The sequence below is a fragment of the Bos indicus x Bos taurus genome, chromosome 22 (genome assembly GCF_003369695.1).
Source record: "Bos indicus x Bos taurus breed Angus x Brahman F1 hybrid chromosome 22, Bos_hybrid_MaternalHap_v2.0, whole genome shotgun sequence".
NCBI classification, from domain to species: domain Eukaryota; kingdom Metazoa; phylum Chordata; class Mammalia; order Artiodactyla; family Bovidae; genus Bos; species Bos indicus x Bos taurus.
Genome location: NC_040097.1, coordinates 25,576,678 through 26,153,393, shown reverse-complemented (window position 1 = coordinate 26,153,393; position 576,716 = coordinate 25,576,678). Strand labels below are relative to the sequence as shown.

Genomic DNA, 576,716 nt, shown 5'->3' with positions numbered 1-576,716 from the left:
CCGTGGGTCATCAGTGGCAGGAAACTTAGGACCACTCCCATTCCCACTGCCAGAAAGCAAACTCAGAGCCCATGCCCTCATCACCAGCATAGCCCGGCATAGCAGAACAAGAAGTCAGCTCGGTGCTTCCAGACTGACAGCTTTTCTCTCTTTAAGATCCCCAACAAAGGTGATTTCCCAGTCTCCTTTCCTAAACGATGTTATCTTGCCCATCTCATAAATCATAGATTTCTGTCTAATGTGCTCCCTGTAATCTGTGGTCGCCTAGGGTAATACCTTCCAAGGCCCCATATTTGTGGTTCTAGAGTGGCTGAGTTGTGAAATACAACACATTGAGAGTCTTTCAACATTTCAGTGTAAAATAATATTTTTTTCTTAAATAATCTAACTGCTCTGCAGTCCAATAGCAAAATCTTTCCGTACCAACACCCCACTGGGTTTCCAGTTTTTGTCAGCACATCTTATTCACCACTGTCCTTGGTGCCCAGAATAATAATGTAGTTCACAAGGACAAGTAGTCGGCGCTTGATGAATACTTGCTGGAAGAATGAATTAGGCAGAAACTCAATGATGACCCACATAAAGGCTCTTCAACACATAGCATCTCTGAGATTGACCCACCAAAATCATACCCGTTCCCTTCCTCACCCTGTCACTCTAGGACCAGTAAACCTCCTGAAACTCATGGAACAGATTCCAAACCCCTGTTTTTTCTGGGTGGGGTGCAGAATTGAGCAGGGGAAAGGTCAAGATCTTCTCCAAACACCCATAGGATACTGTGTGTGGGCACCCCTCTAAGGTCTCTGTCCCAATGAATGAAAAGGGTTCTCAGTCCATCAGTCACTAAAGGAAAACCACCATACAGAATAAGGGATTTATCAGAATAAACAGAACAGAGAAGAAACACAACCCAGAGTAGAGGAATGATCACAGAGCCACCAAGAATTCCAGAGTCTATATGCAAGCAAGCCCTCCTTAAGCCTGGTCATGCCTGTGTCCACTGGGATTCACATATGATGGAGGTTGTCAGAGAAACTCAGGAAGAAGTCCCTACATTTTCTTTGAATCTGAGTGTTTCAACTTCCTCCAAGAAGACTCCTCTCAAAAAGGAAAGTGACACAACCAACTGAATCACAACCCTGGTTGCAAAGGGATGAATAGGATAGAGCATGTTGACTTTCTTCAGTGATGACCTGGAGGAACCCTCTGAGTGCATGTCCAGATCTTAGAGAGAGAGGCTATGAGTAAATTCTGAAAGTGTATGTCCCCTAAATTTCAGGTCACATGAGTGGTTGTAAATGCTCGCTTGGGGCCTCTATAATGCTAACGGAGCAGCACGAATGAGAAACTTCTCTCCTTCCCCCAGCTTCTTGCACATCTTCAGTACATGGACAGATGGAGAACCCAGTGTAGGCTCTGCAGAGAACTCTGTTTGTGGCGGAAGACAGTGAGAACCTGGTTCCCTGAGAAGCAAGCCAGACTCTCCATGAGTCCCAGAGGCAGGGAGTTCACCACCTTTTCTGCTCAGGAGAGTGGAATCTAGTACTTGAAGCCTCAAACCTTGGGGATGAAAGTGTTCCCTCAGATGCTTGTGAGCAGGACTTTGGGGGAGGCTAGAGGTTCTCTGCGTACACAGGTGAGGGCCAGAGGGTGAGCCATTTGTTTTGCAAAATAGGAAGTTGACTCTATGATGACACGACCTCTATAGACAAGAAGTTTGGACTTTTAGGACCTATCTCTCTGAGAAGTGTTAGGCATGTCCACACGGGTTGGACATGCACCTGACCTAGAATTTTATTTATTCTTAATTTTTTAACTGAGGGAACCAATTTATGATGATATGTGTTTCATGTGTGCATCATTTTGTTTCTGTGACTATGTATACTACAGTGTGCTCACTAGAAAAATTTAATTTCCACCCATCACCTTACACTTAGTCTTCTGTACCCACTTCACTCTCTTCTTGCCTCTTCAGTTCTTATAACCACTACTCTGTTCTCTGTAGCTATATGTTTGATTTTGTTTGCTCATTTACTCTGTTTGTATTTATTTGGGGGCAACTAGCATTTTATAGAAAATAATCTGAGAGAGGAACTAGGGACTCTGATAAAAATAAATTTAGAATTAAAATGGACTCTGCAAGTGATTTCATTCAAATATGTTCTTTGACAGGCCAGAAAACATGCTAGGAGGGAAATACGGGAAGTTGCTTAGGGGTTTCTTCCCAAACCATAGCACTAAGTATGTTCCAGTGGATTCTGCCTTAGCCCTGGAATTTGAAGGTGGGATCTGGACCTTGAGGAGGACCCCCATGGATTATGGGATAGCCAATGCTAAAATGTCCAGAGCCTTATTGCTCTAGAGATTTAAAAGCCATGTTGTGATCTCCAGAACAAGGCACCTGCTTCAGGAGCAGTGGGAAACACCTCCCCTCTAACCCCAAGACCAGAATTCTGCCCCATTGAGTGCTTGGAACTGCAGTGCCAGCCAGTTAGCCCCAAGAAGCCCCTAGGTAGTCCGTGCCTTTCTAAGACTCTCAGCTGCCTGCTCTCGGAGCCCCATGGACACCTGGGTTATGTTAGCACAAGAATATCCCTCTCTTTCCCTTCCCCTGTGAACTGTTTCACAGTAGTGAGTTGTAATAAGAATCAGATTTGGCAGCCATCTGAAATAATTTTTTTTTTTTTTAATGAAAGATGGTCATTAACCCAGTACACTGACAGGTTAAAGGCCCAACTCCTGCTTGATACTAGGGCAGCCTCTGAGAAGGCCCTTGATGGGCCTCTTCTGGTAAGAGTTCTCCAGCAGCGCCTGAGAGCGATGGTGGGTGGGGTCTTCTTAGGCATGACCTTCCTCAGTTAATCATGACTTTGCTGTAAGCCTCTCTAGAAATACCGAATCATTAGAATTGAAAGAATAAATATTATAAGGTTCAAAGGAGAATAATCACAGAGAAATGCTCAGCTGGGATCTAGGCTTCACAGAGGCACCTCCTTTTCTATCAGTTCTCTACCTGCCCAAGTCAGGTCCCCACTTACCACTAACATTCTTCCCTCAAGCCTCACTCTTCAGAGAAGACTGGCTCTTTTGTTCATTGATCTGTTCTAAATACAGTTACTGAGACCCAAGAAATGTACTCGACATCAGGGATACAACCATGGCATGATACATCTCTGTCCTCATTGAACCTACAGCTGGTGGGAAATCCTGATGATAACAGTATAGGGTGAGAAGTGCTTTCCAGGTGGTGCTAGTGGTAAAGAACTCTCCTGCCAATGCAGGAGACATAAGAGACTCAGGTTCAATCCCTGGGTTGGGAAGATCCCCTGGAGAAGGAAATGGCAACCCACTCCAGCATCCCACTCTTGCCTGGAGAATCCCATGGACAGAGGAGCCTGGCAGGCTACAGCCCAGAGGATTGCACAGCGTCGGACGTGACAAGAGTGACTTAGCACACACACATAGATGGTAGGAGAAGACACAGCAGTGACATGTAACTCTGTCTCAGAAGGTCAGGAAGAGCATCCTACAGGAAATGATGTTTTCACTAAGATCTTAGGAATCAACCAGTCACTTGTCAAACGTGAAGGGTCCACTACTATACAGGGAGATGGTGGACCTGCGGATATGTATAGGGAGATGGTGTACCTTCATATAGAACAGCTTGTCTGCAAAAGCTCAGAGGTAATAGAAGACACACAGTTCATTCAGAAATCGGAAAGATTAAGATGATTTAGATTAAGGGAAAGAAGAGAGCGTTAGAAATGGGAGACATGAGACTGGGGTACCAGTATTGGCAAAGAGATAGATTAACAGTGGCCTTGAACAAGTCACTTCTTTCTGGTCCTCATGTCCCCATCTGTAATATAAAGGGACTGGTCTAAAGGGCAATGGAAAGGAAATGATCAGAAAGCCCCTGCCCCTGTGACACTGGCACAAAGGTCCTCCAAGGACTCTTGCTGGAAGGGTCAGGACAGTCACCTTGGTCTCAGTCTGTGAAGCCACTTCAAGTTCCTACAGTCACATGGCAGGAGAAAACTGGGAGGCAGTGGAAACTTTCTTGAGACTTGGAGCCACCCGGGTTGCTACTGAGTCCTGTTATCACAGGGAGACATTTGTATAGTCCTCATTCCTTGATAGTCTGTCTCTGAAACATTTCTTTAAACCTGGGGAAAGGCAAATACTTAGGTGTGATTGCATGGCACTGTGAAAGAACTTTGTTTAATGAGGGGAAAACAAATACAGATTGGAACTTGTTAAAATTGTGGTGTATAGAATAAGAAGCAATGTTTACCAAGATTCTTAGACTTCTCCTACACTTAGTAGGTGCTTAGTGACGGTGTTGGCTTTATATATATTCATTGTTTATTAAATGGTTATATAATATATGTATATAGTAGTCCTGATATTACATGTTTGTTACATGGGACTTGTTACTGTTTGATTTCTCAAAAAATGTAGTCTTGGACTGGGTTCCCAACACGTTGACTCAAATGCAGGGGTTGTTTTCCCCCATGTAAATGATTCTCTTCTGATTTGAACATTATCTGTGGCAGTTGTCAAACAAATGTGAGTCAAGATAAATCCAAATTATCACATCAAAACGTTGCAATCAAGGTCATAGACTGAACACGTGCTTTATCTTTCATCTGCTGAGGTCTTGGTGCTGCTTTTGAACAACATTACGAATACTGCTTAAATACACAGCTTGAAGTCAAACAGAATGGCTACTGGAAGAAATTGGTCCATAAATGATGTACGTGATAATTGATTTCATTTCAGAGGAAGCTGCTGTCTGTGGTTAAATAAACATAAGATATGTACCTCTTGCAGAACTGTAGCCCAGTCTTTTAAACTACACACAAAAACCATTGAAAAATACATTGGTAAGTGAGATTGTTGTAGTTTTCTGTTCAGTCACTAAGTCATGTCCGACCGTTTGTGACCCCATGGACTGCAGCATGCCAGGCTCCTCTATCCTCCACTGTCTTGCATTAAATGAAACAAAGAAGTTAGGTTTGGGAAGGTTATAGTTTGGTTTCATGCAAACACATGTAAGCTTTTCAGCTGGTCTGACACCTGGAACAGACAGCACAACCATAATCAGTCAGGCTGTGGATCATTTCACCTCCACTCACCCAAACAAGAGATGTGACCCGAGAAAGACATTTGTGAGGTGGGGAGAATTCAGGTAAGAATTCCAAAGCAAGAGAGTTTGAAAGCAGCCAGTTTGCCAGTTGTCTCACAAACTGAAAATTAGAGAAGGCCATGTGTGCTGTCTGGAACAGGAACATAAGTGTAATGTCACCAACCCCTTCTTCAGTTTAGAGGTCACCAGTGTTCATCTCCAGATCATGTATTCTAACCCCCTACTCAACTCCCCACTTTTTCTCTGATAACAGCTCCAGAAATCACCGCAAGGTAGAGCATTGACCTGGTGAATCAAGCCCCAGTAGAGGGTATCGGGTGGATTCTAGTCTGGGAATACAGGGGCATGTCACAAAGCTGACCCTTCATGGCCAAGCTCCCACTGTTCACATACCCAGCTGTTACCTGGTTTGGAAGCTCACCCTCCCACACTGGGTCAGGGTAGACATAGGCACCTAGCACCTATTAGAACCCAGACCAACCTCTCAGGCCACAAGTTACTCCCAGGGCTCTGGATGCTTCTCAAACAAAATGTTTTCTTATACCACTTGCCTTGACACTGGAGTGGATGGCAAAACCTTCTAAGGAGACTCGTCTTTAATGCCTGCAAACCTTCTTAGAAAGGGGCATATCTACTTTTCAGGCCTTTGAGATAATTTCTGTTCTGATACTGACCAAGGTGACTCTTTAAGATCATTTCTGCAAGAACAAGGGCATTGAACAATGTTCTGAACCTCTCCCAGGCATCTGCCACAACTCATTCTAGAAATCCTAAATCAAAAACTCAACTTTCCCATTTATGGTCCATATAAGGGTGGCACATTTCTGCCAAAAATAAGTGTAGGGTCTGGTGTAGAATTTCCGTTTGATTCTTGAAGATGACTGGCCAAATAAGAAAGAGAAAGGAAAACAGTTTATGAAGAACCCCGGTTAGCACCTGCTCCACTGTAATGTCTGCTTCTTAGCTGCCACAGAGTTCTATAAATGTGACTTCATACCACACATGCATATCGTGCACCCAAATGTAATGTGCTATTTGCTGTTGTCATATAGCTGGCCGTGTGCACTCTGGCATTTAAAGAAAACCAGCTTTTAAATGTTAGTATGGCATTTTTCTTCCAGCTTTTTGAATTTAATTTTTGCAACTGAGGTCTTAGGTCCTTATGCCACAGCCAATACAGTTCATTTTATTGTAGAAGTTGCATTGATCTTGACAGTTCTCTTCTACTGAGTTGGCTAAAGAGGAAGAAAAGTGAAAGCATGTCAGTGTGTGATGTTCTAGCTTTGGAAATGAGGATAATTTAAGGACCTGTTTTGAAAAGATGGGTCTCCCTACTCTAAGGTTCACTATTATTGCTATTATTACAGTCACTTTGGAGTTGATAACTTAACCAAATGACTAGGAAGCTAAGAGAGTCCATAGCCTAAGAAGGGGATTAACCAAAGGAAAAAGGTCCTAACTTAACCTGTTGCAAGCGCCCTCCCCAAAATCTTCTTCTAAGGACGAGCATTGTCTGTATAGAAGTATTTAGTGATAATGATAATTTCTGTTGTCTTTGAATACATCTTTCCTTTTGTTTTTCACAGCAACTCAGAGAAATGGGCTCATTCTTTACAAATGAGGAAGGTTTAGGGGTCATGCTTACAGCCACTCAGATGACTGGCAAGATTGGTACTCACATCCAGACCTTTCAGTGTGGAGATTTAGAGCTTTTTCCTCATCTAGGTCACTACTTTCTAAGAAGCAGAAAATGGACTCATTACATTGTTAGGCCTTTTAAGAGTTACCATGCTGGCAGACGAATAGCATCTTCAAAATCCAGCTGTCTCCTTCATTGCAAGAGAGTTCATAAAACAGGCCTTTTCTCCTCACTTACACTGTCAGCTGTGAGACATAAAACTTCAGAATGCCTTAAAGGAGTAAGTTGGAATTCTGATGCTGTGAGCCTTTTAAATACCCCATTGTCTCAGAGGAGAGGGACAATCCAGGCTTTGTACTGCAGCACATTTTTCCTCAATCCCCGATCCCTGGAAGGCCCCCTTTCCTCAGAAGGGCTGTTGTGTTTTTCCTGCCACAACATCACTGTGACATATCTCACACTTAAGGCACAGCCTACTCAGCCCCATTCATGGATTCCTCTGGAAATTAATGTCCGCTCACCACCACCCCCTCAAAAAAAAAAAAAAAAAGTTCTGGCTTTGTCAAAAGAGTTATTGGAAATGGAACTTGTGAAAAACCTTACTATGTGATGTGAACCCAGACAATAATGTTTTGTAATAGTTCTGTTTGATGTGTACTGATGGGAATTAATCATTTTAGTTAACAGAATTGCTCTTTGTTATGTAAACTTGGTAAAGTCCGCCTCATCTGACCTCTTGCACTGGGGAATCCACTGTTCAAAACTGTCATCTTTCTGTGGGCAGCAGGATTCTTTTGGCAACTTCTGGAACCAAATTACCCCGTGAACTTGAAGTTCGTACTGCCACTGAGTTGGATGCCAAACCAAGCGAAGACTAAAATACTGTAAAGTATGTATATCCCCATGTCCCATTCCCTAAGAATTGGTTAAGTGGAGTGAGCATTATTTTCCCATTTCTCCATTTCATTTGTTGGTGTCTCAGATAGCCAAACTCTATCATAAATGATCGCAACCCTAGAAATACACTATTTCTAGATTAGATACATTTCTGTTCACTGTAGATATCCAGTGCTTGTGTATGTATAAATTGAATCCATTGGAGAAAATAGTTGGCCCTGGGTTGTATGCTTTTAGATTAGCTCTTTAAAAAGCAAATAAAGTAGGTTCCCACCTTCATCACCACCTCCCAAACCCCTGAAAAAGGAATTCCCTTACCATGTGGTTTCCCAGGCATCTCTGACATGGCTTGACCCAGCTCTTGCAGTCTCACTCAAGAGAGCTATATTCCATAAAATCACCATCACCACGAAGACAGCCAGACTTAACTTTATTAGAACCTATTCTTCATTCTCTTTCTGCCCAGAAGAACTGGAATGACATAACCAGTCTCAGAAACCTTCTAAGACTCCTCCAAAGAAACAAGCTCATCTCCTAAGCTGCCAGCCTGCTAGAGTTGGTTGTGAAGGAGTCAGTTCCAATGTTTCCCTCAAGTATGAACCTAAGAAGCCAGGTGATGGCCCCAAATTGTTTAGCTCTGAATCTTCCAAGAGCGACAAAGGCAATAATAATACATCAGTGTAACATAAGAAGAAAGAAAGCAGGAAAGAAAGGCATTCAGAATAACAAAGATCTGAGGTCAGGCCCCACCTCCACAGCTTACATCCCATCTGTGTGATGTGGTACAGGTTTTCAAATGTCTCAGGATTTCCTCTGTTCCGTAGTTAAGAGTGGTGTGTGATAGAAATGAAATGCCGTAGTGTGTGTCAACATTGGACTTCAGTGCATGGCACGTAGTAGGTATTTGACAAATGACGGCTGCTGAAATTACCAGTTACAGCTACTACTACTAACTCCTTTTTATGATTCAAACAAAGTCCATTCTCCATGTAGCGAAAATTAGGAAATAATATTAGGAAATAGATCATTTTTCTTTTCTAGATTTTTTTTACCCTTCTCCAAGATTTTTGCTTGTTTATTTTTGTTTTTTCTGTTTTAATTGTAGTGTAGTTGATTTACACTATTAGTTTCAGGTATATCACAAAATGAATCAGCTATACAAATATATACACACACACACATATATATATTTGTATCAACTCTTTTTTTATAGATACTTTTCCCATATAGGCCATCCCAAGTCTTAAGATAAGTAAATCTATAAATCTACTTTGGAATGCCTGTTGCCATTCGTAAGAACACATGTGAAAATTAAATCGTATGCTTTTTACAAGAAAATGATAACCTAGTGGAAAAGTACAAAAGCAAAGCATTCAGCCTCTAAGACTCCTTTCTTTGGGAGTGACAGAAAAAGCCCTTTACTGGTTTCGCTCAGACTTTTATCTGCCATCTGAGTGGAACAAGATTAAAGTTCTGACCTGTACAGTTAGCACAATCGGTAATACCCCGAACGTAAAACATCAGGTGGGGGTATGACGTTTGTCAGGCACACAGCTCTCTTGTAACCCTACCTGGGTCTTCAGCATTCCCCATCCTTATCAGAAGTTCATAGAAAATACAGCACACTTGTTCGCCAGCTGCAGGCTTATACAGTGGCTCTTCCAAATAAAGGACATGGCAGGCGCAATCATTTGAAAACTTATCTGCCTCAATATCTGCAAGCCCATCAAATGTTCGCTAGTAAACAGGTAATCTGAACTGGTGGATTCCTGCAGACGGAGCGACTGAGGTGCCTTTGCCAGGGAGGGAGGGAGGAGTTGGCCTGATTCAGAGTGTGGATGCTGGGCCTCCCGGCTGCTCCACAGCCTCTCATGAAAGAACACAGGCGCTTTGGCACTGGTCATTGACAACCTGGACCTGTGGACTGGGGGCCCTGCCATGTCTGCCAGCCAAGACACTGGAGACCAGGTTGAAGCAGCAAGGCCACAGAGGGGATCCCCGCTCCTCCTCGTGTGGAGGAAACTCTGAGCATGGGTGATGTAGAGTTCTTTCTAACTCCTGTTGACCGTAACAGTGTGTAAGCAGATGTATTTCAAACATATATTTGGGAAACGAAATTTCAAAACTGAGTTGATTTTCGTTGGTTTTAATAACATGTATCAGTTCATTTTTTAAATACTGAGAAATAGAAAGAAAACAAATGGTCTATAATCTTACTACCCAAGGATTTCTCTTGACATCATTCTTGAAACTTTTATTCCAGCTGAACACACATGCAGCAAAGTATACAAAACAAAAATAGACAGCTTGGTGAATCTTCACAGGCTGAACACATGTTTGTTACTAGCACCAGCTCCCCAGCTCAAGAGAAAACATCTTCAGCCTCCCCACATTTCCTTTTCTGCTTTTAGGGCACTGTCTACCTCCAAGGACAAACCTGATCTGGACTTTTCATGGCATAGATTAGCTTTGCCGTGCCATTTTTTTTTCTTGATTTTAAAACAAATAATTAGGTCCATCTGATCAGAAAAAGTTTTAAGTACAGAAACATAAACCAAAAAGCAATATCCTTTCTCCCTACCCTGTATTTCCTAAAGGCCCATTAATAGATTTTCGGTTTTGTGGTTTGTTTTGTTTTTGATTTATTTCAGGAATATGTTTGTGCCCTTTGCCAGAATTATTTCTCCTCCTCCTCCCTCTCCCCGCTCCTTCCTCCCCTTCTCCTCTTCTTCTTTGAATTTACACTCAACAGATGATACATACTGTCCTCTTTCTTGTTCACCTTCTCTGTACCATTTTCCCCCAGAAAGGATGTTTGTACAGACTTTACAGTGCTGTGTTTAAAGTACTTCGGTGGGAGGGGAATTAGGGAGGAGGGTGAGAAAGGCCATTTTGTAATTCATAACCAAATAATTTCTGTTCTTAATTAATAAGAGGGAAGGGGGGAGAGTACTTTTTCTTTTCTTTGAAAAGGTAGATCAAATCTCCAGTGGTCATTCCAGACTCTTCTCCAGATTTCTGGCTCCTTCTATAACAGAGCTCAGGAAGGAAAGCTCCCAGTTTGTGAGAAGAGCCTGCTCTGGTCACGCCCTAGGAAACTCAGCCCCCATTAGAGATGGCCATGGAACAACTTGTAGCAAAGCCCTTTCTCGAAATACAGCGTTGGTTTCATATTGCATTATTATTTCACTTTTTTTTTTTTTTTTTGCATCCCGTTGAAAAACAAAAGCTTCCCCCCACCCCTCCAAAAAAATACCTAGAGTTCACTTTGTTTTTCTTTGGCAGGGGAAATTGCCATCCAGGTAAAGATTTTCCAGTAGTGCAGTTAAGCCTGCAACTTTATTTTTATTAAAATATATTTTTCCAATAGGTGGCACTAATGTGTTTAGCTGGAGTTAATGTGTTTAGCTGGAGTTAATACATCCCCACTGGAGGGAACTGTACAGGTCAAATGAGCTGCTCTTACCACTTCTCAACAAATTTCTCTTACACTCTTAGAGGTTGTCTTAACTTAGCACCTCAAACCAGATAAAGATACCCAGACAGGCATCTCAGAAACTGACCCTCAGCTCTTGAAAAACAGAAAGAGAGAATAGATTGCCCATGAAGAGTATTCCTTTTGTCCTTTAATTCAAGGGAATATTAATACCTGGAATTCAAAATCTCAGACTTAAAATTTCTTTTCTATATAGCTAAGCACTGAGGAGGTGATGGAATTCCAGTTGAGCTATTCCAAATCCTGAAAGATGATGCTGTGAAAGTGCTGCACTCAATATGACAGCAAATTTGGAAAACTCAGCAGTGGCCACAGGACTGGAAAAGGTCAGTTTTCATTCCAATCCCAAAGAAAGGCAATGCCAAAGAATGCTCAAACTACCACAAAATTGCACTCATCTCACACGCTAGTAAAGTAATGCTCAAAATTCTCCAAGCCAGGCTTCAGCAATATGTGAACCGTGAACTTCCTGATGTTCAAGCTGGTTTTAGAAAAGGCAGAGGAACCAGAGATCAAATTGCCAACATCCGCTGGATCATGGAAAAAGCAAGAGAGTTCCAGAAAAGCATCTATTAATGCTTTATTGATTATGCCAAAGCCTTTGACTGTGTGGATCACAATAAACTGTGGAAAATTCTGAAACAGATGGGAATACCAGACCACCTGATCTGCCTCTTGAGAAATTTGTATGCAGGTCAGGAAGCAACAGTTAGAACTGGATATGGAACAACAGACTGGTTCCAAATAGGAAAAGGAGTTCGTCAAGGCTGTATATTGTCACCCTGTTTATTTAACTTATATGCAGAGTACATCATGAGAAATGCTGGACTGGAAGAAACACAAGCTGGAATCAAGATTGCTGGGAGAAATATCAATAACCTCAGATGTGCAGATGACACCACCCTTATGGCAGAAAGTGATGAGGAACTAAAAAGCCTCTTGATGAAAGTGAAAGTGGAGATTGAAAAAGGTGGCTTAAAGTTCAACATTCAGAAAATGAAGATCATGGCATCCGGTCCCATCACTTCATGGGAAATAGATGGGGAAACAGTGGAAACAGTGTCAGACTTAATTTTTGGGGGGCTCCAAAATCACTGCAGATGGTGACTGCAGCCATGAAATTAAAAGACACTTACTCCTTGAAAGGAAAGTTATGACCAACCTAGATAGCATATTCAAAAGCAGAGACATTACTTTGCCAACAAAGGTTCGTCTAGTCAAGGCTATAGTTTTTCCTGTGGTCATGTATGGATGTGAGAGTTGGACTGTGAAGAAGGCTGAGCGTCAAAGAACTGATGCTTTTGAGCTGTGGTGTTGGAGAAGACTCTTGAGAGTCCCTTGGACTGCAAGGAGATCCAATCAGTCCATTCTGAAGGAGATCAGCCCTGGGATTTCTTTGGCAGGAATGATGCTAGAGCTGAAAGTCCAGTACTTTGGCCACCTCATGTGAAGAGTTGACTCATTGGAAAAGACTCTGATGCTGGGAGGGATTGGGGGCAAGAGGAGAAGGGGACGACAGAGGATGAGATGGCGGGATGGCATCACTGACTCGATGGACATGAGTCTGAGTGAACTCCGGGAGTTGGTGATGGACAGGGAGGCCTGGCGTGCTGCGATTCATGGGGTCGCAAAGAGTCAGACACGACTGAGCAACTGATCTGATCTGATCTGAAGCACCGAGGAAGCAGCAAAAGTCTAAGGAGACTGCTTATGAGTTACCTACTTGAAATGCAGGCTTGACATGAATATCCGGAGGAAGCTATGTGCTTTGCTTCTGTTTTAGGTTTTCCAGTCTTAGGATGGAGGCCTTAGTGGTTTTCCCCAAAGAATCATTGAATTTGAGGATTCGTACAACCTCAAGAGAAGAGTTTGTTCTCCATAATATAAAGGTCAGTTTATATTATGCCCTCAAGAGGACTTTTATTTTTCACTACTTTTCAGCAATATTCTAAGTGGAAAATTAGACTACTCTGTTTATGTCACAAAATCTGAGAAAATTCAAGCTGAGACCATCTGTGGGTACTTGAATCTCAGTTCCTTCTCTTTTCTAGTTGTATCATCATAGAAGAGTCATCTAAGCCCTTTGCTTATTAATCCATTGTAAAATGGAATTGAATATAATAACTTCTACTCCTTTATTCCTTAAGGATAAGCCAAAGGCCAGATAGTTGTAAAGCACCAGGCCTGAGTTGCTGATGCAGTTTTATTTTTCATTCTTTTTTTTTTTAATATTTAAGCTATTTTACAACTAAACATGAAATACTTCATTTTAATAAGCACCACTGTGTTTGGAGGGAAAGGTAACATGTAAATTCAAGATAATGTTATAGAGTGATACCTAATAATTTAACTTGCCATAAGAGTGATACCTAATAATTACAGAAAAAAATTGGAAAATCATGAAAAGTGGAAATGGAAGGGGTAGCTTACCAGCTCTAGGAGAGATACCCACAGTTGCTGCAAGCCTTAACACTTTTGAAGATTGTAATTAGCATTTTTCACTAAGGTACCTGCTGCAGTGTAGCAAATCAATAAAATAGGGCTGCTTCAGGTTCCAGAAACCAAGTAAAAAGATCAGCACCATATAAGTTCACTAAAATTGTTGAGAATGTTGCATCTATCAGAAGATTCAACTAGATAAACTTCTAAGATCATTTCCAAAATTGATTCTGTGTTGTTAATACATTCATCCAACAACTACTTATCAGTACTTACTTTATGAAAGACACTGTGCTGGGTATTAGGATATACAGTGGTGAGCAAAAGAAGCAGGAAGACAGGCATTAGACAATAATCATTCAGTTCAGTTCAGTTGCTCAGTCATGTCTGACTCTTTGCGACCCCGTGAACCACAGCACGCCAGGCCTCCCTGTCCATCACCAACTTCCGGAGTCCACCCAAACCCATATCCATCGAGTCAGTGATGCCATCCAACCATCTCATCCTCTGTCATCCCTTTTTCCTCCTGCCCTCAATCTTTCCCAGCATCAGGGTCTTTTCAAATGAGTTAGGTCTTCGCATCAGGTGGCCAAAGTATTGGAGTTTCAGCTTCAGCATCAATCCCTCCAATGAACACTCAGGACTGATCTCCTTAATGATGGACTGGTTGGATCTCCTAGCAGTCCAAGGGACTCTCAAGAGTCTTCCCCAGTACCACAGTTCAAAAGTATCAATTCTTCAGTGCTCAGCCTTCTTTATAGTCCAACTCTCACATCCATACATGACCACTGGAAAAACCATAGCCTTGACTAAACAGACCTTTGTTGGCAAAGTAATGTCTCTGCTTTTGAATATGCTGTCTAGGTTGGGCATAACTTTTCTTCCAAGGAGCAAGCATCTTTTAATTTCATGGCTGCATTCACCGTCTGCAGTGATTTTGGAGCCCAGAAAAATAAAGTCAGCCACTGTGTCCACTGTTTCCCATCTATTTGCCATGAAGTGATGGGACCGGATGCCATGATCTTGGTTTTCTAAATGTTGAGCTTTAAGCCAACTTTTTCACTCTCCACTTTCACTTTCATCGAGAGGCTTTTTAGTCCTTCTTCACTTTCTGCCATAAGTGTGGTGTCATCTGCATATCTGACGTTATTGATATTTCTCCCAGCAATCTTGATTCCAGCTTGTGCTTCCTCCAGCCCAGTGTTTCTCATGATGTGCTCTGCATAGAAGTTAAATAATCTTTACTTGATTGCAAATGTAAAAAGAACTATGAGGTTGTCATGTGAGAGAAGGCTAATTATCTAACCTAGTGTAGCGAGCCAGGAAGCTGACCTTTGAAGACTGAAAGAACATTGAACTAGACAAATGGAAGAAAGGGAATGGAAAGGAGGGAGCTTGTGCAAAGGCCCTGTTGCAGAAGAGAGCCCCAAGTCATCTGAGAAGAGAGCACAGTGTGTGGAGTAGTAATGGGTAGAGGGGCTGTCACAGCTCAAATTGAAGGGTTGTCAGGGGCTTCTGGACTAGGAGTGTACCCTTCAGACTATCAGTTTAGTTTAATTCAAAATGAGGTGGAATTCCATTGTGTTATTTCAAAGTTACTTTTTTAAAGTTGAAATATAGTTGATTTACAATGTTATGTTTCAGACTTACAGCATAGTGACTGTTTGATATTTTTATAGATTGTTCTCCATTTAAAATTATTACAAAATAATAGCTATATTTTCCTGTGCTATGCAATGCATCCTTGTTGCTTATGTATTTTATACATAGTAGTTTGTCTCTCTCAATTTCTACCCTCATTATGCCCCTCCCCCTTCCCTCTGTCCACTGGTAGCCACTGGTTTGTTCTCTGTATCTGTGAGGCTGTTTCTGTTTTATTATATACATTTGTTTATTTTTTTAGATTCCACAAAAATGTTAACAGAATAATTATATTTCTATGACTTATTTCACTAAGCGTAATACTCTCTAGGTCTATCCACATTGTTGAAAATAGCAGAATTTCATTCTTTTTTATGACTGAGTAATATTCCATGTGTGTGTGTGTGTGTGTGTGTGTGTGTGTGTGTGTAGACGTCTTCTTCATTCATTCATCTGTTGATTGGCTCTTAGGTTGCTTCCATGTGTTGGATATTTTAAATAATGCTGCTATGAACATTGGGGTGTGTGTATCTTTTCAAATTAGTGTTTTCCATTGAGATTAGAGCATTTCCTAACACCATATAGAAAAATAAACTCAAGATGGCTTAAAGACCTAAATGCAAGATTTGAAGCCATAAAATTTCTAGAAGAGAGCACAGGCTGAACAGTGTTTGACATAAATCATAGCAATATTTTGTTTGATCTGTCTCCTAAAACAAAGAAATAAAAGCAAAAATAAGCAGATGAGACCTAATTAAAAGTAAAAGCTTTTGCATGGCAAAGGAGATGATCAACACAAAAGACAGCCTACTGAAGGAGAGAAAATATTTGGAAATTATATGATCGGTAAGGGATTAATATCCAAAATAACATAAATAGCTGATATAATTCAGTATCAAAAGGCAATGAAACTGGACTTTTCAGGCCTGTAATGATACTCCACATTGCTAATCATCAGAGAAATGCAAGTCAAAACCACAATGAGGTTTCACCTCACACCTGTCAGAGTGGCTACTATCAAAAAGAATACAAATAACTAATTTTGGCAAGGATGTGGAGAAAGGGTAACACCCGTACACTATTGGTGGGAATGTTAATTAGTGCAACTACTATGAAAAACAGTATGGAGATTTCTCAAAAAGCTAAAAATAGAACTACCTAATGATCCACCAGTTTCAATCCTGGGTATATATTCAAAGAAAACAAAAACACTAATTTGAAAAGATACATGCACCCCAGTGTTCATAGCAGCATTATTTATAGTATTCATTGAATTTTAGGCAGGACCTACATGCTGTTCAGATGTGATTTTTGTGCTGAGATTGAATTAGATGGTATCAGGAGGAGTTTTGAGTGGAGACTTAGGCTTCCCTGGTGGCTCAGATGGTAAAGAATCTGGCTGAAATGCAGGAGACCTGAGTTCAATCCCTGGGTTGGGAAGATCCCTGAAGACTGAGTTTGCTCAAATAGTTCAGCAAGAGATGGTAATGGCAGCAGAAGATGGAGAAGGATATTGTAAAAGTAGCATCAATATGGTTTGATGCAATTGAACATGACTAGAGAGGGAAGATAAAAAGGATAACATACAGGCACATATATTAAAATAGGTTGTTGGTGTACCTATTAAATTTAAGGAACATGACTTTTTCAGTCAAGAAACATAAACTAAGCCCCTGTTATACATTTCAGACCCATTTTTAGGCTAAGGAATACAACAGTGAACAAAGTCGACAAGTTCCCAAAGCACCTTTGAAACTAGGTTATGAAAAAATTTAGGCCAGCTGTCAGCAAACTGCTGCTGCTGCTGCTGCTAAGTCACTTCAGTAGTGTCTGACTCTGTGCGACGCCATAGACGGCAGCCCACTAGGCTCATCTGTCCCTGGGATTCTCAGCCATGGCCAAATCCAGCCTGCTGCCTGTTTTATAAAGTAACAGTTTCTTGAAACAGAGCCACGCCCATTCAGTCACAGATTGTCTGTGGCAGTTTTCATCTATCAGTGGCAAAGGTAAGCAGCTGCAACAGAGACAGTTTGACCCACAAAACTAAGAGTATTTGCTATCCAGCTCTTAACAAACAGTTGGCCAGCCCCTAACTTAGATGATGCATGTACTGATCCTACCTTTCTCTCTAATTTCCTTTGTAACCTTGAGAAAACTAGCTAACCTCTCTGACTTAGTTTTCCCAGAGCTAAAGAAGCTGTGCTACCAAGTGGAACAGTTAAGAAAATATTAGTGAGGGCTTTGGGTGTAGAAAATGTGAACTGATGAAAGGGATCTAGATGTATCATGAGAGTGTGCTGTTGTTATTCTAATCTTACTTTGCCTAGTCCCTGACCTCCTTTTCCAAGGAACCTGGAATGTTACATCCACTAATGTAGGCAAATTGGAAGTGCTCAAACAGGAGATGGCAAGAGTGAACATAGACAACTAAAATGGATTGGAATGGGTGAATTTAACTCAGATGACCATTATATCTACTACTGAGGGCAATAATTCCTTAGAAGAAGTGGAGTGAGCATCATAGTCATAGTCAATAAGAGAGTCCAAAATGCAGTACTTGGATGCAATCTCAAAAACAGAATGATCTCTGTTCATTTCCAAGGCAAACCATTCAATATCACAGTAATCCAAGTCAAAGCCCTGAGCAGTAATGCTGAAGAAATGGAAGTTGAATGGTTCTATGAAGATCTACAAGATCTTCTAGAACTAACACCAAAAAAGATTTCCTTTTCATTATAGGGGACTGGAATGGAAAAGTAGGAAGTCAAGAAATACCTGGAGTAACAGACAAATTTGGCCTTGGAATACAGACTGAAGCAGGGCAAAGTTATGCCATACTAATACAGTTACGCCAAGAGAACACACTGGTCATAGCAAACACCCTCTTCCAACAATACAAGAGAAGACTCTATACATGGACATCCCCAGATGGTCAACACCAAAATCAGATTGATTATATTCTTTGCAGCCAAAGATGGAGAAGCTCTATACAGTCAGCAAAAACAAAGACCAGGAGCTGACTGTGGCTCAGATCGTGAACTCCTTATTGCCAAATCCAGACTTAAATTGAAGAAAGTAGGAAAAACCACTATACCATTCAGGTACGACCTAAATCAAATCCCTAAAAATTATATAGTGGAAGTGAGAAATAGATTTAAGGGACTAGATCTGATAGACAGAGTGCCTGATGAACTATGGACAGAAGTTCCTAACATTGTACAGGAGACAGGGAGTAAGACCATCCCTAAAAAAGAAATCCAAAAAGCAAAATGGCTGTCTGAGGAGGCCTTACAAATAGCTGTGAAAAGAAGAGAAGCAAAAAGAAAAGGAGAAAAGGAAAGATATACCCATTGAGTGCACAGTTCCAAAGAAGAGCAAGGAGAGATAAGAAAGCCTTCCTCAGTGATCAATGCAAAATAGAGGAAAACAATAGAATGGGAAAGACTAGAGATCTCTTCAAGAAAATTAGGGATCCCAAGGGAACATTTCATGCAAAGATGGCCTCAATAAAGGACAGAAATGCTATGGACCTAACCGAAGCAGAAGATATTAAGAAGAGGTGGCAAGAATACACAGAAGAACTGTACAAAAAAGATCTTCACAACCCAGATAATCACAATTGTGTGATCACTCACCTAGAGCCAGACATCCTGGAATATGAAGTCAAGTGGGCCTTAGAAAGCATCACTGTGAACAAAGCTAGTGGAGGTGATAGAATTCTAGTTGAGCTATTTCAAATCCTAAATGATGATGCTGTGAAAGTGCTGCATTCTACATGCCACCAAATTTGGAAAACTCAGCAGTGGCCACGGGACTGGAAAAGGTCAGTTTTCATTCCAATCCCAAAGAAAGGCAATGCCAAGGAATGCTCAAACTACCACACAATTGTACTCATCTCATACGCTAGTAAACTAATGCTCAAAATTCTCCAAGCCAGGCTTCAGCAGTACGTGAACTGTGAACTTCCAGATGTTCAAGCTGGTTTTAGAAAAGGCAGAGGAACCAGAGATCAAATTGCCAACATCCATTGGATCATTGAAAAAGCAGGAGAGTTCCAGAAAAACATTTACTTCTAATTTATTGTAGAAGTAAAACTTTTGTAGAAGTAAAACTCAAACTACCACACAATTGTACTCATCTCATACGCTAGTAAACTAATGCTCAAAATTCTCCAAGCCAGGCTTCAGCAGTACGTGAACTGTGAACTTCCAGATGTTCAAGCTGGTTTTAGAAAAGGCAGAGGAACCAGAGATCAAATTGCCAACATCCATTGGATCATTGAAAAAGCAGGAGAGTTCCAGAAAAACTTGACTTCTACATTTGACTATGCCAAAGCCTTTGACTGTGTGGATCACAATAAACTATGGAAAATTCTGAAAAAGATGGTAATACCAGACCACCTGACCTGCCTCTTGAGAAATGTGTATGCATGTCAGGAAGCAGCAGTTAGAACTGGACATGGAACAACAGACTGATTCCAAATAGGGAAAGGAATATGTCAAGGCTGTATATTGTCACCCTATTTATTTAACTTATATGCAGCGTACATCATGAGAAATGCTGGGCTTGAAGAAGCACAAGCTGGAATCAAGATTGCCGGGAGAAATATCAATAACCTCAGATATGCAGATGACACCACCCTTATGGCACAAAGCGAAGAAGAACTAAACAGCCTCTTGATGAAAGTGAAAGAGGAGAGTGAAAAAGGTGGCTTAAAGTTCAACATTCAGAAAATGAAGATCATGGCATCTGGTCCCATCACTTCATGGCAAATAGATGGGGAGACAGTGTCAGACTTTTGGGGGGGGGGCTCCAAAATCACTGCAGATGGTGACTACAGCCATGAAATTAAAAGACGCTTGCTCCTTGAAAGAAAAGTTATGACCAACCTAAACAGGTCCATCTAGTCAAGGCTATGGTTTTTCCAGTAGTCGTGTATACATGCGAGAGTTGGACTATAAAGAAAGCTGAGTGCTAAAGAATTGATGCTGTTGTACTGTGGTGTTGGAGAAGACTCTTGAGAGTCCCTTGGACAGCAAAGTGATCCAACCAGTCCATCCTAAAGGAAATTAATCCTAAATATTCATTGGAAAGACTGATTCTGAAGCTGAAACTTCAATACTTTGGCCACCTGATGTGAAGAACTGACTCAATTTAAAAGGCCCTGATGCTGGGAAGATTGAAGGTGGGAGAAGAAGGGGACGACAGAGGTTGAAATGGTTGGATGGCATCACCAAGTCAATGGACATGAGTTTGAGTAAACTTCAGCAGTTGGTGATGGACAGGAAGGCCTGGTGTGCTGCAGTCCATGGGGTCGCAAAGAGTCAGACACGACTGAGTGACTGTACTGAACTGATAGCTCCAGCTTCTGAAAGCATGTTCTTCTCCAGCCAAACTGAAAACTTTCTCCAGTCTACACCCTATTTATGCTATTCCCTTTTTCTTTAATTCTCTTTCTTTAAGTTTACTGAAACCATATCTATGCATTGTCTTTCAAAAGTGTCACCTTCTTAATGAAATCTTTCCAAAGTGAATAGCCTGAGGCCTTTCTTCTGTTCATGTACATTTTATGCTAGCTCTGTCCCTTTCTTAACAGCCTACCTGTCTATCTGCCCTGATGTTCCTTTTAGTTGCCTTGTTATCCCTTGTGAGACAGGAGGAAAGATGGGCATTATGACTTGCTCATGTCTACAGCCCTGCCTGCTTAACACAATGCCTTGTCCCAGCAGAGGCTCATGACTAGTCACTGACTTAAATTAAATATACACCTAATAATGACTTCAAGTTTTAGACTGTAACCCTAAAGCTAGCTTCTCCATAGGAAGAAAGCTGAATGGAAGATAAGCATCCCAGCAACCGAAAGACAAATGCAGTAATAATTAACTCCAGTCTATAGTCTTGTTCTTTTTGACTTGAATTATGTGGCCCCAGGCAGGGTTGTAATTAGGTTGAGTCACCAGCTTCTTAAAATGTGAAAATTTCACCAAAAAAACAAAAACTGGATTTCTGCTTTCTTTTAACAGAAGCCTAAATTTCCATATGGCAAACACAAAAGGTATGAATTGCAAGTTGTGCCCTTAGATAACATGTCCCCAATTTCCCACTCCCAACCCCCAACAGCCACCATTCTGCTTTATTTGGTGGAGTTAAACTTATTTAGATTTCATATATGCTTGAGATCAAGCAATATTTATCTTTCACTTTCTGACTTATCTAACATGTCTTCAAGGTCCATCCATGCTCTTACAAATGGCAGGATTTCTGTCTTTTTGTGACTGAATAATATTCCACTGTGTATACATACCACATCTATTTTTTTTAACCACATAAATAGATACACTTACATTGTTTCCATATCTTTGCTATTGTGAATGATGCTGCAGTAAATAGGGGGGTGCAAATATCTCTTCAATATCCTGTTTTCATTTCCCTGCTCTGTGAACCCAGATGTAGATCTGCTAAATCATATGACAGTTCTAATTTTTTGAGGAACCGCCATACTGTTTCTGTAATGGTTGAACCAATTTATATTGCCCATAATGTACAAGGGTTTCCTTTTCTCCGACTTTGTCAACACTTGTTATTACTCATCTTTTTGATGATAGCCATTCACAGGTATGAAGTAGTATCTCACTGTACTTTCAATTTATATGTCTGTGATAATTAGTGTTGAGCATCTGTTCATGCACCTGTTGGCCTTTTGGATGTCTTCTTTGGATACATGTCTATTTCATTTCTCAGCCCATTTTTTAATCAGATCATGTGAAGTGTTTGTTGTTATGGTGTTATATGAGTTCTTTATAAATTTCAGATTTTTTTCAGATATTATCCCCTTACCCTATATATGTGTGTGTAAATTTATATAAATTTTATATATATATATATATATATATATATATATATATATATATATATATAATTTGCAAATTGGAGAAGGAAATGGCAACCCATTCAACTGTTCTTGCCTGGAAAATTCCGTGGATAGAGAAGACTGGCCGGCTGCAGTCCATGGGGTCACACAGCGTCAGACACGACTGAAACAGCTTAGCACTCACACATGTTCAGCACACACAGTGTGCTATCTTGGCTCCAGGTGCCCTTGTAAGACAGATATGGCTGACTTCACTTTTTGTATTAGTCGTCTGGCTACAGTAGACAGTTGAATTTACAATTCGAGCATATGCCATCGAAGCAAAGTCAGAAGACCTGTGTTCTAGTTTTGTTCTTTTTTGAGCTGGAGAATTATAGGCAGAAGATTTTCTTTCCCTGGGAGGTTCATCTCCTCCTACCACTAGAGGACCAAAGGGATGCTTTTTGCTTCCTGTCAGGAGCAGGGATTGTTCTAAATTGAGTTGGTGATACTTTTGATTCAGAAACTTTGAAGCATAATGGTGAAGCCAAGCAGAAGAGAAAGGGAAGGAAGAAACTGAATTATTCTGATTAGTATGAGAAGTAGGTAAGGCATTTTCAATTTGTAGCATGTGAACCCCATCTCATTTCCTATTTTGGATGAGGATCTTTTCCAGAATTTAAAGAATGATTCTCAGAAGATAAGCAAATATCTGCACAGGTCCAATCAGTGGAGGGAACGCCAGATGTTTGCCTGGAATGGGATTTAAGCAAAAGAATTTAGAAGATCACCATGTCGATCAATACAGCTGGGCTTTGGGGCTCACTGGCCAATCTGAGGGACCAAAGCCAGTTCTGGCTACCTGGGTGCCAGTGTTAATGAGGCTATCTTGTTGTAATCTCATCTTAAACAGGGTTCTGAGCCATGCACAGAGAGAAGGGGAGAGGTGAGCTGGGAAAAACAGCCTGTGATGAGTGATGAGGCTTTGTCAGTTACAACCAACATGTGCAGTTCATAAATCAGAGAATATTTCCTGATCTGAAAATCTGGATTTGCAACTTTGGTGATTATTTTTGAATAAGTTCAGAGAGGTGCAAGTAGGGACTTGAAAACACAATCAAAACCCTGGAGCAGATAAGCCATCTGTGCTCAATGAAAGAGAAGTGAATTTAATTTTATACTCTCTGAAAAAGGAGGAAGGTTCTCTTGGCAGGCCCATAAAATTTGTGTGATGGTCAGAGTGGCAGACACTCAAAGTCAAGGAGAGAATCATCTACACAGTGTCATCATCCTTTCTGGGTCATCTTTTAAACTTTCATGAGCATCAGTCCCAGTGCCAAAATTATCTCTGAGAAGAAAAAAAATTATATTCTTACAGAGAGCACAGATTTGTTTATGTCTTATCAACATTGGGAGGTGTTTGTTAGATGTTTTAGTAAAGTCAGAAAGACCTTCTGTACTTCAGTTCTTTGAAGTGCTGTGATGATCCCTTTCACCTCTGCTTTGCCTCTTTCCAAAGTTCAGGAAACTCTTACAGCTTCATGAGAATAAGACATCTCAAATATAACTTCATAACACTCTCAAGTGAAAATTAACCAGACCCTCACAATTCATTTTTATTATCAGTCAAACTTGACAGTTAAGAAACTTTAAAACCATATTCAAGGAGGTTAACCCTATATACTGTGTTTAACAAACTAAGATATAATTTCAGTACATTTTCTACATTTTAAGCTCTTTTCTTTCATTATTGTTCACAGTTATTATCTGGTTAAAGGAAGATTCAGTGATGAATGTTTTGCTCTTAGATAGTCTCACTTTGTCTCTGCCCATTTATTTGTCTTTCCAGTGACTGTGAAGCCACTAACATTTTTCAGGAACTTCCTTTTTTGGCTTAAATCAGATGGTTAATTTCTGTTGCTTACCACTAGAACTTCTAGTTGGTATTTTATCTATTTTGCCTAGTATTGGAGTTGTTTGTGTTTGTATATATCTTCCTAAGGAGACTCTAATATCTTGCAAGAAGAGTTAATCTCTGGCATTTATATAATAATACAGTACAATAATAATGCCCATCATAGAATCTCACATACTAGGACAGTTAAACATGTGGATTTTGGAGCCACATCACTGTGATTAAAATTCTAGCTTCTTTATGAACTCCATGACCTTGGGGAAGCTAACAACCTTTCTAGGTTTTGGTTTCCTTGTGTAAGCTTGCAAGCACCTATTTGTTCTAATGGTTAAAACAGGACCCAGCACATAGAAAGCATTTCATAATATTAGCTATTATCAGTGTAACAGTAGTACATTTTATTATCTTGTTTCTTATTACTTCATGTTATTTTCATATTGTATATATGATATAAGCTTTATTATATGTTATATGTATAATATAGAAATTATATAACACACTGTAAATACATTCTATATAATATTATCATTGTAATATAGTAATTATTATTATTAAAAAGTGTTCAAGAAAATAAGTGTTTTTAATTGATTTTGGTGGTTTCTCAAACTGTAAGCTCACTTCCAGTGGACACTATGAGGTTATTTGTTTGTAAGAAAAGTTTTCTTCCTACCCTTGGTTTTTAAACATCTATGCTAAAAAGCTTCCCTTTAGAGGAAGTAATAAATTTTAATATGCAAGTTTTTAAAGTACCAGCAAGGACTGTTTCATAATATGCTAAATTTCTCAACCTCTACCCAAGTAGTCTTCACCTGACTGAAATGTTGCTTGATTCTTTTCTTAATGTCATAATGTTTTTCATGAAGGATCTGTTCATTTCATCTACCTGAATGTAATGTTTCCCTGGACCAGCTGCATTTTCCATGAGGTTGTAAGACCTGAGAAGTCATCTCTTTATTGTGACCCCTTTTACTTAATCTTAGTGTGGCACCTGGCACAATTTGCTCCATTCTTCTTGCATTTCTGAAGGATTGTCTGCTTTTCTTCAGCAGGCCTGTCAGTCAGTTCAATATCTCACAACTTTAGTTCAGTCTCTCACAACTTTGTTGGTGTTCAATGGGATCCTTTGGAATTTCACTCTGCCAGTTCTTAGTGCTGACATCAGAAATGTTCTTTTGTTGAGAAGTTTGCCTTCTTGGATTGCTATGCTAATAACTTCAATTATAATATCATCAAAATGGAAAGCAGGGATCAGTTTTGTTTTTATTATTTTGGGAACTCCTGGTCCCCAAAACAGTCTCCTTGTGAAACTGCTGTCGATAAAGTAGGATCAGTTCATCTGTTTGAAGTGAAATGAAAGTCACTCAATTGTGTCTGACTCTTTGTGACCCCATAAACTATACAGTCCGTGGAATTCTCAAGGCCAGAATACTGGAGTGGGTAGCCTTTCCCTTCTCCAAGGGCTCTTCCTACCCAGGGATTGAACCCAGGTCTGCCGCATTGCAGGCGGATTCTTTACCAGCTGAGCCACAAGGGAAGCCCAAGAATACTGGAGTGGATAGCCTATCCCTTCTCCAGCAGATCTTCCCAACCCAGGAATCAAACCAGGATCTTCTGCATTGTAGGCGGGTTAATCTATTTAGCAATCATTAATTGGGGACTTAAAGTGGGTAGAATTTGCTCAGAATGCTGAGCTGATTTGGAGATGAATTTGGCATATCCACTCATGGTATAGAAGCAAACAGTTTCGGAAGATGAAATTCCCTGTAGAGGATCAATGCCTGTCATCAGTTCACATTCACTGCACATCTGTCCTTATTTGGGGGTACAGGTACAGTGAGTTTCCCATTGACCTCTGAGGGCAGCAAATGACAGAAAAGGTGGAGGAAATGAGTAGAAGGTTGTGAGGGGGAAAGGTTGGTTAAGTATTACCTGTTGTTACCTCAGTGTCCTAGAATGCTTTTCATCCAGTTTCGTGAATAAGGGAACAAGAGCTCAAAGAAGCCTGCCATCACTTCCATGGTTATACAGGCAGAATGTACCTGAGCCATTTGCTGGTCTGGGAGACCTGTGCTTTTACACTCATCAACCACACTGCCCCACAAACAGGGAATAGAGGGTGATGGGTGGCAAGTCAGGACAACATGCTGTTTTCAGTAGTCATAAGGCCCCTATTGCCATTGTTCCAGAATCTGAGAAGATGAGTAGAATCAAGGAAGAGCAGTTGAGTGATTTTAATCCTCTATTAGTTGTTCCTACCTAATTAGAGGTGTTCAGTACAGACTCTTAAATTTCAAAATGTGTCCATCTGCCCAGCCAGCCTACATCTTGGTATCTACCCTAGAGGAACACCTGAATATGGTAGAAAAAACATGTAAGTTAATTGTAGAATTTTATGTAGTGTGCAGAAATTTGAAATAACACAAATGTTCATTGATAATGGAATGATTAAATTCTGCCAAATCTATACTAGTAAATGCTATGCCAATGAAGTAGATCTATACATGTAGAAGTAAAAAGATCTTCAGAACACAGTAAGTTAACAACAACAAAAAAATCAAGTAGCAGGAACATGATGTAGAATGATCACATATATTTTAAAAATTAAAATTCTGTACTTCAGAAAAGGGTGAGGGCTTTAAAGAGGAAAATAATATATCCAAGTTTTAGAGAAAACAAACACAGATTGCTTTATGTGGAGGTGATACTAGAGTTGAAACTTGGGCATGGTAAAATTTAGAGATGTCGGGGTTTATCCAGAACAACATAGCTAAACAAGGGGGTTGAGCCAAGACATACCCAGTTCTATCTGAGTCCAGTGCTGCTGCTTTTAAATAAGATTCCTCTCACAATATAAATTCTTAAGCATCAGGTATAAGATGTAGGCAAAACTCATGTACAGAGGTAGAGAATATGTATATGCTTTCATTAAGTATTTACTTTGTGTCAGGTACCCTACCAGAGGGTGTATGGAATATCCTGATGAATTAGAATTCCTAGCCTTAATAACTTGAGGTCTTGTAAGGGAAATAAGATGTATTTATAAACTTTTTAAATATATGAAAGTTAACCAAACCCTAAAACAAAACTACAGAGAAATTCAGAAGGATTCATGAGCCGAAATGAAAGAAAGATATTTGCAGTTGTGAAGGCTGGAAGATGTACCAGGTAAAAATGTGTTCATATATAAGAAGCAGAAAACGGAAGTGACAGTGAGTTAAATCATGAGGCTTAATTTCTTAGCAAGAAGTCTGAAGCTGGCTGTTCCTAAGTTGATTCAGTATTTCAATAATATCATCAAGGACTAGGTTCCTTCTGTCCTCTTTAGTAATCCTACATCTTTGGACTTGTCACATTTATTATCCAATATGGCAGCTACAACTCCAAGCATCTCAACCACATTCAAGGGTAGGAAGCACCATGTAGCTAAGGTGGCAAAGAAAGAGAAGGACCTTTAATGAGTACAGTGTCCTTGCATCTCTGAACAAACTTTCCCCTAGATGCCTTCTAAGAGATTTCTTTTTCTAATTGGCCAGAATTAGATCATAAGCCTTCCCACTGCCTTGACCCAAGGGATGCTGTGAGAGTATGATTTCAGCTAAAGCTGAAACTCCAATACTTTAGCCACCTCATGTGAAGAGTTGACTCATTGGAAAAGACCCTGATGCTGGGAGGGATTGAGGGCAGGAGGAGAAGGGGATGACAGAGGATGAGATGGCTGGATGGCATCACCAACTCGATGGACATGAGTCTGAGTGAACTCTGGGAGTTGGTGATGGACAGGGAGGTCTGGTGTGCTGCGATTCATGGGGTCGCAAAGAGTTGGACATGACTGAGCGATTGAACTGAACTGAAGATAGACAAGCCCCCTGTGCCTGTAGCATTTGCATTCCACTGAGCAGTGGAATAAATAAATAAGATCATTTCAGGAATTTATATGTGGTTTAGAGATAATAATACATTCCTGCAATTGAGAGTAATAGGGAGGAAGATAACTAAGATTCAATGATCAGCAGCTAAGGAAATGAAAAAATATGCTGCAGACAGGGAGAAAGTGTTTACAAACCTTGTATCTGATAAAGAATTTATACCCGGAATATAGAAAGAACTCTCAAAACCTAACCATAAGGAAACAAGTAATCCATTTTTAAAAATGGACAAAAGATTTGGATAGTATGTCATAGAAGATACATAAATGGAAAATAAGTACATGAAAAAATGCTAAGGTTGAAAAGACCATGAGTTATTAGTGAAATGAAAATTAAAAGCACAGTGAGATATACTACTTTTTTTAAAAACTGACAGTACTGCTGAGGAGGATATAGACTAACTGGAACTCTCATATATTGCTGATGGGAATGCAAAATGGCACAATCACTTTGTAAAATACTTTGGCAGTTTCTTATGAAGTTAAACAAACTAACCTTGTAACCCAGCAAATGCACTCCTAGGTGTTTACTTTAGAGAAATAAAAGCAGAGACTTACACAATAACCTATATACAAACAGACATTTGTTATATCCATTTTCTTTATTCACAGTCACTGCATTCATAAAATTGGAATTAATCCCAAATTTTCTTCAACTGGTGAATAGATAAATAAGCTGTGGTATGTCCATACAGTGGAATATTATTCAGCAACCAAAGGAACTAAGTACTATATCTGCAACAACATGGATGAATCTCAAAGACATTATGAAAATGGACAAAGGCTATATTCTGCATGATTTCATTATGATGACATTTCAGAAAAGGCAAGGGCTAGAGGGACAAACAAGGGGTCAGTGATTGCAGGGGTTGAGAAAACTGTTCTATATCTCAACTGTGTTGATGGTTACCTGACTTACACATTTGTCAAAACTCATGGAATCGTACACTGTAACGGTTGAATTTTGCTATACATCAGTGCCATAGACTGAATGTTTGTATCCCTACCCCCAAAATTTATATGTTGAAACCTAATCCCCCAACGTGATGGTGTTTGGAGGTAAGACTGTGGGGAGGTGATTGGGTCATGAGGGTAGAGACCTCATGAGTGGGGTTAATACCCTTTTAGAAAAGGTTCTAGAGAACATCTATGCAGAGAGAATAGCAAGGACAAATTCTGAAGACAGAGAAAGCAAGAAATGTGGGTGAAAGTTCTGTGGATTGGAAGAATAAAGTGATATATGGTGAAAAGAGCTTCATCTCAGAGGCCCTGTTTGGTAGGGCTATCAGTTTCTACTAAATAAATAGACACTCAGATAATTTGAATTTGGCATAAGCAACAAGTCATTTTTAGTATATCATGCAATATTTGGGATATACTTATACTAAAAAATACTATTTCCTGAAATTCAAACTTAACTGAGAGTCTTGCTTTTTATCTGGCAACTCTTCACCTAAAACTTGGTGAGAATTTTGGATTCTCTTCTGGCTACAGTGAGAAACCAATGGTAGGGCTTAAAGACGCACAGTGGCATGTTGTGTGTTCTACTAAGATCATTCCGATTACTGTGGAGAATGGATTATACAGAGGCAAAGGCATGGCCATTGCAGTGGTCCAAGAAAGAAAGGATGGTAGCCTAGTCTAGTTAGTGTTAGAGACTAAGAAGAATAGGTGGATTGAGGAGAGAAAAGTCTAAGGACTTGTTTATAGATTATGGGAGAGAGGGATAAAAGGGAAGAGGAAAATGAAGAATGCTCCTAACATTTTGACCTCAGCCACTGGGCAAATTTTCTACTATCTCATAATAAGAAAGTTTTAAATAGTGTTGACAGTGGGCTATGCTCCCTTCTAAGCACTTTACATGTACAAACTCATTGAATATTAACTCATTTAATCTTAAGTATGACTTAGGCACTTGAGAGAGGGAAAGTTGTCCCTAAGGTACTGAAGGGTTCGGTAGTACGCTGAAGATCATGGAGATAATAGTTGTGGAGTTATGTTTCTAACCATGCAGCCTGGCTTGAGTCCATCCTGCTAGTTGCCACACTCTACTGTCTCTTCTGGTATTGAGCACAGCAGAGGTGCTCAGTAAAGAATTATCGAATCCGTGAATGAATGAGGAAATGAAAGGATGGGTTCCCATGTCTTATGTTGATTTTTATACCAGGTGGCTGTGATGTCCTTATGCCTGCCAGGTAGACATTATCTGTATGCTTTTTTCCATTCTCCACACAAATTTTAATTTTCCCTCCATTCTTTTTCTGGACATCATCCCATTATGTTAATGTTGGATATCATTAAAAGAACTCCTGGGAGGTGTTTTTTAAGATTGAAGGTGTTACTAAGTAGAATTGAGAAACACTTTCCAATGCCCCAAGCAAACTGGCACAGGCAATTAAGTCTGACCTCCAAGAAGGCCACGTTGTATCAAATTCACATCCTGTCCATCATCTACTGAATTTTTCCTCCAGATATGTTCTATCCTGCAGGGTATAATGTGCAGTTATCATCTCATCCTGAGGGACTCAGTACATCCAGTGGGAGGTGATCTAGCATGGAGGTTAAGGCTGCTGCTGTCTGAGTAATCAGAGAGACATGCACTCAGATGATGGCTTGGCTCTGTGACCTGAACGTCTTTGTGCTTAGCGTCCTCATCTGTGTAATGGGGATAGTAGCAGGGCCTGTTTCATAGGATGATTGTGAATGATGAGCAGGAAATACTTTTACCAGTACCTGACTGAATAAAATGCCAAATAAAAAATTGGAATCCATTATATCTAATTCTCACTTAGGAAAAAGCTAGTCATACCAGGCCCACTAGAAGTATCCATCAGATCAAATCAGATCAGTAGCTCAGTCATGTCCGACTCTTTGCGACCCCATGAATCGCAGCACGCCAGGCCTCCCTGTCCATCACCAACTCCCGGAGTTCACTCAGACTCACGTCCATCGAGTCAGTGATGCCATTCCGCCATCTCATCCTCTGTCGTCCCCTTCTCCTCCTGCCCCCAATCCCTCCCAGCATCAGAGTCTTTTCCAGTGAGTCAACTCTTCCCATGAGGTGGCCAAAGTACCGGAGTTTCAGCTTTAGCATCATTCCTTCCAAAGAAATCCCAGGGCTGATCTCCTTCAGAATGGACTGGTTGGATCTCCTTGCAGTCCAAGGGACTCTCAAGAGTCTTCTCCAACACCACAGTTCAAAAGCATCAATTCTTCGGCGCCCAGCCTTCTTCACAGTCCAATGCTCAACATCCATACATGACCACAGGAAAAACCATAACCTTGACTAGACGGACCTTTGTTGGCAAAGTAATGTCTCTGCTTTTCAGTATGCTATCTAGGTTGGTCATAACTTTTCTTCCAAGGAGTAAGCATCTTTTAATTTCATGGCTGCAGTCACCATCTGTAGTGATTTTGGAGCCCAGAAAAATAAAGTCTGACACTGTTTCTACTGTTTCCCCATCTATTTCCCATGAAGTAGTGGGACTGGATGTCATGATCTTTGTTTTCTGAATGTTGAGCTTTAAGCCAATTTTTTCACTCTCCACTTTCACTTTCATCAAGAGGCTTTTGAGTTCCTCTTCACTTTCTGCCATAAGCGTAGCTACAAAATAAGTTCCTTATCTGGAATTTGCCTTGGTTCTCACAAGTCCAACTGTGGGCATGAGGAAAGATCTGTGAGCTTGTTCTTACACTCTCCCCCTTCCCTTGTCTTCAGAAGCCCTCCTATAGAATCATTTCCATTTCTTAAGACAAATGGACAGGTGTCCATCTGAAGTTATTTAATGATCTTCACACCATCTCTCAGTCCTCTTGTGCCCGCTGCTTAGATTCCATCTTGGCTTCAAAGCAAGAGCACACTCAAGAATTCCTAAGCTGATTGCTACTGCAAGCATCAGTCAAGTTCACATTTCCCATTCAGTTCACCAGTGTGTAAGTGAATCAAATGGGCCTCATCAAAGAATATTCAGATATTAAACGCCAAACAAGGACAGGGAATGAAATATATAGGGTATTTTGTCTTATTACTGGGAGATGCTGGCATCTGGCTGGTGAAACCACTAAATAAAACTCCCCAAGGAGACCTGTATCAGTGTTTTGCATGTGCAAATTAGTGGGACATAAATTCTTCTTTATGGCTACGTTATTGAGGAAAATTATTTCAAAGAGTGTGCAATAGCCAACAAAAATAAATCTTTACGAAACAGGTAAACTTAAGAAACCCTCTGTGTCTAAATACAAGCCCTTAAAGTGAAAATTAGGGATGTTTATTCACTTGACAAAAGGCATTTTTAGCTTCAAAGCAAAGTTTTTCCTAGAATTTGTTAAAGTATGAGGTACTGAAACACAGTTAAAATGTTACCTGATTCACATGAAATTTTCTCTTTTACATCCTGTGTTCTATGTGGACCAGCTCAGTCATCTTTTCCCTCTCAGCGTTGTCCCTGCTTTGCAAAATAAGGGGTTTGCATGTGTGCTTAGTCACTCAGTTGTGTCCTACTCTTTGTGACCCCATGGACTGTATGTAGCCTGCCAGACCCTTCTGTCCATGGAATTTTTCAGGCAGGAATAGTGGTGTAGTGGTGTGGTGTGGATTGTCATTTCCTCCTACAGAGGATCTTTCTAGCCCAGGGACTGAGCCTGAGTCTCCTGTGTCTCTTGCACTGGCAGGCAAATTTTTTAACCACTGTGCCACCTGAAAAGCATTGTGTCTTGCTTTGCAGAATAAGGGTTTAGGGTGAATAATTTCAGAGTTTCATCTGGGAGCAAGATCCTCCATTTATGGGACCAGAGAGTAGTTTAACATATTCATTTTGTTCTATAAATATACATTTTTCCTTTACTCTTTCCCTCATTTAAGCAAGTAGCAGGTTCTGGGCCTCTGAGCATCCAACAGAGCTTTGTGGGAAGGCAGAAAGCAGAGAGAGCCTGTCTTCTTGAGGGCAGAGGCAAAGAGGGCAGGGGTTGAGGATGGGCTTGGAGAGGCATGGAGGGAAGAATGCCATGGGCCAGCAAGAAGAGAGACCAGGGTCCACCTTCCTGGCAGTGCCCTGAAGAAATGGCAGAATCCCAGAAAAAAATGACTCAATGCAGCATCTCAGGCAGTCCAGCAAATCAGCCCTATTTCCCAAGCCTCATGCTGAAGCAGCCACAAGCTTTAGAACCAACCCGTGTGGATGGTGGCAGTGGTATTCCCCAGACTACCTCCTTGGTCTGACAACCAGATGGCCACCCCCATTACACCACTTCTGGCACAGAGTTAGACACTAGAAATCAAGAATGAGGAATCTCCACATGACTGAGATTAAGATTCCCACCAGCATGGCAGGATAAGGGCTCAAAATCAAAAATAAATTGGCTTAGTTAAATAAAGAAATGTGATGTTTCAGAAACACCAAATATAAGGACTAAATTCACATTCACTATATGTCTGTGTGTGTGCGTAGTTGCTCAGTCGTGTCCAACTCTTGCAACTCCATAGACTGTAGCCTGCCAGGCTCCTCTGTCCATGGAATTCTCCCAGGAGGAATACTGGAGTGAGTTGCCATTTCCTTCTCCAGGAGATCTTCCCGACCCAGGAATTGAACCTGGGTCTCCAAAATCACTGCAGATGGTGAATGCAGCCATGAAATTAAAAGACACTTACTCCTTGGAAGGAAAGTTATGACCAACCTAGATAGCATATTGAAAAGCAGAGATATTACTTTGCCAACAAAGGTCTGTCTAGTCAAGGCTGTGGTTTTTCCAGTGGTCATGTATGGATATGAGAATTGGACTGTGAAGAAAGCTGAGTGCCGAAGAATTGATGCTTTTGAACTGTGGTGTTGGAGAAGACTCTTGAGAGTCCCCTGGACTGCAAGGAGATCCAACCAGTTCTGAAGGAGCTCAGCCCTGGGTGTTCTTTGGAAGGAATGATGCTAAAGCTGAAACTCCAGTACTTTGGCCACCTCATATGAAGAGCTGACTCATTGGAAAAGACTCTGCTGCTGGGAGGGATTGGGGGCAGGAGGAGAAGGGGACGACAGAGGATGAGATGGCTGGATGGCATCACTGACTCGAATGACGTGAGTCTGAGTGAACTCCAGGAGTTGATGATGGACAGGGAGGCCTGGCGTGCTGCGATTCATGGGATCGCAAAGAGTCGGACACAACTGAGCAACTGAACTGAACTGAACTCCTGCATTGCAGGCAGATTCTTTAGCGACTGAGCTACAAGGGAAGCCACTAGGACTGAGCTGTGAGGGAAGACACTATATGTCTAGGTCACAATATTTGCAATCTTTCATTCTTTCTAAATCTCCATTAAATTTCTCCTTAATTTTGTCCAGTCCTTTTACTTCTCTCTTTTTAAAACTATACATGTTACATGAAGAATATTGAAATGATTCCCTCCAGGGCCTTCCTCTCAAGGGTTTACAAAACACTGTGAGGCGCCTATAGATGCTGCTGTCTGGGAGGCATTTGGACACTGTGACTCCTTGTTGGGTTGAAGAGGCACCATCAGAGAGGGCTGTTAATTCGTCAAGAAGAGCTTTGTGACTGTCTGGCTATGTGACAATCAGTTTGTCTCTGAGCCTCTGTTCTTAGAATTAAGTGGGGGTAGTAGAAAAAAGAAGAATGAATCATATCAGATCTCCCATGAAAGACTGGGCAGACTGTGCCTTCCACAAGTGCAGCCCTGCCATCCACTCATCAGCACTGTGCCCAGTACTCCAGGACCTGGTTATGTCTGCCTTTTCCTCACCCACATAGGAAAGCCACATGAGTTACCCCTGGCACTCATTATACTGCATAATCCAGCTTGGATACTTTGTGATTCCAGTTTGCCAGGCCTTTTCCTCTAAAGCAATGGTCCCCAACCTTTTTGGCATCAGGGACCGGTTTCATGGAAGACAATTTTTCCACTGACCCGGGACAGGGGATGGTTTCAGAATGATTTAAATGCATGACATTTATTATGTACTTCTGTTATTATTACATCATTTCCACTTCAGGTCATCAGGCATTAGATCCCAGAGGTTGGGGACCACTGCTGTAAAGGATTTTGCTTCTAGCAGTCTTTCTGAGGAAAAAAAGGTTTCATAACTATTTTTCCTTTCCCTTCAAAAGCACTTTTAAATATATGTGTATATAGACAGATTGATTTGATAAGAAGAAAATTGTTATGAAGTCAGGCAGAACTTCCAAGGACCCCAAAAATAGCTGCAAATTTTTTTTTTTGCCCAAATTAGTTGATATGATAAATGAACAGTGAAGTTTGTCCAGTTAGTATGGAAAGCAGTCCTTGTTCAGGCTTCTAGTGAGCAGGGCTCGAGGGAAATCAAGAGGACAGGGGAGTTTCAGGTCCAGCTAACAGTTCTCCAGGCGAGTACCATTGTGCTTCTGTTTCTGGAAACCACACTGGGGCTGGGGGCGGAGGTACTGTTGCTGCCTCCCTCCTCCCCGACTTAGAGAAACAGCTCTGAAGTTGCAGCAACTGGGTCCAGCTGGGATTTGTCAGAAGTCCTGCGTTCACCCATGACCCAGTGGTTGCCTAGCTCTCAGTGGGGAAGGCGGGCAGTGAACGCCTCCTGGGGAGAAATATCCGGTTCCCTGCTTGGACCTAGAAGGCAGACCCCCAGCTTCAACGATGTCTTTGTTATCAGCTCAGACTGGAACTCTGGTTTGCGTTTTTGTGAGCGTGGGACACCTGTGTGCTCGCACTTTGGGACCCCATCTCCTCTGCCAGGAGAGCACAGCCTGGACTCTGAGATCCCTTTACAAAGGGGATAGGGGCTGGGAGGAAAGAGCCCTTTCTGGGCCACCTTGCAGGACCAGCAGGATACCCAAGGGTCTCCTTTGCTCTGCCGCACTCTCCTCAATTCTCCCAGGTCCCAGCGGGGAGTGCACACTCCAGGTATTTTTTTCTGTTTTCTGGCTGCAGCTACACAAGGCAGTTGAATTAGAGTCATGATTGTAATTTAATTTCTCCAGACTCAGAGCTATTTTCTTTCCAAATATATGAGGAGCCAGGAAACGTTCAAAGAACTAGGGAAATCAGCCCAAATTCAGAAAGGTTAAAGAGAAAGAAAAGTCACAGGGTGAATACTACTACTAATATAATCTTTCATAATAATTATAATATCATGTACAACGTAATATATACATCATATACCATCACATATGTATTCTTATATGTATAATATATAGTAGTAATCTTATAGATATGTTATATGTTGTAGTAATTATAGTATGGCACATATATATACATATACCATGTAACATGACAATACTCAAAATGTTAAAAAATAATTTTAGTAATATAAAAGTGAAGAAGAACTAAAGAGCCTCTTGATGAAAGTGAAGAGAAGAGTCAAAAGGTGACTTAAAACTCAGCATTCAAATAACAAAGATCATGGCATCCCATCCCATCACTTCATGGCAAACAGATGGGGAAACAATGGCAACAGTAACATATTTTATATTCTTGGGCTCCAAAATCACTGCAGATGGTGACTGCAACCATGAAATTAAAAGACGCTGGCTCCTTGGAAGAAAAGCTATGACCAAACTAGACAGCATACTAAAAAGCAGAGACGTTACTTTGCCAACAAAAGTCTGTCTAGTCAAAGCTATGGTTTTTCCACTAGTCTATATAGATGTGAAAGTTGGAGTCTAAAGAAAGCTGAGCACCAAAGAATTGATGCTTTTGAACTGTGGTGTTGGAGAAGACTCTTGAGAGAGTCCCTTGGACTGCAAGGAGATCAAACCAGTCAGTCTTAAAGGAAATCAGTCCTGAGTATTCATTGGAAGGACTGACGTTGAAGCTGAAACTCCAGTACTTTGGCCAACTGATGCGAAGAACTAATTCATTGGAAAAGACCTGATGCTGGGGAAGATTAAAGGTAGGAGGAGAAGGGGATGACAGAGGATGAGATGTTGGATGGCATCATGGATTCAATGGACATGAGTTTGAGCAAGCTCTGGGAGTTGGTGATGGACAGGGAAGCCTGTGTGCTGCAGTCCGTGGGGTCGCAAAGAGTCAGACACAACCGAGCAGCTGAACTGAACTGAATAAAAAAAATAAATAAAATTGGAGGACCATCCAAATGAGATCAGGCGTGGTCAGTACCGTATGGCTATAGACTGGATAACCATTCCAAGATCAGAAAAGTTTAAGAGAAAGAGGAGACGGTAAAATAATAATTATTTTGTAATTATTTTATGATAATTTATATTTAACACAGTTGCATATACATTCTGTATCATAGTTATTATTTTATATACTATAACGTTATATAAATATAAGTATATAATTGTTGGCATTATTATTATAATAAAAATAATATTTATTGATTGTTTACCAGTACTTACATCCTCAATCACTCAGCTGTGTCCAAATCTTTGAGACCCAATGGATTGTAGCCCGCCAAGCCTCTCTGTCCATGGAATTTTCCAGGCAAGGATACTGGAGTGGGTTGCCATTTCCTTCTCCAGGGGATCCTCCTGGACCCAGGGACCAAACCCAAGTCTCTTGTATCTCCTGCATTGGCAAATGGATTCTTTACCCCTGCACCACCTTGCAGTGTGCTAAATACTTTACAGGCATTATATGACTAAATTTTTATAATAACCGTATGATGTTCGAGGAAATGGCAACCCACTCCAGTATTCTTGCCTGGAGAATCCCATGGACAGAGGAGCCTGGTGGGCCAGAGTCCACGGGGTTGCAAAGAGTCGGACACAACTGAAGGGGCTTAGTATGCATACGTGCATGTGCAGTATTTTAATTCACATACCATACAATTCACTCATTCAAAGTATATAACTCAGTGGTTTTTAGTATATTCAGAGTTTGCCTCCATAACCACAATCAGTGTTAGGATATCTTCTTCATCTTCCCCCAAACCTCTACACCCATTAGAAGTCACTCCCCATTCCCCACTTCCACTAGCCCTAGGCAACCACCAGTCTACTTTTTGTCTCTATAGATCTGCATTTTCTGGACATTTCTTAAGAATCATCATATATGGTCATTTGTGCCTGACGTTTTTCACTGAGCATAATGTTTTCAAAGTTTGTCCACATTGGAGCATGTATCACTACCATATTCCTTTTATGTCTGAATAGTATTCCATTTATTAATGTACCACGTTTTGCTTATCCATTCATCAGCTGATAGGCGTTTGGGCTGTTTCTGCTTTGGGGCTATTATGAAGACTTTTGCTCTGGATAGTCATGTGCATGTTTTTGTGTGGATGTATGCTTTCATTTATCTTGGGGGTACCGTGTTTTTAATCCCATTTCATAGATGAAGAAGCTGAGGTACAGAGATGTTAAGTAACTTGCCCAAGGACACACAGCTAGTTAATGCTCTGAGACTCAAAGTGAGTTCTGCCTGATGCTTTTAGCTGCTCTTCTCTGTTTATCAAAGGCTAATATGTGGAAGGTAGAACTCGTGTCCCTCGGGGCCTCTGGAGAGACACTGAAAAGAAATACAGCAGGAAGAGTTTCTATGCAAGCTGAGGATGAACTTTCTCCATCATGGCTGGTTAGTTAAGCTTGGGAGTGATTGCCAAGGGAGGGGTGGATACCCCTTTTGACATGAAGGATCCTCTGTGGGGATCTTTAAGACATAGCAGGGAGGGATGTCTCACTCCTGGGAATGGAATTTGGCTCAAGGCTGTCCAAATGGCAGCCTTCACTCTGCATCTGGTGTCCAAATGGTGTGAGAGGAGCCAGGCCACGATCCAGGCCTTCCTCACCCTTCTCAGCCTGACCTTACCCCAGCTTCTATTCAGACCCCTGTGCCACAGAGCTGGACCTCCCAGACCTCCTCCTTGTCCATCCCCGACCTTGACCGACCCCTCCCTCTGGCTCTCACTTGGGTGTCTGCAGAGGGAACTGACTGAGGCCAGCGAAACCAGGGCCGGCTTTGGGTGGGGAGAAAGGTGATGAAGTTCAGGGAGGGAGGGAAAGAGATGGGGGGAGGCCAGAGGAGCTATTTCAGAACACCCAGGGCAGGGCAGGGTGTGGAGGGCAGGATCCACAAAGTCTCCCCAGGGGAGTTGATGTTGCTCAGAGCACCTGGCCATAACATGACACCTCTGGGCCTGTGTGGCTTACAGAGCTGGGGCCATTTGAAATATTTCTGTAGAATATGGACTTTCTTCTTAATCTTACCAAAGAATAGACCCTGGATTCTGGAATTGTTATTATACTGATCATGGGAAAAACAAGTCCACAGGCTCTTGGCGGGGGTGAGGAGGGTGGGGGTGGGAGTGTCAAGGGGACTTTAGTTATGAAATGTAGTAGACACAGTTTCAGCTCTAAAATCAGAGACAGAATCTCTCTCTCAGTAACAACCCTAAATAATTTTCTTAACCTTCCAGAGCTTCACTTGCTTTCGTGTACAGTATAGGAGTAAAAGCAAGACCTGCCTTGCAGTTCCTGGCAAGAGTGAGTGAGACTGCACTGCTGGCCAGTGCACACACTGCAACCACACTCCTGCAGGTTATTGTGATGTAGAATAAAGAGGCAGATGATCTGGAGGAGCAGGGGTTTCAACAAAGCTAAAAACAGCTTCTATTCTTGAACTGGAAAGGCAATGGCACCCCACTCCAGTACTCTTGCCTGGAAAATCCCATGGATGGAGGGACCTGGTAGGCTGCGGTCCATGGGGTCGCTAAGACTCGGACACAACTAAGCAACTTCACTTTGACTTTTCACTTTCATGCATTGGAGAAGGAAATGGCAACCCACTCCAGTGCTCTTGCCTGGAGAATCCCAGGGACGGGGGAGCCTGGTGGGCTACCGTCTATGGCGTCGCACAAAGTTGGACACAACTGAAGCGACTTAGCAGCAGCATTCTTGAACTGCTTTTCAGGGCATTTAAAATACTGAGTTGCATTAAGAATAAGAAGAACCATTTTCTATTGCATTTCACAAATTTATTCAACCACAGCAATTTTTGGATCTAACATTCAGGGTAGAGGTTACCAACTGGCGGTCCATGGGTCAGATCTGGCTAACAGATGTAGAGATTTTTTGGCCAGTGCATTGTTGCTTTTAAAAATTTCCTCTTCTCAAATATAGCAAGATTTCACATACAGATGGCAAGATTACACATAAAATTTGACTTTTCGGCTTCTCTTAAAAAGTATAAAGGTTGGGCCAAGCTGGGTCATTTCCGTGTGGTAACACTTGGCGGGAAATTGGGTAGGCAAAGCTGTGCAGCAGCTGCCTACTTTAGATGGGGTGTGAGCTCTCTGCTCAGTCCACAGCCCCCATGATATCCCAGTCTGCAACTCCTGAGAGTCTATTGCTTTTCACATGCTGAGATGTAGAATGTAAAATAATGTTTGTCCACACGCCCCTTCATTTATGAATTGTTAGACATCTGCTTATTAATTATGTCCATGATTTACTGAATCGTCATTAAAAAGTATGAACCAAGAATAATTTAACAGAATGAGATTCAAAATAAATATGAATCAGAAGTTTTACTCTCCACCCTTCACTCTAGGGGCCACTGAGGCAGCTTCTTGTACAGAATTAGCACCTGGTCAGGGCTCACGACTTAACTCTTACATGTCATTATTGATGCTGGGATATGAAGATGTCTAACTTCTTTGTTAAATAAAAGCTGAACACGGAACCACCATGCCTATAGCCAACCCTGAGCTAAATGTCTTGTGTATCTGAACTCCTCCATCCATGCAAGCAGATTGTGAATTAAGCACTATTTTGCTTTCACTTGACTCTTGACGATTATTTTCCTTTGAACTTTTCATGTTCAGTACCATAAAACAACAGTCTTTGGAATCCAGGATCTGCCTGAAATACTTCCTTAGGTAAATGTCCATCTGTACAAAGAGAGAAATCAGTACACAGCATTTTTTTCAAATATTGAAGTCTTGCTTTAACCAGAAAGATCTGGGAAAAAATTAGACAGCTGTGAAGGGACTCAAAGAGTCTCAAAGCAGTCTGTGTTTTAGTTCCTGAGAGAGGAGCATTATAGTAAAGAGTAACTGCTTGTGAAGTCAACTGAGATTTCTAGATGAAAGGCCAGGCAGAAACATGTTTGACAGTATGATTTACTGTGCCAACTTGGGGCTTCCTTTTCCAAGCTTTCAGCCTCATCCTGTAACTAATTTTGAAAATAGTGGAAAGCTGTGTGACTGATTAATCAGTTTTCTTTTTAAAAATCTAGTAAGGAAGTCAAGTGCAACTAGGTGTGAAAGTCCTCCCCACCCCAGCCTTCACTAGGACATTTTTAAGTGCAGCTTCAGGGGGTCATTGAAGACGTAAGGAATCCAAATTTCTTATAATACTGCTACCTCCAGCAGCAAACACTGAGACTTAGGGCACCATAGACTTGGGCAAATGATGCAACCATTCCAGTGCTCTCTATGACATGGACCCAGACAGTGGGACAACCATATTGTCAAAACTGTGGGCTCTGAATCACCCCGGGTTCCAATTCCCACTCTACCACTTACTAGCTGCATGTCCATAGCAAGCGACTCAGCATCTCCGGGCCTCAGCTTTCTGCTCCGAAATAATAGTACCTCCCTCAAAGAGCTGAGAAGAGAAAATGTGTGTAAAGTACTCGCCACAGTGTTTAGGCACACGGAAAGTGTCCAGCACATATTACTTATTGTATTGCAAAAAATGAGTTATTTCTCTTGCTTTTCTGCTCTCATGATCAGAAATGTAGATGTCCTCCTTCAACTCTTTGAATCCCCTGTTTTTCAGCTGTTCTGACCCACGTCTCCATTACGTCAGCCAAGTGTTAGAAACCTTTATCTGTGAAGGGCCAGATACATTCCTTAGTGGACTGTAAATTCTCCATCACCATTACTCATGTCTACCTTTGTCACTAGAAAGAAGCCATAGAGGACACAGAAGTAAATGGGTGCAGCCGTGCACCAGTAAAACCTGACTCACAAAAAACAGGCAGCAGCAGGATGCGGCCCTCAGGCCAAAGTTTCTGCCCTCTGATTTAGGCTGTGTTTCTCCTCCAAAGGTGCACAAAGCAGGCAGGAGAGGCCACTGGGAGAACCAAGTGTTTAGCATGTGTGCTCCAGAAGGAACCAGAGAAAGGAACCTGGGCTTACGTGGATTGAAGGGAAATGGGAGAAATGGAGTCCTTTCTCCCTGCAGAAAGTTAGCTAGCTTCTCTTTGTACAACAGGACAGTCTCAAAGTAGAAGGAACAATGTCACTGTGTGTGTGTTGGGGGGAGGGGTGGAAACGGTGCTTGGTACAGCATCCGATGCCCGAGAGTGCTCCCCTCACCCCGCTCTAGGCTGTTTGCCCACAGTGCTCAAATCCCTGGCAGCTGGGGTCGGGTAGGGGACGCGGAGCCTGCAAATGTCTGCACCAAGGAAGGTTTGAAATGGTTCTATCGTTGGTTATGCCATATGGAAAAGGTCTCAAATATTCCTAGAAGCTTGCTGAAATCATCAGGAAAGGAGTACCTGAAAAAAATACTTTGTAGCATTTTTGCTTGTCCCACTCTGCCTGCCATACACTGCCTGCCATACACTTTCAGATTCCGCCACCTCTTCTGCAGGGGAAAGTATCTTCTCAAATCATCAGTTCCTACTGAGGGAGATCAGTCATGCCTCTCTTCTGTCTCCATCTTTCTCTAGAAGGAGAGAAGTCTCTTCTCCCCGCATCAAGCTCTTGAGTAGAGAAAGAAATACTTTCACAGAGTGAGTCAGGGCAGCTTCTTCTAAAGGAAGGTACTACCTTTAATGCTCTTTTCTGCTCCACCTGCTCTGTTTGTGATATCAGGAAAACATTAGGAAGCTCTGAGTGCCTGATTTGTAAAAGTTCCTGAGTTGGGCTCTCTGTGTCTGGGAAAAAGGTCACCAAACTGGGTGGAGGCTTCTTGTGGTGAGATCTGCCTTCCTTCCACTCTTTGCTTTCCTCCAACCAATACTGAACATGTGACATATCTCTATAGTAGGATGCTAGACGTAAGCTGGTGGTGATTTGCTTACTTAAATATGAGGATTTTTTTTTTATTATTCTTAGAAGGGTCTGTGCAGTATTGTGCTGACAGTGAAATTTGGATTCCATTTTAAGTGGAGATGTTTTTCTTTTTCCTGCCATCCTAACTGGGGTAGATGTTGAGGAGATTACAAGGACACCTTGGAGCATGGATTCTGCTTTATTTGATGTGAGTTCAGAGCTTCCCTGGTGGCTCAGCTGGTAAAGAATCTGCCTTCAATGCGGGAGACCTGAGTTCAATACCTGGCTTGGGAAGATCCCCTGGAGAAGAGGAAGGTTACCCACTCCAATATTCTGGCCTGAAGAATTCCATGGATTGTATAGTCCATGGGTTCGCAAAGACTCAGACATGACTGAGCAACTTTCACTTTCAGGTGATAATCAAGCTGAGAAATTTTCAGAAAATCATCTTCCCATCATCTGTGCTGCCCAGATAACAGTTCTGCTTCTTCAAACAAAATTGATAATAGATCAATAGATAGATAAAAGTCGTTCAGTTGTGTTTGACTCTTTGCGACCTCGTGGACTGTACAGTCCATGGAATTCTCCAGGCCAGAATACTGGAATAGATAGCCTTTCCCTTCTCCAGGGGATCTCCCCAACCCAGGGATCAAACCCAGGTCTCCCGCATTGCAGGCAGATTTCTTTACCAGCTGAGCCACAAGGGAGGCCCCAAGATTGATAATAATAGATGCAATTCCCCTTAATCAGGAGGTTTTGAGACTTGGGTGAGGCTTAGAATCATCCAGAAGGTGTTTGAAAAGGAAAAAAAGAGAAAAGGAAAGTCACTTGGGCCCACCTCTAATTTAATAGGGCTCAGACAGGCCCTCGGAGGCTCTGTCTTTACCATGTACACTGCCCACCCTCCCCACCACTCAACCAGTGTGAATGAGCTAGAAACTGTAGCTGGAGACATACTTACTTAACCTGAGCGTAAAGTTTATAATGAACTAACTCTGAGACATGATTCCTCAGTCCTTAGGTGGATATTAACGAGCTGTGTCTTAAGGATCATTCTCCCCCAACCAACTACTGAAAAATTCTTCAAGGTTGAAATTTGGTTGAAAATCTTCAACCAAAAGGGAAGAAGTCTAACGATTCAAGGAAACTTGAATCTGGTGTGCATTTTCACATACATATCTCATTTATATTTATCTTATTTTTCTGATTGGAAGCCCATGGACTCACAAAATATGTAGATAGATTTTGGGGGGGACTACGAACTTTGAATGGGAAAAGGTTTTTTGTTGTTGTTGTTGTTGTTGTTGTTTTACTAACCTCTTACTAAAATTCAGTATTTTCTTCAATTTTGAGTCAAGATAACAAACTGTTATATCAAAGGTACTTGTGACTTGATCACCAGATGAAATCACAGATATGTTTATATTGCATCACTACTGTTGCACATATCTGAACATATCTGGTCTCATCACTAGTCTGAAATCACAGTAGTCTTCAGACCCACTGCTTAGTCTTCTCATTTAATCTTATGGAAACACATTTTTTTCTTTTATTTACTTATCTGGTCCCATCACTTCATGGGAAGTAGATGGGGAAACAGTGGAGACAGTGTCAGACTTTATTTTTTTGGGCTCCAAAATCACTGCAGATGGTGACTGCAGCCATGAAATTAAAAGACACTTACTCCTTGGAAGAAAAGTTATGACCAACCTAGATAGCATATTGAAAAACAGAGACATTACTTTGCCAACAAAGGTCTGTCTAGTCAAGGCTATGGTTTTTCCAGTGGTCCTGTATGGATGTGAGAGTTGGACTGTGAAGAAAGCTGAGCGCTGAAGAATTGATGCTTTTGAACTGTGGTGTTGGAGAAGACTCTTGAGAGTCCCTTGGACTGCAAGGAGATCCAACCAGTCCATTCTAAAGGAGATCAGCCCTAGGATTTCTTTGGAAGGAATGATGCTAAAGCTGAAACTCCAGTACTTTGGCCACCTCATGAGAAGAGTTGACTCATTGGAAAAGACTCTGATGCTGGGAGGGATTGGGGGCAGGAGGAGAAGGGGACGACAGAGGATGAGATGGCTGGATGGCATCACTGACTCGATGGACGTGAGTCTGAGTGAACTCCGGGATTTGGTGATGGACAAGAAGGCCTGGCATGCTGCGATTCATGGGGTCGCAGAGTCGGACATGACTGAGCGACTGAACTGAACTGAACTGAATTAATATTTGGCTGTGCTGCGTCTTCGTTGCTGTGCCCGAACTTTCTCTAGTTGCAGCAATTGGTGGCTATTCTCGAGTTGGGATGCATGGTCTTCTCATTGTGGTGGCTTCTCTTGCTTTGGCGCATGGATGCTAGGGCGCATGGGCTTCAGTAGTTGTACCTTCCGGGCTCTGTAGTTCAGGCTCAGTAGTTGTGGTACACAGGCTTAGCTGCCTGATGGCATGTGGGATCATCAGGGAAGTCCCACACTTATTTCTATATCGATTGATTTTAATATATTAAAATACATTTAATACAATTTAATACATTGATAATTTTACTTCAACATGGTTGGTTTTGTTTATAATCCTAGGTGTTTTATGCATTTAAAAATGCAGTTCTTTTTCAATTGAGGTTTAGTTGATTTACAGTTTTATTAATTTCCGCTGTACAGCAAAGTAATTCAATTATACATATACATGCATTCTTTTTTAATGTTATTTTCTATTATGATTTACCATAGGGTATTGAATATAGTTCTCTGTGCTATGCAATAGGACCTTGTTATTTATCCATTCTGTATATAAAAGTTTACATTTGCTAATGCCAATCTCCCACTCCATCCTTCCCCCAATCCATCCTTTCCACTTTGCAACCACCAGTCTAATCTCTATATCCATGATTGTGTAAAAAAACTATTCTGATTCCACTCTTGGGTATATATCTGAAGAAAACAAAAACACTAATTTGAAAAGATACATGCACTCCAAGTTCATAACAGCATTGTTTATAATAGCCAAGACATGGAAGCAACTTAAGTGTCCATCGGCAGATGAATGGATAAAGAAGATGTATTTATATACAGTGGAATACTACTCAGCTATAAAAAGGAATGGAAATTTGCTGTTTGGACCAACATGGTTGGACTTGGGAGATATTGTGCTTGATGAAATACGTCAGACAGAGAAAAATAAATAGTATCACTTATATGTAGAAAAAAATAAACCAGTGACTATGACAAAAAATAAGCATACTCACAGATACAGAGAACAAACTAGTGGTACAAGTTGGGAGATGAAAGAAGGGGGTGGCTAGATAGGAGTAAAGGATTCAGAGGCACAGACTACCATGTATAAAGTAAGTAAGCCACAGGATATATTGTACAGCTCAGGAAATGTATCAGATATTTTATAATAAATATAAATGGAGTATAACCTTTCAAAATTGTGAATCACTCACTGTATTGTAGCCCTGAAACTTAACTGTTACTTAACTATAAATTTTAAACTATATTTAAAATAAAAAATAAATAAAATCCAGACAAGGGATTTATAGGTTTCCTGGACTGCAGATGGGATCTCTGGGGAAAAAAAAAAAAATACAAAAAGGTTAATACCTGGTGAGATTATCATTATCACAATGAGTCCTAGAAGATGGCAAGGTGTAGTTACTATCGTCCTCTTTCAAAGGATGAGGAAGCTTGGGGAAGTCAAGTGACATGCCCAAGATGGCAGTAGTGGGTAACAGAGCCCGAGCTCCTATGGGATGCTCAGGGTTCCCAACCGACCACAGTCATCAGTGTGGGAGGGAACACTGGTCCCTCTCTGTGCAGGAGCCAGAGTGTGAATTGGAGCAGTGGGAAAGAAAAAAAAACATTGAGGAATTCTTGCATCTGGGGTAGGCTTTGGAATAATCACCAGAACAGCCAGAGTATGAGTAGAAGCAAAGAGCTGGGCCTATCCGACAGGGGTCCAGTGATTAATTGGTACAGGGAACACAGCCAAGAGCAGAGAAACCACACCAGATCTCCATCCATTTGTCCATGCCCTGGGGTCAGAGATGGAGCAACTGGAATCTTTTATAAAAGAGGAAAGTGTGGAATGTAGCCATTGGGGGAGTTCTGCAAGGAATTCACAGGTGTTTTCTTATTGTGCTTTGCCCTCCCTGAGGACCTCTGGGTGTGCTGTTCGAAATAAAGAGGAGGGGTGGGGGTGCAGCCAGGCTTTGCTCCGCAATCTTTCATACACCTCCCCGCCCCCACAGTCCTGTATTTTTTATAGGCTACAGAGGTTTCTGTTGAAATTTCAGAAGTCATGTTCACACCACAGGGATCTGGGTCACTGGGAAATCCGTTGGGCTCTTCAGCAAACATCATCAGGCAAATCCAGAGGGTCTTTGGGTCTTTGTGGGGGTCAGTCACTAGGGTCACCCCACTCTAGGCCATGAAGCTGACCTCTTCATCCTTCTTTAAGTGACCCCATCGTGGTTATTCTGTAGATTTGGATTCAAGTGAAGATCAGCAAGCTCTTCCCTCTCTTGAGGAAAGAAAGCTCCAGAGGTTGGTTCAGCCCATTTTTTCCTGTTGAAATGCTGATGAGAGTGTGTTGGTAATTGATACTCAGAAGCATTTAGTGACAGGGAAACACAGCTGTTGCGTGTCCAGAGGTCATTTTTTTCCCCTAACACTTACTCAAATTATGAAATGATGGAAGATTTGCAAAAGTTTTTTAAAAAATAAAACAAGAATCACTTTTAACTCATCACCCAGTAAAACCAATGTTAATATTTTGGTGCCTTTTCCTCTGGCTAGAAAGGTAGACAATTAGGAAATTTCTCTACGTCCGTAATGTAGACCATGTAAAAGTACAACCATTGGATGGATACTCCTCCATCAAGCCGTGGGGAGTCTGTGTTCCTCTCCTGGAACTGAGTGAACCATTGTAACTGTCTTGATAATAGAATGCGTTGAAGTGACATTGTCTGATTTTCAAGGCCAAGTTATAAAAGGCAATACAGTTTTTCCCTGCTCTTTTTCTCTCTGGGGACATTTCCTTTTAGAATCAAGTCACCATTTCATGAAAACAAAACCCCTGCTGCGTGGAGAGGCCTTGTATGATGTTCTGGCTAATGGGCCAGTGAAGCCTCAGTCAAGAGTTGGCATCGACCCCCAGACACATGGGTGCATGGGACTGTAGATTAGGGCAGCCCCAGACCTCCTCTTGAGATTGTAGACCACACAGAGTAGAGATGAGCTATTCTCAGTCTGCCCTGTCTGAATTCCTGACCCACACAAATTGTGAGCAGCAAAAAATGATGACCATTGTTTAATGCCACTGAGTTTTAGGAAATTTGCTATGTAGCCAGAGTAACTGGAATATTGCTCTAACTCTTATAGCAAGACTGGAATAAGATCTCTGGGACTCTCTAAATGAAGTTTCTCAGTCATTTCTGACTCTTTGTGACCCCATGGACTGCAGCCTACCAGCCTCCTCCGCCCATGGGATTTTCCAGGCAAGAGTACTGGAGTGGGGTGCCATTGCCTTTTCCATCCCCACATTTATTCTGATCCACTCTGGTATATCACCAAGCTTGATGTTTCTTGCATAGGTTTTTCTTTATCCAATTGTGTCAGGAGAACTTTTCCCATCAGTCCTTCTATTCTTTAAGTTTTGTATTTTCCTCAGTTTTCCCAGGTCTTTGCTGGGAATTAAGAGGCTGCCTCAGAGACTGCAAGCCAAATGCTATTTTAAGCCAGATGTTAAATTGGCTTCTTTAAGGAAAGATCTAGCCAGTCCTTCAACAATTATGGACTAAGAAATTACTCAGACCAATACTGGGCTTTGTCCAAGTGAGTTTATTAAGTGAAAAGATGCTGTATGAAAGTTTTCTTAAAAAGAAAAACAAGGAAAAGAAAAAAAAGAAATGCCCCCTATGCTTGAAGTTGAGACCCTTTGAGCCTCTCTGTAATGCTGTTCTCCAGAAAAAGAAAGGGAGCTGGGAAGACCAGCAAACCAAGAGAAAGATATAATGGCTTAAATACTAGGTGGAAAAATAGGCTCATGTTGTCTGATGAGAGATTCAGGATGTTTAAGATCTGCGAACCTAGGGTGTCAAGCTAGTCGCCAACACCAGCACTTTTGTACCTGTTTTTTGACATTCTTTTCTCAGATATGAAGCTGGCTCATTTCTTTTAGCCCTCTGCTTAAGCATCCTTATAAAATGTCCATAAGGTGATGATATAGTTTAGTTTGGTGTGGGAAATGGGGAGAAGACATAAGAACAACTCTCTCCCATTTGTATAAGGAAAATGTATGTGCCCAAACTGGTCCTTTTAGGGGGACATTTATTTTTGTTACATTGTGTAACTTAAATGTTATACCAAACTACCTCCTGAAACTCTATATATGTTTTTTTTTTTTCATATTTACAGGCCATAGGGCTAGGAGGAAAAAAGAAAGCACAAATAGAGGAGAAAAAGGGGTAAAAATTAAATATGTGGATACCCAGGTTTGAATTCTAAGAGATTAAATATTGCTGAGTTAGCTCAGAGTCCCAATCAGAACAGATGACACATGCTGAATAAAATCATTTGGTAAGTTTTTATTTACAAAGGGTCTACTTATGGCGGTGTGGGTGGAGGGTACCACAGGGGATGGTGCAGAAACTGGGGCATGTCTGGAGTGAAGTTGTCACTATCATGGCCTAAAAGGGAGGGTGAGGTTGCTGGAGCTGAAAAAAAGAGACGGTCGCATACAACTGCTTCCTGGAGAGCACTGTGACTTTCTGTTGAGACACAGTTGAGGAACTCTCAAAGGAGGCCAGAGAAATTAATAGCCAAATCTCACCCCTCCTTCCTTTCCACCTGCTGGAAATTTCCACTGGCTCTACCTCCCTGGACCCCAGAATCATCAGAGGCTATTGCACAAGTCCACATAGGTCAGCTCCTGAGCAGACAGCAGAGTAAAGAGAGTAGTGGCTCTGGAGAGCAAAAGAGAGGTCTCCAGCACACTTGCCACCCTACACATGTAAAAGTTTTCAAATTTGAGAAAATGCTTGCTTGAACTGCTAAGTGTGATTGTTGTTATTTAGTTGCTAAGTAATACCAACTCTTTTGCTACCCCATGGACTGTAGCCTACCAGGCTCCTCTGTCCATAGGATTTCCCAGGCAAGAATACTGTGGTGGGTTGCCATTTCCTTCTCCAGGGTATCATCCAGATCCAGGGATCTAATCATTGTCTCCTGCATTGCAGGCAGATTCTTTACCCTGAGCCACCAGGGAAGCCCACTAAGTATTATTAGTAATGCCTAAAATGTACAAATTCAACGTTAAACCAAATAAAGTTTTCAGAAAGACATTTACAAGAGCCTAAGATTTATCACTCATCTTCTTGGCTCAAATGTAATTGAGTACTCTGAGTGTGCAGCAATAAACTCCACTCCTATTTATCTTTAGGTGACTGCTCTTCACAGTCAGACTCTTGGGTACTGAGCCTCGATGAGTGATCCTTTTAAAACATGAGTCTGATAATGCCTTCCCTCTGTCAACCACCCCCTTCTCTATGTCTTGGATTAAGAATTAGAGTCTTTATAATGGCCTACAAGACCCTGGATAATAGGCCACTGGTTATTCTCTGAATTTACCCCTACTTCCCTTTGCTCACCTGACTTCAGGCATACTATTTCTGATCTATCAATCATAATCTGCCCCAGGGCCTTTGCACTTGTTTTCACTACTGTTTTCCAAATGTAAGCATGACTCATTCCTGTACATTCATATGTTCAAATATCACCTTTAAAGACCCTACCTGGAAGTCCTAGATAAAGTAGTAATTATAGCAAAATGTGTTTTCCAGAAAGAGCCATACCAATAGTTCCTGTCCCACATGATCTTCCAGAAACTTGCCACTGCCCATCTGCCAACAGGTGGAGTCTGTTTTCCCTCTCCTTAGATGGGACTTGTGAGTGCCTCAACAAATTGATTGTAGTGGAAGTAATTCTGTGAATTTCAAAGGCTAGTTCATAAAAGGTAATACATTTCTTTGGGTGCTCTCTGTTCCTAGACATTTGCCTTTGGAACTCTGCTACCATTTTTTAAGAAAAGACTCTATGCACTTACTGTGTACCTTTTCCACCATTGTATGTGTGTGTGTGTGTGTGTGTGAGCCAAATTGTTTCTCCAATTCACTAGTCTTAAGATCAATGAAACTGCTTCTAGAAGAAACAAAGAGCTTCTAGAAGCTCTATTTGAGGAATCTCAATTGCCTGTGATCATAATCTATATTGCAAGGTCCTAGACTATAAGCTAGAACTTAAAGCTATAATAGAATTAAACCTGGGAGGATAGGGTAGCCTCTTTTTGTCTAATGAGAGGGATTTGAATTACTGCAGCCAGAGGGAAGATTGTGGGCAGTTTTCAAAAATGGCCTTGGCAATATTTATGGTCCCTCATACTCATTCATAACTTTACCACTTCCCATTAAGAGGTGAGGTCTATTATCCTTTGTTTGGGTATAATCTGAGAAATATAGCATCCATATAATAGAAATTATAAAGTTGTTGAAACATTGAAAAGGAACGAAAATAAAAGGGGATATGTTTATGGATAGGAAGACCCCATGTCATACAAAGTATTAATTATACATAAATTAATCTGTACCTTCAAAAACTGTAATTACCATTTTAATATGTGGCACTTTTCATAAAACTGGCCAAGCTGGTTCTAAAATTCATACATGGGAGGAAATGACCGCAAAAAAACTAAGGAAATTATGAATAAAAATAGAGTAAGATTTAGAGGGAAATATTGTATGGATGTGAGAGTTGGACTGTGAAGAAGGCTGAGTGCTGAAGAATTGATGCTTTTGAACTGTGGTGTTGGAGAAGACTCTTGAGAGTCCCTTGGACTGCAAGGAGATCCAACCAGTCCATTCTGAAGGAGATCAGCCCTGGGATTTCTTTGGAAGGAATGATGCTAAAGCTGAAACTCCAGTACTTTGGCCACCTCATGAGAAGAGTTGACTCATTGGAAAAGACTCTGATGCTGGGAGGGATTGGGGGCAGGAGGAGAAGGGGATGACAGAGGATGAGATGGCTGGATGGCATCACCAACTCCATGGACGTGAGTCTGGGTGAACTCCGGGAGTTGGTGATGGACAGGGAGGCCTGGCGTGCTGCGATTCATGGGGTTGCAAAGAGTCGGACATGACTGAGCAACTGATCTGATCTGATCTGATCTGATATTAACATTATAAAGCTATGGCAGTTAAATATTGTGGAATTGTTACATGGATAGTTGGATACCAATAAAACAGACTAGAGAATAAAGAGATACATACTCATGTACATATGCTACTTGACTTATGATAAAGGTAGCCAGACAGAGCAGTGGGGAAATGAAGTACTTTAAGTAAGCGGCACTGATACATTTGGTTATCTACAAAGGAAAAATTACATCAGAATTCTCCATTCCAGTTTCAGGTGGATTTTAGACCTAATTGTGTAAGTTAAACTAAAATTTTCAGAATAGGAGGATGTCTGAATGACCTTAGGGATTTCCTGAGATGAGAAATCAAAAGAAGGATTTTCTAAACAATACACAAAAATCACTATGAAGGGAAAAACTGGATAAAATTGATTACATTAAAATTCATAACTTCTCCTCATCTAAGGACACCAAAAGCAAGATGCAAAGAAACTTACCCACTAAGAGAAAATATCTGCAGTGTATATAAACCCTCAAAGGATTAGCATCCAAACTACATAAATAACTCCTTCCCATCACTAGTAATTAGCAAAATGCAAATTAAAATAAAATACTGTTCACAGACCACAAATTGGAAAAAATTTAATCTGTTAATATCAAATATGGGTGAGAATGTGGGGAAAAGAAAAAATTCAGATGTGCTAGTGAGATTATAATAAAGTTGAACCACACATTGTAAACAAGCAGCATTTCTATTTCTAGGCACATATATACAAAGAACCATATCCAGGAATATTTGTAGAGGTGTTGTTTGCTATATGAAAGCATTAGAAACTGCCTAAATGTTTATCAGCTGGAAGATGGAAAAACAAAATGTGATTTGTTCATATAGTGGAATATTTTATAGCAGCTAAAATGAGTGAGTTAAATTAGACATGTAAACATGGATAAATTTCTAAAATATGATATTGAGTAAAAAATATCGTGTTGTAAAATGATCCACACAGAATGATCCACTTATGGAAAGTTTTAAAACATGCAAAATAATACTGTTGTTTATAATATTGCATGTGTAATAAAAATATTAAAACAGACTTAGGAATGATAAAAAACAAAATCCATCTGGGGAAGGAGGGAGATAGAAATAGGGGTACTAGGGAGTCTCAAGCATATTTGTGATGTTTCATTTCTCTAAAAGGAGAAAAAGGGCTATTTCAAATTAAGCTTTCTTTAAGTTTTGCTGTGGGTAAGTGGGCGCCCAGTACATCATTCTCTATGCTTTTCTGTTGACATATATTTTTTTAAAGCTTAATAAGAATCAGAAGCCTCAGTGTGTCCATATGGTTTATTGCCTTATTTGTGGATCTAGCTATACATTTGGTACACAACTTTTGCTGATAATGTTCTAAAGGTATGCATGGAATTCTCTTCTTACTGTTCTCCAAAGTCACATCAACACATCATCAGCAAACCTCTTCATTTTTAAGTAAAATGAGCAATTAGGTTATTCTCCCCTTATAGGGATAGGGTTTTCTTTTAAATTTATCATCAGAAAATCCACTTCCAAGGAGTCCAGTCTGCAGAAGAAAGATAAGATGTCAAGAGATTATCCCCCAAATTGCCTGAAGGCCAAAAAGAAAAGACATACTTAGTATGCCTACAATGGTTAGTAAGGCCAAGTTAAAAGCTTTCAATTTTCCAGCATGAGGAGGGAGATTGAATCATCAAAGGGGATGATCAAGACTTGAATTAGGACTGTAGAAATTTTTGGTCATTGAAAAGTATCTAAGAGGTCATCTTATAGTATTTCCATGTCGGTTTCTACATCTGCATTCACCTCATTGTTCTAGGAGCAAGAGTAATATAGGACCGGGCTTGATTAGCTGGAAGTAACAGTTGGAATTAGCTGGATTTCTAGTTGGGTTAGCTGGAAATAAAGTTTCATCTTATTTATTCATTTTTAGATGAAAATCATAGATGTACTCTTTGACTGTATTCCCTAAAAGTACACCCTAAGAAAAGGATTTAGATGAAGTTATTTTACTGGGAAGAGCACAATGAGGGAGTAGGGGTGAGACCAAGAAAGGGGAGAAGGTCATCAGAGGTGGGTTAATGAGTGGGTTGATGTCCTGGGCCACTGGGGCTACATTTTGCTGGAGACTCTGAGGGTCTGTATAGAAAACCCTTGAAATTGGCTTGGCAAATTATAAGGAAGCAGGAGTACTTTTTCATCAACTATTTAAGGATTATTCCTTGGGAAAATTAACTCCTTGTACCTTGGCCTGCCACCCTGTGAGCTTGTCAAGCAGACTCTTAAAGGCCACAGAAAGCCCCAGGCTGAGTTCAGAAGCCAGCGGCATACAGGGGAACTTAAGAAAATTTCAAGTGACATCTACCCTGGCAGGGCCAAGGGGAAATGCTGACAGCATGTGACAAAGATATCTATCACAGAGCCAGTATTTGTGTTTTCCAGAACATAGGATGAGTATCACCAGTGGTTTAGGAGACAACTTTAGATGGTTTTGGGTCATGGCATTAAATAATATTTATCAAGTGATGAGGGAACTTTTCTTATTATTCCAAGGCGAATGTTTCATTTTGCTGCTGTTATGGACTGACTTGGGCTTCCCTGGTAGCTCAGCTGGTAAAGAATCCGCCTGCAATGCAGGAGATCCTGGTTCAATTCCTGAGACGGGAAGATCCCCTGGAGAAGGAATAGGCTATCTACTCCAGTATCCTTGGGCTTCCCTTGTGGCTCAGATGGTAAAGAATCTGCCTGCAATGCAGGAGACTTGGGTTCAGTCCCTGGGTTGGGAAGCCTCACCTGGAGGAGGTCACAGCGACCCACTCCATTATTCTTGCCTAGAGAACCCCCATGAACAGAGGAGCCTGGTGGACTACAGTCCATTGGGTTGCAAAGAGTCAGACATGACTGAGCGACTAAGCACAGTACACATGGACTGAATTGAGTCCCTCCCAAGATCATAATTTGAAGTCCTAACCCCCAGGAATCTCAGAATGTGACTAAATTTGGAAATAGGGTCATTAAAGTTAAATAAGTTAAATGAGATCCTCGGGGTGGGCCCTGATTCAATATGACTAGTGTCCTTATAAGAGAAGGGGATTTGCACACACTCATAAGTACAGAGGGAAGACCAGGTACAGACACAAGGGGAGGGCCATGTAGAAGCCAAGACAGGTGTCAGAAGAAATCAACCTGCCAACACCTTGACCTTGGACCCCCAGCCTCCAGAATTGTGAGAAAATAAATTTCTGTTGTTTAATCCTTCCAGGCTTTGATACTTTGTTATGGCAACCCAGCAAAGTAATGCAGTCATGATGGCTTTAATCCATCTCCAGCAGTTGCTAGCTTCGGGTTGAGGAGCGTCAGCCTCGGGCTCAGAACGTTTACTAATGACTGCAATTGGATAAAATGTGCCAGCATTGTCCTGTTCTCATTGATTTATTTTTTACAATTACCCTCAATCTGTGACAAGTGGTACTATCTATCAGCAACAATGTAAAGTTTCTTCTTTAATCTTCAAAGCCAATGTAAAGAACAACATAAAGCAAACAATAGAACCGTAAAGATAGTATGAAATGGCTCAAGTCTGGGAAATTCTGTGAGCTCTGGAGCAGCATGTTCTGATAGATGGAAAGAGTGCGACCTTGCATAGATCACCTAACCCCTCTGAGCTTTGGTTCCCCTGATATTGACCTCTTAAAGTAGCTGGGAAATTCAAATGAAATGTTTGTCAAGCAACAAGCACTCTGCCTAGAAGTAATAAAAAAAAATCAATAAATGTTGGTTCTCTTCCCTTGAAATATGTATAAGTAAATAAGAAATCTTTTAATAGGCCTTTAGAAATCTATTAATTAGGTAATAGAACCCTGCCAATCAGGTGTTAATCAAATCTAGTATAGCTTTCTTTAGAAAATTCCCTTTTTTATAATTTTGTCCCATCCTGAGAAACTGGGTCCTTTTCATATGTTTGGAACTGTTCAGCCCATCTTGTCTGGACTTTGGGAAGATCATGTGAGGTAGCAGGTTTGGAAGTGCACTGGGAAGTCTTCACACAGATGGAGTGACAGTGGGGTTTCCACTTAATCCCACTGTGGCTTTGTGAGTTGATTTGTGCATCTTGGTTGCATTCATTGACATGAACTACAATACTTTAAAACTACTTTTTTCCTATGGCTTTTTCTTTTAATATGCAAAATGTTCACAAGTTTCTTGTCCAAATAGTAGAGCACTGGGGGCCTCACAAGGGCCAGCGGTTTTCAGTAGAGAAAAATCCATCACCTCAGAATTCCTCAGACCTTTATGAGAGGAGGTGGTGAGTCAGTATTCCTAAAACAGTGCAAGTGCCAGTTCTGAGTACAGTGTCCTGTATCTTTCATGGGGAAAAAGAGCAACATGGAAATCCCCAAAGTATGAGCTATTACGGGATTTCTTTCTTGTTGTTAGGATATTTTAAGCTTTTTTTTTTTAAAAGTAGTTTTGGCATTGTGTCCTGAAAAACCCTTACCTGTCAGTAGACTCTTCAGGAATGTTATCTCCTGTCACTTCCAAGAGATGCCTTCCTTTCATGAATATGCCACGCCTAGAGAATACGGGGAAGGGTAGCCCTGGGAAAAAGCGAAGAGGTGGATGCCAAGGTGAGAAAAGAATATAAATAATAGAGTCCTGCCTGGCCCTAGCTTATTCTTGAAATTAATCAAGTCCTGCCAAATGGTAGATTCCTGAGCAAAAGAAACGAACAGTTAGAAAAATCTCTACCCTCTTGTAACACATTCTAGTTCAGGATTTTAATCTCTTCCTGCACCACAAATTCTATGGTGGTTTGGTAGAGTCTAGAGATCCTTTCTCAGAGTAGTGTTTTCAAATGTAGAAAATAAAAATACACAGAATTCAAAGAAAAGCAATTATATTGAAAGTCAGTAACTTGTGCTGTACTTGACCCCTATTACTGCACACTCTCTTAGCTGTAGGCTACTTTAAATAACTGAGATAATTATCTCAACCATCACATGTATTTGAAGTTATCTGGTCTTTATTCCTAGACTGCATGCCTGTCCTTATTACAGAAGGCCATGCAACCTTATAGAGAGTTAAGAATTCTTGCGTGAACTATGTATTCTTAGACACTTTTAACAAGCAATAGTCTTGCTTGTTAGTCTTGCTTGTCAGTCTTTCTACATATTGATTAACACTGTAAGTGAGAAATACCAGAATGCAAGAAGCTGTGGTTTCACTGGTAGCTGAATGACAGCCAAGCATAGAGTTGCTCTATAATCAGCCATTTTGTGAGCATCTGTATCCAGGAAGACTCTATCATGGGCCACCTAGCTGCAAGCCCATTGACGACCATAATTTCTAAGCAGTGGGCATAAATGGTACTTTAAGATATTGTCAACAGCTGTAACATCATGGGAAACATACCTGCAATTTCTTGCTGCTAACAAGTCACAGGCACTGCTACACATTCAGTTTGCTGTCTGTACTTATAATTGAAAGAAACGTTAAATTTCAGTTAGAGGGCAGTAAAAATAAGGATATGATTATTTTGTTTTCCAAGGACTCCTAGACTCCCAGTTTGACTCTAGGAAAGAATCCCTGTGGGAAGGCAGGTAATAAGTAAATAATAACATGCCAACTGATGATCAATATTATAGAGGAAAATAGCTCAAAGTAAGGGAGAAAGAGACAGCCAAGCATGTGGAGGGGGATGAGCCACTCTTACCTTAGGACTGACATTCTAGGATGACATTTGAACAGTGACCTGAAAGGATAATGGAAGTGAGCCCTGTGACCATGTGTAGAAAGAATGTTCTAGGTAGAGGAAGCCCCAAATGTGATCCTACCTCTTAGGGTGTAACCCTTAGGGTGTAACCTTAGGGTGTAACCTAAGAGGATCCTACCTCTTAGGTTGTTGATTGTATTAGTGAAAGTTCAGTCAGAAAAGCAGAACCCCTATGAATACTTTGAAATAAGGGCTTTATTATAGGAATGAGACTTTTCATATTTGTGGGAGCAGCTGGGTAAGTAAAAGTCTGGCAAGGAGTATTGCCTGTCAGGGCAGAGTCACTAACCAGCCTGGTGTAGGGAATAAGTTGGAGCTGTCATGAGGATCTGAGCTAGGATCCAGGTGTGTATCCAGATGCTGGGATGGGATTACAAAGAAGAGCTAGCAAAGAAGTCCACAGGAGTCTATAGCCCATGCATATGTATCCCCTACCTCTGAGTGTCCACAAACGAGCATGTGGAGTTGGACCTGGGGCGGCTGTCAGTCAGTAACCAAGAAAAGCTAGGTGTATGGCAGAGGAGAGTGAGAAACACCTGGAGTCTTCTAGACCCATCTGTATTTGTCCTTCTCCATATTTGACTGGAAAAACCTCCAAAGAGTTGTGGCCACTTTTGTCCTTCTGCCTTCCAGATCTTGCTCAAATTCCTCTCTGGCCAACTCTGACCGAGAACCATTTAGGGAAGAGGATTCTGTGAAAACTAATTCCGGCTTAATCAAGTTGCCAAGATGCAGACTCCCAGATCTGTCAGTGTCAGGGCTGTAGCTCGTGGGCAAGGTGGGAAGCCACCAGATGGTTTTGCATAGAGACATGTGTGCTCAAAGTTATAAAAAATCTTTCTATTTGGCACTACTAAGAACACTGTTTACTATGTGTTTTGCATTCATCTGAGAAATGCAGAAGGTTTTTCTTGTTTCTTTTTTATTTTAACAAGGGTAACCCCAGTCTGAAGCGACTGTGTCTGCACAAAACTCTGAAATTCTGAATTTTCTTAAAGCTTAGAGGAGCAGAGAGGTTGTTTTGAAGTAAAAGACCTACAGCTTAAAAAAAGTGAATCTATTAAAAGAAAAAAAAAGGCTGATATAGCCACTATGGAAAACAGTATGGAGGTTCCTCAAAAAATTAAAAATAGAGCTACTATATGGTCCAGCATTCCAATTCTGGCTGTATAGCCAAAAGAAATGAAATCACTATGCAGAAGAAATACCTGCACACTCATGTTCATTGCAGCATTATTTATAGTAGCTAAGGTATGAAAGCAACCTAAGTGTCCATCAACAGATGGATGGATAAAGAAAATGTGTATATATCTGCATCTGTGTCCACACAATGGAAATCTATTTAACCACTAAAAAAGAGAAGGAAGTTTTGCCATTTGCCACCACATAGATAGACCTTGAGGGTATTATGCTAAGTGAAATAAGTCAGAGAAAGATAAATACTACATGATCTCACTTTAGGTATTTTTTTAAATGTAAATAAAAAATTAAAATATATTTAGTACCTTCTGTGTACCCAGTACTAGGACACTATTCTATTGTATTCATGTTGTATTTATCTTGAACCAAGTAGACAAAAATTGCTGCCCTTATGGAGCTAATACTTGAGTGGGTGAGAGAATAGCATTTTTTTTAATGTTACACAGTATTTCTAAATGCTTTGGAAAAAATAAAGCAGAGTAGAGCAATCAGGAGTCCTGAGGAAGGTTAGGGAGACATAATGCAGAATTAAATAGGTTGGTCAGGTGGTGGGGGCTCCTTAAGACTGAGATGTTAGCAAAGCCTTGGAGGAGACATGAAATGAGCTGTGTGACTGGGGCAGAGGGAAGAGCTAAGGCACAGGCTGTAAGGCAGGCACCTGCCTAGGATGTTCAAGAGAGAGCAAGGAGTGAACCAGAAAAGAAATTGAGGTCAGAAGGCACAACATGGTCAGAAGCCTTGAGCCTTGACACCCCTATAAGGACTGTAGCTTTTACCCTGAGTGAAGCAGGGAAGCACTGTGGAATTTGGAGCAGCAGAATAACAGGACAGTGACTGTTGACATGTTTTAGGAATTTTCACCCTGTGAATTCACTTTAATGTATTACATTTTGGAGCTAAAAGGAAGAAGTAACTTGAGCTCATGATTGTTTCCAAAGCCATATAAGAAGACTTAAATCTCTCTAAAAGGAATAGTAGGAATAGAAGAGGAAAAATAAGACAGAGAGCTAAGTCCACAATATCAATCTTAATGTCTTCATCATACTCAGGAAATGAAGACCGAACTGAACTGAGGGCACGCTTCAGATTCCTGGAAAGTATTTCAAATGGGCTGAAGCATTCTTGTTGCAAGATCCTTTGGGGTTTGGAGTTAGCCCAGTCTTGGTTTTTGTGAGCCCAGAAATACCAACTGGGACTTCCCAAAGTACACTTGATGTTGATGAATGATAAAAAGGTCTCTCTGTTCTGTTCCTATGAGTAAAAGGAAAATCCCCCATCTTCAGGTGCTATGATCTGTGGATTGGTTGTAGTTTGTCATGAAAGAGAAGGTCACAGTAGAAAAAGATACCAGCTCTTGTGATAACCAGTTTAGATGGATCTAATCCAAGAGTCAGCCTACAGTCCTTATTCTACCAAATCTATAGTGCTTGAGCCCAACCATTAAATTACAGCAGTTACTTCTCAAGTTGGTCACAACACTAGATTCTTCATGATGAAAGCAACTCAAAGAATGTCCTGAAAAAAGAAAAAAAAAAAAAAAAAAAAACCTCCCCAGAAAGTCACTTTCCAGCCCTCCACACCATCATTCTCAATTCAGGGCTAAAAAATTCACCATAAACTTCTTTTATATGCAAGAAGGTGAAACCTACCATTGAATGCAGGTAAAAAGTAGAGTAAAAGTACCATTTGGGAAGGCGGTTGAAGAGAGATTGCCCAATACTTGGAATCCACTTTGAGGCTGAGTCTCATCATATATACAGAAATCATATGCAGTCCATGCCCTGAGGCCCTGTGATGAAATCCCCTGTGGAGTAAACAAAAAAAGAATAAGCATCAAGACCCAACAGGACTGACTCAACTGGAATCAGGGGAGGACTGGCAAACACAGCAAAAATCATAATACAGGTCACAAATTCCTCCCTAAGGCTGCCAGTTTCCAAAAGTATAGCCAGAGCACATCAGCATGTTGAAAGACAAGGATGAGAGACTCAAACAATAAGACCTTATTTTAAAGGCATGGCCACCTTCCGCAGCTCACCTACAGAGGTGCCACAGATGGTGAGGAAAACCAAGGTCTTCTACAGGGAAAGTGAGAAGTCAAAAACCTTGCCACGGTAATTTAAAATAATACTCATTATCTTTCCAAATTTTTAAAGAAATATGAAAATAGGCCCTGATTAGCTAAAGATTTACAAACCCAGGCCAAATTCCAACAGTCTCAGCTCCTTCCAGCCAGGTCCAGGAAGCTGATGTACCAGATTTTGGGAAAGGAGCCTAAAGAGCTGGTTTGGAGGTTACTTGGAGCATGGAGTTCACGTGACCTGGTTCTTTAAGAGTCAAAGCCTCATGACTGGCATTTATTTACCTGGGCCTTATTGTTGGATGATAAATTGCCTAATATATTCCTTTCCCAGGAAAGGCAAACTTTATTTTCCTCATTAATTCTTGAAGTGAGAGTTGCTTCCTCACTGATTTGGTCTGGAGACTGATAGAAACACCATCTGGACAAACAATAAGCTTTGTTCTGCTGGGAGAACTCCTCCAGGAAACTCTCCAGACCTCAGTGAGGATGTGAGAACCAATGCTCTGGAATTCAGCTGTGGGGCAACAAACCCAGGGCCCTGAACACGAAGAATGTCCCAAAGGATATCCCACCTCCTGTACTCACACTGGTGGGACTAGGGGAGCCGTTACTGGCCAGGACAATTCCTTACATGCAAGGAGGAACCCCTACCACCTCCAGCAGATGCAGTGACAGCATCTTTCCTCTTGAACTTGGTGGTCATTTTTTGAAATCTCCTTAGAACTTAAGTTGAGTTGGAGAAAATGTCCCCATGAAAAAAACATGCAGATTGGAATTTAATGAACAGAAGTTACTGATTTGGATTTGAGGCCATGCCAAATACACACACCTTCATAAAGCAACATCAACCCAGCTATAAGCAAAAACACAAACACCTAAGAGAAGAGAACTCTTCCAGGTAGAGCTTGAATGTGCCTCTATGCTGACCCACAGCCTCTTCCCCTGATGGGTGATGAACATGGCTCCACTTAGAGGGTCTTCAAGTGATTCTCAAGTCATGGTAAAGGGATTGAACAGCACCCTCAGTGCAATTTTCTTAAGCCTCACTTGTGAAAAAGAGCAACCTTGACTATAAGCAGAGTAAAATAAGATAGGGGCACAACCTCTGGCCTTGTTTTATGAACTCTCAGCTTTTTTTCTTTATATATTTTTGTTGATTTTGATTTTAGCACTTGACCCAAAGATAAGAGCTCCTCTAGCCTAGTGTTGTCAGCCTGCTTTTTCCAAAGAAATTGTTCATTTTATTAAAAACCTTGTCTCAAGACTATCATACTAAGTGGAGTAAGTCAAAGACAAATATGGTATCACTTATATATGGAATCTAAAAAATGATACAAATGAATTTATTTGTATAAATAAATTTACAAAATAGAGTCTATTTCAGTTCAGTTCAGTCGTGTCCGACTCTTTGCGACCCCATGAATCGCAGCACACCAGGCCTCCTTGTCCATCACCAACTCCCAGAGTTCACTCACACTCATGTCCATCGAGTCAATGATGCCATCCAGCCGTCTCATCCTCTGTTGACCCTTCTCCTCCTGCCCCCAATCCCTCCCAGCATCAGAGTCTTTTCTAATGCGTCAACTCTTCGCATGAGGTGGCCAAAGTACTGGAGTTTCAGCTTCAGCATCATTCCTTCCAAAGAACACCCAGGACTGATCTCCTTTAGAATGGACTGGTTTAGAATCTTCTCCAACACCACAGTTCAAAAGCATCAATTCTTCAGTGCTCAGCTTTCTTCACAGTCCAACTCCCAGACACATGACCACTGGAAAAACCATAGCCTTGTCTAGATGGACCTTTGTTGGCAAAGTACTGTCTCTGCTTTTGAATATGCCATCTAGGTTGGTCAAAACTTTCCTTCCAAGGAGCAAGCGTCTTTTAATTTCATGGCTGCAATCACCATCTGCAGTGATTTTGGAGCCCCCAAAAATAAAGTCTGACACCGATTCCACTGTTTCCCCATCTATTTCCCATGAAGTGACGAGACCAGATGCCATGATCTTTGTTTTCTGAATGTTGAGCTTTAAGCCAACTTTTTCACTGTCCTCTTTCACTTTCATCAAGAGGCTTTTTAGTTCCTCTTCACTTTCTGCCATAAGGGTGGTGTCGTCTGCATATCTGAGGTTATTGATATTTCTCCCAGCAATCTTGATTCCAGCTTGTGCTTCTTCCAGCCCAGCATTTCTCATGATGTACTCTGCATATAAGTTAAGTAAGCAGGGTGACAGTGTACAGCCTTGACATACTCCTTTTCCTATTTGGAACCAGTCTGTTGTTCCATGTCCAGTTCTAACTGTTGCTTCCTGACCTGCATATAGGTTTCTCAAGAGGCAGGTCAGGTGGTCTGGTATCCCCATCTCTTTCAGAATTTTCCACAGTTTATTGTGATCCATACACATACACATTGTTCACATATAGAGTCAAAGGCTTTGGCATAGTCAATAAAGCAGAAATAGATGTTTTTCTGGAACTCTCTAGTCTATTTACAAAATAGAAATAGACTCACAGATATAGAAAACAAATGTAGTTACCAAAGGGGAAGGAGGGAAGAGAGATAAATTAGGGAATGTGGGATTAACAGATACACACTACTATGTATATAACAGATCAATAACAAAGTTGTACTATGTAGCACAGGGAACTGTACTCAGTATCTTGCAGTAACCTCTAATGGAAAAACATCTGAAAAAGAGTAGATATCCATGTATCTACTGTAAACATGTGTATGTATAACTGAATCGATTGAATTTGCTCTACACCTAAAACTAACACAGCATTGGTACATCAACTATACTTCAATAAAAACATTAAAATAAAAGTTACTTGGTTTAAAAAAAGGAAGAGTGTGAGGAGGAGGAGGGATCATCCTGATCACTTCTAAATCACAATAAATATAATTTATTCTGTCAGCATGTGATTCATAGGACTTAGCATGCACGCGTAAGGCATCTAATCCACCTCTCTCATTTTATGTATGAGATTAAGGGCCAAAGAGAGGAAATAACTTATCTACAGTCATGCATGTTTCTGAATGTAAATAAGTTAAAATTTATTCCCAGCTGCTGATCCCTTATTATTTAATTTCCTGCTCATTGTTTCCATGGGAGTTCATGAGCATCTCAAAATTTGTAATTAAGAAAAAAAACTTGACATGTTACAGTGAAAAAGAAGAAAAATTCAGTTGGACCAGCCACTTCTTACGGGTCCTGGCCTGAGAAAGCTGTTGCACCAAGCCCTGGTTAACAACCCCATCCTTGGTAACCAGATGGCCCACAGGGTCATAGTTGCAAGGACCAGGATGATAACCTCAGTTCCACTTTCTCTCTTTACTTGAAAAAGAAAACAGTAGGATCAGCTATGCCACTGTCTTACTGAGTTATCAATTTTACCTACAAAGATTCCTTGATTTTACAGAAATTGGACTTCATAATTTCAGCTCCCCAGAATATGCAATGGTGGTGTTCCAATGTTATGGAACCAGCAGGTCTTTGGTTATCTAAATATGTGGTTCTCATTTTCCTTGTGATCTGATTATTGGGAAATTCAGCACAATAACATGAAAACATTGTTCACATACAGCATGCCTGTTTCTATAGCAGTTTGTCATTATTGTGTGCAGCTGTACATATCTTCCCTCATGTTATCTGAATTAATAATTTTAGTATCTTTTTAAGAAATCTTTTCAACTTCCTAATCATATTCATTAAATAGTTTTTACATGATAGAAGCTCTACTTCTATCCCATGTGTATTCAGAGATCTTTATTGGAAATGAATTATAAGTTCTATTTTACATAGTAAAACTTATCTATCTATATACTTATGAAATGTATATATATATGTGGAATATATGTATTTCAAAATAGTTGATCTACATCAGGGTTTCTCAACCACAGTACTGTTGACATTTGGGGCTGGACAATTCTTTGTTGAGGGGCTGGCCCCTGGATACCAAAGGACAGTGCATTCCTAAGAAGGTGTGGTACCATTAGGAAATAAGTTCTTTAGAGGCCTTTACACTGAACGACTGTGATTTCTCTACTTCCTGTACTTTATAGGCAAATCAACTGAAAAAATTATATATGTGTGTATACATGTATAAAACACAAAATTTGTCTGTATATTCATTTTTTTCCCTAAAGCAGCTAGGGGGACTAAGGGCATGACTGGCCAACCTGTTGCAAAATACAATATAACCTGGTAGACATTGCACAGATAACCATCAGGGATCAGGTTCTGCATGGAAGGAGAAGGGCTGTTTCAGTTGTAGCTGTGTGTGACTGGTGGACAGATTGCAGTAGTGGGCGAAGGAGTCTCCTGCATGGGGTCCATTTCAGAACACAACCAGTGTTGGATACTCCTAATCCACAAGGTGAAGTGTCTGTGGTGCCAAGTTATAAGTTCTGCAGGGGCAAGAATTAGTGCAGGAGGATTCTTGCCCCACTCTGTTATGAACCACCTGTTTGGCTGTGTGTCTTGTGGGGAGGTGTCAGGTGAGCTTTTGGCTTTTTTCCCCTCCCCACCCCACTCCCAAGTAACTTTGTTCTCTAAGTCTGTGAGTGTTTCTGTTTTATGCAGTCTCCTTGAATCCACCACACTTAGGTGGATTAGAGTTAGGTTCAGCCTCTAGCTCTGCCATATGCTAGCTCTTTCTCCTTAAACAAAATGTTTAACCTCAGTTCCCTTGTTAGGAATAATGCACACATAATAATATTTACTACTTTATATTGCTGTGAGGATTAAATCGGTTAAGCATATGAAGTGATGAGCACAGTGTCACGAAGATAGTAACTATTCAATAAACTTTAGCTCTTTTCTTCCCTATTGACCGAGACATGATTTCCCCCAGTGTTATGAAGGTCAGTACCCTGCACATTGAAAACCATGTCCCTAGGATGCAATATTCAAGCATAATAGGAATGCTATCTGCCAAAATGTTTAGTGAAAGGGAAGTGTCCCCAGATATCAGGCTTCCCGCCATCCCACACTCAACCTGCGTCCAAGCCAAAACAGAGGCTAAGAATTGAAAGGTTTATCTTCCAAAGCTGACCTTTAAACATTCCAAAGGCCCATTGGAAGAAAACAACCATGGAGCCAGGCCATAGCTGTTCCAACTCTGATCTCCAGATGATAATTTCATTGATTAGTGTGTTTATTCCAGTTCCTAAATCTGCTTTGTGTCTTAAAGAGAATGAATACTAAAGATATTCCCTCTGCTGGCATTTGAAGCCTGAAAATTTTATTAAGCTGGACTATTTACTAGTAGAATAATGGAATTTTTGTTTGGCAAAGAAATGTGTCCTGTCCGCTAGGGCAGTAGTTCTCAATGGGGCTTGATTTTGCCCCACCTACCCAGGGGTTATTGGGCAGTGTCTGGAGACATTTCTGATTGTCATAAGTAGGTACAGGAGGTGATCTTACTGGCATTTAGTGGGTAGAGGCCAGGAATAATGTTACTATCCCACATTGCACAGAACAGCTCCCCACAGTGGATGATTCAGTGGCCCAAAGTGTCAGTAGTGCTGAGGTCAAGAAACCCAGGTCTAGAACATCACAGCAATGCAATTTGCTTTAAGAACTCACATAAAACTTACACAGGGACAGTTAATTTGTCATCCCCTCTGGTCATGTAGAGACTGAAGGACCCAATGAACTTCATTATTTTGCCTATCAGGTAAAATCCATTGTATAGTGTCAGAAGGATGTGGCCAGGGAGTAGAAAGTATCTTCTGGGAAGTGATGCTTTTCCCTCAGTATATACTCTAAAAGTGTTGTCTTTTCAATAGTTTTAAGGTGATGTGTAAGATAATAATGAAGACATAGGAGGAAACCATGTGAAAATAAACTTATGTTATCTTGAGAAGGTAACCAAGGGTGACATCCTTTTTACCTGCTTACCAACCACCAAAACCACCCTGCTCTTCTCCCAAGCATGATTTCCCCGATCCTAGCACCTGAGAGTACTGCTGTTGGCCTAAAGATGTAACTTCTTTAGTCATCTCCATTTGATTAAATGGAAAAAACAGAAGAACAAGTGAATCAGTCACTCAACCAAACAAGCAGTCAAGCAGTGTATCATGACAAAATATACTAGCACTTCATTTTTTTTAAGGTGCCTAAAAGCAAAGCATAAAATGAAGATTTGAAATTTTTAAAAAGACTGGCATATTTTGAAGAATATCTTCAAGTGAAAATGTGGGGGTGGGGGGACCATATAAAGAGTGAGTGAGGGACTACCTGGAAGCATGAGAATAAATGCACTCATGATCCACACGACCACTGGGGTGAGTTTCACAGAAATCATGGTGAACAAAAGAAACCAGATACAAAAGAAAGCATATGGCATGATTCTATTTGTAAACCATTGTTTCTCAACCTTGAAGATACTGACATTTGACATTTGAAGTCAGGTGTTTGTTGTCGAGGGCTGTGCTGTGCATTGTAGGATGTGTAGCAACATCTCTGTGCTTACTAATGCCAGTGGCACCCATTCCCCAGTTTTGATAGCCAATAGTGTGTACAGACATTGCCAAATACCCTGGGGGGGAAGGTCAACCTGAGTTGAGCATCCTATACAAAGCAATCCACAATGTTAGAAGAGTGGCAGGTAGCAGGGAGTGGCCCAAAGGGCAATTTCTAGGGTGCTAGTAATACTTTTTTATCTTGATACTGGCTAATTTTGTGTTTTCACTTTGCTAAAAATTTGAGCCAAGCAATTACATTTTGCACAGGTCTCCCATATATATAAAGTTTGCTTGGAAAATAATTAACAGGGCCATGATCACTGTAGATGGTGACTGCAGCCATGAAATTAAAAGATGCTTACTCCTTGGAAGGAAAGTTATGACCGACCTAGACAGCTTGTTAAAAAGCAGAGACATTACTTTGTCAACAAAGGTCCATCTAGTCAAGGCTATGGTTTTTCCAGTGGTCATGTATGGATGTGAGAGTTGGACTATAAAGAAAGCTGAGCACCGAAGAATTGATGCTTTTGAACTGTGGTGTTGGAGAAGACTCTTGAGAGTCCCTTGGACTGCAAGGAGATCCAACCAGTCCATCCTAAAGAAGATCAGTCCAGGGTGTTCTTTGAAAGGACTGATGTTGAAGGTGAAACTCCAATATCTTGGCCACCTGATGCGAAGAGCTGAATCGTTTGAAAAGCCCCTAACGTTGGGAAAGATTGAAGGCACGAGGAGAAGAGGATGACAGAGGATGAGATGGTTGGATGGCATCACCGACTCAATGGACGTGAGTTTGGGTAAACTCCGGGAGTTGGTGATGGACAGGGAGGCCTGGCGTGCTGTGATCCATGGGGTCGCAAAGAGTCAGACACGACTGAGCGACTGAACTGAACTGAACTGAGAATAGAAAAGAAATTTCAACCACTGATAGGGCTGCTGGAAGGGTCTGTACAATATTGCAGTATTTTCCAACAATACAGCTTTCTTTTCCAATATTTGTTGCTATTTCTGAAGTTTAAGGAAGTTTTTACAAAATGTCATCTGTATGAGAAATTTCCTTGTTCATCTTTAGAGGCAGAAAGTTGGTGAAAAAATAAAAGTGTGTGACGTACAGAGTTCTGGAGCCAGCACATCCTCTGGGCAGCCCCTAAACTTGGCACACTGTCTCTGAGGTGGAGTACCACACACATGTACAGATTACATTGTTGAGATTATCATGAAAGGATTTTGTGTGTCAAAATGTCCCTTCCTTGCTGTGATAACTGCTAGGTTCTTGGGTTACCATTGTCCCTGCTTGTTCTCACAGTGAGTCATTGCTGTGACTAAAACAAAATTCTTCTTTGAAATGTCTCTTTTGATATACACGGACCATTTAAACTTGCCAGGGCCCAGAAATCCTATTGAAATTACCTCAGAGGTTCTTGTGGGAATCCTTTTCTTGTGCAAGAATTTTATTTTATCTAATATTGTTTTAAATAAATATACCAGTGGCTGAAGCTTGGAAATATTTTTTTGCTCTTTATGGATTATCTCTGCAACATAGTAATTTGAATTGGTTAAATTCAGATGGGTTATATCTGACATAGAGGTCACTCTAATTTAACATCTCTGCTAAAGGAAAAGCAAAGGCCATAGAGACAGTGCTAGGGATGGTTTACAATATGCTCAGGACACTATTTTTCTGGAATCCCCTAAAAGAGACATTCTCTCAACTTGCCGAACCCTGTATTTTCTCCATTAGCAAACTAGGTTCTGTAATTGATGACTGATCCAGAATTTCACTGAACTTAAGGACACACATTGGCATAAATATATAATTCAAATGAAGTAGTCTTTGAAGGTTAAAATTTCTAGTGAGAAAATGAGAAGCCACATTATAAGCTATTCTTACAGGGACAGAAACTAGACCATGTGTCCTCTGGGCAAATTATATCTAATTCCCCAAGGTTCTTGGCTGTATTTTTGGAAAAGGACCATCCTTGTGGCTACAGTATTTAGCTCTGGCAAGATTACCGTGTGATACATTTGGGTCAATATGGCATTTTTGTTCCTTCTCACCACCTCCAGTTTCCCTCTCCTTTTTATTGTCCCTCTCTTCTCTCTCTCTTTCCAGCTGTCTTACTCCTTCCTACCCACCTCTATATCCTTGGTAAAGACAAAGAGTTTTAATATGTACAATTTTCAGAGATTACTCTCCATTTACAGTTAGTAACAACTATTAGCTGTATTCCCCACGTTGTATAATACACCCTTGGGCCTATCTTAACACTCAGTAGTTTATAGCTTCTACCCCTTTCTTGTCTCCCCGCTTGCTCCCCTCTGGTAACCACTACCAGTTTGTTCTCTTTACCTGCGAGTCTGATTCCTTTTTGTTATATTCACTAGTTGATTGCATTTTGTAGATTCCACATCTAAGTGATACCATACAGTGTGTGTCTCTCTCTTTCTGACTTTTTTCACTTTAACATAATACCCTTCAAGTCCATCCATGTTGATGCAACTGACAAAAATTCCATTCTTTTTTATGGCTCAGTCATATTCCATTTTATATATGTACACCACCTCTTCTTTGTCCATTTGTCTGTTAATGGGCATTTAGGTTACTTCCCTATCTAATTCTGTTGTGAACATTGGGTTGCACGTATCTTTTCAAATTAGTGTTTTGGGGGGTTTTCTGGATATACAGCCAGGAGTGGAATTGCTGGATCATATGGTAACTCTACTGTTAGCTTTTTGTGAAATCTCCATACTGTTTTCTACAGTGTCTACACCAGTTTACATTCCCACCAACAGTCAACAGTGTACCAGGGTTCCCTTTTCTCTGCATCCTCACCAACATTTGTTGTTTGTTTTCTTTCTCATGATAACCATTCTGACAAGTGTGAGATGATAGCTCACAGTGGTTTTGATTTGCTTTTTCCTGATGATTGTTGATGCTGAGCATCTGAAAAAGGCTTTTTTGATAAGACACAGAAACAAAACAAAGGCATGGTAACATCCTATTTTATCAATGCAGTTTCTATAAAAGATGAATCTTACGGCCCATGGATATATTTGTCCTAAAAGATGCTTCAATATAAAGACTCCAAAGGACACAAATCAGATATTCTCAGGGACACAATAATCTGCAGTGGTCACAAACCCATTATAGTTTGAGGCCAACCGAGAGGTTAGACTAGGTTCCCAAACTCCTCTATCTGTGGACCATTTTCTATCTTCCTCTTTCCCCTTGTAATATTAGCAGAGTTTGTGTTTGGAGGTCAAGACAACACATTCTTTTTACCAACTATCTTGAATTTCCTCTGCCCTCACTATCAGCTTCCCAAGGAAAACATAGACATTTTTCACAGTGCCTGGAACACCTTCACAGTGCTAGAGTAAATGGCCATCCAAAAGTGTGGAGATGGACTGCCAAGCTTAGGTGCTTTTTGCTGAACTATTCAAGGAATGGGAGGCACAAGAACATGTTTATCATACAGAATTTTTTCTGGACTGGACCATGTGTGTAGACGCCGAATACCTGGAGGCAATTAAGGCTATGGTGATATTAGACAAATACCATTAAAATCTAGTAAACAACCCACCCATTTTTATAAGGAAAAACTCAGTGTAAACAAGTTATTTCTCTGAGACCTGTCAGAATCATTGTTGGCTGTTTGAACAGTTTGTAAAAAAATGGTTTCCACTGGTACTAAATTCTTCTTCTAAAATCCAGACTTGGTATTAATCACCTTCAGAGGCTGCCAGTGGACCAGAGACCCTCATCTTAACCAATTCAGCAGGATAGTAGACAGAATTCCTCTTCCTGTGCCCTGTCAATAGTTATTTTAACCTATTGGCCCGATGGGCACCCCTGTTGATGTTAAGTGAATGCATCACCTAGTTCATTACTCAGAGAAAGAAGAAAAGCTGCCCTTTGCTTTGTGGACTGGGGATGGGACTCAGGAAGATGTGGGTAACATCAACCAGCTGACTTGGAGAATTTTCTTGCAGCCAGGCAGTAGAGATGAAGACCATTCTCTCAGCCTGGGAGGCAGTAGGCGTAGGGGGTACCACACACAGCTGCTCAGAATTTTGCTTGTGTAGCAGTCATGTGGGGCCAAGCTATTGCACTTTTTGCAGACTCAGCCCCATAAATGGACATTTCTGGCTCACAGCTCTCTGCTCAGATGCTTCCCACCACTCTGACTACAGTTGTCCCCATCACGTCACTCTGTGGGTTGAAGAAAATGTAAGACCTTGGGGAAGATGAAAGAACATCTTTAGGCAAGATGGCTTCCATGGCAGCCTCACAGCTGCCGTGAGGGGGCCGTGGAGATCATTTCAGCACTCGGGAGACCCTTCCTTCTCCCTCCGCCCCATGAGCACCAAACTCACATGGAATCATGTTGATACAGGCACCGTGATCTTTAAAGAAAGTTGTATTTTCAAATGAACATGTGGGAGAAAATATTCTTTTCCTTTTGGAATCTGGCCCCTTCTCCCCAGCCCAGTGGCAGCGTGACTGAGACACACTCATCCCCATCTGTGTTGCAGCTGCCGAGGCAAAGAAAGAGGCTGGGATAGTTTCTAGCACTGGGGCTGCACCAGGCTGAGTTGCTTATGCGTTGCTTTTGGCACTCGTTTCTGTAAGCACTGAACCTATTTTCATGTAAGCCCCTGAGATTTCTTTTTGCGAAGAAAAACATTCTCTACATTCCCGTCTTCATTTGGGCATGAAGAGGGGAACATTCCCTTTGTCTCTAGCCAGTACTGTCGTTGAGTTTAACAGATGTCAGTGAGCACCTGCCACGTGGCCAGACACTGCCCCGTGGGCTGTAGAAGTCTGATGCTGAATCCTTGTCTTCAAGGACCGCATGACCTAGCAAAGGGGACACACCAGTGGCAACTCACTGTAATACAACAGAATAAGTTCCTAATATGTGAGCACCTGAGTGCTGTAGAAGATAGAACAATCAGGTCTATTTTGAAGTGATGAGAAGGTTGAACTCAGGTTGGGGTTTTAGGGGTAAGTGGAAGCTTGCCAAGCAAAAACAATAAGAATAATATGTTTATATTTTTATTATATAATTTGTAACTGTCTGTATCTGTATCCAGTACCCTTTATTGAACACATTTTATACGGCTGGCATTTAGCCAAAAGATTTGCATACATCATCTCATTTATTTTTCACAATAATCATTAAAATAATGAACATATTTCTAATACAGGCACCGATCTACTTTATATATAGACAGAGAAGAAATAGGATGGAATCTTTGAATGAATCTCTATTCTGAGAATCATCAAGAGGAAAATGTTAAACATTTTTCCAGTGATTCTAAATTTGTACTATAAGTAAACTGTGCTTAATATGTGGAAGAATAGAAAAAGAGAAAGGGAGGAAGGAAAAGAGGCAAGAAAGGAAAAGAAAAAGATTAGGAAAGGATATCTTCTTTTTTGTGCTTGGTAAAGATCTACGATGAACTTTTTCATGATCTTTCTCCAAACTGCATAGAATCCTACCGGGGAGCGTCTGCTAGCATAGGCCATATTTGTGCTTAGCTGAGGCCAACCGTCTTAGGCTTCCTTCTGGAATTGACTTTGGGAGACAATATTGTTCTTCAACTGATCTTTAAGACAGTTTGTGACTTGGCTTTGGACTTAATTGCCCTTGGTATATTGGTGACTTTCACCGTTACATCTACAAAGTTTGTGTCTGTATTTGTATTGGCACAAATGGAGAGGATTGAGGTGACTTTGACCATTACACCTAAAAGTTTGTGTCTGTGTATGTATTGGCACAAGTATTGGGAGAATTGATGTGAATGATGAAACAATGAGGAAATTTTTTCACATGGTGACTATCACTTCTTTACTGTATAAAAATTATTCTTAGTTTTCTCTCTTCTTTATCCGACTCCACAGTATAAAAACAAAATGAAATAAGAGTATTTTATACTACAGAAACAGGACAATAGTCATTCAGTAGTTTGATATCCTGTGTCTGTTCTTGATTTGTGCTGAGTTGGGAACCAACAAGTTTAAAAAAAATCTCAGTATTCAGTGACTAACCCAAGCCCAAATCCTGCCAACAGGGCAGCCTTCGGAGAAACCACACGACACCTTCAGAAGAGATGTTTAAAATTTGGTAAGCTCCTCCTACCACATGAGACCCCACCCCCCCAGCCCCCCAACCCCACCCCCCACCCCCCCAACCCCACCCCCCACCCCCTGCTCCTGGACAAACTGTTCTTTAGAGTGACAGCACTCTGGTTGATCCTGACTCTCACCAACCAGTCTCTGAGCAGAAACTGCAGCCTATAGGATGGAAAGCTCCTGACTCATTTTCAAAATCCTATGAAACAAAGTCAAAAGAATCCCTAGTGTCAGTGTTCACCTAAAACAGGCCTTGCACAGAGAGTTCTGGGTCCAGATAACCTAAACAGAGATCACATCTATCTTGAGTAAATCAAAATGTTCTGCCGGGTGAGCAAAAACTATCAGTCTGTAGACATGCCCCCTTCTCTTCTCATCAGAGAATCTCCCCATGTTTCTATATAGAGCAGGTGCAGAGGGTGGAGGAGAGCAGGGGCAGGAATAGATTTTCAAAAGGCAAAGCAAACCTCATTTTTAAGAGTTGTTTTATTTGCTTTTGGTTGTCTTCTATGCAACAACACTGTTTCTTGTATTTTCTTTCTTCTCCCCATTTTGGTTTTCAGTAGTATCCTTTGTTTGTTACCATTTCCTCTCTCTTTTAAGGGATTATTATGTACAAGATTCTGAATCTCAGATTAATTTTTAACAATCCCAAGCATTTCAAGGACACCTGAGTGCCCACAAGGCACAGCTTTGGTGAATCCTTGGCCTCGCCGTGACACTACCAGTTCTGTGGTTCCCCAAGAAGTAAAGTGCATCATTGAGAGAGAAGGGCAGTAGCTTTGGAAGCTCATTTTCTACATATTAATTGAGGTTCTTAAATGTGAGCTCTCATTGCAGGCTCCAGACTCCCCCCAGAATGAAATTACATTGAACATTAAACATTATTCAGAGTGTACGTTCCAGTTTAAAGAAGGGGAAGAAAATTGTTGTGGCAATGCAAATGCCTATTACTATACACATCAAGAATAATAAAAGTAGGTCTTTTAAAGAGCCTTTAAAAAAGAAAAAGGATATAGAAAACAGCTCCCAGAGAAGTAATTTTTCAATTTCCTTGATTTGCTTAGCGGGAAATTGCTCTCCAATTTATTATAATTTGAAAAGACAATGAATTCTTCATTTGGAATTAATATAAAAATGACTGAAATGCATCTTGCTTGTCTTAGAATTTACAACCTGTTTGGATAAAGCATTTTGAGTCATGGATCACTGTTAAAACCCAAGACTTAGTAAAGGCTGGTAATGTTTTCCATATGGTTTCCCTAAATGATAATTATAGCTCATTCTGAACTACAAATTATATACACTAAAAATGTTAATTTAATTTAGGGTTACTGACTAGGTTTTTTTCTGAAAGCAGGTGTAATAGGAATTACATTGTCTGAATATTGTCAGTAACACTAGACATGGTGAATAGATATAACCAAATTATTCCTGAGTTTGACTTTATTTTGTGGATTCTGCTTGCAAATGTTCAGCCTGGTATACATTCTCTGTGATTTATCCTAAAAGGAGAAAACATTAATGAGGGAAATCAAAACAAATGCCTCTGCTGGACTCTCCAATAAAGCTGTTTGAAATGGTCTATCTGGGAGAGAGGATGGGCGTGAGTATAAAACTGTGAACCAGTCTCCACGTGACTTCTTGGAATTTCACCATCCATCAGCATTAAGTCAGAAACATTAATAAGTATTGAAGTTGAAAATAACTGCAACCTCTGACTGAAAAGTATTTGCTCATAACCTTTCAGTTAGTTTCTATAATGAAATATGGCAATGAATTAGCCATGATGGCCTGGAGAAAGGTGGTTAATAAGAAAAACTGCATATTTAGAATCCACATTCTTCTCATGTTTATGTTAGTGAATCCTCTTCACTCCCCCCTCCTCCCCACAATTGCCTTTTCATTAATCTATCAGTGCTTACAGTAGAGACAGGTCACTGGAAAGAATTTTAATTAGTCTTTAAATTTGCAAGGTATCAGGAGCCTTAGAAACTGTTAGGATCCAGCGGCTGTGAAACATCAGTGTTCAAGAGAGACAGGGTATACATTGCAGCAGCTGGAGTTCTGCTTGGCTTGGTACTTGGCTCCCCACAGTTACTATGCCTTGAAAGAATCACTTAATCACTGTGACTCTTAGTTCCTTCATCTGTCAAGTGTACGTAATAACAATAACACTTTACATCACAGGTAAGTATAATGACAACAAAGCTTATACAATCTGATACATATAAATAATTTCTAAATGCCTTATCATAGGAACAGTTTAGGGTGCATTTTAAAAATATAGATCCCTAGGTCCTTACCTTGAGCAGTTCCAGTTTCAATGTTCATTGAAGTTTAGTACCTTCATTTTAACCAACAGCCAAGGTGATCCTGAACCACACTTGAAGAAACACTGATTTGGTTCAACACCCTTGTTTAGATGATGAGAAGAATGAGTCCCAGAGGGTGGGGTGCCTTTGTCAAGGTCATTTAGTGATCCACCTGATAGAGATTCTGCATTCTAACATGCTTTGCACTGTAGCTGCCTCCATTTATTGAGTCCTTAGAAGTGAGGTTCTTAACCAGAGGTGCACATCAGAAACACCTAATGTGCCTTTTCAAGTACTCATGCCCAAGACCCAGCCCACACCTGCTCAACCCAATAACAAGTGGCAGCTCTCAGACCTGAACCCAAGGTCCCTGGTTGTTTTATAGGACGAGGTGATAACCCTAGGTTAGCTTCACCTGCTTTTCTCACACGGAGCTCAGAACACGTGATTTTTTTTTTTACTCCAATAAAACTTTATTTATGAACATTGGCATTTGAATTTCATATAATTTTCACATGTCACTATATAGTCTTTTGGTTTAAAAAAAATCACAAAAAGATATAAAGAGCATTCTAAGCCTGCAGACCTTACAAAAACAAATGGCTGACTGGATTTGACTTGCATGCCATATTTTGAAAAGACAGTGTTATAGATGATAATTTAACACACTGGGGATGACTGACCAGGTAATTTATCCTTCCAGGGCTGTTTTTTATGTTTGGTTGTTTTTTTTTTTATTTATTTATTTTTTGGAGGCTAATTACTTTACAATATTGTATTGGTTTTTCCAGACATTGACATGAATCCACCACGGGTGTACACGTGTTCCCCATCCTGAACCCTCCTCCCACCTCCCTCCCCATCCCATCCCTCTGGGTCATCCCAGTGCACCAGCCCTGAGCACACTGTCTCATGCATCAAATCTGGACTGGCGATTCATTTCACATATGATAATATACATGTTTCAATGCCATTATCCCAAACCATCGCACCCTCGCCCTCTCCCACAGAGTCCAAATGACTGTTCTATACATCTGTGTCTCTTTTGCACTCTCGCATACAGGGTTATCGTTACCATCTTTCTAAATTCCATATATATGCGTTAGTATACTGTATTGGTGTTTTTCTTTCTGGCTTACTTCACTCTGTATAATAGGCTCCAGTTTCATCCATCTCATTAGAACTGATTCAAATGTATTCTTTTTAATGGCTGAGTAATACTCCATTGTGTATATGTACCACAGCTTTCTTATGGACATCTAGGTTGCTTCCATGTCCTGGCTGTTACAAACAGTGCTACGATGAACATTGGGGTACACGTGTCTCTTTCAATTCTGGTTTTCTTGGTGTGTGTGCCCAGCAGTGGGATTGCTGGGTCATATGGCAGTTCTATTTCCAGTTTTTCAAGGAATCTCCACACTGTTCTCCATAGTGGCTGTACTAGTTTGCATTCCCACCAACAGTGTAAGAGGGTTCCCTTTTCTCCACACCCTCTCCAGCATTTATTGCTTGTAGACTTTTGGATCACAGCCATTCTGACTGGCGTGTAAGGGTACCTCATTGTGGTTTTGATTTGCATTTCTTGAGAAACCTGTATGCAGGTCAGGAAGCAACAGTTAGAACTGGACATGGAACAACAGACTGGTTCCAAATAGGAAAAGGAGTACGTCAAGGCTGTATATTGTCACCCTACTTATTTAACTTCTATGCAGAGTACATCATGAGAAACGCTGGGCTGGAAGAAGCACAAGCTGGAATCAAGATTGCTGGGAGAAATATCAATAACCTCAGATATGCAGATGACACCACCCTTATGGCAGAAAGTGAAGAGAAACTAAAAAGCCTCTTGATGAAAGTGAAAGTGGAGAGTGAAAAAGTTGGCTTAAAGCTCAACATTCAGAAAATGAAGATCATGGCATCTGGTCCCATAACTTCATGGGAAATAAATGGGGAAATAGTGAAAACAGTGTCAGACTTTATTTTTTGGGCTCCAAAATCACTGCAGATGGTGATTGCAGCCATGAAATTAAAAGACGTTTACTCCTTGGAAGGAAAGTTATGACCAGCCTAGATAGTATATTCAAAAGCAGAGACATTACTTTGCCAACAAAGGTCCGTCTAGTCGAGGCTGTGGTTTTTCCAGTGGTCATGTATGGATGTGAGAGTTGGACTCTGAAGAAAGCTGAGCGCCGAAGAATTGATGCTTTTGAGCTGTGGTGTTGGAGAAGACTCTTGAGAGTCCCTTGGACTGCAAGGAGATCCAACCAGTCCATTCTGAAGGAGATTAGCCCTGGGATTTCTTTGGAGGGAATGATGCTAAAGCTGAAACTCCAGTACTTTGGCCACCTCACGCGAAGAGTTGACTCATTGGAAAAGACTCTGATGCTGGGAGGGATTGGGGGCAGGAGGAGAAGGGGACGACAGAGGATGAGATGGCTGGATGGCATCACTGACTCGATGGACGTCAATCTGAGTGAACTCTGGGAGTTGGTGATGGACAGGGAGGCCTGGGGTGCTGCGATTCATGGGGTCGCAAAGAGTCGGACACGACTGAGCGACTGAACTGAACTGAATAATGAGTGATGTTGAGCATCTGTTCATGTGTTTGTTAGCCATCTGTATGTCTTCTTTGGAGAAATGTCTGTTTAGTTCTTTGGCCCATTTTTTAATTGGGTCGTTTGTTTTTCTGGAATCGGGCTGCAGGAGTTGCTTGTATATTTTTGAGATTAATTCTTTGTCAGTTGCTTCATTTGCTATTATTTTCTCCCATTCTGAAGGCCGTCTTTTCACCTTGCTTATAGTTTCCTTTGTTGTGCAAAAGCTTTTAATTTTAATTAGGTCCCATTTGTTTATTTTTACTTTTATTTCCAATATTCTGGGAGGTGGGTCATAGAGGATCCTGCTGTGATGTATGTTGGAGAGTGTTTTGCCTATGTCTTCCTCTAGGAGTTTTATAGTTTCTGGCCTTACGTTTAGATCTTTAATCCATTTTGAGTTTATTTTTGTGTATGGTGTTAGAAAGTGTTCCAGTTTCATTTTTGTACAAGTTGTTGGCCAGTTTTCCCAGCACCACTTGTTAAAGAGATTGTCTTTTCTCCATTGTATATTCTTGCCTCCTTTGCCGAAGATAAGGTGACCATATGTGCGTGGATTTATCTCTGGGCTTTCTGTTTTGTTCCATTGACCTATATTTCTGTCTTTGGGCTACTACCATACTGTCTTGATGACTGAGAACATGTGATTTTAACTCATATTTGAGTCATTTTCATTTCCTGACCACAGTGTCGGATCATGTACTATAATAAAGACACACATTATTAAATATATTTTTCATTTATTTCCCTTCCCCTCCCACCATGAAAAGCTCTGGCATTAGCCACTGCTCTGGGCAAAGCCACTCCTCCCCAATCTCCCAGGGCTTTTAATACATAGATTAGAGTAATCCACTCTTTCTTAACTGGGATTGCTTTTACCACCTAGGAGATATTGAGCAGTGTCTGAAGACATTTTTGGTTTCACAGCTAAGGGGCAGTGCTACTGGCCTCGAGTGGGTGGAGGCCAAGGATGCTGATAAACATCCTTCAATGCGCAAGACAGCCCCACAACGAGGAATTGTATGGACCCAAGTGTCATTAGTGTGAAAGTGAAGAAACCATAAGCTCATCAAGAGGAAGACAGACTCAGTGAGGAGTTGTCTTTGAGAGCTCTGAGAGCCACTTCTAGAGAGGGGAAACAAACAAACAAAGAAAAACTCACTTGGAAGAGCAAAGAGTGAGGGCAGAAAAGACTGAGCTACCATCTGGGAATATCAAAGAAGAGTCTGGGGAGAACGTAGAGAGTGCGTGTTAGGAAGAAGGAAGTCATGAGCCAGCTTGAAGTTGTGAGAGAGTTAGCATCTGTGAGGAAATGCTGCTTTCATTTAGGAAGTAAATCTTCTTTAAGGTTTCTCAAGAGATGTGAGTTAACATTAGATTGATTTAAACTTCTGGTTTCTTTCAATGTGATACTGCTCAAGACAGGGCCCATGAAGTGCTGGCTTACATTATGGTGTTACCCTTTCTGAAGATGATAAAAAGCATTTTAAATTATCAAAATAATTTTGCTTTTTCTTTATGTAAGCCTTAGATCAACATCGCATGCATATACCGTATATAGCATATATGCTTTTCAGTGAGGAGAAAGGAGCAGGGAGCTCAGAGAAACTGATTCAAAGACCCAGAAAGGCTCTAGTAGCAATTAAGCATTGTGCCCAATATGATTGTTCAGTCACTTTTAAAAATCATTGTCTGTTTGTATTTTAATGTTGTCTCTGCCTTCAAACTTTTACTGTCTGTTTGTGTTGTGACATTGGGGTGTGTTTGATGATTAGTCAAGCATTGTATGGTCATTGAGAAAATTGTATAAACATCATCAGGGTTGTTCTCAAACTGGATGCATTTTACTTGTTAGTTTCTGACTATTTTAAGACATCACATGGAGTCTACAGTACTACTCTAGGATCTACATGACATGTATGATGATTTAAGGTACTCATCTGAGAAACTTGGGACATCTTGTGCTCCAGGAATTACCCTGTTTAATGGGGAAGGTAGCAAGCATATTCCCTCCAACTGCAAACCTCCTCTGAAATATCAAAGTTTTCCTTAGTGTTTGAATTGAGTCACATGTCAAGAAAAACACATTGCATTCCTTTGCCATAAGACAAACACCATATGTTAAGTTTATTTTTAAAGGGTGGGCAAGAACAGGGAGACCATGTTCCAGTCTGAGAAAATATTGATGCCATGGTGTCAGCGAGGCAAGTTATGGTTTAATTCATACCTGCGGATTAAAGAATGAAAAATGAACCCACATCCCCAGCCTGACATCTGTATAAATGGTGCACAAGGATGGAGGCCTGTCTACCTTCCTTAATGTTCTTGGGATAAAGTAAATACTGAAGGGCTTGACATCTCTCCTAAGCCTAACAAAGCTGGCACAGCTGGTGCCCAGATGCACCAGCTGGGTGGGTGGAAGGTCCTCAGGGCTGGGGGAAAAGAAGAGAAGTGAGACGATGCCCTGGGGCTTAGGGGACTTAGGAGAAATAGTGACAAATTCCTTTTTCTACCCAGGATTGTTCTTAGGAACAACCTAAAAGTGGATGAAGTTGGAATCTCGATTGTCCCTGCAGCCACCCCTTTCTGGCCATCCTTTCAGCACACTCCCCATTCCATACCCCATCACAGTTTGGAGTATGTCTTAAAGCTAAAAATGCACATACCTTCCCCCTCAGCTCTTGCCTGCTCCTATTCATCCTACCTACACCTGGACAAGGAGATTTCGTAGCATGTTTGTTATAGTAGGGAACTGGAAACATCATAAATGTCTAGCAGCAGATGAAATAAAGCATGGCATTTTTATGTTGGTTCCAAGATTTCTTGTTTGTGAAGTGGGAACAGTATTGGCTGCTTATTTCATGAAGTTTCTTGAGGATTAAGTAAGAACAGTTCTTGGCAAACTGTCAACAGTCAATAAATTGTACTTATTATTATTACAGGGAATACTATACAGCTATTACAAAGAATGATCTACGGTTTTTCTGTAGCGACTGATATTAAGGACAGAAGCAAGTGAAAGGCACTGAACACAGTATTCCACTTATACTTTTATTATTAAATTCATAGCAGCACCAAAGTGCTGCTAGAATACAGTTGCCCTAGCTTTCAACTCTCATTTTGATGAGCTTCTGACATTCAGTAGAGTGTGCAGAAACAGCATGTGTTCATTTTGTAAAACCTCACAAAACAATACTATACAGTTTCTTTGGATATTTATATGTGTATAAAAGCAGGAAACCACCAGGAAAAGGACAGATCAAACCCCTAAAGAAGTGAAGTGAATAAAATTTGGGGTTGGGTGTGTGTGTGTGTCTGTTTGTGTTTCTTTTATCCTAAAGCATGGAGGTGATAGGGTTAGGGTAGGAGGTAGGAACCATTTAAGTCTTAATTCTGTTTTGATTTTGTACAGGAATACTCATGTGTCACTTGTGCAATAAAAAAAATAGTTTAAAGGTAAAAGGGTAACCTGTGCTCACATGCTCACTTTTAATCAAGTCAGATGTGTTTTTCTTGAGCAGCATGTCCTGAATCTTCAACCTCAGAATACACATGCCATGAGAGACCTTCCAGAACAGATCCCTTGTCTCAGCTGAGGGAACCAGTGGTTTGCTGCTGCTGCTGCTAAGTTGCTTCAGTCGTGTCCAACTCTGTGCGACCCCATAGACAGCAGCCCGCCAGGTTCAGCCATCCCTGGGATTCTCCAGGCAAGAACACGGAAGTGGGTTGCCATTTCCTTCTCCAATGCATGAAAGTGAAAGGTGAAAGTGAAGTCACTCAGTTGTGTCTGACTCCTAGCGACCCCATGGACTGCAGCCTACCAGGCTCCTCCGTCCATGGGATTTTCCAAGCAAGAGTACTGGAGTGGGGTGCCATCGCCTTCTCTGACCAATGGTTTACTTTTCATGTTTTTTTATTGAAGTATAGTTGATATACAACGTTGTGCCAGTCTCTGCTGTATGACATAGTGACTCAGTTATACACATCAGTTCAGTTCAGTTCATTTCAGTCGCTCAGTCATGTCTGACTCTTTGTTATCCCATGGACAACAGCACGCCAGGCCTCCCTGTCCATCACCAGCTCCTGAGTTTACTCAACTCGTGTCGACTGAGTCAGTGATACCATCCAACCATCTCATCCTCTGTTATCCCATTCTCCTCCTGCCATCAATCTTTCCCAGCATCAGGGTCTTTTCAAATAAGTCAGTTCTTCGAATCAGGTGGCCAAAGTATTGGAGTTTCAGCCTCAGTCCTTCAGGTGAATATTCAGGACTTACTTCCTTTAGGATGGACTGGTTGGATCTCCTTGCTGTTCAAGGGACTCTCAAGAGTTTTCTCCAACACCACACTTCAAAAGCATCAGTTCTTCGGCGCTCAGCTTTCTTTATAGTCCAACTCTCACATCCATACATGACTACTGGAAAAACCATAGCTTTGAATAGATGGACCTTTGTTGGCAAAGTAATGTCTCTGCTTTTTAATATGCTGTCTACGTTGGTCATAACTTTTTTTCCAAGGTGCAAGCATCTTTTAATTTCATGGCTGCAGTCACCATCTGCAGTGATTTTGGAGCCCCCAAAAGTACTCTTATGTTTCCACTGTTTCCCCATCTATTTGCCATGATGTGTTTGCCATGAAGTGATGGGACCAGACACCATGATCTTAGTTTTCTGAATGTTGAATTTTAAGCCACCTTTTTCACTCTTCTCTTTCACTTTCATCAAGAGGCTTTTTAGTTCTTCGCTTTCTGACATAAGCATGGTGTCATCTGCACATCTGAGGTTATTGATATTTCTCATGGCAATCTTGTTTCCAGCTTGTGCTACATCCAGTCCAACATTTCTCATGATGTACTCTGCATTTAAGTTAAATAAGCAGGATGACAAAATACAGCCTTGATGTACTCCTTTCCCAATTTGGAACCAGTCTATTGTTCCATGTCCAGTTCTAACTGTTGCTTCCTGACCTGCATACAGATTCCTCAGGAGACAGGTCAGGTGGTCTGATATTCCCATCTCTTGAAGAATTTTCCACAGTTTGTTGTGATCTACACAGTCAAAGGCTTTGGCATAGTCAATAAAGCAGAAGTAGTTGTTTTTGTGGAACTCTCTTGCTTTTCTGATGAGCCAGTGGATGTTGGCAATTTGATCTTTGGTTCCTCTGCCTTTTCTAAAACCAGCTTGAACATATGGAAGTTCATGGTTTACATATTGCTGAAGCCTGGCTTGGAGAATTTTGAGCATTACTTTACTAGCGTGTGAGATGAGTGCAATCGTGTGGTAGTTTGAGTATTCTTTGGCATTGCCTTTCTTTGGGATTGGAATGAAAACGGACCTTTTTCAGTCCTGTGGCCACTGCTGAGTTTTTCAAATTTGCTGGCATATTGAGTGCAGTATTTTCACAGCATTATCATTTAGGATTTGAAGTAGCTCAACTAGAATTCTATCACCTCCACTAGCTTTGTTCGTAGTGATGCTTCCTAAGGCCCACTTGACTTCGCCTTCCAGAATGTCTGGCTCTAGGTGAGTGATCACACCATCGTGATTATCTGGGTCATGAAGATCTTTTTTTGTACAGTTTTTCTGTGTATTCTTGCCATCTCTTCTTAATATCTTCTGCTTCTATTAGGTCCATACCATTTCTGTCCTTTATTGTGCCCATCTTTGCATGAAATGTTCCCTTGGTAGCTCTAATTTTCTTGAAGAGAGATCTCTAGTCTTTCCCATTCTATTGTTCTCCTCTATTTCTTTGCATTGATCGCTGAGGAAGTCTTTCTTAACTCTCCTTGCTTGTCTTTGGAACTCTGCATTCAAGTGGGTATATCTTTCCTTTTCTCCTTTGCCTTTCACTTCTTTTCTTTTCATGACTATTTGTAAGGCCTCCTCAGATAACCATTTTGCCTTTTTGCATTTGTTTTTCTTAGAGATGGTCTTTATCCCTGTCTCCTGTACAATGTCACCAACTTCTGTCCATAGTTTTTCAGGCACTCTGTCTATCAGATCTAATCCCTTGAATCTATTTGTCACTTCCACTGGATAATCATTAGGGATTTGATTTAGGTCACACCTGAATGGTCTAGTGTTTTCCCTATTTTCTTCAATTTAAATCTGAATTTGGCAATAAGGAGTTCATGATCTGAGCCACAGTCATCTCCCAGTCTTGTTTTTGCTGACTATATAGAACTTCTCCATCTTTGGCTGCAAAGAATATAATCAATATTTTGGCATATTATATCAATATAATCTGATTTTGGCATTGACCATCTGGTGATGTCCATGTGTAGAGTCTTCTCTTGTGTTGTTCGAAGAGGGTGTTTGCTATGACCAGTGTGTTTTCTTGGCAAAACTCTGTTAGCCTTTGCCCTGCTTCATTCTTCCAAAGCCAAATTTGCCTGTTACTCCAGGTGTTTCTTGACCTCCTGCTTTTGCATTCCAGTCCCCTATAATGAAAAGGACATCTTTTTTGGGTGTTAGTTCTAGAAGATCTTGTAGGTCTTCATAGAACCATTCAAATTCCACTTCTTCAGCGTTACTGCTTGGGGCATAGACTTGGATTACTGTGATATTAAATGGTTTGCCTTGGAAATGAACAGAGATCATTCTGGTGTTTTTGAGATTGCATCCAAGTACTGCATTTTGGACTCTTTTGTTGACTATGAGGGCTACTCCATTTCTGCTAAGGGATTCTTGCCCACACTAGTAGATATATGGTCATCTGAGTTAAATTCACCCATTCCTGTCCATTTTAGTTCGCTGATTCCTAAAATGTCTATGTTCACTCTTGTCATCTCCTGTCTGACCACTTTCAATTTGCCTTGATTCATGGACCTAACATTCAAGGTTCCTATGCAGTATTGCTCTTTACAGCAGACTTTACTTCCATCACCAGTCACATCCACAATTGAGTGTTGTTTTTGCTTTGGCTCCGTCTTTTCATTGTTTCTGGAGTTAGTTCTCCGCTGATCTCCAGTAGCATTTTGGGCACCTACCGACCTGGGGAGTTCATCTTTCAGTGTCCTATCTTTTTATCTTTTCATATTGTTCATGGTATTCTCAAGGCAAGAATACTGAAATGGTTTGCCATTCCCTTCTCCTGTGGACCATGTTTTGTCAGAACTCTCTACCGTGACCCATCTGTCTGGGGTGGCCCTACACAGCATGAGTTAGGAAAGGCTGTGGTCCATGTGATCAGATTGGTTAGTTTTCTGTGATTGTGACTTTCAGTCTGTCTTCCCTCTGATGGATAAGGATAAGAGACTTATGGAAGCTTCCTGATGGGAGAGACTGACTGAGGGGGAAACTTAAAGATTAAAGATTTACTGAGCATGACCCTGCCCATCAGAACAAGACCCAGTTGTACACATGGAGATATTCTTTTTTTTTTTTACATATTCTTTTCCATTCTGGTTTACCACAGGACATTGAATATAGTTCAGTTCAGTTCAGTTCAATCGCTCAGTCGTGTCCGACTCTTTGTGACCCCATGAATCACAGCACGCCAGGCCTCCCTGTCCATCACCAACTCCCGGAGTTCACCGAGACTCACGTCCATCGAGTCAGTGATGCCACTGAGCCATCTCATCCTCTGTCATCCCCTTCTCCTCTTGCCCCCTATCCCTCCCAGCATCAGAGTCTTTTCCAATGAGTCAACTCTTCACATCAGGTGGCCAAAGTACTGGAGTTTCAGCTTTAGCATCATTCCTTCCAAAGAAATCCCAGGGCTGATCTCCTTCAGAATGGACTGGTTGGATCTCTTTGCAGTCCAAGGGACTCTGAAGAGTCTTCTCCAACACCACAGTTCAAAAGCATCAATTCTTCGGCGCTCAGCTATCTTCACAGTCCAACTCTCATATCCATACATGACCAGAGGAAAAACCATAGCCTTGACTAGATGGACCTTCACTGTGCTGTATAGTAGACCTTGTTGTTTATCCATCCTATATATAATTGTTTACATCTGCTAATCGCAAGCTCCCAGTCCCTTCCACCTCTACCAACTCCCCCTTGGCACCTGTACATCTGCTGTCTATGTCTGTGAATCTGTTTCTGTTTTGTAGATAGGTTCTTTTGTGCCATATTTTTGATTCCACATTAAAGTTATATGGTATATGTCTTTCTCTTTCTGGCTTATTTAGCATGATAATCTCTAGTTGCATCCACATAGCTGCAAATAGCATTATTCCATTCTTTTTCTGGTTGAGTAGTATTCCATTGTGTGTGTGTGAGACATCTTTTTCCATTCATCTGTCAGTGGACAGTTAACTTGTTTCCATGTCTTGGATATTGTGAATAGTGCTGCTATGAACTTAGGAGTGTATGTATCTTTGAATTAAAGTTTTGTCCAGGTATATGCACAGAAGTGGGATTGCTGGATCATGTGGTAATTCTATTTTTACTTTTCTGAAGAACCTCTACACTGCTTTCTATAGTGGCTGTACCAACTTACATTCCCACCAGCAGTGTAGGAGAGGTGACCAAGCGTTTAGCACGGGAATGACAAGCTCAAGGTCACACAGTAGAGGGATCTGAGAGAGAAAGAGGGGAACAAGTGACAAGTGGGGTTGTAAAAGAGCTAGTGAAGTTGAAGATCAGCTAAAGTTAAGGGGGCAAGGAGGTTGGAAGAAGAGGGAATGAGTTAGAAGGGTCTTCAGAGTTTTTGTAATCAAGATCCAAAAATATCCAAATCAGCAGGCAAGTTCCTCAGGCTCTCTGCTTCCTATCACTTCCCAGGGAGCTTTTGTATTTGCCTGCTCACCCTCTGAGGCCTTCAGTTGTGTTATTGCTAATAATAGCAAAAGGAGAATTGAAAGATAGCCAGAAAATCTAGAAATATTTATGTTAGAAAAAGATTAAGACCCTCATGAAAGCTGAGGGCCAGATCTCAGAGAAGACCCAGACTCACGGTAGTTTGGAAAGTGTGGGGGTCTGGGGGATGCTGCAAGAGTTGGCAGTACTTCAGAGACAGTGGGACAAAGAGGGGAAAGAGGACTTTCCAAAGTTTTTGTGGGTTTGGAATGTAATCCCCTTTTCATGACATTTCAAAAGACTTCAGTAAAAATTTAAGTGGTTCATTAATATTCTTTGGATGTCACACTTGGTTTTCTGTTGAATGAACAGTAGCCCAACATCCTAAAGTGTGCGCTAAAAATCACCTGTGCTGAGGGAACTAGAAGGAAATACACAACACTCAGAAATGTTGTCAGTATGAGGAGTGGTTTCTGGAACCCTCTCTCCCAGTCGTGCCCCTCAGCCAGCTTCACTCTTTGCTTTCATCCCTTCATCCCTCAGACAGAGGTAAAAAGGAGATGGCAATCAGAGAATGCCCACCTTTGAAATCACTTCTTTCCTAGTAAGGTGAAAAAGGGATTCTGTAACAGTACCAATTGCCCACCAAGAATACACTTGCCTGGCTTTCAGTTCTCATCTGAAGAAGCCTCAGACTTTCAGTGGAATTAGAAAATTAAAATGTGCACAAACAGCATATATGTCATATCATTATGATCTACAGGATAAAATACACATACATAAACACACACACACTAAGGGGAGGGGGAAGAAGATCCATGTCCTTGGTTTGTGCTGGCAGAGTACCAGATGAGGGGCTTTAGGACTTAGTACATTCAGTACCCCATTGATAGAAAGGTTAAGGTTATTCTGCTTTGTGATAAACATCCCCCACAGAATCTTGCTTTCTCTGCCCTTGGTTCCCTTGGCCTGGGTGTTATATACCATATTTTCCAGGCAGATCAGAATATTCACTGACAATCATTTGCCAAAGATTACCTGGGTGGCACCTTCTTGTAAGAATGCAAATGATTCTCCTGAATCCCGCACACGTTGAATGAAGAATAAACAACCTTGTTGAAATCATCTACATAAAAAAAAAAAGAAAGAAATCATCTACATGACCTGGAATGCTAAAAGCCTTCAGTTTGCTTGCTATAGTGCAAAACTATGAGAAATATTTAATCTTTAAAAATACACAATGGAATCATAATTTTGCTGCAGGTTCAAAGAGAGCACAATATAACGCAATGTATTTAAAATGTAATGGCAGTGTATATTTTCAAAATGCAAACAGCAGAGAGTTTGATGAATAGCTAAAGAGCACCAGACCATATCTTATCCTTATAAAAGTGTCTCCCATGAATGTTAACTGTATCTCTCAGAAAATTCTTAATATGCTCCGTGGCTCAGTGTGTAGACAACAACTCTATAGAAATGTATGTGCCTACCTGGTGTGTGGTCTTTGTCAACTCGAAGTGAAGGTTGTATAAACTTTGGGTGCCCAGCCTTTTACTTCAGAACAAAGAAACAAATCTAAAAGTTTATAGTTTTCCAGACCTCTCATGTACCTAGTGTTTTTTAAAATCTATTTTTGATACAATGTTTTTCTATTTTTAAATAATCAAACCACGTTATTTATAGTTATCTTTGTTTTAATCCATGTTGATGTCCAATTGTATATTTAAAATTCTATTCATTTTATATCATAAAATTGATACATGTTCTTGTAAAAAACATGAATAGAGTGTGTTCAAATACAGGTAAAAAAGACATAAATTTGGGGGGATTTATTCTCTAGAGTCTGGAAACAAGCAGTAGAGCAGCACTAGCCAACAAAACTCTGTTGTGATGAAAATCCGTGTTGTCCAATTTGATAGCCACTGGCCAGCACTGGGTCATTATTGAGTGTTTGAAGTGTAGCTGCTTGGGCTGAGGAACTGAATTTTTAAAAATTTTATGTAATTTTGATTAATCTACTGAGACATTCACATGCGGCTCATGGCTCCCATAGTAGACAGCAGAGGAGTAGTGGGTTTGAATGGAGCAGACTCATGCTCTTCCATCCTAGTATCCTCCTGCTTGTGGCTTCTACGCTCAAGATGTCCTCATGGTCCAAGATGGCTGTTGGAGCCAACGGTGAATCCACATTCCAGGCAGCAAGAAGGAATATGGACAAAAGGGCTAGTCACTTCCCTTTTAACAAGGATTCCCTGGTGTCCTACACAACTACTTCTAGTCTACAGCTTGCCCAAAACTTAGTCACATGCCTACACTGAGCCACTAGGAGTCTAGGAAAGATTCTGTTTTTTTTTTTTTTTTTTTTTTGACTGAAGAAGGGATTTGAGGGTAGGCAGTTGTCTCCCTGCCACAAAAATGTATTATTAAGTCCACCATTCCCATCCATTCCTCCATCCCAACCCAAACTCATTCCTAGTCTGCAAAGATAACTGCAATGAATGACACTGTGTAGAACCTTCTGGCAACATCACTTATATACACACATACTTTTTTTAGCATTTTATTTTTTTATGTACTCTCTGCAAATCACATAGTGCATTTTTACAACATTTTTTGAATCACTGATAGAATGTATAGATCTAGATCATTCTGCTTCATCAAGTATACAATCAGTTCTGTGAGGGCAGGCAGTGTATGTGCTGTGCTCATTTTTATGCCCTAGCTGTAGTTGACTGAAAACATTCAGCATAAAAGTATTCTTTTATGGATATATCATAATTTAGTTAACCCATTCTTTCCTCCTACCGCTAAAATAATAACCCTTCTCAAGAAAAAAACAACTTTGCTTTGTGATCTGAGGAGAGCTTTAGACCATTAACTAAATAAGTGCCATCCATCCAATTTCTTGTCTCTCCAATCAACTGCAAAAATACTGTTATGATTTGATTGAATTATTGTAACAACTTGAAACTATGTGTCCATGTTTGTGTTACTCCATGGAGGTGTGCATTGACTCAGAGCATCAGTTTAGGGAAAAGTCAAGCTAGTTGAAAGTTCCTTTAGGGAGAGAACCAGATCACTTCTTTGTGTTTCCAGGCATTCTTTTGGTATAGATGTACTCTACAGCTGGAGATAAATGGTTATATAAATGCTTATATGCACCACTTGGAACAGGAGTGCAGTGAATGGATGTTTTGAAGGGCTCTCACTATCCCCAGCTGTGCCAGCCCCTGGGGGATTATTGTGTGAAAAGTGTAGTTAAAGAAACAAACAGTCTGACAAACAGGAAGCAAGCAATAGCTTTGGAAGTAGACAAATCAGACTTTGACTCCTGGCTCAGCCCTTTCTTGATTGTGTGACTAAGAAAGTCACAAAATGTCACTGAGGCTCAATGACCTTATCATTAAAAGCTGATAGTGTCCTTTGCCTTCTAGCATTGTGTGAATCAAATGGAATATTATCTATTGCCTGCCCAAAGCAGGCTTCACACAATCAGAGCTATGCATGTGGATAACATTATGTGTTTCCAAAATACTGGAATGGATCCTAAGAGTCAGTGGATCAATTTCAAGAGGGAGATCCTTTAAAAAAAAAAAAAAAAATATATATATATATATATATATATATATATTTATTTATTTATTTATTTGGCTGCGCTAGATCTGTGCTGGCCCTGGGGTCAAACTCAGGCCCTCTACATTGGGAATACAGAGTCTCAGCCACTGGACCACCAGGGAAGTCCCGGGAGATCTTCTTGATGGTGGAGTTGCTCATCAGTATTGAGTAACTCAGACTGATCTGGCCTGAAATTGAGCACATTTTCACTTCTCTATACAGGCATCCTTACAGAAACATAGTCCAAATGAATTTGGGTGGCTCCCTCACTGATGTATTTGGTCCATGATTTTGGTAGAGGACATAGAGACCAATGCAATGAGCAGGGCAGTAGCAGCCCACCAGACCAGGACTCAGCATCCTAGACTCCAATTCAGAAATATTTCTAAACCAGAATTTTACATTGACCATATGCACCAGAAATCATTAGGCTACTAGCTAAAAATGTAGATTCCTGGAGCCCAGCTAAAAAGAGCAGAATCAGATTTTATGGCAGAGCACATAAAATTAATAAGGTTAATAAGCTTACTAGGTGATTTTTGTCATGGGAAAATTGTAAAACTTTTTCCCCAGAATGATTTAAATTGAACAACAACTAAAGTGAGTAATTGAATACTCCTTAGAATCTATCTTAGAGGTATAGAGATGTATCTATAGAGATAACATGATTAACTGCCACTACACTGCAAAAGTAAGAACACAAAGATACCCATTTCCTCAAGAATATATCAACAACACAATGTGATGCGAACAGGATGGAGATAAGTAAGCAGTCCACAGAAATAGCATAGAGGAAGAAGTGATTAACTCTGGTAGGAGAAGTTTTAAGAAAGACATGATATCTGGGCTGGACTTTGAAGGATGAATAGAAGTTCACCAAATTACCAAGATGGCAGGGAAGCATTTCTCAAGCTTTAATGCATGTATGATACAATCACTTGGGGATCCTATTAATAAAATGCAAGTTCTGTTTCAGTGAATCTGGGTGACACTCTCAGGTGATGGCTTATTAATCACACTTTGAGTAGCAAAGCTCTAGAGGTAAAAATTACATTGGTTATAATGGATCAAATGAAGTTTCCATTTTACCCATAGTGAGGCATGCATTACACATTATGTTGATATTTCCTGACTGTTCTTTTATGAAGAACCAGCTGATCTCTTTCCTTCTGCACAGGAATATCTTCACTAAATACACACATTCCTTAAGCAACCCACCTTGCACCATGGTGTTCCCCATGTAAGAAGCAAGTCACTTCAAAACTCAGCCTCAGCAATTCTGGTCTTTCGGTAAACTGGTCAGTGTTTATTGCCATCTCTTTGTCTGCTTCAGAGAAATGTCTGTTTAAGTCTTTTGCTCTCTTCTTGATTGGGTTGTTTGTTTTGCATATTCAGTTCAGTTCAGTCAGTCAGTCATGTCCGACTCTTTGCAACCTCATAGACTGCAGCACACCAGGCCTCCCTGTCCATCACCAGCTCCTGAGTTTACTCAACTCGTGTCGATTGAGTCAGTGATACCATCCAGCCATCTCATCCTTTGTCATCCCCTTCTCCTGCCTTCAATCTTTCCCAGATTCAGGGTCTTTTCAAATGAGTCAGTTACTTGCATCAGGTGGCCAAAGTATTGGAGTTTCACCTTCAGCATCAGTCCTCCAATGAATATTCAGGACTGATTTCCTTTAGGATGGACTGGTTGAATCTCCTTGCAGTCCAAGGGGCTCTCAAGAGTCTTCTCCAACACCATAGTTCAAAAGCATCAATTCTTCAACAATCAACTTTCTTTATAGTCCAACTCTCACATCCATACATGACTACTGGAAAAACCATAGCCTTGACTAGATGGACCTTTGATGGCAAAGTAATGTCTCTGCTTTTTAATATGCTGTCTAGGTTGGTCATAACTTTCCTTCCAAGGAGCAAGCGTCTTTTAATTCCATGGCTGCAGTCACCATCTGCAGTGATTTTGGAGCCCCCCCAAAATAAAGTAAGCCACTGTTTCCCCATCTATTTTCCATGAAGTGATGGGACCAGATGCCAGAATCTCAGTTTTCTGAGAATGTTGAATTTTAAGCCACCTTTTTCACTCTCCTCTTGCACTTTTAACAAGAATCTCTTTAGCTCTTCTTCACTTTCTGCCATAAGGATGGTGTCATCTGCATATCTGAGGTTATTGATATTTCTCCTGGCAGTCTTGATTCCAGCTTGTGCTTCATCCAGTCCAGCATTTCTCATGATGTACTCTACATATAAGTTAAATAAGCAGGATGACAATATACATCCTTGATGTACTCCTTTCCTGGTTTGGAACCAGTCTGTTGTTCAATGTCCAGTTCTAACTGTTGCTTCTTGACCTGCATACAGATTTTATCAGGAGGCAGGTCAGGTGGTCTGGTATTCCCATCTCTTTCAGAATTTTCCACAGTTTTGACTGTGATCCATGCAGTCAAACTCTTTGGTGTAGTTGATAAAGCAGAGGTAGATGTTTTTCTGGAACTTTCTTGCTTTTTTGATGACCCAACAGATATTGGCAATTTGATCTCTGGTTCCTCTGCCTTTTCCAAATCCAGCTTGAACATCTGGAAGTTCACGATTCACGTACTGTTGAAGCCTGGCTTGGAGGATTTTGAGCATTACTTTGCTAGTGTGTGAGATGAGTGCAATTGTGCAGTAGTTTAAACATTCATGAGCTGCTTGTGTATTTTGGAAATTAATCCTTTTTCAGTTATTTCATTTGCTATTATATTCTCCCAGTCTGAGGGCTGTCCTTTCACCTTGTTTATAGTTCCCTTCACTGTGCAAAAGCTTTTAAGTTTAATTAGGTCCCACTTGTTTATTTTTGTCTTTATTTCCATTACTCTAGTAGGTAGGTCATAGAAGATCTTGCTGTGATTTATATCTTAGAGTATTTTGCCTATGTTTTCCTCTAAGAGTTTTATAGTTTCTGGTCTTACATTCAGGTCTTTAATACACTTTGAGTTTATTTTTGTGTGTGGTAATTGGACGTGTTCTAGTTTCATTCTTTTACATGTAGCTGCCCAGTTTTCCCGGCACCACTTACTGAAGAGATTATCTATACTCCATTTTATATTCTTGCCTCCTTTGTCAAAGATAAAGTGTCCACAGGTGTGTGGGTTTATCTCTGGGTTTTTTATCTTGTTCCATTGATTTATATTTCTGTTTTTGTGCCAATACCATACTGTCTTGATGACTGTAGCTTTGTGGTATAGTCTGAAGACAGGAAGGTTGATTCCTCCAGCTTCATTCTTTCTCAAGATTGCTTTGGCTATGCAGGATCTTTTGTGTTTCCATTACAAATTGTGAAAATTTTTGTTTTAGTTCTATGAAAAATGCCACTGGTGATTTGTTAGGGATTGCACTGAATCTGTAGATTGCATCTGGTAGTATAGTCATTTTCACAATATTGATTCTTCCAACCCAGGAACATGGAATATCTCCTCATCAAAGACATTATATTGTCTTTGATTTCTTTCATCAGGGTCCTATAGTTTTCTGTATACAGTTCTTTTGTCTCCTTAGGTAGGTTTATTCCTAGATATTTTATTCTTTCTATTGCAATGATAAGTGGGATTAATTCCTTAATTTTTCTTTCTGATTTTTCACTGTTAGTGTATAGGAATGCAAGTGATTTCTGCATATTGATTTTGTATCCTGCAACTTTACTAAATTCAAAATTCACTGATTAGCTCTAGTAATTTTCTCATAGTATCTTTAGGATTTTCTGTGTATAGTATCATGTTGTCTGCAAACAATGAGAGTTTTACTTTCTTTTTCAGTCTAAATTTGTTTTATTTCTTTTTGTTCTCTGATTGCCACAAGCTCGGACTTCCAAAACTATGTTGAATAATTGTGGTGAGACTGGACACCCTTGTCTTGCTCCTGATCTTAGAGGAAATGCTTTGTTTTTCACCGTTGAGAATAATGTTTACTGTGGGTTTATTATATATGGCCTTTATTATGTTGAGGTAGATTCCTTCTATGCCCATTTTTTGAAGAGTTGCTATCATAAATGGGTGCTGAAAGTAATTTTTAAAGGTTTTTTTTTTTTCCTTTTTGGTCTGTTTTCTGTGTCCTTTTTCTTCTTTTCTTTACCACAGCCTCAGATTTACAGTTTTTTCCTTTTTCTGTCCTCAAATTAAGCAATAGTAGAACATCTTTCTCACATAAAAAACCTGGGTGCTCCTCAGTCCTTTCCTTTTTTAGTGATGCTGACAGAGATTGGCTCTTTCTTTGTTCTCTTTGTTACCTTCTAAGAAATTTTCCCTGTAATTACAGCTCTAAGCTTAACCCCTCTCTTGGGCTCCAGGCTATTCTGCCAACTGGCAGCAAAGCATGGAATGGTGGTTATGACCCCAGACTTCAGAGATAGATAAACCTAGATTACAATCCAGGCTCTCATATGAACTCTGTGACCTTATGCAAATTGCTTAACCTCTCTGAGCCTCAGTGTCTTCACAGAGGTATTAGAGGTGAAAGAGGAATAATAAAGGTACCTATCTCAAGAGGGTGTAGAGAGAAAGGAGTCTACAACACTGTTGGTTGGAATGTAAGTTGGTGCAGCCATTATGGAGAGGAATATGGAGGTTCTTTCAAAAACTAAAAATAGAATTACCTTATGATCCTGCAGTCCCACTCTTGGGCATATATCCAGAGAAAAATTCTAACTTGAAGAGATACATGCACTCCAATGTTCATAGCAGCACCATTTACAGTAGCCAAGACATGGAAGCAATCTAAATGTCCTTTAGCAAATGGATAGATAAAGAAAATATGGTACATATATGCAATGGAACATTACTAACCCATAAAAAAGAATGAAACAAAATCATTTGCAGCAACATAAATGAACCTAGAGATTATCATATTAAGTGAAGTCAGGCAGAGAAAGACAAATGTCATATGTTATTACTTACATGTGGAATTTTAAAAATGATACAAATGATCTTATTTACAAAGCAGAAATAGACTCCCAGACATGGGTAACAAATTCATGATTACCAAAGGGGATAGCAAAGAAAGTAGATAAATTAGGAGTTTTGGATTTTAACTCTGCTCTCACCTTTAGGCCCAGTGTGGTTCCACCTGCCCACACACCTGCCCCTTTGTTCAATAATGAACAACTATATATATAAAATAAATAGCAAGAACCTACTATATAGCATAAGGAAATATATTCAATATCATGTAATAATCTATAGTGGAAAAGAATCTGAAAAAGAGTATATATGCACAAGAGAGTATATATATTAATAAAAGAGCTATATGTATATATGTATAACAGAATCACATTGCTATATACCTGAAGCTAGCACAATATTGTAAATTAAATATAATTTAAAAAGTGGTTATTAAAAAAGGTACCTATCTCATGAGCTTCCCAGGTAGCTCAATAGTAAAGAATCTGCCTGCTAAGGCAGGAGACATGGATTCCATCCCTGGCTCTGGAAGATCCCCTGGAGAAGGAAATGGCAACCCACTCCAGTATTTTTGCCTGGGAAATCCTGTGGACAGAAGAGCCTGGCCGGCTACAGTCCACGGGGTCACAAAAGAGTTGGACACGACTTAGCAACTAGAAACAACAACCTGTCTCATAGCATTTATGAAAGTAACAATCAATTCTATGTAAAAGGCACAGTAGCTGGTTTATGATGATTATTCAGGAAGAGTAGCTACATAGTCATCATGCTCACCCACCCTCCTACTGTAACCTCCACCTCACCACCCTGTGCCTACCCAGATTGATGACTTCATGCCCTGGTATCTGCCACCACGCCCCCACCTTCACACGGCTTCTCTCCTCCATACTGTACTACCCTGTGTTTTGCCTGAAATCAACTCCTGCTGTTTATTTCTTCTAAATAACTCAATCATGTTTGCACAGAAAAGCAAGTACACCCACACAGACTACATGTTTGCTGTCTCTCTGTGTTCCATTCAAGCCTTGTGGACAAGCACAACAGGCAAAGCAGCTTAGGGAGAAAAAGTACTTGAACACATTTGCCAAGCAAAGGTGCACCCATGGCAACCCAAGTACACACAGGAGGATAACTGAGATTTATCGGTTAGGAGTCTGACAGCCTTTACTCCTAACTGCATCTGCCTGTCTCATATATCTGAGGTGACTAACTTCTGTTCTGTGTCCCATAGTGCCGTTGCTTCCTGCTATAATGACAGCCATCATATAATGACAGTCTTTTCAAAGACTTGCCACTTGTTTTAAGATGGACCAAGGATGCTTAAATAATCATTTTGTTACAAAATCAGTTAAACTGCTTCAACACTTACCTCCGCAAGTATCCCGATCTTCGTATCTGAAGATTCTTTGTAGCACAGATGCTGAAAGGCAGGCTGGTTCAGAAGGCTGGTCTGGCTTTATTGCCCTTTGTCCTGAAATAGACTGTCATGGGTAGGTAGCCAGTGATGGAGAGGATGGGGAAGGTTAACCTCCCTACTTTTCTTGTTCCTATCAGTCTAGGGTAGCTGACGTGTTTTTTTTCCCTAGCCTGGTGCTTCTCAAACTTTCACAAATTTATTGATTCATCAAAAAATGTTTCCTAAAAAAAAAAAAAGTATTTCCTGCCTGCTTCCTACGCACAGGAACAGGATCCACGAGGGAGGTGCTGGCTCCAGTGCAGCTCCTGGACTTCTCTGTGGCAGAGGTCCTGGGGGCATCTGGCTGGAAGGGGAGGGCTGGGGCCCTTTCTGGGAAGCCAGAGGTGCACAGCCAGGGTTTCTCCTTTAATTACCTACTTATTTGGGGTGGTCTCAGGTTCAGCTTCTTCTCTGAGGACCTAAAGAGGGTCTGAATCCCACCCCCAACCCCACCCCCACCCCCGGCTTTGGCCCTGCCCCTGAATGTGAACCATGACAAAGAGGATGCTTCCTGGCAAGGGAGTTACAGTCTTCTGGTGGAAGAAACAGACACTAAATGAGGAAGTAAACCCCAAATTGAATAAAGGTGTGAGAAGTGCTATGAGAGGGATGAAGAAGGTAGCGTGATAAAGAATAAGGAGAAATGCTAGGGGAGGTGACATTTAAAATGGAATTTGAAAGGAAGGGATCAGTCACACAAAGGACAAAGGGGCAGGTGTGTTGGCAGGTGGAACCACACGTGGGCCTAGAGGTGAGAGCAGAAGGGCCTAGGCCTGCAGGTGGGAAACCAGGGCTGAGCAGTACTAGCTCAGGTCAGAGCCGAGATGGAATCATGTCCCATGTACACCTGGCTAAGGGGTTTGTGTTTTATACCCAGTGCAATGGAAAGCTGAAGGTTTAAAAAGCAGGACAGCTCCCTGCCCTTTTTTAATTAAATGAAACCTTATTCGGAAGACATATTTTAAATGATTAAAGCAGACCTTTCTGATTGAACTGAGGAAGGGGACCCTGAGCTGGTCTGAGAAGACTTCTCCTAAGCTACTCCCCAGGCACCTCCCTGGCTGTACAGGACACAGTTAACTTTCCATTCCTGGCAAAGGGAAGGCAGTGCTGGTATTGAAGGCTGGGAATGATTTCAGCTAGGAGTGAATAAAAAAACTGGTGTCAGAGGCTGGAGGCCAGGTTCTCTGGAGGAAATGGGTTTGAAATGATGCAGGGCAGGACTGTTACATGGTTTCCGTTAGCATTATTCAGCATCCTCAGCTAGGAGTAGAAAAAGTGGATGGTTAGAGTTAGGCAAGATGGGTGTGACAAAAGCTTTAAGATGTTGGCTACATATCGATCCAGGGTTGTTGAAAAAGAGAAAAACTCAGGAGAGGATTTGAGGAATAAAGTAGGGCAAGAGCATTGAGCCCACGAGGAGGTTTGACTGAAGATAGGCTTGGAAAAAGCATGAAAGATGTCACAGAAGAGATAATCAGGAAATGTTGGTTGGAGATGTGCTGGGTGACAAGATCTAAAATCCATCTTGTGAGTTCCTAGGGCAAGTGATGGTCAAGATTGCTGGGGCAGAAGAGGACCAGGAGCAACAGGGCTGCTGAAATCATGCAGCTGGTGGTAGGGAGGATGGAGAGGAAAACTGTAGGCTGGATATGAGTGCTAGTTCATCAGCATACTGTGGTAATGAAAGTGGGAAGAGGGTGACATGACTGAGTTACATAGTCTTAAAGAAAAGTTATTTTGTTTTAATTCACCTCGATTAGTATTTTAGACCCTCACAAGTTTACAAAGAAAATGCAATCATTACCTTTGTATCCATCAGTCAGCTTAAGAAATAAAGCTGTATACCAACACCATTGTAGCCTCGTAGGTAAATCCTCATAGATTCATCCCCACTCCTGCCCCTACCAAAGTAACTACTATTAAATAGGTCTTATCATTGCCTATCATTTGTGTTTTTGCTAAATTTACATGTATCCTTACAGCTTTGACTTCCATGTTTTAAACTTTTACAGAGATGATACTGTACATTTTTCTATAATTTCCTTTTATTCATTCAACATTGAATTGTGAGATTCACTCAAGTTGAGATATATATATAAGTATATATATATATGTACACTCATACACATATACACCCACATATACGTATACCTACTTCAGGTTCATTCACATGTAACTACTGCATAGTTTTTCACTATATGGATATAAAATTCATTTCTCATTGTCTTTGGTGAACATTAAGTTGTTTCCCAACTTAGTCATTTCCAATCTTGCCCCAGTTTACACATACCTTGTTGTGCCTCTGGGTGAGAGTTGCTCTAGGCTCACCTAGCAATGAAGCTGTTGAGCCCTAGAGAAAGGGCTTTTTTAACGGACTTGGATACTGCCAAATTGTTCTCAGATGTGGTCATAAACATTTATACTCCATCCAGGAGTCTAAGTTTCCATTACTTCAGATTATCATCCCCACTTGGTATTGTCTAACTTCTTAATTGAGTGTGAAATGGTACTTACTAAGGTTCTGGCATGTATTTCCCTAATTAAAAGTGGAGTTCAGCATCTCCTCATGTTTGGTGTGATGTTCATGTTTCCTGGTCTGTGGATTGCCTCAATGTATCTTGTTCCCATTTTCTTTATATTGTATGATTTACCTTTTTACTAATATATAGCATTTTATCATATATTCTAGACACTAATCCTGAGTGATATATGCACTGAAAACTTCTGTTTTTTTGTTTGCTTTTGCTATCTTTGATTGACCCATCTTCTTAATTTTTTTTAATTTGATTTTATTTTTAAACTTTACATAATTGTATTAGTTTTGCCAACTATCAAAATGAATCCGCCACAGGTATACATGTGTTAACCCAGACAAATTTATCAAGCTTCTCTAAGCCATATTTTAAAAATTCTCAAAAGAAAAGTTTTAGAATGAATGTGATCTAGAAGCATCCGTGATAAGTTAGGGGAAATCTTTTTGTCATAGGTTATAAAAAGGAAGGATGATGTCAATGTATGGCAAAACCACTACAATATTGTAAAGTAATTAGCCTCCAATTAAAATTAATAAATTTATATTTAAAAAAATAAAGGAATCAAAGAGAGCCATCAGAAAAAAAAAAAGGAAGGATGAGTGAGTGACCTATACTTGAAAAGAAGACTTCTAAGAGGTGAGAGATTTCTAGGAAAAAAAAAAAAACTAATATAAAGTGATATATTATGTCAAACAAAGAGTATTCTAAGGATTCAAGTTGAAGAGAATTGGCGAGGGACATGCAGGACAAGGAATCTTAAAGAGGAGGTGAAGAATGAGCCAGGTGCAGGTGGAGAAAAAAAAGAAATGTTTGGAAAAGGCTTACCTCTTAGCCAGTGACTCTGAATGCCAGAAATAAAGGAGATAAAAATGAAGAGGGACTTGTATGGATCTCTTCACCACAGGGCTCTTCACAAACTTTACTGTGCACCTGAATTGCCTGGGGATCTTGTTGAAATTCATACTGTAATTCAGTGGATCTGCAGCCCAAGATACTGCATTCCTAACAGATTCCCAAGTGATGCCTGTGCTGCAGGTGTAGGGAGCAGTGAGATTGTGCACCATCCTTTGCAGTCAACATTTTAACAGCTTTTCTCGAGATAAACTATGTGATCTCAGAAAAAGTATTCAGAAACCAACAGATCTACAGAAAATTTTCTTTGACCTTGCACATTTCTCTCATTCCTTCCTTCCAGAGCACAGTCCTTCCCACTCCTTTGCAGTTTCCCAGATCTCGAGACTCGAGTCTTTGAATAACAAGGTAGGAGACCACTGCTCTGTTACAAGAGAGTTGTGCTGACTTTTGGCCTAAGCAGATCCCTGGACAGGGTGACAAGAACTAGGCTGAACTGTCTAGGGCTTTGGCAACTGAGGAAACTGAGCTACCTTAGGCTGATGGTACACAAGTCTTTTAAAAGGAAATGAGATGGACTGGGAGTTTGGGATTGACATGTACACACTGCTGTATTTAAAATAGATTGCCAAAAGAACCTACTATATAGTACAGGAAACTCAGCTCACTATTCTGTAGTAAATTAAATGGAAACAATTTGAAAAAAAAATCGGTAAATATATATGTATACCTGAATCACTTTGCTGTATAACACAACATTGTTAATCAACTATGCTTCAATATAAAATTAAAAAAAAAAATTAAAGAAAATTTGAGGGAAATGCCTTAAGATTAAGACTGGGCTCCATCAGAGAGGGTGGGGGAGCTAACCTTACTTTCCAAGGAAGCTGGATAGGTCACAAAGCTTATTGTAGACAGAGTTGTCCTGGAAAAAGACTGTCTGAAAAATATGACATTCCAGGTGTTTGATTAAACAGTGACTTCAGCTGCTTCAGGCACTGAGGCTAGCTGAATTAATATTCCTATCCTAAGGAGACATTATCATGAATGGCATCCAAAAAAATTCCCGAGAATAATAATTTTTTAGAGTTTATTTTTCCCTGAACTGTAATTATTATGAGCCACTTGTTTGTTTCTAAATAATCACACATTATAAAATAATTTGTGTCTATAAGCTACAGTAATGTGTACATTCAGCTTTAGAAATAAGCGGTGCCCAGGGCTTTAAAGAAATGAAGGAAATTGATGTTTTCATTGAGAGTTTGTCATTTACTAGTTTAGTAACCTGGGGGCACAGGCACTTCACTTCTTTGGATCTCAGTTTCTTCATCTATAAAATGAGGGAAATGATGTTAATACTGTCTAAAGATCCAGTCCATGGTTTTCCTTTCATTTAGTTATTTTTGTCTCATTTCGGTGGAAATTTCTATACAGGAACTATGAGTGAGCTTTAATGTGCTCATCAAATGCTTGGGTCCTTTAGTCTGACAATCTGGGAAACCAGAGAAAAAAGGAACCATCCCTGAAAGAAGCTGCGGAAATATTCTGGCTTAAACTAGCCTGTTGCTGATGTGCTTGTTTGATCTGTCCAAGGCCGTTTTAGTTTATGTGAAGAAAAGCTGTAACCAACCCAAGGATTCCAAGATCTCTCTTGGAATTCAACTGATGTAGTTTGAAGGTGGTTTTGTTTTCCTCCTTGAAACTGATTATTATTCTGAATAGACTCAGTCAACTGTCTTATTTTCTTGTTATGCTGAATGAAGATGCATCTGTGCACTTGTAGGGTATTTATTGCTTCAGTTATGAATTCAGTTCTCCTGGATATAGCTCCTATATTGGGTCTTTTCCCATTTTTTTCATCTTTTCTTTTTCTTTTCCCATAATCTTTACTGGTGGCTATCAGGACAGTAGCAAAGAGTTGCAAATTGTCTTAAATTCAGGACTTCGTTTGTTTAACATCAACCCCTGGCGTCAGGGGCGTCTGTGTTTCTTCCTGTTTGTTGTTGTCTCTTGTGCAAGAAGGGAAACCAGACCAAGCCCTTGGAAGACACTGAACACCATGGCATGGAAAAGTTTATTGTCTTGTAGGCTCATTCAAGGGTTTCAGACCTTGGAGATGAAGACAGGAATTTAAGTGGCCTCAAAGATATCCCACTTTCAGGAAGACACACGGGTTCAACTGGGAGGCAAAGATTGAGTTTTAGATGATGAGAGCAGCTCTTCTCTTTTGCTACCAAAGAGATTTCAGAACTGGGCCTTCCCATGCGGGAGAGAAAAACACCGGGGAGAGGGGAATTCCCTCAACAATGACCACCAGTGCTAGAATGCTGAGCTGCCATTACAGCTCACGGAGATGTCCAGCTGGAAATATTGAAAAGCTTTTGGTACCCAGTGGAAAACTCCAGAAGGGGTTCCAGGGTTAAGGGTCACATATGTAGCCTTGAAGGCTCTGTGTGACAGAGTTGTTTTTCTATCAGCACTTGACAGGTGTGTCGTGGACAGCACGTCTGACTCCTCAGGGGAGCTGACAAAATGTCAGGGCTCTACGCCCAGATTAGTTGAGCCGTCAGTCACTTCAGGCCCTTGTACAAACAGTTACGAGTCTCTCGGCCCTTCCTTTCCATTCAGGCTTTCTTTCAAGTTAAACAAAGTCACTGACCATCACAAAGGAAATATTCATATCATTGTATGGAGGAAAAAAGGTGCAAAATGGAACTGTTTACTTTGCTGTGTTTGGATTATAAACAAATATTCACACCTGTGCTGGGCCTCTAGCTGATGAAGAACTCAGCCAACTATTTGAAACAGACACATTTTCATACTTTTCATAACTTCCAGTCACTTTCGCTCAGATTGCCAAGACTGAAAATTAAAAGACGAAGAAGAAAAAGAGTAAACATTCTGTGGATAATTAACCACAAGAGGAAAATTGCTAAATTGGTTGAACTTCATAACCAATCTGTGATATAATCATTTCTGTATTCACCAACTTGCTGGAGGTAGAATACCTTTAAAAGGAGTCTTTACACAATTGATGGCGCTGATAGATTGCTCCAACACGTAAAGTGAAAGAGCAATGAATGCATTTCACCACAATATTCATGCCAAGTACTAAAGTTGGAATAAGAAGCAAAGTGAGGAAAACTAACATGATCAATTGAGTAGAAAAATGTGGCCAAATAAACCTCACCAAAGGTAGTCTCTTGGTCTCTTGTTTTTAAGTCTGGTCAGCTGAGTAGCATAGTAACTCCATGGCATCCAAATATTGATTGGGTATCCAACATTCCAAAGTCTGCTGACTACATAGGGACAGCTTCTGTCAACAAACAAATAAGCCCTTTGCTGCTTCAGTCTGTGCAGTTAAGTGAATCTTTTTGAAAGATCTTCAAAGGTAATTGCCTGGCTATTTTTAGAGGGCACTGTTACCTTGCTCAGTTTCCTCTCAGATCTGTACAGAGTTATTTGCTGGATTTTAATTTCCTGGAATTCAGAGTTGGCTTAGGGACTGAGTTAGTTTGCTCAGAGCTGCCAACTGGTAGCCAGACACTACAGCGGACACAGCCAATGAGGTTGTTCGTGTGATGGTGGAGCACCATGGGTGGTCGTCGTGTTCACATGGCTGACTCACCTGCACAGCCCCAGGCAGGTCCGGAAGCAACTGTGATATTTGGCGAATGTTAAAAAAAAAAAAAATAATAGCCATTTTCTTAAATGAAACCTGAAAGATTTGTATTAGATGTTTAGACTGGAAATTACACCCCTGAGTCTTCCTTCTTTCTGTAAACACTAGTTGTGGTTATCACTCACAGAACCATTTTGTGGTCAGTCCCAAGGGTATTGTAAATGAATTTTGCTTGAAATGGCATAAACATTCATGGAGTGAGTGAGGATGAGGCCAGACTCAAAAATGAATGAAGCAGGGATCCTGGCCTAAGTTTTCTTCTACCAGGCAGAGGACCCAACAAGAAAGATCGTTTTTAACATGAGAGGAGCTATGGAAGTTCTAAAGAGGGTTCTAAGGAGTTTTCTTTGAGGTGAGTAGAAAAGGAGATTGATGAAGAAGAGATGTTAATCCCAAGGCAGGGTTTCTCAACCTCAGCACTATTGACATTTAGAGCCAGAAAGTTCATTGCCGAGGCTGGCCTCTGTGCTGTAAAATGTTGAGCAGCATCCCTGGCCTCTACTTTCTAAGATCCCTGTCACTCACACACACACACACACACACACACACACACACACACACACACACACACACCTGGCCTCTACTTACTAGATCCCTGTGAGAGACACACATGTGCATGCACACACACACACACACCCCAGCTGTCACAACCAACATTTCCTCATTCTATTGCAAAATGTCCCATGAAAACAACAACAAAAAATCACTCCTAGTTGAAAAGCACTCTATGCATTCTTAAAGTTGAACCAAGATGCATGTTAAAAATAAACAATTTCCCAGGCCTCACCCTGACTCTGCTGACTCAATGGCTGCCTAGAAGTGGGACCCAGGAGTCTGCCATTTAGCAAGTTCCCCAAGAATTCTTAGACTCATATAACTGTTAAAACAACACAGGCATAAATGCTACCTATTTGGTAAAATAACTCTTCTGATAAATGGATGGAGTATGACTAATGTTTAAGAGTAGCTCTTGGGAACTTGGGATTACATATTTCTATAGACACAATTCAGGTTGATATTCCTATTCCCCTACTGAAGCTTCACAGTGGGGCTTCACAGTGCAGCTTTACAGACAAGGGAGCAATAACTGAATCCCAGCCCTACCATATGGAAGTTGCATAGCCTCTCTGAGCTTCATTTTCTTCCTCTTTGCAATAGAGTTGCTAGAGCTTTCTTGAGGTTTAAATTCTGCCCCCTCACCTTCATTGAGATGAATCTTCTTTTCATTGAAGTTTCAGTTTAAATCTACCTCCTTCATGGGGCCTTTCCTGACTACACAGTGGTTCTGTCACATTACTGGATTTTAATTCTGTGCATAGCATTGATTCTGTTGTTTGTTTTGTTTAAGAACTTGTTGATTATCTCCTCTTACTAGAATAGAAGCTTTAGGAAAGCAGACACTTTGGGTATCTTGTTCACTGCTGTGTCCTTAGCCCCTGGAATGATGTCTGGCACACAGTAAGGTCTCGGGGACTATTGAGTGACTCATGTGCCGAGGGCCTTGTACAGTGCCAGGCATTCAATAGGTGCTCAATAAATGCTAGTCATGGTAATTATTTTTATTTAAATTTCTTTGAGATGACACAAGATTTTGATCTAGAAAATCTCCCTCCATTCACAAAGGAGGTGGTAGAGGTCCCATGACCGTGGACTGCTTTTAATCAGGGGTCAAGGAACAAAACTGTTCGGATATTTCAAAATTTCCACTATCATATTTAAGGCTGTTTTCTCTTTCTCTGGGATTCTCTGGTAGCTCAGTCAGTAAAGAAACTAACTGCGTGCAGGAGACCCACACAAGGGTCCAACATGACTTAGTGACGAAACCATCACCACCATTCTTTCTCTAGTGCCAATAAAACATGATTACTTATTTTTAAATGAATTCTGTCATAGACAGTAATGAGAGATAGAGTGCCTTCTTGATTTCCCTCTTTTCATTGGACCTTTTTTCCCTACTTCACAGATCTCAGGTCACTGATAATTGGCTCATGTTACTTACTTCTAGTGGCCCCAAAGCTAACCTCATTGATTTTGCTTCCATCTCACCTCAGAGCAAAAAACAGAGCTGTAAATCTGAGCCTTGACCTATAGCAAAAAATTTTCCTGAAAGTGATGTTCAAAATCAGCACAGCCAGGAGCCACACACTGTCTTATAAAAAATGTGGCAGATGTAGGCAGAAGCAGTTTGGTGTTAAGTGTTTGTTTGTTTGGGGGATTTTTTTTTTTTTTTACAACTGTGTCATAATTGAAGAGGATAAAGCAGACAGTACTAAGAGGCTTTTGTTGAAATCTCTGGGACCAATCTGGGGCTGACCTTGAGCTTTAAGACTGATAGCTCTAAGACTATCTTGGAATCAGGGAATAATGTTTATAAAAGTCCAACATGCCTTCCTATTGTTTCCTTTGAATAGGAAAGTCAGAACACATATAATGATATATAAAAACCCCAGAAAAGTTGTACTCGCTTCTTTATTACATAAGAGAAAGGACGTCTGACCATTATTATGCCCACCGTTGAGTATGGGGCTCCATGTTGCTGCTCACTGAGTGAACAGGGTGGTTGTATGAACTGCATTCTTGGCTTGAACATCGGTTTCTGAAATTCACACGTGATTACAGCCAGAGTCAGAAACTTGTAGGGAATAAAATACAGTTCATCTTCTGTGGTTCAGGCCCCCATGTGCCATGCTCAGATCTTTTTCAGCAGAGAAACTGGACCAAAACAAAAGAAACAACTATGATCCTATTAGCAGCTGTTACTTACTGGCCATATACCATGTGTGAAGCTCTGAGCTACAGGCACCAATCATGTCTGTGTTTTCATAGTCAAACCTTCTTCCTCTTTCTTTCTAACAGAAAGGTTATACCTAGAATTCTTCAGTGTTCTCTGTCTAGAAGTTTACTTTGTATAAAGAACTATCCACATAGTGTGGGTAAAGTGTATGTAACTCATAACCTCCCCCAAGATATGGTATGGACTGGAAAGATACATGCATTTGAAAAATATCATAACAGGCAAAGGATGTGCATTCAGGAATGTTCACTGCATCATTATTTATGTAAGCAAAAAAAAAATCCAAAATAATTATCAAAGAAGAGACTGGCTAGGTAAATTATGACACATTTCATATCAGCAACACCATGCAGCTATTAAAAATTAAGAAAATCAGTATTAATTGAGACAAAAACATGCCAGGTGAAACCCACATATGTGTACATTCACATCCACACATGCATACACATGCATCTCTATTTATGGAAATCTGTGCACATACACGTATGGCCAGAGAAGAGCCTTTGAGAGATGGTCACTAAGTCATTCACCCTACTCATCTGACATTAGGGACAGAATGATGCTAGGTGATTTCTGCCTGCTTCTTTGTACTTTTCTACAGTTTTGACAAGTTTTCCCAGTGAGATTATGAATATATATCATTGTTTTAAAAATAGACTTTACTTTTAAGTTTTGGATTCACAGCCCATCACATGCAGCTTCTCCCGCTGTCTACATCCCCCACTGGAGGGTCCATTTGTTACACTTGATGAACCTACACTGACACATCCTTATCACTCAAAGTTCATAATTTACATTAGGATTCAGTATTGGTGCTATACATTCTATGGGTGTGATTTAAAAAAAAACTAACAAAATTTAAAGCTTTTATGGATTAATGAAATATTCTGAGTTATTACTAGAACGAAACTGGATGTTTGTGATGTCATCTCCATCGAGCCCCATTTCTTTGCAATTCCTAAATGAAAGTGAGTCATTTGAAGGGGGAGCCTGGTAGGCTGCAGTCCATGGGGTCACTAGGAGTCGGACACGACTGAGCAACTTCACTTTGACTTTTCACTTTCATGCATTAGAGGAGAAATGGCAACCCACTCCAGTGTTCTTGCCTGGAGAATCCCATGGACAGAGGAGCCTGGTGGGCTGCCGTCTATGGGGTCGCACAGAGTCGGACACAACTGAAGCGACTTAGCAGCAGCAGCAGCAGCATTTGAAGGGAGAGAGGATAAGTTTGACTACAGCAATATTTTATTTACGTGTATTCTCCTTGCCTTTGGTTTGCTTGAGAAGCTAAAGTAAGTCGATTGTTCCCCACCTTTCCCTTAGACTGTATCCCTGGGATCAAAAGAAACTGAACTTGGAGTCATGGTTTTAGGGGCTGAGAAGATAAGAAAGGGTAATGGCAAGGCAGAAGGAGATGTCTAGTGGGCAGTTCCTAGGACAGAACTTCAAATTGTAGGGGCAAAATTTGAGGTATATGCCATCGTGTTTGGGACGCTAGAAATACCTTGGGTTGTATTTCAGTGGTATCCCCTGCATTCTCTGTCCCCACAGGTGGAAAAATGGGGAGAATATTTGAATATGAAAGCCTTAAACTTAAGATTCTGGAGAGCAGGATATATGTCATATTGTCCTTTTATCTTCCAGATCTCACTTAAAACTTGGCCTTTAGTCAGCAGTGTGAATGGATGGGAGAAGCAAAGAGATGAAAAAGAAAAAGGCAAGAGAGCCAAAGGGTAGGAGGCTTTAGATTATAAAGCAGGTAGCACCCAGTTTGGGAGAAGGCAATGGCAACCCACTCCAGTATTCTTGCCTGGAAAATCCCATGATGGAGGAGCCTGGTGGGCTGCCGTCTATGGGGTCACACAGAGTCAGACACGACTGAAGTGACTTAGCAGCAGCAGCAGCAGCACCCAGTTTTGGGTGAGATCCATTGTTGTTGTTCAGTCACTAAGTTGTGTCCGATTCTTTGCAACCTCATGGACTACAGCAAGGCAGGCTTCCCTGTCTTTCACGATCTCCCAGAGTTTGCTCAAACTCATGTCCATTGAGTCAGTTACGCCATCCAGCCATCTCATCCTCTGTTGCCCCCTTTTCCTCCTGCCCTCAATCTTTCCCAGCATTAGCGTCTTTTCCAGTAAGTTGTCTCTTTGCATCAGGTGGCCAAAATCTTGGAGCTTAAGCTTCAGCATCAGTCTTTCCAATGAATATTCAGGATTGATTTCCTTTAGGATGGACTGGTTTGATATCCTTGCTGTCTAAGGAACTCTCAAGAGTCTTCTCCAGCATCACAATTCAAAAGCATCAATTCTTTGGCACTCAGCCTTCTTTATGGTTTAACTCTTACATCTGTACATGACTACTGGAAAAAACCATAGCTTTCACTATAGGGAACTTTGTTGGCAAAGTGATGAGATCCATTACCTTTTAACCAACTTTCCATAACTTAAAGCTAACTTTGATCACACCTTGTCATCCACATTTGGCTTCTTCCTATACATGGTTCTCCAGTGAAAACGAAATTTATTTGTTCCTCTCTGTTCTCACACAAAATTCCAAATGCTCACCAACTCTATTTCCATTTGAAATGACACCCAAAGTAATTGTTCTTTGCACAATGTTTAAGATCAGGAAAGCCAGCTTCCACTTATAATAGAATTCTCTAAACTTCTGAGCACAGGATGTCAACTCTGTCTCTAGATAGTAATCACCGAGAGCTCTGTGGTCCTCATTCCTGCACTTTTGTTGGGAAGAAGAACAGCAGAATGGAAAGAGCATGGGTTTGAATCCTGCCTGTGCATCTCAATAGTTGTGTGTCCTTGGGATAAGTTATTGGAACTCTCTGAGTGTCCATCTTCTCATTTGTAGAAGGGTGAAAAGAACTGTATTAGATTGGGAGGATTTTATTAAATGAGTATCTGAAACCTGCTTTTTAAATTATTTTCTTTCCAAGCAAAGCTTTATCACCAGAACAGTGAAGGAGGATCCCGTTTTTCAGTTTCTGCATTGCAGTAAAGTAGAGAGAATGGCCAAAAGCTTCAGCCCTTCTTTGAAAATATTTATTTAAAATTTTTAAAAGTCAAGGCTGGGTTTTAAGGAAGGTCTAGGAGGTCTGGACACTTGGGTCTGATGAACTCAGTGAGGGACACCTGGCTCCAAATTTTTACACAGGGAGGTAACTTTAAAAACAATAAAGGCACACCGCCTGCTGATTTCTTTATTGGGAAACCAAGAATTATGTAACTCCACATCATAAACAACCTGCATGTGAAATGCGAAGGCAGAAAAAGGACAAGTTTCATCACGGTTATGGGCATTCGGAGACCTATAACCACAAAGCAAGCACAGGTGAAGAAATACTCAGTTTTAAGGCGGCTGAATGCCAAGTCAAAACCTCAGAGTACACTTGAGGCAGTGTGGTTGTATTATACAACCCTGCCTTGGGAGAGTGAAAGGGTAGTGCAGTAGGAAGCCTGAAGGGAGGATACTTTTATCTGTCAACAATTTAGTTTATGGAAAGTGATGTCAGATCATTAACTTCGTGGCCATATTGCAGCAAGAGTTACAGAAAGCAGTTACATATTGGGGGTTGATGACGTTATGGGATGAACTGTTGGCTACTTTTTGTTGATAGGGAGAGCAGGTGTATAAACATCCATGAACTTGGCTCAGCGTGAGGAGTGTTTTCCTTTAGAGGCTCTCATTGGGCATCAGAGCATCTTTCCTTTAGACCAGAGATCAGGAAACTTTTTCTGTGAAGAGCCAGATAGTAAGTAAATGTTCTCAGCTTTGCAGGCCATACGGTCACTATCAAAAGTGTTCAACTGTGCTGTCATGAATGCAACCAGAGATAATTTGTAAACGGATGAGCATGACTGCCTTCCAATAAAATGTATTTGTAAAAACAGGTTGTGGGCCAGACTTAGGCCGTGGGCCACAGTTTGCTGACTCCTGTTTTGGACCAGTGGTCTCTATTTTGGTCACCCCAGACCCTGAACTACTTATATTACCAGCTGACATCATATTCTTCCTATTCAAGAAGAATTAATTTGTCTTTTGAATAGAATAGATTTGTATTGGGTGTTTTTGAATCTGTGACTTAGTACAGTAAATATTCCTACTATAAAAATATCAGAGTAAGACTATCTTTTCCCTTCTGACATTTTCATCCCTTGGGAAATCTTCAGAACATGGCTATAAACCACCTAGTTCAACTTGTATCTCTAGTTTTAATCCCATCTTTCAACAAATTTCCCAAGCACCAATAAACCTTCATCTTTTACACAGTAGAGAGGTCCTGTTTTTTTTCAAATACACTCGTTGAGCAAACTCACTGGTTGAGTTTATCAGGCTATCCATGTGTTCACTGGATGTTAGATGAATGAAAAAGTGAACAAGTGAAGGAGGAAAAAGGAGGACAGAACAAGGAACAAAGGAGGAAAGTTATGGTACATCATTCAGTCAGTGATTTAATGTGTTCTGATTCTTTTACAGGTAGATTTGTAGTCAGGGGCTTCTGGTTATATGTTCAGTTTATAAGATACATTAGAAATAGACTCACAGATATAGAAAACAAACTTAAGGTTACCAAAGGGGAAAGATAGAGGAGAGATAAATTAGGAACTTGAGATCAACAGATACACACTATTATATATAAAATAGATGTACAACAGGGACTTATTGTATTACATAGTGAGCTATATTCAGTACCTTGCAATAACCTATAATGGAAAAGAATGTGAAATACATATATATATATGTATACATATACATGTATATATATAAAAAACTGAATCTCTTTGCTATATACCTAAAACATAGTAAATCAACTGTACTTCAGTTTTTAAATTTTTACTCTATATTGGAGTATAGCTGATTTATAACACTGCTACTTTCATATGGACAGCAAAGTGGTTGTTATACATATACATGTGTCTATTCTTTTACAGATTCTTTCCCACATAGATTATTAGAGTATTGAGTATAGTCCCTTTTGATATACTTGTTGATTATTTTGTGTACAATAGTGTATATATGTTAATCCCAACATCCTCATTTATCCCTCCCTCCCTCCTTTATCCTCATTTATCTATCCCTCCCTCCTCCTTTCTCCTTTGATAATCATAAATTTGTTTTCTAAGTCTATGAGTCTGTTTCTGTTTTATAAATAAATTCATTGGTGTCATTTTTTAAGGTTCCATGTATAAGTAGTATATGATATTTGTCTTTCTCTGTCTGACTTACATACTTCAATTTTAAGAAAAAAAGATTCAGCAAAAAGGAGCCAGCCATTCATTCACTCAGCATATACTCATTCAAGAGTGTCAATGTGCCATGATTCAGGGATAGAGTCAGGGATAGAGTGATGGACAAAGTAGACAAAAATCCCTGCCCTCATGGCACTTACATTCTGTTGGCAAAGGTGGCCAATAAACAAACAAGTCAGTGTATGATAAGGTGCAAAATGATTGGCTTCCAGGCTCTCTTCCCAACTATCAGCACTTGCTATTGCTTCTCCCTCATCAAGCATTTGCTAAAGAGCAACCCAAGCCCTCTTTCCCTCCTCTTCCCTCCTGTAGAACAGATCTGTACCATGGTCTCAGGGTAAGGCTGGGACCATAAAGCCGTGAGAATTGGGATAGATTCCCAGACACTGCAATAACGCTCTCTTGCTCTGGCACCAGGCTGGAAGGAAAGAGGTGCTTCTTTCCAGCGATTTGAATTCTCCCAGGCTGGCAGCCGGCAGGGAACTATAAAGTGCTGGTGACAGCTTCAGTAACTAGAGCCAGGGGGCTGTCCTTGACAGCCTGAAGCTCGTGCCATCTCAGGACCATATCAATAACACTACTGCAAACATGGCCGGTGCCCATGGCAATGACAGTCCTGGGAACATCTGCTTTTTCTCTCCCCAAGCCCCAGGGTCTAGAGCCCATGCCTAGAGCCTGGGCTCCTGAGGGGATAAACAGAAAAGGGGATTAGCAGCCAACATGGAGAGAAACAATCAAGGATGTTTGCCGCTATGCTAGCCAGACCAGCCGCTACTTGTCCAGACAAAGCCTGTTTCAGCTGCAGAGTCTCCAAGGAGAACTATCAGTGCCCGGAGGCAGGAGACCTACGAAGCTGACCTCATCCCAGCCCCCAACGCAGGACAGGGACAGTATCCTGTCACCCAGGGGAGCCCAGGCTAGTTCCAGGAGCTGAGAAATCTTTCAGGGATACGTCTGAAGCATCATATATTCATGAGCTATCTGGTATATGACCACAAAGGCTGTGAAAGGGGAAGAGTCCAGCACAGCCATGTCCCCTCCAGAGAAGGCTCAGCTCAGGGGAGCCGTTATGGACCATGTCATTTCCTGCTAATAATCATATCTTGCCCCCATACATAGAATTCTATGCTTTCCAGAGTACTCTCAATTTCAAAACAAGCAAAACAAAACTTACCATTTGTTGAGGGTTTACTGTGTGCCAAGCAATGTGCTGAGCAATTTATGTCTATTATCTTATTTAATCCACTTGACCATTGTATAAAAGATAGTTATTACTAAACCCACTTTTGAGATGAGGGAACTGATACTCGAGGAGGTTGATTAGACTTACCAAAAGTCAAGATAGCCAGGGCTGGAGCTGGTATTAATATTTAAACCAGGTTATCTGATTTCATCACATGATACTGCCTTATAGTTCCATCATTTCATTTATTCCTTACCACAGCCCTATAAGAGAAACAGATTGTGAATTATTTTCCTGACTTTATAGTCAAGCAAGGTGCCATCCAGTACATAGCCACTAGACCTTTGTGGCTTTATTATTTAGTCGCTAAATCATGTCTGACTCTTTGTGACCTCATGGACTGCAGCATATCAGGCTCCCCTGTCCTTCACTGTCTCCCGGAGTTTGCTCAGATTCATGTCCATTGAGTCAGGAATGCTATCTAACCATCTCTTCCTCTTCCGCCCACTTCTCCTTTTGCTTTCGATCTTTCCCAGCATCAGGGTCTTTTCTAATGAGTCAGCTGTTTGCATCAGGTTGACCAAAGTATTGGAACTTCAGCCTCAGTCCTTCCAATGAATATTCCAGACTGATTTCCTTTAGGATTGACTGGTTGGATTTCCTTGCAGTCCAAAAGACTCTCAAGAGTCTTCTCCAACACCACGATTCAAAAGCGTCAATTCTTCACTTAAATTTAAATCAATTAAAATTAAATAAAATTTAAAAATCAGCTTCTTAGTCCCTCTAGCCAATTTTCAAGTGCTCAGTAATCACCTCTGACAGCACAAATAATGAACATTTCCATCTCTGCAGAAAGTTCTAGTGAACAGCACTGACTTGGAACTCTGAGCTGCAGGTCAGCCGTTTCTGAGCTCTCTGCAGTGTGCTAGAGGGTACAGCAATGAAAATACAACATCATTTGCTTTGAAAGGTTACAAATTATGGAGACTGTGAAGATTAAACAATTTGCTGTTAATGAAGACAGAGGCCTGAACTGCATTCACTCTGTCTCCTCCACCACACTGATTCTCAGGCCTCTTGATAGATTAGAAATAAGATAACTCCAGGTGTCCAAGGTCTTTCTACGTGTACTCTTACATCAAGTTTGTGATGCACTCTTGCACTGGGTTGTCCTCTAGGAAAGTTTGGGTAGAGACAGAAGTAGACAGAAACAGAGAGTTTGTGTTGGGAAAAGAGCATCAAGCTGGGCACATAGAAACATACCCAAGCTATTAGGAAGAGCATTCCTACATACCCTGCAAGTCCAGGAAGAAAAACACCTCTTCTTTCATGGGTCCTGTCTCTGATTAGAGCAAATGCTGGTGGAAAAATAAATCAAAAGCATGCAGTGCTCCCCACAAACATGTAGAAAGCAAACTGCTGACCTACAGAAATGGAGTAACACAGGGTAGCCTGTTAGAGCATGGCCTCTTAGCTCAAATGCCAGCTCCATCTCTTTCTAGCTGTACAGATTTAGGTGAGTTACTCAATTCTTCTCAGCTTCAAGTTCTCTATCCATAAGATGGCAATGATAGTATTCCCTGATTTTAGGATTCTTATGGGGATTAAGTAAATAGGATTTATGAGAATTTATGCAGCATCCACACAGGCCAGCAATATAGGAAACAGTCTTTGGACAGTGAAGCTTTGAGTCAGTGTCAGTGGCTCAAAGCTTTGACAGTGGGAGCTTTGAGTCACAAAAAACTATTGTTCCCATGTATGGAATTTAGAAAGATGGTAACGATAACCCTGTATACGAGACAGCAAAAGAGACACTGATGTATAGAACAGTCTTATGGACTCTGTGGGAGAGGGAGAGGGTGGGAAGATTTGGGAGAATGGCATTGACACATGTGAAATGTCATGTATGAAACGAGATGCCAGTCCAGGTTCAATGCACGATGCTGGATGCTTGGGGCTGGTGCACTGGGACGACCCAGAGGGATGGTATGGGGAGGGAGGAGGGAGGAGGGTTCAGGGTGGGGAACACATGTATACCTGTGGTGGATTCATTTTGATATTTGGCAAAACTAATACAATTATGTAAGGTTTAAAAAAAAAAAAAAAAAAGACGAGGAAAAAAAAAAAAAGATTTTTTTTTCAGACCTGTAAATATTAAATTGTTTTTATTTTTCTATTTGATGTAAAACACTGTGACACTGAGCTTAGGGAACTACAGTGAATTACATTCATTTGATTATTCATATAATTTATTTATATAGTTGAATGATAAAATTTTGACCAAAGAGAGAGTAATAAAGAGCATAGCAAATTGTGGTAAGTTGCCTCATTATTGGCAGTTTATGGAGGCTCAGCCACAAAAGCAAATTTTTCACTCATCAAACATTTATTAATCCCCCTTCCACCTGCCAGGCAGAGATGAATAAGGTGTGACCCTAACCTCAGAGTTCAGGATTAAGTTCAGATGGCATCTCTTCCACTAAACTTCATCCTTCTAAAGACAGATGCCCACCTCCATGCCACCCATCACTTCCTGGGTGTAACTCTAACTTGGAGTTGTGTATTGTTTTGAAACCACCTACTTTTGTATCTGTTTGTTTTTTTTTTAATCAGTTCTTTGAGCGCAGGGACCTCAAGGTCATCTGTGCCAGTTCACTACCCAGCCAGTACGTGTTGGTTGAACTTAACTAAGTTGGTGGTGCCTATTGAACAGCCAAGTGAAGCTTTAGGCAATTGCCAAATGAAGAAAGACTAGAGAGAAACTAGGGATAGGACCATAAACAGAAAGAGAGAGAAGAGGTAGTGAAAGTATTTTTAAGAGGAAATTAGCATTTTCCTTAAGAAAACTAAACCAATGACTTTAAACCACTAATCTGAAAAGTTTACTTGAAATAGAGTTGAATGTTCCCAACTAGTAGATGGAATCAAATTGAGAGTCAACTGGAAGTGTGATTTCTTCTAATGCTACTTTCTCCAAGGAAGAATGATCATGTGTACCTACAGACTGAGTTACAGCCATCAGAATCATCAGTTGGCCAGGCTCATTCCCTGAAGACTTCTATTTCCATCTTCCTCAAAATCCTTGAGTCTGTCTCTGTTTCAGAAAGCAGACTGGCCTGTGTAACCAGGAAGATGGTCAAGTTTAATCACAAAATAAATAATGGAGAAAATAAGAAGCTTTTCTTATTTTTCTTTTGTAGAGTTGCCTTTAAGAGAAAAATATCAAAACAAGATATTATTGAATTTATAATGTCAGAGGGACAAAATTAACAGATATGAATGTCTTAGGGCTTCCCAGGTGACTCAGTGGTAAAGAATCTGCCTGCCAATAGAGGAAACTCAAGAGACATGGGTTCAATCTATGGGTCAGGAAGATCCTCTGGAGAAGGGAATGGCAACCCACTCCAGGATTCGTGCCTGGAGAATCCCATAGGCAGAGAAGCCTGGCGGGCTACAGTCCATGGGGCCACAAAGAGTCCAACACACTGAGTGAGTGAGCACACACACATATCAAAACAGAGAGCCTTCCGATTATCATGAGCTTTACAGGAATTTCTTTGGGTTATTTGCGAATCGTGGCTCATCCAAGCCATAACAAGAAATAATATGAGAGTTACTATCATTTATCTTTAGTGATCTAACCTCTGACCAGGCTTGCATCTCAGACACACCTTGTATTCTATTGTGTGTTAATAAATTCATGTGAAAAAAAAATCAGTCCTCCAAATTAGTCCTGCCAGGTGTTTCTAAAAAATAGTTTCCATATGACAGCAGCTCTTGTCAATATCTTACTAAAGATGTGAAACATTTTTCAAAAGGTTTTACAGCCCTGGCTTTGTCTAGGGACTCCTCCAGTTTTCCTGTCTCAAGTGATATCATTTAAAACATATGCTTTCTCCAAATGGCTTGTGTGTTCTGTATAACTCTACTTGCGATGCTTCCTGGCCTGTAACTGTGGAAATATTAAATCATTCCACATGCGTATGCATTTGCCTTTCCACATATATTTTGGAACTTTCTTGAGAACTGTGATTGTGTCTCCTTGTGCTCCTCCTCTTCTCTCTTTCACTTTCTTTTCCCTAGAAACATCTCAAAGCTTACTGAGCAATTTCTCCATGATTCTTGGCTAGCTAATTTCCTACTTAAAAAATAAAAGCTGCAAGGTAGTAGCTAGTATGGGCCGTGCATAGCATGAAGTGCTCTTACATGTGTTTTTCCTTTGATCTTTGCAACAATCCTATAAGTATTAGCCCCACTTTCCAACTGTGGAACCTGAGGTTTAGCAAGAGAAGGTGACTTTCCCAAAGTCACAGCTAATGAATGAGTGGCAGAGCTGGGAATCAGACTTGGACTCCCTGTCTCTAGAACCCATGATTACGTGCAGTCACTCATTTTCCATCCTTTTAACTAGCAACTTTTCAGGAGTTATTGCTTTACAGATTTAGAAAGGGAAGTGTGTTCTTTGGGTTGGTTAATCTGACGTTTCTGACAAGAGACCCTGAGTAGAATGCTTGTTATAAAGTCAGCTGAGTCTTCTCTGATCTTCATTTCTAGAAGGTCCTTGTTTCCGTTCCCTCTGGAATGGTGCACGTGTGTCACTCTCACACCCAGGCTGGTTGGTCTGTGCAGCCATTCATTAAGTTATCCACCATCTTCTACCTACTTGCTGTTCAAAGTATGGTCCTTCAACCAGGAGACTTAGCATAAGGTCAGATGTTAGAAATGCAGAGTCATGGGGCCCCCGAGACTTGCTGAATCAGAATTGACATGTGAACTGTATCCCTTTGTGATTCATATGTGCATTAAAGTTTGAGAAACACCACCCTGCTTGTCACTGTCACACAGAGGGGAACTTCTTCTCCTGTGACTATTAGTAAAGAAGTCAAGATGAGTCAGACTCAGATTCAGGTGAATCAGTGATGTCACCACGTGGCCTATCATCACTGCCACCCACCATGTGTTCAGTCTTCTCTCTCAACATCACTTTTCCAAGTTAGTTGAAAAGTCTGTAGCTGGAGAATCATGCATTAGGCTGAAAATGCAAAACCTTGTTGAAAGGTAGTTTTAAAATTCATTGTGCCTTCTAGATCTTGTCCATAACATCCATTGCTACCAGAACCATAGTGTAGCTGCTAAATTCATGGGACATTTTAATCTAGGCCAACATCAAAACAGAATAACTTTGTTAAAGGAGAGGTGAGTTTAGGATTACAGCCCCTGCATTAAGAAATGCATTAAGAAGTGTTTATGATCTGCATTAAGAAATGTTTATGCCACCCGTCTCCAGCATGTGCCTAATTGTGTTGCTGCTGTGGACAGGCGAAAAGAATGGCCTCATTATTTCTCTTTCTAACCTGTTTGGAGTTATACAGCCTAAACACACTTTGTACTTGCACTGGTTTGAATGCAATGTTATTTTGTAAAATAAGACTAGTGATGATTCTGCAGGGACTTAGCATGTTTTGCGTCACCATTTGGACTCTGCTTCTTTTCAAAGAATACATTTAAATTGATTGTATTTCTCCACACTTACATAGTTCAAGTATTTATCAAGCCACATGGCAGGTACAAAACAAGTCAGACATGAATAATTGATCTCAAGAAGAGTCTGTTCTGACTAGAGGAATAAGACTGTACACAGCAAAAAGTAGAAAAGAGGATTTGTACAAGTTGTCCAAAAGTTAGTGTTGCCCTGAAGGGTGACAAGGGCATAGCCATGGTCTAAGAAGGTCTCGTACATAGCAAGCAGAGAGAGGCTTGAAGATAGGAGAGGCAAAGAGTGAAAAAGAGCTTGTTCTAGAAGGAAAATGATCTGATTATACGAAAAAGCACTAATGGGCGTGGAACCTTTTTCACTACATACATTGACTAATGCATCCATTCTTCTGCTAAAATACAAAATTAAAAGATGCATTGAGTTAACCCATTCTCTAGAGCTTTAAATAATAATTTAGAATTACATAAATATATATAATTGTATATTATATAGTATGCATTATATATAATTCCTATAGGTTTATTGATATTTTATAAGTAATATGATTAATAATGTTAATAAAGTATAGGTTAATATTAATATATAATTGTAAGTTATATCATAATTGTAACTATATAAGAATATACTTATGTGATATTGTTATGTATGGGCTTCCTGGATGGCTCAGTGGTAAAGAATCCGCCTACCAAGGCAGGAGACATTGCAGGTTCAATTCCTGGGTCTGTAAGATCCCCTGGTGTAGGAAATGCAATCCACTTCAGTATTCTCGCCTGAAGAATCCAATGAACAGAGAAGCCTGGTGGGTTACAGTCCAGAGGGTCACAAAGAGTTGGACATGACTGAGTCCACATTTTTATGTATATAATAATGTATAAGTAGCATTTTTTATGTCTATCCACATGCCACAGTTGAATACGTCACATTCAATATGTCTAACTTTACAGGACTATTTTAATCTCCATTTTATTGATAGGGAAAGAGACAATTTAGCAATTTGAGCAGTCACATAGTGGGGAGCAATGACTCTCTGCAAACCAAAAAACTGAAGGCAAAGCTATTCTCAACACTGTGTCATACTATCCAGAAACTCTCCATGGTACTGGACCTTGAATATTGTATACTCAGGTGCAATATAACATTAGGATGTCAGGACAGGAGAAGCTAATCTCTTTAAGCAATTTCCATTCTGTGTGGGAAGCCAGGGTATGATGTATAGCACTGAGACTATTGCAGTGGTGGTAACCTCTTTCTGAAGCCTGAAAGTATATTAAAAAGGCATGGAGGTGAGGTCATTTGGATAAGACTTCTTAGAACTGATTAATTTTGAGGGATCCACTCTCCTAGGCCAAAGGATTGTGACAGATTATTTGCATGGCTGTGTGGCTATGTGGTATGCAAACATCCCTTCCCTAAATGACCCAAAATGCAAGACCCAATGAGAGAGACTTCAGGCATTTGGGAGATAGCATCCATTAAATTCTTGATAAGATTTTCTGAGTGTATGTTTGGATATCTTTCACTGGCTTCTCTTGGAGCTCTTGGGAGGTGGTTTACCAGAAATGATTAAAAGACTGAGTAAAAAATGACATTCACATCTGAGTTTGAGAACTGGCCCTGCCATGGTGATCATGAGATTTGGTTGTTCACTTAAATGCTTGGCCAGTGTCATCACAGAGCAGTCCTGGCCAGCAGCCTCAGCAGCATCTGGGGACTCCTTAGAAAAGCAAAGTCTGAGGGCCCCACCCCATGCTGATGGAATAGAAATCTCTAGGGACAGAGACCAGGGATCTGTGTTTTAACCTTTCCAGGTTTGGGAAACACCATGCCAGACCACACCTTCTACATCTTTAAAAAGGAGATAGCATAGTAATTATGCCCTTCTCACAATATCATAGTAAAGATTAAGGGAGGCAGTATATACATCACATACTTAACGTGATGTCTAAAATAAGCGTGCTTCCTAATTCTTATCTTCGATGGCTTCATTTTATTTCTTGATTCTACTTTAAGGAAAAGTAAGAAACCAGAACCCTAAGCAGCTAGCTCTGTCTGCCATAGGTTTTATTAATAGAGAAACCAATTCTTAGTTAGTGACGAAGTCTTGTCTGACGTCTGCCTTATGTTACTAAGAAAACCTGAACTGTATAAACAGGTTTCTGCTGTGGTCTTTCTTGGGCTCCTGTTTGAAAACCAAGGAGGTCTGTCTGTGCCTGAGTGTTTTACAGCCAGTGCAGAGGCTCCAAGGGAACAGTTCTGATGGATGTGTGTGTCAGATTGCAAAACACCCTGCCTGGAGCCGTTAAACTGGATGGTTTAGAAAACCACCTCCAGGTTTCACATTTGGGAACACAAATACTCGTAAAGGGCAGTGCTTCTTCCCAGGGAGATGTGGCACTGCTTCAGCTCCCTGGGAAGTGCCCATATATATCTGGGGCTGGACAGAGTCCCATCGAGGCCTGACGTGACCCCCTGTGGCCAGTTCCAAACCATCTGAATCCATTCTAATTTCTTTGCACCTTTTGTTCAGTATTTATATGCATTTGACCATTCATCTTGCTGATAGACTTTTTACTTCTCATTTGCTTTTTCTCCCTTAGACAAAGGGCAGCAAACTTTTTTATAAAGGGCCTGATAGCAAATATTTTGAGGCCAAAGAGTCTCTATCACAACTGCTCAGTTCTGTCTCTGTAACTCAAAAGCGTCCATAAATAATTCATAATTGAACGAGTATGGCCATGTGCCAATAAAGCTTTATTTACAAAAACCAGAAATGAGCCAGATTTGGCCTGTAAGCTGTAATTTGCTGACTTCTAACTTGGAATCTCAAAACATCTAACAAAAGGACCCAGATGACCAGGCAGAAGAATCCATTCACGTGTAAAGTTCTGGCTTAGAAGTATATCCTGGCATAAGCTGAGCCATGCCTCAGTAATGGAAGATAAACAACACTAGCAGGCCAGTTTCAGATTCTGAAAGTGAGAAAACACCTCTCAATTTAAAAACTTTTAATGAGGGTGTCACCTCATAGTTTGGAACCAATCAAAGCAAGTTCCTAATCTGGAACAAGGAAGTCTTCCTCTGAGCAATGAGATAAAAATGGAGATGCTGGTTTTTTTTTTTTTAATTTTTGTTTTTGACTGTGCTGGCTATTTGTTGCTGCATGTTGGTTTTCTCTAGTTATGGTGAGCGGGGCTGCTCCGTAGTCGTAGTGCGCAGGCTTCTGGTGGCTTCTCTTGTGGAGCACAGTCTCTAGGGTATGTCAGCTTCAGTACTTGCTGCACATGGGCTCAGTGGTTGTGGTGCATGGGCTTAGTTGCCATGCAGCATATGGAATCTTCCTGGACCAGGCACTGATCCCTTGTCCCCTGCATTGCAAGGTGGATTCTTAACCAGTGGACCACCAAGGAAGCCCAGAAATGCTGTTTAGATTCCTGTGAAGCAGGAAGTTAGGGCTCTGACTTAAACCAGAGGAGCAGAGAGTGAGTACCACTGTCTTACTTTTCTAGAATAGTTCAGGGCACATAACTCCCAGTGTTTAGAAATAACTAAACAACCCCTTCTGCAAAGAAGTAACTGAGAGGAAGTGAATGTAATAAATTACTCTGTATTGATGTCCTAGTTCTAAAGTAATGATATGAACCTGTCTGTGAGACTGCAGCAGAAGAAACCAATGGACACACATTGTGATCCAGGCTGTTCTTTCATGTGAGGGGTTTTATAGTGCCGGGTATGATGTGAGATTCAGCCTTGTAAGACTTACTCATTTCCAAAGTTGGAATTTGCAAGGTAGCCATTTTTTTAACTTTTTATTTCGTATCGGAGTATAGATGATTAACAATGCTGTGATAATTTCAGGTGACTAGCAAAGGCAATCAGCCATTCATGTACCTGTATCCATTCTCCCATCAACTCCCCTCCCATCCAGGCTGCCACATAACATTGAACAGAGTTCCATGTGCTATACAGTAGGTCCTTGTTGGTTACCCATTTTAAATATAGCGGTGTGTATGTGTCCATCCCAGACTCTGTAACTAATAGCCCTTACCCCCATCCTTCCTCCCGGCAACCATAAGTTTATTCTCTAAGTCTGTGAGTCTCTTTGTCTTTTGTAAGTAAGTTCATTTGTATCATTTCTTCTTAGATTTTACATATAAGGGATGTCATATGGTATCTCTCCTTCTCTGTCTGACTTATTTCACCCAGTATGACAATCTCTGGGTCCATCCATGCTGCTGCAAATGGCATTCTTTCTTTCTTTTTAATAGCTAAGTAACAGTCCTCTGTATATATGTACCACATCTTTATCCATTCCTCTATCAATGGACGTTTAGGTTGCTTCCATGTCTTGAAAGCAAGGAAGTCATTTGTAATAGATAGCATTGGTTGCGTGTCCAGCAGCCACTCCAGTTTTTCCTTTTTTGTTTGAAGAAGAGCTCATAATCATGTTGCAGTGTCTATATTTAACAAAGATAAGTCTTTATTGATTTCATTTGATCATGGTCATCTCTTTGGCCGTACCAGTGAATGGTTTATAGATGAGCATGTAACCCAGTGCTGCCTAATGAAAAATAAAAGGCTGTTGGGAAGCTTCTGGTGAAAGTATCTTTTCCCTGAAAAAGAGGCAGAGGGGAAAATGCATTCTTCTGGTGGCTTTGGAGCTATGGTGGCCATCTTGCAACTATAGGGAAAAGCAGGCTATGGGTAATGAAGCAGAATTAACCCTGGAACTGCCTTGCTTTGAGACGTCTTGCTGTGAGAATAAATGTTCTTTATTGTGTAAACTAACTTGGGTTTTCTGTTTCTTACATCCAGTAGAATCCAAAATGATATATACTCCTATTTGGCCTCTACCAGGTCGTTTCAGGTCTCTCTGTTCCCACTAGGTCTCAAGTACTGTCCCCGCCTCATCTTACCACCTGGTAGAGACTCAGGAATTGTGCTTTATTTCGGTTTTGTTTTTTCATAAACTTATAGCCCTTAAGGTTGAGGTCTTAACCTGTTAGGATTTCACTATGGAGCCACTGGTCACTAAAGAGTTGCAAAACTAGCTATTCATAGGCTGAAGTGATTTCAATTTGTTGTTTTGTTATTATAAGTACCAGTAATAATAATGCTGTGTTTCTTTTTTCATTCATTCAATAAAACTGTCCTTCTCTAACAAAGATAATAGGCTAGTAGATAGTCAAGTAAGTAATCACATACAATATAATGACAGACCTTGGGGAAACTAGTGATTGTGAAAGTCCAGAGGGAGGTGCTGTCAACGGCTTACCCAATAATCATACCCTTTGCATTCTGCCATGCTTGAGGAGACTCTTTCCCTGAAAATGCAGCCTCCATTCCAACTATGGTATGTATTTATAGGCCCCTTCTGCCCAGGGAGATTTTAGGGAAAGCCAAAGCCTTCTGGGAAGGATTTTCTTTGAAGAGTAAGATCATCTTAAACAGGTGTCTGATTCCCTTTGTGCTCTTGGTTGTTTTGTGAGAGGCCACAATTTGGAGCTGAGCAGTATCCATCAGGCAAAAGCTAAGAGAATTACAGAAAAGTTGTATTCAGTTTTCAACATTATCGTAGCACAGAACTAGTCTTTGATCTGTTTATATCCAGATATGTGATATCCAGTTATGAGATAATGCCATTGTATTTCATTATCTGTTACTTATAGCCAGTAGTATGCTAAATGATACAATGAGTATCTAACCTGGACTAAGGCAGACAAGGGAGACTTCCTGGAGGAGATGACTCATGAGCATAGAAGATATGTAACACATTTTGTAATAGGAGAGATGATAAAGGAGGGTCCAAAGACTTAGAGGAGAAAATATGGGAAGTTTAAAAATTCAAAATAGGTGGTTATTGCTGAAGCATAGCATATTGTTTATAGAGTGCCAAGAGTAACAGCCAAAGAAGTGGTGGGAAGAGCACAAATCATACATGACCTTGTAAGTCATGTTAAGAAATTTTGCCATTATTCTTAAGAACATTAGGAACACAATTGGAGCCTTTCTCATTCTCAAGATGAATCTCTTTTACACACCCAGACCACATTGCTGATTGTTTACTATCAGTTGGTCCTTTAGGGCTTGGTTGTTATTCAGTGATCTATTTCCTCCAGTAGGTTGGAAGATACTAGAGGGCAGAGGCTACGTTTTGTCCCGTTTAATCCAACCCCCTCAAACAAATCCTGATAAAGGTTTGTTAAATCAAATTACCTCTCCCATTGTGCTTGATAAAACCTGAACCTATTTTAATGTACTTTGTCTTGCTTGATCCTTTCAGTACCCCCATGAAGCCTAGAAAGAGCGGGAGAGGGGTCCAAGCCACTCACAGCTGGATAGGACAGAACCATACGGGCTAGAAATAGATAGTATCTCTCTTGGTCCAAAGATGCTTTTCACTGTATCATATAGTTTTACCCCACAGCATGTGTTTCCATCACTAAAAGTTTGTACATTAATTCATCTGCTATGAGGTCCTAGCTTGATGAAACTTAAAAAAAAAAAAAAAAAAAAATCCATGTCATCTTTGCCAGAAGCTTTGTAGTGGAAACATCCAGTCACACTTTCTTTTCTTGGGGAGAACTCAGGGTGGCCCTTTGGAGTTAGCAGATGTAAGGCAAGTGTGGTTGGAAAAAGGCCGGCACTCCTCTTGTCTCCTATTCTGCAAAGCTTATAGAATATTTAAGGGCTAGAGGACAAATTTGTGTAGGAACATACTATTTAGGGTATCTGACTACCTGCCTAACTACCTGTTCAGATAAACCTCAGTGGCTCGACTCCATAATTTTATTTCTCACTCACATAAAGATTAGCTTTCAGCGGGGGCTCCATCAGAGACCCAGGCTCTTTCTGTCTTATGGGTCCACCTTCCCCTGTAGCCCTTGGTAGGTCTGAGTCTAGCAGACAGAGGAGGAGAGAGGGGAGCTTTCCATAGACTTGACTTTCACCCATGTTACATTGGGCAGGCCTCAGCCTTGTGACCACACTTACCTGCACAGGGGCATGAGAAATGGAGCACCTGTTTGCACAGAAAGACAGCTTGATGAGTTTGGTAGACCAGTGGTCATCTCTGACTTAGGGACCAAAGTGAATTTTATGACAAATGGTGGTGATACCCCTTACCTTCCGCTGTTCTACATTACACAGTATTTCTGCTGAACTAGGATAGATCAGAGGAAGCTGGAGAGCCTAGAGGAGAATTCACCAAAAGGGATGAGATAGACTTGCTTACTAATTGACTTCAAAGCCAGGGTCATCTTTTCATGGAAGAAAATGAGTTCCAAATATCCTATGTGGCTGAAGTGAAAAATTCCTCCTTATCCAAATGAACAAGTATCCATATAGCAAAAGAGTTGTGTAGAGTTGTGTAGTATAGAATTGTATATATTATTAGGAACCAGCATAGCAACATAACACCACATAACACTGTAAAATGACCCTCTCACTCATTCATTCATTCAACAAAGCTTATTAAGTACCTTCCATGCACCCAACATGTTCTAGGTGCCAGATACAGCTGTCCCTGCACTTAAGCTTAGGTCCTAGAGAAAGAGGAGATAAATCATAAATGATTTCAAGTAGTCATAAGCACTATGAAGAAAATAGAGTTTGGTTACAAGGTTAGATAATAGAAAGTGATTACAATAGAAGGGACTGGCACTTTTATAGGTTGCACAGAACAGGATATGATAAATGTAACTAAGAGAGAGAAGGGCTTCATTTCCCCATTTGTAAGACCAGTGAGACTGCTGCTGGGCCAACTATGGGATGTGCCCTGATAACTGAAGGCTTTTCTTCAATGATTTAATTCTGTTCCACATTCCTGGACCTCTTTCTTTCAAGTGTCACACTATGCAGTAATGGTGACAAAGCAGTAGCCCAGTGGGAGCTCCATGTACAGATGAATGTACATAGGGTTTTCGTGCTATCTATAGGACAGCAATCAAGAAGGACCTCTTTTGTTAATGAACACTCCTACAATTCTCAGACTCACCCCCAGACACTCCTTAGAAATCCTCAGAGGAAAGACAGTGTCATACTTGTACAGTTTGACTAGAAGGAGAGATGTGAAGGTGAAGGAAGGCATATCAGTTTTCCTTCCATTCCACAATTATTTAGTGCTTCCCTCGTGATTCAGACAGTAAAGAATCTGCCTGCAATGCAGGAGACCCCGGGGTCAATCCCTGGGTCGAGACGATCCCCTGGAGAAGGGAATGGCAACCCACTCCAGTATTCTTGCCTGGAGAATTCCATGGACAGAGGAGCCTGGTGGGCTGTGGTCCATTGGGTCACAAAGAGTCAGACACTACTGAGTGACTTTCACCCCAGGTGGCTCAGTGGTAAAGAATCTGCCTATAGTGCAGGAGACACGGGTTCCATCCCTGGATTTGGAAGATCCCTTGCAGAAGGAAATAGCTACCCACTCTAGTGGGTATTCCAGTGAGAATTCCAGTGGAATTCTCTTGCCTGGAGAATTCTATGGACAGAGGAGCCTGGAGGGCTACAGTCCATGGGGTCACAGAGAGTCAGACATGACTTAGCAACTGAGCATGAGCCACAGTTATTTATTAAACACTTTCTATGTATCAGAAACTTTGTAAAGACCTGGAGATCTTAAAAAATAAAGTGAACACAGATGACATAACCCCTGACTTGATACAGCTTTTAGTATCGAGGAAAAGTGAAAGGGCTGGACAGAAAAATCAAAGCTATGCATGCAGATAGTTTTGTGCTCGAACTGAGTACAAGGCACTTTGCTGGATTCCACAAAACAGGGTATTGGTGGGACACGACTTGTGCTGCATCACGTGTCTCGTGAAGACACGGGGACGTCTTTCTTCCTCACTGCACTCCTCCCAGAAGGAACACTGTCTTTCTCTTCCTGTGAACAATTCTGCAGGCGCTTCCCTCCTGAGGGAATTCACCTTCTTTCTGCTTGATGATCGAGCAGCTGGGAGGTCCTGCAGGTCAGTATCCTCACCTTATCCAGGGATCCAGCCCCACCTTGTGTTCTGATCCCTGCCCTCCCACTTTACCCTGTAGCTGCCAGGAAGCACCGGACCCCCTGGGCATTGCTCTCCCAGAGTTAGCCTTGTCGTTATACAGATGCTGTCAGAGACTATATCTGAACACTATGCCAAACAGCTAGTCCAGAAGGAATATTCAGCCAATCTGGTTTGTCAGAAAGCAAAAAAACTAACACATTTGTTTGATTACATTCCTGTAAGAGTTGGTTGGTTTTATTCTGAACAGTATTTGGTCTTGTTAGCTCACATAGCACAGTCCTCATCTCCCTGGGTTACAAGAGCTTACGTAGCAACAAGCACCACAATAAAAATGTGTCTGTTTATCCCCCAAGATCTTCACTTTATCTCCATAACTACACTGGAAAGCACTCGAGGGCATTGCACACAGTAGATGTTTAATATTAGGTTGGCCAAAAACTTCATTCAGGTCTTTCCATAACATCTTACAGAAAAATGCAAGCAAACTTTTTGACCAACCCAATATTTGTGTCATTCAGGGTCTTGCCAGCAAAGAGGTGATCTGTTCAAATGAAATCCTTGAGGGCAGTCCAACAGAGGGACAGCTTCCCAAGGAGTAGGCAGGTGTAGAGAAATTGTAGGAGGTAGGGCAGGACCTCAGAGGAGTGACAAGAGAACTGTTGTTAAGCCTGAAAGGACATGTAAAGGAAGTGGAAAGGACAGAGAGAGGTGAGCTACCTTTGTCCAAGGAATACATCCATTATGTGTCAAATCCATAGTGGGAGAGGGGAGGAAATAAACCCTCCACCTCACTCTCCTCTGCCCATCCTGGGTTCCCTACTTGCTAGACTCACCTGGAAACCAGAGAGCACAGAAACCTGTGGATAAGACCCGTATTTGTCAACCTCTGGGAAGACCAAAAAATCTAAAAGTGTAGAAAGTAGACCTAGACAGACAGAAGTTATCCAGCCCAGTACTGTGTTAAGTAACTTGCAGGACAGTTTGATTCCACACCCTCCCTGAATCAGCATCTTACTTTTCAGTGGAAGCAATCATATGGATTCACAGATTTTGGGGCTTGGGGGAACTTTGAAAGCACCAATCCCTTTGGAATGCATAAAACTTCTCTCAAGGATCCTCAGCAAGTGGCCATCCACTTGAATGCCTCTCATGACAGGGAGATCACTACATGTCACAGCCTTCCCGATTAGAAGCCTCCACAGCCCAGATCCCAGTTTCTAGTTTTACCCCCGGCATCACCAGAACAAGTCTACATCCCCAACTCCCATTTACAGAGAGGGATACTTGAGCTCTAAAACTCTACATTTTGTAATAAAATTTGTGCTGCCATATGATCCAACAATCCCACTCCCAGGAGTGGAGAAAACTCTCCCTATATAGCTTGTATATATGGAGAAAACTAATTCTGAAAGATACACACACCCCAATGTTCATAGCTGCACTATTTACAACAGCTAAGACATGGAAGTAACTGAACCATTCACCAATAGCTGAGCGAATAAAGAAGATATAGTATAAAAATAGGTAACTAATGAGAAACTGCCATATAGCACAGGAAACTCTACACAGTGCTCTGTGGGATCTATATGCAAAGGAAATCCAGAAAAGGGGGAATGCATCTATACATATAGCCGAATCACTGTGCTGTGCAGTAGAAACTAACACAACATTGTAAAGCAGCTATATTCCAATAAAAATAAATTTTAAAAATCAGATCTGCCTCTCAAAAAAGGAAGATGTGGTATATATTGAGTTGGCCAAAAGGTTCATTCAGGTTTTTCCATGAGATGTTAACAGAAAAACCCGAATGAATGTTTTTGCCAACCCAGTACATACAATGAAATATACTCAGCCATAAAAAGAATGGAGTAATGCCATTTGCAGCAAGATGGATGGGCCTAGAGACTCTCATACTAAGTGAAGTAAATCAGAAAGAGAAGGACAAATACCATATGATATCTTTTAAATGTGGAGTCTAAAATACAACACAGAAGAGCCTATCGACAGAACAAGAACAGATTCACAGACATAGAGAACAGACTTGTGATTGCCAAGGGGGAGGTGATGAGGGGAGGGAAGGATTGGGAGTTTGAGATTAGTGGACGCAAACTAATATGATGATGGGTAAGCAACAAGGTCCTACTATATAGCACAGAGAACTGTATTCAACATCCTGAATATACCATAATGGAAAAGAATATGACAAAGACTACGTTTTGTGCATGGTAATCATGTCCTTCAAACAAAGTGGGGAGAAGCTGCAAAGCTTGAGCCAATCTCCCAGGCAAAGGCAGAAGAGAACTCAAACTGTGCAAAGAGAGGGGAAACCATTCTCTCCCTGTATCCTACCATAAAAACATCTAAAATCCACAACACCCTAAATACAAAGATGTGACGATGAAATTGCTAAGCACCGGAGCTGGGACCCTTCAGACAGATTTAATTATATTTCAAAGCCACACACTCTCTTCAGCAAGACAGCAGAAACCAAGAGCCACAGCCAACAGCAACCAGTGTAATTAATAAAACCTAGCAGCTAAAAATACCCTTTGCCAGCTCAGGGGACCCCACTGCTGCCTGTCAGTTATATTTCATCTTTTTAAAACCTCAGCCTGCAGAAAGCATTCTGCGTGGAAGGGGCCGGGTCATTTGCAGGAATCAGTGTAAAACGTAGACAGTAGTTTATTTGTTAGGCTGGTAACACATGAGAAATGGAGGAGAGGTTTGTTTTCTGTGGCAGTAAGCAGATCAAGCCAGCTGGCATTGTGCCCGAAACAAATAACCAAGAAACAACTAGATCTGTGTGAAACTTGGTGAGAAAGTTTAGAGTTGATGGGACAGGAAAGGGGGGGCTCCAGTGGAAGAGAAAATGGGCAGACAGGGAGGACAAAGAGGTTTTCGAGTTCTCTTATTGGTAAAGTCATCGCGTAGAAGTCTATATGGATTCTTCCTGTCCCCCGATTCCTGTCCCCTGTCTATTTTCAACTGTCAACACATCAGCATTTCACTTACAGCCCAGGATTTTGCTCGACTTCCGTCTCAGCATTTTGAAGAGTTGACATTAAATATGGTTCCACTTCTTGTCCTTCCATTCAGCAGTCACAAACCTAGAAATATCTAGTTAGGAATATGTAAAAAAATAGTTCTGACTGTTACTTTACTGTTGAGTGTGCTAACACCCAGCAACCCCATGAAAAAAGCATCTTTATTAGCCCAGTTATCTTTTTATCATCTGAATCTTTTCAAATTTGCATTCAGTAAACTTCAGTTTTTTTCTCTACAGTTAGTTCTATGAGTTTTCATAAATGCAGAGTCACGTGACCACCACAATGAACAGTTCCGTCACCTCGAAACTCTTCCTTAAGCTAAAACTTGGTAGACTGACTTGCCACACCTAGCCTTGTCCCTTGAAAACCACTGTTGCTCTGTCCCTGAAGTTTTGCCTCCTTTGAAATGTCATATAAATGAAATTGTACCATGTATAGGCTTTTAAGTCTATATTAGGCATATTGCATGAATAAGTCAGAGCGAGCTCAGAGAAGTTCTGTAACTTGCCCAGGGTCACCCAGCTATAAAAGCAGGGCAGAAATTTAAGTGCAAGTCCACTGATCCCAAATCTTGTCCTTTCTCCCCAGTACTGAGCTGGAACACTGCCTGGGCTCAGTTTTCCTCACTCCCTCATTGAGAAGTTGGGGGTGGGGAGACAGACAGTGAAATCACAGTTGCATAAGGACTCGGAAAAGTGTATGGTCCCTGTGTGAAAGCACATCCTTTTCGTATTTCTACCCATCTTTGTCCTCTGTCAGGCATTTCACAGGAGGCCACTTGGGCTCTGCAAATCATCTTATTGAATCAGGTGGCACACCTTTGAACCTGACCATAATCGATCTGCATAAAGAAGCCTGCACAGACACACACACACACACAGACACACACACATACACACACATGCACACACAGGCACACACACTGCTGCTAATGAAAGAAGCATCTCGGGAGGTTAAAGGACTTATCTTGCCTGTTCTCCACAAAAGAGGGAAAGCCACAGATTTATTTAATGGGATTTGGGTTGTGCAGGGGTGTTATGGTCATCTGAAGGGATGTTTCTATTTTCAGGACATGAAAGTGACTGCTATGAAATAAAATTTGACTTGACTATTATGTCACAAGAAGTAAACATCATCTGCTGGCCTGATGGCTTGGAAGCCTCTCTCTAAACTACTTCTGCCAAAGGCTTTGAAATGTTTGCTTTCAGGCTGGATTCAACCATCAGAATATTTAGAGAAGCACATGCCTTAGCCCCACAAAACAGATCTCTTTCTTGGTGAAGATAAACCTGCAAAGCTGTAGCTTTCTCCAGGCCACACAAAAATGGGTTTGATTGCTTCCTCCACTGCTGCTCTGGGTAAATGTTACTGAAAACAAAAGTCTACTTTTCTTCATTACTGCTGTAGGCAGTAGAGTTCTAGAATAATCCCAACAGAGACTTATGAAGTACCTTTTGCTGTATTCCAGAACGATCCAGTGAATGGATAATGCAAACCATATTTATATGTGTGTATAGCAGTGTGACCTTGGGCAAGTTATTTCAACTCTCTGCACCTTGGTTTTTCCATCCAAGAAAACAACAGTGACTTCACTATATCTATACACAGAATGGGTGTGAGGATTAAATGAGATAATCCAAGTAAAGGGCTCAGTATATGACAATTGGCCAATGAATTTGAGTTATTAGAAGCAAACTTATTATTGTTTTTGCTGGTGTCATTATTACTTTTACTATTTCTATTGAGAAAGTTGAGCCTCACTGGTCTGTCTTTGGATTTCTCATGGAAATGGAAACTGGAATCATATTCATTACCTCCAAGGTGGAAAAGGATTAAGAAGGCAACAAAAGAATAAATCATATTTTTACAGTTCTTAAGTATTTGAAGAATTATTTCCTCCATGTTAATTCTTTATAGTAGTCAAAATTCACCTGTAATATAGAAATGCTTTCTCTTTCTTTGTAGATGAGAAAAGTTGGGCTCATAAAAGTTAGGTAAGGTCACCCAACCAGAGCAGGAGAGCTAGGACTTAACTCTAAGGCTTTCATCACCAAAGCTGTATCTCTAATAACATTCTCTAAGCCTTCAGAGCCTCAGCCCTGCATATGACTGTGCTGCTTCTGCTGCTCCTTCAGTATCCTTTCTGAGTTTTAGTCATCTGTAAAACAGCAATAGTATCAGCCTCATGGGGAGTCAGGGAGGTTAAATGTAGAGGATTTGTAGACTGAGTAACAGAGTATTTGACAGTCAGCACCCACTTTGTGTGGGTTACCTAAGCCAGAACAGCCACCATACTTGCAAGGTGGATGTTGAGTTATTTGGATGTTGCTGTGACCTTTGGACGGAAGGTCTAAGGGGTCAGTCGTTTTAAAGCTATGCTTACTTAGATCAGAAAAGTCATTGAGGGTTGAAGTGAACACTGGCACAATGCCTTTTGTGCATATTGATTGACTTCAGTGTGCCCATCTGCGTTCACATGCTCTTTGTTTGCTCTAAAGCATTCCTCATCCCACAGGATCGCAGAAAGAGGCCTCATCTTGCAGCCATCACCGCCATTCAGCTGGCAGAGTGTGCTTTACTCTTCAGTGAAGGCTTAATGGGAAAAAACTTGCTTTACTTCAAAAGTAGTGTGACTCAAAATCTTGGCAAGATTCATGTGGCTCTCTCCCATGAGAGATTTGGGGAGGACTTAATGAAAGTGCAAAGCAGCTTATAAAAGTGAAGATAGACTAAGGGAACAAGCAAGGGGTGGTGTGGAACCTGTGCTTAGCTACTCAGGAGCTGTACCAGCCCAAAGGTAAAGGAGCAAGAAGGCAGAATCTGGTTATCACTGGAATTGAAGACGGGTAGTCTAGTGCCCTTGAAGGCTGCCTCATGGGAGATGGATCATTCAGTGTAAAGACAGCCAACTGTAGAGGGAGGAACAAGGACAGGAAAAGGGAAATACACATAATAGTTTCACTCTCGGACCTCTTGGCAATGTTCTTGATTTGGCCATATTCAACAGAAAGTCAGAGAGCAAGGGAGCCCATTGCTGGAGGCCATGATCAGCTTCCTGAGAGCACAGAGCTTTGTCAAGGTATAGAGTGGATCTGGAGGAGCAAATGGAAAATATCCAGCAAAAAAGATCACTTGATATGGATTTCAAAACCTTTCTTAAATGACTGACTCTCTAGCTCCTAAATTTGGAAAGTATTTTGTTGCTGTTTTTTCTTTTTCTTTTTTTTTTTTTAAGTGAAAGATTATTCAGGGAGATACACATTCTGTATACAGAGCGTGGGCCATATCAGAATGCAAGAGGCACCAGGGTATGGGGTTGTCAGTTTTTATTGGGGTGAATAATATCATAGGGTAATGAGTAGAGGATTTTTCCAACTATTTGGGGGAAGTAGCAGGGATTTCCAGGAATTGGACCACCACCAAGTTTTTTGGATTTTCATAAGTAGCCTCAAAACTGTCATAGTACGGTGGGTGTGTCATTTGGCATGCTGATGTGGAACAGCATGTACTGAGGCTCGAGGTCTAGTGGCTAAAGTCAGCTTGTCCACCATCTTGGACCTAGTTGATCCTAACCAGTCTGTCATGTCCTCAACAGCTATGTCATTCTTTTAAAGGCTGTGGCCCGCCTTCTTCCTGTATCATTCATCACTCAAAGACTTTACTCCCATAATCTTATGAGAAGCAGAGCGCTGTAAAAATGTGTATACCTTAGGAAGCCAATACAGGAGAACTAGCAAACACCCTATAGTAAACCAGACATGGTGCTAGGCAGTTAACAATAGTTAACCCTACATCTGTGAGCCTAGAGTCTCTATCCACTAAAGGAAAGGAGGAAATTAAGCTTGAACTTCATCATTTTCAATATAAACATAAATGTTACAATAATGTGTTATAATGGAAAGCCAGGTTAGGCTTTACATTATTAACATTAGACGGTAGTTAACACTCATCTGAAAGAAGTGATTTACAAGAAAAATTATTTTATAGAATGGAAATCTGATGGAGGTGGGCATAAGGATTGTATAGTGAACGCTAGAAAATAAGGTACAAATGCGAAGTGTTAGCCAAAATGTGTTAGTCTCTGGACCTGGTGGTTGTTTTTTTTTTTTTTCTCTCCCTGACTAATATCAAACCCTTGAAGTAAGAAAGAGGTAAAATCAAAACAAAGAAGCCACCCGCATAGAAGCACCCCCAAGAACCTGTGTAGATGTATCCCTGACCCTAAACATAAGGCTGAAACCAAAATGGGCCATACATTCAGTGGTCGTAAGATTCAGTGGACAGGAGTTGAGAAAGAAAGGGAGAAAAGGGGATTGGAGTTGGATGGTGGGAGGAAGCAGACTGGTCACTTGTCCTCTCAAATCCCTAAACAAAGGTAGATATTCTTTTTCAGTTTTCAGCTGACTCTGGTCACAGATAGAACACATTTGGCTGCAGTGACAAGGAGCACATTCAGTGTAGTAGAAGTTGGTATTTGGAGTAACCTCTGGTTTTAAAATGGAAAACCTCTCTTATTCAAAAAAGAAATTCATTGACTATTTACTTGGAATTTGCTGCTGATTATATACCTAGTACCTGTGTAGAAAACTTGACATAAACACAAACAAAAATAATGAAATATCAGTTTTTATCCCATCTCAGAAATACTTCTGTGTGTAACTTTTCAGTAAAATTGGAAAAAAAAAAAAACTTTGAAAGTCATTCAGTCTCATCTGATTCTTTGCAACTCTGAAGACTATGGCCCTCCAGGATCCTCTGTCCATGGAATTCTCCAGGCAGGAACACTGAAGCAGATAGCCATTCTCTTCTCCAGGGGATCTTCCTGACCCCAGAATGAAACCCATGTCTCCTGCATCACAGGCAGTTTCTTTACTGTCAGAGCCACCAGGGAAGCCCTAACTTTTCAGGAAATCTCTGTGTATGTTTGGTTTGTGTGCCCATCTTTTTCACCTGGGATAGTTTTGAAATTATATAGTACAATTATTTTTTCTTCTTAGTCACTGTCTTAAAGGTTACCTAGTCTGAAAGAATAGGTCTTAGTATTAAAATTCAGTTCAGTTCAGTTCAGTTGCTCAGTCGTATCCAAATCTTTGCGACCCCATGAATCGCAGCACGCCAGGCCTCCCTGTCTATCACCAACTCCCAGAGTTCACTCAAACTCACGTCCATCGAGTCAGTGATGCCATCCAGCCATCTCATCCTCTGTCGTCCCCTTCTCCTCCTGCCCTCAATCCCGCCCAGCATCAGAGTCTTTTCCAATGAGTCAACTCTTCGCATGAGGTGGCCAAAGTACTGGAGTTTCAGCTTTAGCATCATTCCTTCCAAAGAAATCCCAGGGCTGATCTCCTTCAGAATGGACTGGTTGGATCTCCTTGCAGTCCAAGGGACTCTCAAGAGTCTTCTCCAACACCACAGTTCAAAAGCATCAATTCTTCGGTGCTCAGCCTTCTTCACAGTCCAACTCTCACATCCATACATGACCACAGGTTTTTCCTGACCACAGGAAAAACCATAGCCTTGACTGGACAGACCTTTGTTGGCAAAGTAATGTCTCTGCTTTTGAATATGCTATCTAGGTTGGTCACAATTTTCCTTCCAAGTTGTAGAGTTAATTTTTTTTAATATAATCTTCAAATAAAAACAAGCCTTTCCCTGGAAATGATGATTTAGTATACATTAAAGTCAGTTGTAGAATTTATTTTTTAAAATATAATCTTCAAATAAAAACAAGTCTTTCCCTGCAAATGATGATTTAGTATATATAAAGTGAATGGGCCTTGGCCATATAGCTCCTCTGATGATTCAGATCCACATCACCAACTGTGAATCAGTGCATTCTAATAGAAAGAAAAAAAATAGCAATGTATTTGCTGTAATATGAATAGAAAGTCATTTTTAACATAGTATCTGGGTTTGTTGTTGTCATTTTGGGTTTTTTTATTATAAGTATTTTCCTGTATCACCAAATTCCTTTTTATCTTGGTGAAATATACATAGCATGAAATTTATCAGTTTAATCCTTTTTAAGTGTACAATTGCACTCATCTCACACACTAGTAAAGTAATGCTCAAAATTCTCCAAGCCAGGCTTCAGCAATACGTGAACCGTGAACTTAGATGTTCAAGATGGTTTTAGAAAAGGCAGAGGAACCGGAGGTCAAATTGTCAATATCCACTGGATCATTGAAAAAGCAAGAGTTCCAGAAAAACATCTATTTCCGCTTTATTGATGATGCCAAAGCCTTTGACTGTGTGGATCACAATAAACTGTGAAAAATTCTGAAACAGATGGGCATACCAGACCACCTGACCTGCCTCTTGAGAAATCTGTATGCAGGTCAGGAAGCAACAGTTAGAACTGAACATGGAACAACAGACTGGTTCCAAACAGGAAAAGGAGTACGTCAAGGCTGTATATTGTCACCCTGCTTATTTAACTTATATGCAGAGTACATCATGAGAAACGCTGGGCTGGATGAAGCACAAGCTGGAATCAAGATTGCTGGGAGACATATCAATAACCTCAGATATACAGATAACACCACCCTTATAGCATAAAGTGAAGAGGAACTAAAAAGCCTCTTGATGAAAGTGAAAGAGGAGAGTGAAAAAGTTGGCTTAAAGCTCAACATTCAGAAAACGAAGATCATGGCATCCGGTCCGATCACTTTATGGCAAATGGATGGGGAAACAGTGGCAGACTTTATTTGGGGGGGCTCCAAAATCACTGCAGGTAGTAACTGCAGCCGTGAAATTAAAAGATGCTTACTCCTTGGAAGGAAAGTTATGACCAACCTAGACAGCATATTAAAAAGCAGAGACATTACTTTGCCAACAAAGATCCATCTAGTCAAAGCTGTGGTTTTTCCATTAGTCATGTATGGATGTGAGAGTTGGACTATAAAGAAAGCTAAGTACCAAAGAATTGATGCTTTTGAACTATGGTGTTGAAGAAGACTCTTGAGAGTCTCTTGGACAGCAAGGAGATCCAACCAGTCCATCCTAAAGGAGATCAGTTCTGAGTGTTCATTGGAAGGACTGATGTTGAAGCTGAAACTCCAATACTTTGGTCATCTGATGCTAAGAGCTGAATCATTGGAAAAAACCCTGATGCTGGGAAAGATTGAGGGCAGGAGGAGAAGGGGACAACAGAGGATGAGATGGTTGGATGGCATCACTGACTCCATGGACATGAGTATGAATAAACTCTGGGAGTTGGTAATGGTCAGGGAAGCCTGGCATGCTGCATCCATGGGGTCGCAAAGAGTCAGACACGACTGAGCGACTGAACTGAAGTGTACAATTCAGTGGTATTAAGAAAATTCACACTGTTGTATAATCATTGAAGAGTGAAAGTGTCAGTCGCTCAGCCATGTCCAACTCTTTGCAACCCCATGGACTGTAGGCCGCCAGGTTCCTCTGTCCATGCAATTCTGCAGGCAAGAATACTGGAGTGGGTAGCCATTCCCTTTTCCAGGGATCTTCCTGACCCAGGGATCAAACTGTGGTCTCCTGCATTACAGGAAGTTTCTTTACCATATGAACCACCTTACCACGATCTATTTCAGAGCTTTTTCATCATGGCAAAAAAAAAGCTTTACAAATCATGCCTCTCATATCCCCAGCCCCTGGAGAAAAATCATATTTTAAAACATCATTTCATATTAACTACAAAATATTCCTTATATGGATATGCTATAGTTTACCGAACCATTGTTATAACTTGGGACAATTATACTGTTTCCAGATTTTTTCTTTCTAAGACTTACATGAACATTGGGATGGGTGAGTGAATGTGTGTGTGTGTGTGTGTGTGTGTGTGTATGTGTGCTTATGTTTGTTTCTATTTGGTTCTTCTTCATATCTCTTGTTTCTATGCTCAGATGTTCTATTTTTCATTTGTTTCAAGTATATTTGCAATTTCTTATTGGATCATTGTGTAAGAGGTGCTATAAAGTATCACATGATTCCATACTTACATTCATATATATATATGTATAATTCGTACATAGCATAATAATATATACATTAATTTTATATCCTTGAAATAAACTTAGGGAAGTGAATATATTGAATCACATGTGTAGTATTTTAAAGCTTTAGTGCTCTTAACCAAAAAGACTGATTAAAACTTTGTCTTTATTATTAGAAAGAGAGTTTCATCACATTCTCTGTAAGACCATTTATCATATTTGGTAGATAATTATGTCTAGCAGTTTTAATTTCTCTAAAGCACCTTATTATTAAAGAATTTTTATGTATTTATTAGCCATTTTATTTTGTAAATTATCAGGGTATTTGACTATTTATCTTCTTGAATATTACTGTTCATTTAATCCATTTATTAGGTGAACATATCTGCTGCAGATACTCATAGTTTGTTGTTAGTTATTTTCAAAATATAAAGTGTGAATTTAAGTGATAAAATCTTTAATCTTTGGGATTGTTGTCTTTTGTTCTTACCTTAAAAATTTTTTTCCCAAATAGAGAGTCAGTAATCACTTATTTTTTCAGATTTTTATGGTTTAACTTTTTTTTCCATTTAACTCTTACATGTACCTAGAATTGATTTTCAGGTTTTGTATTCAATGAAAAGAAAAACTTTTTCCCACAAATAACTAATGCATTACCATATATCTATTTATACAAAAAAAAATCTTTCCCACTGATATATTTTGTTTTTGTTTTTGTTTTTTTGGTCAAAGTATCATTGATTTACACTGTTGTGTTAATTTCTGCTATACAGCAAAGTGATTCAGTTATGTGTATGTATTATATATCTACCATATAAATACACATGCACACGTTCTTTTTTATATTCTTTTCCGTTATGGTTTACCAATAGGACGTTGTTGTTTACCTATCCTATCTATATTAATTTACATCTGCTGATCCCAAACTCCCGATCCATTCCTCTCCCCACCCTCCACCTTGGCAACCACAGTTCTGTTCTCTCTGTCTGTGAGTCTGTTTCTGTTTTCTAGATAGGTTCATTGTATTATGTTTTAGATGCCACCTATGTGATATCATAGGTTTTATGGTATCTGTCTTGCTCTTTCTGACTAGCTTCACTTAGCATGATAATCTCCAGGACAATTCACATTGCTCCAAATGGTATTATTTCATTCTTTTTGTGCTGAGTAGTATTCCACTATATATTATGCACCACATCTTCTTTATCCATTTATCTATTGATGGACGTTTAGGTTGTTTCCATGTCTTGACTGTTGTGACTAGTGCTGCTATGAACATAGAAGTGTGTGTATCTTTAGATTAGAGTTTTGTCTGGATATATGCCCAGAAGAGGGATTGCCGGATCATATAGTAATTCTGTTTTCAGTTTTCTGAGGAACCTTACACTCTTTTCCACAGTGGCTGTAACTTTCCTACTGACTTATGATTGTAGATTGTATCTTCAACCTATCCATCTATGTCAGCAATGTGCTAGCTAGATCTGCATCAAGACTACCTATCCTATTTCAATGATTATCTTTTTATTCTTGTACCAGTGCTACACTGTTATTATAATTTCATTAATTTTCAACTTTTAATTTTTATTGTGAGAAATTTTAAGAATATACAAAAGAGATAAAATTATATAGTCTTGTGTATTCATCAAAAAACATTATTTTAAAAGCATGATTTAGAAAAAGCAAAAATGAAATGGCAAAGAAAAAGGAGAGATTAATAATCCTACCATTACATCTTGTTCACTTATGACTTAGTGTCTATCAATAAAATAAGTATAAACTAATTAGCCCCCTGTAACATGATAAAGGAAAAGCAGTTGTTCTGAGAATACTAGCTAAGGAGAGCCAGTGACACAAGAGCCAGAACAAAGACTATATGAGGTTCTATATGAGGTTCTTATATTCCTGAAAGGCATGGAAAAAAGAAAAGTTGTATAAGAGGCATGTGAGTTCATAAGAAGTGATGAACCTTTTCTTTACATGAAATTCAAAGAGGAATGTTTTATTTAAACAGCATGGAACAAGCGGGCAGTGTCCTCCAAAGTAGGACTGTAGAAGATAACAAAGCAAACTTTAGATTACTTTTTCTCTTCTCAACTTTGGATAAAAACCAAAGCCTGTTTTAAATCACTGTCTTGAGTAAATTTCAACCAAGAGCTAAAATAGTATCATCCAGGTATATAGTTTTTTAAAGATGCTTAGCAAATCTAAGATCTTCAGCCATAAGTTTTTAATTAATGGTACCTATGTCATGACTCAGAGAAGGCAATGACACCCCACTCCAGTACTCTTGTCTGGAGAATCCCATGGATGGAGGAGCCTGGTAGGCTACAGTCCATGGGGTCACTAAGAGTCAGACACGACTGAGCAACTTCACTTTTGCTTTTCACTTTCATGCATTGGAGAAGGAAATGGCAACCTACTCCAGTATTCTTGCCTGGAGAATCCCAGGGATGGGGGAGCCTGTTGGGCTGCCGTCTATGGGGTTGCACAGAGTCAGACACGACTGACGCGACTTAGCAGCAGCAGCATGTCATGACTAAAAGACTGATAAACCTATCATTGTTCTTTTCTTAGGAAAAAGCCACCTTGCTTTTGACTGGTAATTCTCAAATATGGTGTAGGGCTTTTTATGATAGGTGTTTAATAGATTTTAAAAAATGCATGGTTTAACAAACTTATGGTCACCAGGGTATAAGCAGGGAGACAGATAAATTGAGAGATTGGGATTGACATATACACTGTACTGTATATAAAATAGATAACTAAAAAGAACCTGCTCTATAGCACAGGGAAACTTTGTTCAGTACTCTGTAATGGACTATATGGGAAAAGAATATTTTTTAAGAGTGGATATATGTATTTCCCATGAAGTGATGGGACCGGATGCCATGATCTTCATTTTCTGAATGTTGAGCGTTAAGCCAACTTTTTCACTCTCCACTTTCACTTTCATCAAGAGGCTTTTTAGTTCCTCTTCACTTTATGCCATAAGGGTGGTGTCATCTGCATATCTGAGGTTATTGATATTTCTCCCAGCAATCTTGATTCCAGCTTGTGTCTCTTCCAGTCCAGCGTTTCTCATGATGTACTCTGCATATAAGTTAAATAAACAGGGTGACAATATACAGCCTTGATGTACTCCTTTTCCTATTTGGAACCAGTCTGTTGTTCCATGTCCAGTTCTAACTGTTGCTTCCTGACCTGCATACACATTTCTCAAGAGGCAGGTCAGGTGGTCTGGTATTCCTATCTTTCAGAATTTTCCACAGTTTATTGTGATCCACACAATCAAAGGCTTTGGCATAGTCAATAAAGCAGAAATAGATGTTTTTCTGGAACTCTCTTGCTTTTTCCATGATCCAGCGGATGTTGCAGATGGTGACTGCAGCCATGAAATTAAAAGACGCTTACTCCTTGGAAGGAAAGTTATGACCAACCTAGATAGCATATTCAAAAGCAGAGACATTACTTTGCCAACAAAGGTCCGTCTAGTCAAGGCTATGGTTTTTCCTGTGGTCACGTATGGATGTGAGAGTTGGACTGTGAAGAAGACTGAGTACCGAAGAATTGATGCTTTTGAGCTGTGGTGTTGGAGAAGACTCTTGAGAGTCCCTTGGACTGCAAGGAGATCCAACCAGTCCATTCTGAAGGAGATCAGCCCTGGGATTTCTTTGGAAGGAATGATGCTAAAGCTGAAACTCCAGTACTTTGGCCACCTCATGAGAAGAGTTGACTCGTTGGAAAAGACTCTGATGCTGGCAAGAGGAGAAGGGGACGACAGAGGATGAGATGGCTGGATGGCATCGCTGACTCGATGGACGTGAGTCTGAGTGAACTCCGGGAGTTGGTATTGGACAGGGAGGCCTGGCATGCTGCGATTCATGGGGTCGCAAATAGTCAGACACAACTGAGCGACTGATCTGATCTGATCTGATCTGATAAATGAAACTATTTTTCTGTACTCCTGAAACTAATACAACATTATAAATCAACTATATTCCACCAAATTTTTTTGAAAATGCATATTTTAAGATTCATGTTCCAGTTAAGATGGAGTAAGTACATTCTATGCTATATCTCCCATTGAACTCAACTGTAAAATATAAGCAGAATGCATGGAGCAGCTATCTGAGGACTCTGAAAAGTAACTAGTACCAGGTAGTTTAGGGAAGGAGACTAGAATTTGAAATGCCACCAGAATAGTTGTGTTAATTATTTTTTTCCCTTTGAACATCACCGTGGCTGAACCCAGTACAACCTGAAACCCCATAGAGAGCCCTGGGGGTACAAAGAGTGCTCCAGAATAAGCCTTCTCCTCCAAACTTGAGAAGAAGGGAAAAGGGACTTATAATGCTGGAGACAGTGTAGAAAATGGTTTTACCTTCTTTTCCTTTTCTTCGTTCATTCCCACCATATTCTGTAGACATTCCCATGATAACAGTGACAAAAACTGGGCCTGGAGCTAGCAGGAACCAAAACTCTAGGGAAGGGCACCTTTCTCTTCAGTGATGGAAATGTGGTCCCAAGAGAGTGGGACAGTGCTTCCATTGCCTTTGGTTCCTCCTCTGTCCTTTCCCACTTGGGCCTAGAACATGGGTCACAAATGTGCAAGACAGAAAGGGTAACTAAAGCTCAACTCCCAGGCCAGAGGCCAAAAGAAGAACCCAAGGCAAATGAAAGCACCTAGGAGATTGGAGAGGAGAGCTCAAAGAAAAACAAAAACCCATAAAGTGGTTTATGAACACGTGGGCTTCCCCTGAGTTATGTATGCAGGAGTCTGATTCTAATCAGCAGATCGAAGACTTGTGAGAACTGAACTAACTGATAGACCGTGGATAGGGTTCCAGACTAACCACTGAGTGATGCAGATGGGGGACAGATCTTAATAGTACTGTAAAGGCTTTGAAAATTAAAAAGATATTAGAAACAGTGCTCATGGATTGAAATTTGTTGTCTGAACCTAACCAGTTTGATTGCCTGCTAAAACAAAAATATCAATAATTTTCATCAGATTCAAACAAGACATAGAATTTTATAATATAATATTCAAAATACATCCAAATTACTAGCCATACAGAGGATGAGAAAAACCTTAAACTGCATGGAAAAAGCAGTCAACAGACCTCAATACCAAATTGATACACATATTGAAAGTATCTGGCCAAGGCTTTATAGCAACTATTATTATATAATGGCAAGAGTGAACATTTTAGAAACCAGTGAGCTACAATGGGTGGGAATGGGCAAATTTAATTCAGATGACCAATATATCTACTACTGTGAGCAAGAATCCCCTAGAAGAAATGGAGTAGCCCTCGTAGTCAACAAAAGAGTCTGAAATGCAGTACTTGGGGGCAGTCTCAAAAATGACAGAATGATCTCAATTCTTTTCCAAGGCAAACCATTCAACATCAGTTGTTAGAGAAATGCAAATTAAAACCTCAATAAAGTATCACTACATATCTATCAGAATGACTAAAATTAAAATAGAGGCAACACCAAATGCTGGAGAACATATACAGAGATAGATCACTTGTATATTTCAGTAAGAATGTAAAATGGTACAGCCATTCTGGAAAATAATTTGGCAGTTTCCCAAAAGATTACTTACTATATTATCCCATTGATTAGAACTCTTGAGATGAGAAACTTATAGAAATGGGGACCAGATTACTGGTAGCCCGAGATGAAGAGGATGGAGGTAGGAGAGAAGTGGGTATGGCTACAAAAGGACAACTTGAGAGATTGCTGTGTTGATGGAAATATTTTGTATCTTGATTGTATCAGTGTCAATATTGTGGTTATGACATTGAACTATGGTTTTACAAGATATTACCATTTGGGGAAACTGAGTAAAAAGTACACTGGACCTCTTCATCCTATTTCTCACAATTGTGTATGAATCTATGATTGTCTCAAAATTTAACATTTTTAGTAGTTTTTTTCTCTGTGGCTTCTAGGTGAATGATTTGAAATCCCATGGACTGTTATATCAATGTGTAATTAAGGGTCACTTCATAGTAACCTAGTAAGTGAGTTACTCAAATATTCATTTAAAACCTGATATTCATTATTAGAACTAGATTACTCTGGCTTTTAATTCTGAATTCTTCTAAGAAAGCTATGTGCCAGACAGGGTTTCACAGAGCTGTGAAGCTCTTGCTGTGTGCATAGGCACCATCTAGTCATTGGAAACCCTGAGCTAAAGGAGTAGAATACATTGTACTGTTATCTTATCAGACTATAATTTTTTATTTCTCCTAGTGGTGTTTTATTTTTAATCTTAAATTACTCTTAGTTTAGCCTCACAATGATTAATTGAATTTGTTGGAGTTGCTTGCTTAACTTGATACTGTATAGAAATTCCTGTCTATATAACTATGTCTAGCCAATAAACTTTTCAATAAGTCGACTTGCATGTATTTTTTGTGTTGTGGATCAAAATGAGTCATCCTTTTCTGAATTGCTAAAACCAACCTATACACAATCCCAAAGAAATTGCTCAGACACTGACCCTTCATTGTTATCAAGGAACTATCTTTCCACTGGAAAGATAGGGTGGATGGGCCAGGAGGTCTTTTGCTCCCCTAACCACCCATGGCAAAAGAAGTAATGAAAGCTTTAGCCTTACACTTGTTTGACTACTAATAGTCCTCACTGAATTTAATAGCAAAAATGTCCAGAGCAGGAGAGCGGGCAAATGCAGGTATTATGTTATTGAATGAAACAAGACCCAGATACATTGAACACCAACTGCATAACAGCAACGGTGGCATTGTTATGAATGTTAATGATTCTGACTTGCGTTAATGTCCCTGTATAAGTTCTTCCTACTTCAATCCAAAGATGCACTGTTAAAATCTGTTTTCATTTCTCACAGAACAAAGTGGGCTTTGTACACTTGCTGGTGCCATTTGTGGCAGAGAAGGACTTTCTCGGATTGCTTTGGGATGATGAAGAGCGTGTCTCTCATCCAAAAACTGAAATGATACCTTCAGGTGAGTCCGGAGTCCAAATCCTCAAAGGAGAGATTTAGGAAAGCATGTGAGAGGATCAGGTTTAAACCAAATAATCCCTGAAGAAGAAATTCCATTCAGGTTCTTTCTTTAAAACAGGAAATTAAACAGAGTCATTATAAGGCAAACTCAAGAGAGTGGTAGCACCATCCCTCCCTACTGTTAGTTGCATGAATTTCATTTTGGGTCATCTGTGAATTGAAAACGTGATTTAAATTCGATCCTGGTGACCATAGCTCATTGCACATACAATGATCAGAATTCTAGGCAAAATGCGTCATTTTCAAAACATGTAATATACCTGAAATACAACTCCTTGCATAATTATCAAGATTTAAGTCTCCTGGAGTATTATTTTAAGTAGTTTATTAAATTCACCGGCCTATTTCCAAAACTTAGAGCAATTGAGAGAGCTAGCTTACAGAGCATGAATTCTTTCAAGACACTGGTGTAGTTAACATATTTTATTAAAACTACTTGAGGCAAGCCAAAAAGCTGGATTGGTGAAGCAGGCATTGGTTGGCATACTTTACAGATTTTGTTTTTATTTGTCAGTTTCATTAAGTGAATATCAGCAGAATAGCCAACGCAAGACTGAAACCCCACCCAGTAAATAACTCTTGCAGTTGCTCTCAACCAGGCTTTCTCTGCAGCACTGAATTGTATATTGTTCTTTAAGAACACAAGAAGAAAGACTTCATACACATCAGGGCAGAATGTTGGTGAACATTCCTCCTAAAGCATTAATGGGAATGAAAATGTGTTCCCATTTCTCACAGAAAGTAATCTGATTTAATTAATTAACTTAATTAGCATTACTGATTGTATCGGGAGTTTTTTTTTCCCCCTGTGAGCCAAATGAGGGATTTAGGAGAAACTGGTCAACTCAGTCTTCAGTTGCTTTATTCTAATAGATCAGAGAGTTAAAGTCCTAGAGGTGGGAGAATATTGGCAGATATAGCAGTGCCTGGAATGTTTCAGGAAGAGTAAGAGGGGGCAGTAAAAAGGAGCACAGATGGGTGGGAGGCTGTAGGAGATGAGGCTGGATAACAGGGCCCCACTGCGTCAAGCCTTGCAGCACCAGTATGACGACTTTGTTGTTTTTTTGTTTTTTGTTTTTTTTTTACTCTGAATGAGAAAAGGAACAATCAAAGGCAAGACTTTCCAGCAGAATGGTGACAAGATCTGGAAATGGAAGTAGAATCAGCATCTCTGGAACCCCAGATTCCCAAATGGAAATCAGGGACTGCTGAGGAGGGGGAGGGGAGCAGATGCTGGGGAGACAGCCAACAATGTGTACAGCACACTCAATTTCCCACAGTGAATGATAGAAAATAAAACAAAGCATGCTTTTGAAACCAGGAATACTCACACATGTGTAGCACATACATGCTCAGAGAGAGAGAAAGAGAAAAATGTTGCATCCCAAATACCTTTGTAGCCACGACAAAGTGAACAAAGTACAGAAACAGAATTAAAAATCACCGAAGTGCTTTGATCAAAAAAAAAAATTTTTTTTTTAAATTAGGGTCACTTTGAGGAGTTCCCACTCCTCAGGAGTACATCTTCTTAGTTCCATCTGTCCAATGTTTCAGGAAACAGTCTGTTTTGGCAGTTAACTGTGTCTACAATTCTTACATAAAATATGTTAAACATCTGTCCCTGATCAATTTAAATATCACTGCCTTTATTGTGTCTAATGTTGGCCCATCAAAATGTAACTTACAAGAGAAGATTTTTTTTCCCCCTACCCAGTCTTAACAACTGCTTCTTTGCAGCATAATCATTCTCTCAGGACTAAACAGGAAATTTTCTAAGTATGACAGTTATTCAGTTTCTTTGTAGACAGGTGACACTAATTTGGGGACCACCTGACTGAATGAATCTGACTCAACCCCTGTTTAAAGATATCTCCACTCCTGTTTGTAGCTCAGAGATAGTTCTTTTTGTCCTCCACTGCAACCCCAAACCCATATTCCATGAAAGAATGAACTTCCATCAATATTAACACACTAACCATTGTGGAATTTCCAGCCAGCCAAAATTCTGATACTCCCAAGGCAGCCCCTTAGGAAAGGTTCTCTATACACATGGCACCATGAATACTGCCCCATTATTGAGTGTCTACTGTATGCCTGGTCCTGGCTGAGCCCTTCACATACAGTAATCCAGCTTCACCCCTTACAGGCGTGCGACCTTGCATAATGTATTTAATCTTTCTGAGCCCCAAATTCCTCCTCCTCAGTAAAACGGTCTTGTTGTAAGAAGTAAATAAATAAATCCATGTGAAGTACTTAAAACAGTACCTGACACATCATACACACTAAATGTGTAGCCTTTGAATTATCTAATTTAATAATCTTCACAACAGAGTTATGAAATAATAGTGTTATCTTCCCTACCTTACTGAGCTGAGCACCAAAAAATAGATGCTTTTGAACCATGATGTTTGAGAAGACTCTTGAGAGTCCCTTGGACTGCAGGGAGATCCAACCAGTCCATCTTAAAGGAAATCAGTCCTTAATATGCACTGGAAGAACTGATGCTGAAGCTGAAACTCCAACACTTTGGCCTCCTGATGTGATGAACTGACTCATTGGAAAACACCCTGATGCTGGGAAAGATTGAAGGCAGGAGGAGAAGGGGACGACAGAGAATGAGATGGTTGGATGACATCACTGACTCAGTGGACATGAGTTTAAGTAAATTCTGGGAGCTGATGATGGACAGGGAGGCCTGGCATGCTGCAGTCCATGGGGTTGCAAAGAGTCAGACATGACTGAGCAACTGAACTGAACTGAACACTTTACTGATTGAGGGTCAGAAGAGATAAAGACAATAGCAATGATCATTAATAATAATTGGGCTATGCAGGTTATATACATTATCACTATTCTCATTGGGGAACCAGCCTCAAAGAGATTAATGTCACTTGGCTGGATTGATGGAGCCAAATTTCAAACCAAAGTTGTCTGATAGGAATATCTATATTCTTCCCATTACACCAAGCTACCTCCCTCCTTGAGGCTGAGTGAATGAATATGTGCATGCATGCTCAGTAGTGCCCAAGTCTTTGCGATCCCATGGACTGTAGACTGCCAGGCTCCTTTGTCCATGGAATTTTCCAGACAAGAATACTAGAATGGGTTGCCATTACCTTCTCCAGGTTATCTTCCCAATCCAGGGATCGAAAACACATCTCTTGTGTCTCCTGCATTGCCAGGCAGATCCTTTTATCTCTGTGCCACCGTGGAGGCCCTCCTCCTTGAGAGTTTGGTCTAAATAGTAGAAATCACATTGCAGTGAAATTTTTACCAAATTGGCCAGTGGGTTTTGAATAGCTTGTGTTCTTCACTTGACCAAATCAGTAAGCTTGGCGTTTCAAGATTATGATTTTTTTAATTTCTTTACTTAAGTGGTATCTTTTTTCTCCAGTGCTATGCTTTTTTCCTATTTATTCTCTTAGTTAAAAAGTTAAAGTGATTTTAAAAGTAGGCTTTAAGTGCATCTCTTGATATTAAAGCCTGTCTCAGGAAATGACTTTGCAGGGGAGGGTGGGGAGGTGTGCCCATATGGATTGAACAAAGGCAGGCCCTGCAGCACCAGAGCCAGTGTTGTCTTACTTAAGCAACAAGTTTCAAAACAAGCAGAATATTGATGCAGGCCTGAGTAAGAATCAAGTTTCTTACAGTGACGTTCAGACATGATTCTGCATTAAATTCCTTTGTCTGGTAATTAAGAAAGGTAAAGATTGCTGGGCAGGACTGGCTGAATTCAGAGATTTGGAGGTCAGAGCCAGCCATCCACAGTGTAATAAGTACACCCTGGGGTCCACAGGCACAGTACAAGTTGGAACATCTCATTTTCATATATGACTTTTTCTGATCCTCATTGTAGAACCGGCATCCAGAATCAGATTGGAGCTCTTTACAAATAAGAAGTGAGACAATAGGAAATCTCTTACAACCAGCCAGTCAAGGAGAGTCTGAGAACAGAGAGGATGGGAAATTATAGTCAGGAGAGACCAAGCCTCTCTCATGCTCTAATCCTTTTAAGCTCAGTTAATGTGAGAAATCCAAGCCTATAAACTCAATGGCCCAGAGACCCCAACATGTAGGTCTTTTCCCCCTCTACACCCCCACCTGCTTAGTCACAAGGTGGAGATGTTATGGTAGAGGAGAAATCTTGGACTTCCTCTCAGCCTGCATGATGCTGTTAATCCAACTTTACAACACCGTGAACCTCAGATGACATTTGTATATCCTGTTCCTGGTTAGAACCAAGCTCCTCAGTGAGATGGTAGGGACGGCAGGGGAAATAAAAATCATACTAATGGCCCAACTACTGAGGACTTAGGAGGGGGCCTCTTTAGCCCAACACTTAATGTGTAGCATCTCATTTGATCTTCACAACCAAAGAGGTAGGTCCTCTTTTATCCCCATTTTGTAGATGAGGCAACAGAGGCACAGAGAGGTTGAGTGATTTACCAGGAGTGTTCAGTAGGACAGAGGCATGATACTGTATCCTAACTGCTCTGCTCAGCAGTCTCAGAGATTTGGTCCCAGTTAGTCAAGGCTCCCATATGCTCGTAGCCAACCAATTAATTCAGTTAGATACACTTATGTGGAAAACAACAACAAAAAGGGAGTATGTTATTGCCCACATGCCTTTGATGTTTGATTATGGCTATGACTGGGTCTCAGTTGAAACTGATCAGCAGCGTCTGAAAAACAAACAGGTCACAATCTGGTAATGACTGATTGTTTCAGTTTATAGGGATCCTAGGCTTTTTTCTGGGATGGGGACAAACCCCACACAGTGACAGCCGGTTCTACTCTGTGTTGTTAAAAGCAGTTGACGTCTGTAGGGTAGTCACCATGTGCCAAGCACTGATTTGGAATTTTCCATACATTTTCTCATTTAACCATCACAGTAATCCCAGCCAGTACAATGGTACCTTCTGTGAACCCACTTTCCAGGTGAGATGAGTGATGTACAGAGTGAATTTAGGCTTCAAAGTAGAATCTGTGTGACCTCAGAGCCTGAGATATCCCTGTATTAGTCAAAATTTTCCAAAGAAACAGAGCCTCTAGGACACGTATAAATATATATGAGATTTGTTACAGGAATTGGCTAATGCAGTTACAGATACTGCGAAGTCCCCCAATTTTGCCACCTATAGTCGAGATCAGGGAGCTGGTGGTGTAAGTCAGCCCGAGTTCAAAGGCTCAAGAACCAGGAGGGCCAGTGGTTTAAGTCCCTGTCTTAGTCTGAAGGTCTAAGAACCAGGAACACCAGTGTCCAAGGGCAGAAGATGGATGTCTCAGCTCAAGCTAAGGAAGAGCGTATCTGCCCTTACTTTGCTCTTTTGTTCTACTCAAGTCCTAACAAATTGGATGATGTCCACCCCTAGTGGTGAGGGCCATCTTTACTCCACTTACAGATTCAAATGTTAATCTCTTCCGGAAGCACCCTCACAGAGACACCCAGAGATAATGTTTTACCGGTGATCCATGTATCCTTTAGTCCAGTCAGTTCAGTTCAGTTCAGTCACTCAGTCGTGTCCAACTCTTTGCAGCCCCATGGACTGCAGCATACCAGGCTCCCCTGTCCTTCACTGTTTCCCGGAGTTTGCTTAGATTCATGTCCATTGAGTCGGTGATGCTATCTAACCATCTCTTCTTCTGCCGCCCACTTCTCCTTTTGCTTTCAATCTTTCCCAACATCAGGGTCTTTTCCAGTGAGTCTGTTATTCTCATCAGATGGCCAAAGTATTGGAGTTTCAGCTTCAGCATCAGTCCTTCCAGTGAATAGTCAGGACTGATTTCCTTTATGATAGACTGGTTGGATCTCCTTGCAGTCCAAGGGACTCTCAAGAGTCTTCTCCAACACCACAGTTCAAAAGCATCAATTCTTCGGTGCTCAGCTTTCTTTATAGTCCAACTCTCACATCCATACATGACCACTGGAAAAACCATAGCTTTGACTAGACAGACCTTTGTTGGCAAAGTAATGTCTCTGCTTTTTAATATGCTGTCTAGGTCGGTCATAACTTTTCTTCCAAGGAGCAAGCATCTTTTAATTTCATGGCTGCAGTCACCATCTGCAGTGATTTACAGTTCAGTTCAGTTGCTCAGTCGTATCCAACTCTTTGTGACCCCATGAATCTCAGCATGCCAGGCCTCCCTATCCATCAGTGATTTTGGAGCCCCCCGAAATAAAGTCTCTCAATGTTTCCACTGTTTCCCCGTCTGTTTGCCATGAAGTGATGGGACCGGATGCCATAATCTTAGTTTTCTGAATGTTGAGCTTTAAGCCAACTTTTTCACTCTCCTCTTTCACTTTCATCACGAGGCTCTTTAGTTCTTCTTCACTTTCTGCCATAAGGGTGGTGTCATCTGCATATCTGATATTTCTCCCAGCAGTCTTGATTCCAGCTTGTGCTTCATCCAGTCCAACATTTCTCATGATATACTCTTTATATAAGTTAAATAAGTAGGGTGACAATGTATAGCCTTGATGTACTCCTTTCCCGATTTGGAACCCATCTGTTGTTCCATATCCAGTTCTAACTGTTGCTTTCTGACCTGCATACAGATTTCTCAGGAGGCAGATTAGGTGGTCTGGTATTCCTGTCTCTTGAAGAATTTTCCACAGTTAGCCCAGTCAAGGTGACATTTAAAAGTAATCATCACACTTGCCTTTCCAACAGGGAGTAGTTAAGGTAGAGGTCAGTGGGAAGACACAGGAAACTGAAAGTCCAGCTCTAACTTGGCTTTTTTCACACTTAGCAATCCTATGATAGTTCCTTGTCCCAATCTGGACTTCAGTCTTTTCCATTCAGAGCTGGAGATATTGCCCTAATTCAATTACAGACCACTAATCATTCTTTAAAAGACTTGGAACTTAACATGATAGAAGCTGAAAGTCTCTTTTTTCTGAAAAACTATATATTATAGGCATTCTGTTGTCATAGAAGCCACATATGGAAAGTCTTAAAGACCTCAGTTGTCCTGTAGAAATGCATATGATCAGATCAGATCAGTTGCTCAGTCGTGTCTGACTCTTTGCAACCCCATGAATCGCAGCACACCAGGCCTCCCTGTCCATTACCAACTCCCGGAGTTCACCGAGACTCATGTCCATCGAGTCAGTGATGCCATCCAACCATCTCATCCTCTGTCGTGCCTTTCTCCTCCTGCCCCCAATCCCTCCCAGCATCAGAGTCTTTTCCAATGAGTCAACTCTTCACATGAGGTGGCCAAAGTACTGGATTCAGCTTTAGCATCATTCCTTCCAAAGAAATCCCAGGGCTGATCTCCTTCAGAATGGACTGGTTGGATCTCCTTGCAGTCCAAGGGACTCTCAAGAGTCTTCTCCAACACCACAGTTCAAAAGCATCAACTCTTCGGCACTCAGCCTTCTTCACTGTCCAACTCTCACATCCATACATGACCACAGGAAAAACCATAGCCTTGACTAGATGAACCTTTGTTGGCAAAGTAATGTCTCTGCTTTTGAATATGCATATGATAGTGATATTCAAATTTGTCTTATAAATAAAATAAAATTCCAGTGTTCCACGAAAAAGCCTTTTCCCTATTCTTGGTGTGAGAACTGCTTCACTTAATAATATTTTTAAATTTATCCCTTCTGACATTAAATTTGACAAGCCTAGGGCTATGTTTCTCAGGGAAAGATCAAAAGGGGGCAGGGGAATAACTTATGTAAGGAACACATTGTGTTCCATTTATCTATTGCTTTTTTAATACAAACAAAATCTTGGCTGGTAAGGGTACCCAGAAGATAGACAAAGTATTGTAAGATGCTTAAAATATGCTGAGAAACAAGTATACCAGTGATAATTAATAAAGCATATCATTGAATAAAACAGGTAGTTAGTTTTGATTATAGAAATACAAACAGGACCTAATTAGCAGAGCTTTTCATTACTATCTCTTGGTTGAGGACAGTCAACATTTGGTATATTGCTATCACACCCATGTGCATAATTGCTTAGTTGATTTTGGCCGGACAGACTGGATGGCAGTCAAGATGTACAAACAGTTGAGGGCAGTCACAGTGCTGAAGTTTTTGTATTAATATCATTTCTAGTGAGTCAAAGACAAAATGTGTATAAAAATTGAAAATGTTCTGTATTATCAAACCAAGCTTCTCGTAAGAATTGCCTATATATGATGTCTGTATTCCAGCAGTTTCTGTAATTGCATAGGAACGACCCTTCATCCCATGCTTTCCGTTACTCCAGGATGCAAGAGGCTGAGTTGCTGAGTCAGCTGCAACCTGGCTTCCTTTGTCATCAATCCACCACATCAGTCACTTAGTATAGAGTTTTCAGTCACCACCATGTTGCCAAAGACAATGGATACATTTTCTTTCCTGTCCTTCTTGACTTCTTTAGTAATTGTTACTCTGTTTTCAGCCCCTCCTCTTTAAGAACACATTCTGTTCTGTGATGCCCCTCTCCTGGTTTTCTTTCTGCCCTTGTAGTTACACCTTCTCCATTTCCTTTGCCCTTGTTCCTCCTTCTGCCCACTTGAAATTGGACTTCATTAGTGATCAGACACACTTTCCCCTCCATGAATAATTACTATAAATCTCATACCTGTAACGACTGTAGTGATGCTATAGAGAATGTAAGAATGTAAGAATCCTTTACATTCTTACTAGCAATGCCTTTTGCCATAAGGTCTTGTCACTTGTCTCTTGCATTAGTTTAATGCCTTCCTCATTTTTCTCCTTGCTCCCAATTTGACATCCCCTCTTCAATTTGTTCAGTACTAGTATTTCTGGATTGCAAATGTGATCCCATTTGTTCTTTGTTCTCTGTCCTCTAGACTTCTCTTTACAAAGTCATTTTGACTATAGGTAATTAGGGTAGTTTATAACTTCTCAGGGCTAAGTGACTCCAGAGGCTAGGGTCATAGAGGTGATGGCTGCTGTCACAAACACAGGTTTGCTTCCTAGGGGAAAGCCATGCCAAGGTTAAAATGAAGGCTAAAGATTGGTCCTAAAACCAAAAGAAATAAGGATCAAATAGATACCAGTTAATAATTTCTCAGAGGAAAGCAATAAAACAGAAGTTAGGACCAATCTTGGTTGGCTACATGAATTTGCACTCTGTTTTCCTTACATGTGGAAGAGGAATAATGGGGTATAAAATAATGAACATGTTTTAAAGCCCCAGGTCCCCCACCTTGATAGGTAGTAGACATTATTCAGCACCCCAATGGCTAGCTACAAACACTAGGTTGAACAAAAGCCACCAGAAAGAAGCCATGTTCAAAATATAGATCTAGTGTTCCCTGTTAACCCAGTTGATGACAATTTGCTTGTTTGCTTCATGAAGGCAGAAGGTGGACCTGTTTTGTTCCCCATTGGATCCTTGGTGCTCTCAACAGCCCCTGGCACATGATAGGTATTAGATAACCTTTCTTTTTTGAAATACAGCTGATTTATAGTGTGTTAATTTCTGCTGTACAGCAAAATGATTCAGATATATACACACACACACACACACACACACACACACATTCTTTTTCATGTATTGTTTTCCATTATGGCTTTTTATAGGATACTGAATGTACTCCTGTGTGCTATACAGTAGGGCCTTGTTGTTATCCATTCCATGTTCAATACCTACATCACCTACCCCCAGCTTCTCACTCCACCCCTCCCCAATGCTCTGACTCAGCCGCCACAAGTCTGTTCTCTATGTCCATTAGTCTATTTCTGTTTCATAGATAGGTTCATGTGTGTCATATTTCAGATGTCACATGTAACTGATACCATATGATATTTGTCTTTCTGACTTACTTTACTTAGTATGATGCCCTCTAGTTGCATCCATTTTGCTGCAAATGGCATTTATTTCATTGATCTTCTTTATCTAGTCCTCTGTTGATGGACATTTAGGTTGTTTCCAAGTCTTAGCTATTGTGAATAGTGCTGCTGTGAACACAGGGATATGTGCATGTTTTTATATTAGAGTTTTGTCTGGACATATGCCCAGGAGTGGGATTGCTGGATCATATAGAAACCCTATTTTTACTTTTCTGAGGAACTTCCCTACTGTTTTCCACAGTGGGTATACCAAAACTTAAATTCCTGCCAACAGCATAGGAAGGTTCCCTTTTCTCCACATCCTCTCCAGCATTTATTATTTGTAGAGTTTTTAATGATGGTCATTCTGACCAGCATGAGGTGGTTCATTATTGTAGTTTTGATTTGCATTTCTCTAATAATTAGTGGTGTTGAGCATCTTTTCATGTGCCTATTAGCCATTTGTGTGTCTTAACTGGGGAAATATCTATTTAGATCTTCTGACCATTTTTTGATTGGATTGTTTGGATATTTTTGGTCTTGAGTTGTATGAGCTATTTGTATATTTTGAAAATTAAGCCTTTATTGGTTGCATTGTTTGCAAACATTTTTTTCCCATTGTCTAGATTGTTTTTTATTATGGTTTCCTTTGCTGTGCAAGAGCTTGTACATTTGATTAGGTCCCATTTGTTTATTTTTGTTTTTATTTCTGTTGCCCTGACCTAAGAAAACATTGGTACAGTAAATGTCAGATGATGTTTTTCCTATAATCTCTTCTAGGAATTTTGTGGTGTCATGTCTTATGTTTAACTCCTTAAGTCATTTTGAGTTTATTTTTGTGTATGGTGAGAGGGTATGTTCTAACTTCATTGATTTACATTTGGCTCTCTGGCTTTCCCACCACAACTTCCTGAAGAGACTCTCTTTTCCCCGTTGTTAATTGGCCATAGATGCATGGATTTATTCCCGTTGATCCATATGCTTGTTTTTGTATCAGTACCACACTGTTTTGACTACTGTAGCTTTGTAGTATTACCTGAAACCTTCACAGGTTATGCCTCCTGCTTTATTATTTTTCTGCAGGAGTGTTTTGCTGATTCCCAGTACTTTATGGTTCCATATAAATCTGAGGATTATTTGTTATAGTTCTGTAAAATTTTAAAAAGGTCATTGGTAATTTGATGAGGATCACATTAAATATATAGATTGTTTTGGATACTAGGACAGTGTTAGCAGTTTTATTTCTCAGTAAATTTTTCCTGAACTAAATGAGTGAATGACCCAAAGTAATTTGATAAAGTTTGCAGACAATGGCTAAGAACATCATTGCAGAGACTGTGTGAGAGTCCTCAATCAAATTTGGGAGAAACTAGTGAAATGATCAGGAGAGTTTGGGGGGGGGGGAGGGGTGGCAGTGGGAAGAAGAGCTAATTAGCATATTTGATGCTGGCAAATATTTAGCAAAATAATTATTATTTTTTAAACAAACTTGCAAGTTTGACTTTTTTATTGTTTTTGAATTTAGGGGTTTTAAGTTCTTATTTGGTGCTTTATAACTAAAGATGGGATAAAAATGTAAATTGAAACTGATTGAATTAATCAGTGAAACAAATACAAGCAGAAAAACCTGTTACATGAGCTCCTATGACACACATGAAGAACTGAAAGCCTCATGAGCTCTTGGCAACTTCCTCCAAGACAGATTGTTTTTCACAGATTGCACAGAAGTCCCTTGCATTCCTATACACTAATAATGAGAAAATAGAAAGAAATTAAGGAAACAATTCCATTCACCATTGCAACGAAAAGAATAAAATACTTAGGAAGATATCTACCTAAAGAAACAAAAGACCTATATATAGAAAACTATAAAACACTGATGAAAGAAATCAAAGAGGACACTCATAGATGGAGAAATATACCGTGTTCATGTATCAGAAGAATCAATATAGTGAAAATGAGTATACTACCCAAAGCAATCTATAGATTCAATGCAATCCCTATCAAGCTACCAACGGTATTTTTCACAGAGCTAGAACAAATAATTTCACAATTTGTATGGAAACACAAAAAACTTCGAATAGCCAAAGCAATCTTGAGAAAGAAGAATGGAACTGGAGGAATCAACCTGCGTGACTTCAGACTACTACAAAGCCACAGTCAAGACAGTATGGTACTGGCACAAAGACAGAAATATAGATCAATGGAACAAAATAGAAAGCCCAGAGATAAATCCACGTACCTATGGATACCTTATCTTTGACAAAGGAGGCAAGAATATACAATGGAGAAAAGACAATCTCTTTTACAAGTGGTGCTGGGAAAACTGGTCAACCACTTGTAAAAAAATGAAACTATAACACTTTCTTGGAGAAGGAAATGGCAACCCACTCCAGTGTTCTTGCCTGGAGAATCCCAGAGATGGGGGAGCCTGGTGGGCTGCTGTCTATGGGATCACACAGATTCGGACACGACTGAAGCTACTTAGCAGCAGCAGCAGTAGCAGAACACTTTCTAACACCGTACACAAAAATAAACTCAAAATGGATTAAAGATCTAAATGTAAGGCCAGAAACTATAAAACTCCTAGAGGAAGACATAGGCAAAACACTCTCCGACATAAATCACAGGAGGATCCTCCATGACCCACCTCCCAGAATATTGGAAATAAAAGCAAAAATAAACAAGTGGGACCTAATTAAACTTAAAAACTTTTGGACAACAAAGGAAACTATAAGCAAGGTGAAAAGACAGCCTTCAGAATAGGAGAAAATAATAGCAAATGAAGCAACTGACAAAGAATTAATCTCAAAAATATACAAGCAACTCCTGCAGCTCAATTTCAGAAAAATAAATGACCCAATCAAAAAATGGGCCACAGAACTAAATAGACATTTCTCCAAAGAAGACATACAAATGGCTAACAAACACATGAAAAGATGCTCAACATCACTCATTATCAGAGCAATGCAAATCAAAACCACAATGAGGTACCATTTCACACCAGTCAGAATGGCTGCTATCCAAAAGTCTACAAGCAATAAATGCTGGAGAGGGTGTGGAGAAAAGGGAACCCTCTTACACTGTTGGTGGGAATGCAAACTAGTACAGCCACTATGGAGAACAGTGTGGAGATTCCTTGAAAAACTGGAAATAGAACTGCCATATGACCCAGCAATCCCACTGCTGGGCATACACACTGAGGAAACCAGGATTGAAAGAGACACATGTACCCCGATGTTCATTGCAGCACTGTTTATAATAGCCAGGACATGGAAGCAACCTAGATGTCCATCAGCAGATGAATGGATAAGAAAGCAGTGGTACATATACACAATGGAGTATTACTCAGCCATTAAAAAGAATACATTTGAATCAGTTCTAATGAGGTGGATGAAACTGGAGCCTATTATACAGAGTGAAGTAAGCCAGAAAGAAAAACACCAATACAGTATACTAACGCATATATATGGAATTTAGAAAGATGGTAACAATAACCCTGTGTACAAGACAGCAAAAGAGACACAGATGTATAGAACAGTCTTTTGGGCTCTGTGGGAGAGGACAAGGGTGGGATGGTTTGGGAGAATGGCATTGAAACATGTATAATATCATATGTGAAACGACTCACCAGTCCAGGTTCAATGCATGATACAGGATGCTCAGGGCTGGTGCACTGGGATGACCCAGAGGGATGGGATGGGGAGGGAGGTGGGAGGGGGGTTCAGGATGGGGAACACATGTACACCTGAGGCAGATTTATGCTGATGTATGGCAAAACCAATACAATATTGTAAAGTAAAAAAAAAAAGAAAAAAATTTAAAAAATAAATCTATGAATAAATAAACAACCTTGCAAGTTTGACATTTTTTATTGTTTTGAATTGAGGGGTTTTAAGTTCTTATTTGGTATTTTATAACTAAAGATGGAATAAAAATGTAAATTGAAACTGATTGAATTAATCAGTGAAACAAATGCAAGCAGGAAAACCTGTTACATGAGCTCTTATGACACACATGAAGAACTGAAAGCCTCATAAGCTCTTGGCAACTGCCTCCAAGACAGATTGTTTTTCCCTTGAATTACACAAATCTAAATGTTTGTAAAACTCTCAAGAAAATATGGCAACCACATGAATACAGTCAGTAACAGCTTTCTTTTTATAGGTGGTAGTGCTCTGTTAATGAGATATTTATAGTGTCAGTACCATCATTCCAGATTTGTCACAGAACATTTAATATCCACCTGGATATTGTACCATGTAACCACTGGAATGCGTAAATATTTACCAGCATAACCAATAGCTCATATTGAACCAATACCATGTAATTCACTTTTTTCACTTTTTAAAAAAGTCATATATATGTCATCAGATGTACTTTCTTTCTCACGTACACCTCATCCCACCTCTTTATTAGCCTGCTGTGCCTTAGTAATTATTACAACAAAGAGAGAATCTCAATCAACAATTCAGGTATGCAAGAATAGAATTTTATCTTTCTAGATTTTGCTTTAAGTACTATTTCAAGTCTCCTTTTCATGAGAGTGAAAGAAAATTACTCTCCACCAATTTAGGGTCTTCCCTGTTTCTCAAGGGTTTCTGCTAATTTCTGAGGATGAGAATTGATACAGTGTCAAGGCCATTAGAGAAAATTCATCTGCTCTCCCCTTGCCTCCTATCTGTGTAGCAAATACTCTAGATGGCTCTCCATTAATGTCCAGGCTTCTCTGGGAAGAATGGTTCTCCTGTCAGTGGAAGTCAGTCCTCCTGAGAAGGATACAAGTGTGAGCTTTCAGCAGCTAGGTGAAAAGAGCAGCCAGAGAAGAGAACTTGTGTACAGCACCTCGAGGCTCCACAGGCTGACAGTCTGTTCACGCCACTGCTCTGTCGGTCCCTTATCCCACCTGTAAAGCTTCTTCTGATCCAACAGTCACTCTCCTGTGTCTATATGACTCCAGGGTGCTGGAGATTTCTTCTTCTGGAGTACAGTGAACCTAATGAAGGCCATCTCTTTTCTAGACTATTGCTGCCACATATGAACTCTGTCTGGCAAAGTTGGGAATCTTTGCCTTTTGGTCCCCAAGCTCTCTCTGGAGAAAGTATCCTCCCCTCTCTGAGGATTAAGCTAGAGAGTTAGAGGTCATTTAGGTCAAAGAAATGAACCTGCATCTTAGCCCTCTTGACATGCCTTTGACCCCTCTCACACAGGCCGAGAGTACTTTTCTGATTTTAGGAGCAATAAAATCCCTTGTTCTAACTGAATACATTTTCTCCTGAATTTATTGTCTATATCATGAATCTTTTCTATTCCTTCATTGTCTTGGCCAGTGCTGTTCAATAGAAATATCATGTGAGTGACATATGTAGTTTTCTAATAGTTTTGTTTTTAAAGGAAATGGGTAAAATTAATATTTCCAGTATAATTTACTCAGCCCAATAACATATTGTCATTTTGATATGTAATTAGTTTTAAAAAACAGTGAAGTATTTTGAGTCCCTTTTTTTGAAATCTAGCATGTAGTGTGTGCTTACACTGTACACACGGTCTGGCCACATTTCAGCCATTCAGTAGAAACTTAAAGCCAGTAGCTAACATGTTGGTCAGCACTGTCTGTGACTTGAGTCTTCCTTTCCATTCCTTCACTGTCTGACTTTCAGCCTACAAATTCCAGAAGAGCCTTCTTTTTATCTGCTTTTCTATTCCTGGAGGCAGTGCCCCAGAATAGACAGTTTCCCAAATGGGAAATACAGTTACGGGATAAAAGGAGTAGGGGAACAAAGGTTAATAATTCACAGATGTTACCTTGCTATCATTGATAAATTATTTGATTTAGTTATAATAAACTTAACATTTACTATTTATTATATTTTGCTATTTGTATTTTATTACATGAATATAATACATGCTCAGTTCAGTCTCTCAGTCATGTCCAACTCTTTGCAACCCCATGAACTGCAGCACACCAGGCTTCCCTGTCCATCACCGACTCCCGGAGTCCACCCAACCCATGTCCATCAAGTAGGTGATGCCATCCAACCATCTCATCTTCTGTCGTCCCCTTCTCCTCCTGCCCTCAATCCCTCCCAGCATCAGGGTCTTTTCCAATGAGTCAGCTCTTTGCATCAGGTGGCCAAAGTATTGGAGTGTCAGCTTCAACATCAGTCCTACCAATGAACACACATGACTGATCTCCTTTGAGATGGACTGGTTGGATATCCCTGCAGTCCAAGGGACTCTCAAGAGTCTTCTTCAATACCACAGTTCAGAAGCATCAATTCTTCGGTGCTCAGCTTTCTTTATAGTCCAACTCTCACATGCATACATGACCACTGGAAAAACCATAGCCTTGACTAGACGGACCTTTGTTGGCAAAGTAATGTCTCTGCTTTTTAATATGCCATCTAGGTTGGTCATAACTTTCCTTCCAAGGAGTAAGCGTCTTTTAATTTCATGGCTGCAGTCACCATCTGCAGTGATTTTGGAGCCCCCCAAAATAAAGTCTCTCAATATTTCCACTGTTTCCCCATCTATTTGCCATGAAGTGATGGGACCAGATGCCATAAACTTAGTTTTCTGAATGTTGAGCTTTGAGCCAACTTTTTCACTCTCCTCTTTCGCTTTCATCAAGAGGCTCTTTAGTTCTTCACTTTCTGCCATAAGGGTGGTGTCATCTGCATATCTGAGGTTATTGATATTTCTCCCGGCAATCTTGATTCTAGCTTGTGCTTCATCCAGCCCAGCGTTCCTCATGATGTACTCTGCATATAAGTCAAATAAGCAGGGTGACAATATACAGCCTTGACGTACTCCTTTTCCTATTTGGAACCAGTCTGTTGTTCCATGTCTGATTCTAACTGTTGCTTCCTGACCTGCATACAGGTTTCTCAAGAAGCAGGCCAGGTGGTCTGGTATTCCCATCTCTTTAAGAATTTTCTACAGTTTATTGTGATCCACACAGTCAAAGGCTTTGGCATAGTCAATAAAGCAGAAATAGATGTTTTTTTGGAACTCTCTTGCTTTTTTGATGATCCAACAGATGTTGGCAATTTGACCTCTGGTTCCTCTGCCTTTTCTAAAACCAGCTTGACTATCTGGAAGTTCACGGTTCATGTACTGTTGAAGCCTGGCCTGGAGAATTTTGAGCATTACCTTACTAGTGTGTGAGCTGAGTACAATTGTGTGGTAGTTTGAGCATTCTTTGGCATTGCCTTTCTTTGGGATTGGAATGAAAATGACCTTTTCCAGTCCTGTGGCCACTGCTGAGTTTTCCATATTTGCTGGCATATTGAGTGCAGCACTTTCACAGCATCATCTTTCAGGATTTGAAATAGCTCAACTGGAATTCCATCACCTCCACTTGCTTTGTTCGTAGTGATGATTCCTAAGGCCCATTTGACTTCATATTCCAGGATTTCTGTATATTAACTAACAAATATTAGTGATTATAAATGCTGTCCTACTATTATGTATTGAGTGCCTACTATGTGCACTTTCTAAATCTTCTTTCTAGGACTTTCAACAACCCTAAGATAAATTCAATTTATCAACCAAAGATATAGGCTCATAGATATTAAGTAACTTGCACAGAATCAGGGCCAACAGAGCCAGAATTTCAAACCCAAATCATCCTGGTGACCCCAAATCCTTTGCCACTTCCACAGAGCCATACCAACTTCTTTTTCTTCTTGTTGGACATAGTTTTGTTTGTTTCTCCCTCTGCATCATGACTTTAACAGAGCATGTAGGAAAGACTGCCTTTTGCCCCTTCCTGACTTTCGTTGAATTAGCTCTCGGACTCAACTGACAGAGGAAGCCATTGAGGCCATGGAGCATTGCTAGCATGGCTGGTCCAACCAGTGATTGCCCTGGCCTTTGCCGCCATCTCAGAGTGGGGCCAGCGCTGCTTCCCATGTCAAGAGAACCTTCATTTCTGATAAATGACAGTGGTTGGGATTGAAAAGTTTATGTCCAGCCTTTGGCAGCAAGCTACAGGTTCACTCCCTCAAAGTGACTGCCTGCAGTTCACAGGGACAATTGGATGTGAGTACTGGGTTCTCAGCCATCACTTGGGGTGCAGTAGAGACCTGACTCAGAATTTCAACCCTCTCTTAATCTTTTCTATTATAATTTTCATTCTTTATCTGAAGACAGCGCTTTCTTTCTGTTCCACTCTCCGCTACCCAGATCTAATTTTCCTTTTCCCTTTTGTAGAGAGGGCAGTCCACCAAGTTCAAAGGGCTGCTTGAATTACCTGTTTCAGTTTTGTTTAACTCTTAGGTTGGCTTCCAGCATTTGGATTTGATTTTCTCTTTCTTATTAACAATCCTGAGTTAGATTGCTTTTTCACTTACCTACTACTAAATAAATGATTATTTATACATATGTCTTCCTCATTTTTAACCACTTAAGGGAAGAGATCTTGTGTTATCAACTTGGTTTTCCTCTTTTCAATACATTCATATGACATATACTCGTCAAGTACCTCTCAGAGGCAGGCCAGCCACAGAAGACAAAAGAAGGACACAATTTGGTCCATACCCCAAGGAGCTTGGAGGAGTATTTGTAAAAATAGAATGGTAATTGATTTTATATGAAAAAAGATTCTTTGGGCAAATAAATTTGAAATACACTGTTTTAAAATAACCCCACCTTCACCCCTGGACACTGCAGGACTCTCAGAGCCTTTAATATGCTAATGTGCACCATGCCTCTCCACATGGGAGGTAAAATATGTAGTGTTTCCTGAAGTATTTTGACTGTAGAGCTGTTTTTATGCAGTGGCATCTCATGGGACAAGTGTTTTGTGAAACATGCTTTAGAGGATGGTGGCTTAGACCTAGGAGAGGGAAGAGACATGGAAAAGTAATTGAAATAATGTCAGCTAACAATTATGGAGCTCTTACTGTGGTCCAGGTTCAGTGCAGATGCTGAGAAGAGGGAACCCTCCTGAGGGAGGTAAAGAAGATAACAAGGGAAGGAGGAAAGGGCTCTTAAACTGCTGATTGAAGTCTGTGCAAAGACTTGTATAGAAATCTCTGTTGAGAAAATGAGTAAAAAAGGTGCATCTGCATTCAAATTGATATATACTATAATTATAGATTTTAGTTGGCTTTTTGTTTATTTTTCTGTTAAGAATCCAATTTGTAGAATAACTCAATGGAATTGTGGTAGACTGAATAATGGGCCCCAAGATACCCATGTCCTAATCCCCAGAACCTATGATATCTTATATGGCAAAGGGGACTTTACAGGTGTGATACAGTTAAGGATCTTAGGATGGGGAGAGTGTCCTGGATTATCCAGGTCAGCCCAGTGTTTTGAAGATGGAGGAAGGAGGACGCACACCACAAGACGGAGGCAGTCTCAGAGCTACAGAGCACAAGGAAGTAAATTGTCCCCTGGAGCACAGAGTTCTTTCTGTGTTCCAGAAAGAACACAGTCCTGGTGACACAAGAAGATAATAAGATTGTCATTTTTAAGCCACCAAGTTCATGGTGTTTTGTTACAGCAGTTGTGTAGCAATAGCAAACTAAGGCAGAAATATATTTTTTCTTTTTTTTTTAGAACCATAGTCTTAAAAATAATTGGCAACCCCAAATAGCTTTGGTTTGTATGAGTCAGAGCTACCAGTGTTTGCCATATTAGAAATTCAAACTAAGATTGTGTTAAATAATTATTTGTGTACTTAAAAAACAATAATAGAACATATGACATGTTAAACAAAAATGCATTTTATGAAAGATAACTATTTTTCCCAAGAAAAATTAGAAGGGTGGGATTATTTTATATTTTTGCAGTTTTTTAAAACAACCAGCATAAAGAAAGACAGGTATGTTCTCCTAATTGCTTCTGCATTCAGTCTGTGATACTGTCACACATTATGTAGCCTCTGGAAACCACTTTATATTTATGAGAGAATATGGATGAAAGGGCAAATAATGTCTTAATATCATCGTGAAACCACTTTTGACCTCACAGACCCCCACCCAGCAAGACTCTTCAGGGGTCTCCAGACCACACTGTGAGGGTTCCTGATACAGAGGGGTTCTGTGTTTAAGCTACCCTGTGCTAGATAGGCAGTCTGACTTAATTCTGACAACAGTTCATTATGGTAGGTACTAATATTAAACCTTTTCACAGGTGATGATGCTGAGATTTCTAAAAGGTCAATAAAATACCTCAATCTGCATAGTGGTAGAGCCAGAATTCAAACCCAAGTAGCCTGACTCCATAGCCCGTAAAGTTTTCTCCCCAACTGTCCTGACCTATTGTTAATAAGATAACAATATTTTATTTATTTATTAACCTACATGCATAGGGTTCCCTCCTTTGTGTCTTTTCCTCTTTCAGGTTAGACCACATGCGAAGCTCTTCAGCCCTCCCATCACATTTTAATCTGGATCAGTTCAGTTCAGTTCAGTCGCTCAGTCATGTCCGCTTCTTTGCGACCCCATGAACCGCAGCACGCCAGGCTTCCCTGTCCATCACCAACTGAGTCTACCCAAACCCATGTCCATCGAGTCAGTAATGCCATCCAACCATCTCATCCTCTGCCATCCCCTTCTCCTCCTGCCCTCAATCTTTTCCAGCTTAAGGGTCTTTTCCAGTGAGTCAGCTCTTTGCATCAGATGGCCAAAGTATTGGAGTTTCAGCTTCAACATCTATCCTTCCAGTGAACACTGAGGACTGATCTCCTTTAGGATGGACTGGTTGGATCTCCTTGCAGTCCAAAAGACTCTCAAGAGTCTTCTCCAACACCACAGTTCAAAAGCATCAATTCTTCGGCGCTCAGGTTTCTTTCTAGTCCAACTCTCACATCCAAACATGACCACTGGAAAAACCATAGCCCTGACTAGACAGACCTGTGTTGGCAAACTAATGTCTCTGCTTTTTAATATGCTGTCTAGGTTGGTCATAACTTTCCTTCCAAGAAGTAAGTGTCTTTTAATTCCATGGCTGCAGTCACCATCTGCAGTGGTTTTGGAGCCCAGAAAAACAGTCAGCCACTGTTTCCCATCTATTTGCCATGAAGTGATGGGACTGGATGCCATAATCTTAGTTTTCTGAATGTTGAGCTTTAAGCCACCTTTTTCACTCTCCTCTTTCACTTTCAACAAGAGTCTCTTTAGTTCTTCTTCACTTTCTGCCATAAGGATGGTTTCATTTGCATATCTGAGGTTACTGATATTTCTCCGGGCAATCTTGATTCCAGCTTGTGCTTTCTCCAGCCCAGCGTTTCTAATGATGTACTCTGCATATAAGTTAAATAAGTAGATATCCACTTTTAAACTATTAACAAATTATAGGATCACAAAGCTGGAAGGCAATTAAAAATCCTCACCACCTCCTCATACCTTACAAGAGGCTGCAGCCCAGAGGATAAATGTCACTTACATGTGATCACATGACACAGGTAGTGATTAGCAGAACCGGAAGCAGAGCTCACCCCTCCTGACTGTTGAATTGTGATTCTCCCATGACACCATGTTACACTGGATCTCAAGCAAAGATTTTTAAAATATAATAGAAAAATGGCAACTGTCCTCTCATAGCATTTGTACTTTGACAGCCTCCTGTCAATGTCTCTTTTCTAAAAGTGTAAGGAATGGCTGAAATTGTGAAGGTTTTGAGGTCAAGTAATGAAGGAGACCACTTTAATCACTTGTAGGAATGATGTTCAACTCCATTACGAAAGTGTCATCAGCCCCCAATACCAAGTGGGCACTTAATAAATATTTACAGAATGCATAAGTAAATGACTCACACCATCTCCTTATGCCACCTCTGCCTGTTTTTGTCAAGTCCCTTCAACAGAAGGTGAATGATTTTCACCTCCCCTAAGGGAGGCCAGCTAGGAGTTTCTCACAGGCCAAGCAAGCTCCCTGGGAATCCCAGCTTCGGGATTTGCCTTTTGTTTCCTTTTCACATTCCTGCTCAAGACCAAGGCCTCTACTCTCCCTGCCAGAAAAGAGGGAGGGGAACTTTGTTTTTTATTAGAAGAAGAGAAGAAAAAGATAAAGTGCCTTTGTCATAGCTCTGCTTTATCTACAGCTTCCTCTAGAAGTCACCCACCCCTTCCCTTTAGATTGCAATAACTGGACCCTTTTTTAGTTTTTCTTATCAAGAGGGAAATAAGAAAAGAATTGCCTTTTCAAAGACTTCAGAAGTCATCAGACTGTGGCTGTGGAAGGGGGGAAGTGTTCAGACATTCAGGGAGTCAGGCCCAAGGAAGGCTGCCTCCTAGTTACGGCACACCTGCTCCCAGAGAAGGCTCTGACTCCTGTGTCTGGGGACGGGGGTTACCGATGCAGCTGTTTGCTTTAGGAAAATAGCTTGCACTGTAAATACCCCAAGGTATTGTGCCTGGTGTACAAAAATCTTGGTTCCAGAGCAAATACATAAATCTGACCCTGACAGGGGGAGCTTAGAGGGCCACATGTTCGAAAACGTTCAATGTTTTCTTTATAAAAGTAGATTGCCTTGCCCTGTGGACTTAGGGGATCCTGTTTGCTTTTTTCATTTCAAATCCACGGGCTCTCAGAAGAACTGAAAGCAAGCAGGTTACACCAGGTGCTTTGAGGACAATGAAAAACGGCTGCCAGACCTAAAAGCATTAGTCATTTGGGGAATTTTTTCCTCTTTTTCAAATGAGACCTGGTGGAATTAGATGCTCAGAGAAGTTATTACCATTTAGCTGAACCAGGTGGCTTCTCAGGCAGTGTCTGTAATGGACCAAGTTCAGTGGGTGCTGTCAAAACTCTGGTTTGTTTCATGAGAAAAGAGATAGCCAAGCAGATATGAATTCTCCCCTGTCCTCCCTGCCAAAAATATCAGTGAAGTTGTTACATTCTGATAAAACTTCTCTCACAGCTTTTCCACACTTGTAGTCCCAATCTTCACTGGAGATGCAGATGAAAATAAGGCCTCTTGGTCCCAAGAAAGAGTCCAAACCAAAACTAGTGTTGAAATTAGTCAACCCTAAACATAGGACCCAACAAATTACTCAAACATTTTCTATTCTGACAGTTCTGTTCTTTATAGCCACCTCCCTTTGTTACTTTAATTTCTTCCCCCTCCAAAAAGAATGGTGAAAATTTATGGCTAGGAGAAATAACTGATTACTGCTGGCAAGTTAACTGAAGGGACCAATTGTTCCATATGGCAAGAATCACAGGGCTGGAGAGCCATTCACCAGGAAAGACTGATGTGCGAAAGGGCAGAGCAGTGGTCCCTCCATTGTGTGATGAAGAGTTTCATGTTTGGTTCCAAATTCCTAAAGGCAGCCTGGTGTACAACAGGCCAGGGCATGGGGAGAGCATGAGGAAGCGAGGTGTGTGCTTCACACACAAGATCAGGGTCAATTTCCAGAAGACAAAGGTTTCCTGTTCACTTTTGTTAGAGTGGTCGAGACCTTTTGCGCAGTTGTCAAGACAGGACGAGCTGAATGGCCATTTTGGCATTTTCACATGAAATCTGAATGACCCCAGGGCTTATTAGACTTTAGGAATGAGGTCACAGAGACCCCCGGGCCACCCACACACATACACCAAAGTGTTTTAGAAGCAACTCCCATGTGCTTAAGCCAACTTTAACTGGACGCTGCTGCTACACGTAATTTCTGTGCATTGCTAAGATGTCTCAGCCACATCCTACCAGACGATAGATCTCAACCACTGCTGTCCACTGTTCAGATTCTATCATCACTGTGTATGAGGACAAGGAAGAGCCTGAGGACAAGGCAGAGCCAGGTTCCACCAAGAAGTGGGAGAACATTTTGTCTCACATTTTGTCTTGTCACTCTGAGCAATACAGTATGTGACCACATTCCTAGACCACCAGCTTCCCAGGATAACTGCAGCTTTTCCATGTAGCGCTTCATAAGACTGGGGAAGAGACCCCACCTTGCTTTGATTGTCCCCCTCCTGCCCCTAGGTGTCTGTTCTCAAAACTTCCTTCTTAGTGAATTCTTTTTCTAACAGAATCTAACCATTCCTGCCCATAATACTCCAGGAAAACCCTGACCCCTCAGTCAGTGAAACCCAGCTAGACCTTGAACCTCAGTGAAGACTGACACATTACTCATAGTAGGTCCAACCAGGAGCTCATTTAAAAGGGGCTTAATTTGTGTGGGTGAGTCTCTCCCTGACTTAACTCTGTCGTTACTTAGTCATTTAACATGTTTATTGTATGTGTTACTAAGGATGAGAAAGTCGTAGAATAAGAAAATGTTATAAGTAGGAGGGAGCCACAAGATGAGCTAGTCCAGCCAACTATGGGAAGGAGAAACCTCAAACTTTATGTCTTCTGTGTGGTGGTAATAACAATAGCAACTCTAATCACTAACAGGTGTCAATTGCTTTAGAATTTATGAAGCATTTTACATACATTATTTCATTTAGATAATAAACTAAACCCAACCCTCTGGACCCCAAGTTGTTAAATAGCAATGAAATGAAACTTTCTGTTTCTAAGTAGGGAAGCCTTAAAAAAAAAAAAAAAAACTTATTAAAAATAGCTCCAAAAGCAATTTAAACATCAAAGAGCTTTTTATGAAACAGCATTTTGATGAGTTAAGTGTAAATGAATCGGAAACATATGGATTAAATTTTCTTTAAAATAAACAAGGATTTAAAAATTAAGAGGCAAAGTAGTTTGAAAACCCATCTGACTTGATCCAAAGTGTCTGACCACAGAAAGGGACCAGGGCTTTGTAAACCAGGGAGGTGAAAAATGGTCATCTTGTTCCCTAGAGTTCTTATCTTAGATTCTAGCTAGAGAAAGACTCTACAGACCTTAATTCCTAAATGAGTGGACACCTATAACTTATTTTGAAATTTCCTTTTATGAAATTATTGTCTTAATACCAGATGACTACAATCATGAATTAAGCTATCCACAGTTTGAGCAAGCTCTGGGAGATGGTAAAGGACAGGGAAGCCTGGCATGCTGCAGTCCAGGGGTCACAAAGAGTCAGACGGGACTGAGCGATTGAACGAAAAAAATATTGAGAATGCCATAGAGCTTCTGTTTTTCTGACATGATTTTCGCTCTTCTGTGGGATTGCCTTTAGGAACAACATGCTTAGTTTTCAGAGATGTTTCCTGGTTTCTCTTTCTGTCTCTCTTTAGAAACATTCACGTATTTATTTTGAGACATCTCTCCTTTTCTTTTTTCTTCCAAGATTAGTAGACAGTCCACAGAGTATCAGAAAATTACTAGAGCTAATCAGCGAATTTAGCAAAGTTGCAGGATACAAAATCAATACACAGAAATCACTTGACATTTCTACATACTAACAATGAAAAATCAGAAAGAGAAATTAAGGAATCAATCCCATTCACAATTGCAACAAAAAGAATTAAATATCTAGAAATAAAACTTACCTAAGGAGACAAAAGAACAGTACACAGAAAATTGTAAGATACTAATGGAAGAAATCAAAGACAACATAAACAGATGGAGAGGTATTCCATGAGCCTGGGTAGGAAGAATCAATATTGTGAAAGTAACTATACTACCAAATGCAATCTACAGATTCAGTGCAATCCCTATCAAATTACCAATGGCATTTTTCACAAAACTAGAACAAAAAATTTCACAATTCATATGGAAACGTAAAAGACCCCAAATAGCCAAAACAGTCTTGAGAAAGAAGAATGGGGCTAGAGGAAGTCAGGAATCCTGACTTCAGATTATACTACAAAGCTAAAGTCATCAAGACAGTATGGTACTGGCACAAAAACAGAAGCACAGACCAATGGAACAAGATAGAAAGCCCAGAAATAAACCCATGCACCTATGGGTCCCTTTTTTTGACAAAGGAGGAAAGAATATACAGTGGGGCAAAGACAGCCTCTTCAATAAATGGTGCTGGGAAAACTGGACAGCTACATGTAAAAGAATGAAATTAGAGCACTTCCTAGCACCATACACAAAGATAAACTCAAAATGGATTAAAGACCTAAATGTAAGACCAGAAGTTCTAAAACTCTTAGAGGGAAACATAGGCAACACTTGATGACATAAAGCAAGATCCTCTATGACCCATCTCCTAGAGCAACAGAAATAAACACAAAAGTAAACAAGTGGGACCTGATTAAACTTAAAAGCTTTTGCACAGCAAAGGAAACTATAAGCAAGGTGAAAAGACAACCCTCAGAATGGGAAAAATAATAGCAAATGAAACAACTGAGAAAGGATTCGTTTCCAAAATATGCAAGCAGCTCGAACAACTCAATACCAGAAAAACAAACAACCCAATCAAAAAGTGGGGAAAAGACCTAAACAGACATTTCTCCAAAGAAGGAGTACAGATGGCTAACAAACACATGAAAAGATGCTCAATGTTGCTCATTATTAGAGAATTGCAATTCAAGACTACAATGAGATATCACCTCACACCAGTCAGAATGGCCGTCATCAAAAAGTCTACAAGCAGTAAATTCTGGAGAGGGTGTGGAGAACAGAAAACGTTCTTGCACTGTTGGTGGGAATGTAAATTGATACAGCCACTATGAAATTTTTCTTTCCAATTTATTCATCAGAATTTTTGGTTGTTGACTGAGTCAGATATTTTAAGATATGCAGCTTAAAAAATTCACCTGGTTTGGGGAGCCACAGTTGTTATCCAATTATATATGAACCCTGGTTTCAAGCCAATATCCAGAGCTGACAAAGATTTGGTTTGCATAGATAATTTCCTTTTGTCCTGAAAAATGTTTGTCTTATTAACAGTTCTTTATTCACCTTATTGGATCCTACAATTGGCATGTTATGCAAACATTCCTTATGTTGAAAGATCAACTTTGCTCTCTCCAGCAACACACCTCAGGTTTCTGTTTCAAAAATTATTTTCCCCTCCCCTGGAGGTGAGATCCTCAAAGCAGTTGTTGCTTTTGGTCTAGCCCTTCCTGCCTCTAAGTAAGTACTGCTTGGTGGAGTCATGATACTTAGTAGATGTCTAAAGAAAGTTTTAGGCAGTGTCTGGGTGTCTGCAATAAAATTAAATTGAGACAGGGAGTTTCGTAGTACCAAGTATCCTCTGTCTATCTGTGTCATCCATCCTTAACTGGGTTCCAGAAATCAGAGCAGCCTGAGGCAGATTGTCAAAATGTGTCTTCGACATTCTTCCAGCTTCTCATATTATTAATGCCCACACGGAGACTTGGGGCTTTCATGGGGTAGACCAGAAAACATTGTACTTGAAGTCACACAGACATGCACAGATGTGCATTTACTAATTTGTGGTGGATTCAAAAGAATTTAGCTCTACAAAACATGGCACTTAAAATTTTTTCAAGTCATTCCTCTGAGTTTGGTGGATTTAAAATGTTCTGTCATCTTAAATTCGCTCGGAAGTTGTATCTTTTGGGTGCTGTATGTTTAAATGTCACCTTCATTGCATTCAGAAGATGCTGGCTTCTTAGAACCTGACCTTCAGCTGTATAGACATGCCAGGCTGTTTTCCCCATGCCTGCATCTTTGCCCTCATGCTTCCTTTGTCTGGAATTTGCTCCCCCTCACTGGTCTTCATTCCTGCTATGCAAAAGCCTATTCATCCTCCAGACCCACCTTTTCCTAGAATCTCTTCCACGAAGTGCTTGTTCAGAAGTGATGGCCTCTTCCCCTCAATTTCTCTTCCCCAGCTGTGCCCTTCCCCATGTGGTGTCACTGATTGTCAAGATTTGGTCCACATCAGTCTCATCTCCTCTTCTAAAACTGCTCTGTCCAATACAAGAGCTATCAGCTATGTGTTGCATCCTCATTTTAAATAATTAAACTTAATGTAATTGAAAATTCAGTTCCTCGGTTGCAGTAGTCACATTTCAAGTGCTCACAATTCACTATGAATAGGAGCTATCCTATCTGACAGAGCAGTTAGGGAACATTTCCATCACTCCAGAAAGTTCTGTTGAACCACATCATTCTAAACTGTGTGAGACATAGGGCAGCATGTTTCTGCTCTGTCTCTTCTACCAACTCTTCCCCACAATCTGCTCTACATGCCACAGTACCTGGCACATGAGGTGCTGTTCACATCTGTCAACTTCCTGTCTTCCATAAGGCCCATTCAGAGCACTGATAGTGAAATCTTATCATTTTAAGTGCCATGTACTAATCTGAGCACTTGATGAGGTAGGTGTTACTAGTTTTAGAAATGAAAGAATTAAATGAAGCGATCTGCTTAGGTCACAGGGGCAGTGCGTGATGAAGCCAGGACTTGAACTCTGGCCTTTCTGACTCCAGTGCTTTTATGATTAGCCACCATGCTCTGCAACAGGATTTCTCAGCCTTAGCAGTGTTGACAACATTGACTAGTGAGGGCTAGATAATTCTTCATTGCGGGGCTGTCCTATGCACTGTAGGATGTTCAGCAGTATCCTTGTCCTCTTGGTTGTTAGAAGTCAGTAGTATTACCCACCTACCACCTGCCCCATTGTGACAGCCATGAATATCTCCAGACTTTGCCCACTGTCCCCTGTGGGTTCCCTCCTCCCCTGTTCATACCCATTTAAAGTTAGTCATATGGGTGAAGAGATGCTTTTCAAAATACTGACAACTTACTTCCAGCAAGTGAGAAGCAAGTTGACACCTCTTCACTGCTGCTGCTGCTGCTGCTGCTAAGTCACTTCAGTCGTGTCCGACTCTGTGCGACCCCATAGACGGAAGCCCACCAGGCTCCCTCGTCCCTGGGATTCTCCAGGCAAAAACACTGGAGTGGGTTGCCATTTCCTTCTCCAGTGCATGAAAGTGAAGAGTGAAAGTGAAGTCGCTCAGTCGTGTCAGACTCTTTGCGACCCCATGGACTGCAGCCTACCAGGCTCCTCCATCCATGGGGTTTTCCAGGCAAGAGTACTGGAGTGGGGTGCCATTGCCTTCTCCAACCTCTTCACTAGGAGAACCAAAAAACCGTTCTTTTAATCTCCTGTGTAATCCGCCAGGCCAGCTTCTCATCTGGGAAATGTTCAGCGGCTGCTTCCTTTTATGTTCAACAGAGATAGAACCTCGGGTCGCTGACAGCCCAGATGCTTTGCAGCGCCCTGTGACTCCCGCCCTGTGACTCCCGGTGACACCCACAGGCCCTGTTCCACAAGGCCAGGCAACTAGATTTTCCTTGAGACCACCTGGTTTAGGCACAGTCTCCATAAGCAGCACCTCCATGGGAGCTATAGGTGGGGAGGAGTCGAAGAGATGTGGAAAGAAGGAATAAAGAGCTAGTATCTGGCATACCTTGGATGAGAGAAAAATGTTCTGAGTTTTTGAAAGGGTGCAGGCCAAGCCAATGGCTCTGAAACCAGGAAAGAACAAACTGCCTGGGAATGAGATTTCAGGCTTTATAAGAAATCACAAGATGAATAAGGCAAATAAGATGATCTTTTTAAAATCCACAAGATCTTCCTAAGACAGCTCTGTCCCTACTGAAGATTCAGCCCTGTCACCCACCCGTCTCTCCTGGCTTCCCCTTCATTTGGTTGTCTCCTAAGTATGGTGACTACAGACACCACCTAAGAAAAGCATTTATTTTACAGAAGTTATAGCTAAGACAACAGGTCTCTACTAGTGCTATGAGGAATGCCATGGACAAAAAATGGGTCCTATGAGCTGGAAGAATGCTGACTCTTCTTTCTCCTTTCTGGGGTTTTCAATGCACACTAGTATAGAGAGGCTGTTAGAATGTCTGCAGCAAAGAAATGTGAATCACAAGCAAAGAAATCTTCTCTGGCTAACTTGAGCAAAAGGCGATCATACCTACCCAGCAAGCCCTTGGTAAAGAAGAGAGATAGGAGAGACGGCAGGTATGAAAGCATTTTTAAATGTTGAGGGTAGAAGTACAAATATGTGTAAAACTCAACAAGGCTGCAGGAAAACTGCATTATAGAATCACTGGGTACAGAACAAACTTCCCAGGCTCAAAATTAACACGCACACACACACAAAGCTATCTCTCCAAGAGCATATAAAGTTTTATTCTTTCAAAAATAATCTCTTTGAAGAGTTTTATTTTAGGTTCAGAATTTCTGATGTTCTCCACGTCTCTATTTTTAGGCATTCCAACTCCTGACTCTGATTAAGGATATTACACTCAGCTGTTAACGAGTAAAAGCCAGAGCATGAACAGTTATAGTTTATGAATAATGATATTCGTTAGGCTAAAGCAGTAACAGGCAGGACCTGACCTGGAGCTGTTTCCTCCTCTTTCCCCTACTCCCCACCTTAGCTCTGTATTAAAATTTGCAGGAGAGGCACTGTGTGGGGGGCGGGGGAGGCAGGGGTATGGGGTATGTGTGTGTTGTCAGGAAGACTACCTGCTTCACCCTGATCACAGGGCCAGTCTGGTAGGTGGCAAAGCTGCCTGCCCTTGTGTAACAGAAGCTCTTCACTGTTACCCATGCATCTTCTCAATACACTGGCAATAGCCCAGCAACAATAAGAACTGGAGTTGCTTACTACCAAGCCTCAATAGAAGTGCTTTTTCTACAACCATTATTAACATTTGAAAGACATCACTGCAGACATCTTCCTAGGTGCTTATAACTGATAATAGAATGGCTGGATAGATGGACACTGCATCAGTCACCTATGGCTGCATAATAGATGACCTCACAATAGCAGTAGTTATTGAAAAATTAGCCTTTATTTCTCATTCAGGCTTCTGTGAGTTGTCTGGACAGATTCTTCAACGGCCTGTGGGTCTGTCTGTTGACATTGCATCTTATGTGTCACTTTGGTCCCCAGACCAGAGGGACACTGGCTTCAAGGGTATGTTTGTCTCATGGTGATGGGAGATGTACAAAAGAACCAAGCCAAACTGTGAAGTCACATTTCAAGCCTTTGCTTGTAAGTTGTCTACTTGCATTCAGTGGGCGAAGCAAGTCTATGCCTAGATCCAAAATCAAAGATCAGACAAGTATGCTTAACTTACATATGGAGGGGTGGAGAGGCAGTCTAATCATCTGACAGAATTAAACAGAAATGTAATGTTCAACTCTATTTTTAAAAGAAAGCATTATTTAAATACTACTTGAGTTTAACAGAAGAGAAAGAAACTAAAGGAATTGTTTGTGTCAGCTAAATGTTTTTCTATCATAAAATATGTTGGATTTTTTTCTTAATCTCTTAAAATTTTAATAAACAAGATTAAAAAAAAATATTGCTTTTTCAAGAACACTGATGCTGCTAGATGGAACATTCATATTCCCTCTAAAATTCATGTGCTGAAACCTAATCCCCAGTGTGATGGTGTTAGGAGGTGAGGCCTTTAGGAGATGATTAGGTCACGGGGGTGGGACCTTCACGAATGAATTTGTGTCTTCATAAAAGAGATCCCAGAGAAACCTGTCACCCTTCTTCCACGTGAGAACATCAGGAAGGAGGCCATTGGTGAACCAGAAAGCAGGTCCTCACCAGTCACCAAATTCTCCCGTGCATTGACCTTGGACTTCCCCATCTCCAGAACTGTGAGAAATCAATTTCTGTTGTTTGGAAGCCACCCCACCTATGCTGTTCTGTTACAGTAGCCTAAACAGACCTAACTTGGATGAGGAAAATATACGTTTTTTTTTTTTAATTTTCAGTGACCTCTAACTGAAATAAAAAATGCCCTTCAATTACGAATATAGGTAACAAACCACACAGTAGAATTGGCAGTACCTGTGACTTTTTAACCTGCGGAAAGTGTTGATTTTGTTTTCTGTAACATGCAGTTATAGATACCTTGAAATATTATTTTCCCTTATTCATTGAGCAGAATTTTTACTTTTAATTAGTCAAATTGATCTATCTTTTTGTTCATAAGTGGTGCTTTTTATTTCTTATTTAAGAAATCATTCCCCACCTCCAGAGTCATAGAGATAAACTTCTATATTCCTTCTTAAATGTCTTAAAGTTCTGCATTTCACATTTAAGCCCTTGATACATCTGAAATTGACTCTGATTAAAGTTGTAAAGTAGGGATTCAATATCTTTTTTTCTCCTCATATGGATAACCAAGTGTCCTAATGTCAATTATTGAATTGTCTTATTTTCCCACACTGGTTCCACATGGACCTTTTGTTTCTGTGTTCTGTGAGCCAGTCCCTGGGCCCATACTACTTTCTCTTATTTAACTTAATATATGTTATAGCAAATCTTAGCAACTTTTTAAAGGCATGTCTTGCCAGTTCTTCCTTTTCTATGTGAATTTCTAAACAACTTGTCAAGTTACACACACACAGACACAAGTGCAAATATATAAAATTTGACTATGCCAAAGCTTTTGACTGTGTGGATCACAACAAACTGTGGAAAACTCTGAAAGAGATGGGAATACCAGACCACTTGACTTGCCTCTTGAGAAATCTGTATGCAGGTCAGGAAGCAACAGTTAGAACTCGACATGGAACAACAGATGGGTTCCAGATCGGGAAAGGAATATGTCAAGGCTGTATATTGTCACCATGCTTATTTAACTTATATGCAGAGTACGTCATGAGGAACACTGGACTGGATGAAGCACAAGCTGAAATCAAGATTGCTTGGAGAAATATCAATAATCTCAGATATGCTGATGACACCACCCTTATTGCAGAAAGCAAAGAAGAACTAAAGAGCCTCTTGATGAAAGTGAAAGAGGAGAGTGAAAAAGTTGGCTTAAAACTCAACATTCAGAAAACGAAGATCATGGCATCTGGTCCTATCACTTTGTGGCAAATAGATGGGGAAACAATGGAAACAGTGGCAGACTTTATTTTTCTGGGCTCCAAAATCACTGCAAATGGTGACTGCAGCCATGAAATTAAAAGATGCTTGCTCCTTGGAAGAAAATTTATGACCAACCTAGACAGCATATTAAAAAGCAGAGACATTACTTTGCCAACAAAGGTCTGTCTAGTCAAAGCTATTGGTTTTTCCAGTAGTCATGCATGGATGTGAGAGTTGGACTATAAGGAAAGCTGAGCACCAAAGAATTGATGCTTATGAACTGTGGTGTTGGAGAAGACTTGAGAGTCTCTTGGATAGCAAGGAGATCCAACCAGTCCATCCTAAAGGGAGTCAGTCCTGAATATTCATTGGAAGGACTGATGCTGAAGCTGAAACTCCAATACTTTGGCCTCCTGATGTGACGAACTCACTCATTGGAAAAGACCCTGATGCTGGGAAAGATTGAAAGCGGGAGGAGAAAGGGACAACAGAGGATGAGATGGTTGGATGGCATCACTGACTTGATGGACATGAGTTTGAGTAAGTTCCAGGAATTGGTGATGGACAAGGAGGTCTGGCATGCTGCAGTCCATGGAGTCGCAGAGTCAGACACGACTGAGTAACTGAACTGAACTAAACTGAGACATAAATCAAGTATCAACACTGTCTCTGTGATACCAGTTGCTTGAAATGTGTTGATACTTTCTTTATGCCCCAGTACAGGATCAAATTTTATATATGTTGCATGTATGCAAAAAATTTAAAAGTTTGTTAATGTGTTGGAAATAGTGTTCTGTATATATCCACTATGTTTTTCTTACTAATTGTGTTGTTTCAATCTTCTGTCTTCTCATTTTTATTTCCTTTATTATTTTTTGGTTCCTATTGATAAAGAAGTTTTTGCAATCATAGGACTTGGTAATTTTTTTGTGTGTGGTCCTAAAACTCTTGCTTTAGGAATTTTGAAGTTATACTACCAGAAACATAAGTTTGGAGTTGTTCTGTCTTTCTGATGATGGCAACTTTTATGAAAATCTAGTGACCCTCTTTATCTGTAGAAGCATTTGTTTCTAGAAATAGAGGTACACATTTTCTTCAGATTAATACTTACCTATTCTGTTCATCTTTTTATTTTTTTAATCATTCTTTATTGCTACATTTTTTTAAAATGACATCCAATAACCTTTTATTTCTTACTGAATTTTTTTTTTACTTATAGTGATTAATACTATAATACTGAATTTAAGTCTATAATCTTATTTTAAACTTTCTGTTGACTGCATTCTGTTTCAGACTGGGCAAGGCTTCCCTAATTCCATTTCTTCCTCCTGACTAGTTGGGTAATTATATATGTAGTCTTGTTTCTCATTATATGCATGATGACTTTGTTTCTTTTTTTTGTTTTGTTTTTTGTTTTTTTAAATTTTATTTTATTTTTAAACTTTACATAATTGTATTAGTTTTGCCAAACATCGAAATGAATCCGCCACAGGTATACCTGTGTTCCCCATCCTGAACCCTCCTCCCTCCTCCCTCCCCATACCCTCCCTCTGGGTCGTCCCAGTGCACCAGCCCCAAGCATCCAGTATCGTGCATCGAACCTGGACTGGCGACTCGTTTCATACATGATATTATACATGTTTCAATGCCATTCTCCCAAATCTCCCCACCCTCTCCCTCTCCCACAGAGTCCATAAGACTGTTCTATACATCAGTGTCTCTTTTGCTGTCTCGTACACAGGGTTATTGTTACCATCTTTCTAAATTCCCTATGTATGCGTTAGCATACTGTATTGGTGTTTTTCTTTCTGGCTTACTTCACTCTGTATAATAGGCTCCAGTTTCATCCACCTCATTAGAACTGATTCAAATGAATTCTTTTTAATGGCTGAGTAATACTCCATTGTGTATATGTACCACAGCTTTCTTATCCATTCATCTGCTGATGGGCATCTAGGTTGCTTCCATGTCCTGGCTATTATAAAGAGTTCTGCGATGAACATTGGGGTACACGTGTCTCTTTCCCTTCTGGTTTCCTCAGTGTGTATGCCCAGCAGTGGGATTGCTGGATCATAAGGCAGTTCTATTTCCAGTTTTTTAAGGAATCTCCACACTGTTCTCCATAGTGGCTGTACTAGTTTGCATTCCCACCAACAGTGTAAGTGAGTTCCCTTTTCTCCACACCCTCTCCAGCATTTATTGCTTGTAGACTTTTGGATCGCAATGACTTTGTTTCTTAATGTTTGTATTGGTTTTAATCGTGAATGTCATTTCTTGATACTCTTTAAGATCCAGGTTTCTGATTGCATTTCTGCACTAAGGACTTGAGACTTTTCCTTCTCCCAACCACCTTAGAACTGCCTAAAATTACATGTCTGCCCTGAGGTTGTTTGTTGATAGCATGGATTCCAGCCCCAAACCTGCAAACACCTTCTCTTTTCTTTCCTGGCCTCATGCAGAGCCCCGTAAATCCAGCTTCTGCTCAAGCCTTTGCTCCTCCTCTCTCCTACGTGCTGTGCTCAGTTGCTCAGTCCTGTCTGACTCTGTGCGACCCTATGGTCAGTAGCCCACCAAACTTCTCTGTCTGTGGGATTCTCCAGGCAAGAATACTGGAGTGGGTCGCCATGCCCTTCTCCAGGGGATCTTCCTGACCCAGGGATTGAACCGCATCTCCTGGGTCTCCTGCACGGCAGGCAGATTCTTTGCTGCCAAGCCACTGGGGAAGCCCCCTCTTATCTCCTCCTGGTGACTAATTCAGACCCAGGATGTCAGCCGTGAGAAAGATTACTTAACCTAAGACAAGTGCCAAACTCCAGAGCTACCTTTCCCTGATGATTCTTGTTTTCTGGTCACTTATGGCCTCCACGCAGTTCCCTTGCTCTCCTGCACAGAAAGCAATTCATTTCTTAAAATGTCTTTGGTATTTTCTTAAGCATTAAAATCATTGTACTTTACTAAGATAAGTTTCTGCAAATGTCTAGTCTGCCAATAGGTTAGAAACAGAAATACCTTTCTACTCTTCTCTTTCTCAGTCTCTTATTTATTTCCTTGTAACACACAGTATATCATTTACATGTTTAATTTGTCTTCCTCACTAGAGTATATTTTCCATGAAGATAATTAACTCGGTTCTTTTCTCTCTGCTTGTATCTTCAGCACCTCACTAGCATCACATCTCAGTACCTTTCTATTAAATTTGTATATAAATGAACAAGTGAATGAATAAATGAATGAATGAAAATTCAGCAAGCTGGGTCACAAATACATAGTAATAAAGAGAAGGCAGGTTCTTGGAGAAGGTGTTTGTTTGCTCCACACCTTATCTTTTGAGGGGAAGGAGTAGAAGACTCCAGACAACTAATGTATATGGTAGAAACTGGCAGAAACAAAGTCCAGATAATGCGTAGACTTGCCAAATGGAAGGAACCTGTGGTCCTGCTCTCAGGGTGTCAGACCATCTCACATTTCACAGTGGAGTAAGGAAAAAAGTTTTATGGGCCAAGGTTGTCTGAAAATACACACTGCCTTTGTGCAGACTACATGTTATGAGTTTGAGAACTATGTTGTAAAGCCTTTCAGCCTGTTTTGTGCCATGGGCGTTTTCTGAAGGCTTGGTATACTAATGTAGGTTGGTGAAGGGCTAGATGCCCCAAGGAAATCATGTGCAATGTGAGAACAAAGTACTCGCAATGCTGTTTACCCTCTGACCACCCTGTTCCCAGTTTCTGCTCCAACAGGTTTTATTTATCTTAAGATTAAAGCAAATCACCAGTGGTCATGTAGTTATTGCTTTCCGGTGAAATGCAAACACATAAGCCAGAGGCATCAGGGGATTCTGTCACCTTTGAAAAATGATTCGTTTTTTGTGGGCTTGTTTTTCCCTCATGGGAAACCTGGTAACATTTCAGAGCCTGAAATCCTTCCTTAAACTAAAATAACCTGTTGAAGATAAATTTAAATCTAAGGTAAAAGAGGAGAATTTTTTTTTTCTTGAATTTAGAAAGATGTCTGGTCATGCTATTGCAATTTTTTTAAAAAAAGAAATCATAATTGGATTTCACTGAGTCACAATTTACCCTGAAATTGCATTAATTAAAGACATTTAAGACTGGTAAATAAACTTACTAACACATCTGTTCTAGACTCTGTGCCATCATTAATCAATCATAGGGCTCCTTCACTGGGCCTCAAAATCCTTCTCAACACAGAGCAACAAGAGAAACCTAACTGCCATTTCTTGTTCTCAGTGAATAAAGAGGACACACCCTTTGGCCATTTTACCAGCCAAGCTAATGCTAAACTTATCCCTTCAGTGTAGGTTCTAGATTTTATAGGTGAAGCAAGTTCAGGGCTCATCTCAGAAGTTTGATAATACTTGCTTTCTGTGTTTCCTTTTAACAGATAATCTATTTTTCACTTATTCTGCCTCTGTCATACCATAACTGATTTCCTGCTCTCTTTATAAGAGTTCAAACACAAAAATAATATCCTTTACAAGAATAAGGAAATTCCTAGCAGCAGAGAAGCAGGCAGTCAGATAAACGAAATTGCCTTATTTTCCATACAGTGAACTTAGTGGCTGTAGTCCCTGCTGAACAAACATACCAGAAGGTGAGAAGCTCTGTAAACAGATACTGTGAAAGTTGTGATAACAACCAGCAACTGATTTTTCCTCAGTGAAGAGATTTTCCATCAGATTGCACTTGACCTTGAGCACTGTGTTACTAGCCATGAATAATTTATGGTACTTATTACAGTAAGGTCCCTTTTAACTGACATTATCAGGGAATTAGATGCCTTAAATGAGTGAATTGGCTAGATACTAAGACTTGCTCCCTTTACAGGATAAAGAAAATCTTTATTATAACCGTTTAGGTACTTATTTTTCTCAGATGTATGGCAGTATTTTGTGAGTTATTGACAGTCAAGGAAACGTAGACATTCATTCAATAAATAGTTATGGGAGCCTTGTATATGCCAAACACTGTGCTGGTTACACTCTTTTCCAGTGAAAGGGCATCTGTTCTTATAAAGCCTCTGTTCTGCTGAAGAAGTGAGAAAAACAAGGAATCATACTGAAGTTCAGGATGAGAGAAATAAAGACTGTTGTGAACTTCGTTGAATTGGCTGACAAATATAGTTAAATTCAGAGTTGGCTGGGTTCTCCAGAACAGTTTGCCTCGCCACTCTGAGAGCTATGTCTTGAGTTCTTGCAGTTGATCTTATAATATTTTTACTTTGTCCCTGAAATTTAGCTACAGTTTCTTACTGTTTGCTTCCTTGGTGGCTCAGACGGTAAAGCATCTGCCTGCAGAGCAGGAGACCCAGGTTCGATCCCTGGGTTGAGAAAATCACCTGGAGAAGGAAATGGCAACCCACTCCAGTACTCTTGCCTGGGAAATTTCATGGATCGAGGAGCCTGGTAGGCTACAGTCCGTGGGGTCCCAAAGAGTCAGACACAACTGAGCGACTTCACTTTAAACTTTCACGTTTTAATGGGCTTCCCTGGTGGTTCAGAGGTTAAAGCGTCTGCCTGCAATGCAGGAGACCTAAGTTCGATCCCTGGGTCAGGAAGATCCCCTGGAGAAGGAAATGGCAACCCACTCCAGTATTCTTGCCTAGAGAATCCCATGGTCGGAGGAGCGTGGTGGGCTACAGTCCACAGGGTCACAAAGAATTGGACACGACTGAGCGACTTACTTCACTTTCACTTTCTTTCTTTCTTACTGTTTGCTAAGTGTGTGGCACTGCCCCTGTCATCTTTCTGTTCCTCAGTAATGTTCATGAAATGCTTAAATGAGGGATAGCATGTACATGGTATATTAGTTATCAACCACCCTTATGACAGAAAGTGAAGAGGAACTAAAAAGCCTCTTGATGAAAGTGAAAGAGGAGAGTGAAAAAGTTGGCTTAAAGCTCAACATTCAGAAAACGAAGATCATGGCATCTGGTCCCATCACTTCATGGCAAATAGATGGGGAAACAGTGGAAACAGTGGCAGACTTTATTTTGGGAGGCTCCAAAATCACTGCAGATGGTGACTGCAGCCATGAAATTAAAAGATGCTTACTCCTTGGAAGGAAAGTTATGACCAACCTAGACAGCATATTGAAAAGCAGAGACGTTACTTTGCCAACAAAGGTCCGTCTAGTCAAGGCTATGGTTTTTGCAGTGATCATGTATGGATGTGAGAGTTGGACTGTGAAGAAAGCTGAGCACCAAAGAATTGATGGTTTTGAACTGTGGTGTTGGAGAAGACTCTTGAGAGTCCCTTGGACTGCAAGGAGATCCAACCAGTCCATTCTGAAAGAGATCAGCCCTGGGATTTCTTTGGAAGGAATGATGCTAAAGCTGAAACTCCAGTACTTTGGCCACCTCATGCAAAGAGCTGACTCATTGGAAAAGACTCTGATGCTGGAGGGATTGAGGGCAGGAGGAGAAGGGGACAACAGAGGATGAGATGGCTGGATGGCATCACTGACTGGATGGGCATGAGTCTGAGTGAACTCCGGGAGTTGGTGATGGACAGGGAGGCCTGGCATGCTGCGATTCATGGGGTCGCAAAGAGTTGGACACGACTGAGTGACTGAACTGAACTGAACTGATTGCTATGTAAAAAACTACCCTGAAACTTACCAGCTTGGAAGAACACACATTTATTATCAAACAGTTTCTGTGGGTTAGGAATCCAGCATGTTCAGCTGGATCCTCTACTTCAGAGTGTTTGACGTGGCTGCCAATCAAGGTGTCTTTGCCACAGCTGGAGTCTTGTCTGAAGGCAAGCCTCCAGTCCTCAAGGACTGTTGGACTGAGACCTTCACTTCTCTGCTGGCTGTTGTCTGGAGCTCCCCCTCAGTTCCATGTTACATGAGCCATTCCACCAAGGCAGCTAGCTTGCCTCATCAAGGCCAGCAAGAGAGCCTCTTCCAGCAAGATTGAGGTCACAGTCTTCTATAACCTAAACAGAGATGTGACATTCCATCACTTTTGCTGTATTCTATTGGTTCCAAGCAAGTCACTAGGTCCCACCCACTCTCAAAGAGAAGAATACCAGGAGAGGGATCAATGGGGATTCCCACAGAGGCTGCCTACCCTCACATACCAACATATCATTGTATTTCTCCCCGAGGCCATAGCAGACATCATTAATCAGTCATGGCTTGCTCTCTCACTGAGCCCAGAAAAACTTTCAAAATCCTGTCTAGTAGAGGACTCCAAGAGGCCTATTACCAATCAGGTGGTGAGATAAGGGCAACTTGCCTTCTCTTATTTAAATAGTAACCATTCCAAGTCATTGCAGTGGAGAAAATATTAGGTTGAGAATCTAGACAGAAACAGAGATTGTAGTTAGAACTACAATATGGCATGGTAAAGCCATTGTTTGTAAAGTCAATGAGAAGGAAGCAAAGCTAGTAGCAGAAATCAACTGATAAAATATTAGAGGCAGATATTTCACAGTAAGGACCAAGAGTAAAGAAATGTACATCACAGCATGAAAGAGCCCGTGTGAGATCAGATCATATCATAGTTGGACACATAGAGGAAAATCCAGTCCTAACCAGAATGCAGGTTATTCTGTTGGCTACACTGAGCAAGATTTGTCATCATTTTAATCAATGAAAAATACCAGAGATGGACATCAGAGGGCATGACCTATGCTTAGTTTCTATCTTATGCCTGTTTCAGGTTTGAGGGTATCCTGCTAATGTCTGTGGCAGAATTTTTCAACATTTCTTCAGCTGCCTTCTCTTTGCATAAACTTTAAACTCATTACCTTAGAGAAGAAAATGATAACTCACTCCACTATTCTTGCCTGGAAAATCCCATGGGCAGAGGAGCCTGATGGGCTACAGTCCATGGGGTCTCAAAGAGTCAAACAGGACAGACTGTGCCTGCGAACACATGCACACACACATACATACAATTGTATTAAAAAGTTACTTCTCCAGAATAATTTTGCTTACGAAAGTCAAGTAAAGTCCTATCATTATAGACCAATGTGCTCCAGATGAAAATGTCTCCAGTTTTGGTTCAGTTTTATTCTGGTTTCTGAGAACTACATGAAGAGCAGACATTTCACAGCAATCCTCTTGAACCACTAAGTCCTGTTTCAAACTCTTTTCTAGGGCCTGCACAAAAGTAGTCATGACATTCATCCACCCTCCTCCAGTGAGCTGGAGAGAAAAAGGCACATTCCATCCCTATACCCTGAGCAGTACCATGACTTCAGGGCCAGACATGGACTCCAGAGAGCTTTCTACTTATACTAAAAACACACCAACTCTTAGTTCTAAAAAATCAGGTAGGGAAATATTTGTTTGTGTTTTTAGCCATTGTCATAAGTAAAACCCTAAACAAGTATATCTCTAGGTCTGTTTGGTCATTTCCAGGATGTAGTTTTGAGACCTCTAAATATATGAATTTCCCTCATTATGTAAACATAGTAGTAATTTAGGGGGAGAAAAGGAAAATAAAAGGAGAATCAAAAAAATACTCATTACCTATGTACAAGGGAACTTCTCTACTCCCCCTTCTTTGAGACTCACTCACTTATCTCTGCATGATTTTATTCCTACTACACAATGAGGACCTTCTTACTTGTAATGAATTCTTTTACGTGTTCACACTGGCTTTGAACTCCTGAAGGCTTTATTTTTGTCCATGAAGTTTCTGAAAAAAAAAAATCTGGTAATCGTTAAACTAGGGCTTTGCAGCTCCCCAGGAGAATAAGATGTTTTAATGATTTATTTTAAAATTATTTCATACTTTCAGAAAATCTTCTATAACAGTACAGTGAGTTCCTGCATATTCTTCACTCAGGTTCCTCAAAGTTTTACCACTCCTTCAATATATGTACTTATATTTTTTCAGAGCCATAAAAAGTCACACTGCTGAGTTAATACACATTACCCCTTAATACTCCAAAGTCTCTTCACTAATAATAAGAGCCTATCCCCATACCATCATAGTACAGCCATGAAATGGTGATGCCTTCTAATCTACAGACTTCTTTTACATTTCACCCATTTTCCCAGTAATGGGTTTACAGGTCTGTATCCAATTGTGGTCACATACTGCATTTGTCTGGACATCTTTGAAGAGTATAGGCCAATTATCTTGTAGAACATCCCTCCATTTGAGTTTCTCTAAACATGTCCCCAGGATGCAATTCAAGATACACTTTTCAGGTAGAACTATCAGAAATGATGCTATGTTTTTCTCAGTGCATCCTCACTGTAGGGACCCACTGTTTGTCCATGAACAGTTTGCAACTTTCTGTGCTCTATAAGTATGTCGTATTTAGTGATACTTTATCTTTCATCTTCATGTTTAATAACTGCCCTATTCCTCACTAGTTCTAGCCTACGTTGATGATTTTTGCCTGAATCTGCTATTTCTCTGATACTTGACATGAAGATTTTTAAGGGCAACTTTGCATGAACGGTTTTAAAGGAATAATTTCCAGATTATCAGCCCCTCTCTAGAGTCTTCTAAAACTGCTCTGAGAACACGCATGTGGCATGCATGTTCTCCTGCCAGAGCCTCACAATGTGGGCTCCTGGAGTGGCCTGCTTCAGGACACCGCAACCCAAGGAGGTTGCATCTGGATTTGTACCACTGGCCCCAGCTGGTTCCCTCCCACTTCCCTTCTCATGGCTGCCTTTTTCCCCTTTTATCAAAGGGAGGCCCACCTCTTGGCCATTTGAATCATACTGTGGTGCATTCCCCCAGGGTAAAAAATCCGGGACTTCAGACAAAGGAGTGATTCAAACTTTAGCTGTTAGTGTTGAGAAAATGAATGATTCTAGTGATTGGGTTACAAATCCTTCTCAGTTCTTTGCTTTCAACAAAATTGAAGAAGGATTTGATGGAGTTGTCAGTTGATCATTAAAAATAATTTTTGATGATAGATCACCATATAATTTTTGACGAATGACTTGGAAGAGTTTAAAGACTTGAGTGATGTTGCTGTAACAAAACTCTTTCCACGTCCATCTACTTATGTGAACAAAGGTTTTCAGTCCTTACAATTGTGATTAAAAGTTGGGGGTGGTGGGTGGCACAGGCAGAAGGAGTGAAATTGATGCTGAATTCTGTCTCACTTGGACAATAAGGCGTATTCTGGAGTTAATAGGAAAGAAAAACCCAAACTCATTTAAGATACACACTTCCATTAAAATTTTATTTCTTGTGTTTTGTAATTATTTACCAAAATTTATAAAGCATATATCTGTTGTTTTGACCAATTAAATGCAAATAAAAATAATTATGATAATAACATAGATGAAGGATAAATAATTTTTCAGAAGCATTTTAGGAGTCATGAGCAGTAACATTTGAAGAATATTGCTCAGAAAGATGCTTTCCCTCTGGATATATTATAGAATTTCTCTGGGACTTGATCTCCTGTGTTCTAAGGCCAACCTTTCTCTCCTCTTCCAAGGTTTGTCTCTACCTTACTTTATGAGTTCTACTCACCTATTACACCCCACTGTTACCCCCAGACCAGTGGGGTTTCACCCCTAAGTCAAAGACCAGCCTTACTCCTGAGCAGGAGAGGAGTCCATATCATCCTCTTAGATTCTTACATTAAGGATCATCCTTTGAGTATTGTATTTACTGTACTTATGCTTCTAGCGGAGAAGGAAATGGCATTCCACTCCAGTATTCTTGTCTGGAGAACTCCATGGACAGAGGAGCCTGGTGGGCTGCTGTCCATGGGGTCACACAGAGTCAGACACGACTGAAGCGACTTAGCGTGCGTGCGTGCATTGGAGAAGGAAATGGCAACCCACTCCAGTATTCTTGCCTGGAGAATCCCAGGGACGGAGGAGCCTGGTGAGCTGCTGTCTATGGGGTCACACAGAGTTGGACACGACTGAAGCGACTTAGCAGCAGCAGCAGCAGCAGCATATTTCTAAGACACATGCTTCTTCTCTGAGTATAGTCAATAGGTCGTATAGAACAAAGAAAAACATGTCCTGTGGCAAGTCCCATTTGCAAGATTCTCTTTGAATAAGAGCTATCTTGTTCAGAATATGTATACAGGCTCACTAGACTCTGGATAAAGCACAGCAGAGTCAGGGAAAGAAGAAAGTCTATAGCCATTCCTAAATTGCAAGATTCTTATTAACATTCCTTGTTACAATTCTTATTAAGATCCCTGACTTTGACAACAGGATCATCTGATTTGCGGGTATGGACTAGGCACAGCCCCACCAGATAACTTTGTTGTATTTTGTCATTGCACCTAGACCTTGAGGATTGTTGCCTGAGAACCTGGTCCTTAATCCTAATTTTGGCTTTCCAAATCCATTCTTTTGTTTCTATGCAGGTGTTCCATACTCCAAAGAGTTAAAATGGATCAGTAAATCAGTGGAGGGTAAGTGAACTGTTAAATCACAAATTTTTATTGTTAAAGTAGTGCTCCAGCCTATATAAATTTGATTGTTTATAGCAAATGATTCCCGTATACTACACTTAAAATATTCCTTCTGATTGGAAGTATAATCAAGCACATAGATGATATCAATAATTCTTTAAGTATAATTGAATATTTAAGCTTCAAAAGACATGTAAACAGGGAAAATAAATGTATAGAAAAATAAATTTAATTGGTAAGCATTTTAATTGATGTTTTCTAATGAAATATAAAAGTATTATGTATTTAACAATGTAATAATTTTGGTGAAATTCTTTGGTGAGGGTGTGGTAAAATAGATATGAATGGGGTTAAGACTGTGGACTTTTATCATTCCCACACAATTAATATGGCTGTGCCGATCCACAGTATACTCCTTTAGCCAATAATGCTGCTTTTATAAAGCTCCTTAAGGAAAATGCATAGTTAGCAAATTTGTTCATTGTAGAATTATGTATTAGTTGTAGATTGATAGAAGTAAATAAAAACAACTAATGCAAGGGATTAGGGTAAATTAACTGTAATAATATACAGTTCTTTAAAATTTTGTCAAAACACATTTGTTTTGTTTTTTATTGAGGCATAGTTGGTGTACAGAACACATAGAATGCTAAATAGATCCCGTGTGTGTGTGTGTGTCTGTGTGAGAGACAGAAAGAGAAAGGAGAGAGGGGGGAAAAGGAATTTAAAACACAAATACACAAGAGAAAAATAGGCAACCATGATGGTGAGATTAAGGGTAATTTTTATTTTCCTGTTTACATTTTGTTTAGCTTTTAAATTCTTTTGCAGTGCATGCATCAGTTTTATGGTCCAAAACAGCGTTGCTTTAAAAACTACATTGAATGAGTATTCCAACTTCTGAACTGCTGGTTTTGAGGAAAAACAGATTTTGCAGTCCACTGGCAGCATGTTTGTGGTGTCCTTTCTTTTCTCCTGTTCCCCCAGCCTATAGACAGCAGCTTGACTGAGAGACCTACAGGCTGATGTGTATACGCACACACACACATACACACACATGATCAAAGGATATTCTAGTGTGTCCCTTGAGAGGGTACTTTCTTTCCTTTATCCTGAATAATTTAAATGGAGCTGAAGAAAGCTATTCTTTTCCATGCTGCTAAGTCACTTCAGTCGTCTCAGACTCTGTGTGACCCCATAGACAGCAGCCCACCAGGCTCCCCCGTCCCTGGGATTCTCCAGGCAAGAACACTGGAGTGGGTTGCCATTTCCTTCTCCAATGCATGAAAGTGACAAGTGAAAGTGAAGTCGCTCAGTCGTGTCCGACCCTCAGCGACCCCATGGATTGCAGCCCACCAGGCTCCTCTGTCCATGGGATTTTCCAGGCAGGAGTACTGGAGTGGGGATTCTTTTCCATGAGTTGATATTAAAAGGTTGAGCAAACCATGCAATGAGTTACTTTCATCTATCGATATTATCATGACTAAATATCCTCTCTTACATTATTCATTCGTTCAACAAATAATTTTGAGTGCCTATTAGACTCTCAGGTAGTCACTTTTATGGAGATTAAAATGCATTCATTTATTCATCTGTTTAGTCAGTCAGTAAACAGTATTTCCTACAGTCCTTACCAGTGTGTGGTAGCTGCTATTGCTAGACACTGCAAATACTGTAGTGAACTAGATAGATATGAGCCTACCCTCAAGGACCTCATGGTCTGGTAGGAGAGAGAAAAAATTCAACCAATAAATAAAAATAAGTTCAGTTTGCAGAATTGCCTTGTAAAAATGCCCAGTGTTGCAGTAAGATCGGCATTGGTCCTCCCCAGTGAGGTGGTCCTGGAAGGCCTCTCTGAGCAGAGGACCTGGGTGTGACTTGGAAAGTGATAGAAAAGTGATCTGGGGTGAGCTCAGTTCCAGGGAGGTAGGGAAAGCACATCCCAACCTGAGACAGGAAAGGAGCTTATAGGTAGGGAAGCCCTAGAGATAGGGAAAGTCTGCAATGGGATGGTCCTTGGCAGGCTCCAGGGAGGAGAGGGCAGCCTTTTGCCAGGGTGATGAGTTTGGCTGGATCCAACACAGAGTTTGAGTACAAATTTGAGTTTTAATGAGCAGAATAGTCAATAGGTACAATTAAGGTATAAATCAGAGATTAACAAGCTCTTCCTATAAAGGGCCAAAGATTTTTTACGTTCTGGCCCTGCAGGGCTTTAGAGTCTCAACTCTGCCTTTGTTAAGGAAGACACTCAGAGGCAATACGTAGAAGAATGGGGTCTTCACTCACAGAACCAGGCTTAGACAGATTTGGCTCAGGAGGTGTAGTTTGCCAACCCTGGACATAAACGGAAAAGTTGTAGAACTCCTCAGTCATGCTACTGGACGTCAGGGAAGGAGAAGATGACTTCCTATGGTGAAATCAGAGGTGGGTCTTGAAAGATAAGGGTAGATCAAAAATGAAATGATGGGGGGAAAGAAAATATAGGCAAAGGAATCAGTAGGGTACAGTCCAGACGCAGTAAAGTCCAGAGCTCACAGGGAGGTAATTAGCATCTGCCCAGGGAGTGGTGAGGAAGTGCAGCTCTTTTATTCCTCAGATATTTCAAGGACCTGTGAAGTAGCAGACGCTGCACTGGACAGAGGGGGACGGGGATAAGGAGTGAATAAGGAATGAACTACAATCTCAGATACTAGAGGGGTTGACAGATAAGGAAGCAAGTCATCCCATGATTAACTCAGTGTGGGGAAATAAGGCTTCTTAATAAGGATGAGTCAAGAAATTAACTTTCTTTCCTTCATTGTAGCTGTTTTCTTTGGTGCTTGATTAAGTCAATGTGCTCACATGCTAGAAAATTACAAAGATACCAGGGGATATACAGTGAAAATTTTCTCTCCCAACCTCTATCCCTTAAGCCTACTGAATACCCACCCCACCACCTGCCCCCCAGCACAACCAGTGTCACTGATTGCTTCTGGATCCTTCTAAAGTTCATCTATGCAGATCTAAAGAAATGAGTATGTTTGAGGATCTTTGTTTTTCCTCTTGATTACACTGATAATCTAGCTGAATCTTTTAAGTATAAATTTTCCACAGAGGAGAAAGACAATAGAGGTTAAAAGAAAGCATGTGTCTTAAAGATGGATGGAGGAAAAGAAGGGACAGGAGATGGCACAGTGCATAAGTTGGCTACATGGGATAATCCATCCTGTCAGTCCTCATATGCGTCAATCTCAGTCTCCCAATTCATCCTGTTCCCCCTGTTCCTCCCTCGGTGTCCATACCTTTGTCCAAACCTATATCTGTGTCTCTATTTCTGTTTTGCAAATAAGATCATCTATACCATTTTTCTAGCTTTCACATATATGCATTAATATACACTATTTCTTTTTCTTTAACCTACTTCACTCTGTATGACAGTCTCTAGGTCCATCCACATCTCTACAGATGACCCAGTTTTGTTCCTTTTAATGGCTGAGTAATATTCCACTGTATATATGTACTACATCTTTCTTATTCATTCCTTTATTGATGGCCATTTTGGTTGCTTTAATGTCCTAGCTAATGTAAATAGTGCTGTAATGAACATTGGGGTGCATGTATCTTTTTTAATTATGATTTTCTCTTTGTACATGCCCAGGAGTAGGATTGCTTGGTCATATGGTAGTTCTATTTTTAGTTTTTAAGGAACCTTCATGCTGTTCTCCCTAGTGGCTGTATCATTTACATTCCCACCAACAGTGCAAGAGGATTCCCTTTTCTCCACACTGTCTCCGGCATTTATTGTTTGTAGACTTTTGATGATGGCCATTCAGACCAGTGTGAGGTAGTACCTCATTGTAGTTTTGATTTGCATTTCTCTAATAATTAATGATGTTGAGCATCTTTTCATGTGATTGTTGACCATCTGTATGTCTTCTTTGGAGAAATGCCAACATAGATCTTCTATCCATATTTTGATTGAGTTGTTTGAGTTTTCTTTTAATAGTAATCGGTGTTTTAGGAAGATTGTTCTAACAGCTGGCAGAAAGTAGATATCCAGGGTAGCTTTGAATGACACTTGCAAAAGTAGTCCTTTTTTCCTTCAATCAATAAAAGTCAATCAAGGTGTTTAAAAAGAGGAAGGGTAATATCTGAAGTATTCTTCAGGCAGATTAACCTATCTACACAGTTTTTGAAGAATTCAAACTAAGAGAAAACCAACTAAGTGACAATCTAACTCATCACCAACTCTCAGCAGAAATGTACATTTGTGTACTTTTTAACTTTAAGAAAGAAATCTGTGTTAGCAATCTACTGCTGCATAACAAACTACCCTAAAATGAAGTCACTTCAAATAACCCATGTTTATTATCCTATACCTCATGTGGGTCAGGAATCTGGGCATACATTAATTGGGTCCTTGCTTCAGGGTCTCTCACAGCTAGAATCAAAATGTCAGGCCAGGGGGGGCTTTCATTTGAAAGTTCAACTGGTGAAGAATCTACTGTTCGTGATTGTCAGCAGGACTGACAAAGTTGAACTCCAGTTCCTGCAGTGTTGTTGGCCCTTAGTTCCTTGACAGGTGGGCTTCTCTGTATGGCAGCTTATTTCATGAAAATGGACAAGCTGAGAGGGCAGTAGAGAGAGTCTGCTGACAGACGAATGCTAGACACATTTGTAGCCTAATCGCAGAAGTGCTATCCCATCGTTTTTTTCCGTTGGGTAGAAGCAAGTCACTAGCGGTACATACTCAGGGGCAGGGAGTTACACAGAGGCAGGAATATAAAGAGGTGGGATTATGCGATGCTGACTTAGAAGCTGCCCACCAGGGGAACATAACGAGGATTGTTCCTTCGAGTACACTAGGATGAGGTCTGGAGGAATAAAGCCAGTGTTGTTCCTCCCCCATGATCTGGTCAGGAAATCATCTTGCTCTCCCCTGGCCTGCTGATTACCACCCTCATTACCATAACTGCTGTACAGCTGTCACGTTTGTCCACTTCTCCTGATGACAAATGCCGCCCCTCTTGAAGTCAGAGCATCTGGGAGTGTTTATATGCAGAGGCTGTATTGGGCTCTCTCCCTCTGCTGGAATTGGACTGTTGTGAAAAGTTTCCCCCCGGCTGCTGCTGCCGATATTTATGACATCAGCTGACTAAAGGAAACACCTTTAAAAGTGATGATAAATTCTTCACTCATGCCTTGCTCTTTCTAGCAGAGCAGACTGGTTGGTTTGGTAAAGAACTTGCTTCCACTCTTTGTAGGACTTTATAAACCAGAGTGCTAGAGGAGGGCCTTAGAACAAGCAACTCAGAGAATGCCTGGAGGAACTCAGAGCTCAGAATCTAGACTGTGTAAACTGCCATTCCAAACCAAAGAGAAATTAGACACATAGAAATCACAAAAGCTACCACTGTGTGTGTACACTGTGCTCCAGTGATGGGATAAGAGCCTGACCTTCATTATCTTGTTTTAGTCCCTAACTGTGCAAAGTTAATGCTATTAAACTCATTTGACAGAAGAGGAAACTGAGACCCAGAGGGTCACGGTAGGAAGAATAGTACTGCGATTCAAACACTCTCAGTCTGGTTCTGAGCATTCTTAAATTAGGAACTAGCAATGATTTATTTCTATGAATAACCACATTTTGTCTGAATTATAGAGTGGCCTCATCAGCTAGGGATAATTCAGGGAGGAGAAGTGGGGGTAAGCATCACCTAGAATAAATCAACTTAGAAATCAAAATGCTGTTGGAAAGAGTGGAGGGAAATTTTTTTATTAGAAAAATATTTTATAAAAATAAAATAAGAAAAAGTTTATTTAAAAAAAAAAACACTTAGATCACTAGTCAGGAAAGTTTGTCTGTAAAGGGCCAGATAGTAAGTATTTTTGGCTTTGTGAACAATGGGATCTCTTTGTAGCTACTCAGGGCTTCAGCTGAAGTATATAAGCAACCATGGACAATCAGCAAATGAATGAGCATTGCTGTGCTCTAGTATTTATTTACAAACTCAGGTAATGGGTCAGATTTGGTTATCGAGCTACAGTCTGCAGACCCTTAACTTGGGTCATAATTGTAGTATATACTGATTCTTACAAAAAGCAAGAATCATGTGGGTTGTGTGTGTGTGTGTGTGTTTTTAACATAGTATTTCTGACAAAATTTGTGGTAACAAAGTATAGTATCATCACTTCTTGTTTGAACTCAGCAGTTTTATCAAAAAGAGCCCATTATTGTGCAAAAGTACTGGAGGGCTCCTTCATTTCTTCAGTATTTCACACAGCCCTTTGATAGCTAAATGATTACCTTTTGAAAACATTAAAACACCATCCTTCTGGATTTCCTCTTATTCAGGTGTACATTTGTCTAACTCTGCTAGATCCCTCTTTCTTTGTGCCTTGAACAGATCTCTAACATCTTTTCATCTAGTTTGTGAAGTCTTATGTTATTTGTAAGATTTGCTGTTCACCGGTGGGCACCCAAAGGACGGTGAGAGAGGGGAACCAACTAACACTATGGCCTAATGAGCAAAATGGATGCTAAGCAAGGAAGATTTTAAGTCGGCACAGATTTTGAAATAGTTGTGTCATTGGTGGATATTTTTTATGTTGCCATGATCTCAGCGTCCCTTCACAATTTGTTCCCTGCAAGTTCTCAAATAATGAATACTCAGATAATGGAGATCTTCCCCATATGATTTATCCACTTTCTTTTTTTTTAATTAATTAATTTATTTTAATTTATCTATTTTAATTGGAGGCTAATTACTTTACAATATTATATTGGTTTTGCCATACATCAACATGAATCCGCCACAGGTGTACACGTGTTCCCTATCCTGAACCCCCTCCCACCTCCCTCCCCATACCATCCCTCTGGGTCATCCCAGTGCACCAGCCCCAAGCATCCTGTATCCTGCATCGAACCTGGACTGGCAATTTGTTTCTTACATGATATTATACATGTTTCAATGCCATTCTCCCAAATTATCCCACCCCCTCCCTCTCCCACAGAGTCCAAAAGACTGTTCTATACATCTGCGTCTTTTTTGCTGTCTCGCATACAGGGTTATCGTTACCATCTTTCTAAATTCCATATACATGCGTTACTATACTGTATTAGTGTTTTTCTTTCTGGCTTACTTCACCCTGCATCCACTTTCTTACCCACACATTATTCTCTTGCATTCATTTTTCTACTACAGGCATATATCACTCTATTGCAATTCACAGTGATAGGGTTTCTTACAAATTGAAGGTTTGTGGCAATTCTGCATCAAGCAAGTCCATTGGCTCTATCTTTCCAATAGCACTTGTTCCCTTTGGGTCTTGGTTTCACATTTTGGTGACTATCATAATATTTCAAACTTTTTTATTATTGTGTATTTGTTATAGTGATCTTCTGTGATGAGTGACTTTTTCATGTTTTTAGTAGGACTCAATGAAGGCTCAGAGGATGGTTAGCATTTTTTAGCAAGAAAATTATTTTTAAATTAAGGTTTATAATTAGTTCTTTTAGACATAATGCTATTCCACACTTAATGGACTACAGTAGCCTGTAAATACAACTTTTATACATACTATAAAAGCAAAAAAAATCCACATGTCTTGCGTTATCTATACTTATTTTAATGTGGTAATCTGGAGCCAAATCTATAATATCTTGAGTTATACCTCTGTATCTTTTTTTTCTTTTTTTTTTGAGCATCTGCTCTGTAGAATGTCTCCTTACATGTATAAATATCTTTCTCTGTCCAAACTCTTACTATCTAAGTTCAATAACCAAATAAAAATTTCCAATAAAACCTTCACTACCTAAAACTCAGGAGCCAAATAGCTTCAAAAAGCACTATATCCCTTTTTATACAAATTGACAAATTTTTTTCCCATAATCCAATTGATCTTTTAGTAAGTAGGAATACTTTTCTTCTTCTTCTTTTTTTTTTACTCTTTTTTCTAGCAATTTTGAAAAGAATCTTTTACTATCTGCACCTTCCTGATGGCTATTCTGAGAGCCTTAGATAGCATTAACTCGTCCAGGGTCTCCTTGCCAGTTGGCAGTGAAGTGAAATTCAGTCAGATCCTACTGGCTCCAAAATCCATGCTCTTTCCTACACATGCCTTTTAAACATGGAATCTACACTGATGAATGGAGAAGGCGATGGCACCCCACTCCAGTACTCTTGCCTGGAAAATCCCATGGACAGAGGAGCCTGGTAGGCTGCAGTCCATGGGGTCGCTAAGAGTCAGACACGACTGAGCAACTTCACTTTCCCTTTTCACTTTCATGTATTGGAGAAGGAAATGGCAACCCACTCCAGCGTTCTTGCCTGGAGAATCCCAGGGACGGGGGAGCCTGGTGGGCTGCCGTCTATGGGGTCGCACACAGCCGGACACGACTGAAACAACTTAGCAGCGGCAGCACACTGATGAAAGGCCCATCTGTCTGTCTATCACATGGTCAAAGATATACGTTCCTAAGTTCTTTAGATCACACTGTAACTGATAAGGCTGATTTTCCACTGTAGGTAGTAAGGCTGCCATTTCTTAAAACCTGCAGTGCAAATCTAATTGTTAAAAGAAATGCAGTTACAACCCAGTTCCCCTATTTATTCCCAAAGTGGTTCTCACACTGTAGCCTTGGAGCAACTGCAGCAGCATCCTCTGGAGGTGTGTTAGAAATGCTGATGTCAAGGTCCTGACACAGGAAACAAGAAGCTCTGGGGATAGGACCATCAGTCTGTTCTTGTACAAATCCTTCAGGTGACTGTAATGCACAGACGAAGCTGAGAACCCCTGAATTATAGGGCCAGTGCCAATGGTCTCTGCTTATTCTTGCAATAAGAACCAGATGGTATGAGTGCCAGAAGTCCAGGGGACTTTTGGCAATTGTAAAGCTCTGATTAATGCTCCTGTTTGCCTTCTCATCATCCATTCATTCATCTGACAAATATGTTCTGAGCCCTACCCTGGGTCAGAGATTAAGCCAGATGCTGGGGACAAGGTGGAGAAGGTGACAGACATGGTCCTATCTCCCCTGGGTTTATAACCGGATGTGGGTGACAGAGCTCAAAACGGTGATTCCAGTACAGCATAGCCAGTGCCATGAGAGGCCAACACAGGGTGCTGGGGGCAAGGGTTCCCTAATCCAACCCTGCAAGTCAGGGGAATTTTTGTGCACAAGCCAGTCAGCAGGGTAGGAGTCCAGAACTTTCTGAGGCCTAGTGCTGTAGGAGGTTGTTCTGTTCTCCCTCAGGTCCACAGCCTGCTTGAAGCAGCTTCAGATGGAGTCAAGGGGCAGGGGGGAGCACTCAACCTGTTGCTTCCAACTTACTGGAACGTTTATCTCCGACACGCATTAAAAACATATGGAGGGTCAAAGCTCCATGTGTTTGCTTGGTAGGGGAGCAGAAAATTGGAAAAGCAAATATGCATACCTCCCTGATCCCAACTGTTGGACTCTTATTGCCAATTTACGTAATTTCCTGTGCTTATTTCAAAATAGTCAGGAGGGCAGGAGGCATTGAGAACACCATAACTAGGCCATTTAGACTAGCAGCTGCTGGTGCATTCCCATCTTTCTTGATTAAAAAAAAAATTCCATTGGAATTTGAGGGGAAAGCATCTTTCAGGCAAGGAATAAATAGTCTCTTCTTAAGAGAAATCAGTTTAGATTTAACACGCTATTTACAAAACACATTCCCACTTTCTCATTCAGCAAAAATGCTTTGTGTGCCTACTGTGTGCTGACATGGAGGTAGGTGCTGGTGACATGACAAGTACCAGGAGGTGTCTGATTTCGAGGAGGTTAGAGGACAGACATGGAACAGGACATTACAAAGGTGGTGGTTAGTAAATATACACCAGTACAATTGAAAATTATCAGAATGATGAAATGATTTCTGTACTGACTGGTGAGTGTAAGTTTTGTTTGTTTGTTTGTTTGTTAACTGTAGTCCAGATATGTTCAGAGCCTGAACAGGACCTGGAGTGCTTTGGCAGTGCCCACCTGCTACTCTGGGATGGCCTGTGTCTCTGGGCATGGGGTGCAGGTAGCAAGACAAGGGACTTGGAAGGTGCCACTGTTGTCACAGGTTCTCCTGAGTACATGGGAAGCTCTGGCATCCACATATGTGCTCCACCTGAATGTGCAGGTAGCATCCCTCACCAGGACAAAACAGGCCAGGTACCTCACCGCTACTGATGTAATGAGGAGGTCATTGGAAACATCAGTGCAGATTCCTTGGTCAAATCATAACCCAGAAGACACACATTTAGCTAGTAGCATTCCACTTGAAAGATAAGACCACACCATCTATGTTTAACCTTCAGATAACATACTGTGTGATTTTAAAATAGATTACATACTATTTGATTACATTGATACTGCATTCTTGAAATGACAAAATTACAGAGACGGAAAACAAATTTGTGCTTGCAAGAGTTGGAAACAGGTGGGGATGGTGAGGAAATGCACTGAGTCTTACTGTAAAAGGAGAGCTCACGAGATCTTTGTGGTGCTGGAACAGTCCTGAGTCTTAATTGCGGTGATAGTCACATGAATCTACACATGTGAAATAATTGCATAAAGCTACAGACATGTAACAGCTTTCCAAGTCGCTTGGTGGTAAAGAATCCACCTGCCAATGAAGGAGACATGGGTTTGATCCCTGGGTTGGGAGGATCTCCCGGAGAAGGAAGTGACAGCCCACTCCAACATTCTGGCCAGGAAAATCCATGGACAGAGGAGCCTGTCCATGCTGTAGAGCTACAGTCCATGGTGTTGCAGAGTCAGACAAGACTTAGCAACTAAACAACAACACAGACACACAGACACACACAGACACACACACACTAGACACACAAACATAAAGTATTTGTATGACTGATAAGAGTCTGAAAAAAGTTCTATGGATTGCACCAACACCAATGCCCCAGCTTTGATTTCATACTAGAGTTTTGTAAAATGTTTCCATGAGAGGAAACTCTGTGAAGAGGACACAGGGCCTCTCTGTATTGTTTTTGCAACTTCCTGTGAATCCATAATTATTTTAAAATAGTTTTTAAGAAGTAACTTGGAAATTATTGGAACAGTTTACACTGTAACATATCACTCAGTAAGCAGATTTGTTCAACATATAGTTTAATTAATGTAGAGAAATACAGGGTGCCATTGAATGAACTATGTCCCCCTCAAAATTCACATGTTGAAGCCTTACAGGTATTTGGAGGTGTGTCCTTTGGAAGGGAATTAGGTTGTATGAGATCATGAGGGTGGAGCCCCCATGATGAGATTAGTGCCATTATAAGAAGAGACCAGAGAGCTTGCCCTTGCTTTCTCTACCAGGTACGGACACAGAGAAAGCAGCTGTCAAGAAAAGGGCTCTCTCCAAAACCCAACCGTGCTGACATCCTGATCTTGGATTTCTAGCCTCCAGAACTGTGAGAAAGCCAGTTTCTATTATGTAAGCTACCCACTATGCTAATTTGTTATAGCGTCCCTAGCTAGCTAAGACAGAGGGAGATTACTGTTAATTCTTGCATTTATTTGTTCCTTGATTCGTTCATTACCCCACAGCACTTATGTATTTTGACTGTCACCTCTGGCCCTTGGGACAGAAAACAAGCGGTCCAGCATGGGTCCAGCGTCGTCATGTAGCCATGGGGAGCTTCCCTGGGCAGAGCAGGACTCTGAGGGAAAGTGCAACAGGAAGGACTGATCAAGGGCCGCAAGAGGAAAAGGCATGTGGAGCAAAAGGAATCCACCCTAGGTGGAGCAGAGAGCAGAGGGTTGAAGAAAATAAGAAGAGGCTGAGGGGGCAGGCAGGAGCCAGATACCACAGGTATGAGTCCACGCCTTGATTTGCTGGGCACAGCCTCTGTGTATATCCGTTGCCCTGGCATAATTTGTGCTGCACTCATTTTACCTTTAGAAATGTCCTTCTCGGGATGATAACAGTCTTCTTGCATCTGAGCCACGATTTGGATTGCATCATACCCTGAGGATGACAGGCAGTCCTCTACAGGGTTTTTAGCTAGAGTGTTAGGTCTCATTTTTATTATACTCTAGAACAGCCTTGCTAGCTTCGGGGACTAGAGATATTGCTGAAAGACGGAAAAAAACCAACAAACAAAAAAAAGCTGTTAAGGCTACTGGGCTTCCCTAGCAGCTCAGTGATAAAGAATCTGCCTGCCAATGCAAGAGACATGGGTTCAATCCCTGGGTCAGGAAAGATCCCCTGGAGAAGGAAATGGCAACCCACTCCAGTATTCTTGCCTGGAGAATTACATGCACAGAGGAGCCTGGGAAGCTGCAGTCCATGGGGTCACAAAGAGTCAGATATGGCTACTAAACAGCAGCAGCAGCAGCAACTAAAGACCAGCAGCAGCAAGATGCTTGCTTATTCTATATAAAGGAGAAAAAAAAAAAAAATAGGGGTGGAAAGAGAACTGCCAGGGGCTTCAAAACCTAACAGTATCTTTGTGTGAAACTTCAAGCCCATCACCTTAAGGTGGCGCCTAGGATGGCCACACTCAGCCACGCCAGGGGTTTTATTGTTTGCTTCCCACCCACCCCCACCTTCCCAATCCTCCCAACTCCCATCTCCTAACCCCTCTCCTCTTCCTAGCCTCTCAGCCTCCCATATCCACCCTAGATAAAAATCCACCTAGCAGAGGACAACCATGGAAGGCTGCAGGCAGCCAACAGGGTCCTTTATTGCCTTCAGATGCCTTGCTCTGTTTTCAGACCTGGCGCTGAAGAGCAGCAGCATTCCACACAGACACCAGTCCTTCAGAGTCACACAGCCTGTCCATCTTGACCCAGGATTTCCCTCTGCAAGAAGCCAGAGTCTAGTTGGTAGGACAGAGGTGCCAGTGCTTGAAATTATTCTGAGCAGAGGTTTCCTGCAGCATTAAAAAATCAATTTCTCCCAGTTTCTCATGGCCTTTCTAACACTCAGTAAAGAGCCCCATCAGCTGTCTCAAAGAATGCTTCGCTTCCTTTCTTTCAGAACTTTCTAAATATCAGGGAAATTTCTCAAAAAGATTCTTCTTTTTATGACTTTATCCAAAGGATTATTTGTTCTCTCTAACCATATCCACAAACCCTGTTCTTAAGAATTTGTTACACTACAGTATTCCTTGTTACACCAAGCACTACTAAAAAGGATACATTACTAATTTTCCATCTTTAATTTAAAATTCTTTTCTTTTTCAAGCATAAAGCTGAAGTAGTCCCTGTCCGTTTAAATCCAATCAATCATCCCAAATGTGGATTGGAGTTTGTATTGGCATGATCTCCAAGAGAGAATTCTTTCCCGACCTTGCTAGGGAAAAGAAGGCTTTCTGGCTATTTGCTAGGAAGGCAATTTTGATGTAAACTGACATTTCTCAGATGCTCATCTTGGGAAGATTCAACGTGAAACCCAAAATTTCTGGCAGCTGAAACCCAGGCCCAACTGCCAGCCCTGGGCAGAGATAAAAGAGTGTGGATGAGCAGCCAGCAGATGGGATTACAAGGGGCCTTTTCTCTGAGCCCAGGGAGATGAGCCCGGGAAGGGGTCGAGTGGGTGACAGAGGAGGGGGAGAGCAGCACTTTGCAGTGAGAGAATCAACAAAAAAGACACTTTCTCAGCTTTTCATGGAGAGGGCCCGTTTCCCCTGTTTTCCAGCCCATTTTGCACACCATTCATTGAGAGGCTCCTTTCTTCTAAGAAGTCTTTTATCCTGGGATGCTGAGCATGTTCCCATGTCCTTCTCACAAAGATTCTCCCACACTCCAGCACAGCCGCCAGCAGGCTGCCCTGCGAAGCACACAGCTTGCTGGGTTCTGCTGCTTTCTGCTCAGCTTCAAAAACTGCTTTGCATTGTTTCTTTTACATTCATAAGGCCAGGCATTTAAAAGTTTGAAAAGGTGACAAATCAAAGACTTTTCCTCCTTCTTTTTCTGCTTCTTTTCTCTTTGGGGGAGGATATAGTAAGGTTGAGATAGAGAAAACTTGGTTTAACTCATTCTTCAGTTTTCATTCCAATCCCAAAGAAAGGCAATGCCAAAGAATGCTCAAACTACCGCACAATTGCACTCATCGCACACGCTAGTAAAGTAATGCTCAAAATTCTCCAAGCCAGGCTTCAGCAATACACGAACCGTGAACTTCCAGATGTTCAACCTGGTTTTAGAAAAGGCAGAGGAACCAGAGATCAAATTGCCAACATCCGCTGGATCATGGAAAAAGCAAGAGAGTTCCAGAAAAACATCTATTTCTGCTTTATTGACTATGCCAAAGCCTTTGACTGTGTGGATCACAATAAACTGTGGAAAATTCTGAAAGAGATGGGAATACCAGACCACCTGACCTGCCTCTTGAGAAACCTATATGCAGGTCAGGAAGCAACAGTTAGAACTGGATATGGAACAACAGACTAGTTCCAAATAGGAAAAGGAGTACGTCAAGGCTGTATACTGTCACCCTGCTTATTTAACTTATATGCAGAGCACATCATAGAAATGCTGGGCTGGAAGAAGCACACGCTGGAATCAAGATTGCCGGGAGAAATATCAATAACCTCAGATATGCAGATGACACCACCCTTAAGGTAGAAAGTGAAGAAGAACTAAAAAGCCTCTTGATGAAAGTGAAAGTGGAGAGTGAAAAAGTTGGCTTAAAGCTCAACATTCAGAAAACGAAGATCATGGCATCTGGTCCCATCACTTCATGGCAAATAGATGGGGAAACAGTGGAAACAGTGGCAGACTTTATATTTTTGGGCTCCAAAATCACTGCAGATGGTGACTGCAGCCATGAAATTAAAAGACGCTTACTCTTTGGAAGAAAAGTCATGACCAACCTAGATAGCATATTCAAAAGCAGAGACGTTACTTTGCCAACAAAGGTCCGTCTAGTCAAGGCTGTGGTTTTTCCAGTAGTCATGTATGGATGTGAGAGTTGGACTGTGAAGAAGGCTGAGCGCCGAAGAATTGATGCTTTTGAACTGTGGTGTTGGAGAAGACTCTTGAGAGTCCCTTGGACTGCAAGGAGATCCAACCAGTCCATTCTGAAGGAGATCAGCCCTGGGATTTCTTTGGAAGGAATGATGCTAAAGCTGAAACTCCAGTACTTTGGCCGCCTCATGTGAAGAGTTGACTCATTGTAAAAGACTCTGATGCTGGAGGGATTGAGGGCAGGAGGAGAAGTGGATGACAGAGGATGAGATGGCTGGATGGCATTACTGACTCGATGGACGTGAGTCTGAGTGAACTCCGGGAGTTGGTGATGGACAGGGAGGCCTGGTGTGCTGCAATTCATGGGGTCGCAAAGAGTCGGACACGACTGAGCGACTGAACTGAACTGAACTAATAGTAGGGTTGAGATAGAGAAAAGTTGGTTTAACTCATTCTTGATCTTTTTCATCTTCTTATATCTTCCACATCTGAGAATTGGACTTAACTCTTTTTTTTTAATACCAAATATCAAACAGAAAGCCATCAAACACTTTCCTTTGCCATCAGATTTTCAGAATTTCTGATATGATTTATTTAAATGTGGGCTTGACAAACAAGTCCAGGGTGAGTAATGATAATAGAAACTCCATTCCCGCATCCAGCTGCCTAAATGCAAGTCCCAGCTCGACTGCCTCCCAGCTGTGTGACCTTGGGCAATTTACTTAACCTCCATGTTTATTCCTTCAGCAAAATTGGGATGATAATAGCCCACATTTCATGGAGTTGTTGTGTGGATTATTTGGGGTATGGCCTACTAGATGATCAACAAATACTAGCTTTCATGTTAATATATATACATATATGTGTGTGTGTATATATATCTCCTTACATGTTTCCTTCTGCACAGAGACTGATTACCTTTCATTTTTCTAATAAACAGAAAGCTGGGTACCCTTACATCCAAGGCCAGTTCACATCTTCATTTAGTGTTTGCCCCCACCTGAGGCCCTTTGGCAGGAAAAGGCCCCAGACAGCAAGGCTCTCAGGACAGAATTCCAGGGCATTGGGTTTTGGGAATTGGTCACTTAAATAAATATCAGTCTCTGGATTATTTTTATTTTTTCTTTCAAAGAAATTTTCAGAGTAAAATTGGCTAGAAGGAAAATCCCAAAGCCCCTGTACATACTTTTATCTTTGCCCTGAAGACTGGTTGCAGGGCGGGGGTGTCCTGATTCTACTGCTACCTGAGCTTTCCTCCCTTCCTTCAGGATTCCAAGGTCATTCAAGGTCAGGTGGGCCCCACAGGGCTCATGAGCCTCCCAACTCCTCTTGGGGGAGAATGGATTTTCCAAATCCCTGCCTATGGGTTTCCCAATGTCCCAATTTTATGCTTGTTGTTATGACTTATAAAAGCTTACTAGGTTTGTTTTGAAGACAAGGGAAAAAATAACATTACGCTATTTTAAATGCCTGCAAATATTTTAAATATGACCCAAGGCAGTTAAAAAATGCCATATTTCCCAAACCACAAACCCCACTCCTTGTTAAAATCCAATTGCCATCTGAGTGTGGGATGAAGAGTCAGGATGTCAAGCCTTGAGCATCACACATGGTATCTTTCTTGGGGGGAAATCCTCTGAAATACTGTGTGTCCTCCACTTTCTGCATTTCACAGCCAAAGTTCCTAAAACTGCTGAAAAACCATACTCCAGAGATGCAGTTCCTGAACCCCACTGAGGTTTGATTTGAGGGAACAGGGTTTATTGGAGAATGAAGAGGGAATGCAGATCAGTTCTGAGAGCTCTCCTTGGAGATGTTAGAGGTGGCAGAGCACAGGTCAGAGTGTTAAAGTGGCCCCCAGGGTTCTCTGGCTGTTTTCCCTCTGGTGCTCAGAGCATAAGGACAGTTTCTGGTTCATTTTAGGGTGAACTGTGCCAAACTAGTATCTGACACTGAGTGCCGAGCAGACGTTTGTTGTATGAATGATCTATTTAAAGAATGAGGCCTAAAAGGGAAACAAAATTGGCATAACTTGCTTTATTTTTACTCTACGTAAGTGAGTGGACTGTTTTATGTTAAGTGTATAGTTTAAAATTTAAACACAATATTTGTGCCTACATAAATAGTTGGAAAAGGTAAAATGTCATAACATTGGGTGTTTGTTATTAAAATTGGAGCTTGCCTTTGGATTATGACAACTTGATTTAAAACAAGGAATGAATTGTTCCTTACTCCACTTACTCTGAATTTCAGTGTTTTGCAACATGAAGTCTTTCTTTGTGATATAAACAGATGGTGACTAAGGGTAGGTGCCTTGTGGAGAAACTGCATCTGAGTATTGACATTTCTGGGTGATCAAAGATAGGGCAGAGAAAAGCCGACCCCAGACCCAGGATAGAGTGACTCAGATGGCAAATCCATCCAACCTACAATGTCCCAGAGAAAAACCAGCCACTTCCCTCAAAGTTCTAGCAGTGCAAGACCTGAACTTGACTAGACCATTATAGGGAACAGAGAGGTGACTTTTTTCCCCCTTGGCTTTTTTTTTTTTATTCAGGTATAATTGACATACAGGATTATATTAGTTGCAGATATCTAATGCAATGATTCAGTATATACAAAATGATCACCACAATAAGTCTGATTGGCATCCATCACCATACAGAGTTACAGAATATTTTTTCTTATTACAATGAGGACTTTTTAGATCTACTCTGTTAGCAATTTGCAGACATGCAGCACAGTATCTCTATTAGTTATAGAGTCACCACACAGTACATCACATCCCCAACTCATTTACTTTCTGACTGGGAGTTTGTACCTTTTGACTTCCCCTGACTTTTTAATTTAAAATTCACGGATATGTGTGCAGGAGTTGTATGATCATTATCTCATTATAAGAGAATATCTTTCTCTCTGAGCCTCAGCATCCCACCCACACACACACACATACACACACACACACACACACACACACACACACACACACAGACACACACACAGGCGCGTGCGGCCTCACTGGTATCAACCTTTGTGATTATCATAGAACAGCAAGGTTTGAGAGTGATGCAGGTTGTCCTCCACTCTGGGGTTGTGGAATTCTCAGAAAGCCCCCATTGTGTTTGTGGAGTCACTTGCAATGTTATCATGGGTCTCTGGTTCACAAGCTGCCTCTGTGCTCACTGCCTATCAAAGGACATGACATGAGCTGTTTCCTTAAAATTGAGATATTTCTATTGCACCCAAACAAAAAACCAAATAATCCCAAATTCCAATGGAACAGACTTTTGGAAGAGTTACACCAAATGCAGATCCCAGCCCACCGCTTTCAACCTGTCTGGATCTGGGCAAGTCACTTGCTCTTTTGAGCCTCCCTCTATTGCCTCATAAGTAAAAAATAGAAATAATAGGAGGACTTTCCCTGTGGAGTTGTTGTGAGGCCTGGATGAGATCACCAGGTACAGCCCTCAGCAAATTACATGGCACACAGGAAGGGCTCAGTGAAGGTTTACAACAAATCCATCAATGAGATGTATTAAACATATGAAACCAGGGTCTGCCCCAGGACTGCAGCAACAGATTTTCTGCAAAAGCATCATTGCCAAGGGAGGCAGCTGGCCCATTTCTGTCCAGGAGGAGAAGGGGTAGATGGTGTTCTGTCAACAAACCCCAAGAAGAAAGATCCCAATGCAGCATGCCCTGGACTTCCACTCTCAGCTCAGCTGGTTCCTAATTGATACCTTATTAGCCTGCACGCCTGGGATGTGACTTTATCCTCCACCAGCCACTCTTGAACCCTGTCCTGGGCATCTCCCACCAGGAAGGCAAAACTGAGTACGACTTTCCTCATTGGAGAGCTGAAACCAGCGAAAGGGCCAGATTCGGGAACTGGAGAGCACTGGGTGTAGAACCCTTCCTTCCCGTTTCCTTGCACGTGGACTTTGGGGCAATCTGCTGAGGGCTGCAGACCCCTTCTCACAATAAGGTTTTGAAATGCGTAAAACAAAATACACTGGATTAGAAAAGAAAACATTAAGACAGTGTTTACATTGAAAAGTTGTGATCAAATTATCTGTGAGCCTCTTTAGTAACATACTGAATAACAAGATCGAGCAGCCCATCTGATATCCACTGTAATTTTAAAGACGTGATAAAGGAAAATGCTATTTCAGTACCCCTGCCACAACTATAATACAATCTGAAAATACCTGTTATTTCTTACCCATGGCAGGATTGCAGGAATTGTCATGTGGATGTGAAATCACCCCTGGTCTGGTCTAAAACTGTTGGAGCTCCAGCTCCAGACACTGCACAGAGGCCACTGTCTGGGGAAGGTCTCGACCTTCCTCTCTTGTGCCTTCACACTGAAAGTTCCACTGCTAATCTCCACATTGCCTTCCTCTCTCCCTTCTGCCTTTTCTCCCTAATTCAGTCTTTATTACGTCCCTCTCCTGGACGTCATGAACTGAAAAATAAGGCTTGCTCTCTGTGTTCAAAGAGTTTACAGACCAGGAAGAAAAAGCAAAAAAAAAATTTTTAATGATGTTGATGATGATAAAAATTATTGAGAGATTTCTGCACACCAGACTGTGCTAAATACTTCATCAGTACTTAAATATATATATGAACCTCTTTAATCTTCACACTAACCCTTTCAGATAGGTCCTTTTGTTAACCCAGATGTATGGAAGAGGAAACTAACATACAGAGAAGTTAAATTTTGTTGTTGTTGTTCGGTCACTAAATCGTGTCCAATTCTTTGTGACCTCATGGACTGCAGGACACCAGCCTTCTTTATCCTTCATTATCTCCTGGAGTTTGCTCAGATTTATGCCCATTGAGTCAGTGATGCTATCTAACCATCTCATCCTCTGCTACCCTCTTCTCCTTTGCCTTCAGTCTTTCCCAGCATCGGGGTCTTTTCCAATGAGTTGGCTCTGCATCAGATGGCCAAAGTGTTGGAACATCAGTGCTTCCAATGAATATTCAGGGTTGATTTCCTTTAGGATTGACTGATTTGATCTTCTTGCAGGCCACAGTAGTCTCAAGAGTCTTCCCTAGCACCACAATTCAAAAGCATCTGTTCTTTGGGTTCAGCCTTCTTTATGGTCCGGCTGTCACATCTGTACATGACTATTGGAGAAACCATAACTTTGACTATATGGACCTTTGTCAACAAAGTGATCTCTCTTCTTTTTAATATGTTGTCTGGGTTTGTCATAGCTTTTTTTCCAAGGAGCAAATGTCTTCTAATTTTATGGCTGCAGTCACAGTGTGCAGTGATTTTGGAGCCCAAGAAGATAAAATTTGTCACTGCTTCCACTTTTTTCCTTTCTATTTGCCATGAAGTGATGGGACTGGATACCATGATCTTAGTTTTCTGATTTTTGGAAAACCAGCTTTTTCAGTCTCCTCTTTCACCCTCATCAAAAGGCTCTTTAGTTCCTCTTGTCTTTCTGCCACTAGGGTGGTATCATCTGCATATCTGAGGTTGTTGATATTTTCCTGGAAGTCTTGATTCCAGCTTGTGATTCATCCAGCCTGGCATTTCACATAATGTACTCTGCATAATAAGTTAAATAAACAAGGTAACAGTATATAGCCATGTCGTACTCCTTTCCCAATTTTGAACCAATCTGTTGTTCCATGTCCAGTTCTGCCTGTTACTTCTTGACTCACGTCCAGATTTCTAAGAAGACAGGTAAGGTGGTTTGGTATTCCAATTTCTTTAATATAATTTTCCACAGTGTGTTGTGATCCATACAGTCAAAGGCTTTCACGTAGTCAATAATTTTTTGGAATATTTTTGGAATTCCTTTGCTTTCTTCATGATCCAACAAATGTTGGCAATTTGATCTCTGGTTTCTCTGCCCTTTCTAAACCCAGCTTCCAAATCTGGAAGTTCTCATTTCACATACTGCTGAGGCCTTGCTTGAAAGATAACCTTAGTAGCATGCAAAATGAGCACAGTTGTCCAATAATTTGAACATTCTTTGGGATTGGAATGAAAACTGACCTTTTCTAGTCCTGTGGCCACTGCTGAGTTTTCCAAATTTGCTGACACAGTGAGTGCAGCAGTTTAACAGCATCGTCTTTTAGGATTTGAGATAGCTCAGCTGGAATTCCATCACCTCCACTAGTTTTGCTTGTAGTAATGCTTTCTAATGCCCACTTGACTTCTCATTCCAGGATGTCTGGCTCTAGGTTAGTGATCACACCATCATGGTTTTCTGGGTCGTTAAGACCTTTTTTTGTATAATTGTTCTTTGTATTCTTGCCATCTCTTCTTAATCTCTTCTGCCTCTCTTAGGTCCTTACCATTTCTGTCGTTTATTGTGCCCTTCCTTACATGAAGTGCTCCCTTGAGATCTACAGTCCTCTTGAAGAGATCTCTAGTCTTTCCCATTCTGTTGTCTGCCTCTGTTTCTTGGCATCATTCGCTGAGGAAGGCATTCTTGTCTCTCCTTGCTGTTCTTTGGAACTCTGCATTCAGGTGGATATATCTTTCCCTTTCTCCATTGCTTGTCGTTTCTCTTTTCCTCAGCTATTTGTAAGGCCTCCTCAGACAACCACTTTGCCTTTTTGCATTTCTTTTTCTTTGGGATGATTTTGGTCACTGACTCCTTTACAATGTTACAAACCTCCATCCATAGTTCTTCAGGCAGAAGATTTTATCCCTTGAATCTATTCATCACTTCCTCTGCATAATCATAAGGGATTTGCTTTAGGCCATAGCTGAATGGCCTAATGGTTTTCCCTACTTTCTTCAATTTACGCCTGAATTTTGCAATAAGTGGAGAAGGCAATGGCACCCCACTCCAGTACTCTTGCCTGGAAAATCCCATGGACAGAGGAGCCTGGAAGGCTGCAGTCCATGGGGTCGCTGAGGGTCGGACACGACTGAGCGACTTCACTTTCACTTTCACTTTGCAATAAGGAGCCAATGACCTGAGCCACAGCTCCGGGTCTTGTTTTTGCTGATTGTATGAACTTCTCCATCTTCAGCAGCAAAGAATACAATCAGTCTGATTTCAATATTAACTGTTTGGTGATGCCCATGTATAGAGTTGTCTCTTTTGTTGTTGGAAAAGAGTGTTTGCTATGACCAATGTGTTCTCTTGACAAAACTCTTTTATTCTTTGCCCTGCTTCATTTTGTGCCCTAAGGCCAAACTTACCTGTTACTCTGGGTATTTCTTGACTTGCCAGTTTTGCATTTTAATCCTTATGATAAAAAGGACATCTTTTTTGGTGTTGTTCTAGAAGGTCTTGTAGGTCTTCATAGACTCATTCTACTTCTTCACCATCAGTGGTTGGGGCATAGACTTGAATTACTGTGATGTTGGTTTGCCTTGGAAACAAGTTGAGATCATTCTGTCGTTTTTTATATTGCACCCAAGTACTGTATTTCAGACTCTTCTGTTGACTATGAGGGCTACTCCATTTCTTCTAAGGGATTATTGCCCACAATAATAGATATGTCGGTCATCTGAATTAAATTCGCCCATTCCTGTCCATTTTAGTTCACTGATTCCTAAAATGTTGATGTTCTCTCTTGCCGTCTCCTGCTGGACCACATCCAATTTACCTTGACTCAGAGACCTAACATTCCAGGTTCCTATGCAATATGGTATTTATAACATCAGACTTTACTTTTACCACCAGACACATCAACAACTGAGTGTTACTTCCACTTTGGCTCAGCCACTTCATTCTTTCTAGAGCTACTAGTAATTGCCCTCCACTCTTCCCCAATAGCATATTGGATACCTTCCAACCCAGCAGGCTTATCTTCTAGTTACATATCTTTTTGCCTTTTTGTACTGTTCATGGGGTTCTCACAGCAAGAATACTCCAGTGGACCACATTTTGTCAGAACTTCCCACCAGCTCATCTCGGGTGGCCCTGCACAGTATGGCTCATAGCTTCATTGAGTTATGCAAACCCCTTGTCATGACAAGTCTGTGATCCATGAAGGAGGGAGAAGTTAACTAATGTATCTAAATTCACGAGACTAATAAATGGTAGAACCAGAATTTGGACAGAGACAGCTGAGCTGGAAAACTGTGCTTTAACCATGATACCTACCCTGCCCCTTTAACATAGACCATAGCTCCCATCTGTGACTGGCTTTACAACTCCAAGAAACACTGGGAAGTATCTGGAAGTATTTTTGTATGTAACAATTTGGGAAGAGAAAGGCACTATTGGCATTAAGTGAGTAGAGGCCTGGGATGCTGCTCGGCCTCCTGCCGTGTACAGGAGAGCCCCATGACAGAGAATGAACCAGCCCAAAAGGTCAATAATGCTGAGGATAAGAAACTCTAACCCAGACCAATCATTGAATATAAAGGATTTGATAAAGGGCTGCATGTATATATTCTTCACAAAGAATTCAGAAATTGATATTCCCATTATTATTATTTTCATTGGTTTCATTTTTATTAAACAAGGGAATGAAGAGATCTTCAAGTAAGTCTCTCAAATACATATGACCTGATCCCCCAAATCCAAGAACCCAAATGCTGTTACTTAAATGTAAGATGTTGAGTTGTGAAGGAAGATGGACCAGCTGCTGGGCAGCCCTCTCAACTCCCACCATCCCACTCCCACCATCCCACTCCCACCATCCCACTCCCACCATCCCACTCCCACAGGGAGGTTCAGGCCTCAGGTTTCCACATGCACCCTGCTGATCCTGCACTGATTGGGTCTCCTGAGTGCCCTTCTGTGCACCACCTTTGGAAATAATTATCCTCTCTGGACCCACGCCAGTTATATTCTCCGATGGCTGCTTGTGAGCAGAAGAGGAGGGGTGGGAGACTGGTTGGCATGCATCTCTTGTTCATCACATCTGGGCTCCCATGTCATCAGCAAATAGAGCTTTTTCTCAAGATGCCCACAGCTGCATTCCCAACTCAGTCAAGCCAGACATTCCTGGCTCCAGCAACAGGCTGACCATCCCATTTGTAAGGAAAAGGGAAAGACAGTTTCCAGAAAGGCCTTGTCTGAAGGTTCTGTTCCCTGACGCTGAGAAATCTCTCATCCAGGAAGCTCTATTTGGCTTTTGGCTCCAGGCCAGGGAATGGCAGCCAATGCTGGATCCACCCATCACCATGAAGAAAGCAAGTGAGGAAGAGGGTGCTGGAGATTATATTGATGGGCGTTTCTCAAAGCACATTCCAGGGAGCATTCATCTTGGGGAATTTTAAAGATCTTAGGAGTAAACCATTCTGTGGCAGATGAGTTTGGGAAGCTCTGAGTTAAAGAGAGCTGTGTATGTCTGTGTTAAGTCATTTCAGTCATGTTTGGTTCTTTGAGACCCTATGAACTGTAGCCCACCAAGCTCCTCTGTGCATGGGATTCCCCAGACAAGAATACTGGAGAGGTTTGCCATGCCCTCCTCCCAGGGGTCTTCCCAACCCAGGGATCGAACTTGCATCTCCTATAACTCCTGCATTGCAGGTGGATTTTTGCCACTGAGCCACCAGGGCAGCCCTAAAGAGAGCTAGACAGGTAACTTTGCAGCAGGACTTTTCAGAGCTTTGAACATGTTAACGTGCATTTTGGATGTCTGACAGAGAAATACAGCATGCAGGGTTTTCTTATTATTTGACCATATGTCTTAGTTTGACTTCTCCCAGAAGCAATGACAAAGGCTTGAGTTCAGGTACAGTTTATTTCTGAGTAGATTCCAGTGATGAAAAGTGAAGGAGTGGGGAGCAGGAAACAGGAAAAGAACAAGATGCATTAGGAGCTGATTACAAATATGAGTAATGGAAACTCAGTGTTGCAGAAGAACAGCTGAGGAACCATATAAAACGTGCCTCAAGATCTCCCCACTAAAGGTTGAGGCTCTCAGGCTCTTATTGGCTGAAGGTTGTCCATGAGGTGTTAGATGCCCTGCCCTTCCTGGGTTGCACCCGAGTGCTGGCAGAGCAACCCGCTGCAGCTTTCGGGAAAACGCTAAGGCAACAAAGCAAAGAGACAGCAAGGAAGCAGTTGACATGGAACTCTGGCAATGTGCTTGGAACTTTCCACACAGCTGTCCTGAGCTAAGGTGGGCCAAAGGGATGTGGCATGGCACATAAGTCTGCTCACCGCAGAAGTCTTTATTTCCTTCTAGAGCAACTCAGATACATAGTTCTTCTTAGAACCCTTAGGAGGAAACCTTGCTCTATCCTGACCCCCTTAAGTAAAGTTGAGGGACAGAGATTCCGGGGCAGGGGGGGTCTTGCCCCATGTATGTGACAGTATTCCAACAGAGGTTTACTATGTTTCTTATTCCTCATCTATAAAATGGGACTTTTTACAGGGCATTCCTGCACATATCATGTGCTTAAAACAGTGCCTGGCACACAGTAACGGGCGAAGGAAATTTGCCCCAAAGTGAGGGTGATTGCACATATATGACAGCGAGATGGCCAACACCAAAATCAGATTGATTATATTCTTTGCAGCCAAAGATGGAGAAGCTCTATACAGTCAGCAAAAACAAGACTGGGAGCTGCATGTGGCTCAGATCATGAACTCCTTATTGCCAAATTCAGACTTAAATTGAAGAAAGTAGGGAAAACCACTAGACCATTCAGGTATGACCTAAATCAAGTTCCTTATGATTATACAGTGGAAGTGAGAAATAGACTTAAGGGACTAGATCTGATAGACAGAGTGCCTGATGAACTATGGATGGAAGTTCATGATGTTGGACAGGAGACAGGTATTAAGACCATCCCCAGGAAAAGAAATGCAAAAAAGCAAAATGGCTATCTGAGGAGGCCTTACAAATAGCTGTGAAAAGAAGAGAAGCGAAAAGCAAAGGAAAGAAGGAAAGATATAACCATCTGAATGCAGAGTTCCAAAGAATAGCAAGAAGAGATAAGAATGCCTTCCTCAGTGATCAGTGCAAAGGAATAGAGGGAAATAATACAATGGGAAAGACTAGAGATCTCTTCAAGACAATTAGAGATACCAAGAGAACATTTCATGCAAAGATGGGCTCAATAAAGGACAGAAATGGTATTGACCTAAAAGAAGCAGAAGATATTAAGAGGTAGCAAGAATACACAGAAGAACTGTACAAAAAAAATCTTTACAACCCAGATAATCATGATGGTGTGATCACTCACCTAGAGCCAGACATCCTGGAATGCGAAGTCAAGTGGGCCTTAGGAAGCATCACTACGAACAAAGTTAGTTGAGGTGATGGAATTCCAGTTGAGCTATTTCAACTGCTATTTCAAATCCTGAAAGATGATGCTATGAAAGTGCTCCACGCAATATACCAGAAAATTTGGAAAACTCAGCAGTGGCCACAGGACTGGAAAAGGTCAGTTTTCATTCCAGTCCCAAAGAAAGGCAATGCCAAAGATTGTTCAAACTACCACACAATTGCACTCATCTCACACACTAGTAAAGTAATGCTCAAAATTCTCAAATCCAGGCTTCAGCAATACATGACCGTGAACTTCCAGATGTTCAAGCTGGTTTTAGAAAAGGCAGATGAATCAGAGATCAAATTGCCAACATCTGCTGGATCATGGAAAAAGCAAGAGAGTTCCAGAAAAACATCTATTTCTTCTTTATCGACTATGCCAAAGCCTTTGACTGTGTGGATCACAACAAACTGTGGAAAATTCTTCAAGAGATGGGAATACCAGACTACCTGACCTGCCTCTTGAGAAATCTGTATGCAGGTCAGGAAGCAACAGTTAGAACTGAACATAGAACAACAGATTGGTTCCGAATAGGGAAAGTAGTACATCAAGGCTGTATATTGTCACCCTGCTTATTTAACTTATATGCAGAATATATCATGAGAAGCACTGGGCTGGATGAAGCACAAGCTGGAATCAAGATTGCAGGGAGAAATATCAATAACCTCAGATATACAGATGATACCACTCTTATGGCAGAAAGTGAAGAAGAACTCTTGATGAAAGTGAGAGTGAAAAAGTTGGCTTAAAGCTCAACATTCAGAAAACAAAGATCATGGCATCCGGTCCCATCACTTCATGACAGTAGATGGTGAAACAGTGGAAATAGTGGCAGGCTTTATTTTGGGGGGCTTCAAAATCACTGCAGATAGTGACTGCAGCCATGAAATTATAAGACACAAAGTCCTTGGAAGGAAAGTTATGACCAACCTAGACAGCATATTAAAAAGCAGAAACATTACTTTGCCAACAAAGATCCATCTAGTCAAGGCTATGGTTTTTCCAGTAGTCATGTAGGGATGTGAGAGTTGGACTATAAAGAAAGCTGAGCGCCGAAGAATTGATGATTTTGAACTGTGGTGTTGGAGAAGACTCTTGAGAGTCCTTTGGACTGCAAGGAGGTCCAACCAGTCCATCCTAAAGGAAAACAGTCCTGAGTGTTCATTGGAAGGACCAATGTTGAAGCTGAAGCTCCAGTACTTTAGCCACCTGATGCGAAGAGCTGACTCATTGGAAAAACCCTGATGTTGGGAAAGATTGAGGGCAGGAGGAGAAGGGGATGACAGAAGATGAGGTGGTTGGATGGTATCACTGACTCGATGGACATGAGTTTGGGTAAACTCCAGGAATTGGTGATGGAGAGGGAGGCCTGGTGTGCTGTGGTCCATGGGTTGCAAAGAGCTGGATACAACTGAGCGACTGAGCTGAACTGAACTGTAGTGCCATGCTCCCACACTATTTGTGGGAAGATGTAGTCCCTCAGTTCGAGAAGCTTATGTTCTTAAAATGAATAAGGGCACAATTTATTTCCCAGACAAGTAGATTTAAGTATTTGTACTGTGATGGATGGTGCGGGTGTAATTGTGAATACAGTAGAAGTAGTCCTCTCCTTCATGGAGCTGAGAGCCTGTTGGAGAAGAGAGGAATTACACAGATAATCCAGTAACTAATGAATTTCTTCAAATATGATGGAAATTTTAAAAGAATGTTACATCTGCTATAAATCTACCTCTGGACATGCTTTGCTTCCACCTACACACATAAATATCAACCGAACTACATCCCCAGGGACTGCTAGGGCAACACCTACCAACTTAAAAAATGAAAAGCTGTGTGTCTGTAACACCCACAATCCCAAGTGAATTTGTAAGAAAAGAATTAAGCCTGTATCTGACATTATTGCCAACTCTCATCATCCATCCTGTACTCAAAGGAGAGTGGCTTGTCTTTTCCCTTTTTTCCCACAATATCAGCATGAAAGATAATAGAAGAACCTGAGAAAAGAAGTTTGTTTTGTCACAAAAAGTATTCAGTTCAGTTGCTCGGTCGTGTCCAACTCTTTGTGACCCCATGAATCGCAGCACGCCAGGCCTCCCTGTCCATCACCAACTCCCGGAGTTCACTCAAACTCATGTCCATCGAGTCAGTGATGCCATCCAGCCATCTCATCCTCTGTCGTCCCCTTCTCCTCCTGCCCTCAGTCCCTCCCAGCATCAGGGTCTTTTCCAGTGAGTCAACTCTTTGCATGAAGTGGCCAAAATATTGGAGCTTCAGCTTCAGCATTAGTCCTTCCAATAATATTCAGAACTGATCTCCTTTAGGATGGACTGGTTGGATCTCCTTACAGTCCAAGGGACTCTCAAGAGTCTTCTCTAACACCACAGTTCAAAAGCATCAATTCTTCGACGCTCAGCTTTCTTTATAATCCCAACTCTCACATCTGTAAAAATATTCATAAAAAATATTAAACATTATTATTATAACAGCTACCATTCATTAAACATCAACTCACATGCCACTTTGTAGGCCACTTCTGTGTTACTCATTTAACATTCAACAGTATTATCCAAGTACCTACTATCTGCCAGGCTCTGAACAAAACATGTAAAAATCCCTACCTTCTTGGGGTTCCCAGTCTAGTTGGGGGAGAAAGAAAGTACACATGCAAATAGGTAGACTAATGTTATGTCAGTGTATCAGGTAGCAAAGCACCCCACATCTCAGTTTCTTAGAATTGTAACCATTTCTGTAGTTCCTGATTCTCCTGATCAGTGATTTAGGCTGTTTGCTTCTTCTGGTCTCGGCTTGGCTTGCTCACATGTCTGGCTGGCTTTTGGCTGAGGACTCAGTCATCCCGGGTCAGCTGGAGCAAACTAGGCCATTCTGGCCTATGTCTCTCCCATCCCACCAGCAGACTAGCCCCAGCAAATTCTCATGGCAAGGCAGACATGCAAAGGGGAACAGTCCAATTCTGCAAAAGGAAAAAATGGAAAAGCACACACACTTCTCAAGTCTCTGCTTGCATTCTAGTTACTAATACACCACTGACCAAAGGAAGTCACATGACAGAGCCCAGACCCAGTGAAGGGGACCGTGAAGTGACAGGGCCAAAGATGCAGATTCAGGGAAGATTACATAAATGATTTTGTAATAAGTGCTTCAGAAATAAAGACAGAGAATAAATGCTGCAGAAACAAAGCAGGCTTTGTGAGATGGAAGGTGCTGAGGCCTCAAAATTTTCAGTAGGAAGATCAGCACAGTTTCCCCTGCAAAGGTAACATTCGGGAAAGATTTGTTTCTTTGTGTACTACTATATACTCGTATCATTTCTAATTCTCACAATAAAACCCCACATTATAAACTTTTACCCCCATTTTACAAATGCAGAAATTGAAGCTCAGTATGGTTGTGTAACCCCAAGTTTTCATAACTAGTAAGAGGCTATAAAAGAAAATAGAGCCCAAACTGACATATGCCCAAAAAAATAGATGGGACGGGGACTGATTGGCTTACAGAATTTAAAACAATCATCAATAGATACATCAGTAGAAAATACATAGGAAGTGTCGCCTTCAGTTAACACTTGGAGTCAGGCCTCATACTCTGTCACTGCTGCTGCTGCTGCTGCTAAGTTGCTTCAGTCGTGTCTGACTCTGTGCAACCCCGTAGACGGCAGCCCACCAGGCTCCCCCGTCCCTGGGATTCTCCAGGCAAGAACACTGGAGTGGGTTGCCATTTCCTTCTCCAATGCATGAAAGTGAAAAGTGAAAGTGAAGTCTCTCGGCTGTGTCCAACTCTTAGGGACCCCATGGACTGCAGCCTTCCAGGCTCCTTCGCCCATGGGATTTTCCAGGCAAGAGTACTGAAGTGGGGTGCCATTGCCTTTTCCGCATACTCTGTCACTAGGACCTCATTTCCCATTCTGTGTGTGTGTGCGCGCGCACATGTGTGTCTTGTTCTGTTCCTCAGCCAACTCCCTCTGTTTGGTTCCATCCTTGGATAGCCTCCCCTGGGTGGCAGAATGGGCACCAGTAATAGCTTCTAATGTCAAGTCCAGGAGGAAACAGTGAGTTTCTTTTTTGGCAGTTCCCACCAGAATTTAGAGGATTCACTCTATTTGGACTGGTTTTGACCCCAGGCATCCCTGACCATTGGCATGGCAGCAGAAAGTCATGTGGAATTAACTGCCTCATACCACCCCACTACCAGGGCTTTGTACCCTGCCCACAGAGCAGACTGTCCTGTTGATAACTAGGCAAGACAATAGATGCTTGACAGGTGTAAAATGGATGAATGAATATATAAATGATACTGATATAAATATATCAATATCAATGTGAGCTTGATAGCGACATACATACATGTACAGTCCATACAGGCCCATCACCAGGCAATGTCTAAAATCCCTCACTTCTTTACAGTAAACAACAGTAACTTTTAGAGTGCCTTCCCCTACCTCAGTACACACCTCCCACCCTTATGTATATCCAGCAACTAAACAGGAATTGTTGATTTAATTCTGTAATGTGCAAAAGTAGTTGATGGAGCATCTGTGGTACAGAGAAGGCAATCACTTTATCTGGAGTCACACAGCAGGTCAGTCCTGAAACCAGAAAAGAGACAAAGGCAACCAGGTCATTGCAAAAATTGAATGTACTCTTCTCTGAAGGACAAAACAAGTGAACTGTAAAAGAGCTGTCAGAAAAATCAAGGCTGAGATTCTCTGAAAGAAGTGAGAGTATGGAAAATGTCACACAGTCATCTTAATGAAAGGCCTCTTACATGTAATATATGTCAACTGCTTCTCTGAATCTCAGTGGTGATACCAGTAGGTTCACAGAATGTACCCTTTGAAAATTTGCTTTGCTTAGCACTTTAATATATATAATGAAATTTTGAGATCATAATGTGACCCGAAGAGATATGTCAGTTCAGATTAATTCAACGAGCATACACTGCACGCCTACATTGTGCCCAGAGCTGTTCACTTCTGTGATGATATAGAGACCTAAAACTCAGGTCATCTAGAAGAATCAGACACATACAGTATCTAACAATCAGCAGCATCTTCACAGCTGATGTTTTATTGAACTCCATGTACTAGGCATTTTTCTAAGCACTTGACATGCCCTGTCTCATGCAATTCCCGAAACAGCCCTGTGGGTGGGTATTATTTTCTTCATGCTTCAGATTGGGTGGGTATTATTTTCTTCATGCTTCAGATTAGGAAACTGAGACACAGAGAGGTGAAGTAACTTGTCCAGGGTCACTCAGCTAGGAAGGGGCAGAGCAGTGAATCAAATCCAAGCAGTCTGACTGCTGAGCCTGTATCCCCACTCCTCGCCTATACAACACTGCTTCCTGCTTATTCATGCAAACCCTGAAGATGGAAAAAGAGTCACATTAACCAAGTGATCTAGCACTCATTTTCCTTTCTTTAAAAAAAATTATTTGTTTATTTGGCTGTACATGTGTTACCGGCAGCATGCGGGATCTTTAGTTACAGCATTCAAACTTGCAGTTGCAGCCTGTGGCATTTAGTTCCCTGACTAAGGGTCGAACCCAGGCCCCCTGCACAGGGAGCATGCAGTCTTAGCCTCTGGACTACCAGAGAAGTCCCAACACTCATTTTCTAACTGCTGTTCCTTGAGGACCTCCTATGGGCCAGGCACCACCACACTAGGATAGTTACATATATTAGCCCATTTAGCCTGCAAAGTAACTCTATGAAATCGTATTATTGGCCCCACTTTTTAGTTAAATAAACTGAGGTTGAAACCTGTTAAGTAATGACCAGATGACTAAAAATTGGTACGGTGATCAGAGGAAGGGAAGTTTCAGCAGGAACTCACTCCAGTCTACGCCAAAATGATTGCGGCTGCCATTCACTGCTCACTCTTTATTTCCCAGACCTTTTGCTCAGTGCTTTGTATAGATTTCCTCCAATACTCTTCTGAGGAAACTGAGCCATGGTAGTTTGCGGACCTGCCCAAAGTTCACACAGCTAGGAAGTATCAAGCCTAGGATTCAGTCCTGTGTTTAGCTGAACCCAAACTTCTGCTCTTAGCCTCTGTGAAGGCATTACTTTTCCATATAAGAAGAGATGAGGTGATATCCCTCAAGTGGGGAATGGATAAACAAACTTCGTATATCCATACAAGGGAAGAGACTCAGCCATTGAAAGGAACGAATTAATGATACAGTATGATGAGTCTCCAGTGCATTATGCTAAATGAAAGAAGCCAGATTCTAAAGACTTGCTCCTGTATGGACAGAAATCAGAGAGGCGGTTGCCAGGGCAGAGGTGCAGAGAGTGATTAGCTGCTAAATAGCCCAGGGTTCAAGGTGGGGGACAGTTTGGGAGGTGATGAAACTCTTCCTATCTTGATTGTGGTGGTTACATGACTGAATGCATTTATCAAAACTTGCAGAACCATATACTAAGGGAGATGGAGTTTACTGTTGGTGATTTATATCTTAATATTTGAAAAGGGGTAAAAAAAAAAGAAAGAAAGATGTGAAGGTCGGAAATCATTTGAAGGAGTTTAGCTGGCTTTGCATCTTCAGGGAGCCCTGAATTCCTTTCTAGAAAGTACATTGATGAAAACATGTTGATTTACTTAGCAAAATTTACTGAGCACCATCTGTGAGCCAAGTAGTATATTGGGCATAGAAAAATACAACAGCAAACAAAACAGAGGAGTTCCTATTTCTTTAAACTTCACAGCTTATATACAAGTTTTAAAAGATTAAAATTAATTAAGAAAATTTCAGCTAGTAGTGATAAAATAAGAAAGTAAAACTGGCTAACAAAATGCAGTGAATGTCTTCTCGGTCAGGGAATGCAAACTGAGTTGTCAGTAGGATGCAGGGCACTAGAAAAACCACACCAAAACTAGGAGTGGACAACAGTGGGTTCAAAAGTTTTTTAACTTGAAAAAACCGTAGATGATAGCACCCCCAGTAAACTCTCACTGATGCCTGTATAAGTTATCTGCAGCAATGTTTTAACCCCAGGGGCATCTCTTAGTGCTGTTCAAAATGCAGATCCCCTTTCTCCAGCCACTCAGGGAATGCTCATTCATTTTAACAATAAATTATAGGAAACATATTTAGAAAGAGAAATATGCCAGGGCAAGATATCACGTTATTCATTCTCCAGATTTTGGAGCAATGCTTGTTGGATTATTTACATGGCTGCTTCTGTCAATTCTAAATAGATTTATCATCTATTCTTTTGCACAATATTAAGACACTGCATTTCCTTTCCAACCTGCACTGTTGGCTTAGCTAGCTTTACCTTTTATGAACAACACATTCTTCCCTTCCCCTGGACTCTTTCTATGCCTTTATGCCCAGGAAAACCATACAACTTAAATGCTCTGGGGTTGGGTCGCTTCTTCCTGGATTTTAACCCCTTATGTCCTGAAAACATGATGCCAGAAGTCACCTCCCACATTTACAAAATATGTTCTTTGTTTGACCAGAACTCATCCTTCCTCTCTTTGTCCTGTGCTGACCTGTGGCGGATTCATTTTGATATTTGGCAAAACTAATACAATTATGTAAAGTTTAAAAATAAAATAAAATTAAAAAAAATAAAATAAATTAAATTTAAAAAAAAAAGAATGCTTCAAGTTCAAACTGTCCACATAGAGTCAAATAATTGTCAGAGTTGAGAGACAGAAGGATTTTGGTATCTTTCCAAGATGCCCTGTTGTCCCCATCACCTTTATTTCAGCCCTGTTTGTATCCCCACCAGTCTTCAAATCTCACCTGGTTTGGTCTGGTTTTATGGCCATCTTTGACTTTCAGGTCAAAGAACCTGGTAATTGGTTCTGAGACTGTTCCAGGAATACAATCATTATGTTGTGATAGCCAAACTCTTGTGAGAGTTGCAAAATCTGACGCAAGTTGTTCCTGAATTTCCAGTGCTCAGAAAAGAAAACACCTTGTCTTTTGTCTCGGTAAGCTGTTTACTTAGGGCTTTGACTGTGCTGCCTACCTTCCTTACACAGAAAGAATGATCTCCAGCCAGTTGGCATTCTCTGGCTTAATTTGTCTTTGAGCACATCTTTTTCTTTAACTTTGTGAATGTCAAGAATCTTCACTGGGAACTCAGAATGTAGTTGAGAATTTTTTGGAAACCTCTGGTAAAAGAGATTATAAACTTAGTCCCTGCCAGAGGCCGGCCTGCCCCAGCAGGTTTAGACAATGTGAAAACCACATCTCAAGTGAGAATTGGCTGTCCTGCCTCTCTTCTCTTACAGCCTTGGCTCCCCCATCGGCATTATTAGGAGGGAGCAAACACTTGCTTTTATCCCTTCAAATGTTTGTGGGTTTGCTGTTGACCATGGGTTCTTGGTTAACTTCAGTAATACAAAGTGATTTCCATAGCATTTAGGGTCAAATCAAATGAAGGAGTCATTAGGGATGTGTGTAAAGTTAAGCCACAAAGATGTTCATGATGGTGGTGTTTATAATAGCAAAAAGACCAAAAAAAGAGAGAGGGGGGGAAAAAAGCCAAAGAAAAAAAGGAGGGGAAAAGGATCTATCTAAATGTCCAATAATGGAGAATTGGTTGGTATTAATGACATGCCATCCTAAAAAGAACGATGTTATGGAAAGCTAGATGATGGCATGAAAGAATTTTCACACGGGAAGGAAACTAGTAATATTCATTTTTTAGTGTTTTAATCTCATTGTCATATAGTTGATTTACCACATTGTGTTAGTTTCAGGTGTACAGCGAAGTGAATCAGTTATACGTACAGTCATTCTATTTTAGAGTTTTTTCTCAGATAGGTTATCAGAGAATATTGAGTAGAGTTCCCTATGCTATGCAGTAGGTCCTTGTTAGTTGGTTACTATCTTATACATAATAGTGTGTGTATGTTCATCCCAAGCTCCTGATTTATCCCTTCACCACCATGTTTCCCCTTTGGTAACCATAAGTTTGTTTTCAATATCTGTAAGTCTGCTTCTGGAAAACTAGTAATATTAGATAAATGAATAAATAAATGTTCAGGAATCACTTTTAATTATAAAAGCAAATGATCTGTAATCGTGATCTTATTTTTATTTTAAAATATAAATAAATACAGGACAGGTTTCTTAGCATTGGTGCAACTGACATTTTTTTTTACTTGTTTCCCATATTTAAATTGGTTTCTCTTTTACTGTTTTACAAGTTATATATATATACACACACATATACAAACACACACACATATACTGGATACAAGTCTCTATAATCAGATATAGAAGTTGTCAATATTTTCTCCCATTTGTTAGGTTGTCTTTTTATTTTTTTTCTCTTTTTTCTTTTTTTTAATCTATTTTTAATTGGAGGATAATTGCTATACAATGTTGTGTTGGTTCTGCCATATAACAACACAAATCAGTCGTAAGAATACATATGTCCCCTCCCTCTTGAACCTCTTTCCCAACCCCCCACTCTATCCTCCCCCATCGCCCCCACTGCCGAGTTGTCACAGAGCACTAGAGCTCCCTTTATCAAATAGAAACTTCCTCCTAGCTAGCTATTTTACATATGGCAATGTATGTGTCTCAGTGCTACTCACTCAATTTGCTCCATCTTTTCCTTTCCCTGCTATGTCGGTAAGTCTGTTCTTCATGTCGGTAAGTCTGTTCTTTATGTCATTGTCTCTATTCCTGCCCTGCAAATAGGCTCATCAGTACCATTTTTCTAGATTCCATATATATGCATTAATACACAATATTTGTTATTCTCTTTCTGACTTCACTCTGTATAACAGGCTCTAGGTTCATCTACCTCACTAGAACTGACTCAAATTTATTCTTTGTTATGACTAATATTCCATTGTATATATGTACCACAACTTTTTTATCCATTCATCTGTTGATGGACATTTAGGTGGCTTCCATGTCCTGGCTATTGTAAATAGCAATGCAGTGAACGTCAGAGCGCATGTGTCTTTTTGAATTACGGTTTTCTCAGGGTATATGCCCAGTAGTGGGACTCGTGGGTCCTATGGTAGTTCTGTTATTAGTTTTTTGAAGGAATCTCCAATACTATTCTCCATAGTGACTGTATCAATTTACATTCCCACCACCTTGTTTGTATATTTCTTGATGATGGCCATTCTGCCCCATGTGAAGTAATACCTCATTGTAGTTTTGATTTGCATTTCTCTAATAATCAGTGGTGTTGAGCATTTATTCATGTTGCAGTTGACATTTGATGCCAGATCATTTTTGTTGTATGGACTCTATAACCTGTGCATTGTAGGATATTTAGCATTATCCATGACCTATTCATAGAATTTGCACTGGCCCCTCCAGTTGTGATAATAAAAACTGTCTCCCAACATTGACAAATGTCCCCTGGATGAGAACCGCTCATCTAGCACATAATGATAAACTATGGGAACTATTATAAAAGAAGGAAACTTTATGAGAATATGTTGAAATGAGTCTGGTTTGACGGTGGAGTCAGAGAAGGCCTTCTTAAGGAAGTAGTATTTGAGCTGAGGTCTAAAGTTAAGTAGGAGATACCCAAACAAGGAGGGCAGGGAAACAAGGGGAGAGCATCCTACAAATCCGAGACCATGGCTAAAGAAATGGTAATCATTTTGGCTCCATTTTGAGACACTCAGTAGGCCCGAATCCCAACCTGTCGCTGTGATTCTCCTCCAAAGAGGAATCTCGAGAGTTGTGACCTCTTTGCTGTGAACAGAGCTTAAAATATTAAGAGGTTCAGCTGCTGGTATTTAGACTCAAAAAGCCCCATATTTTAATTCTAACACCTCCACCTAGTAGGTGCATAACAAGTTATTGAACTTCTCTGAGTTTCGTTTTCCCCATCTATAAAATGGGTATAATAATTTCATCCTCATGCAGTTTCTGTGAGGATGAATCCTAGGAAGCCCCTTGCAGAGGGCCTAACACATGATTTGTGTTGCATGATCATGGCTGCTGCTGCTTACTCTTGCTTTTTGAGCATTTGTTAAATGTCATGCATCATATTTAGGACTTGATACATATTATTTCATTCTAATCTTTGTAACATTTAAAAAATCTTGCCTATCATTTTAATCTTAATTTGCACATAATAAAACTAAGTTTTAGGGAGGTTAGGTAATTTGTTACAAATAACATACCTGGTAACTGGTGGAGCCAGGGGTTTAATCAGAGACATTTGAAGAAAGAGAAGCTCCTCCTGATCACAAAGCCCCACTGATTGTCTGACTATGACTCTAACTATTGTCCTGTGACTTACTGCTCTATTGCTGAGTAACAAATTGCCACAAGTTTATCTCCCAGTTTCTGTAGGTGAGATGTCTGAGCACAGCATGGCTAGATTCTCTGTTCAGGGTCTCACTTGGTTGAAATCAAGATGTCAGCCAAGACTTGCAGTTCTCATCAGGGGCTTTGGCGCCTCTAAAAAGCACACCAGTTGTTGGTAGAATTAATTTCCTTGCAGTTGTAGGACTGATGTCCTAGCTGTCAGTTGGGAGTCACCCTCAGCTCCTACAGGTCGCCTGCACTGCTTGCCATATGACCTCCATGGGCATTTCACAAACATGGTTGTTTGCTTTCCTCCAGGCCTCTCTGACTCTCATCTATGCCACTCTGTCTTTAAAGGACTCATGTAGAGTGTCTTAGATCCTGCTGGACCAAAACCTGATCTTAAAGTCAGCTGATTTGGGACCTAAATTACATCTCCCAAAATTTTTCACAGCAGTGCTTAGAATAGTAGTTGACTGCCTGACCAGGAGATAGTGTGTGCCTACTAGGGGAATCTTGTGGGGCATCTCAGCATTCTTCCTACTGCCACACTTTAGTTCTATGACTGCTGAAGCCATCAGAGAAAGTCTCCTTCCCATACTATGTTTTGGGGTCTAAGAAGCTCTTTGAAATGATATCTCCGTTCACAGCCTTCCTTCTCTGCCTCACTCAGTGCCCCATGCAGGCATACAGGAGTTCCCCCAGGTTTCCTGCTAGTGAGGTTCTCTGCTACCCTTCCATGCTTACCTCCATCAGCACTGTGAATTTCTCTCTGGTTCTTTCCTCCTCTGTCCTCTGTTAGGAGAGTCATGTAATTCCCACTATGACAAAGAAAAGTCTGTGCTCTTGGAGAAGGCAGAGGGCTACCATTGCCAAATATAACTAGGAACTGATTCCAGTTCAACCAGTGCCATTTTGTGGAATCCAAAATTTTTTCTGACTTCTTAGCCACACTTATCCTCTCCACTTCTTCTCCTCCCTACTATGTTCTCTTGTTTCCCCTGAAAATTCCTGTGTTCTTATAAGCATGCCAAGAAAACTGCGCTCAAACCATCTGGACAAGTAATCCCAGCGTGAAAATTATCTTGGTACTTGGACTTCCCAAACTAAAAGGGTTTGAGTCATTCACGGAGACCCACCCTAAAAGAGCCTCATTCTTCTTAAGGAAAGGAAATGACACCTTAATAAAAAGGCAGCATCCAGACTATAAAATTTCACCCTGCCACAGATTTCTTCACATCTGATCTCTGCGGAAAATTTCACTGATTTTTTTCAAAAGTAACAAATGAAGAGTGTGAGAGACGGGATGTGGAGAATTAGCTATACCGAGCATGTATTTTAGTTTAAAGGCTTAAAGGTGAAAGTCCTTCATAAATAGTCACATAAAATAATATTTTTGATCCACCCAGACTACTTGACATCTGTTTATCTGGTTCTTGATAATTTCAATATTGGTTTTGGTGCACAGAAGAGTATAAAGTGACCATAGGCTAAAAATGTGAGTTGACTATCTTGATAGAAAATGGAAGCCAAGACAATCTATAAATGAGTGCCTCCTCTGTGATTTGTATTTAATGAAACTAAAGATCAAAGAAACAGCAGCTGTGTTCTTGAGAAGAAAATGTGACTAGTAATACGCGCTCTCCTGATAAGACTTAAGATGAGGTCAGAAGACCTAGGATTTTAATTCAGCTCAAATTCTGCAACTGAACTCATCAAAACCAGTCTTCCCAAGTCCCCAATGATCAAAAGGAGAAAGACTGGTGAAAGCCAAAGTGGAGAAGCTGGGCTACAAGTATCCCAATTCTCTTCAAGTCATTGGTTGAGGGCTGCTCTCTGAGGCATTAACTCTCTAGGGTACCCATCTGTGGACCTCACAGTGTGAGGAGGACTCCAACTGACAAAGAAAGCCCTCAGGCAAATAAAGGCAGGCTGTGGCCCTTGGAAGTCAGGCCAGTGTCCTGAGGTGGAAAGAACAAGTTGATGTGAGTGTCTGATATTCCAGATTTAGTGAGATGCTCCATTTCTCCTGGAAAGAGCTATACCAAGTTCTGCCCTGACATCCTCTTAGAATTTGTAAGAAAAAAAAGTATACATAGAATAAAATATACATCTTGTCATACAAAGGATGTTCAGAAAGTAAGTTATGATGTTAAATAATAGAATAAAGTTCAATATCTGAATGCTTGGTCCCAACTGGTGTCTCCTCACCTCCTACCTCAGCTGCCTGATCCTCCATCCTGATCTTCTTCTGGCACTTGAACCGCTTTGCTCCCTCACATGGCAGAACCTTTGCACAAGAATTTCTCGCTCCCCAGAATGCCGTCCGCAGTCCACCCCACCCCACCCCAGACTAGATCAGGCCACCCTGGGACATGTACCTGGCCTTTAGTTGGGTCCACCAGTCAGCAGACTCTGTGACAGAAAGAAGCATCTCTGGGTTTGGCTCCATACCCTGCCCCCAGGGTCTGGCACAATGCCTAGCACTCAGGCAGTTGGTTAATATGGAGTGAATAAATGGATGTTAAGAAAAAGAAAGAAAGAAAGAAATTCCAAGTGTCAGTCTTGATATTTGAGACAGCTCGGATATACATTCTTTCTCATAGCTTTTTTTTCTTTGAGTAGATAGTCGATCCGTTTTACTCCATCCATGTATATCCGTGTACAATATACAAAATCTAAAGGTATAAAGTGATTTACCTTATGTTTTAAAATATGCCCTCTCCACTCCAGTATTCTTGCCTGGAGAATCCCATGGACAGAAGAGCCTGGCAGGCTACAGTCCATAGGGTCGCAAAGAGTCCGCCATGACTCAAGCAACTTAACACACACATCCCTACCTCTAAGGTAAGGGTTTCTAGGATCAGTACCTCTATAGATTCCATTTCTAAGTCCTCCTCTATTTGCACATAGTAACAGATACTTGTGCATTTGCTCTTTTCTTTTTTTTCCTACAATTGGTAGTGCACTGTGTATACTGTGTGTGTACTGTTACTTTTGCACTTAATGAAACTGGAGATAAGTCCTTATCAGGACATGAAAAGCTTCCTCATTCTTTTTTCCCCTCAACACTTCATGCACATTCTCAAAATAGAGCAAAATTTAAGTAAGTTTACTGTGAATACTTGTAAACACTCACCAGCTAGGTTTTCCCATTAGTATTTTTACTGTGCTTGCTTTATCAAATATGCATCCTTCTAGCCATCTATCAAACCACCTTATTTTTTTCTGCATTTCAAGAAAGATTGAAGACCTCAATATACTTTTCACCTAAATACTTCAGCAAATGTATCATTTCCTAGAGTTCAGTATTTGTCTACATTTTTTTGTGTAAAATGTATGTATAATAAAATGCACAAATCTTAGGTACGTGTTTGAGTTTTGACACATGCACACATCCTAGGTGTATATTCACTGAGTTTTGACAAATGAGTACAGACAGACTCTATACAGAGGATTAATGTCATTCTTTGTGTCAGGTCTTTCACCAGTCAATTCCCACTCTTACATCCTCAGAAACAACTATTGGTTTTTCTACCATAAAGTACCTTTGCCTGTTCTAGAATTTCCTATAAAGAAAACCATACCGTATGTACGCTTTTGGTTTTGAGGTTCATCCATGTTGTTGCACATCTTGCTTTTTATTGCTGAGAATTCCACAGGAAGGAGTAGATTCCAAAGTATATCCACAGTTTCCTTAATCTCCTCATCATCATAACTACATCTTATGCCATTATTGGTAAACATTGAGGCTGTTTATACCTTCTGCTATCACAAAGATTGACCTCTCCTCCTGGGGATTATAAATACATGGACTGGACTTCTAGAAGGGGAATCACTGAGTTTGATAACCCTTGCTTTTTGATCCTCAAACCTGAGAACAAGTCTTGATGCATGAGACACTCATCAGGCATGTTTCAATGGCTGGTGATTTGCAAGACATCTTACGAAAATGTTAACTGTGAATTTCTCCGTCCGTCATTTCCCAGCCTCAGGTCTGTTGCACAGCTGAAAGCAAGCTGAGAGACATGTCACAGAAAACAAATTCCATCAAATATTTGTGAGTCTTAAACTCCTCTAAAGTGTGGGTATCATTTGGTACACATTCCTCTAGTTTCCCACTAAACCTTTTGTTTCTGTCAGGCTTTCTCCCCCAAAGTTGGTGGCAGACTGACTGCTGGGCTCACTCTCAGTTATAATCCTTTGTTCAAGATTCCACATCCTTGCAAGGCTCTGGGTTTCATTAGATAAGCTTACCCTCCACCCTTTTTTCACACCCATTATCCCAGGTCCTGGAACGGGGTGATGTGTTTTCCTTACTTTCCCCCCTTTCTCTTTTATTTCCCACTGATAAATGGCAAAAGCAGCTGTGGACTTTGCTTTGAAGGTTCTGACGGACGAGCATGATGAATCGGTGATGGATTAGAGCAAATGAATCACATAACAGGGAAAGGGAAGAGGGCGAGAGCACAGAGCCGGCTCCCAGCTTTACCGTTTTTCAAACTCCTTAAAAGCCAGCATTTCTTTTAATCTGGTTCCAGTTTCTGCGGTGACTCTGCATATGTTTAAAAGAGGGAGAGCAGAGAAGTCTTGTGGATATAAACAGGGAATTCCATTCTTCAGTCCAGCTCTAAAGCCGCATTGTCATTCAGGGGGAGTTTAAATAGCTAGGAAACCACTTCAAGGCCCCTCAAAAACAACTGGGCAGCTCCAGGAAGAGGAACAGTTGGCAAATCAAGTGACAGAATTGAAAACTATAAATCTTTACCATGAGGATTGACTAGCAAAATACAGCTGTTGCTGCTGGTAGTCATCTCCTTGTTTGGAAGCAAAGTGTATTCTTGAGCTGATTATCATAAACTGCTTGGTTACTATGAAATGGTAAGCATGAGCAGGTTGGAATCTGGTCTTGTTTGGAACCCAAGAAAAATAAGAACAGTTACTTCATTGCCTGTAGTGTTTCTAGTCTTAAAGAGACAAAGACAATGGACTGCAGTTCTGGAGCTGCGGGTTAAGACTGGGACTGAGAAATTCCAAGTCCTCCTTTGAAATTCAAGAGATACTTAACAGAGAAGAAAGGTCTTGGTGGATGGATGGTTCCTTTGTATTTGAACAAGAGGGGCCCTCTTCCTCCCCAGATGGAAGGCCATTCAAAGGAAATCATTAAAGAACATCCCTTTCTACACTCTGGGGATAGATGCAGAACACAGTGTAGAATTGATGCAATTACCCAAACACGGAGGTTAGGACAAAAAGGAGGAGAAAATCTAGGCCTAGGTGTTTGGCCAATTGCTAGGATCCTAGGCAACGTGAAGTAGTTACTTCTTACTTTCCACTTTCATATTTTAAGGAAAGTACAGAATATATTGTAAAAGTGTTAGTCACTCAGTCGTATGCGACTCTTTGAAACCCCGTAGACTGTAGCCCGCCAGGCTCCTCTGTCCATGGGATTGTCCAGACAAGAGTACAGAAGTGGGTAGCCATTCCCTTCTCCAGGGGATCTCCCCGACTCAGAGATAGAACACAGGTCTCCTGCATTGCAGGCGTATTCTTCACCATTTAAGCCACCACTGTGTTAGTGTATTAGAAGCTAAGTCATGTCTGAGTCTTTGTGACCCCATGGACTATAACCCACCAGGCACCTCTGCCTTGGGATTCTTCAGCCAAGAATACTGGACTGGGTTGCCGTTCCCTTCTCCAGGGGATCTTCCAGACCCAGGGATTGAATCTAGGTCTTCTACATTCAGGGAGATTCTTTACCATCTGAGCCACCAGGGAAGCCAGCTAGGGTTAAATATAAGGGTTCAATACTAAAGTAACCGATTGCTTAAATATTAGAAATCATACAAATGATAGTTCACTGTCACAAAGGTCTAGTGGGGAAATGGAGATAATATTTCCAATTAAGTGACTGAAGCAGGGAAGCACAATATTAAAGGCCACCAAAGACTGTCGAATGACAAGGAAGCTAGGTTTGATTTATCAAAAATTTTTTGGCCACGAGAGTTCTTAGATAATCGGTATAGTTTCCAAGACTAAAGACTGAAAAAGGCTCGCCCAGCATTGCTGAATGATAATAATCCTTGCTGACAGTGTGATTGAGCCCTCGATATAGACCACTTGGCTAAATCCTTTCCACATATTATCTGATTTAATTTTTACTTCATCCCTGTGGATACTGTGGCAAAACTTTCTCTTGGGGAACTTCAGCAATCAAATGGATCATTTTTTAAAAACAATTCTGGCTGCCTTGCCCAAGGTAGATCTGAAAACATGAAGCAGTGATTAGAAAAGATATTTATTATCTTCTGTCTTTCCTGTACACTTCTTGCTCTGACTTCCCTTAGAGTGTGGGTCTAGTGGGAGATCTGAGAGATTCTAAGTTATTACCCACATCCTCCATTTATTTCCACACCTCCTGTTGCCAGGTACTGGACTAATTCTTGGTTGTGATGAGTTGATGAATACTAAAAGCAGAAAGGGAGGGAAATGATAAAATTTATTTGTGTGTGTGTGTTTCGACCATGCATATTTTGTAATTCTATTTACAAGACTGGCAAAGCCTGTTTGGAAAAGTCATATTAAATATGAATGAAGGTTAAATGATTAATTAGATTTCTCCCACAGTGTCGTGTTTTTTTTTTAATTTACCAAGGTATCTAGATACTAATAACACTGAGTCCTAAAAAAATGCATGTAGTTTGTTTATGAGATGTCTCCACCTACATCTTCTTTCTGACCACAGTGAGCTTGTTATGATTAAATATTTCTGAATCAACAAGTATTTATTGAGAAGCTCCTCTGTAGCAGGCCACCCCCCTACCAGATTCTGAAGATGCATTAATATGCAATGCCCTTTTTATGTTAATAGTGCAACAGACAGCTGACGTTAGGTGTAGGTGTGTAATCACTCAGATAAAAATACAGTTACCAACAGTAATAAGTGCTGGGGAGGAAAGGGACCTGAGAGCAAGAGAAAGAGTACACAGGCTATCTCATTTGGTTGGGATGCCCCAGGAAGGCCTTGCTGAGAAAGTAACTTATCAATGAGTGTGAGATAAAAGGCGGCCAACTCAAAACTGATCACAGGGGTCTTCGAGGAAGAGGAACTAACACTGGCCAAGGCTCTGAGGCTGGGAAGTGTTAGGTGAGGCTGGCAGGAGTGTTGCTGGCAGGCTGGGGCTCATGGGGTGGGCCATAAGGTATATAAAATCAAGGGCAAGACCAGGTACCAGAATGCTAGGGAGGGACTAAATCCAGCAGGACCTAGTAAATATTTAAAGCTTTATAAGAACAAGGAATGAGGCGCTGTTGATGGTTTTAAGCAAATAAGTGGAATGATGAAATCTCCATTTAAAAATGATCACTCACTTTGGAGACTGCAGACTGGATTGAGAGAACCAATTTGGTCTTAGGGAGACCCACTAGGAGGCTACTGCAGCAGCCCAGGTGCAAGGTGAAGGTGGCTGGGATTACGGTGATAGTTACAGAGAGACGACTAGTTGGAGAGATTTGAGAAATATTAGTCCATTCTTGCTATATCTTGAACCGAAAAACCATGTGCACAACTGCAAAGCAAAAGTAAATAATATCTTTGTTCATTTACTTAACCAAATAAAGTAATTCACACCTTTATGAGTGTTTTTTTTAAAAGAGGGAAGGTTTTCCTAAGTTATTCTGCCTAGCTGTTCTCATCAACACTGTTGATGGACAGATGCTGTCTGTCTAGATGTTGACACTAGCATTAAGAAGTCATAAACTGACTCACAGATTAGCACATTGCTCCTTCAACTGAATTGTTGAAAAAGACAAGTGCCTCACAGAAGAGGATAGAGATATTATATGAGTTTGTTTATCTGCCGTGTGCTGGAAAGTACTTACTAGAGTTCACCATAAGCTATATTATCCTTTGCCATAGCCCTCCTAGGATATGATTTTGATCTTTCTCAAGTGAGATCATTCCCTTCATCAACCAGAGGCCACGCCTTCATTCCTGAGTCATAAAGTCTATCTCCCGACCCCGTGATGAATGTGCTGTCCATGCACAGTCACATTCTGTTGCCTGGTTCATGTTAGTTAATTCTTTGGTGTCCTATCTGATTACACGCATTGAACTCAGCTCCTGTGAACTTTACTCTTCCTCGGCAGGATTGAACAACAAACTTTACTTTATGTACTGTTTGTCCTTGCTCAAACCACAGCCCTTCACTGGATACAGTCTACAAGTTGCTCTTTCAGTTGAGTTGGCAAGGGTTCATCATTTTGGAGGTCAAGGTTGCACATTTCTGTTTCCCATAACACATGCCTGGATGAACCAATAATTGGGGTGCCTGCATTTATGAATGGGTCATTACAACACCCACTGTAGTCATAGTAACACTGTGGTGAGCCCCTCTCCAAGAATCAGAGGGACTTCGTTCATCTTAATGGATTGTATTGCTTAGGATTTGTTGGAAGTTTAGTGTTTTAAAATGGTTTTAATGGTTTTTAACATTAATAACTTTTATTCTCTATGAGAAGATAAACATTTGATGGATTTCAGTAGTGTCTCTATAAAGTTATCCCCTCTGTGTCTGTGTATACATTGGAATGGATAACAATGAGGGTGATTATCTGGATAAAATGCCCAGAGCCGAGATAAGAATCTGAATCAAATCCAAAGTCCCTTTGCTTCACTGTCTCTTCTCATTTGGCTGATGGTCTCCCTTTTCCATCCTTTTAATTGTGATAGAATATAAATAACATCAAATTGAGCATTTTAACCATTTTTTAGTATAGCATTAAATACATTAACAATAAGTACATTTAGCATTAAGTACACCATCACCAGTATCTGTATTTCTAGAACTCTTTTATAATCCCATATAGAAATTCTGTACCCATTATACAATGACTCCCCAGCATCCTCTCCCCCACCCTCTAAGCTCCTGGCAACCTCTGTTATACTTTCTATATCTGTGAATTTGCCTATTCTAGGTACTTCATATAAGTGGAATTATATAATATTTGTCCTTTTGTGTCTAGCTTGTTTCATTTAGTATGTTTTCAAGCTTCATCCATGTTGTAGCATGTGTCAGAATTTTCTGTTCCTTTTAGTGGGTGAATAATGTCCCATTGTATGGATATACCACATTTCATTTACCTCTTCATCCATTGGGCTTCCCTCAGGGAGCAGATGGTAGAGAATCTGTCTTCAATGGAGGAGACCCAGGTTCAATCCTGGGGTCCCTGGAGAAGGAAATGGCAATCCACTCCAGTATTCTTGCCTCAAGAATGCCATGGACAGAAGAGCCTAGCGAGCTACAGTCCAGGGGATGGCAAAGAGTCAAACACTACTGAGTGATTCACACTTTAACACTTTCACTTTCTTCATCCATTGGTAGACATTTGGGTTGTTTCTACCTTTTAGCTCTTGTGACTAAGGCTGCTGTTGGTGTACAGGAATCAACCCAGGTCTCGGCTTTCAGTTCTTTTGGGTGTATATACCTAGAAGTGGAATTGGTGGATCATATGGCAATTCTGTGTTTAACTTTTTGAAGAATTGCCAAACTGTTTTCCATGATGGCAGTGACATTTTATATTCCCACTAACGATACACCAGAGTTCCAGTGTCTCTACCTCCTCACCAAAACTTATTGTGAGCCATTCTAATAAGTGTGTCCGTTTCTTTTTAAGTGGTCTTATGTCTATTTTCCTGGTCATCATAGAATCAGCTGATGACTCTATACAACATGGCTGATCTAGGTCACAGAAAGATGCAAATTTTCGTTTAGGCAAAAAATTAAAAAATAAAATATTTCATCCAGACTCAAAATAAGCAAGCGGTGATAACCCATAGGAGGCAGTGTAGCAATGTGACTGAAAGCTTGGACTCTGCCACCAGACTGCCAGAGTTTGAACCCCAGGTTCGCTATAGCCAACTGGGTCTGGGTGATCTTGCATGAGGTGCATGACTTTTCCTCAGTTTTCTCCCCTCTGAAGTAAGGATAAAAAAGGTACCCACTTCCAAGTGTTACTGTGAGGTGTAACTGAGTGAACACATGTAAAGCTCTTAGAACAGTGCTCTATAAATATTAGTTTAAACAGCACTAACTCAGGACATTTCTGGCATCCATATGAAGTCATTTGGACCTCATCACAGACCCCAGGCAGTTAGGGCAGAATCTTGGTAGGGGATGAACTCTGCACTTTTAATGAGCACCGAGTGCCCAGTGATCCCTATAAGCATTAGTGTTTGACAACCCCTGCACCAACCCATAGCCAACTACTCTCACCTCTGGATTTCATCTGACCTTCAAATAGCTCAAGTCTCAAGAAATGATCCCATTTATGTGCAAGTTGCAAAACTACAACCGAGATTTTAAATTATTAGAACTGATAGCCTATAAATATTTTAAGATTATTCCCTGAAAGAAATTCACTTTAGAATTTTTCACCCTGTTTATTTAGATGTATCACTATCTTTTTGCAAGAGCAAAAAGATGGATTTTCCCCCCATCTGTTTAAAAGGACAAAGGCTTTACATTTTTGTAACCAGTTTTGTTTAGCACATTTAAAATGCCTCAAAAGTTGCATTTTATTTTTATAAAACAATAATCCTCAGTTCAGCTCAGTCGCTCAGTCGTGTCCGACTCTTTGTGACCCCATGAATTGCAGCACGCCAGGACTCCCTGTCCTAACACTCCAGAAAATGCCAGAGCACACATGCAGAAGTCACCTGGCCATCCACAAGCAACCAGATGGATGGCATTAAATAAACAAAACATCATAATCGAAGACACAACTTCTTTCTTGGCCTAAAAAAAAATCAGAGGAATGTTCCAGTTCCCAAAAGTATTTTAAATATGGACAGGAGCTCTTATGAGATACTTTTCACATTTTACATTTTAGAAGTTGTTTCAACAATCTGAAATTTTCAGACAGTTGAAAAGTTGCAGAATGTAGAGACTTTGCACATGCAGACCCCACTTTTACAAGCAGGCCAGTCTCATCAGGTTCCCACTGGGACAGCCATCAGAATTTTCACTCCATGCCCACAGGAAGTAGAACTGGGATCACCAGGAAAAGCTGGGGTTACTAAAGATCATGTCAGAAAAAAGAAATAAGAACATTTCAAATACAGAGCCTCAGAATCATTTTGCAAGAAGCATCTCTCAGAATAATTACAAACAGTGGAAATATTTTGCACTGAAAGCAATGACCAGAGACATCCTATCAGCACCTTCCCAAGATTTCCCAAGGGCCTCATAGTTTAAGGAGTGGCTGTCCTGCCATAGAAAAGCTGATGCAGAAATTGAGGTTTTACCTGCCAGAGCTTTGAAAAGAGCCTGAGTTTCATAAACACACTGTCAGTCCCTAAATACTCCCCATCCACACACCAGCATCACCACAACCCAGATTATGCCCCCAGAATATGAAAAATAGCAACCACCATTCTCAAGGGCTCACCATGGGTCATAAGCTCAGCAAGTCCTTCCCCTTTGTTACCCTCATGAATCCTCACAACCTTATAAAGTAGACTCATTTAACAAATTAGGACAGCTGGAGGCTAATTCATTTATTCATTCCAGAAATATTCACTGGGCACTTCCTATATCTAGAACTCCAAAATGCAGTGGTTAAAAATGAGGCCGGGAGGGACTTTCCTGGTGGCTCAGTGGTAAAGAATCTGCCTGCCAAGACAAAGGACATGGGTTAGATCCCTGGTCCAGGAAGATTCCAGATGCTGAGAAGCAACTAAGCCCGTGTGCCACAACCACTGAACTTGTGTTCTACAGCCCAGGAGCCATAACTGCTGAAGCCTGCACACCTACAGCCTGTACTCCACAGCAAGGGAAGCCACAGCAATGAGAAGCCCGCACACCACAGCTAGAGAGAAGCCCCCACTCCCCACACCTCAAGAGAAGCCCTCGCAACAACAAAGACCCAGCATAGCCAACAGTAAATACATTTTTTTTTTTAAAGTGAGTCAGGGAGGAAAATTGTAAATGAAGGAAGTCAGTCTGAAAAGGTTCCTTACTGTTTGATTTCAACTACAATTGTCCCTTGAACAATGCAGAGGTAAGGGGGTGTCAACCCTCCACACGGTGGAAAATTCTAGTCTAATTTATAGTTAACCTCCTAGGCCTTTGTATCTCAAGTTCCCCTGTATCCACTGTATGGTGTCTGAGGATTAAACCAATCACAGATCATGTATTTAATATTTAGAATTAAATATTTATTGTTTAATATAGAAAAATCCATGTATAAAGTGGACCCACGCAGTTCAAATCCACATTGTTCAAGAATCAACTATATATGACATTCTGGAAAAGGCAAACCTATGGAGACAGCAAAAAGGTCAGCGGTGCCAGATGTTCAGGAGAGGGAAGGATGAATAGGTGGAGCACAAGGGACTTTAGGGCAGTGAATCTGTTCTGTGTGATCCTATACTGGTGAAGCCTAGAATGTATAACACCAAGAGTGAACCCTTATCTAAATTCTGAAATTTAGTTAAGTATAGTGGGTCAGCATCGGTTCATTGTAACAAATGCCCCACCCTAATGCCGGATAGTAGTAATAAGGGAGTTGGGATATGAGGGAATGTATTAGAACACTCTGTACCTGCCACTCAATTTTTCTGTGAACCTAAATCTGCTCCAAAAAAAAGTCTATTTTCTCTTCTTAATGGGAAGGGAGGACCACAGGCCCTACCATTATGAAGACCTGAGGACAAATAGAAAACAAGGAAATAAAAACATTACAGGAGCTGGGGCTCCATGTAATAATGAAAACAAACAAGGCAAATGGCGGGCCTGCATTAATGGGGCGGTCAGGGAAGGACTCTCTTGAAGAGGTGACGTCGAAACAGACATGAAGGAGCCCCCGTGCTAAAGGCAGGAAGAGTGTTACACATGAACAGCGTGTGCAGAGACGCTGGTCAGAAAGGGATGTTTGGTGGAACAGAGAGGTCACACAGCTGACAGCTCATGGACTCAGGGTTCAGTTCTCCTTCTAACCCCAGTGCCTCACTGCTGTGTCTGGTTTAATTGGCCACTGTCTTGAATATTGAGCCTCACTCTTTTTCAAATTCTCGCTGTCTCCCTTTCCCCGTGGTGTGGTGAATAGTGTAAACATTACTTAAAATGGGAATAAATTCTTCTATGGCTCATGGCAAAGTGTTCTGCCTCACTCTTCAATCAGCAGAGAGAATCCCAGGGCTTCAATTTCCCAGCTATCTTTAAAATGCAAGAGGTGGAAGCGGGTAGCAGAGGGAGGCATTTTGTCATTTGGAAAAAGGTTGTCTATTCTTCATTTTCCAAAAACCTCTGACACATACTGCTCAACTCTTATTGGGCACATCCCCCTGCATTGTGAGCAAGGTTCCTATGGTCTTTATAAATATTTATGATACATTACTGACCATGTTATATATACTGTGCTTTGCTGATATTAGTCATCGCTTAAGGTCCATCTGAGCACAGAGCATACTGATCGTAGATGTGGCGTCCTGGCCAGGGGAGAAAGACATTCATTACTGTTGTTCTGCTGAAAGAATTGACACATACCCACATCAAAATATAGGTACTTCTTTTCTTGAAGAAGAAGAAAAAAACACCTCCATGTGTTTCAGTCCAGATGAAAAAGCAATTCAAAACTGAAAACACGGCGTGCAAAGAAGAAAGAGGTGAGTGTGTTATTTTCAATGGAAAAAACAGCTGCTCGCATCAGATAGAAACCAGATGGGAGTGAAAGAATCAGAAGAATAAAGCTGAACCGTATTCAGAAAAAAGACATCAGAGGCAAAACGTGCTCCCAAGTCAGAGGACCAGGAACTCCTAGACCTTTCTTCCTGTGCTGCGGGACCACAGGGGCCACACGGCTCCCAGGAACACGGAAGGAAACCTGAGGCAGATGCCCCAAGTTAGCCAGGGAACTGGTTCACTCAGACACATGGCTGGGTGTCTCCATTAGGGAGCTGCGGAGTGTGGCATGGCCTCTGAGGGTGTTCGTAGTGGTGCTTTCTAAGGCCCACTTGACTTCACATTCCAGGATATCTGGCTCTAGGTGAGTGATTATCTGGGTCCATCGTGATTATCTTGGTCGTGAAGATCATTTTTGTACAGTTCTTCTGTGTATTCTTGCCACCTCTTCTTAATATCTTCTGCTTCTGTTAGGGCCATACCATTTCTGTCATTTATCGAGCCCATCTTTGCATGAAATGTTCTCTTGGTATCTCTAATTGTCTTAAAGAGATCTCTAGTCTTTCCCATTCTGTTGTTTTCCTCGATTTCTTTGCATTGATCGCTGAGGAAGGCTTTCTTACCTCTTCTTGCTATTCTTTGGAACTCTGCATTCAGATAGTTATATCTTTCCTTTTCTCCTTTGCTTTTCACTTCTCTTCTTTTCACAGCTATTTGTAAGGCCTCCCCAGACAGCCATTTTGCTTTTTTGCATTTCTTTTCCATGGGGATGGTCTTGATCCCTGTCTCCTGTACAATATCACGAACCTCAGTCCATAGTTCATCAGGCACTCTATCTATCAAATCTAGGCCCTTAAATCTATTTCCTACTTCCACTGTATAATCATAAGAGATTTGATTTAGGTCATACCTGAATGGTCTAGTGGTTTTCCCTATTTTCTTCAATTTCAGTCTGAACTTGGCAATAAGGAGTTCATGATCTGAGCCACAGTCAGCTCCTGGTCTTGTTTTTGCTGACTGTATAGAGCTTCTCCATCTTTGGCTGCAAAGAATATAATCAATCTGATTTCAGTATTGACCATCTGGGGATGTCCATGTATAGTGTCTTCTCTTGTGTTGTTGGAAGAGGGTGTTTGCCATGACCAGTGCATTTTCTTGGCAAAACTCTATTAGTCTTTGCCCTGCTTCATTCCATATTCCAAGGCCAAATTTGCCTGTTACTCCAGGTGTTTCTTGACTTCCTGCTTTTGCATTCCAGTCCCCTATAATGAAAAGGACAACTTTTTGGGGTGTTAGTTCTAAAAGGTCTTGTTAGGTTATCATAGAACCGTTCAACTTCAGCTTCTTCAGTGTTACTGGTTGGGGCATAGACTTGGATTACTGTGATATTGAATGGTTTGCCTTGGAAACGAACAGAGATCGTTCTTTTGTTTTTGAGATTGCATCCAAGTACTGCATTTCGGACTCTTTTGTTGACCATGATGGCTACTCCATTTCTTCTGAGGGATTCCTGCCCGCAGTAGTAGATATAATGGTCATCTGAGTTAAATTCACCCATTCCAGTCCATTTTAGTTTGCTGATTCCTAGAATGTTGACATTCACTCTTGCCATCTCTTGTTTGACCACTTCCAATTTGCCTTGATTCATGGACCTGACATTCCAGGTTCCTATGCAATATTGCTCTTTACAGCATCGGACCTTGCTTCTATCACCAGTCACATCCACAGCTGGGTATTCTTTTTGCTTTGGCTCCATCCCTTCATTCTTTCTGTAGATATTTCTCCACTGATCTCCAGTAGCTATTGGGCACCTACTGACCTGGGGAGTTCCTCTTTCAGTATCCTATCATTTTGCCTTTTCATACTGTTCATGGGGTTCTCAAGGCAAGAATACTAAAGTGGTTTGCCTTTCCCTTCTCCAGTGGACCACATTCTGTCAGATCTCTCCACCATGACCCGCCCGTCTTGGGTGGCCTCACGGGCATGGCTTAGTTTCATTGAGTTAGACAAGGCTGTGGTCCTAGTGTGATTAGATTGACTAGTTTTCTGTGAGTATGGTTTCAGTGTGTCCGCCCTCTGATGCCCTCCTGAAACACCTACCATCTTTCTTGGGTTTCTCTTACCTTGGACGTGGGCTATCTCTTCACAGCTGCTCCAGCAAAGCGTAGCCGCTGTCCCTTACCTTGGACGAGAGGTATCTCCTCACCGCTGCCCCTTCTGACCTTGAACATGGAACAGCTCCTCTAGGCCCTCCTGCGCCCACACAGTCACCACTCCTTGAAGGTGGGGTTGCTCCTCCCGGCCGCAGCCCCTGGCCTCGGGCATGGGGTAGGTCCTCCTGGCCACCACCCCTAACCTCAAACGCGGGGTAGCTCCTATCTGCTGCCGCCCCTGACCTCGGATTAGGGTAGCTCCTCTCGGCCGTTCCTGCACCATCGCAGCCTGGCACTTTCAGCCGCTGCCCCTGACCTCGGACGTTCCAGTTGAGCTATTTCAAATCCTGAAAGATGATGCTATGAAAGTGCTGCACTCAATATGCCAGCAAATTTGGAAAACTCAGCAGTGGCCACAGGACTGGAAAAGGGCAGTTTTCATTCCAATCCCAAAGAAAGGCAATGCCAAAGAATGCTCAAACTACCGCACAATTGCACTCATCTCACACACTAGTAAAGTAATGCTCAAAATTCTCCAAGCCAGGCTTTAGCAATATGTGAACCGTGAACTTCCAGATGTTCAAGCTGGTTTTAGAAAAGGCAGAGGAACCAGAGACCAAATTACCAACATCTGCTGGATCATGGAAAAAGCAAGAGAGTTCCAGAAAAACATCTATTTCTGCTTTATTGACTATGCCAAAGCCTTTGACTGTGTGGATCACGATAAACTGAGGAAAATTCTTCAAGAGATGGGAATACCAGACCACCTGACTTGCCTCTTGAGAAATCTGTATGCAGGTCAGGAAGCAACAGTTAGAACTGGACATGGAACAACAGACTGGTTCCAAATAGGAAGAGGAGTATGTCAAGGCTGTATATTGTCACCCTGCTTATTTAACTTCTATGCAGAGTACATCATGAGAAACGCTGGGCTCTGGAGGAAGCACAAGCTGGAATCAAGATTGCCGGGAGAAATATCAATAACCTCAGATATACAGACGACACCACCCTTATGGCAGAAAGTGAAGAGGAACTAAAAAGCCTCTTGATGAAGGTGAAAGAGAAGAGTGAAAAAGTTGGCTTAAAGCTCAACATTCAGAAAATGAAGATCATGGCATCTGGTCCCATCACTTCATGGCAAATAGATGGGGAAACAGTGGAAACAGTGGCAGACTTTATTTGGGGGGGCTTCAAAATCACTGCAGATGGTGACTGCAGCCATGAAATTAAAAGACGCTTACTCCTTGGAAGGAAAGTTATGACCAACCTAGATAGCATATTGAAAAGCAGAGACATTACTTTGCCAACAAAGGTCCGTCTAGTCAAGGCTATGGTTTTTCCTGTGGTCATGTATGGATATGAGAGTTGGACTGTGAAGAAAGCTGAGCCCCGAAGAATTGATGCTTTTGAACTATGGTGTTGGAGAAGACTCTTGAGAGGAGCCCCTTGGACTGCAAGGAGATCCAACCAGTCCATTTTGAAGGAGATCAGCCCTGGTATTTCTTTGGAGGGAATGATGCTAAAGCTGAAACTCCAGTACTTTGGCCACCTCATGAGAAGAGTTGACTCATTGGAAAAGACTCTGATGCTGGGAGGGATTGGGGGCAGGAGGAGAAGGGGATGACAGAGGATGAGATGGCTGGATGGCATCACTGACTCAATGGACGTGAGTCTGAGTGAACTCTGGGAGTTGGTGATGGACAGGGAGGCCTGGCGTGCTGTGATTCATGGGGTCGCAAAGAGTCGGACACGATTGAGCGACTGAACTGAGTGAACTGACTGAGGATGTGGAGAGATGCCCCAGAAGCAGAAGGATGTGTCTGTGTGTCCTCAGCCCCAGTGCTGGGGGAGATAATCCAGAGAGTAAGGCGTTTTTAGCTTGTGTTTAGAGGCGCTCTCCTGTGTCACAGCCCACCTGACTTTTTTTTTTTTTTTTTGTCTCGTCTCCCTTTTTAATTTTTTTTTTTTTTTTTGGCCATGATCTGTGGCATGAAGATTCTTCATTCCCCAACCAGAGATCAAACCCAGGCCCCCAGCAGTGAAAGCGCTGAGTCCTAACCCCTAGACTGCCAGGGAAGTTCCCCACCTGTGAATTTTAACACAATTCTCTGGGAAACACAGATGGGTGAACTCAGAGGCCTTGCTCAAATCCCAGCCACAGAGGCCTTGTTGCCCAGCAGACGTGAGGTAGAAAGTTCCGGTGCACTGTTTCCTCTGTGCTGTGTTGTGGCTTTCTCACCCGAGTGGAGCGTATTATTTGAGTTGCCACATGCTGACCACAGACTCCCGGAGGCACCACACACTGACCTCAGAGGAGAATGGCTTGGAGTGACGCTTCCCACGAAGGCCTGCTGTGGTCTCGGAGGAGGCGACAGCAGCATGGATGGCTGGCACGGACTCTACCCGCACAGAGCTGGAGACACGCCTGCCCCTGACTGGTGGTGAGCGCACCATGCCCAACTCAGCCCTTCAAATAACCCGCTTCTCCTGGCCAAGGGTAGTTATCCTATCAAGTGAGCATTATCTTAGCCGCTAATGGTGCATGAACATACCAGCTTCGGAAAAACAGCCCACAAAGAGGATGGCTAGCGCCTCACCAGGCCACGAGAGGACAGAGCTGGCATCTGGGCCTCTCATAAACCCTTGCACAGCCAGGGTTTAGCAGATAAAAAGAAAGAATCCTATAAAGAGTAACACAGGCTGCCTTCATAAAGCTCTGTAACCCTTGGCCAGTCACTAACCATTTCTGAGCCTCAGTTTTCACATTCATAAAATGGTGATCGTGATGATAACTATCTCACAGGGTAGTTGAGAAAATCAACTGGGATAATTTATATAAAAAGTTTATTATAAATAGGATCTTTATGGTTAAAAGGAGGAGAACCTCAACTTGAATGAGTTTAAGCAGAAAAAAATAAAGGGTACTTGTTGGCTCCCATCAACTGAAAAGTCCTGGAGTGCATCTGGCTTCAGGCATAGCTGGATCTGGTTACTCAAATTATTACTTCCAGATGCTTGCTTGCTTTTGTATTTTCTGTCTCAATCTCTTTATCTCTCTCTCTTTCTTCCTCCTTCTCTCCTCCTCTCCTTACCTTCCTCTCATTCTTGCTCTTTGTTTCTTGTTTTAGACTCTGCTTTTTTGTGAGTGAGCTACATACTCAGGCTCTCCCAGATAATTTTTTAAAAAATGGCTTCTTGCAGTTCTAAGCCAAATAATCTTACAAAGGAAGTAAGATTTCCCTTTACCCCAATTCATGGAGGCACTCTGAGTGGATCTGAACGTCACCCCTTGCTTAGGCCTGTGTCTACAAAATGGTATGGGGTGACCTATGATTGACTGGGCTTAGTTGCATGTGCCCTCGGGGTAGAGAGTCAGCCAACTGTAGGCTCCTTGACTGATGGCCCACCAGAATCATATGGGGTAAAAAAAGGACAGTTCTACACAAACACCACACAGGTTCACAAAAATGATTGAAGTCTCCATAAGCACGTCCTCATAATTAACTATTGGTCTGTCTTCTCTCTCTCCCTATCAAAACCTGCTCACTCTGGAGCTCCAGTTTCCTTTTATTTAGCTGTTAACTATAGAAAGGAATCAGATGTAAACTAACCTCTAATCACTTAATATGGAAAGAGCTTTTACTAGTGGTCAGAGACCTGCATTCTAATCCAAGTTTTGCCAGTAATTGGCTTGGTGATTTAGGTCTGATTAGTTTAACCTCCCTGTGGTTAAGTTTCTTCATGTATCACATATACAAGGGTTGCCATCACTTCTCTCCAAGCCCATAGGCCTGTGTTCCTAGGATTTCATCTGTGTTGTGTGAAAACACTGAGGTATTCACATTTTAGCATAAACTTCCCAAAATGGCAATGACTTGATACAATGACTAAGCCACCAACAGTGGAAACATAATAAAACATACTCTGACCAGAGAGAGTAGAATCTTTTTCCAAGCCTTCTAAACATCATTCTTTGTGGGTAGTCACCTAAATATGGTATTTTGGGTTTGCTGTTCATGTCAGTCAAAAGTATGTCTTGGTCAGCCTGTGTCAATAGAATGCCAGAAAACAGGGCTGAGTGACCAGTTTTCTGGCTTTCTATTTCTCCTGCCAATGACACTTGTCCAACTTTGGGGTGATCTGGAGACTCCTTCCATTCCTCCCACTTCAGTCCATGCTGGTAATACCTGACTTTCACAAAGCTGTAACCTGAAAAATATCCCTAACCTCCAGTATATACCATAACTTCCCTTGTCCTATTTCTCATCACTTCCAAGTCCTGTACCATGCTGAGTGTGACATCACATTCAACAAACTAATCTTACCAGTAAATGCAAAAAAGTTTCCGTCCAAAACAATATATGTGTGCTTCTCGTGGGTCTTGTGAAGAAGATGCCCTAACAAAAGAGAGTGAGTCTAATGAGGGAATCTCAGGACCTGTGATGGGAGAGGATGTAGTTGGTTTAGAAGCCAGACCTTGTGACCTCATTCTCAGATGTGTAATTTGTATTTATCATTTTATACACCACTTCTTCCAAACAACATTGGAGGCCTATACAAATTTGTATGCCTATAATAAAAAAAAAAAAAGGCCCATGTAGAAAACGATAGGAATTAAAGAAGAGAAAGCATGGCTCAGGCACCTAGGCTAATACATTTATTAAGAGTATAAAAATTCACCCTGAACTTCTCAGTAGTCAAGGCAGAAGCAAAACATGGTGAACTCAATCACTCACAATCACCAGTTAAAAGAGAGAAGACTAGATGCTGATTGTAAATTATCAGAGGTGTTCTTAGGAGGGACTTTGAAAATGGTGTAAATTACAGTGGCAAAGACTGAAACATGGATGTGCATTTGTTTTTCATATCAACTTATTTTGAGTCTTTGAGAAAAGACGACCTCACAGGGTAGAGGGTTCCCTTATTTTCTTTTTTGTTCTTGATAATTTTTTCAGTGATTTATCTTTGGCTGTGCTGGGTCTTGTTTGCCGTGAGCGGGCTTTCTGTAGTTTCAGTGAGCGGGGGCTGCTCTGTAGTTTTGGTGTGCAGGCTTCTCTTGTTGTGGACACAAGGTCTAGGCCTCTGGGCTGCAGTACCTGTAGCACACGGGCTTTAGTCGCTCCTCTCAGGTCATGTGGGATCTTCCCAGAGCAGGGATCGAACCCTTGTGCCCTGCTTTGGCAGGTGGATTCTTATCCATTGTGCCACCAGGGAAGATGACCTCATGGAGTAGAGGGTTCCCTCATTTTCTCACGTGTAACCTTGTCCACACAGCACAAAGTGGAGAGTTACCTCTTATCGTAAGCAGCCAAAGTTGTTTAGTCTCCTGCCTGATTTGAAAAATGGAGACTCAAGTTATCACCTGGTCTTGCAATTTCTGCATTCGAAGTGCTCTCAAATGAGCCAGCCCTTTCTCTGTCTGCTAGCTCAGCACTTCTCAAATCACATTTGAACCATCCATTTGCTCACCACCTGAATCTACTATGCTTAAGCATGCAGCCTCCAGAGCCATCCCAGTGGGTCCCTTTCCAGCCACTTTATCCTCAACAACTCAGCTCCCCTGGGCTTCAGTTTCCCCATCTCTAAAGATATCTGTGCTTCCTAAAGATATCATGAGGACTGAGAAAATTTATTAAAAGCAGTTAATCATGAACCTATTAAGTATGAGTAACAGTTATTGTTACTAGAATACTGGAATGGGTTGCCATTCCCTTCTCCAGGAAATCTTTCTGGCCCAGGGATCAAACCTGGGTCTCCTGCATTGCAGGCAGATTTGTTACCATCTAAGCCACCAGGGAAGCCTTAAGTATGAATAACAGTTATTTTTATTGTCATGAGTAGTATTTGTTGTATTATGCTGAAAATTGTATCTGTCTTATTCACTGTTTTATCTGCATACCCAGTCGAAAATCTGGCACAGGATAGGAGTTCAACAAACACTTGTTCGGTGAGAGACAGAAAGAAAGAACGAGTTAGTGTGGGAATTCCCTGGCCGTCCAGTGGTTAGGATTCGGCATGGCCCGGGTTCAATCTCTGGCTAGAGAACTAAGATCCCACCAGATGGCATGGCACAGCCAAAGAAACAAGTTTCAAGGAATGAATGAATGAATGTTCAGTTATCTGGTTTTATTACATACGTAGTTTAGCCTTTACTTCATTGAGGTCTGCAAAGACCAAAAGAACCAATTGTGCCAGTGCCTTCCGCAGTGTGTTCACTCTGGTGTTTTTCCCTTCATTGCTGTTAGGAAAAGGATTCCATTTTACAAAGAAGGGAGGAGGAGGAAGCCCAATTCCAAAGGCCTGTTTGTTCTCATTATTAATTTGCCTCTCCTCCTCCAAGTAGAGTTTGAATGATTTTGAATGTGCACTCATCTGGAATGGCACCCTCATTCTCTCGTTTCATGCCTGGCTGCAATTAAAGTCAAAAGCAAAATTTAAAAATACAGCTTTATTATAGGCTGAAAGAATTGTTGATTCAGGGACTGGCCTACAATCCCACAGTGATCCCCCCCCGACCTCAAAAAAAAAAAAAGAGAGAGAGAAAGAAAAAAATAACACCAAACTATGAGCCTATGGGTTTGGTCTCACCAACAGAGGCCCCAAACTCCAGAATCAATAACTCAGTTAATGCCATTTTCTAACCTAATTACAAGAATTGGAAAACTGCCCAAATGCTCAAAAAGGGATGAAGGTTCTAGTAGCAGTACCCCACCCCCTTTTCTAAAGAAGTATTTGGGTGATAAAAGCAAAATAACCGCACAGGGTGGGGTGCAAACATTTCCAATGTCAGATCACAGAGCTGGGGAATTTCAGAGCTGGAAAGATGCTTAGAGGTCATCTCAAGACCATTTCACAGATGAGATAACTGAGACCTAGGCAGGAAAGAGTTTACCCAAGTTCACGCCATGGGCATGAATCTTGAAAGATCTCCAGTCTGATGTCTTCAGTGGTGCAAGAAATATTTACTGAGAGTCCAGGGCCAGGTGCTATTCATGAAGGAGGTTCATGAATAAGGCAAGCTGGCCTGTTCTCTGCCTTTGTAGAGCTTACATTCTATCAATGAATCTGACAGTCAAGTAAACAACGAATACGCATGTGACAAATGGCCAGAACTAATCAGAGGGCAGTGGTAGAGAGCTGCTTACCTGGGGTGGTCAGAAAAGGCAGAGGACATTCTCAGCTGAGACCTGGGAAAGAGCACTGTTTCAAAGACTCAGAAGCAGAGAGGTACTTGGCAAGTTCTAGAAGAAAACGGGACATTCTGCCATTAAAAAAAAAAAAAAAGCAGTTTTGCCATTTGCAACAATATGGATCGACTTGGAGGGTATTATACTTAGTGAAATAAGTTAGATAAAGTCAAGTACTATATAGTATCACCTATATGCAAGATCTAAAATAGAAAACTAGTGAATATAACAAAAAAGAAATGAACTCACAGAGACAACAAACTAGTGGTTACCAGTGAGGAAAGGGGAAGAGGGAGAGGTAAAATTGGAGTAGAGGAGTAAGAAGTACAAAGTGCTATGTATAAAATAAATAAGCTACAAAAATACATAGTAGAGCCCCGGGAAGATAGCCAATATTCTATAATAACTATAGGCAGAGTAAAACCCTTAAAATTATGTATCACTATGTTGTATCCCTGAGACTTATATGATATTGTACATCAACTATACCTCAATTAAGGATTCAAGTTTTCAGAGCCAAGGGTGCAGGCTCAATCCCTGGTCCCCAAACTAAGATCCCACAAGCCTCACAGCATGGCCCAAAAATTAAAAAGTAAAAATAGATAATAAAATTTTGAAGAAAACAAAGGGACAAGCATGTGGCTGGAGTATAAAGGATGACAAGACATCCACATCCTGAAAATGGAACAGAATAGCACTCACCTTCATGCTCCTCCTAACGGCTGCCCTCGGCCTTCAGCAAAGTAAAGAGGGGCTCTAACCCACTCCCCCCTGAGAACTGGAGATCCTGGATCCACTATACCACATGCGCCTGTTCCCTTCACTTGTGAAAGTAGTTTTCATTCATGAAGGAGAAAAGAGTTTGACCAGACATAATAGCCACACTTACTGTCAGCTTCCAAATGAGAAGACCACATTGAAGAGAACATGGCTCTAGTGAGAAGGTCAGAAGATGCTTCAGCACAGCTCAGCAGTCAAGAGCCCAGACAGTGGAGCAGACACTCTTGGGAAGAGATGGGTTCAGTCATTATGGAGCTGGCCGTGTCAGCCAAATGCCTGACCATGACACTTTTCACCTGCTCACAACAATTATGTGCTGAAATGCCATCTGTTCTGTCTTGCTATTTCCCATCAGTTGGCTGTTTCTTTGTAAAGTAGTATATTCTCATGCAGTGTTTTTAAACCTTGGGTTGGAACCCAGTCATTCGTGGGAAGTGAAATCATAGCTAAATCATAGGTGTGTGTGTGCATGCTTAGTCTGTCCGACTCTTTGTGACCCCACCAGGCTCCTCTATGCGTGGGACTTTTTAGGCAAGAATACTGGAGTGGGCTGCCATTTCCTCCTCCAGGATCTTCCCAACCAAGGGATCGAACTGCATCTCCTGTTTCTCCTGCATTGACAGGCAGATTCTTTACCACTGAGCCAACTTGGAAGCCCAACTAAATCATAACTGTAGCCAGTGAGCCATAACTAAAAATCTTCGAAGAATAAAACAGATGAGTAAAGAAGAAAATAGGAAAGAAAAAACAACTCAGAGTATGTGACAGTTGAATATGTTATTGCTTTAGGTTTTCCCAAAAATAATGCCATGTTAGATCTCCCTTGCTCAAAATCTCCTGTGCCTCCTTACTGTGTACCAGCTAAAGCATTATCATCTAAACCTAGATTTCAAACCCTCCCTAGTCTAACCCTAAACTGCCTCCGCAGCCTTGTTGCCTATCTACAGGGTAAGATTCGCTTTCCCCTGCAGCCGCACCGGCTACCTGCCTGTCCTGTAGCATGCCTCATCCCTCCCTCCCTCTACTAATGCCCCTCTCTTCCTCCACCTAAATTACCCTCCTGTCTTTTCTCTGCCTGGTCAACTTCTACTAGCTCTCAGGACCAAACTAAGTCCCAGGTCTTCAGCAGTGGCTTAGTGCTCTCTCCCAACTTCTAATGAACTTGTCTCAGCTATTGTCTTGATTTCAGCCGCCAGCCCAGGTACAGGATTAGAAGGATTAAAGAAGAGAAAGGTGAGGAGGAGGAGGACCAATAAGCAATAATTGTCAGGCTTTAGTGGGATTCAAATTATTCAGAGGGCTTGTCAAATAAAACTTGTCAAGCCCCATCTCAAGAACTTTTGATTCAGTTTTTGGGGAGTTGGAGGGAGTGGTGAGAATTTGCATTTTTAACAAGTTCCCTAGTGATGCTCCTGGTTGTGGGACCAGACTTGGAGAACACTGGTGGCGTGCTTAAGAATAAGGGCTCAGTAAGATGGACCCAGGCAACTGTGGTGACTCCAAACTCAGAGTTCATATCTGGTCACATCTTTTTTTATATAATTAATCTTGCCATAATACCAGGATGTTCTGTAGCATTTGTTTGAGACATCATCCCATATGAACAACTGTCTAAGAACCCTAGAATCTTCCTGAGTCAGGAAGAAGTTACTCCTCTTCAACAAAGAACCTCTACATTGATCACTTACTGCCATTGCTTCTCCTGAACACACGAGGACGCTGTTGAAGACTGTCCCTGCACCTGCAGGTATGCCGTTACTTAGCAGGTTCTGACTGATCCAAGCACCTTCTGAAGCAGTGCATTGACATCTCGTTTGGAGCTTTATTACAGCTTTTTTCCCTTTACATTCCCACATGTACCCGTTTTTCACTAAAGCACAGCCACTATGCCAAGATAACTGAGCCCAGGGGAGTTCAGGTCATTAACCACACCCTGTGCCAAAATTAGCCCAACTCTGGATTCTGAGCCATTCGAGTTGGACCTAATCATTAGCATAAATCTGTGCTGTGCTTAGTTGCTCAGTCGTGTCTGATGCTGCAACCCCATGGATTGTAGCCTGCCAGGCTCCTCTGTCCATGGGGATTCTCCAGGCAAGAATATTGGAGTGGGTTGCCATTTTCTTCTCCAGGTGAGGCTTCCCAACCCAGGGATTGAACCCAGATCTCCCGCATTGCAGGCAGATTCTTTTCCATCTGAGCCACCAGGGAAGCCTGAGAATACTGGAGTCAGTAACCTATCCCTTCTCCAGGGGAACTTCCCAACCCAGTAATTGAATTGGGATCTCCTACACAGCAGGCAGATTTTTTACCAGCGGAGCTACCCATCTAATACTATACTATTTTAGGGACTCCATGGCCCTGTCCCACCATTCGTAGGGGCCATTCTGCAAGGCCCAGATCCCTCTAAAAGAGATTGGGAGCAGTTTACATGAAAACTGGTCAATTCTTCCCAAGCACTAGCTCTATATAACAAAGAGTGAGGCAGCTTTTGGTACACCCCACAAAAGAATAAAATACTGAGTTCTTGACTCACTTTTCCAGGACAATGGAAACCAATTCATACTTTGATTTTCATACTGAGAGGGCTTTTTCCTGACCAGGTTGATCTGTTTCACAGACTTGGAGTCTGAGCCACCACCCCATTTAATTTGTGTTCATCAGGCACTAAGCCCACTTTTTAGGCCGATAACCGTCAGTGTACCCCAGTGGGTTCTAACAATGTAGTGGGTGGCAACCCTCCTCCCTTTTACTGAATTAAAATAGAGAGTAAGAGAGTATTTTGCCTGTTTTAAAGAAGGAATTGATACATGGACTTGTATTTCACTTCTATACAAAAATGAATCTATAGTAGATTATCTAAGATTTTAAGTGAATTTCTTAGGTGTGGGTCACAGTCAAAGATTTGAGTCCATTGCTCTCTGCTTAAAGGTCTGTTTGTTACTAAGACACTCTTGCTTCTCTTCTGGCATTCTCCTCTGTGTTCTCTAGGCTACACTCTTGGAAGGCTATTTCAGTCCCTTCTTCTGCTTTAAGAGGCTGACCTCCAAACTTCTAGAACATCCTGTGTGTTTCTCTGGTACACTTACCTCATTGTTTTGAGTGGGACCCCCTTCTCTTTTACCCATTCGCCCCCACAGACCTTGAGCTCCTCAGTGTCTTAATCTCCTTTGTATTCACACACAGCACTTGGTACAGTAAATACCTGCTAAATGCCCCCACCGGCCTTCTTGACTTCTTGCTTTTGGCACTTTTCAGATACCACCTTACTTTCTTGTTGACAGACATTTTTTTTTCCATCTTGTGTTTGGTAACTTGGTGCACATCTTATCACTCATCTGTTCCCTTAGTAGAATTTAAACCTTTTGAAGACAGAACATCTCTTGGTTTTTTTATCTTGAGTCCTCAGGGAAAAACTGAATGTAAAGGCCATGCACTAATCCCAGTTGACTGATGGATAGCTGTGCTGAGCCTCTGCTAATCTGAGGACTAGAGATTAGGCGTGTCTGACTTTCTCTCCTTAATTATGTCTCTGCTTGTTCCACAAAGTAAGGGTGATCAACAGGATACACTAAGTAAAGCAAGAATGACATAACTTAGAAGCTGAGGAGAATTTCTAAGAATTTTAATTGCAAGAAGGATTGATATGTACATAAAGATTCAGGTACAAGGGTGTTTTATAAAAACGTTGCTTTTTGTGAATGGAGAAATTTATAAACAGCCTAAAAATCACCAATCCTGTATTGGCTGACTAAATTTTGGGACATCTACTAAATCAGAGAAGTGCATGGGTAATAAGTGGGGGTGACAGTTCTCCAACACTATATATGGCATGATTTCATTTTGTGAAATATGTGCACCATGGGGACAGAAGAGGGGGAACACTAAAACATTAACGGTGTTTCTCTCCAAGTATGACCGTGAATAATTTTTACTAATTTGATATTGGTATTTCTATGTTTTCTACATTTTCTAAAAATGAGTTACTTTTATAGAAGAACAGCATGGGAAAGTTATCTTTTTTAAAAGAAAAATGGGTAAACCAAAAGAAAGAAAAATAAGAATAGGGAGCTAGGAATGAGGCTTATTCCAAAAATGAATATCATGAAGATTTAATCAGGCAAGTCACAGATTTGCTTCTGAGCTTTCCAAAAATTCACACAAAAAGGCAGACAGGATCAGCTGCATAATTCACATTGTCCAGGAAAAGCTCTTATCTTCCTGATAAGTAGCAATCTATCAGTGTCTCCCTTGGAGCTCCCTGAGGATGTTCTTCTAAGTAATAAATAACATCCTCTGCAGATCCTGTCATCCAGGTGAGTTTCCTAGAGCAGTCTCTAAATTAGAGCACCACATTCCCTGCCTTTATTCAAAGGATGGCCTTAGGCAGGTATTTAATTCCTGTCTAAATACCTCCACTTACTAGTGGTGAATTAATTAGTTCATATCTAAATAATGGGTGATTATTAACAGTTGCAGTGAGCAATTAGAGTTATTAACCCATCCTGGCCTCTCGCTGGCATCTCTGAAGTAGTTCCCTCCCCTAGATTGCCAGGAGCCCCTTTCCTGGGGAGTGGTCTCCTCAGCCTTGTCCCAGCAGGGCCAGAAGGCCACCAGTGGCTGACCTACACTCCCACCTTGACCTCAGCCAGGTGTGCAAAGACAGGAAGACTTGATTGTTAAAAAGTTATCTCCTATCTAAAGTCCACAGTACTCAGTATAGCCAAAACAAGTGGGTTTTCCTTTTTTTCCTTCATAGTCAGGGGCTCTTGAAATGGACACAGAGAGAAAAGGAAGGAAAGGCTACAGAAAGGGATATGGACTCAAAGAAAGTTTCTCTTTCTGGGACCCCCAAGACCTCCTGCCTTGGAGACACTTGGGCTCAGAGTCTTTGACTGACTTTTCATGGTATCCTCTCCTAAATGTTCTTGGTCCTGCAGTGGGTGCTGGGGTACAGAAGTGAGCATGGGTAGGTGAGGGAACTTCCCAACTGGGAAGACAGCTGGACAAGCCAGTCATCTCAAATCATCAGTTAAAGAGGTACAAGCAAGTAGGGTAACATAAAGAGATCTTTATACAACCCTAAGCGTCAGGGAATGCCTGCTAGAGAAGTTGGTACCTAAACTGAGACTTGAAGGCTCAGTATGGCTTCCCAGAACTGAGAAAAGGGTGAAGGACATTACACAGAAGGAAAGATATGCTGTTTTCTGGAAATTCAAATCATCTCCTTATTGCCAAAGCATAAAGCTCAAAATATGCTGGAGGTGAAGCGGGAGAAGTGAATCGGGACCAGTGCTAGGGGCCATGGGCCATGAATGTAGGACAAAGGAAGCATTCTTTGACCCTTTAGTCCTAAGGTTTTGTACATGAATGCCAACACCAGGCAGTTGATGTGAATCAGTCAGTGGCCCAGGGACAACAGGGAATGGTGGGACCTGTGGCAAATAGGAGTGCATTTGAATTACCCAAAGAGGCCACTCCATACTCCAGCCAGTTGTTACCACGGGAGAACACAGGACTAGCCTTGCCAGATCTTCCCATTATTCAACAGAAGGTGACATCCAGACCCCTACATGCCACTCTCCCTTTTTGTAAATTTTGGTAGTGGTTGTTGTTCAGTGACTAAGGTGTGTCCAACTCTATGCAACCCCATGAACTGCAGCATGCCAAGCTTCCCTGTCCTTCACCATCTCCCAGAGTTTGTTCAGACTCATGTCCATTGAGTTGATGATGCCATCTAACCATCTCATTCTCTGCCACCGACTTCCCCTCCTGCCCTTAATCTTTCCCAGCATCATAGTCTTTTCTAATGAGTTGGCTCTTTGCATCAAGTGGCCAAAGTAACTACTTCAAATTTAAAATACAGTGAAGATCCAGTAAGGCAGAGGGCCCCACTCCTGTGTCAGTGAGCCGGATTTAACCTGAGGGCTGGATTTGGTCTGTAAACTCATCATGTTACCACTTCTGCCTTAGAAAACAGGGAGCCATGGACAGCTCTCAGGTAGGGGACAAGTGTGAACTTGCCCTCTTCTTAAACCCCATGTGTGTTTGTATGAAATGTTGGTTAGAAAAGGATAAGAAAGGAGACCTGAAACACGTTACCTAAAGCTTCTAAATCTGAGAATGAGTTATTATGAAATGCCAACAGGCAATTCTTTCTTATCACCTCAGTGCTTTTCACTATTAATATGTAATATCAGACCCATCTGACAGAACCTAGCAACTATTTGCAAAGGCAGAAGGTCAGTGGAAGGACCCAAGAATCTGTTGGTCTGGAATCTGCTGCAGTGTACTAGACACTGTGCTGAAATGTAGAGAACTACAGGGGCTAAGATTGTGAGGGGAAGGACTGGGTCTTACCCATCTTACAACCTCAGCTTGCACTGTCAACAGAATCATACAAGATGAATAAGCATTGTCATGAATTTACTGCTTTATGAATGATCTAGTGGGAAGAGACCCAACTTCACACCCTGGCTTCGCCAGTCATTAACTGGGTGACTCAGGTCAAGACACCTGGCATTTCAGAACCTTAGGTTCCTACTCTGAAAATTGGGAATAAGAATACCCACTGTGTCTACTCAAAACCAAAGGAAATGCTTGGAAGGAAGAGCTTTCTATATAAACTCAAATGTGCTCTATAGTATGGACTGGGATAGTTACTATTGCTTTACCAAACCTGAGTATCTTATTTATTTATTTATTGTTGGCTGTGCTGGATCTTCCTTGCTGTGCAGGCTTTTCTCTAGTTGCAACTAGAGTGGAGAATACTCTCTAGTTGTGGTGCATAGGCTTCGCATTGCAGTGGCGGCTTTTGTTACAAAGCATGGGCTCTAGGGCACGCGGGCTTCAGTAGTGGCACATGGGCTCAGTAGTTGCAGTTCCCAGGCTCTAGAGCGCAGGCTCCACAGTTGTGGCACACAGGCTTAGTTGCCTCTCAGCATATGGTATCTTCCCAGACCAGGGATTGAACCTGTAGCTCCTGCAGTGGCAGGAGGTTTCTTTACCACTGAACCACCATGGAAGCCCAAAACTGAGAATCTATAAGAACCATATTTTTACATTTATGGCACAGAGAGAAAATGTACAGCATCTGATGCCTCTGAGGTGGGCCTTCCAAACCTTGACAGGTTGCCATCTGCTTTGTGAGAATTCTGGAGCCCAAGCTCTAAGGCTTTAACCTAGGCCAAAGAGCATTTGTAAGGCAAAGACATACCCCACCCCCACCCACCCCAAACACACAAACCATTCCATCAACTATTGCTCCTCGGTTCAGTTCAGTTCAGTTCAGTCACTCAGTCGTGTCTGACTCTTTGTGACCCCATGAATCACAGCACGCCAGACCTCCCTGTCCATCACCAACTCCCAGAGTTCATTCAAACTCATGTGCATCAAGTCCGTGATGCCATCCAGCCATCTCATCCTCTGTCATCCCCTTCTCCTCCTGCCCCCTATCCCTCCCAGCATCAGAGTCTTTTCCAATGAGTCAACTCTTCACATGAGATGGCCAAAGTATTGGAGTTTCAGTTTCAGCATCATTCCCTCCAAAGAAATCCCAGGGCTGATCTCCTTCAGAATGGACTGATTGGATCTCCTTGCAGTCCAAGGGACTCTCAAGAGTCTTCTCCAACACCACAGTTCAAAAGCATCAATTCTTTGGCGTTCAGCTTTCTTCACAGTCCAACTCTCACATCCATACATGACCACTGGAAAAACCATAGCCTTGACTAGATGGACCTTTGTTGACAAAGTAATGTCTCTGCTTTTGAATATGCTATCTAGGTTGGTCATAACTTTCCTTCCAAGGAGTAAGCGTCTTTTAATTTCATGGCTGCAATCACCATCTGCAGTGATTTTGGAGCCCAAAAATATAAAGTCTGCCACTGTTTCCACTGTTTCCCCATCTATTTGCCATGAAGTGATGGGACCAGATGCCATGATCTTCGTTTTCTGAATGTTGACTTTTAAGCCAACTTTTTCACTCTCCTCTTTCACTTTCATCAAGAAGCTTTTTAGTTCCTCTTCACTTTCTGCCTTAAGGGTGGTGTCATCTGCATATCTGAGGTTATCGATGTTTCTCCCCGCAATCTTGATTCCAGCTTGTGCTTCTTCCAGCCCAGCTTTTCTCATGATGTACTCTGCATAGAAGTTAAATAAGCAGGGTGACAATATACAGCCTTGACGTACTCCTTTTCCTATTTGGAACCAGTCTGTTGTTCCATGTCCAGTTCTGACTGTTGCTTCCTGACCTGCATACAAATTTCTCAAGAGGCAGGTCAGGTGGTCTGGTATTCCCATCTCTTTCAGAATTTTCCACAGTTTATTGTGATCCACACAGGCAAAGTCTTTGGCATAGTCAATAAAGCAGAAATAGATGCTCCTAAGAGTGTATATATGCTGTGAAGTCTACATTCCCAGTACACAGAACCACTCTGAGTCAGATCACCATATGCACAGTGCTCTGTAGAGCCTTTGTATATGCTGTTCCCTCTGCCAGGAACACATTTCCTTTCTTAGCTTTTAGGTCTCAGTTTATAGCAGCTCCTGAGTATTGTTGTATAGAGTCTTGAAATCACAAATTACCTCAAAGATCTCAAGAGGTTTCAGTGGAAGCTGTTTCTTACCAACTGTTTCTTAACATATTTCTACTTTTCTCTTTAAAACACTAATGCTTATTCTAAATAATAGCAACTATATAGAGTAATTGAACTAAACTCCCTCCATAACTCCAAAAAGTACTTTAGGCAGCACTCACTCGGGAGGAATTTACTGTTAATTTTAGTCAAAGAACTAATTTGGCAGCCATTTTTCACAGTTCTTTTTTATTTTTCTTTCCATAATAATTTTTTTTACAAGTTTTTTTTTTTAATTTTTTATAACTTTAAAAATCATGTGTTCCCCATCCTGAACCCTCCTCCCTCCTCCCTCTCCACACCATCCCTCTGGGTCGTCCCAGTGCACCAGCCCCAAGCATCCAGCATCGTGCATTGAACCTGGACTGGCATCTCGTTTCATACATGACGTTTCACATGTTTCAATGCCATTCTCCCAAATCTTCCCACCCTCTCCCTCTCCCACAGAGTCCATATGACTGTTCTATACATCAGTGTCTCTTTTGCTGTCTCGTATACAGGGTTATCGTTACCATCTTTCTAAATTCCATATATATGCGTTAGTATACTGTATTGGTGTTTTTCTTTCTGGCTTACTTCACTCTGTATAATAGGCTCCAGTTTCATCCACCTCATTAGAACTGATTCAAATGTATTCTTTTTAATGGCTGAGTAATACTCCATTGTGTATATGTACCACAGCTTTCTTATCCATTCATCTGCTGATGGACATCTAGGTTGCTTCCATGTCCTGGCTATTATAAACAGTGCTGCGATGAACATTGGGGTACACGTGTCTCTTTCCCTTCTGGTTTCCTCAGTGTGTATGCCCAGCAGTGGGATTGCTGGATCATAAGGCAGTTCTATTTCCAGTTTTTTAAGGAATCTCCACACTGTTCTCCATAGTGGCTGTACTAGTTTGCATTCCCACCAACAGTGTAAGAGGGTTCCCTTTTCTCCACACCCTCTCCAGCATTTATTATTTGTAGACTTTTGGATCGCAGTCATTCTGACTGGTGTGAAATGGTACCTCATAGTGGTTTTGATTTGCATTTCTCTGATAATGAGTGATGTTGAGCATCTTTTCATGTGTTTGTTAGCCATCTGTATGTCTTCTTTGGAGAAATGTCTATTTAGATCTTTGGCCCATTTTTTGATTGGGTCATTTATTTTTCTGGAGTTGAGCTGTAGGAGTTGCTTGTATATTTTTGAGATTAGTTGTTTGTCGGTTGCTTCATTTGCTATTATTTTCTCCCATTCTGAAGGCTGTCTTTTCACCTTGCTAATAGTTTCCTTTGTTGTGCAGAAGCTTTTAAGTTTAATTAGGTCCCATTTGTTTATTTTTACTTTTATTTCCAATATTCTGGGAGGTGGATCATAGAGGATCCTGCTGTGATGTATGTCAGAGAGTGTTTTGCCTATGTTCTCCTCTAGGAGTTTTATAGTTTCTGGTCTTACGTTGAGATCTTTAATCCATTTTGAATTTATTTTTGTATATGGTGTTAGAAAGTGTTCTAGTTTCATTCTTTTACAAGTGGTTGACCAGATTTCCCAGCACCACTTGTTAAAGAGATTGTCTTTAATCCATTGTATATTCTTGCCTCCTTTGTCAAAGATAAGGTGTCCATATGTGTGTGGATTTATCTCTGGGCTTTCTATTTTGTTCCATTGATCTATATTTCTGTCTTTGTGCCAGTACCATACTGTCTTGATAACTGTGGCTTTGTAGTAGAGCCTGAAGTCAGGTAGGTTGATTCCTCCAGTTCCATTTTTCTTTCTCAAGATCGCTTTGGCTATTCGAGGTTTTTTGTATTTCCATACAAATTGTGAAATTATTTGTTCTAGCTCTGTGAAGAATACTGTTGGTAGCTTGATAGGGATTGCATTGAATCTATAAATTGCTTTGGGTAGTATACTCATTTTCACTATATTGAGTCTTTCCATAATAATTTAGAGTGAATGCCTATCATTCAGAACATCATTCACCCTTTAGCACTTCTATATAAATCTCTAAAATATCAGAACCTTTACCAACAAAACTGCACTACTATTATCACACTTAACAGATTATAATTATTTAACATCATTTACTAGCCAGTTGGTATTTGAATGTCCCCAATTTTCTCAAAAGTGTCTTTTTACAGTTGCTTTCTCCAGGTGCTGCGCTTGATTGTTAATGTCCCTCTCAATTCATAATCTAGAGTAGCCTCCCCTTCCCCACTCTCTGAAGCCCCTATGTCCTAGGCAGTGATTCATCCTGGCCTCTCTTTTTCTTTAAGAATCCACCAGCTCCCTACCCAAGGATTGGAAGTGCAAACCCAAGGACTGTACTGAATCCTGGTACAGAGAATGCTTCTCTCCATTTACCTGCAGTAAACAGAGAACAGATTTTTTTTTATACATCTCTGCAGAAACTCAGATGAAACTAGTGTTAAAGAACCAGCCTGCCAGTGCAGGAGACATAAGAGACTCAGGGCCGATCCCTGGATTGGGAAGATCCCCTGGAGATGGAAGGGAATGGCAACCCACTTCAGTATTCTTGCCTGGAAAAGCCCAGGGACAGAGGAGCCTGGCAGGCTACACTCCATGGTATCAAAAAGCGTCGGATACGACTGAACACGCACACACACACGCGCGCATGCATAAACTGAGTGTTCATTATTCATGCTTTCCATACTTGTAAATTCACCCACTCACTAGACTTTATTTGTAACCCCAAAACCAATACACAGCATGTTTGCCTTAATCTGCGAATGTGTGCAGAGCAGTGAAAAATCTGAGTCTCCATCAGGCACAGTTCCTGATAAGATCAAGCAAAGACGCTTGTACCTGCCTGTTTGAGCTCTCAGCCTCTGAACAAGTGTCCTTTTCACAGTCCATTTAGCACCATGCTTTTCATATTTTTGTGCTTTTAGTTGGTGGTTTTGCTATTTACGGTGGCCCCCAAGCAGAGTGCTTCAGTGTTTGTTATCTGATGTGCCTTACAGAATCAGCAATATATATTAAGTAAGATGTTTTTAAACAGAAATACAGAAAACAAGGTTATGTGTTAACAATAATATTATGGCCAGAGACTCACAGGATCAATTTCCCCAAGAAATGATGACTTGCTATTCACTAATTCAGTGTTTGCTATGACTTTCTAGAACAAAACTACCGCAGATAATGAGAATCAACTGTCTGTACGTACACTCTCCCTGCATTTATTATTATTTTTAGTTCTACAAAATCTGATTGACTTTGTTTTCAAATGAAATATTTTGAACCAGATTTGTTTTCATTGAGAAAGGGGGGGGCGGTGTGCACTGACCATATGATGAGGAATAGGAGTTTATATGTCAAAACTCATATATATATATATATATATATATATATATATATATATATATGATTCTGTTTCCTCTGCTCCAATCAATTCAGGATAAACTTTTGCACTGAAGCATACCCTGATATTGCTGACTCTTCTGAGGCAAGTTGGCTTGGGGGGATAGGTTCAGATCTGCTCCCAATTTAATGTTACTCAGTGCTGAGGTATTTGTTTTGCTGAATCATTATAAAGTATCTGAGCAAAAGAAAATTAATCAGTTCCTGAAGTTTTTATGCCTCTAGGGCTTTAAGGAGATTAACAGAATTTTCTTTTACTATGATTAGTTTTCAACCTTCATGGGAATCTGTAGCCCTTAATATAACTAATTTCATATTGACTCTGGGTTTTCTCTTTAATATGAAAGTTGGGTTCTCATTTGAGAATGCTCAATATTCTTTCATTCTTACTACTAAAGGACGGTAGAAAAAAATTTTTTTGGAAAACATTGAAGAAGTATCTGCCTTCCCTAAGATACACAGTGTGTGCTTTTTAATTAGTGTTTTCATAAGTGAGCGCCTTTACAACATAACATTCATTCCACTGTTTCCATATTTAGAGCGATCTTTCATATTGTTTTTGCCATTTAATTTTTTTTCTTATTAAACATGTTTACAAAAATGTAGACTGTGACTTTGATGAGAACCATGATCTGAAGAACAGTTCTTAAAACCCAGAGAAGTCACACCTGTAACCCTTTAAATGCAAGCAGTGTTTTCGAGCTGAAAATTCTGAATCCATCTTCCACATGAGATTGATGGAATTTTTAAAAATAGGTAGCGTAATATTGAAATGACCTTGGGCTGCCAATTGACAGAATTTACCAATAGTTGTCAAACATCCAGTTTAAAAGTTTGGGGTGTTTTTTGTTTGGTGTGTGTATGTTTGTTTAGACATAAAATTGACTAGTTTGTCTTTTGCAATGGTTTGATACGTAATCTTAATTTTTGAAAATGGCTTTAAAACAACAAAGAGTGATGATTCAAGCTGAGTTCAGAGATTAGTGCCTCATCGTCCTGGCTGTGCAAATCAGCAAGTCATAGAACTTCTGCGGCTTTTTGTAAAAGCAAATCCTGACACCTACTTCACAGTCTTTATCCACGTCCTGCAATTTATCATAGCACCCAGGACATAGCAAATGCTCAAAACGTGTTCGCTATTGTCCTTAAAACTTGCACCCTCCAGTGATCATATTTACAACGGAGTGACTGTCCTCATCATGAAATGACCAATTGTACTGTCCTCATCATGAAATGACCAATTGTACTTTAACCAACATGTATTTTTAAGTGTCCAAGGCAGCCGTAATTGAGGGAACAAATGTAAGAATTTTCTACTTGAAGTCCTTGTTTACTAAACATCCCTGGACAAATACAGGTTTGTCCTTTTTTTTTCCTTAAGGGAGGTGGGGCAAGAAAAAAAGAAAGGAGTGCATTCAGAGAGAGACAGCTTGGTGTAGATTTTCTAAGTAAGAAGACTACAGACCACCCTGAGTCCTGACTGTTTTCCTGTAGCCACCAAAGCTGCAGATTAGATATTGCTGAGGCTCTCATCTCTCGGATATGCTTTGTGAAGTACGTGGGAAGAGGGAAAACCTCCTTCTCAGGGGAACAGTTGCCAAACCCAAAGCTATCACCCCTTCTCCTTCAGAGAGACTCCAAAGGCAGCAATGTGCCCAGCCTTGGGGGATGCACCGCAATTGGTCTGAGCCAGCTGTGACTATCCCTTTCTCTCTACTGTCATTAGTCTGTGACAATGGTTCTCAACCCAGAGAGTTTTAAACCCACACACACACCCACAGGATATTGGCAATGGTGGGAGGCATTTGGGGTTATGGTAACTGGGAGGGTGCTCCTGGCATCTAGTGGGTGGAGGTCAGGGATGCTACACAACCTCCTGCAATGCCAAGACAGCTCCCCATCACAGAGAGTTATCTGGCCCCAGATGTCAGCAAATGAGATTGAGACACGCTGGTCTAGGCATTGAAGAGCGACACGGTTCTAGACAGTGAAATGTGACAGGAAGGAGGTAGGGGAACTTCTAGAAAGTAATTTTCCTCCTTTAAAGAGGCAGTATTTTTTGCCCCACCTCTTTTGGAGGAGGGCGGGGAATGCTAGGGTGTAAAGATGGGATGCTTGGAAACACTGCAACTATCTCAGGTCCATGAGGGGAGACATCACTAACACACACTTGTCCCCAGACTTATTGTTACTTGAGAAAATTGTCTTTACTTTAAAAACTGCTATTACTTGGTATTCTTGTCACTTGCAGTTAAAAGCATAATTATTAAATCTACCATGTTGTGTAACTTTCCCAAAAAAGTCCACATTCAGTTAACCAGAAAACAGCAGAACTTTTCTGAGATTCAGATATTGGTCAGTGAGCTGGGCTTAGTCACTACCTAAATGTTTCACTTCTGCACTAAGTCCCTTATAGCAAGTGTATTTCAGTTCATGCCTCTGACGAATGACACACGAGTCTACATCTTGAGTCTTCAGTAACTCAGGAGGACTGAAATTGGGAGGACGTCCTATGCTGGTTTGAATTCAAGCTCTGCCAGGTGGTAGATGTGTGAGCCTGGATGAGGTTACTTCTCTGCTTCACCCTCTTCATCTGTAAAATGGGGTTAATTGTGGTGACCTAAAATGTCAAATGGGTCACATGAAAAAATGCCTAGAATAGTGTCTGGGACCTAACCAGCACTGCCATCATCCTCCTCACCATGAAATGTTACATTTGTGAAGGCCAAGGCTCTGATGACAATATTCATGTTGGAATCTTTCCTCCACACATGACCATCTTTCCAAAGTTGAAATTGACAGCCAAGTGGATGCTTTGTGGGGGCGAGTAATACGGAAATGGACTAACAGTTCTCTCCCCAGTCTTCCAGAATTCCACCACTGTGTAGAGGCACAGCCAGGTGACTGGTGCACACTCTTCCCAAGACAGCAGTGGCATGATACTTGAGACCCACGGCAAGTGTGTCACTGATTCCAGAGAAGCTAATTACCCACACACACGTCCTTGTCTCCCAGCATTAATGATTCCCCCACATTGTTAATGTGGACCCCATGGTTGGTCTAGTATTGTGTACAGCTCTGTTTCATGTACGTTCTTAACTCAGTCAAACCAGTTCCAGATAGATACCATTAACTTCTGTTTCCATATATGCCCTGGATAGACCAGCCTTTTTCAGAGCCTTGTAGTGTTCCTCTTGTCTTTAAAACTCTGTTGTCTGAACATCTGCCTATTGGGACTTTAAATTGAGGCACGTCAGGATTTGAATCCAGTAGTCATGTGACACCAGGCAAGTTCCTTAAATTTACTTTACTCCCTCATCCTGAAAGTGGGGCTCAGGAGATCCCTGTTTTATAGAGTCACAGGGCATAAGTTAACAGTAAAAACTCTTTAACAAGGCTCAAGGCTTAATAAAAAGTTGCTGTTGGTTGTAATTCTGTCTGGTTCTCACTAATCTCTGTTCACTTACTTAACAAAATCAGTATTATAGAATATTGCAGGGCTTAGTGTTAAGTTGATTGTGCTGAACGATGATGGATCTCAGCCAAGTGTTGTGCTCCCTTTTTATAAATACCTGAGTAATAACTCAAGAAAGCAGAGAAAAAGCAATAGGACCTGGGAAGAGTTAGCCAGACCTGTGTGAATTGTGTATTCAGAGTGGTACTCCTACAGTCCTGGAATACAAATCTTAAACCCTGTCGATCTGCTCCTTTTTGAAGACTCCAAGCCCCACAGCTTGACAACCACTTTAATTGTTTGCCAGGTCTCTGTAGACAAAAGTTGTCCTTTGCACAATGAGGTTTCCTTTCTTATATAAACATTCCAGAGCTTGGCACCAACCTGTCTATTTTCAGGCTTCCTGGAAGGAACCAGCTCCTTTCTCCATCTGCCCCAGGCAACAGGCTACAATCTTGCCCCAGCCTTTTGACAGAAGTGCCAGCAGGAGACACCATCCTGAAAGCATTCCCCTCCATCCCTGGTGTCCTTGCAGAGTTCTCTAGGTAAATTGTACCTGTGGCCCTGGGGAATGTACAGGATGACTTTGAATGGTATCTAGATATTCTTTTCTTTTGAAGTTCCTTTTAAACTAAAAAAAAATTTTTTTTAATGAAAAACTGATCAAAGTCATGCAAAAGAATTTTCTTTTTTATGGTGAGTTAATTTTAAAACAGGCTTCCCTGGTGGCTCAGATGGTAAAGAATCCACCTGCAATGCAGGAGAGCCAGGTTCAATCCCTGGGTCGGGAAGATCCCCTGGAGAAGGGAATGGCAACCCACTCCAGTATTCTTGCCTGGAGAATTCCATGGATAGAGGAGGTTGGCCTGTAATTTTAAGAAACTTTCTTTTTTTTTTTAACCTTTTTATTTTTTATTGGATTACAGTTGATTAACAGTGTTGGTTAGTTTCAGATGTACAGCAAAGTGATGCGGTTATACATGTATCTGTTCTCTTTCAAATTCTTTTCCCATTTAAGTTGTTACTGGGTTGGCCAAAGACTTTGTTCAGGTTTTCCTGAATCAGCTTAAAAAACCTGGACAAACTTTTTGGCCATCCATACATGATATTGAGCAGAGTTCCTGTCCTTTTCGGTTATCTGTTCTAAATATAGCAGTGTGTACATGTTACTCCCAAACTCCCTAATGATGCCTCCCCCTGACCTTTAGCCCTGGTAACCAACCATAAGTTCATTCTCTAAGTCTGTGAAGAAACTTTCTCTTCTTAAAAAGTTTTATTTCAAGTTTGACAATGATGCATAAAACAGAATTGCAGGCCTGCACATACTTAGGTTAAATATAAGATTATAAGCTTACTGGCCACTGGTTCAGGCTTGTGGTCACTCACTGTGAAGACCTCAGCTTAGACTCTGAGTGAGGCAGAAGCCATTGGAAGGGACTTCTGTCTGTTTTGTCTCAACTTCTAAGAATGGTACCTAAACTAGAATAGGTATTCAAAATAGGTATTGAATGAATGAATTCATTGAGTATTCTGATGTGCCAGGAGAAGGCAATGGCACCCCACTCCAGTGTTCTTGCTTGGAGAATCCCAGGAACGGAGGAGCCTGGTAGGCTATAGTCCATGGTGTCGCTAAGAGTCGGACACAACTGAGTGACTTCACTTTCACTTTTCACTTTTATGCATTGGATAAGGAAATGGCAACCCACTCCAGTGTTCTTGCCTGGAGAATCCCAGGGACGGGGGAGCCTGGTGGGCTGCCATCTTTGGGGTCGCACAGAGTTGGACACGACTGAAGCAACTTAGCAGCAGCAGCAGCAGATGTGCCAAGCACGGTGCCAGAAGCTGAGGCTTCAAAGATGAAGCTGATAACAGTCTTTGTCTTCCTGTAGCTTGTTAAAGGATTCATTCCGTTTTCCCTATGACATTCCGTTGATTTCAGAATTCTTAAATGCTAGAGCACAGAATGTAAATATCTGTCATCTGAATCAGCTCTCAGCCTCAGCTTTCTCACACTGACAAAAACTAAGCTTGAAAGCACAGCTCCCAAAACCTCTCCAGTGCTGGGCGTTCCCTGTTCCTGCCCCAGTCTCAGAATCTCCCCTTTTCCTTCCATTGAATGCCCCGCATCCTTTTGGCCTCCATCCAGCTCTCATTCCTCCCGGGGAGACCAGGATTCAGCTGACATTCAGCAGTGGTGAACACTTGACTTTTTCACCCTGGGGATATGGCGCATTAGTCAGCCCATAAACATTTAATTTTATTTAGCTATATTTTATAAGCTGGCACATCATCAGAACTGTCTCTCTCTCTCTGTTGCCTCAAGTGCCACTGTTTGAACACACCCATAATGCCTCTTAATTTTATGTCACTCTTTATTTCTAGTAAAACATGGGAACATACAGGGGAAAGTAGGAAAGGCAGGTGCTGGGGGCCTAGCCTAGAGTGCTTCTAGAAAGCCTCTGGAAGAGGAAATGTGTGGTCCTTCTAGTGCAGCGGCTTTCTCAAAGCAGGAGGCCTCTGCCGACTCCCACTGGTAGTGTCTGGGGAGTGGTTCTGTTGGTCTGGAGTGAGGCCCTGGAATTAGCATTTTAACTTTTCACTGCCATGTTAATGTGAAGAAAAGTACAAATAAGTGTCCAGCTCGATGAATTTTCAAACATCCATGTAATCAGCAGTATTGCCAGAACCCCAGAAGTGCCTTGTTCCTTTTTCTTTTAACGTTTCTGTCATTGTTGTTGAAGTATAGTTGATTTAGCATCGTTATTTTCATATGTACAGCAAAGCAATTCAAAATATATACACATATTTTCTTTTTCAGATTATTTTCCATTATAAGTTATTACAAGATATGGAGTATAGTTAAATATAATTCCCTGTGCTATACGGTAGGACCTTGTTTTTTATCTATTTTATGTTTAGTACTGTGTATTGGTTAATCCCAAAGCCCTAAGTTATCAATCCCTCTCCCCCACCTGGTTCCCTTTGTCACTGCCTCTCTCTAGCAGTTCCTATTATCCTGACTTATAACCTATAGATGAGGTTTTGCCAATCTCTGTATTTATATGAAAGAAAGAGAAAGTCGCTCAGTCGTGTCCTACTCTTTGCAACCCCATGGACTATGTAGTCCATGGAATTCTCCAGGCCAGAACACTGGAGTGGGTAGCCTTTCCCTTCTCCAGGGGATCTTCCCAACCCAGGGATCGAACCTAGGTCTCCCACATTGCAGGCAGATTCTTTACCAGCTGAGCCACAAGGAAAACCCAAAATACAGGAGTGGGTAGCTTATCCCTTTTCCAGAAGATATTCCTCACTCAGGAATCGAAATGAGGTCTCTTACATTGCAGGTGGATTTATTTATATATGTAAGTGTAAACTGTATTTTTTGTTTTCTGGCTTCTTATACTCACTATTATAATTTGTGAGATTCATTCGTGTTGCTACATGTTGCTGCAGTTTATTCATTTTCATTGTGCTATGCTTTTATTATAAATATTATCATAATCTTTAGATTTATTCTGAGACTGGTGATGGGCTATTGGATTGCTTTCAACTTGCAGCTATTATGAATAATGCTTCATGAATATCCTAGTGGATGTCTTCTGATGAATATCTGTACACATTTCTGTTGGGTGTATACCTTGCAGTGGAATTGCTGTGGCAAATCAGCATTTTTAACAAGCAACTCCATTAACACTGACCCATGCTGAAATTTAAGAGCCATACATCTAGACAAACAAGCAAGTACCATTTACCGAGATTAATTGGGTTTAAATACAGAAGATATGAATCGCCCACAAAAACTTTACAGTCTTATTGAGGAAAACAAAAAATAACAAAATAACAAAGAAAAAACATAGACTCACAAAGCACAAATTGAAGAAAACACAGAAAATAACGCAGACATGCAATCCAGATGCCCGTTGTAGTTTGGAGCAGTACACGTATACATAGCATAGAGTTACATACAGGCTTCCTATCGGAATGATTTTGGGTTTTGTTTGGCATAACAATGTCTCAAAAATGAAGAAATGTTATAAAATGTTTATATTTCTTTTTTTTTTAATTTTATTTAATTTTTAAACTTTACATAATTGTATTAGTTTTGCCAAATATCAAAATGAATCCGCCACAGGTATACATGTGTTCCCCATCCTGAACCCTCCTCCCTCCTCCCTCCCCATACCATCCCTCTGGGTCGTCCCAGTGCACTAGCCCCAAGCATCCAGTATCGTGCATCGATCCTGGACTGGCAACTCGTTTCTTATATGATATTTTACATGTTTCAGTGTCATTCTCCCAATTCTGACTTCTCTTCAAAAATGAAGCTCTAGCAGCAGAGGTTCTGCCTTGTTGCTACGTGACAACAGCTGTCTAGATGTGGGAAATGACTGTCCCCTTTAGATGAATCATGTGGTCTCCAGGTACCACAGTCTACCACAATCCCCACCAGCCTCTGTTGCCTCACTTTGGCCTTCTCTCATTTACATTAGCTGCCTAAATCCTGTGAGGATTTGGCTTCCCAGTCCCTAGGCTAGAGAATTACAGTAAACATTTCCCTATTCAATGTTTGAGTGCCCCACAAGAACCCTGCCAGCCATCAAGGGCTTGCTAAGATTGTCTCCATTTGAGGGCTGAGGAAACTGAGGCTCCGAGAGTGACTGAACAGAGCTGCACGACTAGCAAGTGGCGGCCTTCTGGGGACCATTTTGAGAAGTATTTTAAAATTGTGTGTATGGTTTTTTTATGTGAAGCAGTAACTTAAATAAATCAAGGTATGTGTAATAAGTTCCTAATAAAGTTCAGAGAAGTTTTTTTTTAAGGCATCAGAGGAGGGAAAACGTTCTGTGGGCTAAAGTGGTCACAGATGTGTTTTCCCCCAGGATGGGGGATCTCATCTGAGCTTTGATGGATGACTGTGAAGAGGAGGTGTGATGCTGGCATTCTGGGCAAGGGCTCAGCTGGAGCACAGGCGCAGCGTCGGAAGCACATAGTTGGGGATGAGGTGGGGACAAACACAAGAGAGACCGGGAGGCGTGATGGGAAACGACTGCTCAGCTGTGAGCAAAGGTCTTCACTTTGCTACGTCTCCAGGTGCCGTGAAAGTTCTTGACCTCATCAGCTTTTGAGAGGACAAAAGGAAATTCTGTAAGCTCAGTTAGTTGTAGTTTATTCATCCTTATTCAGATGAACAGCATTATCCTGACACTGGCAACCACACAAGAAACGATAGGTCTTGTGCTCTTACACCGTGAGGTTGGTGGTTCATGCTCTGGAGGGGAGCTCTGAGCGGGAAACAGCCTAACTCCCCAGGGGATCTGACATGGGCGTCAACAAGATCTCCATCTTTCCGCCACACCCTCTCAACCCTCCCCAAACCGTCCTTTTCCTCAACTGCAGGGGCGGCTTTTTATTCCATCTAAACCGTTTTCCCCAGTCTTCCTCTTTAAGTTGTTTTCAAAGTGACTGCCAAGAAGCAGCACCCGTTTGGCAAAAAATATGACAACAAAATCTTCCCTTAGATGCCCCCCACTTTAGGTCTATTCTTGTTATTACTGAAGGAGGCTTTGATGCCTAGGAAGGGAGGCAATGGGTGTTATGGAATCAGTGTGAGCTGTAGTATCTGACATGAGTTTCATCACATGGACATCTAACTGTGTGGCCTCAGGGAGCCAGTCAACCTCTCCAGGTTTCTATTTTTGTTACCTGCAAAATAGGAAAAATAGTACCAACCACTCAAGGTGATGGTGAAGTTTCTAAATAAACATACAAAGTGCCCAGCGCAAAGTAGGTACTCAGCTCATTGCCTTTATTGCCATCCTAGTGCAAGATCTTTATCAGAGGAGCCTGTGTATTAACTTACACTTCATGGGCGATGGGAATGGAGTTGGCCAGCACGCAGAGCACAACACTGTGGACACATCAGGGGCTCAGTCTTCTCAGCTGACTTCCTAGTTTCAACTCTGTTACTATAAAAGCTCTGTGACCTTGAATAGGTTCCTTAACTTTTTTGGGTCTACCCTTCTGTATCCATAAAATGGAGGACTGGAGGAAATGACCAGAATATTCACTCTGCAACTAAAATTTCAATATCTGTATGTCTATGATTAACAGCTGACACTTTCAGATTCTTTATTTCTACTGCCCCCTCTCTGTTCATTTCACACCCTCTTTCTGGAGGTTCATCTCCCTTGAACACAGGGATGAACACATGATTCATGTGTCACCTCCCTGACTAGTGATTGGCTAGTGAGGTGGGGGTGTAATTCATTGAAGCCAATCAGAGGTCTTCCCTAGGATTTTTATAACTATGAGAAAAAGAGAGAGACTCCTCACTCCTGGAAATTTTGTGAAACCAGAAAGGTATCTTTGGCCATGTGTTGTGCTGTAAGTAGAAAACACTTCTGCTTTAGGAAATAAGGAGGTGACATTTGGAGACAAATAGAGCTGAGAGAAAACAGGAAGCAGCCAGATCAGCACAGGTGAGGTCAACACTTGAGGTTCCGGACTCAGCACTTCTTGAAGCCACCTTCTCTCTCCTTGTCTTCCATATAGTGGATCCAACAACTTCCTTTTGTTTTTAAACTGCATGAAGTGACTTTTGTCATTATAACCAAAAGTACTCTTAACCTCTGTCACAGTCATGTATAAAATGTGTCTAAAGTCATAAGAGTGACCTAAGATCACAATAAAAGGACATCCTAGAGTCAGAAAGTTCTTTCTTCACTCCACTGACTCTCTTCATGGTCACCCTCTCCAAACACGAAGTTGAGAACCTAGTTTTGATAAGTGACATCATATGCTACTTGTCTTTCTCTGTCTGACTTCACTTAGTATGATAATCTTTTTGGTCCCTTCATGTTGCTGCAAATGGCATTATTTCATTCTTTTTTATGGCTGAGTAGTATTCCCCATGGACAGAAGAACCTGGTGGGCTGCACTCCATGGGGTTGCAAAGAGTCGGATATGGCTGAGCAACTAAGCATATAGTATTTCTTTATTTATATGTAGCCCATCACCTTTATCCATTCACCTGTTGATGTACGTTTAGGTTGCTTCCATGTGTAGACTGTTGTCAGCCATGCTGTTATGAATGGTAGCCATCTTAAACAAAGGAAAAAGAAACAGACAGCCTCATTTCAAGTCTTCTTTGTCACATGTGGTAAGTGGCTAGTGTATTGGACAGAACAGCTCTAGAACAATAAATTCCATCTGAAATGATTATGAAAACATAAACTATCTAGAAATAATTCCAACAAAGTTTAGAAGTCATATATATTTTAACACTAATTAGCAAGTCAGTAAGGATTTCAAGTAGATTACTGTTACTTGGAGTTGCCTGGGGATATTCAAGAAATCATGGCAGGTCACCTAAAGGGTATTGAGTTTCTTCTTAGGGTGATAAAATGTTCAAAAATTTATTGTAGAAAAGATTGCTCAACTCTGTGAATATACTAAAAACCATTGAATTGTGTACTTTAAATGGATGAAGTATTGTTGTTGTTCAGTCACTCAGTCGTATCAGACTCTTTGTGACCCCATGGGCTGCAGCACACCATGCTTCCCTGTTGTTCACCATCTCCCAGAGCTTGTTCAAACTCATGTCCATTGAGTCAATGGTGCCATCCAACCATCTCATCCTCTCTTGTCCCCTCTCCTCCTGCCTTCCTTCAGTCTTTCCCAGCATCAGGGTCTTTTCCAATGGGTCAGCTCTTCACATCAGGTGGCCAAAGTATTGGAGCTTCAGCTTCAGCATCAGTCCTTCCAATGAATATTCAGGGTTAATTTCATTTAGGACTGGTTTGATCTCCTGGCAGTCCAAGGGACTCTCAAGAGTCTTCTCAGATCAGATCAGTCGCTCAGTCATGTCCGACTCTTTGCTACCCCATGAATCGCAGCACACCAGGCCTCCCTGTCCATCACCAACTCTCAGAGTTCACTCAGACTCATGTCCATTGAGTCATCGATGCCATCCAGCCATCTCATCCTCTGTCGTCCCCTTCTCCTCCTGCCCCCAATCCCTCCCAGCATCAGAGTCTTCTCCAATGAGTCAACTCTTCGCATGAGGTGGCCAAAGTACTGGAGTTTCAGCTTTAGCATCATTCCTTCCAAAGAAATCCCAGGGCTGATCTTCAGAATGGACTTCTCCAACACCACAAATCAAAGGCATCAATTCTTCAGCACTCAGTATGTGAATTATATCACAGTGAAGCTTTTCCTTCTCAAAAGACATATTTTATCTAATCATCTAAGACAACATGAATTGCAAAGGATGTGATTTTTTGATACCAGATGGAGTATAGGATGGGAAATCAGAAGCCCTCTTCTGTGACCAGGAGAGGTCAGGAGCTTCCTCTTTCATGGAAGCTCTTTCATGGTAACTTCCTCTTTCATGTAACAATTTATTGATCACTTACTATGGGCCAGGCATTGATCTAAGTGCTGGGAAAAAAAAAAAAAATAGTGCACTAAACACACAGTCTCTGCTCTCAAGAAGCATTTTCTAGTGAAGGAGACAAGCAATAACTCACTAATTAAATAAACATAATGAATGATGACAAGTGTTAAAAAATAAAGCCACATAAAAAGTTAGAGAACAGTGACTGGGGGACCTAGTACACAAACATGATAGCACATGGTATGGTGGAGGTGCTGTTCAGAGAAGCCTCAATGATGAGGTGATATTTGACTGACTTGCTGCTGCTAAGTCGCTTCAGTCATATTTGACTCTGTGCGACCCCATAGACGGCAGCCCACCAGCCTTCCCCGTCACTGGGATTCTCCAGGCAAGAACACTGGACTGGGCTGCCATTTCCTTCTCCAATGAATGAAAGTGAAAAGTGAAAGTGAAGTCACTCAGTTGTGTCCGACTCTTAGAGACCCCATGGACTGCAGCCTACCAGGCTCTTCCATCCATGGGATTTTCCAGGCAAGAGTACTGGAGTGGGGTGCCATTGCCTTCTCCTGACTGACTTGAGATATAGTATAAATGAGCGTGGTTTATAAACTGCAAAGTACTAAAGAATATTTATTATTGCTACTACTGATAACATAACTGAACCTGTATGTACTCTGCAAGACGTCCCTATAAATTTCAGATTTCTTTATCCACAGGTATATTTGTTATAAAGTGAGTTGTGCTCCCCTCCCCCCGCCCCAAAAAAAAACCCACAGACTGAAGCTCTAACCCCCTAATGTGACTGTTTGGAGATAGGGCCTTTAGGGAGATAATTAAATGTTAAAGGTCAGAAGAGCATGGCCTTCATCTGATGGGGCCAGTCTCCTTACAGGAGGAAGAGACCCCAGGAGTGTGACACATAGCGAAAGGGCATGCGAGGAGATGGCAAGAAGGGGGCCGTCTGCACGCTAAGGAGAGTCCTCACCAAAAGCCAGCCTGCCAGCACGTCGAGGTTGGTCTTCCAGCCTCCAGAACTGTGAGAAAGTTAATTTCTGTTGTTGAGACCACCCAGTCTGTACTATGTTACGATGGCAGCCCTAACTTTTCTTACTCTGAGAAAGTTTCTATATTAAACAGAGGAATTGCCTGATTTTTGAAGTTTTAAAAACCTTACTTTTTTGGCTTTAGAAGCTACTTTAGAGAGAATTTTTTGATACATAGTTCCATTTTCTTGTACAATTTTTAGTTTTATATTATCTCAGATAATCCTTTACTTCTTTGAAATCCTCAACTATGTTAATAGAGAAAAGGGCGTCCAATTTTCTGTCACTCTCCTCCACTTAAAATTTCATTTATTGTGTTTTCTGTCTTTTTCTGGGTGAAAATTTCCTGAGATTTTTCTATTTTGCCTTTTTTTAAAAGTTCATAGAATTATTTATTAACTGTATGGTTATTTTGTCAGATCCTATTAATTTTTGCTCTAATATATTTTTTATTTTCAATGTGTATGTTTTATTGTTTTGATAAGGGTTTGTATTGAACACTTCTCATTTATTTTTATTCTTTCTTATTTAATAATGAGAACATTTAAGTCAGTGATTTTAGTCAGAGTTTGGGTTTGCTAGTTTTCTGAAAATGCTCTCTTTTCATTAATTTCCAAATTGTCGGTAAGTAGGCATTTTATTTCTCCTTTCTTCAGTATGTTTCTAAGATCTCTATCTTACATTTTGTTATTCATTTCTAATTTTATTGCACTACATTGAGGATATATGACTCGTGTATTTTCAGTTGAGGAAGTTACATTCTCAATGTGACAACATAGTCAATTTTTATAAACCTTAATGGATGCCCAAGAAGAGGATATTGTTTTTTATATAAATATACATATTGATTCTTACTAACCTCATTGTTCATATTCTCTCCTCTGCCTATTTATATTTTTTAACTACCCAATTTGTAAAAGTATATGAAAAACATTGAAAATCTCCCACAATACTTGCCTACTATCCACTTCACCTTTTTTGCTATATCTGTGATAAATGATGCATTTAGATTATTGAGTATTCTGTCTTTTCTGTGGCTTGTAACTTTTATCTGTACAAAATTGCCTCTTTTGTTTCATGAATGATTTTTGTCTCAGATTCCAAATTACCAGGGAAAAGGCAGTGGCACCCCACTCCAGTACTCTTGCCTGGAAAATCCCAGGGACTTTCACTTTCACTTTTCACTTTCATGCATTGGAGAAGGAAATGGCAACCCGCTTCAGTGTTCTTGCCTGGAGAATCGCAGGGACGGGGGAGCCTGGTGGGCTGCCGTCTATGGGGTCGCACAGAGTCAGACACAACTGAAGCGACTTAGCAGCAGCAGCGGCCAAATTGCCAAAACATAAATGTGCCACCTCTGATCTTTTCGTTTGCATTTTCAAGGAAAATCTTACTCTTCCTTTTGTTTCTAAGCTTTTCACTTAAATTGCTTGTAGGTATGTATTTCACTTTCAGTCTTTTAACCTTTGTCATTTACTTGTGAAAAGTGCTGTTGACTTTCTTTTGAGGAAGAAGGCTTTGTCTTTTCAAAGAACTGTGAGTTGCTTTCCTAATACAGTACCATTTGACTTACATTGATGAAGATTCCTCTGGTACTTGGCATTTGATCCTCTATTGAGGCTGGTTTCTATCTTTTTCTTAGTTTTCGTAAGTGTTTGAGCACAAGCTGGCAGATTACTGTGTTGAGACATGCAGGCGGATGCCATTTTAAATTAAAATTTGCACAGCCAGATGTTCATGCTTCATAAGATAGTAACATAATAAATTCATAGACAAATAACTTCATAACTTAGCACAGGCATCAAGACACAGCTGGGATTGAACTCTCAAATCATGATTTCACCTTTGTGCCACTCAGGATTGTTTCCCCCCCAAGTAAGCCTGGTAAAGAAGTAATACTAATTCAGTACAGCTTAACAGGTTTTTATTGGCCTGCCAGACCCTGGGCTAATTTTCAGTTTTTTGTTCACTTAACAAAAGTGTACTGAACAGTTGCATTTACTGGGCACTGTTCTGAGCTCTGGAAATGAAGTGAGGGGATGAGACAGCCTATTTATATCCTTGTGGAGAATACATTTTTAATACAGTACAAAAAAAAATAACCAGTTAAAACTAACTATATAATTCTAGATAGTGATGTGTGCCATGTGGAAAAATAGAGTGAGAGCATAAAGGATGACAGGCAGATAAGGGAGCTGTTTCAGTTGAGGTGATCTCTTCCCTAAATGACATGGAGGAGAGACCTGAAAGAAGTAGAGGAGCAAGGGGAATGATGGGACCAAAATGAGCCAGGCAGAGCACACAGTGTCAATACCAAGGCCCTCAGACATGAATGCACTACTGCCATGAATGAACCTTACTAGTCCGCTTGTGATTCTCAGTCAAGATTCAAAACCCTGGGCAGATGTTGCTGAGTGGCTGCTCCTGGTTCATATGTTCCCACTCTGGGATCCAGAGGGAAGAAGAGAGTGGGACGATCTGTCATGGCTCTCTGGCTTCCATCATAGGAGACGGACCACATGCAAGTGGTGAGTCCCCTAAACAGGAAGAGAGTAGCTGCCAGACAGCGAGTGTCTACTTCGGCTTACTCCTGTAGTTGTCCAGCATGCCTTACCACAGTTTCGTTTTGTTTTAATATTCCAGCTAACATTGTGCAACCAAATCCCGTAGAGCCACAAACATGCTCATCCACTTCCCAGAGGAAAGCAACGCATAGTTTCTTCAGCTCCTGCATCCCCAGCTCAAAGTTCAGGACTTCTGGATCATGACCATTTCACTAAGTCCGTGGCACTGCATCTCAGTATCATGAAACCTTTGGATTTGATTGCAAAGTTAACCACCATAACACATTCTGTATAAAAATAGTATGGGAAAGAAAAAAGGAAGAGAAGGGAAATTGACAAATACAACATGCATAAATGTTGTTGTTCAATCACTAAGTCATGTCTGACTCTTTTGTGACCCCATTGACTGTATAGCCCATCAGGCTTTTCTGTCTGTCAGACTTCCTAGGCAAGAATACTGGAGTGGGTTGCCATTTCCTTCTCCATGGGATCTTCCTGACCCAGGGATCGAACCCTCATCTCATGCATTACAGGTGGATTCTCTACCACTGAGCCACCAAGGAAGCCCAGTGTATACATATATGTGCATTTTATTTTACAAAGATTTTAAAGGATACTGTTTTCCAGAGCAACTGAGCCATTTTACAGCCCCACCTGTAATACATGGGAATTCCCCCAGTTCCTTGTCAATGCTGGTAATTGTTTGTCTTTTTTTTTTTATTACAGCCACTCTAGTTAGTGTGAAGTGGTGTTTCATTGCAGTTTTAATTTGCTTTACTCTAATGCCTAATGATGTTAACCTCTTTTCATGTACTGTTCATCATCCATATATCTTCTTTGGTGAAATGTGTATTCAAATCATTTGGTCATTATTTAATTGGGTTATTATTGAGCTGTAAGAATTCAAGTCCTTTATCAGATAGATGATTTGCAAATATTTTCTCTGTCTATTCTTTCTTATTGGTGCTGTTTGAAATATATACATTTAAAAATTTTTATTGAAGTATAGTTGATTTGCAAGGTGTTAATTTCAGCTGTAGAGCAAAGTGATTCAGTATATTCTTTTTCATGTTCTTTTCCATTCTGATTTATCTGAGGATATTGAATATAGTTCCCTGTGCTATACAGTAGGACCTTATTGTTTATCCATCCTATATATAATATTTTGCATCTGCTAATTCCAAACTCCCAATCCTTCACTCACCCACTCCCCTCCCTCTTGGCAATCACAAGTCTGTTCTGTTGTCTGTGAATCTGTTTCTCTTTCTTAGATGTGTTCATTTTGTGTCATATTTTAAATTCCACATATAAGTGATATCATATGTTTGTCTTTCTTTTTCTGACTTACTTCACTTCATGTGATAATCTCTAGGTCCGTCCATGTTCCTGCAAATGGTATTATTTCATTTCTTTTTTGTAGCTGAGTAGTATTCCATTGTATATATACCAATGTATATATACCATTATCGTCTGTATCTGTTCATCTGTCCGTGAACATTTAAGTTGTTTTCCATGTCTTGGCTAGTGTAAATAGTGCTGCTATGAACATAGGAGTACATGTATCTTTTCAAATTATAGTTTTGCCTGGATATATGCACAGGAGTGGAATTGCTGCATCAGATGGCAACAAAATTTTCAATTTTTTTGAAGAACCCCAATACTGTTTTCCATAGTGGCTCTACCAATTTACATTCCCACCAACAGTGTAAGAGGATTCCCTTTTCTCTACACCCTCTCCAACATTTTGTAGGCTTTTAAATTATGTCCATTCATACCAGTGTGAGGTGGTGCCTCATTGTAGTTTCAATTTGCAGTTCTCTAATAATTAGCAATGATGAGCATCTTTTCCTGTTCCTATTGGCCATCTCTGGAGAAATACCTATTTAGGTAGGTCTTCTGCCCATTTTTTGATTGTTTTTTGGTCACTGAGTTATATGAACTGTTTGTATATTTTGGAAATTAAGCCCTTGTTGGTCACTTCATTTGCAAATATTTTGAAGTATATATATTTTAAATTTTGATGAAATCCAATCTGTCAAATGTTTTCTTTTATCTATTGTACTTATGGTATCCTTTCTAAGCATTTTCTTCTTTGTTCAAAGGAGATAATTTTCATGTAAAAGTATATAATAGATTGGAAGTGGAAATGGCAACCCACTCCAGTATTCTTGCCTGGAGAATCCCCATAGACAGAGGAGTCTGGCAGGCTATAGTCCATGGGGTCAAAAAGAATCGGACACAACTAAGCGGCTAAACCACATATAATAGATACATTTTTCTTACCTCTGTACCAATTTTGAATGAGCCCCAAATTTACGATGGCAACGGTCTTCTAATCTAGTATCTGTTTTCAGGATAAAAAGTTAGTCACTGGCTGAAACTCTTTGCTCTTAGTGTAGCCTAAGTCTTCAGGCCATTATTGGGTGAGTTTTCTCTCTGTCTCTCTATACTTTCCATCTGATTTCATGGAAAACTTTCCCCCAGTGACTCACTCCTATAGCACAAGGAAAATGCTCCTTTTTTGGAGATAAAGGGCAAGTTTTGCTCAGCTTCACTGAACCTAAAATATGACAGTGGAAGATGAGAGGCAGTCACATTTAAGAGCCCATCTGTAAAGCCAGATAGCATGTGAGTTTACCACTCTGCATCTTAAAATGATCTCAGGCAACTTCAGTGTCTCCAAACCCCAGAAGGTCCTTTTATATTAATAAGGTGGGGACAGTTATAGGTAGGCTAGACTTGCCCTTTGTATACTAAGCCCTCTGTCAATGTCAGTCACCATCATTGTAATCATTATTGTCACCTTTACAGGACCAGCAAAAAAGAATCTCAAAGTGTCAACTTTATGAAACTTCTTTTGAATCTCAGTTTACAAGATCCTTAGGAAATCAGAGATATTCCTTGTTACTCAGTATGATTCCTGGACCAGCAGCATCAACATCAGGGGGAAGCTTGTTAGAAATGCAGGATCTCAGTCAGGTTCCACTCAGTTCTGTTGACCTGGGATCTGCATTTTAACAAGGTGTCCAGGTGCTCTGTGTATACTGTACAGTTTGAGAAGCACTAGAAAATTCCTAGCATGAAAGGAAGAGTGAACAGGCTGGCTTATTACTTACCTCCTTCAACTCCATCCACTGTCTGACTGCTAAACAGTCCTCCCTTCATGTAACAGGTACTCTTCAAGGAGATTAAGGTTTGGCTAGAGCTTTCTTCACCAGAGTAAAAGAGATTAGGGAGAATCCTGTCTTATCTTGCTGCTTGCTAAGTCACTTCAGTCGTGTCCGACTCTGTGTGACCCCATAGACGGCACCCAACCAGGCTCCCCCGTGGTTGGGATTCTCCTGGCAAGAATACTGGAGTGGGTTGCCATTTCCTTCTCCAATGATGAAAGTGAAAAGTGAAAGTGAAGCTGCTTAGTCGTGTCTGACTCGCAGCTACCCCAGGGACTGCAGCACCAGGCTCCTCCGTCCATGGGATTTTCCAGGCAAGGGTACTTTGTGGGGTGCCATTGCCTTCTCCGTAGTTGCACCATTAAAGTTAATCACTGTTTCTATGAACCTCTTTCATGAGTGGGGTTACTGTACCCTTTCAAAGAAAAAGATAACAGACCATTAGCACAGACAAGATATGGACAGATAAGTAGAAGTAGTGGAGTTGGTTTTCCCCCTGAGGAGGCAATGAACAGGCTGCTGAATCCAACTATCAAAGCTCCCAGTTAATCTTTTAAAGAGTCAACATCTGCTGAAATTTTTGTTAAAGCATGGCCCTTCAGATGGGCATTTGTGGATTCAGATCTTTCTCAAAGTGATAGGCTTTGATGAGACAAAGTCATCTTTTCCAGAGTAAGGTAATAGAAAAGATAAGACTTGGACTACACTTAGCTGTCAAATTCATCTGCCCCCAGTCTTTAAAATGCAGTGCCTCCAATTGGAAAACAAAGAGTCCCTTTTTCTCTCTTTTTTTAAATTTAGAAGCTCCAGGGGAAACTGTGGGAAAAGTCACAGCAGAAAAATCACACATTTGGGAATCTGTTTTACTGAAGTCAAACTAGGATTTACCTCCAATGCTCAGATCAGGGGAAGAAGGAGAAGGGAAGAAGTGTTAAATTCCAAGTTTCACAGACAGTTGAGCAGGGTCTCCCAAAGGGTTTCTTTTTCTTAACCCCCTCCCCTCATTCAAACCAGTGTTTAAATCAGAACAGAAAGAACTATGGTGACTATTGTTGTTTAGTCAGTCGCTAAGTCGTGTCCACAAGGTTGCAAAGAGTCAGACACAGCTTAGTAACTGAGCACACACACAGGACTGTAGCCCACCAGGCTCCTCTGTCCATGGGATTTCCCAGGCAAAGATACTGGGGGGAAAAATGGGTTGCCGTTTCCTTCTCCAGGAGATCTTACCAATCCAGGGATCGAGCCCACGCCTTCTGCATTGGCAGGCAATTTCTTTACCAGTAAGCCACCAGGGAAGCCCATAGTAACTATAGGCCATGCATATAAAAACCTTGGGGGAGAAGAAAGTATCTAAATTGAGTCACACAGGACAGGTATGAGTTTGACAGGAGAGGAAGTGTGTCAAGAAGAAAAAAACCTTTTTTTTTTTGATTGAGCTGTAATCCGAATACCATAAAAGTACCCGTTAAAGTGTACAGTTGAGTATTTTTTAGTACATTTTCGAAGTTATGCAACTGTCACTACTATCTAATTCCACAGCATTCATCACCCCGGAAGAATCCTAGTACTCGCTAGCAGTCATTCCCCATCCCCTCCTCCACTTGACCCCTGGCAACCGACCTACCTTCTGTAACAGGACCATTTTTAAGACAGAAAAAGAGCCAGGGTGCAGGGCGGTGAAAACGACTCACACATCCCTTGCTCTGAGGATGGGGCCAGGAGTGCCCTGTGTCATCCTGCCTCAAAAAGCTTGCTCAATTCAACTTTTCCAAAAATTAATATTTAACGATGGAAATGACATGAAAGCCAGGCTGTGGAGAATTCCAAAAGGTAATTAAAAGCATAGATGCAGGGTTTGGAATTTTATGTAGAAGTACCCTAATATTTTATAAGGCAGGCAAGGAATTTTATGAATATAATGCATAGCATTATATTAATTAATAAAAGAAACAACCTAGTCCACTTGTCAGCTTTCTTCTTGAGGTATCTGTGGTCTTATTAACAAGAGTGAGAGCTGATGTTGAGTCCTTTGTATCTACCAGACATCAGTCTAAACCCTCAGAATGTGAAGAAAGTGCTGTCATTCTCATCTTGCAGGTGAGGTTACTGAAGTTGAGAGAAATAAATATCTTACCTGATGTCAGACTCATAGTAAGTGACAGAAGTAGGATGTATTCACAGGGTTGTCTGACCCCAGGACCCAGCACCGTAGGCACACTTTTACACTGTCCCCAACATAAGGGCCTCCCTCCTCCAGCAACTGCTTGTCTCTTTTTCTAGGAATTCACATGCTCTGTCAGGATGCTTAACTCAAATTGAATTGCCTTGAAAATATTGAAATGTTCAGATTTAGAACTTTTCCTGGTACAGCTGTTCAACATGAAACATTAAATAGACTGCAACTCAGGCCTGTGTTGTCGATATTGCTGGGTTCCTTTCTACCATTTTTTCACTCTTTCTTGTTCAGTAGGAAATTCATTAAGAATTGCTGGACGATCTCAGCCTGTGCTCCCTCTACAAACTGAAGATTGCATTTGGGTGTCATTTCCTAATTAAATAATTATAAGTCTAATAATATATTACCATGTTAAGGATGTGTTCAAGTTGTTTGGTGTGATGGGAAGGCAGAGGGTATGTAGAGACTGAATTTTTTTTTTAAGGGTTAGAAAACTTTGTTTTTCCCTTCTCTATCCACCTGCCTTCTTAACTGTAAGTGGTTCACCCTTGACTAATTCAGGCCATTCTTCAGTCTCTGTTCAATGTCAGTACTAGGAAGAGTGTAGCCAACATCTAATCCAGTGTTCCTACTACTATTAGTAATGTAACACTGCTGCTGCTGCTGCTAAGTCGCTTCAGTCGTGTCCGACTCTGTGCGACCCCAGAGACGGCAGCCCACCAGGCTCCCCCGTCCCTGGGATTCTCCAGGCAAGAGCACTGGAGTGGGTTGCCGTTTCCTTCTCCAATGCATGAAAGTGAAAAGTGAAAGTGAAGTCACTAGCAGTAATAATTCACTGTTGATGTTTATAATATATGATCAGTTTTGTGTCTTGTGTTATACTAATGAAATTCTGTGCTTCTGTTGTAAAATGAGAGCACTTACATAAACTGCCTACCTTTAAAGCTACCTTTAAAGCTCAGTAAACTGGAGTAAATCTGAGGTTATTCTGTCCAGACATCACTTATATTCTGAGATGATTTCTTGATGGGGCGAAGGAAGACTGTTATCTCTAGAACCTTGGAAATTTCTTCCAACTTAGATTATGTCCATCCTTGCCTGGTGGATGGGAACATTCTCTATGAAGCATGTCATGGTAAAAATAGTAATAATTAAGTTGGGAGCAACTGTTCTTGCTCAGTCTCCTCATTTGACAGAGGAGGAAACCAAAGCTCAGAGAGGTTGGCTAACTTCTTCAAAATCACCTCGGTGGGTAGAGACCCCATCAGGACAAGAAGCCGTATTTCCCTGTAGCAGGGAAACAGAACTGTGGCGGAAAGGGAGATGAAGCTTATGAGAGGTCTTCAGCTCCTGCTTCTCAGTAAATATCACTCACTCATTGAGATCTGTACTTATTTTCTACTATTGCCATAAAAGAGTGCCACAAATATAGATTAAACAGCACAAATGTATTCTCTTACAGTTCTGGAATGTAGAAGTCTGCCACGTCTCTCACGAGACTAAGGTGTCAGCAGGGCTGCGTTCCTCTCTGGAGTTTCTTGGGAAGGATTTGTGTCCTTGCTCTTCTGCCTTGTTGGCCAAATTCAGTTGTTTGCAGTTTCAGGACTGAGATTACAGATTTTTTGCCATCTGAAAGCTTATGGCCCCTCACAGCTTCTAAAGGTGCCATGTTCCTTGGTTCATGGCCCCCTTCAGAGCAATGGCTGGTCAAGTTCTTGTCACATCCCATTTCTCTGACCCTTCATCCATGGGCATATCTCTGCCTGACCACAACTGGGAAAGCCTCTTCGTTTTAAGGATGCATGTGATTAAACTGGGTCCATCTGGATAATCCAGGATAACCTTCCCATCTCAACGTCTTTACCATTAATCACATCTGCAAGGTTCCTTTTGCCACATAAGGTAGCATATTCATAGAGTCTAGCGATTAGTGCATGGGTATTTCTGGGGACCATAACTCTTCCTGCTAGTCCATACCTTCTAGTACCCCACCTCTACCCCAAAGAGATATCAGGGTGGACCCCCAGTTCTCCGTCTGCTGGACCTTCATACCTGGCCTCCTTCTTTTCATTAACTCCTACCTCCAGTCTCACTGGATTAAGTTCCTCTAAGGCATAGGGTTATAACCATCGGTTCTCTATTCAAAATAATGGAGAGCTTTTCCTTGTCTCTTTAATTGAATCTGCCTCCTCACCCTGGCATTGAGGCCTTTGGTGATGTGATATTTGATATCAGCCTTTCTTTTTTTCATATCCCCACAAATCTCTCTTGCAGCCTTTTTTTTTTTCCCACAGTGGACCTCCATGTTCCCCACACGTCAGATACTTTCTCACCTCCTGTACCTTTACCTGCATTTTTTTCTCTGCCTGGATTGTCCTTAGCCTCTCGTCTCTGAATTTCCTAATCCTCAGAGTTTCCCAAACTCATCTCAAATGTCACTACTTTCTTGAAGCCTTCCCTGCTTCCTCCCACCATCATTAAGGCTAGGTAAAGATTTTTCTTCTGGTTTCTCATGTATCCCTTTGTCTTAACACTAAGCATTTCTGCTTCTCTATTGCAACATGGGAAAGTATGCCAAAACTTAATGACTTAAAACTACAATTTGCTGTTCAATTTCAAGAATCTCTAGGTGAAAAATTTGGTCAGGGCATAGCAGGAATGGCATGTGTTTGCTCGATGATTTCTGAAACCTTGGCTGAGTTGACTTGGTTATGTCTCTGGCTCAGTTTTTCCACTGAGCTTTCCAGAGCTTCTTCACATGCCCAACTTGTGCTTCCTCACAGCATGGGGACCATAGTGTAGTTGATATGTTGACATGTTAGTCCAGGGATCCAGTAGACCAAAAGGAAAGCTCCTCATCCCTACAAAGGCAGGTCTGGCCCTGGCCAAGCATCTCCTTTGTCTTACTTTATCACCCAAAGCAGTCACACACTGGAGTCAAGACCTCCACTTATCTATGAAAGGATGTCAAAAGAACCTGAGGACCTCTTTGAAATAAATAATTTTCTAGTTACTTTGTTCCATACCTGATCTCTCAAAGACTATGAGTTTGCAGGGTGGTCCATTTAGTGGCTGCCATGGGATTCCCTAGTGGCTCAAATGGTGAAGAATTCGCCTACAATGCGGAAGACCTGGGTTCGATCCCTGGGTTGGAAAGATCCCCTGGAGGAGGCCATGGCAACCCACCCCAGTATTCTTGCCTGGAGAATCCCCATAGACAGAGGAGTCTGGCTACACTCCATGGGGTCACAAAGAGATGGACACGACTGAGTGACTAAGCACAGCACATGGTGTCTAGCACATATCTTGGTCCATAACAGATAAATATGTTTAGCAGATTCTTCTTGCCAAATGTAACCATACCTAATTTTATATCCATTCCAGTGAGTAAGAAAAGATTGGGATGGGAGGAAAAGCAGGGATGGGAGGCTGGGGGAACGGGGGCTCGAATTGTTTGCTTGTTTGTTTTAAACCACCTAAAGATTTTGAAAATGACCATGTGATACGTAGATGACCATGTTCTTTAGAGGGCAGACCATGGGCATGACGATAGTATTTGTGATGTGAATTATGGGTAATCAGTTTGGGGTTATATTGAACCAATCTTTCTAATTGGATTCCAATGAAGCACCTGCTTTCTGTCAAACTCCAACTTGTGCATAGGCAAGTCACACAGAAACCCATTTCACATCGATTTTCAATGCTGCTTAATAGTTTGTTTTGCTGATTCAATCACAATGTAAATCTGTAACTGCTTGCCATAAAACTGTTTTTTATCAGCTCTCTGCTCTGAGATTGCATTGTATCAGCTTTTAGAAATTAAAATTCCTTGCTTAAATATACAATTTTCCTTCCAAAATGAATTTAGAAGCAACCCTTCCCATTTTAACCATTATTATTTTCATGACAAAATAGAACCTTTCTCTTTTGTTAGAAGAGCATTGAAAAGGTTTCACAGAAATTTTGAAAACACATATAATACTAGTAATAAGATAATCATCATCATAAAATGGCAATTATAACTTTATTAAGAGGAAAATTATTAAAAGGCAATGTGAGGGATAAAAAGGAGAAAGATCTTTTTCATAGGCTGGAAAAAGAGCACTTCAACTGCCTAATTGCTCTGAGCTTTTCCCTCCTCATTGGCAAACCAGAGCTAATAATTGCTCTGAGCTTTTCCCTCCTCATTGGCAAACCAGTGCTAATAATATCTAACACTGTTGTTGAAAGGATTCAATGGAAAATGTACATTTCTGGAACATAGTATTCAGTAAATGTTAGCTATTATTATCATTTTTATTATGTTTTTTGGTTTCTTAGGATACTTTCCCTAAAGAACTTACTTTCCAGGAATAAAGAGGAAACAAAGGTGTGATGATAAAGAAGAGGAGGGAAAGAGAGAAGGGAGGAAGGGAGAAAGAGAGGAGGAAGAGGAAGAAGGCAAGAAATGATGAAAGATTCAGAAGAGACACGAGGATTAGGGACATCAGTGGAGGTGCTCCAGGGACTCTGCACTCTGCTGGGAATCAGTGACGTCTTCTTAGAGGATGCTGGCCCAAAAGAGTTTCACCTTAGAGACTGAATATGTAAATGGAAAGACCGTGTGTGTCAACAGAATCGTGAGCCACCTCTGCAGCAACCACCCTAGTAAGCCTAATCAAAGTCCCTTAATTTCATGAGCAGTTCAGGAAACCAAAACACAACCTCTGCAGTCATCAGCTCAGACGGTTAAGACTCAGTCAGTGGTAGCCAACATCTATGTTTTTTGCCCCCACTCTCAGGTCAGGAGTAACCAGAGCCAAGTATGCTTTCAAACCACATAAACTGCCCCATTTGTAATTAAGCAGCCCTCACCTCTCCTGTGCCAGTAGCCTCCCATCAGGGCACATCTAAAGCCTTTCCCTTTCCTCACTCTAAAAATTTCCGTCTTTCCTGAGAGCCTTTGAGTCTTCGGCAAATGCAAGTGATAGTGGCTGATTCCCTTGTGTATTACTTTTCTAGGGCTGCCACAACTCATGACAGCTCAGTGGCTCACAACGCCAGAAACTTGTCCTATCATATTTCTGGAGGCTTATAGTCCTAAATCAGTAGGGCCACACTCTCACCCAAAGGTCTAGGGGAGAATCTGTTTCATGCCTCCTCTGCTGTTGTTGCTGGTAATGCCTGCTGCTCCTTCGTCTGTTCATGGATTAGATCACTCTAATCTTGTCCCCATCTTTACATGGGATTCTTCCTGTGTGTCTCTTCTCATCTTCTTTTATGGATACCAGTTGTATTGGATTAAGGTCCCACCCTACTCTAGTGGCTTCCCTGGTCATCAGATGGTAAAGAATCTGCCTACAATGCAGAAGACCCAGGTTCGATCCCTGGCTTGGAAATATCCCCTGGGGGAGAAAATGACAACCCACTCCAGTATTCTTGTCTGGAGAATCTCATGGACAGAGGAGCCTGGCAGGCTACAGTCCATGGGGTCACAGTCAGACACGACTGAGCTACTAACACTACTCCAGTATGACCTCATCCTGACAGATTACATCTGCAATGACTCTGTTTCCGAATAAGATGACCCTCTGAGGTTCTGGGATGGACATGAATTTGGGGGGCATGCTATCCCACCCAGTGCACCTTGTTATAGCCAACTCTGAATAAATAGGCACTTATTTCCACATGACATGTGAGTACATAGCTGAGGGTTAGCAGGTTAAAAGGGCAAGATGGTAGGGAGCTCACAGAGCATGTGATACAGTAAGCAGTGTGCTGCGATGAACAGTCCCCAGAGTTTAGTGGCTGTATACATTAAGTTTATTCCTCGCTCATATCGTAGTTCATTGGTGGGGGAAGAGGGTAGTGGTCCAGGCACTGACTTGCTTAGGGGACCAGGCTTTTCCATCTTTGTCTGAACTCAGTGAGGCCACACCTGTCCTAAGGGAAGCAGACAAATGTAGTATTGCTGGGTGCCAGGAAGAAGAGGAGGACATACTGGCAGTGGCCTGAAGCCCAGTGCAGAGACGAGGAGGGCTCATTTCTATTCATTCTCCTCCCCTATCCTATGGCCAGATGTGCCGGGAACCCCAAACTTCAGGCCTCGTGAGGGACTCCTCTGAAGGCCACTCTCTAAACTGTGCCTAACTCCCAGCCCATTATTTCTGTGCTTCCCTTATCAATATGAAAATGAGCAGTTCATAAAGGATAATTCCTCTGAGGGGGTGGTGACATTTTACCATGAGACCTAGATTTTCCCCAAAGGAATGAATCTCTAATGGTAAAATCACAGCACTTGGAAGTAAGACTGCAGGGTGGAGATAGAGAAGAAGATCACAGTGAATAAAGACCTTTATCTTTACCTAAGAGTTCAGTTCAGTTCAGTTCCGTCACTCATTCGTGTCCAACTCTTTGTGACTCCATGAATTGCAGCACGCCAGGCCTCCCTGTCCATCACTAACTCCCAGAGTTCACTCAGACTCACGTCCATCGAGTCAGTGATGCCATCCAGCCATCTCATCCTCTGTCGTCCCCTTCTCCTCCTGCCCCCAATCCCTCCCAGCATCAGAGTCTTTTCCAATGAGTCAACTCTTCGCATGAGGTGGCCAAAGTACTGGAGTTTCAGCTTTAGCATCATTCCCTCCAAAGAAATCCCAGGGCTGATCTCCTTCAGAATGGACTGGCTGAATCTCCTTGCAGTCCAAGAGACTCTCAACAGTCTTCTCCAACACCACAGTTCAAAAGCATTAATTCTTCGGTGCTCAGCCTTCTTCACAGTCCAACTCTCACATCCATACATGACCACAGGAAAAACCATAGCCTTGACTAGACGGACCTTAGTTGGCAAAGTAATGTCTCTGCTTTTGAATATGCTATCTAGGTTGGTCATAACTTTTCTTCCAAAGAGTAAGCGTCTTTTAATTTCATGGCTGCAGTCACCATCTGCAGTGATTTTGGAGCCCCCAAAAATAAAGTCTGCCACTGTTTCCACTGTTTCCCCATCTATTTGCCATGAAGTGATGGGACCAGATGCTATGATCTTCATTTTCTGAATGTTGAGCTTTAAGCCAACTTTTTCATTCTCCACTTTCACTTTCATCAAGAGGCTCTTTAGTTTCTCTTCACTTTCTGCCATAAGTGTGGTATCATCTGCATATCATCTGCATATATGAGGTTATTGATATTTCTCCCAGCAATCTTGATTCCAGCTTGTGCTTCTTCCAGCCCAGCGTTTCTCATGATGTACTCTGCATATAAGGGGTTTAGCAATCAGGTACAGGGGCTTCCCTGATAGCTCAGTTGGTAAAGAATCAACCTGCGATGTAGGAGACCCCAGTTCTATTCCTGAGTCAGGAAGATCCGTTGGAGAAGGGATAGAGTACCCACTCCAGTATTCTTGGGCTTCCCTGGTGGCTCAGCTGGTAAAGAATCCACCTACAATGCAGAAGACCTGGGTTCAATCCCTAGGTTGGGAAGATCCCCTGGAGATGGGAAAGGCTACACACTCCAGTATTCTGGCCTGGAGAATTGCATGGACTATATAGTCTCTGGGGTTGCGAAGAGTTGGACACGACTGAGCGACTTTCACTAGAGGGGCTTAACCAGAGCCCAGTTTGATCCTCAGCTTAGATATTTACCATCTATGTGAACTAGTGCCTATTTCTTTGACATCTCTGATCCTTTATGGCCTCATCTATAAAATGGGGCAAAAATAAAACCTACTTCATTGATTGCCTGTGAGAATTAGACAAAGTAAAACAAATTATGTTCTCAGTGAGCGACAGCCATTGATCCCCAGCAAAAGTAGCTTAATTTTCTTTCTTTCCAGTGATGATGAAACTTACATTCAATTTCCAGTTCTAAGTATCTAAACACCTAATTATATTATCCAGCACGTGCACTCTTCCGATCAGTTGAGAATTCCAACCTGGGAAGGCCCTGCTGTCTTCATCCTTGTGTTACCCTCCCACTCACTCCACTCATCTGTCAAAGTAGTGCTTTGTATATAGTAAATGCTCAATAGAAGCTTCATTAAAGATCTAGGTCCTAAGAAACCAAGGTGATCCTTGAATCATTTTAATGGCTTATAATTAATGTGATGAGTGAAACATGGTCAGTGCTTCAAGTTACCGCTACAGGGGTCTCTGTAGAAGAGATAGCAGATTTTAACTTTGGAATCCTGCATTTAGGCTTCAATGCCTTTGCCTTCATGCCCACAGGGCCCTTTGGGACTTTGTCATCTGAAGTAGATGCTCAGGGAACACAGCATCCAGCACGCAACCTCAGCTTCAGGCCTCTGGGGTAGAATTTTTCTTTACAAAACTCCCTTCAGCCTGAGAATCTGGTGTGGTGAAGTCCACAGGAGCCTGACAGTACCTGGGACATGACGACCATCACATGTTAAGTCGGCACTGGGCTACTCACCTGGAGATGCTGAAATTCACTCTCATCTCACTTTCAATCTGCACTTGAGAAGACAGAAGCCCCTCCCATGGGTCCTTAGTGGGACAAAAAAATCACTGTGTAAGATTGAAAGACTGTGACTTGAGGAAAACATCCCTTGAATATACGAGCATCACGGTGTTCGCCCATGTGTGCCACTTGGCTGACCCTCAGAGCCTCAAGGGAACATTCTCCTGTGATCGCGGGGCCCTATGGCCCTGCTCACAAAGCTGATAACAGCACAGGTTTGTTCTCTCATGTGTGTGCCAGAAGTCCATTTCCTTCACAGTCTCACGAGGCATTGCATTTAAGAGCTGCTTACCATCTTAATTATACATGAGAGAAAATCATGAGCCCTAGTTGTTTAACCTTTTCATAAGAAAACGTGGAAATGCTTAGTTTAACCCAAGATGAAATTTTTGATTTCTGCAAAATTAGTGTGCCTAAGTCCAAGAATTATAGGCATTAATCAATTATAGCCAGCCTTGGTATTTAGGAAACTCTGTTCTATTTTAGATAAGAGAAATTAAGTTGTGGTTGATTTTTTGTTTACTATAACTTACCACTCCTCTGGGGCAGTGTCTGGTGATATTTTTTTTTATCTCTGTACCCCTGAGCTTGGCATAAGGAAAGATTTGCAAGAGATCAGTTGAAGGAGCTGTTCTTTGTACTACTGGAGGGTTTTGTCTTGTGGTTTATCCTGGTTCTTACTCTGTGAGTATCTGAGGTCAGTGGGAGCTGTTTACACAGTGAAGAATCAGTGAAGAGCAGACCAGCTCTCTGTCTTCATGGAACGGTATTCTAGCAGAGGGAGACCCCAAATGAGCAGATAAACTAATGTATGAACAAGAAAACCTTAAAATAGTACTAAGAATTATAGAGTTGTTTTAAAAGATGATGGGAGAGATACGGAAGTTGGGGGTGGGGGGGCGGGTAGGGGAGAGGCAACTTGGGCTGGAGGCACCGGGAAAGGCCTCTGAGAAGTGAACTGAGCTTAAGGACACGAAAGCAGACCCATGAGAAGCTCTAAGGCAGAGAGAGGATGACCCGTGGCCACACCCTACCTGATAGCAACTTTTGTGTGGCCTGCCAGTTAAGAATAGGTTTTTCATTTTTAAATGGGCAAAACAAATTTAAAGAAGAGGCTATTGTGTGACACAGAAAAGTCATAGGAAATTCAGATTTCTGAGTTCACAAAGGTTTATCCAAACAAATCCACGTCCATTCACTTCTATACCATCTGTGGCTACTTGCATGCTACGTCGGCAGAACTGAGTAGTTACAACAGAGAACTATAGTGCCCAAGGCCTAAAAGATGAGCTAAGGAGAAAGCCTGCTGACTGTGGTCTAAGAAAAGAACTTTTGGACAAAGGACCCACACATGCTGAGTCCCAGTACAAAAACTCAGGGGATGGCAGGGAAACTGGGAATAAGATGGAAAGATGACATCAGAGAGACAGAGACCAGATCCTGTGGACACTGTATTTGTCATCTGACCATACACTTCCATGCATTACAAGTAACATGCTTTTGTCTAGTCTCTACCCCAAACATTTGCAAATTCCTGAAAACAAGGCAATGCTTTCTAGCTGTAAATCAACATATACCCCATCCTCCTGCTTGGTCTGGGAGCTTATGAACCTTCTTCCTGCCTCCTTTTCAAAACTCAGAGCAATGGTTTCTCAACTAAAAATTAGATCAGAATCCTGGCTCTACTACTTACTGACTGTGTGACCTTGAGCAGATTGCTTAACCTCTCTGTGCTGCAGTTTCCTCACTGATAAAGTGGGCTATTATTACCCAGTTTAAGGATTTCTGTGAAGATTCAATGAGATAGTATAAAGAAAGTGCTTGATAAGTGCTGCCTTGAGCTGCTGCTGAGATTCTTCTTGAGTAAAAACGTCACTCGACAAGTGTGGATTCCTGACCCCACCCCTAGAGATTTGATTCCGCGAGTCTAGGGTGGGGCCCAGGAATCTGCCACAAGCTGAACCACATGTTGAGAAATATACCACCCCAGGAAGACAGGTGCGGGGCCACCTGGCCTGGCCCAGGGCATCGATAAACAGTAACTGTGTATCACTGAATGGGTTGGAAACCAGGGATGGGATTTTTTTTCCTATGCGAGTCCAAGTCTGAGATTAAATGAAGAAATGGAAGTGGAGGTAAGGGTAGAGATGGAGTGAGCTTCAAACCAACCCCACTCTGAAAATTATATTAAGTACTCTCCTATTGTAGGCAAAGGGAGAAGGGGGCGTCACCAACGCAATGGACATGACTCTGAGCAAACTCAGGGAGATAGTGAGCGACAGGGGAGCCTGGTGTGGTGCAATCCATGAGGTTACAAAGAGTCAGACGTGACTGAGCGACTGAATAGCACCACCAGGGGCCTATGCAGATTAACTTGTATATAGAAAAAGAGTTCCTGTCCTTAATTCTCCGTAAATCCAAGAATCTCTGTGGGTTTGTCACCACCCTGTGGATGGCAGTCCTTGTGTTGTACTTCCCAGGGGAGATATTACAAAGGGAGACAGGGCTTCTCCCCCACCACCCTTCCCCCTCTAGTCAGAGTCACCAGGGCCAGGAAGGTAAATGACTGAGGCATTAGGGAGTGGTGAGGACGGCCCCTCCTCTCCAGCAAATTATGGTCACACAGGAATGCAGACTGAGAATGGCCAGAGAATCCTATTTTCAAAATGAAGCCAGATATCCAGATTTTTATGCAATACATTCCCATTAATAAATGTTGGCAAGTAATTCAGTTTTCTTCTTTTTTTTAAACCTCCATACAGGCCAAACAAAACACATCTGCTGGCCGGATCGAGCCTGTGGGTGGGCTTCTAATTTGCAAGCTCTGGTCTAGACTGACTAATTCAAGCTTTGGAACCTGCATCGCCACTCCCATTCTGCCCTGTGACCTAGTGGAGGGACAGGATCTCTGCTAGGGCAGTGGCTCACAAACGTAGCTACACATTAAATTCTCTCCTAGCTACTTGGGAAAATAAAACATGTCCTGATGCCCAGCTCCATGTCAAGAGGTTCTGATTTGCCTGGTGCACTGAGGCTCACCAGCAAATATCCAATCAGATTTGAGCTTCCCTGCGCAAGGGCAAGAGCAAAGAGCCATGTTTGGAGAAGGAGATGTTCTTGGGAAGAGAGTGCCCAGAAGCCAGAAAATCAAGGCCAGGCCAGAAACCCCTGTCAACATGTGAATTTGCCTTGCTTCCTGCAGCTCTGTGTAACAGTCACGCGAACAGCTATGAGGAGTTTGACCTTGATAAAAGTTTTGTCTTCCAGTTTCCTTCAGATATCTCCAGGCCATCACTACTTCTCCCAGCCTAGTGCAGGCAGCGGCAATGGTGGCGGTGGTTTTGCGTGTGAGACGAAGGAAAGACAGTCTTGTTCCTGCTGATCTCCTCCATGAATGTTCACGCAGAGAAGCAGCATCCCCCTGATGGGATTGAAACCCAGTGGGAGGGAAGACTTTGCAACCTGAGAGGCTGTGTCAGACTTCCTGAGCTGCAGAGTTAAGGCATATCACCTCTTTTCCCCATTCCAGAGGAAAGTGACTGCTGCAGTTGGGATGAAGGGGTAGTACTTAAGCGATGAACGTCTTTGATATCTAGCCCTGGGTTTAGCACATGGTGGCCCATGAATGCTTGTTGAAGGAATGGAGAGAAAGAGAGAGAGAATATGCGGGAGTCAGTGACTGTCTTTACTGCCTTTCTGCCCTTTGAGGCAGTTCTTACTCTTCTTCCTCCCTCCCCATGAGCAAACCAGGGGTCTGTATGGGAACTGGGTCCACTACACTTTGTTTTCCATGAGCTGCTGGGCTTTCCAGCAAGTTCACAAGTTGCCAGTGTGGTTTCATACAAAGGCTTCACTCACATATATTAATTCACCCTTAACATACAGGAAGACACCAGTGAGATTTTATAGTGTGTGGAGGGTTTTTTGAACCAGGAACCAGATTCCCAGTTTCCCTTGCACCTACTCTTTCCCTTTGAAGTCAACAGGAGCCCTGCTCAGGGTGTCTAGAGAGAAACAAGAATCTGGTCTAAGTGAATTGTTAGGAAAATGCATTAAAGTACTAAAGTAAGATTATGTTACCCAGAAAAAATACACTTTGGCCAACAGAAACTGCAATCAGAGCCATCTGAAGGGGGTCCTGTGGTCAGAGAAAAGAAGAAAACATATTTTAAAAATTCAATTAATGTGTTCAGTTGCCTCAAAGGAAATAAAGGCCCATTGTCTTTTATGTGTTTAAAATATGAATCGCCAATTAATGATGAGATTGGCAAATTGCTCTACAATTAAAAACATAGAAATGTTGTTTAAGGCTATTAGAATAATTATCATATGTTAATTATGGGTTGATGGATTTTGCCAGCAACTACCTTTTCAGTTTGAGCTTTTCTGAACAGAATCCAAACCCATAAAGACATTGATATAATAAAAACTGTCTTCCTTGTTGGCGTGCCTGCCGTATTTTCAGTGTCTTTTAAGGTATGTAATTATTTTTAATTAGGTCTCCAGAAGAAAATTTCTTAATGCATGCTCTACTGCTGCTGCTGTGCTGTGCTCAGTCATGTCTGACTCTGTGCGACCCCATGGACTGTAGCGTGCCAGGCTCCTCTGTCCGTGGGATTTCCCAGGCAAGAATACTTGAGTGGGTTGCCATTTCCTCCTCCAGAGGATCTTCCCAACCCAGGGACTGAACCTACTTCTCCTGCATTGGCAGGTGGATTCTTTACCAGTGAGCCACTTGGGAAGCCCATATGCTTTACTAGGTCATCCTTAAAGAACCTCGTAATTAATATGAGGGGAGAGAAGTATAGAAGGAATTGAATATGAGGTAAACCTTGGTTTAGATATTAACTAGCTGAGTACTTTGGGCAGATTGCTTAGCTTTTCTGAATCTCAAAGTTAAAAAAAAAAAAAAAAGGAAAATATATACCTTACAGGGCTGCTGGGGCTTTGTATGGGATAATATTTATATATCCCCATGTATTATTGTGCCTGGTGCTCAGCAGATGCTCAATAAAAGTAGTTATTGTTTTTCTAGAAATAGTGGTGAAAGTAACTCAAGTTGGCATGTCCTGTCAACCATTTCATTACAGTAAAATCCTTGCAGTTACTGTTCTCACAACTAGGACTGTCATGTGTAAACGTTCAGATTATGCCCTGCACAGTGTCTGGGATAGTCATTGACATTGATGTTTATGTGAATAGTGCTCTATTGTGCAGGGAGTTGTGCAGTATGCAACCTTCACAACTATACATTGGTTCTCTGCTTGTAATCAGATCCTAATTTTAAGTCCTTTTTAATCTTTGGTCTTTAAATAAACATGTCCTGTTTTTCTTCACTAGACCTTCCCCAAGCTTTTTTCAGCAGTTTTTGTCAGCAGTTAGTGGATTTCTATCTATAGGCCTAATCTGGCCTGCAGCCTGTATGTGTAAATACAGTTTTATTGAACTATAGTAATGCTTATTCATTTATGCATCATATACAGCTACTTTTGAGCTGCAATGACCCAGTAGAGTATTTGCAAGAAGGACTCTATGACTGACAAAGTATTTGCTCTCTTGCCCTTCACTAGGAAAGTTCGTTGACCTCTGGTGTTGATGACTGTCTAGCCAAATTATGTTTATCATGATTCCAGGGAAAGTTAATGGTTGATGCTGGTTTGTTTGTTTGTTTCTCTCTCACACCTCTTACATTTCTTAGTCAGGAGGTGGGGTAGATGTTTTTCTTGATCCTAGTTGCCACTTCCAGACCATTTGCCTTCCTTTCTCCCCCAAATCCCTACAGCTCTGAAGCTCATGATTTTAGATTCTCCCATACCCTTCCTTGACTCCTTCTTGATTTTAGCTTGTGCTTCATCCAGCCCGGCATTTTGCATGATGTAATCTGCATATAAGTTAAATAAGCAGGGTGACAATATACAGCCTTGATATACTCCTTTCCCAATTTGGAACCAGTCCGTTGTTCCATGTCCAGTTTTAACTCTTGCTTCCTGACCTGCATACAAATTTCTCAGGAGGCAGGTGAGGTGGTCTGGTATTCCCATCTCTTTCAGAATTTTCCGCAGTTTGTTGTGAGCCACACAGTCAAAGGCTTTGGCATAGTCAATAAAGCAAAAATAGATGTTTTTCTGGAATTCTTTTTGCTTTTTTCTATGATCCATTGGATGTTGACAATTTGATATCTGGTTCCTCTGCCTTTTCTAAATCCAGCTTGAACATCTGGAAGTTCTTGGTTCATGTACTGTTGAAGCCTAGCTTGAAAAATTTTGAGTGTTGTTTGCTAGTATGTGAAATGAGTGCAATTGTGCAGTAGTTTGAACAATCTTTGGCATTGCCTTTCTTTGGGATTGGAATGAAAACTGACCTTTTCCAGTCCTGTGGCCACTGCTGAGTTTTCCAAATTTGCTGGCATATTCAGTGCAGCACTTTCACAGCATCATCTCTTGGGATTTGAAATAGCCCAATTGGAATTCCATCACCTCCACTGGCTTTGTTCGTAGTGATGCTTCCTAAGGCTACTTGACTTCACATTCCAGGATGTCTGGCTCTAGGTGAGTGATTCACCATCGTGGTTATCTAGGTCATGAAGATCTTTTTTGTATAGTTCTTCTATGTATTCTTGCCACCTTTTCTTAATATCGCTTGCTTCTGTTAGGTCCATACCATTTCTGTCCTTGATTGTGCTTATCTTTACATGAATTGTTCACTTGGTATCTCTAATTTTCTGGAAAAGATCTCTAGTCTTTCCCATTCTATTGTTTTCCTCTATTTCTTTGCACTGATCACTGAGTAAGGCCTTCTTATCTCTCCTTGCTATTCTTTGGAACTCTGCATTCAGATAGATATATCTTTCCTTTTCACTTCTCTTCTTTTCTCAGCTATTTGTAAGGCTTCCTCAGACAACCATTTTGCCTTTTTGCATTTCTTTTTCTTGGGGATGCTTCCCATCATAATTTTTAGTAATTTTCATATTGTTTTCATAAATGGTATTTCCATTATCCTGGCCTCTCAGGTCTTGAATTAGATCACCTCCAGTGATTTTGCTTTTATTCAACATTCAACAAGATCTTCTGGAGTGCTAGACCTCCTTCTTCCATACTGACTGCCATGGTCCCCAGCCTAGTATTCAACAACTAGAACAACTCCTGCCCAATCTGGCCTCCCAGCTCACTCCCTTAGCTCTCAAATTCAAGAAATCCCAAACCCTGGGACTTATTGCACTGATGCCACACCACCTTTCTCACCGTCCCTCCCCCCTTTCTGTCTTCACGTGCCTTACTGCCTGGCTTACACATCGTGGCCTTTCGTTCTAATTACTGTTTAGCATATACTCTCAGGTTCCCCTGCCCCTTCACTGCTTCGTAAGGATCTTCCAGCAAAGCTTGAGTTCTGGTGATGTCCAATCCTGGACTCAGCTGCAGCTAAGCCCAGGAATTTGACTAAAGAGATACATACAGCCATGCCCACTTTCATCCATGCCCTCTAACCTCAAGTGGACATGTATGTTCCCTGATCATCTTACTCCATGTCTCTCGTTTCCGTTCTCATAGATGGTTTTTTCATACCTTCTCATGGCTCACTGAGCCTCTGACCCCTCTACCTGTATTCTCTTTCTCAGTGATCTTGCCTCCTATTTCACTAAGGCAGAGAAGCTCCCAGAATAGAACATCCGCCAACTCCCACCCCCAGAGCTATTTGCTTATTTGCCATTTAATCTGCCTTCCTGCTTATTTAAGGCTCCATGGTCCTGGGTAAGACCATCCTCTCCATTTGTCCACAAGACTCCATCACCTCTTGCCTATTCAAAAATGTCTGAACTCTTGAATTCAGTTCTCCACATTTCTCTCCTTCCCTTAGTACAGTATTGGTTCTTCCCATTTTGTACAAGAATATTTCCATCATTACAAGTATCTTGTTATTCCTCCCATCTTGTGACTCCATCTCCCTCTTGACCCCCCCCATTTCTTTTTTTATTTATTTTTAATGAAGGATAATTGCTTTATAACATTGTGTGGTTTCTGCCATACATCAACATGAATCCATCACAGGTATGCATGTGTCCTTCACTCTTGAACTCCCTCCCACCTCCCACCCCATCCCATCCCTCTAGGTTGTCAGAGCACCAGGTTTGAGTTCCCTCCAACATATAGAATATTCCCATTGGCTATCTATTTTATATATGGTAATGTATACATTTTCACACTACTCTCTCAATTTGGCCCACCCTCCCCTTCCCCCACTGTGTCCACAAGTCTGTTCACTAGCCCTGTGTAGAGGTTCATCCGTACCATCTTTCCAGATCCATATATATGCGTTTATATGCAATATTTGTTTTTCTCTTTCTGACTTACTTCACTCTGTATCATAGACTCTAGGTTCATCCACCTCACTAGAACTGACTCCAATATGTTCTTTTTAATGGCTGAGTAACCCTCCATTGTATATGTATACCACAACTTCTTTATCCATTCATCTGTCAATAGACATCTAGGTTGCTTCCATGTCTTAGCTGTTGTTAATAGTGCTGCAATGAACATTGGGGTACATCTGTCTTTTTCAATTATGGTTTCCTCAGAGTATATGCCCAGTAGTGGGATTGTTGGGTCCTATGGTAGTTTTATTCCTAGTTGGCTTTCTTTTTTTTCAAACTTTAAACCTTTTTCTTTGTATTGAGGTATAGCTGATTAACAATGTTTTGGTAGTTTTAGGTGAAAAGCAGAGGGGCTCAGCCATACATATACATATATCCATTCTCCCCCAAACTCCTCTCCCATCCAGGCTGGCATATAACACTGAGTAGAGTTCCATGGGCAATAAATAGGTCTTTGTTGGTTATCTATTTTGAGTATAACTATGTGTACATGACTTTTCCAAACTCCTTAACTATCCCTTTTCCCTGGCAACCATAAATTTGGTTTCTAAGTCTGTGAGTCTCTTTCTGTTTTATAAGTAAGTTCATTTGTATAATTTTTTTAGATTCCACATATAAGGGATGTTGTGCAATATTTCTCCTTCTCTCTCTAACTTGATTCACTCTCTAGGTCCATCCATGTTACCATGCTTTTGATCTGTGGTGTTGGAGAAGACTCTTGAGAGTCCCTTGGACTGCAAGGAGATCCAACCAGTCCATTCTGAAGGAGATCAGCCCTGGGATTTCTTTGGAGGGAATGATGCTAAAGCTGAAACTCCAGTACTTTGGCCACCTCATGGGAAGAGTTGACTCTTTGGAAAAGACTCTGATGCTGGGAGGGATTGGGGGCAGGAGGAGAAGGGGATGACAGAGGATGAAATGGCTGGATGGCATCACTGACTCGATGGATGTGAGTCTGAGTGAACTCTGGGAGTTGGTGATGGACAGGGAGGCCTGGCGTGCTGCGATTCATGGGGTCGCAAAGAGTTGGACACGACTGAGCGACTGATCTGATCTGATCTGATCTGATTCTGACCCGTGTGAGGTGATACCCCATTTCTGTTTTGATTTGCATTTCTCTAACAGTGATCAATGTTGAGCATCTTCTCATGTGTTTATTAGCCATTTGTATGTCCTCTTTGGAGAAATGTCCGTTCAGGTGTTCTGCCCATTTTTTTGATTGAGCTATTTGTTTTCCTGATGTTGAGGGGTATGAGCTGCTTATACATTCTGGAGATTAGTCCTTTGTCAGTTGTTTCATGTACAATTATTCTCTCCCATTCTGAGGGTTGTCTTCTCATCTTGTTTATTGGTTCCTTTGCTGTGCAGAAGCTTTTATGTTTAATTAAGTCTCATTTGTTTATTTTTGTTTTTATTTCCTTTACTCTAGGAAGTGTGACTACCCCGTATCTCTGTTCCTCTTTGTAGGACAACTCCTCAAAACTGTTATCCATCCTCATGGTGTCCAATTTTTACCTTCAGTTCACTTTTTAACATTCTTATCATGCTTTTGTTACCTTTCCTCCACCCGAAGAGCTCTTGCCAAGGTGACAGATGAAATCTGTATTGCTAAATCAACGGTCAGTTTGTAGTTCTCACTTTGACCTTATGAAAGAATTTGACATGGTTGACTGTTCTTCCACTTAGCTTCCAGAACACCATGTTCTCATCATATCTCAGTCATGGAAAAGAACAATCTAAAAGACCCTGAGGTGCATTCGGAGCGATTGTATGGAATGCAAAAGGAGACTCCTTTTGTAGAAGCCTCACCCTTGTAAATTGGATGCTTTATCTGAGACAAGACTGCCCTCTTGTTCCTGTGGTGCCCCATTGGCTAAAAGGGCAGTGGGGCTGGAGGAATGGAGGTGGGGAGAAGGGTGAGCTCTTTTGAGTTGAGTCCTTAGGAGCTTGTGATCTTGGCCAGGTTACCTGTAATTCCTCAGCCTCAGTTTTTGTATCAGTAGTGTAGATGGAAATACCTGCTACATAGTCTTATTGTTAAAAATAAATGAATTTGTGTTAGAGAAAGCTTGGGATCCTAATTACAAACCCAAATGCCTGCCAGGATGGACAGAAAGGAAGTAAAAATTAGGACAGTCAGCAGATGGCTAGCCCCTAAAGGTAGGTCATATTTAGATTTTGAAAATAAACACATCAGGTCAAATAGACCGTACCTGAAGGCCAAGTTTGTCCCACATTTTTCATGGGCTGTGGCTGAGACATGGTGGATATTTGGTTAATATTAGACTCCCTTTCTTTCGGAAACGCACTTGATCAGTCAGTCGTTCAGTCACCCTACTATGTTTCATGCTCGTGACATTCATTCAACACCTGTGTCCTTGGCCCCTGCTGTGCCAGGTGCTGTGCAAGGTCAGGTGGTGGTCCCTTCTCTCAGGCTCTAATTCTCCTATTAGAGAAGTTGACTGACAAATTGGGAAAACAATAGCTGTGAAAGAACTGTGAAAAAGTGTTATGAAGACAAAGGGATGTGATTAACAAGAAAGAAAAAAAAAGTGGAAGAGGAGCTGCGAATCTCCTGTAATAAAAAGAAAGGATATGAGAATGATGGCTAAGTTCTGGAGTCTTGAGTTTCTGGAGCTTGAGTTCTGGAGTCTTATTTCCCACCTCTTTGACCTTAGGCAAGTTTCTTATTCTTCCTATGTGTCAGTATTCTACAGGCAGGCCTCGTTTCATTGATTTTCACGTCATTGCACTTCACAGATACTGTGTTTTTTACAAATTGAAGGTTTGTGGTAACCCTATGTCAAGCAAGTCTGTTGGCACCATTTTTCCAACAGCATTTGTTTGCTTCATGTCTCTGTTGTCACATTTTGGTAATTCTCACAGTATTTCAACCTTTTTCATGACTATTATATTAATATTTGTTATGTGCTCTGTGATCAGTGACCTTTGATTTTAATACTAGGACTCGCTGAAGTCTCAGATGATGGTTAGCGTTTTTTAGTAATAGTGTGATAGATTATAGTACAGGTAAGCATCCTTTTTCTTTTTCTTTTCCATGATGGTCTGTCGGTTTATCACAGGATTTTGAATATAGTTCCCTGTGCTTGTTGTTTATCCATTCCGTATGTAATAGTTTGCATCTGCTAACCCTACACTCCCAATCCATTCCCTGCCTCCTTCTGGCAACCACAAATCTGTTGTCTAAAACAACACTTCTATATGCGCTGGGAAACCACAACCTCACATGACTTGCTTTACTGGGCTGGTTGGTAGTAAAACCCATGTAATCTCTGAGGTATGCCTGTAGGTTACACATGAAGGTGATAATAGTCCCTATCTCATGGGACTGTTGAGAAGGTTAAGTGAGTTCATGCATTTACAGCACTCGGGCCATTCACTGGTATAGTTGGTTCTCAGGTAGGTCAGCTAGCTATATGGCAGGCACAGGGATCTAGATGTGAATTTGGAAACTAGGGTTCTAATAAGGTGACCCAACTTACCCTGATTCACCCAGAACTTTCCCTGTCTTATTGCTGGAAGTCATGAGCCCTGAGAAACCCCTCAGTTCTGGGCAGAACTACATGGTTGGTCACCCTAAGCTGCTTCCAGCCACTGACTAGCTGTGTGACTTTGAGGCCATCTTATGCCATCTCTGTAAAATGAGGAGTTCAGACTAGACAGGTAGTTCTCAAACTTCATCATGTATGAAAATCTGTTAAAATATGGGATGCCAAGCCCCACCCCCAGAGTTTCTGATCCAATAGGTGTGAGGTGGAGCCTGACCCACGGTCGTGAATGTCCATTTGTCTTCCAACAGTGTATGATTCTGTGACTGCTTCCTGTGACCTGTTCAGGGTCTGTATGAGAAAATGAGGTTCAAGTACAGAAAACCATGTCAGTCAGTCATGTATTCATTCAACACTACTTCTTGGACACCTGCTGTTTGTCAGGTAGTGTTCTAGCTGCTAGAGACCTAGCAGTCCACCGAACCAAAAGCAGGGGACTCGGCTCTATAGCCTGCACTGCCCTGCCTCTCCTCAGTGTCACGCACAGGGAAGGCTCTGAGGTGACGAGAACTGGAGAAGAGGGTAAGATAACACACGGAAGCAGTAAGCTCTACCTTACAGACCTTAAAGGCAAGCATACAGCCACCTGGTTAGAGAGAGCGGAAAGAAAGTCTGTGCTCAGGAGTTACAACCCCTCATTGCCTACAGAACACCCACACCCAGACTTCCTATCTCAATGTCAAGGACTTTTATGGCCAAGACTCTTTTTTTTTTTTTTTTTAGATTTCTCCATTTCTCTTATGAAAAATAGGGTTCGCACTTTAAGCCTTAGCTGATATTTTTGAAAAAGAATAGGACTTCCACAATGTCATCCTTTCAAATATTTTATTTTGCTGCCCGCTACATGGGAGCAGCTACCTTTTATAAATAAGCAAATATTCTGCATTTCTCTCACACCAAGTTCCAAGTGAGGAGGAAGAGAGCTCGTTTTGTGCCCTGATGAAGAGCCAGAATATTTATTACCCAGTAAGTTTTGTTCAGCCTCTTAAGTCAGTCAGCACATTTCATTCAATCAAGGGCCCTGACAAACATGCCAGGAAGGTCAAGTGATAACACTCATTTTTTGGACACTCCTAATGACAGGTTTATTTGATTAGATTTGATTCCCCACCCTCCCCCATCCACTCACATGTTATTACATGTCCTCTTAGCCACATTTGTTTCAGAGATCTACTGCAGCATAACCCATCATCCCAAAACTTAGTGGCTTAAAGGAAGGTCTGTTTTTATTGGTTCCCATTTTGTGGGTCAGGAATTTGGGCCAGGTTCAGTGGGGAGGGCATATCTCTGCTCACGTGGTGCTGGCACACACGTGTTAGAACTGGCACAGTGTCACTTCCACCATGTTCTGTTGGTCACAGCAAGTCACAGAACCAATCCAGATTCAAAGAGGGAGAGAAAATGTACTCTACATCTTGATGGAAGAAATTGGTGGCCATTTTTGCAGGCAATTAACCTATATCCTTGCCTTCTTAGTTAATGCACTTCAAAGAAGAAAAAATAGTGGGTTTTTTTTTTTTTTTTTTTTGTGGTGAGGGAGTCTGATGACAAGACAAAGTCTTTCTAGATATCTAAATCCAAGAAGAGTGTCCGAACTCCCTCAAGGAAATGAGGATATTTAAATGATTACCTAAAGAATGTAGCTCATGGAGGAGAGTGACAGTGAAAAGCATATATGTATATGTCTAGCTATACATTTACAATAATTTGAAGTGTGTCAAAAAGCTAAGCATCCTTTTGGAAACAAATACAATAGGCCATAAAATTCTCAAATGCTTCTTATTAGCCTGAATGCATCTCAAAGAAAAAGGAGAATTGAATGTCACGAGAGGATTTGACCAAAATCTCATGGGCAGCAGATGTTTTGAATGCTCTTCCGTTAAGGGGAATAATGCCGACCACATGCCTGCCTATATTTTGGGAATTATTTTATTGAGGGCTTGTGAAAATATGGAAAATGTAAACATATACACATAAGCATATGAAAATACGTTAAGTGTGGTCTGTCCTCGTGGCAGTGATGGGAGAGACAGAGGAGGTTTATATATGGGATGTGTAAGGCGACCTGGCACTTCTTAAACTTTGCGTGTGCAAGCGAGTCATTTGGGGACCTTGTTTCAAAGCAGATCCCCATCCACTGGGTCTGGGTGGGAGCTGAGATTGGAGTTTCTGACACGCTCAGGTGCGTTTATGCTGCTGGTGCACAGAACAGAAGAGCAAGCCTGTATTAGATGGTGGATGGAAGGGGTTGCTGATACGCTTCCCTGTTCACGGGGCAGCAAGGGTCAGGTAGCAAATGTTGCCTCCATGCCTACCACGTGCCTGACACTGGGCTAAGTTCGGGCTCTGAACTTAATGAGCTGCCACTCTAGGAGGAAAGATAAACACAAAAAATGATTGCAATAGAGACTGCTGAGGGAATGGCAGGTTAACTGTGATTCTGATGAGTTATCTGTCAATTAGCAGAGGCTTTGATTCCTGAACCGCTAACAAGGATGTGGCTTGGGTTAGTTGATTGACTAGAGTCTTGGAGTCTTCATCTATAAAATGATCTTTCCAATGCCTATCTCACAGAATTCTTAGGTGACTTCAGTGAAATTAAGCCATAACACCACATAATGCCTAGTGCATAGTAACTGGTCAGTAATGATTAACCTTTATTATTATACAAATCCTGCCATGTATGGTGGGGGGAAAGACCAATATATTTATCTGTAAAATATTTTGCTTATTAATCAGAGTAAATTCAGGAAAGTGATTCACCACTGTGGAAGAAGAAAGAAATTTCATCCATTCTCACAGGATCCTTGAAAAACAAGCAACATGAGCATCTCTTAAGACATTTTCTGAATATAAAGCGTGTGTGATGATGGTTGAAATGGATTTAAGGTTCTATTTTTTTTGACTCTGTGGGACCTTGACATGTCATTTAACCTCAGCTTTCTCATCTATAAAGTGGAAACAATAACAATTATCATATTTGAAGTTTATGAGACTCAAATGTCATAATGAATCTTTGGTGTCCTCACAGCTGGTTTGAATCTTGGCCTTGTCACTTAGCTTGTGTAACCTTGACCATTTTTCTCAACTTCTACCTCACTAAAAAAGTACGTAAAGTACTCTGCCAAGGGACAGACACAGAATAAGTGCTCTGTAAATGACAGCTGTTGTTATGATGTGACCTTCCGTTGAAAAATATAAGGTATATGACTTCATGAAGATTATTATTATAACATGATAAATGTGCTGTTCTTTATATACATTGAGGTGTTGCTTTTGAGTTTCTGGCAGTAAAGCATAAACTTCGATTTCCCGCCCCTCTCCTCTGTCATGTGTGGTTGCAAGTGATAATTGGGAAGGCAGCAGATTGGTGGTGAGAGTTACAGCCTCTGTGATGATATAATTAGCCGTCTCTTCATCAATGGAGCAGACAGGCTGCATCTTACACTGATCCTCATGCCAGAATCTCAAAATTTTTAAATGCTCCTAGCTTTCATAAAGCTTTTTCTTAGTCATTCAGTGAACCTGTTAAAATGGCAGATCCATGATGCAGGGTCAAACATACAGGGTCTAGTTTGTATTAGAAGGTGGACTCTAGTGGTCTGGGGCCCCTGGTGGATTCTGCTCTGCAGGAGCAGGAGGGGACAGATGAATTTCAGGCAACAGCCATTCTTGCTATGGAAATGCAGTGACTGCAGCCTGGCATCCTTTGGGGCATTAACGAATATTTCAGTAGCCAGAGAATGTACAATAAAGTATACATCTCCGCACTTCCACCAAGGGAAAAATTGGGATGGGACAGAGAAATCTCTAAATTGTCTCTTCTCATATTCCATCCCTTGACTTCCTGTCCCCTTCTCTACCTATCTGTCTCATTGACACAGTTACTGTGAGGAAGGAGTTAATGAGTACACAGCTTTATTTTCCTTGGAAGAGAGATACAAAACAGGCTCAAAGCAGGGCTGTCATCACCCTGCAAGTCTTCAGGGGTTTTATAGGTAATTATTAACCCTTTGTGGCCTGCCTGGGGGGGAAACCCTCTGTGCTACTACTAAGCAACTACTAAGATACTCCATCTATGGTATGTACCTGCACGCTCAATTTTTTTCAGACTTAAAATTCAGTAACACCTTAAAAATAAGTCTTCTATGTATATAGGCCCAAAGTCCCCCAGGTCCTATATCAGAACAGATCGTTCCCTAACTGTCTTAGCACTGGGTCAGAAGTACCATTCTTTCTGTTTTCCTTTTGAGAAAAGTGAGGCTTAAAGGAAATGACTGGGCGAAGGTTTCATGGGTAACAGGTCTTGGCTAGAATCCAGGTCTTCTGAATACAGCCCTGGTGCTCTTTGAATGTACTGAACATGGTGTAAAATCTCTTCTCACAGTCAGAAAGCACGTCTGAATCTAGCATTCTTTAAGAACACCAATTATCGCCACCTAGAACTGTCATAAACTGCCCCAATTCAGTCTCCTGGAATTTGTGTTTTCTTAAAAAAAAATCCATGTGGTCAATCTGTTTTCTTGTTATTTTGTCATTTGCTTTTCTCCTGCTTGGTGATTTCAGGCTATTTAGATTTGGGGTTTGTCTCTTTCAGTGAATTTAGGGTGATTAACTGCTACAGCTGCTGTATTTAAGAGAATCCCTCAGAGATTTGGGATGGGAGGGGTGATTTGAGTCTATGCTGGTCCTAGCGTTTGGTCTCTGGTGGATTAAAACGAAGTGGAAAGCCTAAAAATTCCTGAATGACCCCCTTCAAGGAGTAACTTTAAAATTGAGGAGGTGGCAATGGAGGAAAATGGGACCCACAATGCCCAAATCAGCTGTTGCTCCGTGCTTAGTAGACCACTGTTTGCTTTTTTGTAAGCAGTGACAGAGACTCCCTTAGAAACTTGCCCTTGTTGTTATTCAGGTCTTTGTGATTTTAAGTTGTGGCTACAGCTGAATTCTCCCCTGAGCTTTCCAAGCCCGCACTCTCCCTTCAGTCACAAGCAGGTTGCTAGTATATGGGCAAACTTCCATACATGGTATGGGGAGCAGACATGACTTCATGCTCTGCTGTAGACAAGGGGAACTGCCAAGGCTCAGGCGCCCGGTGCCTGCAAGTGTTCCTGGGTTTTGGAATCCTTCTCTCTGGCTGCGTGGTAACCAGACCACAGGGGCTGCTTTAGACTTGTGAGCACATCCTTACCTTGCCAGTTCTCAGGTCCAACCTTCCTACCCTCCAAGAAAGCATCTCACAGGTGCACCCACAAGCATTTGGAAAAACATTTGACAATAAATGTCCATTTTATAATACCAATTGTGGAACAAACGTGAAAGGTAATTTTAGGTCAGCCTCTCAAGGGGTTCAATGAGTTCAGTTTGTTTCTGCTGCATGTGTTGTTTCATTAGAGGTGGGGCAAGGCAGGTCTGATAGCTTTGTTTAAGGAAGTACTCCATGGGTATTCTGCATTAAATTACTATTTTGTGTTCTTTGGTCATGAAAACTTTCAGAAACCTCGCCATAGAGGACTACACCAATTCGGGGTCCTTTAAATTCTGTCTTTCTGCTTATTAATATAATTTTACTGAAAGGCATTGTAACAAAGAGGTATATTTCTTCTTGTCCATATGGATGGTGTATGTTTAGTATGGGTCACAAATGAAACATAAAAGCTGGTTAAGGTCTTGGTAGAATAGATCTGGTACAGCCTTTTTCTGATAGTGTTCCTTGGGAATCATATTTGGATTAATTTACACACGTATTTGTGCTTTGCTTCGGGCATTACTATTGAGATCTTGCAGAGAGAGAGGGAAGGAGAAAGAGAGAAACAGGGAGGAGGGAATGGAGGAAGGAAGGAAAACAGGAGGCACCAGTAGTTGATAGCATAGTGAATCAGTAGAAGTTGGAGGAGGATTAAGAGGGGAAGGAGGGAACAAAAAGAAAGGAAGCCAGCAACCACGTGACTACCAAGCCCAAACCCAGTTTTGGTTAAAGAAAAGAAGTTTTCTTGACTGAGGAAAATTTTAACATCTCAATTAAAGAAGCCCCTTAGAATGTATCAAAAATGAAGTAATGCTTAAAATTTTTTTTTCTTTCTGAGGAACATCTTCCTTTCTTTTTGGTAACACAGAAGTCAGATTTCAGTTGCTGGAGCAAATGTTTTTCAACAGACATGACTCACTTAATTTTCCTGACAAAGTGTGCAGTTATGTTAGAAACTTGCATACTTTTGGGAAGGGACATGAGACACCAGCAAACCACAACGCCGATAGGAGCAGCTATATCTTGATGTGCTAATCTTGTAACTTTTTCACTCTGTGTGAGTGTGTGTGCGCGCGCGCGCGCGCGCGCGCGCCCCCCTGAGCGGAGTGCCTGCCTTACTGTTTGCGCTGTCGTTAACACTTGGCTACTACGCTCGGACCAGTAGGAGCCAAAGTTAGTAACTTTGTAAGAATTATTATTTCTCTTTTTATTCTGTGTCTTAGGAGTTCTTGATGTATAGCTTCTTGAAAACTGGTTTTAAAAGGCTGTGATTTAAACAAACAAAGCAACCCCTTTATATCGAAGGCTGGAGTGTTTCCAGGATAACCCTTCAGCTCACCAGGGCAGAGGGTGGGGATGGAGGTGGGACTGCGTACACCTTTCAGATTCGGTTTCTGCACGCATTACACTTTCATTTTGGTAATCAAGGACATATTGCTAAATTTAAGGGGTCAGGAACAAGTCAGGAGCTGAAAAGAGCTCCCGGTTGTGAGAGAGGAAGACGGTCACCCCTAATAAAATAACTAAAGATGCCCCCAGCAGTAGATTAGTGAAGTTTTAAATCTGCATACATCTGGAAAATGGGTGTAAAAGTTAAGTCGCCGGCCCTGTTTGCAGACTGGAAGGAGGGAAAAAAACTTTGAGGCCAGAACTCTCCAAAGCGGGGGCATTGCCTTCTTTACCGAAGTTTTCTCCTCCCGTACACCCAGAGGGCATACTTTTATTCCCTCTCCCCATTGCGCATCCCCCTCCTCCATCAGTCAGTAAGTCTCCTTTAAGAGCCAGAGGCCGACTCTCCCTTTCTCCTCCCAGTCCCCCGCCCTTCACACCTTGGGTGGGAAAAGAGACTGGGGTGGGGTGGCTGGAGAGGCGGGAGGGGCGGGATCATGGTGAACGCTCCAATGGGCGCCCAAATTGGCCGCCGTGGACCCCGGCAGCCAATGAACAGCAGGCGGGGGCGGGGCGGGGCGCTGTTGCAAAGCATCCAACGTGGGCCGGCAGGAGGCCGCGGGCGGCTGAGCCCAGGGGGTGTGTGAGGGCGAGCGGCCGGGGGCGGGGCTTCGGGACCGGCCCGGGCTGGGCCGCGGGGAAGCGAGCGGCGAGAGGCTGATTGTTCGGCCGCGAGGTCTGCGGGGTTCTAGCTAAGCGGAGCAGCGTGCGGAGTCCGGAACTGCGCGGGCGCGCTCTGCCTGAGGCGCTGGGACAGCTAGGCGCACCGGGCCCTTGGAGCACTGCGGGGGTGGCCGCGTCTTCCAGCCCGGAGTCTGCAGCTGGACGCTTGGAGCCGCGAGGAATATGCCTACGGGCGCAGAGCTTCTGCTGTGAGCCGGAGCTCCTTGCTCGCAGCGGCGGCGGCACTTGGTGTGCGCGGGGACTCCGAAGCCCGGCCAGGAGCGTGGCGGGGGAACGAGGAGCGTCAGCCAAGCACCGTTTGCTGGGCTCCGTGGGGTTCGCAGCGAGCACGGACGGGTCGGCCCGGATGGGCGCGGGGTTCGCGGCCCCCTCCGGGCTCTGCAGAGTAGCCCAGGCACCAGGGGCCCCCTGAGCGCCAGAGTCGCTACCGCAAAGAGAACTTGTGCTGGCAGCTATGCCCCGGCACTGAGCCTAGTGCGGAGCGGAGCTCCCGCAGGCCCGCCCGTGCCGGCGGTCGCCTCGGACTTCGCAGCCCTAGCACAGGGAGTTCGCTGCGCGCTCCAGACAAGATGGCGCGGCCGGTCCGCGGAGCGCTCGGGGCCCCGCGCCGCTCGCCTTGTCTTCTCCTCCTCTGGCTGCTGCTGCTGCTTCAGCTGGAGCCCGCATCGGCCACAGCCGGCCCGCGGGCGCCCTGCGCCGCCGCCTGCACTTGCGCTGGGGACTATCTGGACTGCGGCGGTCGCGGGTTGGCGGCGCTGCCAGGGGACCTGCCCGCCTGGACGCGGAGTCTGTAAGTGCCGCCCTTTACGCTCTCCTCGCGCCCCGGGGGGCTGTCACTTGCGGACGGGACGGCTAGGGTGCTTCTCCGAAAAGGGGCTACGCATTGAGTTGCCTGTGTGTCAGGTTTGAATGAGCTGCAAAACTGTTAGTGTGGGATTGTAGTGGTGACATGGTCCTTGGGGATCTGGAGGAGCCTGTGCGTGCGAAGAAGTCTGGATGGGGAAAGTGTGAGCCTCTTTGAGTGTGTGGAGGTGCACGAGCTTGGGTCTTTGGGGTCTTAAGGCGGGAAGTGTACCTCGTGGAGGGAAGGATGAGATCGAACGTGGGTCTTTGGGGTCTTAAGGTGAGCGAATGTGGGTTTTGAGGTTCTGGAGAAGAAAAAGTGTCGTGGGGGTCTGGAGGTGAGTGAGCGTGGCTGGTGAGGGCCATCTGGGAGTTGGTGAGTGGGTGGGAGTGTGGAGGTGAGAGTGTGTGAGTGAAGAGTCAGGAGGTAAGGGTGTATGTGTGGGTGGAGAGCGGGAAACATCTGGAGGGGAGAGTGTGAGGAAGTTTGGGGGTCCGCGAGTGTTTTGTTTTCCCTCTCCTGTAATCCACCTCTCTTGTCTGAGATCCTCGGCCTTCCAGTGGGTAATGAATGAAGGTGACTTTTGGCTCCAGTCTTCCATTTACATCATTTATTAGTGAGAGTGTGCGTGGCCGCCTCCTCATCCACCAGACTGGTGGCCTGACTTGGCTCTGGCCCCCCGCAGAAGTCTGGAGGACTCCCCGAGTTGAGTTAGGGGACTCAGAGTTCCTGGAGATCTGTGACTGCTGGAAGTTGGTCCTTTCCCCCCTGGTTGGCATCTTAGGGAACTGTATTCCAGATCCTTCCTGTCTGCTCCCTAGGGAACTCCTAGGGCTTGCCGATCCAGTGCATCTTGGGGCCCACCCTGTAGCATTTCTCCTCTATAAATGGTGCAAATCAGTCTTGGAGTAGTGCTACTTCGGGAGAGGGTGCGAGACTCGGGTGCCAGACTCTGATTTCAGCAGAGTGTGTTAACCGGCAAGAGGCTCCTCTCTGTGCTGTCAGGATTTTGACCTATTGGGACTTGGTGGGCCACTTATCAGGAAAACACAAATACGGAGTTGTGTAAACATGGCAGAATGTCATAACCTTTTAAAATTTCTAACAAATCTGCTTCATGAGTCAAAATCCTGCCCAGTTATCAGTAATTAGCATCTCTGCAGAACTGTTAGTACCTTCCAGAAGAGGCCTAGCTTGAATAGTGTGCTTTTGAGTTGAATAATTGGACATCTTTCCTAGAACATACAAGAGTCACAGTAGTAACCTCAGGCATGACATTCACTCTTCAAAAAGAGAAACAAAACTGGTGACACCAGTTTTAACCAACACCTGTGGCTTGATGTAAGAACATGTGGTCTGAGACTCAGGCTGCCATAAGGGGAAAGAAGTTAATTCCTTTCCAATGTGAAGATCCTGTGTCTCTGAGAGTGGGGCACAGATCTCTTAATGTTCCACACTGCTTAGCGACCCATCCTGTGCAGGTGTGAAACTCGACCCTTATGCACAGCTTTTCTCTTCAGTGTTCTGCTGCTGCTTTGGAATTCCCTGACTTAGGAAAAACCAGTGGTCAGGTGGTGGGGTTTAAACACAGGTGGTGGCCATGTAAATTAATGGGAGGTAGACCCCAGAGTTGCCATTCGGTATATTGTATATAGCTGGGGCAGTCTGGGGTATTGTGGGTTTTCCTTTACATACTCTTAAGTAGTTTTTTTTTTTTTTTTTAATTTTAATTTTTAAATTTTTAATCAGAGTAGCTGCTTAAGTGTCCACCTGTTGGAATAGTGACTCTCAATGTCAGTGTCGGTGGTGTCATGAGCAAGGCACTAAGTTCAGAAGTGGTGGGTTCCTGGCGAGGACAGGGTGTCCTCTTGTTTCCACTTTCCTATGGCCACAAGATCCTCTTTGCCTTGCCCTTTAATTTTTGGAGCAAAACTACTGGTTGTTTGGGGGGCTTTTGTTGCCTAAAGAGTGACATTTCATCAGTCATAAATAACTTTAAAATTGCAGCCTTTTCTCTTTTCCCAACACATTTAATGATCAGTGAATACAAAACTGGGTATTTTGAACTTCGGGAGACTTGATTATACTGATTATGGTGTTAACTGATTAGATTTTAAGTGAGTAGTATGGCCTCTGGTTAGTATGTGGCAATACAGTATTCAGTACAGAAATGTGTGTCCTTTGAAAAAATGTTTGTGAAGTTTGTTTGTTTTTCTTCTGATTAAAGAACAATTAGGTAAATATTTTCCCCCTCCTCCCCCAGACTTCACATTTCTCCATTTAAGTCCTTAGTCTAATTCTGAATTTTCCATCAGGATATTTATGTTTTATATTCCTGGCTATGATTCAGTAAGACTTGAGGGGAGAAAGTCTCTGTCTATATATATAATAAAATACGTTATAGCTTCACCAACTTTACACCCTCTGAGTCCATTGTGTCTAGAAAGTGCGTTGAGCTAGTTTATAACCCCATGAACTAGATTTACTGCAGCTAGTTCAATTTCAGGCTGTGGGTTTGAGATAGAAGGGGACCTGTGGCTTTATGGAACTTTTTTTTTTTTTTTTTGCTTTTGTAAACAGTGCATCTAATTTTGGAGTTGCTGTTAAGCCCCGCATAAGGAAAGTAAAACTCCTTAATAGTGGATGTAAATGCAGTTGGAATAACAGAACTGGAAAAGGGCTGGGAGAAGGGAAAATATGTTCGTTCCTGGGGCCTGAGGATTACTTATTCAACACAATAACTTATAGTTGTAGTAGTCGAGCCATAACTGAGTCTGCCATCCCATTACGTAGGTGAGAACGGCCTAGTCCAACCAGCACATTCATAAATAGCTCCCAGCTCTGCCAAGCTTTCTTCAAACTTCCCAGAACCTTAGAAGACTTTGAACTTCTTAGAACTCAGATGTTTTCTTTCTTTGAAATTGCCTTGGGGAGTATGGCTTCAGAAGCTGTTTAAGATGCATTAAACACAATTTACCTTCGACTCTTGTCTGTGGCATAAAGTTGAGCAGAGCTTTGTTTTTTCACAGGGTCTGGCAGCTCAATGATGAGCTAATGGGACTGTGATAGGAAGGCAGGCAGGCCCTGGAGGAGGAACCACTGATTCTCTGCTTGGAGGGAGGATGACATGGCGTTTGAATGCAAGGACGTTCCCTAAAGGTCACCGAGCGTGGTCGTTCTGAGTCACGTTAAGACAGATGTATTGATTTGGTTCTCTTTGTGTTTTGTCTCCCTACCTATTTGCAGTACCAAGCCCAGGGGACTCAGTCGAACTTCTTTGTCAGTTTGGGCACCTCAGTGGTATTTAGGATTATATTAGAAAACAAAACGCAAGCCCCATGGTGGTTCCCATTGTTGTTGGGGAGCAAAGAGAGCCTTTGTCTTTCAAATTTTACAGCTGTGCTGGAAGGCCCAGGTGTGCAGGGTGTTATGAATTAAGGGTTTGGAAAATAGTTTCCATCCTGTTTATGCAAATTAGATCTAAAGTGCGTATAACCAAATTGTTCCAGAACCAAAGCTAAGATTCACGCGTGTGCGTGCGTGTGCATGTGTGTGTGTGTGTTTTAAGAGGTAGATAATGGTCTGGATTGCCCTGAGGTCTTCCTTTCTGCCCATTTTCCTCTTTCTGTCTCTACCACTTAAAAGAATTCAGCAGACCATGAACGTCCAATTCGTGGGGATGGACAGAGGTTTGTTCTGAAGAGGAAGCCTGTCCAACACAGGGTTATGGCAGAGAGAAAATCTGAGAAGTGCAAGTGCTTTTAAAGTTTGGGGGAACTTTAGCCTGAGCTCAGAGTCCTTTTCAAGTGTCAGAAGCCTGGCTTCACCTCCTCTACATGATGGAGCACCTATCTGATATGTTGTTGTTGTTTAGCCACGAAGTAGTGTTCAACTCTTTTTCCATCCCCATGGACTGTAGCCCGCCAGGCTCCTCTGTTCATAGAATTTTCCCAGCAAGAATACTGGTATGGGTTGCTATGTCTTTCTCCAGGGAATCTTTCGAACCCAGAGATGGAACTCTCATCTCCTGCTTGGCAGGCAGATTCTTTACCAATGAGCCACCTGGGAACCCTTCATCCCTTATGTTATCTGACACTTTTTTTTGAATAAGGGCAAGTCAGGGGAATGAAATTGGGTGCCTTTTTTAGGCACAGGATTTAAGTCCCTTTGATACAAAATTATGGTCATAAAATCTAAGTTTTCAGGACTGAAATTAGGAAGTGCCCAGAGACCCCAAAGCCCAAGGTGTCTCTTGCCTGTAGTGTATGTCAGGGCTGTTCCTGCCCCCCTTTAAAAAAGGACAGTTATAAAAAGAAGCATGCTCATCTCTTTTCATATTTACATCAGGTCACCTTTGGACTTTTGGACTTTTGAATGTATTGTGGGCAGTACTTCTTCATCTCCAGAAGGATGACGATTCTGTGCAGAGTAATCAGATCTGGGTCCCAGTGGATGTCCAGCTCCACGGGACTTCCAGCCCTGCCCCAGAGGCTGTAAGTCTCTCTCGCTTTCTATTAATGCCTAGGCCTGAATTCCCCATGCAGCCTTCTCTGAGCACGTTGGGATGACCTCTGGCTGACCTTACACTCCCTCAGACACCATGCTCACAATGCAAGGGCCTCTCCCCCGTTCTGCAGAGGTGTCTCCCTGGTGCAAAGCCTTTTCAGCATCTTCTCTTCAGGGAGGACAGGAATGCAAGAGAGCCGCTAGGGTTTTGTGCAACTTAACAATACTCCCAGCCTGGCTCTCTGCACCTGCTGCAGCCCAGAGGTCTGTTATCTGGGGAAGAAGGTGGTTTAAAATAGCCACTGATTATTTCAAAAGTGACATCCACCAGAGGGAAATCCGCTGAAGGGATTCATTGAACTGAAAGTTGCTATAAGCAGTCAAGGATGTTGGTTGTACCAGTATCTCTGGTTTAAAACTCAGAGGGATTCCTCTGACTTAGCCCATAGGTTTAAAGACCAAGTTTCATGAGCAAGCCTGATTTTCAATGACTTGTGAATGAGCTTGGTGATATTTACTCATTGGGGACCTTTCCCCTTCTCAGCAACTGCAATTTGAAACCCTGGGGGTCTTTTAGAGTAGAACTCTGGGCTCTGTTAATATTCAGAGCTGTTTACAATGGATGCAGTTTCAAAGGCTGGAGGCATTGTCTTGAGACAGGAGGAGGAGGGGTAGGAGGAAAATTCCCAGGCAGAGGAGGGGAAATACATCTAAAAATCCCCAATGTTTCCTGGGAAATTGAGGAACCGTTAGTGGTGGTGGTGAACGACTTAGGCATGGCATTGAGCCTATGGTCCATTCCATCTACGCCCTGGCTTCAGTTCATAGTGTGTGTCAGTAATGTGGTTGTCTTCTGCGTTTGTTTCATGTTAAAGCATGGGAATCTGTCAAAAACTCAGATCTGTTCGTATTTCCCCAGAGAAATAGGACTTTGGAGACCAGAGGTAAAAATTTGCACAATAGTTAACCCTCTTGGAGTTATTTTTTTCTATATAACTGTGGGGTTTAAAATGACAGTCCAGACTTACCTATTAATTGGCCAATTATATGAGTAGACTGAGAAATTTTCTATTGAAGAACCTGATACAGGACCACTGTTGCCATGAAGCAAAATGAGTAGTTAAATAAGGATTATAGAAAAAATGTAACTTGTGGTTTGTCTATGGTCTGATTGAAAGTTGCTAATTTGTATCCTGGTTTATAGGGTTTTGGGGGGTATGCTTATGAATTTTTCTTATCCAAAGGCTTTATGCTTTATACATTTGCCTACTAATATGTTTTATATAATTTAGTACTTTACATGTGATTTCAATATACTTTATGCATAATCTTCTAAAACACAAGCTATAAACCCAGTCTACTTATAAAAGTCACTCTGTTTTTTAAAAAGCTGCTTCCCTGTTCCCCTGGATTTCATGCTTTTGGTGTCCTGCCTTCAGCTCTTCTCTTTGTCTTGTAGCTGGGCATGTGATGCCCGATTGTTCCTCAGGTCTTGGTTGGGTTAGTGATGGAGGAAAGAGCGGATGAAAAAAAACGCTTCCTTTATTCTTCTCTGGTAATGATATGGATGCCTCTTCCCGGCTGATGGCACCCAGTACTCACCATTCACTCCAGAGTAGTGATGATGAGATTGGAAATTATTTCTAGGGGCCATTCCTGGCTCCGCCACCCTACAGCTGTGTGTGTGATTTGTGGTGAAACTCTTCCCTTTGTTTCTAAAAGAAGCAATCATAGTATTCTACCTTAAGGCGCTATGAAGACAGAGTTAGGCGATACGTGTATTCAGCCTAATCCAGTGTGGGTCAGTCACCTTGCTGATGATTCAGAGCACAGGTCGGAGGCTAAGACCCCCCATTAACAGGTTTTGTATCCCCTTGTGGCATGGCTGGTCTCTCCAAGTCAGAGTTCCTGGTGACAGAGGCTTCCTGGGAAGAGTGCTTTTCTGACATGAAGATCTCATTTGTTGGGAGCAGGTGGCAGGGCTCAGACCCCAAGTGGCCTTCTGCCATAAAGTTTCTGGTGATATGGATACAGTGAAGCTTTGTGTACCCTAGGGAAGCTCAGACAAATTCAAGCGGGACTCTGTGAACAGTTGCAAAAAATTATACAAATTATGCAATTAGCAAAAAATGATTGAGGTAGTTTATAAACGTATTCCAGTTGTGCAAATACATCTGTCTATTGAGCATTACCCTCTTGGGAGGTGGGGTATGGGAAGGAGGCTGAGAAGTGAGAGGCCCTTAAACTAATAATTTTATCCTATTATTTCTCAGGGTTTCACTGAAACTGAGCCCTACTGAGAAGCTCAGTCAATTGCCTGGAAACATGCAGGTGCAGTCTTCCAAACAAGGGTTAGGTTACGAACTCTGGGGCTGGCTGAATCCTCTGCTGTGCCCACTTCTCTTTGGAAATGTTTGAGGGAGGAGGTAGAGTGAAGGGAGATGATTGTGGGGTGATTTGCACAGGGCTGGAGATCTCGGACATTTTTTGTTTGTTTGGTTTGTCTGCCATTGTGCAGTGACTTTGTAGGGGACATGGTCATTGAGCAAAGGGTCATCCATGGAATCTGGCAAGGATGCCACCTGAAAAGCCGTTTGCTTTTCTTGCCCCTGCACCTGTACCTGCCTCCCTTCCCCCCGTGAATGACCGTGATTCACAGCCTTGCCCACATGAACGGCTACGATTGTTTGCGTCTTTATTACTATTTAATCTAGAATAACCGGTAAAGCCTATTGTGTGAACAACCAATCCGTTCATCTCCATAAGTCCTAATACATCTTGGTTTCCTTATGAACCAGGATGCAGGTTCCAATCACTGCTCATTCAGTTTATTTTGGCAAAAGGTGGCCTTCAGAGAGTTTAAAGAAAGCATGGCCTGTCTTCTTTTGAAGCACTTTGCATTGATTATTCTTTAAACTTTTATGGTGCCCAAGTCTCTAATCTTTTATGATCTGTGGGTACTTTTTTTTTCTTGAGGTCTCTTATTATTGGGAAGAAAATGAATGAGAGGAGTGAGGTTCTGTCCTGCAACAGAATTACCTAAATGTTGAGAAACAAGATAGTGGAGAGTTAATTTTTTTTTTTTTTTAGCTGATTAAAAACAAATCACACAACTTCATCTTCTAAGACTGTATTATACAGTGTTTAGGAGGTGTCCCCCCCACCCCACCCCCACCTCCTCTTCCTGTCCTTTGCTCCTACCACCCGTTTATAATTTGCTGTTCCAGTAATTTCACACTTATCTTGGTCAGGGCGTACATTGCACTGATAAAATTCTTCCTCACTGGATTACCTACTTGATGATGGCCTGTTAGATATACAGTGAGAAGAATCAAGCACTTTAGAACTAAGGAATGGATAATCTCACTTTATTTCCAAATTTTGTAGTCACTGTGCTCTTCATTGGTACCCCCAACTTTAGCACTTCAAGCTGGGTGAAAAGGCATTGATGCCCCCTCCGTCTGCTGCTGGTAACCACTAGTTTGTTCTCAATGTATGTGAGTCTGCTTCTTTTTCTTTATGTTCACGACTTTGTTGCATTTTTTTAGATTCCACATATAAGTGATAGCATATAATGCTTGTCTTTTCGTCTGACTTATTTCACTTAGCCTCATGCCGTCCACGTCCATCCGTGTTGCTTCAGATGGCGGATTTCATTTTTTGTGACTGAATAGTATTCCATCACTTCATGGGAAATAGAGGGGGAAACAGTGTCAGACTTTATTTTTTGGGGCTCCAAAATCACTGCAGATGGTGACTGCAGCCATGAAATTAAAAGACGCTTACTCCTTGGAAGGAAAGTTATGACCAACCTAGATAGCATATTCAAAAGCACAGACATTACTTTGCCAAAAAGTGTCATCTAGTCAAGGCTATGGTTTTTCCTGTGGTCATGTATGGATGTGAGAGTTGGACTGTGAAGAAGGCTGAGTGCCGAAGAATTGATGCTTTTGAACTGTGGTGTTGGAGAAGACCCTTGGACTGCAAGGAGATCCAACCAGTCCATTCTGAAGGAGATCAGCCCCGGGATTTCTTTGGAAGGAATGATACTGAAGCTGAAACTCCAGTACTTTGGCCACCTCATGCGAAGAGTTGACTCATTGGAAAAGACTCTGATGCTGGGAGGGATTGGGGGCAGGAGGAGAAGGGGACGACAGAGGATGAGGTGGCTGGATGGCATCGCTGACTCGATGGACGTGAGTCTGAGTGAACTCTGGGAGTTGGTGATGGACAGGGAGGCCTGGCGTGCTGCACTTCATGGGGTCGCAAAGAGTCGGACATGACTGAGCGACTGAACTGAACTGAGTATTCCATTTTACATATATATGTGGATGTCACATCACATCTTCTTTATCTGGTCGTCTGTTGATAAGCACTAAAGTTCTTTTATGTACTGGCGGTTGTAAATAATGCTAGTATGAACACTGAGGTGCTTGTATCGTTTTTAATTAGTCTTTTTGTTTGTTTTTTGGATTTATACCCAGGAGTGGGATTGCTGGGTCATATGGTAGATCTACTTTTAGTTTTGCTTTTTAAAATAATTTATTTATTTATGACTATGCTGGGTCTTGTTGCTACACAGGCTTTACTCTAATTGTGATGAGTGGGTCTGGTCTGCACTCTAGTTGGGGTGTGAGGGCTTCTCATCGTGGTGGCTTCCCGTCGTGGAACAGGACCGCCCTTGGGCTTTAGTAGTTGCAGTAGTCGTGGCTCCTGAACCCAGAGCACAGGTTCAGTAGTTGTGTCGGATGGCCTTAGTCACTCCGCAGCATGTGGGATCTTCACAGGTCAGGGATTGAACCCATGTGTCCTGCATTGGCAAATGGATTCTTTACCACTGAGCTGCCAGGGAAACCCAATTTTTATTTTTTGAGAAACCTCTATACTGTTTTCATGGTGACTCTATCAATTTACATTCCCACCAACAGTGCACCAGGGTTCCCTCTTCTCCACACCCTCCCCAGCATTTGTTACTTGTGTTATTTTTTATAATGGCCTCTTTTATTTAATCTGTGCCTTAATAGACTTGTCCCCATGGTTTTGTTTTTTTTTGGGGGGGTGGGGGGAAGCAAATCCAAGCATATCACTTCATCTGAAAATATAGATAGGTTTTAAAAAATTAAGATACATTTATTTTTGAGATATAATTTACGTATATTATTCTCTATAATGTGATTTACAGAAGTGTTAACTGTAACAGCCTTTTGGGGGGGGGAGGAATCATTTGTTTTAAGTCTGTTTTTCCAAAGGGAGTTTTTGGTAAACTGTACCTTTAAAGAATGTTTATTGAGCACATAGTGTGTGCTCTCTCAATTTGTGTGCACTCAGAACACAGTTTGGTCTCTTTCTTGTGAGAGGTACTTAGTTCCTTTGTCCCATTGTCCTTTGCCTGAAATGTGGTGATTCGGAGGAACTCTCATCTCTCCCCATGTAGCTGTTAATTGGGAAGTTTCTTCTATGCTGTTAATTGTTGATGAGAATTCTTTTGTGAAAGAGCATAATTCCAAATGGATCATTTAAAAAGTGATATTTCAGGTAGTGTTGGTTAATAGAGGGGTAATTAGCTATTGGTTGTAGTTAAGTCGTGAGTCTGAATCAAGTTAACTATTGTTTACTTTGTAAGCATGACCCTCCAGCTGTGGCTACTTGAGGCTGCTTTAAATAGAGTGAGAGGCACCCTGGAAGAAAATCCCCCCTAAGCAAAGAACTATGTTCCTGGAACCCTCTGTGCTTGATTTAAACTTCACACAGATTTGAAAATGCTTTTCTTCAAGTAGCTGCAGAATGGTTTGGTTTGGTTTTGTCGAAGTGCATAGTTTAATTTCTCTGCAGCCTGTTACTTTGTTGGTTAGGAGAGACTTTTAGAATGGATTTCATGCTGGTTGCACCTTAATTAGCAGTCCGAATGGGAGTACAAACCAATCCACTTGATCAAAGTCTGTGGAATGATTTCCATATTCTGTTTGTGAAAATCTAATTCTGTATGGATCCTGTGGTGTTCGTTGGTTTTAAAAGCTGTCCTACATGGTCTGGTTAAATTCTTGCATGTATTAAGTTTAATAAAATTTATATGGTATTTGATTAGATACCATCTTACAGGGCATTCTGTGTTTAGGGAAGTGGAAGCACACACCGAAGGGGTTAAGAAAGATCTACAGGCTGGGAGGGCACTTAAAACTGAGAAATTCTGACTGTGAGTTTAATTTCTATTTTATAAATTAGGAGAACTTTCTGCTGTGCAGGACCTTGGTCCAGTACTATGCATCTTGCCTACATTGTAGTTTTCATTTTATTTTTAATTAAATATTTTTTCCTTGATTTCCTCCCTACACCTGGGCTGTTGTGAGTTTCTGGCACACAAGCTCCCAGGGCTTGCAAAACTTCTAAACAGCCAGAAGAGCTTGTTGCTTCCAGGAAGTTGGTTGTTGATCCATCCAGCAAAGTGATGGATGCAGAAGCTCCAGCTCAAATGGAATGGAGTTTCCTTTCGTCTTTGGAGGAGAAGAGATCCAGAAAGCGAACTGAAATGTTTTGTAACTCTTAAAGTCTGCCCCATCCCAAATTCCTCTGAATGTTTTCTCAGATTTGGTGTCTGTGTGGGACTCTTGGCCACAGTGGTTTGGCTTCATCGATGGTTGTGTTTTATCCAAGAGAAAAATCTCCTATGGAGATTTTTGGATCCTTTCACGAGTTCATTTGAAACAGAACTGTGAATTGATTAAATTATATTGAATTTCAGACTATCCTAAATTAAGACTGGCTGACCTCAAATATTATTTGGGGAAGGGGGAGGGGAGGGGGCAGTGTAGGGAACTACATTGTATGTGAAATCTCAAAACTCGCTGCATCTTTCTGGGCAAAAAGGAGCTAACATTTTCATTAAGCATCTTGAAGGGGTTCTGGACCAAAGAGGGGTAAAAACTATTGACCTAAAAGGGAAAAAAGTAACAGTTGTCTTAAAGCTGTGAAGGCAGGAGGAGTGTGGACGGTTGAGAAAATGGCTGGACATCTGGAAAGTTTGGGGCTTTATCCCAGTTCTGCCCCTGCTTGGTAGTGTGATCTTGATCTGATCAGTTCATTTCTTTTCTGTAAAGCGATGTATGGTTTCTAAGGCTGCTCATCTTCAAGTATAGGAGTCTATCTGAATTGAAACAAAGAAGTAATAAAACTTACACTACTTAATGAAGGGTAAGAATCAGTCAGTTTACTCTGTGTGTCTAGGATACTCACTTCAGTCACCTTCCATGTTTGGTGCTTCTGAGTGGTATCCTCGTTTGGATGCCCCCGGGGAAGTAAAGGGAAACAGGGTGTGCGTGTGGGACTCTCACAAGGGCACCTCCTGTGATCCTTTAGGAGTTACTGAAGGGGGGCATGTACTCCACCATATTTCTTCATTTGATCATTGCCTCTTTTTCCCACTAACCCAAAGAAAACCACAGAAGCTGGTGCAGACCTACATTAAATCTTTGATTTAGCCTTTTAAGATCTCATCACAAAAGGCAAATAAATCAAGGGCCTGTTTTTCCAGTCACTTGTCTCCTCTGCTTTTCTTAGGGCCACTGCAGGCAGCATCCCTCTCAAGCTGGCCGTCGGTGAATGACCAGATGAGCCACCTGTAGCATATTCACTAGTACTCACTCGAGGAAGGGCAGCGACAACCCACCTCGTCTGTCCTCTCAGCTGGCTTGCCATTGACAACATGCGGGGAACATTGCGAGTATCAGAGGAGCTGTTAACCCTTTTACCAAGGAGCTCTTTTGAGGGTGTCTTTCAAGGTGGAAACTCAACAGCATATTATGTCACCCTATCAGATCAAGGTCATACTATGTCCATACTAAGTCCAGGGGCCTGATTTTTGCAGTTTTGAGGTCTCTCTCTTTCTGGTCAAGCAATTTACCCATCTGCATTGGGTCTTCATTGGTTCTCACTTGGTCAAACACTGGTTTTGAAAATCGTGATCTTTGTCGTAATGGAACTCCTTAAAAGACTTCATTTGTTACACCAAGTCTGGGAGCTTTTCTCCTCTGTGTCCTGAATATCCACCTTTCTATCATGTGGAATTCATTTGTGCCTTCAGTGGAAAGTCTTGGACTTTTTTTTCCCTTCCACTCATTCTCTGTCATACACAGTTTCATAAGGTGGAAGCTTTCGATTTTTTTTCTTTCTTTCTTTCTCTTTTTTCTTGTAGAGCTAATTCTGGGAATCTGGAGCCCTGTTTGAGCTACAGCTAAAATGCGATGAAGTTGGAGGCACAATTAGTGGTTTGGAATTTCTTGAGAGGAAGGTTGACAAGAGTTAGGGACTACTTTAGGACTAAAGGAAATAGTCCAAAGAACTAGGCTTTCCTTTTTTTTTTTTTTTTCAACATCCTCCCTTTCTGGCCTACACGTGGCCTCTGCCCGTGTGCGTTCTGAGATAGTCCAAATAGTCCTCCCGCCCTTGCACGAGCTTTTGTCAGCATTAGACACACTCTCTGTTATTCGCTTGACCTTGTTCTGGTGGATTTATTGTTTATATCTTGTCCTTCCCCGGAGCAATCTTGGAGTCTCTCTGCTTAGGTAAGTTCACACATCCTTGTCAGGTCTCTCTTCTCCCCACTTAAGGCAGTAGGGATTGTTCAGTTTCACATGCCCAGGAATCTCTGGATCAGTATTTGTTTATTGCTCTACAGCTCTCGTTCTTAAGGCTCGGTGCACTTTTTTCTGGGCAGAAAGGATCCCATGTGTTCACTGTGTCTGAAAAGGGTTCTGAAGTTCACCCTCCAGGTGTGATTACTCCTAATTGACCTTTGTGGAGGACTTCACAGAAGTGTGTTTGGAGTTCAGGTTTAAAGAGTAAAAGGCCATTTTCTTTGTGCTGAAGCTCTGCTTTCCCATTAGGAGCCCAGCTGATGGGTGAAGGGATAAGTTCAGGAGCCTTCTTCAGTTGTGGTACTTCCAACAGTGTGGGCCTTCAAGGAGAAGTCATAGCTTGTGGTTTGTCTGATTTTATGTGGCGAAGAGCCCTTTTGGGAGGGACTGTTAGGGCTAAAACAGAAATTATGGATGGGCTTCCCTTCCTTTCCCCTTTATCCTTATTTTCTGCTCTCTGCTTGAGAACCACTTCAAAGAATCAGATGTGTTGATGCCAGACGCCATGCAGTTATTGTTAAAAGAATTTGGAAATATAATTGAAAACAAACTTTGTCAAGCAGAGCAGATCTAGGCGAGTTCTTAACTTTGGGGGAGAAGGGAATTCCAAGTTTTTGCTCTATTTGGAGCTGATGTCTCCAAACACTTGTTCTGCGAGATGAATCATCTGTGAATTCTACATCTGGGAGTTATATATTGGGAAATGGCATTCTTTTTCAATGTAGAAGAAACACAAAGGCTTAAAGTTACAGTGTAGTTGGAAAATTCTAGTCAGAGTTTAAAAAAATAAAATGAGCATTGAGGTGAAATTGGCAGAGTAATTGGACATGAGATTGTGATTCCTGAAATAGACATGTCCATATATGGAAAGCAACATGACCGCCACACTTATTTATTGGACCCCCTCCCTTTGTTTTGAGACAGAAGACGTTTAAAAAAATTTTTGTAAACATCAACTAATCAGAATCATTAATAGTTATGGCAAATGTGACCTTAGAGTCCAAATTTATTTTAGCATCTGTCTTGAACTTTTCAAGTAAGCTCAAGCCATAAAACCCAGGAAAAGGCCAGAACAGTACACCGTTGTAGAGTCTGCTGGGGAAGATAATGCTGTGTCCCTGTCGTCTACAAAGCGCCCTTCAGATTACCTGTGTGGTGAGGGGTGTCAGTGGCGGTGAAGCAGCCAGCCATGCTTTTAGGTAGCACAGTGGTAACAGTGGCAGCTCGCGTGCCTGCTTTCCTGGGTGACCTTGGGCAATCTACTTAGCTTCTGAATGACTCCCTTTCTTCTTCATGTTAAATGAGGATAATCATAGAGCCCACCTCACTAAAGTTATGGTGAGAGAGGGCAAAATTGAAGTCATTTATAAGTGTTAGAAGAGAGGCCCCAATACATAGCAGTGATCGTTTGCATTTTTGCTTGAGGACGCATGAACACAAACTCATTTAGCTGTCGCCTTAACTCTGTGAAATATCTTACATCTTTGCTATGCATGAGGCCCAGGGTGGTTGAATAACTCTGTGAATTTGCCAGAATTAGAACCCAAACCTGACTACATAACTGTATTTAGAAAGACTTCAGTAAGATTGGTGTCATCTGCTTTCGTGTGTTTGTCTGGCATCCCCTTCAAGTCTGTGAATTCCTGGAGGCCCGTGATCGGTCCTTCACCTCCTTGGTGGCCTGAAGCACCTAACACGGTTCTAGATGTATGGCTGGTGCCCCATAAATGGTGTCTGGAACGTGATCTGGAAGGGCACGTGTCTTCGTCGGCAGGCTGGTGTGTCAGCATCCATTTCTGGTGTGCCCCTCTGGTGCAGGGGGTGGCAGCCTGCGCATATGTCTTGCCATCTGTTGTTTATTGTTTCTGCGAGGTTGTGGTTTGTGTTCCTGTTCCATGTTTCTTTGGTTTCTGGAGCAACTGCGAATATTATATGCCCGGGGATCAAAAAAAGTAAACTATTTATAAACAGTAAAGTATCCTTGGGTTTGGAAAGTGTTTTTCTCAAATGCGTGTGTATTTGGTGGCTTATTATAATCCCACTGATGTATCGGCAGACAATTTACAGATTGAGGCACATTTAAAAGATGGGCAAGTCACAGGCCCGCCTTGTGTAACTGGCTTACAAAGAGCCTTGGTGATAAAGCCCTGGTGTTAACGCTGACCTGAGTGGTGTATTTTTAACTCAAGAACGTATAAACAGTTAGGCCAGCCGATGGAGTGTGTACTCCGCCTGCGATCCTTGGCGTGCCTTGGGTGTGCAGCCCTGTGAGCTGTCCCGGGAGACTGCTGTGGCCATCAGTGAACCACTGCCCGCTTCCCTACTGCCTTCATTTTGTAAAAAGATTATATTGGAGAGATGGAAAGAAGGTGGAGTTCATCAGTTATTTGGTGGATCAGTTTTATGCTCAGTTTTCTTCTACACTTTCTTTGTGTTATGCTGACTTTACAGAAAGTAAAGAACTTTTTACTCTCCTCTCTTCCACACCCCCCCACCCCCACCCCAAGCCATGGGGGTCTTGGCAGAGTTACGCGTTAGAACATAGGATTCCCACTGCCTAACACTCTGGGCATCCACCTGCCTCTCCAGCTTCATCTTTCCTTCCCACCTGGTTCCGTGCATCCCAGCCACCAGGTGGGATTTTTTACAGGCTCTTTTAATACTCCATATGTCACATGTCCCTTACACCTGTCCCTCTGCCTGAGGGAGGCGTTCTTCTCTCTCTGCCTTGCAGACTCCTGCTCATTTCCCTTAAGTGTCTTCTCTTGGAGACCTTTGCTGACCTTCCCTCTGGGTTACAGTCCTGCCTCGGGGACCCTGCAGTACTTCGGACAGAAGTTGTGCATCCTGATTGGAAGTTCTGCACCCTCACTCCCCCATTAAACTGTCAGCTCTGTGGAGCAGGGACTGGCCCTGGTTCTGATCCACGTGGTGCCCCAGAACCCCTTCCCAAGCCTGGCATCAGTAAACGCTCAGGACAGATCCTGATACAGCTGTGTCAGTCCTCTTTCTGTTCGTCCTGTAAGTCCTGCAGAAACACCTTTCCCAGACAGTGGGGATCATTGAGTCCTCCCAGGGGCTCAGCTGTCTGTTGTTTCCATACCTTGTCTATTTGATAGTTTTCTCCACCCTCCACCAAATATTTGTGTTGAAGACCTTAAAAGAATGGATGGAAGAAGAAAGAAATGGCACCCAAATGGAGATATGACAGATGGGCAGCCCCCACGCCCCAAGAAGGTTTGGCTGCTCTTTGGTCCCTCCCTCTGTTGTGGGAGGGTGGCTGTGAAATCCTGTAACCAAGCGTTGTTTCCTTTTGTAGTTTAAGCACCACCCAGGACCTGCCTCCCTTTGGGGTCTCTGGTCTCCGTCCTGCGTGTTGTGTTTGCGCTAGGAGCCCACGGTGCCATTCCCACCTGGCGCCGGGGTCTCCCCTCTGCTCTGGAGCCCAGTTTTGCAGAGTTGACACAGCAGGGGAAGGTCGCCTCTCACCTAGACCAGGGCTGTCTAGACACCCTTCCCCTTGTGGTTTTTCTGCTCAGTTTATGCTGAGCCCTGGCCAGGCAGCTGGTTTGGGTTGCCTGGCCCTTCTTCATTTCTTTAAGACCTCTTCTTTGACAGAAGGGATGATCAGGCCAAGGTCATGTTTTGTTTTGTTTTTTTCTCCCTCTTTGTTGGCACTGGGAAAGGCTGTTCTCCTTGACCAGATGAGTTGTAAAGACACTGAGGGCAGGTTACTGTGTCCTCTGGTTCAGGCCAGAGTAGAGACTTAGTCTGTGGCTGGAGACATTTTGGGCAGATGGATTTCTAAGTCTGGCCCTGTTGAGCGTGCACCCCTGGCATGGGCAGTCCCCTGGACACGTTAATGAGAGGCAGTGGGAAAGCTGTCTTCTCCCTGGTAAACTCTGCCTCAAATGTTTATTTTAGTGGTTTAGAGGCCCTGGGCTGTGATTCAGAGGAAAGGTCCTTTTGTACCTGGTAAGCTGAGGAAGGTTACTTCATGTGAAAGGGGTTCTGTGCCATTAACCTGATATCCCAATTACATGCATTTATTTTATTTAATTTATCGATTATCCACACCATGAGACTTGTGGGATCTTAATTTAACCTCAACCAGAGATTGAACCTGCGCCCTTGGTAATGAAAGCTCGGTGTCCTAACCACTGGACCACCAGGGAATTCCCCGTGCATTTTTTTAGTTACTTTTGATTCTCTGGTGACACATGGTAGGCATTGTATTGAATAAAGAGGAAACTGCACAAGAAAGAATAGTTAATCTTACTCTCCAGTGGTAAATATTACCACCTTGGTATATAAATTTATATACACCACCTTGGTGTGTAAATTTCCAATAATGTCTGTGGTTGAATACTATTACAAGTTTAATATATATATATTTTAAAAACAAAATTATGGTTACTATTCAGTTGTAATTCTGCTTTTATAAAGAATTTTTTAATTGAGGAAAAATTGACCTGTGACATTATATTAGTTTCAGGTGTATGTACAATAGAACATGTGCGTTAAGACTCAGAATCATGAATATTTTCCCCAACTTTAAACATTTAAATAACTATGATTTAAGTCATAATTAAAACTTCCCTGATACTGAGTATTTAGATTATTCTTTAGCATCCTTCTGTGTTTATACATTTGTTTCCTTAGGATGACTTAAATCTAAATTGCTCTGGATATGCAAATTCTTAAGACTTGACACTGCTGCTTCTAAGAGGCTGTGGATTTATGATTTACATGTGAAACTGTGCCCATTTTCCCCTCACAAACTTGAGATTGCTTTCTTTCTCCATCCACACACCAGTTTAATACATGGAAATAGCACTGGATTACTTTAATCTGCATCTCTTCAGATGGTAAGGCCAAAGATCTTCGCTGGTGTTACCCATGGACTCTTCCTTTTTTAAGTTTCCTTCTTTTTCTTAGGTTTAGTTAGCTAAATAACATCTTTTAGCACCCCCAACTGGGACCTTTGGGCTCGAGCCCACATCCAGTACCCCTGATACTCAGAGATGGTGTGTTTCTGAGGGCCTGGAAAGCCTCCCTCCCCCGCCCCGCCATGGTGTCCTTGCCTAGAGATCTGCTTCTATGTGGGCGTGTCAATTTCCTGTTCACTTTTGCCTCTGAACTAGGAAATGTCTGTGTGTTCTTCTTAAAGCGAAGTTGATTGTGCGTCCGGAGGGGGATGTCGCTGTGTCTTTGCGGGTCCCCCGAAGTCACCCCAGCCTGCAGCCATGCCTGCAGAGCCAGCCTGTCTGTGCCCAGCCCTCCCCGTCCGTGGCCGGCGTGCCTGGCACCTCCAGCTGCTAGGAATCAGAGCAGATTAGCGTGGTGGAGAGCCCTTCAAGAACAGCTTCCAGCAAATGGAAATTATTTTAAAACAAATTGATGTGGTTTTTCTGTCAAACCTACTTGGAGCATAAACAAGGTTGGACTCTAAGCCACTTCCCTTCCACAAACAAGCCCGTGTTTAAAGTGTGGCTTTCGGCAAAGTAAACATGGTCTCAAAAGTGAGTTGTCCTGGTGTGTGTCTGATTTGAAAAGTAAAAGTAGTGCACTCCCCGGCATCCCGGTAGACCGCCTGGTCGCCCTTGAGATGTCCCTTCTCACTCATCTGTCTTCCTGCTACAAATATCACAACTTCCTGGAAAGGTTTAAAAGGTAAGGAGTAATCTTGTGTTGAAAGGGAAAGAAACGCCAGGTTCATTTGTGCGGTAAGATCAACATTTTAATCTTACTCCTTTGCCAAGTAGGAATATCAAAAACATCTTGTGAAATACATACCTCTCATGTGAAGGGTGAGAGTGTGAACAGGTACCTACCCTCTGACCTGGGCATCTTTGCATTGTCTGCGGCTTATAACAGTTCTTCCATCCCAGGGACAATGTCGACTTTATTAAATTGGCCACAGCTTGCTTCCCTAGAAGGTGAAACAATGCTTTTAATGTTCCTATTATATATTAATGAACAACCAGGCCAAGGGACATTTGCCAGAAAAGTTACAAAGTGAGAAAGTCACCAATATCAGAGTGAACTTTGCACTCTTAAAGTGTGAATGATGTCGGGTGAAAGAAGTTTATTGCATAAGGGGAGCAACTGGAATCTCTTTGATGTTGGTTAGCGTCCTGGCCCCATTAGACTTTTGGACTTCCCAGTTAACTGCATGTGTGCTGGCAAAGACTGTGCTGCGCCATGGTACCTGCAGTCTAGGGGGACACTTCTCGAATAGAAGGGACCAGCATCCCCGTTCGGAGAGAGTAGGGGGTGTTGGCCATTTGTATCTGCTTTCGATCAGCTTCAGTGAATTTTTAACATAAAACTGAAATGTAGAGTCTCACCCCCGCCTAGCTTTTCCCCTGGAAGGACTTTTCCCGAAATAACATGCTTTTTTTCCCCTAAAATCTGCTGGCACCAACCACAGAAAGGGGTCAGATCTTAATCAATTAGATCTTAATCTAACCAATTTATTTTCTCCCCATTTTGGTGACACTTCCTCCTGCCTCTGGCTTGTTCTTAATTTTTGAAAGACTCGCTGTTGGGAAAACCCTGCTTTCCACAGCCTTATTAAATAATTACTCAGAAGAAAAAAAAATGCTCTTTTGAAATTTTGAGAATTTATTTTCTGCGGGAGGATACATTCCAACTGAGGTTTTCCACTTCTTACGGGTTCATGGACTGAGCTGTGGTCCTGAATGTAGTGCCGTTTAAGAAGCAAGAAGGAGTTGATGGGGTGGGAAGGATTTTAGAGGTGGTATCATGCCTTGAGCATCTGAAATGTGGACATTTCGCCTGTTCCCCCACTGCATTTATCTCCTAGCACTTAGAGAAAAAAGTTTATTTCTCCATCTGTGTGGTACAGAAGTATTATAGCTAGGTGGCATTTTCAGTCTGTAATTTTGAAAGCCTGCTAAAGCAAAAGTGTTTATGTTTTGTTTATAATAGATTGATTAAAATGAAATTTAAATATCTAGACGCCGTCCTTTCAAACGATGGGATTCAGGGTTTTTTCGTTTATTCACAGAGTTGTAAAACGATTACTGCTAATTCCAGCACATCCTCGTCACCCAAGGACAAAACCCTGTTCCCTTAGCAGCCCCTCCTCACTCTTCTTCTCATCCCCTGGCAGCATCTGCTTCCTGGCTCTCTGGATTTGCCTACTCTGGACATTTCATTTATGGAATCATACAGTACATGGTCTTTTGTGTCTGTCTTCTTTCATCTGGCCTTGTGTTTTCAGGGTTCTTCCATACTGTAGCATGTATTGGCAAATCTTTCTTTTTTATGGCTGAATAATTTTCAGTAGGGAGGTGTGAAGTGCTCTGTGGAGACCGGAAGCTGAGGGGAGGACTGACATGCTGAACTTGGGCGGCTTCGGGGTGGTAGGCTGACACAGCTAATTGTTTGGGTAGACCGCATTGGGCTTATCCGTTCATAAGTTGTTGGGCTTTTTGGCAGATGCGAATAATGCTGCTATGAACCTCGGTGTGCAGCGTTTATTGTATGAATGTATGTTTTCATTTCCCTTGGGTAGATACTTGGGATTGGAATTTCTGGGTCATGTGATATTTCTATGTTTAACTTTTTGAGAGACTGCTAGGCTGTTTTACACAGAAGCTGCACACCACCTTTTGCAATTTCATCAGCAGGGAATACATGTTCCCATTTCCCCACAACCTCACCAGTACTTGTTATCTCTGTCAGGTTAATTACAGCCATGCTGGTGGGTATGAAGCGGTATCTCCTTGTGGTTTTGATTTATAGTTCCCTAATGACTAGTGATGCAGAGCAAGCTTTCATGTGCTTCTTGGCCACTTGTATATCTTCGCTGGAGAAATATTTATTCATTTTCTTTGCCCATTTTTCAGTTGGATCATTTGTCTTTTTGTTGAGTTGTAAACCGGGCAAGTTTTTAAAAAAGACAGGTCATAAAATCTTGGATGAATTGAATTCCCCAGGGACAGAAATGTCTGTCTCACCTTCCTTGGGTGAGCTGGATTTTATTTTTGAGTTTAAAGACTTTTAAGATCTTCAGGTAGAAATAAAATGGGCAGTATTTGCCTAGTGTATTTGCTGTACCTGTCTCCTTGTTTGTAATTCCAAGCGAAGGAGGAAATGCGGCAGAATAGAACAGTAGTTATTCCCACAGCGAATATAGATTTCAGGCTTTATTCCCACAGCGAATACAGATTTCAGGCTCTCTGGGGCAGCTTAGCACACCATGTCCCCCGCTGGGACAGTGGGAGAATTTGCCCTTCTGTCCCCTAAGGACATTTGCTGTGCACTTGTGTGTACAGCCAGGTCTGACCATTTTCTCTCCACTTCCTCTGCTCCAGGGCAAGGCTGCCTCTGCCGACAGAGCTTCGCAGCTATAAATTAGACAGAAATGCGGTCCTGAGGCTGTCCAAAGGCAGCAGGGTAATTGCTCTGGACAGGTTTACAATAGGGAGGTGTGAAGTGCTCTGTGGAGACCGGAAGCTGGGGGGGAGGGCTGACATGTTGAACTTGGGCGGCTTCGGGGTGGTAGGCTGACACAGCTAATTGAAAACTGTGGCCCTGGTGGCTTTTAATGGGAAAGGAAGCCAAGGCTCTGCAGCGGTTTCCTTTAGAGCCAGAAGCCGGGGGAGGGTGGCTAGTGGGGTTACTTCAGGGGGTCAGGACTGCACCTGTGAGCACTGCGAGCCCTGGGCCTGGACTGGGGGGCCTGATCTCCTCACTTGTTTCTCATTTCTTACTCTCTAGTCCTCTTCTGGGTGTGCTGAGGGCCCCAGGTGGTACAGTCTTGCTTGAAAGAGGGCGACAGGTAGATTTTGGAAAAACATTGCCAGTCCACCTCTGGCAATCCACCGATGCAGGTCAACTGGCCAGTGGGCTGATTATTATTGAAACAGTAATGACATGGTGGCTGTCTGTCTGTCCCCCAGGGAGCAGTTTAACATATCCCCAGACTTTAGAGTCTGAGTCTGTAGTGCCAGGGACTGAGAATCTGCATTGTAAGCAGTTCTTTGGGGAACTGGGGTTTTGAGTCTGAAGTGTGAGCCTCACTACCCTGGACACTGGGATCCCTTAGGTCCAGCTTCCTGTCCACGTGGCTCCAGGCACCTGCTCCCTGCCTCCCTCCCGCCCTCCTCTGCAGTCACCGTGCAGTCACTGGATACCAGGTGCGTCCTGCACAGGACTGGTGTTACCTCTGCCAGCCAAGCCGTTTCTTCCCTACAGAGCCTTTGCCTATGCTCTCATCCCTGTGCCTTTTGCGCATGACTCCCATTATCCTTCTGGCCTCAGGTTAAACCACTGCTCAGAGGGGTCTGTCCAAACACCCAGGTGAGGGTGGCCACGGTCGTGCTTCAGGGTGGCCTTTGGAACATGTCTCTGGTGACTCACTCGGCATCTGTCTTCCCCTCCTGGTTATACACTCCCTTAGGGGAGAGACCGCCTTGCTACCATGTGGTCCTAGAGTCCAGCACCATCCCTGGTGCTCAGTACACTTGTGTGTGTTCACTCATTTCCAGACCAGGCATGAGTGACCACTGCTGCTCAGTACACTCGTGTGTGTTCACTCATTTCCAAACCAGGCATGAGTGACCACTGCTCTTCCTACTGTGCCATACTGTCCCTAGGCACTGTTTCCCCACGCCCCTGAAACGCCTGGTGAAATAACCAGTGGTTGGCTGTGTCCTGTGCCCTTTTGAGTTTACTATTATTTAGTAGTATTTTCTGTCCCTTTTAAGGGCCAGCTGCCCACCACTGAAGTCGTGGCTTTATTAAGAACTAAAACAAAATGTGGACCCAGCCTTATTTATTTCCAGTGCCATGGTAGCAACTTCTAGAAAACCCTTTCAAAGGCGGGATATGAGAAGTGTGGAGATAGTGCAGGTGATAGGCTCTTCCTCGAGCCTTGCGGCGGTTAATGTGTAACCTCTTTAACAAGGGTTGTGTGGACATTCATGTGGCCTTAGCGCTATCGCAGGTTCATAAACCCAGGCGATAGGTCCCATGTTGTATGAAGTTCATGGCTTTGCAGATAACACAGACCCCGGAGGTTTAATTTCCCTTGGTTGAAAAACAACCACCACCAACCATTGGTCAGCATCGTGTCCTGCAGCATTGGAGACACCCGGGAGCGGCTGGAGAAAACAGCCTTACAGTCCTCCTCCCCACTCTCCACGCATATGCAGCGTTTTAGAGGAAACTGAAGTGAGATAAGAGAAGTGGAAAGAGTGTCTAGGGGAGAGGGGATTGGGCCCTCCTTTTTGGGGGGTTGACAGTCTGACCTGAGATCCAGGCAGTGTGCCTCTTCCGTGGGCGCCTCCTGCTTTTTTGCAATGGCATTTTGGGGACTTGACCATCTGCCCAGATTAGAAACCAGAGAGCATGACTACAATAAAGTCTTATCAGCAAACTAGGACTTCTGCGATCCTGGATTTTCACCTTACTGGTCTTATCCAGCTTTTTCCTCTATGTGTGCGTGCTAAGTTGCTTCAGTCGTGCCCAACTCTTTAGGACCCTGTGAACTGTAACCCCCCGGGCTCCACTGTCCATGGGATTCTCTAGGCAAGAGTACTGGAGTGGGTTGCCATGCCCTCCTCCAGGGGATCTTCCAGGGTTTTGGATAACATGTAAGCCAGAGGCTGAGCAACCCCGATAGTGGTATATCTGCCTTCATGCCTAACCTTTTGAAGTGCTACCTGCCCCTAATGGCAACAGAAGCCATCAGTTAAATAAACCAGCTGTTAAGTAAGAGCAAGAACAGGAGTGTTTGCACAAACCACCTTTCAATTTTCTAATCCTTGATGAATGTCAGTTAGTTTGTGAATTATTAACCTCAGTGTGCGTGAGGAAATACTGTGCGCTTAAGTGTCCTGTATATTTTTATGTGAGAAAAAAATAAAACTGACCACACCTTCAGCTGCTACCACTTTGGGCTCAACGCTGGCCTGCTTCCACCCAGCAGGAGTATTTAAAGCAGAGGTAGGAATGCTGGCCCCTCGCGGACCGCACGTGCCTCATAGCTCATCACTTGCTGTCACACTTTTTGCTCAGGAAGGAACGGAAGTGATTTGCAGTCCATTGGCAGATGACGTCTGATAATCCTTATCGGGTTGCGTGGAGTGTCCAGATCTTAGGGGGGTCTTGGGGGACACCCAGCTAACTGGGACGTATTGTGTGTATGGGCTCAGAAAAGTAGATTTAGTGAATCGTAGGAATCTGGCTTGAGAAATCTTTTCGCTGTCACTCCCCTGAGCTTTGCAGGAGGGCTTTCAGGCAGGTTCTTTGACCCGTCACTGGAGAGAGCACCCTTTTTCTCCAGTGCCTCAGTTTCCTTGGCATAAAAGCCTGGAGTCGGCTGGCCGCACATGGCCACCACAACACCTCTCCTTGAAGATGTCAGCACAGTGGATGGAGGGAGTGCAGCCCAGCGTCCTTTGCGGAAAGGGCATCTCAGGACTCTGAGTGCTGGGGAAAGGCTTGGAGGCCTCCATTTATGAACCTCGTTTCCACGACGCACAGCTATTTTCAAGGGCCTCCTAACTTTGGTGTTTACCTGAAAGGGAGATTGTATATATGCCTTTTTCTTGGGAGAAGAGGAGACTAAGGGAGCAAGACTCCTTACAGGGTGAGAAGGAGGGGGTCCCAGAGAGTTGGAATTGAGCAAGAAGGGCTCCTGAAATAGCACATGGCTTCCTTTGAGCTGCACATACCTTGGGTATCGGTTGCTGGATTAATCCTGCAGTGTGAGTAAGTCACACCTAGAAATGCCGGGTGTGGTTACTGCAAGGCCCAAGCTTTGTTCATTTCCAGAGCAGAAAACGCACATGCCTTGGGGAGGGAGAAAGTAGGCGCTCTGTTTCACTTCCCCGTCTCTTTATTGTCCTCGGGGGCAAGGCCATTTGATATCGGCAGTTCTGAAACACATTGAACGCTTTCTTCTCGAGCTGCTGGATTATGGCTGACACAGACCATGGGCCCCACCACCAGCCTCCTGTATGGCAGTGGAAGAAAAGAAATTCAAGCTGTAAATGAATCTCCGTTGGGGAGTTTTGTAGTGGCAAAGCACGTGAATGAGTGAATTGAAAAGGTGCCCGGTTTGTACCATGGTGAATACCTAGGTCTTAGATAAATATTGACACCGGCAGTGTGGCAGGTCTACCGTTTGTCCTGTGCCCCTGGGAAGAAAAGATCTTTTCTTGAGGCACTTGTGACCTCCCAAACCACCCTGACGAGTTGGTGCAGGTGCTTTTCGCAGGAGCTCTCTGGGTCTGGGAGCGTGGGTGGTTTTTGCCTTGTGCTTGTGCAAGGGGGAGCCTCCCCAAATCCAGACCTGCCTCGGCTTATTGATCAGGGCCAAATTTGCTGCAGCCAAATGGAGCTGCCAGTGCAGTTTTGCAGAGTCACGCTCGTGTGGCCTTGTGGACCTGACCTGGGGTGGGATCTTTTATTTGCTGTGACAGTCTTCTGTGGGGAGGAGGGAGTGAAGGACAGGAAAGGCAACCTGGAGAGTCTGAGTTGGAGGACAGGTTGGATCTCATCACTGGAGGCCTTACCGCCCCAACTCTGCCACACTCCCAGCTGTACTTTGTTTGATTTTGTATCTCAGTTCGTGGAACCCAACTGGCTTCTAACCAAAGAGGGTTTCAGATGCCAGCTTTGTTAGCATGAAGTCTGCAGGAGCAAGTCAGCCTCTTCCCTGAGGGTGACAGAGTGGGTTGACCAGGGCAAGCTGAGCAGAGACTGTGACTAGTTGGAATTTGATAACATCATCTTTAAAAAGGAGTGATGGTGGAAGCTGGAGGGTGGGCGGTGGTAGTGTTCAGGAGATAACAAGTGTTAGGCAAAGGAGTGCTGGCTGTTCTTAGGGCAGCTGCTTCCCTGTAGCCCATGTCATGGATGTCTGGGTCTGGCCAGACCATGGGCTTTGAGTTCCTGCTGAGATGGGAATTGGATGGCTTTTGTCTCTCGCGAGCACTCAGAGAGGAGATGGAGTAACTCGAAGTCCATGTGGTGTTTCTGAGGTCTCTTCAGCCCGTTAACAGGGACTCCTGTTAGGGAGCCCTGGAGGAATGACTTTCAGTAGAGCTTTTAATTGCTTTTGCTGCTGATTTACTGTAAAACAGACTCATATCCCATAGATAGTAACAGTCATTATTTGGTTGAGATATAATTTAGCAGAGTTCACCGTTAGGATCCCTCCTTTAAGACACATCTTTGGGAGTAAATGACCTGGAACTGCAAACTCTGAAGAGGCGGGGGCGGGGATGGACAGTGTGACTGTGAGGAGCTGGATGTTAGGGTGCCCTGGGCCTCAGCGAATGTCAGCCATGTGGAAGAGAGAAAGGATGTTTTTTAGATAGGTTGTGTTGTTGTTCAGTCCCGGAGTCATGTCCCACTCTTCAAGACCCCATGAATTGTAGCACAGGCTTTAGAAACTTTGATGAATGACTGAAAAAGAGAAGAAGCAACAAAAGTATATTGTAGCTCTGTCATTTTCACTGCCAGTTTTGCATTCGAAGTAGTAAAAGTTCAGTATGTCCGGGGTGCAGGTCACAGGCATCGTCTGATTCTTGGTGTCCGTAATCTCAGTGAGAAGGAAGGCCTCGAATTGCAGCAGCAGAGAACAACACTCTGTGCAGTAGCTGCACTGAAATGCCTACCACCTAGCTATTCCACCTTAACTGACTTGGTCTCTGCTCAGCCATTCCAGCAACCAGAGCCAGAGAAGTCACCATGGCCCCAGGACAATGATGTGGATGGGCTTTTAATTTTATGGTGTTTGTGTGACATCTGAGCATCATAGGAATAAAAAATTTTGGCTTCAGCTGAGCATTTCATGACACATATAAACTCTTAAAAGCCCAGCGGAAAAATTGACAGAACGAGATCCCAAGTCGATAAGCTAGCTAATAAAGTCAGCACCCTCACTGTTAGCCAGGAGACTGACCTTTCCAAACTGAGTTTTCTTTAAAATACTTTAACTCCAATCCCTTGTGTGCCTCCCTGTAATACAGCGGATGTGTTCTTGAAAACTGGTGGGTAAATTCAGTTTTTGGGTTTGGCTGACTTACACCGGGGATCTGTTCTTTATGTTTGAGTCATCTTCATTTTTAAGTTGGGAAGTAGCTGGGAAATGTGGGAAAGGATGGGAAGATAAACCTAGAAGGTAATATTTGACTCTTTGAGACCTAGAAGAAGAAATAGAAAACCGAGAAGACAGTGTTTGGTAATATCTGTGGGCACCTTGCTCTCCATCGGCTTGTAATGCCGAGTAACGTGGTAAATGCAAGTAAACCTAGATTTTTCTGTTAGCTTTGTGGCTTGTGGACGCTCGGGCTTTGCATTGGCACAGACAGATGCCTGAGACTTTAGTGAATGCTCGGTGTGATTTCAGTTGGAAAAATAAAAGGTGCGTGTAAATTCCACCGCACGCTGATAGAGGATTCCAGAGAACACCTGTATGAACGTCTGGCTTTCCAGAGGAGGTTTTCCTTCTGAGCAGCTCTATTCTGGGAAGGTAGTTATGCCCACTGATTTCATTTGTCCCTTAAAATTTTTGGTGTCAGATTAGGAAAGATAAGCTGATAACATTAAGGTACATTTATTTGTAAAAATGTAATTACTGGGGGGAAAATCATTTCCTTCTTGCCCCTTTAAGGGGGACGAAAAGTCACTTACCATGTCAGGGATGGTGGTTTAGTCGCTAAGTTGTTTCTGACTCTTTGTGACCCCATAGACTGTCTGTATATATACTGCCCTTTTGTAACCCAAAATGATGTTTGCCTAAAATGACTCTTCTAAATACTTTTTTAAAACAACATCAACAGACTCTGATCATCACACGTGCAGAGTTTAATTTTCATCTTTTGGCATACATTTCTGTAATGTGAAGCTTGTGTGCTATTTTTTCATTGATTGGATTATGTTGTGAAGTGAATTTTCAGAAATGAGGGTTAAAAAAGCACAGAATGAATGCCTCGATCCTTGCCTGGTTCAGGAAACATCTAGAGAAGAGGATTTAGAATGGTGTGTAATGACTCAGATCATGGAAAGGGTGTTTTTTTTTTTCTGGTTGGTTGGTTGGTTCTTAATATTTCAGTATGTGTCTCTCGTACTCGGGGGAAGTAATCCATTATTGGAGGTTTCATTTCTGAAGAATCTCAAGTCACTGGTATAGGATTTCTTTATCCTTTTATCCCAATGAAATCCTCGATTATATCTTCTGCCAACAAGACAAGCCTGGAATCTGGCCAGGCTGTTCTTGCAACCAGGAGTACCTTTTACAGGGCTGTGTTAAAATAGTTCTTTTCCTCCTTGATAATCACAGTCCTCCCAGGGCCCTTAGGTGGGGGCATGAAGTGTGGGAAACCACTCTGTGCTCTGTGGGGAAGCACTTCAGTGTGTTGCAAAAGGCAACTGACCACAGTATATGGCTGTGCCACCATTTATATAGTTATATTTGGTTGGGTGACACATTGAAAAAACTGTTCCTACGGTGTTACGTCTTGAACAGGTCAGCTCAGACTCAACGCATCTCAAAGCCCCTTCACCCTTTTACTAAATACGCTGTATTTTGCAGTGATTGGTTCCACAGGAAGCTAATCTTCTGAAAGTGAGTATTTGTAGGGACAGAGGTATGGGTGGAGATTTGGGGACAGGCAAACAGTGATCTGTGACCAGAGGGACACTGGTGGACCCCACAAAGCACTCGGCAAACCACGGACTCCAAATGTATCCACTGGAGTAATGTGTCCCTCACTTCCTGTCCCTTTTGCTCGGCTTGTTTTAACTACGACAGAAGCAAGAGCTTCCGTTTCCTGCCTTAATACAGCATGGTTTTCATTTAGGAAAATCCTCCTCCATTTTTTTTTTTTTTTTAAACCAAAGGAACTCCAGCCTCTTGAGTGTGTTGGTGGAGGTGAGCCCACATTCCTGGAGCTCATTTTAGAGCCTTTTTAGGTCCTGATTGATGAGCCCTTTGCTCTCACCGGAGCCCTGGTGAGAGGAGGAGAGGTTGGTGGGGGTGGGAGGGCCTGGCCCTGAGGCACCACCACCCTCTGTTCTATGGAACGGCTGGGCTTTCAAGAGGGAAAGATTAAGCTGTGTGTGGAGTGGTGCCCAGCAAGGGGGTGACAACTTTGGAAAGCCCAGTAGAGCTTAAGGACTGTCTGAAAGGGCTGGTGTGTTATCCCTCTCCAGAGGTGATAAAGGAGAGAATAGGTGAGGGGACTCCTGACCCCTCACCACCTCTGCCCATTTCCAAGTCACTTCTCTAATAGCAAAACCAAGTGCCGGCTGTAGGTGCTTCTTCCCTGCTGGGGTGTTCCTGGGTTTTGGTGTCTTTATGACAGGTTTGTGGGGGTAGGGTGGTCAGCCTGTGGCCACCAGCTATTCTCTGCCCAAATCTTCATTGTTAGTGAGGTCCCCACCAAACTTAGTTGCTGCAGCGAATGGAGTGCCTTTTATTAATGAAATTAATCTATCTCTCATTGTCAGTGATGCACAGACCATATTTAACGAATGACTATTATGGAAAAATTGTGTACTCCCCCTAGTACATCCTCCACAATCAAGCACGAGACTGCTTAAATGAGAGAGCCATATCATATCCGATTGCTTTCTGTCTTTACCCAAGCTAAGATTTGGGCAGGAAAAGCTGATCCTAGGATCTCCTGTTTTAAGGGCTGTTGTAGAAATCGATTACTTTCAGTGATGGTGGGCCTCTTGAGCGTTCAGGTCAGACCTTGAACTAGATGAGCAAGGAGATTTTCTGTTGCTGCAGGAATCACCTGTAATGATCTTGTAATAAAGTTCACAGTGGACTTGGCATTGGGGTTTATTATGGTTTGCACACCCTTGCCTTAACTGCCTGCGGCGTTGTCGCTCTGACAGCATGGGGCTGCATGCTCTTCTCCACTTAGCCTGCAACCTTTCCTGTCTGGCCCTTCTCCTTTCTAGGAGCTCCTGACTTGGCTTTTTTTTTTTTTTTTTTTTCCAATCTATGCCTTATTGTACTTTTCTGGCCTTATATCCTGAAGCTCTTCCTTAAAAGCCATGCTGTTGTGCTGCTGCTCTTCCAGATTTAGCAGAAGGCAATGGCACCCCACTCCAATACTCTTGCCTGGAGAATCCCATGGACGCAGGAGCCTGGTAGGCTGCAGTCCGTGGGGTCACTAAGAGTCGGACATGACTGAGCATTCACTTTCATTTTGCATTTTTGATAAACCTTCCTCATCATAGTTAATCTTCCCTGCTCTGAACGTCACCTGGACTCCATGCCAGGAAGACAAACCCAGATGTTTGCAGTGCCAGGGAGATACTACAAGTGAGCAAAGAAGTCCTGAGGAAGATCATAGGAGTGGTGAGGCCTGTGGTCAGCTGGGTCCTTGCTAAATAATGTAACGGATTGTGCTGTCAGCATGCTGGCCCTGTGATGACAGGCATACTGCCTTCTACTGCATTTTGCTTTGTTACATTTTTTACCAATTGAAGGTTTGTGACAACCCTGAACCGAGCAAGTCTGTAGGGTCAATTTTTCTAAGAGCAGTATTTTATAATTAAGGTATGTTCATTATTATTTTTTAAGACATAATGCTGTTGTACACTTCATGGATTATAGTATGGTATAAAGACACAATTTTGTATTTACCGGAAAACCAGAAAAATTGTATGATTTTCTGTATTGCAACATTTGCTTTATTGCAGTGGTCTATAACTGAACTCACATTATCTCTGAGGTGTCCCTGCAATTTCAAGAGAAGCTGAAACGTTCAAATTTTTGCTGAAAACTTTAGGTCTCTCCAAATACCATTTGGTCAGACACAAATTTCCCTGCAGCTCACCTTTGGCCCGAGAACTGTCATTTTGCAACTCTTGGTTCATCATTCCCAAGATGCTTGCCCTGTTAGAGCCTTTGGGTGGAGTTATTTGGTTCAGGGTCTTATCTGACCAGTAGGTTGTGAACTCTTTGAAGTCATGAACTAGATCTTATCCTGATTTGTATTAGAACTTAACCTAGGCGCAATATAGACTATAGACCAACAGTCAATAAATATTTGCCAAACTTGACATCTGCTGGGTGCTATAGGACAAAGACTTAAGCCTGCATTCAAACTAACCACAGGCCTGGGTGAGCTGTGTGAACTGTCAGGCATAGAAGCACACTTAAGACCAGCAGGATCAGTTACACAAGGCTGACTTCTCTCAGATAATGTCTTAAGCATCAGAAGTCGGAGACCCACACTCATTTCTAAAGCTGGTTTTAAGAAGTGAGTGACTCTGGTGTGTGGGTAAAGGCTAGTGTGTAATTACTCTTGTTTTGAGTTGCTTGTAAGCCTCATTTGCATATAGAATTATCTGTTTAACATTTTCAAAAGTCAGAATAACTATGACTCATTACTGACTTTGTCTAATGTTAGTGACCTAAAGCTGTCAAGGTGAGCTGTTAAGTATTGAGTTCTGTCCAGTGATTTTGCATTTGATTATTTGCTGAATGTATTTCTTTTTCTGAGCCTCAGTTTAGGGAATATGTGGTTGATCACCGTACAGAAGAAACACAAGTATAAAACCACCTTCTGCCTGGTAATTCTTGGTGAGGATATCAGAGGAATGATAAATCTAGTTTAAGATACAGTTTTGTCATTCTTAAAATAAACCTTCAATGTGTATGATCAGCCCTTTCACTTACGACTTTTGGTTAATGAGGGGACAGTGTTGTAATAGGAGGGAAAAAAAGGTAAGGGCATCTGATATCCTAGATTTAAAAATAAATTTCCTCCCATAAAACCTTATAATGTCGGCCTGAGGAACACAGTGTGGTGATTTCGTTGGATCTTGATACGTACGACACATAACTGCTCAGAAGGCAAAAATGCAACAGAAAAAGCCTTGAAAGTTTAAGAGATTAAATGACTCTAACAAGTCTGCGTGTTCTTTCTCATTCATACCCCTTGGGAAAAAGACTAATCACTTTTTCCCAGTTAGTCCTAAGCAGATGACTCCTTTTATAATGGATGGCAGGCAGCACCCTGTAAGGTTAAGAGGAGATACACAGCCAAAGCCCACAGGTTGCAGAGAGAGAAGAGGCACCCCTCTAGGCCAGTCCGAGGCACCCCAGTGTGCTCAGCAGATGGGTTGCTTTCCGGCTGCATTCTTGGCTTTAGCTAACATCTGAACTCTTAAAATATGCAAAGTTCTGTTTTGTTCAGGTGCCCAGACAGGGCTGAGTAGTGGGAAATAGACTGGCCTGGAAACCAAACTGAATGGGAAAACCTTCTTTCCCAGAGGATTCCTGTCACAGATTTGTGGCCAGCTTCCTTCCACTTTGGATTATTTTTCTTCATAAAATTGGAAAATACAGCTGTGCATGGCACTCTCCTTCCTGTGAGAGGTTTTGCCTGTAGAGTCAGTGATCTGTGAGCAGTGCCTGTTTTTGAGGGTAAAGTGCTGTTGACATTATCTAGTGATGCTGGGGTTGTCTCCTCACCACAACTTTACTCAGAAGTAAGTGGAACGTTTTATCCCCCAGTTTCCAAGGAATCAATGAATTATTGTTTGCCAGCTTTGAATAGTGTTTGCCAAGTTTGTAATATGTGGTTCTGGTTGTAATCCAGACTGGTGCTGGTCAGATTATGTCAATAGCTGATAAAGCCTATAGAATTACATTCAGAGGGCATTTTTTTATTTAAGAGTGTCTTTCTCATGGATTTAGTTTTCAAAGCCCTCTTCCTCTGCTGGGATTGGTTAAGAACTGTGTGTGCCTGAGGGACAGGGGCTGAGATCCGTGCCCCTCCCCCACCACCTTTGGGCTTCCCTAGCGGCGCAGACAGTAAAGAATCAGCCTGCAGTGCGGGAGACCTGGCTTCAATCTCTGGGTTGAGAAGATCCCCTGGAGGAGGGTGTGGCCACCCAGTCCAGTATTCTTGCCTGGAGAATCCCATGGACAGGGGAGCCTGGCGAGCTATAGTCCATGGGGTCGCAGAGTCAGACACGCCTGAGCCACCCAAGCACAGCTGGTGCCAGATTCCAGTGGATTTAGATTGTTGGGAAATTCAAATTTATTTTTTCAAATTTTTATTGAAGAATAGTTGATTTACAATGTTGTGTTAGTTTCAGGTGTATAGCAAAATGACTGAGTTATACAAATATCCACTCTTTTTTAGATTCTTTTCCCATATAAGTCATTACAGAGTATTGAGTAGAGTTCCCTTGCCAAACAGTAGGTCCTTATTAGTTACCTAGTTTGTATGTAATAGTGTGTATATATCAATCCCAATCTCCCAATTTATACCCCCGCTTTACACTCTGGTAACCAAAAGTTTCTTTTCTACATCTATAACTATTTCTGTTTTGTCAGTTTTCACAGAATAAGAACCAAAAAAAATTAAAATTTGTATCGAAACACAAAAGTCCTGAGTATCCAAAACAATCTTGAAAAAGAAAACCAGAGCTGGAGGAATAACACTCCCTAACCTCAGACTGTGCTACAAAGCTGCAGTGATCACATGTATTTTTCAAATCCAACTTTTTTCCCTCCATGCCATTTCACTTCAAATATTTGTTGATTACTCCTTGATTTCAGTTAATAGAAATTTCAGGGATGACGGAAATGGCTTCTCCCTGCTAGCCACAGGTAGTTGGACACGTGGATAGTGGCTGGTGCCCCTGAGACCCTGAAGTCCTAGTTTTCTGTAATCTTGATTAGTTTAAATATGAATGTCAGGGTCACTTGGCTGGGTGCTGCTGGATAGGAGAGCAGGGGTTTACAGAACAGTGGGGGATTTCTCAGCTATTTGAAGACTTAGCTCTTCTCATTCTGTGAGGTCTGGGTAGGGGTCTTGCCAGGAAAAGGGCTCAGCAAGCAGATTATTGCCGTGCACTGTTGAACCCTTTGCTCTTCAGCTGCAGATAAAACCTGTTTAAAACTTGAGCCGGTCTCTGCGGAGGGGCCTCTGGCATGTTGGGCAAACGGTGGGCCGGACAGTCATCTCTCAGCAGATTAGCAGAAAGAGTATCTACGGCTGGGCTCCATTGTTGGAAGAGTGGTGCACCCTTTGTGCAAGTACAAGGGAAATTTGTGTTATGACAGTGGCTGACAAACTGTTTAATGAAAGCTGCAGTTGGCAGTAACTAAATTCCCTAAGGTTTCTTTCCTCTGCGCTTTGGTCCTGAAAGGTGCAGAAGTGCTTTTGACAGCATCTGTCCTGCTGATAGATGGATTGTTTTGACAGGAGAATCTGAAACCTTCAACCAATAACACACTCAGATGTCGGGCCTAGTAAGGCTGACCATGTTTGCCGAAATAAGTGAGATGCCTTAGACCTGTGTGCCTGTCAGCTGCCACCTGAGAAAAAAAGGTCTCCTAGGTAAAAGTTTTTCACTAATTAACTCTTAAATTGTTATTCAGACCCTTCTCTGCACAGTTCTTGGACCAAAGTATATGGATATCTTTCATCTTGGAGAAATGAACGTTGTCAGGAAGTGTGGCAGTCAAAGAGTTTAAAAAAAATCTTTATATGTTATGCCGGGGTGTGGGTGGGGGATGACCATGTACACAGCAGCATGATTCACAATAACCGAAAGATGGAACCAGCCCTAATATCTATCAGCTTTTATAGGGAGAAACAAAATACGGAAGATACACACACACACACAGGTGAATAATGGAATACTATTCAGCCACAAAAAGGAGCAGGAACGCATGACACGTGTCACAGTATGGGTGCACCTTGAGGACACTGTGCTGAGTGAAATCAGCCAGACACTAAAGGTACTGATGGCTCCACTCGTGTGAAGTACCTCTCAAGTCCAAGTCACACAGACAGCATGTAGAGTGAAGGGAGGTAGCCAGGCCCTGGAGGGAGGGGAGAATGGGAAGTCAGTGTTTAATGGGTGATGAGTTTCAGTTGGAAAAGATGTACAAGTGCTAGGGAGGGAGGGATGGTAGTGATGGTTGTATAACAGTGAGAATGTACTTTATGTCCCTGAACTGTACACGAAGCGTGGTCAAGATGGTACTCTATAGGTTATGTGTATTTTACCACAATAGGAAAATATTTATACTGAGAGTGTCTCTCCCAGAGATGAGCAAACAAGAAAAATGTCTGCGGATTTTACTTCAGATTGTGCTTGTCAGGGAGAAGAAAGTAAATATTTTCCCTGGTTTTTGATAGAGCAGTTGGTAATCACATAAAAATTCAGAGCTCGAGCTTCTCTTGGAAATGAAGGAGACTTGGTCTTCACCCGCCCTTGTTTTAGGAACCAGGTACAAATGGCCCTTTAGGTGGCAGGCAAGTGAGTGGACACGGCTGTGTCAGCCTCATTCCCCGCTTTGTACCAGGATTTATTTTTCAGACTTAAAAGCTCTTTGTCCCAAAGCAGTGTCATTCCAAGGGACCTGAGCCTCAGCTACTGTATTCTCTCTGTGTTGGTGAAAGGTGCTGAGAGCAGAATTACTCTTAGAGGCAGTCTGGGTTGGCGATACGTGGCTTTTCCAGTTGATCGAGAATCGAAAAATCGCTTCATCCAGGCAGACCAAGTGAACGCTTAGATTTCCACTTACAAGTCTCTTGAACTTATTGCTACTTCCTGGAATCTCCGTGTTAAGTACTGATACTGTCTGGCTTCTTGATAAAAGTAGCTTATGGAATCCCCCTTTATCAAGTTGCCTTATCTAAAAAGCAGAATTTGTACAAGGTTTTTTCGTTTTTTTTTTTTTACTTTATTTTATATTGGGGTATAGTTGGTTAACAATGTTGTGTTAGTTGCAGGTAGGTGTACAGCAGAATAATTCATATGTTACAGTTATGCATATACATATATGTATTCTTTTTCAAATTCTTTTACTAGTTAAGTTACTACAGAGTATTGAGTAGAGTTCCCTATGTTATACAGTAGGTCCTTGTTGGCCATCTGTTTTAAATATAACACTAGATACAGCGTTTTTGAAATGTAAATAAATTGTATGTGCTCCTTAAGGGGAAAAAATAGAGACCAAGGAGAGTTGTGATTTTAAATGTCTTTATTCTAAGCCTGAGTTCCTAAAGGATCTGGACTTTTCTGGCTCAGGGATTGAGGGAAGTGATTTCCTTTCAGATTGTTCAGAACAGAGCCACCAGGCCTAGCTTGGGCCCTAGATCCTGTGAACCCCAGCTCCTGCCCTGGCCGCAAGTTATTCATTTTGAAACTAGATCAGAGGTTGAAAAATGGTGATCCTCTGCTTAAATGTGTTCTGCAGATTTATGTTTGCAGAGATGTGGTCCACACACACCGCCAGGTTTTAACATATACATTTAAAGAATTGAAAAGACTGCACATAAAATTTCAGAGCTCAGGCTTCTTGAAAATGAAGGAGACTGGTGTGCACCACCCTTCTTTTGGGAACCAGGTACAAATGGCCCCTTTAGGTGGCAGGCAGGTTGAGTGGGCACTGCTGCGTCAGCCTCACTCCACACCTGGCAGGTGACCGCCTGCGTCCCTTGTTTACCCTTCCAGCTCTTGGCTTTGTGGTTTCTGAGTCTTTCTCTCAAGCCTGCTCTGGCTTAGCAACTCCCCATTACCTGAGATGATATGAATGTCACGGTCATTATCAACTCACACTACCTGTAGAACCAGAAACAAGATCTCTGCCCCACATTGTCATGATAATATGCTCATCATAGGAGGAACTTTTAGTCCACTCAGTCCTTTCTGTGACAGGAAAGAACTCTCTCCATTTGTGGATTTTCTGTTCCAAGTCTAACCTGTTGATTTCTGTGTAAGTATCTCATTGTAAATACTCCCAAGAACAGACAAGCTCACACTTGACTTCAATAGGTGGTTTAAAAATTACCACCTTCAATTTTTATGGTAACATAATCCCTGGACAAATTGCTTTTAATTCAGGCTGTGCCCCGAACACAGATGTACCATTAATTTCAAGGGTGGTTTGACTTTTATTTAGATAAATGTCTTGAGTTGACAGTGAAATGGCTCTCGGCTCTGGCTTAGTATTGATTGGAATGTCTCTGGAGGAAGCTTAAAAGAAAGTTGCCACTTAATGTGATACTGGGCCCCTTAAGAGACTTTGAACTCTCGATTCGTAGTACTTGTTAATTGGCAGTAATGGCAGTGGAATTAATAGCTGAGATGAAAAATGTAGCCAGCTCCTTTGGCACACACAGGATTGGATGTATTTTGGTTGCAGAGAGTGAGGCACAGTGAGGGCCCGTGTGGACCACATCTGTGTGGGTTCTGTTCCTGAAAGATCAAGCTGGTCTGGGTTGAGGGTGTGCTCTGGGAAGCTCAGCAGATCAAACATTGTCCCGCTTGGTCCTTGTCTCCCTCTGAGAATGGGGTCACAGATGGGCTGAAGGGGAGAGGGATGTAATTCTGAGTCATGTGATAGACGCTGTCATCTTGAGAACGCTGCTGGCATGTGAGGCTTTGGTTCACACCAATGTGATTTCCTATGACAGTGCTCCTCTCTCTGGCATGATTATCACTTGAAATATTTGTTCATCGATGGTAGGAATGCCATGTTCATATAAACCTTATGATTAAGATCTTACATTGCTCACTTATTAAATAGTCCTTTCAACTTTAACTATACATGCAAGCGAGTTTTGATCCTGAAGTTTTTGTTTAGACCAAAGTCTCTCAACCTCTGAATGTTACTATTAGCAGTGAAGGCTGGATCTGTCCTTAAGGGCTGTCCTGTCCTTTGGAGGTTGTTTAGCAGCTTCCTTGTCCTCTCCCCACCAGATGCTAGTAGGATCCTCCCCTCCCCGTCCCTTCAGTCATGACAACCAGAAATGTCTACAGACTTTGCCAAATGTCATCCATGGTTGGGGACCACTGATTTTTAGTCAGTGAAGGATCAGACTCCCTTTACTGCTTCTTAATAGTGTTTGATGCCTTAGTAAAACAGTAATTTTTCAAAATGCCATTTGATAGGATGCCAGGCATTTGGACCAGCATGGTGGTCACAGAATCCCTCTGTCCATGGAATTCTCCAGGCAAGAATACTGCCGTGGGTTGCGATTTCCTTCTCCAAGGATCTTCCCGACACAGGGATTGAACCCTGGTCTCCTGCATTGCAGGCAGATTCTTTACTGTCTGAGCCACCAGGGTTACTTAAAATAGTACATGAGATGCAGGCAGTTATGAGTAAGAGGGGTTATTTCTCCTGGGGAGGGATGGGTAGATGATTCCTAAATTTGGGAGTATTGACTGAATTTTTTCTTTGTTTTTTGCTCTCCTCTTTCCAGAAACCTGAGTTACAACAAACTTTCTGAGATTGATCCTGCTGGTTTTGAGGACTTGCCGAATCTACAAGAAGTGTGAGTGCTTTTCCTCAAACTTTGGGGGGTTGGTGGGCAGGATGGCAAGCTCCTGGGGAAGACCCTGTCTTGTGGCAGCGCCACTCTTTCCCTGGATCAGCAGTCTGAACCTTGTTAGAGGGGACATCTGCTGGGCGCTGTTGGAGACAAAAGGTCCTGCCTACTTAGCACTCCTTTGCTGAAGCCCCTCTCTTCTTCCTGGGCAGTCAGTGATGGGTGTGTCCAGCAGATGTGAATTTATTGGAAATCACATGCCCACGGGGGCTGTACAGGCTTGTGGAAAGCCTTGGGGGCCCAGGGGGCTAACACACCTGGCTGGTACTTCCCCCAGTCCCCAGGGCCCTAGAGCAGCCTGCTTTGCTGGGGCAAATCAGCCGGCCCACCCCTTCTCTTTCCCAGGAATGCAAGGTATAGAGAAATGGATAATAAGGCTGATTTTTCTCTCCCGATCTCCAAACAGAACTAGACATTACTGTCTTTCGAACGCCAGGTTTGCTGTCTCTTGCAATGTCCTTTAAGTCAGGCCTCAGTCTTTTCTTTCTCTTTTTAATGTGAGGAATTCTGCTTTTAACGTGAATGTTAGAGTTATTCAGGATTTTAGTTCTACAGGGACTTCAAAGAAAAGTCATGCATACCCACTGCAGAAAATTTGGCAACTGTAGAAATATGTAAAACAAATTAAAATCACCAGTATTATCACCCAAGGCTAAACATTGTGGACACTTAGTGAAAAATATATACTTCTACACAAAATTTTGGAATCAAACTGTATTTATACCATGGTTTTACATCTGTTTCTTACTTCTCCTTACATTTGTGAATACTTTGTCATGTAAATTAAAAGATTTTTACTATCCCATTTCAATTTTTATGTAAAGCTACTTATGCATGGATATTTCATAAATCATTCACCCATTCGCTCCTGTTGTTACTCTATTTTTAGTAGACATTAAGTGCTTTATATATTTTACTTGTTACATGTAACTGATAAAAAAAAATCCTTGTTTATTATTTTTTGATCCTATTGTTGAGGGTTTATCTAAAGGAAATTTAATCAGATGATGCAATTTGTTAAATACTTGTGCTCTCTACCACCATCTCCAGATTCTCCAAAATGCTGTTTATGATTTCCAGGTCTGTTTAAAGAAGGTTCCAACTTCCCAAGTTAAAGGAAGATGAGAGTTGGAAGGGACGCTTGGAAATACTTTGTCCAGGGCCCTTATTTTTCCATAGGGTCATATGATTTGGACTAGTTTGGAAGTGGGTCATTATGCAAGTTTACTTAGTAAAAGACCACAGACTGGGTGACTTAAATAATAGTAACTTATTCTCTCAGGGTTCTGGAGGCTGGAAGTTCAAGATCAAGGTCCTGGCAGGGTTGGTTTCCTCTGGGGCCTCTCTCCTTGACTTGCAGATGGCCACCTTCTTGGCCACCTCTTCCCATGGCCTTTCCTTTCCCTGGTGCCTCTTCTTTGTGTCCAAATGTCCTCCTGTCAAAAGGGCACCAATCATACTGGATTAGAACCCATCCATATGACCTCTTTAAAAACCCTTTCTCCACTTATGATCACAAGCTGAGGTATCGAGGGCTGGAACTTCAGCCTAAGAATTTCGTGGGGGTGTGACAGCCCACCACAGCCACCTGAAATGATAAACCCAGCCCATCAAGGAGCCGGTTTGGGCCATAACCCAGTCCTTTCCCTTGATCCAGGCTGTCTTTAACCACTTGTGGTTACTGTATTCAACTTCTGTAGGTTGAGTCTCAGAGCTTAGTGGTTTCTTTTCGAATTGGACAAAACAAAAATCATGTTATTTCTTAGGGCATCATTCAGGCTTTCATTCACTATTTCCTCAAGTACCTCCTATGTGCCAGGCACTGCTCTGCTGCTGGGGGCACAGGACTGAATAAGGCAGACAGAGAGAGCTAGGGAAGGGTTAGGTAAGAGGCATTTGCCAGTGGTGCAGGATTGAAGGGGCTTCTAAAAAAAAATTAAGCATTCAAGATAAAGGACCTTAATGCAGTATTTGAAAAAAGAAAAATGAATGCCAAATAATAAAATAATACTAATCCATGATGAAAAAATACAGAAAGTTTAAGTAAAGTCTGAATCAGCTTAACTGATTATTTTTCCTTTTGCCCCAGGCTCCTGTCTGGCTTGACAGGGCTCTGTTGCTGATCATATCTTGGTTTGAAAACTTACATACTCTGCTCTGAATGAGTGTTGTTCTGCATTCACTTTCAAATTTTAAAAGTGCTACATTCAGATAGTCTTTACTCTGGCTTCGTAGTTTTCTTGGTAGCCCCCTGAATGCTGTTCCCATTTCCCACAATCCTGGCACCTCAGACAAGCCTCGCCTGTCACAGAACCACATTAAAAAAGGGAAAGACATGTGGGGAACAAGGAAGCCAGGAGACTCACTTGTCATACGTGTTTGGGGGGCCTAGAACAGGGTCAGGGGAGGATTTTCTCCTTTGATTTTAGAGAGGTAATAATGGAGCTGGAGTGCTCAGGGTGGTGACTGACAGGCAGATCAAGAAAATGTGAGTGGTGTGGACAGGATGAGCTGCAAATAGAAGACAAGGCCCTCACAGAAGGACCAGGACGAGGGCCACTGTGCCTGGTGTGCGTGAGGGCGGGGTGTGTGGCCAGGGCCTGGGTCCCAGGGGGCCCTGGGGGTCATGTTATGTTGTGGATCCAGTGTCATCAGCCCCGCCATAGATTGGGGGCACAGTTGATGCTCCCGTGAGCCTTTGCTGTGTTCTCTCCAGCTCTGTCTTGCCATTTGTTTCTTCCCCCAACAGCCATCCAGTTTCAATTGGTTTGGTTCCCTTGACCTGCGGCTTTTAATCCCCCTTTTACTTGGTGCTTTTTTGGAACTTAATCCCCACCCAGATCTAGAACGGAGAGCATCTGACTTGCACCTGTCCTTCACTGGGGATGCCGGTTAGTCTTAAAAATAAATTTCCCGAATCACAACAGCACAGCAATGACAGTAACACCACACTCAGCCTTAGAGGAAGACGGCTTCATTTCATCCTGACACCAGCTCTATGTGATTTAAATTCTTTTCTTTACAGTCATTTTCTCCACTTTACAGAGGAGGAAATGGAAGCTCAGAGAGATTAAATAAACCTGTTCAGTGTCACCTGGTTGGTAAAGCTGAGAAAAGTGTTAGTCACTCAATTGAGTGGAACTGTTTGCAACCCCACGGACTATATCACATCAGTCTCCTCTGTGTATGGAATTCTCCAGGCAGAAGTACTGGAGTGGGTTGCCATCCCCTTCTCCAGGGGATCTTCCCAAATGAGGGATGAAACCTGGGTCTCCCACATTGCAGGTGGATTCTTTACAATCTCAGCTCCAGGAAAGCTGAGAGTTGAACTCAAATCTGTTTGATTTCCAGTTCAGTTCAGTTCAGTTCAGTCACTCAGTCGTGTCTGACTCTTTGCAACCCCATGAATCGCAGCACACCAGGCCTCCCTGTCCATTACCACCTCCCGGAGTTCACCCAAACTCACATGCATCGAGTTGGTGATGCCATCCAGCCATCTCATCCTCTGTCGTCCCCTTCTCCTCCTGCCCCCAATCCCTCCCAGCATCAGGGTCTTTTCCAGTGAGTCAGCTCTTCAAATGAGGTGGCCAAAGTATTGGAGTTTCAACTTCAGCATCAGTCCTTCCAATGAATACCCAGGACTGATCTCCTTTAGGATGGACCGGTTGGACCTCCTTGCAGTCCAAGGGACTCTCAAGAGTCTTCTCCAACACCACAGTTCAAAAGCATCAATTCTTCAGCGCTCAGCTTTCTTCACAGTCCAACTCTCACATCCATACATGACCACTGGAAAAACCATAGCCTTGACTAGATGGACCTTTGTTGGCAAAGTAATATCTCTGTTTTTAATATGCTATCTAGGTTGGTCATAACTTTCCTTCGAAGGAGTAAGTGTCTTTTAATTTCATGGCTGCAGTCACCATCTGCAGTGATTTTGGAGCCCAGAAAAATAAAGTCTGCCACTGTTTCCACTGTTTCCCCATCTATTTGCCATGAAGTGATGGGACCAGATGCCATGATCTTAGTTTTCTGAATGTTGGGAGAAGGCAATGGCACCCCACTCCAGTACTCTTGCCTGGAAAATCCCATGGGCGGAGGAGCCTGGTAGGCTGTAGTCCATGGGGTCGCGAAGAGTAGGACACGACTGAGCGACTTCACTTTCACTTTTCACTTTCATGCGTTGGATAAGGAGATGGCAACCCACTCCAGTGTTCTTGCCTGGAGAATCCCAGGGACAGGGGAGCCTGATGGGCTGCCGTCTGTGGGGTTGCACAGAGTCAGACACGACTGAAGCGACTTAATAGCAGCAGCAGCAGCAGCAGCAAGCCAACTTTTTCACTCTCCTCTTTCACTTTCATCAAGAGGCTTTTTAGTTCCTCTTCACTTTCTGCGCTGTGTATTTAAGCCTGAAGCTGCACTGTCTTCACCCCCCACCCCCTCTTCTTAACCTGCAGCCTTCCACCCAAGATTTTAAAAGGATGGAAAGTCCAGTGTTTCATCTCCTCTGTCACTCTTACTGCATTGGTCTTCTCTATCGAGGTACTTAGTATTTCCTCTGATTCCTCCAGACTCTTTGTCCAAACCCACATCACCTTGTCCAAGCCCACCTTCCCTTCTCCCTTCACATTCTGGCTTTTTTCCTTCTCCTGAGCTCCTGTTGGATTTAGGGACAGGGTGAGACTTCTCGACCCCGTCGTCTACCCTCTCTCTACTGTGTGTGTCTTCTCCTCTTCCTCCAGCTAATGCACTCAGGAAAGTTGACTGTAGCTGGCTATTGTGCTAATAAAAAGCCCTCTGCTCCTTATGGTCATTTCTACATTTTCAGACAGTTGTGGAGCGGAGCCTGGGAACCTGGCTGCAATTGCATAGCTAGTAAATGAGGGAGTGAGGCCTGGAGTCCCTGGTCTCACTCCTATCCCAGACTCTCCGTGGCAGCACAGCCTTCCCGGGCGTGGGAGTTGTAAAGAGAGGGATCACTCCTTGTGAGTACAGTGTCGTGTACTGGGAGGATGTGAGTTTGGTAGCAGGCAAACCTGGCTTGGAGTCCTGCTTCTGCCCCTTACCGGGACTGAGTCCCCGGACAAGGTATTTCCTTCTGTGCTGCCTCTGGAACATGGGCGTAGTGACATGTTATCCAGTTACAAATACAGTAACTATTCATTGGATCTGATTTCCAGAGCATCGTACATGGGCAGGGCTCTATGCTGTGTGTTCAGTCTCTCAGTCATGTCCGACTCTGTGTGGCCCCGTGGACTGTAGTCCGCCAGGCTCCTCTGTCCATGGAATTTTTCAGGCAAGAATACCGGAGTGGTTGCCATTTCCTCCTCCAGGGGATCTTCCTGACCCAAAGATTGAACCCACATCTCCTGCATTGGCAGGCAGTTTCTTCACTACTGAGACACTTGGGAAGCCCAGGGGCACACTGTATATTATTTATCTTCTACTTTGAGAACCCCAGAGCTGCTCTCCACAACCCCCCCACCCCGCCACTGAGCTGGGTGGCTTGTTAAGATACAAATCCTTGGGGGCTGATAGGGGGAACCCTTTACCAGCATGACTACCCCTGGTCCCCAGTGTCATACTGTGGGCTGGATGACACAAATTCCTCAAGGGCCCAGAGCAGTGGAACTTGTCATTGATAAAGATCCAGTCCTTTCCTGAAGGGAATCCTAATACATCGTGCAGGCAGGAAGAGGCAGTGAGGAGCAATGGGTGGGGAGATGGAGAAGCATATTAAAGAAAAGAAAAAAAATCACAGTGGGCACACTGCTTCTAAATTAACTGAGTCTTCCAAGGGCTGTCAGTTCTCCTGAAACCTGCACAGCCACCAGCCACCACTTGAGTCTGGAAACCTCAGCACGAGGGGAACCACAGGCTGGCAAAGCTGTGGTCGGTGGTTTAGCAGTGGTTTTATTTTGGAGGCCGGCAACCGCAGAGCATCGTGGGCCAGTTGGAGAAAGAAAGCAAGCCGGTTGGGGGCCCCCGGAGGACCTGAGGATGTTGGCGCAGCTGCCGCCAGACCACATGGTCGTCACTGCCCGCAGCGCTGAGGAAAGCCCACCAGGGAGAGCCTCCAGCCAGGAGTCCTGGACTGCGAGGCTCCTCTATTAATAAGAGGGGCTATTTATACCGTCCTCCTTCAGAACTGCGCTCGGATCGCGTTACTGCTGCCTGGCCCGGGAATGCCTAACGTGGGTGCTGCCGTGTGCTTTCCAGGGCCGTTGACCTAAAAGGTTCTGAAGGCGCCGAGAAAGGCTGAGCGTTCCTGCCTCTGGGTATTTATGGCTCGCCCTGTGGTGGCCCAGGCTTCTGCTGCCCCTGTGTGTGCGCGTGTGCAGTGTGTTTCAGGGGAGGGTTGAAATCATAAGGGGGTGTCACTTGAGGCACTGCTTTTTGGCTGTGAATCACCACCACCTGTTAAGCATTTACTATATATGTGGCTCTCTCCTGGGCTGTTAGATTTAGTGATTTCAGCCAGATCCTGCCAAAACTCTATGGAGTTGGGGCTTGTCCTTTGCACTTTTGGTGAAGAAAGCTAAGGCGCAGTGAGGTTCAGTGACCCACTGAAGGCCGTTTGATTGGTACGGGATTAGCTCAGGGTTAAATGGACCCGGGTCTGTCTGATTGAAACATTTGAACTGTATCATCTCCTCCTAATAATCCCTGCTCTGCTGTGCGGTAACTTGGTCTCAGTCTCGTCTTTTAACGTGAGGTGATGAATTAGTGCTTTGCTTCAAGGGCTGACATGTTATTCAGTGACACATGGCACGGAAAATCCTCCGCACAGAGCCTGGCACTCAGAGAAGTGTTTGCCTTTATTGTCGTTTCTAAGTGTTGACTTAGAGGAACTGCATTCTGTGTCATGATACTGAAATACCTGTACCTGTCCAGCTGGTATGCAAACTGTAAGTCTTGCCAAAGTCAGTAACGTAGTCTGCCTTATTCTCGAGTAGCTGAAAGCACTGGTAATGGCTATTGATGAAGTGTTCCTAACTCCACAGTGGCTCCTACCTGATGACTTTCTCCCACTTCAGAAACAAAACGAACTGATGTGGCACCCCCAGCCCAACTTTGACCGATATTAATGGCAGCTCACTTTGTGATTGGAAACAACCAGTGTCTAGAAAATTAATGAATCAACTACGTCAGTTGTGGCTCATTCATATCATTCATCGTAGCAAAGGAGCACTTCACCTCTGGTTAAAAGATTTAGGGAGATCCCCAAGATCTATTACTAAGGGGAAACTGGCGCAGAATAGTCTGTGTGAGACACAGGCATCTGCGTGGAAGAAAACCGTGTGTTCATCTGCAGCAGCCTACAGCTGGAGCTTCCTCTTGGAGGCAAACCAGGGGGCGGGGCGGGGGCAGTGGTGGCTTTCAATATATATTCCTGGTGTTCTTTTTTTGAAACAATTTGGAATTTCACTGTGTACTTACATCAGCTATTCAGTAAGTAATTAGAGCCAAACCGTTTTTAAAAAACAGAAAGGGCTATAACTCAAAGTGATCCTGTGGGTTTGTTTTTCATTGTTTGTTGATGCCTGATTTGATTAAGGCAGTCAGTAATAAAAGTTCTCTGAAGCATCCTTTTTAACATTCTGCATCTTGCATGATGTGAAAACTTCCTTTCACCAAGTCCAGTAAATGGAAGTTTCAGAGAGAGAGAGCTGAGGGGGCCCGGAAGGCTGGGAAAGGCCAACATCCAGGTTCTGCCTGGATGGGATGGGGAATAGGGGGATGGGGTGGGATGGGGAATAGGGGGATGGGGAGGCGGTCTATGCAAAGCTCTCCCCCATCCCACCCCATGCCTTTTTCACACCTTTCCCAGCTGCAGGGCTGGGCCATTGTTCACGGTCTGATGCTTCCAGAGCATTTCTTGGTCCTAAATCATCAGGAAAAGTTTCAGTTATAGAAGCCAGATATTTAAGAAGAATTTTTAGGGCCTTTGAATGGAAGCAGATTTGGAGGGAATGAGAAGGGGGGAAAGACTGCACAGCCCTAGATATTCAGAAGATTTCATCAAACACAGTCCTAAATTCTGACAGCATCCCTACACATGGAGACTGTGCCGAATGTCCCGAGGCCCTTCTTTGGCTGGCTCTGGAGGTGGTGCTGTTTTTGACCAGCCTCTATTTCAGGCTGGCAAGTTGGTCGTGTCTCAGCGGGAGTTGGGCCTTTGTTGCCTTCCGAGGTAGTGTTCTGGTTTCAACAAGGGACAGAGCGAGAAGAGAGCCAGTGGTGGAGGAGCTGGTTGAGGTTTACTTGCCCTTCTTTTGAAGTAGAAATGATTGAGAAGTAAGCTAGCCTTGCAGATCTTCTTCTCTGTGTTCCCTCTGACCTTTTCATAAATCCAGCAGCCCTGCTGATCAGAGCCTGCGATTTCTGCCTCATCTTGTTGACTCCGGGCTGCTGATCCAGACCTGAAATGCCCTGTGTACCTTCAGCGCTGTTGGCCACACCTGCACGCTCTGCTTCCAGCATTTTGGTCACGATTTGAGATATGCTAACGATGCCCCCTTTCCTTGTTCAGTTATCATTCCTAGGAGTTGGGTGGAGCAGTTTGTTGTGTGTGCAGCAGGGTGGCCCGAGACCAAACTCAATCAGCCAAAGTTCTCCTGCAGAGAAGTCCTTACTGACAACTGAAAGACAGCTACCATGTTACCATAAGGCTGTAAGCTTGCTGCCTGCTAGCCTTTTCAGCTGTGGCTCTCCTGTGGCTGGCACTTGTACTTTGTTCACCTCTTGTCCAGGCCTCTCTCTCCCTCTCTCTCTGTCACCTTAGGATGGTGACTTACACTTAGAGACCTCACCTGTGAGGTAGAGAACAGTACTAGCGCCTGGTTCTGAACCCAGAGTCTGACAATGCAGTTACATAATGCTGTAGAGTTGCTGCTGCAGCTATAAATAAATGGAAGTAATGGTTAAGAACCTAGACTTCGGGGCTTGACCCCCAGGGCCACTGCCTTTTACTGCTGGTGACCTCAGTTAAATTACTTAACATCTTAGTGATTCAGTTTCCTCATTGGTACAATGGAAATGTTAATGGGGCCTGCCTAGTAGGGCTCTAAGGACAGATTAATATATTGAAAAGCCTTCAAGAGTCAGGCCTGGCATATAATAAGCCCTCAGTAAGTTAGCTGCTGTTATTATTATTATGACACCCCCCCCCCCCCCCACCAAGCATCTGCGTTTTAGAATAAATCTCTAAGAAATGAAGAGTTTGTAAGCAAGCTGCCTTCTTGGCAGCAAGTTCTTGACCTTAGCTTTCCTTGCCCTGGTAAGCTCTGAGGATCTCATCGAGGAATATGTACATTTATGGTACTGTGAAAATTTATTAGTAGAGATTCCGACAGATGGTGAGTTTTCAGCATCCTTGCACCAAGATGGGAAACGGATCACAGCAGGGGTGGACAGATAAAAGGTGAAGCAGAAGCAGTCTGCTTTAGGGGCAGTCAGATAAGAGACTGTTAAAGTAATTAATCGTCTACTTCAGCACACAAACAAGGGCCCTTTAAGTGGAGAAAGGCTTTGCCACGTGGTACAGATCTGCTTTCTCTCCGCCAGATGCTTCAGTCATGAAGCTGTTGAAATAGACATTCTGTGTCCCTCAGCCCAGTAATTGCCAGGCTTCATCTCTAACCAGCTTTGGCACTGAAGAAAGCGAATGGGATAATTCAAGGCCTTTTCCTCCCCCTCCCCATTCATTCTATAAAAGATGGCAGACAACCAGATTATTCTATTCAAGCAAATACTCGCTGTAAACTTGTATGAATACAGCTGTCATTTCAGTGGCCTTGTCCTCAAACCGTAACTGGGTGCTCTGTGTAAGACATATTGTGTAAAAAAACAAGAATAAGATAAACCAGCATTATCCTTTATTCTGCGTCTCAGATACCATTTCTTTCCAGCCCATCCCCCGTCAAAAAGCCTGATCACCGTGCTTTGGCTACCCCAAGGATTTCAGGGCTCACTTTGCAAATCTGATTTTGAAGTCTCTTCCCCAATTTGGAAATACACATCCATGTAAGGAAGGTGGATTCCAGAGCCTCTGGGGATGGCCCAGGCGAGCTGTGTTCTGACTTTTGGGCTTCCCCTTCCATTAAGAGTTGAGAATTATGGAAGTACAGATATAGAATATTCAAGTGGGAAGGGAGCTTGGGGAGCATCTCTGGTTCTGCAGAAGATTTTCAGATTGTCTGCGTGAAAAAGTATGTGTGTATATGGATATATTCCTGGAAGACACGTCTGGAGGCTTCATCAGAGTTCAGAGAAGCTGGAATTGCAAGTAGATAAGAACCTCCAAGAACTAGTCATTGGTTCATGTGTCTCCAGCACCAGGAACCCCCCACAGGAGGGCATGAATCTGTGGCACTGGGTGCAACCGCGTGGCCCTTTGGTGAGGGCAGAGCCGTGTCATGGACATGCATAAAGCAACTGGGGGAGGAGGACCATCCCAGTTGGAGTGGGCTCTGATCCTTCAGCCCCCAAGGAGCGCTCTCAGTGATGGTCTTGGGGAGCTGTTGTTTGATTTCGTGCATCTCCACCTGTGTTCACAGTCCCTTGTCTATTAGTCTTGATTTCTGAGCTAGAGTGGAGGCTCCTAGAGGACAGGGGACGTGTTCTGGGTGTGTTTATTCCTAAACTATGAGTGTGGTACGTAGTATTTATGACCTGGCATAACTTCTTTCCTATTAAAAACTTGCGTTTAGATTCTCGTATTCAGCGTTACAGCATAGCAGTTTGCCCATGGCCATTTTTTTACGACGTCCTTGTATATCTGTAATTTCATACGGCTAATTTTAATGATTTAACTTATTCATTTCTTCTTGTTGTCATTACAGGTACCTCAATAACAATGAGTTGACAGCCATACCATCCCTGGGCAGTGCCTCATCTCATATAGTCTCTCTCTTTCTGTAAGTGGTACCATTTGGGAGATCCTGGGCTGTTGTGGGGAGGCCGTGGTATCGTGTTGCTGACATTGGGTATCAGGGAAACTCGTATTCCTGGGCTCACTGGAAAAAATGGTCTTACTCCATGTACCTCTAGTGATCATGACAAATGTGTTGCTTGCTGTTTCGGGGTGTGTAGAATTAAAAACTGAAAGTTTTGCCTCATCTCTAGCTTGGCAGGAAATTATCTTTTTAATACCCAGGGGTATTAAATTTCTTGTTCCTAATGGATAAGCTGGCAGTTTGAGTGCCTAAACTGAACTTAAAAAACACTGTATCAGTGATGAGACAGCAGGCTCATCTTTGTAGCAGTAACTTTGATAATGTGACTCAGCTCACTTTCAGGGCTTAAAAAAAAAAAAAAAAAAACAATTCATCAGGCTTCTGAGATTAGCATAAAAGTAAGGATTTCTTTGTCATGGTCAAGTGTAACACAGCATAAAACCTGTCGACTATTATAGACAACGCAGTGGAAATGAGAAAGGGAATAAAGGGACCTCAGTGAGGAAGAAAGGGAGATGCCCTGGGTATGTCATTGTTGGGGCCGAGAAGCACCCTGTCGGGGAGTTAAGTACCGTCAGTTACCCCACTTCTCCAGCAGTCAGACGGAGGTGCTCACTTGTTTGAAACTCACCCAGAGGTCTTTCCAGATACACCAGTCACAAGTCCAGCTATTTTCTAGACCAGCTTTTATTGGCAGCTTCCCCAGCAGAGCACCTCCCTCTTCACGCCAAATTTCCTGTTTCCACTCCAGGCCTGCCAATTTTTATTTGATGGTGATTTTGCTGGTGTTATAACTTGTCCGATCACCTGGAGGTATCTTTTCTGACACTGACCCGAGCAGAGTGACTTGGGAAGAAGGCTTCATCTGTCCGATAACTAGTGCGTCTTACAGGTCTCCGGGTTTTCCTGGCTGCAGGGCCTGTGTTCAGAAGATGGCCCAGCCTTGGGAAACACAGTCTTGGTTTTAACCCTTTTCCAGGTGTTGTGGGGTTGGGGAGCAGGGGCTTAGAATTGTGACCCAGCCCTGTGTCCTGAACAGACGGCTTCATCTCTCTGAACCTCATTTTCCTCACTACAGGATGACAGGATGTGTTCCTGTTCCCCTTCTGTGTTTTTTTTTTTTTTTTTTTTTTTCCCCTTGTGTTTGTACACGTAGGGGCAGTGAGTCCAAAGTTCGAGGGGAGCATGAGGTGCGGGAAACTCCTAATGTCTTGCACAAGCCAGAATAGGTGTTTGACGGGTGGCAGCGGCTGCTGGCTGGTGGCTAGTTGTCACCTGGCCCCTTGGGCCTTGGCGTGATCTCACCTATAGGACCACAGGGTCTGCGAGTCACTTCTTGTACCTGTGGAGTGCTGGAATGATGCATATAGCTCTTTGTCCCAAGATGATCAGTCAGGGATCTAATTTTCTTGTTGCAGCTGTTTGGCCCATGGTGTTCTAGCATCTGGAAGGTGTTTCATTGCTGGTTAAATGAGTTATCCGTACCTGAGGCTAGTTAAGGACATGCCAATCCCTGGTATGTTTATAGAGCAGCACACCGGAAGATGCTTCTAATGCCTTGCTATTTAAAGGACTGTTCCTGGCCCAGCAGTGTGCTGTCAGTACTGAGCTCGTTAGAAATGCAGACTCCCAGGCCTCATCCCAGTCCTGCTGGTCAGAAGCCATTTTCACCGGCCCCCCTGGCCATTGGCCCATTCATTCAAGGTTGAGAAGCACGGCTTCCCCACCCCTTGTTCTTCACTTGGTTGGGAAGCCCAGGCCCCAGAGATCATCTTTATGTTACCAGACAGGAAACTGAGGCTGCCTGAGCTCCTGTAAGTTGCACAATAGAGCGGTGAACAGAGACTGAACACGCATGCCCGTGCATGGCTCCTTTCTCCCCCACATGGGGGCAGGAGTGTGGCAGGTGACTGTGACGCGCCCCGTGCCAGGACGGGCAGGGCCCCCCGTTTGCCCTGAGGCCTGTGGTGCTGTGAATCACTCCTTGCTCTGCTGACTAAAAATACATTTCTGTTCCTTGGCCCAGGTGTCTGAAGCAGGGGGGCTGGTTGGCCTTGTTCCTGCTATTCCATTAGACAGTGTTAAAATATGTAAAGTAGGAAGGAAAAAGAAAAAAAGGCTCCCTCCCAATTCTGATTCAGTTTGGAAAATGCAGGTTTATATTGGCAGATACTCCCTTTGGCCTGAAGCTGAGCTCCATGTAACTTGGTCAGTGAATTCTCTGAAATGACAGATGCTGAATGGTCTTTACCTTCCTTCTGTCTAAAGGGCCTGTGTTCCCCGATCTTAGACTCGTGGATTTACTGCCTGAGAGTCAGGCTAGCAGCATGACATCACAGTAGCAGAATTATAGATAAATTTGCTGTCTTCCTTCATGCATTCCTGTATTTCCTAAGTGAGTTGAGCAAAGAGCAGGGGAGAGCGGACAGCAGATGTATGTGACATTCTCATCCTGACTTCTAAGGGAAAACACCTTGCATCTCCATCCATCCATCCATCCATCCATCCATCCATCCATCCACTGTTGATAATTCCAACAGTTCAGGCTGGGTTTTTTTTTTGTTTTTTTTTTTTTAAGGTTTATTTTTTTTATTTATTTACGGCTGTACTGGGTCTTCTTGGTCGCTGCCGAGTCTTTTCTTCCGTTGCAGTAATCGAGGACTACTCTCTAGTTGCGGTGCACGGGCTTCTCACTGGGGGCTTCTCTCACTGTGGAGCGCGGGCTCTAGGGCGCGCGTGCTTCCATAGCTGTGCTGGGTCTTGGTCGCTGCCCAGTCTTTGGTTCCGTTGCACTAATCGAGGACTACGCTCTAGTTGCGGTGCACGGGCTTCTCACTGGGGGCTTCTCTCGCTGTGGAGCGCGGGCTCTAGGGCACGCTTGCTTCCATAGCTGTGCTGGGTCTTGGTCGCTGCCGAGTCTTTTCTCCCGTTGCACTAATCGAGGACTACGCTCTAGTTGCGGTGCACGGGCTTCTCACTGGGGGCTTCTCTTGCTGTGGAGCGCGGACTCTAGGGCGCGCGTGCTTCGGTAGTTGCAGCTCCTAGGCTCTGGAGTACTGGCGCATGGGCTTGCTTAGCTGTTCCACGGTACGTGGGATCTTCCCAGATCAGGAATTGAACCCATGTCTCCTGCATTGGCAGGTGGATTCTTTACCACTGAACCGCCAGGGGAGTCCACCATTCAGGCTTTGAAGGGCAAGTTGTGCTGGTGTGTTTGTGGTTTTTCAGAAGAAAGCAGTAAAAGGTGTCACGTATTCAACAAACATGTAGTAGGAACCTCTGTGCCTCTGCAGTTGGAGCCCAGAGTGACCTGGGAAAGACACAATGCCATCACACGTAGGAGGTTCCTGACGTATTGTCTGCGGACGTGATAGGTCAGTTAGCTTAATCAGCATTCACCTTGGTAGCCCTTATAGTCTCCAGATTCTCCCCTTCCTGGGCAGGAGGAGATAAATAATCAGAACTTGCCAAGGGACCACATGGCTGAGGAGCTGGGACCACTTTCTGGGGACAAGGCTGTAGGCAGGTGGGTCAGGGGAAAGAGGGGGACCAGGCAAATACCCAGCTGTATCTCTGATGATACTGTGAGCAGGGACAAGGTGCTTTTTCCTCACCTGGTGGATGAAGGGGTTGAAATACTCACAAAAGTACACTTGCAGCTTTTATATCCCTTCCATGACCAGGAAACTGAGAGTCGAGGCAATAATGTCACAAAAGAAATACCGAACCTGCTGTCCCACGGCTGCTCTTGCTGCCTTATGTCTTTTAGGACAGGTAGCAGCTTTGTGGTGTCAGTTCAGATGCCGGTGACTGGGGGCTTTTGCCTCTGGATTTTGTTTGCCTGTCCAGGTCAGCTCTTCATCTCTGTGTTGGTTTCTTGTCTCCTGAGTCTGTGTCAGTAACCCTGGTCCCTTGCTCACATGACAGAGCTCTCATCACCCGCATACCAGCACCCTGCTTCGCTGAGGTCACACTTGGGAGGACTGTGTGGGGAAAAGGGTTTGTTTCAAGCCTGGCTTTACTATTAGGGCCTCAGGACAGAGTTTTCTAGAGTTTTGGGAACTGGAATCCTTCAGGAAAATTTCAGTTGGTTAACAATTTCTGATTAAAGGAATCTAATTCAATTAATGTATTTGTCAAAGAGCAGATTTTTATTTGTATTGTGTTCTGCAGATAAGGACAAAGCCATTTGTCCTTAATAACCAAAAAGCATTAAACTCAAGGAAAGCTTTTAATAGGATTGGGTTGGAGTGAGGGAGCTAGATTTCATGAAATGCTTCTCAGAAAAAGAAACAGACTTTTGTTCAGTGGGGGCAGACTCTGCTGGTAGATTTTCACGTTTGAGTTCTTTCTTTCTTTCTTTCTAATTTGAAGTCCAGGAAACTCAAGTTACAATTCCCACAGCAATAGTAATTTCATGTGATGCATAAGTGACATTTCTGGGGAAGAAAAATTTCCGCTTTTCCTGTGGTATTACTGCACTTGTATCATTCAGGAGATTGGTTCCAGTGGAAATGGTTCTGTGTGGTATTTTTTTTTTTTTCCCCTTCAGCCCTAGGAGTAAAATGCTTGCTGTAAAACCAACTTGAGTTGTAAAGCCCAGCAGCTTTGTTTCGTGTGTTTTGGCTGTAGGGTGTTAGCCACGTGGCCCTCGGCTTTGTCCACGTAACTTCTTTTCCTCTTGGTGGTGTGCTTTGGACCCTGCCCCTTACCCAGGTTTCGTGGCTTCCTCTCCCCCTTCTTTGGCCTCGATCAGGTAGGCGATCTAGGCTAAGACTCCTCAAACACTGTTACCTGTGACTTTGTAATTGTGCTGTTAAAATCCTTGGGTCTTTGTTGCATTTGAAAACACAGCAAAATATTGATCTTTTACTTCAAATCTGGGGGAAATAAACTTTTATGAAAGCTTTTTTTTTTTAATTGAGAGAAAACTAACATAAAACACTGTATTAAACAAATTTCAGGTGTACATCCTCAAACACAACACCCCCCTCACCACAATCTAATTTCAGAACGTTGTCATCACCCCGAAATAATACCCCTACTCCTTAAGCAATCACCTCCCCTATCCCCACCCTCTCAGCTTCCTGAAAACTCATCTTTTATTTTCTTCTTTTGAGTAAAGTATTTTTCTCTCCTGTTCGCAAATGTACCTGGAAGACTTAGAATTGAATCATTTAAATAAAAATATCAGAAGCAGAATGAACTATGCAGTTGTGTATTTTGCTGTGACCTCTTAACTGAAGAAAAACTGATTAAAGCCATGGAGCATTTAGCATTACTTTATTGTTAGTTACAGAGAATAAAACCTGGAAGGGACAAAACCTGCTGTCCTGTCTGTGACCCCACTTGGAGCCAGTTAGATGGAAGGAGCACTGGGTGGGGCTGAGGCACCCCAAGGCTGGGAAGGATGGCGCGAACTCTTCTGGGCCAGGTCCGCTATGGACATAAAGTCAGTGGTGATATTTAACTCTCCCTCTGCCTAGCAAACGCTCTAGAAGAACGGGCTGGGTCAGTCTTTGCAGGCTCATTCATGGGCAGATGAAGTCACATTAAAGAGTAATTGAAAAGCCAAGCAGTGAGGACCTGGGCTGCTTCCCAGTGCTGGAATCCATGTCTCTGAGGGCCCAGCCCAGAAGCCAGGGATAAAGGAGCCCCGGACTCCTCCTCAGAAAATTCGGCTAGGCTTTGGGACCTGAGCGGAGACTGTTAATAATCAGGTGAAGTTTTACTAAGTAATAAATAGTTTCTGGGCATTGCTAAAGCCGTGTGTGGGTGTAGCTTGGGTTCAGGCCTCTTGCCTTTCCTTTACTCTGCTGCCCTTGAAACTTTCTCTCTGTTGCTTCACCTGGAAGAAGGTCATCATTTGTAGACATAATAGTTGATGCTGAAATCTTTTTTATCATGATGTTTTTCCCTCAAGTGTGAAATCATAGCTTGTCTTAAAAAGTTGACCGGTAACCTTGGATGGTGGAGCTCTTTACATCGTGCTACAGAGGTGGACCTGTGGGGAGTGCATGTTTGTGTAAGGCGGACATCAGAATTCTCCCCAAGGTGGAGGCTTACCCATCCTTCCTCTGGGGGAACTTGCTGGACCATCCATGAATCATCAGATTAAGAGTGGACTGAACCAAGTTTAAGAGAAAATGGGCAGTTTTCTCCCCCTATTTCTGCTTCTGAACCATGTCCTGCAATAATAACCTAGTTTAACCTTGCTGGTGAAGGAAGGCCAGTCAGCTAGAGCATTGGAGTAAAAGAACCCCCTGTGGGTTCTTGGCATCGTATTTGCTGTGGGTTTTTGGATGCACTGTCATCAGGATCATGGGGTTAGTAGTGACTGAAATGCTTTAGGGAGAAACTGAACATTGTGCTTAGTTCCTCAGTTATGTCTGACTGTGACTCCATGGACTGTAGCCCTCCAGGTTCCTCTGTCCATGGGGATTCTGCAGACAAGAATACTGGAGTGGGTTGCCTTGCCCCTCGTCCAGGGGATCTTCCTAACCCAGGGATTGGACCCAGTTCTCCCCAGTTGAGGCAGATTCTTTACCATCTGAGCCACCAGCGAAGCCCTGGTTTGAAAGGCTGTAAGTCAAGTGTGAATGTCCCGTTCAGATCCCAGGTGCTAAAGGGAAGCCAGCGCCCTCGTCAGAAGACAGCACAACAGGAAAGTATACGTAAAGCGGGGCTTCGGTTCCTCTTCTGTGTCTTCAGAGACGTGCTAACCTTCTGCCTTTCTTGTCCAGAGTTCTCTGGGTGCACGTGAACAGATTCTTTCCTCTGGATAAAATGTCATACCCATTACCTTGGGAGACTGTGGCTTCACCGTCACCTGTGTGGTTCTCAAACTGGACCATTTACCAGAATCGCCTAGAAGGCTCACTGGACCATAGGATGGCTGGGTCCCAGCCACAGTTTCTGGTACGGCAGGTGTGGGTGCTGTGTGATTACAGAATTTGCTCTGCTCACAAAGTCCTGGGTGATGCTGATGCTGCTGGTCTGGCAACCCCTGCCCTTCTTTCGAGAACCACTACCTGAGCATCTTTAGTGATGGGTGGAGGTGGGAGACTCCTTACTAACCAAGCTGCTCAGCTTTTGGAGGGCAGTAAATTATTTAGACAAATTCCCCATGTCACCAGTGTGGGCACAGGCATTTATTTGGGACGGTGGGGCAAGGTATTTATTTCTGAGGAAAGTGCTAAGAGCAGTGGACAGCAAGCAGCCGTGGGCAGCACAGCTCTGCCTGTTGACAGTGATCACACAGGTCTCCCCATCAGACCTTCACAAGTTCCTGGGAGGCAGGGAGCCGCTCAGCAAGCACCCTCTCCTGGCAAGAGACCTGCTCCTACCTACCACCTCAGTGAAGAGTGTTGCAGCCCTCCTTATAGCCTGCGTCCCTGGGCAGGAGGGCCCGGGCCGGGAGCTGCTGTTAGTACCACTTACCTTTCTGCAGATTATCAGTCACTGTTATCAGATGAAACTTTGCCCTCGACTAAGACTTGAGTGGTGCTGCCCTGTGCCAGGCGGAAGTTAAAAGGAACACCTGAAAGACAAGCACAGCAGCGCTGTCAGCCCTGATGGGGGATCAGAACGTGGGGCCCACACCTTCCTCCCACCCGAGTTGTCCACTCCCAAATTGTCTGTGACCCCAGTCCTCGACTCTCGTTTTCCCGGCCTTCTGCCCCAGGGAGGCTGTCGTCCAGGCTGTCAGTGGGTACAAGAACTGAAAGGAAAGCGGAGGAAGTGAATGTCAGGGCCCAGGTTCCATGTGCAAGGCCGAGGAGAGGGGTGCCAGCGTGTGCCCCACGTGGAGCCCAGGGCTGCACACTGGAGCCCCTGCCCTCGAGGGACTCAGTCTTGCTGCAGAGAAAGATGAGTAAACCGGCAGTTGCCATACACAGTCAAGGCCTGGGGAGTGTCTCAGGGGCTTCTCACCACCGTCACTGATGGGCTACAAGACAAGGAAGATTCCCAGATGCAGTGACCTTCTGTGGATCCCCTTTCTTGGCCCCTGTATGGGAACGTTGGTTATGGGCCTCAGGATGGGGCAGCACGGTGCTCAGCCAGCACGCTGGCCACTTGGAGGAGCAATGGGAGAAGTGTTCATAAGACATGGATGGTTTCATGTTAAGGGGAGTTTGCTCCCCGCTCCCCACTCTTTCTTCTGTCAGCAGGCAGAGGCCCATGACCAGTGGGCCTCAAAACAGAAAGTTAAACACCCAGTTGACAAAGCAGCTCTCTGTCCTTATAAGCTTCCCCTGGATTCTGTAGTGTGGATCGCCTCTCGCCCGGCGTCTCTGGGAGCCTTTCACTGGGAAAGGAGCCGTCGAGGCCTCTGAGGCAAGCCTGCCAAATGACACACAGCCCTGACTTGTCGTTTTCCTTCTTTTTTCTTTACTTATTTTTTTTTCTTCTCTCTCTCTCTTTGAGAGTGGGGGTGGCGAGGCAGCCGGATGAGCAGTCCATCTGCATATCATTTGCTGAGAAAGTGAAGCAAACTCCAGCTGTGGGGTCTGGGGAACGGAGGAAGGGGCGAGCCCATGGAGTAGGAACTTGGTCACAGAAGACACTGCCTTTTTTTGGGAACTCAGTAGCTTAGGGTCTGTTGGCCAGAGTTGGCCTTCATGGTGTGTCTGGCTCTTTCCTCCCTCCTCGCGGTCTCATTTTTTCTGATGACCATGTAAGCTTTAAATAGAGTCCCAGATCCAGTGGGAATGGAGTGCGGGTGCAGTGTGGATGGTCTTGGAGGGAAGTGGTTGCTGACCCGGCAGCACCGGGAAGGGACGGGGAGCTGCGTGGTCCATTGCACAATCTCCCGTGTGAGAGGAGCTGGCCCCCGCCCATGTCCACAGCCTCCTTCCAGCCGGCCTGTTTCCTCCCCCTCCTCCCCCGCGCCCACTTCCTGCAGGTGGCTTCTGTAATCCACTTACCCCAGGGAAGGCTTGCCAGCGTGTGCACCTAATCCGAAAATGGCCGGCTCGACTTTGACCCCCATGGTGACCTTGCAAAGCAGACTGGGCCGATTGTGTCGGCTCACACCTGGGAGCCATTTTCGGCTTTTACAGCCCAAGTGGAAGAAATGTGTTTGCATTTATGCCGGGCCTTCCTTCACGAGGCCTGTCATTGTTGGGCCATGCAGACGGAATATTAGACTCCCCCTGCCTGTTTAAAGGCAGGGGTTTCGAAGACGGGCCAGTTTACCCAGTGTATTTAAGCTGAGTCGTACGAAACTGTCCGGTTTTGTAGTTCAGAAATGCTCAGAGCATCCCCAGACTCATGATGGTTCAGCCTCTTGAGACAGAAAACTGACAGTCTCTGTGTAGTCACAGATATCGGCAGGCATTGCTGTGTGTCTGTGCCCAGGCCTCATCTCATTGTGTTGCCCCTGCAGGCCTAGGAGGCACAGGGTCTGTTGTTAAGCACTTTTTACAGATGACAGGCCTGAGGCACAGAGAGGGCAAGACGTTTGCCTGAGGTCACACAGAAAGTGGCAGAGGTGAGTCTTGATCTCATTTCTGTGCACCTCTGGGCTTCGTGCTCACTCTGTAGGGAGAAATGTGTGGTCTCGGAACCTGGGAGGGTCTTGTCATTTCATGTGCTGACATTTCAAATTGTGTTAGGAGGGGAATTTCTCTGGTCTGTAGCCACAAGGCTCCGATGTGGCTCTCGGGTGTGGATGAGAGGCTGTGCCCCATGAAGGGGATGTCTCTTCAGGTCGTATTCCCGCCTCTGAACGCTGAGACGCCCTCAGTATGATTTTCATCAACAGATGCAGAGTGACAGGAAGTCCTCTTGAAGATCAGCCTGACTGGCCCTTCACCCCAAGTCGCCCTCAGAGTCTGGTGTCTGAGCTGCTCTGAGCCCATCCTGTTAGGGCGCAGGCGGGGGACTCGCCCTGCTGTCAGGCCTCTGCAGCCCCCAGGCCTGTTCAGTTGTGCCAGCAGCTCCTCAGACAGTGGCCCTCTGCTCTCCGACACATCACTTCAAGGCAAATTCCTCCACAGTTCCTCACTTCCTGGAAGCCTTTCAGACGCAAACAGCTGAGATAAAGGTGCCAACGTGTGGTTCTTTCTCCCCACCCCTTCAACAGGAGCAGGAAATCTGTGCCCAGGGTGGCAGGGCTGCAGGGCGCAGCCAGGTGGCACTCCCGGAGTGCCCTCTCTGGGGGCCACTGGTCTCTGCTCGGCTGCATGGCTGTAGTCTCTTTGGAGGCAAAGAAGCTTCTCTTCAGTGGGGAGGGCTGTGAGAGGCGGGCTGCTGGAATCAGTTTGTAAAGAATGGGCTCCTTCCCTAGGAGTCTGGGGAGAGGGAGGTGCCAAGGGTCCTCACCTCACGGCGCCTCCTGTGTCACGAGGGCCTTGTGGAGCCTGGTTTAGAGAGCGCTGTGTCCATCACCTCTGAGCCTTGCTTTGCTCACTCATGCGATGATGCCTGCCAGTACACCGAGCCGTGGGGACTCACTAAACACTACGTGTCTCAGCGCAGGCTCTGATGTCTAGCGGAGGTGCGTCAGACGGAAGGCGTGGATGGAGCTGGCCTTGCTTTGGTGTCTGTGTGCCAAAGGAGGTTGGTGTTCTCCACACCAAGCCAGGAGGTTGGTGTTAGAAGCAGAGGCAGAGGCTCGTCACTTCCCTGAAAACAGACTCTACTTGCCGTTCCCCGCTGTGGCTTGTTAACCTCCATCCTTGTGTGCGTGTGTGTGTGTGTATATATGTATGTGATGATTAGCTTTCTCCTATATTAATTCCTGCCGTGGGAACCGTTGCATGCGCCGGGAGAGTTGGTTTCCCTTCTCTTTTCTCATCACCAGGCAGAGGTGCAACAGCAGTAGAGCTGTGCAGGCGTCCCCCACAGCGTCTCGCATCCTGCACTGCACAGTAGGAAGACCGCAGGAACTTGAACAAGCCTGGATGCCCAGGCTGCATCCCAGGGCAGGTTAAAGGAAAACCTTGGGACTTCGGGGCTGGGGGTTTGTTAGTGTTTGGGGTTTTTTTTAAAGTTCCTTTCCAGGTCCTTTCCACGTGCAGGTAAAATTAATGAGTCACAGCTGGCTAATTGCAAGTTCAGGGTTTTGTCTCTCTCTCCCCCTGATGCCTGTCACTTAAAATCTGTAGGCTCCCCTGCCTTCCTCACCTTCACACCTTCTTCTTCCTTTTTTTCTTTTTCTTTCCAGTCGGTGGAAAAATAAATAAGAAGGCTGTCTTTTAATTTAGTACTTATGGTTCTGGAGTCCCTGTTAGAGGTTTTAGTTACCTCTTTCACCACTGATTCAATGGAAAGATACTGCAAAGTTGGGCTTCCCTGGTGACTTAGATTGTAAAGAATCAGCCTGAAATGCAGGAGACCCAGATTTGATCCCTGGGTCAGGAAGATCCCCTAGAGAAGGAAATGGCAACCCATTGCAATGTTTTTGCCTAGAGAATTCCATGGACAGAGGAGCCTACAGTGCACGGAGTAGCAGAGAGTCAGACACGACTCAGCAACTAACAGTTTCTACTACAGGGTTAGCCCTTTAAAATGAGTAGGAGATGCTTTGGCCTCGTGGTGTGTGGGACAGCCTGGTTGGCCTGGTGAGGCAGGACCAGCTCATGGGGATCACAGAACTTGACTGTGGGTTTGCCACTTAATCTGAATTATTTGTTTATTTATTTTTACCTCCTGAAAGCCAGATGACCCATCTCTCATTTGGATTCTGCTTATAAATCAGAGAAGCCCCATTACGATAGTGGTGTCAGTGGGGGGCAGGAAATCTCTTTATAATAAAACAATAGGCAAAACTTACATCAGACTTTATAAATCTTTTTCTTTATAATTCTGAAAGTAAGACTTTAATTTTTTTTTAATGTGGACCATTTTAAAATCTTTATTGAGTTTGTTACAGTATTGCTTCTGTTTTGTGTTTAATGTTTTTTGGCCACACAATACGCATCTAAGCTCCCGATAAGGGATCAAACCTGCACCTTCTGCGTTGGACCGTGAGCTCTTAACCACTGGACCACCCAGGGAAGTCACTGGACTGTACTCTTAATTGGGGGGAAAAAAAATAATACGTAAACATAAGATACAGGCAGTGAATGTTTCCTCCGATTCCACCGAAAAGCTGTACTGTAATACAGCAGATTTCTGGTCCTGACATTCACTGTGGATAATTATTCATTGGTATTCTGTGAGGGTTGTGTTTGGAATTGGCCCCTTCAACAGGTCACAGAGAGTAACTAGAATTTTGGAAATAAGAGGGGAAGTTTCCCTTGGACTTGTTGGGAATGTGACATTTTCTCCAAGTGTCATTCTTCTTTGCATATGGAAAAGCAGTGGTTATCAGCGTGCAGGGTGAAGTTTTTCTGCCCCATAATTGTTGTTTGGTTTTAAGAGACAGCGTGAGGACTGGCCCTTCCAGGGGACCCCCTCCTCCTGGCCTTGCCGACAGCTACGATAAACCCTTTCACCACTCGAGGCTCTTCCCCCTCCCCCTCGTTCTCTAGTGTGTGTTAACAAGAACCCTGATTTGGGGATGCTCCAGCAATTATGTGGTTCCAAGTAAGAGTCTCACGCTTGTCTTCACTTTCCCCTGTTCCCTGAAAAAGAATCCCAGCTCCTGGAAGGCTCAGGAAATTTTCCCAGGAGATGGATTCAGAAAACAAAGTGCTGTGCTTCATGGGTACCATCAGAGCCATTTCCTGGTGCCGCCACAGTCCGTACTGTCCCTCTCTCGGTGGCCCCATGGTCACGGTGAAGAGAAGACACACAGCACGTTGACAGAGACCCTGCCTGCCCCTCCTGCGGCTGCTCCTTTATGGGCATTTGAGCAGAGACTGCTGTTGCCAGTGTCTGTTCACCTCCAACTGGACGTGGGCTGTTGGGGCGACTCTTCTGCTGTCAGGAAAACCCCCCGTTCTGTCCTTTTGTCAGGCTGTCACCCAACAAGGCACTTCCTACCTCTTGAATTCAGAATGCAAGCCATTCCCAGCATAGTGGGAACGGGCAGAAGCACATCTCCAATGAGCGTGGCCTCCCGCTCAGCTTCCAGCCCTGCCTCTTCCCGAGACACCGCTACAGGGCCTTTCACAAGCTGCGTTTCCTTTTCGGTCTTTGTTCCCTCAGCTGTGAGAAAGGTCCTGGTTCCATACCAGCCACACTTAGCCAGGGTTAAGGATATGCATGGCTTCTTCCTCTCCCACAGGCCCCAGGTGGCACCTGGGCTGTGTATTCTCTAGAGCAAACTAGAGAACTTCTGATGTGGGTGACCCACTAGCTGTGGAACCCTGGGTTCCTCACAGAGGCTCAGATGCTTGAGTTCTGTCTCGTGGGCCAACTGCATACCCCTGTTAAGAAGCTGCTGAGATGGTACAGGGTTCACATGCTTCCTGGTCACCACCAAACCTAAGACACGCTCCCCAGCTCTGAAGGGGTCCTCATGGCCTAGGCTCCAGTGGGGTCAGGGTTTGGCCTTTCTCTTTCTCCCCATTCTTCATCACGCTGCACGTCACACCTACCACCCAGTGGGGTGCCTGCCTCTCGGTGGCCCCCCAGTCAGTGTTTGATGAGGAAATGAAGGATGGACCCTTTGTAGCTTCGCCATCACCTGTGGGGTAAATTCTCCGCTCTTTCAGAGTTGGCCCCAGTTCCTTTTCTTCCTGGCTTCTCCCCACTTCCCGCCTCGAACTTTACATCACATTGCTCATGGTGGGAGCCCTCACACCCCAGGGCTCTGCTTCCAGGCCTCGTTCATGTTGTCACCTTGGTCTGGTGACCAAGCCTCAGCCTCCCCCTAACAGCACTGTGTCCCCGTATGTTGATGCATCCATCACCTCCGTCTTTCTCTGACTCCTCGACTCCAGGGAGAAGGGGGTCGGCTATACTGCGATCAAGTTTACCTTTTTCTTACAGCAGCTGCACTTATAAGCACCCCATACACACTTGACTGCATAAATAAACTGAGGACTAAATGAATGGTTTAGTCCAAGAATAAGTGAGTATGAAGCTTAGGGCAGATATTGGTGAGTTTTAGAAATTTATCGTCCAGGTGAAGGGACACATTTGAGACAAGTAATAACAGAAATGGTCTTTGGGGACTGCCTAGAAGTCCTGGTCTTTTCAGCTAGGAAAGAGGATGCGTTTTCATTGATTTCTTGAAAATCTGAGCAAATGTTATAGGAGGGAAAATAGTTGAAATTACCCTGTAAAAATCAGCATGGCTTTGGGGAGGTGTATGGGCCCAGGGGTCCCATTGTCTATGTGTGAATACTTACCCTCCTCTTTTCTAGTAGTAGCTTTGGAAACCTCGGTTGTTTAGACATGAAATTACCCTTACCCTGGAGGGTGTGTCAGGAGAAGGGCTGTCCTGGTCTCCACTCACCCGTGAGGGTCAAATGATGATTAGGGAAAAGGTTCTGTCACAGTGAAGGCGGAGAATCCCTGCAGACCCCTCAGTGCGTCCATCCTGACCCAGTTACTACTCTGTAGTCAGGAAGTTCCGGAGAAGGCAGTGGCACCCCACTCACTGGGTACTCTTGCCTGGCAAATCCCATGGATGGAGGAGCCTGGTAGGCTGCAGTCCATGCAGTCGCTAGGAGTCGGACACAACTGGGTGACTTCACTTCCACTTTTCACTTTCATGCATTGGAGAAGGAAATGGCAGCCCAGTCCAGTGTTCTTGCCTGGAGAATCCCAGGGACGGGGCAGCCTGGTGGGCTGCTGTTTCTGGGGTTGCACAGAGTCAGACACGACTGAAGCGACTTAGCAGCAGCAGCAGTCAGGAAGTTCAGGAAACCCAGAGCTAAAGGTCAGCAGCCTCCTTTACCCCAGGATATGTAGAGCCTTTAATAATGAGGGGGTGCAGTGTGGTATCTCCCACACGAAATGAGCCCTTATTCTAAGAGTTGCTTCATGAAGAAGGTGGTCTTGCAGTCACAAAAGTTTAGCAAATGCAGAATTGAGCAGAATGAGAGGGTACCTTTCCTGGACCTGCTTTGGGAATCTGCCAGGACTGACAAGGGAGGAATATATGCAGCCCTTCCAGAGCCTTTTAGGCTGGTGTTCCGGGGATGGTGTTCTGAGAACCTTGTGTCTGGCAGGGCAGGCCTGACCTGTGTCCACCACCATCTTAGTCAACTCCCAGCAGGCCCTCCTGCTTGGCCACAAAGTGCTGGATCTTGGCCCAATTACAAGACACTGAACTGAGCTGTAACTCCTGATACACCAGACAGAAGGCAGTGTTCTTCCCAGCCACCTTTGTCAGCTACACATTTCTCACTGAGTCCAAACTACCCCATCCCCCCACCCCACAATTCCTTCCTAATCAGTGGAAAGTAATTAAACAATTTATATAAAGCTTATCCCTAGGTATCGAAAATTTCCCAGAGTCTGGCAGTATTGGGTGCTTGGCCCTTGGAACTGAGTCATAGTGGATAGATTTCAGCTGGAAACCAAATGCGGTAGCAGGTTGGCTGTCTTGATTCCACCATGAATTTCACCAGAGTTTCTGATTCCACTGGTTTTCCATGTTTTTTGACGTTTAAATTAATCTTTTTATTTCGAGTTCATTGTGGATTCTCATGCTATTGTAAAAAATAATGTTGAAAGATCCTTGTATGCCCTTAACACAGTTCCCCCCAGTGACCACTGCTTGAAGAAGTTCATACATACAAGATATTGACTTCAATACAGCCAACTTAAAGAACATTTCCATCCCCACAAGGTGTGTTGTGCTGTCTTTTTATACCCACATCAACTTTTTCCTGCCCCATACCTTTGGCAATCTCTAATCTGTTCTCCATGTATATAATTTTTCATTTAAGGAATGTGATATAAGTAGATAGGGAAGCAATGGAAACAGTGACAGACTTTATTTTGGGGGGCTCAAAAATCACTGCAGATGGTGACTGCAGCCATGAGATTAAAAGACACTTGCTCCTTGGAAGAAAAGCTATGACCAACCAACATAGCATATTAAAAAGCAGAGACATTACTTTGCCAACAAAGGTCCGTCTAGTCAAAGCTATGGTTTTTCCAGTAGTTGTGTATGGATTTGAGAGTTGAACTATAAAGAAAGCTGAGCGCTGAGAATTGATGCTTTTGAACTGTGGTGTTGGAGAAAACTGTTGAGAGTCCCTTGGACTGCAAGAAGATCCAACCAGTCCATCCTAGAGGAAATCAGTCCTGAGTATTCATTGGAAGGACTGATGCTGAAGCTGAAACTCCAATACTTTGGCCACCTGATGCAAAGAACTGACTCATGGGAAAAGACCCTGATGCTGGGAAAGATTGAAGGCAGGAGGAGAAGGGGACAACAGAGAATGAGATGGTTGGATGGCATCACCGACTCAATAGACATGAGTTTAAGTAGGCTCCGGGAGTTGGTGATGGACAGGGAAGCCTGGTGTGCTGCAGTCGAAGGAGTCGCAGAGTCGGACACGACTGAGCGACTGAACTGAATAGATATAAATAGCTTCATACAACATCTCACCTTTGGAGATTGGCTTTTTTTTCAATCAATATAATTCTCTGGAGGTGCATCTAGCTTGTTACGGTGTATATCAGTAGCTGGTTCCTTATTACTGCTGAGTAGTATCAGCAGTGTGAAGGGACTGTACTTGGCTTAGCTGTGCACCTTCTGAGGGACATCTGGGGTGTTTGCAGATTTGGCCTAATAAGAATAAAGTGGCTTTGAGCATTTTTGTGTGAGCATAAATTTCCGTTCTATGGGAGAAATGCCCTAGGGGATATTTGCTGCATTGTATGATACTTGTATGTTTAGATTTTTTAAGGAAGTGCCAAACTTTTTCAGCATGGCTACACTGTCTTACATTCCTGCCAGCAGTGAACGAGTTGGTTCTCCACAGCATGGCTAGCATTTGACATTGCGAGTATTTTTTATTTTAGCCATTCGCAAGGTATGTATTGATATTTCCTGGTGGTTTTAATTTACATTTCCCTAATGGCTGATGATGCTGCACATCATCTCATGTATTTATTTGCCATCTGTGTATTCTTTTTTGAGTAATATCTGTTCATTTCTTTTGCCCATTTTCTAATTGGATTGTTTGGGGTTTTTTGCCATTGAGTTTTGAGAGTCTTGTATATATTCTAGATAATAGCTCTTTGTTGGATGTGTTGTTTGAAAATATTTTCTCCTAGTCTGTAGTTTGCCTTTTCATCTTTAACAGGATCTTTCCCGGAGCAAGTATTTTCAATTCTGGTAGAATTATAGTGTGTCAATTTTTTAGTTTATGAATTGTGCTTGTAGTATTAAATCTGAAAAGTTGGTCTAGCTTGAGATCCCAAAATACAGATTTCTCCTATGTTTTTTCTAAAAAATCTTTAGTTTACATTTGACATTGTGGTTCATGACGATACATATTTTAAAACCTGAAGCATAGGAGAAAATTGCAGCTTGTGGTTTCATGAAAGGAACAGAGCAAGAGTGGGAGCCCAGAGGGGGTGAGGCGCTGAGGCCAGTGCCACTCTGATGTAGTGAGTCTTGACCCCTAGTGTGGGTAAGGAGGACTGTTTTAGAAGCGGACTCCTTAATCCCGCCCATGCACATCCTCCACCCTCCCAGAGTGCAGTCAGGTCGCATGCTGAAGGCTTGGGAAATTGCGTGGTAAGAGATATACTAAATCATATGATCGGGAGATCAGACGTCTTCCAGATGGGGCAGGAAGCAGGCCCGGCTTTATTTGTAAAGACCCATCAGTGGTGTCACTCTCTGGAGGCGGGAGGGTCTCAGCTTAGAGGCCACAGCCAAGTGCTGAAGCAGCTTCCTCCGCGGCTGGAGCTGCAGAGCTGCTGGGGTGCTGGCAGGCAAGCCCTTGGACAGCTGGCAGTAGCCAACAGAGGCGGGGAGTCTCAGGAGCACCCCAGCAACCACAGGCCCGTCCCTGTCCTCGTAGCCACGGGCCGTCTCCAGGGAGCAGCATGGCCCGGAGCCAGAGGGCAGCTGGACTTGCGGGCTGTTAGCTGGGGGACCCCAGAGCCACAGTGCACCCTCTCTGGAGGGTGGAGCAGGGGCTGTGCAAGTCTCTTCTGCTCCTTGAAAAATACCCAGTTCTGTCTTGTGATACTGACTGCCTGAGGATGGAAGAACCGCTTTTGACACTCCTATTTAGGGCCTGCACTCGTCATCTTGAACATAAATAGAAAGGTCTGGCGGGGCCCTGCAGCAACTGTGTGCTGATGTACTGTGGCTTGAGGGTCTGGGGGGTGTGTGTGTGTATGAGTGTGAGAGGGACGGTGGGGTAGTGGCAGAATGTGCATTTCCTCCATGTTTAGTCAGGTCCTGCCTCCTTAGGAATCACAGGATCAGGGGTTGCCCTGATGGATGCTGGGAAGATGGGGAGGCACAGGGTCCTGTCCAGAGAAGCCTACTTCCCCAGGGTCGTTCGCCCCATTTCTGTTAACAAGGCGGCTCCACACGCAGGTAGGAGGGTGGCATGAGGAGTCGTGTTGGGCTCAGTCCCACTGACTGCTTCCTGCTAGTTAGCCTTCCTACACCTCATCACCCCCTTCTGTGAAATGGGAACAGTAACAGGGTCCACCTCTCGGGTTGTCATGAAGACTGAATGAGCTGAACCAGAGCCTGATTCCTGGTGAGCAAGAATGGAACCCTAGATGTGTTAGTCCTCGTCCAGCTCCTGTATCTCCTGAGAATGAAGTGTGTGCCTCCTCAGTGGCTCAGTGGCCAGTCAGCTCCGTGTCCTGCCCTTTGCTTTGGCAGGTGGCATGCAGTCTTCTGAGCGCCTGAGTCGTTTGGGCAGCCTGGTGGCCGAGGCTGCAATGGGAGCCCAGCCTGGAGAGGAGCGAGGTTAGGTTTCCTTTGGAAATGTTGAGTGAGGCCTCCATGTTGTTCCTCTGCAGTGGTTACGTTTTCTCAAGTCTTGACTGGTGAGGTGGATGAGAAGGAAAAACCACCACCGCTACGAGGAGCTATTGACACAACCTCTTGGTCTCAGATCCCTGAGCGACCCCCTGTGCTCCCCCAACCCCACCAACTGCAGACCAGCATTAATGGACCCTGGGGAGGGGTGCTTGCTCTGTGCAACCCAGCAGCTCAATTGTGTCACCCAGCAGGGAGCCGGCTCACCCATCTCTCGTGCTGGGGAGCCATCAGTTATAAAAGTACCCACCGCAGCGTCTTCACATCCTCCAGGGGGGTTGTGTGGGCACCGCTTGTTTGAGCCTGGCGTTCATGGATGCTCTGACCTCCTGGGTTCTGATCACTGCCTTCTCTCCATCTTTCCCACCTTTCTTTGCCAGGAATGGTAGCCTAGCCCCTCGAATCTAGAAGAGTCTGTGCCTCTAACTTGTGGTTAGGCTTGCCCTGTGGAGCCTCCTTGAAAAATATAATGAGAAACTTGGCAAGTCCAGTTCAGCCTTCAGCCATGCAGCACTGATGGGCCCCCGACTGATATTGGGGTGTGTGGCTCCATGTGACTTGGCCTGACAGCCAGGCCCCTCCCCATTGAGATGCAGAGGATCACACCTGTGTGGTGGGGTGTGCAGGGAGCAGGCTGCCAGGGCAAGGGGAGAAAAGGAGGGAAAAAAATAAGGGGCTTGATCAACTCACCTAGAGGGGAAGATAAAGTCAAGAGGGGCCATGTCAGCTTTGACCAGAAGAGAGAAGCTCTCTGGGCATTTCTGATCCGGAATGCCTCTCTGTGGGTGGGAGTTCAGGTGGAGTGGCTCTCTGTTCCTGACTTTTTCATGTCCTGGCCCAGCTTTGTGCTGCCCTGCGCTGCCCAGATCCAGGGCAGGTTACCTCCCTGTGGTCACAGAACCAAGTCCCCAGCCAGCCCTTAGAAGTGCCTGCCAGTAAAATGGCTCAGCCATCTCCCAGGGGAGCACAGTCCAGATGTGGCCCAAAAGGCGTCCTCAGGTCAGCTTGTTGGGTTGGAACTCCCGGCTGGAATTTCTCCTCCTCCTTTTTCACTGTAGCCAAGGCAGCAGTTGGGAAAGATACGTGTGGCAGTGATAGAGATGCTGGTTAGGGCCAAGCTGCCCTCCCTGCTGTTGGAAGGTGGGGCGGGGGTCTGTTGGCTACTTCATGACAAGTAGAGGCATCGTCTCCACCAACCCCAGCTGATCAGTGAATATTCAAGGTCAGTTTGAACTTGGAAGATAGATTCATACAGTCAACCTGAAAGTCCATGGTATTTGACATTTTCTTCTAAGGTTATCAATTAGCTTCCCAACTAAAAAGTTGATTCTACCTTACACCTCTCACATTTTTCCATAAAAAAATTTTAATTGAATAGTGGATTTTGCCTCAGAGTAGTTTTTTTTTTTTTTCCTGATTAACATTCCCTTGTTCATAAATGTGATAGCAGATATAGGAGACTGAACTAAAGTTGTAAGTCATTCGTTTATTCAACAGATTTATAAAAATTTTACTTTATATTGGAGCTAGTTGAAAAACATGTTTCAGATGTACAGCAGAGTGATTCAGTTACAGCAGAGTGATTCATATACAGATACATATATGCATTCTTCTTCAGATTCTTTTCCCATTTAGATTATTACATAACATAGAGCAGAGTTCCCTGTGCCGTACAGTAGGGCCTTGTTGGTTATCTGTTTTAAATAGAGCAGTGTGTACCTGTCAATCCCAGACTCCCACCCTGTCCTTCCCTGCCGCCCTCCCCCAGTAACCAGAAGCTTGTTCTCTAAGCTTGTGAGTCTTCACCAGATATTGATTGTCTTTTATGTCCTCCACGTGGTCCTAGGTCACTAAATCCCAGCCCTTGTGTAGCTTACATTCTAATGGTGTGATGATCTTGGGACTACTTAATACCTTAGGAAGTTTTGTTTTGTTCTGTTTATAATTAATAGAGTTCTAGAGCAGTTGTAGGTTTACAGGAAAATGGAGCAGAAAATACAGAGACAGCCCTTATCAACCCTGCCCCCTCTCTGGTTTTCACTGTTGTTTACATATTGCATTAGTGTGGTGCTTCGTTATCATTGATGGGCCAGTATTACACTATTGTTAACTAAACCTACAGTTTTCACGAGGGTTCACTGTTTGTGTCGTACATTCTGTGGGCTCTGCAGATGTCTTGTGGTGTGTATTCACCATCACAGTATCAAACTGAGTAGTTTCCTTGCCCCAAACATCCCATGTGCCTCACCTAGTCATTCTTCTCTCCTCCCAACCCCCTAGCAACCACTAGTCTTTCTACTGTCCCTAGTTTTGCCTTTTCCAGAATGTCATGGATTTGGAATCATACAGTAGATTGCGTTTTCTGATTAGCTTCTCCCACTCAGCAATGTACGTTTCCTCAGGAGGTTTTGTTTTTGTCCTGTGCTTGTAGTTTGGATTAGATCCCGACAACTTGCAGTCCTTCGTGACTTGGGTTGCTTTTGACTCCACAGAACTGTAGTGGCCGACCCTTGACTGTGCCTAAGTTGCTTCATTCCAGATGCTGGGCTTCCAGCTCCATGTGAATAAGCTGGTGGGTGGGAGAACCAAGCACGATCTGGTGCATCAAGGTGCCTGGGGACCTCCGATCCCCTTCACACAGAGTTCATTGAAACAGTCTGCTGAAGATCCCAAGGGGAAAGTGACCCTGAAGGAAGTGAACAGGTCAGAAGGTCGGTTGACACAGGCCAGTCCTGCCTTTCAGAGTGGCTGACCCCGCCTGGCGGAGGCTGTTTATCCCGCCACTGGACCGCTCTTGTTTTTTATCCGATCTCCACCTGAATAAACAGATCCGGAACGTCATCTGCAGCCAGGCTGAGAATCGCGCCAAAATTCCCCAGGGAACTGGTGATTCACCAGCAGCGGGTGGGGGGAGAGGGAGTGAGCAAGAGACAGAAGGAGACCTGCTTTTTCGGAGTCTCATTTCCTGTCCAGCAAATAACCCAGGCTGGGCCCTTCTCACAAGGCACTGGTTTCTTGAAGCAAATTATCAATTTATGCAATAAAACAGATGGTTTGAGTTTTCATTTTTAAGATGATGAATGCAAAGCAGCCTAGTGAGAGGGTGATGCTTTTAAATGTCATTCTGCGAAGAGAAACTTTTCTTCAAGTTGGCCGAGGAAAGCTGTTCTGAATTCATGGGTTGTTTAAAAAATCTCTTTATCTTTATTTTCAAGATGCTTATGGGCATTGGTCCCAATGACGGGGATATTCACAGTTTTCTTGCCGATTTTGAGACTTAGAATTGCTCATTCTCTTTTTTTCCCCCCTTTTTGGTGCTCATTAAGCCCCTACTTATAATAAAATTACTCTCTTTGACTCCTGAACAAGATTAGATTGAGCTTTGTTATGCTGTGTGGTCCCAGGCTATATTCCTAATGCTTTACATGGGGAAAGGGTACTGGGAAAGGGACACATCGGGGTGGTGGTGTCTCAGAATGTGGTTTAATGAGCCAGCATGAAACATGGCACTTGGATCAAATGACTTTTCAGATTCATTTCAGCCCTGAGGGATTTGGTTAAAAGGAATGTACCAGTGTCTGCAAAGGCTGAACATAAATGTGTAGCAACGCCACCGTAGACGCTGATGCATGCTAGACCTGCAGGCAAGTACGCACCGAAAGATACGTGCAAAAGGCACGTTCCTGTGCTTGAATGTGGTTTTTGCAGTAACCCAAACTGAAAGCAACTCAGTATCATCAGCAGCAGAATGGAAAATAAATTGCTGTAGAGAAGTACTACATGATGATGAAAAAGAATAAAGTCCTGCTAATGCAACAACAAACAAGATGTTTGTTTCTTGGCAGGAAAGCTATGACAGTCCTAGATAGCATGCTGAAAAGCAGAGACAACTCTGCCAACAAAGGTCCATACCGTCAAGGCTATATGGTCTTACCAGTGGTCATGTATGGTTGTGACAGACCCTAAAGAAGGCGGAGCGTCGAAGAATTGATGCCTTCAAACTGTGGTATTGGAGAAGACTACTGAGAGTCACTTGGACACCAAGGAGAGCAAATCTATCAATCTTAAGCGAAGTCAGCCCTGAATACTGTTTGGAAGGACTGATGCTGAAGCTGAAACTCCAGTATTTTGCTCATCTGATGCAAACAGCTGACTCATTGGAAAAGTCCCTGATGCTAGGGACAATTGAGGGCAGAAGGAGAAGAGGGCATCAGAGGATGAGATGGCTGGATGGCATCACCAATGCAATGGACTTGAACTTAGACCAACTTTGGGAGACGGTGAGGGACAGAGAGGCCTGGTGTGCTGCAATCCATGGGGTTGCAAAGAGACACAGCTGGGCAAGAGCATGGATGGGTCTCATATGTGGAGCGAAAGTAGCCAGATATAAAAGAGTAAATATGGAACAATTCCATGTAGATGAAGCACAGCAATAGGCAAAATTAATCTTAGGTGATAGAACTTACAGTTGCCTTGGAAAGGAATAAATGACAAGGAAAATGACAAGAGGAAGCCTGCTGGGATGTTGAAAATGTCCTGTGTCTGTCATGTGAGTGTAGACCCTTTACTAAAATGCATTGAACTCTATGTTGATCATTTGTGCACTTCTCAGTATGCCTGTGATATTTCAATAAAAGCATTTGCAAACAGAACAGCCCCCCCACACAACACATGGCCTGCTGTATAGTTTTCATATTTTTTATATTTTTCAACAAAGGATAAAAAATACAGGAAAAATATTTTTTATATTTTTCAACAAAGGAGAAATCATGATCTTGTTTGTTCTTGAATGATGAATGTCTTGTAGCCCTTGCAGAAATTCAGTTGGACCCCCAAGGTAGCCATCAGGGCTACTTTGCCCGGCACTGAGTTTTGTGCTAAATCATTAATACCTTGTGCGCACCTTCATCCTCCTCATTGTGATCAGACCTTGGAGCACCTGCTCCAGGTGGGGCATGGGGTTAGGTGCAGAGTCATAGGAAGAGTTCCAGGGCAGCACAGTGATGGACCAGGTGCAAAGTGCTGTGGGTGCTCCAAGGCTGCAGGGCGTGGCGTTTGACTAACCATGTCTGCCAAGGGCACTCTGGGGAATGGACTGGGGCAGGGATGGGAATGGTGCAGGTGTGTTACATTTTTCCCTCCATTTCCGGGCTAGATTGTATGAAACTGTTTCTTAGCCAGAGGTTCAAATGAGGTGAGAGCTATAATTTGAATTTTGCTGATTATTAAAGGCATGATTTTAAGGTAACCCTATGCAAGACATGCTATTTCTAGTAATAGTCATCACTGCAGGAGTTGACCACTGTGAGTCACGACACTTGTCTGGGAGAGCCTGGGGCATGCCTGCTTAGAGTTAGGACTGCTATGTTGGCTAGCTTCAGTGTGTTTCTTTTTGCCTCACTGCAAGAACTAAAAAGAGTGAGGATGCGCAAGTGTGGATCTGTTCTCAGATCACACTGTCAGCCTGCCTGCTCCACTGGCCCCTGTCAGGAACCTGGATCATCATCTGAGGTGCATAATAAATGGTGTAAGCTTAGGTTCCATTTCACTTCTTGAAAGGGTAGAGAAGGCATCAGTGGGGAAGGCATCGATTAGTGAAGTCTGACCTGGGCACTGGAGGGAGCACTGTAGGTTCTGTTGCAGTGAGGCACTTAGCCTCATTTTGCAGGTGATTAAACCAGATCCAAAAAGAGTGATTTGCACAGTTCTAAAGCCAGAATTAGAATCAGAGCTAGAATTAGAATCTGGGTCCCTGCCCCTAGAAACCCAAACTAGTTGCTGAAGTGTAGACCAGAGGTCAGTAAACTACAGAGGGGCAAATCTGGCTCACAGCTTGTTTTTGTAAATAAAGTTTTATTGGAACGCAACCACACTCATTGGTTTACATATTGGCTACTTTTACACCCCAGTGTCAGAGTTGAGTTGTCATGACAGAAACCAAATGACCCCAATAGCCTAAAATATTTAAAATCTGGCTCATTATAGAATACATTGCTGACCCCTGGTGTAGACAGTAGGTGCATAATTTTAGCAACCAGCAATAATCCATTTGACCCCTCTTGACCCTGCCTTCTTTGATCTCCTTGCCGTTTTTTCCTGGCTGTTATCTGTGACATGAGATCTTTCCCACCACTCACAGGACTACCTTGTAAACCCCAGTTTACACAACTGTACTGGAACAGTCACTTACGATAAAAACTTTTAAATGTTGGTTTCAAATGCCTCGGTCTGTTTTCCTGTCTAATTTAACATCAGCTCTGAGAACATGGCCAAGTGGAGAGAGCTTATCTTGCCGCTCGCTGCCTTTGAAGCCTGATTTTATTTGTGAAGCCTTTAACAGGTGTTGGTTTAATAGACTTCTGCCGTATTAAGTTTTCTGTGCCCCAGAGGGCAGCCCAAGGGGGAGACCAACCCTGGATGGACCGCAGGGGGCGTGGTCGGCCCCCCCCGCCCCCTCCCCAAGTCCCTGTCACCAGTTAGAAGTCCTCGCATAGCACTGCCCCCTCCCCTCTCCTCACTCTTTGTAAACCTAAAGGCATCCCTTTGCAGCTTGTCTGCACTGTTCTCTTCTTTCCATCCAGAGTATCCTTAAGAACTTGAGCTTCCTCTGTCTTATTTGCTGAGCTTGGCTCCCCTCGCCCTCTGCAGACTCATTGGTCACGCAGGCCTTTGGGAGGCTGGTACAAAAAAGCAGGCTGGGTTGAGACCGATGACGCAGACCGAGTCTTTGCTGACCTGGGGAGAGGCGGCCAGCATTCACATCTAGCCAAGCTCAGCTGAAGGCTTGCTGATTGACCCTGGGGTGGTGCACTTAAAATTCCGCCTAGAGAGCCTCTTGGACGGGCTGGCATTTCCTCATCCCCTGGGCTCGCATGCTGGCTCCTCTCGTGTCCCAGCTGGGCTGACTGCAGGCAGAGTCCCGATGTTTTCAGCTGTAAAGCAGAGATGATGGCGAAGTAGAGTACCTTCCTTGTGAGATCACATGTGGTTTCATGGAGCCATCACCAGGGCCTGTGACCTACAGGTGTCCAGTAACTGGTCGGCTGTTGTCAAGAAGAGCTTGGACAAAGATTCAGAGGTTATAATGATGACTGTGGGCCTTCTTGAAAACTGGACAGTTAGTTACATTAAAGGACTAATAGGGCCCCTCATAGTACACATGGCAGTAAAAACATGCGGAGTTTTAGAAAAGTAGGACAGCCCTTGAGGCAGCGTGGGAGGCTTCCCCTGCCTGCTGGCTGTTCGCTCTAACCTAGAGGGATGGGTGTCTGGAGCGGGTGTCCCGAGGGGGCGGTTTAGTGAGTTGGGTCAGGGGTGTGGGCCTGAGGCCCACTTGCTACTAGGAGTGAGAAAGGGGATTGTTGGGGACCCATCATATCTCTAGCCCCCCACCCTGAGTCCTGCAGAAGCTTCAGTCTGGGATTTTGAAGCACAGCGCCCCAAAGAGCCCCATCTCTCAGTGTCAGGGTTTTTTATACTCTCCAGCTGGAACAGACTCATGTCGTGCATGAAGCTAAGAGTGAGATCTCTGAGTCAGCTCTCTGCTCCCTAGAGAGGAATTGGTCCAGCCTGTTTGCATTGAAATGTGGCAGACAAATAGGAAACCATATTCCTTCTCTTTCCAGAGCACCTCCCACAAACTAGATACTGATCCTGGCTCTGAGGATACAGATTTGGCTAATAAAAACAAGAACTCATTTATTGAGAACTTGCTTCATGTCAGGTCATGTCAGCCCAAGGGGCATAGAAACTTGACACCCCACGTTATAGCAGTTCACACCTGTAAGTGGTGTAATGGGGATTCGAACTCAGGCAGGGCTCTGCTCGTGGCATGTTCCAGCCCATGAAGAACAGCTGGCCTTGGGTGAAATTGCTGGGGTCCACAGAAACATCCAACAAGATGTGATTCTTGCTCTGTGAGAGAAGGGAGACGACCTGTGGGGTCAGCTTTTCTGAACATGAGGAATTTGGGAAGAGTTTGGTCAGGGCACTGGGCTAGAGTCTAGAGCAGAGAGACCAGACCTGGGGGAGAAGATGACGTGCAAGAAGCTCTGAAGTCACTGTGGGCTAGGTCATTTGCCTCTGAGCAGAGTTCCCACAGAGCAATTGGCTAACTTTCCTTCATGTTTCTTGATTATACTCATCTGCTTGCATGGTTTTCTTCTACTTAAATGTTGTGGAATGCTGTGCTAAATTGCTTCAGTTGTGTCTGACTCTTTGCAACGCTATGGACAGTAGCCTGCCAGGCTCTTCTGTCCATAGGATTCTACAGGCAAGAACACTGGAGTGGGTTACCATTTCCTACTCCAGAGGCTCTTTCCAACCCAGAGGTCGAACCCACGTCACTTTCGTCTCCCGCGTTGTCAGGTGGGTTCTTTACCTCTAGTGCCACCTACTTAAGTGTTCAGGTGAGTCCCAAATCTGTGTCTAGGTTCCGCCTTTCTGAATGAAGTCATTGTTCATTCTTTGTGATTCCTTCAACAAGTATTTACTGAGGACCTACTATGTGCCTCACACTATCCTAGTGGCTGGAGACACAGTAGTAGTCAAAACAGACAAACATCTCTCCCTTCAGGGAGCTACATCCTGAGGAGAGAGAAGATGTTAAACTAGAAATTAACAAAGTACTGGGAGTATTAGATGATAGAAATATTATGAGAAATAAAGCAGGCAAAAAAGTGGAAAGTGTGAATGAGTGTGTGTGTGTGTGTGTGCGTGTGCGTGCGTGTATTTGTATGTGTGTGAGGGAAAGAAATTAGGAGGCAGAGGCTTATAGTTTTAGAGAATGTTGCCCAGGCCACCTCATTGAAAAGGTGACGTGTGAACAAAGATGGAAAGGAAGTGAAGGCACGGGACCTGCGAATCTCTGGGGGAAGAGCATTCCAAGCCGTGGGAAAGGCATTTGCAAAGATCCTCAGGCAGGATCCTGCCTGCCGCGTCCAAGGGCCAGCATTCTGGGCAGGGTACAAAGCGGAAGGGTAGGAAGTGAGGCAGCAAGGCAGGTGTGTGGCAGCTCACGTGGGCCTTGGAGGCTGTTGTGTGGACTTAGTCCTAAGTGAGACACGGAGCTGTTATTCGAGTTTTAGCCAAATACATCCTGTGAATTGCTTTGATTTTTCTTTTTCTTTGTTTTGTTTGTAAACTGTAGTAATATACACATTATGTATAATTTACCATCTTAATCATTTAGGTGTACAGTTCAGTAGTGGTAAGTACACTCGTGTTGTGTAACCAGTCTCCAGAGCTTTCTCCATCTTGGAAAATGAAAACTCCACCCCTGTTAAACCATTCCCCATGCCCCAACCCCAGCCCCTGGCAACCAGCACCACCCCGCTTTCTGTCTCAATGCATGTGACTGCTCTAGGCACGTCGTGGAAGTGGGATCATGAGGTATTTGTCTCTTGTGACCTGCGTTTTCCACTTACTGTAGTGTCCTCAGGATCCATCCATGCTGTAATGAGTGTCAGAACTTCCTTCTAAGGCCGAGTAACAGTCCACTCTCCGTACACCTGTCAGGCGTGTCCATCCGTCCACTCATCCATTGGCTGAGCTGCTTCACCTGTTGGCTGCTGTGAATGATGCTGCTGTGATCCTGGGTGTACAGATCACTGTGCGGTCCACTTTCATTTCTTTTGGATGTATACCCAGTAGGATTCCTGGGGCCCATGCTGGTAATTCTGTGCCTACTTTGTGGAAGAACCACTGTACCATTGTCTGCAGCAACAGTACCAGGATCCCAGCTTCTGCACACCCTCTCCCACACGTACTGTTCCTGTTTTTGTTTGGTCTTTAATAGTGGTCATGCTGTAGGTATGGGGCACTAACTCATTGAGTTTACCTAATGAACAGTGATGCTGAGTATCTTTTTGTGTGCTCATTTGTCATTTGTTTATCATCTTTGGAGAAATGTCTCTTCAAGGCCTTTACCCATGTTTTATTTGACTTGTTGGGGTTTCTTGTGTGTTGGTCGCTGAGTTGTAGCTCCTGTGTGTTCTGGTTATTTTCTGCTTATCAGATACATGGTTTGTGAATGTTTTCTCCCATTTTGAGAGATGCCCTGACAGGATTTCTCTGGATGTTGAGTTGAGAGTAGGTCGGAAAGGGCTAAAGATGGAAGGGGTAGCCCGTTACCTCATTATTGTTCTGTACTCGCTAAGTTGTGTCTGACTCTTTGTGGCCCTGGGGACTATACCCACCAGGCTTCTATCCATGGGATTTTCCAAGCTAAAATACTGGACTGGGTTGCCATTTCCTTTTCCAGGGGATCTTCCTAACCCAAGGATCGAACCCATGGCTCCTGTCACATCTCCTGTGTTGTAGGCAGATTCTTTACCACTGAGCCACCAGGAAAACCAAGTCACCTGGTTTTCTTAATATTTCTGAACTAGAAAATTGCGCATCACCATTCTGTGGTGTCCAGATCCTGTGGCCCTGTCTCTGTTGCCACCACCTCTTGCCTGGTCCCCTGGAACACAGACACCCTACTCCTCAGAGGCTCTTGAGGCCCCGCCTCTGCTTCTGCCCTGCCCATCTCCTGCCTGCATCCACAACCCCCAACCCCGGAGCTGGCCCCGCCGCAAAATCCACCCCAGCTCCCCTCTTCCTCCTGGCAGATCTCACCCATCCTCACTCCCACGCTCCGTTGTTCCCCATCTCCATGGCTGCCTCTTCTGCTCACCAGGGAACTCTTTCCAGCGTGTGAAAGAGACCCGTCTTCATCACAGCATCCTTCCTCCAGCCCGGGCCTGGCACAGAGCGGGGCCCAGATCGTGTTTGATTCAGTGAATAAATACACAGAGGAGAAAGAAGAAAGAAGGTGTAGGATGAAAGAGACAGGGAAGACGGAGCGGGGGAGCACTGGGGGTGGCCGCAGCTGTCCCGTGGCCCCTTGGACTGTGTACGGTTGGTCCCCCTTTGTGCGACTTGGGGCCAGCGGCGCCCCCCTCTTCTTTCCTTAGGCCTTCTTTTTCCTGGCTCCCTGGTACTGCATTCAGAGTTCCTGGATGGGGCTCAGCTCTGTTCCCTTTATTTCTCCTTCTTTTTTCCCATACTTTACATAATAAAGGTTTCCTTTTCTATTCTTTTTTTTTTCCTTTTTATTTGGAAGTCAGAAAACTGAAGAGACTATCTTTATTAACAACTTAATAAAGAACTCAAAGGAAGTAGTTTGGTGGGGGGAGCATGGAAGAAAAAGTGGCCTTTCACTCCAGGGAGATTTTGCTATGTGTAAAGGGAGCTGTACCCTCGTAAATGGGTTTTCAGGTTCAAGGCCTGGGAGAGATGGGAAGAAAACAAAGGCATCAGTGAGAAGGCCCAGAGCTTCTGGGAAAGAGGGCCTTGTTTATGCCTGTTGGAACCGATCTGGTCAAGTGTTTGTTTAAAAAAGATGCCACTTGGTGAGCGACGCCTGGCTCCCTTGTGTCGTGTTCAAGACTGCTTGGATTGGCTGGAGCCCCCAAAACTGTTTACTCAGAAGCTGGCCCCAGTGAGCGCGTGGGACCAGAAGCACAGCGCCCAGCTCCACAGGGTCTGAAATATCTGGATACCAGGATCCGGGCTGTGGCGGCTTGAATCCACCAGGCAGGGCCAGACGCACAAGGGGGCTGGCCTGCTCCCTCCAGCCTTGGTTAGCATTTGTCGGATTTCTGCGGATTAGTAAATACTGGTTGGTGGGTGATTGAAACCGTGGTATTTGTTAGAAAGAGGATCCAAGGACAAACACGTCTCGGAGGGAGGTGAACACTGAACACACATGTGAATGTCCGCCAAACACAGCAGTGTGGTTCAGGCGGGACCATCCATATCCCTAAAGTAAGGAGACGTGGCCCCATCTTCCAGATGAGGAAACTTGAGGAACAGAGCTGTCAAGAGGGTGGGGTCAGAGGTGCAGGGCATTCGATTCCAGTTAGACACAGCGCTGAATTCCCGTTTCCCTTATTAGGTTGGCAGGATTCTGCCCTTTTTTTTTTTTTTTTAAATCCCTTGTGCCTGTCGACACGCCTGGTACATGGTAGGTGTCGGTAAAATGTGAAGTGTGTAATGATGCGCTCAGTTGGAGTAAATTGGATGCTGGCCTCTGGTGCCCACATTCTTGTGAGTGATGGGGTTGGCCTGGATTCTGAAGATTTTAGACACGAGCAGCCTCAAAAGCTGGCTGGTTGCATGGGGCACATCCTTTGTGGGAAAGTGTACTAGTGAGTTCTGAGTTCTGGTCATGCCAGGCTGCTCTCCACACGGCCAAAATATCACCCCTATGTTCCTGTCCTTGGGGAGAGCAGCCTGGCTTAGAACTTGGGCAGACAAACTTGTCACAGGCAAAGAATCTGATGGTCTGTCTAGCTTCCGGCCTGCAGGTAATAACCTGATGGAAAGAAGGATGGGAGACCTCATTTGCGAGTGTCATAGCATTTATAATTCTCTGAAACTGCAGGGGGAAAAAATGTCTACAAGTGTGGAGGAAAATAGTTTCTTTGCAAAATGACGTGTTGGATTCACCTGCCTTGTGTGTTTTAGGCAACACAACAGGATTCGCAGCGTGGAGGGGAGGCAGCTGAAGGCTTACCTTTCCTTGCACGTGCTGGATCTCAGCGCCAACAACATCACAGAGATCCGGAGTACCTGCTTCCCACACGGCCTGCCCCTCACGGAGCTGTAAGTGCGTCGGGTCCGCCCGCAGCACCCAGGTCTGGACGCTGGTGGATGCCCGGCTGAGTCCGTGGGCCGGGCACATGCCTCCCATCTGTGCCCTCAGCCGGGCAGGGGCCCCAGGTCCACAGTCCTCTGTTAGCCTGTTTCCGGCATGTCTACGTCAGCGGTGCTGTTCTGACTGTACTCGTGGGCCAGGGAGCTGACGTGGGGAGAGGCTCAGTAGCCTAACAGACGGACCATCTCAGAGCACCATCTCGCACTAAAACACGTGGCTGTGTGGACCACAGAGCCGGTTTTCTTCCTCCTTCCCTGCGCTGCCCCCTAGGAGAGCTTAGAGAAAAGATTGGGAGCAGTTGGGTGAGTGACAGCAGAGGGCAGCCTCTCTGCAGAGACTCAGCCAGCCAGTGCTCAGCCATCCTCTGGGTGCTCTCGACCTTCTTTGTCTGATCGTTGGTCTGTTTCTGTTCTGCCCTGTCTCACACCCGCTGATGGCAGACAGAAGAAAAACAGGCAAAACCTAGTTAACCTGCTGCTTGTTGGTAGGAAAATAGTATTTTAGGGAAGAAACTGAAAACTCAGCTAAAGGCGTCTTCAGATGACATGCGAGCCCTCATCTCCTGGGTTACTACTGAGTACTCTAAGGGTGTTTGTGAGGTTGGTTTATGGGTCATTGTGACCCATCAGTTCAGAGACCAAGGCCGGGCGCACAGATTTTTAAGACGCCCAAGGAGCCGAACAGTCTCTTTCTTAGGATGCATATGGGTGCCCGAGGTGGAAGTGGGAGGCCTTGGCCGATCCTTCAGCTGATGGAGTGGCCGATCCTTCAGCCCCCAGTGGGGCTTCTTAAAGAGGTCCGGCCACCCACCACCACCCTGCTTGGGACAAAAACACCTCCCCTGCTGAACCGCCTCGCAGTGACCTTCTCTCTCTCTGCACGAAAGTAGGGGGACTCTGTGTTTTGGCAGAAGCTGGCCGGTATATCTTCATCACACAGACTGTTCTTTAATCTGGAGTGTTAAGAACAAACAGTCCAGCTCCGTTTGCAAAGAATCCTCACGTGCCCTGTACTGGGCCTCTGCCGGATGGAGACGAAGAATGCCTCCTTCCCTTCCCAGCTCTGATGTAGAAAATTCTCTCTGGTCTTAGCTCTTTTGTTAAAGGCACAACAAGCAGCATCGGTCCAGGGAAGGTGGAAGGAGAAGTGTTGTGGCCCCGCTTCCCTTCCCTCTTCCCCGCTGGGAACCATTCGTGCAGCTCTCCTTCACTAGAATGTTGCTCTGACACATTTGAAATGTTTAAAATGAAATGTTTTATGCACATTTAGAAGTCATACAATGGGATCCACTTCAGAATTAAAGGCCGTTTCCCCAAATTGTGAAACCCTCTCCGACCTTGCCTCACAGTGGACTTTCTGCTTCCTGAGGCTCTTCTCACCAACCTTGAACCCTGCCCCTTGGGTAGCAGCTGGCAAGGAGGGATTCCTGCAGCGGCCCAGCTGGAGTGGAGGTCATTGACTTCCTCCTGGGGTAGTCACCCTGGCTGAAAGCAGGGTGAGCTCTGGGCTCGAACAAGCCAGGCTTCTGTCACGTCTGAAGAAGACAGTCCTAATACCTGAGGCTGGGAGTGAAGATGGGCTTTGCAGCCTCAGAATGACAAATGTCTCGTTGGAAACCCAGCCTGCTGGGTGTGTTGTAGCTTGTTTTCCCAACTCAGCCAGGTCTGGCGTCTGTAACAGGACAAGGAAGGCCTCCTACTGACCCCTGCATTTTCTCTCCTGAATCCTTCCAGCAACCTGGCAAGCAACCGGATCAGCACCCTGGAATCAGGAGCATTTGATGGTCTGTCACGGTCACTGCTGACGCTTCGGTTGAGCAAAAACAGGATCACCCAGCTTCCTGTGAAAGCATTCAAGTTACCCCGGCTGACACAACTGTGAGTCCAGAGACCTGCGCCGTAATTAAGCTTAGCCAAACTTTATGGGGACCAGAGTTCCCCCAGGAGCTCGTTCCAAATGCACCCGCTTCCCCTGCTCCCCTTCAATCGGGCTCTGCATAAACTACCATTAATGGCCGTGCAGCAGCACCTAATAAAAGCAAATTAGACGCTGGGTCTGGAGCCTGCAGACCGCCCCAGGTTGCTGAAAAAAGATCCTCTGAGGATACGCAGGCCAGTCCTCTTCAGCACTTCCCAAAACGCAGTTGAGGAACCCTGCTGCTTAGCTGACCCTGGCTAATACATGGCCTGTGTAGACTGGGGTCCTTATTTATTTCGAGCTTTCTGTGTTTTTGTTTTTTGTAAGGAACCCATGTCATCTCTCCAGTGGCCTTTATGGGGTCCAGTGCTGCTTGAGCAGTTAAGAGAGGAACTTAGTGTAGCCAGAGGTAGGAAGCAAGAGATGGGTCATCTCCTCGGTCTCATAAGGTAGTTGATTGGGTTTTTGGTTTTTTTTTTTTTTGGTAAAGAAAGGATGTGTCTGTTTAGTTTTTTGACTACCACAGCTGACCGCACTCCTAGAATGGCCCAGGGTTTGGATTCAAGAAAACCTTTATTTACCAAAACCTGATGGACTGCCTGTTCTTCGGATTTTTGCCTTTCCAGTGTCCTTTTTTTGAATAGGAGAAAAATGTATTTCAGGAGAATACACTGATACTGGAGCTTTCGTTTAAGCAGAACAGATTGCTCAGGGGCAGGTATGGCGGCAAGACGGGGTGCCCCCTGCCCTCTCACTGCTGTGCTTCTCCCGCACACCCAGGCAGAGGGTCCCGAGAGCCTCCCTGATGCTCAGAATCTGGTGTGCGTCATGAGACACTGCAGAAGAATTTGGGGAAAACCGAGGGCTCACTGCTCAGGCTGTGTTCTCCCTTCCCGAGTGTTACCAATGTAGCCAGCTCACCCAGATTCCTAAAATCTTCTGGTTCACTGAGGTCTCATCCCCGGAGGCCAGAGGCCCATGAGTGTGCTTCATGGTGGGTCCAGGCACCTCCTCCCGAATGCAGTTGGTGGGAAGTTGCCACCAGTATCCAGTTGTTCGAGTTTTCCTGGGTTGACACATCTGGTGGGGGTTTCTGCTGCTGAGCTAAGAGATGGCTCACCTAAGACGTTCATATCCTGAGTCACACCCTGTCCTCACTGCAGAGTCACGGTTATGGGAGAGGAAATAGGAGTGCTTACTCATTCTAGGGTGCAAGGGGGCCAGCTTCTAGGAGCCCTGGGCTCCCTGTCACACGTTAACAGTGGCTGGTTGGTGTCTTCGGCACACGGGCTTCCATGGTATGTCTGTGCTTCCCAGGACCTCCTACTGAGATTGTCCCAGGAGACTGCCTGGTGAGGGCTGTGGGGGGTGCATGGGTAGCGGATGCTCTGAACTGCTGGCCTCGTCTCTTTAGGGACCTCAATCGGAATCGGATTCGGCTGATCGAGGGCCTGACGTTCCAGGGGCTCGACAGTTTGGAGGTGCTGAGGCTCCAGCGAAACAACATCAGCAAACTGACGGACGGCGCCTTCTGGGGGCTGGCCAGGATGCACGCGCTGTGAGTCAGAGCCAGGCGCCAGGGCTTCAGCAGGGCCTTGAGTGATCCTCTAGGGCCCAGCCCCTGCCCTTTGGGACCTCAGCGAGGGCTCTCCTCTGTGTCTTTGGGATCTTTTGCTACCCCTGTGGTGTTATCTTGCAGGCTAGGATAGTCTCTTGGGGGAGTTTCAGAGGATTTGGTAAAGGGAGCTTGTTGGTGAGGATGGAAGGCAGGGGCTCCTTTGTGGGGGCTGTTCCTCTCTCCCATTTGCACTCCCCGTTACTGAATGCACGCTCAGGTGCCCAGCTCACAGTGCAGGCAAACAGTGCTCTAGCGTCAGACTTTGGAACAGAGAAAGGTTTATTACAGGGCCGTGTGAGGTGGGTGGCTCATGCCCCAAGAACACCCAGAGTCCCAAAGGCTTTCAGGAAAGTATTTTTAACCGCCAAGTGAGAGAGGAGCATGGTTGCTTGTTACAACCAACAGCCCTGGTGTAGGAATCCCTTGATCTTGCAGCCATCCATTGAAGGTCAGGTCCTGATGTTCAGTAAACCTACCAGACAAAAGTTATTCTTAGTTCTGCAACTTCTTGTCTCTAGATGAGTGGAAAAGCATCATATGGGCTAGTATTCTTCACACTCTAGGCAGCATTCTTAACCAGAAGCAAGAGAGATAGAATACAAAGGTTAAAGTACAGGGAACATCTATTATGGAGTCAGATTGTTCTTCCCGATTATACCCTTGCATCCCGTTCCTTGGCAGACAGTGGGCTCCCTTCCCACATCCTCTCCCCTCTCCCACACGCTACAGGAAGTTCCCTCTCCCTCCACTTCGGGTTTGACAGTCTTTCTTGATGTGCAGGTGAGCCAAAGAATGTATAGTTCATCCTGAGAGATTTATTTCTGTTCTGTGAGCTAATCAAGCCCCTCACTGCAGATGTTCCACTTCTGTCAAGGGAGCACTTGCTCCAGCCAGATGTGGACAGTCTTGGGGCTCGCCTGCCTCACAGAGGAACAGAAGAGCGTCCGGAGAGGGGCAGACAAGGCAGTTACCGAGCTTCAACTTTTAAATATTTACAATTGTTTATTTTTAATCAAAAGAAACGTACACTCAGTAGTTGAGCAAAATCAGATAGTAAAGAAAAGCAGTTGTTGCCCAACCCTAGCCCTCAGTATCTCTCCCCGCTCAGTTCCCCTCGCAAGAGGCAAGCAGTCACTTCTCATCATGTTCTGTCTTTGTGTTCTGTTTGTAGTTCTGCTGGTGGTTGGTGGTTTGGTGGTTTAGTCGCTAAGTCGTGTCCGACTCATTGCCACCCCATGGACTATAGCCAGGCTCCTCTGTCCATGGGATTCTCCAGGCAAGAATACTGGAGTAGATTGCCATTTCCTTCTCCAGGGGATCTTCCCAACCCAGGAATCGAACCCGGGTCTCCTGAATTGCAGGCAGATTCTTTACCAATTGAGCTATGAGGAAGCCAGTTTAATACACTAATACCGCTTACATTTTGATGTGTCATCATGAGATTTCTTGCTTTATGGTCAGTGATTTAACTTGCTCAAGACGCGCCAAAGCCCTTCAGTCTACAAGTTACACCACTTCATCTATGTCCTTGCTCAGTTATCTTTCCAACTGAAACAAAAACCAAAAACTCCAGGGCCAGTTCCATCAACTCCCTGTGCCTTCCTCATTATCAGGAGCATCTCAGTGTGCATCCCTTCATACACGCACGCACACACACACGCACTTTGTAAAAGACAGCTTAGCCTTGCTAAGCTTCGCTTCCCCCGCTCTTCATCGTTCACCTTTGCATAACTCTGTCTCTTTTTATATATTCAAGAGTACTTGTCCTTGACATCCTTAAAACTGTCATTTTGGACTTTGGAAGCCAGGTGGTCATGCCCTGGGAGTCAGAGCACATCCTTAGGAAAACATGGAGTTCTTAGCACATACCATTTGGTTTTTCTGTTGAACAAATTCATGCAAATTAGGGGGTGAAGGAAGAGTTACCAGAAAACAGAATATGTGAAAAGCAAAACCCGTGGCCCGAAGCCCCTGTGATAGCGCACACGGAGCAGGACGTGAAGTAGTAGCTTCTGGTCACAAGGCTGGTCCTGGGAGTGGCAGTGTCTGTGGCCGCACTGTCTAGAAAGATGATGGTAACTTACATCCCTACTTACTGAACTCAAACAGGAGTTCAGTTCTCAGCATGATGCTGAAATTCTGACCTGCGTTTTCTTCCTTCTCAGCATAGCCCTATGGAGTCAATACTTCCTGGGCATCTCCACTTCATGGTTATTCAGGCTCCTTCAACCAGCCAGGTGACAGAATTGAGAATTAGGTCGCAATATTTCAACCCCAGATGTCAAGCCATATCTCTTGGCACAGTGGTCACAGGCCCAGGCTTGGTTCACCTAGCTCTGGTTCTGGCCCCTCACTACTGGCTGAGCTGAGGAGCGAATCTTACGTTACCTCGCTTGTCTCAGCCTCAGTTTCCTCACCTGTAAGACAGGGATAGTGACGAGAGCTACCTCCTCATCTTTCTCTCATCTCTTCCTTGAATGGGCTCTGCCTTCTGCTCAGAGCTCCTCTGCTGGCGTGCTGCTTGTTCACTTGTATGCCGCTAAAGAGGTTGCTTCTAGAAGTTTCCCTGTGGCCTGTGAGCTCTCTCAGTTGGCCTGAATCCTTACCACTGTCTGTGTAGCTTTACCTCCCCGCCACCCCACAGGTGTGCTCACACACGTCAGGGCACACCCCATCACGAGTCCTTCCAGCAGTATCGTCAGATTCTCGGTGCCGCCTGTGTGATGGCAGGGAGCAGCTCCTCTGCCGTCAGGTGGGTGGGCGGCTGTGTGACCCCGGGATCTGCACTCACCGCGCATGGGGCTGTCGTGGCAGGCACCTGGAGTACAACAGCCTGGCGGAGGTGAACAGCGGCTCGCTGTACGGCCTCACGGCCCTGCACCAGCTGCACCTCGGCAACAACTCCATCTCCCGGATCCACCGCGACGGCTGGAGCTTCTGCCAGAAGCTGCACGAGCTGTGAGTGTCCCGCCAGCTCTGCGGGTGACGGGGAACACACCCAGGGTGCCTCCCGCAGAGTCTGGGGAGCCCTGGGCCCCGTGACCCACAGCACAGGGGCTTGCGGGGGTTGTTGAGGGCCTGTTGCAGAGCGGGACCCTGAGGACCTGAGAGCCTGACTCACCTCTTCTAGACTCTGCTCCCCATTTCAGATTAGCAGGGACCACTAAGAACAGCTGTTTTGAGAGCCTCTGTCCACACACGGATGCAGCGTGTAACATATGCTTCTCTATAGAGAGAGCGGCTACAGGCAGACCTCACTGGTACTGTGCAGTTCGTCCCAGACCACCTTGTAAAGCAGATCCCACGCTTTTGGCTCCGCAGTACATAGAAAAGTGTTCTTCTGCTACACTGTAGTCTGGGTAGTGTGCAGTAGCATTATGTCTGAAAAAATGATGTACACGTCTTAATTTTTAAATACTTCATTACTGAAAAGTGCTGTGTATCACCCAACTACACAGGGTGCCAAAACCTTCAATTTGTTTAAAAAAGAAAAAAAGTGCAGTATCCTCAAAGCGCAGTAAAGCAAGGTATGTCTGTATTGGAGCTCAAACGCAGAAAGGACAGTGAGCCCGAGAAATGGCGACACGTGGACAGTAAGGAATTTCTAAGTGTTTACCGTGTTTAAACGTAGTACTGGGCCTTTTTAGGTTGTGTTTTTATCTATTTGTCCACGTTCTCCCCTCTCCCCTTCCTCTCCCCTCCCCCCCCCTCCTCCTTCCCCCTCAGCCCACCCCATACTGACCCGGAGTTTACATTTCAGTGAAGTCCGTCATTCCCTAGTGTAAAAATCGATGGGGGGGGTGGTGTGTGTGTGTGTGTGTCGATAGGCGTGTGTGTGTGTGTGTCGATAGGGGTGTGTGTGTGTGTGTCAATAGGGGGGCGTGTGTGTGTGTTGATGGGGGGGGGGTGTGTGTTGTGTGTGTGTGAGCTGCACGGTATTCTCACGTGGACTGGGATGGCTTCTGAAAGGCTCTCCTTGGGCCAGGACCCCATTCGGGAGTTCCCAGGACCTTTGGTTTTCCACGGTCCAGGCCTGGGAGCTGTGGGGAAGCAGGAGAGGTCTTCTGATCCCCCAGAGTGCGTGCGCTTGCTCAGGCGAGGAGCCACCCGCCTGCTGAATGGCGGAGGGTGTGTGCCCCCAGTACTGAGGCGGTGGTGAGGGGCCCCTCCTCCTGCCCCCTCGGCCTGCCTTCTGTGCCCTTCAGAAGGGTCAGACATGGTCATGGGAATGTGTCCTTACCAGCCTAACACTATGTCCGACACTCAGGTAACCCTGGAGCCAGATTTAGGGCCGCCTTCCACGTGTGTGTCCCGCCCCTCCTTTAAGCTGAGTTCTTTAATTGCAGGTGAGGATGTCATTTTGGTCTCCTGCCAGGTCTTTGCAACTGACAGACACCATGACTTATTTCTCCAGGAGAGAAAAACTGTCACTCCCTGCTACCTTTACATACTTAACTAATCTCCGAATTTATTTTCCTTCCTCCTGCCCTAGCCCAGAGTTCCCATTTTTTCAAGGATAGATGACTAATACGCTAGGTCACAACCCACAGCCACATCAGAGGTGCAGGGGGTGTGTTGGGAAGAAAGTGTGATTCTGACACTCAGAGGTGTGTGATTGGAGGTGTGGTCTGACCTGCTTACAGTAGGGAGATCATGCTAAGAGGCTGGCTCAGGTGAGGGCAAGGAAGCCTGGAGGGACACTGGTCCCAAGGGTGCCGCCCAGGTGAAGCCTGCGGTTCAGTGAAGAAGTCTTGTTCCAGGCAGTGCCTGGTGGCGCCCTCTGCTGGCTGAGGGCAGAGGCTGTCCGGCTCCCTCGCTCATTGTGAGAACCCCCTGGGGTCCCATCCAGAGTCTCCGGCCACAGCCACGAGAAGTCTTCCATGGCCTGAATCAGGACCAGCCACGGACACGAGGTGCAGGAAGGCATTGGAGCCTTGTGCTTGTTTGTTGAACGACCCCGTGTAGTGCTCAGTTTACAGATCTCCTTCCAAGAGTCAAACCACATGGGTGTCAAGCCCTGGTGGGTTTCTAGCTGTGAGACCATTTTGCCCTTGGGATTCTGGTGGGCATGTCCCTCCCCACTTGGACCCAGATGACTGGCTTACCCAGCTCCACCATCGGGAAAGGAGAAGGGAGGACAACGCCGAGCAACCTGATGGTGACGTTTGCTCTCCCCTCCTGTTCCTCAGGATTCTGTCCTTCAATAACCTGACCCGGCTGGACGAGGAGAGCCTGGCCGACCTGAGTAGCCTGAGCATCCTGCGCCTCAGCCACAACTCCATCAGCCACATTGCGGAAGGCGCATTCCGGGGACTCAAGAGCCTGCGTGTCTTGTAAGTCTTTCCCCGTTGGGTTGATGGGACAGCAAGCCACCTGCCTCACTGGTGAGGTATTCCCTTCTCACAGGTCTTGAGTTGGAATTAGATCCAAAGCTGACTTGTGCCACAGTCTCAAACTTTAATATCATGAAAACAAGCTGGTTGAGCAGAAAACTGTCCTTCATTCCCCGTGGGGTGGTGCCTAGTGATGAAGCCTCAAACTCGTCACCACGCGCTGGTTCCCACACTGCTCCTGATGGGACGTGGGGTCCAGCTGCTGGAACTTTCCCAGACAGCACGCCGCCCCCAGGATAGCACGCCGCCCCCAGGACAGCAGCCCAGCTGGGGGCTGTCCTTGCATCCTGAGCCTCCCTGCAGTGACTCGTGGTTTGGTCCTGAGCATTTTTATCTGAGTGAGGGCAGTACTGAGGCGCGTGTTGGGCCAGCATCTCAACTTCTTCAGCACAAACTGCGTTCAGAAGCCCATGTCCACAGGAGGTGACGGGGGAGTCTTGTTTCTATCCCTGAGCCTCCTGAGGGTCGTTTAACCCAACGGAGGTGGTCGTGTCACCTTCCTCTCGGCGCCCAGTGAGGTGGAGGGAACTTTCAGAACTTGCTGCAGGGCGCTTTTCTGGAACTGAAATTTTTTAGCCATTGGCTTCCAAGAATTTCCAGGCAACAGAGAACAAGCAGCCAACCAGCCACAGAGTGGGGGTTGCGGGTCGGGGGCGGTGCGTCTGGATTTCAACAGAGGGTTGCGGGTCCTGCCTCCCAGGCCTGCCCCCTGCAGAAAGAGCGACTGCTCCAGCCTGATGGGGAGAAAGGCCCTTGCACTTGGCAGAGAGGGCTGAGAAAGCTATCACATCAGGCCGTCGCTGGGGAATGAGAAAGAACCCGGACACCAGACTATTCAAGCTGGGGTCAGTCTCCGAGCCCTGGTGGTGCTGACTGACATGGCCAGGATATTCAGATGGTACAGGCCAGAGAAGAGAGAGAAAACTGGCAGCCGGGACTGGAGCAGGGGGACAGGCACATAAAGCTGCAGCCCCAGGTCCCGGATGTTTCAGGACGAATAGGGAAGAACCGATGCCAAGGAGGAGGCCCTTCCGGCCTCCGAATTGCAGCTCTCTGCTCATGCTGCTGTAAAATAAAGGTCAGAGCAAGCGACGCACTCCATGGTCCAAGCTCCCTGCCCCGTTGGCTCTCCCGGGAGCCAGGAGCAGCATCCCGTCCTGTTCCTGGCCCACGTCTCCAGGGTTCCGGAAAGGAAGGTGTGGGAGACCTTGTAGAAAGTCAGAGAGGGCCGACCGGAGCGGCACGGGGGCATGGTCACCAGGTGGGGTGTCTTGCCCGGTGGTGACCTGCCCTTGGAAGCTAGGGGCAGGAAGCTGAGTCATCGGCCTTGTGATTCTCATTGTTGGAGGAGACCAGCCCAAGAAGTTGGCCTCATCCTCTCATCCTGGCAAGTGGGTCACAAGTCTGACTCAGCACCCAGATGTGCCTGGCTAGGAGTCAGCACCTGTGGAGGCCCTGGGGGGAGGTGGGAGTTCAGGGTGCCAAACCCGCTTGCCAGCCTGGAGGTGGCTACAGAGGGCCCTGTGCCAGGGGCTTGCTCTTCACCATCCCCCTCCTCTGTGGGCCTTATGGAGTCTCTCATCAAGTCCAGGGAAGGGACCCTAGGTGGTCGGAAAGTAGATGAGAACCTTAGGGAACCTTTTGGACTCATTCTCAGAGCAGTGGCCAGAAGTCCACCCTTGGTGAGTGGAATCCAGAGCAGGCTTTCCCCTGTGCCGTCTGCACCCCTTCCCCCGGGGCTGACCTTAGCCCACTGGGAGCAGCACGTGGAGCCCAGAAGCTGCTGGTCAGAGGCCCCTGTCGGCTTTGTTAGGAGGCTGAGAAAGCCAGGCCGCACGGCAGGGTTGCCTAGTGGTCATACCTCTAATTCTTTTTTTTCCTGTTTATTTTGCACTGGGGTGTGGCCAGTAAACTCTGCTGTGGTAGTTGCAGGTGAACAGTGAACAGACTCAGCCCTACATACGCATGTATCCATTCTGCCCCAAACCCCCTCGCACCCAGGCTGCCACGGAACACTGAGCAGAGTTCCCTATGCTGTACAGTAGGTCCTTGTTGGTGATCCATTTTAAATATAGCCATGTGTACAGGCAAGCATAAGTTTGTTTTCTAATGCCTGTAGTCTTGGGCAGACATGCCGTCCAGGCATCTGGAATAGACTGGGATGTTCTGGGCTTCAAGGTGGCAGGCTAGGCGTGGGTCTCTCTTCCTACAGCAGACTGGATGCTAACTAAGCCTTCTGTGTCTCCTCCCCAGGGATCTGGACCACAATGAGATTTCGGGCACAATCGAGGACACCAGTGGCGCTTTCACAGGGCTGGACAGCCTCAGCAAGCTGTGAGTGTGGCCCTGAACGATCCGTGGGGCTGGTGCACAGAGGTGCCTCTTTCCACGCCCCTGCTCCCCCAGCACACACGCCAGTTTGGTTGTGGGTCCACCCCGGGTGGCATTGGCACATTCATTGTTCTTTTGTTCGGAAAGGAAAGTCTGCATAGGAAGGCAGGAGGCCTCTCCGCTTCTCTCTGGCCTGCTGTCTCCATACTGCCCCGGGCGTTGATTTTTGGGGGCTGGAGGCCTGTTGCATCTTCTTTCCTCTTCAGTTCTTGACTGATGTGAAAACAGCCAGCTTTTTTGTTGTTCTTTGCTCAAAGGAGCCTTGCCCTGTTATTCAATTTCTAGAAATTCTAAACATCTAAAGCCAAGTAACTCTCGATGGTTTAGAGACTTTGGGCAGTCTTTTTGTTGTCAATCATAATCTTAAAGAGAAACAATCATCACCAAGGGTGATGCAGTAGCTCTGTTTTTTTATTCAGGGTTTCCGGTGTTTGGGGTTTGTTTTTCTAAGCTCCTAGAATTTGCAAGGCGTGTGTATGTGTGCGTGCATGCCTGTATTACATCTAACTCTCAGGAGGCGTGTGTGTGTGTGTGTCTGTATGTTAGTGAGTGTGACATCTGACTATCTCAGGAGGTGTGTGTCTGTGTGTGAGTGTGTGTGACATCTGACTATCTCAGGAGGCTTGGCTGTGTTTTGCATTTTTCTGTAGTTGAGGAAACGAGAAGGGATGTTGCCCACGATCACACAGCTTCTGGTGGCAGGGCCTCTGTGGCCCCAAAGCCCACCCTGTCCCCTCCTCGTCCACTCTTTCTGCCTCTCACCAGCACTCTGCCGAGGCCGCCCTGGGAACATTCAGGCGTCCGGGTGGGAGCTGTTCCTACTGTTTACTGCCTCTCGAGTGGAGGGTGAGGAGGACAAGACAGAGAATGGTCACAGCTCCGCACTCCCCCTCCCCCGGCCTGTTTTGGAGACGGCGCGCCAAGCACGAGAGTAAAGTAAATATTTTGAAAGCGGCAGTGGAAGGCGAGGCTCCGGGAAAGCCTGTGGTGGGAGGGTCTTTCTGAGGAGTTAGCGTTTCTAATTTGTTTAGAAAAGTGGGGTTTTCACGCCTTGGGTGTTCCGGGAGTGGTGAGTACGCGTCAGCTGTTTTGACTTGAGGTCTCTTCCTGAGGAGCCTGTGTTCTGAGAGTGGGTCGGAAAAGCCTGGCGGCCGCCTTCTTCTCCCATAAAAATACTCCCTTCTCCCCCACCTCCTGGGCGCTTTGCCCTGCAAGCTTGGGAAGGGGACCACACGACAGAGCACAGAGGCCCATTGCTGACAGGGGAGCCCCAAGCTCAGGATGAGGCTGCTGGGGGGCGTGGGCAGGGGTGTGGCCACCTGAGCAGCCACTGAGCTTGAGCCTCATCTCCAGCGCCTCGCCCGGCCCCAGCCTGACGAAGTGATGGCGAAGGTGGGGTCCTGTGTGGGGCCTGTCCATTCTGTGAAACCTGGAGGTGGTTCCTGGGTGTCGTGGCTTCCAGGAGGCTCTTCCCTGGCAGGTGAAGGGCAGCAACCCCCAGGGGCATGTGACCTCTGGTTCTGTGTAAGCCATCCTGTGTCTGGAGCCTGAAACTACTTCCTAATTGCCTGTGGTCTGTTCCCCACCGTGTTCTCCATTCCCTGCTGGACTACAATAACAGTCCTGTGTAAAGTCCCAAGGTCTCAGCCCAAGAGCCCGGATCCCTGGCTTATGGTGAGCTGCTTGCCACAGGCTCCTTGGAAACAGCTGGTTAACCCTGACCTGTAGAATAGTCTCCAGTCTCCTCCCACCCAGCTCCACTGACCAGGATCTTGGGCACGGAGGCTCTCCTGAGTGTTTCCAAAAAAGACAGATGTAAATAATTGGGGGAAACTGAGACAGTAACAGTAATTCCTTAATATCATTAAATACATGCAATCAGTTACTTAGGTCGGGTGGTATTTCGGTTCTGTCGCAAAAGAAAAAAAAGTAATTCTCTTTCTTGGTTAGAAAAGGAAAACTACGTGATGCAGATTCTCAGAGGTGAGGAATGAGAAGCGGGCAGACGGTAAACAGGACTGGCACCGTTACATGATGGTCACACTGTGAGATGGGCTGTGATCCTGTGACCCTGGTGCATGGCTCTGGTTAGAAACCAGCATGAGTGGCGCGTGGTGGCCCCTCCTGCCCGTGAGGCGGGCCTAGCCTTCGAGGCCACGAGGCTGGTGGTTCTGTGTAAACCAGCCGGCATCCAGCTTGCAGCCCTTCCTAATGGCTAGTCGTGTTGAGTCAGCTTCAGTCACGTGACGTGGGAGGAAGCCGAGCTGCTTTGGTCTCCCTGGAGCGTTGCCTGAACGCTCTGCTCCGTGGCCATGACACCACGTCGCCCCGTGGAGCAGCCTAGTGGTGACTGTTGGACCCATTATCGGGGGGCAGGGGGCGCATGTCAGTGTGGAGGAGGGCTGTCCCCCTCAAGCTGCTGTCCATCCATGGGGCTGCTCTCAGGGCTCTGGGTCCCTCGAGCCTAGCTGGCTCAGCCACAGAAGCACCTGGGGGACAGAGATCGGGGACCTCCCTCGGAAGAGCCAGGGGACACGCTGTGTGGCCTGCACTCCCCTAGTCAAGGACCTGGGGTCCTCCCTGCCAGGCCCAAGGCCAGACTGAAATTAAAACGTTTTCCAAGAAAGGAACAAGTGAGCAGCAGAGCCATAAAAGGCTTCCCCCTGTGAAGCCCGCCCTGCCTTTGATTTTCCAGCTGCTGAACAGAGCCGTCCGGGATGGGCTTTCCACCCAGAGCTTGCTGGCCGGGCATTACTGTGCTCACCCACGCGGTGGCCCCCCTCTTTCAGAATGTCAACGGGACACCAGGCAGGGCCCACGTGTGTCAGGGGGCAGGGTTTCTGGAGCACAGGTCAGTCACAGAGAAGAGCATTCAGTCACTTGTGTGCAACAGGGAGACAGGTGCTGGCCCATGGCTCCAGCTCTCCCATTCCTGGGCATAGGCCCTTCAGTCTTTGTGGGGTGAGGTTAGCGAGAGCTGGGTTGGCAGGGGATGAGGGAGAGGGTTTGATAGGCGAAGCCCAGGGTCACTGCTCCAGGTCAGTGGTAGGGGGGACATCGGGCCGGCTGTCTTTTCTTGGGAGCCGTCATCGGGTGCAGCCACATTCGGTGGGCCCCAGCACATGGATGGGGATGCCCCCACGCCACAGCCCCAGCTCTCCTCTGCCCACACACTCTGGTGGGCAAGCCCAGCCCCCACCTGCAGACATCTTCTGGGGAATGGGAGGACCTGTTTCAGTCCACCAACAGGTCAATGAGCCAGCCCCTGAATAATTGAGAATTTGAGATTTTGTTTTATTACTATTGTCACCATTAGAAATAGCAGCCTGCCCTCATTGTCAAAGAGGTCAACATGACTAATACTTAATGGATAAAATAAAGCACAGTGTTTTTCCTGGATCTCATTTACGGAAGATTTCACTGAAGAGTTCACTACGTTTTACTGGGACCTGGAGCATGCAGTGACTCGGCCTGGGGGATCTGAGAAAGTGCGAGGTTGGCAGCGCTGTCAGAGGCGCCGGGCTTCGGTGCCCCTCCGGGCTAGAGCTGGCTGCACTCGCCCAGCCGTGTGGGAGCCCCAGCAGGCATGGCCACTGGGTTTCTGGGTGTTGGGTTTGTCTGTCTTAGAATGAAAACCTCAGACAGCAGTCATAGAAGCTCTTGCAACATGAGATTGTTTTCACGTTCATGCAGACCGCTTCCTAGAGAAGGAAAGGGCAAAGGGGTTGGGTGGCCTTGGTGCTCTTTGCCCTCGGAGGCGGGAGCTAGAGCTGCTGCATCTGAGGGCCAAGCTCAGGGTCCCCCTGGGGCCACTGTGACGCTGCGGGGCCAGCGCAGCTCTGGGGCCCAGCGGCCCGGGAGCAGGTGGAGGCCATGCCTGGCGCGAGCTGGGTCCGCGGGGCCTGTGACCCCGTCTCTTGGAGGTAGCCTCGTGGTCCTCGCCTGCATGGCCCCAGGAACTCTCTGCAATGAGGTGGAGGCTTGGGGTCCATGTGGCGGGCAGCAGCAGGCTGCCCTGCCACCTTTGGCTTCCTTCAAGCCTCACGTTTCTCTTTCCAGAGAGGGGTTGGTCCTTGTTGTCCCTCCTGGGCCCCATCCTAACACAGGTCTGAAGCGGGGCTGGGCTTTACCGGCGATCATCCCCCTGATGCTTGGTGGATCTGGACGAAGAATCCTGCCTTTCTCTAGGGCTTTCTGCCCTGAGCACCTGCACTGGTGCCTAGGGGTCCCTGCCCCACGCTGTGGTTCAGAGACTTCCTGGACGCTGGCTGCCGGGAGCCCGCATCCTTCCCAACCTGCCCTTTGCAGAACTCTGGTCAGCACCACGGCCACAGAGCTGCACGTGTCAGCATGGTCTTGGTGTTCGCCGACAGCTTTGTGTGCAGCAGCAGGTGGAGAGCATGTGGCGTGGGCTCTCATCAGAGCATCTGATAATGAGGAGGGAAATCTGGAATCTGATGCTTTTCCTTCCCAGTGTCCAGCCACTCTCGATGCACCCCTACCCTTTACCCCAAGTCCAGGCTCATTTCCCTTCAGATCACACAGCCTGTGGAAGAGGCATGCGTGTCCTCCAGGTGTATAGCAGGTGCCAGGTTTGGGTTTTTGAGAAAACTCTGGCTGTCACTGCTGAGATGGTGATTGGAGTGGCCAGCAGGTGGGCGCCCCCTCTCTTGGGTGGGCGGTCCAGGTACAGGCGTCAGTTAGGTAACCTTTGAGGACCCGTCTGGGATTTGATGATCCTCGTACCATTGGCTTCATGTGAAACCTGGGCTCTTGCTGAAGAGCTGAGGGGCCTTCTCGTGGGCAGGGGCATAGCTCCGTGTGGCCACATCCTGGCTGCCATCTCGCCCACTGTCCTGTCCTTTTCCAGCCACCTTTGGGGACCTTTATCCCCAGAATGCAGTTTTCAGAAGTGGGCTGTAGTCTTTAGTTCCAAGAGTTTTTAATTCTGACTGCATGCTCTCCCTGGAGCCTGATGAGTCACCCTCTCTCCTGTGAGACTGTGGCTACACACCCCCCACCCGTGGGTGGTCCCTGGGGAGACAGCCAGGTTGGACGAGGTGATTTCCAGTTAACACCACAAGGGGCCTTTTTTGGCAAGACAGAGCATGGAGTTCCTACTTGTCATCACTGTTAAGTTCTAATAAAGATAAAAGTGCCTGGTTTCAGAAGGGGAGGGCCTGTGTGCCTCAGACACATCATCTCAGCCCAGGTCAGATTCCCACCTGCCTCTCCCCAGACCGACCGACCTCTCAGCTGGCGTCGCCCTCACTCTGTGTTCTTTCTCCCCACACCTCCCTCGTCGCTCTCCCGCCCTCTCCACCTCTGTTTCTGGATGTTTGGAAACCGCAGGACGCTGTTCGGCAACAAGATCAAGTCCGTGGCCAAGAGAGCATTCTCGGGGCTGGAAGGCTTGGAGCATCTGTGAGTACCCGGCGGGGCCCCCAACCCCAAGCCTGTGGGCGCGGCGGCTGGGGGAGCCACTGGCGATGCAGCCACGGCTTTGTAAGCCCAGAAACAGGCTATGCAGAAATGCCGGCTGCTGCCTTCTAAGTCAGCTTCAACTTTGGCTTTTGTCTTGCCTGTGCCAGCAACGGTTACCGAACATATAGCCTCTTGGGGCTCACAGAAATACCTTCCTCTCTCCCTTTGCCAGGCACTGACTTGGGCCCTGGGCTCCTTCCACTTCCTTGATGACCCTTCACCTGTCTCAGGCTGGCACCTCCCCTTAAGCAGCTCAGCAGGGCTTAGGGACATAGTGGGCTGAGCCAGGAGCTGGGGGGACAGGGCCAGCCCTGAGGCTGATGAGTGTCACCATCTGATGCCTCTGGTACTGTATTCTTAGTTTGTCTTTAAGTCAAATGCAACCTTGATTATTTTGGAAAGGTTTTCCATATTGGCTTGCTGAGAAGGCCCAGCCGAGCTTTGACGCTGCCCTTAAGACTGGTTTATTCCCCAGTTACTCCATGTGCTTGTGTCAGTATAGGTGAAAGACAGCCACTTACGGTGGCCTTCGGACAGGACACGGGGTGTGACCCACTGCCCATGCTTCATCAGCGAATCCAGGGCTGTCAGGAAAAATCCCTGATCATCTGAACTCACACACATGCCTCACCTGAAGGATACCTAGAGTTTCTTTGCCTAAGTAAAGAATGGTGCTTTTCAGGAACCTTGGAGAGAATGCAATCAGATCTGTCCAGTTTGATGCCTTTGTGAAGATGAAGAATCTTAAAGAGCTGTAAGTACCCGGGATTCTGTGGCCCCAGATTAACTTGAGTAGAGGATTTCAGAGTAAGAAGTGCCTTATTTGCAGTAAGCTTAATTTTACCAAACAGTTGCGTGATCATTTACAGGCTTCTGTGGTGGCTTAGGTGGTAAAAAAATCCACCTGCAATGCAGGAGACCCAGGTTCGATCCCTGGGTCAGGAAGATCCCCTGGATAAGGGAATGGCAACCCAATCTAGTATTCTTGCCTGGAGAATTCCATGGACAGAGGAGCCTGGCAGGCTGTAGTCCATGGGGTCGCAATGAGTCAGACATGACTGAGTGACTAACACTTTACTTTCACACTTGGGATCATTTATAGTTGTAAGTTAAATTGTCTTTTAGAAAAAAAAAAATGCCCTCTAGGGGCTTATTCTGAATCAGGGGACAATACACTTTTTCTTACAGGACCTCAGTAAATCGTTTCCACGTTTTGGGCCACAAGAGCTCTGTCATGACAGCTTGATTCTTGAGCAGAAACCAGCCATAAATAATACATAAATGCGTGGGTGTGGCCGCGTGCCAGTAAATTCTTATTTACAGAAACCGGCAGTGGGCATGCAGGCTGCAGCTGACGCCCCACTGCTGTCGACGATGGGAAACTCTCTTCTGTAAAATGGGTACTCGTCCCTTTAATTGCGTCAAGGACAGGTTTCCATCTTTAGGGTGTGCTCACAATGAAGGGCCTTTTTTGAGAGGGCTTTCTCTGAACAGCAGGGTGGGCTGTGGACAGGGCAGAGCTCCCCATGGGATGTCGCATGCACTCGGGCTGCAGCCTCCCGTGTGTCTCCAGGCCCCATGGCGTCGCAGGCGCTGGTGCTGTCACTACAGTGCTGCCCCGTGGCCCTGGGGGCGGGTTAGAAGAGCGCCTCTGGTGGAGCAGCTCATCTAAGGACTAAGGTGGCAACACCCAAGCTTCCTTTCTTCTTCCTGTACATGTATCCGATTCTTTAGTTCCCTAGAGGTGCAGCTTTGGGTTCTTAAAGTAGCTGACAAAGTCACACATTGCCCATGGCTGTCTTTGTACCCTGAGCTCATCCTCGTTCCTGAGGACCCTCCTGGTGGACCCTCGGTGGGGGCAGGGAGTGGGGAATGGGGCAGTAGAGAGGCATAGTCTCCATGGTTGGAAAGGAGAGCAGGAAGAGGCCTCAGCGACGTTCCCCTGGGAAGGACGTTAGTGAGGGGAGGCAGGCAGCTGGACACTGGCCTCATGATGCCTAGTGTCCTGTGAGCTTCCTGCCTGTCGGGTTGTGCTGTTTCTCAGAAGGGCCATGATCTTAGAACAAGAGTTGGTGGAAGGGTGGACATGGGGAGAGATACATGATAAAGCAAGCATCACAAAGCATTCATTGTAGAATCTAAGTTGTGTTTTCACTGTACATTTCTTCCAGCATTCCTGTTTTTTAAACTTTCCAAATATAGTGCTGGAAGTAAAAACAATCTGATTAAAGGGAAGAGGGTGTTTTGAGGGAAAGACAGCAGGACAAGGAGAGAAGAATTTCCTTTGGGCCTCTTAAAAACTCAGGTTTCCTTAGGGTTTTCTATCTGGGAACGACTGGACCCCTCCAGGTGCTTGACTCCCCCCCGCCCCTGTCCCCCAGATGCTGCTTTTGGTTCTGGAGGCTCAGCCTGGGCCCCTGCCTGTGCTTCCCACCAGTTCCTGCATGTACCCAGCTGGGGCTGGCCCTGGGCCCAGCCCTCTGATGGGAGAAATGGGTAATCCCACTTGGTCATTTTCTTCCCCCATCGGATCAAGGCAGGTTGAGCCGTGCACTTAGTCATCCTCTGGGTAAATTTCCACAAGCAATGATTAGAAACACACTTGGAGTCATGAAAATGCATGATGGAAGCCAGCAGACTGCTGGGGTGGCTGCAAGGCGGGAGCCCAGGACGGCCGTGCTTGTTAGCAGCAAGGAGCTGCAGAGTCTTGGGGTCACCAGTGACCCCCCCCAATCTGGCCTTTCAAGCTAGGCCTGGTCTTGGAGGTGGTGTGTGTGTGTGTGTGGAGGGAAGGTCGGTGTCCCTGATGTCTGCCTCCATGCCTCTCCTTCTGTGCTGTTAGTCCTAAATTCTCTAGGACAGCCTTCTGTCCATCCTGAGCACCCAGTGTCTTCTGAGGTCTCGAGGCTTCCATCTGCAGAGGTTTTAACGGGAGGAGGAGGTGAAATCCTCCAGGAAGCTGGGCCAGCAAATGCCCTGCATGTGTGACGTGAGGTTTAACCCTTTGCAAAAACGTTTCTGATCAGGGAGAAAAGTCAGGTGTGTTTTCTCCAGTTTGTTTGTGTGTTCAAATGAAACACATCCCTGTCCCCAACGTGAAGGCCTAAAGGCTCCCAGTAATGGCCAGTATCTCCCTTAGACATTCATGTGCAGTGCCCAAGCCTCCCTGTGGGAAGGGGCAGCCACTCCGGATGGCCCCCCAACAGTGGGGAGCCCCTTTCTGCTCTTCACCCGTGCTGAGCAGTTTTATGGTGCCTGGTGGCACCTCTACAACTGCTGTTCCAGACAACTCTCCAGATGTGGGGTGGGAATTGGCTGTTTGTCCACGCTTAGCTGTGAAGGCCCTCCTGGTACCTCTAGGAAACCCTCAACAGAGCAACACCTATGGGAACCCCGCAACAGAGCAACTCTCCAGACAGTGCTAAGCATAGCCCTGCTGCTGCTGCTAAGTCGCTTCAGTCATGTCCGACTCTTAGCGACCCCATGAACTGCAGCCCACCAGGCTCCTCTGTCCATGGGATTTTCCAGGCAAGAGTACTGGAGTGGGGTTCCATTGCCTTCTCCCCCATCAAATACAGATACAAAACCTAATGTTGATGTTAAGGTGTAATATGGGCAATATCCCAGTTATAATGGCTCAGATCTCAATTATTTCAGTCTTGAGAAATCACTTCCCCAGATTATTTTAATAAGTGAAGACGCCCAGCTCATCTGGGAATGGTGAGGAACAGGAGCAAAGAGCAGGTTTTACATATTTTGTCAGCCGTGGGTTCTCTGTCTTCAGGTTCATCCCGCCTGGCTGTTGACTGATTTGATGGCTTCTCTGCATACAGGAAAATGAAGAAGGGGCTACGGAATATGGGGGGCAGGGTAGCGGACGGGTATTGCTGTAAAAGCGGCCCATGTGACATTACTGGAATTTCTGAGCATCTCGGCACTGCCTTTTTGTCATCATGTACCTGGGACCGTGCACTCCAGGGAAGCCCATGTAGTAAGCCTCCGTCTCCACTCTCGTGGCAGGCTGACCTCCACTCTTGAGCTCACGGCCCGAGGTCTTCCAGGAACAGGGCAGGTCTGCTCCTCGGCTGACTTATCTTCTAGTGACTCCTCAGGAAGGAATGTCCGCTGAGATGGCGATTCCGATTTCTGTTGAAAAAGCTTATCCTTAGTTGCTGAGAAATGAAAAAGAAAATATTCTCTGTTTTGGTTGGAGCCTCACAAAACCCAGCTTGTGCGTTCCCATGCTCCCTGGGCAGTGGCAATTAACTCACAAGCACTATTTAGGGAGCGGAGCCGATTCCTGCCGGCCTCCTGAGCAGCGCTGGTGTGGAGATAAATATACAGACAAGAGGGGAGCGCGCTGGTGAGGCTGATATTTGGATGCAACAAAACCTGCAGCTCTGCCAGATAAAAACACAGCAGTCATACAGGAAAAGAGCCCTTCTTGAGACTTGTTTCAGAATTTAGATCTCACTCTTGGATTGAGCTTGGAAGCTCCAAGTCTGTCCTATATGAGGGCGGGAAAGAGCATGGCAACCCACTCAGTATTCTTTCCTGGAGAACCCCATGGACAGAGGAGCCTGGCGGGCTACTCTCCATGGGGTCACAAAGAGTGGGACACAACCGAGTGACTTCACACACACAGGCCATGCTCTTCCCATCTGGATGGTCAGAGGCCAGGAGACCACGTCCCTGGGGTCCCCTGAGCACGGTGGCTGTCGCAGATAGAACACATGTGACGTCTAGATGGCGGCTACCTGAAGTGTGGGGCCTTAGACCAGCAGGGTCAGCGTCACCGTGGCTTGTTCATGACGCAGAATCTAAACTGCTGAGCGAGAAGCTGCTGTTGCTCACAGTCTCCAGGTAGACTGTATGCACAGCTCTAGGTCGCTGGAGAGGAACTGTGAGAGAAAGCATCTCCCACTCGAGCTTGCCGACATGCACAGCCAGAGCTGGCTGGAGGGGAGGGTCATTCCAGGCACAGGTGAGGGGGTGTCCCTTCTGTGCGGTCGCACCTCACGTGACCCTTTCGTCTCTTCGTCTCGCTTTCAGCCACATCAGCAGTGACAGCTTCCTGTGTGACTGCCAGCTCAAATGGCTGCCCCCCTGGCTGCTGGGCAGGACACTGCAGAGCTTCGTAACGGCCACCTGTGCCCACCCAGAGGCGCTGAAGGGCCAGAGCATCTTCTCCGTGCCGCCGGAGAGTTTTGTGTGCGGTAAGACAGTCTTTGCAATTTGGTGTTTTTCTTTTTCACCAAGGGCACGGAGGCCAGGCGAAACTTCATTACGGGAGGGACTGCTGTGATGAGAGTCAGCCCAGCCCGCGGTGACCTGTCAGCTGCTGGATACAGTTCATTTCCCACCAAAACCACACGTCATATTTACGGGGCCATCGCCTCATTATGTGGTTGTCGGAGTGCATGCATTTAATCAGGGGCGAGCAGGAGCTGGTTCAGTTACACGGCGAATAATCAGTTACAGGAAGGTAGCTGTGTTGTTTCAGGACGGCACTGGTGCCCAGGCTTAGCTGCAAATTTACTCGGTGTACGAGGCTGGGGTTTTCCTGTGTGTTTCTTTCCAACCCCAAGAATGAAAGGTTAAATACAGGAAGAACGAGTCTCAGGAGAACAGTTGCTGCAGTAAAAATAATCCCTTCGTGTTGACTTGCACTCTTGCTGCGTCTCCAAAGCACTGGAATCACACTTGTAGCTTTTTTTTCCTTCTGATGGCATGTTGGTCCTGCCATCTTTTTGACGAGGGGTGGTCGGGATCCAGGTTTGGTTGCAGAGAGCACAGGAAATGGTGAGCACCTGGACACATGCACGTGTGCTCACACACATGTGCACACAGGCACCACGCAGGGATATGCAGCCTTGTGGTCAGGAAGATGTAGTCACAGCAAGAGGTGAGTTGCTGGTTTCTGCTCTAGGAGCGGAAGTGCCGGGCAGGTGTGCGTCCTGCTGCCTCTTGTCCCCCTGGTCTGCCCGGAACCTTGGGGATGACATTCTGGGGAAGGAGCTCCCAAAGGTAGGGTCTGGGGACCCCCGTGGTACACTTCTCTCTCTTACTTTTGGGCACAGCAGTAAGCAGTGCACCTGGGGATGTCAAGGTGGAGGTGCCCGCCTTCCACACACCCACCCACCACCACCTCCACCACTTCTGACAGCAGGCTTCCTGCCTTCCTCCTGAGCCAGTCCGGCAGTGTGGCAGCAGCCCCCGAGCCAGCCGTCCCTACTGTCGGTGCTTCTCACGGGGACCACATGCTTGGCTCCCATACTCTAGGACAGAAGAGCCACGACCTCCACGGTTCTCAGGTTCCTGGTCCCTGACCGTTCAATTCCCGTAGAGCTCCCTGAAATTGCACTTTCTGCCCTCTTCCTCTGGCCCGCTATGGGGCATCGTCTTTCCTGGTGACTACGAGCTGAGGTAGGACCTGGGACATGCTGGGCCCAGTCTCTGGCCTGTGGCCCTGGCAGGTGGGTCCTGGGACATGCTGGGCCCAGTCTCTGGCCTTTGGCCCTGGCAGGTGGGTCCTGGGCTGCAGCACTCAGCACCCATTTCTGAGAGCCACCATCACGTTTTTGCTCAGGCTCCCACTCAGACAATCGTCAAGTACCAGTGGGAATCATGGAAACACTTGGCAGAAGATCAAAATTTCAAGCTCTGTGGGAATCTCCCACTCCTTTTTAATACAATGGAAATGTAACCACTTCACACCCACTAGGAGTAGAATCCAAGTCAGACACCAACAAGGGTTGGTGAGAATGGGGAGAAGCCCAAAGCCGCCTACGCGTCCGGTGGGAATGCAGTATGGTGTAGCTGTTTGGAAAAACAGCTTGTCAAACAGTTCAACGCGGATACTATATGAACCACCAATTCCACTCCTGGGTAAGTTCCAAAGAGAAACAGAATGTATGCCCATAGCAAAGCTTGTACATGAATGTTCATAGCACTATTATTCGTGCTAGCTAAAAAGTGGAAACCCACATGCCTATGTGGATAAATAAAATGTGGTATAAGCATACAATTAGGAGTATTATTAGGTCATGAAAAGCAATCTGAGTGAAACAAGTCAGTCACAAAAGACGGTATATGATTCCATTCATGTGAAATCTCCAGACTAGGAAAACCTCTAGAGGTAGAAAGTAGATTAGTTGGTTTCCTAGGGCTGGGGAGGGCTGGAGGGAGAAGGGATGATAGCTAAAAGATGCAAAGTTTCTTTCTGAGCTGATGAAAATGTTCTTAAAATGGACTGTGATGCGGGTTGCATGTACCTGTGAACATACTGAAACCATCAATTGTCCACTTTAAACAGGCAGATGGTATTGTAAGAAAGTTGTATTTCACTAAAGCTATTTTTTTAAAGAGGAGTATAATTTACATATAAAATTTACCCCTCTAAATAACGTACAAGTCAATGGTGTTTAAAATATGGAATAGTCATGTAAGCCTCATTACTAATTTCACATTTTCATGACCCATAAAGAAACCCCAAACACGTTCGCCACCACCCCTGTGCATCAGGTCTCTAGGATTACCTCTTCTGCATGTTTTGTGTAACTGGAATCCTATATATAGTCATCTGTGACTAGCCTTTTTCACTTAGTGTAGTTTTTTTGTCTTCCTTCCCCCGCCCCGCCCCACCATGTATCAGTCCTTCATTATTTTTTAAGTGGCTGAACAAATATTCTAGTGCATGGCTATCCATTTATTCAGCCATGCATCAGGTTGCTTTCTACTTTTTGTTTACTGTAAATAATGCTGCTGTGAAAACTCATGTACGAGTTTTTATGTAAAATCTCTGGGGTTTATACCGGGAATGGAACTGCTGGGTCATGTGGGAGCTGCCAAACTGCTTCCCGAAGTGGCTGCACCACTTCACACGCCCCCAAGCAACGCATGAGGAGTCTCGCTTCCCTTTTTCAACGCTTGCTGTTCAGTCACAAAGCTGTGTCCGAGTCTTTGTGACCCCACAGACTGCAGCACGCCAGGCTCCCCTGTCCAGCACTTGTCACTGCCTTTTCAGTTTTACTAGTCGAAGTGGAATCGCCCTGTTGTTTTCATTTGCATCCCCTAATGAGGTTGAGCTTGTTTGCATATGCGTATCATCGGACCTATATGTATGTCTGCTTTAGAAAACTGGCTACTCACATCTTCTGCCCATGTTTTAATTGGTCATTTGTCTTTTCAGTGTTGAGTTATAAGAGTTCGTTATGTATTATGGATACTAAATCCTCAGCAGGATTAAGATACGCCAGTATTTTCTACCATTCTATGGGCTAGTTAGGTTTTTAAATTTTGATTGTCTAATTTTTTCTTTTGTCGTTTGTATTTTGATGTCATTATCTAAGAAGCTATTACCACAGACAAGGTCACAAAGATTTACGCCTGTATTTTCCTTTGAGAGTTTCACAATTTTATTAGCTTGTACATAGTCCTCCAATTTTGGTCTTGTTGCTTTTCACTATTACGGCTCCCTCCGATGTCCCCATAATCTTGTCAGTTTATGCAATAGAGACAGCTGGGATTTTGAAACAGGGATTGCATTGAGCCTCTAGATTAATTTCGGGAGTACTGCCATCTTCAGTCTTCGCGGTCTATGGACATATATGTGTTGGGGATGTGCTATCACTTCCTGTTTGATCTTCGATGCGGGTCACAGGGAAGAAATCTGCACTCTCTCAAGTCCTTTCTGGGCACAGGCCTAGTCCTGCACATGCAGGTAGCCTTCTAGGTCCTCAGAGATGTCCCGAGCCTCTTCAGAGCCCACTGGTGACATTTCACTCACCCGGTTTCCTTTGCAATCTCCTGGCCACCCCTCTTAATGGTTCCAACTAATACTCCTGCCTCAGCACTGACTGCTGGTTATTTTTACCACATGCCCCGGGGCCAGGGCTCCCCTTGCTGAGCAGACGGTACCAGGCCAAGTAAATGCAGCTTCTGTGGGCATGCCCAGCCCATCCTGCTCGCCTCACTAGTTACTAGGCTTGTGGGGTTTTAATGCTGCCATAGAGCTGGGGAGAGAGGAGTGGGACCTCAGGTAAGTTATGCCAGAAAGGTCACTTTTCTTCAAGTGTTTTCTTGAAGCAGCACTCCATGGGTTGTTACCAGTTTCCTAAGATTCCAAAAAAGCTGATGGTGATCATTTTTGCTAATGGTCTCACTGCTTTAATAGAGGTGCACATTTTCACAAGCCATTATTCTGATGTTCTGGTGGTGGCGGTTTAGTCTCTAAGTCTAAGTTTAGTCTCTAAGTTGCGACCCCATGGACTGTAGCCCGGGCTCCTTTATCCATGGGATTCTCCAGGCAAGAATACTGGAGTGGGCAGCCATCCCTTTCTCTAGGGGATCTCCCGACCCAGGGATCAAAACCCGGGTCTCCAGCATTGCAGGCAGATTCTTTACCAACTGAGCTACGAGGGAAGTAAGTGATGTTCTGGAGATACTTCATACCCTGCTCCCTTTGGAATAAAGTTTGAAGGGTGGGGGTGCTCTGCATTCACAGTGGTTCATGGTGCTCTGTGAGTTTTCTCTGACCATGAGTGAGTAAAGCTGTAGCCTTAGGGAAGTTGAGGGCTGTTTGATAACTGAGCACTGGTGGATGTGCCTGTAATCAAGGGGTGTGATCATGGAGGGATCACTGTTCGTGGAGCTGTTACTGGATCACCACAGTGCACGTCCCTGACAGTGTTTGGTAGAGCTGAGGGTGCTCAGGGAGCCCCTGAGGTCTGACTTTCTTGTTCATGAGAACCACAGCTGGTCCCCATGTCCTGAAGGGGTCACAGTGCCTTACAGCTGGCTCTTCTCACCCCAGATGACTTGCCAAAGCCCCAGATCATCACCCAGCCAGAGACCATCACAGCCGTGGTGGGCAAGGACGTCCGCTTCACCTGCTCGGCTGCCAGCAGCAGCAGCTCCCCGATGACGTTCGCCTGGAAGAAGGACAACGAGGCGCTGGCCAACGCCGACATGGAGAACTTCGCCCACGTGCGCGCGCAGGACGGGGAGGTGATGGAGTACACCACCGTCCTGCACCTGCGCCGCCTCAGCTTCGAGCACGAGGGCCGCTACCAGTGCGTCATCACCAACCACTTCGGCTCCTCCTACTCACACAAGGCCAAGCTCACCGTGCACGGTACGCCGCCTTCCTCCTGGGGGTCCGGCTCCTGCAGAGCCACGCTCGGGGCTGCTCTGCCATCTGGAAATGACCAGGATGGGAGGTGTCATTCTGTCATACGCTGTGGCCTGGCGTGGGCTCAGGAGTAGCAGATTATAGGGTTTATTCTTAGTGGAGTCTTTTGGAGTGATTTTTTTTTTAATGCAGTTATTACGTAAAGTAGGCTTCCCTTGTGGTGCAGCTGGTAAAGAGTCCACCTGCAATGCGCAAGACCTGGGTTCAATCCCTGGGTCGGGAAGATCCCCTGGAGAAGGGAAAGGCTACCCACTCCCAGTATTCTGGCCTGGAGAATGCCATGGACTGTATAGTCCATGGGGTCACGAAGAGTCAGACACGGCTGAGCAACTTTCACTTCACTTTCATTCAAGTACATTGTAGGTAGGGCCAACTGTTGTATTTTCTTTTTTTCCCCCCACTTATTATCGTCCTCAGCCCAAGATGCCTGGCAGCCGGATTCCAAGTGCACCCCAATCCTGGGGAAGCCGCTGCCCTCCAAGGAGACGACCCAGCATTGGGGCTGGTGGCCAGCCCGGGCGGGGCCCGGCCAGTGAGCTGTAGGCCAGTGAGCCGGGAGCAGAACGGTCTTGCGGGTGTCTGACAAGGATTTTTTACTCGGCAGCCAGCTCTAGAGCCTGTCAAGATGGCTGTCTTCAGGGCTGCTGTTTGTTGTAGTGAGTTTTGGGTAGAAAGAGAGGTAGATAGCTTGAGCAGTTAATAGCACCCTGCCCTGCAACATAGCAAGATTCTCCTGATTTATTAAATCTACAGTTAAATGGTTCCAGCACCAAGGTTCCTGAATCGGTTTTCTTCAAGACAGAAGAGCCATCCTCTTGCCTTCTCCAGGGTGAAGGCATGTCACGTTCCCTGCTACAGCACCTGGCAGGAGCAGATGTTCTTGTTTTTCAGGCTTCCTCAGGGTGACCAAACCAGGTTGGCAGGCATCAGGCCCTGGCACTTATGGGGTATCCCTATACAGACTGGTCACCACAGGACAGACAGTAGGACGTTTCAGGGGAGCCTTCCATTGAAGGGGTTCAAGCCAACCTCGTGTGCGTGGTGAGAGGAGGTGCTAACTGCTGCCCGTGCAGCAGGAGCGGTCAGCGGCGCTCAGAAAGCCCTGCTCCTGGTTCCAGTGGGGGTGGGGGCAGTCCTAGGTGGACGCTGCACGAAGGGCGGTGAGTGGCAAGCTGACACTCAGGAGTGGGGGAGTCAGTCCGACAGAAGCCGCTCCTGGCCTCTGCACCCAGCGTTCCACAGACGACTCTGTCTGCCCTGCAGTGTTCCCTTCCTTCACCAAAATGCCCCACGACATCGCCATCCGGACTGGCACCACGGCCCGCCTCGAATGTGCCGCCACCGGCCACCCCAACCCCCAGATCGCCTGGCAGAAGGACGGAGGCACGGACTTCCCCGCCGCTCGGGAACGCCGCATGCACGTCATGCCGGACGACGATGTGTTCTTCATCACGGATGTGAAGATAGGCGACATGGGGGTCTACAGCTGTACTGCCCAGAACTCGGCTGGCTCCGTTTCGGCCAATGCCACCCTGACTGTCCTAGGTTGGTACGCTGAGTACGTGTGTGTGTGTGAGGGATTTTCTTACACATCAATGGGGACCCAGAGGCAGGGTTCTCAGACTGTCCTACGAAGCCTGGGGTAGGGGAGTGCAAGAGGCGGTTTTTACTTAAAGCAAAACAAGTGGTTCCCGCTCTTAAGAAAAAAGCCATCGAATTAAGAGTCTCCACAGGGCTTAGGTTTAAGACACTCTGAAGAACTGCCCTCTCCTCAGGCAGGCAGGGTGGGTCAGGAGGGACAGACGTGGGCCTGTCACCGGGCGTTGTGAGAACCACGGGGGTTCTGTGGCTTGAGGTCAGTTCATCCCCAGACAGCACGGCTTGGTCCCTCTGGTAGAAAACCTAGACACCCTGATAAAAGCTCCAGATGGCGCTGCACGATGCGTTGGACTGTCCTTGTTTCAGGAGACAGACCTAGAACAGCCGAGGCCCACAGAAGCGGTGACCCCCCCCTTTCTTGCAGAGACCCCGTCCCTGGCGGTGCCGCTGGAGGACCGCGTGGTGTCCGTGGGAGAAACGGTGGCCCTGCAGTGCAAGGCGGCCGGCAGCCCTCCGCCCCGCATCACCTGGCTCAAGGGGGACCGGCCCCTGAGCCTCACCGAACGCCACCACTTCACCCCCGGCAACCAGCTGCTGGTCGTTCAGAACGTGGTGCTGGAGGACGCGGGCCGCTACACCTGCGAGATGTCCAACGCCCTGGGCACGGAGCGCGCGCACAGCCAGCTGAGCGTCCTGCCCACCCCGGGCTGCAGGAAGGATGGCACCACCGTGGGCATCTTCACCATCGCCGTGGTGTGCAGCATCGTGCTCACCTCCCTCGTCTGGGTGTGCATCATCTACCAGACCAGGAAGAAGAGCGAGGAGTACAGCGTCACGAACACAGGTGAGCCGCCGTGGCCGAGGGGACTCACGGGAGGGGAACAGCCAGGATGTTTGGGAAGGAGGCCACAGAATGACACCATTTTCTCTTTTGAGAATAGCACATTTTAATGGGAATACTCTTAATGCAAGTCCATTACAAACTGTGCAGTTTTCTGAGCCATCGGGCTTTGCTGCTGTGTGGTGGGTTGTGGCTGCAGGGATTTCACCAGGCTGTTTTTCTCTTGGGAGAGATGTCAGTCTCCCTTCTCATCACCGTGCCCCAATAGCTGGGTAAAGTCAGGCTAAGCAGGTGCTAGGAGGGCTTCTCCAGGGCACAGATGCCACGCAGTGTCTCTGCACAGCTTTACAGAGGCTGCCCGGTGCCCAAGTCTGCTTGTGTCATCACCACAAAGGGTCAGGACCCCTGGTGGGTGACCATCTTGTCTCCTTGCAGATGAAACCATCGTGCCCCCAGACGTTCCGAGCTACCTCTCTTCTCAGGGGACGCTTTCGGACCGACAGGAGACTATGGTCAGGATGGAAGGTGGCCACCAGGCCAACGGGCATCTGGAGAGCAACGGTAGGGCCTCAGCCCGGGCGCATCCTCTTAAGCACAGGGATCTGGCAGCTCGGGTGACTCAAGTCTACTGGTGGGTCTTTGGGGACTTAACCTGTGCAAGTTCCACAAGGTCTCTGTTGGGTTTACCGTCTCCTAATCTGGATAAGGTAGGACTGCCTGCAGTAAGAGCAGCAGAGGACAAGACTGCTTCAGAGACACACCCCACTCCCATCCCTGGAGCAGGGAGACTGCCCAGGTCTGCTCTTCAGTCTCTCAGAGTAGGAAGTGCCCACAGAAACGGGGGAAGACAGAGCAGTGGTTTGGAGTGAGTTTATCCAAACCAAGAACTGCTCACTGTCCTGGCACCCAAGGCCTGCCTGGTGTGAAGGCAGTGTTAGAAAAGGGGCCTCAGCCCAGGAACAAACCCCTGGGAACCTCTTGAACAGTGTCCCTGTGCTGGTCGCCTTGCCCGTTCTTTTCACACAGCATCGTCTGAAGCGCTAAGCCCACCTCAGAGGAAGGGCATCTAACCGGATGGGAGTCTGTTGCAGGTGTTTGTCCAAGAGATGCAGGCCTCTTTCCCGAGGTGGAAGCTCACGGTGTTATCTGCAGGCAGCCCAAGTTCTGCGTCGGGTTCACCAAGGAGCCCTGGAAAGTGGTGGAGAAGGCTGATGGCCCACCCGGTCCCCAGAAGACAATGGGTATGAGAAGTTTTCCTCAGGAAAAAGTATTCAGCTCTTGAAATCAAAATTTGCGTTGACCTACTCACTACATGAAAGTTGTGGGGGGAGACAAATACTTGATGTCAAACTATCTCAGAATTTGGCAGTCACTCTATAAACAGGAAGTGTGGCCTGCTGCTTTTTAAATTCCAGAATAGGAGGTCTCTTACGTAATACTACGGTGTGTTAAGCATGAGTTTAGATTTTTAAGTGACAAATTGAGGTGCCTTTTCACCAGGGCCACTCTGACACTAGATGTCTGACCCTGCACAACACGTCATGCACACTGGATTTTCCCCTGGGATCAGAGTGTATCAGTTCACACTCTGATTAAGAAATTAATCTGAAGCATTTCAACATAGAAGACCTCTGTTCTTCACAAATAGCTGGGTGCTGGCCACAGTCCTTTTTCCGTGAACGGACTTGGGAGGGGAGGTGTCTACGGAGGTGAGAGCAGGGCTCGGGCCCCACAGAGTAGTCCAGTGACGGTTCTGTCTCATCCACAGAGCGCGGCGGCCCAGTGGGGTGCAGTGACTGCAGCGCCGATGCGCACGCTTACTCCCAGGAGCCAGCCTGCCGCCTTCAGCCTGGGGACAGCAGACAGCCGGGAACCTCAAGCAGCCAGGAGCCCAGCCTGAGTGAGCACCCGCAGTCTGCACTGCATCCGAGCAAGGGGCCCCTCTACCCCAGTAACCACGACAGAACGCGGGCCGCCCTGAAGAGGCCCGCGGCGCCTCTCGATGGCAAAGGTAATGGTCTCTCTCTTGAGGGTCACCCTTCAGTGGGGGTGTGGCCGGGCTGACGTGGCCTCTCCTTTCTCCCCTCCTAGGGGCATCCTCTTGGACTCTAGCACGGCTGTGTGAGCCGGACTCCTTAGACCTCCAGCCTTCATCTGTGTTAACTGCAGGCAAGCCTGAGCTCGCAGACGCTGCCTCGGGCTCCCCTGACGTGCCTGGTGAAGGTCAGCACTTGCTTCTTTCCAACGGACACATCCCCCAAGCCTGTGACTCTGGTTCCGAGTCCACCCCCCTGACAGGACAGTCCCCCGGGAGACGGAGCACACCACTGCTGTTTGCACCGAAAAGCTAGGCTTTGTCTACCTCGGCTCTCATGGCGTCTGCAGAAGAGAGGTGGGTGAGGCCGCGAGGGAGCCTGGCTTCGGGCATCACTGATTTGTACATAGTTCTCACCTCCACGTGGAGCGGCAAGAGTCTGAAAGGACTTGCAGTGGAAGCACAGAAATGCAAGAGGCTAGCGTGTACAAAAGGTAGAGGAGTATTTGGTACCCTTGTACATAAGAGTTCTCAGAGATGCCATATATATTATATATATCTTTTACAGAGGCTATTTTAATCTTTAGTGCATGGTTAACAGAAACAAAAATCGTACGATGTTGACAATATTATTTTTCATACCTGGTTGCTGTTTAATTTTGGAGGGGGGGATAGTTCTGGTGCCTTAATGCATGGATGGAGTTCCTTGAAGCTACAAACCACATTTGTTCACAGGAGGTTTTGGTGGTGGGTGGAAAGGAGACGCTCTTGGCTTGGTACAGACCCTGGGATGCTTTACCACCAGAGGCTGTGTCTGCAGTGGAAGCCACTTCCTGTCGTGGTTGCTTGTGTGTGGACAGCGTCGCGGGGACCTCCCCGTAGAGCTCGGAGGGGCAGACGTCACATTCCTTCACGGTGAAGGTGTTCTCGGAGGTTTCAGTTCTTTCTCTAAGAGGTGGAATATAGGTTGTTAATCCACTACAAGCAATTGGCTCCCACAATTAGGCTGCCTTTCTTCCTTCTGTGAGAAAGGCAGATGTGGTCTTGTCAGTAGCATTCAACGGCCATTTGAGGCTTTTTAAGAAGATAGAGGCTGCTGATGGTGTTGGTACCTGTGGGTTTTTCAATAGTGATGATGTAGTTCTGCCGATATAATTAACATTACATTGGCCTTAGGGGAGGAAGAAACCCGAGTCCTCTCTTTTCAGGGCTCATATGTCTCCACTGAGAATCCAGAGCAGGCCTGGCCATGTCCTTCCCTCGCCCAGATGGCCCTGGGCTTGGACTCTCAGAGATCAGCCCCTCGTCCTGGGTTTTGGGTATTTTTGCACTTTTTTTGAGACCTGTTGCTAACCATCTTGTGAGTGCCAATGTGTATTTCAGGAAAAATTACATTGAAACAAGGTCCTTAAAAAATCTCAGAAAGCCAAGCTCCTTTAGCCAAAAAGCTGAAGGGGGCCGTGCTGATGGAATGGTTACTCACCTTGTTAAATTCCACTGTCAGGTGTCACCACTGCTCCAGGTAAGCACACCTAGAATTCTGTTCTCAACAGTTAGCTGATTGTTACTTCCACAAAGTATGTGAATTTGCTGCTTCTGAGAGGCAATGTGAAAGAGGAAGTATTACTTTTATGTACAAAGTTATTTATTTATAGAAATTTTGGTACAATGTACATTGAAAAACATGTAAAATATTGAAGTGTCTAACAAATGGCATTGAAGTGTCTTTAATAAAGGTTCATTTATAACATGTTAAGTGTGTGGTGGGTTGTTTTCTACCTACGTTGTTAAACAGCCATGCTTCATCCTCTTTAATTCCAGAGAGACTGCCTTTGTAAGGGAGTCATCCTGCCTTAATTAATTACCCTTTTACTTCTTGAAAAGAAAAAAAATTTTAGTCAAAGCCAACTATATACTGTTGCTCCGGGGAAGACATGCCAGCACTAGATTCCTAAGATTTCTCTCTGAATTTTTCTAACACCTGGAGCTTATTATAGTCAAGCTCCAAAATGGTGACCTTCTCACTTCATATCTTCGAGTTCCAGTATAGAGCTTAAAATGCCTAACAATGAACCTTACTGATTAGGAAGGATGAAACCACCCTGTTTCCAAAGCCAGCCCCAGCCCTTGCTTTGAGTCTGAAATAGTGAGAGAAGTCAGTGACGGCGCACCTAGTCACTGAGCTGAGACTGGGTTCTCTCTCACAAGACACCTCTCTGTAAAATACAAGTGTGTTTTTATAGGTGAAATCTGATGGTCATGAAGACCAGCAGCTTGGTCACCCAGCAAGGATGCTTGCCGTGCGCCTGTAATTCCTTCTTTTTACACAAAGCTGTAAGCTCACGCAATTGGAATTAACCCAGGGGAAAAACCCACCCACATCCCCAGCCTTTTCCGTAAGTCTCCTTCTAGCCGTTCTTTTAAAATTGTAACCAGCCCTGCCTTTGGCTGACGCTACCATCAGGTGGCAGGAAATGAAAGATCAGATACAGATCAAATGAAGGCTCGGAAAGGGCCCGGACTCAGCATTACCATGCTTATTTATTAAGCGGTTCTGAGAAAAATAACGTTCAAAGTACCACTGTGGACATCATTTTTCTCTCAACTCTGGCAAACGAGCCGATGATGTCACCCCAGCCAGCCTGCGGCACGGAAGACATGTCCTCCATGTTGTAACCCGAGCGGGACTGGACTCCGCACTGTGTCTTGCTGTTCAGATGGCTGGACAGCTGCTCACTGGAAGGGAAACTCTTCTCACAGCAGGATCCTTTCTTGAAGGCAGGGGCCATCTCTGATTCAGGGGCTCTCTCTGCCAAGTTCCAACAGAAAGCTGCGAGTTTGGTCATAAACACCAAGAAAGATGAAACCTCCCAGACTGATGGCTGCCATGCGAGGGAAGACACCTGCAAATAATCTGGTGGGAGGCAAGAGGAAAGATTTTTTAAAATTGTGTGTGTAAAAAAGGTGGAATTCCAACACCCACAGCTTGCTCAACTTAACACACCACGCTCATTAAACCCCACAGAGCACTTTAGATATGTGTGTTTTTCCTTTCAGAATGGCACTTACATTCCCAAGTAGACTTGCTGAAGCTGGAGCCCAGCTGTTTGAGGGCTAAAGTGGCCGAATACCAAACAGAGCTTACTTGTGAGCACCCACCACTAAGTCCAGCAGTTAGTCCAAACTGACTCGATCCCCACAAGAGTTCTGTTAACTTTCGCACCATTTCTGTCTTTGAGAGACGATGAAATGGACTTTTTAATAAAGCTGTCAATGAGCTGGCTCCTGGGGAAGGCTCGAGCCCCCCAACACCTTAAACCTGAAGTGGGCCCTGGGTGTTTCGGGAGATTTCCAGTGATTATCCCCTGTTCCTCCCGGTGACTCACTTGGTCCCATTTTGTCCTTAAATCCCCACAAATGTGATGCCACTTGGGGAATCCAATCTCCATGGATCCCGTTTTCTTTCTCCTCTAATGAAGGGCAAGACAGATGGGTTGTTTCAGCTGGGAGGGGAACAGCACCTCATTATAGGTTTTGTCCCCAGGCACTAGGAAAGGCCAGTCACCATCAAAGTTGCAACTTTGGAATAAGCAAAGAAATGCAAAGTAAAAGAACGATGTTGCTGGGGTTGTAAATTGGGCAATCATTGTTTAATACACTCCCAGAGCAACGCACAGTTATTTGTTCAAAGATGGTCATCGTGGTTTCACTGATGAAACAAACATTGCAAAGAACCCACTCTCGGATTACAGATTCTGGTACAGGAGACAAACCTGGGAGATTCTGCAACTGAAAAATAAGGTCGTCCACAGGACTCACGTGGAAGACAGACAAAAGGGTTCTAAAAGAAGTCCCAAACACGGCTGACATGTCCTCAACTTCCTGAGGAGACTTTCCTCGCCTAGTGTCTGTAATAATTGAGCCTTTTTACCAACAGTATTACTTGTATACGCAGAAAACAAAATTATACAGTCAGAACTAATGAATTCACTACTAAAAATAATTTGGGTCAGATCTAGGGAGGAAAGCTGAAAATACATACATTATGCCAACGGCAGCCTCGGATAGCCCTGACAGTCTGGGAAACCTCCACGCTCAGCTAAAGGGAGACTCATCAAGACCTGGACAGGGAGGAGGCCTCACAAAGGGCAGCCTAGTCCACGGCTGCCCAGCTGCCCCCTGTCAACTGCCAGGAGAGGCCAGCTCCCCGCTCCTCAGACAACCCCATCACGCAGCCCTCAGCACTTCTGAGGAAGAGAGACTCGAGAGGAGTTCTGGGGGTCAGTGGTTTAGTTAGCTGAGAATTTAACTCATCAACTACAATGATACCCCAAATGAGAACCTCTTTTTCTTGTCCACATGAAAATTCTATAGAAGACGAAAACACATTTGTAAGGAAAAAGCTGTTCAGCCCAGCACCGGGCAAATTGTTTCTATATGAGGTATCCCTGAATTTCTGCGTTGAGGCCCCTAGGTCCTTCCGACCTGGAGAACATTTCAGCCCCCAGCCCCCAGCCCCCACCCCACAAAGAGATGCGCTGGCCAGGAAGGCACAGGGGCTGAGCTGCGGAAACCGCATTTGCCACAGGAGCCTCCCTCCCTGACTTGTTTCCACAGCCAGCGTCTCATTCTGCTCCCGCTGCTAATGAGCTCAGCTGCTCCAAGCTAGGGGCAGACGGAAGCAGTTTACTGCTTCACTAGATGACAACTGAGTCTGTTAACATCATTACAGCCTTAACGTAGAGTCATTTGTCCAGTGAGCACCCCAACCAGACCCAGACATGGGGGCAGGAGCAGAGCGGAGCCTCGCTGGAGGGACGCCCCGGGAGACTACACAACGGGCGCCACGCGAGGGGCTCGGCAGCGGCGGTGAGCGCGGGAAGGCGCGGGAGAGAAACACAAAGGCCTGGCGACGAGCTCAAGTGCGGAGCAGCGCCGGATAAATAGGCTTCCCATCTGCCTCCAGCCCGCTGTGCTGGATGAGCGCGTGGTATTTTCATTTGAGAAACCAAGTTGCCCGCAGGCACATCTCCCAAGTCTGTGACAGAACATGGTTTCCCCTGCCCTCCCCGGAGCGACTCAAGCGCGTCACTGCTCTAACGGATGCCGGGAGCTCAGCACCAGCCCCGAGCTGGGCTTGGGGGGTGTGGGGGTTGTGTACGTGTACACGAGGCGCGAGGCTGTACCTGCAAGGTAACTGGAACCCTCTGCAAAGCCGGGAGGCGTGTTCCAGGACCACCAGGGGCCCCGGGGGCTCTGCGCGGAGGACAGAGGAAGCAGCAGAAGCTCAGGCCCACTGCTCAGAACAGCTGCCCACACTGGCAGGGCCTTTGCTTCTTTGCCTTTAGTTACAGTTCCCTTGTCAAATTATTTCTCTCTTATCACATTAATGAGAAGCTAATGAACACTCTGCCAAGGACCACATTGGGCATACCAATGGAAGCCCAAGACTCAAGAAGCTTCTGGAAGATGAGATCCCTTCACAGGGCTGATGGCAGGGACAGGCCCTCTGCATGAGGATGACACCCTGTCTCTCTGCCTGCGATCCTGGCTTGGTCCCATGAGGGAGCAGCCAGTGACACCACCACCAGGACAGGGAAGGTTAGGTTTTGATCATCTCAGGGAAACCCCTCCTCTGCGAGATTCTGGTGCCACGGTCCTGCCAACAAGGCCACGCCCACACACATCAGCACCTTCCTGAAAACGGCAGGCAGGCTACAGCCCCGCTCAGACTCCACAGGGCCACGGTCTAGGGCAGAGACCAACAGTTGCCAGAGACTCTTAAGAATGATATCAATACAAATGAGTAAAATTCGGCAGTCTGACATGATGACCTAAAAAAGCTACTGCATGCAACACCTCTGTGTGGCCCAGTCACTATCTGAAGCCCAAAGAATCTTTTCTGGGCTATCTCATAGCTCTTCCCCCACACACACACTCTTTCTTTCTTCAGGAGGAACTAACATCAAAATAGACGTGTCTCAACTATGAGCAACTACACTGCTTTGTCCTCACCATCGATCAGCCGGGAGTCACTGACTCAGGACAGACGAGCTACGGCCCTGCCCTCCCGGGCTCACCCACTCCTCGGGTGGCCCGGCCTCGCCTCCACACCCCGTGTCCTTCGGACGCACAGCACCCACCGCGAGGAGGCACAGTCCCTGAGGCCACACCACCAGCTGCTGTGAACAGAGGACGGGGCTCTCCTGCAGAAGCCCCTCGCCTGGGCCTGGCTGACCTGCACCAGGCTTTCCAGACTCAACCAGCTGCAACAAAACCTGCCAAATGGACACAAAACTAGCCACATAACCGATGGACACAGCTCTGTGACGAGGTGGCGGCACTACTGTGGCTTGGCTGTTTCATACCAGCCTTGTGACCAGGCTCCCTTCAACCTTCCCTGAACGGAGGCTGGGCTCTCAGGAAAATCCCTGGAGATGATTCCAGAGAGAACCATGATATCACCCATCTGTATAGATCCCAACCTGTAGACAGCTTTGGTGCTTAGTTGCTTGGTTCTGTCCCATGGACTGTAGCCTGCCAGGCTCCTCTGTGCATGGGATTTCCCAGGCAAGAATACTGGAGAGAGTAGCCACTTCTTCTCCAGAGAATCTTCCTAACTCAGGGATCAAGCCTGTGTCTCCCGCACTGCAGGCAGATTCTTTACTGCTGAGCCACCGGGGAAGCGCTTGGACAGGTTTGCATATTGTAAAAGCACTACTGAAATAGCATTTTAAAGAGAGCTTTGCAGGACACCACGCTAGAGTATGAAGCACTTGGCTGATGATACAAAGCGGTGGGCTTCAAGGGAGGTGTCACGCACTGTGCTATGTTGAAGGTGATAACTAATAATAGGTAAAGTGTCCCAAACCACAAATGCTTTCTTCTAACAATGCTACCTTCGTCACTCGGGTCCTACCTTACACAAGCGGACACTGGCCTTCTCACTGCTGCAGCCCAGAACCCGGCAGAGGCCACACACACGGACATCGCCCGCCACTGAGATGGGACTCACTGGCCGCAACACTGCGTCAGCTCGACTGTGTAACAGCACCTCACACACGCAACATCAGACATGACGTCTCCTACGATCAGGACGAGCGGAAGGAAGAAGGACGGGTGTGCCTGGCACTGGGCTAGAGGAGGAGGCCTTACCCCGACAGCCCCTGTGTCCGCCAAACCGCGTGCAGGGCAGAGAGGATGTTCCCGCTCGCGGTGCTGGAACCAGCCTGCAAGGAAAGACAAAGCGAAGACGTCAGCTCACAAAATTCCCCAATCCACGTACAGCTGGCTCCCCAACACCCTCCCCTAGGACAGCTTCCGGCAGACTGGGGAGTCCCCGGGAGTCAGCTCCCTGGCTCTCACTGGACTAGAAGCCCTCACATCCAAAGCCGCCAGCAAGCACCGATCTGGCCCAAATCCCACCCGAAGCAGCTTTTCCAGGTGAGTTCTCTCACCATCAACCAACGAGCAGAGCTTCCCCAGACAATTCACATACAACTACTAACCAGGAAACCAATGAGAAGCGGTATAATTGATCTGAGAAGGACGGGGAGTAATCAGGATAATGGTATTATGAAACTTCTCTAAGTGGCTAATGCACACATTTAATAAAGAACACTACATTCAGCTTAAAACTGGCTTTGCCCTGTGAAGCTTCATACTGCGACTGTGTCTTTATTTCTCCCGCTTTTCCACAGGGCATGACCCTTCAGTCACTGTTTTGGTTCAGCTATGTTCCATGGACTTCTCTGAAGTCTTGATGCAGTTTTTTTTAAAGATAATTTTTCTTCATGGCATTTGTTAACAGTTCTGAAAACTGTCCTAATTCATCTGGTGAAAGCTTAATAAGCATGATACAAGTTCAGAGCCTCATACTTGCTGCCTGGCGTGAAGCAGGCCAACTCTCTGAGCCTCAGGACTGTCACCAGTAAAAACAGGGAGTTTCTGAAAACAGTATTACCAGCCAGAGGCCCTACCAGCCCTACCTGTTCACATAATACGGAGGACAGTGATGTCAAAAAGACAGCGATTCCTGTGGATAGTGCTTTGTCCAAAGGCAGTTCCATTCGTGATTCAACAGGCAGCGTAAGGCTGTTAACTTACAGGTATTATCGCCACCTTTGTTCACTGTATATACATATAAGCCCTGGCCCTAACGGAGACAAGCATCTGTTGTGTCTCCGATACATTATTTTACCACTTACCTTTGCCAACATGATTCTTGTTTTGGCCACGTCCAGAGGCGTGGTGACTGCAGCTGCAAAGCCACCTGTGCACATAAAAACACGCCACACACAAGCAAGGCATTGTTCACCACGTTACAGGGCATTTTATAATTTTTATTCTAGAATTCCTCGTAACTCTGCCAAAAATACTTCTGTATCATTACATCCACTTGACTGATTCCAGAATAGGAAGCACACGTGCACAATCTTTACCCACACGCTCTGCCGCGTGGCAGTGGGGTCTCACTGCACATCAGAGAGGTGACGGGACAACGTTTTATATGCTCAAGTTCAAAAACAGGCCCCGCAACGCATCTTGCTCTCTTGGGAAGCAGCTCGCAAACCTCTGTGCGCACCGGGGAATCTGCGGTCAGACCCCGCCCCGTCTGAGAGGCACTGCTGCTCCCCCTGGGTCTCAGGGGTCCATGCCTTCCACGGGCCTATCTTCTCTAATCTGACTCCAAAACGCTGCTGTGGTTTCTGCTCTGAGGCAAAACTGGCAAAGGGAAACGCGTGTTGCTGTGGGGACTTTTGGTATTCATGGCTGGGTTTTTAACGGTTAAGAGAGTACTTTTTTCTGTATTTCCAGACTTCTGGTCAACAGAACAGCTAGAGTAACAAGATTTCTAAACTCGTTTCTTGTTGGAGTCAGTCCTGATTCAAGCCCAAACTCTTCCTTATGGCTCTGTCCTCTTTATTTAAATTCCGTGACTGCCAACTGGATCTTTAAAAGAATCCACATATTTTAGAGGGGTCTGTATGTATAGACAGAGGAACTGGAAGACTTTTTTTTAACAGAAATCATGGTACGTGGTATCAATATTTTATTCAATATGATACAGAGAGATATTGCAGACCCCCAAAGTCCCAAAAAAGACTGAATCAGTAAGCCCAAAAGGGTTTTCTAAAGATTCAGCTTCCATGACCCACAGTGAGGTTGGACAGTTTCCTAAGAGCGAACATAACACGTGTGTGAAGGATGCTCCAGAAACAGCAGCCTCTCCCTCTAAGTTCTGGGTTGTGTGGACAAGGAGGTCATTTGATCTCTGCCAAATATCTTTCTAAATATGTTGCTGAAATAAGATCATTAAACCGAACCTCCTCCATTTGGTAACATTATGTTATTTATTATGCTGCTGACTTCTTGAAAGATATACCCAGAAGGGCACAAATCTTAGGGCTAAAGAGTAAAACCAGAACCATGTATATATACTAGGCTGCCTTTTACTTTAGCCACCTCTGAGTTATGAATGTGAAACGTTTTCCTCCCAGTTCAAAAGGTGCCTGAAATTCAGAGACCTGCTAAACTGCAAGTATTTTTTAAATTTTGTGGACTCAATCCTCAAACGCTACTATTTTTTTAAACCACTTAACCATTTACTCTGCCTTCGATACTCAAAGTCACATGTATCTTGGCTCCAAAAGCAGTACTGTTTCATTACACAGTGACTTTGATATAGGAATAAGACAAACACAAATTTGTCCAGTTGTTTAAATTCCTAAGTGCATAACCATTTTCCTGTTTGAAAACGTTTCAAACTGACCTAAACCAACTAAAAAAAGGCTTAAAAATTGACAAGGACATCATCAGTATGACCACTCAAGCTCTCACAAATCACTCATGTTGAAAAGTATTTGTCTTCTACTAAATTTGGATACTGTAAATTGAACTTATTTTGGCCATTAGTGAAGTTCACCATTCCTTTACTGTAGGTGCCTGCCAATATTCTCCCAGTGATTTGTTTCCTGAAAGTAACATGAAGAAAAGTGAGACAAAAACACATATGCTGAAATAGGTCCTAATTTTACTACCATGAAGGAAACTTTATTTTATTAAAGTTATTAATGTCAATTTAAATGTCTTCAAATATCAAAGACTGCTTTAATTCACAGACCTCACAGTGTTTTTTTTTATGAGGCTGTAAGAAGGACTTGTGAAGATCATGTAATAGAATAACCGGTCATAATGGGGAGGGAGCAGCGGGGCTGTATTTTCAGTTAAAATGTAGTTATTTTCTACATTTTACTTAAGGGAACTGTAAACCTCTGGTAATAAATACAAGGAACACACTAACGTATTAGACAGGAAATAATTATTTGGTATAGCAACTGCGGGCTACTTTTAGTGTTCAAATCACATGTGAAACAATTTTCTATGTGTTCCACTAGAGATACGTTTGTACTTAATGTTAGGCTAACTGCTTCCAAGAACCAGATTCAGGGGAAATTAGATTTTTACAGCGAAACAACATCTCACGTGTCCTCAGGGTCCTCTCCCGTCCAAAGGGGCCACCTGCCTCCAGTACGTCTGGAGCTGTCCCCTCCCACATCTGCTGGGGCGTGGGGCGGGCACAGCGGCCGGGGGCTGCCGCGCACTAGCTGGGGGCGGGAGGGCTGCTCCAGCGGAGAGCCCCCAACAACCGGGGCTTCAGCAACAACAATGGCAACAAACGTGTTTCCATTTCTTTAGACTGTCCTGGGCCCTGTCAGTTGTTACCCAGATAATCCTTCACCCTGTTACAGAATTTCAGGTCATGGCTTTCCTTCCTTCTCCCAGAGCGTGTAAGCGTTCATTACAGGAAATTAATCAAAGAACATTAGGATAGCAAATGTCACTACAGCAGGTGTCATAATTATGCAGACTGAATGGTTTTATGTTTAGGAGTTAACTTGAAGTGAGGAAGCTGGCAACAGTTCCAAAGTTCATTCCCCCCCCTCCCTAATTTAACCCCTGACCAGAGGCCAAGGGAATTTCTGAGCATGACAAGCCATCAACACCTCCAATCTCAAGGGACATTTTTGGATATTTGTGCCAAGTGGTTCATAAAGCAAGCATGGGCACCAAACAGCTCCAAGAATGACCAGAGAGTGCTTTGTCTATGATAATTTAATGAGCTTAAACTTGGAAAAGCACACAGGAATGAGAAATGAGATTTCTGGTTTAAGGGCAAGTTTTATCATTGCCTTTATGGCCATGTAAGGCGAAAACATCTGGAAGTGCAGCGGATGAGCATGCCAGATCTTATGGGCTGCCCAACGTGACAAGTCGTGACTCACGTCTCTATACCGTGTAGTACACAATCTTGCAGCAAATTCTTACAGAATATCACTTTTCCACAATGTGAAGTATTTTCCAATTATGCTAATCTTTTAGAAAGGTTTTTAAACAGTAACCTTGTTCCTCAGGGTCAATATTTGTATCAACTAAAATTTCAAAACAAGGAATGTAAACAAGAAACCTATTTAATTTTGTCTTCTGTTCAAGACATGTACATCTACTAACAATTTTCTGCAGACCTTGGGCAAATTCCTATCAGACGTCAGCTGAAAAAATAAGGTAATTGTCTTGGAGGAGCTTTTAAACCTATACCCTAGTAGAGGCAATGATTAGGTATACTAAATTTATTAATGTGCTTTCTTCCCTCTATGCAATTAAGAACTACTATGATGACATCTTTTCATTTCCTGGGTGTTAGCTGTTTTTACTGAAATAGTAATTCCTTAAATGTAGTTCTACAGATTACCAAACACTAACACGCCATGCAGGGGCTTCCCAGGTAGCCGAGTGGCAAAGAATCTGCCTGCCAGTGCAGCAGACAAGTGTTCTATCCCTAGGCCGGGAGGATCCCCTGGAGGAGGGCATGGCTACCCGCTCTAGTGTTCTTGCCTGGAGAATCCCATGCACAGAGGAGCCTGGCGGGCTACAGTCTATGGGGTCACAAAAGAGTCAGACATGACTAAGCGACTAAAGACCACCACACGCTATCACCTATCCCAGCAACAACCTCTTCTTGGAGGGACAGGTGATTCTATGTCACAGGTAAGGAAACTGGTGCCTGGCAAGGCCCCGAAGTCTCCTTCCTCAGCTGCGGGCAGAACAGAGGTCTGCAGCTCTGTGACTTGGCCAGGTCAGCCAGCACTAGAGGCTGCAGCTCTGGGCGAATCCATTGGCTGCCCCGGTCCCAGTTTCCCCACTGACCCAGACAGTGGATGCTGGTGATGCAGGAAGCAGACTGCCCACCTCTCCCCAACTCAGGGTAAAGTGATCGGAGACTCACTCCCTGTGGACTGAAACTCCAAGGTGACAGCCGCAGGATGGAGGCTGAGCCCTGCCCAGATCACATAGTTCTCATTCTCAAAGTCAGGCGACCTCCCCAACCACAAATGCGCAGAAAAAGTCTTGGAGATCAAAGGGGAGTGACGTTAAGAGATGCTCCACGCATAAACCTCTGCAGTAGAATCCATCTTGGCTAACAGACATGTGCGCGCACACAGAAGAATCCTGAGATATACCAAATATGGGCTGTGAACCGGGCAAACCAAAATGACTGGCCAAAGGAAAGCTGGAAGAAATGCCTCATTACAGTAATTCACGCTGCCCCGAGGGCACGCCTCGGGGACTCTAAGTCTGCCCCTGGGTGTTCCTGTCCACGCGTACTGTACTCTTTTTTCCACCTAATAAATACTTCACCTTTCATCTCTGTGGGAATTTTCTTCTGCAAAGTTGAAAAGCCAGGGTCTTGTCACTGACCACTGGTCTACTGGCTAAGATTTGGTGCTCTCACCACCGTGACCCGTTCTCCATCTCTGGCCAGGACCAAAACCCTGCTTCAAGCGGCTGCCAGCCGAGACCCCTGAGATCACTGATACCAAGTTTCTCCCCCTTCTGCCGCATCCCCACCTCCTGCCACCTCTGACTAAACTAAATGCTTACTGCCTATCATACGACATTTCTCACAAAAAGGAACCGTAATGAACACACATGTCCTTAAGAGGAATGGTACAGCTGCAAGTACATCTTTGAATCAGCTCCTTAAAGAAAGAGACCAGAAAAAAATATACATTTGTTTTAACATACGGACAATTTACAGTATGTTCACTTTAAGAAGTGGCCTTCCTTATCCAGTATGACTCAATTTCCAGAATGCTCACTTTGCCCCCAGGCCCCAGAGGGGGTCCACAGACAGACCCTCGTAGGTCCCGGGGAGTAAGGACTCCTGACCACTGGCAAACAAATGAAGACCACCTACCCACTTAACACAGCTAAGGACATGGATCATGTGGAAACAATCGCCCATCATAATCAATCCAAGCTGGCTTCGTATCTACAGGCAATAGTCTTATTCTGGATTATCAATTCTGCAAGTCAGATGGATCCAATTATTACTACAGGATCCTATAAAAATGTATGTTTTCTGTTTTCCTGATTACTATAACAAAAAGTCCATCCAACGACCATTAAATTGGAAATGAATTTTTTTCTTTCAAGCTGGTATCCTAAGCCCATGTATCTGTCAGTTTATGGGGTCTACATCAAAACCAGCAGTTCATAGTTTTCTGACAAATCTCCATTTCAATTTATTTCAACTATAATTCTCACTTACCTTTATTTGCAACAACAAAATGCCTTTCTCTCTCAGACTGTTACACCTCTCACTCACTAAATTCTTTCCAGTTTCTGCGTTCTCCCTAAAACCTCACTGGAAAATGCGTATGACAAAGTGATGGATAGCACGACATTGCATATTGTCACTCTACTCTTTGTTTAATGTCTAGAAAAACCCCCAGATGTTTAGATCTCCGTATTTTCTACACCGTGCAGTTTAGCCTTCGGTAAGTTGTGGAGCAGCCTCTGCTCTCCTGACACTAGTTAATCTACGAGGCTGTCAAACATGTCACACGGACCGTGAATCACTGCCTCCTGCAGAATTCGCTGAAGCCCCCCAAGAAGTGCTCGAGGCAGACAGCTGCACTGGGAGCCCTGCACCCATAGCTCGGCTCTTCGCAGAGAGGCCTTGCTACATTATCTTCAAGATAATCCACGGGCCTGAGTGAAGGCTTTCATAAAAAGAAAACGAAAAATTTGTCAAAAACAAATTGGCTGTCTTTCAGGCAGACACCTTTTTAGCCGGAGGTCCTCCCCACACAACACCCACCCAGACACTCTTTTCTCAAACTAGTGGAACTCTCTTTTTCTAAACAATGTGGAATTTCTGAAGAATGTTGTTTTTGCATAGTTAATATTTTCACATTTTCCTCCCCCTTCTTGGTCTTTCCCAGTATAATATAATCCTTTGCACCTGCAAAAGCTCCACAGACTGCTGACTGCCAAGAATCCACCACATGATCTTGCCTCCAGGACCAGAGGGCCTGTGGTAGAGGAGAAAGAAAAATACAAGTTATTAAATATTTGAATTTATCAGAACCTCCTGTGGGTTAGCTCTGGGGATGGGAACTTAAGTGAGAAGCTATTTTGGTGGCATTCCTCACTGATGACATAAGTGATTTTCCCAAGGACTTAACGGCCTTCTAAAATAAGTCAAAGAAACCAGGGGGACAGGGACATTAGAGTGCCCAAAGGAAACCATTTTCAGGGAATACGTGTGATACACATACACACACATTTATATATAAGTATAAAAATAAAGACAACTTTAAGACAATGTAACATTTAAAATACTTCCCGTATAATTCTAAACATGTAAATACCATAATACACAAATTAGTCCAAAGCAGTGTATACCAAATTCCACAGTTCTGTTTTCAGTCTTTATCCATGCTGTACATGTTTGGATACTGATTCTATTACTAAACAATGTAAAGTTCCTCAAAATGCTTTCACACCGCTCTGTGTAATACGTGTAACATAAAACTCATGCTGAGTTTCAAACTAGGCAAGATGATGGCAGGGGTGTGGTGCCTTGCTTGCTGAGAGTTTATGATACACTAGAAAATGAGATACAGTCATTTCAAGTGATGAAGAGAGTCAGGCCCTGGTTCAGCCTCTGAACACATATCAAAACCCGAGACTTCCCCGGTGATCCAGTGGTTAAGAATCTGCTTTGCACTGCAGGGGACATGGGTTTGATCCCCAGTCAGGGAACTAAGATCCTACCTGCTGCAGAGTAACTAAGCCCACAAGCCACAACTAGACAATCCACGGGAAAGATCTCCACATGACACAACTAAGACTCCCCCAGTACAGCTAAATATTTTAAAAAACAAAACAAACCAAAACCAAAACCAAACCAACCAAACATACCAAAAAAAAAAAAAAAAACCCCACCCACAGTCCTCATAACAATCCTAAGAGTCGGGTCCTGTTGCTAGTCTTGTTTTATCCAGACTTTCTAACGGCAGAGCCTACACTATTTATTTTTGTTTTTAGCTTTCTTGAGGTATAAATGATACCCAATAAACTCCATGTATTTAAAGCAGGTGATACAGTAACTTCTGATACACATACATATGAAACCATCGCCATGATTAAGATAATGAACATATCCATCACCCAAAAAGCTTTGTTGTCCCTTGGTCATCCCCCTTTCCTACCCTCCTGACCAAATCTTAAACAATCTGATCGATCCCTATAGATTAGTTTGCCTTTCCTGGAATTTTCTAGAAATGTAATTATAAATTAACTTTTTAACACAAATTCTTTCCTTCAGATTTTTTGTATGATCTGCTCGTGTTACTGTGGGTGTCAGTCATTGTTCCTTTTTATTGGTTAAAAATAACAGTCCATCATGTAGATGGATCACTATTTGTCTATGCGCATCTGCCTGTTGATGGACCTCTGCCATTTCTCCAGTTTGGAGCTACTACTACTAAAACTGTTATGAACGTTTATATTTATGACTTCATATGGACACATGCCTTCATTTCTCTTGGAAAAATACCTAGGAGTGAAATAACTGAACCGCATGGCAGATGGATGTAGGTATACTTTTTAAGAATCTAATTGTTTTAGAAACTGTTGTACCATTTTACATTTAGACCAGTTTCTTTACATCTTTTCCAATATCTGGTATTGTCAGTATTTTTAATATTTTACCATTTTAATTCATATGCAGTAGTATTTCATTGTGCTTTCAATATATATTCCCCTAATAATGCTGAGCTCCTTTTCATGTACTATTTTTTTTACCATCCATAAAATATCTTCTTTATGAAGTGTCTGTTCAAATGTTTTGCACATTTTTATTGGGTTGTCTGTTTTGTAATTACTGAGTTTTGACAGTTCTTTCTTAATTACTGCCTTTTATTTTTCTTGCCTTACTGAACTGCTTAGGGTCTCTAGCATAAAGGCAAGTACCGCAATAAGGACAAAGAATATCAGAAATAAGACCTCTTAAATATATTCATTACAATGGTTAGAATGGTATATATAATATCCTGTCAATGGTGGTGTGACATTTTCACAGATGATCAAATATACCACAACTAACAAATGGGACCTATTTAAACTTCAAAGCTTTTGCAGAGCAAAGGAAACCATCAACAAGATGAAAAGACAACCCTCAGAGTGGGAGAAAATATTTGCAAATGAAGGAACAGACAAAGGATTAATCTCCAAAATACAGCAGCAGTTCATTCAGCTCTATATCAAAAATAATAATAATAATAATAACCCAATCAATAAATGGGCACAAAGCCTAAACAGAAATTTTTCCAAAGAAGACATATGGATGGTCAATGAACATGAAAAGATGCTCACCATTGCTCATTATTAGAGAAATGCAAGTCAAACTACAATGGGATACCACCAAATAGCCATCATCAAAAAATCTACGAACCCGGACTTCCATGGTGATACAGTGGCTAAGAAACCCCTCCCAGTGCAGAGTACATGGGTCTGCCTCCCACATGCCTTGGAGCAACTAAGCCCGTGCACCACAACTGCTCAGCCAGAGCTCTGCAAATAGTGAAGCCTGTGCACCTAGAAGCTATGATCCCAGCAAGAGAGGCCACCACCACGAGAAGCCCATGTGCCGTGAAGAGCAGCCCCTGCTCCCTGCGACTAGACAAAGACCACTCGCAGCAAAAAGACTCATAAACTGAAAATATAATTAAACAAATAAACTTAACTTCAAGATGAAAAATCTACAAATCCCTAAGTGCTGCAGAGGATATGGTGAAAAGGGAACCCTCTTGCAATACTGGTGGGAATGTAAATTCATACAGCCACTACGGAGAAGAGTATGGAGGTTCCTTAAAAAGTTAAAACCAGAACTACCAGCAATCCCACTACTGGGCATACACTCTGAGAAACCCATGATTCAAAACGACATATGCAACCCAATGTTCACTGTAGCGCTATTTACAATAGCTAAAGACCTGGAAGCAACTTAAATGTCCATCCACAGATAAAGATGTGGTACATATATAGAATAGAACATTGCTGTTCAGTTGCTAAGTTGTGTCTGACTCTCCAGCTCCAGAAGGAACAAAGATGCTGAGCCAAAGGGGAAACAATGCCCAGCTGTGGATGTGTCTGGTGGTGAAAGTGAAGTCTAATGCTGTCAAGAACAATACTGTCTACCTGCAATGTTAGGTCCATGAAACAAGGTAAATTGGATGTGGTCAAAAAGGAGATGGAAAGAGTGAACCATCAACATTTTAGCAACCAGTGAAATGGACTGGAATGGGTGAATTCAATTCAAATGACCATTATATCTATGACTGTAGGCAAGAATCTCTTAGAAGAAATGGACTAGTCCTCATAATCAACAAGAGAGTCTGAAATGCAGTACCTGGGTGCCAACTCAAAAATGACACAATGACCTCTGTTTATTTCCAAGGCAAATCATTCAATATCACATAATTCAAGTCTAGGCCCCAAACACTAATGCCAAAGAAGCTGAAGTTGAATGGTTTTATGATGACCTACAAGACCTTCTAGAACTAACACCAAAAAAAGATGTTCTTTTCATCATAGGGGATTGGAATGCAAAAGCAGGAAGTCAAGAGATTTCACCTGGAGTAACGGGCAAGTTTGGCCTTAGAGTACAAAATGAAGCAGGGCAAAGGCTGACTGAGTTTTGCCAAGAGAACGCACTGGTCACAGCAAACACCCTCTTCCAACAACACAAGAGACAACTCTACACATGGACATCACCAGATGGTCAATACTGAAATCAGATTGATTATATTCTTTGTAGCCATACAGATGGGAGACTGTATAGATGGAGAAGCCCCATACAGTCAGCAAAAATAAGACCAGGTGCTGACTGTGGCTCAGAGCATGAACTCCTTATTGCAAAATTCAGACTTAAATTGAAGAATGTAAGGAAAACCACTAGGTTCTTCAGGTATGACCTAAATCAAATCCATTATGATTATACAGTGGAAGTGACAAATAGATTCAAGGGATTAGATCTGATAGAGTGCCCAAAGAACTATAGACGAATGTTCCAAACACTGCACAGGACGTGGTGATCAAAACCATCCCCAAGAAAAAGATGCAAAAAGGCAAAATGGTTGCCTGAGGAGGCCTTACAAATAGCTGAGAAAAGAAGAGAACTGAAAGGCAAAGGATAAAAAGGAAAGATATACCCATCTGAATGCACAGTTCAAGAGAATAGCAAGCAGAGATAAAGTCTTTTAAAGCGAACAATGCAAAGAAATAGAGGAAAACAACAGAATACGAAAGACTAGAGATCCCTTCAAGAATATTAAGAGATACCAAGGGAACAATAAAGAACGGAAACTATGGGCCTTAACAGAAGAAGAAGACATTAAGAAGAGGTGACAAGACTACCCAGAAAAACTGTACAAAAAAGATCTTCACAACACAGATAACCGTGATGGTGTGATCACTCACCTAGAGCCAGACATCCTGAAGTGCGAAGTCACGTGGGCCTTAGGAAGCATCACTATGAACAAAGCTAGTGGAGGTGATGGAATTCCAGCTGAGCTATTTCAAATACTAAAAGATGATGCTGTGAAAGTGCTGCATTCAATATACCAGCAAATTTGGAAAACTCAGCAGTGGCCACAGGACTGGAAAAGGTCAGTTTTCGTTCCAATTCCTGAGAAGTGCAAAGCCAAAGATGTTCAAACTACCACACAATTGCACTCATTTCACATGCTAGCATCTCAAAATCCTTCAACCTAGGCTTCAACAGTATGTGGACGAAGAATTTCCAGATGTACAAGCTGGATTTAGAAACGGTAGAGGAACCACAGATCAAATTGCCAACATCCTTTGGTCACAGAAAAAGAGAATTCCAGAACATCTATTTCGGACAATGCTAAAGCCTTTGACTGCAGAGATCACAATAAACTGAAAATTCTTCAAGAGATAGGAATACCAGACCACCTGACCTGTCTCCTGAGAAATCTGTATGCAGGTCAAGAAGCAACAGTTAGAACTGAACATGGAACAACAGACTGCTTCCAAATTGGGAAAGGAGTACATCAAGGCTGTATATGTCACCCTGCTTCTTTAACTTATCTGCAGAGTGCATCATGCAAAATGCCAGGCTGGATGAAGCACAAGCTGAAATCAAGATTGCTGGGAGAAATATCAATAACCTCAGGTAAATGAAATCACCCTAATGCAGCAACAGAAGAGGAACTAAAGAGCCTCTTGATGAGGGTGAAAGAGGAGAGTGAAAAATCTGGCTTAAAACTCAACATTCAGAAAACAAAGATCATGGCATCTGGTCCCATCACTTCATGGCAAATAGATGGGGAAACAGTGGAAACAGTGAGAGACTTTATCTTCTTGGGCTCCAAAATCACTGTGGACGATGACTGCAGCCATGAAATTAAAAGACACTTGCTCCTTGGAAGAAGAGCTATGACAATCCTAGACAGCATATTAAAAAACAGAGATATTACTTTGCTGACAAAGGTCCATAGCATCAAAGCCATGCTTTTTCCAGTAGTCATGTATGGATGTGAGAAACAGACAATAACAATGCCAAAAGAATGGAATGCCTAAGTGGCCAAAGAATGGAAGCCTTCGAACTGTGGTCTGGAGAAAACCCTTGAGAGTCCCTTGCACAGCAAGGAGATCAAACCAGTCAATTCTTAAGGAAATCAAACCTGAATACTCATTTGAAGGACTGATGCTGAAGCTGAAGCTCTAATATTTTTTGGCTACCTGATGCAAAGAGATGACTCACTGGAAAAGACTCTGATGCTGGGAAAGAATGAAGGCAGGAGGAGAAGGGGACGACAGAGCATGAGATGGTTGGCTGGCATCAACTCAATGGACATGAGTTTGAGCAAGCTCCAGGAATTGGTGAAGGACAGGGAAGCCTGGCATGCTGCATTCCATGGGGTCACAAAGAGTCAGACACGACTGAGCAACTGAAGAACAACAATATAAAAAAGGAATGAAATTGGGTCACTTGTAGTGATATGAAATGGACCTAGCATCTTTCATACAGAGTGAAGTAAGAGAAAAACAAATATCATATATTACTAAATATATAGGAAATTTAGAAAAATGGTACAGGTGAACCTATTTGCAGGGCAGGAATACAGACTCAGATATAGCGAATGGACGTGGAGACACAGGTCGGGGACAGCAAGGCTGGGACGAACTGCAAGAGTAGCACAGACATACACATACCACGTGTGAAACAGACAGCTGCAGCTCACTGCTGTGTGCACAGGGACCCGAGCCGGCGCTCTGCGACGGCTGCGAGGGCGGCACGGAGGCCCAACGGCGAATGCACGTTACTGTACATCAGAAACGAACACCGCACTGTAAAGCGATTATCCTCTAAATATACACACACACACAACTAAAGAACAGCGAACTTAGTACTACTTTCCTACTCTCAATATTCTCCACTGAAAATACGCTTGGAAGGCTGAGAAAGCTGCTACAGAACGGAAAAGACACCATGTGAACAAACCAAGGCACGTGCGTCTGTCAGCTCTAACAGCGTTTCTTCAGTCAGACCTCCATGTAAACCACCTAACAAATCAAACGTGTAATAATGTGTGGTGTCAGAGCGCCAACATTTCCTTCCACCTAACTAACGAGATTGCTTACTTGGAAAGCATGTTTATTGAAATCACTGGACTAAGAGTAAAGCTAATCAAATAGATTTTGTAACCTTACTTGTGGAAGTAGATTAACTAAAAAAAGAAAGTTTGATCAAAAACAGCTTTCTAAAGATAGTCTTGCCATTAAGCAGAGTTTCTGGTACTTTTCTGTATATGTTCTAATGTTTCCAAGTATATCTGTGTGCTTTTGTAAAAAACATTCTTTTCTCCAGAGCTCTTACAAGTACTGGAGACAGCATAAGAACCAAATCAGGAGAATGGCAACTTTTTACCTGTTGATCTTTTTTCAAATTTTGGCCACACTCCACAGGATACAGAACCTTATTTCGCCAACCAGGGATCAAACCAATGCCCCCTGTTTGGAAAGCATAATCTTAATCACTGGATAGCCAGGGAAGTCACAACTTTTTACTTTAAAGGTGGCAAAATTTTATTTTATCAGGCTAATGCCAATTTGAACACTATACTTTGCTGAGTTTTCAGGAAACGGATACAAAACATAAAATATCAATGGTCATTCTGGAAATGACTGAAAGTCATCATCTTCAGTTTCTGCTGGAACCTGCAAGGATTCCACAAAGGTTACTCCAAACAGACTTAAAATGCTACAAATAATGCTGAGTTTGCAAGGAGTGTGCATGTGCTCAGCTGCAGTCGTGGCAGACTCTCTGCGACCCCCATGGACTGCAGGCCACATGGCTCCTGCCCACCAGATTTCCCAGGCAAGTTACCGGTGCTGGGTGCCACCTCCTCCTCCAGGAGATCTTCCTGACCCAGGGATCGCACCTGTGTCCCCTGCATCTCCTGCACTGGCGGGTGGTTTATTTACCACTGAGCCACCTGGGAAGGCCTTACAACTAGTAAAAAAGAACAAATAATACGATGTGTATTACATGTCATACAGGAGAAGAAAAATCAGAGACAGTATATAATTCATAAATTGAGCATTTACTCAATACCTACTAGGTTTCAGGCAGTGTGGAGTCGGGGCGGGGGGGTAGGAAATAGCAGTCCCCAGGTCTAATATCTGATGGGGGTACAATGAGGACAGAAGAGGTTATTAGAGGAAGAAGGCCTCACAGAGGTGCCTGCTATAACCTAGGGAAGAAAAAAAAATTGGTTGCCAAGTGGGGGAAAAAACCCACTGGATCAAAATAGAGCCAGATGGCTGAAGACACATTTTAGAAACAGAATCTCCAAAGATAAGCATAACTTTCCACCATCACCTGGGCAGAATAACCAGCCTAGAAACATAAAAAGAAATCATTTTTTATTAGAAAAAGATACTAATAAACAAACAAGAAAATCTCTAGAACCAAAAGATTAATATTCAAGTGAAAAACTTCCATGGCAAACACAGAGCATTATACAGGAACCACAGGAACTCCACTCCACAGAACTTACTATGCTCCAGGCACCAACACTTTACATACATTAACTCACATAACCCTAACCACAATCTTCCAAAGTTATTTGCCTTTTAATCATTTCACAAACAAGGAAGGTGAGGCTCAGAGAAGTGAAGCACCTTGCCAGAGTTTAAATAGGTCATGACAGAGTTTATAAAAGCTCCGACTTGCATCTGTAGGTTAGAGGTGTCCTGAAAGCAAACAAAAGGTATCTGTAAGACATTTCACAGTTCTATATACAGATGGTAACTTTTACTAGATTGATATCAGAATAACCAAGTGAATGAACAAACTATGTCAATGTCAAAAATAATGTGCTTTAAATAATATGAATTTTCTAATGCAGCTCAATATCAAAAAAACAAACAAGCTGATCAGACAATGGGGAGAAGATCTAAGCAGACTTTTCTCCAAGGCGACATACAAATGGCCAAGAGGCACATGAAAAGATGCTCCACATCACTAATTATTAGAGAAATGCAAATTGAAACTACGAGGTAGCACCTCACACCCATCAGAATAGACATCAAAAAATCTACACACGCCTAAATGCTAGAGAGGGTGTGAAGAAAAGGGAACACTCTTACACTGTTGATAGGAATGCAAACTGATACGACCACTGTGGAGAACAGTACGGCGGTTCCTTAAAAAGCTAAACACAGAACTACTACATGGCCCAGCAATTCCACTCCTGGGCAGATATCCAGAGAAAATCATAATTCCAAAAGATACACGCAGCCCAATGTTCGCTGCAGCACTATTTACAACAGCCAGGACATGCAAGCAGTCTAAGTGTCCATCGACAGAGGAATGGATGAAGATGTGGTAAATACATACAGTGGAACGTTATTCAGCTATAAAAAGGAACAGAACTGTATTTGCAGAGATATGAATGGACCTAGAGTCTGTCATATAGAGTGAAGTCAGGAAGAGAAAAACAAACATCATATATTAATGCTTCTATGTGGAATCTAGAAAAATGGTACTGATGCACCTATCTGCAAAGCAGAATAGAGACACAGACGGAGAGCACAAACGTATGGACATCAAGGGGGTGAGGGGGTGGGATGGACTGGGAGAGTGGGACTGACTGTGTTCACTACGATGTATGAAGCAGATACATAAGGCCTGCTGTACAGCACGGTGGGGGGCGGGGGGAAGGTACCATCTGTTTGTAGGACATATACGGAGGTAAACTTTAAAATGCATTCCAATATTCATTTTGTTGTTGTTTAGTTACTAGTCAGGCTCTTCTGCAACCCCATGGACTGCAGCCCACCAGGCTCCTGGGTCTATGGGATTTCCCAGGCAAGAATACTGGAGTGGGCTGCTGTTCCCTTATCCAGGGGATCTTCCCAGCCCAGGGATCAAAGCCACATCTTGTACATTGGCAGGCAGGTTCTTTACCACTGAGTCACCAGGGAAGCCCCCAATATACATTGCTGCTGCTGCTGCTAAGTTGCTTCAGTCATGTCCGACTCTGTGCGACCCCATAGACGGAAGCCCACCAGGCTCCCCCGTCCCTGGGATTCTCCAGGCAAGAACACTAGAGTGGGTTGCCATTTCCTTCTCCAATGCATGAAAGTGAAAAGTGGAAGTGAAGTCGCTCAGTCGTGTCTGACTCCTAGCAACCCAATGGACTGCAGCCTACCAGGCTCCTCCGTCCATGGGATTCTCCAGGCAAGAGTACTGGAGTGGGGTGCCATTGCCTTCTCCACCAATATACATCAGGTGCAGACAAATACTGTTTGATTCCACTTACATGAGGTACCTAGAATAGTCAAATTCATAGCCAGGAATACACTCACAGATGCTGGGGAGAGGGGTGGGGGGTGGGGAACAGGAGTTAGTAATTAATGGGACAGCTTCAGGTTAGGAAGATGAAAAATTCAGGAGATGGACAATGAGAGTTGTGCAACAATGTGAATGTACTTAAGTGCCACTGAACTGTACAGCTAAACAAGGTTAATGTAGTGTGTTTTCTATTATGTGAATTTTACCATAATAAAAAAACATTTGAAAAAAAGTTTAATATGTGTGATTTTTTTTAAATAAAGAATTGCCTGAATATAAAACTTCAGAAAAAGAATACTGACACTAAGCTAGAGAGAAAAGTGCTGTGGGGGCTTCCCTGCTGACTTAGTGGTAAAGAATCCACCTGCCAACGCAGGAGACACGGATTCAAGCCCTGGTCCGGGAAGACTGCACGTGCCATGGAGCAACTAAGCCCGTGCATCCCAACTATTGAGCCTGTGCTCCAAAGCCCCGGAGTCACAACTGCTGAAGCCTGTGTGCTCTAGAGCCCGTGATTCACAGCAAGAGAAGTCCCCACAATGAGAAGCCCACGCATCCCAACTTGAGGGCAGCCTCCACTTGCCGCAACTAGAGAAAAGCCTGTGCAGTAACGAAGACCTAGCACAGCCAAAAAATGAGTAAATAAATCTCTACCCAAAAAAAGGTAAGTGGTGTTTACAAATTATTCATCTGAGAGCAACTTTAAATTCATTAAGCTACAAGAATAATGACAAGAACCTGGCTGGTAAAAAGTACTATAAATGAATTATTAAAGCATTTTGAAATTACTTATTTGTTATGGAGGAACTAGAGGGTCATGAGCGACAAAAAACTGACTGGAAGGACAGGAAAGATTACTCGCAGGAAGTGCAGCATTATTGTTTATGAACTTTGAATACTTTAAGAGTAAAACTGTAGTGTCTGCCAACAGTATGAATGACTGTGATTGACAGTATTACTGGCCACTTCCTGAGTACCTAGAAACTATGCAAAGATTTCACATTTCTCATTTAATTTTGAAAGGTGTGTATTATTATCCATAAACACAGGTGCGGGGCAGTGCAAACCAATGTCAAGTAAGTTGCCTGAGGTCAGACAGAAAGTGGGGGAGCTCAGCCTGGTTGTTCTGGTTCCCTCAGAGCCATGTGTCTTCTAGACAGAACAGCATATAAACAATATTTGTAAGCTTCCTTGATACACAGCTCACCGTCTAGAGAAGCTACAATATGCAAGTTATTATAGTTTGATGTCAATAAAATTTAGTTAAATAATATGGGTTTATAATGGAGAATTTTTTTTAAAGACCTCAACATCAAAATTTTTAATTGCCATAATTTCTAAACATAAGTATTTCCATTGCCACTGAGGTCTAATGATGACTCCTATAAAAGCGCAGAGAGGGGGCCCAAATATGAAAACCACAGTGATGGTGTCTCAAATGAGGTGACAAAGCTTGGGAACCTAAATAAATGAACCTAAATAAGACTTTTAAAAAACCAAGCAGCCATACTTTGCTTGGTGTTTGCTTATTTATCAAAATTCAAACTCCTGTTTCCAGTTTCTATTATATAGGGACTTCTCTGGTGGTCCAGTGGTTAAGAATCTACTTGACACTGAAGGGGACATGGTGATTTTACTAAAAACCCTAATCGGCAACCCTGACTTTGTTGGTGATCTGGACACAAAATACTTCGCTCTTATTTGCAAGTGTTTCTTTCCATGTTGGCATGCTGTATTTAATTTAGGGAGCAAGTTTAGTGTGGTAAAATCATACAGGATCTTTTTACTGTTATCATTCCCTTCTCAAAAATGTGGTAAAATCATACAGGATCTTTTTACTGTTATCATTCCCTTCTCAACCTTTACAGGAATCTACGTTCTGATCAAGCATGTCTGTGCAGACACCAGATTGTCCAGCCTCATGAAACTGAGGGCAGGAGGAGAAGGGGACAACAGAGGGCGAGATGGTTGGATGGCATCGCCGACTCACGGACATGAGGCTAAGCCAGCTCCAGGAGGCAGTGGAGGACGGGGAAGCCTGGTGTGCTGCAGTCCACGGGGTCACCAGAGTCGGACACGACTGGGTGACTGAACACCGACATGAGATGGGGCCGTGGCCCCTGAGCACGAGCACCCTTTACTTTACTGGCATTCCGTTCGTATTACTCAAGGTGTGGAAGAATCTTGAGGGTGGGCTGACAATACACATTTAACTATTGTTAAAATACGAATCAATGACAATAAACAAGTTATTACCTATAAATCTGAATAAAAATGTAGTTTTTATAAAGTACTGTCTATTTACAAGACATAAAATGTACTATTTTATACACTGTAGTATAACGGAAATGATAATTCAATGGCCCCTGATTTTTACTGCAAAGCTATAATTTCATCTTAGAAAATCAGTAGCATAATGTGAAAAATCTCACATAAACAAACTGAGTTTATTTTCAGGTTGCTTCAAATGTTGCATCTGAGTTAAAGCTTGCGCTTCCTCCAGTTACTGAGTTGCAACTCGGTAACACCTTGCTGCTAGCAGCACAACTACTCAGACCTGACAGCATTGTTAGCAATCCTCTACATTGTTAGCAATCCTCTACTGCAATCCTCTACATTGTTAGCAATCCTCTACATTGTTAACAATCCTCTACATTGCTAGCAATCCTCTACTGCAATCCTCTACGCTGCACTCACATACTCAGACACCAGAACGAATCGGACGTTCTTACACGACATTTTATCATATCCCTTCACAATCCGTGGGTTCAGTAAGAGTACATCTGTACATTAGGGCTCTGATTGTACTTCTAAAAGAAACTAATTATAAATAAAACAGTTCATGTATGTATACAGCTATCCAACTTTGCACTGACCCTGAAAAAGAATGCTAACCTCCAAACAATTAGTAAATAGCTGTGAACACCTGCTGTGTAAAAGACATAACTATAAAGAATATAAACATAAATGATCAGCAGACAAAGTTTCTTCCTGCAAAATGCAGAGTTAAACACAAGCTCATGGAAACATGTGGTCTGGCTCTACTCATCCCCATAAACCATCTGTGCCCCGCCTCACCCCACGTCAGTCTCTGAGAGCTGAGTCTTTCCTGAATGAACACCATTAAACCCTTGCCCAAGTACAGCATAACCAGGAATGCTGTGGGTGCTGGTGGTACTGGTTTAAGAAATATGGTAGCCATATTTATATCATCAAGGCAAACAATCAACACAATTTGTAGAAACACCTGAAATAAGCTGATTTAATAATACAACCTCAACTTCTGAACCTATGAAACAGCAACAACATATTAAAGACCTCATGCACTATGTGCAGAATTATGTGTAAAATGATTAAGAACATCAACTCGGAATATTACTCGGCCATAAAAAGGAACAAAACTGTGCCATCTGCAGAGATGTAGATGGACCTAGAGGCTGTCCTACACAGTGAAGTCAGAAATAGAAAGACAAATATCATATATTAATGCATACAGGTAGGATCTAGAAAACGGTACAGGTGTTTCTGCAAAGCAGAAAGAGAGACACAGATGTAGAGAACAAATGTGTGAACACCAAGTGGTGAAAGATGGGGTGGGATGAATTGTGAGACTGGGAATGACATATATACACCACCATGTCCCAAACAGATAACTAACGAGAGAACCTGCTGTACAGCACAGGGGAACTTCACTCAATGTTCTGTGGCGACCTAAATGGGAAGGAAATTCAAAAAGCAAGGGACATATGTAAACACACAGCTGGTTCCCCTTGCTGTACAGCAGAAACTAACACAACTCTGTAAAGCAACTACATTCCAATCAAAAAATTTTTAAAGGACACCAATTCTGGAACCAGCCAGTCTGGGTTCAAATCCCGGATGTAGCCCTTAACACTTGAGTACTACTGAGGCCTTGGTCAAGGCACTCAAACTCTCCTTCAGTTTCCACATCTATGAAATGAAGACGGTAACAGCACCCAAAGGCCTTTCCTGGTAGCTCAGTCGGTAAAGAATCCGCCTGCAATGCAGGAGACCCTGGTTTGATCCCTGGGTTGGGAAGATCCCCTGGAGAAGGGATAGGGCTATCCACTCCAGTATTCTTGGGTTTCCCTGGTGGTTCATGCCTGCAATGTGGGAGACCTGGGTTTGATCCCTGGGTTGGGAAGATCCCCTGGAGGAGGGTATGACAACCCACTCCAGTATCCTTGCCTGGACAATTCCCATGGACAGAGGAGCCTGGCGGGGGCTACATTTAGTGGCAAAGAATCATACACAACTGAGTGACTAAGCTCAAGAGCCTAAGCACACAAGAACAGCACCCACCTCAGAGAACTGCCATGAAGATTTATAAGAGATAATCCACAGAATCAGATATGCATAGTCAAATATGCAGATGGCACCACCCTTATGGCAGAAAGTGAAGAGGAATTAAAGAGCCTCTTGATGAGGGTGAAAGAGAAGAGTGAAAAATCTGGCTTAAAACTCAACATTCAAAAAACAAAGATCATGGCATCTGGTCCCATCAATTCATGGCAAACAGATGTGGAAACAATGGAAACTGGGATAGACTTTATTTTCCTGGGCTCCAAAATCACTGTGGACAGTGACTGCAGCCATGAAATTAAAAGACACTTGGCTCCTTGGAAGAAAAGCTATGACCAACCTAGACAGCATATTAAAAAGCAGAGACATCACTTGGCTGACAAAGGTTTGTATAGTCAAAGCTACAGTTTTTCCAGTAATCATGTATGGATGTGGGAGTTGGACCATAAAGAAAGCTGAGTGACAAAGAACTGATGCTTTCACATCCCACAAGCCATGCGACAGAGCCAGGAAAAAAGTTATATACTATACAATCCCATTTTTATAAAATTCTAGAAAAAGAAAACTAATCTCTAGTGACACAGAGAAGATCAGTGTTTGCTGCCCATGGGGCAAAGGTAAAATAAAAGTGGGAAGAGGTTTCAGAGAAACATAAATAAATTTTGAGAGGGCAATGAATATACTCATTTTTTTCCTTACAAAGTTTCATAGATAGAAAAATATGTCAAAATTCATCATGGTGCTAGAAAAGACTCTTGAGAGTCCCCTGGACAGCAAGGAGGTCAAACTAGTCAATCCTAAAGGAAATCAATCGTGACTATTCACGGGAAGGACTGATGCTGAAGCTCCAATATTCTGGCCACCTGATGCAAAGAGCTGACTCAGTAGAAAAGACCTGATGCTGGGAAAGATTGAAGGCAGGAGGAAAAGGGGTTGACAGAGGATGAGATGTTTGGCTGGCATCACCGATTCAATGGACTTGAGTTTGAGCAAACTCATGTCCTGAAGGACAGGAAAGCCTGGCGTGCTGCGGTCCATGGGGTCGCAAAGAGTCAGACACTGCGCCACCGAGCAACAATCCATGGAAAGTGGCTATCACAGTGCCGGGCACACTCTAACTATGAGAAATGTTAATTACTGTGACTATTAATGACTACCAGTAATTGTAGTAATAGAAACAACACTAACATGGTGAAAGGGTGCTGGGCAGAAAACCAAGGACAGATGTGGGAGATGAAACACAATCTCTGAGACCTGGTTTCTCTGTGTTAGTGGGGATGACGACAAGCCCTGTCCCCCTGAGCTGTATGTCATGTGAGTAAGAGGCTAAGGAATATATAGTATACTGCTTAGCACAATGCCCACCCCGGCATATAACATCTATTCAACACACAACGTGCTTCTTACAAGAATTCAAGTGACAATACGTGCATAACTATTAAAACTTATAAACTTATTGTTTAACATAACTTATAAACAAATTATTAAAATGCCAGGAAGGAAATAAACAGATGCTGTGTTTACTGAGCAGGCAAGATGGTAAAGTCCTACTTTAAAGACGGGTGGACAGGGAAGGAAAGCCTCTCTGTGGTGACATGATCTAAGACCTAGGAAACGAGAAGGATTTGGACACCAAGAAAGCCCAGCGAAAGAGCCAGAATGAGGAGGGAAGGGATTTCTGTCAACCCTCCGGATCACTACGGCCCCAGGCCCCAGGCACACAGTAGGCACCCATAACAAAGAGGAGAATGAGTAACGAACACTTCTGGCAAAGGCACAACACACTTAAAGGCCCTCTGGTAAGGAGCGGCCTGGCAAGCCAGACAGAACAGAGGGATGCCAGAGGGGCTGCGGGTGGGGCGCACGGCAGGCAGGTGCTGTGGGAAGGTCAGTGAGGCAGGGGGCCCAGATGACGTGTGACCCTGTCAACCACAGCTGAAACTCTGCATTTTACTCTTCTTTCAAAGAGTTGTCACTGGAGGCTTTTAGCACAGAGTGGTAAGATCTATTTCTGTAAAAGATCATTCTGGCTGTCGTGAAGAGAGGATATTTTAGAAAAGCAACAACACCATCAGGGAGACCCTCAGAGAGTCCAACGCAGCAGTTCAGACAGGAGGTGAGTTAGAGGCTTAAGTCCCAACAGCGGGGTTGGTGCTGGGCTGGATGATGACGGAAAGAGAGACCCACGGAGTCATTCTCAAGTTTCTGCTTTGGCAAGGAACAGACATCTGTGCTATTTTACTGAGTAGGGGACATCTGGGAAGGAACAGGCTGGGGAAAAGGGGAATACAAACCAAGAGTTGTGCTCTGAACCGCTTCCCCTGAGACACCTTGACAAGGATGTGACTGAGGACACTGGTCACGTGAGGCTGTAACTCAGAGTGGGAGGTCCATGACAGAGCTCTCAACGTGCAAGTTATCCACACCGATATGGCACCCAAAGCCAAGAAACAAGGTAAAGTAGCATGCTTTGGTCATTTGCTGGGTAATAGAACCAGGTCATCTAACTCACTTCTCTTCCTGTTGGGCTGCCAGAAAGTTCCAAAGTCAACATAAACCTTATAGGAAAATTATTTGTGCGGGTATTCTATATACAATGATTGAGCCTCTTTACCTCCCCTTCTCTTTATGGTTGTTTTTTTTCTTTTTTTAAGTCTTTATTAAATTTCTTACAGCACTGCTTCTGCTTTATGTTCTGTTTTTTTGGCCGCAAGGCACGTGGGATCTTAGCTCGCCGACCAGGGATCAAACCTGCATCCCTTGCATTGGAAGGGGAGGTCTTAACCACTGGACCACCAGGGAAATCCATCTTTATGTTGTCTACTCTTTCATCTAAATCTTTTTTGTAAGTATGTGTACTATAAAAAAAGAAAGAAAATCTCAGAAACGAGGTAGTGTAGTGATATGATTCGGGGAGTCAGAAGGGCTGACCCCCACACTGCCTTTGGTGGGTGTCGATCATAGACACCTGACCATGGAGTTATCTGTGAGTGTGCACTTCTCGGACAGACTACAGCTCCTCACAGGCATCAGTCACACCTCAGTCATCTTGAACCACCGTGAAAGGGCACAGTGTCGAGCTCACAGGAGGCAGGCCACACATGTACCCTAATGGCATCAGTCACTTTTCTATCTGTGGATGGAACTGGGCCTTATAAGAAGGCGCCACGGCTCACCTCTAAGACGTTTTATACACAACACAGCACACAATTAAACGCCAGTCAGCAATACAGACAGATGTTAGACACACGGATAAAGCTTCAGGATCTGGGTTGGAAGACTTCAGGCAGGAGAAAAAAAACTGAGCTGGCTTTAAAGATGCATTTGCATTTGATCTGTGAAAAGGCATTTCAGAGAGTAGCCAAAGAAAAGGGGCAGTAAGGAGCCTATTCTGGTTAGAAGGAAAGGAAGGAAGGGAGGAAGAGCCAAAAAAAAAAAAAAAAACTATTGGGGAAGGGAGCTGTAAAAACCAATTAAGAACACAATGTGGATATCCAACAACTTCATGTTTTAGAGTTTTAGAAAGTTACACATTCCTGGGAACTTCAAAAAGATGTTTAAGGACGATCACACAAATGCAGTGTGTAGAATAGATCAGACTGTTAACTTAGTTTAGGCACAAATTAGTAAGAATCTGATAAAAACAAAGGATACCACAGGTTCCAAAAAATCTTAGTGAACACAACTTGGTGAGTGATACAGAAACCGAGAATCAGATTTAATCTGGGATTTGAGACTAAGGGGTCAGGAGAATAGCAGTATGATTAACAGAAATCAAGGAAATAGAAGGAAGTGATTTTAGAAGGTGATTCCATCAATTTTAGGCAGAATAAGTTTAAGGTGGTGGTGGCTAGACTCTATCTCCAGATTCCCACTACTTTACAGCATAATGTGCACACAATGTGCCAAAGTCCTTGCTGAGAAAAATCTTCCTGAGCGTATTTCTCCCTAAACATAACAGAAAGAAACTCCTGCATATAATACAGTGTCTCCATGGCTGCAGAAGCAAGTTTTACTTGATGAAAATCATAAATACAAAAATAAAAGAATGCCCAAAATTACCTTTTACAAAGCACTGTGATTTCACATTATATGTATGTTAAAAAAAATTTATATGAGAAGATCTCAACATTATCTAGCCCTGAGAAAAATGCAAATCAAAACTGCAACGAGTGAACTGCCCTGGTGGTACAGTAGATAAGAATCCGTCCACCAACACGGGGAACACGGGTTCAATCCCTGATCTGAGAAGATCACACATGCCAGGGAGCAGCTAAGCCGTGTACCACAACTACTCAAGTTGGTGCACCCAGAGCCTGCGCTTCCACAAGAGAAACCACCATGGTGAGAAGCCCTTGCATCGCAACGAGGAGCGGCCCCGCTCACCACAACCAGAGAAAAGTCCGCGCGCCGCAACGAAGACCCACCCAACCCAAACAAAAACTACAACGAGGAATTCCCCACCAGTCCCGAGGGCAGGGCTCTGCACTTCCACTACAGAGGCACGGATTCTATCCCTAGTCTGGAAATTAAGATCCTGCACGCAGAGCGGTGTGGCAAAAATCAAAAACAAACACAAACAAAAAACCTGCCATAAAGATACCAGTACACAACTATCAGAAAGGCTAAACTTTAATAATAAGCAAGGACATGGATGGAAAGCTACAGGAACTCTCATCCATTATTAGAAAAACGGGACAGCTACTTTGGAAAACACTGTGACAGCTTCTTAATAACTTAAACTTATATTCTCCATAAGATCCAGCAACCACACTTCTCAGTACTTAACCAAGAGAAACAAAAACATATGTCCATACAAAAATATCCTTAGGCAAATATATACAGCAGCTTCATCCATGATCATCAAAAGCTGAGAACAACTCAGGTGGATCAACTAGTAACTGGCTAAGCGAATTACAGTGTATGCACACAGGACACACTCAGTGTCGAGGAGGAGCGAACCACAAGTCGGGATGAAACAGAAAGGAATCTCAAAAGCATCATGTTAAATGAAAGAAGCTAAGCACAAAATACTACACAGTGTGTGATTCTATTTATATGAGATTCTGGAAAAGAGAAACCTACAGATATTCTATATCATGTTTAGGGTGGTACTCAGTATTTGCCAAAAACCTATAAAAATGTACACTTACAGAGGTTTCCCATATGAAGATTATACCTTAATACATCTGACTTGAAAAAAAGAACCTTAGCATCTGAACACTGGCTCAAAGAAAAGTATTAAAGCCCAACATTGGCATCTATTATTACTCTGAAAAATTCTAGACATTTCTTAACTAGTTACCATACTACAAATGCCCTGAGTACTGAAAAGAAATGAGCCCCACGCTTTTTCCCTCTTTGGGCCTCAAACATTCCTATGCAGAAACCGGGCCTGGGGACGTCAGCGAGTGTGCAGAAGCCACGTGAATGCTGGTTACTGAGACACTAATAAAGTGAGTCTTGTTTTCGGGACAGCTGTTGCTTCGTTGTTCTTTTGTCACACACAAAAAAAGAGAGCTGTTATGCTTATGGAATGTGACCTTCTCATTGGATGGCTGTTACATCACGCCTGGAAACACTGCCAGAGAAATTCATTTTCCCCGTGTGCCACACAGAAAACAGTAAAAGCAAAAACAAACTAAACAACCATGAAAGACCCCAAAACCAGCGTTAAACGAACTGCATTATCCTTAAAAATCAGATCGCTTCTAAGAAGTATTTCTCAATACTAAATACTGAAAAGCTTATTTTTTATGAGTAAGGTTTTGTCTCATTTTATTATCCTTAGTGTATAACCTTAACAGACTATTTTTCAGAGTCCAAATAACTGTTTCGCTTCCAAACACATTTTCTTTGAGCGTGCCATGATTATTAATGCTATACAATAATGAGACTTATTCCTTTATTTTTTGTTTTACCAAATGCCTACCTAGCTAGGTACTTTGCCATTTTACAGTTTGATCATTTATAAACCATTTTCATTTGCACAAGAGCTTTCAAACTTTTTTGATCATTATCCACAGTAAGAAATACATTTCACATTGCAACCCAGGCCACAGATGTGTGCATATATGTGCACACAACCCTGAAGTTTGACAAAATAAGATTTATTAACCCACCTCATAAGATGTTGTTTTCTTTTTTACTGTTATCTTTAAAATGCTGGCAAACAACCACACAAGTCACAGCATGGCCCACAAGTTTCAAAATCACTGCAGCAGCAGATGAAAAACAAATACAACATCCCTTCATGTTTTGAATAATGGCTTTCACACATTCATTTAGTTGGTTTTTTTAAACCTTGCGTGACATTCCTCACGGCTGACTCCCTGCATCTGCTCCTCCCCAGTGAGGGTTCCTCAGCCTGGTGAGCAGGGAAGACGGAAGGGCCCTGAAGAAGCCAGGGCCCCTGCTGCGCCCCCTCCAGCCCACCGCTAGATGTGGGGGGGAGGTCGTGGCCTCCGAGGCCTATAAATATCCAGAGCCGGGCTTTCCTTCCTTTTCCATTTACCCTCACTGTCACTCCTTAACCTCTACACACACAGCGAACTGAAATAAACTTCAACTGGGGAGAAAAGGAGCTACAACACACAGCAGAGTCAAGTTTTCCTAAACATCTCAGGATTTCAGTTATGCCTACCATATGCTTCTTTCCCATATACCACAGATACCTAAACAAGCTTAAAACAAGTTTACTGGCATGTAAATCCCGCTCACAAAATGCTTCCAACTCAATAATTTTGAGTTTTAAATCAATAATCAATATTATATTCCAGTATTCCACGCTGAAACTAGTGGGTATTTATTATAATTAGACAGCAATTATATATGAAGATCAGGGAACTTACTTTTAAGGACTCCCACAAGGGAAACTGGACCAATGAGAAAGGAATCTGAAGAGAAAAAAAGGGAAACCCGAATAAATTAGGCCAGAAAGATCAATTTGCTTAGCATGACTATATGAACTTATAATTATTATTCAGAAACATTATTTCATTTTAAATTTATATACATAAAAAAATACCATTAAACAAATTTTTAAGTATAGAATTAAACAGTAACTGCTTGTATAATCTACTGACTTTTTAAGCACAAGGGATATAAAATTATGCTGTTATGCCCTCTTAAAACTGAAATAGGAATGCAATATGAAGAGACTGGCAACCGAAAAATAAATGAGAAAATAAATATTTTCCATCACAGGTAATAAAGCTTTAAAGATGTTACATTTTTCTGCTTTAGAGTTCTAGCTGTCTACTCCTCAGCAGGCCAGGTGTCAGGGTTGGAGAGAAACTGCAAGGGGGAAAGAGAATGGGGGTGAGGCAGGACAGAGGAGGGGTGGAGGAAAGGAGGGGAGAGCAGGAAAGAAGAAAGGTGAGAGAGGAAAAGAGGAGGAGGGAGAGAGAAGGGACGGAGGGGGCGGAAGGAAGGAAAGCAGAGCTGAGACAGGTGGATGGAGGGCCAGCGCAGCAGAGAGGGAAGAGGAGGCAGGCAGAGCCACTTGTAGGGGGAAGCTGAGAAGAGGGATCCGAGGCCAGAGCCCAGGCGTGGGAAGGAAGCAACGCTTCTCCGTGCTGGATGAGTGAGGCTCTGCGCAGACAGGAGCAGACAGAGGCGGCCTGAGAGCCTGATTTAGTCTCAAGCTTCGTCAGGGGCAAGAGTCATCTCTAGCATGAAGACAAGCATGGCACTTAAAGAGTTACAATCACATGTGTATTGCTAAGCTAGAATTGTTCCCAAGCATGTTTCACATGCCAGGAACTGTGTCCATCAGCACTTCATAGTTCTTACTTCACTCCTCACAACAATCCTGTGAGATAGGTATCATTACCATCCCCATTTTACAGATGAGGGATGGAGCTTCAGAGATGCTGTTTAACATGCCTGAAGACGAAGAGTTAAGAAGAAGCCCAGACCATCTGACTACCAGTCTACCTAAAAGACACCCAAACTGGATTTATCTGCATATAAATTCACCCCCAGTATAATCCATGCGCTTTTAACTAAATCTTCTAAAATTCTAAAAAAAGGACCCCACCTTCATAATTCCTAAAATAAAAATACCTGAACTCCAGGGGACCTCCCCAGTAGCCTAGGTAATCTCCAAGCACTGTGTACTGGTCCTGAGAAAGAGATGATTCTGCTCAAGCAGACTATGGCCCCAGTACTGCTGCTCTGTATCCAGGTCAGTTGCCAGTGAAGAGTAAATGTGGACTCTGACCAGTAACAATAAGCACAGGGATGGGTGTGTGGGTGGGTGGGTGTGGGTGGGTGGGTGGGTGTGTGTGTGTGTGTGTGTGTGTGTGTGTGTGTGTGCATAGACCACAGTGTTGAAGGGATTAATGAGTATTTATCTTATGAATTAAGAGTGCTAACTTATTTCTAAAATATTTATATTTAATGAGAAATTAAGAGTCTAGCATCAGCTTCTTTCTCTGCTTGAAGAAATAATGGCCCTGGAGTTGACAGTGTCCACAGAAAGAAATTCGGCCTTCCGTTCAGGCAGGAAATGGCAGTGAGGAAAACAATAAAAATAAAAAAGCCTATGTCACTAAACTAAGTTGACAAACTAAGAGTCTCAGAGAAGTCTGTCATCTTCATCATTAAGCAGCACCCCATCCTGTACATCAAAGTACCATAATAGGAGATAAATTTAGTTGAGTTTTTGTTACCAAACCATGAAAGCATCTGACACTGTCCATTCTGGCTCTAGAATGCTGTATTTTCAATTAAATTATCAAAACGCAAAGAAACTGACTGTAGTTTTCTTTTTCTTTTTTCGGCTGTACTGCACACTTGCAGGATCTCAATTCCCCAACCAGGAATCAAACCTGGGCCCCCTGCAGTGGAAGTGTTGAGTCCAAACCACTGGACCACCATTTTTTAAAATTTATAATATGTAACAAAATGCCAAAGAGGACTAACAGTTAGTGGGATTATTGTTTTGGTTCAGTTGCTAAGTCTTGTCTGATTCTGTGACCCCCGTGAACTGCGGCACACCAGGCTTCTCTGTCCATGACTATCTGACAGCTTGCTCACACTCATGTCCATTGAGTCCGTGATACCATCCAACCATCTCATTCTCTATCGCCCCCTTCTCATGAATGACAAACCACTTCAGTATTCTTGCCTTGAGAACTCCATGAACAGTATGAAAAGTGGGATTATAGATGATTTTAATTTTCTTCTTTGTGCTGTTTCTTCCCAAATGTAAATACATTATACTTTAACAAGAATGTACCTATGTCACAGTTATAAGATGAAAAAAACCTTATAACTTATTGCAATGGTCCATGCTAGCTTAGGAGAAGGTGATGGCACCCCACTCCAGTACTCTTGCCTGGAAAATCCCATGGACAGAGGAGCCTGGTAGGCTGCAGTCCATGGGGTTGCTAAGAGTCGGACACGAATGAGCAACTTCACTTTCACTTTTCACTTTCATGCATTGGAGAAGGAAATGGCAACACACTCCAGTATTCTTGCCTAGAGAATCCCAGGGACAGGGGAGCCTGGTGGGCTGCCGTCTATGGGGTCGCACAGAGTCGGACACGACTGAAGCAACTTAGCAGCAGTAGCAGACTGCTAGCTTTCCTCACTTCCTGATTAAAATTAACCCATAAAACTACATTGTATGTTATTAGCACTTTGTATGGCAAAACCAATACAATATTGTAAAGTAAAAAACAATAAACAAATAAAAATAAAGAATGATAAAAAATAAATAATAATACCAGATTTTGAATACTACAGATGGACATTTTGCCCATTTTTCTCTAGTAAGAGTTATTCATTAATTTGTTACTTCAATTTAAAGAATTTTGAAATCACACATTTGAAATGGCCAAAACTATTCCACAAAGTATTTATTTCAAAAAGTCAGCCGACAGTAAATCCCAACTTTAAAACAAGATTAACTGACAATCTCAGGTAATTAAATGCACTGTAAATGCTTGAATAATTAAATGTGTTTTTGACTTCTGATAACGAAATATCCCTCATAAGATAAACTCCTGATGTGTGAAAATGTTTCAAACATTCTTCAAGTCAAATTCATACTGAATGTGTCTTGTCATTTACAATATGAAGAAATAATGAAAATGTGTTCCACACATGTTACAGTAGTACTGCCAGCAAATATGGCTCCACAGCTAAAACAAACACTCCCAACTACTACAGAACATGGGCCAGTCAGAAAGCGAGTTCCCTCCCCAGGTCTGGTTTGCAGTTTCAAAACAATGATGTCTCTTCAAAACGTGGAATTTTAAACCCTAAACAGATGTAAGCTGTTATTCTAAAATGTTTTATAGATGAAGAAAATGAATAGCTGCACTCAGAGGTCTTGTATTCCAAAACACAACATACCCATTTTATTGCACCAAAAGTTACAAAAATGGCTCACTGTTGTGACCTTTTTAATGCCTCCATTTAAGATGTTTTGTTTGAATAAGGCTGTTAAGACCCAGGGCACTAATAAGTGAGCAGCAGTAAACCCAACTACCATCAAAGATGCAGATGTAGAGGGGGGGAATCTGCTAGAATTCACCATGGATTCCACTGGTAATAAACACAGCAATAATTCTACACAAGAGTGCATGTAAGGATTCCATGTGAAGCAGAGAAAGTGAAAGCTGAATGGTAAACAGGGGAAGGAAGTGTTGGGCATTACTAATGAAATGAAGGTACAAAAATTACATTATGGGCATATTTTACCTATTACCAAGTGTTTCTACTAGAATTATCCTCAAAGACAATCAGTGCTGACAATCCTGTGATCTTAAATACCTATAACACTATAGTTCTTAATCAAATAATATGATTTACAATATAACTGAAGGAATATGAAGATATGATTTCTAAAGTCTCATTTGCTCTAGAATTCTGTGTCTCAATAATCTTCCAAATTATTAATAGAATAGCAACATGTTAAAAAAAAAAAAAAAAAAAAGACTTGATTGTAAGCTGCAAAGAACACAATGGATCCTACAAGTGACCCAAAGGGGAGTCTCCTTTCTGTTGCAAGAGAGTGTCCAAATTTCTGTGTTTGATTTCAGGTTTTCCATTCTAGTGTTGCAAAGATAATAAGGCCAGTTCTCCTGTTAAATATTCAAGCCCAGTGGTAACTAAGGACAAATCAATCTGAAGATCAGAAAGTATTTTTCCCCAAAGTGACTACTATTCTTTTATAACAAAAGAGAGAGAGACTCATTCAAATCCAGTCTGCTAGCATTTGACATACCAGCAAAGAATTCTAATAATACATATTGATTTTTTAAATTTAGCAACTATAATTCACTTACACACAACTATATATAGAGAACAGAATGTATACCTAATAAAGGAAATTAACCTAGAAGTAGAAAAAAATTGACTCACCCCTCAGGTCTATAAACCATACTAAAATTCTGGAAATATCTTTCCAAACAGCACTAAGTAGACACAAGAGTAACAAAATCTAAATTAGGGAAGGAGATGACGGTGAGCAGTTTGATTCTCAAGTAAAAGTTAATCTCAGAGGCAAGAGCACTAAGAGTATTAAAACTTGTACAGATATACAGTAAGCAAAAGAGTGCGGTAGTGGCAACAACACATACAGACAATGGAACAGGATGAAGAGCCGGAATTAACCCCTTGCCTGTATTCAGATGGTCCCTAACAATAGTGCCAACACCAGTCAATGGGGAAAGAACAACTTCCTCAAAGACTTCCCCGGTGGCTCAGTGGTAAACAGTCTGCCTGCAACGAAGGACATACAAGAGACACAGGTTTAATCCCTAGGCCAGGAAGGTCCCCTGGAGTAGAAAATGGCAAGTCATTCAACTATTCTTGCCTGGGAAACCCCATGGACAGAGGAGCCTGGTGGGCTACAGTCCATGGAGTCGCAAAGGGGTTGCAAAGAGTTGGACACAACTGAGCGCACATGCACACACACACACACACACACACACAATGTCAGGAAAATGGATATACACATACAAAGGAATCAAGTTTGAGCCTTACATTACACCACATACAAAAAGTAACTCAAAATGAATCAAAGGAAAAAAAAAAGAATAAAAGATCTAACGGTAGGACCTAAAACCATAAAACTCCTAGAAGAGGGAAAAATCTTCATGATATTAGCTTTGGCAATTATTTCTTGAATATTACACCAATCCACAGGTAACAAAAGTAAAACTAGACAAACCAGACAAAACTAGACAAACAACTACACTAAAATTTCAAACTTTGCATCAAAGAACAAAATCAACAGCCTGAAAAGGCAACCTATGGAATGGGAGGAAATATTTTCAAATCATCAATCTAATAACAGGTTAATATTCAGAATACATAAACAACTTCTACAACTCAACAGGAACCAAAACATCCTATTTTTCAAATGTGCCAAGGATCTGACTAGACGTTTCTCCAAAAAGATATACAAACAGCCAAGAAGCATATGAAAAGATATTCAACATTACTAGTCATTAATAGTAAAAGAAAATAGAAAAGAAAATCAAAAGCAAAATGATATCATTCATTATGAAACTACTCTGAAAGAAAGAGGGAACACCAGAAAGGGAAAGAGGGAAGGAAGGAAACAAGTGTGGGCAAGGATGTGGGGAAACTGGAATCCCCCGGCTGTACTGGTGGGAATGCAAAATGGTGCCACCACTTGCGTAACAGCATGGAGGTTCCAAGTGATTCAGCAAGCCTACTTCTGGGGATATTCACTAAAGAAGTGAAAGCAAAGTCTTAGGAAGAGATGTGTACATTTATATTCACAGTAGCATTATTCAAAATAGCAAAAAGCTGGAAGCAACCCACGTGCCCACTTACGGACAAAAGGACACCCAAAACATGGTATATACGTAACAACAAAACACTATCCAGCCTTAAAAAGAAGGTAATTCTGACATTCGACAGAATAGATGAAATGGGAAGACATGACGGTAAGTAAAAGAAGCCGGTCAGAAGGAGACAGATACTGAAGGACCCCACTTACATGAGGTATCTCACATAGTCAAATTCACAGACAAACACAGTAGACTGGTGGCTGCCAGGGGTGGCGCAGGGGGTGACTGGGACAAGATGGGAAAGGCGAGTTGTTGTTTAATGATTATTAAAGAAGTTAAAGTCTCAGGTTTGCAAAATGAAGTGTTTTTGAAGACAACTGCAAAATTATGTGAAAACAATACAACTGAACCGTACACTTCAAAATGGTTAAAATGACGTGTATGTGTATTTTATTACAATGTTAACAGTTTTCAAAGTTCTTAAATAATACTGTTACTAAAAAGGCAAGTCACAGAATGAAAGAAAATACTCACAAAACACATACCAAGAACGTCTATTCAGAATAAAAAACTTTCTTTTACAACACAAAGAAAACATAAACAACAAAGAAAAAAAACCCAATTTTTTTTAAATGTACAAAAGACTTGAACAAGCACTTCACAAAGAAAGTTATACAATTCACCAATATAAGCACAGGGAAGATAGTCAACATCATTAGTCATCAAGGAAGCGTTAATCAAAGCATATTGAGAAAACAATCCAGTGTTTGCCCCCACTAATGTTAAATGCACAACTTGGAAATTCCACTCTTAGGTACAGCCAAAACCAGGGACTTAAACAGATACGAGTACAACAATCTTCACTGCAGCAATATTGACAATAACCAAATAACCCAAATGTTCATCAACAAATTCATCAATAAATAAAATGTGATCTATCCATATAATGGAATATTATTCCATCATAAAAAGGAATGAAATTCTGATACACACATGCTACAATATAGATGAACCCTGAAAACATTACATGGAGTGAAGTAAGTCAGACACAACGAACAAATATTATATGACTCCATTTATATGAAATAGCTAGACTATGCAAACTTAGACAAAAACTAGTTTAAAAGTTATGGGACTCAGGAAAGAAAACAGTAGGCTGAGCTGAGTAGCTCAGTCGTGTCTGACTCTCTGTGACCTCATGGACTGTAGCCCACCAGGCTCCTCTGTCCATGGGATCTCCCAGGCAAGAATACTGGAGTGGGTTGCCATTTCCTTCTCCAGGGGATCTTCCCAACCCAGGGATGGAACCCATGTCTCCTGCATCTCCTACACTGACAGGCAGCTTCTCTTACCACTGCGCCACCTCAGTTGAGCAACCACAACTCTCATATTTTGCCAGTGGGAACTTAAAATGGGACAGTCCCTTTCAAAAGGAGTTTGCTGAGCTTTTATTTGATCCAGAAATTCCACTCCTACGTATTTATTCAAGAGCAGTAACAATGTATGTCTGTGGTAAGATCGGTACATGTATGTCAAAGTAGCCTTAATCACATAGGTAACGACCATCAACAGAAAAAAAGATATATAAGTTGTGGTATATTCATACAATGAAATACTAGGAATAAAGTGGAAAGAACTACTGATACATGCTGTAACACTGATGATTCTCACCTACACTATGCCGAGGAAAAGAAGCCAGACCCACAAAAAGGATTTATACTGCAAGACTCTATTTATAGAAAGCCCTATAAACTAACCTGATGGGAAGAGTAACTGGGATGGGATACCAGAAAACATTCTAGAGATATGGAAATATTCAATATCATAATAGGGTGTGGATTACGAATACACCTTCTCTCGAAAGTTGTGTATCTATGATGTGTGCATTTCAACGTATACAAATGCTACCTACAAATACACTATGAAAAATGCAATAGCAGTGAAGAGTGGGTTAAGAGATGAATAAAAATGACAGATTACTGGTAACTGTCAAAGTCTGATGATGAGCACTTTGAGTTCATTACACTATTTCTTTACCTTATGTATGACTTAAGTTTTTATTAAGTAGAAAAAAAAATGTAGAAGTGAAGTGCAACTCCTGTTGTTTTCTAGTCGCTAAGTCGTGTCTGACTCTTGCAATCCTGTGGGACTGTAGCCCACCAGGTTCCTCTGTCTGTAGGATTTCCCAGGCAGGAATACTGGAGTGGGCTGCCATCTCCTTCTTCAGGGGACCTTCCCGACCCAGGGATCAAACCCGTGTCTCCTTCATTGGCAGGTGGATTCTTTAACACAGAACCAGCATGGAAGCACAAAGCACAATTAACTTCTCATTATCAAAATCCATATACTAGAATTAAAGCAGCCTAGAACTAAAAGTCGAAAAGGGCTTCCCATCGCCAGTTAAACCAAAGTTAAGTGACATTAATAGTGTGGGATATAGCGTCTCATTTATCTCAACAAAGGTTTTTTTTTCCCCTCAATTAAATAGTACACATATAGTTCCAAAATTTAAATTCTTCCCTAAACAATGTCTCCATGGAGGTATCTCCATGATTATCATTTCTGATCAATGCATAGTATTTTATAATATTTAACTATCCTGTGATAGTTGATGTCCAATTACTTTTGCTTAGAAGATACTATTTTGTTTAATCATTCATTTCTGATACACAGGAGATTCTAGATATATCGAACAGATTGTAAATACATAATTTCTCGAACATATCTAATAACAACATGGAGGCTAAGGTCCAACATTAACCCTTCATCAACATAATCACCCTTATAAATGCCTAGTGTTAACATTCAGGAAAATCAGAGCACAAAGAGATCTTCCATGAGCTATCATTTAACAAATTAATCAAAAGGAAAATTACATTATCACGCTGGCTTTCACATATCCAGTGAATAATTCTAACACAGCAGTCAGCATTAACTGACTCTAAACAAATGTTTAACATTTGCATTAAGATTTAATCCTGCTTCCAGCGATCTACAAACAATTACTTGTGCAGCGAAATTATGGTATAAAGAATTACCAATATATGTCTGACTTATGGAATGTAAATGTAAAGTCACAAGTAGACACTAGTTGTAACCAATTAAAAAAAATTTTTTGTTAGTTGGGACTCTTAAGAAATAAAATTAGAAATATTTTTTTTAAGTTTTCCATTTATTTTTAAGAAAGTTAAATAAAATCCATCTTTATATAAATATATACACACAGGGGCTTCCCTGGTGGATCAGTGGTAAAGAATCTGCCTGCCAATGCAAGAGACACTGGTCGACCCCTGATCCAGGAAGATCCCGTATACCGAGGGGCAACTAAGCCCTTGTGCCGCGACTGCTGAGCCTGTGCCCTAGAGCCCAGGAGCCGCAAGCACCAAGCCCACCGGACAGCTACTGAAGCCTGCACGCTCTAGAGCCCGTGCTGTGCAATAAGAGAAGCCACTGCACTGAGAAGCGTGCGCATTGCAACTAGAGTCGTCCCTGCTCACCACAGCTAGAGAAAGGCACGTGCAGCAACAGGACTCAACACACCCAAAATCAATAAGTATACACACACACTGATTCCTTTCCATTTATTTTCACTGACTTCTTTAATGAAATACAGATAACCCCATAAGTCTTCAGGTAATCACTCAGCTACTAGAACAACTCTCGGTAATGAAACCTGAAATTTTGAGTATAAAAAGCAAAGGAAGTTCATTTTCAGTTCTTCACGGAGTCACTCCCAACAAGTTAGGCAGTGTTGATGTAAGGCTTCTAAGAAAACAGCCAGAGAGTAGTTGGGGGAGGTGCCTGAGACTCAGAATTTCAAAATCAGAATTCCTGTCAAGATGTGAGAACTCTGGCACAGGGTCAGCAAACAGATGTTCTCAGTTAGCATTTGCATGCAACTTTAATCCCTTACAAAATATAATCAGGTTGTTCTTGAGATGTTTTTCTGTGGCTGAGAATGGCTTTAGCAAGAAGGGTTTGGCTGTCTCTCCCACCTACCACTCCCTCCTTCTCATCCAGCAGCCCATCTTGCTCTTGACTCAGAAAGCAACTAAAAATGAGTAACCAATCCCTCAAGAAGTTCTATAATAGACAGTATATTATTTAACTTATTATATCACCAACTAACCTTGGTAACTAAGGCACACACTTACTTACCTGGGTTTTGCTCCTTTCTGAAGCAATCTGGTGTTTGGTAATAACGATGTTGTATTTGATGGCTTTCCAAATTCTCAGAAAAATTAGATTAATACAATTTAAAAGACTAACCATGAACAATAAACACCTCACCTAATATTCAAAACATTTGTATGTATGTATGGGTTAAGTCACTTTAGCGGTGTCCAACTCTTTGCCACACTATGGACCACAGCCCACCAGTCTCCTATGTCCATGGCATTTCCCAGGCAAGAATAACGGAGTGGCTTGCCATTTTCTTCTCCAGGGGATCTTCCCAACCCAGGGATCGAACACATGCTTCTTGGTCTCCTGCAGTGATAGGCGATTTCTTTACCACTACTGCATAGGTACATCCTTTGGGTAGGCAAAACTACAACTTGAAAAGAATTATGAAAAATAAAGACAGGTCTGTAGAGTGGTTAGGCTGTGCCCTAACCACTCACGCCCTCCACCTCTCCCTCCCACTTCCGTCTTTCCTCTCTCAGCAACTCCCTCAACCTCGCCAAAATAATCCAATTGTAGTAAAAGCAAATTCAAAAGCAGCCTCATTATCATAAAGTGACAACCTGGAGCCTCAGCGTAAGTAGGGCGTTGACCAGCCTACAGTATGGTCAGAAGGAAGAGAGGCTGGAGGAGCAGAAGGAAAGAGGGCAGTAAGCTTGCTACGGGCAGGAAGGCAGAGGTGTCCACTTACCTCTCATCATCTCCCACTGCCTGGCCTGACGGTGCTCAGTAACTATCTATTACCTAAGTGAGTACAAGAAAGGCAAAGGAATGGAAGAAGACAAGGCAGGAAATAAGGCTGGTGGCAGGATAACGGTAGAGCTCAGGTATTCTGGTTCACAGTCCAATGAATACTCTTTTTATTCATCGACAATTAACTTAAAAGTATTCGTTACAACAATGTTTTGAGAGCTGAATAATGAGAAAAAAGTGAGTATCAATTAAATACAAAAGGGAAAAAAATAAAAACAGATCCCATTCATTCTATTTGTTATTTAAGTCAAAAAGACGAAATATGCAAGTACACACATACACACACACATCCCAGGAAACAAAAACTTTTGAAAGCCATTCTATGCATGCTTCTCCACTTATCTCTTATCATACCATTTATGATAGTAGAAAACAGCATTAAAGCCCAGGTGTTGAGAACTATAAATAATCTACTTTGTACAACTGAAAAGCTATGCTTCCAGCAGAATGATCCGGGGTAGAGTTTAAGCCATTAGATAAATGAGTGTAATGAACTACCAGAGGACACTGCCCCGACTTACTGGTTACCTTCCCTTCCAGTTTGGTTGCATAGGTTGGGTCCTATTACATAATCTGTGAATACTTTACCATAGGTATTTAGTGTTTAATTACAACACTAGCTTCTGCTTATCAGTCAGTTAAAAGATTAGGAGAAAAAATAAGACTTTAGGGTCTGAAACAGACTTTTCTTTAAAGATGGGGAAAAAAACTTCTTATCTAATAAAAAAAAAAAGGAACAAAAAATAAAACCAGATTTTATTGGTCAGCCTTGCTTCAGTATCAAAACAATCCTCAAATCTCAGAGGGCACATTAGACGTTATTTTTCCTATTCACATGACATGTCAGCTGTAGGGTGGCTGTGGCTGCCCCAGGCTGTAGCTTTTGCTCCATGTCTTCTCACAGTTGAGTTCAGTTCAGTTGCTCAGTCGTGTCTGACTCTTTGCAACCCCATGGACTGAAGCACTCCAGGCTTCCCTGTCCATCACCAACTCCTGGAGCTTGCTCAAACTCACGTCCATTGAGTCAGTGATGCCATCCAACCGTCTCATCCTCTCATCCCTTTTCCTCCTGCCTTCAACCTTTCCCAGCATCAGGGTCTTTTCCAATGAGTCAGTTCTTCACATCAGGTGGCCAAAGTATTGGCGCTTCAGCTTCAGCATCAGTCCTTTCAATGAATATTCATGACTGATTTCCTTTAGAATGGACTGGTTTGACCTCGTTGCAGTCCAAGGGACTCTCAAGAGTCTTCTCCAACACCACAGTTCAAAAACTTCAATTCTTCAGCACTCAGCTTTCTTTATGGTCCAACTCTCACACCCATACAGGACTACTGGAAAAAACCATAGCTTTGACTCCAAGACACAATCAGAAGGAAAAGATCTTACCTAAGACATGCCCTTCTCAAGGCAAACGGCAGAAGCTAGAGGGCTGATAGAAACTTGTTATGCCCCTGTAGCTTTGCTCAGAACCAGAGCACTGTCACTTTCACATTCATTGAGCAAGCTAAGTCATGATGCCAAACATGACTATGGGGCAGGGAGGCACTGCAAATCATTTAACCACAGGCAGCCAAGTGTAACAGATCATCTTACAGGAAAGGTGCAGAATTGAGAACTATGATTTAATTTATCCCACAGATCTTGAAACTTGCATGCTGAATGCTTTCCTCCCCATTGTTGGTAAGACTGAGCAAAAGTGCATACTCACAGCCATTAAGGAAAGAAAACAATGAACAATCCAGGCTTGAAGAAGACTCTGAGAATATGATGATATGAACTCACCCCCTTTTAACCCCATTCTATTTTCAGTCTATATGCTGCAACAACAGGTATAGGCCTGGAGCCTGCACGCAGCTAAATGAAATTGAGGGCTTGGATCCCTCGGACGGTAGAGGAGGGAACTAGAAAATGCTGCGTTTTTTTTTTTTTCTTCCCTCCGAGCTGGGCCTAGTGCCTGGGGACCAGCCTCTTGGAACAAGCCTGGAACAAAGATTGTAAATTAACACCACTAGAAAAAGCCCGGTCCATGGAGATCTGATGGTCCTGGGACAGAAGGAAGGCATGTCTTAAGTAGAGGCCAAGACCAGAACTAGACCCTGATGAGCTTTCAAGGAAGATATGACCACATAGAAGCAGGCTGAGCATCTGAAAAGACAGTGACTGGTCAGAAGAAAGGGGGCAAACCCACAACTAAGCAGAGCTGCTTCAAGTGAGAGAGGTCAATATGGGTCAGAAAAATAATGAAAAGAACTTACGGAGATTTAACCACAGCATAGAGAAGTCTTCCTGCATCTAAAAACAAGAGTTTCCAAATAAACCATACAGTATATAAACTGAAGGAAAGAATGAACTGTGGCAAGGGTCCAAATTTGTGGCCTGCAAAGTCAAATGGAAAAAAATAGTTCAAAGTAGCAAAACAGAAATCATGATAGAAAAGATAAGAGATCTGGAAGATAGATTTAATGAGAAAAACAGCAGCTCTAGCAGAAGAAATATGAACAGATAGAGAAGAGACAATTACAGAATACATAGCAGAAGAAAATTTGCTTAGACCAAAAAAAGACCTTAATCTTCAGATGCAGAGAGCTCACTTTACCCTAGACACAAATCTCAACATAACTATGTAAATACCTGAACTGTTTCAGGAATTTAAGAAAGGAAAAAAATTTGAAGCTTACAGGTAACAAGACCTTACAGAGGAGAGAATTCAGAGAGGCATCTGACTTCTCATGTGCAATGTAGGAAGCTATAGCAAAACTCTAACAGACTACTGAAAGGAAAACAGCGATGCCAAACATCACATCTAGCAGGTGAAACAGATGGGTGGACACTTAGAAAATGGACCACCCATCAGCCTCACATAGAAAAGTATCTGTGAAAGAATTCTGACTGAAGAACAAATGGATTAGAACAAAGACCCTCTAGGGGAGGACATAAGAAAGAGCAAGAAAATGCTTTGCTCTTGCACTTGCTTCCTCTCCCTATATCCAGTTTCATGTCTCTGTATCAACTCCGCTGACTCCACTAACCATAAGAAAGACAAACACTGCAAAGGACAATTGTAAATCTAATTCTAGGAAGCTATCAATTATAAGGCACATCTTAATTTCAAAGGTGCTAAAAAAAATTGCTTTTTAGAATTATGAAATATGAAAGTTTTATATACAGTTTAGTCCAAGTTAGTTATTATTAACTGTCTGGCAGCATGTAATCAGAATTCTTGAAACAAAATATACATACAGCAAAGCAGTATCTACTAACCACTGAACTAAAAGTATTAAACTGTCTCAGGAAAATCCAGGAGGTGAGAGAGGGGCTACAAATAGGAGTAAAAGCATCCTACAGATCCCAGCTAGGTACGAGTGAGGCAGAAGAGTAAAGTATTCTCAAGTTCTCACTTGTTAAAAGGGGGTGAGTTCATGTCATAACCCTAAGTAAATATTTCTAATGATGAGTACAGAAAAGGTAATTACTCATGGCATAGAAATGTGTAGGAAAATTTTTAAACAAGAACCACCACCAAAAAAAAAAAAAAGTGTAAAGTAACTTGATCAAACCAGCAAAAATAAAAAGGAAATAAAGAAACCAAAAGTTAAAATGCATAATTAAGCAAGTTAAAAGAAAAATTATTTATACAACAGGTGAAGAAAGAAAATTATTCCATTATAAGACCCAGTTATATTCTGTTTAAAATAAAATTATAAAGAAACACTTAAAAGGACAGGCACAGAAATTAGGTTTAGAAGGTTAAAATGACTAAATGGTATGTTGTTAAGTGTCATCATGTAATGATAAAAGCCATGACTTATGAACAGACCATGTCATAAACCTATACCCAACCAAAACCTTAGCAATTAAATGAACAAAAAACTGAAACTAGATAATACTGCCATCAGCCAAGAGTATTAGTCAACATTTCGTAAAGGTTGTGGACAGAGTAAGACAAGAAAATAAACTAACCAATAGGAACACAAGAGGAGAGGAAAGGAGAAAGAAAAAGAACCCTTCTTACTCTCACGCCATAGAAAGCCCAAAAGTTTCTAGTAAAACAGTTCTGGGTTTAATCAGAAAATTGGGAAATATGACTGCTTACCAAGAAACTTACAAAGTCAATACCTTTTAAAACTGTGTTACCCATAAGCTCCTAAAAAGAAAAAAGCGGGGTGAGGGTGGTGACCATTCACAATAGTAATAAAACCTACAGATAAATTCAAGAGGTGTATGAGGACTTCCCTGGTGGGGCAGCAGATAGGAATCTGCCTAGCAATGCAGGGGGCACAGGTTCCATCCCTGGTCTGAGAAGATTCCACATACCAGAAGCAGCCAGGCCCAAGGGGCAGCCAGGCCCAGGTGCCACAATCACTGAAGCCCACGCACTCCAGGCCCGCAAGCCACAACAACCGAGCCTACGTGTCGCGTCTACTGAGTCCACGTACCCTGGAGCCGCCGGCCACAATCACTGGGCCTGTGTGCTGCAGCTACTGAAGCCCTCTCACCTTGAGCCTATGCTCCTCAACAGGGCAGGCCACTGCAGGGAGAAACCCACTCACCGCAACAAGAGGGCCATTCGCTCCAACTAGACAAAGTCTGTACAAAGCAACACACGCACAGCACAGCCAAAAAACTGACCTAGAATTATGAACGGAACTACAGAATGATTATCAGAAGACTTCAAATAAGGTCTGGGAAAAATGCAGAAACTATACTGCATTCTTCTCCATTTTCCCAAGTTTAATACATAATTACTTAATGTAACTTTCAGTTATACAGCTATCTTTTAAAAATTGTATATTGATCTTAACATATATAGGGAAGAAAATATACACGTGCACAGACAAGAGTATTTTGAAAAACAAGAGCAAGGGGTGGGTGGGGGGAAGCAGAATTCATGTTCGTATATCAGCATATACTTAAAAAGCAACTTTAATCAAATCAATACACTTGTAGCCTAAAAGTAAACAGAACTATTAACAAAACAGAATAGTGAGCCAAGTTTTAGGTTGGTGAAAAGTAAATGCAATTTCAGACTGTGAATTTTAAATCGTTATAAGTAGACACAAACACATCTTTATTAATCAAAATAGGAACCATTACAATCAACACATTTTTGCCAATGAGAAGTAAGTTTGTTTATTCATGTAGTGTTGAAAATCCATGCTTTGGGGTTCAACGAATTCTTAAAGTATTTTCTGCCTCCTGCTGGTTGTGGAAGCATTTTCCCTGCAAAAAGTTGTCAACATGATTTAAGAAGTGGTAGTTAGTTGGCTAGAGGTCATGTGAATATGGTGGATGAGGCCAAACTTTGTAGCCCACTTTGTTCAACTTTTGAAGCCTTGGTTGTGTGACACTGGGTCACATCCTGTCATGGAGAAGCACTGGGCCCTTTCTGTTGACCAATGTCAACTGCAGGCATCACAGTTTTCGAGCATCTCATTGATTTGTTGAGCATACTTCTCAGATGTAATGGTTTCACCAGGATTCAGAAAGTTGTAGTGGATCAGATGGGTAGCAGCCACCAAATAGTGACCATGACTTTTTTTTTGGTGCAAGTTTGGCTTTGGGAAGCGCTTTGGTGCTTCTTCTCAGTCCAGCCACTGAGCTGGTTGTACTATAAAATCCACTTTTCATCACACATCACAGTCCAATATAAAAATGGTTTGTTGTTGCACAGAATAAGAGAAGATATTTCAAAATGATGATTTTTTTTTATTTGCATCACCCATTTATCGAGCTTTTTCACCTTTCCAATTTGCTTCAAATGCTGAATGACCATAGAATGGTCAATGTTGAGTTCTTCGGCAACTTCTCCTGTAGTTCTAAGAGGATCAGCTTCAATGATCCTCTCAGTTGGTCATTGTCAACTTCCGATGGCCAGTCACTGCGCTCATCTTCTTGGCAAAACTTCTAGAACCATCACTGGACACACATTCGTTAGCAGTTCCTGGGCCAAATGCACTGTTGATGTTGCAAACTGTCTCCACTACTTTATGACCCATTTTGAACTCGAAAAAGAAAACAGCTCAAACTTGTTGTCTAACATCGTTTCCCTAGTCTAAGATAAATATAAAACAAACAGCAATAAGTCATTAGCAAAAAAACATAAAGTGAGAAATATGCATTTAAATGATGTACAACATAATCACATTTAAGAATGTATTTCAATATCAAACAGCAAAGTTCAACAATGCAAAACTGCAATTACTTTTGCACCAACCTAATAATAATTTTCAACACATAAGAGAATTTAATTTATAAAAAGGTAAAGAAAGGTTCTACTATATTACATCATGGGAAACTAGAAGAGTAAAACAGAACCCCATCTCACTCCAGGCACAAAATATAAACACTAAAGAAGCTATTAGAAAACTACTAGGGTTCAAAAATGAATTTGGTAAGGTTATAGGATACAAAACATACAGAAATCTGTTGCATTTCTACAAACTAACAATGAACAATCAGAAAGAGAAGTTAAGGAAACAATTCAGTTACATCAAAAAGAATAAAATACCTAGGAATGAACCTACCTTAGGAACAAAAGATCTTTACTCTGCAAACTGTAAGACACTGATGAAAGAAACTGAATATGACTCAGATGGAAAGATACATCATGTTCTTAGATTGGAAGAATCGATATTGTCAAAACGACTATATCACCCAAGGCAATCTAGAGATTCAAGGTAATCCCTACCAAGTTACCAATGGTATTTCACACAGAACTAGAACCAAAAAAACTTTTAAATTTGTATAGAAACACAAAAGACTCGGAATAGCCAAAGCAATTCTGAGAAAAACAAAACAACAAAAAGAATCAGGCTCCCTGACTTCAATTATACTATTAATACAAAGCTACAGTAATCAAAATAGTATGGTACTGGCACACAAAAGAAAGAAAGACAGATCAACGGAACAGAACAGAATGCCCATGAACCAATACTCTGTGACAAACGAAGCAAGAATACATAATAAATGGAGAAAAGACAAGCTCTTCAATAAGCAGTGCTGAGAAAACTGGACAGCTACATGAAAAACAATGAAATTGGAATACTCCCTAACTCCATACACAAAAATAAACTCAAAATGGATTAAAGACCTAAACAGAAGACCAGATACTATAAAACTCTTAGAGGAAATTCTCAGCAGAACAGCAGTATCCTTTTTAATATATCAATTTCCTAGAGTAATGAAAATTTTTTAAAATTTAAAATGGGACCTAATTACACTTAAAAGCTTTTGCACAGCAAAGGAAACCATAAACAAAACAAAACAAAAAAAACCCAGAGAATGGGAGAAAACATTTGCAAACAAAGCAACTGACAAGGGATTAATCTCCAAAACTCATAAACAGCTCATAGAGCCCCAAAAAAACAAACAACTCAGGTAAAATATGGGCAAAAAACCTAAGCAGACCCTTCTCCAAAGAAGACATACAGATGGCCAAGAAGAGCATGAAAAGATATTCAACACTGCTAATTACTTGAAAAGATGCTCAACATCGCTAATTATTAGAGAAATGCATATCAAAACTACAATGAAGTATCATCTCACACAGGTCGAATGACCTTCATCAAATATCCTACAGAAAATAAATGCTGGAGACAGTGTGGATAAAAGGGAACCCTTCTATATTGTTGGTGGGAATGTAAACTGTTAGAGGCACCACGGGGAACAGCATGGAGGCTTCTCAAAAAACAAAACAATTTACAACTATCACACGAACCAACAATTCCACTCCTGGGCATTTATCTGGATAAAAAATTCAAAAAGATGCATGCACCCAAATGTTCACTGCAGAACTATTTACAAAAGCCAAGACGTGGAAGCAACCTAAATATCAATCAACAGAAAAATGGGTAAAGAAGATGCAGTACATATATACAACAGACTAACACTCAGCCATAAAAAAGAATGAAATAATGCCATTTGCAGCAACATGGACAGACCTAGAGATTATCACAGTAAGTGAAGTCAGAGAAGACAAACACATTATGGTATCACTTATATGTGGAATCTAAAAAGATGGTAAAAATGAACTTATTTACAAAACAGAGACAGACAGACAGACCTTGAAAACAAACATGGTTACCAATGAGGAAAACGGGGTGGGGGGGGATAAATTAGGAGGAATGGACTGACATATACACACTACTATATATAAAACAGGTAACTAACAAGGACCTATTGTATAGCACAGGGAACTCCACTCAATGTTCTGTAATAATCTATATGGGAAAAGAATCTGAAAAGAAAAAAATAACCATTCTGCTTTACACCTGAAACTAACACAACATTGTAAATCAACTATACTCCAATACAAAATAAAAAGTAAATTTAAAAAATTTCATTTGGATTAAAAAAACTCTGCAAAAAAAAAAAAATTGAAGAGACCTTAAACCCAAAAGCTATGAACGAGAAGAAAGGCAGATTTATTACATAAAACATTTTAGATTTCTATACCAAACAACAGAAAAGACAAAGAGTGGACAAAAGATACCAGGGAAAGCAATGACAAACTCAGTGTGCTGAAAAGCAGAGACATCACTCTGCCAACAAAGGTTCACGGAGTCAAGGCTATGGTCTTCCCGGTGGTTACATATGGTTGTTAGACCTGGACCATACAGAAGGCAGAATGCCAAAAAATTGATGCCCTCGAACTGTGGTGCTAGAGAAGATTCCTAAAAGTCCCTAGGACAGTAAGGAAATCATATACTGAAGCTTCAGTATTTTGGTCATCTGATGTGAACAGACAACTCACTGGAAAAGTCTCTGATGCTGGGAAAGATCAGGGGCAGAAGGAGAAGAGGATGTCAGAGGATAAGATGGCTGGATGGCATCACCAATGCAATGAACATGAATTTTGGCAAACTCCAGGAGATGATGAGCAATGGGGAGGCCTGGCATGCTGCAGGCCATGGGGTCACAAAGAGTTAGACAGGACTGGGTGATGGAACAACAAATAGGGGAAGTATTTCCAATACAGAGGACACAGGCTTAATATTCACAAATACAAAGAACTTCTACAAACTGACAAGATGAATAGTAAAGGACAAAAAAAAAACAAGTTCACAGAAGAGCAATTCTCAGTGGTCAGTGTTCCCAACCAATAAACAAGAAGACACTCAAGAGAAATGCAAACTGAACTACCAAGGAGGCATCACTGAACATAAACCAGATCTGCAAAACTGCTAAGACTTGTTCTACCTGATGCAGACAGGAATGCAAGGGAAAGGTTCCTCTCAGACATTCCTGGTGGATGTGTGATTCGCTAGTTTTAAAAGAATGTTGTAATTTAGAAACAACTATTTAAAAACATATCTTTAGACACAACAAACCCACTCTGAGAAATTCATCCTACAAAAATAAAGCATTTCTGTTCAGGGGTTTTTACTGCAACACTATTCATAGTGATTAATGCCTTAGAATAAAAGTATGTGAACACCATTAACAATGAAATAGCTGTATTTATTAAAATAATCACCTACCAGAAAACAGTAAGCAGCCATTTAAAAGAACGAATCAGAATTCTAACAGGTGGGATGAAGGGCTCCTTTAGCTATTTTTAAAAGACAGAAAGACAAAATACAGGAAAATATGTTCCATGTAAGCCATCTTTTATAAAGTATAAAAGATATATGTTTTAAATATATCAATATATAAAAAATTGATAACATTTAAAAAGAAAATGTAAAAACTACAAAGATACACCAGGACGGGTCTATACAAAGTCTGAGATGAAAGGAAAAGTAATGTGGAATTTATCCTTTGTCACCTTGGAGCCCTAGTGCCTATCATAAATGGTGAACACATTTCAAGCATTCAAAAAATGTTTTACAGTACAGAAGGTGGGGGCAGGGGCGGGGGGGACCCATAGGGAGGAGCTGAGAGTAGAGGGAAACCCAAGACAGGATTCCACTTCTAGGGCAGGAAATTTACATTATGAGCCAGGAGCATCTTGTAAGTCCAGAAATTAATACTCAAAACCAAAAAAAAAAAACACACACACACACACACACAAAACTTCAACACTCACATTGATGAGGGTATGTCAACACTCACATTGATGAGGGACACAGGAGCCAAGGGAAAGAGTACCCAATAGTTCAAACTAGAGCAATTCAAACAACAGAAATAAGTACAGTGGTAATGGATCAGAATCCAAAGTATAAAATAAGCATTCACGAACCATCGTAATTAATAAATGACTAAATTAGGGAGAAGAGACAAATCTGTACAGAAGAATTTCAAATAACTCAGGCAGATGCCCTGTCCTCTAGAATGTGGAGCGTTAAGTCCCCCACTCCTTAAGTGTGGGCTGTGCACAGAGACTTCCTTCTAAGGAGGACAGTGTGGGAAAAGAAAGCGTAACTTCCCAGGGGAGAAACCTAACAAGTACTAACTCTCTCAGCCAGGTGATCAAGGTCAACATTAACAGTGACAAGTCTCATAGGCAGTGAGTACCCTAACATCAGCCTAATCATGAGAAAAATATTATACAAATCCCAATACATTCTTCAAGCAGAGCTGTTGACCAGAACTCCTCAAAACAGTCAAAGTCATCAAAAACAAAGCCTTAGAGACTGACACAACCTACAGGGACCTACGGAGACATGAAAACTAAGTATTTTGGGTTGACCAAAAAGTTCATTCAGGTTTTCCCCATAAGACCAAACAAACTTTTTGGCCAATGCAATACTGTGCTATCTTGGGTGGAATCCTAGTGGGGGAAACTAATAATAAGGTAAAAACTAAGGAAATAGGAATCAAGTATAGATGTCAGTTAACAACAATGTATCAGTATTAGTTCATTCATCATAACCAATGCATCATACTAAGGTAAGATATTAGTAACAGGATAAACTGTCTTTACAGAGCATATAGTGGGCTTCCCACGAGAGGCAAAGAATCAGCCTGATCCCTGGGTTGGGGAAATGGCAACCCACTCCAGTATTCTTGCCTGGAGAATTCCACGGACAGAGGAGCCTAGCGGGCTATCCATGAGGTCGCAAAGAGTTGGAGACAACTGCACAAACTAGCGTGCATGCACGCGTGCACACGCACACACACACACACACACACACACACACAGAGTATGTGGTAACTCTGTAGTATCTTGGCAGTAATTCTGTAAATCTAAAACTGACGCAAGAAATGAAGTTTCAGAAATAGAACAAAGTCCCAGAAATAGCTACCACATTCACAACACTTATGACACCAGATCTGTGAGGTTTTTTCCCCACACAAGTAACTCTCTGTGAAACCAGTTGTTCGGTTCAGTTGCTCAGTCGTGTCCGACTCTGTGCGACCCCATGGACTGCAGCACGCCAGGCTTCCCTGTCCATCACCAACTCCTAGAGCTTGCTCAAACTCATGTTCATCGAAATGGTGATGCCATCCAACCATCTCATCCTCTGTCATGTCTATAATTTAATTCAATTTAACTTAAGGTAGTTAAAGCAGAACCCACAAGTTAAGGGCTCAGCCCCACAAGACTGCCCTCCACTTCAGATACCAACTGTTAATAACAGGTCCCCAGCTTACTTACACCTTCTGTCCAACTTGGCTACAAACTGGAGGTTCCCATGACTCACTCCCATCCACCCAATTCAGTCATTTGCTAGAACAGCTCACAGGCTTCAGGAAAACAGTTCTGTTGAGACACATGAACAGGCAGAGGAAGAGATATATAAGAGGCCTCAGGAGTCTTGACCTTCTGTTCCCATGGAGCTGGAGTGCACCACCCTGCTGGTATGTGTGTGTGCTCAACCTGTAAGCTTCCTAAAGCCCGTACACTGGGTTTTTATAAAGGCTTCATCACAGAGTCATGACGGATCATTAACTCAAGCCTCCAGTCCCCCTCCACTCTCCCAAAGATGGAGAGTGAGGTGGAAAGTTTCAGTATTTTAAATATGACTTGGTCTTTCTAGTGACCACTCTCAACCAAGGGACATCCAGGAGCCCACCATGAGTCACCTCACTAGAGCAAAAGACATTCCTATCACCGGGAAAATCCTAAGGGATTTAGGAACTCTGTGAACCCAGGCCAAAGACCAAATATTAGAACAAAAGATGTTCTTAGTATTCTTACCAAACACAAATTTGGAAGGGTTTCAGGATCTCTAGCCAAAACCAGGGATTGTGACCAACATACATATTTTCTATTATTTTACATCTGCCTACCTAACATTTCCATTTGGATGTCTAACAGACATCTTAAATTAAGCAGGTCCACACTCAACTCCTGATGTTCCTCTCAAACCTACTCTACCTAAAATTTCTCCCATCCTAAAGGGAATTATAAGGTAAAAGACCAACTGTATAGGCCAACTGGATGACTCTCTTTACCTCTCACAAATTACATCCTTTATAGGCCAACTTAGTGAAAACTCCTTAAGTCAGGAGCAGACTGGAAGATTAAGAGAAAGAAGGGAAGTTCAAGATGGGGTAGGGATGGTGTGTCTTAATGAATCAAAGTCCCAAGAATAACATCTGATATATAGCAGGTCCTCAATAAATACTTCTTGAATGAATGACTATATCTCCAAAAAAAACATACAAGGATAAATGCCATAGCTTTTCATTACAGAATATGATTTACAATCACTATCTAAACCAATATTAAAATAGAGTAGGTGAAATAATAATAGAACAATCTGCAATTAAATATTAAAATTAATCGCCTTTTAGTGGTTTTCTTTTTTCACCTTCCTTATATTTTAAAATGTAGTAAGTAAATATGCAATTGCATTATAACAAGAAATTCTTTGAAAAACCCTAATGGAAACTCACGTCAATTTTGTCTAACACCTCCATTCACTCTTAGAAGGCAAGGGGGTAGAAGGGGGGGAATTTTTTAAAAGCAATTCACTGCAATATTCTTCATTATTAAATAGGCATGCAATACAGCTTATTTCTTTGCTTTTCAAATTTGGTACCACTTAGATGCATAAAATTTGAATGGCTTTATAAATTATTTGGTTTACAGAAGGATGCAGAATTTTAAGAAAAGAAAGAGATTCTTAACTAAGACATGTTTTTTTAAAAAACCACAAAAGGAGAAAGTGTGGAAAAATAAGTTATGGCATACACACAAATTAAATATGAAGAAAGAAAATCTTATGCAGAGAACTTCACAGGAAACAAATTTATAATAATGACCACTGATAAAATGGAATTTCAGTGTAAGAACCAAAAAATATCCTTCATTTCCATCTTTTCCATCTGTAAAATCAAGTTAAGAGTAATAATGACAAACCCTTAGTGGTCACTGTATGCCAGGCACTGTTTGAAGCACTTTATATACCTTATAAATAGGTGATAATATATAACTAATTCTAATACAACTTTTTTTTAAAACTGCATATATGTTGGATTTTAACAAGCCATGAGAAAACAATATTGTAAGTAACCTGCTCATTGGGTAATTTTCCTTAAAGATATACTTCTCTCATAATCCAATAAGAAAATGTTAGTGTTTTCTTAAAACATTTTAAATGGGCCATTTAGACAACAAATGGGAAACTAAGATTCAACTATAATTGCAAATACTTAGCAAAGAATACCTTGTAAGGAGAAACACAGTGCTGTTCTACTGACACAATCTTATTGATTAAACAATGTATTATCTAAAGACACCTAAGCTATTTCTTGAACACTTGAGTTCCCTTTAAGGTAAACATTCTGTAATGTAGTAGATGATTTAGCAGCTTTACATGAATGGAATTATTGTTAAATAGGAAACATAAATGTGTCAGATGGCAAACCTCTTACAGTCCCATCATTTAAGGAAACAGCATAACAATAAACCATCTGAAAATATGTGAGCTGTTCAGGAATATATAGAAGCCACAGCTGATCTCCTACTTAGTGGTAGGTAATGCATTAGGCCACATGTGCAGGGTTTAAAACCACAAAGATCTAACACTGATTCACATGAAAAGCATCTCTTACAAACAGGTTTTCTATATTAAATAAAACTTCAGAGGAAAAAGGCTGAAGACTAAATATAACAAAAAACCTTTGCTATGAAGTAAGTCATTCTTTGAATTTTCATCGTAAAAGGACTTTTATTCTCTAACCATTACTGAAAGAATGTAGCGTCAACACAACGTGAAAAAAGATCAGCATAATCAAAAGAATCTGTGGAAACTCTTCTTCCTAATTAAAATGTAATAGTAACAAAGTAAAAAATAAAATATAATAGTAAAAGACAAGGAATGACTTACCAGAGAATATGACATACTTTATACATATTTACTAAGTGCTTCAAATTCCTAATAAAGCACAGTATTACTATAAATCCAAAGCATATCACCTTTACTATGTGTTTTTTCAATTTGACACAACAAAAGATTTCATTACACGTTAATACCTTACTTTCTTGATGACTAAACCATCATTAAGTTAAATGAGAAGGAAACAAATGAACAGGTCAGAACAGAATGAACTAAAAAAAAGTTTAAATTTTTAAAAAACCAACAACAAACTAAGAAACCTTTAAAAAGTGTTTTATGGAAAAAAAATTTTAAGTATACAGAATATGAAAGTTCAAAAAGTCTTAATTCTTAGTCTTATTTCAAAAAGTCTTATTTTGGTCCAATCTCCATGAACACTATGAACAACTACTAAGACCAACTCATTAAGCGCCCATTGCTAAGCCAAACCCTGGGAATGCAAGGATCATCAAAACAAGGTCTTTGACCTCAAGGAGCCTCCATTCTAGTGCTAAGTTTTTCTTTTAAGAATTAAATAAAAGAGATGTTAAAGTCTACTGAACGTAGTCACTGGCTCCATTTCCCAGACCTATCTCAGGGCTTGGTCTACTGTGGGCACTTCATAAACGATCCCTAAAGCAACTGAGCTGGATGGAGCTCAGCTAGAGAGGGCAACAGCATATAGGTAGAGGCAGACTGACTTCCCTCTCAAAAGTTGACCTTTCTCAAATTCCAAAGCTGAGAAAACAGTAAGATGGAGATTGAAGCTTTGTGCTCCCTCCCTGTCCTCTAATACCACACAGCTGCAGAATCGATTCCTTCCAAGAAACCTCCTGAATACCAGTTCTGTAGTGACCCTGGAGACAAAGTCAGATGATTTTGTACCACAGGAAGGATTACCAGACTATTTCAGCTACAAGTTTAATAACGATGAGAATAGGGTTTGCCTCCAATTTTTCAACTGTATCTATATATCTGGGAACAAGAAAGTTGGGCAGATGATACTGATGACTCCAAGTAACTGCATTTCAATTCTGTTCCAAAAAATTAGGAAGAATCTGAAAACAAGTAACTTCACAAAAAATTTCCCAGAAACAGGGAAAGGAGATGGGGGAGCAATAGACACTGTTTGGGGCTTCCCTGATAGCTCAGTTGGTAAAGAATCCACCTGCAATGCAGGAAACCCTGGTTCCATTCCTAAGATCTGCCAGAGAAGGAAAGGCTACCCACTCCAGTATTCTTGGGCTTCCCTGGTGGCTCAGCTGGTGAAGAATTCAACTGCAATGCAGGAGACTGGGTTCATTCCCTGGGTTGGGAAAATCACCTGGAGAAGGGAAAGGCTACCCACTCCAGTATTCTGGCCTGAAGAATTCCATGGACTGTCAGTCCATGGGGTCACAAAGAGTCAGACATGACTGAGAGACTTTCACTCTTTTTCTTTCATACATTGTGTGGGGTGTGCATGTGTGTGTAAATCAATACTATTTTTCTTACATCAATAATTACATGTCTTTGGTATATATTTGTGTATGTGTAAATACATGTGTGTAAGTATACTCATATATGCTCAAAGACTCAGTCGTGTCCAACTCTGCAACCCCACGGACTGTAGCCCGCCAGGCTCCTCTGCCGATGAGATCTTCCAGGCAAGACTACTAGTGTGTGTTGCCATTTCCTTCTCCAAGGGATCATCACTACCCAGGGATCAAACCTGCGTCTCCTGCATTGAAGATGGGTTCTTTAGTAAGTGAGCTACGGCCAGGGGGTGGGGGGAGGGGGGTGTGTGCAGTAAATATATGTATGTAAGTATACCTGTATACATGTATATAAAACTCTTTAAGACATATTATAATGCAGATAGAATGAAATATCCATTTTCCAATTGTATCAGTTAAAAAGCTGTGCTGAAGCTATAGAATTATCCAAGAATTTGCTAGTTTTATTTTCTAAAAATAAAATATTCAGTGGAACCTTCGTATAATTGATCTTTTTTCAGTATAAAGAATTTTTTAAAAATCCCTGATAGTTTAACAAACATAGAGCTACAATATGTCAATCTATTAGTAAAAATTCACTGCCAAATAATAGGGAAATAAACCCAAGGGTCCACATAATATAGGCAGGATCTTTAGTACCTACATGGATGACACAAAAAAGCTAAGTCAGAGAGAAGTGAGAAGCTCCAAACCTATATTCTAGAATATTATACTACCTGGACCAGCTCCAGCCATCACTCTGTATGTTTGTGTGTATGTACTTAACAGGGGGTGTGAGAAAACCAGAGAGGTTTATTGTTGATGACCATACTCACCATTTGCCTATCTTCCTATGAACTGACCAAACCACCGTGAGTAGATTTGTTTGCTTAAATACTGGCAGGGCCAACAGAGGTGAAGCAGGTGAAGAGTCCAGGTTATAAGTCTCCTTTCCAACAACTTCTTTATCAGGTGATATTTACAATGAAAAGACACCTTATAGGAAATTTGAAGACAAACTCCAGTGATTAAAATTAACTTCTATATGTATGCATATATTATACTATATTTAGAAATACTTTTTGATAAATTACAGACAATACAACACTAAAAGTGATGGTCTCTGCAAAATAAATCAAACTGAACTAAAGAAAGACGAATATCTCACAATACAAGTCCCCAACGATCTGAGTTTAGTTTTCAAATTAGGCCCAGTCCCACCAAGTCCTTGAGACTCCAGCCAGCAACATCTAGGATCCTATCCTTCAGGACCCAAAAAAGTGTAAAAAACATCCCTCAGAACAGTGGCAAAAAGGGATGTGAAAACCAGAAACCAGACATAAATGGCGCAGTCAACATACGTGCACACTGGAAAGTTACCAGAAATCGGAAGATCCTTAGTCTTAAAATCCAAATGACTGAAACAAAGGCAACGTCTTAAGAAAATGCAACAGTGAAGAAAAAAAGAATGACACAGAATTTATCTGACATTTACAGACTTCCTACAAGACTCAAGGCCCCATGTAGAAGTGAAGATGAGTGCCTGGGAGCACAATACTCTCAGTGTAAGAGGAGACTTCCGGCAGGAGCCATTGACTCTACCAGCTGATGGAGGATGCAGAACAGGCTTTGAAAAAGGAAGGGGAGGAGTGCGATCTTCCGGCAGAAGAAACAAAGCACAGATAAGGAAAACTCCTTGGGGAGCAGCAACTTGTATAGGATAGCAGGCAGGTGCGTAATAAGGACTGCTGCTGCTGCTAAATCGCTTCAGTCGTGTCCAACTCTGTGCGACCCCATGGACGGCAGCCCACCAGGCTCCCCCGTCCCTGGGATTCTCCAGGCAAGAACACTGGAGTGGGCTGCCATTTCCTTCTCCAATGCATGAAAGTGTAAAGTGAAAGTGAAGTCACTCAGTCGTGTCCAACTCTTAGAGACCCCATGGACTGCAGCCTACCAGGCTCCTCCATCCATGGGATTTTCCAGGCAAGAGTACTGGAGTGGGGTGCCATTGCCTAGTGGGTCATAAAGATGGGGCATGGGTGGACGCTGGAGCCCAACTACAGGGAACGAGGAAGAACAGCCTGAAGAGCTGTGACATCAAATACAAGGCTCTGGGGAGAATTCAATCAGTGTGAGCTGTAAAGAGACTTAGGCACAGTGGAACTTAGGAAAAGACCCACTAGGAGGTCACCGCAGTAGTGTGGAAGGATGGGGAAAAGAATGAGGCTAGAAAGACTAAGAAGTGGATTCAGTAACAGGGCTGAAAGGCCTTATGGGAGATTAGTGGATGGGGCTTACACAACTGAATGTGAGTGGTGACAGAGAAATCCAAGATGAGATTAATAGGGGACACTGGTGAAATGAGGAGCCAGGAGTTCGATGCTTGGGCTACAGTCTGCTTTCTCCATTAACAGGATCTGTGACCTTGATTTTGTTTGGTTATCTGTAGATTAAGGATATTAGACATCAAGGTCTCATAAGCCCTTTCCAACACTAAAGTTTTAGAATTCTGAGGTTTCAAGTTTTAAGTTTTGTTGGCTGAGAGAACTCTGGTACAAGAGGCAGACAAGGGAAGTCAAGAGGTGTGCTTTGAAACAGAGTACATTCCAGGTATCTGTGAAACCACAGATGCTTCAAATAATGATTTTAAACTGACTAGAGATTCAGTTCAGTTCAGCCGTGTCCGACTCTTTGCAACCCCATGAACCACAGCACATCAGGCCTCCCTGTCCATCACCAACTCCTGGGGTTCACCCAAACTCATGTGCATCGAGTCAGTGATGCCATCCAGCCATCTCATCCTCTGTCGTCCCCTTCTCCTCCTGCCCCCAATCCCTCCCAGTATCAGGGTCTTTTCCAATAAGTCAACTCTTCGCATGAGGTGGCCAAAGTATTGGCGTTTCATCCTCAGCATCAGTCCTTCCAATGAACACCCAGGACTGGTTTCCTTTAGGATGGACTGGTTGGATCTCCTTGCAGTCCAAGGGACTCACAAGAGTCTTCTCCAACACCACAGTTCAAAAGCATCAATTCTTCAGCGCTCAGCTTTCTCTACAGTCCAACTCTCACATCCATACATGACCACTGGAAAAACCATAGCCTTGACTAGATGGACCTTTGTTGGCAAAGTTAATGTCTCTGCTATTGAATATGCTATCTAGGTTGGTCGTAACTTTCCTTCCAAGGAGTAAGCGTCTTTCAATTTCATGGCTGCAATCACCATCTGCAGTGATTTTGGAGACCAAAAATAGAAAGTCTGACACTGTTTCCACTGTCCCCATCTATTTCCCATGAATTGATGGGACCAGATGCCATGATCTTCGTTTTCTGAATGTTGAACTTTAAGCCAACTTTTTCACTCTCCTCTTTCTCTTTGATCAAGAGGCTTTTTAGTTCCTCTTCACTTTCTGCCGTAAGGGTGGTGTCATCTGCCTATCTGAGGTTGTTGATATTTCTCCTGGCAATCTTGATTCCAGCTTAGTTTAACTCTTTCTTGGGTTGTAACAGGTATTAGTGCAGAGTGAAGTTACTAGATGTCCCTAAGCTTCATCACATTTAATCCGTGAAACAGAAGCTCTACTTGGGAGGATGAGAGATATAAAGAGCTGGGCATCACATCTGGCTGGAAAGAGGATAGCTTGTGACTGGCAGCTTCCATACAGATGACTCTACAGGTGATCTTATTTTAAGGTTTCCATTCTCCCTTACTGCTGCTGTCAGGCAAGATATCTTACTTTAAAAGAAAAAAAATGATGAGAAAAAAATGTTTTATTACCATAATCTGTGGTGCCTGCAAATTTTTGCAATATTGGACATTTCATTAACAGTTATGGAGATAACCAAGATGGGTAAAATGGACTAGAATGGGTGGATCTGATTCAGATGACCATTGTATCTATTACTGTGGGCAAGAATCCCTTAGTAGAAATGGAGTAGCCGTCATAGTCAACAAGAGTCTGAAATGCAGAACTTGGGTGCAGCCTCAAAAACGACAGAATGATCTCTGTTTGTTTCCAAGGCAAACTATTCAACATCACAGTAATCCATGTCTATGCCCCAATCACTAATGCCAGAGAAGAAGCTGAACAGTTCTATGAAGACCTACAAGACCTTCCAGAACTAACACCAAAAAAAGATGTCCTTTTCATCATCAGGGAAAGTAAAAGTGAAGTCGCTCAGAAATCATAGAGAAATGATTTTTTAAATCCATCTGAAATGTTCTTCTAGCCCATGTGTCAACAAGGACACTATACAATCAGGTCATCGTGCCAGTGACCTGGCACTTCCTTTCTCGTCACTAAGTGAAGTTATTCAGTCGTGTCCAACTCTTTGTGACCCCATGGACTTTAGCCTACCAGGCTCCTCTGTCCATGGGATTTTCCAGGCAAGAATACTGGAGTGATGGGGAGGGAGGTGGGAAGGGGGTTCAGGATGGGGAACACGTGTACACCCGTGGCGGATTCATGTTGATGTATGGCAAAACTAATATAATACTGTAAAGTAATTAGCCTCCAATTAAAATAAATAAATTTACATTTTTAAAAAAAGAATACTGGAGTGGGTTGCCATTTCCTTCTCCAGGAGATCTTCACGACCCAGGGATTGAACCCAGGTCTCCCGCATTGTAAGCAGACGCTTCACTGTCTGAGCCAAAAGGGAAGCCCTTTCTCTCTTCACTAGCTAGCAGCCAATTCTAATACATCAATCTGCTCTCCTAGCTATTTCTTCAACCTACTGCTCTGCATTGCACCCCTAATCCAAGCTCCTATTACCTTCCATCTGAACAACTGCAAGAGCCTGACATCTTTCTCCCACCCCCTTCCCATTCCCCCCCAACACAAACTTCTGAGAGGAACCAGAGTCAGTATTAGAACAGTAGTTCAGCAAATGAAACAACAGTGAGTGGTCACCTTCTACATAAAGGTTTCTATTATTTTTATGATAAAATACAACATGATTCCCTGGTCTTCAAGACTCTGCACGCACTGCTTACTTCAAGCCACCTGACCTTGCTCCAGGCTCTAAGCCACACTGGCCTTACCTGCTGAGAGCCTTCATACATGATCCCCGTCCAGACTGTTCAGCCGTCACTGAACCCCCTTTCATCTAATCAGTATTCATACCTTGGAATTCAGACTCAACAGCACTACCTCCAAGAAAATGCCACTAACTGATCCCAGATAAAACCAGGAGTCACAACTCAGACACTTTCACAGTATGTGTGCTTCTCCTCTGAGACACTCATGTTCACGTTGGTGTCTGTTTCACTTACCTGACCACAAGCAAAGCAAAAACAAAGAGTAGGGCCATACTTGCCTTGTTAACAAACAACCCCCTATGCTCAGTGCCTTGTGCATACAAAAGACTGTGTGTACTTCAAGTGGATCAATGACCTAACCCTCCACCCATCGATCTGTGATACCTGTGTAGCTGGATTTGAGTCCTGATACACAAACAGGGTACGGCTTATCAGCTCACCCTTCCCTAGAACTATTTTCTTTTACACTAACAATCTTTTCTTCTTTGTTGAATATATACCTGTCTCCCACAAACTAGAACTGGATGAGTGTTCAGAGAGAAATGCCTGCATTTAAACTATGAAAACATCAAAAGAGACTAAGAAAACTTTACAGGGGGTTAACACAACCCTCCAGAATGAAGAAAAACCAGGCGTGGAAAGCCAACTATTAAGCTGAGTGGTGGTACAGAGTAAGGAAAAGTGAAAGCACCCAAGACAGCTCAAAGTTTCCATCAGTTTCTCTTAACTTGCCCTTGAAGTTTACCAGACCTGGTTTTAGATAACCAACCTCAGACAGTAACGCAAGTACACTAACAGATAAGCGCCAGAGATCCAAAGCCTAGAAAAGAGGAAAGCTGTGTACAGATCCTTGAGCATTCAGACCATTCTGCCTTTAAGATACTATCAAATTCCTAGATGAAAGGAAGATGGAATTCTCAAGTGACTGGCTTGCCTGTGGGTTTTTTCTCATTTTATTATGAAACCTCCTCAACCACAATATACACTCATAGATACACGTATCAGTTATGATTCAACAAGTTCCTGTGTGCAAAATGTACTAGCACGGGGACTGGAACACAGTCTGTACTGGCTCTAAATGCATGCTGTGCTAGATCAAAGCCACATACGTGCTGTGGTTTGGAAGCTGCTGCTGCCTCTCTTTCCTGGCTGGCATTTCTTACCACAGCCACACTGAAGAATCACGACCCTTGCGCCTTTGGAGCCATCCCAGTGGAGTCCCATTTTACACGGGTTAGGCTGTACAGGTCCCGCAGGGGAAGTTAAGCGACCACAGGATCCTTCTCTATCTAGTGGGACTTCTTGCCAGAAACCAAGGCAACTAAGAAGAGGAGAAAGCCTGGATTTGTGGTCAGGAGTCCAGCACGGCACCCGCGGCACAGGGAGGTGAACGTGGAGGTGCCGTGAGCAGAACCACAGTTGCTCCTTGCTGTTCTTGCCACCTCACCTGACAGGTGGCCAAAGTCAGCATGTCTAAGAGTGAGAAATGAGAAATTCTCTGTCTCTATGTCTTCATGAATGTCCTTATGAATACAGAGGCAGAAATACAGAGACACTGAGCAAAATGAGGAGCTGAGGACCGATCTCTCCAGCATACCTAAACTATTAACAGAATCTAAACCTGCGTGCAACTCCACTCCTATGTAAGTAGCTAACAGAGACAGAGGTCCCATCTTTGGCGAACCCCATGCTCTTCAAGATATTTTATTTGGAAGACATTCTAAGCACTTCAACTGTTCCACAAACAGGAACCATCAAAGCCTTTTCCCTGTGGCAATGCCATTTGCTAAACAATTATCTCCAATCGCACCATTTCACTCATCAGGCTAAGCACAAGTGACGTGAGCACAAAGATAGCTTTCTTTACAGGAGGTCAGTAGAAGACTCCAATGGGTCTGTAGGTCTCAAAGACATGACAGATGTGATTTCCAGATACAAGAAGACCTTAGAAACAATAAACCACTGCTCTCCCATATCCTTGAGAAAGGGTAAGCTGTTTTGTTTTGTTGTGTTTTTCAATATAATAAATTAAAAGTAAGATACACAAAAGGTTCCTTTATGCCAGGACACTTAAATAAAACCACAAAAAAGTTTTGCACCCTCTACAGCACCTAAAGAATTTACATAAGCTGAAATGAAGTTGTTAAAGGAACATACTGACCTGGAAAAAGAATAACTGCTTTTCCTAAACAACAGTCTTTTGAGAATACTGGGATGTGCCAAGGGAATCAATCAGCGCTTAACCTCCTGTCATGTTCGGTACAGCTGTGTTAAGTCACTCAATTATAAAAAAGAGTATTTCTCATAAAGTAAGCTACAGTTTGAAGATGAACTAAAATAGAATTTTTGCTAAAAATATTTGAGACAAAAAGGATCAAGAACCCACTGTACAGCAGTGGAAACTCTGCTCAGTGTTATAGGGCAGCCTGGAAGGAGGGAGTCTGGGGAAGAATGGATACATGTATATGGATCTGAGTCCCTTTGCTGTCCACCTGTAACTATCACAACATTGTTATCAGCTGTATTGCAATGCAAAACAAAAGGTTAACATTTTTTTTTTTTTAAAGGGATCTCTTCAACAAGAAAAAACCAATGAGTACATGCTTTTTGGGAGGAGGGTGTTACCAATTTGTTCTACCACTTTGGATGACAGTTTCATAGTATCTACTAATAGTCAGCCCTTTGTATCTGTGGATTTAATCAATTAAGGATGAAAACTGCTTTGGGGGTGGGGGAAGAATTCCAGGAAGTTCCAAAGGTGAACTCTGAATTTCCTGGCAACTATTTACATATCATTTACATTGTATTTACAATTATTTACATAGCTTGTACATTATACTAAGTATTATTAGATACTTAAGTATTATTTAAAGTATACAGGGCTTCCCTGGTGGCTCAGTAGTAAAGAATCCACCTACCATTGCAGGAGACACAGGTTTGAGTCCCTGGACCAAAAAGATCCCGCATGCCTTGGAGCAACTAAGCCCACACACCACAACTGTTCAGCCTGTGCTCTAGAGCCCGAGAGCCACCAACTACTGAGCCCATGTGCTGCAATTACTGAACTCTGTGACCTGGAGCCTGTGCTCAACAAGAAAAGCCACTGAAATGAGAAGTCCGTGAACTGCAACTAGAGAGTAGCCCTTGCTTGCCTCAACTAAAGGAAAGTATGCACAGCAATGAAGACCCAGCACAGCCAAAACGAAATAAATAAATAAACTTTAAAGTAATAACATAAAGTATATGGGAGATATACCTGAAACCCATATAATATTGTACATCAACTATAACTCAATTAAAAAAAAGACAAAAGTACATGGGAAGATGTGCATAGGTTATAAGCAAATAGTACACCATTTCATGTAAGACACGAGTATGCACAGATTTTGGTATCCTCAGGGAGGGGTCCTGGAACCAAACCACCATAAATAACAAGAGATGGCTGGGTAAGATACTATCTTACCCTGTAACATAGCATTTCCACCCCTACGTATGAGTACCTAAACTCACACAGAATCATGTGCAAGAATGTTCATAACAATTTTATCCAAAAGAGCCAAAAAATGCCAACAACCCAAACATCTATCAACAGGAGAACCAATAAACAAATTGTGCCATATTTATACAACTGAATAAAAGAAAATCAAAAAAAAAAAAAAAAGGACTATCAATACTACATATACAACACTGCTGAATCTCAGACTGAAAGACTGCTGACATAAAAAGAACATATAGGGTGTGATTCTACTATTTGAAGGCCAAGAAGAGATCAAAACATCTATAATGAAAGTTAAAAGAGTGATTAACTCCTGGGGACAGGAGTGAAAATATGAGATGAGAAGGGGCCCCAGAGAGCCTTTGGGGGATGAAAACATTCTGTATGTTCATCTGGCGACTATGGGGATATGTACTAAAGTGCAACTCACCAAGCTGTACACTTAAGATGTGAAATATGCATATTATACCTCAAGGAAGAAAAATGAGTACAGTCCTTTTATAAAAGCAAAGGAAAAAAAACAGCAATGGAGAGGGAAATGATACATTTCTCTAGATACAAGTATAAAACCGCCACATGGAACAAAAAAGTATTACAGAAAAGTAAAAAGCAATAGACACAACTAGGTATGAATTTACAATGTACATGGTGTCCTAAATATGCACCTCTAAGAACACAGAGAGAATAATACGCCTCAGACATAAAATTAACAAAGGAATCACTAAGTGAAAGTGAAGTCGCTCAGGCATGTATGTTTCTGTGCGACCCCATGGACTGTAGCTTGCCAGGCTCCTCTGTCCATGGGATTCTCCAGGTCAAAATACTGGAGTGGGTAGCCATTCCCTTCTCCAAAGGATCTTCCCAACCCAGGGATCAAACCCAGCTCTCCCACATTGCAGGTGGATTCTTCTACCAACTGAGCCACCAGGGAAGCCCAAGAATACTGGAGTGGGTAGCTTATCCCTTCTCCAGCAGATCTTCCCAACCCAGGAATTGACCTGGGGTCTCCTCCACTGCAGGCGGATTCCCTACCAGCTGAGCCACAAGGAATTCACTAGGTTACCCTCAAAGGGCACACTGATACACTGACATGGACCCCGAGCAGTAACCTCAAGCTGAGTGAGTATACCAGGTATACTCACTCAGCTTGAGTGAATATGGACTACAACAGGCCCCAAAATCACATTCAGCCAAAGAAGTTCACAGTCATCCTACACAGAATCAGTCATCTTCCTGGTAGCAAGTTCAAGAAATGCAATATTTCGGTTTTATTTTCTGGCCCCCTAGAAGTGGCATTTTCCCAAGCAACATCAGAAGACTGAGGTAGGATTTCTTGCTTCCTCCACTAGAGGCTGCCAACCTCAGCTGCCTGGTACTGAAGCTGGGTGGGGGTAGGCAAGAGATTACCTGCTCCTCCCCCTTGCAGGTGACTTGTGCCGCATCTCCATGAAGATTCTGGGATGTGGATGAGTTTCATGCCAGCGACATCTGATCAACACTTTGTACTCATGCAGGGCCCAGAGCACAGATGGGTTTTTCTGAGTATTCCTACTCCTGTGCCACCTTTAAACCCTGTCAGGAGGAGACTCTTTTAGGTCTCTTGCCCTGCCTCCAAATATTTTTTTCTAATTCTAAGTACCTGGTGGGGTGACATGGGACGATCTCAGGAACAGGTGCACATGCCCCTGGAACCTAAGTCTTTCAGGAACCTTAAACTCTTATGATCAACACTGACCCTTTAAGAATGTGTTAAGATTTCAGTGATTTCCTTCTCACCTACTCTTGTGTGTCACCTCTTCCTTGTCTACCACAGGTCAAATAGTCTGTGTCCATCCTGTCTCTTCCTGTGACCCCGTGTAATTCAGTTTCCCCAGATGCCTTGCAATCTCAGCTCTAATGGCATCAAGAAAAAAAACTATGATTTTATACGTTATCTGGCTTTTTTCCTCCTTGTGGCTTTTTATATCCTAAGTGAAAAGGCACTTGAAAAATACTGTGAAAGGAATGAAAATGAAAACATATCATATTAGAGTTTGAGAGATTTGGGCTAATTTGGTGCCAGGGGTAAATTTATAAATTCAAATGCTTACAAGAGGAGGGATATTAAAAAAAAAAGATCTACAAATCAATGACCTAAGCTTCTAACTTTGACTGTGTGGATCACAATAAACTGTGGACAATTCTGAAAGAGATGGGAATACCAGACCACCTGACCTGCCTCTTGAGAAATCTGTATGCAGGTCAGGAAGCAACAGTTAGAACTGGACATGGAACAACAGACTGGTTCCAAATAGGAAAAGGAGTATGTCAAGGCTGTATATTGTCACCCTGCTTATTTAACTTCTATGCAGACTACATCATGAGAAACACTGGGCTGGAAGAAACACAAGCTGGAATCAAGATTGCCAGGAGAAATATCAATAACCTCAGATATGCAGATGCACCACCCTTATGGCAGAAAGTGAAGAGGAACTAAAAAGCCTCTTGATGAAAGTGAAAGTGGAGAGTGAAAACGTTGGCTTAAAGCTCAACATTCAGAAAACGAAGATCATGGCATCTGGTCCCATCACTTCATGGGAAATAGATGGGGAAACAGTAGAAACAGTGTCAGACTTTATTTTTCTGGGCTCCAAAATCACTGCAGATGGTGACTGCAGCCATGAAATTAAAAGACGCTTACTCCTTGGAAGGAAAGTTATGACCAACCTAGATAGCATATTCAAAAGCAGAGACATTACTTTGCCAACAAAGGTCCGTCTAGTCATGGCTATGGTTTTTGCTGTGGTCATGTATGGATATGAGAGTTGGACTGTGAAGAAAGCTGAGCGCCAAAGAATTGATGCTTTTGAACTGTGGTGTTGGAGAAGACTCCTGAGAGTCCCTTGGACTGCAAGGAGATCCAACCAGTCCATTCTGAAGGAGATCAGCCCCGGGATTTCTTTGGAGGGAATGATGCTGAAGCTGAAACTCCAGTACTTTGGCCACCTCATGCGAAGAGCTGACTCATTGGAAAAGACTCTGATGCTGGGAAGGATTGGGGGCAGGAGGAGAAGGGGACAACTGAGGATGAGATGGCTGGATGGTGTCACTGACTCAATGGACATGAGTCTGAGTGAACTCCGGGAGTTGGTGATGGACAGGGAGGCCTGGCGTGCTGCGATCATGGGGTCACAAAGAGTCGGACACGACTGAGCGACTGAACTGAACTGAACTGAAGCTTCTAACTTAAGAAACTGGAAAGACAACAGCAAAGTAAACCCAAGAGAAAAGGAAAAAGGGAAATGACAAAGAAGCAGAAATCAGTGAAATACAAAACAGATTAAAAAAATACATAAAACCAATTTTTTTCAAAATTGTTTCTTTGAAGAGATCAATAGATCTCTTCAAGAGATCAACCCTCAGCTATACTGACCAAAAAGAGAAAAGACACAAATTTCAGTACTGGTTATGAAAGTGGTAATATCACATTAAAAAGATAAGACAAACAACTTAGATGAATGGAAAAATTCTTGAAAAAGTACAACTTTATAAAACTGACAAAAGCTAAAGAAAATACTCTAGTAGTCCTATATTTATCAAATATATTGAATTTATAAAAAGCCTTCTCACAAAGAAAACCTAGGTCTAGGTGGCTTTACCACTGAACTCTACCAAACAATAAAAAAGAATTAATACTAATGAGATCTGCATTTACTGATACCAAATCCAAATAAAGATATTTCAAGAGAAATCTACAGATCAGTATTCCTCGTGAACACAGATGTAAAAATTCCTAACAAAATATTAGTAGGCTGAATGTAGAAATATATAAAAATGATAGCACATTATGAGCAAGTGAGGTTTGGCCTCGGAATACAAGGTTCGTTCATCCTGAAATCAAAAAAATTGTAAAAGAATAAAGGAAAAACATTCGATAATTTCAACAGATGCAGAAAAAGTATTTTTTTAAATGAGATCCCCATTATTATAAACAAATTAGGAACGGTAGGAAATTTTTCTAATCTCAAAAAGAACATCTATAAGAAGCATACAGCTGACTTAATGGCAAAAGATCATGTGCTTTCTCCTTGAGACTGGGAAAATCAAGGATGTCCACTCTTACACATCTATTTAACATTTTATTGGAGGATCTAGCCAGTATACCAAGACAAGGAATAAAAGGAAAAAAAAAGAATGCTTACTGGAACAGAAAAGTAAAAAATTAAGAAGACTGACAATTACCAGGTGCTGACAAGGACGCAGAGCAACTAGAACTCTGTATGTATAGCTGGTAGACGTGTACTATGTGGTGACAATTACTTGAGAAAAGAATCTGGCAGTTTCTTAAAAAGTTACACACCACATGGCCCATCTATTCCACTTTCAGGTATTTGCCCAAAAGAAGTTAAACATTCACACACAATTCTGCATAAGAATGCTCATAGTTCCTCTATTTATAACAGGCAAAAAATGATAACTCACATGTCAATCTACAGGAAAGTAGACAGATCGTGATCTACTTATTCAGTTGAATACCACTCAACAACAAAAAGTAATGTGCTGATATACCAAGCAGTGTGGATGGACTTCAAAAACATTAAATTGAGTAAAAGAAGCCAGACCCCAAAGATAACATATTGTATGATTTCATTTATTATAAATTCTTCCAGACATACAAACTAGATCTAAAGTGCTAGGCAGCCGATTAGTACCTGACTGGGCTGAGGATGGAGATTTTATTATGAAAAACATTTCTAGGGTTGATGAAAAGTACAGGACTTTCCCCGTGGTTCAGCTGACACTCTGATACTTTGGCCATCTAATTTGAGGGGTCGACTCACTGGAGAAGACCCCGATGCTGGGAAAGATTGAGGGTGGGAGGAGAAGGCGGGGCGACAGAGGATGAGACGGTTGGATGGCATCATCGACTCAATGGACATGAGTTTGAACACACTCTGGGAGATGGTGAAGGACAGGCAAGTCTGGTGTGCTGCAGCTCATGCTGTAGCAAAGAGTCGGACACAACTGAACAACTGAACAATAACAACAGTAGTAAAGAATCCACCTACCAATACAGGAAATTCGGGTTCGATGCCTGGCCCAGGAACAGCCCACATGCTGCAGAGCAACTAAGACTATGAGCCACAACTATTTTTTTTTAATTGGGAGATAACTGCTTTGCCACATTGTGCTGGTTTCCACCATACGTCAACATGAATCAGCCACAGGTACACGTACATCCCCTCCCTCTCGAACCTCTCTCCTATCTCCCACCCCATCCTACCCACCTAGGTCATCAGAGAGCACTGGGCTGAACTCCCTGTGTCACACAGCAAATTCCCACTGGCTATCTATCGTACATGAAAGTGAAAGAAAGTGAAGTCACTCAGTCGTGTCCGACTCTTTGTGACCCCATGAACTGTAAGCCTACCAGGCTCTTTCATCCACGGGATTTTCCAGGCAAGAACACTGGTGTGGGTTGCCATTTCCTTCTCTGGGGGATCTTCCCGACCTAGGGACTGAACCCAGGTCTCCCGTATTGTAGGCAGACACTTTATTTTACTTATGGTTAATGCACCTGACCTGCCTCTTGAGAAATCTGTATGCAGGTCAGGAAGCAACAGTTAGAACTGGACATGGAACAACAGACTGGTTCCAAATAGGAAAAGGAGTTTGTCAAGGCTGTATATTGTCACCCTGCTTATTTAACTTCTATGCAGACTACATCATGAGAAACACTGGGCTGGAAGAAGCACAAGCTGGAATCAAGATTGCCGGGAGAAATATCAATAATCTCAGATATGCAGATGACACCACCCTTATGGCAGAAAGTGAAGAGGAATTAAAAAGCCTCTTGATGAAAGTGAAAGTGGAGAGTGAAAAAGCTGGCTTAAAGCTCAACATTCAGAAAACGAAGATCATGGCATCCGGTCCCATCACTTCATGGGAAATAGATGGGGAAACAGTGGAAACAGTGTCAGACTTTATCTTTTTGGGCTCCAAAATCACTGCAGATGGTGACTGCAGCCATGAAATTAAAAGATGCTTACTCCTTGGAAGGAAAGTTATGACCAACCTAGGTAGCATATTCAAAAGCAGAGACATTACTTTGCCAACAAAGGTCCGTCTAGTCATGGCTATGGTTTTTGCTGTGGTCATGTATGGATGTGAGAGTGGGACTGTGAAGAAGGCTGAGCGCCAAAGAATTGATGCTTTTGAACTGTGGTGTTGGAGAAGACTCTTGAGAGTCCCTTGGACTGCAATGAGATCCAACCAGTCCATTCTGAAGGAGATCAGCCCCGGGATTTCTTTGGAGGGAATGATGCTGAAGCTGAAACTCCAGTACTTTGGCCACCTCATGAGAAGAGTTGACTCACTGGAAAAGACTCTGCTGCTGGGAGGCATTGGGGGCAGGAGGAGAAGGGGACGACAGAGGATGAGATGGCTGGATGGCATCACTGATTCGACAGACGTGAGTTTGAGTGAACTCTGGGAGTTGGTGATGGACACGGAGGCCTGGCATGCTGCGATTCATGGGGTCGCAAAGAGTCGGACATGACTGAGCGACTGAATTGAACTGAACTGAATGCATATGTCTCCATGATACTCTCTCAAATTCATCCCACCCTCTCCTTTTCACACTGTTCACAAGTCTGTTCTCTATGTCTGCATCTCCAATTGCTGCCCTGCAAATAAGTTCATCAATACCATCTTTCTAGATTTCAGACACATGTGTTAATATACAACATTTGTCTTTCTCTTTCTGACTTACTTCACCCTGTACAATAGGCTCTAGCTTCATCCACCTCATTAGGACCAACTCAAATGCGCTCTTTTTTATAGCTGAGTAATATTCCATTGACTATATATACCATAATTTCTGTATCCATTCATCTGTTGATGGACATCTAGGTTGCTTCCATGTCCTTGTTATTGTTAAAAGTGCTGCAACAAACATTGGGTACATGAGTCTCTTTCAATTGTGGTTTTCTCACAGTATATGCCCAGTAGTGGGATTGCTGGATCACATGCTAATTCTATTCCTAGTTTTTTAAAGAATCTCCATACTGGTCACCATGGTGGTTGTATCAATTTACATGCCCACCAGCACCATAAGAGGCTTGATGCCTTTCTGACCAGTGCAAGGTGATACCTCATTGTAGTTCTGATTTGCATTTCTCTAATAATAAGTGATGCGGAGCATCTTTCCATGTGTTTGTTGGCCACTTGTATATCTGCTTTGGAAGAAATGTTTATTTAGGTTTTCTGTTCTTTTATTGGGTTGTTTGTTTTTCTGGTGTTGAGCTGTATGAGCTGCTTGTATATTACAGAGATTAATCCTTTGTTAGTTGTTTCCTTTGCAATTATTTTCTCCCATTCTGAGTTGTCTTTTAACCTTGTTTATTGTTTCTTTTGCTGTGCAAAAGGTTTTAATTAAGTCCCAATTGTTTACTTTTATTTTTATTTCCATTCCTCTAGGAGGTGAGTCAAAGAGGATCTTTCTGTGATGTATGTCAAAGAATGTACTATCTATATTTTCCTCTAAGAGCTTTATAGTTTCTGGCCTTACATTTAAATTTTTAATCCATTTTGAGTTTATTTTTGTGTACGGTGTTAGGAAATGTTCTAGTTTCATTCTTTTACATGCAGCTGTCCAGTTTTCCCAGCACAACTAGTAAGTGGTTGTCTTTTCTCCATTATATAATATTGCCTCCTCAAAACTAAGGTGCCCATAGGTGTGTGGGCTTATCCCTGGGCTATCTTGTTCCACTGGTCTGTATTTCTGTTTTTGTGCCAATATCATACTGTCTTAATGACTGTAGCTTTGTAGTATAGACTGAAGCCAAAAAGGCTGATTCCTCCAGCTCAATTCTTTCTCAAGACTGCTTTGGCTATTTGGAGCCTTTTGTGTTTCCATATAAATTGTGAAATTTTTTGTTCTAGTTCTGTGAAAAATACCATTGGTAGCTCCATAGGGATTGCACTGAATCTGTAGATTACCTTGGGCTGTACAGTCATTTCACACTGATTCTTCCAATCCAAGGACATGGTCTATGTCTCCGTCTGCTTGCGCTGTCTCTGATTTCTTTCATCAGTGTCTTACAGTTTTCCGCATACAGGTCTGTTGTCTCTTTCGGTCGGTTTATCCCTAGGTATTTTATTCTTCTTGTTGCAGTGGTGAATGGGATTGTTTCCTTCACTTCTCTTTCTGATTTTTCATTGTTAGGAAAGGAAGGGATTTCTGTCTGTTAATTTTATATCCTGCAACTTTACTGTATTCATTGATTAGCTCTAGTAATTTTCTGGTTGAATGTTTACAGTTTTCTGTGTACAGTATCATGTCATCTGCAAATAGAGTTCTACTTCTTCTTTCCTGATGTGGACTCATTTTCTTTCTTTTTGTTTTCTGATTGCTGTGGCTAGGACTTACAAGCATTAGTTACTCAGTTGCATCCAACTCTGGAACTCCGTGGGCAGTAGCTTACCAGGCTCCTCTGTCAGCTGAAGAATACTTGCATCCTTGGGTTAAATCCCACTTGACCACAATGTATTATCTTTTTAATGTGTTGTTGGATTCTGTTTGCTAGAATTCTGTTGAAGAATTTTGCATCTATTTTCATCAGTTATATTGGCCTGTAATTTTCTTTTTTGTGATATCTTTGTGGTTTTGGTATCAGGGTGATGGTGGCCTCGTATAATGAGTTTGGGAGTTTTCCTCCCTCCGCAATTTTCTGGAAGAGTTTGACAGGATAGGTGTTAGCTCTTCTCTAAACTTTTGATCAAATTCACCTGTGAGGCCATACGGCCCTGGGCTTTTGTTTGTTGGAAGATTTCTGATTCACTTTCAACTTTGGTGCTTGTGATTGGTCTCTCTGCCACGAACTATTGAGCCTGTGCTCTAGAGCCCGGGGACAACAACTACTGAGCTCACACACCGCAACTACCGAAGGCCGAGCGCCCTAGAGCCTGCACTCGGCAACAAGAGCAACCACTGCAGAGAAAAGCCGGTGCACAGCAACAGGAAGATAGCCCCTACATGCTGCGACTAGAGATAAGGCCACGCAGCAGGGAAGAACCAGCACAGCCAAAAATAATAATAATAAAGTTATATTAAAACAAGAGAATGTTCTATATGGAACACTGGCAAACTGTGGCCCGCAAGCCGGCTGTGTGGTTTGATGAGTCAGTTTCACTGGAACACAGCCATGTCCACTTCTTTATGTGTTATCTACAACTGTTTTTAAACTATTAGGGCAGAACTGAGTGGTTGCAAATAAGATTTTATGGCCTACAAGGTCAGAAACATTTACTACACGGCCCTCTACATAAAAAGTTTCTGACACCTGTTCTTCATCTCTGTTTTACTTGGGATGATGAGGTTGTAAGGTTGTTTGAATATGTCAAAACCTACTGAACTATATGCTTAAAACACATCTCTTGTAGGCAAATTATACCTCAATACAACTGACCTAAAAGGAGTAAGTACTTTGATGAAGATAAATCGTGATGTAAAAACAAAATATGAGTTCAAGAACTGAAAAAGTTAAGACACAGAATATAAAACAAAAGGAACAAAACTGGGCTAATAAGTGGACTTCAACAACTGAAGATGTTCTTTCAGATATAAAGCATTACTTCTTTATTTTTAGGCTAGATTATCCTTTTTTATTGTTGTATAGCTGACTGGAAAATACGGTTTTAGACTAGGCAAAACTTTTAAAAGACAAGACAACTCCACGTGGCCTCTATTAAGTGTTTCTCAACATCCTCTTTCATTCCCTGTCACTCCCCACCCCACAAGCCACCTAAGGGAAAAGATGTGTTTACACAGACAATTGCCTCATGCTGTCCACCCCAGAAAGAGAAGAAATCTCCCCTTATTCCTAATCCTAATGTTCTGAGTAGTAACTAAATTCCTACTTCAAAAGTTCACTTTCAGTGGGAATTTTGTTTAAAAAAAAAAAGTGAGTTGTGTAATACTAAAATAATTGTGAAATTAACATTTTAATAATATAAACTGTAATAATTAAAAATCAAGAAGATAAAAAGAGCTCTGGGAGGAAATTGTTTCCCACTTAATCATAAAACCTGACTACAAAGTCAGTATGAAAAACCTGCAGAAAACTGTTTATCAACAAATCTTGCTTCTTCAGTCATCAACAAACATTCCAAATAACTGATGCATAGAATGAAAACTTTCTCATAGTAACTGATGATTTAACCCTGAGTTCCTGGGCTATAAACTGACTTCGGAGTTAAAGTCATGGTATATATAAATCACCACATTCTAATTCAACACTCATTTGCCCATGCTTATTTGTTATGAAAACCACATGTTGGCGCTGAAGCATTTCATGGTTCGTTTGAGACAAACACGCAGAAAATTGTGGGAAACAAACAAAGCCCGAGAAGTCTGTCAAAGGCAAGATTCTCAACTCCAATGCAGCCTCAGTTATGAGGCTTTCTGAACCCTGAAAGTGTCTCTGTGGTCGAAAAGAGGTTTGTCTTAATAAGAAAACTCCATGGCAGCTGTAACGGGATTGAAAGTATAGCAACTACTCACCACGTTTTTATTTTTATCCCCTAAGCTGGAAAACACGGATCCCATTACTGGTTTGTTGAGAGAATGAATGTGTGCCAAAACTTTCAATGACATCTTCAACTATTTATATGTTTAAATTGTGTAAGGTTAAAGAATCTTCTTTTAAAATGTAAAGCATACATTGAACTAGTGAATAGTGAAATAGTACTAATATAATGGACTCCTTCCTAGAAAGACACTTTACTATACAGACAAATCATCACCATATCAGAAGTAGCCCCACAACATCTTCAAAGTACATTTTCGACAACCTTATATTTTAAAGCAAGTTCCTCCTGATAATTCTGAATTCTCTAACATACCATGGTTAAAGTAAGGCAAAGAGCAATGAAGTAGTCAGGAAGCAAACCATTGAGAAAGTATAATAAAATCCACAAGAAAAACATTTTCTTAATGTAAAACCACCTTTTACCATGGTTTCCATGATCCCACAAGTTAAATAATAACTGGCTTCCTCTCTCCTTCCCTAGAATCACTCATACCCACTGATCACACAATCCAAATGAACAGACCTTTAAAGAACCCCAATAATTTGTTAAGCATTAGGACAGATAAAGAAGTCAAAAGAGATGCAAACCCCTACACTGAAGGCCTTCCCACACCATGGGGGATACCCGACAAGCTGCTGGCACTCTACAGTACAGCACCCTGGGAGCCAGGGCAGGAAGGGGCTGGAGCTGGAAGACTTCCTAGAAGGGGGACTGCTGCAGCGGGCTCAGGATGTATTGACCCTTACCATCCTTTAGAGGACAAGCAAAGTACTCTGAATGGAAAGAATGGAATAAGCTTTGGCCTGCATCATAATCTTCTGGGTTACAACACACACTCTGAGCCCTGTCTCTGAAAATCTGCATTTAAATTAATTTCCCAGAGGATGTTGATGCTCTCGGTCCATGGAGCACACTCTAAATCCACTGGTAAAAAGCAGATGTGTATAACCTGTTTGGAGAATCCTATTATTTTTCCATAGTTGGACAACAAATTGGCATTAATTTATAATAAGCTCATTTTTTCTCCCCCCAAACTATTCCTATTAGTTTACTTTTTTTTTTTCTTTTTTAGGTGAGCTACACACTTTAACCATCATGACAAATGGGATAAAAATGACCAATGTTAACACAGAAAAGAATTAAGGGTCTAATAATATTTTATGTAAAATATTTTTAAATGCAACTACTGTTTTTGATTGTTGAACTCAGAGCATTTTAAAACCAAGTTTAAAGGTTTCAGAAACAAATTGTCGTCAACTTATTTTTAAATATTTAAGTGTTTTATACCACTTCACACCTACTAGGATGGCAATAATCAGAAACAAGTGCTGAGATGAATCAGAACTCTCCTATGGTGCTGGTGAGAATTAAAATGGTAGAGCCATTGTTAAAAAAAAAAAAAAAAAAAGCTTTGTGGTTTCTCAAAAGGCTAAACAGGTAATTACTGGATGATTAAGCAATTCCACTCTAAGGTATATACTGAGATGAGTGGAAAGCAGAGTCTTGAACAGATACTTGCACACCGATGGTCACTGCATGCCGTAGTCTAAACGTTCATGTTTCCTCAATATTCACATGCTGGAATCCTAATGCCAAATGTGGTGGTTTTGGAAGGTGAGGCCTTTGAAGGTGATTAGGTCATGAGCATGAAGCCTTCATGAATCAAATTAGCGCTCTTAGATGCCACAGAACTCCCTAGCTCCTTCCATCCAGTGAGGCTACAAGAAGTCTGCCACCCAGAAGAGGGCCCTCACCCTACTGACACCCACATCTTGGATTTCCAGTCTTCAGAACTGTACTACATCTCTGCTGTTTACAAGACTCCCAGACTGTAACATTTTTGTTACATAGGCCGAATCTAAGACACAACAGCCAAAAGATGGAAACAACTCAAATGTCCATCAATAGGCGGTTATTTAAACAAAATATGGTATATACCTACAATGGGATATCATTCAGCCATAAAAAGGAATGAAGTGAACACAAAAGGACAAATATTTCACAATCCACTTACACGAAATATCTAGAACAGACAAATTTACAATGTCAGAAAGGAGATCAGAGGTTACAGAGTTGGGATATGGGTGGAATGGGAAGCTACTGCTTAACGGTTGCAGAAGTTATGCTTGAGGGTGATGAAAAACTTTTCAAATAGACAGAGGTGATGTTTATACAACACTATGAATGTATGTAATGCTGCTGAATTTTAGACTTATATTTTTTGTTCTAAAACCCAACTGGAGATTGAATTATTGATATCAGTACTTTGATTTCAGTTCAGCTGAGTCTTTAAATTACAAAGACATGTCATTCTGGTCCTGTTTTGTCTATATTATTTACATGCTCACAAAGAAAATTCACTTATGGGAGACTAGGCACCATTTTTAACCAAAATTACTCAAATCAATCATGAAAGAAAGTTACAAGAAATAGGTCACTAATCAGTGATCAGGAAAAGTACAAGAATACTAAATAAGTAGAGTGTTGATTCAAAAATAAATGTTCTGATTTCATTTTCCCCCAATAATACAACAAACTGAAAGAGATGGGAATACCAGACCACCTGACTTGCCTCTTGAGAAATCTGTACACAGCTCAGGAAGCAACAGTTAGAACTGGACATGGAACAACGGACGGGTTCCAAATAGGAAAAGGAGTACATCAAGGCTGTATATTGTCACCCTGCTTGTTTAACTTCTATGCAGAGTACATCATGAGAAACACTGGACTGGAAGAAACACAAGACGGAATCAAGACTGCCAGGAGAAATATCAATATCCTTAGATATGCAGATGACACCACCCTTATGGCAGAAAGTGAAGAAGAACTGAAGAGCCTCTTGATGAAAGTGAAAGAGGAGAGTGAAAGAGTTGGCTTAAAGCTCAACATTCAGAAAACAAAGATCATGGCATCTGGTCCCATCACTTCATGGCTAACAGATGGGGAAACAGTGGAAGCAGTGTCAGATTTTATTTTGGGGGCCTCCAAAATCACTGCAGATGGTGACTGCAGACATGAAATTAAAAGACGCTACTCCTTGGAAAGAAAGTTATGACCAACCTAGATAGCATATTAAAAAGCTGAGACGTTACTTTGCCAACAAAGGTCCATCTAGTCAAGGCTATGGTTTCTCCAGTAGTCATGTATGGTCCCATCACTTCATGGGAAATAGATGGGGAAACAGTGGAAACAGTGTCAGACTTTATTTTGGGGGGCTCCAAAATCACTGCAGATGGTGACTGCAGCCATGAAATTAAAAGATGCTTACTCCTTGGAAGGAAAGTTATGACCAACCTAGATAGCATATTGAAAGGCAAAGACATTACTTTGCCAACAAAGGTCCATCTAGTCAAGGCTATGGTTTTTCCTGTGGTCATGTATGAATGTGAGAGTTGGACTGTGAAGAAGGCTGAGTGCCGAAGAACTGATGCTTTTGAACTGTAGTGTTGGAGAAGACTTTTGAGAGTCCCTTGGACTGCAAGGAGACCCAACCAGTCCATTCTGAAGGAGATCAGCCCTGGGTGTTCTTTGGAAGGAATGATGCTAAAGCTGAAACTCCAGTACTTTGGCCACCTCATGTGAAGAGCTGACTCATTGGAAAAGACTCTGCTGCTGGGAGGGATTGGGGGCAGGAGGAGAAGGGGATGACAGAGGATGAGATGGCTGGATGGCATCACCGACTCGACGGATGTGAGTCTGAGTGAGCTCCAGGAGTTGGTGATGAACAGGGAGGCCTAGTGTGCTGCGATTCATGGGGTCGCAAAGAGTCGGACACAACTGAGTGACTGAACTGAACTGAACGTATGGATGTGAGAGCTGGACTGTAAAGAAAGCTGAGCGCCGAAGAATTGATGCTTCTGAACTGTGATGTTGGAGCATACTTTTGAGAGTCCCGTGGATTGCAAGGAGATCCAACCAGTCCATCCTAAAGGAAATCAGTCCTGAATATTCAGTGGAAGAACTGATGCTGAAGCTGAAACTCCAATTATACTTTGGCCACCTGATGTGAAGAACTGGCTCACTGAAAAAGCCCGTGATGCTGGGAAAGACTGAAGGTGGGAGGAGAAGGGGACGACAGAGGCTGATATGGTTGGATGGCATCACTGCCTCAATGGACATGAGTCTGAGTGAACTCCAGGAGTTGGTGATGGACAGGGAGGCCTGGCGTGCTGCTGTCCATGGGGTCACAAAGAGTCGGACACAACTGAACTGAACTGTGTAGTGAAAGCACATGAAGTGCTTGGACAGATAGACTGGAAGGATAGAAGGATACATCATATATCAGAATATCTCTGCCCATAATTTTTATTTGCTGAGCCAGAAAATGAATTTCCAGCTATACATGGTCTCATTTGCTCTGGCATCCCTCAACTTTATATACTTTTTAAATTGAAAAAAATATTAGACTCAAATTATATAATGAGACTCCTACTATATGGGAAATTTACTATAAGCTGTGTAGCTGGTACTTCCCACTTCACTAACTTTGATTTGACAACCTTTAACCAGTTTTAAATGAAGCAGGTTCTTGACTTCCTACCTCAAACTGCAAGCTTCCTAGAAGATGGCTGTCACTCTGCCTTCACCATGTATCCAGTCACTGGCATATACAAATTATATCAATGCTAAATCAAAGTTTATGAGTATAGCCAAAGTCACCTGGGAATGGGGAGAGAGAGACGCACATCTATGAATCTAAAACTCCCTCTACCCTTACCATACAAACTTGGTGTCTGTTAATACAATCTTAAAATCCTAGCTAAGAGTTCTAGTTTTCATACCAATGATTAAATTATCCCATTCATGTTACTCTTGGAGAACTATTTTGAAGAAAAATAGATAGATCCCAGATTTCCCTGGTGCCACGGTAGATAAATATCTGCCTGCCAATGCAAGGGACATGGGTTCAATCCCTGGTCAAGGAAGATCCCACATGCCGTGGAACAACAAAGCCCGTGTGACACAGCTATTGAGCTTGTGGCTCTAGAGCCCGGGAGCTGCAACTGCTGAGCCCTCACACCGTAACTACAGAAGCCTGGGATCCCTAGAGCCCATGCTCCACAACAGAGAAAGTCATGGCAATGAGAAGCCCAAGCACCACGACTAGAGAAAAGCCCACACAGCAACAAAAACACAGCACAGCCAAAAAAAAAAATTTTTAATGCGTTTTTTTAAAAAAATCCACTTGAGAAAAAAGACAAGTTTTCATACGTCTTTAAATTAAAGCAACACACTTGACAATGTCAAAGGCCTCCATTCTCTAAGTCAAGACACTACTTCTCCAGACTTCTCCCATCCATGAGAACACTAAAGAATGACCTAAGAATCCGGGACACTTAATGAGCTTGTGAGTTTCTATTTGGGGGGAGAAGGATGAAAATCATTTTGAAATAGATGTGGCTTTTGACAGCTGCTGCTAAGTCACTTCAGTCATGTCCGACTCTGTGCGACCCCATAGACGGCAGCCCACCAGGCTCCCCCGTCCCTGGGATTCTCCAGGCAAGAACACTGGAGTGGGTTGCCATTTCCTTCTCCAATGCGTGAAAGTGAAAAATCAAAGTGAAGTTGCTCAGTAGTGTCTGACTCCTAGCGACCCCATGGACTGCAGCCTATCAGGCTCCTCTGTCCATGGGATTTGCCAGGCAAGAGTACTGGAGTGGGTTGCCATTGCCTTCTCCCTTTTGACAGCTGCAAGTGTAAAATTTAGCTTCAAGAAGTTACTACTTGCTTAATAAAAAAATCCCAGGAACCTAACAACAGATACCACCACATTATACAAACCCTAAGATGTACTTTTTGGGGACAAAATCATTCAAGTTTCTTAATATTATGGAATAAAATGTGGGTGAGTTTGACAGGTGTTTTTAGACCCTAAAAATCATAACCTACATCGTCAATCATCTTCGAGTGACAATAATGTGTCAATACAGCCACAAAGGACAAAATCCAACAATGACAGTGTAAGTTTGGCAGAGGGCCCCAAGCCTCAGTTGAGATCGCAGACACCTCGACTCCGGCCATGTAAGACCCTAGGCAGAGAAGCCAGGGCCCACACAGGGCCCGGACTGTGGTCTAGAGAACTGCAGAGAATAAACACACGTTGTTGTCAGCCACTCGGTTTGTGATAACTTGTTACACAGCAGTAGGAAACTACCACAGTCCTCGAAAGCACCTCTGGGTGTTTCTCAAGTGAACTGGCTATCACACGGCACTTCCTGAAGTCACTCATTTTAACTGGGAGGAAAACGTGGGATATTCTGGTTAAATGATCTTGACTATCAAATGTTTGACCCCAGACCAAGGAATAGCTAAAATACATAATAATATGTGCATATATAAGCTGTTATGGTTTCAGAAATTCTACACTGTTTTCTGACTCACAGCCTAAGTTAAACCTAGAAGGCATCTATCTTGATCACTATCAATACGACCACCTCATTTTCCAGACAAGCCACAGAGAGGGTGCTGATGTACCTGGGCTCAGAACACTGAAGAGCTCTGCAGTGAGAGGGGGAGCCCGGGTCCCTGGCACATGGGGGAGCCTGTCAGGTGGCCTCTTCCTAAAGATACTGGCGGTCAGGCTTGACTGTAGAGAGGGAAAGAGAAAGGGTATTTCCTTTCTCAGCTACTGCATTAAAATGCCTGTAAAATAAATACTGCCCACTTTAGAAAAGTAGGTCTTTAAAGCAGATACTTGAACAGAGTCACAGACTAGAAGCAGCACTAAGGAGGTGAATGGTAACTAGAGCACAACTACTGTACTGTAATAATGTCTTATCTTGAAAGCACTGGTTCTAAACCAGGGACACTTCTGCCCCGCAGGGGACAGCTGGGTGTCACGACTTGGGGAGAAGGGACAGTGTTTCCGGCATCCAGTGCTTACAGGCCAAGGATGTGGTTCAACACCCAATAATGCAGAGGAAAGCCTGCAGACCACAGGATTATCAGGCAGAAAATGTCACTGGTGCCAGAGCTGAGAGAGCCTGAGGAAGGCATCACAGGTGACATACCCTGACTGCCCTCTTACACACTCAGGAGGCAAAGCTCACCTGTATCCCCATTTTCTTTGGCTTGTGCTTTAAGTCACTTTTCCTTGACTTGAGCTTGAACACGGGCTAACTTTTTTACCTCTGATTTTCAGCAAGTTGCATCCTGCTTGACAACACAGACACATCTGCACGGCTCAGTGTTTCTTTTTACAGGCAAACCCAAAACACCATGATGTATACTTGACTTTAACAAATGTATGTTTTATAAATGGATCAGAATTTGGTGACCTACCAGGGAAGGATAAGTGGAACTTGACTGTGCACAGCACAGAGTTGAGAACCTGTGCTTAGTCTAAACCTCTGGCAGCAAGTAACTATCACATGGGCCAAGCAAATCATACATAAAAGGCTGATGTGAGGAAGGGGTCAAAACAACGGGAAGTGGGAGACACTCCAGTGATGAGAAGGGCAAGCTCTGTCTAAGGAGAGAGCTGCTGCTCAGCTCGGCTCAGCTGCTGCCCCGTAGGAATGTGGGCTCAACGCTGCCAGACATCTGATTTCCCAGGAGAACTTGGGTATCTCGAGTTGTGTTTGAAGCCACTCAATTTTAACAAGTTGGCTTAGAGTTTTAAAATACTTTATGGGTCCAACATTTGGAACCACCTCTTTGAAATGTATGGTCTGGAAATTATAATAAGGGCCAATGAAGAAGCTCCAAAGAGATGGAATTCAAGGCCTACTCAGGGTATGTTCAGGGCATGAGACAGAGGGGCAGGAACCCTCAGAATGAAGCTACATGACAAGGCTCCTGGGGGAGGCTAGCAAGTTCAAGGGTGACTCTAATGAGGAAAACAATAACATCACAGCCACAACAATTACTTAAATCATAACAGACTCCTCTGTCAAGCACTTGCCAAGATACTTTTTATGTATGAACATATATCTTTCGAACAACTTATGAGGTAGTATTATTATCACCCTCATCATAAAGATGAAGAAAATGAGCAAAGTGGGATTAAATAATGGCCTAAGGACCTAGAGTAGTGAGTGTGGAGTTCAGACCTGAACCCAGAAAGGCTCCCCTCAGAGGCCAACCTCCCAGCCACCACCCATCACCCTTCTCATGCTGACATCTGCAGGCAGTGAGTTCCAGCTCTCTCACCACCTGTACCTATGGATAAAATATGCTTCATCAATCTTAGTTATCTATGTGCCAACATTTAGGTAAGAAAAAGCTGAACAAGGCTCAGTGTCCTCTGTCTGAACATGTAAGGAAATGCAAACTTTTTTTTTTTCCCCCTAAACAAAAATGTTAACTCTCTGCTCTCTAGAAATTATGTTGGCTTAGCAAGATCCAGTCCTCCTTGACAGTCAGAGTTTGATTTTCCTAATGATAGTTTGTGCTTCTGCTTATGTAAGAATATTGACAATCGTACGTGGGTATTACACCCTCTTGCATTTAAGTCAAAAGGCATTCCAGAATTGGTCATGCTTTCTGACCAGAGTGGGAATGAGGGCAAACAATTCTAAACTCACCAGAGATTTATGGGCAAACCTGCCTGACACAGGCAACTGCACAGACACCACACATGGCAGCATCATTACCAAAATTCCTTCGAGGCATGTCTTCAAAATCCGTAACAACTTAGCAAGCAAAACTATGCTTCAAAACAACTAGTATGTAAAGTATATTATGCTTCAAAACAACCAGTATGTAAAGTAACTCACATCCCCTTCCTTTTGAAACAAGAGCCCTCGCTATAATAAATTTAGCAAAACTAGAAGTTTTGACACAAATTTTAAAAAGAAAATTTAGTTTTCATGATTAACAGGACCTTGGTATTTGCTCTTCTTCACTAAGCCTACTTTCTCTTTCAGAGTCAAAAGCTCTGAGGAAAGTCATTTTATTCTTGCAGATCAAAAACTGCTCTAATATTATTAAAATGTATACTCTATTTAGAGATAAAAAGGAACTTAAAGTATTTTAAATGTCACAACTCCCAAATCTGCTTAGAAATCCAAACAAAACCTCATTTAAAAATGGACAGAAGTTTAAACTGTTGGGAAAAACAGCTCTCATATACAGAAGCATAAGTACAGATTAACAAGTAAATTTAACAAGATGCTAACACATAATATACATGTGTTAGCAATCATTTTGAAGAGAGCACTAAAAATGTCTGTATTAGTTCACTTCCCTTAAATATATATTGCAGTCTAAAACATAAATATTTCCTACTTTGTGTCTCCAGTAAATAATATTGTCCAAATCTTTTTTTTTTAATGAAGCAAATAGAAAAAAAAAAAGGCATAAACCACGGTATTGCTCCCAGGAGGCTTCATTTAAAACCCCATTCTGTCTAGAATCTTCAAAACAAACAAAAAACAAGCATCAGCATCAACAAACCCGAAGGCTTCTTTCAAAAAGTAGTTTTAAGAACTGAATTGTTCAAAATCTGTTACAGATGAACAGGAAAAGATCACCTGAAGTACAGAAATCTCTATTTTCTTTAAAGTAAAGAAAGAGAAATTTTACTTCAGACTAACTCAGTATTTTCTCTAGAGAAGAATAAAAGTTCAAATCCATATTTACTGATGTCAGTATAACAAAATCTGGAATCTAACAAAAAAATATTACAAAAAGATCTCCCAAAATACAATCTAGGGCCCACCCACTTCTAGTAACATTGGTAATCGCTAAATTCCAGGATAACAAAAATAAATAATTATCTAGGCTATAAGTCTACTGGAGTTCACTGTAGCGGGATTTGAGTTATAATTAAATTTGATTAGTTTGGTTGAAACCTCAAGTTCAAAAGAATTATCAGCATGAATGGATGAAAAGCCCTTTTACACGGGCATTTGAAAAATACGAAAAGGGCTGACACAGCAAGCATCAAAGACTTTAAAAGCAATTGACCCTTCCTAGAGCAAAGGAGAAATGCTAACAGCTGAAACTCAGATGCTGCGTGCAAAGAAAATAAAGTTCCAGATGGTTCCAAAAGCTGGGTAGTTTATTAAATATTAAATACTATTATGTTCAACTGGATTTTGCCCAGGGAGAGCCAAATATATCATCTATAAAATGTAAAAAAGAAGTCTGATTCTACCCATTGAAAAACTGAAGCAAATCAATACTCCCTTTTCAAAAATCCCTAGCATGGAGGAAGTGTGTCAAGTAGTTAAATGACATGCAAGTAATCATAATGTTTAATTAAAAACAGAAACAAAAACACCTATTACCTAAAAGACAGAAACTGTTTATCCAAAGAAAAGAAGACTTCAGAGAATTTATTGTATTATTAGTATTTGGAAATATCTAACTCTCAATTAGAGGATCATTACACACACACGTACACACACATATATTTTGTACCTTTTCATTATATTTTTGGTGCATTTTTTAAAAGCAGAAAATAAGTAAATATCTTTTTAAAAGATTTTTAAGAGAAAGTAAAAGCAACCAGCATGATAAATTCGGCCTACAGCACTGTTAGTTACTGAGAGTTAACACAGATTTTAGAAGCAGTTAAAAAACATATTAGAGGGCCAAATATACAAAAATTTGTTGTATGCACTGTTCTAAATATACACACACACATACATGGAAATGTGTTTATACACATCCAGACATATATGTGTGTGTGTATATATGTATGTGTAAGTGTATTTAGGTGTATGCTGTTACACACACAAAACTAAGAGTCCCTTTTGAACAAAATGTGGTGAATTCAGCTTACATACAGTGCATTTTAGATGGCACCTTTAAGTGAGTTTTTCTGTTCCAAGTTTTCTCATTGCCATGTGATGTCTGTGTACTCTGGGACTTGGGGAAGAGCAAAGACTGGTTTCCATGAGATGGAAACAGTCTGTGCCAAATGAAGCAGGTGTGAGGAATCTCAGAGATGAAAGCAATTCTCCAAATAACAATGTCATTCTGTAATGCTTTCTTGACATGTACAATTTTTCTGTTCCTCTCTTTGAGACTGAATATGAAGCATTATGTTTGTGATCTTTCATAACAGAGATGAGGAATCTGATTGGTGCTCAGAACTGTAGTGGTTTCCAGTGGCAGGAAAAAGTCAATTTAACATGATTCTAACAAAGTGGGTAAGAAAGTCAGCCACAGCAGACAGGCTATTGTACCCCCTAAATGTTCTTTTCTTAAAGCCTTCGCTTTACAAGCCAAAAAAAAAAAGTTGATGTTAATTCTTTTATTGTGAAAACTGTTTATTTCATTAGTTACAAAATAATCTCCCACCAAAAAGAGAGACAATCCCATGAAGTCAAGGTTACTTTCCTTTTGTCCACCAAAAAAAAAAAAAGAAAGAAAGAAAATTATGCAAACATCACACAGACATACCTTTCAGGAATGTCTCATTATTTTAAATAAATGGTGATTTGTGACAACAGGCTTTCCTGGAGAAGAAAAACTAGTAATTTCTCCAGTTTCTGTAATGGTTGTTGTTTGTTGTTTAGTCACTAAGTCTTGTCTGACTCTTTTGCAACCCCATGGGCTACATGTTGTCCACAAGGCTCCTCTGTCCATGGGATTTTCCCATGCAAAGAATACTGGAGTGGGTTCTTCTCCAGGGGACCTACCCAACTCAGGGATCGAACCCATGTCTCCTGCATTGACAGGCAGATTCTTTACCACTGAGCTTACCAGGGAAGCCCTAGTTTCTGTAATACTATCCAACATTTAATTTTTCTCATGATTTATCAAATGGTTGTAGAAATTTACGTTTTTTCTTTATTTGAAAAGGGATCACAACAGTCTTGCAAATGAACTTGGTATCATCTAGCCTAGTAGATCTCACCCATCAGTGTGCATCACAATCACGTGGAAGGCTTGTAAAGCACAGGTTCCAGGTCTTAACCCCAAAATTTCTGACTCAAAGGTTTGGGGCCTGGGAATCTGCATTTCTATAAAGCTCCCTGGTAACGCTGCTGTAACTGGTCCGGGGACCACACTCTGAGAACCAGTGATCTAGTCAGTATTTCCTTTGTCCTCATAAGCAGCAAAGTTAGTAGTGGGGAAAAGTGAACACTGAACCATGGTATATGATATATCCTTTAAATACTGGAATACTGGAGTGGGCAGCCACTCCCTTTTCCAGGGGATCTTCCCAATCCAGGGATCGAACCTGTGTTTTCTGACTTACAGGCAATTTTTTACCACCTGAGCCACCAGTAAAGCCCTATATCTTTTAGAGACCACTGACCGTAAGAATCGAAGAGATGCTGACATAAAGGCAATCTAAGATAGGCCTCAGAGATGGATTTAGTCCAAGATTCAGCAAAGTTTTTTTTTGATAAGACAATAAATATTTTAAGCTTTTCAGGCCACAGAGTCTGTGCCAAGAGGGCTCTGCCAGTGCAATGTGAAAGCAGCCACAGACGAGACACATGAGAGAGAGAGGCTCTGGGCCAGTCAAGCTGTCTAACAGCAACACGGTGTGTTCAGGCACAGGCCCACGAGTTTACCAACCATTTTATTAACTATCTAGGGCTTCCCTTGTGGCTCAGCTGGTAAAGAATCCTCCTGCAATGCGGGAGACTTGGGTTCGATCCCTGGGTTGGGAAGATCCCCTGGAGAAAGGAAAGGCCACCTATCCAATATTCTGGCCTGGAGAATTCCATGGACTGTACAGTCCATGGGGCAGCAAAGAGTCAGACACGACTGAGTGACTTGCACTTTCACTTTAACTGTAAGAATACCAATGCCCAGGGAGATTAAACAACTTTAAAAGGCACAAGACAGGAGTAAGTGACATAAATGCAACGAGAACGTTGGAATCCTGATACCTAATGGAGTATAGAAACTATGGCTGAAGTAACAGTTTGATTGTAAAAAGTCACAAAAATAGAATGTGTTATAAAGCCTCATGTAGCTTAATAAGCAAAAAGAAAAAAATAACTTTATACTAAACAAAAGGGCATTTTTATACTCTCTCATTAATACAAGACATTATTATTTAATAGAGTTTTCCAGGTGGCACAGTGGTTAAGAATCCGCCTGCCAATGCAGAAGATGCAAGAGATGGAGGTTCGATCCCTGGGTTGGGAAGATCTCTGGAATAGGAAATGGCAACCCACTCCAGTATTCTTGCCTGGAGAATCCCATGGAGAAAAGAGTCTGGCAGGCTACAGTCCACGGGGTAGCAGAGAGTCAGACGCAACTGAGCATACCATTTAGTATTTCCAAGATTATTTCTAAACAGGAGGCTTACACAGTAGAGGACGCGGCCCGCACTCCTGTCACACGGGCCCTGCACCTACACTGGGCTGAAGCATGGTCTGTGACGGAGTCTGCTGATCTGCCACTGAGGGAAATGAGAAGTCACGGGTTTCTCACTTCTTATTCTCTTAGTCTTTCACTGACTGAATGGATGCCATCCCTTACAAAAATTATTCCTGACTACACTAAAGTTTTCCCACATAAAAGCCAGAGGAGGTAGTAAATTGTAAAATTTAGTGTGCACACAACTAGGTTTGCTCTTAATTCTAGTTATTAGATAATTAGAATATTTAGCTAACAAAAATAAGACATGTTTGTTTTTACCACACAAATAGCTAAAAGTACATGACTACATGTATATATACACACATAAGCAGTTACATATGCATATGCATCTATGCACACACATACTTCATGCTTTCAAAGCTGCCTAAGCTTTTTATCTTAAAATTGACATTTAAACAAGTCAATATATTTTAGCAATTGATAAATTTTATCCATTGTCTTATAACTACACCAGTTTACCCCCAGAAAAAAGGCCCATACATGCATATTATGAAAAATAAAATATCCTGCACTTATTAACTATCAAATACAAGCTCAAAATAGATTTTTCTGAAGTTGCTGGACAGTTACAATGTGTATATCCAATTCTGGATACAAACAATGAGTCCTAAATGAGACAAAGCTTTAGGCATGTTTGATGTATCCTGAACCATGCATGAAAAAGCATCTGTTATTTACAGATCAAAGCAACCCTGAGTATCCTAAAACAACCAGAGTGAAAAATGCCCAAATCTAATTTCATTCCTGTCCACATGGTTCTTTGAACTAATAATTCAGATAATTGGTCAGTATGTTGAACTAATTAATTAGCATGCTTAACACTTGCCAACTTTGATGGCTTCCATTCTTTAAGAAAGAGAATATTTTACAAACAGTTTTTAAAACCACACACACACACAAACAAGTTTGAGAAAATCCAAAAACTAGCCCAACTTGACATTATGATGAATAAATGCCTCAAAAAGCCCCCAAATATGGGTGACACCAGGTTAATACTAAGTTCAGAAACAGGTTGTAAATGATTTGGGGGTTTTGATTTGCATGAAACAAATGTGCCAATATTTTTTTCTGTATCCATTTTTTTTTATTCAGCATACACCTAACTTTATTTCAACATAAAGAATCAAAGTAAAGTGTTCATGATTAAGAGGTTAACACTTTATTTTTTTTTTAATTGAACACTCAATCTCTGAAGTGAAATCCCACACCAAGAGCCAAGAGCAGAGTGTTATTAGCCTTGACTGCTCACACATTTGATCCTTAGGGACACATTTCCAACAAAGGTCTCTCAAACATTTACTTTCAGTCATCGATGGAGAACCCATAATAAATGGGTTACTAAGTATTACACAGAGAGTGTTAATTAGCTGCCAGCGCTATGATTTTGGGGGCAGTACCAGATGGATTTTTTTCTAAGTTCTTCTATTTAATGTTGATATTCTAAGACCCATTCCTATAATTTACATAAAACATTAAAGAGACCCTTCCAAGCAAATTCCACCTGAACTTCCAATTCTACTTTCCCCTTCTAACTTGAGGCAAGAATTAGGCATTCCGGAAAATAAAAAAAGTCCCAACCACACACGTGATTACAAGCAGGAAGTCAAGCTCAGGGTTTCAGTACCACCTGAAGTATAAAAAACGTTCTTTTAAAGGCGGCTAACATACTTTTTTAAGGAAAGTTTCCTCTAGCGTTAACACAAGGATTCCATTACTCTCCTCTACCTTTTCCTGTTTTGTAAAAGGATTACGTAAAATTCAACTCATCCACAGATAAAGGTTTTACTCCCTGATTATTCACCCCTATTCTTATCAGCACTTTCACTATTATTTTCAACCACTGATGGATGGTTTTCAAATGTATAAGTGCCTCTTCACATACAAGTAACAGAAGCTCTCTGAGGTGAGAATCTTTGACTTCTTTTGTCTTATCCACACACTGCTAACTCCATAGCTCAGAACCTCACCCATCATAAACATTTTTAGTTAAGCTAAAACCACTGGTCACCACCTCAGCAACAATATTTATCTCACAACTACAGTGAACTTCTTTTAAGCTGTAGTATACCCCCCAAAAAAATCCATAATCTATCTTTTGCATTAAATATTTCATGTTAATTCCATGGTTTGCAGCTTTTTCATTTTAGGAAGGCAGAGCTAGATTGAGAGTCAAATAATCTCGGTTTACCTTCACCAGAAACTAGCAGAGTAGTATCGGTAGCTCACTCCACATCTTGTATTTTATAGAACCACACGAAGAGGGTAACTCTCAAATCAAATATGCTTCATGCTTTGATACAATAAAATACATAGCATCTTTTCTTCAAGTAAACGTCAAGATTATTCATACAATATGGCAATTTAACACCAATAACAACAACAAAATTAATGGTCCAAATTATATAAGGCAACAATACTATCAGTTGAAAAAACAGATGAAGAACTAAGCTTCTAGCCCACTGATGTATACATACTGTTGTGTAGTCACTAAGTCACCTTCAACTCTCTTTCAACTCCATGGACTGTAACCCACCAGGCACCTCTGTCCATGGGTTCTTCCAGGCAAGAATAATAGAGTGGGTTGCCATTTCCTTATTTGAGATACATTATCCAAGGTACAGTAATTCGACGGAAAATAGGTTATTCTTTAAAATATGGAAAGAAAAAAGGATAGAAGACACATAAAAGTTTTAGAATGTTTTTAGTCAGTCTTTCCTATCATTTTTTAAAAGAGATGATTTAGAAAGAAAAAGGATGGAAAACGCCTAAGTTTGGGAGCTTTTTTTAGCAGCCCTAATATTTTTTTTTAAGTAAATTTCTTAGAAAATCAAAACATCACCTTTCAAAACTGGGATGTTCAAAAATATGAACACAAACACCTCAGGAGGAAAAGAAAAAACAAACACACATTGCCTGGAACCTAACAATGAACCAATTCAAATTTACTCCAGACACTAACCGGATGGACTCAGGCAAATGATTTTCTACAATTTTCTACAAAGATACAAAAACATATCAATGGAGAAAAGACAGTCTTTTCAACAATAACATATTGGAACTGAATATCCATGTGCAAAAAAACATACCTCAACCTAAACCCCATTACTTAAAAATCAACTCAAAATAGATTGTGGATCTAACTGTCAAATATAAAACTATAAAACCTTTAGATGAAAACATGAGAGGAAACCTTAAGGATTTGAGGTTAGTTGGAGCTCTTAGACACTACAATTAAAGCACAGTTCATAAAAGAAAAAGTTGACAAATTGGACTTTGCCAAAATTTTAAGGTTTTACAAACCATAAATTCAGAGAATGAAAACACAAGTTAGAGATTATCAGGAAATACGTGCAAATCACATCAGTGACAAAGGACTAACATCCCTAACATACAAAGAACTTTTGAAATACTAAAGAAACAACCCAATTAAAAAATAGACAACAGACACTTTACCAAAGAGCATCTAATGATGGCAAATAAGTAAGTTCAAAATCAATACCATTTGGGAAATGAAAATTAAAACCACCATGGGATATCATTACACATCTATGAGAATGGCTAAAATTAAAAAAAATAATAAAATCTACCACAACTAAGTGGTGACAAAGACTCAGGGCATCCACTGCTGATGGGAATGAAAGCTGTACAGCCAGTGTAGGAAAGAGCTTTGCAGTTTCTTATAAAGGTACCATACACTTACCACATGATCTAGTAATCCCATTCCTGACTGTCTACCCGAGAGAAATGAAAATTGACTTTCACACAAAAACCTATACGTGAATGTTTGAAACAGTTCTGTTCATGACAGCCCCAAACTGAAAAGAATTCAGAGTCCTTCAGTGGATTAATGTATAAACAACCTGTGGTAAATCCAATCAGTGAAAGAATCCAAAGGAACAAACTACCAACACGCACAACTGGGATGAATCTCAACAGCATTATGATGAGTGACAGCAACTAGACTCAAAAGGTTTCATAATATATGACTCCATTTAAATGACAGATCCGTTGTTTCCAGGGATTCAAAGTAGGAAAACAAGAATGACTGCAAAGGGATAACAGGTTTTGGGGATGATACTGTGTATTCCCAAAGTACTGCTGGTTGTATGAATGAATACATGTTGTTAAAATGTATAGCTCTGTACATCAAAAAGAAGTCAGTTTTGCAGTATGATAACTTAAAAAACAACATAAATAGTAATTACGTGTTGTTCTCACCTTAGACAAATACAGGAAAATGAGGAGGAGGAATAAAAGCAATGTATTTAATTCTTACAAGCTTTTCTGCCCAATGAGAAGAGTATACATGCAGTAATATACCTAGGACCCCAAACTTAATTTCTAAATACCACTCCCCACTGAAAAGAATCAAGGGCTCCTTGCAGAGGCAGCTGATGGGCAAGGCAAGTACAAAGATGGGGACACCTTATCATACCAACAAGGAAATTCCCAAGGACTAACAAGGAAATGCGTTAAGAACAGTAAGCGTGAAGAGGCTCCTACCACAAATTCAGGCCAGTTTGAGCATCAGAATTACAATTATAATATTAAAGAATCCTCACCTGTGGTGAAGGCTGAACATATCAGTGAATACACTTAAAACCCACTAGATGGTTACTTTAAATGAGTGAAGTGCATGGTACATGAATTATATCGCAATGAAGCTGTTAAAATTTAAAAACAAAAAAAAAGAATCCATGCGTCCATAGGGGTACTAAAAAAGGTGGGGGGTGGAGGCGGCTGGTAAAAGAAAGCTCTTTTTTTTTTTTTTAAAGAAAGCTCTTTTTTACATAAGAATGTCAGCAAATAAATTAAAAGGACAGTACTTAGAAAATCAGCATTTTGCAATCACCAATGTAATAAACTCTTCCTTAGAAGCACTCACAGATGTTAAAACTATTGGGTGAAAGATCACTGGGGAACAGGATAATCACATTAGCTCAAACTGTTACCCCAGAGTGTGCATGCATGCGTACTCACATGCGTGCTCAGTTGTGCCCTACTCTCTGAGACCCCATGGACTGTGCCCCCCACCTCCTGTCTCAGAATTTACCAGGCAAGATTACTGGAGTGGGTTGCTATTTCCTTCTCTAGGGGATCTTCCCAACCCAGGGATCAAACCCATGCCTCCTGCATCTCCTGCATTGCAGGCAGATTCTTTATTGCTGCACCCCCTAGGAAGCCCCCTAGTACCCCCCATCGATTACTTTTCAAAACAAAGGAGACATGAACCTCTGGAGTACAGAAAGGTAGGGAATGCCAATGTAATCAAATGATTAAACTTAGTTTCACCAGGTACGAGACACTATGTAATCCTTGATACAATGCAACAAAAGTACCTAGCATCATCCATGTATTATCCATGCACACGCATAAAACTTAATATATGATCTGAATATAATCACAAGGAAATGCAACTTCCAGATTAAGGCACTATTTATAGAACTGCCCTGGACTCTAGAAGAATGTCAACGCCACGCCGGGAAGGCAAGCTGGGGGCGGGGGAGGCTGAGGAAACTGACAACCAAAGACAATGTGTGATCCTTCACTGGATCCTGCAAAAAGAAAAAGGTGCACAGTTTTTATTACTGGGACAACAGGAAAAAATCATAAAACTGACCATGTATCAGATAATATGAATGTATCAGTGTTACATTTCTTGAAAGGATAATGGTATTATAGTTATGACAGGAATGACTCTATTCTTAGGAAACATATGCTAGATATTTAATGATGAACTATCCTGGGTTGTGTCTTTGTACTTAAAATGTTTTGGGAAAATACTGTATAGAGAAAGACAGACAAAACAGATGGGGCAAAAAGTAAATCATTGAATCCTGGGAAAAGAACATATGTTTCAGCTTCTCTGTAGGTTGAAATTTTTCAAAATAAAATACTGGAGAGGGACAAGAAAAGAAAAATAAAGTGCTATACTATTCATTCTAAAACCTACTTACTCACAACCCCAAAAGAGAAAAGAAAATATAAACATTGATATGAAAAGAGCATAAGAGTTCAAGTAATCCAGAGCCCAACTCAGCCCTCTGTTAACTGTATTCTTTTATGCAGATCAAGTTACTGACACAACTGAATGTCAGCCTCCCACTGGTATTAAATAGGCAACTATCTGTTAGCTCATAACATGGTTTACAAGAGACAAACATTACAGAATGGCTCGGAATCATGACTACACATGTAGTGGGGGAACAGGGGTACACAATTTTCAAGTATTTGGTTGACATTTATGACTCTTTGTACGATTACTTTATAAAGATAAAACGAAAAGCATGTGAAAAGTAATCTGGCAAAGCAGCAGAGGTTGGCTAAATTCAATCTATTTCCTCCTTCAAACACAGAAAAATAAAGTGATGAGAACATACTCAGAGGTTATTATGTGCCAGATCCTTTCTCTTCACTTAATCAAAACTAGTCCAAAACTTAATGACTAAGATGTGTTAGCTACACAATTTTTTGAGACTGTTAAGGAGGAAGAAGGAACCTTTGTAAACAGTTGTGTGAACCAACAGATAAATCAGCAGAGAGTGTAACTTTCACAAGATCTTGGTTGCTCAACATAAGACAAATCACTGTCACCTTTACACATAGATACGATTGATATCTTCTAAAATAATACCGGACAAAAGACATACTTAAAATACATACTTAATTTACCCACTGAAGAAAGTGGTAAAATCCCAAAGTGATTTTTAACTTGGTTATCACTCTATTTCCCAAAACAGAAATATGGAATATGATGCTTAATAGAAACCAATGCAATACTGTAAAGCAATTATCCTTCAATTAAAAATAAATTTAATTATAAAAAAAGAAATATGGAACAATTCACAGATAAACAACAGAAAAAGTCATCACATGTAGATCAAGATAAAGGGGCACTTAGGACTTCCCCAGTGGTCCAGTGGCTAAGACTCCTGGCTCCCAATGCAGGGGACCAGGATTTGATCCCTGGTCGGGGAGCTAGATCCCACATAACACAACCAAGAGCCAGCACAGACAAATAATTTTTTTTTAAAGATATGGGGAAGCTTTATTAGAAAATTTGGTATCAGTTTATAAGATTCCTAGACACAAATTTTATCATTTATTTTCCAAATATAATTAGGATACATACTGAACTGATAAGATCAACATGCTTCTCCAAGAATCATAACTTACTAACATGATTCCTTTCTCTTAAGAAAAAAACAACCTAACACAGTTGAGGCCAAAGAATCATTATAAATGATTATTATCAAGTGTCATTAGAAAGAACCTTAGTAAGTTATATTAGGAACCAGAGAAAGATAATTACCTGGACCCACGAAAAAAAAATCAGGATAAAATAAAGGCTTACAAACAGAGCAGACATATCCTTATATTTATTACACCTTCCAATGTTTTTGTTAGAAGAAGACAGTAAAGAACCAGAGGTGTGGGACTGCCTGAGGAAGAGCAGTGGTCAAACCCAAGCAGTCTGGCTACAAAGCCTATGGTCTGAACCACTGTACAGACACCTCTAGGCAACAGTGAATCCAGCTAAGGAAGGCAGTGAGAAGTCCAGACACAGTGGATTCAAGTGGGAAATGGGAAGATTCCAAGATTCCCAGGAGAAGAAAAAAAACAAAACCACAAAAACAACATGGTTTTGAGGCTGTGACAAATCTCTGAAAAGGGCAAACCCCTCCCATAAGGCAATTAGAAACTCCAAGGGAAAAAAAAATTTTTAAGTTCATGATTCAGCAAATTACAATATGGTACAAACTTTAGCAAGTGATAGAATGCAAGACTATTCGACTGTGATGCTGGAAACATCTCTTTCAGAGTAATGCAGGACCAATACAGTAGGAAATCTAATCCTGGCACACTGCATGGCCTAGTGACTATGCCTGACGACTCAGACAATACCAACACTAGTTCACTGATGTTCAACTTTTAGAATCAATCCAGAAAAGCCATGAAAGAAGTGACTGTGGGTGAAAGGCAGGATGAAACTTTCATCTTGGTAACAACCTAGGATCAAAGCGCAGGTGACATGAAGTCATTCCAGAAAGTGGTATCTCAAAGATGAGGAGGATAAGGTGTCAAAAAGGAAGAGCCTCACCTTATAAGAAGAAAGCTACAAGATGCTGGAAGTTTGTCAAATTAAGAAATAATGACTCAAATACATGACCGCGAGTTTCTAAAATAACCAGAGAGCACACAAAGCATAATAGTTCTAGGAGGGTTCATCATCTGATCTAAACTATTACGGTGTTAGCAAGGAGGTATGCTTCTGCTGAATTATTAAACAATGCATTCCTATATATAGTACAGCCAGGAGATGCACGCACATCAATGGTTATCATCAAAATATAAACGTGAGCACATCCACATACAGCCCTCCCTCTAGACTTCCTTCCTCCCCTCAGCTGCCAACCTAGATGAGCAAGTCCTGATGTACAGTTCTCAGAGAAGGTATAATAATTCCAGGTCCAAGATACTGCCTTTTAAAAAAAATCAATTCTAACAAAGATATTTACAAATTGGTTAATTCACTAGCTCTACTTTATATCATATATTGTCACCTCAGGACATCTAAAAAGCCTAGATGTTGCAAAGTAATGAAGCTTGTCACGGTAAACTCCTTGTGATTCTGAATGACTTCGTTTTTTGCTTCTTGTGCTTTTTGGTTTCCTATTATGCACATGTTAACTTTTAAGAAATAAATGTTATTTTAAAAATCTTAAAAAAAAATAAAATAAAATAAAATAACCAGAGAAATGAAATTTATGTAACTGGAACACTAGGATAATATAAGATTGAAAATGAAAGTCACTCAGTTGTGTCCGACTCTTTGAGACCCCATGGACTATACATATACAGCCCATGCAATTCTCCAGGCCAGAATACTGGAGTGGGTAGGGGATCTTCCCAACCCAGGAATCGAACTGAGGTCTCCTGCATTGCAGGCGGATTCTTTACCAGCTGAGCTATCAGGGAAGATAAGGATGGGGAGCAGTGTATTACGAGCTCAACTCATCTTCTACTCCAAAGGCTCAGGAGATTATATCTAAACTGACAGATGAAGAAATAGATGATAGTTATTCAGAAACATGGATGTAACAAGAACTGAAAATGCAAACAGATAAAAGCGGATACCTCTAGAGAGTGGGACTAGAATGAAGGAGGGCAGGGCAGAAGACTTGCTTTCCATGTTAAAATCTTCTTCATGTATTATCTGAATTGTTACCAATTATCACTTAGATAAAGAAAAAATTTAAGTTGTAAGTTTAAACTGTCATTATTTTGTTAATTGTCATTATTTTAGAAGATCATTTCAAAAATAAATGATTTCATACAAGGTTTAAATCTAGCTTCTTTCCTTTTCCAGCTTTTTGTTTTATTTTTTAGGCCATGCCATGAAGCATCCAGGACCTTAGTTCCCCAAGCAGGGATTGAACCCGGCCCCCCTGCAATGAAAGAATGAAGTCCTAACCACTGGACCACCAAGGAATTCCCAGCTTCTTGTTTTTTAAAAATAATTTATCGACTTTCATAGAAGTTACTCAAATAATACAGGGAGTTCACATACACCCTATGCCTAGCTTCCGAAATAAGAACTTAACCACTGAGTATGATTAGCAAAACCAACTACTGGTAACTGCTGTCGCACGAACATCTAAATTATAGACCTGGTTTGAATCGCCCCAGTTCTCCCCCCTGATATCTGCTGCATTTGTTTGTTGTTGTCTCCTTACCCAACTCCTGCGCGTGACAATTCTTTCACCTTTCTTTGTCATGACCTTGACAACTTTGTACACTGTCCCTCAATTTGGGTTTGTCAGATGTTTTCTCCTGATGAGATTGAAATTATGTATTTTGGGGGGGCAGTGCAAAAAGAACAAAGAAGTAATACTGTGTATCACATTTCTTATTACTGGTTATGTCACCCTTCATCACTTGAATAAAGAAGCATCTATAAAGTAATTAGCCTCCAATTCAAATAAAAAATAAATAAATAAGAAGCATCTGCCAGTTCTTCTGAATTTTAAAATTACAGTTGTAATTGAAAAATAGTTTGAAGGAAATACTTTAAGACTGTGATATTCATTTTTGGTAAGTTAAATATACATATTGGCTCTTGTATTTTAAAGATGCATAATGAAGTATGTATAGATTAAATAAGATATTATTATTTAGGAACCTTGGATTAGAAAGTGCTATTATTAAGCTTTGTTTTTCATTTTTAAATTTGAATTGCTTTTTAAAAAGTCCCAATGCAAGAGCGTCACGGCTCAGGTACACTGACCCGTCCGCTGCCACGTTTAGAACACGGACACTGTGCGCCCTCTAGAGTGCATTGTCGTAACACAACTTCTGTATCAACAAACTCAGTTAAAAACAAATTTTTTTTTTAAAGCAGAGTATTTTCACAAAGGACAAGAAATACCCTCTCATCAATTTCTGCTGCTCTACTAGTCAATAAATTATCTGTTAATTATGTGGCTAAGTACCAAAACCATTTTTATGCCAAAGATTATCAACTTTTTCCCATCTACTGGGTTGTTTCTCAGAATATATGCTAAAAGCTCAGGGAACAAAAGAAGACAGAAGGCTAAAAGCAGTCAAAGCGTTTTTAAGCAAACTTCACACAGGCCAGAGGAAAGAAGATGTTGAAACCAACATTACTAATTCAGAAGCACTGTTCATTGTGTTTGCCTATACAGATGGCTCCTTTTCTATCTTTTAGAATCCTATTACCACTTAGGAACTGTGCTCCACTTCAAGTTCACAGATGTGGTTCACGTCTCACGGATATACTACCACTTTATTTTCCCACAATTTACTGAAAAATTCAGAGAGCAATGAAGAGGGAATTTATCTGCAAAACATGAGCAGGAAGCAAAGTATAACCAGAAACACAGACTTTGGAAACACACAAGCTGGATCTCTGCTTCCAGACCTGCCATATACCATATATACTAGCTGCACTGCTGAACTTCTCCAAGCCTCAGCCTAATGATCAGTTTTAAAAGGGGGGGAAAAAAAGTCAATACTTTACAGTTTTATCTCAAGATTAGAAAAATACTGCTGCTGCTGCTAAGTCGTGTCAGTCGTGTCTGACTCTTCGCGACCCCATGGACTGTAGCCTACCAGACTCCTCCGTCCATGGGATTCTCCAGGCAAAAGTACTGGAGTGGGGTGCCATTGCCTTCTCCAAGAAAAACACTAGGTTGGCCAAAAAGTTCATTCAGGTTTTTCCATATGATGTAACAGGAAAACCCGAACCAATTTTTTGGACAACACTACACAAGTAAAGTACAAGCCCAGAATTCAAACTGTAACTGTTACCATTGTATGTTCCCAGGGTAATGTGCTATAGACAACAAAACCCACAGGTAAGCATTTCCAATAGTTCTTTTATAGGACTCCCTGCAACCACAATCCTTGATTTACACATAGACATTCGAGATTTTTACCTTCACATTTGGTTTTCTTAATACACAAAGTTTTTCTTAATATCTCTTATAAGACAGTGCTTGTTCAGCCAATAAGACAGTATACAATCCTAAGAATCTCAAGAGTCATTTCTACCCAGTGTTAGCTGTGCGTAAGTTGCACATAGCTGATGAAAGACTTTCTTCATGAATAAGTTGCTATTTTCACATGTCATTTCAAAAACAGTTTTACATATATAAAATATTCATAAGACCAACTCTTAACAAGAAATGACAAAATTAAAATAAGGGCTATTTGTAGAAGGCTCAAGAATACCAGGAAATGTGATAAGAAAAGACAAGGAGAAAATTAAACTCACTGGAAGTGCAGAAAGTTCAGACAGCAGAAAATCACTAACTGGTCTGGGAATTAAGTTAGGACTCCATAGTTCTTGCCACATACATCTCAGTCTGGGCATCTGATGGAGATTTTAAATATCTAAGTATTTAAAACTAGTCTACTTCTGAAATGTGCGATTAAGTGCTTGATTTGTATTCACTTAATACTTTTGAGTGTGCTGCATGTCAAGGACTCTTCTAGGTGTTGGACTAATAGTAGGGAAGAAAACATGCAAGAAGCACTTGCCCTCAAAAGAGAGTATATTCCAGTGAAGAGAGGAAGGAAGACAAAAAAAAATTCATAAATAAGAAATGGTACCTGCTAGGGCACCAAGTAACCGGGCAGGGTTTTGGCAGGTGTATGTGAGCTAGCGTGGTCACAGCAGGCCCCTCAGAGAAGGGGCATGTGAAGTAACACCTGAATGGCAAGAACGAATCATGCAAACATATGCAATAATGTGCACTTACAAGCCACTCTTTCCCATGAACATCTCTATCAACACAGATTCTCCATTTACGTCCTCTGATTAACTTTTCTTTTAATGTCATGGAGACCTTTAGTCACCGAGAACTTATTTTTCCCAAACTCCTGGCACTAATGTCTACTTAAAGATTTTAAAATGAGAAAAAATAAAAAATACAGAGTATTAAATTTTAAATATATGATTTTCTTCTCCTGAAAAATTTGCCTGTGTATAAAATGCAAAATACATAGCTCACCACAGAGCCTAATGTCACGAGCTTTCAAGTCCTCAGCTTCCTCCCTTATTGAATGCGAGACTCTGGACGAACCACAGCCTTGCTAAGCCTAAGTTTCCACAAAGAATGAATCATGTTTTGGGTCAGTGTGAGGGTATGCGAGGGCATGTTAAGAACGTAGCACAGAAACACTGTAAATACTTGGTAAGTGTTAGCTATTACTTCAAATATCAATATAGGTATTCTGAGATCTTAACTTTAAAATAAAAAATGTATGAAAAATAAGTAATTTTGAAGTTAAGTCCATCTCCAGATTAAAGATTACAGACTGACAAATGATTTTAGAAGAACAGCTTCCACACTATGCTCACAAAAACAAAGGTGACAGAAAAAAAGAAAAAGAACAAATATCAAAATTTACAAAGCAGAATTAAATGTCCAAAAATCTGCAGTCCAGACGTGATCTGAATGTGAACAACAGGATCCCCAGTTGAAGTCACGGGTACGTGAGACTTTCCTTTCTGAAGCAACTGAGTCTGAACTACAATAGAGAGAACAGAGCAGATGCTGTAGGCTGGTGACTCAGTATCTGTAATCCCAACACCCTCTGTGCCTGCCTTTACCTACCACACCGAAAAACCACAATGTATACAAACATCTCAATGCCCATGCAACTCAGGAGAGCTTTAGACACCTGGCCCAAGAAACCTTTTGTCTTCTAAGTAAACAGAGTGACAGATAACGCCTCCTGCCCTGCCCACTTCATGCTTGGACAAGGGCCACGGGCCCAAAAGTGCAGCAGCCATTCTGTAATCATGAGTAATCCTGCCAGAGTATTAGGGTTCCCCAGGCAGAATGAAAAGAGCCCGGTTCCTAGATGCCCATCATTTAACCAGTACACCAGCGTTAGAGGGACCATCTCCAGATTTCTTGTTACAGAGTAAGAGAAAAAAAATAAATTTTTTTAAGGACAACCATATTTTAGTTCAGCCACTGTAGTCAGATCCTCTGTTCTTTACAATCTGCCATCTAAATTAATACAAATGTGAAGAGATAGGATATTTCACATGAGATGGAAAAAAAACACAAACACCCTAGACACAGCTATTTCAATATTATGGTATATAATGCTAACATTTAAAAAGAAGAAATAGTTTCCACCTTTAAAAAGAAGAGAGAGTTTCCACCTTTATTCAACAGCTTTTCTTACATTTCCACTGAAGATTCATGCTATTAATTTACTTCTCCGGAAGCTTCACAGACATGAACGGGTATCCATTCTAGACAACACGGCCACCATGCAACAATGGAATATGTAGCCTTTTCAGAACTGTACAGTGCAAATGAAATTTGTCCTAAGAACGAGAAAAGTAAATAGCAGCTGGTTTCATGTAAACAAAACATGAGAAAATATGCACTGAGGGGCTAAAGTAATCTTTCTACATTAAGATAATTTTACAAAATTGTTCTTTCTAAAACTGTTTGTTTATTTAAGAGATGATGAAAAACTGTAGGCTGAAATCCATATTTGAGGAGTAACAAGTTTACTCTCTGGATTAAAGAATGAAGTATTGTTCATTCCTCATAGACCATCTCTACGGTAAAGTTATAATAAAGTAAATGCAATTAGGTGACTCATTTTATAAACCGCTTGTGATTAAAGGCAATATTTCATTTTCATTTGTTTAATATTCCCATTAATAAGAATGTCTCATTACACATTTACTGAAAGCCTGAACAATAAAACAATGGACAGATTCCAAGAGCAAACGGACTTTTTTTTTCTTTTCCCATGAAGCTAACATTATGGAATTTTAACAGATGTTCTATTTGGTCATAGTTAATAAAATGAATTATGTAGGATTAAAACAAGGTTCAATAAGTTTGCATTGGATTTTAACTGGAAAACAATTTCACATTAAAAGTTCAGGGGAAAAAAAAGTTTGGAAAGATTTACAATCACTTTTTCCCCTTTAAAGTAAATTACTAAAGATGTAGGGGAAAGGGGGGGAATTAATTACTCTTCTAATGAAACCAGCTTTATAAAAACTATTTTTTCAAGGTTTAAGAAGACAGAAATCTCAGAAAAGGATATACTCTTTGGTATTTCATCACCTCTCTAATGCAAACATCTTCTTCTGTAGTGTGTCAAAGGCTGAGCCCCCACCCAGCGTAACTCCAAGTCCCCTTAGAGTTCCCCCAACATTCTGAAATGGTCACGGTGTCTAACAGCATCTGAACAAAACACAATCAAACTTAAAGGAATGAAAAAAGCAACAAATAATTACTGAGCACTGACTTTGTGGCAGGTGTTACCCCCAGAGCCTGTGCATAATACAAAGAGGTAAAAATCCCACTGCTATCTCCATGTGGATCTTATAGACTGCATGGGAGGACTAGGCATAAGTACATATAGCCAGACATAACTGAAGCAAACCAAAAGAGAAAGGAAGAGGTAAAGCCGAGGAAACAATTACACACACACACAAACACACACACACACACATACAAAGCCTTGACAGAAGGAGCCAAGTTCTCATCAGAGAATACTTTCTTTCTCTTCTTACTATCACGAAGGCAGGAAATAGTACACAGATTTAAGAATGATAAATAACAATTCTAGCCAGAGTTGCTTGAAAACATTTTTCAACAGAAATCATTCAACTATTTTTTTTTTCATTACAGCTGCTTTATTCCTTGACTAGCATTTAGCCCTTAGTGTGTCTTATTGTTTTTGTTTTAACTCTTTGCTCTTTGAAAATACATTAAAAAGATATTTTTTTAAAAATCATCTTGGACAAGATTAATTTTTCTTAAAACACAAAAAATGGGTTTAATTAAAGTTTTATTATAAAAGAAGGAAGATGCCATAAGGAATTTTTTTCCTTATCCTATAAACAAATTCCAACGCCTTCATAATTTGCTTCCTGCAGACCTAGCGTACTGCTTTCAACACTTTGGATCTGGACTCACAGTGGGAAATATACTTTCTACTTTACTCTGTTCACAACTAGAACTGAACTTTTATGAAATCATGCTGTTTTTTGCTCTTTGTGATATTATTCTGATATTTTTCTATTCCATCCCATTCTAGGCTACTTTTTTTTCTTAATTTTCAAATGCTGGTAACAACCTGCAGTTTGAAAAATCCTGCCCAGTAGAACCTTATCTTTACCTTGACATCTGCTAAATTGAATATTTAAGTCACCAAGCCTATCTCAATACAGTCTCTCAGTTCAGTTCAGTTGCTCAGTCGTGTCCAACTCTTTGCGACCCCGTGAATCGCAGCACGCCAGGCCTCCCTGTCCATCACCAACTCCCGGAGTTCACTCAGACTCATGTCCATCGAGTCAGTGATGCCATCCAGCCATTCAACTATTGTAATCTTCGAAAGAAGGCCTTCCTCTTAGTTGGTAAGCTTATTTGGAGAAAAAATTCCAGTAAATTATCAACATGACCTAAAAAAGAATAACTATGAAAAATTTTCCAACCCATTTACATTAGTAATTTTGCTCAGTTCAACCATCAACTAGAGTAACTGTACATTACTATAACCAATATGTTGTTCTTCCTACAGAAGTAGCCAGCAAACACAAAATCAACTGCAGGTTGCAATTTGTTAACTGAATAAACAACTTCATTCTACAAGACATTTGGATAAAACACTCTCCAATTGGGAGCTGAGAAGCTCTTTGAGCAGTAACAGTTAGTGAGTCTCTGGTTCAAACACAACTAGTGTGTATTCATCATCATGAGACGGCATTCACATGTTTACATGCAGACAGAACAAGGCTGCACCCCTGTTCAAGAACCTCACAGCCTAGAGGCAGCTTGCTTCATCTCTGGTCTTAGCAGACCATACTGCTGTAATACCTCCTTCATGAGACTGCAGCAAGAACAATCAACATGAGGTTCCAAATACACACAGGCAAAGCTGAGCTCAGAGAGGTAAAGTTGCTTGCCAAGGGCAAACAGCTGGTGAGATACACTGGCATCCCTCACTGAGATGTCATTTCCTGTCAAAAGCCCTTTCAGTTACCAAGAATACTATTAATCATAGTTAATATATCCTGAATATATCCTAAGCCTCAGGACTTTACTTTCATCACCAATCACATCCACACCTGGGTGTTGTTTTTGCTTTGGCTCCATCTGTTCATTCTTTTTGGAGTTATTTCTCTACTGATCTCCCGTAGCATATTGGGCACCTACCAACGTGGGGAGATCATCTGTCAGTTTCCTATCTTTTTGCCTTTTCACACTGTTCATGGAGTTCTCAGACAAGAATACTGAAGTGGTTTTCCATTTCCTTCTCCAGTGGACCACGTTTTGTCAGAACTCTCCACCATCACCTGTCCGTCTTGGGTTGTCCTACATGGCATGGCTCATAGTTTCACTGAGTTAGACAAGGCTGTGGTCCATGTGATCAGATTGGTTAGTTTTCTGTGACTGGTTTTCAGTCTGTCTGCCCTCTGATGGAGAAGGGTAAGAGGCTTATGGAAGCTTCCTGATGCAAGACACTGACTGAGGGGAAAACTCGGTTTAGTTCTGATGGGCGGGGCCATGATCCGTTGGATCATCGAAAAAACAAGAGTTCCAAAAAAACATCTACTTCTACTTTATTGACTACGCCAAAGTGTTTGACTGTGTGGATCACAACAAACTGGGGACAGTTCTTCACAAGATGGGAATACCAGACCACCTGACCTGTCTCCTGAGAAATCTGTATGCAGGTCAAGAAGCAACAGTTAGAACTGGACATGGAACAAGAGACTGTTTCCAAATTGGGAAAGGAGTACGTCAAGGCTGTATATTGTCACCATGCTTAGTAAACTTACATGCCGAGTACATCATGAGAAATGCTGGACTGGAAGAAGCACAAGCTGGAATCAAGATTGCCAGGAGAAATATCAATAACCTCAGATATGCAGATGCACCACCCTTATGGCAGAAAGTGAAGAGGAACTAAAAAGCCTCTTGATGAAAGTGAAAGTGGAGAGTGAAAAAGCTGGCTTAAAGCTCAACATTCAGAAAACGAAGATCATGGCATCTGGTCCCATCACTTCATGGCAAATCCATGGGGAAACAATGGAAACAGTGAGAGATTTTATGTTTTGGGACTCCAAAATCACTGCATATGGTGACCGCAGCCATGAAATTAAAAGACACTTACTCCTTGGAAGAAAAGTTATGAGCAACCTAGACAGCATATTAAAAAGCAGAGACATTATTCTGCCAACAAAGGTCCATCTAGTCAAGGCTATGGTTTTTCCAGTATGCACGGATGTCAGAGTTGGACCATAAAGAAAGCTGAGCGCCGAAGAATTGATGCTTTTGAACTGTGATGTTGGAGAAGACTCTTGAGAGTCCCTTGGACTGCAAGGAGATCCAACCAGTCCATCCTAGGGGAAATCAGTCCTGGGTGTTCATTGGAAGGACTGATGTTGAAGCTGAAATGCCAATACTTTGGCCACCTGATGCGAAGAACTGACTCATGGGAAAAGACCCTGATGTTGGGAAAGAACGAAGGCAGGACAAGGGGATGACAGAGGATGAGATGGTTGGATGGCATCACCGACTCAATGGACATGAGTTTGAGTAAACTCCGGGCGTTGGTGATGGACAGGGAAGCCTGGCGTGCTGCAGTCCATGGGGTCACAAGAGACACAACTGAGTGACTGAACTGAACTGACTGACCCAGAAGTTGTATGGAGAGCAGCCTCTCGACCTTGGATGTGAATTAGAAAGGAATTTCTGTAGCAAAAGAAAACAGGCAAGTCATTTCCAGTAAGTTAAACTCAACAAATGGGTTTTCTTCACACATTCTACTCCTTTTTAAAGGTGCCTGCTGTGTGTGTTGGGCACCACGCAGAACACTTCTGCCCTAAAGGATTCACATTCTTGTGGGGAAGCCAGTTAGGGGCAGCCACTTTACAGTTGGGGCTTCCCTGTTGACTCAGATGGTAGAGAATCAGCCTGTAGTGCAGGAGACAAAGATTGATCCCTGAGTTGGGAAGATCCCCTAGAGAAAGGAACAGCAACCCACTCCAGTATTCTTGCCTGGAGAATCCCATGGACAGAGGAGCCTGGCGAGCTACAGTCCATGGGGTCTCAAGGAGTCGGACACAACTGAAGCGGCTAACACTTTTACACTTCTCACCAATGGTACTAGCAATTTCAGAGGTGAGAAGTGATCTCACTGTAATTTTAAGTGAGACTGGGCATATGAATATGTATCTGAGAGTGAGTTTATTCCTTTACTGTGAGCTGATAGTTTCAATTATATTGAGGTTCTCGTGTGAATTAAATGAAGAGATCCACGTGAAGTGCCTCCTGTAGACCCCGATGCTTAGTTCATGTATGCACATCCATACATGACTACTAGAAAACCCATAGCTTTGACTAGACAGACCTTTGCTGGCCAAGTAATGTCTCTGCTTTTTATTTATTTATTTTTTTAACTTTTATTTTTAAACTTTACAATATTGTATTAGTTTTGCCAAATATCGAAATGAATCTGCCACAGGTATACCCGCGTTCCCCATCCTGAACCCTCCTCCCTGCCCTACCCTCCCTCTGGGTCGTCCCAGTGCACCAGCCCCAAGCATCCAGTACCGTGCATTGAACCTGGACTGGCGACTCGTTTCATACATGATATTATACATGTTTCAATGCTATTCTCCAAAATCTCCCCACCCTCTCCCTCTCCCACAGAGTCCATAAGACTAATCTATACACCGGTGTCTCTTTTGCTGTCTCGTACACAGGGTTATTGTTACCATCTTTCTAAATTCCATATATATGTGTTAGTATACTGTATTGGTGTTTAATATGCTGTGTCTACGTCAATGGACACTCTGAAACCAGCCTGGCTACAGAGGCTGCTGTGACTTTACTCCCCATTTCCATGTTACTGAAATAACCGCACTGCCCCACAATGCTTGGCCACATTTAATCTGGCCTAGATCATGAGGAATATGAATACTGAAAGGGTGAGATAAAGAGTATAATTGGTTGACCTTGCTTAGACTCTGTCTAAAATTCACAGTAACTAAAATAATTTAGGAGAACATAAGGGATAAGCATGCAATCTCCACAAACATCAAACCATGTGACAGCATTCACAAAATCTAAAGAACACACATAATCTATCTTATAAGGCATGGATTCAAACTTCAATTTCATTCTAATGGGCAACTGTGAGGGAGATAAAACTATTTCAAACAAAAACCCGCACACAGAATAAATGTATAAGCTTCCTCGTGATTCTAACTAAGGCTTCAATGTATTTTCTTATTGAAACAATCAAACAAGCTCTTGGTGAAAAGATCTTATACTGATGTCAGAACAATGTAAAAACTGAAACTATTTATAATGCAAAAATTTTGTTTAAAGAAGATACATCACTTCTTATTTTTCTCATTTTGAGAAGAAGCTATGTTTCATCTGGCAATAACTCCTCTCTCTTTCTCTCTGAGAATCTGTACAAAAGCAATATCTCAACTAAAATCAATTCTGAAAGATCTTTTATTAAAATGCATAATGCAGAAGACCCCAATTATATTTTCAGTACACCACTGCCATTTTGAGTAAACAAAGTCATCTCAGCAGGGTCACACTTTTAGCAAGAACTGCAGCCTAGAAATTAATTACTAGCGTGACGTACGTCAAAACAAATTTTTAAAAGAACAGAATGCAGTTGTAACCATGTTTTACCTATTTGTTTGTATGCACAATGAGTATTCTCTGGCATGTAAATATTCATTCATTCGGCATCTCACAGAAAAATAAAAAAGAGATTTATTGCCCACCTCTCTTTCCTGCACCCAGGTGAAACCTGAGTAAATAACAAGTGCTTAGTGAGTCAGAAAATAAGGACAGAATGCAGATGGTTATTTTGAAAGGCAGAAGTCATCTTCACACAAATAACTTAATTTTGAAACATTCAGTCTGCCTTCAAAAGAAGTTTTTCAAAGATATACATCAACACCGCCACCGCACTAAAGGTTATTACTTCACAGAAATCAAAGCTTCAAATAACACGTAACAGTGCTGCTGTTTCATAAAGAAGATTGTAATCTATACTAACAACAAACAAATAAGACAAAATAAAAAACTACCTGGGAACAAAATTCAGATTCCAAAGAATTTCAATTTTCTGCTAATTATAACAATATGTATTTAAATTAAACACATTTCTATAAATGAGAACATTTTAGCATCCAAGGGAAATCCAAACAGAAAACAAGGATTCAAGGAGAGGTACGCGAATTCTCTTTTGCATTTTAGTAGAAAATTATGTTCTAATCCTTTTCCCAATGTATACCTATATCAAATCATCACACTATATACTTCAAATGTCTCATAATTTCATTTGTCAATTATACCTCAAAAAAAAAAAGTGTACGATTTAAACTCATTAAAAAAAAAAAAAAGAAAGAAACCAACTTATGTCTCAAACTAAACAAAGACTTCTCTTATATTCCATATGCCACCTTATCTATAGGTCAACTTTTAAACCTCAAAATAGCCTCTTCTGGGAGGGAATATATAGAGTTATGACTGATTTGCATTGTATGGCAAAGGCCAATACAACACTGTAGAGCAATTATCCTTCCATCTTAAAAAAATCATATAAAAAAAAGTAAAACAACAAAAACCAAAAAAAAAAGTTGCCTCTTGTATGTGCATGAAAAATTAAAACATGTTTTCTGCAGTAATATACACACTAAAATACTTTGATTTTTTCAATCAAAGAAAAAAAGACACTGACCACATATTGAACCTCAGAATTTCGAAGCTAGAAGGCTTGCTCCAAGGCACACTGCACTGAGAATCTCGGGCCAGCCAGCACGCCAGGCCAGAACGAACTTTCTAATACATCGTGTTTTGTCATCAGGAAGATAGGAGCTAACTGTACAATTTTTCATATAAAAACAGACTTTTGAGACCCTTGTCTCCCAGAGTGCTTCATTCATGACCATTTTCTCTCTCATTTTGTGTATTACAGTAATTAACTTGACATCTTACCCTTAGTAGCTGTTTCTTACTGTGTCAGCTATGGTGGCCATGTAGCCACCTTAGATAAACACGAAGCTATAGGATGGGTCATTCTGACCATTGGGGTTGCTCTTTCAGCAGGACCAACTCATTCTACCCAGTCATCAGATTTAAGAACCAAGATAACAGTGGACTTCCCTGTGGTCCAGTGGTTAAGAATCCACCTGCCAATGGAGGGAACACAGGTTTGATCCCTGGTCCAGGAAGTTTTCACCTGCCATGGGGCAATTAAGACCATGTGCTGCAACTACTGAAGCCCAAACGCTAGGGAGCCCGTGTGCCCTAGTGGGCTCCATTCTTTCATCAACAGAGGCCACCACAGCATGAAGCCCTGCTCAACCACTAGCCCCAGCTCATCACAAATCGAGAAAGCCCACACGCAAACAGCCAGACCAGTCAAAAAAAAAAATACACTGGTTTTTTAATCCCATGCCTTAAAAATTAAGCTAACAACAACAAAAAAGACTACACAGTGATGGATAATTTCCCTTTGTAATTTTTTAAACCAGTCTCTACAAATAAACTTATTGAACAAAGCGTATCATTCTCTCATACTTCAATATTAGAAATTTAGCTAGTTACCTCTCTTAAAACAGTGCTTTTGTAGCCTCGATATAATCCTTGGATGCCCTGAAACAAATAAAAAGCCAAGAGCTCAGAAAGTCAGAATAGCAGAGACTTCTAAACAACAGTCTGCATAAAGCAGATTAACCTTTTCTAAAGTTTGAGTTTTAAGTTATTCAGTATGACAATCCTCCAAGAGGTTAAAGGTGCTAAACCGGCCTAAGGTACACAAAGCTCAGGTTAGCTTCCTTTCAAATGAGAACATCATTTGTAATAAAATAACAAAGCTGACTACAATTCAACTAAGCTTTACTAGTTTTCAACATTTCATCTCTTGGGGAAAAAAATACTTGAGATGCTTTAAACAAACGTATTTTCAAAAGCAAATGCACACAGAATGCTATCCTTTCATATAAAAACAAAATTATATTTATATTTTGTATTTTCAATCATCAGACATGATAAATTCATAAATAATCTCTCAAAAGTGATAAATACCTCTGGACAAGCCTTGATCTATTTAACTACCCACATGATTCAACAGGAACCGTTCCCTGGACTGATCTCATTCACACGATTAAATACTCAATGTCTCCTCATCAAGGTGACAGAGGGATCATTAAAAATAACTCTCCTAAAACCTGGACTCAATGAAATTTTCATGAGATTGATTTCCATTAAAAAAAAAAAAAAGATGTGGGCAGGGAGGGGGGGTCGGCTTCTGTACAAACTATAAAGAAAAGCAGCTCAATGGTCCCCAGTCACATGGTCAGCAAGCATGATTTCTGACCCACAGTTTAACATGAACCAGCATAAGACAAATTACAAGTATATATAAATATTATGACGCGGGTCACTATATCAGTCCATTACCACAGGTCTCTTCCATGGTCCTCAAATTCTGTAGTGATGTTTCAATACATCTTTATTCACTTCATATATTCACTATTTATTCTATTTCTGATTCTAAAAGAACAACAGGCCAATTACAATGTAGGACACATACTTAATTGTGTATTTGTTTAGAAATTTGAAAAAAAAATAAAATTGAAAATAAGAAATTGAAAAACAATGGAAAGGCAAAGATAATATTAGCATCAACAGTTGCTATAATTGGACAGTAAATTTAGCCTTAAGCTCTAAGGCTCCTGGGATGAGGGCCACAATATTCCTATCAGCTACAATAAAATATCCTCAATACGAGAGCTTAAAAACATATTCTCAGGACTCCCCTGGTGGCCCAGTGGCTAAGACTGTGCTCCCAACTCAGGGGACCCAGATTTGATCCCTAGTCCGGGAACTAGGTCCCTCATGCTACAGCTAAGACCCGATGCAGCCACAAAAAACACATATTCTCACCTCTTGACATAAGATGTTAGAGAAAATGTGAAATGTTCCTGAAGAAGCAGATACTTGTGCCCTCTGCTTAACTACTTCAGAAGGAACTCGAATCAGGCAGGCAACCTAAAATACATAAATTTAATTATATCCTTAAAACAAAGAAATTGTTATGAGAGTGGAAATTTTTTATAAGCAAAAAATGCCATTAAAGAAAAGCATAATGTACAGTGTTCACTGCAAGACATCAAAAGGGTTTTCTGTTTTTGTTTCTTTTTTAACCTAAAATACTCAGAGCATTAATGGATATGCACTGTTCTGTGGGGATCCTCCCACCTCCTGCCTCACTGCTCCAAGCACACCCATCTATATACCCCTCCATGGGAAGGAGCTCATGTATTCATTCTGAACTCCCAACACCTAGCAGGGCCTCTGGCGTTCACATGACAGCCATTTCAAACATGTCTGCTTGATGAATGAATCCAAAGTGCCTTAGCTTTACTGGAGTAATACACAATGACAGAGGCAAGACTGAAAAATCAGCTGATTACCCCAATCTTCCATTCCACTCCATTCCCAGCCTCAATCTGTTCACAGCTCCAGCACCCCTGACCTCCCCACCACTCAACAGCGGAGGAGTAACCCCAGGCACTCTTGGGCCCTGCTCTAGCATTTGAGTAGACTTAGGTCCTGCCTGGTCCATACTATTTGTTGACTAGACCAGTCAACAAATAACTGTAACATCACCCTTGGGAACATGCCAGCGTCAGTTACACAGCACCTCAATCTCACACTTCCAGGACTCTGCTTTCAGTAGCCCACTTATCTTTAGAGGAACAGTTAACAATAAAGAACTGGTCATATCAGAAGGGACTCTGCCCACTGGAGGACAGAAGGCAGCAGGGAACAGGGAGGGAGACACATAAACTGTTATTTTAAACTGTTATAATGGAAGTCCTATATTTAAGCCTCCACAGACCAAGCAGTCTGCCAAGGATACAAATTTTTTTCTCCAACTTGGAATTCACACACCTGACTCTGGTGTTCAGTGTTTTGTACACGGTTGAGGAAATTAATTTTAAAACTTTCAGAATATGCACTTCATATATATGAGGCACAATAAAAAATGTGGACACTTTTTCTTCATAACACATGGAGCAAAATGGAAACAAAAACAAAAAATTTAAGAAAACAATACCATCAAATAGGATACTTGCCATTTTCAATCTTCAGTCTCCTAATTCCCAATTTGAGATTACTACCCAATTTGGGTATTATATAAGGCTTTGTCTTTCTAATATTAAGTAGCTGTTAATATTAAGGTACAAACTGGGCTTCCCCAGTGGTTCAGCAGCGAAGACTCTGCCTGCCAATGCACGAGACTTGGGTTCAATCCCTGGGTCAGGAAGATCCACTGGAGAAGGAAATGACAACCCAATCCACACTATTCATGCCTGGGAAATCCCACTGACAGAGAAGCCTGCTGGGCTATAGACCATGGGGTCGCAAAGAGTTGGACACAACTTGCTGACTAAATAACAGCAATGACAAAGGTACAAATCAGCAAACTTTTTTTTTTTTTTTGCAGGTGCAGTCTTTACATTTTATTAACCATAGAAGATACTTTTTTAACGAGTCTAATAGAGACATTAACTGTGCAAAAGCTGATGATGTTTACAGTCTTAAATACAAGCACCAACACAGAAAGGATATTTTGTCAGTTCAGTTCAGTTCAGTCACTTAGTCGTGTCTGACTCTTTGCAACCCCATGAATTGCAGCATGCCAGGCACCCCTGTCCATCACCAACTCTCGGAGTTCAACCAAACTTATGTCCATCGAGTTGGTGATGCCATCCAGCCATCTCATCCTCTGTCGTCCCCTTCTCCTCCTGCCCCCAATCCCTCCCAACATCAGAGTCTTTTCCAGTGAGTCAACTCTTCACTTGAGGTGGCCAAAGTACTGGAGTTTCAGCTTTAGCATCATTCCTTCCAATGGACACCCAGGACTGATCTCCTTTAGAATGGACTGGTTGGATCTCCTTGCAGTCCAAGGGACTCACTCTCAAGAGTCTTCTCCAACACCACAGCTCAAAAGCATCAATTCTTCGGCACTCAGCTTTCTTCACAGTCCAACTTTCATATCCATACATGACAACTGGAAAAACCATAGCCTTGACTAGATGGATCTTTGTTGGCAAAGTAATGTCTCTGCTTTTTAATACGTTATCTAGGTTGGTCATAACTTTCCTTCCAAGGAGTAAGCGTCTTTTAATTTCATGGCTGCAATCACAATCTGCAGTGATTTTGGAGCCCAAAAAATTAAAGTCTGACGCTGTTTCCCCATCTATTTCCCATGAACTGATGGGACCAGAGGCCATGATCTTAGTTTTCTGAATGGTGAGCTGTAAGCCAACTTTTTCACTCTCCTCTTTCACTTTCATCAAGAGGCTTTCTAGTTCCTCTTCACTTTCTGCCATAAGGGTGGTGTCATCTGCATATCTAAAAGTCCATTAATTCTACACTTAAGAGGATCATTTCTTTATGTAAGCACAATCGCATTTATGAATTACACATGATATGTAGTTTAGGATCCATCTACATTATGCTTATAACTGCGTGCTGCTCCTAAGTCGCTTCAGTCGTGTCCAACTCCGTGCGACCCCATGGACTGCAGCCTACCAGGTTCCTCTGTCCATGGGATTTTCCAGGCAAGAGTACTGGAGTGGGTTGCCATTGCCTTCTCCTCAAACTTTTTATATAAACAATCAAACAGTAAATATTTTAGACTTTGCAAGCCACACAATCTCTGTCACTACAGTTGAACTACGCTGTGGGAACACAAAAACAGCCAAAGATAGTAATCCATATGTGAATGGTGCAACTGTGTTCCAATAAAACTTTATTTATAAAAATAGGCAATGGTTTGCCAACCCCTACTCTAGGCATAAACACTACCAAATCCTTCCTTCATATTCACCTCAACAAAAGCAAAGCACAAACAGAACAGATGTAGGTCTCAGCATCCCCAGGACACAAGGAACAGAGATGGTATGTGATGTGATTCTAGACGTCACAGAGTCAGCTAACATGGCCATATCCCCTCTGAAACATAGCTCCGAAGTAACAGTACTTTATGTGGATGCACTCTAACTGCTATAAGAGGGATAACAAAGGATTAATGAACTCACGTCATTTTTCTCCCCAAACTGACAAGACTTACAAAACAATATAACTACCTTGTTTTTCTTCATTCATCAATCACTTGAATGCTTTTTGTCTGCAAAGCTATTTGCAATTTGGGCCAGTTTATCTTTCCACCCATAGCCTCCTTTCAAATTTACTGATTCAGTTCAATAAAAATGGATGGAGCCAGATATGGCGCAAGAAACTGGCTGGTAAAGAAGACTAAGAAGCTGCCCTGACCTCAAAGTACCCACAGTCACATAACAAACAGTTTCAACAATACATGGCAAGAAATAGAATAAAACTTCCCAGAGGCAGAGATAAGTACCATAGCAAATGGAAAGGAGGGGTATTTAGTCCAACTTCCAGACTGGGGGAAAACGAAAACTGTCAGATATTCTGCCTTCAGAGAACCTTCCAAATGCGCAAGAATTAGCTGGCGAAGAAAAGTAAAAAGGGCATGATGGGGAGTGGAAACAGAAAAGCACACAAGTGTGAAGCAGGTGTTCTGGGCAACAGAGTCACCTTAGCTTCCAGTGTGTGCTCACCCAACCCGTTCCATACCACCAAAACTTCAAGTTCAAGGTCAGAAGACTGAACAGATGGCCAAGCAAGGAGGCCCTGTGTGCCACACAAAGAGGTTGGACTTCAATGCACAGACAATGGGAACAACTGGAAAAGCTTAGGCAGAGGATCTGCAGCGGCAACATAGACGGACTTGGAGGGCATTACATTGAGTGAAGTGAAACAGAGAAAGACAAGTACAGTATGATATCACTTACATGTGGAATCTAAAAAAAACAAATACGATGAACCAGTGACTATGACACAAGGAAGCAGACCCGCAGATACAGAATAACTGAGTAGTTACTAATGGGGAGAAGGAGTTGGGGAGGGGAGTTACAGTGGCAGGGGATTAAGCGGTACAAACTATCAGATATAAAATAAGGTACAAGGAAAAAATAAGCGAGAGGATAAACTGTCCAAAAGAGGGAACACAGCCAATAATTTACAATAAGTGGAGTATAATCTTTAAAAGTTGTAAACTATTGTATTATACACCTGTAACTTACATAATACTTTACATCAACTGTGTTTCAATTAAAAAAATACATAAAATACACAAAGTTTAGGCAGAAGAATGATAACCTGTGTGTGCTTTAGGGACATCACTCTGGCTGCAGCAGGTAGGAGAATACTTGGAAGATGAGAGAGAATGGTAAGAGGCAAAGAGGAAAGACAAAAAGAAAGCAAAAGACAAGCTCTAAGAGGGCTACAACAGTTCTGTAGACGATACCAGGACATGAATATAGTTCATAGAAGAAGAAATCTGAGTCAGGAGTTAAAGGAAAGGAACTGGTGACTGATAAGAGGTCAATATAGTGGTGCTGTTAAATGAGACCAGGGGTCAGAGGAGGAAAACAGGTTTAGAGTTTAGCCTGCGACATGTTGAGAAGTCTGTGACACATGTAAGGGGCTCTATCTGGTCAAGAAATTAGTATCTGACTAAAACTAGAAAGTAACAGGGCTAGAGATACAGACATAGAAATCATCAGCATTAAGTGGTATAGCTGGAACCAAGAGAGTGAATTAAATTACCTAAAAGGCAAAAGGGGAAGGTCAAAAGGTCAAGAACGGAATCCCAAGGAATACCCATTCTTATAAAGCAAACAAAAAGACTTGATCAGACATATGAGAAGGAAAAAACTGCTGCAGTGAACACCGGTCTTCTGTGGCTGCCCGGTTTTCAATTCTCACATGTGAGAGGCTCCCCTACTGAAGAAAACAAAAGGTGTCAGTCACTCTTCTCCCTGGCCATGTCCCCAACTTAGGCTTCACTTGTCAGTTACTCCCACCCGAGGGTTTGCATCCTGAGCGACACTGGCCAATCCTAGCCACCAGCCACGTGAGGCTACAGAGCACTGGCCAAGCTACAAATGCAACTGAAAGCTGCTGTAAACACAAAACACACAAAGGATGCTGAACGTCTTAGTGTCAAAAAATAATGTAAGCTATCCCATTAATAATTCTTTTATACTGATTACATGCTGAAAGGTTAATACTCTGGATACGTGTGGATTGAGAACTTGTATTAAAATCATCCAGCTAGCTTTTTATTTTTCACTTTTCTAATGTGCTTACTAGAAAATGTAAAATTACACCATTGTCTTATAGGATCTTTCTGTTGGGCAGTACTGTTCTGGGGCTACCGGGAGAGCAACATCCAAGGTCCAGGGTCCAGGGGCAGTGCCGGGGACAGCATCCTAACTGCACTGACCCTAAGGTACAGGCCTGATTGTGGTCCTTGCCATGGCTTCCCTTCCCATTCATTTCCCTCATTTTCCAGTCTTCCATCTATTCTAAGAGCCATCAAACAGTGTTCTGAGTCAATTGCAGAATCTCTTTTGGATAAAGCAGCAAAACACCAACTAGTGGCTTGGGTAATAAATGACGTTAAGTTGTCACCTAACAAGTATTTTGGTCAACATTTAGTGCAGAACTTCTACAAAGTGAGCTAGAATCCATGCTCTTTCTCTTTCCTTTCTGCCAGCGCTGGCGTACTGGCCTTTTATCCACAGGCTTGCTGCCTCATGAGTAATGTGACTCAAATATCCTCCAGCATGACCCGGTCACACAACTGGATTCCAGGCAAGAAGAAAAGGTCTTTTTTTTTTTTTTTTTTCAGATGCCCCCTAGTGGGAATCCACTTGGCCATCACTGTGTGACATGGCCACCCCCTTTTAGGAAGGCTAAGAATATGTAGATCAAGAAAACGGTTAGAGACATTGCCACTCAAAGCAAACCAAGGGAGAAAGAGAAAGCAGCAATGTCTGCCAACTTTCTGAACACCAACCTTTTTTCTCACACGATAGCCAAGATGAATTTCAACTGCAAGCAACCAAGAATGCTACTCGACAGCTGACAGTCAAGGGGACCAGAAGTCTCAGAGGGAGATTTCCAGAATAATGGGTCACGAGTCTCAACCAGTGCACACATTAGGATTAGTGAAGGTCCCAAGAATGGTTCCAGTGGAGAGCTGGGCCAGGAGAGTGAATTCACACTGAATTACAGTGAATTCACAAGTGATTCAGAGATAGAGATGGGCAAGTGTGGACAACTCCTAAAGAAAGCTGGGGGAGACATTAGGAGAGAGAGTTTAGGATGGTAAAAATATCTGTACATAGGATGAGGGAAAGTTGTAACAGCAAGGCAGAAGTTGACAATTTAGGAAAGAAATGGGATGACATGTGAAAACCCCCGAGACTATGAAAAAGATAGAGCCAGGGGCCCAAGCACATGCCTGCACCACGGGGGCACCATCCCTCTAATTGCGCTGCCTTCAGCACAGGGTGCCATTCTGCATCCAAACTGGGCTGTTCATTCAGGACTTGGCTCCAGGAGGGGATGAGCAGTGGGCTGGGTGAAGAGCTTCAGACTTAGTCAGTGGTCCCAGCTGTGTCAGTGAACTCTCAAGCATTCCCATCGCCTTCTGGGGTCTAGCTTTTCATTTGACTTGTACTAGAAATCTTCATCATACCCTTTTAGGCTTTGATTTCTATAATTCTTAATTTTTGCCCATCATACTCTTTTTTAAGCTCAAAAAATTCTCTTTATTCTCCAAATAAACTATTTCCTGACTATTCTCATCCCCCCAAAAAAAATTTCAATTGAAAATTTTTCACTTAACTTATGCCATACAGTTTTTGAAAATATACTGCTTTCTCTCATACTAAACATAAATAATCTGAGGGCAAAAACATGCATTAAATTTACTAATCAACTGGAATCAACAGGGGTGGGAGAGGGGACAGGAAATGCTCTAGTTTATTTTTTTCCAAGTTGATTTTAGGTTTAATTGACAAAACTGCATCTACCATTTTTTGGTATTATGTAGAAAGTAAATAAAACTACCCAAGAAAAGGGGCAATGCCAAAAATTAATCATTTCCACAGAAAAACATTACCAATACTTCAGAATTTTCTAAATACATTTTTTTCCTTTGAACTGAATAGACTATTTTTATATGTATCAATAGTTACAAAAAGAATAGAAAAAACCGAGTGGGATTACAGGTGATTTTTCGCCTTTTCTGCCCACTTGCATTTTCTAAATTCTCCACAATGAACATGTATAATTACTTCATAAGTTTCTTTAACATAATTTCAAAGGGCAAAAACATTTGTTTTGAACTAAACATTTTAAGTGAGGAACAAAATAAAATTAGAAGACTACTTAAAATATGCTTTTACAAACAATCCTACTTATTAGCCCTGACAAAAAGAACATTTAGTTTCAATTTTAACACACACACACATTAAATAGCTTACGACTAACTAAAACTGGATATAAATTATGTTATTTTTGGTAAGAGTGCAAACTTCTAAAGCCATATTTATAAGCCAGGATAGAAAATAAAGTCCACTGAAACTTACATGAACCTTACAGGGCAGTTCCCAGCATCTAAAACTCATTATAGAAATGAAAAATAAATAAGAAAGAGAAAAGAAAGAAAAGGGTACACTAACTCCTTGTATTTTTCAACTCAAGAGGTCAAGAGTGAAATACGACCCCAATATGTCAAGAAAATAGGAATTGTCCACTTTTGTGCCTCAGCATAAATATTTATGGAACTTCATGCTTCATAACCCTCCATGTTCTTATGTTGATTTTTATTTCTTAAAAATACAGCAGCAGAAGAGAAATTCTGTAAAGGTTCTCAGACGAAAAACAATCTAACTAACAGAAGAGGTACAAAGCACCCAGCATGGCTTCCTGACTTCCCTGGCACGGCAATTTTGGCCAAAGAGGCCACAACGTAATGCTTCTATTTCCTTCGGCAGCTCCCTGGCCTTCCATTTGGTTTTCTATTAACTCTGAACTTTCTTAGATTTGAATCTGAGCCACAACAGAGTATTTCACTGCACAGGAACAAAAACATGTTACAGCCTCATGGCTGCATGAAAGGAAATAAAGGCAATGTCGTCTGAGGGTCTTGGGGTATATCCATTCTTCACAGCATCCTTTCCGCAGGCGCCTGGGGTTCAGTGTGAATCCATGACACAGGGACGGTGACATTTTCATTAAACCCCAAAATGTTGTATATGTTAAAGCTCTATCAAAAGACAAGACAAATAAGGCTTTTCATAAAGAAAATACATGTCTCACTTTTTTTTTTTAATCAATGTTCAAATGCAATACTGACCTCAGGGGAATTTAATATACCAAAACTCTGATGAACTTCAGATTGAGAATGATTACAAAAACATGAAAGTTGCTACCAAGACTTTTCTTTTGTTGACATAAATAAAAACTCTTCTAATATGTTTTTATTTTTGAAATGGGGAGCAGAATATCTTTTAGTATTCATGGAACACCAAGATGCAAAACTACAAGTCCTAAGAGTAAGTGTATGAAAGGAAAGAAAATCACAGTTAACATCGGTCTGATATTAGGTAAAACGAGTGAAGGCAGAGGAAAAGAGAAGACAGAAGCTGCTAGAACACCCTGGTTCTTTCATTGCCCTACCCAAGCCCCACACCTCCACACATCATTTGCCAGTCATTAACAGTCTCACCCCTAACCTCTCACTCTTGAAACCCTCTTCGAACTTGCTGGGTATCATCCACAGTAACTTGTATTAACACTATCTTTTACCCAACTATTTCAACACAGTTTACACACCACAAAAAAATACCTGACTTAAGACTTTTCCATAGGAAACTTAATAAATGGCCTAAAAATATTAATTTCATCAGTTCAGTTGCTCAGTCATGTCCAACTCTTTGCAACCCCATGAATCGCAGCACGCCAGGCCTCCCTGTCCATCACCAACTCCCGGAGTTCACCCAGACTCACGTCCATCGAGTCAGTGATGCCATCCAACCATCTCATCCTCTGTCGTCCCCTTCTCCTCTTGCCCCCAATCCCTCCCAGCATCAGAGTCTTTCCCAATGAGTCAACTCTTCGTATGAGGTGGCCAAAATACTGGAGTTTCAGCTTCAGCATCATTCCTTCCAAGGAAATCCCAGGGCTGATCTCCTTCAGAATGGACTGGTTGGATCTCCTTGCAGTCCAAGGGACTCACAAGAGTCTTCTCCAACACCACAGTTCAAAAGCATCAATTCTTCGGTGCTCAGCCTTCTTCACAGTCCAACTCTCACATCCATACATGACCACAGGAAAAACCATAGCCTTGACTAGATGGACCTTTGTTGGCAAAGTAATGTCTCTGCTTTCCAATATGTTATCAAGGTTGGTCATAACTTTTCTTCCAAGGAGTAAGCGTCTTTTAATTTCACGGCTGCAGTCACCACCTGCAGTGATTTTGGAGCCCCCAAAAATAAAGTCTGACATTGTTTCCACTGTTTCCCCATCTATTTCCCATGAACTGATGGGACCAGATGCCATGATCTTCGTTTTCTGAATGTTGAGCTTTAAGCCAACTTTTCACTCTCCAATATGAAATATTAATTTCATATTAGAAGCTAATTATGTCAGTATTTAACATATAAATCAATCTGAGACAGAAGTTAATGAAGGTCAGGGAACTACATGCCCTAGGAAGCAAGGGTAAAATCCAAATCTTTTGATTATCATCTCCAGAATTTTTTCATTGAAGTATAATTGATTTACAATGTTATATTACTTTCGGCTACAGCAAAGTGATTCAGTTTTATATACATCTCCTTTATCAGATTCTTTTCCATCATAGTTTATTATAAGACACTGCATATTGGTCCCTGTGCTATACAATAGGTCCTTGCCGTTTATTTTATATATAGTTGTTTGTATCTGCTAACCCCCAGCTCCTAAGTTATCTCTTCATCCTTTTCCCTTTGGTAACTCTAAGTTTGTTGTCTATGTCTGTTTCTGTTTTGTAAATAACTTTTTTTTTTTTTAAACTTTACAATATTGTATTAGTTTTGCCAAACATCGAAATGAATCCGCCACAGGTATACACGTGCTCCCCATCCTGAACCCTCCTCCTTCCTCCCTCCCCATACCCTCCCTCTGGGTCGTCCCAGTGCACCAGCCCCAAGCATCCAGTATCGTGCATTGAACCTGGACTGGCGACTCGTTTCATACATGATTATTATACATGTTTCAATGCCATTCTCCGAAATCTTCCCACCCTCTCCCTCTCCCACAGAGTCCAAAAGACTGTTCTATACATCAGTGTCTCTTTTGCTGTCTTGTACACAGGGTTATTGTTACCATCTTCCTAAATTCCATATACATGCATTAGTATACTGTATTGGTGTTTTTCCTTCTGGTTTACTTCACTCTGTATAATAGGCTCCAGTTTCATCCACCTCATTAGAACTGATTCAAATGTGTTCTTTTTAATGGCTGAGTAATACTCCATTGTGTATATGTACCATAGCTTTCTTATCCATTCATCTGCTGATGGGCATCTAGGTTGCTTCCATGTCCTGGCTATTATAAACAGTGCTGCGATGAACACTGGGGTACACATGTCTCTTTCACTTCTGGTTTCCTCAGTGTGTATGCCCAGCAGTGGGATTGCTGGATCATAAGACATATAAGTGATATTATCTTATCTTTTCTGACTTGACTTATATGATATTCTCTAGGTCCACCATGTTGCTGCAAATGGCATTATTTCATTTTTATGGCTAAGTAATATTCCACTGTGTGTGTTATTCAATTGCCCAGTCATGTCCAACTCTTTGGGACCCCATGGACTACAGCACACCAGGCCTCCCTGTCCCTCACCATCTCCCGAAGTTTGCCAAGTTCATGTTCACTGCATCAAAGATGCCATCCAGCCATCTCGTCCTGTGACGCCCTCTTCTCCTTCTGCCCTCAATCTTTCCCAGGAGTCTTCCCCAGCACCACAGTTCTTTATGGTATTATACATAATACATACATTTATATGTACATATATGTATACATCTTTATTCATTCATCTGTTGATGGACATGGACATTTAGGTTGATTCTACATCGTGGCTACTAGAGTGATGCTATGAACACTGGGGTTTATGTATTTTTTTGAATTATAGTTTTCTCCAGATATATGCCCAAGAGTAGGACTGCTGGACCGTGTGGCAACTCTATTTTCAGTTTTCTAAGGAACTGCCTTACTCTTTTTCCATAATGGGTGCACCAATTTACATTCCTACCAAGAGCGTAGTAGGGTTCCCTTCTCTCTACCCCTCTCCAGCATTTACTATTTGCAGACTTTTTGATGATAGTCATTCTGACCAGTGTGAGGTAATACCTCACTGATGTTTTCATTTGCATTTCTCTAATAATTAAAAATGCCAAGCATCTTTTCATGTGCCTACTGATCAACTGGATGTCGTCTTTGGAGAAATGTCTATTTAGGTCTTCTGTCTATTTTCTGATTGCCGTTTTTTTTGTTGTTTGGTTATTGAGCTATATGAACTGTGTGTGTATTTTGGAAATTAAGCTCTTGTCAGTCACACTGTTTGCAAATAGTTCCTCCAAGTCCACAGGAAGCTTTTTTGTTTTGTTTATGATTTCCTTTGGTGGCTCAGACGGTAAAGAATCCACCTGCAATGCAAGAGACCCGGGTTCGATCCCTGGGTCGGGAAGATCCCCTGGAGAAAGTAATGGCAATCTACTCCAGTATTCTTGCCTGGAGAATTCCATGGACAGAGAAGCCTGGCGGACTACAGTCCACGGGGTCACAAAGAGTTGGACAAGACTGAGCAACGTACACTTTCACTTTGCTGTGCAAAAGCTTCTAAGTTTGATAGGTCCCATTTGTTTAGTTTTGCTTTTTTATTGCCTTGGAAGACTGATGCAGATTTTTCATTAAATATATATCATATTTACAAGCAGCTAATGAACTTAAAGGTTCCAGGTTTAATTATCAGCTAATTCTTCATGTTTAAACCAGCCATAATAAGTTCAACAGAAACTTAAAAACTGAGCCAATCGAAGTTTAATCACGAAGTAAAGCTGCTTTCAAACTGTGGTGCTGGAGAAAACTCTTGAGAGTTCCTCAGCAGGGAGATCAAACCAGTCAATCCTAAAGGAAAACAACCGTGAATATTCACTGGAAGGACTGATGCTAAAGCTCCAATACTTTGGCCACCTGATGCAGAGACCCAACTCACTGAAAGAGACTCTGATGCTGGGAAAGATTGAGGGCAGGAGGAGAAGGGGTCAACAGAGGATAAGATGGTTGGATGGCATCATCGACTCAATGCACATGAGTTTGAGCAAACTCCAGGAGATAGTGAAGGACAGGGAAGTCTACCGTGCTGCAGTCCATGGGGTCACAAAGAGTCAGACACGACTTAGTGACTGAGCAACAACAAAAAATCAGCTTTAGACTTTGCACAGTAAACTCCAAGTGGCAAGTTAATGAGAGAGAAACAGAGACAAAGAGACACACAGAAAATGAGAATTCAGGGCACCCCCCAAAAATTTTTAAAGCAGTTTATTTACTTGTATTTTATTCTATGTTCCCAAAATTCTTTCTAGAAAACAAGTTTTCAAATTAAGAATATCTAACACTACCTTTTTTGACACCACCATTTAAATTTAAAACCCCTGCCATTTCCTTGGAGAAGGAAATAGCAACCCACTCCAGTGTTCTTGCCTGGAGAATCCCAGGGATGGAGGAGCCTGGTAGGCTGCTGTCTCTGGGGTCTCACAGAGTCGGACACGACTGAAGTGACTCAGCAGCACAGTTCATCTGCTTGTCAATTCTGCCATCTTCTGGTTATAAATGGAATCACAGTTGTTGATAAAACAGAAAAAGCAATTGATAAATCCTACTATACCTTCCTTGTGCTTAAGTCCCTCAGTCATGTCTGACTGTTTTGTGACTCCATGGACTGTCCAGCCAGGCTCCTCTGTCCACGGAATTCTCCAGGCAAGAACACTGGAATGGGCTGCCGTGCCCTCCTCCAGACCTTCCCAATGCAGGGACTGAAGCCAGGGCTCCTGCACTGCAGGCGGATTCTTTACTGTCTGAGCCACAGGGAAGCCCAATATCTCCCTTAGAGTTTAAATTATATCCACTGATACTGAGGTGTAAGTTCACTATGCCTTTCCTCCTTATAAGCCTCTTTACACATATACAAAGAGCCAATGAGCATAAAGAGAGATTTTTTTTACATATATGTCTTCTCTTCCCTGACAAAACTAACAAACTTGATAATCCAGACTCTACACAAAAAGTTAAGAGTCCTCTCAACAAAAATAATTATATCTTTTAGGCCCTGTGTCCAGAAGTTGTTTATAAAATCTCACAGAACTCAGAAGTAAACTTCCAATGACTCAAGTTCTTCGTGTAGTCGCTCAGTTTTGTCCAACTCTTTGTGACCCCATGGACTGTAACCCACCAGGCTCCTCCATGCATGGAATTTTCTAGGCAAGAGTACTGGAGTGGGTTGCCATTTCCTTCTCCAGGGGATCTTCCCAACCCAGGGATCGAACCCGGGTCTCCCACATTGTGGGCAGACGCTTTACCATCTAAGCCACCAGGGACATTACCCAAGTAAAACAGCATCCATCTCCAGTTCTGCCACTTTTAAAAGATATAAAAAGTAGAAATTGAAGGTCTAATATGTGTTTAACTATTCACTTAGCAATGGTATTTTATTTTCCACAGCAGCTGGAAAACCTTGAGTACATCGCTATATGTCTTTGAATTTCAATTTCTTTGTTTTCTGGAACTGACAGCCTTCACAAATCTGTAAAAGTCTAAGAATGTGCCGAACCAATTTTTAATAAACATTTTACATTATCAGACACTATGCTGAGCATTTTAGAAGTGTTGTATCACTTAAGCTTTACAAGAACTCTGAGTGGGGTAGCGTTAACCCAATTTTTCTGGATAAGGAAAACAACAGCTCAGTAAGGTTGTGTAAACGGCCTGCGTGCATGTGTGCTCGGTAGCTTCAGTCACTCTTTGAGAACCCATGCACTGCAGCCCACCAGACTCCTCTGTCCACGGGATTCTCCAGTCAAGAATACTGGAGTGGGTTGCCATGCCCTCTCCTCCAGAGGATCATCCCACCCCAGGAATCGAACCCGTGTCTCCTGCACTGCAGGCGGATTCTTTACTGCTTAGCCACCGGGGAAGCCCTGTAAATGATCTGCAGACACAGAGTAAATACACAAATAAAGACACAATTCCAACCCTGATCTCTGTAACTTGACAGCTCATGATCCATACTCTGCCTCCTTACAGAGGCCCTCAAAATAGTCTCTACCTACCTAGTAAATGTATCCAACTTCTTTATATATCCCTCAAGGACAGGGGTCAAAATTTCTTATTCTATGCTTCTTAGCCCCAATCACAGTACTAGATAAATAATAGGCACTTCAAGTATCTATAAATTCTGTAGTTTAAGTCAGATTCTTCAACTTCATTATCCTATATGAAAATCATACCCATCATTTCTATAAAGCTGAGCTTAATATGGGCAGCATAAACTGACACTGCTCTTAAATAAAAAGCCAACACAGAGCTCCCCCACCACCCCACACAAACTTCATAAGATAATCAGTAAAACACACTGGCCAAGGTCATGAGTCAACACCACTTGAATGAATGCTGCCTATCACATTAGGGAGAAAAAAGTCCATACAACAGAAAGTCCAAAATCTGTTGGAGAAAGAAGCCATAAAGAAAGCAGTGGAATGGTGTGTAAGCAGCTCCTTGACAAGAGCCACCAGGAACAATCTCTCAGCACATCCACGCTGATTCTTTAAATGAATAACTACCAGCAGGATCATCGCCACATGGGGGTTATGCCAGGCCCTGCCCTCTCTCCCCTTCTGCTTCCTCCCCTTTCCACGCTCAGCTCAGGCTCAGAAGGCTGGGACAGCTGAAGAGCTGGGGTGTGCTTCTGAGCAGAGCTCAGGAGACTGAGACGAGCTCAAGCACACACACAACACAGCCACAACAAGCTAGCAAAGGCCCCCATGAGGAATCGCGCTGAAGGAATGCTGCAGGAGAGGCTTTCCAAAGACAGACCCCACCTGGGTTCTCATGAACTCACCTTCTCCTTCTGCATCCCACGCCCTGCCTCAACAGGGACTCTGATCAGCTCTCTCTCCTTGAGATTTGTACAAGTCTCCTCGCCTCCATTCACACACCATGCCCACTTCCACACTGCTGCCGGAGGCTGCTCTTAAACCACCAACCCTAAGGTGCTCTGCTCAAACCTTCAAAGCGTAACAGCCAATAACTCCTCAGCATAGCAGGCAGGGCCCTCCAGGATGGTGTAGTCCCATCTGTGAGCCATGTGGAACTTGCAAGCATCCTCTAACAAGGGCTTTGCCTGAGTTCGAGAGCCTTCCCTGTACCAGCCCACCTCACCATCATCCTCTAAAACCAGCTCAAGGACAAGCTATTCTCTGAGGCCTTTCCTGACCCAACACCCATCCATCCACTCGAATTCATTTCCCCTAAAATACCTGGACCCCTTTACTGTGCATCCACGCTTCCATGTCCATCTGCATGTCTTCACTGCAAGCCTCTAAAGGAAGTATTTTATCCTCACTGCCAAAAACACACTGAGGCCTTCTTCAGGTCTAAATCCACACTGCAAAGTCGGGATAACAAAAGTGGTGGAGGAAACTAAGAGGAGCTGAACAAAAGCAGCTGAGATAAAGGAAATGAAGAAGTCCAAATGAGGAAAGGATAGCAAAAGGGAAAGCAATAGGAAGGTGGTTCTTCTTACAAATCTGGAGACAATTCTTTCTATAATTCTTATTCTTTCGTGTTCTTAAGAAGGACTTACGGGACTTCCCTGGTGGCTCAGTGGTAAAGAATCTGCCTGCTAATGCAGGACACAGGGGTTCAAGCCCTAGTGCAAGAAGATCCCATATGCTGTGGAGCAACTAAGGCTGTGTGCCACAACTAATGAACCTGGGCTCTAGAGCCCATGCCTGCAACAAGAAGATATCGCACTGAAAAGCCCACACGCTGCAAGGAAGAGTAGCCCCCAGTCTTCACAATGAGAGAAAAGCCCACACAGCACCAAGGACCCAGCACAGCCAAATAAATAAATGCATGTGCGTGCTAAGTCGCTTCAGTCATATCCAACTCTTTGCAACCCTATGGACATATAGCCCGCCAAGCCCCTCCACATGGGATTCTTCAAGCAAGAATACTGAGGTGGGTTACCATGCCCTCCTCCAAGGGATCTTCCCCACCGAGGGATTTAACCTGAGTCTCTTACGTCTCTTGCACTGGCAGGTAGGTTCTTCACTTGCTCTTAGCCAGAAGGCCAAGAAGTGATTGGCAGTAGGTTCTTTACCACTAGTGCCACCTGGGAAGCCCCATATATAAGTTTTTTTAAAAGAAGAAAGAGGAATTATCAAGTCTGCCTTATGTACTTAATGTTTCTAAAGTAGAAAGGTTCCCCAGCCCACTGGAAAATGAACAGACAGAACAGGGCAAAAAGCCCCCTTGGAAGAGGCATGTGCTCAGATTCATCAAAAAACAAAGTGCCTGAGAGAGTGTGGCTGGGTATCTAACAGTACGGCTGCAGCTTCTAATTGTCTAACAAACTTCCCAGCACTGTCTGTACACTCCTGCCTTCAAGCATCTTAACACACACAGGTATTTTCACCTGCAGCATTCCCGCGAGCTTCCTCCTGACTTGACAGCAATCCTGCACTTCAGTGACGCCCATCTTATTTTCCACTCAGCTTATCGTCCATAACTTGATTACACAACTGCACAGGAGTCTAACAAACTGCTAACACAATTTCAAATGAGAGTGCATCTCTATTAATTTATGGATATTCAAAACCTTTCATGATCATTTCAAAAGATGAAACATATTTCAAAATTTATCAACCTTTCTATTTTTTTGCTCAGTGGTTCTTCTTAAAAAAGGTCAGTAAACATCATGAAAAGCACTTTAAAACATGCTATGAACAACATAATCAAAAACAGCTTAAATCCCCACTGAGGGAAAATATAAAATAATAAGTAACACATACAACTGTGCTGTGTAGCCGGTAACACTCCTGACAACAATGCATCTAATCCTCTAAGCAGCCAATTTAGTGGTGAAGCTGAATAAAAATGATGTGCTTAACCCATATCTGACATTCAACAAACCCCTGGAATGACTACTGTAGGAAGTAGCTCCACTGACCTTGTCAGTTGCTACAGTAGCAAATTACAGCCTACACTACTTTCACTTTCAAGGCTCTTCCAGGCAGGACTGGCCTTGAAAATGCTGCATGAAATGCTCACTCTGACTTCAAAATCTCCACGTGTGAATACACTGCCACCCTCAAAAACTAACCAGTCTAATAAACTAAGATTTTTCAGTAGGCCAAAAAATATGGAATTCTGAGGAAGACAAAAGGAATCACGCTTTTGATCAGTGTGCTCCATACCTGCTGAGTATTCTTAGACACATGACTGCCACGTCAACTCAGTAAAAATATTTACGACTGGGTTATATATTTAAATTTTTGATAGTCCTTCATCAGTCGTGCTTAAATATCACTGAACTCCACAACCATCTAGGAATCGTGCTGAAAATGCAGGACCCACAGCGTCACTTCCCAAAAACTTCATTTGTAAACTGATGCCCAGGCAACTGATTCTAAAGTCAGTGCTCCCTGGGCCATATTACTATGTGGAGAAGTACTGTTAGAAGTACTTCAGAAAACGGTATCACTGGGCATTGCCTGGCAGTCCAATAGTTAGGACTCTATGCTTTCACTGCAGGGGACCCAGGATCAATCCGTGGTCAGGGAACTAAGATCCCACATGCCACCTATTGTGGCCAGAAAAAAAAAAAGGAAAAAGAAAACATGGTATCACTGTGTTCCTAGCTTTCTCAATCCCAAGCTGGAACGGGACTGAAAAGAAAAATCTACCCCATCCACACACATCACCCGTGAGCACGTTAAAGCACAGGGGCTGCTTTCAACAGCCAAGAAACTTTAATGTTCTTTCATTTCTGAAAACAATATTGACTAAGGCCATAAGTACAATAAGACCCAAGAAAAGTCAAATTCTAAAGTTAAAAAAAAATCATTACCACTGCAATGTCATAGCATCTGTTATACTAAAGTAAACCCACCCCAAGCCTTCTGGTCTAATTACAGATTCTATTTACTTCTTACAGGGCTTTTTCTGTGTCTGATGAAAACTGAGCCATAAAATAATTGAGACAGGGATTTAGAGATTTGGTACAGCAAACCTCCTAATAAAAATGGCACAAATGGGACTCTTCTTGCTGTTGTTACATATTAAATCTTATTTGATCAATTTTACTGTATTCCAAATTACAAACATAAGGTAGAAGGTTGTAATTATAGTTTTATTGATTTGTCATTAACTTTTAATCAACCTGCTACTATAGGGAATGGTTACCACAGCAGTGCTCGCTTGTTTCTAAGTTTCACACACTTATCATCACTACAACAAAGTAACTGGACACACTTAATGCCAACAAATATACAGTATTGTTTGTAAGGCATCCGTTTGCAACCGTAACTATCTTATATCAGCACAAATGCATTACAGAACAAGGACTGCACTAAACTGTATCTGATTTTCTCTAGGTCTCTTTACACCTTTCTGACCACTGACAGCTATACGTGTTTTTTATATTCTGTTCTTTTTTATTTCACCTATTTGTTTCTCCTAAATGCATCTGGTTCCTTCTCCTGCAGCGACCACACTTGGCTGAATCTGAAACCGAAAGTCGATGCTCTATGAAACAGAAGCAAATGACTAAAACAGAAAGGCAGCAGGCACACGTGCTGGGAACATTGACACTGACCACCTTTAGGAGTTTATCAAGAAAGTCGAAAGATCACAGGCGCACAAGAAAAACACTTCACAAACTCCATAAATGGAATAAACTTTTTACCATACTAAACTGAATTTAAAATCAAAGTCAACATCAAGCCATGTTTCACCAGTGAAATCCTCAGTCTATATACCTGCTGCTGATCAGTTCTCATCTTAAGGTTCTCCTGGCACCACAGAGGCTATAAAAAGGCATCTGACACAAGGCTTTACTACCTTAAGGACCATGCAAACACTATGAGACACAATACAGAGAAAACTATCCTAGAATTATTTATTTCCAGTCTTACAGACACTTATTTTCTAACTCTGAAGCCTACTCAATTCATCTCTTTTGCCCAACAGTTCACACATAGAATATTACATTTAAAAGGTTCCAGTTTAAAAAAAAAAAAACATTTACAGATACTAACATATTAGAATACAATATTTTCTACAGATCAAATATTATACCATTAATCTGACTAACCTAACAGCTCTCCTTTGCCCGATTTGATTTTAACGCTTTATATAATTTTGGTAAGTCTAAGAGAATTTTTATAACCCGAAAGTCTACCCTCCAACATGGCAAATCAAGTTTCAAGCACAATGGTCCTATGTGAAATGAAAAAAAAAGAAGCCAAGTTCTTTTTAATGCTTGCTCTCAGAACATACTACAAAATATAAGCCAAGTGTTGAGTTTACAAGAATATATTTAAACTAAATCAAAGTAACAGGCAATTCTAAAACAGCGGCAACAGAAGTCAGAAGGACAGAATTTTTACAAGCTGAGAGACAATCCAACTCTCTCACACTGTTTGCTGTTCTTTAGTATATATACGTGAAAATAACTGCATAAAATGGGTTCTAATGTCAGAACATGAGCACAAAAACGTAAGCCAGGGATAATAAGTTAAAAGATTTATTTAATTAAATATAAATTGCTTTTAAATGGCAGACTAATTTTCAGGCAGAACTCAAGTCCTGGAGTCTTTACTTTGGGTAAGAGTGGGGGGAACGAAAATCCCCAGAAACTGTACACAAACTGTGCACAAGTGCAACTTACTGGAGAGACAACCACAGGTTTCGTTAGCTTCCTAAAGGTGTTTCTAACTCTACTCCAAAAATTAACATATTGTTAGTCCTATCACATTTATAAATTCAGTAAATTATTAATACAACTTTAAATCCAGAGTTGGCTTGCGTTCTACAAAATTATTTGTAAACCAATATCAAAAGTAAGTTTTATATAAAACACTTCTGTGAATTTAATGTCTTTTGAGCTAACTTCTTTCAACATTCTCTTCAAGGAGAGATGTTTATTAAAGCTTCCAAGTACACTTAAAAAAATAATCTTTAGCAATTAGGTGCAGAACTCCTTACACATCCATTAGACCATTCCTGTCACTGTGTTCAAATCTTCTATGGTCTTAACAAGTTATGCCTGCCTGGTCCTAGGACTTTTATAAAGTAGATGTGACCATCACCAATGAAGATAATTATTGTACTGATTTTTCATTATAATTCTGGCAATTTTTTGCTTTATATTTTGAGACTATGCTATTTAGCCCAAGTTCAGGTTTATTACATTTCCCAAGAGAATTGTTCCTTGTATCAGTATACAACAGTTTCTTTTTCATTTAAGTCTTTTTCTGGGGAAGGGGGCTAATATTAACATTACTATCCACTCCCAAGTAGCCTTTCTGAATCAGTGAGGGCCGACCAGAGGAGCAGAATCACTAAGAAAGGTAAGAATAAGGAGTTATCACAGGGATACGAACAGTAATTGTGGGAGCTAACTAGGCAGTTCATATAGAACTGTTGCCTCTGCATGGAGAGTTGGCACAGAAATTTAGAAGACAGGCAATCAGGAAGGAGAGATGGGTGTGAAATGGAGACAAGCAAGGACAAACTGCATTTCACATTTTCCACCACCCATCTCAATGCTGTGGGTGTCCTGCAGGACCAAGCAGCATCCTTCACCAGAGCCCGCACATCTGACTCAAAACGTAGAGAAGCTAAAGAAGATGATCCTGTGGGAGGTGGAGCAGCTGGAGGCCTGGCTTGCTTCCTGAAGCCAAAAGATCATTGATGAGGTGTATGAACTGCAACTGTGTCTGACCCCACACCAACCTTCTGAGCATGAACACAAATGCTGCGTCACTTTCGCCTTCAAAATGTTGTGCAGATTTCTCTTGTAGCCAAGCTAACATGGAACCCTCCTGGAAAGGGAGTTCTAGGAAACAGTTCTTGCTCAATTATGCTGACAACAAAAAGCCACAATTTACATGGATATTTTCTTCTATTTCTTTAATTTTATTCTTTCTGTATAATTAGGTTTGAGGCATGTCTCTTGTAAATAACACATATCTGGATTCTTCTTTCATACTATCTAGACTATCTTTCAGCTATCATGTTTAATTCATTTACATTTATTGGGATTTAAGACTTTCATAATTTAAAAAAGAAGTGTCTTTTGAAAATGAAATGAAGTAATATACATACTGAAGATAATTCATGCTTTGCATTTCTGAAGTATGTTATACACATAATTTATTACTTACCACTTCTCCAACCGAGGCAGCCAACATATGTGTCACAGGCATCAAATATGAAGAAGAATCAGTGTGCAAAATCCATTTCACATATTCATAGGTGACAAAAAAGGCAGCAGCTGAAATTTAAAACAAACCAGTCTCTCACAAAGCTTAAATATCTGTGCAAACTGTGAATATGTTTCTCAAAAAAAATTACAACACAGTAACTTATGAGACAATGAAGATAATAAATATTAAATATGAATAATATAAATAAATATAAATATTTATAAATATGTTGTTTATATTTTTAAATATTTCAAACATAAGTAAAAATAATAACGATATAATAATATGTACTCTTCCCCTGCCATCCCATCACCCTTACGGATTTCACTGAGCCCATGTTACACGCTTGACCTTGGACTTACAAAAATGCAGAAGACATGACCCTGCTGCCATGAGGAACCCTAACAGCTAACCTGGCATTTACCAATTTGTACTGACAAGTCACTTAACACTTTTTAATAACAGTTTTAGAAAAGGATATGAATATCTGTGACACAAAATATCTTTACATATGATCATAAAATAATCAACTACACTAATTTACAGATAGGTTAAAACTGCAAACATGTATCTCAATAAAACACCTATTCCTTATGCTTTATTGCTGGATACTCAAAATAACCATGGCTACTTTGTACTACCTCAATTCACCTTTACTTCAAGAAAACAATCAACTATTTAACTAAAACTGAAAATCAAAATCTCTAAAAAGCTACCCCATCATATGAACTAACCTTAGCAGCACAAAAACACTTTTAGACTTGCCATGCACTGTTAATCAAAGATGTTTATCAGTTACATAAAAGATTTGGCATGAAACATAAATACCTGGCAAAATCATCTTTCAAAGGTCATTTGAACATGTCACAGCAAAGTCTGAAATACTCAGGAAAAGAGCTTGAGAGTGAAAAGCAGTTCTCTACCCTAAGTCAGTAAGCTTGTAACAAACACTGCTCAGCAGCTAACAAACAGCAGGCCAGAAGAGGTGGCACGCTGTACCTGGATGAGTAAGGCCCAAGCAGGCAGCTGTATTTAGTTAACGCAGGACCTAATTCCCACCTGCAATTCTTACTTAGGCTGATCCTGTTTTGGCCCACTCGCTAAATGGGCTGGAACAGGGGTGCCCAGTCTCCGGGATCTAACACCTGATGATCTGAGGTGGAGATGATGTAATACTATGAGAAATAAAGTGCACAATAAATGGAATATGTTTGAGTCATCCCAAAACCACCCCCCACACAGACACCCCTGTCTGTGGTAAAATTGGTCTTCCACAAAACCAGTCCCTGGTGCCAAAAAGGTTGGGGACCACTGGGCTAGAATATCACCAATTGAATTCAGCTCTAAGTTCCACCTCCTGGACATTGCACCACCCACCTCCATCCCCGCCGAGTGAAAACAAAGCAAAAAAAACTGTGGTTCCTCTACATTCCTTCTGCATTCCCTTCTAAACATGTACTACGTATGGATCTTGCCTACAGTTCTTCTCTCGCAGCCCTCAGCCCCTTCCACCCGCTGCACAATACGTCCTCAAAAAAACCTACAACCTCTGTATGTTAAAATGATGTATTGTGTTCTGAAGAGAACTTGAACCAATAGCAAAAAATGTTTAAAGTGCCTCATAAAGGGTTTCAATTCACTAAAAATTTGCAGAAAAACAGCCATTTCTGGAATGGTGGCACTCTGACTATTTTACCCAGCCTCTCCTATTCAATGATGTTCTGTGGAGGGCAAAGTAAAGCAGTCCAAGAACATCCACTTTCTGAAACATACAAAAATTCAAAACCACGTTCTCTATATAAACTCCTGCTCTCAAGTATCAAAACCAGTCCTGTGAGCTTAAGGGAGGCCCATGTACCCTGAAGACCATCACTAATACTTCATCTATCAACAATCCCTACACAATATGCAAGAGAGAAAAATTATTTACAACAGTGAAGGAGACAAGGTAAGGAGGAGTACCCAAAATATAGGGACTTAGTAACATATTGATATTTCTTTGCAATTTCCTAGTTCAGAGGTTCCCAAACTTGTCTGCATATTAAAATTACCAGGGGATATATATTTTTTAAAAAATCCAAAGCCCAGGCCACACCTCAGACCAACTAAATTTCATACCTCTGAGAGTGGGTCACAGGCAGCAGTACTTTCTTTAAAAAAAAAAAAAAAACTCATTAGGTGATCAGGTGACTGAAACACAGGCAAATATAGGAACCAAGGCCCATCTCCCACTAACAGTATATTTGGCATGGAGTGCGTGCTAAATGGTGACTTGCTATAATGGATTACTGAAAATTTAGGCATAAAAGAATTCAAAGTGAGTGAAAGTCGCTCAGTCATGTCCAACTCTTTGCAACTCCATGGACTATATAGTCCATGGAATTCGTCAGGGCAGACTACTGGAGTGGGTAGCCTTTCCCTTCTCCACGGAAAAGAATTCAAGGATAACCTCAAAACAGTTGGCTGTTCTAAGGATGGCTCGGGGAAAGGGAAGAAGGGATAAACTAAAGGACCAAAAAGATTTGCACTACAAATCTTTATGTGAATACTGTGCTTTTTACAGATGGACATTTCAATGTCAGGTTAACAAGAAAGAATTTCTAATGAAATACACTGCGAAAAAGAAATCAAGCCTTAGAATTGAAGAATCTTCTGTCATGTTTGGTAGAAATCAACACAATATTGTAAAGCAATTATCTTTCAATTAAAAATAAATCAAAAAAAAATTTTTATTTTTAACGGAGCAGTGGTTTTGTGAGTGTTTGGTGGCAGTGGTTTTCTGTTTGCTCAGTTTGAGTGCCAATCAAAGCATCAGTAAACAATTATCAAAATAAGTATCTGAATAAAAAAGAGTATACCAACAGGTGGATTAAATAAAACAGGTTCACCCCCTCCACGAGACTCCCCAAGGCAGAGGTTGCTGAGCTTAGCTTCACATCTGAATCACCTGGGAAGCTGCTAACACTCCTGATACCCAGGCAAAGCCAAGACCAGTTAAACTTGTCAGAGAGACACAGGCATCAGTATTTTGTAAAACTCCCCAAGAGATTTCAACATTCAGGCAAGGTTGAGAACAACTGCTCTAAGGCATCACAGTCAACGCCAGAGGAGTCTAACTAGGAGTTCTACCATGAAAACCACTTTCAAAAGACTGCTCGTGGTTTTGTTTTTTTGTTGTTGTTTAGGATGGCATCTATAGCACTAGTTGAGTCAAAAATAATGGATTAATGAATAGAAAACAAATTCCAAGTATCAACTATATTAAACATAAGGAATTCTATCTAGGGTTGGACCACATATTATTCTGAAAATAAATCCCATTAGCTTGGCTTTATATAAAGCAATGAAAGTATCAATATAATTGTTACCATTAGGAAAGGATCCAATAGCAGTAGAAGGAACTCCAGCGTATACTCCATAAAAACCACCGGCCTTATAAAATCCTTGGGGGCTCTGTAGCCTGGTTTTAATGGTATCCAGAGGAAATAAAATCAAGTCAACAGAGACACCTGCTACTCCGCCAGCCTTAAAAAAAAAAAAAAAAAGGAAAGTTACAAAAAAATAATAAGCTTCCATTTGACAGATGGGGATAAGAAGGTAGTTTTTAAAGCATATTTCTTTCAAACATGGTTTTAAACTTCACCAGACTACTTTGGTATAGTCAAAAGACCTCCTACCTGAATTTGCAGATTTGTCCTGGAAAATAACCATTATTGTGCTATCGTTTCCAACTGTGAATTTTATATTATATATTCAGTTTTAAACAAATGTTTAATGATTTCTTTAACAATTTTAAAATTAATTTTAAATTAATGATTTCATAGGATTCAAAAAAGTGAAACAAACAAACCTCAGAAAAGTAGAGAGTTCAAAGTCTCCTTCCTTATCCTGAAAAACTGAGGGAATCACTCTTACTGGTTTCTTATTGTATACGTCCTAAGTTACTTCAGGTAACACACACGAGCAAATATGAATCTGAGGAACCTCCCTGGACATCTAGTGGTCAGGACTGGGTGCTTCCACTGCAGGGGGCACAAGTTCCACCCCTGGGGGGGGAACTAAGATACCACATGCTGTGCAGCCAAAAAAATACACAAATTAAAAATAAACAAGTAAATGGCAAATTTTTTAAAATATGAATATGTATTTTATTTTAATTTTTAAGTAAAAGGTGGTTGCAGCACTGTGTTTTTTACATTTGACAATTTATCTCAGTATTCTTTCCAAATTATACCAAATGTTTTATTTTTGGCCTTTTTAACTGAGTAGTGGATCTGCATTTTAAGAAATAAATTGTTTTGAAATTTCCATTCTAAATTGGTAATGTTGCCTTTGAATCTAGATCCACATTTTAAGAATCACATATCTGAGGATTCTTGATATTTTCTCTACTTTTTGTATATTGGAAAATTCCTTGATAAATTTTAATTTAAGGGAATAAATGAAAAAATAGAGCTAAATTCCTGGAGGGCATTAAACCTGACCCAAACGCATCATCTCCCAAGAGACACCACGTTGCTTTAGGGAACGTGCACTTTAAAATCTGACTGAAAACCAAGCCTGCCCCTTGTGATTACAGTAAAGCATTGGCAGAGGAGAACATTTTAAAAACTGGTTACAGCTTAGTCAAAGCAAAAAGAAACTCCGAGAAACAGAAACTCAGAGACAGCAGAAGAGAAAGGTCAATACACAAGGTCTGAAGGTACCCATTTACAGACATGAATCAACACCACTTTATAGCAAGTAAATGGAAGAATTATAAAGCGGCAATATGGTTCCTACTCAGTAATTTTTAAACTGAATTGCTAACTTTCCTATCTTTTAGACTTTGAACTATGTGAATATATTACCTATTCAAAAAGTAAAAGTAGACATTAAAAACTATATATTCCATGACACACAAAAAGAGGAATCAATACTATTCAAACATACAGGCAGAGTTCAAAATCATCTGTTGTTTCCATCCTTTGGGATTACAAAGTGCTCAGGTGGTATAAGGGTTAGTACCTAGCAAACACTTTCTGCTCTACTTGGCATGCATGATAAAACCACTGCAAGAGTTCACTGGAAAAATGAAATTACTCGGATGAGAAACGAAATAATCTCCGTTTTTCAATGAGCTAGCATAGGTCAATTATTAAAAATTAGTGTACACTACCTTGAAAGGCATGACAGAACCATGCAGGTCACTCTGCAAATGACCTAACAAGTTGTCATGAAAAGAACACAGAGATGTGCCAGTAGAGTATCAAGTGGGAGTAGGAATAAAAAAAAGACAATGTGGAAATCATCTAAGCCACAAGGCAAAGGTCACAATTAGGAAAGTTAAAAAAATAAAAATTAAAAGCCAACTTTTTCAACACTCTTCTCACTTATTCTTTAAGGATTTTATAAATTCAGTATGTGATAAAATATTTTGCCTGACTCTTCATTTTCTCAAAACACAAGGAAAACTAAAATTCTTGTGAGAATGTCTGATATGACTGATTTCTTTAAAAATATGCTGCACTTCATTCTAATTTTCTCTTTAATCTTAGGAAGGGGTTCACAAAGATGCTTACTATCTACTGCTAAATTTTAATCAGTAAGTTAATTACTTTTTAATCAATTTGGCTACTTTGCATGCATTGATTCTCCAGCCATTCTTTCATCAGAATTCTTGTATACTGAGAGTAAACGATCAGATTCAATCTACTTATCTAGCAAATCATGAATCAAGAGCTACTAACTTCTATGAATTTCAAACTTCTATAACTCAAGTATCATGTAAATTCATGAGACTGGAAAAAATACAGCTAACAGGAATAAGAATACATATAAATGTAGACCCACAACAACATGTTTAAGATTTTTTTTAAAACCTTAAACCTTAAGAAATGCTTATAATTTTACATCAAGTCAGCAGCAATTAAATCTTAAGGAACACTACCAATTTATTTTTTTTCTTCAGCCTGAGAAATTGTTTTATTTATGATCACGTATCAAAAAGGTTACCAAAGGATTCGTTTCAACATTTACGGTAGATTACAGAGAAAATCCTAAGTACTAGACAAAACCCAAAAAGAACGTAACACAGATAACCAGCAAGCTTTACCTCACCATAACAATTTATTGAGATCATGAAACCATATACAATAGATAACATATATGCCACAACCTTAAAAGTGTTACAGACAGCAAGAATCTAATCAGTGCTTTGAAATTCCTCTGGGAGTTGAAGAACGTTAAGATTACATGCTATGAAACCTTTATTTCTCCAAAGAAAGCTGGCAAAAACAGGAAAAACAAAATCACAGCTACTCAACTACAGGACAAAAACCAAACCACCTGCCTAATTTAACTAAGCAAAATGATCACAGGCCCCCAGCCTAGACCACAACTAAGAACACGAAAAACATTAACATGGCTTCTCCAGAGAACATCCCTCCCCGACATTCTCTGTTTTCTCCACAGGTGAAGTGGCCACCAGTGACTTTAACCTCCTCAACGCAAAGCTGTGGCTTCCCATGAGATCTGCCTTCTTCCGCATCCTCCACCCACTCTCCCTACAGCGCTTCTTGACCTCTACACTAATGGCAGCTTTGTCTTTGTAAAACAGATTTCCGCGCTCTTTAAAGTTTCCAAAAGCCCTTAGGATGAAAAACAGAATCACAGTACAACCTGAAAGCCTCTAGAAGTTCGCCCCTCAACCCCCCGCCACTTCTCCACCCCCAACTTCATCATTAACGCTTTGCTAGGTACCTTCTGGCCACCTTGACCTTTTTCCTGAGTCATCTGATCTCGCCCGTTTCCAGGACTGTGTATATGATGCTCTCTAATCCCCCAAGTCTGCGTTTAGACCCTCTTGTTCTACACTGATTGGAATTTTAATTTTATAGTTGAGCATCTGACCATTTCTTCAAAGTTTGTGTGTGTCCCACAAGACTGTAAGATCCATACCTGTTTTTTTCACCAATATGTTCCCAGCACCAGTACACAGTAGGCCATAGTAGGCACTTAATAACTATTAGAAGAATACATGAATTAATGACTATAACAAAAGGTTACTAACCATGTTGGGGGGGGGGGTGGTCATTGTCATTGAGTTTTATTTTTTGAGGCCATGCAGCATGCAGGATCTTAGTTCTCCAAGATGATTCTCTCTCAGTAATACCTCAATTCATTTCTTTCACAGCACCTTATGGTTAATGCTTTGGTTTGTTTGCCATCAAATCTCCAAGGGCAATCACAGTACCAGTAGGCAGAATATATGGCAGAGAAACTGCACATGAAATGAATTCAGCTGGAGGAAAACTTTCCTTGAAACTTCTACCAATCCATCCTAATTCTACTCTCTTTAACTACACTTTTAAAAGTATGCATATGTACCATTATTTAATAAATCCTAAACAAATTTTAAAACCATGTTTCTTTCCTTAACTGACACCTGCTTTCAGCAACTGCTAATGTTGTTGACTTAAGAGACAGTCTTAAAGAGCAATAAGGAGCACGAAATCCCATGTTACACTGCCTGGAATCTGAGCTCAGACACTAATACACATGAAATGTATCCCACTTGTGTGACTTCGGACAAATAATCTAACATACCACTCCTCAGTTCCCTCACTGGGAGAACTAGGATAAGACTTCAATTGTTTGTCAGAATTAAACCAGATGCTGTACCTAAAAAGCTTACCCTACTTCCCCACAGAGCAATGCTCTCACAAGTACTACTGCTATCTCACCAGCTGTACAGGGAAACGCCTTCAAGAGTGGTAATGCCTCTCTCTGCATCTCTAAAACCTAGCTTCCACAGATCTCCACAAATCTGGATTTAAAACCAACGTTCCACACGTCTGAGTAAGATCCCCCTTCCACATCTCTCCATAGCACGCTGAAAGTAACCCTCACGTCATTCAGACTAACAATCATTTCCCTCTTCAGCCTCCACCACCAGACCAGGTCTATCTTGTTCACCATGTTATCTCCCACACCTGCAGAAAATATTTGATAATTGAATGAAGAAAGCCCTCTGAGTCTCCATTTCTCAAGAAAGCTTTCGTAAAGATATTTGTCTGTTTTCTGCCTCTGCCCACTCTCCCACAATGAAAAAACAGACAATCTGTCTGGTTCACCACTGTAAATAGTAACCCCTACTGGACCTGTTTTCAAAATATTTATTGAAGGACTTTTGGGGGGGGGGTTGTTTTTTTAAAACACGTTGATTCTTCTTTCCTATTATACACCACTGGCTGCACAGCGCGGCTATTTGGGCTCATCAGTACATACCTAAATCCTAGAAAAATATTCAGACGCAGAATAGCCGATTAATTATGTACTGAATGAACGGATACATCATTTTCCGAAAATAAAAAAGATACAGTAAAACGAAACTACAGTCTTGGCCAACAGGTCTGGAGGCGACTTGAGAGTCCTTGTGAATATTTCATTAACTGCCAAGTTCTCCCAACTATGGTTACAGTATATAATTAAAGCTTTTCTTTTTCCTTTAGATAAACCGCGGTGCGGAGGACGAGTCAAGTATCCCACCGCTAACCCACTCCTGTCCCTCTCTGGCATACAGGTAGCAAACTTAGGGACTTGACACAAGCCCCGCCGCGGCCCAGAAGCTCTGCGCTTCCTCCCAGACCTGGTGACAGGTGACCCAGGGACGATTCACCGCGCAAAACCGGAAGGAGGTGCTAAGAGAAGACACCGGGGTTCCGGTGCAGAACTCCGGCACTCCTAAAGTCCTGTACTCACCACCAGCGAGGCTGTGAACCCAGGCCGGTCCATGGCCCCATGGACTTGATCAGGGTTATAATTCAAGGCTGACCAGAGGCGAGTCACGGACGCCTGACACTGGGCGCCGCCATCTTGGAAGCCGCCGGCACTTCCGCGGCCATGTGAGGTTGAACCACAACAATTACACGTGCAAACGGGGAAGCTGCGCCAGGAATGCCGGGATGGAGGGGCGGAGTCTGGAAAGGGTGATCTAGTCAAGTCTCGCGACTCTTCTCTGCCTCCAAGTCCGACGGCTTCTCAGTAGGCTGGATGGAGGAACTCTCGCGAGCAAATGAGCCTAGATTGAGAACCTGGCGCAGCAAGCCCCACCCCCGTGAGCGTAGGGTGAAGCCCGAGCGTTAACCTAAAGGAGGCGTGGCTATAAGTGGAAGGCGTGGCCATGGAGCTGCCGGACTAGTTTCTGGGGAGGCCTGTGGCTTCCAATGTTATTTCTTTTTGCTTTATCGTTTGGCTTCATCTGTAGAAATTTTGTCTGACGTTTCCATAAAACAGACTCATCATTAGAAAATTATTAACTATAGAAAAGCACTTCAAAAGTTTCCTTCTTGGGATTTCCCTGGTGGTCCAGTAGTTAAAAATCAGCTTGCCAATTTAGGAGACACGGGTTCTATCCCTGGTCAGGGAACTAAGATCCCACGTGCCATCAGGGCAACTAAGCCTGTGAGCCACAACTATTGATCCCACAGGCCGCAACTAAAGAAAGCCCAGGTGCAGCAACCAAGTGCCATGTGCCATTAAAAATAAATGATTTTTTTTTTTTTTTTAATTCCTTCTTTGAGTTAAAAATTAGCATCTTCTACTTCGTATTGTTGTTCAGTTTCTAAGTTGGATTGGACCCTTTTCGACCTTAGGGAATGTAGTCTGCCAGGCTCCTCTGTCCATGGGGATTTCTAGGGAAAAATAATGGAGTTGGTTGCCATTTCTTCCTCCAGGGGATTCTCCGGATTCAGGGATTGAACCGGGGTCTCCTGTGTTGGCAGGCAGATTCTTTACCACTGAGCCACCAGGGAAGCCCCTACTTCTCCTTACGGACAGTTTTTGCACTTAATATTATTCACGTGTTCAGTTATTCATTTGCTCATCTTGTTAGCTGTGGTACCAGTTGCACACCTCAAAGACCACTTTAAGTACATAATATAAACTTCTTGGAGCAGACAGTGACTTTACATTTTTTAAATAAATACCTTCTAAGTTTTCTTCTATTAAGGACCAACAACATCTCAGATAAGGTGCTCTGATACAGCTGCTTTGTAAGGTGAGCACCATTACAGAATCCCGGTTCTGCAACTGGTACAGAAGCTGGCCCAAACCTACAGAGAACACAGGCCACCCAGGCTTGAAATTTGACTGAATATGCCTTCATCATCTTTCCTCAAACCCTGTGCTACAGCCTTAGCAGGCTCTATCTGCCTTTCTTCACTGTGTCTTTCATACCACTGCTACAGTCTTTATTCTCGTCCAGTGGAAATGATCTAGAAATGATTAGCAGAATACCTTTAGCGTTTCAAATTCTGAACATCCAGGAATTTGAGCGTGGCTTACCTGAGCAGTTTTGTTACTGAAAATTGAAAAGAGGCCAGACAATAAATTCAGTTAAGCCTTTACTTGGACTCATGCTGTAGCACAAAGGAGTGAAAACAAGTAACAGGTGCCTTTGCTTGCTCCCTCACAGACAGTGGAGAGGGGAGCGGGGAGGAGAGCTGGTCCTTGGAGTGAGGGTGGGGGCAGATCCCAGGGTTGGGCTGGAGGGATGCTTTGGGTGCTTTGTGCACCTCCTTGGAGTTGCTGTCTGCAAAGACCATGTGCAGTACCCTGCTTTTGTTCCCAACTCCTCAGATGTGATAGTTGGGTGTTTGGTCTTTTTTATCTTGTTCATAATTTGCCCTGGCAGTGCATGCATAACTAGTGCATGCATCAGTTATTTTTAGTCCCTTATAATTTCTCTACTGCTTGATGAGATGTTTGTAAAGGTGCAAGCACTGCTGCAAAGAGTCCCAAGTCCCAGGTCCCAGCCAGTAACTGAGCAGGACCCTGCGAGGCCTTCCCAAGATAGAGCCCCCCACCCGTTTCGTCCATCTGCCTTCTGTCTGTACAAAAACTTTTCAAAGAATACATTTAATCAGAGAAGTGACAAAAGGCAGAAAGAAAGGAAAACGGTCAAGCAAGACAAGATAATAATACTTTGGCCATTAAACAGTCAAGAAAGGACCTTTAGTTCTTCCTCAAGGACTATAGATAATATCCTAAGTCATGTTCTTTGAGTTGTTTTGCAGATACTGAAACCCCCACCAGGTGGAAGAAGTTAACTGTGTGCTGCGCACAAACATGTAACCTCAGACCAATTAGAACCACAGGTTAGATACTGACTCCTAATTACCTCACTACCAATCAATCAGAAGAATGTCCACAAGCTGATCACGCCCTATTCCTTAAACATGATAAGGCTCCTCGCTACCCACTCCAGAGTGGGACTCACAGTCTTAAGGGCATTATTCTGCTGTTGCCCTTTTGCCTGGCAAAGCAATAACTATTTCACCCAAAGCTCTGTCTCTGAGATTTAATTCAGCACCAGTGGACAGAGGCTGAATTTCAGCAACAAGCCTGTCTCAGTTCAGACTCAGGGTCTCTCTGATAAGACTGCAGTCAAGGTATTGGCTAGGGCTATATCTGAAGAGTTGGTGAGGACTGGAGGATCCACCTCCAAAACGGCATCTTTCCATGGCTACCAAAGTAGTGCCAGCTTTTGGCAGGTGGTCTCAGTCCCTCACCTCATAGACCTCTCTCCAGGATTGCTTGAGTGTCCTCAGCTGGTGAGTAACCTAAGAGAGAGCAAGACAGAAATGTTACATTCTATTGTACAGAGGTAAAAGCTCCATCAGGTATTTCATGATGCCACTGGAAAGCCTTTAGGAAATACAGATAAAACAAACATGACCTGGGGCCCCTGTTCTGTGAAATGCTTACCAGAAGATCCATTACCAGTTGTGCATGCCTTTTAAATGGAAAATTACAATGCATTGTCATTGTCACCACATTGCAAGGAGAGTATATACTCAGATCTTCTATTTCAAAAAAAAAAATGGGAAATGCAATAACTACTGGTTTGCAGAAACATGTGAAATTATACTAATAATATTGTTTTCTTCCATTAAATCTACCTCTGTAAGCCAAGTTTACGTTTAAACAAGTTCTGAAATATTGAAA

The 576,716-nt window shown here is 42.5% G+C and overlaps 3 protein-coding genes and 2 long non-coding RNA genes across 9 annotated transcripts; 2 read left to right on the top strand and 3 right to left on the bottom strand.

Annotated features, from left to right (window-relative positions):
- Window positions 1-53,425: 53,425 nt before the first annotated feature.
- On the bottom strand, window positions 53,426-57,648 carry LOC113880968. Its single transcript, XR_003507894.1, has 3 exons — window positions 57,538-57,648; window positions 56,624-56,723; window positions 53,426-53,671 (listed from the first exon to the last, which is right to left on the bottom strand). It is a non-coding gene; the product is annotated as an uncharacterized LOC113880968 (long non-coding RNA).
- A 2,954-nt stretch (window positions 57,649-60,602) lies between these two features.
- Window positions 60,603-97,562, bottom strand: LOC113880684. The gene is made up of 3 exons (XR_003507797.1): window positions 97,354-97,562; window positions 88,474-88,561; window positions 60,603-60,902 (listed from the first exon to the last, which is right to left on the bottom strand). It is a non-coding gene; the product is annotated as an uncharacterized LOC113880684 (long non-coding RNA).
- A 214,291-nt stretch (window positions 97,563-311,853) lies between these two features.
- On the top strand, window positions 311,854-427,085 carry LRIG1 (leucine rich repeats and immunoglobulin like domains 1). 2 transcript variants are annotated; one of them, XM_027522464.1, is made up of 19 exons: window positions 311,854-312,767; window positions 351,205-351,276; window positions 362,172-362,246; window positions 393,670-393,807; window positions 395,593-395,736; window positions 397,191-397,334; window positions 400,209-400,352; window positions 402,584-402,727; window positions 405,041-405,121; window positions 410,531-410,602; window positions 411,345-411,416; window positions 415,715-415,878; window positions 420,477-420,797; window positions 422,118-422,399; window positions 422,878-423,297; window positions 423,730-423,855; window positions 424,386-424,535; window positions 425,063-425,305; window positions 425,386-427,078. In XM_027522464.1, exons 1-19 carry the CDS (start codon window positions 312,547-312,549, stop codon window positions 425,643-425,645), a joined length of 3,273 nt encoding a protein of 1,090 aa, XP_027378265.1. In that variant the 5' UTR covers window positions 311,854-312,546; the 3' UTR covers window positions 425,646-427,078. The 2 variants fall into 2 exon arrangements, with proteins under 2 accessions (XP_027378265.1, XP_027378266.1); XM_027522465.1 differs by having other exon boundaries at window positions 312,484-312,767; window positions 425,464-427,085.
- On the top strand, window positions 405,128-410,524 carry LOC113880389. The gene is made up of 2 exons (XM_027522466.1): window positions 405,128-405,711; window positions 405,753-410,524. Exon 2 carries the CDS (start codon window positions 408,765-408,767, stop codon window positions 409,758-409,760), a length of 996 nt encoding a protein of 331 aa, XP_027378267.1. The 5' UTR covers window positions 405,128-405,711; window positions 405,753-408,764; the 3' UTR covers window positions 409,761-410,524.
- On the bottom strand, window positions 426,953-573,812 carry SLC25A26 (solute carrier family 25 member 26). Of its 4 annotated transcripts, XM_027522467.1 has the most exons (10): window positions 573,471-573,812; window positions 568,097-568,253; window positions 564,687-564,796; window positions 543,184-543,288; window positions 541,843-541,890; window positions 460,742-460,786; window positions 439,638-439,707; window positions 433,537-433,601; window positions 432,485-432,558; window positions 426,953-428,243 (listed from the first exon to the last, which is right to left on the bottom strand). In XM_027522467.1, exons 1-10 carry the CDS (start codon window positions 573,501-573,503, stop codon window positions 428,126-428,128), a joined length of 825 nt encoding a protein of 274 aa, XP_027378268.1. In that variant the 5' UTR covers window positions 573,504-573,812; the 3' UTR covers window positions 426,953-428,125. The 4 variants fall into 4 exon arrangements, with proteins under 4 accessions (XP_027378268.1, XP_027378270.1, XP_027378269.1 ...); XM_027522469.1 differs by lacking the exon at window positions 433,537-433,601 and having other exon boundaries at window positions 427,852-428,243; XM_027522468.1 differs by lacking the exon at window positions 460,742-460,786 and having other exon boundaries at window positions 427,852-428,243.
- Between the last annotated feature and the right edge of the window lie 2,904 nt (window positions 573,813-576,716).

Excerpts from the sequence above, each read along its gene's own strand:
- LRIG1 (XM_027522464.1), top strand. The coding sequence starts at position 312,547 with ATGGCGCGGCCGGTCCGCGGAGCGCTCGGGGCCCCGCGCCGCTCGCCT. Across the intron at positions 362,247-393,669 it reads CATATAGTCTCTCTCTTTCT|GCAACACAACAGGATTCGCA; the intron begins GTAAGTGGTACC and ends TGTGTGTTTTAG. Across the intron at positions 422,400-422,877 it reads TGCCACCCTGACTGTCCTAG|AGACCCCGTCCCTGGCGGTG; the intron begins GTTGGTACGCTG and ends CCTTTCTTGCAG.
- LOC113880389 (XM_027522466.1), top strand. The coding sequence starts at position 408,765 with ATGGCCACTGGGTTTCTGGGTGTTGGGTTTGTCTGTCTTAGAATGAAA.
- SLC25A26 (XM_027522467.1), bottom strand. The coding sequence starts at position 573,503 with ATGGACCGGCCTGGGTTCACAGCCTCGCTGGTG. Across the intron at positions 439,708-460,741 it reads CCTTGTGGGAGTCCTTAAAA|GCCCTCTGGTCCTGGAGGCA; the intron begins GTAAGTTCCCTG and ends CCTCTACCACAG. Across the intron at positions 433,602-439,637 it reads AGTCTGTGGAGCTTTTGCAG|GTGGCTTTGCAGCTGCAGTC; the intron begins GTGCAAAGGATT and ends TTATGTGCACAG.